General features: G+C 50.9%; 3 protein-coding genes and 1 long non-coding RNA gene across 8 annotated transcripts; 2 read left to right on the top strand and 2 right to left on the bottom strand.

The window, feature by feature from the left end:
* Nucleotides 1-23726: 23726 nt before the first annotated feature.
* Nucleotides 23727-33081, bottom strand: LOC309809240. 2 transcript variants are annotated; one of them, XR_014294830.1, is made up of 4 exons: nt 32866-33081; nt 28171-28325; nt 27680-27833; nt 23727-26753 (listed from the first exon to the last, which is right to left on the bottom strand). It is a non-coding gene; the product is annotated as an uncharacterized lncRNA (long non-coding RNA). The 2 variants fall into 2 exon arrangements; XR_014294831.1 differs by having other exon boundaries at nt 23727-26084; nt 32866-33080.
* Nucleotides 33082-33358: 277 nt separating this feature from the next.
* Nucleotides 33359-84479, top strand: TWIST2 (twist family bHLH transcription factor 2). Its single transcript, XM_082630206.1, has 2 exons — nt 33359-33930; nt 83774-84479. Exon 1 carries the CDS (start codon nt 33413-33415, stop codon nt 33893-33895), a length of 483 nt encoding a protein of 160 aa, XP_082486332.1. The 5' UTR covers nt 33359-33412; the 3' UTR covers nt 33896-33930; nt 83774-84479.
* On the top strand, nt 34982-82073 carry LOC309809239 (uncharacterized protein). The gene is made up of 3 exons (XM_082630207.1): nt 34982-35061; nt 75205-76757; nt 77597-82073. The coding sequence occupies exons 2-3, from the start codon at nt 76561-76563 to the stop codon at nt 77868-77870; spliced, it is 471 nt and encodes a 156-aa protein (XP_082486333.1). The 5' UTR covers nt 34982-35061; nt 75205-76560; the 3' UTR covers nt 77871-82073.
* Nucleotides 84480-204125: 119646 nt separating the features above from the next.
* Nucleotides 204126-496688, bottom strand: HDAC4 (histone deacetylase 4). 4 transcript variants are annotated; one of them, XM_082630080.1, is made up of 27 exons: nt 496583-496688; nt 452375-452616; nt 358976-359047; nt 319978-320222; nt 305117-305267; nt 292012-292132; nt 285912-286033; nt 278617-278748; nt 274818-274930; nt 270876-270992; nt 270588-270786; nt 266224-266441; nt 258254-258493; nt 255215-255401; nt 251809-251942; nt 249047-249167; nt 241500-241546; nt 237329-237436; nt 235193-235248; nt 233434-233521; nt 231666-231785; nt 230844-230941; nt 221689-221807; nt 220166-220299; nt 209928-210012; nt 208769-208910; nt 204126-208343 (listed from the first exon to the last, which is right to left on the bottom strand). In XM_082630080.1, exons 2-27 carry the CDS (start codon nt 452394-452396, stop codon nt 208304-208306), a joined length of 3231 nt encoding a protein of 1076 aa, XP_082486206.1. In that variant the 5' UTR covers nt 452397-452616; nt 496583-496688; the 3' UTR covers nt 204126-208303. The 4 variants fall into 4 exon arrangements, with proteins under 4 accessions (XP_082486206.1, XP_082486208.1, XP_082486207.1 ...); XM_082630082.1 differs by having other exon boundaries at nt 249062-249167; XM_082630081.1 differs by having other exon boundaries at nt 452375-452612.
* Nucleotides 496689-576716: the final 80028 nt, after the last annotated feature.

The following is a 576716-nucleotide window of genomic DNA, read 5'->3' as shown; positions in this document are numbered from 1 at the left end:
ACCCCAGCACGTCTGATTCACCACCCACTTTCCTGAATGTGGCTGTCTCAGAGATTATGAAGAGTTAATAGTGAGAAACCCACCTCCCCGACGGTACTCGCAGCCTCTCCAACAAATGTGTGTCCCTTTAAGAGTGTTCTTAGAACTTTCCAACACACCCCTGCACGGAACAGATGGGCCACCCCATCACTTTGGGGGGCAATTGGGAGTTTGGAAATGTACAATGATTTGTTCTCATAATATTTCCTCACCTGTCACTGGATCTGCCATTATTAGCATTAAGGTAAATATTAAAAACAACAAGAACAGCAACAGCAAGAAACCTGAACTCATAACTTAAACACCAGTGGGGTAGTAGCTGATGAAACAAGTCATTATAAAATAAAGTATTTCTGAGCTAATTGAAAAGAGAACGGTCTGTTTTCCGCCCTCAGAAGTAACGACTGCCTCCTCAATCCTGAAATTAAAGTACCAGAGAGAGAAATAGATTACCTAACACGTTTTGAGGTTTAAAGTTAACTTTGTTATTTTAAGAATTTAGAAGGGTATTTTTCCTGCTCAATCACATATCAGCTTCCCCTAGAAGTTTTCAGAAGTCCCCTCATACCAATGGTAGTGCCTCTTCAATTAAAACATATTTAGAGGAAGCACGAAATGATTAGTTAACTCAAAAATACTCTATTAATCAGCTCCACAGGGAGGACTTCTAATACTGATGCAAACATGCCTCATGGAACAGACTCCTTCTCCGCTGTATCTCTCAGGGCATGGGATCAGAACCAATAACTTGAGAAAATAAATATGGCGAGTCCCCTACGAACCTTACAAGCTGGTTTGTGTGACCTTTGTTGCATTAAAAAATAAAATAAAAGGGGCTTCAAACATAGAGTAGCCTTGTGATTTGAAACAGACTAGAAAAATCTAAAAGCCTGAAAGAATGAACAAGGATGGTAAGCCAGTAAATATTTAACCTCAGTTTTCAGGGAAACAAGTCAGTTAGCTTAGGTGGTTGAAAAAGGATAATCTGCTCTTGTATTGGTGCATTTCACCCCCAAGCCAAATAAAGCCCATGCATAGGAGAGACCCTTCCTCTTTTACTTTTGCTCACCTGCCTTCCAAAATGCACGTGCGTGTCTAATTCATTTTCTGTATTAGCTATGTCTCTGAACAGTTGCTAATCATTTTGTGGTGGTGATTATTATAAGCAGAATCTTATCTAAAAAAATAAGCAGAATCTTATCTAAAGGAAGGAATTAAAAGAAACAGCTGCTTGAAAACTTGGTTGTGAATATTTTGTAATGAAGAGTCACCTTGGCTGAAAGCAATCCCCCTTGGGTTCTCTTTTCATTTAGGGGAGGAATAATGACCTTTGAGTTACCTGTCCTGGCAGAAGCAGGTGCTTTGGGGGCATGGCCCGTTGAAGCCCCGCCCACCACGTGGCTGTGATTCTGCAGACCCGCGGAGCGTGGCGTGGACTCTTTGAACAGACCGTCGAGGTCCCTGAAGGTGGGCTTTCCTGGAGTGCCCAGGCAGGGTCAGGCGGAGAGGACCGTTGGCATCTGTGGGGCCTGACGTCCTAACCTGCCCGGGGCTGGAGCGTTCTGGAGCCCTGAGCTCTCTTCTGAGCCCTGGACAGAAAGGCAACCTGGAAGGCTCCAACATAAACAGATTTATACATGACACACGTTCTGAGTTAATACTTTAGTAGCATATAAGACACCTCCATCCCACACCCCAGTAAAAATTTTCCAAAAGTCCAAGTCTGATGCACTTATACGGATGAAGGAGCAAGGGTCCACATTAGGGATGACACCAGCCTTTGGGGGTGGAAGAGCCTCGTAAATCTCAGGGCCATGGCACAAAGTTGACCCCCAGTCAGGTCCAGGGAATAAGCAAAAGGGCAACAGTGTTGCAGCTAAGCAGCCCGAGTCTGAGCCATCCCCCCAAGCTTTTAGATTCAAGTAAATGCTCCAGAGTTCACTGATGCCGAGAGATCTCTGGGGGCTGACACAGCTGCTGCTGTGGGACGGCTCTGGCTCCTCCCTCCCTCCCACTCCCCCAGACTCCAGCCACTGACCCGGAGCATGCAGGGCGATGAAGCTCCTGGGGTGCTGCTCAGAGCCGGGCAGAGGCATGGCGGGACCCCACTCAGAGCAAAGGAAAGGCACTGGCACCCCCGGCCCCTCTTTGCTTCTTCCCTGGAGTGACTTAGCTAACGCTTCCACAGTCGTCTTTCCACACTGTGCCGGGGCTGGGGGTCCTACCTGACACTGAAAGGGCCACATAGGGCATTTGCTAAGTTAAAGCCAGCTACTCTGGAGAGCTATTGAGCAATTCATTTGGAGGTAGAAGTAGGCATTCCCTGGTGGTTGTAAATCAAGATGATTTATCTGCACGTTTAAACACCAGCTGTTGCCATAGTGCACCCCATAGAGTGATGATGGGACCTCTCATGTACCATTGATGTCACAGCCCCATTCACACTCTACGGATTGTGTGGCATTCCGTTTTAAAGATGTAGTTGGTGCCACGGCACACTTCTTAGAAGGCGAATCTTCAGTCTGGGCAGAGCAATGAGATTCCCCAGAGAAACAAAATTCACTTATTTTTTATTATTGAAAGACCTTTCTTTGTCATTTAAAACTTTAATGAAACACAGTGTACACACAGAAGAGGACACATGTAAATATTTACAAGCTAAACACACCTAGGAAACCAGCCACCAGAATTACCAGCACCCAGAAGTCCCCCATGGTGCCCCCTTCCAGGCATTACCCCCGGCTCCCAAAGTCCATGATCATAACTGTTAATCACATAGGTTAGTGTGGCCGCAGTTTTGTTTTTGTTCTTTGTATAAGTGAAATCATGGAGCATATATGCTTTCGTGTCTGGCTTTATTCACCTAACATTATATTTGTGGGATCTGTCAACGTGTAGGGGTAGATTATTCTTTCTCATGGCTGTGTATACTCTCTTGTGTGAATATATCACAGTGTAGACATTAATTTCATCAAGGCTGTGTAGTGTTCTCAATATAGACATTAATGGGCATTTGAGTAGGTACCAGACTGGAGCAATGACAAGGGTGTTGATATAACTAAACTGTTTTGCTGTTAATATACATGTAATTGCAAATTCTAATTCCTTGTGAAAGAGCTGATAAATATAAGATTTCCACTGAGTTGATATCACTGAATATGTTGGCTTTTATAAAATTTTTGATATTCAAGTAACTCTTTTGTTTTTATTGATGAAAAATGATTACAGATACCTAATACCATTGACTTGAATCATATCTCTATTTTCAATAGCCTAGATATGCCTTTTGTGGTTTAAACCAGCATCCATTTGTTACCTCCTAGTTCCTGTGGGTCAGGAACCCAGGCACAGCTTAGCTGGGTTCTCTTGGCTGAGCTGCATTCTCAGTGGGGCTGCAGAGTCCTCTTCCCAGCTCCTCCAAGTTGCTGGCGGAATTCAGTTCCTTGCAGTGGTGGGACTGAGCGCTCAGCACCCAGCAGTTCACAAGAGCTTCTCCAAGGTCAGCAGGAACATCCCTGACCTCTGGAACATCGTTTACAGAGACCACCTGATTAGGTCAGGCCATCCAGGCTAATGGCCTCGCCCATTTGCAGGAGATGGGGATAACACAAGCATGGAGACCATACCAGAGTTTCCCTACTTCAGCTTTCCATCTTCATGTGTCTCTCTGCACCGCAGTTTCAGAGTAGTCAGATTCTTACTTGCTGGCTCAGGGCTCCAAAATACCATGAACCATATTTTTGCTTTTTCAGTTGTTCTCTCTCCCTTCCTGATGCTCCAAGAGTCTTTCAACTCTTTCTGTTTAGAGGACTCCCTTTAGCCTTTCTTTCAGAGCAGGGCTGCTGGCAGTAAATCCCTTTAGTGCTCCTTTGTCTGAGCGTGTCTTTTTCTCCTTCATTCCTAAAGGGTAATTTTGCCAGATATGGAATTCGGGGTTGACAGGTTTTTTATTTCAGCACTTGAAAAACATTGTGCCACGTCACTATGGCTTCCATGAATTCTGTCCAGATACCCAATGTCATTCAAAGTCTTTTTCCTTGGGTAAAGCATCATTTCTCTCTCATTGATTTCAAGATTTTTGCTTTGTCTTTAGTTTTCTAAAGTTTGGTTGTAATGAGGATTGGCATGGGGTTCTTTGAATTTTCTTGTTTGGGGTTTTCTCAACTTCTTGAATCTGAAGGTTTATGTCTTTTGCCAAATTTGGGGAATTACTCAGCCATTATTTCTTTGAATACTTTTAGGGCTCTCCTTTCTCTTCTCTCTTCCTGGGAGTTCAGGGACATAAATTTTCATCTTTTGTTGTAATCTTGCAGGTCCTGAGGCACTTTTTTTTTTTTTTTTTTTTTTGGTCTATTTTTTTCTCCGTTGTTCAGACTGGGGTAATTTCTATTGTTCTCTCTTCAAGTTCACTGACTCTTTCTTCTTCATCTCCACTGTGCTCTTGAGTCCATCCACAGAGTTTCTAATTTTACTCTTTCAGTTGTTGTATTTTTCAAGCATCCATTGTCTTGGATCATATCTTTATTTTAAATAGGTTACATATGACTTTTAAACTGGTGTATTTCTCTCCATGTCCTTCTAGCCCGTATTGCAAACCTTACCTAAGGGAGAAATGCCTTTCAGTGAACACTGTGCACTTTTAAAGCTACAAAACCAGACCTCCAGAAATACCATAAATTCAAATGGGGTGGTCCACCCTGTAGAGAGGGGGGCCCCGCATCCAGAGCTCACTCCATCCACGATTTCCATGCAGTGAGCCTTCGGGGGCTTCTGCTCAGACACGAATCTTCCTGCTGCAGGGCTTGAGGTCCACCTGGGGATCAGATCAGCCCTGAAGTCTTCCTCCCTATTACTAGAGTTGATTCTAATTTAAGGATCCTAAAGGTAGAGCCTGGGATCCTGGGAAAACTCATTTCAGGGTCTGGGTGCCTCTCTCCGACAACAAACAAGACAAACTTCCTTCAGTTGCCAGTCTCCCTACTTTAGTTGAAGCCTGTGGGTCTTAACATAAAAGTGGCTGATGCATCTTGACTTAAATGCAGGAGCTTGAATTCAAGCTCAAACACCCAAATTTGAACTAGAGTGTGATTGATCTCGAGCTGTGAATTTTTAAAGGGTCTGTAGGTCATGTATGCCTGGGGACAACCCAGGAGGCTCGGCTACACTGGCCAGGGGTCCAGACCCCAACTTCTGACAAGCCTGGGGTCCGCTCTCTGGGGAGGCTGAGGCCCCTGGCCTACCTGGTCTGGGCTGTGAACTAGGCCTCTGCTGAGCCCCACTGATGAACTTGCTGGTCCTCTCCATCTGGACCAGCAGGCAGGTGGTCAGAAGAGTCCTCTCCACCTCTCTGCTGTATCAGAGCTCTGGCCACCTCCACCCACTCTATGCCCCAGCCCCTCCCTCTTCCCCTCCAGTGCGTCTAAGAGACTGGAAGGTGACCCCAATGGTTTCTTTGCCCAGCTCATCTGTGTTCTCTGTGTTAGGGCCTGTAATAAGTTTCCTAGGGCTGCCATAACTAAGTATCACAAATTTGGTAGTTTCAAATGCCAACTAAAAATTGGCACTTGCCATCTGCCTCTACAAGAATGAGGCCACTCATTCTTGGCCACTGCAGTCTCTGACCTTCAACACACCCCAGAAGGACTTCAGGGTAAAGGTCAGGAATGGGTCAGTCGAAAAGAAATGTATTCACTCACAGTTCTAGAGGCCAAAACCCCAAAGTCAAGGTGTCAGCGGGGCCACGTTCCCTGTGAAGGCTCCAGGGGAGGCTTCTTCCTGCCTCTTCCAGCTTCCGGTGGCTCCAAGTGTTCCTCAGTTTTTGGCTGAATTGCTCCAGCCTCTATCTCTGTCTTCACACGGCCTCTCCTCTCTCTGTGTCTCTCTTCTTCTGTTTCTTATAAGGACACTTGTCATTGGATTTAGGGTCTACTTGAATAATCCAGGGTGGTCTCATCTTGAAATCTTTATCTTAATCTGCAAAGTCCCCTTTTCCAAGTAAGGTCACATTCACAGGTTCCAGGGGTTAGGACATGGGGACCACCATCCCCCCTACTCCAAGGCCCAATCATGCAGAAGAGCGGAATCTGCTCCAACTCGACCTCTGGAACCTGAATGTCAGCTCTGAAGCAGCTCCTCCCAGGACGGTCCTCTCTTCTCTGGAATTACATGTTCACGGTTTAGTTTGTTCCAGGCCCCTTCCAAGAACAATAGCAGAAGGCCCACAGGCAGGCACGACGGCCTGTTTCATTCTGACAGTCCCCCTGTGTAGCAGGAAGTTTTCACCATCTCCTAAGGCTGATATGATACACCCCAATGATAAAAACGTTGTTTTTTTTTTTTTTTTTTTTTGAAAGTCATCTGGAAATCAGAACAAGAAAGTTCTCAACTTAACTCTGCCACATCTGGGTGCGAGTGATTCATGAAGAAGCAGCCTAGTTCTGGTTTTCATTTCAAGTGATGTTTACAAGCAGTTTAAAGCGGTTGCCTCTCAAAGGGTTCTCTTTAATATACGGCCACTTGCTTCTCACAGAGCCCAGCTTCTCTGTGTAAAAGCAGAATAACATTTTCCACAACCATATCTTAGGAAACATTGAAAGGATTAACAGAACTCCTATTTGCAAATCAATTTCAGATATACTGGTCTGCCCTAGTAGAAGACGTTTGTTATTTCATTTGCTAATTAAAACCATTTCCCTAAAATGTTGCTTTCCTCCCTAATTTGAATAACAAAGAGCCATAGAGATAGAACCACATCTGTTGACTCTTCTCAAATATTTCTGAATATGGGGTGGAAGGAAAACATGAGACACCAAGAGTGTGACGCACAGACACAGAGGAAACGTAGACAAGCTGATGGCAGGCGGTCAAAGCCCCGGCAATGGACGCGTCCATTTCAGCTCTGCAGCCTCCAGTGCAGACCCGGGCCTTGTGTTCACTCTTCCTCCTTTTGTCAGTATTGAATCAGCGTTATCCTGGCCCACGTTCATTTTTAAATATACTTTTTCCTCCCCTCCATCCTCAACTTCAAAATTAACTCCAAAACAATGTTGATTACATTAGAATGTCTAAGGATCAAACAGAAAAGGAAACAGATGGACATGCAACAATTCAGATTAAGTTAATCCCAGGTTAAACCTAAATATGTAAATGGTCTTGCTGAGTACAATTTTTGTAAGGTTTTTAATGGAAACAATGCAAGTGGTGATTCCATATGGCCAAAGAAGCCAACGAAGGTATTGTTTTCACTTCCCATTTCAGCTCTTTGGCATCTTAGACAGCATCGCCCTTTCTGATGCCTTTCTTGTGTCTTGATCTCAGCCACGCCTGTCTGAGTACAGGTAGAAAGTACCACCGACCTGAGAGTGCTTGCAGTTTCTCTGTTCCTCATTCTTGTACCAGGAACCACCTTTCCGGAGGCCAGGGGCTCCGAGTAAACAGCCCCAGACAGAGGGTTCTTGCTTGTAACATGTTTGTTCATGTTTGAAAGCTTGAATAAGAAACCCCCAAAAGGAGACAGCTCTCTGGAGGGGCAGCCATAGGTGTGTGGCATGTGGAGCAGCTCTCCAAGTTCTTTCCTTTAGAAAGATGTCAGAGCAGATGGGGAGAGCTGGACATCTGGGAGATGAAGTGGGTGGGAGGGAGCTTACCTTGGTGCTCAGCAGACTCTCTCCCCCTTCAGGCGGTGGCAGGAAGTCACACCTCCGGGTACTTACCTGGGTGAGTACAAACCACCCCTAGGTTTGTCCTTGGTCCCATCCTTGGTTCCTGTAAACATGGCATATATGCATCCACTGGGACCCCTTCTTTCAGCCTCACAGCCAATGAGTCACTGGTCACACTGCAGCCTCCTGGATATGGACACCAGAGGCCATCTCTGCCGTTTCATTCAGTGCCGTGTGCCAGCTATTGTGCTGGGCCCTTTACCTAGAGCTTCTCATAAAGCCCTTGACACACACACTTCCGCAGGACAAAATGACGATGGGGAGAAGGGATGAGGGGCAGGGTGATGAGAAGGAGGGCAAGGAGGAGGACGAGAGCCCCATTTTAAAGATGAGAAAGCTGGGGCTCACAGCAGCTAGGCAGTTTGTGCTGGAAAGTTGACAATAACCAGGGTCTGGACCAAGCCTTCCTCTCTTTCCTCTCCCAGTCATTCTCTTTCTTTCCTCTGCCTCTGCATCCTGGTCTCATTTAGGCTCACACAACCTCCCTCTCCCCCAGGCTATCCTTGTACCTTTATGGCCAATACCCCTGTTTCCAGTTTTCCTAGTCTAAATCCTCCATCCGTTGTCACCAGAAGCGATTCCTTCTCGAGATCTTTAAGCAGTCAGGCTCAAAGCCTTGACCCAGCCCTGCACCCCTCCTCAGTCTGACCCCTTCCCGCATCCCGGCTTCTTCCCTTCAGCTCCCAATACCAACCTTCCTTCCTAAAGGGATCATTCTACTCCTTTTCCCTCGGAGAACTCTCCTGCCCCTTCCATCATGCGTCTGGTCCGAAATGAGAAACCACTACCTGCCCCACTCCTGGAGGACTTTCCCGTGTGCCCTCCTCCCACTCCCATCCTGCCCATCCCCGGAGAATCAGTGCGTGCCCACCTCCGGAGGTGTCTCCCCCAGCGCTCCGGGACACGAGGGGCTCCCAGCATCCACCCCCATGTCACTCCTGTGCCACGTCAGGGGTCCTGTATGATGCTCTGTCTTTATCTCCACTTAGTCTGAGCCTTGCTGAGGTCAGGGTGTGTGCCCTCCTTCTCTGTCTCCCCATAGCCATTTCTCAGCGTGTTCTTTGAATAGGTAGACCCTTCTCTTACCATTCTGCCCTCGGGGTCCTTAGCAACACAGCTCAGCCTTGCTGCCCTCCGTTGGCGTCCTTCCTGATGTAGGGGGACCACTTTCTAGGACGCTCACCCTTCCTTCTGCCTATCCTGGAGACTCTAAACTGTGCTTCCAGAGCCTTCTGTGTTCTCTGGGTTTCCCTGAGCTGGAGGGATAGGGCTCATATGAGGGGGTCTGCACCTCCACTCCCAGCACCCTATGTCCAACCAGAGCAGGAAGTCTTCTCCACCCCATTTACTGAGCACTTACTAACCTCTCTGGGAAGATGCCTGGTTCAAACACTGGCCCTGCCTCTTACTCTCTGCATGGTCCTTGGGTAACAAATGCAGCTACACCGTTGCTTCCCTTTCCTCGCCTGCAAACAGAGAGAATATCAGCCCTGCCCTGAAGGCTGCAGTGAGAGTGGAAGGAAGCAAGCACAACGAGCTGAAGCTTCATGGGAAGGACAAGCCCATGGGGGCTGTGGCCTTGGTTCTTGCCTCCCTCCTGTTCTCAGAGTTCACAGTCTCTTCGAGGTTACGGCACAACCTTGGCAAGAGTCCTGAGCGAGCTGCAGGCCAAGTCAGCAACCTTCCTTCCTCTGGGAGAAATAGAATCTGCCACTCTTGCTGGGGGCAATTCACAGTGGTGAAACCTTGTGAAAGTAGAGCGAGTGACTATTGGGTGCTTGCTCTGTGCCTGGTGCTGCCCAGCTGGTGCGGGCACCGCACGTGAGCTCAGGCAGCCCCGGAGGCCACACGCTCATCTTTGATCGTGCTGATCTGCTGATGTAGCACTGGAATCAGAGTGCTTCCTCCTGACCCATCTCTCCAGCTCCTGCTAGGCCATCGGCTGGACCGCCATTGTCCCCAACTAGGTGTAGGTTTCTCTTCCAAAGAGGTGAACCAGAGAGATCCCGCATGCTCTTGGCACCAGGGTCAGCTGGGAATCTGATGACATGAAGTGAGATACAGCTAGAGATGGAAGTACGGGGTGGGCTGAACGAGGTTCTGTGTGTAAACAGTGGATCGTTCTTGGGGTTTAAGGAAAAAGACTCAGACTTCAGATAAAACTCACTGGCAAAGTGAGCCAACCACCGTGAAAACAGATGACTTCATCTGTTTGGGGTTTAACTGATCACTGTGGTGTTGAGCACTTATCCATCAGAGAAGTGCTCCCAAGCATGGGGCCGAGGTCGGCAAGTCAGGCTGAGGTTAGTGGTGCCCTCACGCAGGTGGAACTAATCCAGGACAACCTGGAAGAATCTGGGCTCTCATCTGCTTGTTTCTTTGCTTCTTTGTCATATTGTTCTATTTTTCTTTGAGATTTTCTGGACTTTTATCTTCCAAATATTCTGTTGAAATGCTTATTTCAGTAATCACGTGTTGTTACTAGTTTTTTAATTTAATCATTCAGACATTTATTTTTTTTGCAGTATTTTTTAATTTTTATTTTTCATTATTTTATTTTTTAAAATCTAAAAAATAATTTTATTTTTATACAATTCCTAAAGCTTACTTTCCATTTACAGTTATTACAAAATACTGGCTATATTCCCCATGTTGTGCAATACATTTTAAAAAAGAGTTTAAGGGCTCACTTTCATTCTCTGTTCCTTTTTCAAATCATCTTGTCTTGTTTCAAAGATAAAAACATCTCCTCACTCTGAAGACACAAGTTATTTTTTTAGGTTATGGTTGTTCCCTAGATTGTTTCCATTTCTTCTGGTTGTTTTGCTCTAGAGTTCATACTTGACTTGGCATTTTACACGCTTTCTCCTCTCTACCTCATCTCTTGATCTTCCACGTAAAAAGGCTATATTTAAAATCTGGGTCTTAGTTAGTTTTGTATTCTACACATAACGGTATCTAGTAAAAAAATTTTACTGGTTTATACTGGAGATAATGGACTCATTTCCAGTCTATATGTAGCTGATCTAGGCTTAAGCGATAAACTGAATAGAGTTACAGTGGCTGGGAATTAATATGGCTAATTTGGGATTAATCATACTGAGTACAATTCGTGCTGTGATGTGGTTCTATTCATATTAACTAGAGTTTCATGCAAGAGCCACCACCAAAGTATACCCATGTCCCAACTTTCCCCAATTCACAGCAACACACATCTTGCTCACTCAGGTCAGAGCAGCTGGGAGGCTTGGTGTTTCCCACAAGCTCCAGGCACCCTGTCCTGATGCCACGGTGAGGCCACCAGGTTCAAGGCATGAGAACTGTTCTAACCACGTGACATACCCTCCAAGGAGAAATGGTGACCCAGGGAGAGAAACAGAGGACAGATGCTCTACTGAGGGGACAAGGGACAGGGTGATTCGTAACTCTTGGGTCCAAAGTTTTCTTATGCAAAAGCTCCAGAGATTGATCCAGACATATATATTTTTTCATTCAAAATTGCAGGAGAAGCTTGGTAGTTGGGAGCCCTCGGTTCAAACTGATTCCAGCTCTTATTGGCTTCGTGAGCTTGGGAAAATAGCTGGATCTCTCGAGACCTTTCAATGAAAGGATCTAGACCAGCCCATCTGCTCTTAAATGTTATGATGCCGAGGGGTGGCTTGGGGAAGGGACAGAGTGAGAGGGAATGTGGGCAGCGTGCCCACCCTGGCCTCTGACACTCCTTCATCTCCAGGGATCCAGTGTTTCTATCTACAAGGTGTCGTATTAATAACCAAGACTCCCACAAAAGAAGGCTCATCAGAACTTTAAAAAGGAAAGCAGGAAGTCACAATTTACTTCTGATTCCCTCCTGCTCTGCTATCAAACTCTCTCACTGGCTCTTCAAAGCAGACTTTGAAGAGAACATTTTTTTGAACATCTTTATTTGCCCAAAATAGAAAAAAATGATCTCATTTAGGCCAGAGCTGTGATTTCACTTTAGGTTCAGGGGAGGATAAACTAGCTCCTTGGTAACAAAGCCCGTGAAACACACACATGTTCTCTAATAGCCAGTGGACGTTGGCAGAGCCTCTGTCATTTAATTCTACAAAAACACTTTCGGTTCCGTATCGTTAGACTTTAAAAAAGAATGTACAGGGGCTTCCCTGGTGGCGCAGTGGTTGAGAGTCCGCCTGCCGATGCAGGGGACACGGGTTCGTGCCCTGGTCCGGGAAGATCCCACATGCCGCGGAGCGGCTGGACCCGTGAGCCATGGCCGCTGAGCCTGCATGTCCGGAGCCTGTGCTCCGCAGCGGGAGAGGCCACAGCAGTGAGAGGCCCGCGTATCGCAAAAAAAAAAAAAAAAAAAAAAAGTACATCGGACATCATTTCATGTCAAGGACAGTTTAGTGAGCATCTATAGAGGGCGAGCATTTGGTGCATTTTGTGGGGGGTGTGGAGCATGTGTGGTACCTGTGTAAGACGTTTTCCCTCTTTAGGGAGCATCCACCTCGTTTCAAAGACAAGACTACCTCACATCTGAGTATCAGTAGTAATCGTAACGATCTTAATCATAACAGTAGCCTACACTGATCGGACATGAACTGCATCCCAGTTTCTATCCGAGGCATTTTCCCAGGCTCACGCGATGGCTGGCACTCAGGACTCAGTCAACAAATGTGAATTACCGTCTGAGAGACTTCGCTTGTGTGCAGTGCCGTTGGAAGGGGCCAATCCTGACTTGACAGTGACTGAAAAGACCTCGAACATCATCCGGAGCCTGGAAGCAGCTCCAGCACTGGGCCTGAGGTTGCTTGACTCAGCACTCTTGTCTCAGACTCTGCATTGCTTGGCCCGCATCTGCCTTTGCAGCTTAAAGAGGGCTGACCGCCTGCTGGGAGGTCCTACGGCGCTGCACGGTGACAAGAGTGCACCTGAGCCTCCTAAAGGCCCATGCAGCTTGAAAATCACTGGCCAGCAGCCACCGAATCATGTCAGGTTTTGGCAAGACCCATCTCTCTTGCACCAATACCCCAAGCGAGACAGGTTTTCATACCCAGTTCACCTCTGTTATTATTCTAAATGAACTGTCAACTCCTCCTAAAGTTAGCAAGGTTTATTTCGTCATATTCCTCCATTTTACATAGCAGACAGCAGCTCTGAATGTCAAAGCTAGAGCAAGACAGAGTAATTTTTAAATGAACAATAAACCAGTTAGATTTCTCTGTGGCAAGAAATGTCACAGCTTCCTTTACCCCAGGTCCTACAATGTCCTAGTAACTATTTCCTAAATTATTTCTTTAATGTGCCTGGAGGTTGGTATATTGAAGAAATGGCTCTAGGGCAAATATGTAAGCAGCATCGGAAGGATGTGGAATGGAGTTTCTCTGCACTCCTCGTGCCTTGTAGAACCACGGCTGATATAAATCCAGGGCATCAAGGACAAGCCCAACCAGATCTTTTTGGAGTAGATTTTGATAGTGAAAGAATAATTATTGATCTTAATGAGGCTTTATGACAGTCCATCAAAACCATTGTCCTATTTGGTCAGAGGCCTCCCATGGGGGCCTGGCTAGGGTGACTCTTAGAAGGAAAATGAAGCAAATACAGCAATTTAAAAAATCCAATTGCCTGGTGGGACAGGGGCTCTCCAGGCCAGACTTCAACTAGAAAAGCAAACAACATTAATGAAGCTGCAAACACCAAGCCATTCAGCCCCAGAACTTTGGACTTATCTTAGGTGATTAATCCAGAAGGGAGCTGGAGTAGTTCCCCATGGCTGCTGTAACCAGTTACCACAAGTATACAGGCTTTAAATAGCACAGTTTTATTACCTTATAGTTCTAGAGGCAGGAAGTCTGAAACGGGTCTCATGTGGCTAAAATCAAGGTGTCAGCAGGGTGCTCTTCCTTCTGGAGACTCCAGGGGAGAATCCATTTCTTTGTCTTTTCCAGCTTCTAGAGGCTGCCTGCGTTCCTTGGCTCATGGCCACATTGCATCACCCAGCCTCGGCTTCTGTTCTCCCATTTCCATCTCTCTGACTCAGACCGTCCTGCCTCCCTGTTATGGAGGAGCTCTGTGATTATACTGGACCCACCAAAATAATCCAGGTTAATTTCCCCATCACAAGACCCTTGACTTAATCACATCTGCAAAGTCCCTTTTGCCATGGAAGGTGAAGTATTCACTGGTTCTGGGGATTACTACATGGATGTGTTAGGGGGCCATTATTCTGCTTCCATAGGAACCGTGTTCTAAGCCAGAGGATGGGGTGACATTCCTTCTGGGAGCGGAATCATGGGAAGTGAAGTTCTGTGTTAGTCATGGGGCCCACCTGAGATCACTTGTGGAGAGGGAACAAGGTCATTAATGGAACAGCCTGGAAATCTCAAGGTAGTACATGTGAGAATGAAAATGGAACAATATCTAACACCTACATCATGCTTCACTCTTTTGCATTATTTTTCTTAATCATTACAACAGCTTATTGGAGTATATACCATTATCATCCCAATTTATAGAAAAGGAAATTGAGGCTACAAAATGTTAAGTTACTTGCCCAAGATCACAACTCTGTGTACATCTGTCGTAAGTGGTAGAGTCTGAATACAAACTGAGGCCTGAATGCTCATTTTCCTCTTTTATGGTGACTTTAAATATTTTGGAATCATGAAAGCAGAAGTTCTATCTAATGCAATAAGACAAGAAAAGGAAATTAAAAGTATATAGTATGGGAGGCAAGAGAGAAATCTGTCTTTGTTTGCAAATGACATGAATGTTAATGTAGAAAATCCAAAAGAATCTACCAAAAAAAAAAAAAAGACCCTCTTGGAACCAATCATTGATGAATTATAATGAGGTTGTAGGATACAAGGAATTCAATCACTTTCCTATACCCCCACCATTGAACAAGTGGAATTTTAAATTGAAAACACAATACCATTTACATTAGCACCTCCCAAATATGAAATACTTAGGTATAAATCTAACAAAATATGTACAAGATCTATATGAAGAAAACTTTGATAACAGAAATCTAAGAACCAACTAAATGGAGAGATAGTCTATGTTCATAAATAGGAATATTCAATATGGTGATGATGTCAATTCTTCCCAAGTTGATCTATGGATTCAAAGCAATCCTAATGAAAATCTCAGCAAGTTCTTTGGTGGTAATTAACAACTGATTTTAAAGTTTATATGCAGAGACAAAAAACCCAGAATAGCCAGTACAATACTGAAGAAGGACAAAGTTGGAGGGCTGACACTACTCAATTTCAAGACTTCCTATAAGGCGATAGGAATCAAGACCGTGTCTTACTGGCAAAAGAATAGACAGATAGATCCATGGAATAGAAGGGGGAGCACAGAGAGGCTCCATAAATATAGTCAACTGATCTTTGATAAAGGGGTAAAGGCAATACCAATACGATGGAGCAAAGATAGTCCTTTCAGTAAATGGTGCTAGAACAATTGAACAGCCACATGCAAAAAAAGCTGGACCTAGGCCCAGGGCTTGTACCCTTCACAAACATTAACTCGAAGTAGATCATAGACCTAAATGTAAAATGTAAAACTTTGAAACTCCTAGGAGGTAAAATAGGATAACACCTGGATGGCCTTGGGTATGGTGATGACTTTTTAGGTACAACAGCAAAAGCACCATCCATGACAACAAGACTTGACGTGCTGGACTTAACTGAAATTAAACACTTCCGCCCTGCACAAGACAGTGTCAAAAGAATGAGAAGACAAACCACAGACTTGGAGAAAACATTTGCAAAAGAAACATCTGATAAAGGACTGTTATCCAACATGTCCAAAGAACCCTTAAACTTCAACACTAAGGTAACAGTCAACCTGATTACAAAATGGACCACGATCTTAACAGACACCTCACTAAACATGTACTGGTGACAAATAAGTAGAGATGCTCCCTAGATAGGTCACCTGGGAAATGCAAAATTAAACAACAATGAGATATCACTACACACCTATGGCCAAAATCCAGAACTCTGGCAACACCAAATGTGGCTGAGGATGTGGAGCAACAGGAACTCTCATTCATTGCTGGTGGGAATGCAAAACGGTACAGCTGGTTTTGAAGACAGTTTGACAGTTTCTTAAAAAACTAAGCATACGCTAACCATAGGATCCAGCAAACACACTCCTTGGCATTTACTCAAAGGGGTTGAAAACATGTTCACACAAAAACCTGCACACAGATGTTTATAGCAGCTTTATGCATAATTGCCAAAAAGTCCTTCAGTAGGTGAGTGGACAAATAAACTGTGGTGCATCCAGACAGTGAAATATTATTCAGTGCTAAAAAGAAATGAGCTTTCAAGCAATGAAATGACATGGAGGAAACTTAAATGTGTATTGCTAAACAAAAGGAGCTAATCTGAGAAGACTACATACTGTATGACTCCAACTTATGTTATTCTGGAAAAAAAGCAAAACTGTGGAGACAATGAAAGGATCAGTGGCTGCTGGTGGTGGGGGAGGGGTGAGTAGGAGGAACACAGATGATCTTTAGGGCAGTGAAAATACTCTGTATGATACTACAATTATGGATACATGTCATTGTTCTCTTGTCCAAACCCGTGGAATGCACAGCACCGAAAGTGAACCTTACGTAAAGTATGGACCTTTGGGTAACGATGATGAGCCCCTGTAGGTCCATCAGTTGTAGCACATGTACCACTCTGGTGGGGAATGTGGATAATGGGGGAGGCTGTGCATGTGGTGGGCAGAAGGTATATGGTAATTCTCTTCCTCTCAATTTTGTTGTGACCCTAAAACTGCTCTAAAAAATAAACTTAAAAAATAAAAGAATTGTGAAAGCATCCTTTCATTTTTCATTATTGCTTTCCAATGGAAAGTCCTTACTGGAAGGAGTCTTCAGGTTCAGACCCTCAGATACTGGAATGAAGCACTTTGCCTGTGATGCAAGGATCTTTCGCCCATGATTCATGACGCCAACAATTTCCTGCTGATTCCTCTAAGTTTAAATCAGTTTGACAATACGCATTTTCTGTTTCATGTGTTCTTCAGATCCAGTCTCTTCACAGGACCATGCTTCATGATGTAAGCCCCAGACAATGCAAGTCTGTAAAGTATGATTAATGTGCCATGTGTCAGAGAAAGGATCAAAGGTTGTGTGTGTGCGTGCTCTAATATGGTAGGATGTCCTTCCAAAAGTTCAGGGCTCTGGGGCTCCCTTCCCTACGGAGAAGAGGAGGGGGGGAACACAACTCCACTGAACAAAAGAGTCGAAGGAAAATGTACATCGTATGAAACATTTTTATGATCCAAAAAGATAAGGAATGCCGGAATGAAGAGAAGGAAAGAGCCAAAGGATAAGCGTGAGTTGTCATGTGACCAGCACTAAGCACCCCTCTCTGTTCATCTGGAAAGAAGTAAAGATGCTCCATGGCTCCTGGGTCTGTACAGAGCCCCAACTCAGAGCCACCCTCGACATCCAACAAGTATGGATTTCAGGATAAATCCTCAAATGTGTGGGCCAGCTGTCCCATTCAATGCAGACTCTACATGTGAAAGTTCTGCTTCTCTGGGCTCTGGCTTCATCGTGGCAGTGCTGAGCTAGCCTATGTTCAGGTCCAGGAGAAGCCGGGCCACTTGAGTCAGCCCCCAGGAAGGTACCTTGAGACAGGGTGGACCAAGTAGGACCCTTCCCCAAGGCTGCTTCCAAGAAAAGCGTCATGGCCAAAGAGGGTGAGGGTCAGCGCTGAGCAGTCATTGCTCAGGGTGAGGATGGGACCAAGCAAGCCGTTGGGGGTTTGGAGAACACAGGAGCAGTGCAGGGGGCAAGATGCATGGTACACCAAGAAGCTTTGGCTGAGCTGGCTCACCTGATCCCCTAGGAGAAAGGTGCCTGTTTAATTTACTGTCCAAAAAGTGACACTATTGAGAGTGAAAGGGAGTGCTATAATAGGCACACTGGGATGTGTGATTCGCACACCCTGTGATGCGTGCTGTGGGTGGAAAGGGAGGTCAAGGTCAGCACTGGGGACCTCTCTGGATGTGCCTGTCTCACCTACCACACAGGCAGAGAGAGACACGACTTGTCCGTATGGGTCCTGGATAGGACGAAGGGTGCACAAGTACGATGATGTTAGATTCCACATGGGGAAGAATTTTCACTTGGAAAACTCCAGGAGTCCTACCTTTGAGAATTTACAAATCAGTTCCCCCTAAGCCTTGGAAGACTATCAAAATTATTCTGACAAAGAGATTCATGAGATGCAAGTTGAGTATAAGCTCTGGTAATAAGTGATGTAAAGGACAAGCTAGACACTTCTCCTGACCACAAACAGCCATGAACTGGCGAGGCCACCACGCTGCATGTCTTTATATGCCTAGAACAGTGACCAGCAGGGGAACAGCAGCAATGAGACATCACTGGGAAAGGCTTTGAGGGGAGTTCTGCTTCTGCTTAGGTTGTAAAAAAGCTGCCGGGGAACATTGCTCCTCTTCTGACCATGAGAAGGAGCTGGAAAATCTACAAGATCATAATGTTCCTTTAGTTCCTAAAGAACTGAAGTCACAAGGCCACAGAGAAACTAGATTCCAAGTGTGACAAACCCTCTGAGGAGAGGGGAACCACATGAATTACCCCATGTTTGGTGGAGCATAAAAAGGGGTAGTTACCATACAAGCAGGCAAAAAGAAACAGCTGAAAGTTAATGATTTCTCAAATGCTGAATATGGGTGTATTAGATTGAATGGTGATCTTCAAAAGCTATGTCCAAGTCCCAATCCCAGGAACCTGTTACCTTACTCGGAAAAGGGGTTTCTGCAGATGTAAGTTAAGGATCTTGAGATGAAATCATCCCAGATTATTCAAGTGAGTCCTAAATCTAGGTTTTCCTATAAGAGATACACAGAGAAGACAGACACAGAGGCAGAAGTGATGTGAGGCAGCCACAAGCCAAGGATGCCAGCAACTGCAGAAGCTGGAAGAGGCAAAGAAACAAAATCTCCCCTAGGGCCTCTCTAAGGAGGACTTCTGTCCTCCAGAACTGTGAGAGAATACATTTCTGTTGTTTTAAAGCACCAAGTGTGTGGTAGTTTGTTATGGCAGCCCTAATCAATGAATACAATGGGCTCACATGACAGCTCAGCATCCCTGGCAATTCTAGACACAAGGGGAGTCTGCACTCAATGTTTTTCCATGGGCCTTTACCAGGTACTTTCAAGAAAGATGGAGGGCAGGGAAGGAGACCTCGGAGGGTCTGTCTCAGCGGCGCACAGGCATGAGACCCTGCCTGCTTCCTTCTTTATTATGGAGCCAAAGCCAAGCTGGCGGAGGGCCAGCCCCCAGGGCCCAGAAGAGATGCTCTACCTCTGAGAAAAGAAAGAAGCAAAGGCTATCTCCCTTGTAGGAGGAGCTGAACCCAGCTCAAGCAGGATGCTGCACATTAGGCAGAAGTCTGCTTCTCGGTGCAGGAGGAAGATCAGGAAACTCTCTCCCACCTAAGACCCTCCCCCACACTAAGAAAGCAGGGTTTGGCTGTCATGAGGGAAGGGCAGGAATGTTGAGAAAGCCTCATTCCTGAGACCTAGATGCACCCCCAAGGCTGAGACTAGAGCAAGAGAACTGAGAAGATTCTCTGGACCCTGCCACAGTGTGTGCATCACAGACAACCACTGGCAGAGGCTCAAGAATGTGGGGGAAATCTCCTCTTTATGGTGTAGAAGTACAGGGAAAACAGAGCTGAGGGTGAAGCAGGAACATGGAGGAAAAGCCTACAGCACTCCAGGCCCAAAGTAAAGACAGGGAAGAAGCACCCCTTCAAGGAAGAAATTCAAAGTCCATAGTCACTAATGGGAACCCTAGCAACGAAAACTCCACACCCAGCTCAACTACAGAATGACTCACGTCCCACAACAACAGTCTGTCGGAAGACGCGTGCCCATTTCCAGGCATAAATACTATTTGGCTCAGTCTCCGCTGTCCTTTCACATACAGTGTCCCAAACTAAAAAAAACAAAAAACTTTTTTTTGAGATACACAGAAAGACTATAAGAGATGACTCATTGTCAAGAAATACATAATCAGAAAAACCAGACGCAGAGATGATCTAGATGTTGGAACTATCAGACAGGGATTTAAAATAACTGTAGTTAATATAATAAGTAACTTATTTAATATAATAAATAAGATAGAGCAGAAGGTAAACAATGTGTCAGAACACATGAGAAATTTCAGCAGAGAAATAAAACCATAAAAAGGAATCAAATGGAAATGCAAGAAAAAATTTTTTTTAACCTACCATATCAGAGATGAAGAATTCCTTCAACAAGCTTATCAGAAATGTGGACATAGCAGATTAAAAAAACTGTCACTGAACTTGAAGTCAGGTCAATAGAAATCATCCAAGCTGAGACACAAAGAAAAAAAAAGAAAAAGCAGGGGAAAAAAACCCCTCAATAAACAGAACTGAGCATCCATGAACTGTGGGAAAATATGAAGCAAATAACGTATGTAATTTTAGTCCCAAAATGAGAAGGGAGGGAGCAAGAGAATTGGGCAGGAGAAAGATTTGTATGTCAGTAGTTGATAATAGACAAAATTAAAGAAAAACAACAAACTAAAAATCAAAGACGCTCAAAGTATCTCAAGTAGAATAAAAACAAGTAATGACACATCAAGGTATATCATAGTCAAATATTTAAAAACCAAAGATAAAGATAAGATCTTGAAAGAAACTGGAGAAAAAAATATACATTGTATACAGAGGAACAAAGGTAAGGTTACAGAAGACTCCTTGTCAGAGACCTTGTAAGCCAAATGAAAACAGAGAGACATTTTTTTGAAAGATTGAAGGCAAAAGTTGCTGTCCAACCAGAATTCTATAAACAATGGAAATGTCTTTCAAAAGAGAAAGCAAAACAGAGACTTTTTAAGACCAATAACAACTGAGTTAATTCATTCCTCATCTGCTTTCACTACAAAAAATATTAAAGGAAGTTCTTCAGGCAGAAAAAGTATGATACAATGATGCCAGATATATATCTCAGTCTACACAAATGAATGAAGAATGCCAGAACAGGTAAATATGAGTAAATGAAAAATTATATTTGAATCTCTTTCAAACATAATCAACTGCCTAAAACAAAAAAAGTAATGATATGGTAGGACTTAAAACATATGTGGAATCAAAAGGTATGATAACAAAAGTACAATGAATAAGAGGAAAAAATGAAAATATACTATTGTAAGTTTCATGCAGTAGTATGTGAAGTGAAAAATAGTATTTGAAGATAGATTGTGATAAGTTAAAGATGCATATTGTAAAGCCTAGGACAACAACAGAGAGAAAGGGGTGGGAGAAGAAGAAATAAGCCAATTTAAGGTAGAACCGAATACACAAAATCATTTAATTAATCAGAAAGAAAACAAAAATAGGAACAAAGTACAGACAGAATAAATCGAAAACAACAAGTAAGACACAGATTTAAATTCAGCTATGTAAATGGTTATTTTAAATGTAAATTCTCCATTTAAAAGACAGAGATTGATTGTAAAATTAGAAAGAAAGCAAGACTCAACTATATACTTAAAAAAAAACCTTTAAGTATATTGACATAGAACGATTAAAAGTAAAGAGATAGGAAAAAATATATCATGCAAACACTAGTCAAAAGAAAGCTGAAGTGGCTATATTAATATCAGAAAAACTAAAGTTTAGAACAAGGAATATTACAAAGAAAAAGAGGGACCTCATAAATTGATACATTAGCCAATTCATCAAGAAGGCCTAACAATCTTACTTGTGTTTGTCCCCACTAACGGAGCCTCAACATACATAAAGCAAAAGCTGAGAGAACTAAAATGAGAAATGGACAAATCCACAATGATAGCAGGAGATTTCGACACACCTCTCTCAGTAGTTGATACCAAAAAAATATACAAAAAATTAATAAGGCTGTAGAGGATTTTAAAAGATCAACCAATTTGAGCTGACATGCTTTATAAGACTACACACAATGTTATTTTCAAGTGTATACTGAATATTCACCAAGATAGAACATATTCTGAGCCATAAAACCAGTCACAACAAAATTTAAAAGATTGAAGTAGTACAAAGTATATTTTTTAAGTGTAAGGTAACTAACCCAGAAATCAACAACAGAACAATATCTGGAACCTCCCAATATTTGGTTATTAAACAACAAGTAATCCAGTCAAAGAAGATGTACAAGACAAATTAGAAAAAAATTGGAGTTAAAAAGGGGAAAACACAATATATCAAAATTTGTAGGATGCAAGTACATCAGTGCTTCAAGGGAAATTTATATTATTAACTTCTTATATTAGAAAAGAGGAAAGTTCCCAAATCAACTACCTAAGCTTCCAACTTAATAAACTACAAAAAGAAGCAAATTAAACTCACAGCAAGTAGAAGGAAGAATACAAAGATAAGACCAGAAGTAAACGACATAGAAACAGAAAAACAATAGAAAAAAATCAATGAAAGCATTAAATTGATTACCACGTATACAGACTGAATAAGAAAAAAAAGAGAGAATACATAAAGTACATATATTAAGAATAAAGCAGTGACTTCCCTGGTGGCACAGTGGTTAAGAATCTGCCTGCCAATGCAGGGGACACGAGTTTGAGCCCTGGTCCGGGAAGATCCCACATACTGCGGAGCAGCTAAGCCCGTGAGCCACAACTACTGAAGCCTGAGCGCCTAGAGCCCGTGCTCCACAACAAAAAGCCACCGCAATGAGAAGCCCATGCATCACAATGAAGAGTAGCCCCTGCTCGCTGCAACTGGAGAAAGCCCGTGCACAGCAACGAAGACCCAATGCAGCCAAAAACAGATAAATAAATTAATTAGTTAAAAAAAAGAATAAAGAAGATACTACAGAAATTAAAGGGACAGTTAGAGAATGTTATTAACAACTTCACAGCAATAAAGTTTACAAGGTAGATGAAATGGAACAATTCCTTTAAAGACACAGGCTGTCAAAATTCTCCCAAGAAGAAACAACCTGAATAACCCTACCTCTATTAGAGAAATTGAACTTAAGTGAATTGAGTTTCTATGGATTCTACACAGAAAAGTACAGACACAGATGGCTTCATAGGCTTATATTATCAAACATTTAAGAAAAAAATAATATCAATTCTATACAATGTCTTCTAGAAAATACAGGTGGAGGGAACACTTGCCAACTTATTTTATGAGGCCAATTTTATCTTGATACCCAAACCAACGAAAGATGTTACAAAGAAAAGAAAAAACACATTAGACATTAAAAACTCTTAAAATATTAGCAAATTGGGCCTCCCTGGTGGCGCAGTGGTTGAGAGTCCGCCTGCCGATGCAGGGGATACGGGTTCGTGCCCCGGTCCGGGAGGATCCCATATGCCGCGGAGTGGCTGGGACCGTGAGCCATGGCCGCTGAGCCTGCGCATCCGGAGCCTGTGCTCCGCAACGGGAGAGGCCACAACAGTGAGAGGCCCGCATACCACAAAAAAAAAAAAAAAAAAAAAAAAAAAAAAAAAAAATTAGCAAATTAAATCCAGCAATACATATAAAGGATGATATATCATGTTTAAGTAGGATTCACCCCAGAGTTGCAAAGTTGGTTCAACATCTAAAAATCAGTGAATGTAATCTGCCATATCAACAGACTAAAAAAGAGAAAACAATATGATCAACTCAATGACGTAGAAAGAGGATTTGGCAAAATTCAACACCTATTCATTATAAAAACTCTAAACTAAAAATAGAAGGACATTTCCTCAACTTGATAAAGTGAATCTATGAAAAACTTACATCTAACATCATACTTGATGGCAAGAATCTGAATGCTTTCCTCCAATTGGGAAAAAGGCAAGGAGTTCTGCTCTCAGCATTTTTTTTTCTTTTCGGCATTGTATAGAGGTCCTATCCAGTGCAACAAGGCAAGAAAAAGCAATAAAAGGCACACAATAGAAAAGAATGAATGAAAACTTTTTATTCATAGACATGATTGTCTATGTAGAAATGCAAAATACAGAAATACAGAATAAAATTTACCATTAGAGACAATGAGCACATTCACAATATTGTGCAGCCATTACCACAACCTAATTCCAGAATATTTTTATCAGCCCAAATGGCAACTGTACACACATTAAACACTTCCTATTCTCCTCTGTTTTAAAATGTACCTGGGATTTGTTTTAATTAGGTATGGGAAGACACATAGAAATAGATAAGACCGTCATGAAGGGTGAAGTTTTTATACCCACAGATCCACAGAAACAGGAGGCAGGGCCACACGGGGAAGTACCAGGGGTGGCTAAGAGGCAGAAGGGAGGGGGAAATGTGGACGGGAGCCTTTACTGTGGTTTGTGTGGGACAGGCAAGGCAGGGCAGGGTAAGCAAGCCGAGCCAACTTCAGGTTAGGTAGTGAAACACTTTTGAGCAGCCGGGGCTGTAGAGGTGGTCACTAGTTGTTGGCAACTGGTTCTGGGGTGATTTAGGGCAGGGACTATGTTCCAGACTGATAAAATGAGTAGGGTTGGGGTTTGCACTCAGGATTGGTTGGTTTGCATATCAAAGGGATGTCCTCAGGCAAGCTGTTTGCTATCTCCAAGAATCCACTGACTCTGGGAGGGGCAATCCCTGTCTGGGTCCACAAGGCCCCAAGATGTCAAAGCATCATAAAATACAGAAAATAGAACACATGATTAATACACCCCCTCCTCCTAACCCTTGGCAATTACTAATCTGATTTCTGTCTCTATGGATTTGCGTCTTCTGGATATTTCACATAAATGGAGCCATACAATATGTGACCCCTTTTTCTGGCTTTTTTTGTTTTGCATAATGTTGTCCAGGTCCATCCATGTTGTAGCACACATCAGTATTTCATTCCTTATTTTAAAAAAATTTTTTATACAATTTTGAAAGGTTACTTTCTGTTTACAGTTATTACCAAATATTAGCTACATTCCTCAAGTTGTACAATGCATCCTTGAGCCTCTCTTACACCCAGTAGTTTGTACCTCCCATTCTCCCATGCCTACATTCCTATAGTCTGCTTCTTTTTTGTTATATTCACTAGTTTGTTGTATTTTTTAGATTCCATATATAAGTGATATCAAACAAGTACTTCATTCTTCTTTAAGACTAAATAATATTCCATTGTATGGCTATACCATGTTTTGCTTATCCATTCATCCATCGATGGACATTTGTGTTGTTTCCATATTTTGGCAATTGTGAATAACTCTGTTATGAACATTTGTGTACAAGTTTTGTTTGAACACCTGTTTTCAATTTTTTGGAGTATATACCTAAGGGTGGCATTGCTGGGTCACGTGATCATTCTATAATTAACTTATTAAGAAATCACCAAATTTCTCCACATCCTTACCAATACTTGCTAGTTTTCCGTTTTTTGTTTGTTTTGTTTTTTATTATTATAGCCATCTGCAGCTGGTCTTTTATACATTGTTGGTGGGAATGCAAAATGGTCCAGCCATTGTAAAACAGTTGGGCAGCTTCTTCTTAACTTAAGCATACACTTACATAGGACTCAACAACCCCACTCCTAGGTATTTACCTGAGAAAGACGAAAGCGTGTCTAAACAATGACTTGAATGCAGCTTTATTCATAATCACTGAAAGCTGGAAACAACCCCAATGTCCATCAACTGATAGATGGATAAACAAATTGTAGTGTCTCCATAAAACGGAATACTCAGCAATAGAAAGAAACAAACTATAGATGCATGCAACAGTGTGGACGAATCTAAAAAGCATTATTCTAAGTGTAAAAAGCCAGACACAAAGGGCTATGTCCTGTACAACTTCGTTTTTATGACTTTCTGGAAAGGGCAAAACAGGAACATAAATTAGATCTGTGGGTGCCAGTGGCTGGGGAGGGGGAGGTGACTGACTGCAAAAGGCACAGGGGAACTTTTTGGAGTGATGGAAATGTTTTGCACAGTTGTCAAAAGGTATCACATTTTAAACTTAAAATGGGTGCAGTTTATTGCAGGTATGTTATACCTTCAAAAAAGGAGATAGGGACCCAGTTCTCCATCCCATGCTTAGATCCGCTTTCCTACCTTTGTATATGGAATATACTTGCTTGCTGGCTGGGGATCTCAGTGTCTCAAGACATACAAGGGAGTCAAGAGGGTGGCGTGGTGGTGAGGGAAGCTGGGCCACTTCTCCACCCACCCCAGAAGCAAGCACAAGGCTGTTTTCTGTTTCTTGGGTTTGTTACTTGGTGTGATCAGCTCCTTCATCACCTTCTCTCCTCCTCCTTCACCTTCCGCTTCACTGAGTTGACCGTTTTCCTTCACTTTGAGCGTAAAGAAAACATCTAGTTATGTGAAGGTTCCCATCGTGTGCACTGTTATTGATTATATACCAACATTTTACTCGCAGAATTGAAAAAATAACAATATTCCAGATTTTTTACACGACTTTAAAAATGGAAAATGAGTAAAAACATTTTCTTCCTCTTAAATTGCAAACCTCTGTACAGCCAAAATATGAGCGATTGTGATCCAAGCTGCTCAGCCATGAGTTAGCAGGCCACGGGTTTCAGAATGGATCCAGGGTATAGGGGTCCCACCCAAAAGATGTACCACATACCTACAAAATATTTCCTGTGTGACCCAGGGAAATAAAGGTGACACTTTCATCCTTTGATACTAGTGTTCATTAATTTTTCCTCTGGGGGAAAAAAGTATCCGTCAAAAAACTAAAATAAAGCTAGTTTCCCTTTATATTCAGAGTTCAGATAGCGCCTCCTTGGAGATGGGTGTGAGGCCCTTTTTGAAGAGGGTAAGGAAAAGTCAGCAGGGCCGGAAGAGGGAAGGCAGAATCAGAGGGAGAAGCCTGGAGCCAGCAGGCCTCACGCCCCCCACCGGCTTCCAGCTCGAGGGAGCCCAGCATCCTCCCCGGCACTTTCATCCGTGAGGAGGGGAAACTGAGGTACACCTGGGTTGTTATTTATCCATCTTCCCTAAAGTAGGAGATGAAGAAATGAAGTAGGAAAATGGAGTCAAGCAAAATAATCAAAAACCTTCTAAAAAATGTGTAGCCTGGAGAAGTTACATCTCACCCCTTATCCCTACGTAAACACACACACACACACACACACACTCACACTCACATTTTCTTCTTTAAACAAGGACAGCCAATCGCGCTGTGTCCCGGTCACTTGGGAGAGCTCTACGCCCACTTGCCCACCGCTCTGGTGACCTCTATAAAAGAGAAATTTGCCATACACCCTGAAGTGTTTCCCCCAGAAGACTTCTTTGATGAGCTTTTATACTTAAGATATAACCAGAGTTTTAACACACGCAGGTTTAATTCCAAATTTATTCTTTGAAACATTTGAGGTCAAATCTGTATGTTTATTTAGATCAGTGCTCAGGACTTTTTCAGTCGAATTTTCAACTTGTGCAATTAAAGTTTTCTGAAGAACATTTTAAAACATGTATACAGTTTTAATTTAAGATCTGCTAAAGCTCAAAAGTGTCACGTGGAAGAGAGACCATAATTTCTAATTATAAAGTATTGGGGAACGATAAATTCACATGACCTTTCCAGGAAAGTTTATGACCAGGCCACAACAGGACAGGGGCTTTATGAGGGGTCAGGGCACGTGTGGTCACCAAGGCTCCCCTGCACATTACTTAGGCAGATTAAAGAAAATCACAGTCCCCTGGTTTTGGAAGTACCCACCCTGGCCCTGGTCTTTCTAAAACGCCACAACGTGTCCAAGTGTGACACGAAGCTCAAGTTCCCCAACCCGGATATCAGTTTCTGAAAACAGAACCTAGACCTTGTCGTGTTAAGGGAACCTCACAAAACTTTCACTCCAACCCATTATTTCACAGAGGGGAAACTGAGTCCCGCTGAGATGAAGGGACTAATCCAGCTCACCTCTGGTCAGCGACAGAACACTGAATCCTGATCCCTCCTCATCCTGTTCTTTTTCTGCTCCTGCACAGACTGGATGTGGCTGGGTTTTACCTTTTTTTCTTACGAGATGGAGCAGTGTTTAAATTGCATGTCTTCCTGTTCCCAACTGGTAAACCTAAAAGTGAAAACATAACTAGATACAGCAAGAGGAAAAATGGATGAATGCAACCTCCCCAGCTGGCTGTCACTTTCCAACTTCTCTCAAAGTAAAAGTCGGTCATCACATCTTTCCTTAGAACCCTCCTTCGGTTCCCATTGCCTTCAGAAGGAAATCCAAATCCTGTAATTGGTTCTATGAGAGCCTGGCTCCAACATTCCTCCCCGGTGCCACTGCAATGTACACACCTTGCTCATGGGCCCAGCCTCTCTTCCAGGGGGACCTCCCCAATCTCAGGGCCCCCAGGCCCCCAGCCACATGGTGGAAGTCCAGCCAGTCAAGGTTCCATGCTTACCTTCTCTGCTGGAGCAACAGGAGAAAACTGGTTAATTAGTGCTGCTATCCCAGGATACTATGACACTGAAGTGTCATGCCTGTCATCCTCAGGCACGAGGGGGAGGGCCCCTTGTACCAAGACAGACTGAGGCTCACACACAGAGGGAAGCAGAGCTGCAGGGTGGACAGGGAAAAGAGAGACACAACATCATTGAAACTCCTGGATCCAGCTAAGCCTGAAGCCAGCCAGAGCCTGAGCTTCCCAAGTAGTGAAGACATTCCTTTTCTGTTAAGCACATACAGACTGTGTTTGTATCATCAGCACCCAAGAGAGTGCTGGCCACTGACCCCCTGAGCTCCCAGGTGCAGGGACCCACCCACTGTGGGGACACCCATGGCTCTTTCACCCCGTGGATCTTGACGCATTCTCATCTCTCCTGGTAGCTTTGCTCCCCCTTTGCTGATGTCTTCCCCAGCACCCCAGACCTGCCAGGCTCTCCCTCCTCAGCCTTCCCTCAGCCCGGGTAAAGCACACTCCACTACACCCGTCAATGTGCTGCATTGCGAAGTCTCTGCTGCCTGGCTCCTACCCCACTTCTTAGCATGGCATGAACCACACAGTCAGTGATAATGAAATGGCCTGCACTAATACTCTACTGTCTTCCATTAATTCCTCCCTCCAGCGTACAATAAAGTGCGTGTTTTTATTAGAGTGTAACCGTAAGTCCTCTTATCTCTCCACCCATCAGAGTCAACAGGATCTGCTGGGCTCCACTGGAAAGTGCCAAGTTTGAAGAGCAGTGGGGGAGGGAAGGAGAGGGCAGAAGATGTGACAGATTTTAAGATTAAAAACAAACAAGACAGGCCGGTGAGAACCTAAAGGAACTGTCTGAAAGGGGTGGGGGGCTGGGGAGAGAAAACAAGCCTTCCTGAGTCAGGAATTCAAGTCAAGCTAAGTTAAATCCAGCTACTCCTAAAACCATAGTGGATGACAGCCTCTCCCAATCCACCGTGGTGGGAAGCTCCGGGGCAGTGACACGATCCCAGCAGGACCAGGAGTCCCTGAAAGCTTCCTTGCTCTCTGGTGTAAAAAGATGCACCACGTTTATCTTGTACACGTCTTGCCCCAGACCTTAAGTCAGCCATTTCTGCAAGGAGAGACCACCATACGGACATCAGTAGTGCTCACTGCCCCTGGGTCACTCAGTGCTTCTGTGCTTTCTCTATGGTCAGGGTCAAGAAATACATGGTTTAAGAGGAAATACATGAGTTCACACTGATATTTCCAACAAATTTAGCAAGCCATGCTCTTACCTAACTTCTTTCATTTTACATTTGTATCTCTTTTCTTTTAGGGTGGAAATCGCGGTTCCCAAAGATGTAAACATAATAACTTGCTTTAGCTCACAGTTTCAGGACCACAGCAGCAATACTGTTACTAGAAACATGAATACTGAAAACAGAGTAAGCCTTTGTGCGGCTCTTTTCTCTCTCCTTCAGTCTATCCCTCTAGGGATGGATACAGTCAAATCACAGCGTTTAAAGTGATCTTAAATTATTTCTGTCTGCATGGTTAAGCCACCAAGATGATACAAAATTAGGTACATCTGTCTGATTTTGCTTCTGACTTTTTAGGGTTTTCTATTTTTTTCTCATTTGGGTTTAATTTTTAAATAATTATGTGAAACATTTATATGGTTTCAAGGTCAAATCTACATAACAAGGTTTATGCAGAGGAGCCTGGCTTCTTTCCCAGACCCCTACACCTTGTTCTCTCTCTCTCCCATTCTTTTTAGGCCATGGTTGATCTTTCTGGTGTTGTTTTTATTTATTTTTCATTCTTATTTTTAAAAAATTATTTACTTATTTTTGGCTGTTCTGGGTCTTAATTGCTGCGCGCAGGCTTTCTCTGGTTGCAGCGAGCGGGGGCTACTCTTTGTTGTGGTGCGCGGGCTTCTCATTGCGGTGGCTTCTCTTGCTGCGGAGCACAGGCTCGAGGTGCGCAAGCTTCAGTAGTTGTGGCTCACAGGCTCTAGAGCACAGGCTCAGTAGTTGTGGCGCATGGGCTTAGTTGCTCCGCGGCATATGGGATCTTCCCAGCCTAGGGCTCGAACCTGTGTCCCCTGCATTGGCAGGAGGATTCTTAACCACTGTGCCACCAGGGTAGCCCTCTGGTGTTGTTTTAAAACTGAAATTAGGTATACATTCCATGTGAAAAAAAAAATCATAGCATGAGTTTGTTGCTGATTTGATCTTAAAGGCATTAATAAATGTGGGGCAAAGGCCCGTGTTATTCCTACGTTACAAGTGAGAGATGTCAAGAAAACAAGGCACCCTGGGAAGAGCCCTAGTGTTCATCTTCTACACTACAGTCCACAGTCGGGGTGTCTCAGAGTTCTTTTGCAGAGAACAGGGCCCACGCTGGCTAATTTATGCAGGAAACAACTTATTAGAGAATATGACAGAATTGCAATGGAGCTGATAAACAGACTCTAGATAGAGCCTTTGGGACCGACTTGCAAACCATACTGCAGACTTGGAGCCACCGCCTCCTGTACCAGGAAAACAGTGATTCCAGAACTAGCCTGGAATCAAGGAGCAACTGCTACTGCCGCGGCTGCCAGCTCCCAGGCTTGCTGGGTTCCACTCCAGAAAAGGGTTGCTTTTCCCCCTGCCTCTAGATGTGACCAGACACTGCACTTCCAGGAGCAACCAAACATCTCCACCCCTGGACTCAACAAGGGCGGGGCAGAGCCATGGCCTTCTTCCCTCCACATCCCACAGGACTGCATCCTGCAGACCAGGGCTGCCAAAGTCTGAGAAAGGTCATTTGTAGCTTTTCAACTCCTGCAGTTCAGGAAGGATCTGTAGGAGAAGGATGGAAAGGAGATGAGCCCCCGTCCCCCATATACAACTGAACGCTGGAGGAACCATCCTTTTACGCCTTGTCGTGGTAACATTAGACGTGCAAGCCAAGGGTCTAACGGTTATAACGAGGGCTTGTCCTATGCCCTCTTGAGCGATTTTTCAAAGGGAAATTTCTAAAAGGGATTTACCTACAGGAGAATCTTATCTGTAGGTGATCGGTGCCTTGGATATCAGGTGTCAGCCCCTTGTAAGCCCAACTCCACCTTGTTGCTGTGGCTTAGGCAGGTGATCGGCTCTTAGACGGGACTTCCAGAAATTGTTCTCATGCCCGTGAGCAGCAGGGCAGACAGAGTCGGGTGGAGCAGCCTCCTCCTTACACGCTCGCTCTCCGGGCTCATGGGCAGGGGGAGGGGGGAGGGACGTCTCTGGGCTTATGTAAGCTGGGCGGGAAACGAGGGGTCTGGGCCCTCGGTCTCCGCAAACTGAGTGACACACGGAGTTGGTGAAGAGCAGCACGTCGCTGCTATTCCCATAAAGCGCAGGCCCTTTAGACGCGCAAAGCCTCGGGAAGGCTGGGCCCCAGAGAGGCCAGGACGCTCCCCAGGCCCCTCTCGCTCTCTCTTTTGTTCCTTAAGTTTTTATTTTAGACTTTAAAGAGACACGGAAAGCTCTTTTGCTGCGCTGGATAATCTGAGCGCCATACCAGAGCTGGAGAAGGCGGGTGGTCAGGCGCGGCGGGCTGGGCGCGGCAACTCCCAAGACCCCGTAGTCTTAGGATCCTGTAGTTTTCAGACCGTGAAGCCCGCGGGTGGGGAAGAAACGGCAAACCAACAGCGCTCTGAAGCAGCCACATCGTGCGCGGGCCTCTCTCCACCCGCTCTGTCTCCCATCGCTGACTGCGGGGGTGGGAAACGTCCCCCTGGGCCGCCCGGGCCGCACACGCAGCCGCTCGCCCTCGGGTTTCCTAACGCGGTGGGCGCGGCCGGGCCCCGCGGAGCAGCCGAGGCCCAGCCACGCCGGCCCCGAGTTCAACTGCAATAAAAGGGCCCAGCCCGCCCTTGATCACGCGGCTCGCCTGACAGTCCGCTCAGGCCCGGGTCTAATTGAGCCCGGGTCACCTGGGAATAGGTTCAAAGGCATCCAGGCCGTAAACCACCTCCAGGCCCCGAGCCAGAACGGCCTGGCGAACAAAGAGCCCCCGAACCACTTCAAACGCGCCCGCGCTCGGCGTCCAGATGGCGCGGGGCCGACGTCCCCCGTGTCGCCCGCCGAGGCCGGGCCCCCGCTCTGCGGCCGCCCGGGCTGCCCCGCGGGCGCCCAGCGCAGGGGAGGCTGCGCGGCTCCCCAGACCGCCCTCTGTCCACAGCCGATTTGTGAAGCAGAGGGTGGGCCCCGAGGCTGGGGCCCGGCACCGCGGCCTAGCGGGCGCCCCCGCCCCGCTCCCGCACTCCCGGCGGGGTCCAGGCAGGTGGGCGCGGTGGGCGCCGGGCGCTCCCGCGGAGGCTCGCGGTGGCGCTGAGGTTTTAACGCACTTAGAAGGACGACCTGCGAAGGGCGTCGGGCCGGGGCTCCCCAGCAAGTTGGGGTGAGAAACTCCCCCATACAACTGCTGGGCAGAGCAGGCCGCGTCTCCACGGATCCCCGCGGCGCGTGCGTGGAGAGCGGCGTCTCCAAGGGCACCCGCGTGTCCGCACGCCCGCGGCCTGCGCACCGGGGCTACTGGCCCCGCACGTCCCCCACCCCTGGCCGAACGTGCGGACCACGGCGCGAACTCGCTGTGCGCCCGGGAGCAGGCAAGGCGCACACTGGCCCGGGCGCCGCCGGGGGCTCCCCGCCGCGTCCTCACCTCCTGGGAGCGCATCCAGGGTAGGACTCGCCACCCGCACCCCTCGCGGCGCGGGAGAGACCCCGCAGCCCGGCGGGTTTCGATCTCCAGTTAAGGAGCAGACAAAGCCGGGTCGGCTGAGCCCAGGGCGCGGCGCGGCCGGAGAGCGGTCAGAACCCGGGATGGAGGCGCGGGCGGCGCGCGAGGGCCCGGGACTCCCGGGTGCCCGCCGCGGCCGGGGCCTAAGGGGGAGGCAAAACTGAAAGTGCCGCGCCGGGGGGCGGGGGCGGCCAGCGAAGGCCCCAGAACTTGCCCTGCCCCCGGGCGCGGCGGCCAATCAGCGCGCCGCCCTCTCTCCTGACAACTATTTAGCAACCCAGCCCGGCTAGGGTTTCCAAAAAAGTTAGAATAACTTCCTCTCCCCGAGACCTCGGTCTTGCACAAGCCGGCCTTGAAATCAGAGCCTTTCGAGCAGCTCGGAGAGCGTGTGCTCGGCGACCGCGGGCTTGGCCAGCGGCGCGCGCTCGGCGCCCGGCGCCCCCAGCCCCACGCGCGCCGGGCGGGCGCCATGGAGGAGGGCTCCAGCTCGCCCGTGTCCCCTGTGGACAGCCTGGGCACCAGCGAGGAGGAGCTCGAGCGGCAGCCCAAGCGCTTCGGCCGGAAACGGCGCTACAGCAAGAAGTCGAGCGAAGATGGCAGCCCGACCCCCGGCAAGCGCGGCAAGAAGGGCAGCCCGAGCGCGCAGTCCTTCGAGGAGCTGCAGAGCCAGCGCATCCTGGCCAACGTGCGCGAGCGCCAACGCACCCAGTCGCTCAACGAGGCCTTCGCTGCGCTGCGCAAGATCATCCCCACGCTGCCCTCGGACAAGCTCAGCAAGATCCAGACGCTCAAGCTGGCCGCCAGGTACATAGACTTCCTCTACCAGGTCCTGCAGAGCGACGAGATGGACAATAAGATGACCAGCTGCAGCTACGTGGCCCACGAGCGCCTCAGCTACGCTTTCTCCGTGTGGCGCATGGAGGGCGCGTGGTCCATGTCCGCCTCCCACTAGCGCCGCGCCACCCACGTCCGGACCGGCGCGCCAGGGTAGGTGCTGAGCGCGCGACGGGCGCCCTCCTCAGCGGGCGGGCCGCGGCGGCGAGGATGGGGTGCGCTTTTCCTCCTAGCAACAGACGGGGGTCGATCGGGAAGCTTCCAGGTGCCGGGGCACCCCTGTGGTTTTGTGCAAGCTCCCAGGCAGGGTGTCAGTCGGGAACGTGCCGACTGGTGACAGTGGTATTTTCCGTCCTTGCTTCTGTGGAGGTGGGGGCCTGTGGGTGAGTGTCGGGGGAGTGGGCATCAGAAGAACTGCCCGGAGCCGGCCGGGGCAGAGATCTGGGGACCAGCTACCCACTTCGTCCCTCGGAGCGGAGGCCGCCCGGGAAGCTGCCTGGGCCGGGCCATGCCAGGCTGTGGCTTCGCCCCGTTCCCGGGGAGTGGCAGAGCGCGCTCGTCGTGCGGACACCCAGTTCTCCTCGACTGCTCTTGCAGGGTGTCCCGGCCCGCGCCTCGGGGACCCGGCCGTCGGCGCCCTGGCCCGCCCGGTGGACGCAGAGGTGCGGACCGGCGGCGCCTGGGTTTGCCTGGGGAAGGCGGGAGGACGCTGCCCTGTGCTGGCGGCTCCGGGGGCCAGTGCAGCCCGAAAGCCGGGGACCATCCGCGCCCCGAGCGCGGAGGACAGGGCCGAGGCTGAGGCACGGAGACCGGAGCGCGGACACCGCCGCTGGGAACCCCGGCTGCCCGCAGGCAGGTGGAGTGGACCTCGGAGCTGGGAGCCTCTGGCCCCAGCCTTGAACCTCGAGAGTCTGGGAGGGGGCTCTGCCCGCGCTGCGTCCGTGCGTTCGGCCCCGCAGGAGAGCGCGAGGGGTCCAGGCTGGGAAACAGGTTTGCGGGGAAAGGGAGGCGGTGCGACAGGGCCCGGCGCCGGAGAAGGCAAAGGGACACGGCTGCTGCCGAGAGCAGTGGAAGTTCTGGATTCCTCTAGTAGAGCGCTCAGGGCGTCCTGCACCGGCCCCTTTTCACCAGACACCTTAGAAGTCCCTTAGACAATGTCTAACTGCGGAGATGCTGTCCTGTCCTTTCCAGAAGGCTCTGTGACCATGCCTCTCTCAGACGATGGAGTGAAGGGTGCAGGATTTTTGGTGGAGAGAGGGCCGGGTTAAAAATCCTTCGTACTTGGTATGTTTTAGTTTCTCGCTCATCTTGAAGTGTTTTTATTCACGTCTCCACTTCACACAGAAGGAATTTAGATTAATCAAGAGCGTGCAGCCGCCCATTCTCCCAAGCATATCCATTTCTTTCCTGTGTGTTTTATAATATCTGCAAATGTTTTTGCTGTGGCTACGAAAGGCTGATCTAGCACAGGTGGATTTTATTTTATTTTTTTAGTTTTTATTTCTGTGCCACTGAAAATTCTTTTGGTGAAATAGGTCCCTAAGACAATAATCATTTTGTAGGCTTTTTAAAAAGAATTTTTAGCAGAGAATAACTTACGGGCATCTTCTCCTATCTTTGTCAAAAGCAGATGGAAAGTGTCTCAATCACATATTTCCCTAGGAAAGAAAGTTTGGATTGCCCGAGTACTAAAATGCTACAGTGGGATAATACATTAATTCTGGTTTTCGCTGCCTAAATTATGAGCTTCCATTAGTTAATTCCATTTACCCTTTCTACCACACATAGTTTATAGCACATCTGAAATAAGAACAAACAGATGAGGAACATCATCTTTTTAAAACGTACACATATATAGCTTTGTTTAAGGAAAAAGTCAACAGAATTATCATTAAGAGTTCCCTCCAGAAAATTATTGAAAACAAAAGCAAGAGGTATTACCTTAATGCAAGAATTTCGTAGGATCTTTTAAGATTCATTTGAAAAGAATCGCATTCCTAAAACAGAGACTCAGACATAGAGCACAGTTAACATTATATAAAAAGAAAAGGTATTGCTTATAATGAATAAATGAAAAGCATTAAGAGTTTTCTTGGAAAAAAGGTCCCTGAAATGTAAGAGAGAAACACATTCAGCTGGAGAGCAAATGATCTCCATGGGGCCCATTTATTTTTATTTTTCTTACATGAATATAACTGACTAGGTCTGATAAACCAGTTTCCTGAGGCGGATAGATACCCACTCTGTACAGAGGAGAAGGGAACTGTGAAAATCTTTAACACACTGACGATCCTGGACGCACCTTGTTTTTACTTATCAGGCATGTTCGACAAACTTTTGTATTCTTTCTGTTTTTAAGCTGTTAGTCTGTATGAGTATAAATACAGTCATAATTGGTTTGATTTCCTGAAAATGTTGCTCCATGGCATTTGTTATTTATTTGTAACATTTTTAAGACGCATTAGGTGTATGTATTAGTAAGGGATTTCTATACCTTTCCATAAATTGTATGTGATTTTAGTGTCTGTTGAGATATATGAGAAAAGCTGTGTCTAGATGAGCAGCAACCACATTAAACGCCGGAACTGTCCCTTGATATAAAGAGAAACACAGAAGAATCAGAGTATTGCCGGTGCTGATGTTTACCCTGACTTTTTCCTTTGGCCTGGTACTTAAAAACACAAATACACAATAAATCAGGTGTCCTTGGACAGTCAGCAGGGTTCGTCTAATCTGAAAATCTCCAAAGGAGTTTTCAGTTTTCTCATTAAATGCCTGGGTCTTCGGTGCAGGGTTGGCGGGGCACCTGGCTGGGAGGGTGTGGGGAGGTGATGATTACTTATCAGACATTTTTCGTGTTCTCTGCTTTGTGGTTAAAGAAGATATCTCTCTAACTTCTGCAATCTGCATAGATTTTCAGTAGGTTCCCATCCTCAAAATACTACCTTTTTTTCCCCTAAGAACTTTTAGTTACTTTGGAGAACAGAGTAGGACCCTCTAACCATCCAATATGTGTAAGCCTTTTCCTCGCTCCTGAAAATTGACTTTTTGGAGGTGTTCGTTAATGGCTAAATTCAGAATGCTAGCTGGTCGTGAAAGAAAATGAATTCCCTATGGTGAATGGAAATGCAGAATCCTAGGAGAGCTTTTGATTGGTCAGGGGAAGAAGTAGAATGAATGGCCCAGCTACTTGAAATATACGTAATGTTTTGTTATAACATGCCCACTGAAAAGATCTGATGTAGGGGCTGACCTCTGTTACGTGGGTATTGTTTCCTTAAATATTTGTAGTTATTCTAAATCTTGCAGGAAGCAGGTCTTGCTACCCATCTGGCCAGAGTGGGAACTGGAGGCTTGGGACTTGGAGAGTGGCTGTTTGAGGTCATTTGAAATGTAGTACTTTACTGAGGTTTTCTGAAAGCTGTACTATTTTCAGACAAGGCTTGAACCTGAAAGAATTGAGTTTTCATCCTCCTTGTTTCACTATATTTTGGATAGACAGCACAGATGCCAGATTCCTTTCGCCTGGTGAAAAGATCATAAAGTAAACTCTTTCTGAGCAGAGCATTATAACTCATAACTGTAGTTTAAATCTGGGCTTTAAAAAAACCCAAATATTTTAAGAAGCCAGTTTTAAAGGCTGAACTTTTATGACAGTTTTTAAGCTTAGTATTTATATTAATCTATTCTCACTGGTGTCTTTAAAAACCCTGTGAATGTATGCTGGAAACTCTGTTTATGTTTGTGTCTTGTCCTGGGAAAGGATAAATGTGCTGCAAAAAGCAAACCAAATACAAAGCTTTCTGCTAGCAAAGAATTCACGGATGAGGCAATAAAATTCAAAGAAGAGATGAATACGTTAGTGTAGCCAAGAAGCAAAGCCATAAAGAAGACATAGAATCTAAGAGATACAGACATGGATGCATTCAAAGGTAAAGCCAAGATGAAACACTGAAAGCAGAAAATGCTTCAAAACATATTTCACATGGTCACCTGAGTCTACACATGTGATAAAACTGTATAGGATGAAACACTCACACACACACACACATACACACACGGGTGTGTGTAAAACTGGCGACATCTGAATAAGGTCTGGAGAGTGTATCACTGTGAGTTTCCTGGCTGTGATATTGTATTATAGTTTTTTGAGGTGTTACCACTGGGGGAAACCGAGTGAAGAATGTAAGGGAATCTCTGCGTACTGTTCCTTACCACTTTCTGTGACTCTACCGTTATCTCAAAATAAAAAGTTTGAAAGAAAAGATATTCCACAGGAATTAAAAAACTTTCTATATTCAAATGAGCAAATTATATAAGGAATGATTATGCCTATCTCAGAGTAATAAACCAAAAAAAATGTGCCTTGAGCAAAAATCCACGTTTTTCCCTGATATCATTTGCATTATTGCACTTTTCCGAATATTAGGAATTTCTCATATTTGCAATATATAATGAATTAGAAGTGGTTCCTTATAATTCTGAAACAAAGAGTAGAATCCCAGAAATCTAGAGGAGAAATACCAATCAATACATTTATCCCTTTGCTAATAACGAATATATTTTTCAAAGGAATTTTAGGAAATATTCACCTGAAACTGATACAACATTTGCTTTTAAGATACTAAGTCTATATTGACTTACATATCCCCCCCACACACTGTTCTGAAGCCGATGATTTATCAAAATTATTCACCCAAGAAGTGTAGAGATTGAAGTCTTAGTACACAGTTGGGGGGTGGGGAGAGAGAGAGACAGAGAGACACAGAGAGAGAGACTGACAGAGATATCAAATCGTAAACTGAGTCATGGTTATTTTAAATTAATATTTTAGGAACGTATTTTGTGTTTGGGTAAGTCTTTGACCGCAATTTAGTTATATTAAATGTGCCTTAATTTAATGTTTATTTTGGAGTGAGATACAGTGACATTAACGCTGCGATTTCCATGCTGAAGTCAGCTAAGGCATGGTGGGATTTTTCTTCAGTGATTGCTAACAGTTGTCCTGTTAAAAGGAGACTCGAATCAGAAACTGGAAAAGCCAGCACGTAACTTTATTCTGACCTGAGAAATGTTTCGTGGTTACTTGAAAAGAGTCATTTTGAATCAAAACAATGTCTTACGTGCTTTGAAATCTGTATTGTTTTATCTACAACTCTCTTGTTTAGAATAATATGATCCTGTGATTATGTGTAAGAGGGAACATGATTGAGAGAGCGAGGCCTGGTGTCTGTGGAGGCTGTTATTGCTCAATTTCTTCCCATAATATCGTTTTCCTCTGTTATTTGATCAGGGGAAGATTTAGATGACCCAGCTTCTCGTGATGTCTCCTGTAGAATGGTAATTTTACTTCTCACATCCTAAGAGCAATGCCTCTAAAACTGGGCACATCCCTCCTTTCTTTAGACCAGAATTTCCCCATCAATTGAATGAAGGACAGGGTTGAGCCCCACGAGCTTTAAGTTATCAAATTCGGTTATTCTGAAAAATACTCCTTTCTTTTTAGCTCATATTCGACCTTAAAAATAGCCACCTGCATCTTTGGGTGGGGCGGGGGGGAAATGGTAAATTATGTTGTCTGCCATTAGATTCCTTTTCCTTGCTGTTTGTGATGGAGGGTTCACATTTGTTTTTCTGGACGTGCAGATCTGGTGTGTGACTGATGGGAAAGATTTGGGCAAAAACCCCTAATTTTATTAACACTGCGATAGACACCAAACATCCAACCCCAACCCCAGGGCTGAGGTTTGTGCTGGGGTCACAGCCAGGGCCTCTCTGGAGCGTCAGGGAGAGCAACTCAGAAGGGAAACCGGTGGTGGGTGTTTAGCCTCGTGCTTGGGGAGGGGAGGAGGTGTGGGGATCCTTTGTCCGACTCCCCATGGAGAACAAATGCCCCAACTTTTGCTGTTCATGCTGTTTTTCTATTGCTGCACAAATGAAATACCACACTGGCCTTTCTGTTCAATTCTCTCTGAGTATGTCCCTCTTAGAGATTCAACAGATTTTTGCCTGCTCCAGAGACAAGTGAGGGCTCCTTGAGGAACAGCTTGTAAAATAAACAAACTCCCTGAAAGAAAACACAGGCCAATAGTTTCTGGTCTCTGCCTCTGCGGCCGTGGTGGATTTCTGTGTGTGTTCGACTTTGATTTAACATTCTGGAAGTCAGAATGCAAGCAGGCAGCATGTTCTTTCAATCACGAGGTCTAGAAATGAACATTGAGCTGCTATTTCCTTTCATTAATCTCAGCTCTTTAAGTAGATTTGTTTGCAGGGAGTGTAGTGGGATCAGAAGTCAAAAGCCATTTGCCTTGTTTGACTTTCTGGCCCTGTGGGTGCGAAAGTGCCTGCTACCTAGTCGTCTGCTTCCATAACTCAGACTTTTAACTCGGGAAGAGTAACAGGGAAAGCTAGCCTGCAGGGTTAGGAAGAGCTGTACTTACTGGGTCACTTCCGGAAGGCTGTGTACATTGAAAATCCCATTCCTAATGAGATTGCCTTGATCAATACACAGGTGCTTATCATTTCTTTGGGAAATGCCTAAAATTACTGCAAATTGGAGAGGAGAGGAGGGGGGAAAGGGCTTTATTTTCTTTCTCGAGTTGAGAGCATCACCGAGTCTCTATTCATATAATTGGGTTTGACTGATGAGCAACATCCTCACTGAAGATTAATTTTCCTGAGTTTAAATCATCCCAAATTGCCTACTACGTATACATGGGGTCGTAACTAATCAAAGTCTTCAGAATACGCATGGCCACCTTGTTGTCCTTTTTCATGCTATCTGTATGCGTCGGCCGGAACCTAAGAAAGAAGACTTGATCCTTTGTGCATTTTTTCTGTCTGGTGAGCCTTTCTTCCTCAGCTCCTTCCCCGCCCCGACCCGACAACCCCGCATCCTCTCTGGCGCTTATTCTTTAGCTGAGATCTATCATGATTAATAACTGAAGCCCACGAAAGCTTTCATATCGTAGTAAGTGATAGAGGATGAACAAAAAGCCCATCATTCAGGCCGCAGCAACAGCACAAACAGGCACGAGGAATAAACACGCCGCCTCAGGTTCTCTGAGTAGAGCAGTCCTGGGTGTTCCGGAAATTCAGTGCCGCTCAGTAATAGACGTGCAGCCAGACCCCCCGCCCCCTAAACCGTGTGCTGGTGACTTCCTCTCCTTGGCTGGGTATCGTTACTCTTCTCTAAGACAATTGTTCCACTGATACCAGAACAAAAGTGCCCCTGGTGGATATCTGTACCCTAGAAAGCCTGGTGTGTCCTGCTGTGTTGCTTTTTCTTGTGCAAAATGACCTGCTTCAACCGCCGAGAACTGCATGAAACCATGTGGTGACTCCACCGGCGGGTGCTTCCGGGCTGATAGTTCATGGTGTCCGTGGTGGGGCTGCACGGGATGTCCACGCACACCCCTCTTGGGTAAAGAGTCCACACAGTCAAGTATTTTAAGGGCAGAATGAACTCAAGGCTATTTTGCCGGATGTTAAATTATTGCCGGTTCCGGAACTCTCTTTTAGACGATTTTTTGAGGATAGAGATTTTCTTTTAATTAAACAATAAGCAAAAAGCGTGGACTGTGATATATTTATCTGCTCGTTTCAAAGATCACTATTATGCGACATCCACTTTTGTTTTATTACGTTTCAAAAATGAACGATTGCACATAATTTCACTGTTGAGTACATTTAATCTTCTTACGCGTCTCCAGCGATTCTGGAAACATGAATCGATCATTTATGATTTATATATGACAAAGGTAACTTCTTCAGGAATGGCAAAGTAAAAGAGAAAGTGAAGATCTGAACGGGAAAAGTGATGTGTGGAGAATTTCACACAGAATAGGGCGATTGAGGGGATTGGAGCCCCTGAATAAGGAAACAGAAGGATCAGGTGTGTGTGCGGGTGTGGACCTCCCTCTGCTGGTCCCTGGAGACCCATCGCGTCTCCCCAAGGGTCCCTGAGAAACCTAGAAGACAGTGGTTTATCAGAACAAACACCCTCCCGGCCTTCCCAGAAAAGGGACACTTTGTAAAATCCGGGAGGGCTGCCTCAACGCTGCTGTGGTGACGCCCCAGGCGGGAGGCTGCGGAGCCGCGTGACTTCACAAGGACCTGCAGAGCCTTCACCTGCCGCCTGCTCCGGGGCATCAGCGTCACCCCGAGAGGGCCATCAGAGACGTCCCAGAGGTGGTGCCCGACTTGCAGGACCCTGCCAGAGTCAGCGGGTGCCCCAGGTGCCAGAGAAAGCAGAGGTCCCTGAGAGCTCGGTGGCTGAGGTGACCACCCTGCATAGGCGAGGGGAGCCCAGGAGGCGGGTGCTCAGCTGGGCCGGACCGGCCAGGTCACGCGGAGGAGCGGCTGAGCGTGAGCCAGCGTGGCCCAGCCTTTGCCAGGGTTAACAGAAGACGTGGGAATTCAGCACTGGTTTCCTCCTCCTGTAGATAACCCCACTGTCAAATTTCACTTTGAAGCTTTCGCTCGTCCAAAGACAGCAGACTTCCAGGAGATGACACCCGCCCACCTCTGAGGTTCACAGGGGAAACAGACCGCGCCTGGCTTTGCTGAGAGAAGCCAACTCACCACGCTGGCCATCTTGTGAAGCATCCTTCTGCTGGAGCGGCCGAGTTCTCTGAATGGTGATAAAGCGTTATTTGCACAGATGACAGATTTCATCCTCCTGGCTCCTTCCTCAGAAGCATGTCAATGTGCAGATTTTATGAAGCAAGCTCTTGGACAGTCAGCTTGTGTTGTGTAGTTTTTGAAGGTTACAGCAAGTATTATTCAGTGTTAATTACATAATTTCACTTTTGCTAACCAGAAAGAGGCAGAGGGGAAGTGAGGGCACAAAGAGCAAAGCTGGTGTGTTTCTGGCTCCTGACACCCACTGTGCTCTCTCCTGCTTGACTCTTCACAGTGTGAATTCTGGAGGTTTTAAATGCTCGCGACTATATGTCGTCAACGTGCCTCTCCCCAGTGGATTTTGCTCTTCAGTGAAACCACCGATTCAAGAACAAATCATATGTAATTCTTTCCCTTAGTGAATTTCTCTGACTTGGTATTGTTCTATTTGGGGAAATTTTAATTAGACAGAAAGCAAAGGCAGTTGCTCTTGCAGGGGCAGGCTAGGTCCTCAAGTGAATCTGTTGAGAAAAACCCATTGTCTGGGGTCCAGGGGATTGAGAATCCAAATAGGACTTTTCCTGAATTTGAACATGCAGTGGACATCACCTTCCTGCTCTCAGCCCTACATTTGTGGGCTGAGGTGTGTCATAGCTTCGCTGGGACTCAGTTTTCCTGCCTGTAAAAGGATGGGGTAAGTTTCTCATAGTCCTGTGGTTATCAAAATTCCAGGAGCCAGTAGGACCCTCCTGGGTATGTACACCAAAGAATTGAAAGCAGATGTTCATACAAAAGTGCACACTCATGTTCATAACAGTGCTATGTACAATAGCCAAAGGTGAAAACAATACAGGTGTCCATCAGCTGAGGACGGGGTCAGTACAGTGCAGTCTCTCCACACAGTGGAAAACTACTCAGCCAGAGGGCATGATGTTCTGGCTCACGCTACAGCATGGGTGAATCTTGAAAACATTACGCTGAGTTAAAGAAGTCAGACACAAAAGACCAAATAGTGTACAATTCCATTTACATGAAATATCCAGAATAGGCAAAAGTAGATTTGTGGTTGCCAGGGACTGGCGAGGAGGGAGAATGGGACAGAATTGCTTAATGGGTGTGGGATTTCTGTTTGGGGTGATGAAAAAGGTCTGGAACTAGATAGCGATGATGTTTGCACAACAATGTAAAATTCTCCTGAATTGTATACTTTAAAATGGTTAAAATGATAAACTGTGTATTTTACCAGCAAGAAAACAAAAAAATCCTGCGTCAGACTGTGGGCCTCTCTGGGACTTGGGGGTGGAGGTGTGCTAGACCTTTACCTTTTCTCCACTTTCCAGAGACGTAATCCAGCTTATCCACTTGATTCAGCGCTTATCAGATGCTTCTCATCTAGTCAAGTTGTGTTGCCTAAAAGCATTTTCCTTTTGAAATCTCTTTCCTAATGTGTTCATAAAAAAAGTCCCTCAAACAATTCTGATAACACACTTAGCGGCCTGTTGATTGTACCTCTGGAAGCCTCTCCACGGTGGGCTGGGGGACCGGGGGGGAGGGGCACAGGGGCGGGAGTGGCCCCAAGGCTCTACACTGCCAGCCATCGACCCAACAGACAAGAGCGGGGAGCATCTTCCACACCTGCTGCAGGGGTGGCCCAGGAGCATTTGGACCCATTGCGTCCAGCAATGGGCCCCCTAAAGCCCAGGGCCAGCCCACGAGTGAGTCGGTCTCAGTCTGGTTCGCAGGCTCAGAGACCCTCAGAGGGGATGCTGTGGCCACCCCGAGCTGGTGATTCCTGAGAAGGGGGGCCTCTGGCCCTGTGCTGCTCTTTTGGGTAAATCCCTCTCTTTCTCCAGGGCCGCCTTCTAAGGGCTGGGACCCTAGCCCAGTGCAGAGTGGACATGGGACCAGCATGGTGGGGCCCGGCCCCAGAGAGAGGGACATGGGGAAAGGGGTGGCACGCCGTCATTCAGGGCCAGTTGGGTCATTTTTTCTCCTTTGATCTTTTTTCTCTCCTTCCCCCACTGCCGAGTTAACACCTCGCCTGCTTCCTGAGCCACGGTGCCCCAGAGACCCACCAAGGGAGACGGGTGGGAGAGTGGCCCACCCAGTGCTTCCTCCGCCGTGATTCAGTTCCGTTTCTAAAAACGCCATCACCTTCATGGTGTCATGCAGTCAGCACTTTGAGACCCTTGCAGAAACCCCAGAGATAGTGTTGGGCTCATGGACTGTGTTTGGAGAATCCAGACAGCAGGGCTCAGGAGAACACGAAGCAGGTCTGAAAGAAGCTCACCAGGAGGGGCTGGTGAGTGGCTGAAAGCAAATTTGCTGCTGCTGTTCCCCGCTTCCTGGTGCTCTGTGAACCCCTCCCCCCAAAAGAAAACCACCAGGGAGGGAAGAAGAGAGGTAGACAGATTCCCTCAAGCTGCTGAGAGAGACAACTCAGATTGAGGCCGGAGGACAGGACTCAGGTTGCCTGCCGGCCCCCTAGTTAAGTTGTGTCGCCGCCTGACAAGAACCCGGGTCACCCCCGCAAGCCAGACGCATCTTGTCCCGGGGCCCCGATGCATCACTGCCACGTGGTTCCTCCTGCAGCTGCAAGGACGGAGCCCAGGTGCAGAGGGGATGCTCTTTGATTCACGAGTGCAGCCCAGCGCTACTGTACCTGGGGACACTGCTCCACTCTCCGGCCACCTCTGCTCTGAGTAACTGAACCGGGGGCTCACCATATCCCCCTGGGTGCCACACACTGTGGACACTGGGCCAGCACCCGGGGTAGGCAGTGTCATGTTGGGCGGGTGGGCTCCATCCTTCCTGCAGCTGGTTTTCATATAACCGTCCTGGTGACGGGAACTAAGTCAGCACCCTTGGGCGCACACACCCACCTACCCCATCCTTCTCACTGTCCCTGCAGCCAGTCGGGCGTCACAATGTTCACCCACCCAACCTCGCCATGAAGAAAACATCGGCCGTCAAAGCTAATAGAAAATCAAGCCTCCTGGTGAATCCTGGTGGACAAAATGAATGTCGTTTTGTCCCGTCAAGGTCCATGGCTCTGTCTGGCGGGGATCACTGACGCATGTGCCCACCCCCAGCCCACCGGGTGGGGCGCAGCAGGGGCGCCGCAGAGCCTGACAGTGGATACGGAGGGGACGGAAATGACGGTGCTGATGTGAAGCCTTCACTGCCCTGGCTCCTGAAGCTGTGGTCATTTGAGGAATAGCAGATGCAAGTCACAAAGAAAAGGAATAACTGCAACTCAATTAAAAAATGAAACTTCCAAATACCAAAAAACTAGGATATCCAGAATTTTCAAATGAACTGGGAAGGAAATATTTACACTGTGTTTTATAATGGATCAATATTCTTATGAGACAAAGAGCCCTTAAAAATCCATAGGAGAAAAGACAATCACCCAGTAGAAAATAAGGGCAAAATATATTAATTTACAAAAGAAGAAATTCAGTTGGTCAATACACATATAAAAGTGTTGCACTTCAACAGTAGCCAAGAAATTCAAAATAAAACACGAGGATACTATTGTTTTACTAAAGTGGAGAATATATAGAGAGAATGATAATTCCCATTATTGAGAAAAGGGTGAGGAACCAGGTCCTCTGGTCCCTGCCAGGGAGAAGATACGTTGTAAAATATTTCTAAAGAGATTTTGACAGTAGGTAAAAAAAAAAGATGGAAAAATTGGAAATAGGCTTGGATGGAGCCAATGCAGTTTTAGGAGTTATCTCTGAGTGAATCACGGTGGCTCTGCCTAGCAGCAGACCCATTCATATCAGCTCTGTTAATATGAGGGAAATGTTTAAAATGTCCTGAATGAATGGCTTGAATAAACTGTGGGGTTTAGCCATATTCTGGAACACTATACGGTCAGCAGATTTTGTATCGTAAGCAAATATTTAAGAATGTGAGGGAAACGGTTATACGATGGAACAGAACACATGATCCCAGGTTGAAAATTCAGAGTGTGCTTGCATGGGTACGTTCGTCCAGAGAGAGAGAGAAAGGTAAGGACAGATGTCTCTAGACCAGAATGTTAGTGGAAAATCTTCCTTTCCTTCTTATTTTTATTGCTTTTCTTTATTTTCCAAATTTTCCGCAAATGCCATGTATCACTTATGCAATTTGAGAAAACCAACCAGGACTTTTGAGAGGGAGAGTGGAAGGCTTTTACCGAGCATCCCTTCCTCTGGACTCTGGTTAACCTCCGACCCCCAGGCCCACGCTGGTAAAGCAGGGCTCCTGCAAGACAGCCTTCTGCCCTCCTGCAGAGATCCGCCCTCGCTGGAACTTTCACTCCATGTCACAACTTTGGTTCCTACTGAAGTAACGTGTGAAATAGGTTTTTTTTGGTCTCTTCTGTAATCCACCGTCACTACCCTGTCCCCTGTCCACCGTTTTCTCAGAGTGCCTTTAATGCTGGGATCGTTTGATGTCTTCTTCCAGAACCCATCAACTTGGCCCAGCTGGGCTCCCTACCGGGACTCCAGGCCGGCTTCTTCTGGCGGGGGTGGGGGGGGGCGGGGGGGGGGACCATGTACCTTTCTGCTTTCTGCCCTTATCTCCGGGGCAGATCGGCGTAAGTGCTTAATTACAGGAATTAGCTCATCCTCTTCCCCTGTGGTCACCCCGCCCTCGGTTTGGTTTCAGCATCCTCATTTGTCTTTCTTTTCTTATTCTTCTCTCTGTATTTGGGGATATATGCTCTTAATCATAAACCACTTCAGATTTGTGGAAGCAAGTGGAGAAAATACAGTGGACTGATTGCTCCCTGAATCCAGACTGAGAGGAACCCCAAGAGAGAAGCCTCCTTACCTTCTGGAGGCGCTTGTGCTCACCAGTCACTGGAATCCAAGGTTCAAATCAGTCACCCCCGGCTCCTGGCCTTCGGGGATGAACGGCACACGTTCAGGACTGAAGGAGACTCTGGCGGTGCCGGTGGGTTTACGCCCCCTCCCATCCTGACAAGTCAGGTTCTCTAGAAGCCTGGACCCGGGTGGTTTGCAGCCTCACCTACTATCTGAATCACACCTGCACCTCCCAACCTAGTGTCCCTGGGCTGAGCCCCCAGCTCTGAGTCTCACATTTCCTTTCCACTTCTAAACCATAATCTAATTTGCTTTGAGGCTGTCTTCTTTCACACCCTGGGCTGCGTCGGATGCATACTTCTGGCACATTCTGGGACCAGCCTTGCCAGATGGCCAAATCCTTTTCAGAAAGATGACTGAAATGTTTGTAAGTTTCCATCACCGCCGGGTGAAGTGGCTCTGAGTTCTCCAGGAGGGAAAGCCCTGGGCAGGCACTTTCCTCCAGGCTGTCTGTCCTCTGCAGCACTCCCGTGAGCACACGGATGCTGTGAGCTGTGCTTGAATTCTCAATCCGAAACCACAGTTGCCTTTGCTGTAGAGACATAAAGAAACCAGGAGGTTAACGGCCGGGTTAGTCCCCGCCGTGGGCCTCCTGCATGAATCAGAGCCGACGGGGGAGCATGAGTGAGTCAGAGAGATGGCTTTTTGTCTTCTGGCTGTGCAAATAAACAGAGCAGGAAGGCCCGAATGGGGCGCCAGGAGCACAGGGCAGGAGGCGGCGCCCTGCCCCCGAGGGTCAGCCTGGGCAAGGGGAACGGGCGCAGGAGGTCGGAACCCAGGCCGGGGCCTAGACCAGGTGGGACCCGGTCAGGGAAGCTGGTACCATGGGGCACAGTCGGGCCGAGACGGGTCTGGGGGAGGCGGGTGCAGGCCTTGGCTGCTTTGCAGAGACGCGGAGCCAGGGTCGCCCCTGCCTGGGGTCCACCCGCCCCTTGGTGCACCCTGCCCAGCCTGCACGGACATAGGAGGGACACTGTTCCATGCCCTGCGCTCGGCCCCTTCTGAAGTGCCCGTTGGGTACCTCCCCTCAAGCAGCCCCCTTCTCTGAGCTCCTGTGTGCCAAGGAAGGGGGTTTGTGAAACCCTCCAGGTGCAACTGGGTGGCACCAAGGTTTGGGGGTGGCTCGGAGGGGTGCCTCCCACCGCAGGCCTGGCCGCGTGGTGATGTGAGGGGCCTCCTCTCTCCCCCCAGACTGGTACAAAGGGAGGAGCCACGCTGCCCTAGAGAAGCTCAGGGAGCAAAGGAAGACCAGTGAGGGTGCTCACTGAGGCTGTGATGCAGAGCGTTTACGGGTCCCGGCACTTGGCACGTAGAGTTATTTTAATCCTGAAAATGGCCCGGTGAGGTGGGTGCTCTTACTCCCAATGCCCAGATGGGGAAACTGAGGGGCCTTAGCTGAGACCATCTAGCTAGCAGTGGGCGGAGCCAGGAAGTGCACCCAGGCCGTCTGTGCCTTCAGCAGGTGGTCTGAAATGTGAGACGCCCCCTCGACGTCAGGTGTGGCCCGGCTTCTGTTCCTGGGATGGGTGATCACGCTGGGGATCTCTATTTCAGATGAGATGGGGACCCCCACATGTGTTCCCTGGGGAGAGAGCAAGGGCTGGACCTGGATGCTGGCTGCACACCGGTGGCATTTCCTGTGCCCCTGTCCACTGCCTGTGGGAGCCCATGCAGCTCTCTGCGGGGGGTGGGGGGAGGCCGATTCTGCTTCCGGCCGCCTCCCACAGGTCGCCACACCTGTGCGTTTCTGTTTCCGTGCTGTCGGGATTCGGCAAGGCAGGCTGGGCATGATTCAGCCTGAACACAGGAGCCCCAGGTCCAGAAATGGATTAAACCCTCCCCAACCCAGGTTACCCTGCTGGGCATCAACCCACTAGCCAGAGGTGAAGCCCCTGAACTTACAGAGCCAGGGCAGGAGGTGAACCTTGACTTGTCACCGGAGCTTGTTTTGTTGCTGTGGTATTAGAAACACGTTCCTTCTAACCCAGAGAATCCCTGCTACCTGTTTAAATGTGTGGTGTAAATAAACAAGCAGATGTAATGCTCTCTGTCAGTAGGGAAGACTCCCCGCTGTCTACACAATGCCAGCGTGGATCAGATGTGCTTCCTGATAAGGGAGCATTTCCTGTCACTCAGTGCCCTGCCCGGCGGGACGGTTGGGGCCCTTCTTCTGGGCCCATCTTAGGACAATAAACAATAAAATTTTTTTGTTTATTTAATTTACCCTTTTTATTCAACTACTTTTTAAGAGCAGTTTAATTTTCGCAGCGAAATGAGGGGCAAGTACAGAGATTTCCCATATACCATCCGCCACCCCCACACACAGCCTGTCCCACCAGAGTGGAGCATTTGTCACAATTGATGAACCTGCACGGACACGTCGTTATCCCCCAGAGTCCACGGTTTACATCAGGGTTCACTCTTGGTGTGGTACATCCTGTGGGTTTGGACAAATGTATAATGATGTGTATCCACCATTGTAGGGTCATACAGAAGAGTCACTGCCCTAAAAATCCTCTGTGCTCTGCCTTTTCATTCCTCCCTCCCCCCAACCCTGGCAACCCCTGATCTTTTTACTGTCTCCATAGCTTTATCTCTTCCAGAATGTCATACAGTTGGAATCATACAGTGTGGAGCTTTTTCAGATGGGCTTCTTTGTCTTGGTGATGCGTATTTAAGGTTCCCCCATGTCTTTTCGGGGCTTGATAGCTCATTTCTTTTTAGTGTTGAATAACATTCCATTGTCTGATGTGCCACGGTTTACTTATCCATTCACCTGCTGAAGGACATCTTGGTTACTTCCAAGTTTTTGGCAATTATGAATAAAACGTGTAAAAACCTCCACGTGTGGGTTTTTGTGTGGACGTAAGTTTTCAACTCCTTTGGGTAAATACCAAGGAGTGCGTTTGCTGGATCACAGGGTGAAAGAATAGGTTTGGTTTTGTAAGAAACCATAAAACTCTCTTCCAAACTGGCTGCCCCATTCTGCAGCCCCACCAGCACTGACCAAGAGTTCCTGTTGCTCCACATCCTCACCAGCCTTTGGTGATGTCAGCGTTCTGGGTTGTGGCCCTCCTGGTAGGTGTGTAGTGTTATCCTGTTGTTCAGGACATCCGTCACCTAGTCAGCCAGGGCATGTTTGCAAGTCACTGATCTCATCTAATCACCTCCATGGTTGATGGAGAAATATTCGTAACATGGCGTACAAAGTGCCACCTCCCCTGGGCCCCGTCGAATGTCGATTCTTTAGCCATCCCGCTGCCCCACCCCCTGCCCTCAGCACTGCTCTAGGTACCCTCGTGGCTGCAGCTCCTGCGCACTTTTAACCCCGGGCATCCTCCCCGATCAGCTCCACCAGGGGGGCAGGTGTGTCCCTTTCACGCGATGCTCTGCACCTGCAGGGGAGCTGCCTGGAGCAGGTGTTCCATTGGAACAGGTGGAGTGAATGAGCAAATCCTAGTGTTGCGTCCTGAAAACATCCGTCTCCTCATGCTCTGTGCTAGCAAGCCCCCGCCTCTGCCCCTCTGGTACCCCCGTCCCATGTCCCCTTCTCTGGGGGGGACTGTGGCATTTGTTGTGACCCCTGCCATGCTCCCCTCACAGCGGCCCTGTTGCTGTAACTCTCTCCAGGCATGTCTGACTGCCCAGTATCTCGCCTCTGAGACCACGTCTTGCTTATACTTGCACCCGCTTGGCCCAGCCCGAGGCCGGGCATGTGGTTTGTACACAGGGTGTGTTTGTATGATGCAAAAACGCAGGGGAGGGGATTGCAGGAGGACCCTCTGTTTCCCTACCAAGTACACCAAGAAATTATGCTGTGTCTGTGATACAAAAGCACATTTTCTCTTGTGACAGGAAAAAAGTATTTGTGATTTATAGTTCCCTCGCTGCCTTCTGAGGGGAACGCTCCTGGCAGCTGGGGGGCCTTGAGCTTGCTGAGAACAGAGAGTTGGCCTCTCCCTGTAAGAGCGTTCTCCATCCTAGAAGCCGGTGGCAGTTTGCCGGAAGGGGGCTGTGACACTGGAAGGAACACAGCTCCTGAACTGCTGTCTGCAAAAGGAGGGGGTGAAGAGGGAAGTGGGGGCAGAGAGAGAGAGAGGGAGAGGAACTTCTTCAGTGCATCCTAGCAGAGGGGAGAATAGCAGGAAGAGATACATCTGGATCTGGGGGGGCGGGATTGTGATTTGTGATTTGAGGACTGAAGTGCTGTACACTATGTGCCATCTCCTTTGCCCTCAGCACACACAAACACACAAACACACACACACTCAGTGAAATACTCATTTCTCACCAGGCGTTATGCAGTGGCTTTGACGGTAGGGGTGCAATAAGGAGAATCCCAGCCCGGCTCCTGGGGTGGGGTGGGCTGTGATGGGAGAGAGTCGAGGCTGAGTACCCTTCGCGAAAACAGAAGAAAGCATTTACTGCAGGGCTGCGGAATGCCCGGCCTGCCTGCTCTGCGCTAGTTGCCAGCAAACGGCATCCAGAGACTGAGGGCTGGGTGGACAGGCTGGCCGCCAGTTGTGGGCTCCACGTCACCCCCGGGAAATGCCTCGAACCCAGAGCTGAAATGCAATAGCATCCTCACCAGCAAGAAGCTGATGGGCGGGCTGGGAGGCCGGGGGCAGAGCATCCCTCCCAGAGGCCTTTGGGTGCATCCCCAAAGGCCTGGATGATGCGGGCAGGAGGACACCTGGGAACCAAAGGGTAGGGATGTGCCAGGAGGCCAGAAAGAGGAGGAGCCAGACATGACGCCCGGCAGGACCACGGCACCAGGCAGGCTCCCCGCAGCCGAGTGACGCTCTTCACAGGGAGTGAAAGGATGGTTGAAAGAAGGAACGGAGTTAACGGAAGCCCAGGGAGGCGGCTGGCACTCCTGGACCACCTCTCCCAACAAACACAGACCAACATAGACCAGACATGAGTCCCTCAGATGTAAGCCCGAGTCACTGGGACTCCTCTGGCTGCACCAGCCCGAGGCTCCCGGAGGACTCCAGGGCCCTTGGACATCATCTGCCGAGGCCCCAGGGGCCTTCTCTGGGGTGGGGTCTAGAGCTGGTGGGCGCCAAGCCCCAAAACTGCCACCTGCCCGGAGCTGGTACACGCTGGGCAAAACCCGAGCCCAGTGGTGTTGGTTCAGAGGTGAGGCGGTGGGTCTCAGCAGGGGGAAGGTGCTACGTCACACAGAGCTTGTGGGCAGGATCAGCCCGGACTGGGGTCTCCTCTCCTCAACATCACTCCATCACGCCACCAGCGGCTGGACCACAGGACCCCTAGCTGGTCCTCACAAGACAGAAGATGCTGGGGGGTGGGGTGGGGTGGGCAGCAAAGCAGCTCTGGCCGTGGCTCTGTCTGTGAGATACGCTGTGTTCTGAGCTGGGTGATTCTCTGGGACCAGGACCCCCATGCTCTCCTCTGTCGCCCCCACCCCCACACAGACGTGGCTAGCCGGGCTCGGCATGGACAGGACGTAGTCTGATGGCTTGGAGAGTACTGGGGGAGCCCTGCGTGCCGGGGCTTGTACCCACCAAGTCCCAAAGACAGTCCGGCGATGGGGTGGGGGCGTGGAGAGGCAGGGGATGAAGAAGGAACAAATGCAATGGCTCAGCACGGCTGCAGCCATACGCCCTGCACTGTGGGCCCTGCCCGCGCTTACACCGGTGATGGGGGGACACCGTGTGGTCGGCACGGGTGGACCGTGGTGTCCGTGGGCAATCAGATTATGTGGAGTGGGCGGGGGGGATGCAGATGCCTGAAGGTGAAGTTGTTTTGTGCAGAGGCAGAGCCCGGGGCGGACCCCACGGAGAGGAAGCACCGTGTGCGTGGCTCACTCGAGGACGGGGCACCGTGGACACGAGGGCACAGAAGGGAGATCAGTCAAGAGCGCGAGGGACTTCACAAGAAGTGCTGGCACCGGCTGCTGCTGCTGCGGCTTGTTTATCCCATGGAGATGGAATTTTATCCGTCCAAAAAGAACAATCTGGGCTCTCTCAGTAAAACTTTCAGGAGACAGGCAAACGCAAGCAAAAATAGACACACGGGACTCCATCCACTTAAAACTCTTCTGTGCGTGAAAGGACACAACGAACAGAGTGAAAAGGCAGCTACGGATGGGAGAAAATATGTGCAAATTGTGTATCTGAGAGGGTTAATGTCCAGAATATATGAAGCACTTCTAAACTTGACAACAATGACGATAAAGATCGGATTTAAAAATGGGCAAAATACCTGAGTAGACGTTTTTCCAAAGATGATACACAAATGGCCAACAAGTACAGGAAAAGATGCTCAACATCACTCATCATGAAATAAATGCAAATCAAATTCACAGTAAGGTGCCACCTCACACCCATTAGGATGGCTACAGCCACAAAGCAGAAAAGCAGCAAGTGTTGGCAGGGAGGTAGAGAAACTGGAGCCCTTGTGCACCATTGGTGGGAACGTGAAAGGGTGCAGCTGCCGTGGAAAACAGTACGGAGGTTCTTCAACAACTTAGAGATAGGCTTACCAGGTGATCTAGCACCTCCTCTTCTGGGTAAACACCCAAAAGAGTTGAAAGCAGGGTCTTTCAAGAGATATTTGTACACCACGTTCATAGCAGCATCATTTACAATAGCCAAAAGGTGGGAGCAACCTAAATATTCACTGAGGGTTGAATGGACCAACAAAATGTAGTTTATCCATGTGATGCAATATTATTCAGCCTTAAAAGGGAAGGAAATTCTGACACAGGCTCCAGCATGGATGAACCTTGAGGACATTAGGCTGAGTGAAATATGCCAGATGCAGAAAGACAAATACTGTCTGATTCCACTTATATGAGGTCCCTAGAGTGTCAGACTCCTAAGACAGAGGCTGGGCAGAGAGGAAAACGGGAGATGTTGTTTAATGGGTATAGAGTTTCAGTTTTTCAAGATGAAAACGTTCTAGAGGTTGGTTTCACAGCTGTGTAGATATTCTAAACCCTACTGAATTGTACACTTAAAATGGTAAAGATGGCAAATTTTATGCTATGTATTTTTTCACATTTAAAAATAATTGAAATATAGTTGATTTACAGTATCTTGTTAGTTTCAGGTGTACAGCACAGTGATTCACTGATTCTATACATATGTAGAATATATTCCATATTCGTATGTATAACTGAATCACTCTGCCATACACCTGAACTAACAAGATATTGTAAATATATATATATATATATATATATATATATTCTTCAGATTCTTTTCCCTTATAGGTTTTTACAAAATATTGAGTATAATTCCCTGTGCTATACAGTAGGTCCTTTTGGTTATCTATAGTAGTGTGTTATGCTATGTGTTTTTTACTACAATTAAAAAAAAAACTTTCAGGAGGTGTTCCTGTCACATTGATGCAAAGAGGAGCAGGTGTTGGGCAGTGGGTCCCCACAGAGTGTCCTGCCTTCCCCGCTCCCTCCACGATCTGGTGTCAAATCCCCCTGAGGGTCCCTAGCTGGGAGTCTTGGGTTAGTTCTGTTTGGGGCCAACTTTTGGGCCCTTTGACTTGGAGGCTGGCCCAGGCAAAAGCCATTTGGTTTGCTCATTTTACCTTCCTTCCAGGGGCAGGAATTCTGGGCCGACAGTGGCCTGAGCTGTAAGGCCAGGACTCAGGCATCTTTTTTGTTCATCTGCATTTAGATCTGGTAACTTTTTGGCCAACCCTACGGAGGGAAGTGGGATTCTGTTTCTTTTAGTGCTTTCAGTGTCTATTACTTTGATACAGATATGTATCTTTAAGGTCATTCAAACAACAGGCTTTGGATGTTCTTGGAACGGAGAATTATGAAATAGGACATGCCTGGGGGGTGGTGGAGGTGGGCACGTCGGGCCCGGCAGACGCCGGTTCACCTTCTGGACCATGTCTCCTCCTGCAGGTGGCAAATCTGAGATCGCAGACCTACGGCCCAGAGCACACACTGCGTGGGGTAGTTCAGAATAGCTGGTATTATGCGATGGAGTTATTTCTTCAGAGCCCTGTCTTCACATTGCACACACATTTGTTGGGCGCTGACTGTTTGCAGACCTTATATTTGGGGCTGGAGACTAAAGGTGATCATGACTTGGTCTCTCCCGTGGAGGAGTTGACCCCCCGCCCCCCGCCCCACCGCAGCCAGGGAGACAGATACGTAAGCCACCAGTTATGAGGCTGGACGTCAGCGTGCTGTGACAGTGGTTTGCAAACAAAGAAGCGGTGGATTTATCTCCTGGACGCCATGGGAAGGCCAGACAGAGGTGCGGCACTTCGGTGGACTAGGTCCTTCATTCGGCAGAAATTTATAGACCTCTGTCTGTGTGCTGGCCTCCAAGTTAGAGGCTGGGATTCTGGGAAGAGAAAGATGGTCCTCGCCACCACGGAGCTTGGCCTGGGACAGCAGACAGGAAACACACTAAGAAGCAGATGTCAGGTCAGTAGTCACAGGTGCTGTCCAGGAAAATAAAGCCGGGGACAGGGAGGGGGGTGGCAGGAGGTTAGTGTCACGGCAGTCACTTAAGGCTTCTCTGAAGAGGCGACTTGGGCAGATGACTGAATGGAGTGAGGGATCCCGCCAAGATCAAGGGTTAGCAGGCCTGGGCAGGGAGTGGCCAGAGGAGCCCCACGTGGAGGGGACAGAGCTTGAGAGCACCCAGAGGGTGGGGTGTGCGTGGGGGACGGGTGGGGCTGGCTGTAGGCGGCAGGCTGGGAAGACAGCAGAAATCCACACCTGCGTGTCCCCCTACACAACTATGTGTTACCAAGTCACCCCGCCGGGGAGACAGAAGCCAAACCCGACCAAAAGTCATATTTATCTTTGAAAGATTTGATAAGTGAGCCTGTAAGGAATGTTCTGGAACATCTCAACGCCAGAAACAAAATAACGAAGTGTGTTTTGTCAGATCTCACTTGGGAGAGGCTGGAAGCCTGGGCTTCTCTGGTCTACTGTCCCCGTCCCCAAACCTGGGGAGTCTGCATCGTCTCAGAGCTGTTTTGTAACTCGCTCTAACCCTGCTGATCATATTTCTTCAGGGAAAAATATCATAATTCACTTGCAGTTCTACACCAGGCTGGGACTCGGTCTGTGTCTTGGAGAAGTTAGGAGCCCTTCTGGAAGACGTGGGGCCCCTGGCAAGATGATGATGGGTGGGGACATCTTCCCAAATGACGGGTTTCTTGAGGAACGGCGGACCAAGGCTGGCAACTCCGGGTAGATGGGGGGTGGTTAGCCGCCAACAGTGTTCAAGGGACGCCACAGTGTGAGGACACGGCTGTCTCTAGGCACTTTCATTAACGCCTCCTGCGTTACCGAGTCCAGTACAATGGAAACCTCATTTGCTTAAAGCCCTCGCCTTTCCTCTTGCGGTTATCTTAATTGCAAGTGCAGTGTTCCTCTTCAGTCTCACATTACTAGGGCTTACAAAGTCCAATTTAGTTATTTAGTGTTCTTCTTTTGCAAAAGATTGGAAAAAATGTTAGGATGCAGCTCGATGAGACATTGCAGTGTCCCTATGCGAGGTTGCAGTGTCCCTATGCTTCTAAACAAAAGGCTGACCTTTTGCAATGATTTGTGTCATGGTTGGACACTGGCCCACTGACTTTCTCCCTGCTGGGTGCCAGTCTGCACCAACTCCTACTCCGGTCCATTTCCGACTGCCAGCAGGTATTTTTATGAAGACATACATTCTGGCCCTTTTCTCCTCTCCTGGAGAACCTACAGAGGCTTCCTCCCTGATAAGGCCAAGGTGAGCATCGTCTGGATGCCTGCTGTGCTTCAGGTAGAGAGGTACCTGCCCTGGGCTCGTATACTCCTGAGCCCTCCAGGTGCAGGTGAACCTGTGTTACTGGGATATATTTCCTCTCCCTCTGCCACACTGGACCCCTCCCTGTGGAATGCCCATACGCACGTACACTCTTTCTATGGCTTGGTGGCGAATGCACGAAGGCACAAAGGTGAATGAAGGGCGGCAGGGCATCCACAGCTTGAAATGATTGGTTTTCTTACTACCAGAAGGCTCAGGAAACAATGCAGAAAATAGGAAATATTTTCATGGGCTTTCCCAGCCCTTAAATGGCCTGACTCAAGTGGGCAAACGCTGGCTGGGGAGATGGGACATCTGGCGGCCGTCGTGGTCTCAGGCCACAGTGGAGCCAGCTCAGTCTCTTCATTCTGGGGTGAGACATGGTGGACACTTGGCCCTTCAAGGAGCCCTGATGACAGATGAGAGGGGAGGCCCAGCTGCAGGGCTTAGCCAAGGATGAAAGGCCACTTCCAGGACTCCTCCAACAGTGTGACCCGCTGGGACTCCCGTTCCTCCAGTAGCCTCCTCCATGGGGTAAAAATGAATCGGCTCAGCAGATCAAAGAAGAGAAAAGTAAAAGTCTATGTGACGCCTGTCCTCCAGCAGGGGACCTGGTCCAGGCCCAAGCTGTCAGTCCCCAGCCTTTGCGTAAATCATAATCTAATTTTGTAAGCAGGTATATACTGGGAAGCTGGTTAACTTAGGTAGAATTAAGCTTTGAAGCACTTCAAACATGAAACTAATAAAAATAATAAACAGGAGTTAAAAAAAAAAAGGTCTATGTGACGGTGGCCAAGCGTTCTAACACAGGGTGCATCCCGGTTGCTTTATTTTCACGTGGCTAGCATTTGTTGCTTGTTAGGAAACTGCAGAATTGCACATCACCTTGAAAGAGGCACTGGCTTGCAGTGAGCGGACACTTAGGAGTGCGTGGGTTCCAAGAAAATGCCGTGAACTTCAGCTCCCTGACCTGGGTCACGGGAATGCCGTAAATCAGGCCAGACCAATTCCCAGGATGCCCGGTTTCCCTCGGCCTGGTTTCTGGAGATCATGGGTGTCTGCGCATTTCTACCCAGTCCCCAAGTACCAAAAAAAAAAAATAAATAGATGGAAGGGTTACCTCACCGATCCTTGGCAAAGACCCCTGGACTCTCACATCTTAGTCCCAAGTGGCAGTTTACTCAGGAGATTCTGATGCAATACAGAAAAAAGTCAATAAAAGACAAGGGAACCAGTTTCTTGGGGGGCTCCCCCATCTGGCAGGGCTGGAGGGAGGCACAAGGATGCCTGGAGGGGTGGGGGCCCCTGAGGCCCACAGGCCAGGGTTCAAGTCCCCATCCACTCGGTGCCTGTGGGCGAGGGGCTAGTAGAACTAAATCCCTGTCGACCGCCCCTGCCTCGGCCCCCTGGGTGCCTGTGGAGGGTGACCAGGGCCTCTTGGGAGACGCAGCAGTGGCTGAGCCCTCACTAGGGGGAGGGAAGCCAAGACGGCCCCAGGCAGGAGCTGCACGGGGACCAGGCGCTCTCGATGGCTTGTAACTTTCCTCCCTCCGAAGAATTTGAAATCGGGAGGAGCAAAGCCTGGGAAGAAATGCTTGTCAAATGTTTCATGAAGCGCCTCCAGAAACGTCAGCCTTCAGGTGGGCTCTGTCCCAGAGACTCCCTTCTACCTTCAAGGGTCCTTCAGACAGGAAGTAGCACCCCTGGTGTGCCCGCTCCCCTGGGGACTGAGGAAAAGCCTCCCCCACCGGGGACCGTCTGGAACATCACGCAGAAACTAGTTCAGAAAAAGAGAAAACACCTCAGTGTTTGTCATAATGATAAACCAAATCCTGTCGGAGATAAAAGAAAGAAAGAAACAAACAGACCTGTCTCATCAGGAACTTAGATCAAATTCTACGTAAAGTATAAGAAAAATAAATTCAGCAAGCTTTCCAAAGAATAAAGCACATGACAAGGAGGTTTTATTTATGGACTAGAAGACCAGTTGACACACTGTCAATAGGTGTCAAAGCATTAAAATTGTTCCTAATCCTCCCGAGTCATGCCATTCAGCCCATCCACAGTCAAAAAAGAAAATAAATATAATCATCTCAATAGATGCTGAAAATGCATCTGAGAAAATGTAATGCATTTCTGATATTAAAATCTCTTTTTCTGGTATTTAAAGTCTCCAGAAGCTACAATAATGATTTGTCCTCACCCTCCTGGAGAGTACCTATTTTAAAAGCTGACGTGGCCGTCACTGCCTTGGCATGAAAGCCAAGAGCGTCCTCAACAACATTCTGTGTTGTAACACTGCCTGGAACATTTAAATGATTCTGTAAAACAAGAAAAAGAAATAGAGACGGAACGACTAGAAAGCAGAACAGCAACAATGTTATTATTCCGAGCTAAAGCAATTATCTACCTGGAAGCTTTCCCCGCTCTCCATCACCAAAAAAAGAAATCCGTTCAGAACCACTAGAACCAAGGAAACCATTTAGGATGGAGTCCATTTACTAAGTGAAGATAAATTTTAAAAGAACATCCTCATATACGCTAGCAATAACCAATTAGATTATATGATGAAACAAAAAGATGCCATTCATAAAAGCAAAAAATAAAAAACACCTCCTATATCCTTAACAAGAAAAGTGAAGGACTTTTTTGAAGGAACATCTCTTAGCTGGGGGATCCAACGCAGTGTGTTTTTGAATGAGAAGCGCTGCTTACTGTGAGGCTGTTTGGAAATACATACGATTGTGAAGGTGCCGTTTCTTTCTCAAATTAATTCCTATGTTTAATGTAATTTTTTTGTGTGTGTGGTACGAGGGCCTCTCACTGTCGTGGCCTCTCCCTTTGTGGAGCACAGGCTCTGGATGCGCAGGCTCAGCGGCCATGGCTCCGCGGCATGCGGGATCTTCCCGGACTGGGGCACGAACCCGTGTCCCCTGCATCGGCAGGTGGACTCTCAACCACTGCGCCACCAGGGAAGACCTTTAATGTAATTTTTAATTCAAGAAAGTTATTGTCAGGGACGCAGGGAAGACGAAGACAGCAGAAAGAAGAAATTTAGGACAAGGAAACGTGAGGAGGAAGGCTGGGGTGGCCAGATGTGAGATTTCAGAGCTCCGGTACTGAAATCACGGGGGCAGGCTGGGCACCAGAAGAAAACAGCATGAAGTAGGGCCGTAGAGAGCTCAGAAACACCCCAAATATCTGTCATCCCCAGGTACAGGTAGAGGGGGGACTATTCAGAGTGTAATTCCAAAAAAGAGGGGTTGCCAGGTCTTGCAGGAATAGCCACAGGGGTTGTGAAGACCCAGGCTCTCAGCCTGGTCTGACCATGGCCCCCAGCTCTTGAGGGGCCCTCCTCCCGGCTGCACCCCACCTTATTCATGAGCCAGCGGTTCAACAGTGAGCCCCAGGATCTCTGCGGGACTTGGACCCCACAGCTGGCCTTTTGTCGCAGCCCGTCTGGAACCCCTGCAGACAGCCCAGTCTTGCCTTTGGAGTTACAGTTACACTTGACTGTCTCCTCAGTGTTCTGATCTAGAGTCAGATGGCAACCAAAGACTGGGAACTCCAGGGCACCGTGAAGAAAGAGAGGAGGCAGCCCCGCCGGCATCCGAGCCCCTCCCGTCGGGGCCCTCCCGGGTCCTGGCCATCGTCAGGGTCCGGCCAGTGGGACGCAGGCGCTGCTCTCCACGCCTCTCGTGAAAGTGCAGGTGGCAGCGCCAGGTTGATATGTCCTTCCAGGTGAAGTCGAGGTCCCCAGTTTCATGTGGGGTCTGTTCCTTCCGGAGATAACACAGAATGGAAACGTTTCCCCAGGACTGTGTGGGTTTCATCTTAATCGTGGCCCGAAAGCTGTGTGTGGCCGTGGGGACAGATCTCACGGAGGGGACAGGACGACGGTTGGGCAGGGTGGGGGTCGGTGCTTTCAGCTGGAAATCCCATGTGCCAACCACCTTTAGGAGCCCACTTTTATGTTTCATTCAATGTTACTTCTGGAGGCTGTGGCGAGAATTTGTCTGTGAAACATACCAAGTGAGGGCACGTGATCGCACAGAAGTGCTGGGACACCCAGTAATGAAAGGGAGACCATAATTCTGAAAAGAATTCTAAGTGGATAATATCAAGTGGCACAGTGTGCTCTGTGCAGAGAAAGAACCCAGCAGGCGCCAAAAAGCAGGAAGGGGTCACTGCTGTGGGTGGACACGACTCTCTCCCCGTTGAGCTGTGGTCTTGCGGGGACCTGAGCACCTGGAGAGGTGTGGGGTTAGTGCCGTCTTGGTGAGATCAGTGACCAGGGCTCCGCTGGACTGAGTGGAGGTGGAGGGGTCAGAAGTGGATGCCCTGTGGCTAGGGTGACCGTCCCTGCCCATATCCCCAGGACCATCTTGGTTTGCTCCTGTTCTCCAAGCCTGATCAGTAACAGTGCCCGTCGTCCTCAGAAGTGTCTCACTTTAGCCGACGTGCCCTGCGGTCATCCTGTCCAGCACGCACACACGTGCACCCGCGCGCACACACACACACACGCACACGCACACAGCCTCCTGCCGGGGATGCCGAGCCACTCTCCAGTGCTGGGACAGGGATGTGCATGAGACTTGTTGGTAGGTTTTCCTACGACACTCCGTCCTCTCTCTGCCGTGCTGCCGTCTCCCCATTCCAGCGCGCCCAGCTCGGGAGGCGTGTGCTGCAAATCACTCCCCTGCCATCCTGACGTGCTACCTCCAACCCCCGAAACCAGGGACCTGGCGTCAAGCCGGGGGTTAGCAGGACCTCATCCTGAGTCAAGCCCCGGTCCCTGGGCTGTGGACATCACAGCTGTGCAGACCGGGGCCCCTGGTCAGGTCGCACCGGTGGGAAGCATGCTGGACACGTGGAGGGGAGGCGGGGGGGTGGTCAGGAAGGGCTTCCTAGGGCCAGCAGCCCTGGACCAGGCACCCCACAAGACCAGAGGACACGCCACTCCCCACAAGGGAGGAGCGGCGATCTTTCTTGGGGCTCTTGTTTGCGGTTCACCTGCTCGTGGCCATGCAGGTCTCCACGTTGGAGATCAAGACGGGGTGAAGGGAGGCCACCAGGTGGGGAGTGACTCAAGGCGGGGAGGGAGGGAAGCCCCCGTATGCCCGGTGGGCAGAGAAGGACCTCGGACAGAGCCCTGGGGCTGCTGACACATTCAGGCAGGGAAAGCAAAGGGGTGTAACTGTTACTGTCATTACATTTGAGCGAGCAGTGGGCGCTCACCCGTCCAGCCAGCAAGCCCTGTGCCCTCACGTGGGCTAATGGGGGTCGTAGAGAGCAGTCAGCGCCCCTTCACCCCTGCGCCCCTCACTCATCCGTGGATCCACTCGCTCTCTTGTGCCTGCAGCCTGCCTCTACCACAGGGAGGATTGCAGCAGCTCCTACCTGGGCTGGGTTTGGAGGATGTGCCCACCTGGCGTGGGGTCGCTGCCCCTGAGCTGGGACGGGCTCGCCTCCCTGGCTGTGAATTCTCTGCCCCGCCTCAGCTCAGTTCCGTTCAGCAAGTACGTCCTGAGCATCACCTGTGCCTGCAGTTCTGTGCAAGTCTCAGCGGGAGTTATGTGTCTGCACTTGTTTGTGTGAAGGGTGCTTTCTGGGGAGCTGCTCAGCCTTCCGATAGGGACACTGGGCATCACAGGGCTGGAGGCAGGAGACGGTGCCCACCTGAGTGCACTTGGGCTTCCCGTCCACATGCACCGCAGGCCTCACACCACCCCCATGGGTCAGGTAACGCCCTCCTCTGTCTCTCTTGTCTCTCTGTCTCGTCTCTCTCTCTCTCTCACACTGTCTTGTTCAGAGAGGCACACAGAGGCAGGATTTAAGTTCAGGCGCCTCTGGCTCTGAGGCCCTGTCCACACCCCGGGCCCTGCTTTCCTCCTCCTCCTGAGGGCTCTCACCTTCCTCCCCCAGCAGCCCAGTTCCTCCGAGCCCAGGGCACCGTGTGGGACAAACTGGCCAGCTCTGTGTTCTCCTGGAGGTGCTGGAGCCCCGGCCCTTCTGCACCAGCACTGCTGCCCACCCGCACTGACCGGCCTTCTCCAGACTGCCAGGACCTGAAATTAGACGGCGGCTGGAGAACAGATTAGGACTTTTTTCCACTTTTGTCCTGTGGCCCAAACAGAAATGCAGAAGCCGTGTGTCCCTCCCCGTGCCAGGGTGCCCGGCCTCACAAAACAGACAGCGCTCAGAAGCATGTGTAAATTTAATTTCGGTGAACGTTGACTCCTGTTATTATCATTTCAGAGCCCCTTAGCCCAGCTCTGATTGGCCTTCGGGGCAGCAGCCACCAACACCCAGCTCAGCTTCCTCCCTGCTCTGGCCTCTTGGCCAGGGAGTTAATGATCTGTAAAAGCACTTAAATTCATGAGGAGAACTCCTTGGGAGGAGCGAATTTGTTTGTAACTCACGGATTCATTTTGTTCCACGTGAGGGACCTTTCAGGGAACGAATCTGCTTGGATCACTGAGAAGTGATAACTCAATCTTAAGAGCTCTCCAAGGACAGAGCTTCTTTTAACAAAGTAGAAGGATGCTTCCTGAGGGGCTCTGCAGAAACCCAGGGCAGTCCCAGCTGCTGAGAGCCAGGGCCGCGGGGGGACAGGTAGACTGGTCCAGGTGTGCGCCCAGGGAGAGCCAGGCTCCCAGGGGACATGCATCCGAGGGTGTCTGGGTTTGACAGTGGAACCTCCTGTGCGATGGGCCCAGGGCATCGTCCGGTGAGGCCCAAGGATCAGAACCTGAGACGTTCGTCGGTTGGAGCTGCCCGGCGTGCACAGGGCTGCCCCATCCTCAGAGCTTGAGTCCGAGAGTGTTCAGACAGGGCTGGACGCCCTCTGCTCAGCATGGCCCCAGGGGACTCAGGGAAGGGGCGGTTTGGGGCGAGATGGACATGAACGTTTCTTTGATGATTCTTTCCCTCCAGCATCCGTTTTATCTGCTAATTCTAGAGACTTCAGCAAGGCCGTTGCGTTTCTGGGGCTCCATTTTCTGCCTGGGGTGCCTGATGTCCCTTGGAGGAGAGCGTGGCATTTGTGCGAATCCTGTCTTACTGGGAAGGCGGGGCTAGGGACTGTCCCCCCCACCACCACTGAAGTCACCCTGTGGCCTGTCCTCACCCAGAAGCGGGGACCTGTGAGCACAGGTGGGGCGGCAGGCCCATGGGAGTGCAGACGGCGGGGCTGCCCCGTCATTCATCCTAACTTCTCTGCGGATGTAGAATCCACCTCACGCTCCCTCCTCCAGCGGCTCATCTCGGAGGAGCTGGGCTGGCTTTCCTCGCATTACACAGGAGAAATAGGGAGAGAAAAGCGGAAGTGCAGGGACAGGAGACAAAGGAGGAGTGATGGCCAGTCCATCCTTCACCGCTCACCAGCTTTTAATTCCGGGAGAAAGAAAAGGATTGGGATTTTGAAGACAGATCAGGGAAAACATTCAACACTTGAGCAGAAGAGTTTTCTAGAAGCCTGGCCACAGAGGAACTCTGACGCCCGGGGGGAGGTGGGTCAGATGCACCCCAGCTCCTGGGATGTCCAGAGGGGACCGGATGGGGTTTTTTTTGGGGGGGTGCGGTCTCTGCCTTGTGGAGAGGGAGGTGGCTCTCAGGAATGGAAAGCTGAAGGGCTGTGTTTTTACTGGTTTCCCAGCTGTAAGATGTACGGAACTGGCTTTTCCCTCCTTTTGCATCTGCAAGACGTCAGTAATCGATGGCCGATCAGAGTTGCTCCGTGAAGCCTGGGGTCCGTGGGCGGCATGTCTGGCTTCAGTCCACGTGGACCCACAACTTTAAATGCGATTCGCCTCCCCGCCGGTCCCCGGGTGTTTATCTGGGTTCCTTCTAGCCTCCTTCCCTTCAGAAATATTCCGGTTAAACCAGCCTCCTTCCCAAGAAGGCAATGCGTGTACTCACAGCATTGAGCGCCTTCTGGGGAGAGTGAGGGTTCCACAGCTTTAACGAGGTCTTAAAACAGATTTGTCAGATGCCCGCTGTGCCCCCGCGGGGACGTGCAAGTGAGCTCTCAGCTGTCCCCAAGATTCTCAAAAATCACCAGACCCCCAGGGCCGTGGAGACCTCCAGCCACTTCCACCTGGGAGAAGTGAGGTCCAGCTTGGGGACAAGACGTAACCAAGGTCACTCAGATAGCAGGTGGCAAAGGGGAGACAGGAGGGGTTAGCGGGGCCTGATGGGACCTTCCTTTGCGAAGCAGCCTGAGCCCTGAGGCAAGTCCCAACACTTAGGCTCTGCAGTTCCTCTTGGGGTAGGCTGTCCCGCCTCTTTTCAGATGATGGCTGAGATGAAGGGTCCCAGGGTCAGGCAGACTCAACCCTGTGTCGGCAGAGCTGGACCAAGGTGGGCCTCCCCGCGGGGCCTGGGAGTCGCGGGAGCTGCTGGAGGTGGATGGGAAACGCCCTCCCTGCAGGCAGCTCCCACTCCAGGAGGAGGGGTCCAGGACCTGCGCTGAGCACACTCAGTTCCCCTTCCACCACCCACCGGTCACGCCACTTCCCCTCCCCTGGGCGGGGTGGGTAAGGAGGCAGAGGGGCCACGGGGTCACCCACTGAGCGTCATCTGTGGAAGAAGACATGGCAGAGTGTAGAATCCACACGAAGACGCGCCCCTGGGATGCTCAGGGTTTGGGATCAGCTTCTCGTGCCTTCAGGGCTCAGACCCTCCCAAACAGGGGAGATGGGGGGAAGCTGTGCCACCTCCTGCTCAGGGTCCCTGCTGCCTGGTCCTGAGGGTCCCCGCCTTGCTCTCGGGCTGTCTTTGGCGCTGGAGGGGCCCCTCCTCTGGGCGTGGTCCACTCTTCCCGACCTCCCTCCCAGTGCCCACGGGGTGACCCGCCAAGGCCCTGATACGTGCTGCCTGGTTCAGCCAGTTTTATTTAATCCAGGCAAAGTGGCAGAGGATGAAAGGCTGGCCTCTCATGCATTTATTGTGCACATTTGACCAAGGAAAGAATACAGCCCAGGAATTTTATTTATGACTCTGCCCCTATGGCTATGCAGTGTCCTCAGTGTCTGCTGTGTCAGCCCACAGCCCAGCAGAGGATGTCTGGGTCTGGGGACTGTACCTTCCAGATGTCCTGTGGGTTGGCGCCAGTCAGCAGGTGAGATTGCGTTTGACGATCTTGAGGGTGTTGATAAGAATTCACCACTGAGGTCTCCGAGAATCCTGCAAACCAGATCGTAAATACCGCGTAGCCCTGGGGAGGTGGGGTGGGGGGATATTACTGAACACTGTAGGGTCATTGCCTAAAGGGATCCAAGGTAGTTTTTACATTTTTAAAGTATGTTTGTAATTTTAATTTGCAGTCTTAACTTATAAAAGCTAATGGTTTTCCTGCTAAGACGTAAAATGTGTCGTGAACTTTATTCTAAAGACCAACAGCATGGCTCCCATGCTTTCCTGCCTGCCTAGACCCTCTCCTGGGATCTGAGTCCCCAGCTGCTAGTGAAATGACATTAAGCCCTGAACCCCTGTAAATATCCAAGGTCACAGCTTTACTTAGTGTTAATTATGCCTTCAACTCAACAATTAAAGTTCCTGAAACTCAAACTAAACTATATTGGCGGGGAGTGTGATTTCCTTCCACATCTTTCTGGTTCACCAGATAGCTTCGATTTTGCTTCTCTGGTCCACAGTACAAGGTATGAGGGAGAATCCAAGTTCCTTCCCAGAAGATGCCATAGGGCTGCTGGTGCTCTGAAGATGAGCACACTGTACACGGAAATCCCTCATCCAACCCTGAGTTCACCTCGCTCAGAATGTGAGAGAGCCAACTTTTAGGCTGTTTTCTGGAGCCAGGGGGATGTTGGGTTGTGTGTACGGCACCCAGGCCACCATTTTGTGTGCAGTTCTGGGTGATGCCCATGAGCTGAACAGGGTGAGCGGGCTGGGAGGCGAGGTGGGGGCAGTGGAAGAGTCATGCGTCTGGTCAGTGGGAACCCAGTTTTCAGCACAGAGCCCCACCAGCAGGAGAAGCTTCCCCGTGAGGGACGTCCCGAGCCAGTCTCCCAGCCACACCTTCTGCTCCTGGAAGTGAAGTGACCAAGGTGACTTCCGGGAAAGAGAAGGAGAGGTGTTTGTCCAGGCAGCCCTGAAAGACCAAATTTGGAGTAAACGCATTAGCAATGTCCAAGAACATGCTTGGACGAGGACGACATGCCAGGGCAGCGGTGCCAAGAGGACTTTAGTGAAAGGCCAGCTAACAAGAGCCCTGTGGAGCTTTCTTCTGAGCTCAGCGAAGACCCTTCACAAAACCCTGGGCATCGAGCAGCAACACTGCGGGTCCCGACACTGCGGGTCCCTCCAGCACAGCGAGCCTCCTGAAGTCACTGTCCCAGCGGAAACTTCACACCAAGGACACCTGCCGCTGTCCTGAGAACCAGGTGGCCCGTCACTTGGAGAGAGGAGAGAAAAGCAGGGGCGGCACCTCGAAGCCGAGTAATAACTCACCTCACCACCCTTGCAGCCGCCATATCATCTCAGTAAAACAGGGTGTGAGCTAGTGAGTGAGACCCCGTTGCTACCAAGTTAACGTGGATTCACGTCGTTGTGTTCACTTTGGTGTTTTGCCCTTATGGCTGACCTTAATGACCGTTTTTTTAAAGTTCTTTCACACATTCATTCAGTATCTGCCTGTCTGCATCTTTCCCCCCAAAATAGCTTCCCCAGCTGTGATTCTGCTACCTGCCAACCTTCAGGACTCTGTTGCCCACATTTGGAGAAGGTAGTGCAATCAAATGATCAGATGGTTTCCCAGTGACCATCTACAACCTGCTTTTTGTGTCTTGGAGAAACCTTTGCTCAAAAACCTTGCCTTGGCCCTTGGGGCCGACTCAGCGGCACCAACGCTTGGCCCTCTCACTCCCACTTCCCAGACCCTGCGGTTGAGTAGGCTGACTGGTGCCAACCAGTGAACTTCAGGAGGAAGTGGGGGACACTTCAGTCTGTCTTCCACTACCCGAGTGGCTGGAAGGCCACATGCCCGCCAAGGTGCAGCTACAAGGCAGTGGAGACCCTGCCAGCCTAAGTCCTGAGTGCCCTGTGGAGCCAAGCCCCAGCCGGCCTGGATGAGCAGGAACAGCAGAGCAAGGGCCACACATCACCCCGGGAGAGGCGGGACCTTGTCTGCAGTTGCAGCCTCGGCACCCTCGCTCCCACTGAAGCAGCCCTGTGATGAGAGGGAAGACGGTCTGACACCGCAGAGGTCTCTCTCGTGTCCTGGAGCCTCAGACATGGTTACTCTGGTTTGCGAAATGATTGTGTGTGCATTGGGAAAACTGTCTAAACTAAGTTGTTTCAGATTTATTTTGGGAGAAGCTCAATTTTTAAAGGCACTTTTCACTAAAGTTTTTAACATATAAAACTTTTTCAGAGTGTAACCGTGGCTTCATTTATTTGTTTACCAAACATGAGCCTCTATACCCCAGATTTCCTTGAAGTAACTCCTGTTAGATGTTGAAAGCGTTTGGATTGTTCTGTGCTTCCCCTAAGCGTTATTTGAATTCTTATCTTTGGTTCAAGGTGTATTTGCTGATTTTCAGAGTCCTGCCTCCATTGGGGGTTTTGTTAAAGCTTTCTTCTGTCTGTTAACTTTCCTCCTCTGTATGTGCCTCCAGAGTTGTGTTTTATTTTAAAGTGGATTCAACCTGAATTCTTTAAAACTACACAGAACATCTGTATCTCATCTATTTATTGACAAAGCTTGATTAAAGAGAGTCTAGAAGGGAAGGTGGATTGCTGGATCTAAGATTTAAAGTAGCTGCCGAATCCCTTTATAAACATTGACATCAACACTGCTTTCCATATTCATGGGTCTGTCTCGGCAAAATAAATTACTATAGGATGCTAAGCTGGAGTCCAAATGGTAAATAAAAGCATTAAAAATGGGCAGATTATGCAAGGGTGATTCCCGCTTAAGGAGCGTAGCCTTTGATTTGGTCAGAAATGTGATAGCAAATATTCAGACTTCAACTACCCTGCTTTGGTCATAACTCCAAGGTCTCATCCCCTGTCTCTGGGTCTTAGTGCTGTTACCTTTCTAATTAAAGTAGTCGTTTCCGGCTTTCAAACTCAGGAGTTGCAATCAATGCAAAAATACAGGGGAGTATTTGGGAAATACACAGCTCTGCTTGTCACATGGGCATCTGTGATTTGCACGACTGACTGTCAGGCTGATTCTTCCAGAAAGGAAGAGACGGGAAGTCTTGGCACTTGAGTGATTGAAAACGTTCTTTTAAGAAGGGGGAGTCCTGTCCGCCTTGGGCAGGTTCCAAGGTACAAAGAGGCTCTTCTCCATCTGCTTTCCAGTGCTCAGCCTTCCCCAGAACTCCTGGAGCCGTGGAGCTGCACTGAGCAGTCACGCCCAGGAGAGTAGCAGGGTCTGATTGAACTCTGCCCCGAATTCACGCCGACTTCTGTGCGATGGGCCCGTTTGGACCAATGTGACTGCATAACCTCTACCCCCAAACTGTGAATTCAGTAGTTAACGACTGCAGCAGACTCAGGACAGAGGTGACCCTCCTTAGGGAAGGGTGTGGCATTGTGCGTATGAGTGTTTGTACATGATATTCGTACATGTGGGGGGGTGCATGTGGTACGTATACACACACGTATATGGGACATGACGGCATGTGTGTATACACACAAATACACCTACTATCCAAGTACCAAAGGGCCTGAAGCCCGTCGGCCCTGCTCCACCCTGTCCACCCCGCCTGCCGGGTCTGCAGCAGGGCTCCACGCACGCTGTGTGCGCGATAGATACTAGTTGTTGAGCGGCCGCATTTCAAAGAAAACTCTGCTTGTATTTGTACCGTAAAGTCAGACTACTTGCATCGCTCAGCCGGCAGTGCACAGTCATCCCAAACCCCAGGGAAGCCAGAACGTGTGACATGGAACATGATTCCGTCCCTCGAGCGCCAGTGGCCTCATTTGTAACGCCCCCCATGGATTTCTCAGCACAAGGTGAGCATCCATTACGTGCCAGGTGCTCACTCACCTGGGGCAGGTAGAACCAGCCCACTTTATAGACAGGGGAGACAGGACCAGGCTGCAGGCTCGGCGATGCTGGGCAGCACCGCCTTTGCAGGACGTCCCAGTGTCAGGCCTGGTCACAGCCCCGGGGCAGAGGTCAGCGCCTCCCTGTTCGGGCATCCAGGGAGGGGCTTTGTTTGCTCTCAGATGCTTTGCTCCGGCAGCTCCCATCTTAGGAGGGGGCTCCGAAGAGCCAGTGGTTCCACGAAGCCTGTAGAAAAGAGGGGACACATGGTGTCACCGCACAATCTAGGACATGGGGTCCCACTGAGGTTTGCTTCCAGAAATGCGCGTACACACACGGGCGGTCGCTTCTCATTTGTGCCGTCTTCTGTGGCTGTGTGGGAAAATACAGAATAATTCAGGGTTTTCTTTTTTCCTACTCAAAAATATTTTGAAAACACAATACATTCCGTAAGATTTATTTGAGTCTGCTGTAATTTATAAATGTGGGATTTCAATCCAGGAAATTTGAACTTTTAAAAATTGAGCAATAATGAAAGTATTTCTGTATCTCTTTACTTGGCCCTGGGGGCCGAGAGCCGTCTGGGATGAGGGCGTGACTCTAAACTCTTGTGTGGAAGCCAAGGCCAAGAAGGGCCCTGAGAGTACCTGTCCCCCAAGACCTGCCCTTCCCAGACTGGACTGCTCCGTCCCCAGGGTCAGTCCGCACGGTGGGGGGGGGGGTTACCAGTGGGCTGATAAGAGTCTCATACTAAGTGAAGTAAGACAGAGAAAGACAAATATTATGTGATATCACTTATATGTGGAATCTAAAACAAATGAGGCAAATGAACTTATTTACAAAACGGAAACAGACTCACAGACACAGAAAACAAACTTACGGTTACCAAAGGGGAAAGCAGGGTCTGGGAGGAGGGATAAATTAGGAGTTTGGGATTAACAGATACGCACTACTATGTATAAAATAGATAAACAAGGACCTACGGCATAGCACAAGGAATGATATTCAGTATCTTGTAAGAACCTGTAATGGAAAAGAATCTGAAAAAGAGTAGCTATATATAAAGAATATATATGTGTATTACTGTGAAATGAAATTGAGCTATTTGTAATGAGGTGGATAGACCTAGAGTGTGTCATACAGAGTGAAGTAAGTCAGAAAGAGAAAGACAAATACTGTATGCTAACACATATATATGGAATTTAAGAAAAAAAAATGTCATGAAGAACATAGGGGTAAGACAGGAATAAAGACACAGACCTACTAGAGAATGGACTTGAGGATATGGGGAGGGGGAAGGGTAAGCTGTGACAAAGTGAAAGAGCGGCATGGACATATATACACTACCAAACGTAAGGTAGATAGCTAGTGGGAAGCAGCCGCATAGCACAGGGCGATCAGCTCGGTGCCTTGTGACCGCCTGGAGGGGTGGGATAGGGAGGGTGGGAGGGAGACACAAAAGGGAGGGGATATGGAAACATATGTATATGTATAACTGATTAAATTTGTTATAAGGCAAAAAATTAAAAAAAAAAGAGTAGTAGAAAAAAAAATATTCATCTGGTAATTAAAGTAAAATAAATAATAGGAGAACCTAAAAAAAAAAAAAAAAAAAGAATATATATGTGTATTACTGGATCACCAGTTTGCTGTATACCAGAAACTAACAGAACATTGTAAATCAACTGTATGTCAATTAAAAAGAACAGAGTCTATCGCCCACATTCACAGGTCCTTTTAGGTTCAGGGCAAACAAAGGAGCCCTTAGATTTGTGTATTGCGAAATTAGAAGTTTGAATCTCAAAAAGCAAATGGTTGGGAATTACAGCTCTTTGTTGGAAGGAGGGTGATGGATGCCTTTTTTAGGAGGAAATATCTAACGCTTTTTCCAGAGGCGACACCAACTCCAGGTGCTTTGAAGATCAGCAGGGTAACATTGACCTTATCCGGTGGATGGGGACCCCCGGTTGATCCTCTTCGGCTGACAGCAGACCCCCCTGTTAATGCCCCCGGGACCCCACTCCCTCGCTGCCAGCAGCCGGAACATCTGTATGAGATTCTTCATAGACTTACCTCGGGGCTTGCTGGCGTGAACTTGACTTCTGTTTCTGTGTCTGCTGCCCCTGGGGCTTGAGGGCTCCCAGGTGTCAGCTAGGGGTAAGAGGAGAGTCCATCAGATGTCCTTCCCCCGGCAGGTCTACAGGGTGAGCGAGCAAGGGTGTCGGCTTCACCCGCCAGCGGGAGGCCATGTTTGTGAGCAGCGCGTGGAAGCCCAGCGAGAAGACACAGGAGCCACAGGCCAGGAGGTCGCCCTCTCGCTGGGGCCGGGAGCTGGCGGACAGGGCCTGCGGGCTGCCTGGGAGGGGTGACCAGTCTAGGAACCCCGAGTTCTGTCTGCGTTTGCCCTGAGACACCTGTGCGCCTGTCCTGGGGCCCATCAGGTGTCTTTCCGTTGGAGTTAGTGGCCCCTGGGGGCAGGGGGCCAGGCTGTGCAGGAGGGGCTGGATTCTTGCAAGTGCGAGAGGTGCCGTTTAACAGCCGGGCTTGTTCGTGGACCGCTTGCCGTCTCTCTGCCATTTACCTACTAAGTGGACCGTCCGTTCACTCCCCTTCCCCTTCAGCGCTCATCGGCCGTTAAACACGCACGTTCAGTTTTACTTCACCACGTGCCGGGGTGTTGACTGGCCCCCATGGAACCCACCCCAAGGCCACTGCGCACACCTTTCCTCGGGACCCCGGGGCTGGCCTCTGCCAGGAGGGTCAGTGCTTTCCCAACTCAGCCCTGGCCGCTCACAGCCGCGTGGCCGGTCCGGCTGGGGGTCGCTCACTCACCCCGTCCTGCTTCTATGAGCTAGTTATACCCGAACCCCTGAGGCCCTTCCACGCTTGAGTGTGGGCTGGTTGATTTCTAAGTATGATGTTTCCCAACAGAGATCAGTTTTACTCAGGTGGTGCTGAGGTTTGAGAATAGGAAATGGGCTAAAAGTAACTGAATCCGGAGCTTGGGAAGCAAAAGGCCTTGCCGAAGGGGTGGGTTAGCCCAGCCCCTGGCTGGTCTCCGGAAAGCTGGGATATTCCTGTGCCTAGAAGGACATCCTCCCGCCAGGGCCCCCTGCGTGCTGTTGGTTTGTCAAAATCAATCCCATATCTCAAGAGGCTGCCAAAATCAGGGTTCCCAGAGATGGGTAGGACGGGGGATCGGGTCCTAGTAGGATTCTTAGTAAGGTTTTTGCATTCTTCTGGATGTGCACACCTATATGCATAATATTTCAAAAGTAGCATATTTTTTTTCCGGGTGGTCGGAAAAAAGAGGGCCCAATAAAATAGATTTAGGCGCAGTTATTTCTGTAAACCATTTTGCATTTTAAAAATTGCCTACGTTTCTGAGATGAATTGGGGAGCTAAACGCTGGCAGTGGTCAGGCAGAGGTCATCGTCACCACCGATGCATTCCTGGACACAGTGTTTCTATCCCCCACTTTCCATCGTTTGTGGGAAGTGTTCCTTTGCATTTTCCAGGCTGTGCTCCCCCGTGAGAGGTGGGGTGGCCCGCTCTGAAGACAGCGGGAGTCTGGCTTTCATTCCCAGCTCTCTCTCCTCTGCTCTGTGAGCCGACGGCTTTGCAGCCTCTCCAGGCCTGGGTGTGTTTATGTTGAAGATGTGGAAATGAGGGCAGAATCCATGTAGGAAGCCAGTTCCTGGCACGCTCACTGTCCTCCAAACGTGCAGAAGACTGCTCCCAGCCAGCCCAGCCCCCACTGTACTGGACCTGCCCTCCCCAAGGTCACCTGCTGACCACCCCCGTGGCCAGGTGCAGGTCCAAGCTCTCCCCTGCGATGCAGCCCTCCCGCCAGCCTGGGGCGCTACCGGCCAGCTCCACCGGCCTCTTCCAGATGGTTCGCGCTCAGCCTCCCCACCTCCCCTGAAAGTGTGACCCTAAAGGCATGCAACCCCCAGTTCTGCCCCCGACGGGAGGCACAGAGATGGAGAATAAGGCCCGGGTTTGGGATCCAGAGGTCTGGGTCCAAATCCTAGCAAAGCACGGTACCCTCATTCCTTCCAAGGGGAGGGTCTTGCTCATAAGTCTGAAGCCCCCAACCCTCTTCTGGGGTTCCAAGCCGCACATCCTGCTGAGTGAACTTAACCTTCAAGGTGTCATGAAAGCACTGACAACTCAGCCCGACCCGCACTAGTCTTTTTCCCCACAAAAGCACCTTCTCTCGTGACCCCCATTTTGTCCCTGGGGTCACAACCCCTCCTGTTGCCCCAGCTGGACCCTCAGTCACCGCTCACCTCTTGCTGATTCTCCAGCGCTGCTGCGTCTCCCCTTTCCTCCTGGACCACAAGGGGGGCCTCCCCACCCAGGCCCCGCCGGGGTCTCCCCATCCTGGCATCCTGGGGGCCGCCCTGCCGTTATCTTGGGAGAGCCCAGCTCATCCTGCCGTGCACTGCTTAGTACCCCTTTCATTGCCTCCCCACTGCTCTGTGGGTCCTGCCCATCTCTGCCCACCCAAAAGTTGCCTTCACCATTACCCCAAATCCTCACCTTCCTCCAGCCCACCTCGCATGTGCCCGTGCGCCCTCACCTCTGCCCACGAGGCCCTTCCCCCTTCCCGCCCAGGACCAGATTCCTTGAAGACCCAGCGCCGGCCCCTGATCCCGTGAAGAGCTCCCCAAAGCCCTGGAAACTTAATCGTCACGTTCTCTGTGCTTTTATTATGTGCCTTTTCATACTTTTATGATAACATTTCTTATATTTTGCTATAATTATTTGTTTGTATTTATTTTATTTATTTATTTATTTTGCGGTACACGGGCCTCTCATTGTTGTGGCCTCTCCCATTGCGGAGCACAGGCTCTGGACGCGCAGGCTCAGCGGCCATGGCTCACGGGCCCAGCTGCTCCGCGGCATGTGGGATCTTCCCGGACCGGGGCAGGAACCCGTGTCCCCTGCATCGGCAGGTGGACTCTCAACCACTGCGCCACCAGGGAAGCCCTTTGTTTGTATTTTAAAGTAAAATAATTGTAGACCTTTACATACCTATATTATACCTTCATTAGAACACATTACATTTTTGTTGCAATAATGTATTTTATTGTCTGTCCCCAAGTGAACTATGAACTGGTTGAGGACAGGGAGCCTGTCCTCATCGTCACAGGCCAACATCCAGCAGGACACCTGATGTCAGAAAACCTTCAGTTAATGTTCTCTCGAGCTGGTGCTGCCGTCACTGGGACCCTTGTATCTTCAGATACTCATTTGTCAAATGTGCAAAGACATTTATTAACTCGGTGCCCCCAGGTTTGGACCCGAGTGAAGGGTGTTGTGGGCATGGAGTCGGTCGTGAGAGAGGAGGGATTTCCAGCCCAGGGCTTAGCTGACCTGAGTTCTGCTGGTGATTCTGCACCTGCCTGGTGACTTGGGATAAGTCACTCCCAACCCCAGGCCCCCATCGCCTCATCTCCGAAATGATGTCGTTGGATGGACCATCCTGAAAGGCACCTCCTGCGCCTCCAGCCTGGAATGGGGCGCCTGCAGGGTGACTGTTTACTCCACCCTCTAACACTCATGCGTTTTATTTGGAAGCTGAATGTAGTGACATCTGGAGAAATCGTACTTCACCGGTTAAGCTAGTTCCTGGGGTTGGAGGCCTGTGGACCAGGAAGAGGCTGCATCCTCCTCGTCTCTGGTTCCTCGGGACTGCTCGCCCTCACTGCCTCTGAAACGTGGGAGGGCCCTTTGCAGCGTCGCGTGACTCATGGAGAAGAAACGGGACGGTGTCCCTCCGAGGCAGCGCTGAGGATGGGTCCGCGGGGACCCCTGGCCTTCCTGTCGCAGCTCCCCTGGGAACTGAGCAGGGATGGCCCTGGGGAGTCTCGGGCTGCCGGGGGTGGGCTCTGCAGGGCGGTCTCTCCAGGCAGTGACGTTGGGAGGCCCCAAGTAGGAGGGACCTGCCTGGACGCCCAGTGGCAAGCATGCCCCCTCCCCAGCCTGTTCTCAGGGCTCCTTCCCCATGGCAGACAGGTCACTGCAGACATAGCCTGAGTCACTGAAGCCAGGCCCAAGCCGGGGCCCGGGGAAGAGACAGAGAGAGGAAGGGAGGGAGGAGGAGAGAGCGCTGTTTCCACTTCCAAGTGGACGTGAAGTTCTTGGTCCCCTGGAGGAGCAAGGCCAACAGCTCCCCTGCAAGCCACCAGGGAGCCATAGAAAAGTCCTGGCATCGTAAACACGGTCATTCCGAAGAGGATTCCTCTTTCTCACTCACGGCGGGCTGGCCGGGGTCAGACGTCTGAGTCGTGGAGCTTGGAGAGAGGGGCCACCTGTCCTCACCCTCCTCACCCTTCCACTGACCCCAGACCCTGAACAGGGCAGGGGCCCCTGGCATGTGGCGTCTGCAAGCAGGGGGCTTGTCTGGGACACAGAGAGGGGGCAGAGAGCACAGGGGGCATCAGTGGCTCCAGCACAGATGGGCACGGTCCCTCTGGAGCCCACAGCCTGCGCCGGTGTCCGGGCAGCAGCCCTGAATGTCACGCTCGAGCTGAACGCGCAGGTCCTGGAATCTTCTGAGGTCCCAGCAGAGCTGAGAGGAGCAGGCAGTGCCTCAGGCCTCCCCGCGGGGCAGCAGAAGCCCCTCCACCCTCGGGGGGTCCTGGGAGCTCTGTGGTATGGTGGTGGGATACCTCCCACCCAGCCGTTCCCGGGAAAGCGGGACTGCCCAGAAGGGATGGGCCAGCCCCCGGCAGAGAAGCTCCGGGTCTTAACTCTGGCCCCATTTGCCACCTCCTTGCCGCTCACTGGCCTAATGAGACTCACATGGCTGCAGCCTCCGTCCCACTCTTTAACAGAGGGCCCAGGGGCCTGTAAAGAGAGACCAGAGTGTCCTGCCTTCCCAGCCGCTGCTTGGTTCAGGGACCACTTACAGCCCCCTAAAGGGCAGGGACTCCGCAGGGGGAGGGGAGGACCGGGCGAGGGAGGGAGGTGGGACAGCCGTCCAGAGGAACCTTGTAAAAACGCAACAATCTCACAAGCCCAGTGCTTCCTGCTTTACATTTGCGGGGAGAGGAAGCAGTTTGCCTTTTGTCTGTCCCTCCTTCACCCCACAGGGATATGTCCTTAAACTTCCCCTTTGAAAATCAAGTCGCAGTTAAAGAGAGTCCAGCCTAGGGGAGGATGGCTCCAGGCTCCCTCCTGCCAGTTCTAGGTTTTAGAACTGGATTCCCAAATAGTCATTGGGGCGGGGTCCGTTTTGTCATTTGGCATTGCCAGTTCTCTACCCTTCTGACCCTTGGGGCTTCCAGGCCCGGCTCACAGCCAGGAGAGGTGCCCAGAGGCCACAGGGAGGGAGGGGGCCTGAACTGGGAGGACAGAGGGCCCCCATGTGCAGGGGCGGCTTGACCCCCGCCTCTCCGATCGCCCAGGTGAGCCTGGCACCTGCCCCGGCAGGCCTCGGCCGCTGGTCCCTAAGGGAGGGGGTCCTGTTTACACGCTCTCCCGTTATCCAGGCCTGATTGGAGCTCGCTGCTCAGAGCTTCGCGTTCTCTCCAACGAAAGCAAAACCGCTCTTTCCTCACGTCCCTGGACAAGCATTTGTCACAGAAACTGCCTCGGGGCAAGCGGCTCTGGGGGAACGAGCTATGTTCTGGCCACCCGCTGGCGCTGCCCATCCTGGCCAGGCCAGCAGGCGGCAGGGAGGCGTCCAGCGCCTGCCTGCATCCAGTGCCCCATGGTCTCTTCAAATCCCCTACCCAGAGGGAAGAAGAAAACCCGCCCAGCTGAGTGGGTGATCCTTCCAAGACTCCCTGCAGGGGCTGTCGCTGGCACCCCTGCTGCCTGCGCATTCAGGTGGGTGATCATCAAGGTGCAGCCAGACAAGCTGGGCACGGGTTGGCTGCACAGCTGTGTCCACTGTGTGCCCCGGGCGGGCCCCGGCGGGTCTCTGTGTCTGGGGCTCCCAGGCAGGATTGTAGCGGCTGGCACAGCCTCAGGGCCTGGCTGCCCGCGGGGGCCCCGCCCCCGGCAGGGAGCATCATGAAGCTGGAATTCTTGTTTCTCCACCCAGCCACGTGCCCCTGGCAGTCACAGCCCATCTCAGCCGCAGTTCATGTCTCTGAACAGGGATGCGGATGATGTAGGCTGCGCAGGATCACCCACTTCTTCCTGCTCGGGGAGCATCTCCGGAGAACTGGGGTTTTGCCAGCGTGCAGGTGCTGATTCTTCAGTTCTGGGCGAGACCTGCGGTCTGCATTTCTCACTGGCTTCCGTGTGTTGCCGATCCTGCTGATCTTGAGGAGCAGAAGCGTAGAATGCACGGGAGTCCGAGTGTGTCACAGAGCGCGGGTGTTACAGGGAGCCCGGGGCTCCTGGTCACCTGGGTGACCTTCACCTCTGCTGTCTGTCTGACCTCCTCATTGTAGTCCCTCTTGCAGCCGGTATTTATTGAGCACCTACTGTGTGCCAGGCGCTGCTCCAGACCCTGGCGACCCAGCTGGGGAAGAGTAGCGCCCTGCCCTCTTGGGACAGAAAGAGCGTTGACCACAAGCATCTTACCTGTTTGTCTGGTTTGCAGTGGGGAGATTGTTAGATCATGTGTTGCCATGCCTGCAGAGACAGAGCCCAAGCTGCTTTTCATCTGATGGAAGACGTTTCCTAGTAGTGTTTCCCGGAAGCGGGACCTGACAGGTGTATTTCCTGAGGTCTTAAATGCCTCATGTTTCTTTCCCTCCCCACGGGGTCCATGGATTCTTGGGGAACAGAGCTCCGGGGATGCCGTTCTTCTCCATAGAAACTCTGGGCGTCCTGGAATTGTCAGTTCGCAGGTGGTATGAGCACAGGGGAAGTCACCCCAGTCTGGTTCTTTTTTGTTTCTTTTTATGTCTGGAAGCCTGTAGGAAGTTTTCTCTAGTCTTAGAATCCAGAACTTTGTGATGTGGCTCGGTTGCTTGTCTTGTTGGGTTTCGTTTCCAGAACTCGGTGTTCCTTTTAATCCGAAACCCTCGATCTTTCTTGAGCGTGGGGTCTCTTCCGTCGGTATCTCTCCTGTGACTGCGTCCGCTTCCTCCTTTCCACATACCTTGTCTTTTTGCTCAGATGACGGGAGATTCCATGAGTCAGTCTCCAATTCATTAATGGTTTTTCATCAGTGTCTATTTTGCTTCTCTTATTTAAAAAAATGTCTACTAATATCCTTTTTGTGATTTCCAAGAGCCCTTTTCCTGTCTCCTGGTTGTTCATGCTCTTTCAAAACAGCATATTCTCATTTTATCCACACACACTCCTCTGGCTTCTCCCAAGATGATAATTTCCGCTGTTTTGAAAGTTGGATCCCCATTCACTGGGCTGTCTGTGTGGTGCTCAGCTTGGCAGTTTCCCCACTGTGGTCCTCAGTTGCCTGATGCGAATCATTGTTGGTTTTCTACTCGTATTCACGGCACGTTTTGTTGGTGATACGAAGTTGGTTCTGTCCTCCGAACCACTCTTGGCAGCTGTGTTCAAACGGTCAGGAGGCTGTGGGCAGCCTCGGCCAGGGGATAGAGGGCCCCCGTTGAAAAACAGTGCAGGACAAACGCCAAAGAGGGAGGGGGGCTGGCCCGTGCAGAATGGGCGAGACCCACCAGGGAAGGTGGCAGCTCTCCACCCCTGGGTCCATCACTGCTCATCTCCCCCGGCACGTTCCACCCCCGCCCCTGCACAGTGTACCTGGGAGCCCAGGTGTCCAGGGTCTTTGTTGTAGGCATAGTGAACGGGAGGAGGGGGCAGCGGGGGCAGCCCGATGGGGGGAGCCCCTTCCAGTGAGCTGGGCAGTGCCCGGGGCCTGTGGAGGCAAAGGTGCTTCCACTTTTCATGCTGAAGGGGCAGTGAGAGCTGGCACAACGCCCTGGACGTCTGCTCTGTGCTGGGGACCGTGGCCACACCCCCAGGCTGCTGCGAACAGGTCCTGGCCTCCTGACCCTCCCCTTCCGCCCCCCAGTGTCCGCTGGCAGAGCCTCAGGTGTGCGCACGTGTGCATGCGTGTGCTGTATCTGACCAGGAGATGTTTCACATCTGTGATCCTCTCCCTCTACCCTTATTCCTCACCCTTCCCTTCTGGTTGCAGTGTCTTAGTGGCACTTCCTCTAAAAAAGTTGTCACTGTCTACCCTGAGCTCTAGTTGTTTATAAACATGTGACTCCTCCCCCGCTAGATTGCTCTGATTCACCTCTGGGCTTTTTAAACAGCTAACAGAGTTCCTGGCACATGAAAGATGCTCAGTACATGTTGGAAAGAGAGATGGATGGATGGATAGATGGATGGATGGAAGGGTGGATTGGTAGATGGATGGTGGGTGAATAGAAAGAAGGAAAGGAAGAAAGGAGGGAGGGAGGAAGGATGGTGGGTGGAAGGATGGATGGACGATGGTGGGTGGATGGACGGATGGGTGGGTGGATCAGTGAATGGATGGAAGGTCTTAAAACGAGTGCTTCCCTCTTAAGCCCGCCCCTGCCTCACTTCCTGGAGAGCTCTGTTGATGTGCCCCTCCCTGTGTCAGGCCCTAGGGATACAGATTCGAATAAGACCCTCTGTTGCTTCTCAGTGCCCAAGGGTCCGGTGTGGGTGAGAGAGGAGGACGGCCACCCCCTCAGTCCAGCCGCTGCCCGGCCTCTCTGCCTGCCCCCGCTTCCTGGCCTGGCAGACAGACGCAGAGTGAACCGTGTACAGGACACACGCACACGGTTTCAGGTGGCTCTCACACGCGGGAGGCTGTCGGGGCCCCAGATGTTTTTCATTTGTGGCTGAGAACGCCGCCCATGTCAGCAGACACAGCTGGGGTCAGGGTGACATCAAGGCGGTCGGCCCTGAAGGCTCTCGGTCAGAAAGACTAATGAACCTGCCGCTCGCTCCTGCCCAAGCCCTGGGCCCCGCAGGCATGTGGAGTGAACCCTGAAACCTGCGCTCCTGGGGGCGGCCCTGTCGTTTCTGGCTTTCCACGGATGATGCTGTATTTCCCCTCGGAGGGCTGGCGCAGCTCATATATCAAAAACTGCTGTAATTGTTTCCTCCCACTGAGGAAGGCTTCCATTTAGCTTTCTCTAGCTGCCCCCCTTATTAATTATCTAATTACAACCACATTCTCCAAGAGAGAGCAGCCTTTGACTTTCTGCCCAGGACCACTTAAAAAGGCTTACATATTTGGAGTGCTCTGAACTTGAAAAAAAAGAAGTGCATGTGTGTTTCCACGCACTGGAGTTTTACGGAAAATGTGTCTTCGGTTTTGCAGAGCTCTGTCTTGAGGCAGTAAAGGTTTCTAGAGTTCCCTGATCAGCTGGGCTTCAGTGTGGAGCTCGGGGTTCCACGGGGAGGGAGCTGGGGGCGCAGGAGGTCAAGGCACATGCCTTGTGCTGCCCCTGCCCAGTGGCGTCAGGCCACACACACCCCCGCCCCCCCCACACACATGCTGTAAATTCGGGGTTGGCTGCAGGCTGGCTGGGTGTGCTGTAGAACTGGGTCCTGCAGGACTGGGCAATCAGCAGTCCACGGCCCCAGAACAGCAGGCGACAGGCCAGCAGCTGCCCCAGCCACGAGCTGCCTCCTTGGAGTGAGGTGAGGGCCCCACTGTGCTCATACCCAGGCCCTTCAGCATCCACGTGTGGGACCTTTCCAGCACGTGCTGAGGTCCTTGGCCAGGTGCTTGTGCCCAGTGATATCCCCGGGGCCCTCCCGCTGTCCCCACTGCGGAGACTTACGACCTTGGCTTACGGCGGCTGCGTCACTCACTCTGTGGTCTGGTGGTCGGACACCCTGGCCTGGATCTTCTCTCCAGCACATTTTCTCGAGCACGCCTGTGGGCGCAGATGGCAGCCCGTGAGGTCCTGAGTTCGGGGCCCTGCCCGCTGGGTCCGCCCGGCACACACCCCCTCCCTCTGCGACATCACTTGGCCCTCCTCCTCCCCGTCAGCAACAAGCTTCACTCCCCAGCAGGAAGGCAGTGGTGTTTCTGGTAGAGCGTAGCCTTTGTCACTTGAATTGGTTCCTGGGAGCCTCACTGGCCAGGTCCCGTGGGAGGTGGTGGAGGCGGGGGGTGAGGGGCTCCGGAGACGGCGGCTGGAAGCTGGCCCCAGAGTGGCATTTTGATCGACCCACCTGTGCTTTATGGATCAATTGCATGAGCTCCAGGGCCTTGTGGGGCTGGGGATTTGACAGTTGTGTATCTTGATCGCACTGGAGGGTGCCAGAATCCACAGGTGATGAAATTGCCTGGCGCATGCGCACAGACACACACACACACACACACACACACACACACACCTGGGTACAACCTCCTCCCACCCCAACACACACACACACACACACACACACCTGGGTATGACCTCCTCCCACCCCAACACACACACACACACACACACACACACACACATGCACCTGGGTACGACCTCCTCCCACCCCAACACACACACACACACACACACACACACACCTGGGTACAGCCTCCTCCCACCCCAACACACACACACACCTGGTACAACCTCCTCCCACCTCAACACACACACACACACACACACACACACACACACACACCTGGGTACGACCTCCTCCCACCCCAACACACACACACACACACACACACCTGGGTACAGCCTCCTCCCACCCCAACACACACACATACCTGGTACAACCTCCTCCCACCTCAACACACACATACACACACACACACATCTGGGTACAGCCTCCTCCCACCCCAACACACACACACACACACACACATGCACCTGGGTACAGCCTCCTCCCACCCCAACACACACACACACACACGCACCTGGGTATGACCTCCTCCCACCCCAACACACACACACACACACACGCACCTGGGTACAGCCTCCTCCCACCCCAACACACACACACACACACACACACACACACACCTGGTACAACCTCCTTCCACCCCCGACACACACACACACACACACACACACATGTGCGAGTGAGGTGTGAATAAGTCCTCGTACTGTGCCGAGGTCCCTCATCTGTTTGTGATGGTTCACGAGACTAGTGCAGGATGATACCAGTGGAGGAAACCAGGTGAGAGGTGCATGCGACCTCCCTGTACATGTTTGTTTTGCGTTTGTCTGTGAATCTGTAGGTTTTTCAAAAGCACAGCTGTAGAAATTCATCCGCCCTCTGACAGTTCCTGCCCAGCGGCCGTCCCATTTCTCTGCGTCCTCGCCCCCACCCCTCCGCAGCTGGCTTGGCTCGCACTGCTGTCCCGACGCCCCTGCAGCCGCCTCTCCCCAGCACCCCGTCCCCTTCCATGGGGGACTGCTCTTCTCCATGAGAGGTCCACTAGGGAGCGGCTCACGCACGGGGTCAGCACCGCCCTGCAGGGCACCTTGGGGGGCAGGCTTTGGTGGGCACAGCAGACAGGAGATCTGGCCCTTGGGGTCTGGGTGCAGCCGGAGAGGGCGGAGGTGGGGAGGGAAGGGGGAGCTCCAGGCCTGGCCTGGGTCCCTGGGGGCAGTGGCCTGCAGGTGCCCAGTGGCCCTGACTACTGGTCACCTGTCCAGCTTCTGCCAGGGCAGACAGGGAGCAGACGGGTATCAGAGCGGCTCGCACCTGTCCCGTCCCGTCCGGGGGCCCCTGAATGAGGGTGGTCCCCGGACACCGAGCGATGCAGCGGCTTCTCAACCTCCCTCTACCTTGTTTTCCAGACTGTCCCGCGGGGCTGAGCGCACGTGGAACTGGGGTGCATCCGAGTCTGTAACTTCTGAAACCCGAATGACCTCCGGGAAACCCCCCCTCTCAGTGCTCCAGCACGGTGCCTAGACAAGGGCACGGCGACAGACCCCGGACCGCACGACCCCTCCCCGAGACGGTCCCCGCAGAGGAAGTGGTGCTCATGGTGCTTCTTGCCGGTGACATGTTCATTGCCATCCTCGCCACTGTCTGAGGGTGGGAACAGACCCAGGCCTGGGTTTTATTTTTTTATTTTTATGTTTTGAGGGGGCGGGGATTTATTCTTTCTGAAAAATGCTAAATTCAGGAACACATTTACAAGGATTTTGGATTTGTATTTCCCTCTAAGTGCCTTTTTTTAGTGTATATTTTTAAAAAATAAGCCAGAAATGCCTTCCTGTACAATTCTGTTTAAACTGGACCAAGGCTCTCAGAAAAAGAACCTCGAGCTCCCTTCCACCCCCAAGCCCCTGCATGATTGTTTCAAGGAAGCCTGGAATTCTTCTCACTTCTCCCCTTTCTATTTCTCCATGATTTGTCAGCTAACCTTTTTTTTTTTTTCTGTTTCAGTGTATATGTTGCTTATTTGTTTTATTTATTGAGATATTTTTAACAAGCTCAGTGACTGCAACGTGGCTGTGTATACTCCTCCCTCCCAGGAACAATAAAGACGTCTTTGCAGTCCTGGTCTTCCGTCTCTTCTTTTCTCTACTTTGCAACACGAGAAAGGGCCTGAGAAAGTTGGGACGGGTTGCAAAAATAACTATCATTTCACTTTAAAGGAGACCAGAAAGGATGTGAGACATTTTATAGCATACATGATTGTAGAACTTTCTAGAAACTACCAACACTAATGCAGTTGAGAGTGTTAACAGACCCAGGCCTGGGAAAGCAGGTGAGGTTGGCCTCAGCCCCTCTAGGTGCCCATCTTCTCACCTACCCACGCCCCAGACTCAGTTGCTAGAGGTACGCTCTCCAGACCATTTCTTGTTCTTTAGATCAAGAGTCACCCATCCTGTGTCCCAGGCCTGCTCTTCAAGGTCAGTGCTAGCCAGTGCCAGCGCTGTGGAGCCTTCCCAGGTGGAATGCCTTACTCTCCCCAGACGTGACATCCATGCCCTCCCTCACACTTCTCCCAGTGGGTTACAGTCTGCTCTGCATACGTCCAGTCCCCCTGATAACATGAGCTCCACAGGCAACTGTCCCACTCTCCATAGCCCTGTATATGCCGCTGGGCCAGGTTAAGGTTGCAGCACCTGTATGTGCAGGTAAGGATGGAGCTCAAGAGCAGAAGTCCCAGAAAGGCCACAGTCCACAGTCTGCATCCAAGAAGGAGAATCTGGCTGGGGTCTGGTCTAGGTGGGCAGGGAGACGGTGCAGACACACCTCCACGTGGGGCAGGAAGTCCCACGCCCCACCTGCTGGCCTCCTTACTGTGTCTGTGGGCTTCACTGGGGGGTTGGGGAGTGGCTCCCAGGTTAAGGGCTTCCGGCTGGGGAACTACAAGTCCATGGGTCACCACCTTGAGCCACCAGAGACATGTCTCCTGGGGGACAGCCGATACTTGGGGCTGCTGGATGGAGCTGTCCAGAGATGAGAGGCCACACAGACCCCACCCAGCTCCCAGACGGGGTTCTGGAGAGTGGGGGTCTCTGGCAGGGCTGTGGAGGCCCATGAGCCCTCGTACCCCTCTCCTACTTCTGCTCTCAGGTGCACCAGAAAGACAGGAGCTCCAGAAATACCAGCCTGTCCTCAACTTCCATCACCTGGCTGGCCCCTAGGAGTGATCGTGGTGTAGCACCTGCACCTCTGGGGGCTGGCACCACCTGGAGGGGTCCCTGCAGCACAAGCCCTAGCACCCACTGCACACAACAAAAGCAGGCACGCACACGTACACACACACACACACACACACACACACACACCACCCCACCCCCACCCCCGGACTCCTTGCTGAGACTTTGGGAAGACAGAGCTGGGCAAGCTGCCATCCTGGCAATGAGACTCCTGCCCTGTCCTGTGCTATCCCACAGGGTCCTACAGAGGCCTTTGGAGGCCTTGAAGACTGCAAAGGTCATGGTCTCTCGCCATGGAGAGATTAAAAGAACACCAAATCATATCACCTAAAACTTACAGGTGGGGTGGCCAGAATTTCTTTCTCGATTTCCAAATTGCGAAATCCATGCTCCCTCCTCCCAGAGCTGGAACCAACGTCACCCTGCAGAGTGACCAGCCCCTGGGTCTCTACTGTGGGTGACCAGGCCCTATGAACCTCCCACACCCAAGCCCAAGGCAGAGGGCTTGGCTAGGGGTGAGGCACAAGAGGTACCCATGCAGGTGACACACGGAGTCAGGGGACCTCCAGGCCAAAGTCCAAGCAAAGAACCCAGGGCATATCTTGGGACCCGGAAAGCCCTACCCTTTGCCCCTGGATCCCCTTCCCCATCCAGATACAAACACGCTCAGAGGAAGCCCCACATCCTCCAGGGCCCAGACCTTATAATGAGAATAGCCACACCCCCCATTCAGCGGTTTTGTATTCACTCTCTACGTATCATGTTGTCTTTGAGTGCTCACCTAAATATGTCCCCCTCCCTCTACCTAATCAGGTGGATTTTCTTCTTAGACATTAAAATTGTCATCCAAAAAGTTTCCGTGGAAATATGGAAAGAGGTAGCAATACGTAAGTCACAGGAAGCATTTTCCAGAAGGCACAAGCCATGTCCACGTGGGTCTCGGGGACTGACAAAGCCAAGATTATAATTCTAGGCAGGACCTGAACACACGTCACAGAAAAGACATCGAATAAAACCCTTACATTTCTGGGTTCCACCTAAAAACAGCTGGATGAGGGCATTGAGGCTGCACATTCTCCCACAGCTGCTTCAGGTCTTGTGTAAGGAACAGAGCCCACTGGACTCACGCCCCCATGGCTGAAGGTAAGCCCCATCCTTAGTATTTGAGGATTCTCCTCCAGGAGTGACGGGCCAAGTGTTTGTACCTCAAATAACACACTCACCTGGATATTGTCTGCATTCACCTTAGAGGTAGCACATACATTCCATTCATAGTTCACCTACTCACCATTGGCTCCGGGTCCATCTGCTTCAATATCCCTCTTGTTGACATGCTCTCCACCTTGGACTGTGGCCCCAGAGTATCAGAACGGTTACCTGCACCACTCCTTCCCCACCTGAAGGGGAGGTGGGAAGGCCCGACTTGGAGTCTTGAGAATTTCGGGTTGTCTTGACGCCATGACCCACCGTGGCCCAAGCTTAGAAGAGCAGCAGAGCTCTCCCTGCCTCATCTGGGGCGTAGAAATGCGTGGAGCCCGAGCCCTGGGGGTTCTCAGCTTCCCTTCCCAGCCTGGAGACGGCTGCTCTTCCTTGGTCACCTCAGTGCCTGGACGTCATGGTGGGAGCTCAGGGGCAGGGAGGCTGGAGAGACACAGGTGGGGATGCGGGAGGATGGGGGACTGCAGAGGCCAGAGGTGCCTGTGGGGAGGGAAGCGTGGGCGGGCCCCAGGTTGAGAGTGAGGGGAGCAGGGTTTGGGGGGGCGATGGTGGTATTGAAGGTGGCTGGGGAGACAGGTGTTGAGACATGTGCCCCCCATGAAGACCACACCTTCCCCCCATACGTTTCTCGGGACGCCAGTGAAGATGCGGAGTATCTCAGCATTAGGTGGTTTCTTTATTAAGAGGTGACTCCCGTATTACAGGGACGCCTGGAGTCAGGGGTAGGTGCTAAGCTGGGCGCCCACGTGGGGAGCGTGGTGGACGGCTACCCTGAGACTATGGGGGCACTGAGGGAAGGACAGACCAGGCAGGCTGGGCCTCAGGAAGACGTCTTGGGGAAGCAACCAAATGAGAAGACAAAGAAGTGATAACTGATGTTCAAGCACACAGACAAAGGTCCTCAAAATAGTAAAGCTACAAACGCTCACAACAGTAGAAGTATGCACATCCTGTCACCGGTTTCTTCTCCCCACCTGTCTTGGTCTTGGTCTCCCCAGCGACAACCCGAGGAACAGCAGTGCCTCCCTTGGGTGGTTGTCAGGACTGGGGTGGGGGGGCACTCAGCACGGTTCCTGGCACCCAGTGAGCGTCCAGAGTGGGAGCCATGGTTTCTGATCCCAGCGGGGAGCGGCTGCCCACTTCCCCTCTCTCCACCTTGGTTTCTCCTTCTATAAACTGTGCTGTGGACCAGTGACCTGTGAAAGCCATTCAGGTTTGTTATAGGTTCAGTTGTGTCCCCAAGTTCATACGTTGGAGCCCTAACCTCCTTTGAATGTGACCTTATTTGAAGTTAAGGTCTTTACAGAGGTCATCAAGTTAAACTAAGGTCCTTAGGGTGGGCTGCATCCCACATAACTGGTGTCCTTATCAGAAGATTAGGACGTGGACGGAGGGCCAACCACGTGAGGTCACAGGGAGAAGACGGCCGTCTACGAGCCACGGAGCGAGGCGGGGATAGATTCCCCCTCATGGCCTCAGAAGGAACAGCCCTGCCAATGCCTTGATCTCAGACTTCCCGCCTCAGGCCCTGAGAGACAAGACATTTCTATTGTGTAAGCTGCCCAGTGTGTGGTGCTTTGTCATCGCAGTCCTGGACAAAGCTGTAAAGTTTCCTGCGCACGTGTCTACTTTGAGAATAAAGTAGAGAGAAATGAAGGCAGAAATGAAAGGAACTCATGGGGTTGGCATTCCTTCCCAAATTGCAAATGCATGGAGGGCACAGCGGCAGGTTCCAACCAATCGCAGCCCTGGTCCCGGCTTCTCTGGTTGCAAGGAGGGAAGTAGGTGTGCAGCCGAGGAAGACAAAGGGGCCTGATGACGTCAGGGATGATGACTAGCTACTTGGACAGAAGGGTTGTTTCCTGGTCTCCCTGGTGGCGCTGACCGGAGAGGGAAAGGACGTGTGGACACAGAGAAGAAGTATCCCTCAGCCCCTCCCCGCCTGTGGGAGAAGGGGAGATCGCCTTGTGCCCTCACTTTGAGCACGTCCGCCTGCAGACAGCCATCCTCCACAGAGACTAGCTGATGCTGAGAAACCAGGGCGCTTGGCCACTCACAGATTTAGGGCCCAAAGGAGATACCCTCTCTCTCTCGGTGAGTTTCCACTCCACTTCAGATGTGTCCAGCCTCCAGAGCTCTGTGGTCACCTCTCCCTTTGAAGTAAAATGTCCAGGTTGGAGCAAAAACAATCCAAATACAGGCACAAATGCTTCACAGGCTGAGCTCCTACTTAAAAGTGCACTTCTGGGGGGCAGACCCCATCGCCCGACCCCCACCCCAAACTGCGGTGAGGTAGGACTTCACCGCAGTTCGGGAGTTCCTTTCTTGGGGCGGCCAGTGGAATGAGCGATTCGATCCTCCCCTGCTGAGTTCAGAGCTGCTGTGGAAGACTTCTGGCCTTTCTAAGTGATTTCCTGGTTCCTTCAGGTCAGTTTAAATTTATGATACTCAGGGCTTCAAAATCAAGGTTTGATTTAAGGGAGGAGAAGGCGCGATTGCAGGGCCATAGAGACTCAGTGTTCCCCAAAGCCCCGCACGTCCACGGGGTGGGAGGGAAGCGGCCAGCTCTAACCGTGGGTCCGCTACCGTCAGACCGGAAACCATCTTCGGGTATTTTTACACATGAAAATGTTTCCCGTTGGAATGTGGCAAACTGGGTCTATCTCCTTGGGCAAGGACAAAATCAAAGGGTATTTAGAGCTTAACTTGCCGAAATCCCAAGAGACCGTATCAGGAAGAAGGGAGAGGTGGAGAGTTGAACGCCGAAAGCGCCAGCGTTACAGGCTTTGCTGTAAAACGTGTGCCCTTTGAGGGTAACTCTCGCTTTTCCGTGAGTGTGGACTGTGCTCGTGGGTGATGATTTTTCTTCTCCAGCAGCAGCTCCAGAAACTCTTGACACCTGAGTTTTAGCATCATAGCCTTCTCTCTAGACTGGAGGTTGGACGTGTCTTGCTTCCCGTGTTGTGGTCCAGCTCTTCTAACTAAAACGTTCCAGGCCAAGAGGTCTCCAGACAACAGTCATGGAAAGAGAGGCTCAGAATGGGGTGCAAGATGGGCTTGGGCTGGGAATGCCTCTGACAGGGTTTTGGCTGCAGCACCCATAAACATGTAAGGAGGAGACGTCAGGAGGTGTTCCTGACGCAGGGGGTGGCCCGGCACCTGGCCCCTCCCTCACAGGTTACCCCAAACACACCTTCTGGACCCTCCATCACCCACGGCCCAGCCTTCGCACACAAGGGGCAGGCTCCACCCAGAGTGACACTTGGCATGCGTGGCCTGGGTGACAGTGTACCCCCATGAGTGGACAGGGACTAGTCCGGAGCTCCCCGCTGGGCTCCAAGGACGTGGAGCTTGGCCCGGCTGCACTCTGCACTCACTTTCTGCCATTCTGGTGTTGGCATCAGTCCACACACTTCGCCCAGGTGTTTGGGTCTTTTCCCAGCATTACCGTGCAGCCCATGTAACCTGCTGGAAAGGCTGCAGGTTGAGTGAGAGGTGAGCAGAGCTCTTAGCGGCCACTCCTGGGAGGCGGCAGGTGGATGTGCTGACCCAGGAATGGGGGAGACCTCTGTGCTCCCATCAGGGTGCAGCCGGCCAAGGCCAGGGCATGGCTGTCCAGGGGCCGGAGAGCATCAGGATGTCTTAGCCCTCATGCTCCAGGGTTGAGACTCAAGTTCACCTGGTGCTGGTCAGAGAGGACCAAGGAGGGCAAGTGAGACAAACCTCCCCTGGGAGGGCCCGACCCTCTCCGCCCTGAATAAGGTCTCCCTTTGAGCCTCGGAGAGCCTGTCTCTGCACACCAAGCAGTGAACAGTCAACCCAAAGAAACAGGGGTGGTTTCGGTTCTGTTGTTACTGGTGATTTCTGTCTCTTCTTGGTTGTTCTGAAGCTGTTGTTTGTGGCGTGTGTCATACCCGGACACGCAGGGCAGAGTCACTGTTGGAAACTTACTTTGGGTCCCAGTTTCCTCAGCTGTAAAATGGGGATAAAACCCCAATGCTACCTCTCTCGTGGGGTTTTGTGACAATAAGCAAGGTAATGTGTAAAAGCATCTCGTGACTCGACTCCTAATCAGTAGATTATCAGCAGGACCCTGGAATGAATAGACACATGACACCACTCTCTGGTTAACACAGGCTGAGAGCTTTGTTTGTTTCTCGGGTTTGTTTTTTAACCAGGTGATTGATTTTAGGGGGTGGAGACGAAGCAGGAGGGAGCCTGCGTCTCCCTTCACACGTGCCATTCAGTAGAGAAAGTCAAGGAGAATGTTTTCTCTGCACAGACCCCAACTCCCAAACATTCTTCAGTTTCTGTTTCAAAACAGTGATCGCGCTGTTAGCAGAAGCTTAGCTAAGACAGTGGGCCAGGTCCTCGGAAAACCAGCTGAGAGTAAAGTTTCATCTGGGGAGAGGAAAGGCCAGCAGAGACACCCCTACCCCAACATTCCCTTCTTCCTCCCCACCCTCCTGGTCCCCCAGCAGACGGAGAAAAGTGACTCGTGGGTAGTGGGGGCGGGCAGAGGCCGAGAGACGCTCAGCTTAGTCAAACGTCTAAATGAGCAAAGAAAAGGAAAGGCATTGGAAGAAGGCACTTTGTAATAGGCACGTCTGATGCCCCTGGGCTTTCCTGGAGGAAACTCAGCTTAGCTCAAGGTCAAAGAACCACAGAAGAATGACTCCAGAAACTGTGCTGTGCCTGGGGAGGGTCAGGTCCTCAGGGTGGCAGGGACAGTGCCTCATCTCAGGCCCCAGGAATGGACATAGGGAAGATAGTGACGTGACTGCCCATCTCGCCTGGCTCCGAGTGGCTGGTGATTAGAGCACATGCTCACGGCAACTCTCAGAGTAGGTGCTGGATGGGAGCCACCTCCTCGGAGCCACCACACTCCACGGGGTTCTGAGCCTTGGGATCCTAAGGGGAGCCCTTCAGCAAGTGGTCCCCACACAGGTGCCTTCCAATGCATGGTCCCTGCAGGGCCCCATCACCTGGGGAACCTGTGGGCTTGAGGAAAATACTTCTGGATCCAGGAAAAGACTGGAAGGGGGCTCAGTGAACCTCAGGACTCTTGCTGGGGACAACTCATCTTCTTCAGGGCAGAGTCAGGCTGCAGGGACAGGTCCCTCTGCAGAGCCACTAGCTATGAAGGGGGAGCAATGTGCCCGAGTGCTGGATCAAACCTCTCCTGCAGGTCCCCGAACCCATGTCCTCTCCCCTGAGGTGACCAGTACATGGTCCTTGTTGTTTACATCCATTTGAACTGAGCTCCCTGTCAGTTTACGATGCAAAAAGTCCTAACAGAGAGTGCGTTCCAAACTTCCACCAAAATAGGAATTAGATCATCGTTTGCTAACAAATTGTCATGCTTGCAGAATTTTATGAGGGAAGAAAGAAACCTTTTTGACATATTGACATCATAATAACCCACATCCAAATAGTAACCTTTACAACGACACTGGGGAAAATAGAACTGCTGCCAGGTGTGAAAATCTGGGAATCCAGGTGAGTGTGAGGGTCACCTTCATACCTGTCCAGGCCAGGAAAGGCCTATGTGCTTTCCCGTTCCTACCGTTAGAAGAAGAAAGACCCAAGAGACAGTTCTCTGATTTGACAAAACACAACGCAACAACCAACCACAGCAAATAACCCATTTTCCCTGTTTCCCCATCTGTGAGGCAAGGGCCCTGGAGACCAGATGTAACCCGCAGGGCTCTTGGGGACATAAATGTGACAACACCTGAGCAAGTCCCCTGGGAAGGGCAACTCAGACACGTGTTCTCATTTCGGGGGGCTGTGTTGACGCTGCACCTTCTCAATGCCCAGAGACTGGAAGAAGCTCAGGAAGATGGAAGATGAGTGTCGAGAGCTGAGTCCAGGCTCCAGGCTCCTGATCTAAAATGTCCAGGATCAGGTCATGCAACCAGGGCTCGCGGATTGACAGGTGGTCAACTCTCATCTCAGACTGACACACTAAAAATAAACACCCTCTTGGGGTCCAGCTCCCCGAAACCTGTGCTTGAGCTCTTCTTGATCTGTGGTGACATTCCCGCTGCCCAGTGCCCCTCAGGAGGGTGGGACCACATGCTTCCAGACCAGGTGAGCCCCGTGAGCAGTGCTGAGGCCTCAGGGGGGTGACGCGTCCATCCTGAGACTCACGTCCTCTCATATCCACATCGGATGAAAGCACTCCACCTTTCAGCAACAGGGGGTTAAATATTGACTCTGCACACAGAGTGTTTTTTCTCATTATTTTTTCTTAACAGACTCTCCATAAAACAGGATGTTACTTCTTTCGTCTTGTTACTGCTTTATTTTAGTTCAGATTTTGAAAACACATCATTTAGATGCCAAGATTAACAAAATCTGGCTCTTTATGATGTTGGGAATTGACCCAACAATTCACAGATTTAAAAAAAAAAAAAAGCTAAGCTAATCAAGCTGGGAAAAGTTGCACATTCTGTTCGTCGGATGATCTGCTGACCCCGCAGACCCAGTTCCTCCCATTGTCCATTTGGGGAGTTGTAAGAAGTCATAAAAAAACAAACTGAAAGCTCCCTGCTTCATTTGTAGGTCCTTTGTGCTGCTAGTGTCTTCCTGCCCACAGCTCTTCTGGGTAAACAGCCATCTCCCTGCACAGCCACCCATGGTCCCCACTCCTGTGCCCCTGCCTCCGCCGTCGGGAGCAGGGTGGATGCCGGGCCCAGCAGCAGCTGACTGCCAGGCTGCCAAGGGCACGTGGCATGAGTGGCCTGGGTCAAAAAGATGAACTGGGCCAAGCAGAGTCCTCCTGGGAACTGGGAAACAGAGAGACTGGTCTCATTGATGGTGGGAGCCGAGACCATAAGCCTGTGCATCTGCAGTCACAGCAGGGATGGAAGTGTGGTGACATTGGCCCCCAAACAAGCTGGAGAGAGAAAGGGGGAGAATCTACGAGGGAGGAGAGAGAGCAGGCAGGCAGAGGGGCCGTGGAGAGAAGCGGAGATGACCACACTGTCCCAGGTGCAGGAGGAGAGAGGGCCACCTGACCCTCGATGTCCTCGACTTCCAGACCGTACGTTGTGTGGTACTCGGCTTTGTGCAGACACCTCTTAGGGCCTCTCTCACATCCTCCTGACCTGGCTCTTTTCCAATTCCTACGGAGGAATGAGCTGTGTGGGGCTGTGTCCTGACTGCTTCACCAAGGGCATCAAGTACTACTCAGCCACTACCCTGGGGCTCCCGGCCACTAGCCATGGATCTCTGGTCTGTTCTGATGCATTCTCTCAAGTGCTAGTGCACGGGAGTTCACACACCCTGGGGTGACTCTTTACCCATAGGACAGGAGCTGGAAGAGAAATATTCCCCTTCCACGTCTCAGGAGGACAGTTCTGCTCAGAGGGTCGCCACCAGGGTGGAGCCCTGTTGTCTGCAGTGTAGCCAGCTCAGCGAGGCACCCCTGGGTCAGCGTTCCCTCCACCCCTGTTTCATTGTCCCAGTACCCCCGTCCCTCGTTCCCTGGAAACTTTACAGAATAAGCCACCTGTGCAGAAGTCTTGTCTCAGACTCTGCTTGGAAGGGGAAGCCAAGCAAAGACACCCCTTTTCTTGAGGCGACGTAAATGAATCCCTTTTACTGGCAACCAAAACCACTCCATCCAGAAGGTCCTTTAAAAAGTAGTTAGAATCTTCTACTTCCAGGAACGTGACAAACTAGGTTACTCAAACCAAATTCCTGCTGAAAACAAATAGGCTGGAAAAAAATCTTTTAAAATTGTCTTAAAAGCAATGAAGAGCAAACAAGATGGTAAGAAATCAACAGGCTAAAATGTAGAGAAAAATGGGTTCTAGAGAGACAAACAGAACATGGCAGCTGCAAGTGGCCTGAGGGTGTTTGAAGACTCGGACAAACCTGGGCTGCAGCTTTGACGGTTTACATGATGCAGAGACATCTCAACATGGCAAGCTGAATAAAAGACCCTCTCCACATCAATCTGAGACTTCCAAATGGACCATTGCTTTCCCCAGACCACATTCAGGGTACTTTAAGGAAAGGTGCCTTGGGGCTAAGTAGAGAGGAAAACACACCTGTGAGAAGTTGTAAACACAAGCCAATCCTGACATGTATTTGCACCTTAAATTTACATTACTTTGTGGCCAGAACATAATGAAAATGGAATTTTGAAAAAATGTTCAAGTAACCCACAGGAAGACAGGAAAAAGATAACAGAGAAATGAAAAGCAGAGAGAACAGACTCCCCCACCATGCAGATTTAAAGCTAAAGCAGTGCTGAGAGGAATATTTATAGCACTAAGTGCTTACATTAAGAAAGAAGAAAAGCCTCAAATGAGCATGCGAGCTCCCACCTGAAAAACCCATAGAAACAATAAAAGAATTCAGAACAAACAGAAAGAAGAAATTAATGAAGATAAGAACAGAAATCAATGACATTGAAAACATAGCAATAGAGAACATCATAAACAAAGGTGTGGTATTCTGAAATAATCAATAAAATTGGCAAACCTCTAGAAATACTGACAAAGAAAAAAAGAGAAAAGACAAAAATGAACAATAGTGAAACAAAGGATGTCATTACAGACACTTTAGACATTGAAAGGATAGTAAGCAAATACTACAAACATTTGTCAGCTTAGATGAAATGGACCAATTCCTCAGAAAAAAAATACCACAACTCACCTAATATGAAGTAGTTCATTTGAATAACTTATAAGTATTAAGGAAATTGAATTCACAATTTTAAAACTCAAAAAAAAAAGAAAAGAAAAGAAAAAGTACTCTCTAGCCTAGATGGTTTCACCAAAGAATTTTACTAAATGTTTAAAAAGAATTAACACCAATTTTACACAATCTCTTCCAGAAAACAGAAGAGGAGGAAGACTTCCCAATCTACTTTATGAAGTTAGTATTACCCTGATACCAAAACTGGACAAAGACATTACAAAAACATAGAAAGCTATAGACCAATAGCTCTCTTAAATATAGACGCAGAAATCCTTAACAAAATATTGGCAAATAAAGTTCACCAATATATAAAAATAAATATACACTATGACCAAGTAGGATCTATTCTGGGCATGCAAGGCTGGACATAAAATTAAAAATACAATACCATTTACAATTGCTCCAAAAAAATGAAAATTCTTAAGTATAAATCTAACAAAACATGTACAGGACTTATGTGCTGAAAACTACACAATGTTGGTGAAAGAAATCTCAGATGATCTAAATGAATGAAGACATTACAGGTTCATGCGTTGTAAGACTCAACATAGTAGAGATCCCAATTCTCCCCAAATTGATATACAGGTTGAAAGCAACTCCCATAAAAAACCCCAGCAAGAGTTTTAGCTAGAGACAAAATTATTCTAAAATCTATATGGGAAGCAAAGTAACTAATAGCTAAAGTAATTTGTAGAAGAATAAAGAAGAAGGAATCAGTCAACTGAATTTCAAGACTTACTGTATAGCTACAGTAATCGAGATTGTGTGGTATTGGCAAAGGGACAGACATATAGGTCAATGGAACAGAACAGAGAACACAGAAATAGCCCCATGCAAATATGCCCATCTGATTTTTGATAAAGGAGCAAAAGCAATTCAATGGAGGAAAGATAGGGTTTTTAACAAATGCAGCAGTTGGACATTAAAAGGCAAAAAAATGAACCTCAACTTAAGTATTCTTCTTTATAAAATATTAACTCAAAATGGATCGTGGACTTAAATATAAAACCTAAAACTGTAAACTTTTCAGAGAAAAAAGAAGAGAAAATCTTCATATCTTAGGCTTGGCTAAAAAGTTTTTAGAACTGATACCCAAAACACAGCCTATAAAAGGAAAAATCAATAAGCTGGACTTCTTCAAAATTTAATAACTTTTGCTGTGAAAAACTGTGTTAAGAGAATGAAAAAAACAAATAACAGACTAGGAGAAAATATTTACAAACCACATACCTGACAAAGGACTAATATCTAGAATGTGTAATGAACTTTCAAATCTCAGCAGTAAGAAAGAAAATCAAACAATTCAATTAGAAAATGAGCATAAGATGTGGACAGACATTTCTCCAAAGAGAACACACAGAACGCAAATAAGCACATGAAAAATGTTCAACCTCATTAGCTACCAGAGAAATGCATATTAACACCAAAACAAGGTATAACTATACACCTATCAGGTTATCTAAAATAAGAATTAGTGACAACACCAAATGCTAATGAGGATGTGGGGAAATTGAATTATTTATTCATGGCTAGTGAAAATGTAAAATGACACAGCTGCTCTGGAAAAGTACTTGGGAAGTTTCTCTAAGCATTAAACATGCAACTACTATATGACCCAGCAATTTTATTCCTGGGCATTTATCCCAGAAAATGAAAACTTATACTCACACAAAAACCGTACATGAATGTTTGTAGCAGATTAATTTGTAATAGCCCCAAACGGGCAACAAACTGAATTTTCTTCCACAGGTGAGTAGTTAAGCTGTGGTCCACCCATACCATGGAACCCCACTCAGCAATAAATAGGAATGAACTACTGATACACACAACAGCCTGGATGGATTGCCAGAGAATTATGGTGAGTGAAAATAGCCGATTCCAAAAGATTACTTGCTGTATAATTCTATTTATATGACATTCTTGAAATGACAAAATTATGGAAATGGAAAACAGAATAGTAGCTGCAAAGGATTAAGAAGGGGAGGCAGAAAGGAAGTGGGCGTAGCTATGAAGGAACAGCATGATGGTCCTCCTGGTGATGGCGTGTGGAATGATGGAATGATGAAATGGTCTGTGTTGCGACTGTATCTACGTCCGTTTCCTGACTTTGTGATGGTGTACTAAAGTTGTGCAACATGTTACCATTACATAGGATCTTTCTCATGTCTTACAACTGCATGGGAATCAACAATTGTCTCAAAATAAAGATTTTAATTAGAAATAAACAAAAGTACATTCAAAATACAACTGAATGAAGCGGGTACTCTCCACTGTGAAGAAGGCACCTCCGCACATTGTGACATTGGAAGAAGCAGTGACTGACATGGGGAAGCTGGGGGACCTGTGTGTGATCACAACTGCACCTTTAGGAACGGTATGACCTTCAGCTCGTCACTGCCCTACTTTGGGTGTCCCCCCTTTTCATGTGAGAGATGAAAGAACTCATGAATTTAAAAGGCTCCAAAATCTTCCAAACTTTTTTCCTTCCATGTTGGAAGCACAATCTAGGCATCTGTGCTTGTTGATGTCATGGCGGTGTTTGCATTGGGGTCTGTGTTGCTGATGTCCTGGCGGTGTCTGCACCAGGGTCTGTGCTTGTTGATGTCATAAGCAACGCTCCTTTGTGAAGCACAAGACGACAAGGGGCAGAGCCTGCATCTGCTCTTCTGCCTTATTGGTCTGTGTTCATTAATTGCAGCTTAAGCCTCATGAGGGTCTGGTCATTGTCTGATTTGTTCCCTGCTGGCTCTCCAGGCCCTAGCATGGGGCTCAGCCTACAGGATTTGCACCATGAAATCCAATGGTCCAGCGTGCCAGCCAGACTGCCAATCCAAGGCAGAGGGCTCAGCCACTCTCGGGAGAGCCTCCCCGCGCCTGTGTGTGAATTTTCGCTCCACTCGCCCATCGGTTCCTGTCTAATTTCTCCCAGCACCAGACAACGAGTCTGGTGCACCAACAAGTCACGGCTGAATGAAAAGCGCACACACACAGGTGAACACGGCGAGTCCTGGAGTAGCACAGCCGTGTCGGTCACACCCTTTCACCCCCGGGTCCCCCCCAAGGCTCAGTGCCCACTTAGAGTTCATTCTCCACCTGCGTACTTGTCCCTGTGGTTCCCAGGTGTCAGCCCTTCTCACTTCCCATCGAGCTGCCCTCCCCGTTTTAAGGCAAAGTCCGATATTTACCATAGTATTTCTGGATTAGTCAGGATTCTCCAGAGAATCAGTACCGATAGCACATAGATGTAGATACAGGTATATAGATACGGACACAGATACAGATGTACAAGAGGGGATCTGCTGGAGGAATCAGCTCACATGAGTATGGAGAGTAAGAAATGCCACAATCTGCCATCTGCAGGCTGGGGAACCAGGAAAGCCGGTGGTATCATTCAGTCCAAGTGGAAGGCCGGACAGCTGGGGCAGCTGATGTCCGAGGGCAAGAGAAGACGGGTGTCTCAGCTCAAGCAAAGAGCAGCTTCACTCTTCCTCGCCTGTTTTCTTCAAGTCTCAAGGGATTGAATGATGCCCACCTGCATTGGGAGGATGATCACTACTCAGTCCTTCAAATGCTCATCTGTTTGGGAAACACCCTCCCAGACACACCCAGAAATAAGGTCTTACCGGCTAGCTGCACATCCCTTAGCCCAGTGAAGTTGACATGTAAGATTAACCATCACAATTTCTTTTCTTTTTTTTTTTTTTTTTGCGGTACGCAAGCCTCTCACTGTTGCGGCCTCTCCGTTGTGGAGCACAGGCTCCGGACGCACAGGCTCAGCAGCCATGGCTCCCGGGCCCAGCCGCTCCGCGGCATGTGGGATCCTCCCGGACCGGGGCACGAACCTGCGTCCCCTGCATCGGCAGGCGGACTCTCAACCACTGCGCCACCAGGGAAGCCCACAATTTCTTTATATATGAAGAATTTAAGATGTCTTTGTGACTGTTAGATTTTTTTTTAGGTTTTGATATAGATGAGCATTATTTTTTATTTTTATTTTTTAAATTGAAATGTGGTTGCTGTACAATATTATATGTTACAGGTGTACAATGTAGTGATTAATAATTTTTAAAGGTTATACTCCTTTTATAGTTACTATAAAATATTGGCTATATTCCCCATGCTGTACAATATATCCTTGTAGCTTATTTTATACCTAATAGTTTTTACCTCTTACTGCCCTGCCCCTACATTGCCCCCTCCTCCTTTTTAATTATGATTTTAAAAACTATGATTATCATTCCTGTGTTGGTTGTTTGGTTACAAACTTGTAAAGTTTTTTGCGTTTGGATCATGCGCCCCTGTGGATTCTCATGCCCACGGCGGTGTGAAGCTTTCGGCCTTCAGCAGTCCACAACGCAGCCCGGCGAATCCGACTCCAGCCAGCCTGAGAGGCTCCCTGGCGTGATGGCTGAGTGCTTCCCGTGGGCTGTGCCTTCTTCCCATCTGTTTCCTGTACAGGTCCTGGGGGCCCGTACACACTATTCTTGCCCACGGGTTGAAGAGCTGAACCCACACGGGTTAATTACTAGCCAGGGTTCTAGGATGGGCAGAAGCGAGAGTCAGAGCCCTTGCTCTTGACCTCCACGTTTTCCCGTCTCAGTTTTTAACACACACACACACACACACACACCCCGAAGCTGGGAAAGCTTCAACCACATTCAGCCCTTCACAGGTTGGCACGTGGATGTTACCTCTGCCTGAAGAGCACGCTGGTTCTTATCTGTACTCACACCGTGACCCAGGGATCAAGGGTGAAGACACAGGACCTCATGTGAGTGTGATACATCTCTATCACCCACAGGAGGGCCCTGAGGGCCTGTGCGCCAGGATGTCTGCAGGCAGGCGAGCTTGCTCCCAGCTCGGAACTGAGAGCCATGGAGGGGGCCATCCTCCAGTCCTGACCGGCAAAGGAGGCCCAAGCTGTTGGTCCTCAGAGGCACAACCGGGTGGCCGCCAGCTCTGCGGCCATAGCGTCCCAGGGCCTGAGGCCCCTTGTCACTTGGAGAGGAAACGTACGTTGGGTGTCCTCCTCAGCTCTCACACACTCCAGGTCTGAGGCAGGAGGCAGATGGTTCTGCCTGGTCCCATCCCCACAGCATTTGGAGGATGAATGGCTCTCTTCTCCACCATTCAAGCTTCCAAGGCAAAGCTCGGTCAGCCAACATGGCCTTGCGTGGTTGGGTCCAGCTGGGAGAGGCGACGTCCAGCCCGTGGTGGTGATGGGTTGGGTCGCCCAGCAGTGTCCTCAGGACCAGCTTCCACTGTTTTCCTGGGAATCGAAACCCCAGAGCGCCCGGCTGGTTCATCTATCTCCCACAGGGTGACCCCCTCCAGGAAGAGTGCCTGCCAGACGTCCCTGCCAGCTTTTCTTGGGAACACACACCCAGAGCCTGTGCACGTGTGCACTCACATGCTCGCACACACACACGCATTACTCAGAGCGCTGTCTCCATTATCTCCTTGACCTCACGCCAAAGCTGCCTGATCAAGGCGGTTCCCATCGCAGGAGGACCGCGGATGCTTTCCGAGGGCTGGGAAGGTTTCGTCAGTTGGGTTCTTTCCAGCATGAGTCACTGTCCGCCTCTTCTCTGTAATTAGTGTTCTGGGAGTTGCTGGTGTAACTCTGGTGAAGTCTAGAGAAATTAATCAAAGTGTATCTTACACTTGAAATGCAGTCAGAGCCACCATCCGGCCAAATCCCCCGGCACTGGCACACACACAGCTCGAGCTTCCCTCCTCTCCGTTTTTTTAAAATTAGTTTGTAATTCCCCACATGCTCAACTTGCCTTCCTCTGTTGATCTGGCACTTTCCTCTTCAGTATTTTGTTCTGGGAGGTTTTTTTCATTGTTTTCCCAACCACAGCAATTTCTCAACCCACTGCATACCGTCCATCTCAATAAAACGGTTCTCACGGAACCCGGGCCCGGGAGGACCTGGGCACATGCCTCTCCTTGGACTCGGCTCCACTGTGTCCATCCGTGCACTTGGGTGCTGCCCAGGTTTGTGGCCACATCGGATCCAGGACAGAGGAAGTCCCCATCAACTGCCAAACGAGACTTGCACCCCCTGCTGACCCCGAGCCATGCTCTAGCCTGGCAAGTGCCAGAACATGGGGGGTTTCTAGTATGGTGACTACCACGTTCGAAAAAAAAAGCCCATTTCACTGGAGAGACTGAAACACAAGCAGACAATGGCCAGACCATCCACATATGCAAACAGAACCCTGACCCACAACCTGCTGTGACCAGCCCAGGAAACCAACCCCTTGTCTGCAGTAACCAGCCCAGGAAGGCAGCTGCTGTAAGTCAGACTCTACTATATAGGAAATCAGACAACTGTCTCTAGGAACCAGTCCAGGAAGTGAAACAATAACCCCCGTAACAATTGGCCCCAAACAACCAGGGCATGTTTAATAACTGACAGCATCTCCCCCGTACTGTAGGGTCTCTCAAACTCAGTCTCTAATGTTTTGGGAGGCAAGCTGTGGCTCTGTAGGAGAACTTACTTGGTGGCACGGGGCCAGAAAGAGAGGACTTGGGCTCCCCAAGCCCCCTGCACAGCACATATGACCACCGTGTCCCAAGCCTCAACCCTGGCCCCAGGCCTTCCTGCATTTCATAGGCTCAGCACACCTGCCTGTCACCTGCCTGTGCTCAGTCTAGTCCCTCTTCAGGGATGGCCTCCTGCTTTCCCACCTGGCCACTCCTTATACCTTCCAAGACAGGCTTAGTACCCCCTCCTCCAGGAAGACTGCCGGTGCTCGGCGGGGCTCCACGCCTCTCATGTGTCCACAGCCCCTGTGCACTCCTGCACCGGGGCAAGGACTCTGTACCTGAAGCCCTTCTCCCCTCCAGGTAAGGACTGCATCCGCCCACTTGGCCCCATCAGGTCCAGGCCCAGCAGGCATCCATCCACGGAGGTCAAATTACATGAAATGACTCACCCGCCAGGGGAGACGGTGCAGCTTTTGCACAGGGGACGGGCCACGGTTCAACCTGCAGATACAACTCGGTGTGGTGGACAGAGAGATGGAGCGGGAAGAAAAGAGAGATGTTCTTCCTGTGACCCAGGTGAGCCCCAGGGGCTGGCACAGGGCAGGGCAGGGCGCCGAATCCTGAGTCATCAAGGACCTGGTCCTCTTTCTGAAACAGACTCCGTGTGACCTTTGGATTTCTACACAAAATGGCCCGAAACCGTCCTCATGCTTTGGTGCTTAAAAGGGTAAATTTTGCCAGGCGTCTTGAGAAGGATTTCTGGGACCCAGGGCATGACTGGGAGGGCGTGAGCAGAGGGGTTGAACACACCAGGTCACTCTTGAGAGTGAAAGGGTAATAGCGATTACACGGGGCCAACGGACGAAGACTGAAATCCTGGCCCCTCACCTATTTGACCACTTCAGTGAACAGGTGGGCTGCTCTCTGTGGAGCTGTTTTTATTCCCTTTTTATTATTCTACATTTTGGAGAGCCTGGTGGTATTTTTTATTTTTATTTTTATTTTTAGTTTATTTATTTACTCAGGCTGTGCCGGGCCTTAGTTGCGGCATGCAGGACCTAGTTCTCTGACCAGGGATTGAACCCCAGGCCCCCTGCATTGGGAACAAGGATTCTTACTCAATGGACCACCAGGGAAGTACCCCCTGTGGAGTTAAATTAACTATGGGAACGGTTAAAAAATAAACTCTAGGGCTTCCCTGGTGGCGCAGTGGTTCAGAGTCCGCCTGCCGATGCGGGGGACACGGGTTCGTGCCCCGGTCTGGGAGGATCCCACATGCCGCGGAGCGGCTGGGCCCGTGAGTCATGGCCGCTGAGCCTGCGCATCCAGAGCCTGTGCTTCGCAACGGGAGAGGCCACAGCAGTGAGAGGCCCGCGTACCGAAAAAACAAACAAACAAACAAACAAACAAACAAAACCCTCTACTGTGAAAAGTGAGACCAAATCCTTGACCTTGGCTGCGGCTGTTGCGCAGAAGCAGGGAGACGCCTGCTTGTGTCCCGCATGTTTGTGTCCCGACTGTGCTGTGGCTACAGGTGCAACACAGACCCAGCAAGAACAGAAGGGGAAGCTGGTCTCCCTGCCTGTCCCCTGGCTGATCTCGTTTCCCCCGCTGGACTTCCACCGACTGGGAAGCCCAGGTCCCCAGACCTGCAGCTACTCCAGCTGTGTGGGGAGGAGCTCCTTTGCTCACCTCTGTTAAGCAGAGCCGGGCTCTGACAGCTGGAGGCCGGGGGACTTGCAGCCCCTGGGACACAGGCACTGAGGCCAACAGGGAGACCACTCCCAGCCTCGTGGAAGGAGGTGAGAACCAACCAGGGGCCGGAGCAGGAGGCAGCAACCATGGGGACAGACCCCAAGTGCACTGGTACCAGACAGGGGTCTTCCTGACTAGGGACCCTGCCCAGACCACGCCTGGAGGGAGTCGTGGGTCCCTGCAGAGTGAGGCGCCTGCCAGGCACTTGGCGCTTTTGATGCTAACGTGACTCTACTGGCGTCTGTGAGCTCTTGTTCCTGGCCACATCTGGTGACAAGTTCTTAGCCTTGTCTTCCAAAACGTGGTCCATCTCGAAGATGTCGTGTTATCAGAGAGTCTCTTGTCGTCACTCATCGACAAGAAACATTCCTTCGTCACCTTGTTTCAAAACCTTGGGTCTTTTCCCAATTTTGCTTGAAAAAGGAAGCAAAATTTACCCGCTGGTCTCTGCTCTCTCTCCATCCCTTGCTGATTCTCATGCTGTCTGTAAATAATAATCTTGCACCTTAAATCTTCTTCAGGTTTTCTTACCCCAAGATATGCACCTGAAAGAATGTCCAGAAACAAATGACATACCATGAAAATGATTTGTCCTTGAAAGGGTGAGATCAACCAAGTAACCCATCAGATAAAGGGTCTGTGGGCTTGTGATCTTTTCTTATTCTAGAGCCGTGGTTCTCTGCAATGGGGCATTCTTTCCCCGGGGACATTTGGCGGTATCGGGTCGCGTATTTGGTCGTCCAATCTGGGAGGTGTTGCCAGCAGTGGATGCTGCTCAACATCCTACAGGGCACAGGGCGGCCCTCACAGCAAACAATGATCTGGTTCAAAATGTTAGTAGTGCAGAGGCGGAGAAACCCTTTTCTAGGTTAATTCCAAATATCCTCTCATTTGTTTTGTTTGGATGAGCTCTTGGCTTTAGTGACTGATTTCAGCTTTTTCCATATTCAGATACGTTTATTTCCGCTCTTCATACAATGTATGTTGATTTCTACTAATGTGATCCGTTGCCATTTTTATTACTTTCCCTCCAATTTCCTTAAACTTTTTGAGATCACAGATTGTAGAGTTAGTGTGATCATTTTCTTTTTTTGATAAAGAAGGCATTGCAAGCCCTCCAGCTGCTGCTACGGCCATAATCCTTCTAGCTTACATGCAGTTTTTTTCAGTATCTTCCAACTTAAGAAGTCGGACTGTATTTTTCTATATCTCTATATATAGTTTTATTATGTTCTTCATTTCCTCATGGATCCACGTGCTCCCAAGGAAATTGTCTTTCATCCGCACGTGGCTGGGTGCCTTGTTTACATTTTTGTACTAAAGTGTGTTTCAGTGTCTGCGGCCAGAGAAGGGAGTGTGTGCTCTGGCCTCTGTGCTTGCTGATAGGCTGTGTGTCCTTGCGTCCATCAGCTGGGGGGTGGTCTTTCCCTATTTCACTTTTCCTGAACATCTATTCATTCTCCCCCAGCAGTTACCTTCACGTAGATGTTATGAGACCACGTGTAATGGGCAGAGACAGGGTTTCCAATCTCCATCCACTCTGACCATGTCCCACCCAGGTCATGCGCACCCCTCCCGGGCCACGCCGCGGGCCCCATCTACCTGGGCCTTCACCTAGGCCAGCCCTCCATTCTCAACCCAGGTCAGGGTCCTGTCGGGAGCAAAGACAGGGGCCCTGATACAGGATGGGGACAGCCATGTCGACACCCTAGAAAGCGTGCAGACTCCGGATTCCCGAAGAAGCAGCCCATCCTCCCTGTTAACCATGAGTGCTTGTCCCTGGCTGAAGAGGACACAGCGGCTTCTGCCTGTGGAGACAGCACGGCCCCCCAGGCCCTCCCCGCCACCGTCACCAGAGCAGTAAGTAGATTCAAGTCACAATGTCACCTGACCAGGGCCATGGAACTTGGTCAACAAGACCCACAGCTGCCGGGAGGGCACCGTGGGAGCTGGACCACAGGGTGGATGGTGGAGAGCAAGCGTAGTGACAGGAGGGCCTGGGAGAAGCCCCTGGCAGCCGTGCTCTTGCAGAGCCTTGGAGAAACCCTGGTCCTCACGATGATGGAGGCAGGCCAGGGGCATCAAAGGAGCCTGAGGCCCGCAAAGCCACCCGGGGGCCGCGCTGCACCAAATTCAGAAGGCATGTGCACCTGCTGGTGGGGCCCCAGTGTCACTGAGCTGGGGGGACTGTCCTCTGGGGGCCTGGGTGATGGGGGCAGAAGTTCCAGAGCTGGGGTCCCAGATAGCAGTGGGGATGGCAGAACGCTGGGAGGTCAGAAGCTGGGGACATAAATACGTGGTGGGTGGGAAGTCAGAGGGCAGCCAGGAGGGCCTGTCCCACTGAGAGCTGCAGGCACAGGACGGCTGGGAGAACGTGACGCCTCCAGGCAAGACAGATGGGCAGCCGTTGCGCGTTTCCTACAAGTCACCGTCCCTTGCCCAGCTTATGGGGTGTAAGCGGGGAGCCTGGCACAGTAGAATAGTAAAGCTTAAAGCTGAGAATCAGAGAAGAGCGAGAGATGGCAGATCCCACCTGGCCCGGCTTTGCAGCCTGGCTCCTCCACTATCCTGGCTGGGCTTCCCTGGCGTCGACTCTGAGCCTCGGTTTCCTCATCAGAACACGGAGATAGTAATAACGGCAACCCAACCTTCCTACCTACTTGTTGCGAGAAGCATTCTCCGTGCTCCTTGGGATGACTGTATGATGTGACCACCCCAGGGCAAGGACAGATCCCAGGGCAGCATCAGGTCAGCAGCTGCTGGTCCACGCCCTCCAGAATCCTGACCACAAACGTCCCTGGCATTGTCTTCCCAGAGACCAAAAGCCCCCTCCACATGTTTATTCTAATGTGAGCCCCTTCTAACGTGAGGTCTACAGTTTGGCAGGAATTGACCTCCTACCACCGGCCCCGGGTGCAGGCTGCAAGCTCCCCAGCTCCCCAGCTGGGAAAGAGGAGAAATGTACCAGATGGTGGTTTTCCCTCTATGAAAATTTTGGTCTTGTCCTGTACCTTCCTTGTAATAAGCCTCGGAAAATTCTCAGAAATAACGCTCTCCCACTAGGCATTAGTGCAAAATCTGGATGTCATTGAAGGTTTTGTAGGGAAACGCAGAGGGAGGGATTCCTCCAGACTTCCCAGTGGCGAGTTCCTGGGATCCCCCTGCCTGCCTCGCTCTCTGGAGCCACCACCAGGAGGGCCCTTTCCTCCCCTCCCTCCCTGAGTCTGAGATTTGCTGCTGTGGACCCTGTAATATGGCTCTGCCCCAACCCTGCAAAACCCTGGAGGAACCTCCCCAGCCCCCTTCAAACAGCGGCTTATTATTACCGGTAACTGATGCCGAGTTTGCCCCGGTTCCTCACTGTCCACCCAAGCTGGCTATGAGTGTGTTCCCAGCAGCTGCATGAACTATGTCCCCTGAGAAAAGGTTGGGTAGATACCACTTGCTCCATCTTGGCACAGAAATGGGTAAAACAGACACGCGACAAACTTAGGTATCTTGCTGTGGGTTGAACACTAGTATCTCCCCAGATTCATGTCCACGCAGAACCAGACTGAGACAGGGTCTTTACAGATGCAGTTAAGGTAAGAATGTTGAAATAAGGTTATCCTGGATGTAGGTTGTTGGGTCCTACATCCAGTAAACCGTGTCCTTACAAGAAGAGGCTAGGACACAGACACAGAGGGAAGGCCATGTGAAGAAAAGGCAGAAACTGGAAAGATGCAGCCACAAGCCAAGGAACGAATGGCCAGAAGTTGGAGGAGGCAGGGAAGGACCCTCCCTTGGAGTCACGGGAGGGAGCGTGGCCCTGCCCACACCTGGATTTGGGGCTCTGGTCTCCCGGCTGGGAGACAATACATTTCTGCTGCTTTAAGCCCCCCGGTTGTGGTCATGGGTTCCAGCAGCCCCAGGAAATGAATATCCACGCACACCAGCGAACAAACAGAACAGACAGCGCTGCTGAGATCGGGATCCTCTTCCCTGTGAGGGTCACCTTGGTGACGTTCCAGGTTCACCCCTGCATTCCTGACACTTGTGGACCCAAACTGTCTCCCAATGGACGACACGAGAAATAGCTCACTCTCCTTCCGTGACCTGACAGCTCTGAGTGTGCCCTTCGCGGTCACCTAAATGTCTGCAGGTTTAACTCTGGGTGCCTTGCAACCCCGCCCACGCCATGTACAGCAGGTGCTCTCGGCCGAGCCCAGGAAGGGTTGGTGCCTGGAGGCTCCACCCCTCGGCAAGGCGGGAGGAGCTGGACAGACCTTCCCGGCTTGAGGCAGGGACAGAAAATCTTGCAGGCCAGCACTGCCCCAGAGAACCTTCCAGATCACCCACCATCAGCCACGCAGTGGTAACTTCCCGGGTCCTTTGACCCTGCATTCTGCAGCTTCCCCACCCTGGCAGGCAGCCTCCAGGGAGGTTTGCAGTGACTGTTTCTTTCTATCTCTCTGTGGCTACTAAAAGGACTTTGGCAATTGGAGGCCCCTCAGAAACAGTAGCTGTCGCTGGGACAGGGTGATTTTTCCTGGCAATCTGGGTGCAGTATCCCCTTGGGGGCTGAACGCCTGGGGGGCGTCTGGCCAGCTCCCACAGATGGTGCCGCCGTGGGGTTCTGCTCAGGATGCAGGCTTCCATCAGAGCTGCCATCTGCAGGACGAGCGTCCCCGCCTCCCAGGTGGCTGCAAGGGCAGACCTCCACCCCACTTCTCCAGCCCCTCTGCAGCCTGACTCACTTCGTTTTTCTTTCCTCTCAGATCAGCCCTATGGCCAAAATCCTGGCAGCCACTTCTTTCGGGTCCTTTTCCTGTCATAAAAGGCATTCCTGTTTCGTACAAACTTTGTTTCTTTTGTTTCCAGCGATGTTAAAGAACACAGTAAAAAAGTACCTTCCTTTAAAACAAAATCAAAAGTAAGAATCGGCCCTAATTTCCCACCAGGGAGAAGGCCCCGAGCCCTTCCTGGAACATTATCTGCTCTCATCTTTCCTCTAGGGTTGGGTCAGTGTCTTCTCCCAGAGGCATGGCATACGCATCCTGGGCTCACACTTTGGCCATGATCTGGTCCCTGGAGCCCTGAGGACCCTGAGATCGGCTTCCCTCCCAGCTTGGCCAGGCCTCGCTTGGGTCTGCAGGTTGGTTGGGCCCCTCGAGGGCTCCATGGGTGGGCACTTGGAAGGTCTCTTTACTGCAGTTATGGGGTGCACTGTCTGGAGGTGCTGCATGGGGGATCCCAGTAAATGGTCCCAGGCTGCAGGCACATCCACACTTCTCCCAGCCAGGGCCCAAGTTTCAGAACCTGCCCCTCATCCTGTCCTTGGTCCCTGCGCCCACCTGCCCAGGATAGCAGAGGGCACTCCCCGCTCTGGCATTTGGGGCTTTGTGCCCTTCTGGTCCCAGAGACGCTGATTTAAGCAGATGACTTCACTGACACCCCTTGGACTTTGGAACACCTCTGTCCTCTCTGATTAATCCCCCAGGGGTCCCAGGAAGCAAAATGACCCCGTGGAAAGCCTGCTGACCTTGGAGGCAAGAAGCTGAATGGTTACTCCACAGATTAGTTCTCTGCTTAGGACAAGTTCATTAACCTCTCGGACTCTCAGGTTTTTCATCTGGGATGTGGGTGAAGCCCAAGGTTAACCTGGTGGAGGGCTTTCCCTGCCTCCCATTGAAATAGTGATGAAAGTTCACAAAAACACTAAAACCGTCTGGCTGCACTAGAAACTTTGTATATGTTTTGAGGTAAGGATAGAGCTCATTTTTTTGTATGTAGATACCCAATTGTTCCAGCACCCTTGCTTAAAGACTGTCTTTTCTTCCAATGAATTATCTTGGCTTCTCTTGAAAATTAAATGACCATATCTGCTTGAGCCTTTTTCTAGATTCTCTTCTGTTCTATATATCTGTATGGTCATCTGTATGCCAATGTCACAGTCTCGTTTTCTGTGGTTTTATAGAAAACCTTGAAATTAGGTGGTGTGAATCCTCCAACTCTGTTCTTTTTACCTTTTTTTCCAAAATTATTTGGGCTATTGTAGGTCCTTTGTATTTTTTATATAATAGAAAATCAGCTTTGTTATTTCTACCCCAAAAAAATCTGCTTGAATTTTTATTGGGGTTGCATTAGATCATTGACCAGTTTGAGGAGAACTGACATCTCAACAGTACTGAATCTTCTGATTCAGGAACATGATATAACATTCCATTAAGATAGATCTCCTTGGGCTTCCCTGGTGGCGCAGTGGTTGAGAGTCGGGCTGCCGATGCAGGGGACATGGGTTCGTGCCCCGATCCAGGAGGATCCCACATGCCGCGGAGCAGCTGGGCCCGTGAGCCATGGCCGCTGAGCCTGTGTGTCTGGAGCCTGTGCTCCGCAACGGTAGAGGCCACAACAGTGAGAGGCCCGCGTACTGCAAAAAAAAAAAAAAAAAAAAAAGATAGATCTCCTTTAATTCATGAATATTTTCTGCTTTTTATCACACCAGTCTTGCACATTTTCTGTTAAATGTATTCATAGTATTTCATATTTTATGCTATTGTAAGTGGCACTATTTTTAAAATTTTTCAATTCCCATTTGATTCTTATTAGTGTACAGAAATGCAGTTGATCTTTGAACACTCATCTGCTATTCTGCAACCTGCCAAACTTACTTCTTACTTCTAGTAGCTCTGTTATAGACATTTTAGCATTTTCTATATAGACAACTTTATCACCTGTGCATATAGATGGTTCTTCTTCTTTCTTTCCCATCAGTATGAGTTTCATTTCTTTTGATTGCCTCATTGCCGTGGTGGAGCCTCCAGAGCATGTTAAACAGAAGTGTGAGAGCAGACTTTCTTGCCTGGTTCCTGATCACAGGGAGAAAACATTCTGTTTTCTTACCATAAATTATGTTAGCCATAGATTTTTAGTAAATCTCATTTGTTGAGTTGAAAAGTTTTTTGCTATTCCTAGTTTTCTGGTTTAAAAAAAATCATAAATACACGCTAAGTTTTGTCAAATGCTTTCTCTGCATCTATTGAGATGTGACTTTGGTGGGTCCTTCCTGGCACCCTCCTCTGGTGACCCGCTCTCCTCCACTAACTTACCAGCCCCTCCCCTGCCCAGATTTGGTCAGAGGGGTCTGTGTGATGTGGGGCAATTGTCTGACCTATTGAAGCTGGACCCGGGCAAGGGCCCACATTTCCCAGTGGGTGGGCACCTGCCAGGGAAGACTCTTCAGAACAGACCTGTCCCAATCAAGGGCCCAGGCTGTGGGCAGGTACAGCCCCTGATAGATACATCTGGGGCTGGAGGGCAATGGGCGGAACGCCTGAATCAAACCAAAGGCTGATTCCCTTTGCCTCCAACGAGGACAGAGCCACTCAAAGCGGAAGTCCTTGGACTGAAGGGGATTTGCCTGGACCCTGCCTGAGCCCCCAGGAGCTGTTTTCCCCCTTTGCAAATAGAACCAGGGCACTCACCCATCCAGGGTGGAAAAACGTCCCGGACCCCTCCCACAAGGAAGCCTGCTTTAATAATGAATCCAGGAACCAACAGCCCCTCAGGCACCAAGCATTTCCCAGCCAGACACATAGGTCTGTAAAAGGTGAGGCGTGTCTAGTGATGTGCTCATTGGGGGCGTTACGATGGGGTGGCAGAAACAATGATGACTTCTGTTTCCTACCTTCCTTCTTTCATCCCTCAATCGATATCAAATAATACATTCTTGCTGAGAAAGAATCTGGAAAAGCAGAGAAAACATCACTAGGGTTATCGGGTACTGAAAATAGGTCTTATCTCAGCTAATTAAGCAAAAACAATTGGCTAGGATGTGTCCTTAGCTGGGGAGAAAGCAGCTTTAAGCAGCTCTGGAGTGTGGATGAAACGGGCTGATTCTGCTAAATGTAGCTGAAGTCTGGTCCAGGATGCCCCACTTGTTTAAATTATGCTTGTGGTAGATTACTTCATCAGGTGTGATCACTCGCCCCTCCTTCCTGGCAGAGACACTACTGACTTCAGATGTGAGTGTGTGTCCTGTGCCCCACCCAACCTGCTCATACCAGCCCTCCTGCTCCTGGTCCACAGCCAGGAGGATGGGTGTCCTGGAAAGGAGCTGCCTCACTCAGCCTGGGTCCTGGGCTGTGAAGACACACAGAGGAGCCTGAGCAAGAAATGAGAGCTGTGAGCATTTTGAGCTCATTTGTTATGCGGCTTAACCCAACAGAAGCTGACGAATACCACTTTGGAAACACCGTGGATAAATGTTTCACATGATTTTTTTCAGATGGGGTATTTGTTCCTTAATGAGATAGTTAAAATATATTTTCCATACATTTGATTAAATATGTATTCTGACTTCAGTTAATTGTTACCTTATCCGTTTTAGAAAATGGTTCAATTTTTCTATCTTATATTAGCAAAAGGCTAAAAGAATAGTCCAGGTGTCAGGCCAATTCTTTTTGGCAATACATATCTTTCCTTTATTAAATACGTAGAAAATGTTTGAGCACAATTTGTGAGAAAGTGTTCCTTTTTTTGCTTAATAATTATCAATATTTAAATCATATTTATGTAATTTTGATCATTAGTAATTAATATTAACTGCAATGATATTTTAATCTACAAGAAGAAAGTTTTAATACTTAGAGCTTCATGGTCATAGGAAGAAGTGTATTTTTTTTTAAATTAAAATTTAATGATAAAAACTTTCCCCTACCTCCCCGCCAAACAGATGAAAAATAGGAAGGGAAGAGAAGGTTATCGAACTGGGTGATTTTCAGGGTCCATTCAGCTCTAAATATTTCAAAGACATTTGATTTTGGGGTTTTGAGGTTTGGGGTTTTTTGGGTTTTTTGGGGGGGTCTAGCTGGTGGGCGGAGTTTCCCCTCTCTCATAAGACTTTCTGTCCTATGAGAGGGAAGTAGGAGAAAGGGAAATAAACATTCTGGTGTTCCTCCATTGGTTTCTCTTCCTTCCGCTGGTCTGCATAGCTGGGGAAGGGGAGTTTTCTTCCTTAATTCCATTGAGGCCCCAGCTGGGCAGAGGGTCCCTGAAGGATGACAGCTGTCAGGCGTCCAAGGCAGAGCTTGAATGGGTGCCAGTGGGCTTCTCAGCCCCATTCTGCCCCATCACCCAGCGCCCTCCTGAGGCCTGGCAGAACTGAGAGTAAGCGTCAGCGATGACTGTGGCCTTGCAGTGGAGCCCTCCCCCAGGAGGTAAATCCGGGATGTCCTCAGAGGCCAGAGTCCTGAAAACTGTGTTCAAGCTGGGGGGCTCCTGGCCAAAGGCACACAGCTCTGCGACCCTGTGTCCCAGGGCTGCGTCCAGCACTAGCTCCTTCCTGATGGCCTCCTCACAAGGCCTGGGGGCCCCCGGGAAGCAGACCAGGATGCAGGTCATGTTGTCCAGGCTGCCCTTCTGGGCAGCACCACCGCCCTTGATTGTTCTAAGAAATGTATTTTTAATTTGCAATATATGTAAGTATCTTCATTTGTGATAAGATTAATAGGAAACAAAATAATAACAGGGTGATCTGTAAGAGGCTTTCAAGCATGAGATTATACTATATTAAGATAGACGTTGGTGGAGGAAATGGAAAAGAATTACGGGTTAAAGAAGAAAAAGGAAACATGCACATTTTCTGATAGGTAGAGCTTATTATGTATTTTCTAAGTTGATATTAGTAAGGGATTCGTTATGTCATTTACATTCTAATGAGTATGTTTGAAAGAGAAAAGCAGCAGTTTTTGCTTAAATCTATTATTTATAATATCCTGGAAATTATAGGCTTTGCAACTTTTTAATACCTCACTAAAATTTTTAGATGTCAACTTAAAACGTATGAGGGGTACCCAGTTTCTCCAAAATCTTTCAGAGGAAAGTTTGAGGACCACGGATCCACAGCTTGCCTGTCGGTGCCAGAAGGAAAGACCCCAGTGAGCCAGCCTTTAACCCTTTGAAAGCTTGACCCCCTGAGTCACAGTCTGGAATCTGGCCCTGAACCCTCGGAGACAGTGACATGCGCTGAGAGGTGGAAGGAGGGCGCCCAGAGGAGGTTTCCTCATCCTTGGGGACCATCCTTTCTCCTGGAAGCCACGGCGGGCTCCTTCCCTTCTTCCCCGTCCTCTGCCTGCATCATCTTACTGACATTTCCTTGTTTGAAACCCTTCCGCAGTTTTCCCCTTGCCCTCCTGATGAAGATGCATTCCTTAGTTTGGACCGCAACCCCTTCCAACTGTGCTTTGCATATCCCTAAAGGCTTGTCTTCCACCAGCCCACGTAGGTGACATTCAGAGTGGACAGTAGGAGGAGTCCGCCAAGGCCACGAGGGAAGGAAAGATGCACAGCCTAGAGGGTGAGGTATAGGCTGATGGGGACACGAGGGGCAGATGCAGGCAGGGAGGTGGGCTGGGTCCCCGAGGGTAGAAGACCAGAGAGTCGGCACCACCGCTGCCGCCTCCAGGGCTTCATGGTGCCTCGTGGCCCCATCACTTTGCAGCTTCCTGTCTGCCCACCCAGTGCCCCATGAGGGCTGACGTGCTTACTGCCACACACGCCTTAAACAAAACCCCTCTGTGCCTGATGTGAAATGAAACTTTCTTGCCAAAAAAATATATATATGTATTTTGACTAATGAACTTTAGAATCATCAGAATTCTCCGTGTGTCTTTCTCCCTGAACCCACTGGGACCGAAATTCAAAGAGTAGAAAATCTACTGGTTAATTGGGGGGACTTTTTGTATTTTCACTCTGGAGTCTTCCACTCATGGACAGGACACGCCTCTCCTGTCCTTCCAGTGTCCTGCTGGCTCACAGCAAAGTACTGGGATTCTATTCACAAAGGTCTTGCACACTTCTTATTACTATCTTCTTGCCTTTTTCTGTCCACGGCGGACAGATGTTTAGCTCCTACCTGTTCGGATGCTTACTGAGTCAGCAAGTGAGTGTGCACATCCTTGGCACTGGGTGTTCTCATGAGAAGATGCTATTTTATCATTCCAATCATTTAACTGATTCTTTCACCTCTTAATACAGAAAGGCCGTAATTTGTCCACATTCTATAAAGGGTTGATGGAAAGGACACAGTTATAGGTCTCTCTTTTCCTCTGTCCTGGCTTCAAATAAGACAATTAAAAGTTTTCTTTCTCAGCTCTGTTTTGCAACCTGTAACCTTTTCTTCTCTGTTTCTTTTCATGTTTCATTTTCTTGCCATTAGGAAGTAAATCTGTTGCTTATCCAACACAGAATACATGCCAGACATTCTTTCCAGGCCCCGGGCCCCGCTGGCAGTCTCCTGACCTCCGCATCTTGGCCGGAACCAGGGATGGGACTTCAAACCTTTCACAGTTCCAGCTACGATCGGAACACCCAGGTGTCTGAGAAACAAAATGAAAAAATAGTTTTGCGACCTGTCCCCTCCTTCCTTCACTTCCCACGAAAGGCAGGGAGGCCTCCCCATCTCCCAGCGAGCATGGCTTGGGAGGTTAAGTCAGACCATGGTGGGAAAGTGCTTTGGACATCAGCATCTGTGTCCTGATTTGAATATACGGATGGGACCACCGACCTCTGGTGCCCTTAACCCCAAAGGCATCCTTCATGATCCTTGCCGGTGACCCATCTATTACACAGTGCACCCGAGCCTGGATCCCACTTAAGACTCCAGGGTAGGGCCCATCCCAGCCCTGCCCGTCAGGATCCCCGAGATCAGCCCCTGCCTACCTCTCCAGCCTCAGGTCTCACCACCACCAGCCCAGCGTCACCTCCACGCTCCATGCTGTGTCCCCACTGCCTGCAGCATCCTCCTCACCATCACTCCCTCCCAGCTGCACCCTCCCAACACGCTGGTCCTTGTAGATCTGACTTCAACCCCCAGACCCCTGTGGGGGCCAGGCTGAGCCCCTCACCCAGGCTTCTGCAGGCTCAGCACACTCCCCTCTTTGCCCCGAGCCTTCTCCATTGCCGTCACCAGTGGGGAGTAGGCAGCATCTCTCCCGTTGGACGGGGCTTGTCCACCTTTTGTTGTAACCACAGGGCCCACACGTGGTGGGGTTTGCTGATGCCTACTGAGTGTGTGCACAAGTGCTCTCACTCCATAGAATCCTCTGGGGTCGTCTGAGAATAGATCAGGACCAGCACAGCCCCCCTTAACCGCCCTGTATCCTGACTGCACCTGTCCAGCATATGGGGACCGGCAAGGCGAGACTCAACACCCAGGACCATCTAACTCCCAGCTCACACTAGGGTGTGGGCCTTGTACCAATGTGGTCTAGAACCTTCTGGACCCTCCCCCGCTGAGAATCTAGGGTTCCCACACTGCACCATGATACCTCCAACCAGGACTCACAGATTTCTAATCCCATTCATCTGACAAACCTGCAGTGCATTGAATGGTGGCCCCCTAAAAAGATGTGTCCAAGTCTTAACCTCCGGTATGTGACCATGTTTGGAAAAAGGGTCTTTGTAGATAGGATTAGTTAAGACCCTTGAGAAGAGATCATCTTGGTTTAACTGGATGGGCCCTAAATCCAATGACAAGTAACTGTATCAGAAGAGAAGAAGTGGAGGAGAGACCCAGCGAGGGTGGCCTAGTGAAGTCCGAGGCAGAGATGGAGCGATGCATCTAAGGATTGCCCGCCAGAAGCTGGAGAGAGGAGAGGAAGCGTCCTTCCCAGGGCCTCTGGAGGGGTCACGGCCCTGCTGACACTTTGATTTCAAACTTCTGGCCTCCAGAACTGTGAGAAAATAAATTTCTGTTGTTTTAAGCCACCCAGTTTGTGGTCATTTGTTACAGCAGCCCCAGGAAACTAAGACATGGACCCTCTGTGGTCTTGGCCTGCCACCCCCTCTCCCCGTCCTGCTGGCCGCCTTCCTCCACGGTGAGGGGCCCACATCCAAACCCCAGCGTCCCTCCCCAGATTTCCATATGGTGGCTTCCTTCCCACCGAGGCCCACCGGCCCGCCCTGGCCAAGATGCAGCCCACCTGCACTCCCTCACCTGCTCTGCTTTGCCTCTGTCCCCAGCACTCACCACCCTCTGGGTCACTGGTGCCCTTTGCTGGTGAGCCGACCCCCTTCACCCACCAGAAAACAGTTCCACCAGGACACGGATCTTGATCTGTTTTTGTTTCTTCATTGATGTGTCCCAAGCACCTGGAACAAAGCCTAGCTCATAGTAGGTGCACAGTAAATACTGGTGAATGAATGAATGAGGAGTTCAAGGGCAAAGAAGCAAGCTCTCGTGGGAGAAGCCAGAGAGAGAGGAAGGGCAGTCTAGTGGTTGGGGGCTGAAGCCCCCGACCATGCTGGGTCGCCGGCAATGCTCTCCGACGGCACTGAGGGTTATCACCCCTCCTCAGCCCAAGTGAGGCTCCTGGAACCGCTGGCTCACTGAGATCAGACGTTCTTCATGTGCAAAGGAAAGCCTGCCCCCTTTACTAAATATCCCCTTGTTTTTGTGTGGATCCGTTTCAAATATTAAGTGTAATAGCAGATGGGGAGGCATGTGATATTTTCTCAGTAAATACCGATCGGGGCTGGGATCGGCTTCCATGCCAGCTGACCTGCAAGTGGAAGGGCCCCAAGGGCTCTTTATGGCTGAAATAATGTGTTGTGGATTTTTGCTGCTCACTGCAGTCGGAGATCTGTCTTCCCCCTGCTCCGCTCTCCATCCTGTTAATTACTTCAGTGGAGGAAGCCAGTTCAGGACTCCCACCAAGGTGATTTAACTTACAGGGTTGTTCCTCAGTATTCGTATTTGGGAAGGTGTTTTTCTTATCCACAGCATCTCCCCTCTGAAGCCAAGAAATTCCTTAGAAGGGGAAGGCAGGGGAATGAGGGAGAAGGCACATCTGGGAAAGCGCCTTGGAGTCACAGAGGCAGGCAAAGCACCCGGGTGTCCGGGAGCAATACCTGCCCACTCCGAGTCCCTCAGGGCCAGGCTCCATGCTAAATGCAGGAAGGGGTTGGGGGCACGGTGCCTTAATCCTCCTGGAGCGGCCGTGGGAGGGCACCATGACAGCCCCAACATAAAGTTAGGAGACAAGCTTGAAGAGGCTGAGACTCGCACCGCTGAGTGGCCAGCCACGATGTGGCCCCAAGTTCCCGTGGTGCCGAGGGGACAGCTGCGGGCCCTTTGCAGCCCCAGTGAGCCCCACACGACTCCCACTTGTTGCCACCCTCCAGGGTCTTTTGGGCTCCTGCAGGCAAGACCACCTTTGCAAGGACCATAAGCTTGCCAGCGTCAGCTGGGTCCTGAGCCCCGGGACAGGCAGGGGGTTGTCATCAGCCCTCGGTGACTGGCTCTTTGTTTAATTAAGTGTTCCCGAGGCCACCCAGGGTGCTTCGAGCCCCCAGCTCTGGGCTGTGCTTTCCAGAGCTACAACTGTTGCTGGGAGATGATTAGAAAATCCACCCGGATTGAAATAACGTCCCGTATTTCATCATGGAGACCGTGATTGCAGTCACTGTTCAAACATCTTGTCTTCACCTAAAGCTGGGGGTGTCGGCTCCTTGGATGCGGGCCCACGTGGCTCTGCTGTGCTGTTTCCAAGTTCTCTCTCTAACCCGCTCCGGTCTGTGGCCTCTGGCCCCAGGGTTCCCCCTCCGAACCCCTATCACCTCCCCCCACCGATGGGCCCCGTTCTCGGCACTTTCTCACCAGTTGGCGTTTTCTTTCCTCTGCAGCGTCCTGAACTGATATTTGTGTTATGTACACGTGGACTTGTTCACAGTTGGTGCTCGGAGCCCGTGACTGGCTTACAAAGACATGTGATTGTATGTCTATCTCTCTCGTCTACTTCCCATCCCCCGCCAGCACCGCTAAAATAACTAGATGTTTCCACTCTTCCCAACCACAGAAGGCTTTATACTCACCGACTGTCAGGCAGGCCACTCAGCCTCTCTGCACACACTCGCATACACTCAAAGTCCGGGCAAGTGTTTTTTTAAACCCACTGACCTACATTCTCCTATCACGCAGCCATCCAATGGAGGATGGATCCAGCAGCTACGCTGCCAACAGAAACACGCTTCTCAGGGCGCCTCTGCCCAGCCTTCCTCACCGTCTCTGCCTGCACAGCCAGGCACCTTCGAGGCTGGGCTCCTGGGACACCTCCTCCATGAGGTCCTCCTGGATTCCTGGGGGCAGACCACTTCCCTTTTCCCACTGCAGGGCCTTTAGACCCAACTCGGCCCCAAGCCTGTGGTACGTGTTCATCTCCATAAATATTTGGTGAATTTAATCTCTTACGTTGAAGAGGCCCAGCTGGCAGGGGAAATCCTTATGCCTCTCTCCTCCTGGGTTGAAGGTTCTAGGGCAGATTCAGCATTCAAGGTGGGGTTGTAGGGTGTGGTAAGGAAGGCCAACACCCCGGCGGCTTAACAGCCCTCTTCTTGTCGACTGTGGGCGTGGGTCCTCGGTGGAGGACGCCAGACCCACGAGCTCCAGCAGCCTCATTTCCAGTGGGGAAAAGAAGTCTTCAGTTTATGTACATATTGTAAGGTTTTATGTGCACGTATAGTAATGACTTGGGGTGACCATTACCTGAGGAAATGCTTATCAGATAGGCAGGGGGCACCTAGCCCCTCCGGGCCCCTCTCCATACCTGACCTTGGGGACTCTCCCACCTCCATGGAGCCTCAGTCTCCTCACCTGCACAAGGGGATACTCGCTCCTGTCCTGTTTCCCTCTCAGGGTGGTTGTGAGGACCGAATAAGATGGTGGGTGAGAAAGCACCTTGACCACGGGAAGTCCTACAAATAGGAGGCCTTGTACTTCCAAGCCACCATCCGCAGACCTTAGGGCGAAGGAGGGTTATCTTGAAGTCCTCACTGCGCTCCCCTCTGTAGGTCTGCATGTTCAGGAATGTGGGGGGACACTCCCGGCCCCTCCGACGTAAAACCACAGTGGTCGCTTCTCTGTCTGCAGGGTCAGCCCGGAGGTTGGGGTTGGGGCCCCTTGGTCAACCCTCCGGAAGCGCCATCCTGAGGACCCTGCAGGACACAGCCTGTGGACCGGGCCCCCTTTGTCTTACCCAAGTCTGGCATCCAGCCCGAGCCGTAATCCGCGCCGCCGCTGAAGCCCGACCATCTGACCTCCCAGTTCCTTCTCAAAATACCCCTGACAGCTCCCTGGATGAAAATGCAATGGCACTAAATGAAAATTTATGGGACAAGGCCTTCCAGGAAAGAGTCGGGGCTGTGGTGAGTTTGTTTAAAAGTGAATTCATCAAACTGGGGCCTGACGGGCCACCTCTGCCACCCTGGCCCTGGCCCTGGGGAGGGGGACCCCAGGCTGCAGCCACAGGCCACAGCGGGCAGCCTAGGGCCCCCCGTTTCCTGGATCCCCAAGGAAAGGTGGGATCCTCCCCAGGTTCCTGGCCGCCCAGAGGCCCCGGGCCACATCCAGCTTCCTCCCTGCATTCCTGCTCCTCCAGCCTCGTCCCCCCAGACCTTTCCCTGGCAGACATGTCCTCCACGGGTGCATCTACCCAGAGGGCCCCACTCCTGGGAGGGCGGCAGCCAGTTCCTCTAGGGCCCCATGGAGGTGCCGCATCTCCAGAGACTGCTTCTCATCTCGTTACCAATTCTCGATGATTTTGCAAGACAGTGAAGCCGCCTCCCAGAAATCACATGCAGATTGGATCCCACAGGGACTCTGGACCTGAAAAAAAAGAGAGAGAAGCAGCACACCTTGTAAATTGTCCTCGCGTTTGTGACCCACCATGGGGCTGAGTACATGTGCACACGTGCGCCCGCACATGGACACACAAACACACAAGTTCCTGGTGAAAGAGGGAGCCCTTCCAGACCCGAGGGCAGATTGCTCAGAGAATGAATGATTTGGACTGACAGGTGCCACATTTCCTCGATAAAGTTAAAAATGTTCAGTAATGTGGAAAATCAGAAAAGGATTCCGTAGGATTGGTTCCAATGACCGGAACACGGCGTGGACTTGGACATCCTGGACGGAGGGTCCCAGCTTGTCCCCTCTCCTCCCCTCCTGTCTTTCCTTCTCCTTTACTTTTGGGGCTTTTCCACTTTGTTCTTTTGCCTCCTGCCTCTGCCTCTGGTGCCGGGTGTGGGGAGGGGGCTCCTGGTCGCCTCCATTCTCGGGATCCTCATACCACCCCCTCTTAGTACCCCAGTCATGCCAGGACCCACAGTTAATCAGATGCCACCAGAACACACAAAAGTTGTCCAGCGGGTGGGCCTCGCCTCACCTGGAGAGGGCGTGCAGTGGGCAAGGGGCAGGGAGCGGCCGAGCCTGGAACCCCGGGCTCCCGTGTCCTCCTGGGCAGCCGGCAGGACACTCGGCCACGGCTGCCCAAGCTGGACTCTCCTATGCCACCTGGTGGCTGTCATCTGCAACTGTGGCAGGCCTCGCACTGCCCGAGGTGCCGACCCTGTTGGGCCTCTTCCAGGTCTGCGAGGCTGACCCGGGGCTCCTTTGCTTACCCCAGTCTGGGCAGCATTGCCCACGCACCCCCAGCTGCCGACAGAGGCTGTGTGGCTCTTCTGTGGCCGGGGTGGAGTCCCCTGCCTTTGGATGGTGGCCAGGGACTCTCTTGCCCCCGAGGATAAAGCTGTCCTGTCTGCCCCAAAAGGCACCCTCTCTTTCCACCGTCTTGCTGGCCCTGGATGCCCTGTCCTACTCAGCACCCTGGCATGTCTCAGGCTCCACACTGAGCAAATCAGAGGCCCGCAAAACCTGGAGCGCCTGACAGGCCCCCGCCCAGGGCACACCTGAACCCTCATCACCCCTACAACCATTCCCCAGAGCCAGACAGCGCGCATGCCCCTGGCCTCCCATCCACCTAGGAAGACCCCAGAGAGAGAGTGACTTTCATCCCATCTTTACTCAAAATCTTAGTCTCGATCAGCAGCCCCAAGATGCCTTCCTCATCACTCCTGCCAGGCCCAACCAGCGTCCGTGCACACAGAATTCCTGACACAAGTCCCCTGATGACCCTGGCCCTCCATGGTCTTTGCTGCACATCATGTGTTTCAGGAACTTGCAGGCTGTGCACTGCACACCCCACAGGTCCCTGGCGCCTGGCACAGCCCTTGTGCCCTGGGGGCCAGTGAGTGTGCAGTTAGCCCCTGCCTGACCCAGAGCCCACGGGCCTCTGCTCCCAGAGCTTGACGGCCATGCCCCTCCTGTAGGACAGCGACCTCAAGGTCCCGCAGCCTTGCCCATGACAGCTGGAGGGGCTGGGTCAGGTTCCAGTGGGACCACAGTGGGTACAGATCTCCTGCCAAGGCTGGAGGCAAGTGAGGAGACGCCCCCTGCCTGGTGCAAAGCTGAGGATGGTCCTGTGCTCACCCACAGCCCACCCCCTCCTGTCCACACAGACCAGGCTGGGGTCGCAAAGCCCCTGCAGTCTGCCCTCCCTGGGGACCATGAGCTTCGTGTGAGGCTGTCAGCTGACTCTTGGTGTCCAGCAGCCCTTGTGTCCCTGACCCCAGAGTCCAGAGAAGGAGCATGCAAACCCCAGCAGACGTGGCTCCCAGGACCCCTTTGTCGCCCTAGGAGCGGGGAGGATGAGAGGTCAGGGCATGGGGAGTCGAGCGGTTGCCCAGCGCCCATGACCCCAGGACCCCCCTCAGACCCCATCACCTTGCAGCCTGAGTTTCCTGTCTGGGGAGGACTCCTTCACCCTAGCCCGGTCTCTGGAAGGTGGAAAAGCCACCAGCCCCTTTGTGCACACCCCATGCTGCAGAGATGCAAGGAGACCAAAACAGGGCTGTACCAAGCTCCCTGTGGTTTTGGTTCACAGCTCACGACAGCTGCGGGTCGTGTGGCAGGGGATGGGATGACTGTGCCTTATATAGACAGGAGTGGAGAAGGTAAGGTGAGAACACCCGGCCAGCAGGCAACCCCGGATCCTGCACGGCCCCTGACCATAAAGGTGTCAGGGGCTGCACATACGGACATCTCAGCAAGGATGTCCCACCACACCACCTGGGGAATGAGAGCTCAAAACAACCTGGGTGTCCAGGCGAAAGGCAACCCTCCCTGTGGCCCCTCTGTGGGCCCAGGGGTCTGCTTTCCTGGGACCAGGAGCACTCATGCCCTTTCCCTGTGTCCGGTGGTTGGGTTGAGGCGGGCGGCCAGCACTCATTCTTGGCCATCACAGCCCTTGGCACTGCCGGTTCTGTGCAGATGGAGGGCCCTTATAGCTGCTAACCCCACGACTTCCTCTTCCCTAAGAGCACCTTGGAAAGGACCACCCTGGCCACTTGGCAGCTTTCCACTCTCTTACTCCCCGGAAGAGGGAAGGAGAGCCATGATTCCCTCCGTTCCAGAAGATGTCCACAGCCCACTCAGCTCCAGAAGTCTTTAAGTTCCCCAGATCAATGTTTTCTTTCTTTAATTTAAAAGAGAGAGAGAGAATTTCAGCTGTTACACCAGGGGCAGTTTGCCTTGGATATGTATGTGCATGTACCATATAGCATGAGACTCTCACAAGTCCTGTAGCAAATATTGGGTTGGCCAAAAAGTTCATTTGGTTAATGAATACATTGTTCAATAATGTTCTTGGTGAAAATGAAAAATGTGTCTTTTATTTCTACTTAAAACCAAAAGAACTTTTTGGCCAACCCAATATATCTGTGTGACTTTGTCCAGTCCAGTATTTTGCCAACTGGTATGATCCTGGAACCATTTTCAAATACTATTTAGGAGCCTCCCACTGAACTAGAGATTCATGGAACTAGGGAGACCAACTCCTTCATCTCAGGACTTGGCCCAGGACCTGCTGATTTCAGCAGTAAAATTTCTGTGTTCTAGAAAAACCCAATCTCAGGCAAACCAGGACAGTTGGCCAACCTACACGGAACCCACTTTGGGAAATTATTTCCCACTCTGACAAATGATTCCCACAGAATATTCCATTTGATTTTTCCTTCCCCTTCAGACACTTTAAATAAATAAATAAATAAAAGGATAGAAACACAGGATGACAGCTCTGGACTACTGAGTGCAGCCGAAAGCCCCTCAAATCAGGAGGAGGGAGTGGAATGGGAGTAGGGGTGGAATGGGGTGGTCACCCATTATCATCAGGAAGGGAGTGCCCCTGCAGGAGATGTGGGCCTCCATCAGAAGCCTCGGTGACCCTGTCCAGGCACTGAAAGATTCCTGGATCCCCAAAAGGCCAAATAATTCATGAGGCTTATATTTCATTTGAGACTTCATCGTTATTAATTGGAAAAACATCTCTTCTGCCAGGAGGGAAGGGACGAGAACTTTCTCCTCCTCCTCTCCCTCCAAGCAGCTTGGCAAGGAGCTGCACTCCATCCTATCCTGGTCCCTGAGGCCCATCTCTGTAGCTGAGGAGGCAGAACTCTGTCTCCAGGTCACATCACAAAGGAATCCCCTTGGCCTCTTGCAACCCCTGCCATCGATGCCTCTGACCTGTGCCACGTCCAGCGTGGAAGTGCAGTGGGGAAATAAATTTTTCTATTAGACATGATGACCTATTTTTTTAAACTTCATATTTATGGCACTCATGGCACAACAGTAAGATGGAAAAACATCTAATTTAAAAACACCCACCGTTCTCTCCACCCTAACAAATTGTATTCATTTTTCTCTCTGCCCTTCTGGCGATTGTACATGCACATATATAATTGTTCCAAAGTTATAACGATGGTACACATAGGAGTTTGCACTTTGCTTTTTCAATAAACACATCCTAAAGAGTTCTCCATGTTACTCTTAGTCTTCATAATTATTTCAGAGAATGGGTGCATGCCATTCCAGTGAGACAATGCAGGGTCATCTAGCTACCCTTTCCCCTAACTCAGACTCCGGGATTGATTCGAGTTTGTTACTTTAGGGCTAATGTTGTGATGCGCACTGTTGCACGTATAGCCTTTCCTCTGTCTGGATTATTCACTGACATCAGAGTATCTGACAATGAAATTTGGATCAGCTACCATACGGCATCGCAGAATCTTTTGAACACCCCGGAGACAGAATGACATTATTTATTACTGTGGCTGTGCACAGGAGGACATCACACGGATTTTGTTTTTGTTCTTTGTTTTATAAGCACAGATGACTACATAAGCCGTATGCAAAATCGAGAGTAATTGCAGAGTGATGTCAGTGGGAACATCAGCACAAGGACCTCTGAAAATTTTCTATATATAAGCTATGAGAACACTGGCAAAATTGTCAAAATCAACTTTTTCAGGACTCTGGAAATTAACCAAAGACTTGCAACAATCTAGGGGGCATTTATGCAAGAACATAGCTGAATCTCAGTAAGAACAGAGAACTTGGTGGCATTTTCAACTGCCCTATTCCTATCTCCCTCGTCCCAGCTCTGTGGTAGCTTTGAAAGTCAATAGTCCCACAATCCCATGAAAACCAGCAGCCTGGCAGCTACTGCAGGTGGCAAAATTGAGTTGGAGCTCCTCCAGAGCCCCATTCCCTGAGAATTGTCATCACTCAGCCTGTTTATTGCAGTTTCCTGGAAAATGGTAATAGTTTATCATCACAACAGCCTGAGGTGGTGATAACAATTAGGACAAACAATAAGATGACTGAAAAACATAAAAAGAAGAGCTGGAGAGAGAGAAGTTCAGAACGGGGCTTTGAAAAACTCTGACATGTTCCTGGGAATCTGAAGGCCATATGCGTGTGCAGGGTTGTGTGCACACTCAGAGTTGGGCACATGCCCAGGAGAGACCTGACAAGGACTTAGGTCTCATCCCTGGCTGCACTGAGGCTCTGTGCAAGCAGGAAGTGAAGTCTTGTGCAGCATGTAGCCTGCTTGCCTGAGAATTGAAGGATTGCCCCCAACACACAGAGTCCCTCAAAGAAGGCTGTGAGACTTATTAGTTCCAGGAACTTAAGAAAACCTCTGTCCAATCATGAGCTGCCCTCTAAGCTAACTGAGCACAGGCTTCAGTGGTCACACATGATAAAGAATATGGAATTAGCTCAGGAAAGTCACAAAACAAGCAAATAGAAACACAAACCCTGAAGAGGAGATTTTAATTTCTGGAGTTTCCATATTATATTATTTTAAAAATCAGTTTTTAACAACAAAAACATATGAGGCAAGCAAAGAGACAAATAAGTATGACCAATACAGAGGAGTAAAGGCAGTCAATAGAAATTGCCCTTGAAGAAGCCCAGATGTTGGACTTACTAGACAAAGAATTTAAGTCAGCTATTTTAAACATGTTTAAAAAACTAAAGGAAACCATGTGTAAGGAACTAAAAGAAAATATGAGAACTTTGTCTCACGAAATACAGAAGACCAATAAAGAACTACAAAGTATTTTAAAAGAAGAACTGCATAAAAATTCTGTAGTTGAAAAGTACAACTGAAAAACAGCACATTCAGGCTATAAGCAGAAAGAATCAACCAGCTTGGAGGTAGGTCAATAAAGTTTTTCTGGTCTGAGGACAGAAGGAATAAAAGAATGAAGAGAAATGAACAGAGCCTCAGAGACCTAAGGAACACTATCAAGCATAACATTTGCATAATGGGAGCTCCTGAAGAAAAGGAGAAGGAAAAAGGGACAGAAAGAACCTTTGAAAAACAATGTGCAGAACTTCTAAACTTGATGACAACCCTCAGCCTACACATCTGTGAAGCTTAATTAACTCTGAGTAGGTTAAACTGAAAAAGATCCACACCTAGCCACGTCGTAATAAAAATGTCAACGCCAAAGATAAAGAGGAATCTTGAAAGCAGTCGTAAAGAATCAACTCATCACATGCATGGGGCCCTCAACAAGAGTGACAGCTGATTTCACATCAAATACCATAGAAGCCAGAAGGCATTAGGATGATATACTCAAAGTGCTGAAAGGAAAAGACTGTCAACCAAGAATTCTATATTCAGCAAAACTAACCTTCAAAAAATGAGAAAAAAAAAGACATTCCTAGATAGAAAAAAATAAGAGAATTTTTCACTAACAGAACTGCCCTACAAAAAACCCTAAAGGAAATTATTCAGGTTAAAATGATAGAACAACACACAGTATCTGAAATCCACATGAAAAAATAAACACCAATAAAGGTAACTACATCAGTAAATATAAAAGATGGTATGCATGTATCTTTGTTTGTAACTGGTTTTTTCTATCTTAAAAACAACTGTGCACAACAATAATATATCTGCATTACTGTATGAATAGGTAATTTGTATGAGAATCATAGCATAAAGGAAGGAGAAAGTAATGGTTTTATGTAAGAGCAAAGTTTTTGTATACTATTAAAATTAAGTTTGTAGTAATCTGAACTAGATTGCTATACATTAAGATGTTAATGTAATCCTCAGTGTAACCACTAATAAAATATCTCAAAAATATATGCTAAAAGAAATAGTAAGAGAATTAAAATGGTACACAGAAAAACACCTCTTTAATACATAAATGAAGGCAGAAATAGAGAAACAAAAAAGGCATTAGACATATAGAGAAGGATGGCAAAACAAATCAATGGGAAAAGTATAGTCATTCCAACAAATGGTGCTGGGACAATTGGATAGTCACATGCAGAAGAATAAAATTGTACCCCTACCTCATACCATATACAAAAAAAAATTACTAAAAATGGATTAACCTAAATGTAAGAGCTAAAATTATAAAGCATTTAGAAGAAAATACAGGTGTAAATCTTCATGACTTTGGATTAAGCAATGGTTTCTTAGGTATGACACCAAACGCACAAGCAACCCAAAAAAACAATAGACAAATTGGACTTCATCAAAACTTAAAACTTTTGTGATTTAAAGCACCTTATTAATAAAGTTAAAATGCAGCCCACAGAATGGGAGAAAATATTAGCAAATCATCTATCTGATAAGGGACTAGTATCTAGAATATATAAGGAATTCTTGCAACTCAACAACAAAAAGACAAATAACAAATTTAAAAAGTGCAAAAGATCTGAATATACATTTCTCCAAAGAAGATATACAAATGGTCAATAAACACATGACAAGATGTTCAACATCATAAGTCATTTAGGAAATGCAAAGAAAATCACAATAAGATACCATACCTACTAGGGTGACTATATCCAAAAGATGGACAATAACAAGTATTGACGAGGATGTGGAGAAACTAGAACCTTCATACGTAGCCAGTGGGAATGTAAAGTGATGCAGGTACTTTGGAAAACAGTTTGGAAGCTCCTCAAAATGTTAAACATATAGTTACCATATGACCCAGACAAATTCCACTCCTATGTATATACCCAACAGAAATGAAAACATGTACATATAAAAATTTGCACATGTATGTTCATAGCAGCATTATTCATAATAGCCAAAGAGTGAAAACAACCCAATTTCCCATCAATTGATGAACAGAAATATAAAATGTGGTATATCCATACAATGATATTTTTTTAACATTTTTATTGGAGTATAATTGTTTACAATGGTGTGTTAGTTTCTGCTTTATAACAAAATGAATCAGTTATACATATACATATATCCCCATATCTCTTCCCTCTTGCGTCTCCCTCCCTCCCACCTTCCCTATCCCACCCTTCTAGCTGGTCACAAAGCACCGAGCTGATCTCCCTGTGCTATGGGACTGCTTCCCACTAGCTATCTATTTTACATTTGGTAGTGTATATATGTCCATATATACACTACCACTCTCTCACTTTGTCCCAGCTTACCCTTCCCTCTCTGGGATATTATTCAGCCATAAAAAGGATGATGTACTGATAACATGCCACCACATGGATGAGCCTCAAAAACATTATACAAAATGAAATAAGCCAGACACAAAAGGCCACATATTGTGATGCCATTTATATAAAATATCCAGAATAGGAAAATCCAGAGGCAGATATTAGATTAGTAATTGTCAGGGGCTGGGGGAGGTGGAAGGTGAGTGTAACTACTAATGTGTATGAGGCTTCTTTTTCAAGTGATGGAAATGTTCTGGGATTAGATAGGAGTGATGGTTGCACAACTTTCTGAATATACTTAAAAACCACAGAATTGTGCAATGGATGGGTGAAAACATTATGTACAGTATGATCTCAGTTGGGTAGAAAATGCGTTTGTGTATTATACATATTTAGAAAAATGTGGAAGGATATAACAAACTACTAACAGTGGTAATTTCTAGGTGATGGGAATATAAGGTTTCCATTTGCTTATTTTTGTTTTCTAACTTTCTACAATAAGCATACACTGTATAAGAAAAAGAGAGAGATTAGTTCTAATAAAAAACAAATGTAATGCAAAAAATAACTGCAAAGCTAATTCCTATGTCACCAAGAACTAGGGCATTGTCAGCCCCCGGAAGCCTTTCCTAATTACAACCTCCTCCATCCACCCACTTGTTAGGGTGGCCAGTGGCCTAACTTTTGCAAAGACCATCCCTTGCTTTTCTGTTTGTCCCCAAACATGTACAGTTTCACCTGGTTTTGAACTGTATATTAATGGAATTGTATCGTATGTACTTTTTTCGTTCTTGCCCCTTTAGCACATCATGTTTGTGAGTTCCTCTATATTGTTGCACGTAAATATAGTTCATTGAGTGTTTTACCTATTGAATGAATATACCAAAATTTATGTATCCATTATACACTGAAGGACATTTGGGGTAATTATGAGGAATACTGCTCTGAAAATTCTGGAACAACCTCCTAGGACCCATGGGCACACGTTTCTCTAGGGCATATAGGGAGTGACACAGCAGTTCACAAGGATGCATAGCCTCAGTAGTGGGCCACACCCTCAGTGACATCTGGCGTTGTTGGGTCTGTTTATTTCTGTCAGTCTGGTGGGTGTGTGGCGGTATCTCACTGTGGTTTAATTTGGATTTCTCTGACCACTGAGGAAGTACTGCACATTCTCATTAATTTATTGGCATTTGAATGTCTTCCTTTATGAAGTGCCTCTTAAGAATTTTGCTCATTTTTGTCTCCTGGGCTCTCTGGTTTTTAGTATTATTACTTCGTAGAAATTCTTTATGTATCCTGCATACGAGCCCTTTGTGAATTGTGTGTGTGGCTCCTGGGCATATATCCAGAGAAAACTCTAATTCGAAAAGATACATCACCCCAATGTTCATAGCAGCACTGTTTACAATAGCCAAGACATGGAAGAAACCTAAATGTCCATCAACAGATGAATGGATAAAGAAGATGTGGTACATATATACAGTGGAATACTACTGAGCCATTAAAAAGAGGGAAATAATGCCATCTGTAGCAACATGGATGGACCTAGAGAATAACGTACTAAGTGAAGTAAGTCAGACAGAGAAAAACAAATATATGATATCACTTAAATGTGGAATCTAAAAAAATGATACAGCTGAACTTATTTACAAAACAGAAATAGACTCACAGACAGAAAATAGGCTTATCGTTACCAAAGGTGAAAGTGGGAGAGGGATAAATTGGGAATTGGGGATTAATAGATACACACTACCATATATAAAATGGATAAACAACAAGGGCCTACTGTATAGCACAGGGAGCTATATTCAATATCTTGTAATAACCTATAATGGAAAATAATCTGAAAAAGAATAGATAGATAGATATAACTGAATCACTTTGCTGTATACCTAAAACACTGTAAATCAACTATATTTCAATTTAAAAAATTATGTGTGTGGCACAGATCGTGTCACTTTGTGGCTTGTCTTTTCACTCCCTTAATGACATCTTATGATAAAGTAGAAGGTCCTACATTTATTGTAGAGCAATATAATTATCTTTTCCTTAATGGTTAGTTCTTTCTGTGTCTTATTTAAGAAATAATTTCCTACTCCAAGGTCATGAAGATAATTCCTCTATCATCCTTTGAAAATTTTATAGTTCATCTTTTGTTTTTAACTTATAATCTATCGGGAATCGATTTTTGTGTATGATGTGAGGTAGGGGGTCTATCTAGTTACTAGGGCAATGTAACAAATTATCCCCAAACTTTGTGGAGTAAAACAACCATATATTATGCTTGCAGATTTTGTGGGTGAGGAATTCATAAAGAGCCAGCAGAAAAAGATTTTCCATTTCTTTTTTCGTTTGATGTCCTGCAACGTCTGGGTTTGGAGAAACTTTGGAAGGCTGAAAGCTGGAACCATCTGAAGGCTCATTCACTCACATATCTGGCTTTTGATGCTAGAGCTGGAGATCTCAGTTTCCCTTCACATGGGGTGGGTTTTTTCTCCATACAGGCTAGTTCTGGCTTCCTCTAAGCATGGTGGCTGGGTATCAAGGGTGAGCATACTGACAATGAGAATGCGACAGCCACATGGATGTTGTGTTGTCTCTTATGACTGAGCCTCAGCAACGCCCCCTAGAGAAGCTTCTGCACATGCTGTTGGTCAGGGTAATTACCAAGGTGTGCCCTGGTCCAAGGGAAGAGAACATAGATCCAGCTCTCAATGGAGGAGTGTCAATGTCACATGGAAAGAAGAACATGTGGGGTGGGAGATATATCAGTGCAGCCATCTTTGAAGAATGGCATCCAGTTCCATTGTTTCATATGACTCTTCAGTTGTCCCAGGACTGTTTATGGAAAAGTTCATCCTTTTCTCAATTATCTGAAATGCCACTTCTTGCATATACCAAGGATGGGAGGTTCTGTTTGGAGATGTTGCAGTCTATTCCATTGATCTATTTATCCACCCCTAGACCAGTATTACACTATATTAATTATTATTGCTTTATAATAAGTATAGATATTTCATAGGTCAAGTACCCACTGTGTGGTTGTTTTTACAAAAATGTCTTTATTTTTCTTGTCTTAGTGCTTTCATATATATTTTAGTGTTATTTGGTGTCAAATTCCACAACCCCCGCCGCCCACCAAAAAAAAAAAAAAAAACTATGGACATTTTTATTGGGATTGCCTGAAATCTACATTACCTATTTAGAAAGAATTTACATCTTTACATGTTAAGTATTTCAGATCCATGAGCATAATGTATCCTTCCATTTATTTATGTCTTTTAAAAAATGTCTTCGTAAAAAATTCTAGTTTTCCTCCATAAAATTCTTTTGCATTTTAAACTTGTTTGTGAGAATATCACTTTACAAATGCTATTTAGAAATGCATCTCTTTCTGTGTCTTTTTCTAGAAATGTATGTAGGTAGAAATGTAATTGATTTTTGTATACTGATTTTATATCCAGCAACTTTGTTAGATTCTTATTAATTCTAATAAATTTATCTTAGATTCTTTTGTGTGCTTTAGGTATGCAATCATAACGTCTGTGAGTTATCAGTTTTGTCTCTTGCCTTTCAGTCCTCTTATTGCTTGTCTATTCCTGGCTTTACCACACTGGCTAGGACTCCCAGGTCAGTGTTGACCAGGAGTGAAGGGAGAGAGCATTTTTGCCTTCTTCCTGGTCTCAAGGAAGAGGTTTTCATTTTTTCATCATTAAGAATGATGTTTAAATATAGGTCATTTTGTTATCACATTAAATTTTTCCCTTCTATTCCTAGTTTGCTAAAGGTTTTTAATGGATGCTGGATTTTACCACAACTGTTTTCTAGACTATGATGTGGTCATCTCTCTCCTTTAGTCTGCTCATTAATTTTCTATGTTAAACTTTACCTTACTGAAATAAGCCTACCTTGCTATTCCCATTTCTGAATGGTGACTCCTAAAGACACTGTCCAGAGCTCAGTGTCTCTGCCCAGGTAGGCCTTCCCCCCATGGCTGCCTCAGCCTACGTGAGGATGCTCTCCAAGAAATGCCTTGGTATATCTGTCAGGGTTCTCCAGAGAAATACAACCAGCACAGTGTGAGGCTGACAAGTCCCAAGGTCTGCAGGGTGAGACGATGAGCTGGAGCCCCAGGACAGCCAGTGATGTAAGTCCCAGTCTGAAGGCTGGTAGGCTCAAGTCCCAGGAACAGTCAAAGGTGTGGGGGAAAATGTTACCAAGTCCAAGCTCATTCTGCTCGCCACACGACAGGCCAGTAAATCAGGAGACAAGGTGTTGGGACAAGGAATAGCGACTTTATTTGGAAAGCCAGCAGACCAAGAAGATGGTGGGCTAGTGTCCCAAAGAACCATCTTACCCGAGTTAGATTTCAGGTTCTTTTATATTAAAACGGAAGGGAATGTGGTTGGTTGTTGTGAACTTCTTGGTGTTGGAATCCTTTGTTCTTGCAGCTGTCCAGGTAGGCCAGGTCACGATGTTCCTGTAAACCTCCAACAAGACAAATGCTATTCTCTTCTGTAACTTTTTATCTCTATATAGATGGAAAAGTGTTATACCTTTAAAGGTCAGAGCCTTGAGAATGGGTTATTCTGTATATGTCAGGCTATAGGTAACATTCTTAAATTATAACAAGAGCAATAGAATACAAAGGTTAAAGTAAAAGAAACAGACCCAATATGGAGTCAGATTTGTTCTTCTCTATTACAAAAATGATGCTCCAGTTTGAAAGCAGTCAGGCAAGAGAAATTCCGTCTTTGTGAGAGAGGGTCAACCATCTTTTTCCTATTCGGGCCTTCAACTGATTGGATGAGGCCCACCCACATTAGGGAGGGCAGTCTGCTTTACTCAGCCTATTGATTTAAATGTTAAGCGCACTGAAAACACTTTCATAGAAATCCCCAGAATAATGTTTTATCAAATATCTGGGCACACCATAGCCTAGTCAAGTCGGCACACAAAATTAAGCATTATGCTCAGGCAGTTATTTTTACTGCAATTGTTTTTTGACCTGTCAACTCTGCTCTTAGATGAGCCCCCCAAATGCTGTTATTTTTAGTCAGTTTGTCCCCTTGTTTCCTCAGAGCACTTTCTCCTGTGGAAATAAACAAAGACCACCCAAATGAAAAAAGTAAAGGTTGGCTCTAGCAAGACAGTCAACCAATGCCACCTGGGTTTGGCAGGGACTCACAGCAGGCAGAGGACTGGGGAAGCTTTATGGTGGACAGAGAGATGGCTCCTGAGCACCCTGCTCAGAGGCTGGGGGCCTAGGAAAGTAAGAGTGGACCAACTACAAGTGGGGCATCCCATGTCATTGGTCAGGGTGCATATTTGGCTTCCTCTGGTTGGTCTTAGTTTTGAAGTGGGGACAAAAATTAGGGAAGCTGTCAGTTATTAATCCCATCCTGGTCATTTTGGGCCAATTGTTACAGGGGTGGATATTTCACTTCCTGAATTGTCACTAGAGACAGAGGTCTGACTTCCTAAGGTACTTGTGGATGGCAGCTGCCTTCCTGGGCTGGTTTTTGTAGAGAAGGTGTTGGTTGCCTGGGCTAGTTGCTGCAGGTTGTGGGTCAGAGTTCTGTTTCATATATGGATGGTCAGGCCATCGTCTGCTTCTATAATCAGCCTGTCACTCCTTAGCAGGTAACTAAGGAAAGCACAAAGCCCAGTTGGTGTCCAGCCTGGGTTATGGGTTTTTAGCTGTAAAATTAAGTCAGGATCAGGCATCTGACTCAAAGGTGGGGAAGATAAGCACTAAATGATCCATATTTGCTTAAATGTTTTTCACATGACTTCCAAAAAAGGGTCTGAATGATTTGAAGATAGGAACTTTGGTTAGGGAAATAATATTTTAAAATAAAGTAGATTGAAGTTTGAGGAAACCAAATATTCAAGGTCTCTCACTATCTGAAGTACGCTTTAATGTGTTATATCTCCATCGTGACACCAACAGTCACTTTTTTTTTGGCGGGGGAGGAAAGCTGCTTTTCCTAAAAACAGAAGTACAGGAATTGCTGAGACTGGTATAATTCAGGTAAATGAGTATGTACTTAACCACGATTTTAAAATACATATTTTGATTTGTGCAAACAGTTTTCATCTTTGGTTCTTTTCTAAACATCACACAACATTTTTCTACAAACTAGGATTGAGTTCATTCAGGTTAGCTTTCATCGAACTTTCCTGGAGTTTATCAGCCCAGAAAAGTCCCCTCCAGGACCCTTCAGAGGTACCTCCAGAACAGTAATCAGGGGTAAGCTTAATTAGAGAGTGGTGTATCCAGAGAAACTTCCAGAGAGGGCAACTTCATCCCCTCTCATGGCAAATAAACACAGTTCCAGGGGGGCCTTTCCTTCCATTTCATCCTCTCTTTGTGGCAGCTGCTTGGGAGTTATTTTTATGTATGTGAGTTTAAGAAGATGTATGTACATAGAGGTGACATCACATCTGGAGTGACCGGCGTTTCTAAGGCCAGGTTTATGAGTTTAGTGCCTTGCAAGCCAGCTACCTTCATACCAGAAAGAAATGAAGTCAGCCTCTGAGCCTCCGACCCCCCAGACCCAAGCATTTCATAACAACAGGCGGTCCAGTCGGGCAGACCCTGTGAGAAACATACGGACAGAAACTTTCCATCCAGAAACTGAGCAGGAATGCGGGGTATCTGGGCAGCCTGTCCCTGACCTTCGGGCACGAGGCCCCACCACGGAGTCTGGGCCCAGAAGTTAACCTCCATAGGCGGTGGCAGCCCTGGGGTGCGGTACTCAAAGCTCATGTGTTCCTCTGGAGAGGGTCTTGCCCTTCCTGCTCTCATCTCCACTGTGGGAGCCACATCTGGGGCTTCTCCACCACACCTACCAAATGATGGGACCCTGGAGCCTGTTCCTAAGGGGCTCACCAGGGGCCAGCCCGGGGCTGGGCTCCAGGAGATGCTGATGCTCCAAAAACTACTGTGTTTTACCCTGTGCTCCTTCAAGCATTTTTCTACAAATATGGATTGAGTTCATTCAGGTTAGCGCAGGTTAGCAAATATGGATTTTCTAATTTAACTCTCTTCTCTCCCATTTCCACCAAATGTTAGCGTCCAGGGGCCTCCTAGGGCTGTCGCGTAGGTCATCATCTGAAGTCACCTGTGTCACACCAGGAGCTCAGGTGGGGGCCCAGGGGATGACCCCCCCAAACCTTAATCATTCCCCCCTCTGATGAAAGCAGCATGAGGAAGGGCCCCTCTCTGGCACACCTGCACTCCCCAGCCTGCAGTGCAATAGTGGGCACCTTGACCGCTTACTAGCAAACCTGCAGGGGATTCCACGCGCACGGTCCCCGGGGAGCCAGGGTGCCCCTCCAGGTGTGCAGAAGGCTGCCTGCCACGGGACCTCAATGGGACTCCAGCCCTAAGGGGGCCATTAGGGACAATGTTCCTGGGAAGCTTCTAGGACCCAGGACACGGTCCGCAGCCTTGTACTTTGGACCCCCTAGAAATGTCAGTCCTCCCCACAGCCTTCCCGCTGCCCACCGCCCTCACCTCTGCCATCGCCGCCACCTTTACCTCCTCCCCTGGCCTGCGATCCCAGCTCAGCCCCCTCGGGGTCCTTCCCCTCGGGACTTAAATACAAACCCCTCCCATTAAAACAGCAGGTGGGGGACAGGGGGCGGTGGGCGGTGTCTGGCAGTGGTCAGCCTGCACAGTTGGTGGGAGGTGCGGGAAGAGGGGCCTTGAATGGGCCCACCAGGTCACTATTCCTGAGGGCATCCTCGGCTGGCCCCGCCTGACACCACGCGCTCTCACTTGGGACAGGTGGCCCTGCAAAGCCCTGGCCACGTGGGCTGCACAGTCCAGTCTCTGCAGGTCCATGTGCAGGTGCGCCTCCCTTCTCCGTGATCCAGATGGGCTCAGGTTACCCCGAAAGCCCCAATTAAAGAGGAAGGGCCTCGGGTAATTTAGGGAAAAACGCTGGCCAGGGCCACATGGGATGCGCCCCAGGCAAGGGCAAAGGGCGGGGTCAGGCGAGGGGTGGGACCTGAGGCTGGTGAGGGGCGGGGCCGGGGTGAGGGGGGCGGGGGGTGGGGTGGACCTGGGGGTGGGGCCTGGGCAGGCCCAGAGGGCACCCCACACGCAGGGCGCCTGACCAGCAAGGAGGGTGGTGTGTCCAGGAGTCTCCCCCAAGGGCCCCTTTTGGACTCCTGTGCCGCGGCGTCAGCAGCACTGGTTCCACGTTTGTCCTTCTGAGTAGGAAGCCAAGCGCTCTGTCGTCTCTGCCCCACGCCCTGCGCCCCCCTGACTGCCCAGCCCCAGGCTCAGGGCAGGTGAGGTTTGGAGTCGAGCTGGCTGGAGGCAGGCACAACCCTGAGAAACCCTCTCCTCCGCAGCAGGGCCTGCCGTGACGCTGGCACCTGCACCATTTTCCAGGTGTACCTGGGGACTGTCACCTGGGCGGGACCAGGAAGAGGGAAGCAGGCCATTTGGTGATGCCTCAGAGGCCCACGCCTCGTGCTTCAGCTCCCACTGGGCTCAGAGCCAGCTGCTTGATCACCTCGAGGGGGCTCTGCCTGTCCCTCTGGGGAGACCACACCTCATCTGCCTGGTTTCTGCGGTGGAGTCGAGGGCAGGCAGGGGCCACAGAGCAGCTGATGTCTGAGATCCCCCCGGCCCCTCTGATCTTGTGAAATATGTGTCTGCTTTAAGTGCAAGAGGAGCCCAAAGATCAATTAACACGCAGGCCGCTCCAACCACCCTATATGGTCCCCACCATCCCCAGGGCCCCCCGAGTGATGGGATAGGCAGGGCACAATTGAAACATAATTTGGCAACAGAAAATACAAGGGGAAGCTGGTGTCTTAGCTTGTCCAGCGGAGAGAGGGTCCAAACAAAACAAAAACCCCAAACAAAATAGATTTCGCAACTGGATGAGGAAGCAGCTTCGTAAGTGCCCAACAAGGGTCTAATTAGAGACTTCAAGTGGAGTTTTGCAAATGAATTATTTACAGTTCTTCAAAGGGCAATGATTATAATAATAACCTTTGCAATTCCAAAATTAAGCTAATTAGGCTCTTTTCCTCTGCTCCAGAAACTCTCTGAGATCTGTCATCAAGCAAAATGTGAGGAGTGAAGCCAGCCTTCTCCCTCAGGGGTGACACCCGTGGGCCAGCGTTGGGCCCGCTCTGGGACGCCATCCCTCCCCGCCCCCACCTGGGGGGGCCAGTGCAGCCAGCGTTCAAAAGGGAAAGCTGCGTAAGTGTCCTCTCTCCCCACCCCCTCACCCCCCGTTTCTTCTGTGATTTAAGGATGGTCTGCTTGTTCATTCAGGACTCAAAAAGTTGTAGAGGCTCAAAGAAGAAACCAAAGCCTCTATTCCCATCAGAGAGAGACCCTGGAACTGCCAGATTTAAAACAAAATAACACAGCTGTTATGAAAAAGTAACCAAAAAGTGAATGGCGATGGACTGCGTCTTCTTTGGCCTGTAGAAGCAGCTGTCTGACTGGAAATTAAGGGTTTGTCTGTTTAGGATGCACAGCTGCACAGTTGTGGCATCAGCAGGGTGGGAACTTCTGGCTCATCCTGATAGACACCTCCTGGGGCTGCAGAGCCTTCTCTGGTCCCCAAAGGGTAACCTCGCCCTCCCTGCAGCGGTGATAAGACCCTGCCAGGCACACCTCAGGTCTTGAGGTCATGCCTGTCCCGTTGGCTCCCTCATCCCCCATCCTCAACCCACTTGCAGACGGAGCTTGTTTGGGGCGGGCCTCTGGCTGCCAGCAACAGACTCTAACTACACCCAGCGTCAGCCCAGGGTCGCCTTCATAGGCTCGAGAACTTCCCATGATGGCACAGAAGCCTCTGGCAGGAGAAACTAGGGCCATCTCGCCAGTTCAAGCCAGAAAACCTGATGGGCCTGTGATGGGCCCCACTTAGGGCATGCACCCTTGCCTATGTCCTGCCCCTGGGGCAGTGAGATGGCACCACGGATGGGGATGGCCCCGTCCTGCCCAGGCCATGCAGACGGCTGGGGCTGCTGAGGAGGAGGGCACAACACAGCCCCGGGGGAGCTGCAGCCAGCCAGCTGCACAACTGTGCCCACCTCCAGCGTTATTCCAGGCCCAGCACTCCTCTCTTTTGCTGGTTCTTTCTCCCCCTTTCCCTGGGAATCCCCACCACACAGCATCTTTCCACCCAAGGTCCCTAAGTCAGCCTTAGGCTGGCCGCGCACACCCTGCTCTCCCCAGCCACACTCACCTGTGCAGGATCCAGGGTTAACCTCACTGGAACCTCACCATTTCCCTCTCTTGCTACTACTCTGCCCTCTGCCCCAGTGGTGACCCTGCACATGTGGATCTGCCCCCTGAGCAGGTGGGTGTGGACACTGACTTTTGGGGTCAATGTCCGGCTCTCGCCATTCACGCCACCTGTCGTCCTCGGACTGCCCCCACCGACCTGAGAGGGAAGGACATCTCCCAGAGGACACCTCCTCTCCCCAACCATTCTGCACTCGCCTCTTTGAACTGCCCTTCCTAAACGCCGTTGTCTTCACATCTTCTCTTTGCAATGGTGTCCCCTTGGAGTGGCCGCACTGTAGCCCCTAAGTTAGAGAAGGTCCCCTTCTGCTGCTCCCTCCCAGAGGCCGTGGAGGTAATGGAGGTAATAAAGGTGAAGGATGAAGGATGTAATGACCACAGAACAACGTGGATGATGGCTCGTGAAGCAATATCCAGAAAACATAGGAAATGAAGTATGTTTACGTGATGACCATGATACATGGAACGTATGTACTCCTGTGGACAGGAATTGGGACAAAACATGAAAACCGTTAAGTGAAGGTGCTATGTTTGTTTCCTCCCAAACTTTATATGTTGAAATCCTAATGCCCAGTGTGATGGTGTTAGGAGGTGGGGCCCTTGGAGATGCTTAAGCCTTGAGGGTGGAGACCTCCAGAATGGGATTAGTGCCCTTATAAAAGTGGTTCAGAGAGCTCCCTGCTCCTTCGGTGTGTGAGGACACAGTGAGAAGGAGCTGGCTGAACAAGGAATCGGGCCCCCACCAGAACCTGACTGCTGGCGCCTTGGTCTCAGACTTCCCAGCCTCCAAAATGGTGAGTGATGAATTCCTGTTGTTTATAAGCCACCCATCAGTGGCATTTATTGTAGTAACCAAAATGGACTACTACAGAGAGTTTTCTATCTTCAAGGCCATTATTGTTGTTATAATGCTGTTTGCACAAAATAAAAATCATCTCTTGGCTCTGATCTGTAGCTAGTGAGTGTTGTTCTCTCTCATATCAATGCCGAGCAGCTGGCATTGGTTTATTTTCTGTTTGTTTTCTGGTTTTGTTAGTTTTTTCAGTAGAAACCCCAGGCCTGTCAGAGGATAACCCAGAAAACCAGCATTAATTCCAAACCCATAAGGGCAGGAAGAGTGGACTCAGCAGCTACAACGGGTCCCAGGTCTGCAGGGAACCAACATGGGGACACCTCAGTTACTCTGGAACCCTCTGCAGTGAGATGGAGTCCAAATGGCTGGGCAACCATCCCTTTCAGCATCAAAATTGTGTTGGATTTTGATAGAAAACTTTCTTTCAAAAGGGAATTTTTTTGCTTCCCACCTCTTATGGGAAGCAAACTAAACAGTATCCTTTTCTCTGAGGACTCAAGGCCGCCAGCATGCACACAAGTCCTCTATAGGACTGAGACCCAGCACCACTATGACCTCAGGGTTCAGTTGATGGGGATTCACCCAAGACCTTGGGAGACGTCGGGTGCTGGGAGCCCTGGCAGGGAGCTTCCTGAATTTTTCTCTCTGTGAATCAGTATCACAAAGTAGAGACATTTGTTGAAGCTGGGTGATGGGTATGTGGAGGTTTGTGGTATTCTCTACTTTTTACATGCTTGGAATTTTTCATAATAAAAAATTTTAATTCTTTTTCCTGTTTTGTATAGTTTTTCCTGCCTTCTAGGGAGAACTGTGGTGTCGGGCTGGTCAGATGTCACTTGCTGCTGTTTCCAGCATATTCCCCTTCAAACCTGCTTCTTCTCATCAACCAGGAGGCAGCAACCTGGATATTCACATCTGTGAGCATCTCACAGGCTCTGCCTGAAAGAGGGATTGGCTCTTGCTGCCTGGACTTTCTTCCATCTCCCCAAGGGCCTTTCCTGGTTTGCCAGGATTCCAGCTGGGTGAGGTGTCCTTAAATTTCCTTCCTCACCCTAGGAGGGAGGGATGGAGAAGAGGGAGTGAAGTCAGCAAAGAGTGAAATGTCCTAGAAAAGAATACATGTGGCTTTCTTTAGAACTGTGGGTGGGAAAAGGCTTTCTAGCCATGACTAAAAATCCAGATACAATTAAAGAAAACATGTTATTAAAGAAAAGAGGAGTTGAAAAGATAAATAGCAAACTGAGGGAAAATATTTGCAACATACATCACAGATAACGGACCAATATCCCTGATGTATAAAGAACTCTTAAAACTCCCCAGGAAAAGAAACCACAGATCTGGTGGAGCGATGAGCAAAAACATAAACAGGTCATTCAGAAGAAGATAAACAGCCCTTAATCACAGGAAAAGATGTTCGGCTTTACCCATGATTAACTGAAACAATAATTTAAATGACACTAGCTACCATTTCTCATCTATCAGATTGGCAAAAAAAAAAAAAAGTGAAGGTCTTGCTAATACACACTGTGGGTGATGAGGCTGTGGGGAAACAGACATTCATGCATTGTTGGTAGGACTGCAAACTGGGGTACCCTTCTGCAGGGGACATGGCAACATCTAACAGAACTATACCTTATTCCAGGAATTTACCCCAAAGATATACCCCAACTACACAAAAATACATTTATACAAAGTTATTTAATATAGGAGGGCCGTTACGTTTTTTGCTTTTATAATTACAAAATAATGGAAACAACCTAAATGCCACATAGGAAATGTTTTGAAGAAACATCTGTACAGTGGAGTTCCATGCAGCTGGAGAAAGAAGGAGGAAGATCATACGAACAGACATGGAGCAGGTGTCAAAGGTGTTGAGTGATAAAAGCAAAGTGCAAAGCAGTGTATGTAGTATGCTAACTTCTGTGTGAGAAATAAAAGGAAATACAAAAAATACCTATCCTTATCTTTGCAAAAAGAAACCAAAATAAGACAGAAACAAATGAAATCAATTTGGACTGTGGGGGTGGGATCAGGAAGGATCCAGGTTTCTCTGAGGATACCATATCCTTTTGGCATAGTTTTTGACTTTTGGAATCAAGTTAAGTTTTTTACATATTCAAAAAATTAAATTATGTCAATAAAGAAGGAAGGAAACAACTTAAAATTGTATGCAAACAGACAAATGAATTGCCAGGACAATTAAGGCATATTCCAGAGCTGGCCCACATCACTTCTGCCATATTCTATTCAGACAAATGAATCCAACTGCACATCGTATTGCTGACATGACAGTGGCAGATTGTATTTTCCAGAGATGACTGTGACCTTCTCCCTCATCCCACAAACCCTTCTGTGATGGACCTTGACATGGCTCCTATCAAGAGGTGGCATCTATTTGTCCACCCCCTTGAATAGGCGAGGTTCCTGTGATTATTTGGATGAACAGACTATGGCAGAAATGATGCTGAGCCAGCTCCGGAATAGGCCTTAATTGGCCTGGCAGCCTCCACTTCCTCTCTCAGAGCCCCAAGACTCCGTATAAGAAATCTAGGCTCCCGTGCTGGAGAATCAGGCCATGAGGAGGGGCCCTGAGGGACCAGATGTGTGAGTGATGAGGCTGTCTTGGACATCCAGCCCAGGTGGAAACTAGCCTCAGCCCCTATCTGGCAGAAGGGCTACCAGATAAGGGCTAGTTCCCTATGTAGCTGAAAATGCACCTGGCAGCCTCCACTTTCTCCCTCTTAAAGGGCTAAGCTGCTATGTGAGAGAGGCCAGTAGAGAGTATGCCTGTGTTCACCTGAATCACTGAAGCCACCTTGGACAGACAGCCCTGTTGAGTCTTTGGATGATGCCAACCTCAACCTCTAATTGACCACCTGCAGGAGAAACCTCAAGCCAGAAATCACTCAGCTGAATACCTGCAATTCACAGAACTATCAGGGACAATAATAAAAAAATTTTAAGACTCTAAGTTTTGGGTGGTCTGTTATATAGCTGCAGATAATCAGAACAATAACTGCATAGAAGGGGAAAAAAAGAAATTATTTAAGTAACTTTTGAGGATAACCTCAGTCTAAAGAGAAAAAAGATATTTTTGCTGGGTATAAATCTTGAACATTACTCAGTACATTTATTGTTGAAACTGTTTTGTATGTATTCTATATTTGTGTAAATGAGTAATTATACTGATATCGTGGGGAAAGGCAGGAACAAATGTGGAATAGTAGAAGGCAAAGAAGAGCTCTGTGGTGCTGGACTTACATAGAAGTGTCAGAGTGAGATCATGATTTTATTTTATTTTTATTTTTTTAACATCTTTATTGGAGTCTAATTGCTTTACAATGGTGTGTTAGTTCCTGCTTTATAACAAAGTGAATCAGCTATACATATACATATATCCCCATATCTCCTCCCTCTTGCATCTCCCTCCCACCCTCCCTATCCCACCCTGCTAGGTGGTCAAATCACGGAGCTGATCTCCCTGTTCTATATGGCTGCTTCCCACTAGCTATCTATTTTACATTTGGTAGTATATATATGTCCATGCCACTCTCTCACTTCTTCCCAGCTTACCCTTTCCCCTCCCCGTGTCCTCAAGTCCATTCTCTACGTCTGCATCTTTATTCCTGTCCTGCCCCTAGGTTCTTCAGAACCTTTTTTTTTTTTTTTTTTTTTTTTAGATTCCATATATATGTGTTAGCACACGGTATTGGTTTTTCTCTTTCTGACTTACTTCACTCTGTATGACAGACTCTAGGTCCATCCACCTCACTGCAAATAACTCAGTTTTGTTTCTTTTTATGGCTGAGTAATATTCCATTGTATATATGTGCCACATCTTCTTTATCCATTCATCTGTTGATGGACACTTAAGTTGCTTCCACGTCCTGGCTTTTGTAAATAGAGCTGCAATAAACATTGTGGTACATGACTCTTTTTGAATTATGGTTTTCTCTGGGTATATGCTCAGTAGTGGGATTGCTGGGTCATATGGTAGCTCTATTTTTAGATTTTTAAGGAACCTCCATACTGTTCTCCATAGTAACTGTATCAATTTGCATTCCCACCAACAGTGCAAGAGGTTTCCCTTATCTCCACGCCCTCTCCAGCATTTATTGTTTGTAGATTTTTTGATGATGGCCATTCCGACTGGTGTGAGGTGATACCTCATTGTAGTTATGATTTGCATTTCTCTGATGATTAGTGATGTTGAGCATCCTTTCATGTGTTTGTTGGCGATCTGTATATCTCCTTTAGAGAAATGTCTATTTAGGTTTTCTGCCCATTTTTGGATTGGATTGGTTTTTTTTCTTTTGACTTTGAGCTGCATGAACTGCTTGTAAATTTTGGAGATTAATCGTTTGTCAGTTGCTTCATTTGCAAATATTTTCTCCCATTCTGAGGGTTGTCTTTTCAGCTTGTTTATGTTTTCCTTTGCTGTGCAAAAGCTTTCAAGTTTCATTAGGTCCCATTTGTTTACTTTTGTTTTTATTTCTATTTCTTTAGGAGGTGGGTCAGAAAAGGATCTTGCTGTGATTTATGCCATAGAGTGTTCTGCCTATATTTTCCTCTAAGAGTTTTATAGAATCTGGCCTTACAAGTAGGTCTTTAATCCATTTGGAGTTTATTCTTGTGCATGGTGTTAGGGAGTGTTCTAATTTCATTCTTTTACATGTAACTGTCCAGTTTTCCCAGCACCACTTATTGAAGAGGCTGTGTTTTCTCCATTGTATATTCTTGCCTCCTTTATCAAAGATAAGGTGACCATATGTGCATGGGTTTATCTCTGGGCTTTCTATCCTATTCCATTGATGTATATTTCTGTTTTTGTGCCAGTACCACACTGTCTTGATTACTGTAGCTTTGTAGTATAGTCTGAAGTCAGGGAGCCTGATTCCTCCAGCTTCGTTTTTCTCTCTCAAGATTGCTTTGGCTATTCAGGGTCTTTTTTTTTTTTTTTTTTTTTTTTTTTTGCGGTACGCGGGCCTCTCACTGTTGTGGCCTCTCCCATTGCGGAGCACAGGCTCTGGATGCGCAGGCTCAGCGGCCATGACTCACGGGCCCAGCCGCTCTGCGGCACGTGGGATCTTCCCAGACCGGGGCACGAACCCATGTCCCCTGCATCGGCAGGTGGACTCTCAACCACTGCGCCACCAGGGAAGCCCTATTCAGGGTCTTTTGTGTTTCCATACAAATTGTGAATTTTTTGTTCTAGTTCTGTGAAAAATGCCATTGGTAGTTTGATAGGGATTGCATTGAATCTGTAGATTGCTTTGGGTAGTATAGTCATTTTCACAATGTTGATCCTTCCAATCCAAAAACATGGTATATCTCTCCATGTGTTTGTGTCATCTTTAATTTCTTTCATCAGTGTCTTGTAATTTTCTGCATACAGGTCTTTTGTCTCCTTAGATAGGTTTATTCCTAGGTATTTTATTCTTTTGTTGCAATGGCAAATTGGAGTTTTTCCTTAATTTCTCTTTCAGATTTTTCATCATTAGTGTATAGGAATGCAAGAGATTTCTGTGCATTAATTTTGTATCCTGCTACTTTACCAAATTCATTGATTAGTTCTAATAGTTTTCTGGTAGCATCTTTAGGATTCTCTGTGTATAGTATTATGTCATCTGAAAACAGTGACAGTTTTACTTCTTTTCTGATTTGGATGCCTTTTATTTCTTTATCTTCTCTGATTGCTGTGGCTAAAACTTCCAAAACTATTGAGAGTGGACAGCCTTATCTTGATCCTGATCTTAGAGGTAATGTTTTCAGTTTTTCACCATTGAGAATGATGTTGGTTGTGGGTTTGTCATATATGGCCTTTATTATGTTGAGGTAAGTTCCCTCTATGCCTACTTTCTGGAGAGTTTTTATCATAAATGGGTTCTGAATTTTGTGAAAAGCTTTTCTGCATCTATTGAGATGATCATATGTTTTTTCTCCATTAATTTGTTAATATGGTTTATCACATTGATTGATTTGCATATATCAAAGAATCCTTGCATTCCTGGGATAAACCCCACTTGATCATGGTGTATGATCCTTTTAATGTGCTGTTGGATTCTGTTTGCTAGTATTTTGTTGAGGATTTTTGCATCTATGTTCATCAGTGATATTGGCCTGTAGTTTTCTTTCTTTGGTTTTGGTATCAGGGTGATGGTGGCCTCATAGAATAATTTTGTCAGTGTTCCTCTCTCTGCTATATTTTGGAAGAGTTTGAGAAGGATAGGTGTTAGCTCTTCTCTAAATGTTTGATGGAATTCGCCTGTGAAACCATCTGGTCCTGGGCTTTGTTCGTTGGAAGATTTTTAATCACAGTCTCAATTTCAGTGCATGTGATTGGTCTGTTTATATTTTCTATTTCTTCCTGGTTCAGTCTCGGAAGGTTGTGCTTTTCTAAGAATGTGTCCATTTCTTCCAGGTTGTCCATTTTAGTGGCATATAGTTGCTTGTAGTAATCTCTCATTATCCTTTGTATTTCTGCAGTGTCAGTTGTTACTTCTCCTTTTTCATTTCTAATTCTATTGATTTGAGTCTTCTCCCTTTTTTTCTTGATGAGTCTGGCTAAAGGTTTATCAATTTTGTTTATCTTCTCAAAGAAGGAGCTTTTAATTTTATTTATCTTTGTTGTTGTTTCCTTCATTTCTTTTTCATTTATTTCTGATCTGATCTTTATGATTTCTTTCCTTCTGCTAACTTTGGGGTTTCTTTGTTTTTCTTTCTCTAATTGCTTTTGGTGTAAGTTTAGGTTGTTTATTTGAGATTTTTTGTGTGTGTGTGTGGTATGCGGGCCTCTCACTGCTGTGGCCTCTCCCGCCACGGAGCACAGGCTCCGGACATGCAGGCCTAGTGGCCATGGCGCATGGACCCAGCATGTGGGATCCTCCCGGACTGAGGCACAAACCCAAGTCCCCTGCATCAGCGGGCGGACTCCCAACCACTGTGCCACCAGGGAAGCCCTTGAGATGTTTCTTGAGGTAGGATTGTATTGCTATAAACTTCCCTCTTAGGACTGCCTTTGCTGAATCCCATAGGTTTTGTTTCACTGTGTTTTCACCGTCATTTGTTTCTAGGTATTTTTTGATTTCCTCTTTGATTTCTGCAGTGGAGATCATGATTTTAAAATGTCTGTGTGTGTTTCCTTTTTTGTATCGGTGTCTTGGCTCTATACACTGAAAAGGCCTAGAAACAGTGACTCCCATCAGCAACAAGCACACTAGCAGTCAGACTTTGTCCCTAACTACCATCCATTCTCCAATGAAATCAACTAGGTTTCCCTGGGGAAAAGTTTGATTCCAGGACTGAAGCAAACCAGATGGGCCTAGAAAGTCTTGTTCTGCCAGCAGGTTAAAAAGGGCTCAAAATATGATGAAAGTGGAGTAGAAGGAAGGGGCTCCCACTGGTTGAATCTAAGACAATTTGAGCATGAAGATGAATAGTGACAGCAAAGCACTATAATGCATTATGTTTTTAAAGAGGAGAGAGAGAGAGAGAGAGAGAGAGACCAAGTTTCCATATTAATTTTAGAAAGCAAACAAACGAGAAGGGAAATTTCCTCTTTTCAGTAGAATATCAACGAATAAATGTGGAAGGAATGACAAGAACTAGGAAGTCATAGTTTTGCAATCAATATAGTAATGAATGATTCATGCAGGAGTCATCAATGGATGCTAAGACCACTGAATCAAAGAATATTAGGAAATAGTTTACTTCTGTCATTTCAATGTACCCCCCAGAGGCTATGAACTACTAAGGGGAAAATGTCTTTTCATAGTGGGGAAATCTGGAAATGCACCCTGACCAGGTGATCGAGGTCCATCATTAACCATGGGACAAGGTGAGTTCACGTGTGTCCTGAAGTGATGCACTGAGGACACACCAATCGTGTTGTTTCCTTGCCAAAAACGCTAAACACACATCAAATCATAAAGAAACCATCAGACAAACCCAAGTTGAAGGACATTCTACAAAATGGCTGACCTATGCTCTTCAAAAATGTCAATGATAGAAAACAAAGGACACGTGTTCACAGCAGCATAATTCACAAGAGCCAGAAGGTGGAAGCCCCCCAGGTGGGCCCACCCAACTCTTTGCCACCCTTGGGAGGCTGATGGATGCTGACAGCTTTAGAGAGACACCTGAAGATCTCAGCTCCTTCTGTCACTGATGAGCACCCTGTGTGTCTGTTTAGAGCTTCACATCCTTGAACTTATGGCACCCTCACAGCCCCCAGGGAGGAATGAGAACAGTGAGGCTGAATTTCAGAGGAGGGGTTCTGCCCAAGGTTGAGACATCTACCCAGTGAGTGATGGGGCTGGCTCTGCAATCAGTCTCTGAAACCCCCAAACCTCCTCCTCCACCCCATTCCTCCAGGTTGGAGATCAAAGCTGGTGTCTGAGCAGAGACCCAGGGCCCCAGGCTACCCTCCCCATCTCCCTGCACGTTGGCAGGAAGGCAGGGAGGCAGCCTGGATGGGGGTGTGTGTTCCCGGCGCTTCAAGAGACTGCTTCCTCCTAGGCCTGGCCAATGTCAGCCCTCCAAAGATTGCCTGGTGGCTTGAATGTTACTGAGGGCATCTGTGGGGTCTGCTCCCAGGGGGACCTGCACACCCCTACACAGGGGAAGTTGAGTGACCTGGGTTCCCTGGGAGCAGGACATGCCCCTGGGTTTCTTTTCCTAAAAACACTGTAATAAGGAAGAACAAATCTGACTCCATGTTGGATCTATTTCTTTTACTTTAAACTTTGTGCTCTGTTGCCGGGGCTTAGTCATGCTGGCTCTGCAACTTTTGTACAAGAATGTTGCCTAGAGCCTGAAATATACAGTGTAGCCTATTCTCAAGGCTCTGACCTTTAAAGTATAACACTTTCCATTCATATAGAGATACAAAGTTGCAGAACAGAGCATAACATTTGTCTTGTTAGAGGTTTACAGGTACATCGCAACCTAACCTACCTGGGCAGCTGCAAGAACAAAGGGTTCTGACACCAAGAAGTCTGCAACAACCAGCCACGCCCCCTCCCCTTTTAGTATAAAAGAATCTGAGTTCTAACCCGGTAAGATGGTTCTTTGGGACACTAGCCCACCATCTGGTTTTCCAAATAAAGTCGCTATTCCTTGTCCCAACAACTCATCTCACGATTTATTGGCCTGTCGTGCGGCGAGCAGTAAGAGCTTGGAGTCAGTAACAACACCACACTGGGAAAGCTATCACTTGTCTGTGTGTCCCCTGCTCTGTGGTCCCTGGTCCCCTCAAGGTCAGAGAGCTGCAGCCTGCACCCCTCCCCCGCCACGTCCCCTGTTTGTCACCTCTGGAGGCTCCTCACCCGCTCCGGGCACTCTGCTTCAGCAGGCTGTCTGTCATCAGTGGTCCAGCGAGAGCTTCTTCCTGGGGTGCTGGGCTGAATTCCTTTTAAGGACAGAACGGAGGAGATGTGGTATAAGAATAGAAGATGGCAAAGTGCTGGTCCCCAGAGGCTTCCTGGCTGCCTTGTAAAAACCATGCCAGCCTCTTGGCAGACTCTCCAGGGCCCGGAGGCTCGACGTTCTACCACATTTAATAGTAAGAATTTCTGAACTCACAGAAAGTCATCCGCGGCTTGATTTCCAAAGCTAGCTGTTTTGGTCAACGTGCACAGCAAAGAGATTTCATAACATTTCTATTGTTTTGGAAAGGGCCCACTTGACCGTTCTACGACCTAAAATTAACACTCGGAGAGCTCTTTAAAATGTTACTTTTCTCCTCCAACCCTGAAACTTTGGTGGGCTTTTCTACCAAGGCCCCGTGCTTAGACCTGGAGCCCCGTGCGGCTGGAGTTCCCGGAGGACCCTGCAGGAAAGCACTTCTCTCATCTACACCCAGTGCCTTTGGAATTCTCTAGTAACACCAAAGAGATTAAAACTGTTAATCCCATCCTGGACCCAAAACTGCTGCCCTTGGTTACAGAACAACAAAGTGAGAGTAATTAATGGAGGGCCAGAGACTTAGGAAAACAAGCACTGGTTAAATAAAGGCGGAGAGGACCCTTCCTGAGGGCCACGGTACCCCTCCACCTCCTCCTCCCAGGATGGCCTGTGACTGTTCCTGACCCCCGGCTGCAAAGGCACAGGAAGGGGTTCACCGTGCCTTTAAGCCAAAGGCTAGAAGCATTTGTGAACTTCGAGCAATTAAATGGCAAAACCTCCCATGAAGGCAAGAGCACTGGAAGGGAGGCCAGTTCAAAGTTAAGGGGGGAGGTGGGAGGAGCCAGCCCCTCTGCGTTCAGGGGGGTCCCCTGCTTTAACTTCACCAGAACTGGACGCGCTGTCGGCTTGGGGGTGTGGGGGAAAGGGCCGGCGGTGGGGGGGTCCTGGCAGCATGTCCCCACGAAAGAGCAGCCTCTGTGTGCGTGTGCATGCTCCCCACCAAAGCAGCCAAGGTGTGGCTTTATGTTTTTAAAATAGGTGTTTAAAAATATTAGATTATTTAAGTGCTGTATATCTTCTAAGTGTAGCCATTGTTCAAGTGTGAGGAGAAGAATCTGGCTGTGGGTTCTGAGCAGTGGAGGCCCTGAGGGAGGAAGGCCCCAGAAGAGAGAAATCATGTGACTGTGTCACAGCGGAGCTGGGAAGTGGTGGTCTTGGCTGGCTCTGAGGCCACCCAGCTTCCCGATCCCCAAATTAGCTCCATCCCACCTGTGTCTGCACGATGCTCGTGCACACGGGGCTCCTCAAGCAGGCGGGGAAGGTGTTCCCATTAAAAGAAGAAAATGAATTTGGGAGATTAAATCCTGATCAAGGTCACAGGCTAAAAGCTGGAGGAGCCAGAATAAAAGTCAAGTCCGGCAACTCCGAGCCCTGGGCTCCTGCACCAGCACCAGGCTTCCAGAAACCCTGACCTTCTGCTGTGAGACCATGAAAAGGGGAATAACTTTTGAAGTCCCCTGCCCACCAGGCAGCCCCACCCTGAGCCCCCAGGGGATGCATTAAGTGTGATACTGAGATCCTGAAGGGACCGGGCTTGCTGTTTGCAGCCCTGTTCCTGCCTGGGAACAAAGATGAGCTCCAGTTACCAAGATAACGAGGGTCCGTGCTGGAGGGGCACAGGCGGTTGGAGAAGAGACAGGGCTCCAGGTCAGGGCAGACCTCTCAGAGGACCGACGGTCACCTAGGACACGCTAGCTTGTCACTCGCTGGGGGCACTCCCGGGTCAGGCCCTGGCCACCACAGACCCCCCTTCTCCCCGGCCTGCAGTCTCCACACACGGCCTCCATCTGTGTTTTGCCTCTGCTGTGTTCAGCTTCTGATTTGTATCTTGAGGTCTTACTCCCTCATGAAGGTCTGATGGCATCTGTTGTGACCCACTATGTGATGTCCCCTTCGAGCAGAGCTCTCAGGCCAGGCCCGGCCAGTGGTCATCCTGGTCCAGGTGGCCGTAGCCGGTGTGATTCTGTCATGGGGCCAACTCCCTCGGGAGGAAGATTTGGGGCCAGTGGGCCCCCAGAAGGAAATAGAGTGGGTGCTCTGACTTCCTCTGATGGTGACCTTCAGAGGTCAGCGGGAGGAACAGGAAGGTGGGAAAACCTCCCCCAGTGCCAGGCCCCATGGGGTGAAAAAGCACGTTGGTGCACAAATGCTGGTTCTTAGGTGCGTGTTCAGCCTTCGGACCGGCCGGGCTCCCTTTCCGCGTGGTGGTCCTGGTTGTCACTGTGGGGTGAGCCATCACTGTTCACAATCCTTTGCTTCTCCTCTCCAAGGTGAGTTAGAGGGTCCCACCTGCTGACCTCAGGAGCACTGGTGACCTGCTCTGGCCAGTGACATGTGGGCGGTGACATCGGACCCTTCTGGGCAGAAGTGCTCAGAGTCAGCCTGTGGCTCTGGGTGTCTCTGTCCAGCAACGGTGCAGGTAGTGGCCACTCTGACTACCTGGGTCCTGGTCCCAGGGCCAGGATCACAGGCAGCAGGCTGCCACCTGCCAAAGCAGGCACAGAGGTTGGCTGAGAATCAAGCCTTGGGGTCCAGCATAACTTGGCCCATCCTGTCCGTGGGCCTGTGAAGGTCTTGCCTTAAATTGCACTGTCTTATTACTGATCCATCAGCTTTCTTTTGTTTGTGTTTGCTTTATATCCCTTTGTCATTCATTTTTTTGACCTGTCTCTGTCATTTGTTTTATGTGTATCTTTGTAAGAGGCATTTAGCCGAATTTGGGAGATAGAGATTTAGTCCTATAGTCTCCAGCCTTTATACATGAATTTAATCCCTTTTATTTACAGTAAATACTAAATTAATAGAATTATTTCTCCCATTTTATGTGATATTTCACGTACTGTGAATTTCCTTTGCTCTCTTTGATTTTTTCTGCCTCTTCCAGGCATGATGATGTCTTTTGAATCCTTCTTTTCTTCTCTGCAATGGTGTGGAGGCTATAGGTTTTATTTCCAGCCTTGTACTGGCTACCGTTTATTTTCAGTCTACATTCCTAACTCTAAATTTTTTCTAATGAAGTCTAAAGTATTTACATCTTTCTGAACAAGGAAAGAGATTTGATATCTTTTACTGTATCTTTGTCGTTATGATTATTTTCAAATGCAAAAAATATTGAATAGTAGTCTTACAATGAACAGTTCACTTTTTCAAATTAATGAATTTATTTATTCTTGGCTACGTTGGGTCTTCATTGCCGCATGTGAGCTTTCTCTAGTTGCGGCGAGCGGGGGCTACTCTTCATTGCAGTGTGTGGGCTTCTCATTGCGGTGGCTTCTGTTGTTGCAGAGCATGGGCTCTAGGTGAGTGGGCTTCAGTAGTTTTGGTGCACGGGCTCAGTAGTTGTGGCATACGGGCTTAGTTGCTCTACAGCATGTGGGATCTTCCCAGACCAGGGCTCGAAACTGTGTCACCTGCATTGGCAAGCGGATTCTTAACCACTGCACCACCAGGGAGGTCCCAACAGTTCATTTTTTGGATGTACCCTACAATGTACAGCAGAGATAGATGAAGGTCCATTTTATTCTCCTGCTCAATTCTCAGAGGGGGCTGCAGTCTGAGAACTTGCATCTCTTTTCAGTCTTGGCTCATTCTTGGTGTCTGTTCAAATATGACCTCTCCGCTCTTCCTCTTGCTCTCCCCTCCCTGAGCTCCTCTCCTCTGGCCAGAGCTGCCCAGCCACACCCGCATGGCTCTGAGCTGCTCTTTCATGTTGGGTGACCTCTGAACCTCTCTTTTTCTGAGATGCATTCTTGGTGAATCCCTTGCATCCGTCTTCCAATTCACCTACTATCTCTCTGACTGTGTTTAACTGGATTTTATTCCATCTACTGGCTTCTTTTCTATTTCAGTGACCATCTTTTCCATTTCCATGTTTCTAGGTAGATCTTTTCCATTTCTATCCGTTCAGATCTTTTTTGTTTCTGTCAATTTTTTTGTTTGTTTCTGCCAATTTTTTTTGTTTATAGCTTATTGCCCTTCATAGGCTGTTGCTTTTTGAGATGCTAACAATTTACCTTGAGATTGCTCTAATATTTTCATTTGATAGGGAATGAGTTTGTGGATTTTATTTGGCTACTTGGGGGTGGGGTGTGCTAGTTATTTCAACAGATTTGTGCATGTGGGTTTCCAGATGCATCTTGAGTAGAAGGAGGTTTCCTCTCTCCTTCTCTGTCTCTCACTCCCCCACCTCTGTCTACATATCTCCTTCTCTCTCCACCCTTCCTCCTTCTCTCCCTATCCATGCCTCACCCCACCCACACTCAATCCTGTCTGCCTAGAGGTTCTACATGCTTCCGCCCAGCCTCCGGGGACACCCTCCCTGACACAGGTCTCACATCACTGGCTCTGGGCTCTCATCCACCTGAGCACTGAGTATATATCACAGGCGCAGGTGGTCTCCACCCACATTCTCTATATGAAACTGCTTCCTGACCTTGGGTCCTCACCTCTATGGAAAGTAGTCAACTGGAACTTTCTTTCCGCTCCCTCTTATGGTTGGGGGGGCTCTGGGCCAGCCTCTGTCTTCCCACCAAACCCCTGCCCAGGTGGGGCTCTTTCAGTCACTTTTACTATCTCTGCTGATTCTGAACCTGAAGCCCAGCGCACACTCAGCCTACACCCCACTCACTGCTTTATGCCTTCTATTTCTGTCTCCGAGGTGTTTGTCTTGTTTTGTAATGGGGCTGTGACTTTTAAAAATATGTTTTATCTATGGTTGCTATGGATTTGGAGCAGAGAAGAGGCCTCAAAGCACCAACTTACAATGTCATGTTGTCCAGAAATCCAGGAGGTTCATTTCTTTATCTTCTTATGTCAACTTAAGCCCAACTTTGAGCACCACCCTATGGGGCTGGCAGGAAATGCAACCCCTCCCCTCCCCTCCCAGGGTCACTCCAGGATCAATAGTCTTCCATGGTGCCCAGAAGAGCACGGAGAGCCTTTAGTGATCGTCCACTGTGGAGGCCCCTCACCAACATCCTTCTTCCGCCCTCGGGTTAGCAGCTGTTCCTGTGCCGTGCTCTGTGCTCAGGAATCCTCACCAAAACCCACAGTGCCTGGGTGTAGCCTCCCTGGGGGCACAGCGTGGCTGGCCTGGCCCCTTCCTGGACTCTTCTCCTGGGCTCTGCTCAGATCCTGGGCCCTCGAGACTGCCAATGTCTCTCCTCTTCCAAATCTCAGGGAATCGCTCTCTCTCCCTCCCACTCAGCCTCTGGGATTAGGGTTTCATGAAATGGGTTTAGGTTTTTATAAAAGACAGAAAGAGCCTTTGGCTTCAAGCTGCTTTGGCTTTCTGCCTGGAAAAAAAAATCCCTGGGGCAAAAAAATTACAAAGAGCTGAGTGATATGCTTGAAATAGGATGAAAATGAGAAATACAGAAAGCAAATAAGGATTAATATCCCCCCAAAAATATGGTGTGTCCATGAATTTTACGGCTCATTGAAGCTTATGTCTGTAAGAGACGAATGTCCTACGAGAGCTGGTGATGAATGAATGAGCTGTCTTTCTGAGAATTGACAGTCTTGGGGAAAGGTCTGACAGGCACCCAGTCGGGGAAGCTCAGGAATGTGTAGGGCTGCAGCCCGCCCGGCTGAGCTGGATCTGAAGGCATCACCTCGTTGCAACCTCACTTATTAATGCCTCCTCACAGCAATGACGAAATGACCAACAAAATGACAAAATGGCGATGGACTTTTTTAAAAATTCTGTTTAGTAAGTGGGGGAGTACCTTTATATGGTTTAGAATGTCTTCAAAACAGTATTTTTTTTAGAAGTTTGTCTCTGAAAAAGATAAGCTTCAGTCACCTGAGAAATTCTTGGAAGCACCAGCAATGCAGGTGTCACCGCATCTGTCCTGTGGCCTCATAGCATTGCTGTACAAGCCCCTCACTAACTCGCTGGGGACACCCCGGCAAACCCGTTCCTTTCATACTCCACTGGATTCATCTGTAAGGTACAGAGGAGTGGTGGGGTGAACAGGGTCGCCTCCGAGAGCTGTGTCCACCAGCAACATCAGAATGTGACCTTAGTTGGAATAAGGGCCTTTGTAGATATAATTAAGGTAAGGATCTCAATATGAAATCCTCCTGGTTTCAGGTGGGCCCTAAATCCAATGATGAGAGTCCTCAGAAGAGAAGAGAGGAGCAAGGACACAAAGGAACAGGGAGAAGACTGTGTGAAGAGCTGGAGATTGGAGTGACGCCCTACAAGCCGAAGGATCCCCCTGAATTGCCAGCAGCTTCTGTGAGCTGGAGAGAGACCCGGAGTGGCTTTTATCCCCAGAGCTTCCAGAGGGAACCAACCCTGCCATGACCGTAATTTTGGACTTCCAGCCTCCAGAACTGCGGGGGCATCCATTTCTGTTACGGCGGCCCTAGAAAACTAAGACTGGAGGTTGAACTAAATAGTCTTAAAGGGTCCTCTTGGATCTGCAGTCTGTAAGTAGGAAATGGGGTCGTACTTGGGGAACACCTCTGAGGGACCTTGCACAAAGCTTACTGCTATCATCAGCTCATTTTATCTTGGTTCTTTTTATTTAGCTCTCCATGTGACTTTATTTATTTTTTAATTTTTATTTTATATTGGACTATAGTTGATTTATAGTGTTGTGTTAATTTCAGGTGTACAGCAAAGTGATTCAGTTATACACATATCTATTCTTTTTCAAATTCTTCTCCCATTTAGGTATTACAGAATATTGTGCAGAGTTACCTGTGCTATACAGTAGGTCCTTGTTGATTATCTATTTTAAATACAGTAGTGTGTGTATATCAATCCAAAACTCCCAATACATCCCTCCCCGCAACGTTTCCCCTTTGGTAACCATAAGTTTGTTTTCTAAGTCTGTGACTCTGTTTCTATTTTGTAAATAAGTTCATTTGTACCATTTTTAAAAATATTCCGCATATAAGCGGTACATGATATTTGTCTTTCCCTGTCTGACTTACTTCACTTAGTATGATAATCTCCAGGTCCATCCATGTTGCTGCAAATGGCATTATTCCATTCCTTTTTAATGGCTGAGTAATATTCCATTGTGTATATATACCACATTTTCTTTATCTATTAGGTTGCTTCCATGTTTTGGCTATTGTAAACAGTGCTGCTATGAACATTGGGGTGCATGTATCTTTTCAAATTAGAGTTTTTGTCTTTTCCTGACATATGCCCAGTAGTGGGATTGCTGGATCATATGGTAATTCTATTTTTAGTTTTTTAAGGAACCTCCATACTGTTTTCCATAGTAGCTGTACCAGTTTACATTCTCATCAACAGTGTAAGAGGGTTCCCTTTTCTCCACACCCTCTCCAGCATTTGCTGTTTGTAGACTTTCTGATGGCAGCCATCTGACTGGTGTGAGGTGGTATATCACTGTGGTTTTGACTGGCATTTCTCTAATGATTAGTGATGCTGAGCTGGCTTGGAGAAGAGGCTGCCCTTCCTAAGCTGCTGCCCCAGAAGGCTGAGCTTCAGCCAGTAAAGCTCATAAAGAGAAATGGCTGCAGGTTTTGAGGACATTCAACCAGGAGAAGAGGAGAATTATGGGTTGTGGTAAGTGAACTCACATGGTTGAAATCTTCTCGTTTGGAAAGAGATTCATCTTATTTTCAGGAGTCCAGAGGAAGAACTAGAAAAGGGGTCAGATTCCAGTTCAATACAATACAATCTCTTATCTGGGAGAGGGCTGTCCTGCGGGAAGTTCAGGGCTCTCTGACAGAGGGTGGGAGGGGTCTCAGGCTGCTGGAAGGGGTTGGATCAGATGAACTTGAGGCCCTTAAATCTGAGCTTCTGGAAGCCTGTGTCCCTTGGGCTGTTAGATCTCATCAACACTAATGCAGTCTCATGAAATCAGAAATCTCCAGCAGGCAGGGCCCAGGAATCTGCATTTTTGCCAAGAGTGCTAACATCACCCTGGGTGTGGAGACCCGGGGCCAGTGAATGGGCGTTCCCTGAGACAGACACACCCCGACCAAAGCCAGCTGCAACTCCAGGGGCTGCCCCAGCAGAGGACCACCCCGCGACCATGTCCCCACACTCGAGAGCCCCTCACCTTCCACAGCTCGGGTACCGTGCCATCCCTTCAGTGATGCCCTGGTCAGTCACAGGTGGATCCCCCATCTCTTCCGGTTCTGATTTTTGACAGATTCCCTGTAACCAATGCCATGTTCTCCTCATCCCACTTTTCTAGAACCCACCTCCTTTAAGCAGACTTCCCCAGCTGCTCTCCCGTCTCTGCTTCTCTCTAACTTTGCGAGTTATTTCCTTACTTCCCTGAATCTATCAGCATTTGTAAAGATGCATCTTTGCTGGTTTGTTACCTGGTCTTTCTCTGTGTCTCTTGCTTGAGTGAAAGCTCCCTGGGAGCAGGAACTGTCTCTATCTTATTTGTTCTCACAACTGCAGTCCTTCACACGGCGTCCTGACACATAGCAGGTGCTTTCATTAGAATTGGGTTTATCCCAAGCAGCAGGGATCCACTGAGATTGCACTGGCTTCACCACGCGGAGCTTTGTTCTTGCAGGTCAGAGCTCCGGGAGTCCTCGTCCAGGCTGCTTGGGAGCTTCGCTCCACGTGGTCATTGGGGACCTAGGCTGCTTCCTCTCTGCTCCAGTGTTGCCAGGCAACCTTCATGGTCTAAGACAGCTGTCCAAGCTCTGACTAGTCTGTCCCTGTGCTGGCCGGCAGGAAAGGGAAAGGGGAGGTTTAGGGCCGAGGCAATTCCCTGCGGACACCTCTCAGAAGGTGACATCACATGCCCATTCACACCCGCCGGCCAGGCCCTAGTCACAGAGCCTTGCGGGGATGCACGTGAAGCCGAGAAGTGTAGTTTTATTCCAGGCAGCCATGCGTGTGGCTAAAAAAGATTTCATTTCTAGGAAATATGGGACAACTGGCAGCCTCTGCAGTGGGACTCCGCAATTACTTCTTGAATGAATCATTGAATCAGAGCCCGTTCTGAACCAGTAGAATTTTTTGGTTCCATCTTCATTCGTCTGGGAGGGTCCACTATTGATCACAGCACATGCCTTGTCTACACCAGGGGATGGCAGACTCCTGAGAACAGAGGTGTCTTTTCTCTCTCCTCTAGTATGTCCTTTCTGCCCTTACCCCTCTTTCTGTCCCCACTGTGCCAGGCCCAGTGCCTGCACACAGTGCACACAGTAGGTGGCTGCAAATATCATGTGCTGGCGATGATGGTGGCCGGACAGTGTTCATGGCGGGAGGGCATCGGCCTTGAATGGCTCCAGATGGGCTTTTACTGTCCTATAAAGTCCAGGATAAATACACTGGAGAAACAGGGCAGGGCCACTACCACAGTCCACTCAGGAAAGGACTTTTATATCCTGGCAACAGTGCCCCATTAATCACTGCATCAATAAACAGATGCTCGGGTAGAGATAGAAACACCACCGATCTCAGTTCTTGTTGATAAATAAGGGCAGTGTGGCCCCCTGGGCCCCGGGCAAACCCTCTCTGGTTACAGAATGATCCATCTTCTTTGCTCTGGCCCATGACTATGTGTTCATCTTCCCCACAGCCATCTCCTCCCTGCTGTTCATGAATCAAATACTTTTTTACAAACAGACTTCTCCGCTTGCCCTGAAGAGGATTTGTTACTCCATCATAACAGGCTTGGATGGGAGCACATTTAAACTTTTATTGCCTCGGACTTCCCTGGTGGCGCAGTGGTTAAGAATCCGCCTGCCAATTGGGGGGACACAGGCTTGAGCCCTGGTCCGGGGAAGATCCCACATGCCGCGGAGAAACTAAGCCCATGCTCCACAACTACTGAAACGGTGCTCTAGAGTCCATGAGCCACAACTACTGAGTCCACGTGCCACAACTACTGAGCCCGTGTGCCTAGAGCCCGTGCTCCACAACAAGAGAAGCCACCGCAATGAGAAGCCCGCGCACAACAGCGAAGAGTAGCTCCCGCTCGCCACAACTAGAGAAAGCCAGCGCGCAGCAACCGAAGCAGCTAAAAAAACAAAAAAAACTTTTATTGCCTATATGGATAATGTGTATGTATTTTTTAAAATCTCTGCAATAAAGAGCTCTGCACGCTTGGCCCTGAGTTCCCTGGTTCTCTGGGCTCCTGGGGGCCCCACCTCCGCCGTTCTATCCTGCCCCCCAGGCAGTACCTCAGCCTGTGCCCATCGATGGCAATCCCTCCGCTGTCTTTCTGGTGTCATGCCAGGGGCAATCCAGGTGTCCACGTGACTGGACTCAGCACGCATCCCGGAATTCCTGCTTCGTTCAGCAAATGATGGTGAGCCTCTGTTACAGGTCAGGCAAGGCGCTGGGCCCTTGGACACAGCAGTACACACACTGAAGGTGACCTCTGCCCTCCTGGGTCCCACAGTCCAGTGGGGAGGACCGATGCTCCCCAAACAAGACACAGAGATGTAGGGGAATTTGAATGGGGCTGACTGCTTCGGGGGGGCATCTGAGATTAGGGGTGGGGTGGGGGGAAGGCCTTCTGAGGAGATGACCCCGCATCTGAGGCCTGAAGGTGTTAACGAGATGAAGGGCCCTGGGGTTGGGGTGGGAGCAGTGCTGCGGGGCCCTCAGGGGAGGCGGGCAGGACCAAAGCTGCTTGGCGATGGCAGCCGCAGGCTGAGGTGTCTGTGGGTGGCTGGCGGGGGCGTCCCGTGGGCACTTCCTAGTTTACTCTGGGTCATCAGAAGCCGCCAGGGGATTAGCGAGCAGGGAAGGAACAAGGGCCAGCTGGCATTTGTTCAGAGTCCAGCGATACAGCTCGGAGAACTGTCACAAGAAAGCGGGTTCCAGGCAGAAAGCGGAGGGGTGGGAATGCCCAGAAGAGCCCAGGATGGAAGGCAGCACACCGGGAAGACCTGAGACCCCCATGGACACCGAAGGGAGGATCAGGACAGGGAGGGAAACCGCCTGCTTCACGGTTGTCCTCGGCGTCTCTGGGAGCCCGGCCGCTCAGCCTTGCTCTCCGCTGGTCCCAGGGGGTCTCCTGAACTCGTACGGCGGGGTGGGGGCATCATTTTGTGCTTGGAGGGCTACTAATGAGCTTCCAACCCGCCCCTTATGCGAGGAAGACAGACAAGGAAGGGCCTGGGTCTCTAGGACAATGTGCTTCTCCACACTCTGCCCGCTTGATACGCGTAAAACTACATTTCACGGCTTTTGCTTCGATTTCTCGAGACTCCCTGGGCGTTTTACATTTCTCACTCTCTGAAGGGGAAAATGACACACTGCGTAAGCAAGCAGGCTCTGGGTTCAAACCCCCTTTCCTGCCAGCATCTCAGTCTGCTCATCTGTGAGGAGGGTTAACAGTCCGCCCCTCCCAGGGCAGCCGTGGGTCAGGGGGTCTGGCACATGGGATTCCAGCTGTGGTACCTGGCCTGGGCCATGACAGAGCTTAGCTCCAAGCGTTAATGTTGTCCTTTTTTATTGGAGTGCGCTTTTGAATTAGTTTTTAGAGACAAATATGGATTGAGCACAGTGCCCTTTGTCTATCATAGATTTTGCAAATAATCTCGTTTTTTAGGTTGCCAGTTTTTTCTAATGTATGCTTTATTTTTTTTTGTAAATTGAGATATAATTGACATTTTAACTTGCCAGGTTTTATTTATTTATTTATTTATTTATTTGGCTGCACCAGGCTGTAGTTGCGGCGTGTGGGCTCTTTTAGTTGCGGCTTGCAGGATCTAGTTCCCTGACCAGGGACTGAACCCGGGCCCCCTGAATTGGGAGCACGGAGTCTTAGTCACTGGACCACAAGGGAGGTTCCTAGCTTGCCAATTTTAATTTCTTTAGATATGAGGGAGTTTGTTTGTTTTTATATAATCAAATATAGTAATCCTCTCTTTTAGAGAGAAACTTAGAAAGGATTTTCTTACTTGATATCAGGTAAGTGTTCACATACATTTTTTCGAGTTGTTTTAGGGTTTGAGCCCATTTGTTGAATGGGTCACCTTTCTTTATTAGTCTATCACATACTAAATTCAGGCATGTTATGATGCATATGTGGACTTTCTTGGGCGTTTTAGACCTGCCTCCTTCTAACTGTGCACTTACTATCACACAGTTTAATTATTACAGTTTCACAGTATATTTTAATAGACTTCAAATTTCTATTCTCCAATTATCCTAACTTTAAATAAAGCTGTCACTCCTCCTTTCAATTTTTCATTCCAGTGGGCAATGAGGATCATTCAGAAGTATTTTATAAGTTTCCCTCAGGAAAATAAAAGAAAGAAAGAAAAAAGTTCTATAACATTTTAATTGACATTTAATTAAACATATAGATCAAGAAACTTGGAGGAATTTATACCTTTACAATAAAGACTTTTTATATCTAAGAACGTGATATGTTTCTCCACTTATTAAATTTTTCTTTAATATCTTTCATAAAAATGGTGTGATCTTCTTCTTATAAGACCTATATGTTTCTAATGGAATGAATTCCTACTTTCAAAATATTTTGTTGCTGTTGTCAATATAATTTTTTGATTATTATAAAATATTTCCTGGTGTAAGAAAGCAAATGATTTTCACATATTCCATATGTAACGTACTAAACTGTCTCATAGGTTGTAACAACTTTCAGATCACTTTTTGGATTTCCTTCAGACAGCTAAATCGTCATCGAGTGGTGATTATTTTCTCCTCTACTTTTTCCTATTTAGGTGCTTTATTTTTCTTGTCTTGTTGTGTTGACTAAGATTCCAGAACATACTCATGGACAGGCATGGGCACTCATGTCCCATTCCTAACTTTAGCAGAAAGCCTCTAATAATTTCCACATATTAAATGCGATATTGTTTATTGGTATAATATATACTTTCTTGATCAGATTAGGAAAGAATTCATCGATGTTAACTAGACTTACTGTGATCATCGTTTCTCAGTACATAAAAATACTTAATCATTAGGTTGTTTTTTAAAAAAGAAAAAGAGGTACATCCCTGGAGGTCCAGTGGTTAAGACTCTGTGCTCCCAGTGCAGGTGGCACGGGTTCGATCCCTGGTCAGAGAACTAAGATCCCGCATGACGTGGCCAAAAAAAAGAAAAAGAAAGACTCCATTTATTCCTGGTTTTCTAAGAACTTCCATATTAATACCTGTATCCACTCAGAATGTTTCAACAGCAAGTAACAGAATATATGACTAATAATTTCTTAAATAAATGGGAGCTTATTTTCTTAGATGGAGTACTTAGGTGCTAAACCCTGTGAGATGTTTTTATATCTTTGTATATCTTTCACTCTGATGACAAAATAATATCACTGCTGGGAACAAGGGTTCCTGGATCATGGTCTCTTTGCTCTGATATCTGTCAATGTTGCTCCACTGTTGTTAGCATCTAGTGTTGTATCAGATGAGATATCTCACACTGTTCTGATTGCTTTGCTTTTTTAGGTAACCTATTCTTTTTGATTGAAAATTTGTTGGATTATTTTCCTTTATGGAGAAACCCTAGAATTTGTCATTTTTATTCATATGTATTTAGGTAAAGTTTGCATACAACAAAATCGACCCATTTTAATTGCACATGTCAATGATTTCTGATAAATTTATGCATCACATATTCATTAAAATTTCCATTAAAATCCCTGGCCCCTGACAATGACTGGTCTGCTTTCTGTTACTATAGATTAGAAATTACTATAGATCTAGAAATTTCATATAAATGGAATAATACCATATGTTTGCAGAGTCTGTAACTTTTCACATGATACAGAACAGATCGTGTTTTTTCTCACCGGTCGAGCCTGGAACTGATGAACCCTTAAGTGTGTAGCCTCCAGACTTTCCTCAACTCAGAGTTTTCCAATGTTCAGCTGTTGCCTTTCTCCCACCTGCTATTTTTCTCTACTTCTAGAACTTCTATGGTTCTTGCATTAGACCTCCTGCTCTATCTTCCAAGTCAATCGTATTTTCCTTTGTTACATCTCTTTATCTTTCCGCTTTGTCTGTTGAGATATTTCTTGTCCTTTTCTCCCAGGGCCACTCATTTAGGTCTGCAACACAATCTCTTCTTTAATCAATCTGCTGGAGGTTTACATTTCAAATCGTGTTTTTAAGCTTCTGGCATTCTTTTCAGTGCTGGAATTTGGATCTTTTACATATAAACTTGTCATGCAGGTGCCCATCTGACTATTCTCACTGTTCTGTTTTGCTTGTCACATTTTCGGATGGTTCACCCTGATAGCCTTCTCTCTAGTAGTTAGGGTCTCCCTCCCACCCTATCCCATCCTCCCTCACCCCATCCCCATACAGGCCGCTCTTTGTTTTTTCCCTTTGTCAGAAATTTGGGGCTCAGATCTGCTGCTGGAATAGCTTTAATATCCAACTGGTAGAAAAAACAAAAGAATCTCCCATCCCGTAGCTCTCAGCCCCTCCTGAGCCCCCCTGGAGGAACTCTCTTCATGGGTAGAGAAGACCCAATACACTCATTCAGCTCCTGGATGCTCTGCATGAGGCCCTCTTTCTCAGATGAGCTGCCCACAGACCCTCAGTTCTTCCCCAGGGCTCTGACTCTGCCAATGCTAAACACTCCATTCCCAGGGGGTTAGTGTGCCCACCCAGCTCACAGCTCAAAGCCCCAGGCCCAGCGGCCACTGCTCTCTGCAGAGGAGCTGGGAGAAAAAGGGGACTCGTTCAGGGCTTAGTCATCCCTGAACACCCTCCTAACCTTCCTCTCCACTGTCGGGATGATGTGACACCCTTTTCTTTTAAAAATACAAGTGTTTTCTATTTGCTGGCCTTTTCTAGAAGACAAGTAGCTGAAAGCTGTATGTTGTTTGTAGATATTTTTGGAAAAATAAACAGTCGGCCCTTCAAGGTAAAGTTGAAATTTTAGTAAAGAGTGAGAAAAATAGCTTCTTTAGAAAATGGTTCTATGGTGACTGTACTTAGAACAATAGTGTTTTGAAATTTTTCCACTGTTATGTAATCTTGAGACGTAATATTTGTCATCTACAAAAATTCTTACATCTGAATGCTTTAAAAACTTAAGGACAGAATTTTCTAACCTGTTTGAAAATCTTTCAAATAATGGGATTGAGTGAGATTTAAATCCATTGGCTAAATAATGTAAAAACACAACTCCACCCAATTAATTTACAAGAGCAAAATATTAACACCAGGCGAGAGGAACATTGACTAGGCAAAATTTTAACAAAAGCCTGTGCATAATTGATGGATGGCATTGAAAATTGATTGCTTGATTTAATAAGTACAGCCAATTAATGCATTATTCCGCTTGCGTCTGCATAACTTTGTAAGCAATACAGTGAAGTTAGAAACAGACCTTGAATCATGATGTGACTCACACTGAAGATAAACATTTCTGTGATGTGTTTCTAAAGCACAGGAGTACCACCGTCGATGTGTCTACAATAATAAAAACCGCATTCGCCGGGCATCGCACGACCGCCCCTCCCTCAGCTCCGAATCCACGCTGCTGTTCTGGCTTTGTGGTCCTGGGGCTGCACCCTGCAAACACATCCTTTTCCCACTGGCCCACGTTAGGCTTTGTCATGCGGGAGCTGTTGGGATGCCACGGGGCTCAGCAGAGGAAGGGGTTTCTCCTCCTGGCCCCAGCGTGTCCTTCCCAGCAGGGCGTGGACACCACCACATGGGGGGTGCCTCCCGGCCGGTCGGCGAGCGCCCTGGAGTGCAGATCCCCTGGGAATTGTCATGTGCACCCCGCCCCCCCGCCCCTGAAGGCAGGTTCTCTGATTCCTGCTCTCTTCAGGGCTCTCTCTCGGGCCCGCAGTAGTTCACCCCATTACCAGGTAATAATTCCTCATGGTAAACTTTCCCTTCTCAAATCACTCTGCAGCTGATGTTTCCTGACCAGAGTGAGCGCTCACCCAGGCCTGGGCAGGGAAAGGCCTGGCAGGGCTGCTCAAGGGGACATGCAGGTGCTTGGGTGGCTGATGACTGGTTTCTTAAGGAGCTTTCTTTCTGTGCACATGTGGTCTGGCCAGAAAGTGGCTGGGCTCTCACACCGGAGACACATGTTACACAGTCACTCATTGCTTTAGCTTCAGGCCGGGCATGTGCTCTTCACTTATCTCTGACTGCCTTCGGCCCAGTCATTCCACCTCTGCTCCAGGACTCCCCCTTCTCTGCAGCTTTGGCAGGAAATGTGAGCACCGGAGAGCGGGTGCAGGGGGCAGAGCCATGGAGAGACGGCCTTAAAGGGACCCGGGTGCGTGGGGGGAGGGCAGACGCCGGGCCCGGGAAGAGTGCACAGGGCACGGGCAGACAGGGCTGGTGGGCAGAGCTCTGTACGCCTGAGCTGGGGCTAAAGGATGAAGCGGCTCTCTAACCCCAGGCCCCCGCGGCCAGCCCGCTGCCAGCCAAGTGCAGGTTCCCCAGGGCTTGGGGAGCGGCCAGAACGGAGAGGCGGCAGACTAAGCCCAAGCTCCCTGCAAGGGCCACACTGGGGTCACCTGTGACCACTGTGGGGCTGGGCTGGTCCAGGGCCACCCTCCCTCCCAACTGTAGAAAGAGCAGGAAGACGCAGACCAGCCACTGCTGGCTAGCCGACCGTGGGTGAGCTGGGTGCTCCTGGGCGTCGCTGTATACTGATGAGTACTGACACTTGGTGCTTAGTGAGGACTCATAGGTATGGCCAAGTACTTGTAGGTATTGCCAGCTGCTGCGGGGTATGGTTGGGTGCTGCTTGGGACTTCCAGGTACAGGTGGGTACTGGCCGCGGCCACTCTGGGGGGGCTTCCAAGATGATTTTAAAGGCAGCACACTTGTCAGGATGTCAAGCTTGGTCCCAATAGAAGCAGCTTCTTTCAACCTGTCAGGGACCCGGTGCTGTGCAGGCATCTGAGTCATCAGCCCCTGGCATAATGCATCTTCTCAAAGTGGTGTGTCTGAGCATCACCCTATGTATTTTAGACCACTCTTTTCTACACCAGATGTCATGGAGCACTGTTCTGGGAGATGCTGGTGGATATTCCCCTAAAAGCAGGGGAGGTCAGTCCTTGTTCAAAAGTGCAGGGGATGCCTTGTGCTGCACCCCTGGGAGGCTGTCCTCGCTCACCACAGGGCACCAAAGGTTCTGAGAAGCCCTTCAACCAATACCATAAACCCTTTCGGTGTAGCAAACCTGTGTGAGCAAGAAAACTCTTAACCACCCAGTGGACCAGTGTTTCAGGGAACCCCAAGTTTGAGAAGCCCTGGTTTGGATCATCTATCTTTCTCATCAGAGAACAAATCATTTCATATGTTTGGGGAAATTCTTTAGAAAACCAGGCAGTGGGGTGTGAGAAGTATATTCAAAAATACAGTGGGCATGACGTCATCTGAGTAACAGCTCCTTCCCTTGAGCTTAGTGTTTTCCTCTAGTATACATCCATTCACAATGATTTCATCTATAAAGAGAGCAGGGAGGAGGCAGAGAGAGAGAAGACGCTGTTGAGAAGGTGAGATTGCCCGTCCTCGTGGAGAGAACTGATAGCCACGGGAGGGTCGGACGGTTCTTTCAAGCCCCGTGTCTTCTCCGGCAACGTCTTCCTCAGGCCCCACCTGCCCGAGTCACACAGGTACCAGTTACACAGTCTCGTGTACCCAGTGAGAACCTCACAGTTGCTCTTCTCTCCACTGGGAAATCGGCCCTTTCCTCTCGCAAAATTCCACATTCAGATTGTTCTCAGGGACCAGAATCAAGTCGGATCTGCCCCCCCAGGTCCCCACCCATCCAGCTGCCCCTACCGCTGCCCCGAGCCCAAGTCCTGCCCTCCAGCTGGCTGTCTGGTAGGTGGGGAGTCAGGACGTGCACACCCAGAACATCAACGCCAAGTTCATCACCGTGCAAGACAAAGGGAAATCTGGGGAGGCTAGAGGGAGGATGCCCAGGTGAGCCCCGAGGATGAGGCAGCTTTGGGCTGGACCTGGGCTGTGGCCCTTTGGAGATGGCCATTCCCGGCAGAGGGAAGAGGCCCAGCCTGAGGGGGATGGAGGGTCCCGGGGACGGGGGGGCGGGGGGAGCCCATGGCAGGGTGGCTGCCGGCTGGAGGACCAATGAAGTTGGAAAGGAGGTTGATGCCCTGGTGATGGTCAGCCGGTCTCAGAACCCACAGCCCCTAGGCTTCCGACCAGCGGGTGACCTGAGGCCGCCCCGGGTTACCCCCCTGGGTCACAGCTTCCTTAGGGCGCTGAGCCTGGTGGGGCAGTGCTCACAGAGCCCCAGCTCCTCCATGTGTCAGGGAAGCCTGTGGATGTCTCACCACAGAGCCCGGGCCTGACATCACAGGGGAAGCTCAGCCAAGGAAGGACCTTGGGATGGAGAGCGGCCGATCAGAGCTGCTCCTGGGGATGACCACCCAGGGCCGGGGCAAGCCAGAGGGGTGTTGGGGGTCCAGGGAAACAGGTGAATTGAGTTGGGGGGGTCCAGGGAAACTGGGGGGAGTCGGGGCCCCAGCTCAGAGGTTCTGCACGACCCATCTGGCCACCCTGCGTTTTCTGATGATGAGGTAGCCAGTCGGCAGACGAGGCTCTGAAATGACCCCTTTGCCATTTCCTCGCAGGAGCGGCTCTTCCCAGCCAACGCAGGTTAGTTAATCTTGAATCATTTTAATATGCTCAGCGAAGTATTTCCACCTTTGGGATTTGGATGATTCATAAAAGAGACAGAACTCTCCCCTCTAGAAAGAAGAGCTGTGCATTAAGCATTTGACTTATGGGGGCAAATCTAAACATACATAATTTTTCTGCTAAAATTGGGGATGGAGGAGGAACACATGTGACCTCAAAGTTGCTTTATTTTCTTCCTCAAGAACAGACATTTATTTGGCTGTTTTAGAAGTCTCTTTTAAAAAATGATGGGAAATGTGTATGTATGTAAAGCTTCAATGAAAAGTTGAAAAAGGTCGGCGGGTGGGGACTGGAAACAACTCACATCTCCAGCACTAAAGGAACGGTTATACAGATTGTGGTGTATCCGTGCAAAGGTGTGCCACGCAGTCCTTAAAAAGGACCAGGGTGGTTACTAGAACCAGATAAACAGCATCATGAAATAACGGTGAACACAAACATACAATACATAGCAGTATAGTCCGGGGCTCTTCAGTCCCTGTGCCGGGACCCAAGCAGGCCCTCGGCATGACCTCAGGGATGACCTTTCTAGTGGGGGTGGGGCATGACACGTGGCTGTGGCTGCCTGTCCCCTGCTGCTCTCAGCAGCTTGTGTGCATTGATCCTCTCATCAAGGCTTCTCTTTAAGAAATGTGTCCCTCCCTGGGGGAATGATTTTCAGCCCCTGCTGGTTGGTGGAAAAGCACTGGGCTTGCGGTGCAGAGACCCGAGCTCCAATGGCAGTGTGACTCGTGACATGGGCTGCTCACTGCCCCAGGGAGCCTCTGTTCTGGCGTGGCAGTGGGAAATGGTGTTGAGTGCAGGGTCCCGGGGGTAGGGACATGTCGCAACCATAGACCAAGGAACCCCTTCATGTTGACAGCAGCTTGAGGAACTGGGGCTGGGGCGGCTTGGAGACGAAGAGACAGGAAGGGTGTCTCTGAGCGGGAGCAGCCGGGCAGATCCGGGCTGTGTCTGGTGCAGAGGGACAAACTGGGTTGAAGGTACCAGACAGAGGCTCGTCTCACTGAGCCACACTGGCAGCCGGCGCTCTCCAGTGGCGGAGTGGGGCCCGGGAAGCATGTGGACCTGCTGCTGGGAGTCTGGACTCGAGGATTCAACAAGGCAGAGCGGCCGTCTCTGTGGATTTGAGCTCCATCCCTCCGGTGAGGACGGCAGGCCTCCAAGCCCCGGCCCTTGGGTTACCGTGATAACCCCGGAAACGGATGTGCAGGGAGGGGACAACTTGGGTCATCTCTGTGCACAGCACCTGCCACACATGGATGGACGGTAGTGATGCTCTGTCCAGTTCTTAGAGGAAGAGCGCCCATAGGCGAGGTGCGTCCTGGGAGGGGCGAGGGTCACAGGTGACGAAGGGGCGAAGGTGAGTGCTGTCCCCTTTTACCTTTCCCTGCGTGGGGCCCTGCACGTTCCTTCTCCTGGCACAAGGCTACAGCGCACTCGCAAGCTGACAAGGGTTTCTGTGACCACCTAGAGGGGTGGGATAGGGAGGGTGGGAGGGAGACGCGAGAGGGTGGGGATATGGGGATATATGTATACGTATAGCTGATTCACTTTGTTATACAGCAGAAACTAACACGCCATCGTAAAGCGATTATACTCCAATAAAGATGTTAAAAACATAAAATCAAATAAACCCTGCAACTTCTTTACCTCCCTCCTCCCTCCCAGCGGAAGAGCCCAGGGACCTCGCTGAGTCCCCGCAGCCTCCCACCCGACCTCCACCAGCCACACGTTGTCTCCTGTGCCTTCCCATGCTTCTCCCCCACCCTCGCTCCCCAAGGGGGAGTCTTGGCCCTGGCCTGGACCGCTGCTTTTCTGAGAGGATGTCAGAAATCTGGCCAGAGGTCCCGGCAGCCTCCCTTGTTGCCTGCCCTGCCGACGCCAGCATCCCTCCCCGTCGCGAACATCTGGCTGTATCTGCAGGGCTGAGTGCGGGCTAGCTTGCATTCCAGGCAACTACCGCCCCAGCCAGGGTGGACCCCAGCCCCCAGTACTTGGCCTGACCCTGAAGTTTGGCCGTGGGAGACGCTGCTGCCCGCACGCCCACCTCGCCCCATTTATCCCCATCCTGCACGGTTCCCATCCAATCAGACAGCTGCCCTCGACTCTCCAGAGCTGTTGCAGGGCGCCGGAGTCTGTTCGGGCCATGAGGTAATCGCTTGGACGGCAGCTCCAAGTTTGATGCTTGACAGTATCGACCCTGCAAACAGGTCAGGACATCGCAAGTCTCCCTCGGGAAGCCATCCCTCTGCGGGAGGACTTCCCAGGAGCAAAGGGTGCGGTGGTGGGGGCCCTGCAGAGTGCCTGGGATAGGCCTGAGCTGTGACGGTCACCGGCTGCCCTCTGACGGGGCCCCCGAGCATTCCGGGAGGGCGCTGGGCCTCAGGGCCTCGGACAACTCCTGCTGCCACTCCAGGGTGACCGGGCTGCCCCCGCACCCAGGCTCCCAGGAGGACGTGACCCGAGCTGAATGGGCCCCCACGGTCGCCAGCTTGACCCTCTAAGGGGAGGCGTGCGCATCCATCGGAGATGAGTGAATCACCGCACAGGAGAGGCTGGAGGCTAGATTCAAAACCGGACCGCATCTGCCCCCCTGCACCACATGGGAAGGGGTGAGAGCAGCAGGGCCGTGTCTCCAAGTGTCTGTCTGAGCTCTTCCCGGATCCTGCCTCTCCTAACGGCACCCCCAGCCCACAAGGAGAAGAAACAGAGACTCAAAGAGACCACCAACCCAGGGATGCTTCCCCAGCCCCAGCCACGGGAGGCGGGCAGGGTGTGCTTCTGCTGTAGACAGGCTGGGGCTGGGGAGGGAGAGGAGGGCACGCAGGTGGGCGAGGGGATGGAGAGGACATGCAGGTCTGGACACACAGCTGTCCTTCCTTGGGGACCCCCACACGGACCCCTCCCTGGGGACAAGCCACCTCCAAAGGCCCAGGATAGGGCTGGGGGACCTGAGGGACCCCTCGCTGTGGATGGGGGTGAAGGCAGAGCTCACCCCGCCCAGGGAAGCTGAGCAGCCTTTTGGGGATGCCCCCAATCCCCCCGCCAAGCTCCATGGACTTTGATGCAAACATGCATCTCCTGCCGGGGAGGTCACAGCCTCACAGGCACACACGCGCAGTCACACACATGCACACGTGCATACACGTGCAGTCACATAGGTGTGCAGACACACACAGGTGCCCACGCATGTGTGCACTGCCACGTACAACCACACGCACGCACACATGCTCCCTTCCCAGAGAGCAAACCTTTTCAAGTCAAAGCCCCACGCCCACCCTGTCCTCCCCACCTTCCTGCCTCCTTCCCACGCTGATTTACCGCCCCCAAGACGGCTCCCCGCAGAGTGTGAGGAAGCCCAGACTCCCCATATTTCCTCGTGGATTTCACTTCCTTGCCAGAAAAGTTCAGGGTTGGGTCAGATGCTTCCCCTCTGCACTGTGAGCTGAGTTTTCCCAGCCCCCTACCTATCCAGCTCTGGGTGTCCCTTTGGGGGGGGCAGAGCCTACGAGGGGAGGGTCCCGTTGCTGAGGGCAGTGATGGCACACCCTGTGTGGTGGCCTCTGCCCCCTGCGTAGGTTGCAGTGGAGTCCCGCGTCCTCACGTGTGGTGCACCCCGGCAGAAACTGAGTGTGGTGGGCAGGGAAGGTGGGGGGCTGTCCATCGGTGATTCCTTCAGCAAATGTTTCTGGAGCCCCTTCTGTGTCAGCCCAGGCTGGATACTGGGCGTGAAGATAGACAGGACAGCATGGCCCTGACCTCGTGGGGCATGAGGTCTCTGCCTGGGACCGCCCGTGCCGGCCCCTGCCTGCCTTTCTCCACAGGGCGGCCGCCCGGGCTCTGTTCTTCCCGCAGCTGTGGTGGCTCCTTGGGCTGGACATGTCGTGAGCGCAGGCCCCGCGTCCATCTCTGCACAGATGTTTGTGGCCCCCAGTGCACTCTGGTCTCAGCAAGCACTGCCATTCCCAGTGGGAGATTTTTTCCCAGAAAAGTCCTCAGAGGTAGAATCTGAGAGCTCTTTGGTGACAGAGACGATCTCCAGCTGGTTGTGGGTCAGTTGGATTTTGCAGGTGAACTTGGTCAAGCACTCTTGAGGATCCAGCCCCAGCCCTGCCATCCCCTCAGCTTAACACTGGTTGTTTTGAATGAACAACACTTTTTCTTATTAAAAAGCAAGATGCATTTATTGTTGAAATTTTGAGAAGCACAATTAGATATCTAAGCAAAAATGAAAACACTCGAATATACTAATAAACTCACCATGCAGAGGTAAACAATGGTAACTTAAAAATAATTTTTTCTTAATGGTAACATTTTGACGATTACACTTTCACACTTTTGTCGATATGGAAACCACTAGCTATCTTGACACCCCCTCCGTATCATATCTTTCTGTAAAACTGACATTTTATTGGATATTTAACCTGCTTCGTTTTTTTACTAATAGAAGCAAACTTCCTTGTAAGTGGATTGTAGTCCATGTCCTCAGTTATTTCCTTAAGTAATATTCTAGGTGTGGGCGTCACTGGATTTCTTGTGCCCTTTTCTGTAAACGTCTGGGGTCGCACCAGATGCCCCCCAGCCTCGCATTCATGAGAGGAGGCTGGAACACCTTCGTAAGCTGGGAGGATTATTTTTCCTTACTTTAAAAAAAATTTTTTTTGCAGTACGCGGGTCTCTCTCTGTTGTGGCCTCTCCCGTTGCAGAGCACAGGCTCCGGACGCGCAGGCTCAGAGGCCATGGCTCACGGGCCCAGCCGCTCCGTGGCACGTGGGATCTTCCCGGACTGGGGCACGAACCCGTGTCCCCTGCATCGGCAGGTGGACTCTCAACCACCGCGCCACCAGGGAAGCCCTCATTTTTCCTTACTTTTCAAGGGCTGGGGACTGTATTTCCACAATACAAGGCTCAAGACCAAGGCCCTGGTGGGTGATACACCCAGGAAGAGAACCCCTGTCTCCCCAAGAGCAAAGGAAAGAATGTCCCTTCGAGATAGTGGGCTGTGTCCACGTGTCCACGTGTCCACTCCGCCTCCTCCCCAAACCCCAGTGAAATGACGGAAGAGTGCTCAAAATAAGAGCTAACCCATGGCTAGGCTGGGAAAATCTCCCCTCCCAGGGATGGTGAGGAATTTCTAGAAACAAGAGTGGATGGGATCCACCTGGAGAAGAATTGATCCAAGTTGACCAGTTGATGGTGCCTGGAAGGCAGCTTCTCCGTGAGGCCCAGGAGCCCCAGGAACTACTCCGCAGGGGCCACCCTGAGCATGGGAGACGCAGGGCTCAGCGGTCAGACCACACGGACTGGAATATGGCACTTGGGGAGGCAGCGTGGGTGTGGGGTTTGCACCCCCGGGAGGGCCCTGAGGCTGAGAGCAGAGGGGAGCTGAGCCCCAGGGACCCGAGGGCCACCCACCAGCAGGGAGAGCTGGGCCCACCAGGGACTGCCTCTCAGAGACCCTCTTTCTGCCTCCATCCCAGGGCCCTCCTCCTATGTCTCAAGGCCGGGGGACAGCCCTCCCTTCTGCCTAATCCGGGGCCCGGTCTCTTCTGGCCCCTGGACAGCTTTTCAGCTTAGACTTGGTTTTCTCTGCCGTCGATGGCTGTACTTTTTACAGGCTTATAATAAAAGTCCTCCAGGATTGCTAGTGCACACAGAGATGTGCAGAGCACAATGAGCTGTGAGGACATGTGGGTGTCGGGGGCCAGCTTGGCTCCCTCCCCGGCCCAGTGACTCATGTAGAGCAGCACTGGACCACCCGGAATCTGGTCTCGTCACCGAGGCGACAGCTTCCTGCCTGCCTCCGGGATCGCATGTGAGGGGCGAGCGGGGATGGAGGGGCCTGTGGCCCTGGGGCCCCATCCCCTGCCCTCCAGGACCCAGGGACTGACCTAAGGTTTGGGGGTTCGTTCCTGCTGCCCACTTTTCTCTCTCTCCTGAAAATATTCTGAATGCAGATGTCCTACATTTGTGTGCATGTCTTACAAATACAAAAAGCCAAACTTGGGAAGGAAAAACGTTTGAAATCCTACACTTACAGTTCAAGTTTGCCTTTTTCGTCACAGACTTTGCTTGAAGCACGTCAGCACCACCAAATCAACCTAACATGTTTCGGCCGATGAGGTCACCCCTAAATAACCGAGTGTGCCCAGCGTCCACCAAGGGAGGCGGGGGGTGGGGACCATGGAGACTCACCATCTACTTCCAGCCCGTTCCCTGGGTCCACAAGGGACCATCACTCGTGGCCAGCCGACGGTGTTATGGGGGGTGGGGAGCACAGCCCTTGGTCCAGAGACCCCAGTGCTGCCCGCAGAGTCAGGAGCCCCGCCCCACAGAGCCCGGCGGCCGTGGCTGTGAGCCGTTCACCCTGAGGTTGGACAAAACCAAGAGTAAGCCGTGGGTGCTTTGTCAGCCTTTGTTCTGGCGGTGATATTTCGGTCCCCAGGGGATTGGCGATTTTATTTCCAAGTTTGTTTGTTTGTTGTTTTTTTTTGGCTGCATTGTATGGCATGTAGGATCTTAGTTCCCTGAGATCGAACCCATGCCCTCTGCAGTGGAAGTTCAGAGTCCTAAACACTGGACTGCCAGGGAATTCCCGACTGGCGATGTTAAAATGCTGGTCCGTCATCACAGACGGTTTGAGAAACACTCGTTTGAAATACGGTAAATAATAACAGAATCAACTCCAGTAACAGTAAAAATAGTATCATGTGCCCCTGAGCTGCCCACCTTTGGCAGAGCATCTACCTCGGTGGGCGCAGCGGGCGAAGAAATCCATCTAGATCATTTCTCGTAGCGTCATGGAAACGCTGCCCTGAATCAGCCGAGTCACCAGTGGATAATGCCCCCTCTTGGTTTTATCAATGATGATTTATAAAGACAAATTCGACACTTGGATAGAAAATAATCTTTACACTTCAAAGAACAAGATGACAAACCATTAGACACGAGCTCTCGAGGGGCACTGGGCGCCGCCTGCCTGGGGACTCCCCTCTGCATGTTCTCCTGTGGTGGGGGTCAAAGGCTGCCCTTCTAGGAAGGAGATGCACTCGCTGTCTGCACCATCCTCCCCTCTTCCCCAAATCTTGTGGCAAAATGGCTGTGGAAAGCTGTCAGGTCGGGGCTAAAATATTGGATGGTTTGGATAAGTTGTCTGAGCTGAGACCTGGGTGGAAGGAGACAGACTGCACCGTGTGGGGAAGCAAGGTCCCCGTGGGGCGTCTGAGCAGTGCAAGCAGACAAGGGGAGACCACTCAGGAGATGGGGCAGACACACTGCTGACGGGGGAGGCTGGCTTGGACAAGGGCAATGGAGGAGATGGAGAGAAAATCTACTTCCAGAAACATGTATGAATCACTCCCCAGTTGTGCAACCCTGTGCCGTGACTCTGAGGGGTACAAGATAATTACAAAATGCCATCCTTTCCCAAGAGTATTAGTCTTGTTTCTACGTTAAGTAAGTTCTTTCCTTTCCCTCTTTCTTGTTTTAAACCCAAAGCCCAAGAACAATGAACTAAGACCTTAAGGTCTCCATGGGTCATCCTGGAGGCTTCCAGGGAAAAGGGGCAAAGTTAGTTTCCCTTTTTGCTTTGACTGCTAGGAAGCTCAGAGCCAAATCTGCAACCTCCACCCTCACCCCCAGCAACTGTGCAGGGACACAAAGTGTTCATTCTGGATTCTGTTTGGATTCTTGTCTTCATCCTTTTCTCTTATTTATTCCCTTCACCCCGATTTCACTCCTAGCATCCACGTTCTTGGCTTGTAGTGCCAGTACAGTCTGGGGAGGGAGGTGGGGACATTGCTCAGGACCCCGTGGCGGCCTTGGCTTCCCTCCCTCACTGCATGAGGATGTGGTGCCGAGTTCAATTCAAGGGCCAGGGTGCTCGATGTTTGCAAACATTCCTCAGAGGGAAGCCTGTGGATTGTCACCTAGGTTCGTCCAAATGGCGATTGGCGCCAAGTCTGAAGGGCGGTGGGGGCAGGAAAATCTCACCTTTTCTCAACTCCAGCAGCCCTACCTGTGGCGGCCGGCGTGGGCCCCAAGGGGAGCCCCGTCCTGGGGATCCCCGTCTGGGCAGGGCTCCTCATCCTCCGTGGAACAACCAGAGCTCAGAGCAGGAGCGCGGCCGTGCTGTCTTCTCTCAACCCCAAACACATCCCGGCTGCAGGGCAGGGTCGGGGAACCGCCTCTGCATCTGTGCATTGGGACAAGGCATATTGATGACTATGAGCTCTTGTCCCTCAGCTTGAACGGGGTCCTGAGGGGAACCCCAGCTCCGGGTGAGGGGACTTTCACCACCAGCGCAGTTCATGGCTTGGTTGTTCCCAGAGAACTGATCGGGCCACCCAGAGCCCGTGGGAAGGATGCTCGGCGGCTTCCAGCCCTCGGAGATTGTGCGAGGGACAGACACCCTCATCTTTCCCCATCACCAGGTCCTGCTTCACGGTCCCAGCCGTGCCTGGTGGCCGGCAGAGAGCGTAGGCTGCCCAGGGAGTTCACAAAGCCGTCCTGCCGTTTAAAGCCTTTCACCTCCATGCATCTATGCCTGGGGGACGGCCGTGTGAATGCACGAGTCTGTCCCTGACCCTGAGTGACTGGGCCTTCCCGCCTGCTCCGGCCCCACTGGTCCTGGCCACGGAACATGGCTGCAGCCTCGGCTACACAGGCTAATTTTTGTTCACAGGATCTGAGATAAGAATACATCTTGTAAGATTGTGAAGCTCAGTTCTATAAAGCTTCAGAATATTTGCTTTCTTGTGTGTTATTTGGGAACTGGTTTTGTCTCACCCCCTAACTGAAGCTTTTTAAATGCCCAGGAATTCCTTGGGGTCTTGCTAAGATGCTGTGTCTGTGTGTGAGGTGTGGTCCCCAAGCTCTTGTTACAGATACACCTATTACAGCTATTAATCTCCACGCCCTGAGGGTACATTATTTGAGAAGAAATGGGTCCTTAACTTTGGCACAAACCTATAACCTATCGAATAGAAGGAAACCCATGTCTCTAAGTTAATTGTTGGTCATAAAATCTTATCTTAAGAATTATGTTTATGATCCATACTTATAATCATCTCAGATAAATAGAGCAAGTTTTACACAAATAAATGGAGCCATCTCATGGAGAAGTTTAATGAATTTTCTCCCTCGACGTTTCCACAGTGAGTCATGTAATGACAAACTGCGTCAAGAGGAATTTTGCTGAATCAAGGCTTTACCCAGATAATATTCATCATCATACAGACCTGTTAACAGTCTCAGGCTTTCCCAAAACAGGAATCTACAGGCAGTTGTAAAAGGCAGCCAGGAAACCCAGACCCTCTGTTTCCAGCATCATTCGCCACCACATTCTGGAAGACCTGCTGGTTGCCCCACTGGTCTTGCTCAATACCTGCCCCTGCAACGGCAGCAGCCCGGGCCTGCCTGCTCCAAGGCCCAGTGGGGAGATGGCTTGGAGGGCCCGGAGCTGCTGCCCAGGGCGGCCTCCCAGCCAGGACGGCCCACCACCTAGCACCAGGATCCCCAAGGGCACCGCCTCTCACAGCTGGCGTCCTGGCCGGGCAAGGTCTGCCCTGCAGTGTCCTGCCGTCGGGCAAGACAGAGGCTCTTCCCGTTGCCCTCTTTGACTTCGTCTCCCCGCGATGGAGAAAGAGACGGGAGGGTTCTGCTGACCAGCTCTGCTCGGGAAACCTGCCAATTTCAGAGCCCCCCACGCGGCCAGGCCTTATCAGCTGATCCTCCATGAAGTGAGGTCCTCGGAGGTCTCCCAGCTGAAACGGAGGGGAGGGGGGAGGGGGGAGGGGAAGGACACAGTCGCTTCCTGTGCTTTTCATAAAAGAAAAAAATCATCTCCATCTCCATCTGTTTTCTTTTTCAGATAAAATCTATTTTAGGACAGAAGTATGCGCTCCACTTTACCACGCTCGCCTCCCCAGAGTTTGGACGTGGCCTCCTCTGTGGGTGGCTGCAGCTGCGGCCCGTCTGTCCCTCCAGCACGCTCAGAGCCGGGCAGGGGGTCAGTCCCAGGGAGCGCGGCCCGCGCAGGCGAGCCCAGGAACGCTCATAAATAAAAGTACGCGAGCCCTCACAGGTGGCCTGCGCTGTCCAGGGCCCCTGCCCCCAAATCCCCACGGGCTCCGGGACCCCCGTGAGCTCCCAGGGCTTTGTCTGGACTGATGAGTCCCCCAGCAGGGGTGTCCCAAGGGGCAGCATCCTGAGGCTGGGAGCAGCACCCGGGAGCTTTTGATGGGTACCAACTTCCTGCACCAGCACTTTCATCTCGTAACTCCAGAGCACAGTAGGTCAGGGCCTCTGGTGAAACAGAATCTAACTCAAATCACTGTCTTAAGGGCTTCTCAACAAGAGCAATGGGTTCCCTGTAATTCCAAGCCTGAGGTCTGGTGGTTCTTCTGGACCACGATTCTCAGACAGAGGCTGGTCACACACGCAGAGCTTCAGGACACGTTTGCCTACAGCTGAGGTGGTCACACAACCCGGGGGGCTGGAAAAGAGCTCTGTGTGTGCCCAGCCCGGGTGCTCTTCACTGGTGCACCAGGTACTTTTCCCAGTTACACCATCCCGTCCCCACCACCATAGCCTTGGAGCATCATCGTGCAGCAAACCCTGTCTGCTGGGCTACCGTGAACTGAAATCAACCGCAACCCCTCTGGGTAGCGTGGCCTAAAATCCAGCTGCACTGAGTTGAGGGGCTTAAAGCAAATGTTAAGTCAACGTTGGTGATAGGAAGAAAAGTATATAGCTAAGTACATGAGAAAAGAAAAAAGATTCTTCCAGCCCATTTTTAGCAATAAGGACACACATTTTCTCAGGCAGTGTATTAAGGCATTTCTGGGGTCTTCCCTGGAGGTCGCCAGCCCGCGGGAACACTGGTGTCGGAACAGGAGGGCCGGAGGCCTTGGTGCAAACCCTCCCGGCGAGGCCCCTGTGTCCATTTCTATTCTTGCCCGGAACACACGGAGCCTGACGGAGCGTCAGCAAGAGTTCAAGTGTGATTCAAGCTGGTGTGTTTTGAAATATTGGCAGGATTTTTAGGACACTCGGAAAAGTCAGGAGAAGTAAAAATAACAAAGGGTTTAGACAATAAGTAGCAGAGAGAAAAGAAAGAAGCGGCCTGAGCTACCCAGAACTGTGTCTCTGATAACGGAAGGAGCAGGAATGCCCTGCCCTGCGGCCCCCGCCAGGCCAGCCTGGGTCTCGGTCTCCGCGCAGACGCCCAGAGGGCCAGTCACGGGGTAGAAGTTCTCGTCAGGATGACCTTCCCCGGGGGTGAGAATTTTCTCCCATAGGAAACTGATGCAATTCAGGACCCACTTCCAGGCCTCAGTGTCAGAAGCCACGTCAGCCCCGCCCTGGCCGCCATCGTCAGTACCTCCGGGTCTGAGTTCCCCGGCAAACTTGGCATTTCTCGACTTCTCAGCCTTGCGTGCCGCCCAACCGCTCCCTGCCCAGCTCCCCACGCGGCCACCGCAGGTAGTGAGGTCCTGCCGGCCAGGTGACCGCACAGCGGGTCCCTGCAGGCGGCCCTCGGGGGTCCTGACAGGCCCTGGCTGCACATGGTGAGGATGCCAGGACGCCAGGCCACCAGGCCCAGCCCTCCTCGTCACCCCAGGAGAGTTTTCGTCTTCTAGGATGACAGTCGGAACCAGATGTTTCTCCAAGCAGGGGAAGGGCCACGGCAGGCCCTGTGGGCCACGCCACTGCTTTTGTCTGGGGGGCGGGGGCGTGCCAGTGCCGCTGGTGCAGCCGGGACCCCGCAGGGCCCAGAGCTGCACGCAGGCGGGTCCAGGGGCACGGACTCCCAGGTGGGCACAGGCTGCATGCGGCGGAGCCCGCGGCTCCACCCTCAAGTGTCTCCTCCTGGCATCTGGGCTCTGTCCCTCCCTGTCCCCTGGCCGGTCCCAGTACGTCCGGAGCCTCCCAGCTCCAAGCCGTCCTCATGATCGCTCCACTTGGCTTTTTCAGTGCCTGACTCAGCCCTCGGCTCTCCATTGCCAAATTCTGCCACTTGTCACCCTGAGGCAGGCTGGGGGAGTCATGGGGTCAGGGTTGCTGGCCAGGGCATCGGAAGGCTGTCCTCAGGACGTGGGAACGCGGTGTGCAGGACCTGCGGACTCTGGGCCAGCGGCAGGAGGAAGCCCCCAGAAACAGCGAGTAAGCTCCCCATCCAGTCCAGCCTGCGCCTCGTGCTCACCACCATCCACCTCCAGCCTTCTCTCGAGCCACAGCTGCTGCCTGCTGGCCCGGAGCCCACTTGCCCACATCGGCAACTCTCAATGCCCCTGCCTTCCCCAGCCAATGGCGCTCAAACCACCCCTTCCTTTGGGAATCATGGGCAAGGGCTTGCCCGGTGCCCACCAAGGTAAGACACACTCACCGTCCTCCAGGAAGTTGTTTCTCAAAGAAAAATGAGCAAGTAACTGCAGAGGCTGAACGACTGCCAAGGCAATGCCACATGAGCAGGGAAACCTATCATTTGGAGCAGCACTGTCCACAGACCCCTCTGTGTCCTGTCCCTGTAGCGTCCAGTGTGGCCGCCACTAGCCACATACCGTGGGGGGCTGAGATGTGGCCTGTGTGACCGAGGAACTGGGTCTTCCATTTAGCGTCACTCCAGTTAATTTGGATTTAAATTAAATAACCTCAGGTAGCCAGTGGCCACCATATGGGACAAAGCAAGCCCTAGGGGATCCACAGACAATGCCACAAAAACGTCAGAATCAAGACATTTTAAAATACGAGATTGTTTAAAAAGTGAACAGCTGTTAAGACGCTGGGAATGCTGCTGTCGGAGAGCGCAGCAGTACCAGTAACTGTGGGTGCAGCATCACTCTTGTCCACACTGGTGGGGTGACCTCACTGAGAGGAAACCTGTCGGATGGGGGTGCCGCTGTGGGAGTGGGCCTTTGTCCCAGACAGGCAAAACCTTCCAGCCAGTGATTAAAGATGGAGCCCCAAACCACTCCAAGGAAGCACCGCACACCTAGAATTTGGAAACCTAAGCACAGATATTCACCCCAATATTATGAAGGGTGTGCGACCATGCCCCGGCCCATCTGGGTGACCTGGAGGTCGAGGAGAACAGATTGAGAGCTGAGAGCTGCCTTCCCCTCATCCTGGCCACGCTGCTCCAGGAGGTCCAAGGTGCAGATCACAGAGATTTGAGACTGCAGCGTTCAGGGGTGCATATCACAGGGGTTTGGGCTGCAAGGTGCAGGGTGCAGGGTGTGGGCACCATTTGGGGCAGGGATGCATTTATTTAATGAGTAAATACTTGGTTAATGTTTCCTGGAAGCATTGTTCTGAATAGAATGACTTTGTCAGTAAACTTTCATCACCATCCCCACTTCCTGAAGAGGTGCCACAGCACAGAGGATAAGATCGAGACCCCTGGGCTCGGAGGTTTTGCCAGGTGCCTGTGTAACCTTGGGCTGTGCTTCCAAGGTCTCACCTGTGAAATGGGGTGGTGATGGTGACACCTGCTCCAGGGCAGGTGACAGCACAGGACGGGGGGGTGCTGGACAGCTCCCTGAACGTGGTGAACAGGGGTGAGGTGGGGAAGGTCTCCATGAGCCTCCTGTGCCGTGGTGCTTCTACACTGGGGTGGTGCTGAGCCAACGGCAAAGGAAGGGGGTGGTCCCCACGCCTGGGTGAGGGATACTGCCCTGCCAGCAGAGGCCCCCGGGGAGGGGCTCCATCCCCTGTGAGCCTCCACTTCTCCCTGGGTGGACTGGGGTTGGGATGAGATTCCCCTGGGGAGTGAGGCCTGGGCTGTGAGCCCAGCACCTGGGTTTGGAAGCGCCAGACCCTTGTGCTGCAGCACCTTGCGTGTGTTCTCTGCTTCCTGGGTAAGGGGTCCCGGCTGGGCAGCCTCCTGGGACCCAGGCCACTTGAGGATGAGAGCCAGTGAGCCTGAGGTCCAGCTTGGAACATGAGACTTGAGCTATAAGCATCTCATTCTTTTTTTGTTTTGTTTTTTTTTGCGGTACGCGGGCCTCTCACTGTTGTGGCCTCTCCCGTTGCGGAGCACAGGCTCCGGATGCGCAGGCTCAGCGGCCACGGCTCATGGGCCCAGCCAGCTCTGCGGCATGTGGGATCTTCCCGGACCGGGGCACGAACCCGCGTCCCCTGCATCAACAGGCGGACTCTCAACCACTGCGCCACCAGGGAATCCCGCATCTCATTCTTAGTATGGACTTTCTTCCTCCTGGAAAGACCCAAGTGGTTTTGGTCCCCGCCTTGAACTCTGACACACTCCCCAGTAACACGAAATCCCCCGTCACCAAGAAAAATGAGACTGGATCTTCTAATTAACTGATGTAAGCATTCACTCAGCATTCACTTGACAGAGTCTAGAAAAACTAAAACAGAGGTTATGTTCTGATGTTGATCTTACGGAGTTTTCTTTTATAGCATGATTTATTTTCATTGAGGTATAATTTTTGCACCATAGAATTCATAAGTGTACAATTCAATAATTTTCAGTAAATTTATAGAGTAGTGCAACCATCACCACAATCCAATTTTAAAACATTTCCATCAGCCCAGACCAGAACGTTCTCTCATGCCTGTTTGCAGCCAATCTCTGCCCCAACACCTAGTTCCAGGCAAATACTGTTACGTGCCCTGTCACCATAGACTTGCCTCTCTGACATTTTATATGAATGGACTCATACAATGCTTTTTAATATAATTTTTATTGGATCTATAATTGATTTACAACGTTGTGTTAGTTTCAGGTGTACAGCAAAGTGAATCAGTTATACATACACATATAGCCACTCTTTTCTAGATTCTTTTCCCATAGATGTCATTACAGAGTATTGAGTAGAGTCCCCTGTGCTATACATAGGGCCTTATTAGTTACCTATTTTATATACAGTAGTGTGAATATGTCAGCCCCTCATACAATGCTTTTACTAAGCATAGTGTTCTTGACATGCATCTATGCTACCAAGTATCAGTACTTTGTTCCTTTTTATCCCCGAATAGTATTCCATTGTACGAATACACCACATTTCGTTTGTTCAGTCACGCTAGTGGACACTTGGATTGTTTTCAGTCTCATGAATAATGCCATTTTGAACATTCTCATACAAGTTCTTGTGAGGACCTGTGTTTTCATTTCTTTGGGGTTTTGTATTAGCCTACTTTGGCTGTTATAACAAGTACCACAGACCGGGTGGCTTGTAAACAACAAACATTTATTTCTCACAGTTCTGGAGGATGGAAGTCCAAGATCAGGGTGCAGGCAGATTCAGTGTCTGGTGGGGGCCTGCTTCCTGGTTCATAGACGACTGTCTTCTCACTGTGTTCTCACATGGTGGAGGGGGCCAGGGAGCTCTCTGGGGTCCCTTTTAAAAGGGCACTAATCTCATTCATGACCTACCCACCTCCCAAAGCCCCAACTCCTAATACCATCACCTTGGGAGTTAGGATTTCAACATATGAATTTTGCAGGGATTCGAACTTTCAGAAGATAGTGGGTAGGTACCTACGGCAACTCAATTCTCAACACTTTGAAGAGCTGCCAACCTGTTTTCTATAGTGGAGACGTTTGACATTCCCACCGGCCATGAACGAGGGTCCCAGTTCCTCCACATCCTGCTCATCACTTAGGATGGTCTGTCCCTTTGATGGCAGCCGGTCCAGCAGATGTGAAGGAGAGCATCACTGTGGTTTTATTGCATTAACTCTCATGTCTAATGAGCCCGAGCATCTCTTCATGGGCTTATTAGCCATTTGTACATCTTCTTTGGTGAAATAGCTATTTATGTTTTTCACCCATTTTTAATTGAAGTCTTTATCTTCTTAGTGAATTGTAAAAGTTCTTTACATATCCTGGAGCCAAGTCCTTTACCAGATACATAATTTCTAAGTAATTTTTCCCTGTCCGTGGCTTGTCTCTTCCTTTTCTTGATGATGTCTTATGACCTGCAAAATCTTGATGAAGTTCAATTTATCATTTTATTCTTTCATAGATCGTGCTTTTAGCATCAAGATTAAGAATGCTTTGCCTAAGTCAAACTCCCAAAGATTTTCTCCTGTTTCCTTCCCAGAGTTTTAAGTTAGGTCTATGATCCACTTTGAGTAAATTTTTGTGGATGTTGGGTGATAAGGGCCTAAATTCATCTTTTTTGCCTATGGATATCCAATGCCCCAGCACTTTTGTTGAGAAGACTCTCTTTTCCCTATTGATTTTCTTTAGCACTTTTGATGAAAATGAAGTGACCATAAGTGTAAGCATTTATTCATGAACTCTTAATTTTTGTTCCATTGATCTATATGTCTACCCTATGCCAATAGCATATAGCTGTGATTACTGTGGCTTTAGAGAAAGCTTTAAAATCCTCCTTTAAATATAAATCCTCCTTTTGTTCTTCTGTTTCAAAATTGTTTTGGATATTCTGAGTCCTTTGCATTTCCAAGTAAATTTTATGGTCAGTTTGCCAATTTCTACCAAAAAATTCTGCTGGGATGTTTATAAGGTTTAATTGACTGTATAAATCAATTTAGGGAGAATTAGGATCTTGAGGATCTTGAGTCTTCCAATCCCTAAATATGGAATATTTCTCCAATTATCTAGACCTTCTTTAATTTCTTTCAGCAATATTTTAGTTTACAATGTAAAAGTCTTGCCCTTCCTTTGTTGAATTTATTCCTAAATGTTCATATTCCTTTTTGACACGATTGTGAATGGAATTATTTTCTTCATTTCATTTTTTATTGTTTGTTGCTAGTATATAGAAATAAAAATGATTTTTGTATGTTGATCTTATATCCAGTAACCTTACTGAACTCACTGATTAGATTTATTAGTTTTTGTGGATTCATTAGGATTTTCTATCATGTCACCTTGAATAAAGACAGTTTTACTTTTTCCTGTTAATCTAGAAGCATTTAATTTTTTTCTAGCCTTATTTCATAAGCTAGAACCTCTAGCAAAGGTTAAATAAGCATAGAGTGAGTGGACATCTTTGCTTTTTTCCCAATCCTGTGTGGAAAGCATTCAGTCTCCTACCATTAAGTATAATATTTGCTGTAGGATTTTTTTAGTGTCCTGTATGGGAATGAGGAAGTTTCTTTCTATTCTTAGTTTGTTGAGAATTTTTATCATAAACGGGTATTGGATTGTGTCAAAGGTTTTGTCTGTGTATATTGAGATGACCATGTGTTTTTTCCCCTTTGTTAATATGATATATTACTGTGTTGGAAAAACTCACTGCTTCCCTTTACATACTCACACAGAACACTTCTGTGACTAGATGTGTAGGTTTTCCACACTTCAAGCAGATCTGTGACACTAGCTGGGTGTCCTAAAACTTAATTCAATTCTGACACTAACCTGAATTAGACCCCACAGGTCAAGGGCTCAGTCCTGAAAGACTGACCCCCCCCCACTTACATGCCAACTGCAAGTCCAGGTTGTCACCTGTGCTTCTGACCAACTGGCTGTAAATCAGGGCTCACACAACATCCTCCTCAGATATGATAACTTGCTTGAACAGCTCACGGAACTCATGGAAACATTTATGTTCACCAGTTTATTATAAAGAATGTGATAAAAGATACAGGTGAATATCCAGAGTGTAGAGATGCATAGGGCGAGATATGGGGCCTCCATGCCCTCTCCAGGTGGGCCACCCTCCCCATATCTCCACGTGTTCAGCAATTTGGAAATGCTACGAACCCCATACTTTCAGGATTTTTAGGGAGGCTTCATGACGCAGGCATGATCGCTTTTAATGCAATTTCCAGCCCCTCTTCCCTCTCCAGAGAATGGGGCAGGGAGCAGAAAGTAATAAGCTTCTGAGCATGGCTTGGTCTTTCTGGTGACTGGCCCCCATTCAAGAGCTACCTCATTAAAACAAAAGATGTGCCTATCATCCAGGAAATTCCAAGGGATTTAAGAGCTCTGTGTCAGACACTTCTATCACTTAGGAAATGACAAGGGTTTGAGGAGCTCTGTGTCAGGAAGTAGGGTCAAAGATCAAAAATTAGCAGGAACCGAGGGTGAAGACCAATTTATATATTTCTTACATTCCACAATTACATTAATTGATCTTGAAATGTGAAACCAACCTTGCATTCTTGGGATAAATCTCACTTGGTCATGGTGTATAATCCTTTTTACATGTTGCTGGATTTAGTTAGCTGATGTTTTGTTAAGGATCTTGGTATCTATGTCAGTGAATGTTATTGGTCTATAGTTTCCTTTTCTTGTGATATCTTTGCTTGGTTTCTATATGAGTGTAGTACTGGCCTCATTTCCCAATAGAGTCTATGAGGAATTCGTATGTTTCTTTGTTAAATATTTGTTAAGATTCACCAGTGAAGCCATGAGTTTGGGCTTTTTTGTGGGAAGCTCTGTAATTACTAATTCTTTTTTTGTTATTCTTGTTGTTTTGTTTGTTTGTTTGTTTTGCGGTACGCAGGCCTCTCATTGTTGTGGCCTCTCCCGTTGCGGAGCACAGGCTCCAGGCACGCAGGCCCAGCGGCCATGGCTCACGGGCCCAGCCGCTCCGCAACATGTGGGATCTTCCCAGACTGGGGCACGAACCCGTGTCCCCTGCATCGGCAGGCGGACTCCCAACCACTGCACCACCAGGGAAGCCCATGTAATTACTAATTCTTTTAATGAATTTTGCTATAGGATTATTCAGTATGAGTGAATTTTAACTTTTTTGGGGGTAATTTCCTTTAAGGTTTTAATGTTGGTGGCATGAAGTGGGGTGTTTTTGAGAAATTATAAACATACAATAAATAAGTAAATAAATATGACAAATATTCCTTCCCATTAACCAGAATATTAAACTGTTAACATTTATTCATATTTGTTTCCAGTAAAAACCAGGAGAGAAAAGAATATCAGCAATATGCTAATTATGTTGATAAATGAAAGTGAGCATACAAAATAACATTGAGTCAATTAAACTAAACACAAAAAAAGCACATACGCACTTATGGGAATCACTCAAAATATACGTATCACAGGGATACAAAATAGTGCTGAGGGGTGTTACCAGGGGAAGAGAAACAGAAAAGCCTCCACAGGAAGTGGTGCAACAATTTAAAACTATCAGAAACCCTAAAGATGAGACAGCCATGTTTTTTGCATGGCTGGTTGGCTGAATCCCAAGACTGTCTGGAAGGTTAGGGGATTTTCAAAAGGCAGACTGGATGTTCCTGTATTTTGAAGCGTGTGGAAGCACAGCCCTGCTCCAGGAAGGAGGCCTGCTTCAAATGTGTCACTGGTTTGCTCCAAAAGACTTCTGCCAAAGTTTGAAAGTAGTCGGGCAAGAGATTGTAGTATAAAACCTCCAACTGTGGAGGATAGGCTGAATTCCATGTCCACCCCCAAGTCTTTCTGGGCAGGGAAATGGGTTTGTTATTCTCATAGTCCAAAGCTCAGAAGCATCTCCTCTCAAAACACTGCAACCAGAGGTAAACTGAAACTACCTAAAGCTGTAGTCTAGCCCTGACTCACCTTGATTCTTAAGGAGATATGGTGAACAGAGAAAAGGAGGCACTTTCTCGGGAGAAAAAAAACACCCACCTCAAATTCTGTGGTTCTTTTACATACAATGTCCAGAAACAATCACAACTTATGAAACAGATAAAGAAACAGGAAATGGCACTCACAATCAAGAGAAAAAATAGCCAATAGAAGCAGACCCTTAGGTAATCTACAATAAATGGTAGAATTTAGACAAGAAATTTAGTATAACTACATTCAAGAAAATAGAAAAATAGATGGACAAATGTATAGAAAATATTGAGAAACTTGAGAAAGGAATTTTCCAAAGCCACAGCAAACTGGGAGGCAAGGAATGGTGAAAAGAGTCAGGATAAAAAAGTTCCAAGGAAACCAACAGTTGCTTGCCTTTCTCCTGCAGCTGGACCTGTGGAACTCTACCCCAGTCCTATTGACGTCCCTGCTTCTGGATGTGAGTGAGGCCTGTCTCCACATTCCTAGAAGCCCTTTGATTCCCAGGATGTTGCAGGTGCACTCACTGCCCTGTTTATGCCTGACCCAACAGGGCTGACCCATCACCTCCGCTGTGTCTCATCCTGCAATTGAAACAGTCTGGGACCTGGGACTGGGGACCCTTTGCTGCAGGGCTTGCACCTGGACAAACGTCCCCTCTCCTCCAGCAACAAAATACAAAGAAACTATAAGGGACTAAAACTAACTGCACGGCATGCGCAGTGGGGACAAATTATGGACAAGAAGATACAAGAAGACCCAAAACCCAACTGCTACTTCTGAAGAGCCGGGAGCAAAAATAAGGTACTGGGAACAAAAACAGGGCTCTGTGCACGCGCCCTGCATTCAACACCACCAAAGGGGTGGGCAAACCACCTAAGCTACCCCTCCCACCGATCCCTGGATCCGCCTCTACCCTTGCCCCATATAAGGAACCAGCTCACACCCCCCTCCTCCCAGGGAGCAGCAAGGGAAACTGTTACTTGTTTTCTCTCCCCGCTGCTGCAGCAGGGGCCCCAATAAAGCCTGGCCTGAATTTCTCGTCTGGCCTCCAGTCAATTTCTATTGATTAAGGAGGCCAAGAACCCGAGTCAGTAATACAATCACATCCATGCCTTCCCCTGACCAGAGGCTCCTTCCGCTGGGCATCTGTGTCCTTCCCTTTTCCTCTTCTTGGCTGAATCCATCTCCCAGAGAACCAAACTCCTATTTCGTAACAAGCCCAAACTATATTTCCCATCTGGTTACCAGCATGCCCTGGAAAACTGCACTTCCCAGAGTCCCTTACAGCTGGCGTTCTGGACTCAGTTTAGGTGCAGCTCGATTGCCAGGGCTCTGGTGGGACTGGAAAGGCAGATGTGGCCACTGCAGGCAAGGCTGGCAAATGTGTGTGTCCTGGTGGCCAGATCCCACGTCCCGGTGTCTGGAGACCAGCTTTGTGGGCACAAAAGGCAAACGTGGTGAGGATCTTAGCAACGGCAGTGGGTTCCTGGACTCTGGGTCTTGGCTTCATTGATGGGACAGCTATATCGCCTGTGTGAGCAAACGCCCACATTCACTGCTCCAGCCCGCAGTGATTTTTAAATCCTTACAGCCTAGGCTGAATCCCTTTCTGCTTCAAATGCCGGAAGTGATTTATTTGAGCCTGCAGGTTGCTACATCCCCTGTGAAGAATTTTCTGGAAAATCCCACACTCACTTCTGCTTACCTACCATCGGCCAAACTTAGTCTCATGGCCACAGCTAACTGGTGGGAAATGGGTATCTGTGGCCCTGAATACAGTCAAGGTTCTGTTTCTAAGGAGGGGATGGGGCCAGATGATCTTAAAATAGGCAACAAGCCTTGGCCACCGAGCCCCAGCTGGTTCACCCCCTTCTGAGTCTGGTCAGCAGACCCATGGCCTGAGGGCATCTCTGAGGTCAACCTCAAGGTTTGTCCTCTTGCCTATCCTGTTTTTTTGTTTTTTTAAAAAATCAAAACCTTGAATGAAGACATTCAAAAACTTGTTTACTAAATGTCCAGGTGGCAAGATCAGTAACAGTTGGAAAATGGAATTGAGAGTCCGGAAAGTGTTGACTGACCGCAACGGGGGCCTGTAACCAGAAGCCGAAATCTTAGGGGATGTGGCGTAGATCCTGCATTTAGTCAACCTCCCGGCAGAGCAGGGTCTGCGGTTGCGGGCTCTCCCTCTGCTGGGTGCTTAGGGACCCGGGCTGGCCAGCAACCCCTTGAGGGTCAGTTTCCTCACAGCTGCAGGGAGGGGTTCATTGGTTTCGGGGGCTGCCGTAACAAATGGCCACCGACTTAGTGGCTCACAGCAATAGGAATTTACTCTCTCACAGTTCTGGAGGCCAGAAGTCCTAAATCAAGCTGTCGCAGGGCCACATGCGTATGAAAGCTCTGAGGGAGGGTCCTTCCTTCCTCCTCAGCTTCTGGTGGCTCCAGTCTCTGCCCGTCTACACGTGGCCTCCCTGGGTGCCTCCTCTGTGAGTCTCTTATAGGGACACCTGTCATCGGATTTAGGGCCCACCCGTTGATCCGGGATGAGCTCATGTTGAGATCTTTAGTTACATCTACAAAGGCTCTTCTCTCAAACAGTGTCACAGTTACTGGTTCCATGGGGTACCTTTTTGCTATAGCAGCTCACGAAAAGGGCTGTAGACAATAGAATCTGCAGCTGAAGAGGAAACCGTGTCAAGTGCCTGACACAGTACGTACTTGTGCCTAGGACTCCCCCCCACCAAGCCTCCGCAGCTCTGTAAAGACTGACTGATCCCCACTATTTGGGGGGCGCCAGTAATACAAAGTTCCACCTTATAACGTTCTATTATTTGAAGTTTAGGACTTACTAATAATCCGTGTGAAGAAGCTGTGAGGACTTTAAAGTCTTCTAGCTCCAAAGGAGCTGATGGGGAGCTGCAAACATCCAGATGGGGCAGAGTCGGCGGCCCCTGCCCCGGAGCCAGCGGGCAGCCCTGGGACCGGAAGCAGCCCTGCGGCTGAAAACCGGGCGCTGGAATTCGGTCTCTCAGCCTCTGGGAGGCGCAGTTTGTCCCTCTGTAAAGACGAACGCCCACTTCTTTGGGCCCTTGCTAGTTTTAATGGAGTCAAATATCAAAATGGGTAGTGTAGCTCCTGGAGTATTGTAAACCCCCAATAAAGAGCAGCTCTTACTACAATCATCGGGTTGAAATCATAGACACACAGGGTCCCCGAGGGAAGGCCCGCTTGGGGTCAGGTGTGCAAGGACCATGTTATTTGCGGATTCTGGGCGCTGGCGTTCGTCTCCCAGGATGGCGGCCCTGGGGGACCCGTGGTCGCTGACCTCCTCGGGCTTCCGGCCGCCAGCATCCTGGTTCTCTTCCTCCCTGAGCTGACTGGGCACTGGCCCAGGATCGCGCCCTCCTCCTTGCTGTCCCCAGGGCTCCTGGAGCCCCAGGCTCTGTGGGTGCCTGACTCCGCCCTTCTTTTTCTCACTCCGAGCACGTCTCAGCCTCCAGCACACAGACAGGTACCTTTTTATGTGTTGCGTCTGCCTTCCCGTCCCCGCCGGGATGTGAGCCCTGCCACCCACCTCTCTCCTGTCCACCCGACAGGGCCCGGCATGCGGCTGGCACCCGGTACATTCATACAGAGCGAGGGAAGGCAGAGTTCATGGCTGAGCTGCGGGGCGACCGGCAACAGAGCCGTCATGGGGGCCGGGGCCACCATCAGCCCTGCGTCTGGAAGAGCGCCCTGGGGGTCTTGCTGCCCGGAAATCAATGGCTGCTCCCTGGGGTGGTGGGCTCTACCTGGGTCTCCCAGCAGAGCAGGGGACGTTAGGAGAACCCCACCAAAGCACCCTAAGCCTCCCCACCAGGGAGAAGCGTGTCACTTTTTAAGTTGGCTTTTTCCCTGGGATATCGGGGGTGGTTTGTGATGTCTCGCAAGCTGCTCCACTGTCACGTCCAGCATCTAACCAGGGTCAGGGCTCAGGCCTGGGGTGGGGTGGGGGGCCGTCTGGGTGGTGCTGCAGTTCCGGGAATCACCACCAGGTGGCGCTGGAATGGCAAGGCTCCCCACCCCCTCCACCCCCCCACCACCCGCGCAGCCTGGGCTGGTGGGAGGGGCTCCCCGCAAGCCCCAACTCTCCTCACTGTCCCCAGCACCGCAGCCTCCTCTCCTTTGCGGTGCCCTTTGGTGGTGACGCCTCCCCAAACTTCAGAAAGCCTCCCCTGTTGCTGCCCTGTAGCCCCACGGCCCCCAGCCCCTGGGGGGAGAGAAGTCTTGAGAAAACAGCCCCTCCCTCCGGCTCCTGGCAGGGACTTCTGCACATCCATCAGATTAAGTTAACAGCCTGCGAAAGTGTCTTTCACACTTGGTCAAAGGGACTGGACACATTTAATTACGAAAACCTGTCTGGGGTCGACCTTAATCTCCGCACGTCCCCAAGGCCCCAGGGCTGCCCTGCTCCCGCAGCCACGCGTTCGGGGGTGGGGGAGGGTGAGGGTCCGGTGGGAGCTGGAGGTCAGCAGAGCCCGACCCAGGGAGGGGCTGTGGCGTCCGGGGGAAGCAGCGGAGAGGGGGCTCCCGTCCCGCAAGCACGAGACGGGCCCGAGGGTGTCTTGTAGGCCCCCGTGCCACGCGGTCCGGAAGGGGTCCAACAGTCGACGGCATCGCGTTGCCCCCCAGAAAGGCCTCCTCTCCCCGTGCACCGGTGTTTGCAGGACTCGCACAGGGCCTTGCGGGGGTCAGCATGCCCTTTCCTCTCCTGGCGACGCAGACACGTGCATCGCTGGCGACCCGGCAGCATCCCGGGTCCTGGATCTCTGCCTGGTTTCCTTGTCCGACCCACAGCAGGGGCTGAGGCACACTCATCCCCGAGGACGGGGCGGGGGGTCCAGGGGCGGCCCCCACCTGCCTCCCGGTGGTGTCTCGTCCGGCCACCCTGCTCTGGCTCATCTCTGGTTTCCCCTTCATGTCACACAGGCCCGGCCCTCGTCCAGGGGAGGTTATCTGACACCCCGCCCCGCCCCGGGGCTTGGAGCTCCAAGGCGCAGGGCAGCACCCACCTGTTCCCACCATCAGTCCAGTCCAGCAGGCCCCGCAGGCCGCAGCTGGGTGCCTGTGCTGACCATGCAGGACGATGCGGGGCAGAGAGTCCCAGGCCGGGTGGGGAGGTGACACTTGTCTTCTGTGCCCCACATACTCTGTGAACCCCTCCCACCTGTCGCATTCTGCTTGGACCTGGGGACATAGACCCAGGGCCCAGCCCTGTACCCAGGTGCCCCTCGGGGGGTGGAGGACGGCCATCACCCTTCCTGTGGGGCCTCCAAGGAGGGGGACAGAGGCTTAGAATCGTCCTGAGATGCGGGGGGGGGGGGCTGCTGAAAGCCCCCTGCCCTCCCCCCAGAGAACACTGCACAAAATGTCAAGGGGGTCCCAGAGCTCCGAAGCCCCCAGACTCCCCGGGGGGACTCCAGGTCAAGAGCCCTGATATAATGGACCCCTCAGACGCTAACCCAGCTGTGCCAGTGCCCCCGGCTCTCCCACGAAGTCTCTGCCTGAGTCTCCCGGCGCTGTGGTAAAAAACTACCAGAAAACTGGGGGCTTAAAACAACCGAAATTTATTCCCTCACAGTTTGTAAAGCAGAAGCCGGAAATCGAGGTGCCGGCAGAGCCACACTCCCTCCAAGGCTCTGGGGAGCATCCTTCCCGCCCCTTCAGTGTCTGGGCTCCGAGCATCCCTCGGCTTGCGACCGCATCACCCCAATCTCTGCCTCTGTCTCCACGTGGCTTCTCCTCTGTCTCTGTGCACCTGTCACTGGGTTTAGCGCCACCTGAACGATCTGGGATGATCTCATCTTGAGATCACTGGTACCAGGAATTAGGAGGTGGGCATGTCTTTGAGGGACCACCACTCACCCCACTGCTGCCTGTCTCAAGGTCAGAAGGGGCTGGCCGCCAGGAATGAGTGTCCCCTGGCAAGTGCCGGGCAGTGTCCCAGCCCCACCCAGCTTAGTCCAGGGAGGGGCTGAAGCATGCTTACGACTTGTGTGGAATCTTAGGGCTCAGCCTCGGGCCCGGGGGAAGCAGAGCCCAGCCTGCTGGGGCGCCAAGAACCTGAGCGTCCAGTCCGCTCCCCAGAGGGTCTGGTGCAAGGTCTCCAGGGGAACTCTGAGGGCAGGACTCGGCCAGGGGTCACTGTCCCGACAGAGGAAGAAACGCCACCCTGAGGCTGGAGGACAGCCCCGCCCTCCCGGCCACCTCTGTGTCTCCGGAGAGTATTGGGGGAGGGGGAAGGGAAGGCTTTGCAGAGGAAGCTCCACTTAAACTGGGGTTCAGGGGGAGAAGAGGGTTCATGGGAAGGCGGGGGAGGGGACGGCCATTCCTGGCAGAGGGCTCAGCAGGGGCCAGGAGGCAGGGCTTGCGCGGTGCCTTCCGGGAGGCCTTCCCGCAAGAGGGAGCAAGGTCCCGGGCTGATGGTCAGGGCAAGCTGGTGCCTGAGATTTTAGTGGGGCTTGTGTGTGAAAGCTTGTTCTGTGCTCAGGGACAGCCAACCAGGCCCCGGGCAGGATCCTCATTCTTCGGGGCCATGTGGGCACTTGGACAGGACTCGGGAGGCCCTTCAGCCCAGGCAGCTGACAGCAAGCGGGGTGCCACTCGATGGAGAAGCAGGAGGGCGAGCAGAGGTGCGGGCCGCCTCCCCCGGGCTCAGCTCACCTGCGTGCGTGCACGGACGCCGGGGCTGCCCGTTCTCGGTTCCACGCGCCCTCCTCACCCGCCCCTGCGCGGGCGGTTCTATCCTTCCTACCTGAGAGGCTTGACTGGGAGCAAAGCATCTTTCTGCTCCTGTTCTAAGATGTGCATTTGCCTTATTTTCACCTTCCTAAAATGCATCCCCCAGTTGGTACCACACCACGTGGCAGTGGCAATGTGGGTTCCCCAGGAAGCAGACGGGCGAGGCTGGATGTATTGGGAGGTGCGGGTGCCTGCACAGAGGGAGGGAGGTAAGGGGCAGGGCCGGGCAGAGGGGGACCCCGAGCTGCGACGAGGCCTCGACAAAGGCCTCAGCCACCCTCCAGCTCTGCGGCTGGACGGCCCTCCACCCTGCCGGCCACTGGGCGAGGGGCTGCCTTCCATGGTCCCCCATGAACGGCCCCTGGTGCGGGCTGCGGGCTGCTGCAGGGCATGGGGACACGGTCCTTCCGCCCCGCAGGCGTCCGAGCGGCACCCATGTCACCTCCCCTCCAAGAACTGAGTTTAACCCCTTTAAACATGTTGAGCAGCTTGTGAAAAAAAACGATGCTGCAGGACAGAGAAAATACTGTGGGACAGTAACAACTTTGGTGACAGCCTCTTATGGCCGGTCTGTGCTCAGAGCTTTTATACCTCATTGAAGGTGGTCCTTACGGTGGTCTCTGCGCGACGGTCAGGCTGCCCCTCCCTGGACCTTGCAGCTGGGCGTCCTGCTGCTCCCCGACAGCTGGCTTCTCTGTGGGGGTGCGCCCCAGGGTGGGCCCCTCCAGGGGCCTTCTGCACACAGGAGGGTGGGACGGGGATGCCCTTCTGGGCTTGGGCCGGAGCTCAGCGGAACGTGCTAAACAATACGTTCCCTGCCTTTTACGTTTTTCTCCGAACAGCTGTCTCATTCCTTGAGGAAACTGCTCTGTGGGACAGAAGCTGGGAAAGATGGCTTTCAAATCAACCTTCATTAATGTAAATGAGGTGAATTCAGAGCACTGTGTACTCCTTTCTATCCCCAAAGGGAAAAAGAACGATCCTCAGCACACTGTTGGAGATGACCCCTTCCCCGTCCTCTTTGGATGCCAAGTTCAAAGGCACAGCTTAGCTTTCTTCATTAGGTTTATACCGAATACAATGCTTTTTCCACTCTCCAGCCCCAAAAGGCGCGCTCCTCGCGGTGGCCAGCAGTGACGGTCAGCCCAGCCCCGGTGGACGCCGCCCACATGCCCAGCACCTAGGCACCAACCGGCTCCTAACTGTTAAATATTTCCAGGTGTTTCCAACTTTTCACTAAATAATGCTGAAATGAGCATCTCCATACAGAAAACATTTTCTGTAATTAGATTTATGTCCCTGGGACCGATTCCCAGGGTGAAATTACCAGGTCAAGGCAAGGTTCTGAGTAAATATTCTCCCGTCTGTCTGTAGCTGTGACCTTCCTCCAACAGCGACCTGTGAGCGGCCCAGGTCTACACACCCTCCTTTGAATGGACACACACAGCCCACTCTCACCCACCTCCCCCCAGTAGCGCTTCTCTTTCAGTGGGTTTTTAGGTTACTCACAAGGCTTCCTAGTTTTCTGTGTGGTTATTGAACAATTATGTCTCATCTTCTGGGATCGTCTGTTCATGATTTTTAAAAGAAAATTTGTATGAGTTCGCATAGATGGTAAACATTGAACCTTTGTTGTATTGGCTTCCTGGTTTGTTTGGTAAGTTGAGTGTCATTGGATTGGAAGGTTTTGTATTTTCTTTAGTCGCATTTATCAACGTTCTTCCTTTGTGATTTCTCATTTCTATCACTTCTTTTCATTATGGAAAAATTCAAAGAGACACGAGAGGAGAGTATAATGGGGACGCCCACACTCCTGGCTGATCTCCCTTGACCCTCTCACCCACCTGGTCCCCTACACATGGCGGGGTCACCGTGCAGATGGCCCTTGCCCCGAGAATCCCACGCTCTGGCTTACGCCCCCAGCCCTGCTTCCAGCGAGCACACTCAGTGACTTTCAAACACGTTCAGTCCCGCCATCACCGCAGAGATGAAGATACACACTTGAACCTTCTTTCAAAACAGGTTTACAGCTCCATGTGGTAGATTTGATTTATTTCTATCATTATTTTTTAAATACATTTATTTATTTTTGGCTGTGTTGGGTCTTCGTTGCTGCACGTGGGCTTTCTCTAGTTGGGGCGAGTGGGGGCTACTCTTCGTTGCGGTGCACGGGCTTCTCATTGCGGTGGCTTCTCTTGTTGCGGAGCACAGGCTCTAGCCGCCTGGGCTTCAGTAGTTGTGACTCGTGGACTCAGTAGCTGCGGCTCGCGGGCTCTAGAGCGCAGGCTCGGTAGTTGTGGCGCACGGGCTTAGTTGCTCCGCGGCATGTGGGATCTTCCTAGACCAGGGTTCGAACCCATGTCCCCTGCATTGGCAGGCAGATTCTTAACCACTGCGCCACCATGGAAGCCCTATTTCGATATACTGATACGAAATAGAAAAGTGGTCTTTCTCTGGACAGCATTAAGTAGTAACTCCAATACAGTGCATTCACTACATTCGCTAATCTTTTTATTTTGAATTCATAAGAAATAGTTTGCGCTTCTACCGCAGGATGGGCCTGAGTTCACACATCTTATAACATGTTCCTGGACCTTGGCAGGTCTTGCCTCCTACTTGCCTTTCTCCAAGTTTTTTTTTTTTTTTGTGGTACGCGGGCCTCTCACTGCTGTGGCCTCTCCCGTTGTGGAGCACAGGCTCAGCGGCCATGGCTCACAGGCCCAGCCGCTCCGTGGCATGTGGGATCTTCCCGGACCGGGGCACAAACCCCTGTCCCCTGCATCGGCAGGCGGACTCTCAACCACTGCGCCACCAGGGAAGCCCTCTCCAAGTTTTTTTTTTTTTAATTTCTATTGGAGTGTACTTGATTTACAATGGGTGTTAGTTTCTGCTGCATAGCAAAGTGAATTAATTATACATGCACATATATACCCTTTTTTAGATTCTTTTTCCATATAGGTCATTACAGAGTACTGAGTAGAGTTCCCTGTGCTATACAGTAGGTCCTTATTAATTATCCATTTTATATATAGTCGTGTGTGTATGTCAATCCCAATCTCCCACTTTATCCCTCCCCTCCCCTTCCCCCCGATATCCATAAGTTTGTTTTCTACATCTGTGACTCTATTTCTGTTTTGTAAATAAGTTCATTTGTGCCATTTTTTTAGATTCCACATATAAGTGATATCATACGATACTTGTCCTTCTCTGTCTGACTGACTTCTCTCAGTATGACAATCTCTAGGTCCATCCATGTTGCTGCACATGGCAGTAGTTCATTCTTTTTTATGGCTGAGTAGTATTCCACTGTATCTATGTACCACATCTTCTTTATTCATTCCTCTGCCTTCTCCAAGTTTTGACTGCTGTTCCTGGCTGTGAACTGCGCAGGGACTTGTAACCCCAGCTCCACCCCAGGCCACTTGAACTTACTGAGTCCCCACATGAAGGCAGGTGGGGCTGGCATCTTTCTGTCAGGGTCTTGGTTTATTTAGGGGGTCCCAGCCTTTACATTGTCACTGCAGCCCTTCTTCTAGGGGGACTCACAGGAGTGGAGGGGGAGGGGGAGGGATGGGAGTGGGGCAGGAGGGTCGGGGTTATAGCAGGAGGTGGGAGGAGGGCAGACGGAGGAGGAAAGAGGGAGAGGTGTGACTCCTACCCTCCCCATCAGTGCTGGGGGGCAAGCCTGCAAGTCAGAGCTGACCCCTCCATGCCCGGGCAGCCCGCAGCCCCCAGGCCCAGCCCCTCCCTGCCAGGGGACACTTTCATCTCCTCCTCTCAGGCCCTCTGAATCCCAACCCTCTACCTCTCCAGTACCTGCCTCTAGCGTTCGCTGAAATCTTGACGTGAAGTCGCGTCAGCAAGGGTGCTGTTAGGAAAGCACCGTGCATCAGCAATGACAGGTGTGGGCACAGCTGTCGCTCTGAGAGCAACAGCTGAAAATCGGAAACAAGCCAGTTTCTCCTCACACGTCAGGAGCCGCCCCTTGACTGTGCAGACAGCAGAGGACTTGAGGGGCCACCTGCGCACCTGCTCCTGTTACAGAGGAAACTGAGGTCCTGTGAGGTCAAAGGTCATACCCCGTTTAAGGCCATCTCTGCCTGATCCCCTTTCCAGGCAAGAGCTCTGGGAAGCTTAGCCGGGAAGGGGGAGGCCTAGAGGGATGTCCTCCTGGGAGGGATGGTGGGCTTTGCCTACACCTGGTCTACACAAGAACACCTGGGCGCCTGGCACGGGCTCCACACGTGGGGCCTCTTGGGTGGATGACCTGAGCCCCCGGGGCCCACGGGGAGGAAGGGCCTTCTCCTGGCTGGGCTTGTCCAGCAGGGAAACGGGGCACCTGGAGGTGGTGAGGTCCGTCCTTGGAGGCTCCGTGCAGAGGCTGGAGCTGTGGAGTTTCTGGTTCTGAGCGGAGCTGGGAGGCTGGACCCAGGGCGCTCTGTCTCTGGGGATTCTGTCCCTGATCCGATCTCAGTGAGGATGGCTGGGTGGGGGAGGGGAGAAGCCCAGGGCCCCATCCTTTCCCACTGGGTTGGGCAGAGAGTGCACGGAGGACTTTGGAGACGTCTGGGGGTGGAGGCCGGGACCCGCCCTACACCCCACGGTGCCTCCCGTGCAGGGCACTCCCACGGAGAACGACTGGCCCCAGACATCCTCACGACGAGTGAACAAGCCCTGGTCCAGACGCTGCAGTCAACGGTCCCCGTGGCGTCCATTCTGCTCCAAAGTCAGCTGTGGCCTGTGCGTCAGAGTGTGGTCTGGGGAGCAGAAAATGGGGATTCACACGAGAGGCTCAGCCTGAGGACCGTCCTGTGTCCATCCTCTCGTGGATGTGCAAACTTGGGCAAAGTATTTGAACTTTCTGAGCCTCAGTTTCCTCGAGTGTAAATGGGTGTAACCACACGACCCACCCAACGGTTCCCGGGGGGTTAAGTCAACGCAGGCCCTGATCCATGAGCCCTTGGTGAGGCGGGACCACCACCAAGGGTCCCATGTAGGGTGGGACCCATCATCTCCAGGCTCAGGGACTCCGAAGGGTGCTCTCTGTTAGAATAACTTACACCTTAACCTCCTAACTCCTTAAATTTGGATTTCAGACTTTGTCATGACACCATCTGGGTGGATGTTCGTGTGAAGTGGGCCAGCCTGGGGGGCGATGGTGACAACTCAGGTCACGCCCGTTGGCTCGGCGCTCAGGACGTCACAGAGCCAAGCTCCGCCCTGTGCTCTGGAGATACCCAGCCACCACGTTTTCCATGGAAATAATGCATTTCACTTGGCAGAACTGTGCGGTCAGCCACATTCCTCCTTTGAGTGAAGCTGAGATGCGATGAGTTCGTGAGAGCTCGAGCTTCAAGCCTCGCGATGGCTGCTTCCCTGGAGCATTTCCCACTGCAAATGTCTTTGCACGGCTGCAGCCAGCAGTTCTTGGAACTGTCAGAACAAGCCTCCTAGTACTGTGGGAACCTCCTTCTCACCAGACTTGGCTCTGGCTAACCCACTTTCACGATGAGACCCAGAGTGAGAGTAGACAGAAAATACAGTGACCATCCATGGTTCCTCTCTAAGCCTCTCCTTGTCTCTAACCACATGCCTGGCCACTGCCCCTCACTCACTTCACCCTCCCAGGCTGGCGGCTTCTCCTCCCCACCAGCCCAGCGGGGGTCAAAACAAAGACAGGGGTGTAGATCCCTTTTTTGTTGCCTCTTTGTCAGCATATCACCCTGAAACTGTGTGAGAGTCAACAATTCTCATCCTTTGGATGATTTTTCTTCATTGGTGATAACCCTGGAGAGCCCTGGTCTAACAGCTCTTTGAAACGCCCTTTGTGTTTCTGTGGTGAGTTGGTCTAAGCAGCATCCATCAGCATCACTGCTCCATGTGAGCAAATTCCTAGGAGGCTTTCCGTCCTGCTCCGTCTCGTCCTCGAGTCCCAGTCACTGGCCGGCAGGAGCCCACAGCCCTAGCTCTTGGCCTGGCATCACCTGGTGGCTTCCTTTAGGGTCTGAGTACCTCTCTGCCCATCAGTATCGGGTGCCACGTCCTCTTCTGGGGATGGAACACACTGGAGTGATTCCAGGAAGGGTGAGCGCCTCCGATTTGTTAGGGCACGGTGGTGACAGCCGCCCTCCTGTTGTCCTCGGTGGGCTCTGCCCACACAGCCCCCAGCAGCCCCACACCTGACCTTGTACCTTTCCACCGACACAGAGGTCTTTCAGGTAGAGATATTGATCTTGTAGAAAGGCCCCCAGTGCCACGAGGTCGAGGGTACGGAGGTCCTGGTGAGGTTTATGGAGACTGGCCTGGGCTCCGTGGCAGAGGTGCAGTGTCTCTCAACACCCCTTCTCCCTCCTGTAAAAACAGAGCTCGCCTTTCCAGGTTCACCTGCAGTGAAGACTGCACTTCCCAGCCTACCTTGCAGGGCGATGCGGGCAGCGGGGCTTCTGGGGGTCTAAAAAGGCCACTTCTAACCTGGCCTCCCAGGTCTTGCAGGAAGTTTACTTGTCAAGAAGGGGGTTGGGGGAGAGAAGATATTTTTCTTGAATACCTTTGGAACTTGATTTATAACCTCAACTCACACATGTGAGTCTCCATTTGGACTCTTGCCTCAGGCCCTGCAAGTTACTGGTGGATGTGGTAGATCCCCAGGGATCCACCCATGCAGAGATTAGCTGTGTCGTCATGTAGCACTTTGTCATGTATCCGACTGTTGGTTACTCGCCTTTGTTTAATCTCCAAGTGGCCTTTATTAATTGGGTCATTTGTAGAGACGTGGATGGATCCATAGACTGTCATACAGAGTGAAGTAAGTCAGAAAGATGAAAACAAATATCGTATATTAACACATATATGTGGAACCTAGAAAAATGGTACAGATGAACTGGTTTGCAGGGCATAAACAGAGACACAGATGTAGAAAACAAACGTATGGACACCAAGGGAAAGTGGCCGTGGTCGGGGGTAGTGGTGGGATGAATTGGGAGATTGGGATTGACATGTATACACTAATATGTATAAAATGGATAACTAATAAAAACCTGCTGTATAAAAAAATAAATTTAAAAACACCCAAAAAACTTCATTAGCCTGAAGTCCCGACTCTCTGATTTAAGAGGGTGACTGAATTCTTGTTGATATTAAGGATGAGTCAGGAAATACAACACCCTAAAAGTGCACCCAAAAGGTTTAAGTGGGCCAACTTTCTCGGTCTTTTTAATTTGAAATATTAGCTGTGTTTCATGAGAATCAGATTTAAAAGATGCTGAGTATTTAGATTAGAAAACGATTTAGTTGCAAACTCCAGTTTTTTTATACACTCAAATATCAGATAAAGGGGTTTTAATTGGCCTAAGAAATTGGGAACTTTGCACCCATTTTAGTTTTTGTGCACGAATCCCAATACTTGCATGAATCAAAATGCAGTTTCACCCCCGTTTTCCTAATCGGAGCTTGCACTACTGGCAGAGAAATAAAATGTTACTTTTAAATTCAAACCAACGTAGTTTAACCCATCAAAGGGTGTATTTTAAACAGGAGTATTCAGTGCATTTTAAAATTAGACTTCAAGTCTTATGCATTTAGTTAAGCCATGTAATATTAAACCTTGCTTAAAATATTTAGTATGAGTGAGGTACTGAATGGGAAACTTTTTCATTTTGTAACTGTAACCTTTCAGGGCTTACTTTTTTCCTGTAAGCACTGTAACCAACCGTAAAAAACAAGCAAGGAAACAAAACAAAAAATGAGACAGTTGGAGAAGCTTCAACTTTGGCTGGATATCTGATGACATTGAGGAACGGTCCATTTTTAAAGCATGATGTGGTATTGTGTCCTGTTTAAGAAAACAGTCCTTATCTTCGAGGGATGTCTACTGAAATATATACAGGTGGGTGATGTGCTGTCGGGATTTGCTTCCAAGTCACCCTGTTTGGGGGGAGAGGTGCAGCCAACACGGATGTGGGAGTGTTTGTAGTGAATGAATAGGTGGGGGACACATAGGGTCTCAGTACTCTTCTTCCTGCCGCTCTCTGTTTGGCCAAACTTCTGATCCAATCCATGCTGGTGGGAGTGAAAATTGGTAAACCGCTTTGGGGAGTGACTGTTCTGATTTAACAGAGTTGATACCATGCAGGGCCAGCAACTCCTCCTGGAGAGAGAGACCCCATCGATACCCAGTGCAGTGTAATTTGTGGAGGAGAAAAGCCAGCGACAGCTTACATGCCTATCATGTCAAGAGGGCTGGGTTGTGGATGTGGGGGACAGTCATGTAACAAAATAGCACATGGCCCTTGTAATGAATGCCCTAGAGGTGTGTGCACAGAGGAGCTGAGTCCCAATAACACACTATGGGATGAAAAAGGCATTTACAGTAAATACTTGCACCATATGCACTAACTTCTACTTCTATGGAGATAAAATAATGCAGCAAAGATGCAAAAACATGGACAAGATGTCCACACACCAGTTTCAGGGCAGTGTTTACTCTGGGGAAGGAAGGGAAGGGAAGGGAAGAGCATACTGGGCTGACCTGCATCCTCCATGTCTATTTGTGATGTTTACGGCAAAATGTGACCATGTGCCACATGTGACGTGTGTTGTTTTCTCTCCTCAATGTGGTTGAGGTATTTAATACTTTCAAAAGGCAAAAAATATCAGTGCTTTATAACACACATTAAAAAATAATTTTCAGATAAAATGATCCAAAAGATATGTCACAGAAAACCTACAGTGTGATAAAACTGAAGAAAAGCTGCCCTCAGGAATGTCCTTGCCCTAGAGCTGGAAACACTTTTTCAAGGTTTCTTTTCATTTGCGTCTGTTTTAAAGAAGAGAATTTCTGTTAGAATAAGATCTTCTCATTTTGGGTAAATTAATAAATATATCCTCATAAAAATCAACTTAAGCATGAAAAGGCTAAAGTTACATTGGAGCTTCCTGTCTCTTCACATTGCCTGCATCAGTCAGCTATTGCTGCAATGATACTGCCTAACAAATACCCCCAACTCAGTGACTCCAACTCCTAGTTTCTTGCCTGGGGCAGCTCTGCTTGTGTCTGGAGGCGGCTGTGCTCCACAGGCCTCACCCTGGGGCTCAGGCAAGGGGGTCAGAGGCCCCTGGGTATTGCAGGCTGGGTTCCCAGAAAGCAGACGCTGGGTGGAGTCTGGTGAGCACTGTTTTTTAAGGCGTGTCCTTGGGGTCAACAGCTGAGAAAGGACAGGAAGGGAACAGGACTTGACAGAAGGAGAGTCCAGCTGGGGGGCAGGCTGACCCCACCAGGAGTAGCTAGAGGGGCCCTGAGTTGGGCCAAGGGGGCTGGACCCTTAACCCCCCATCCCACCCCCATTATTAGTCACTGGACGTGGGGGCCTGGGAAGGGGTGTGACCACCGGGGAGGTATGGTGGTCACCTGGGGGGGGCAGTGTTGCTGGGGGCTGTGTTTGCAGACTCACGGCCTCAGGGAGAGAGTGCCCGGCTGTGGCGAGGTGGAGCCTCTGGTCCCTTCCCTTCGGCCTCGTTCACCTACGAGGTCATTTTCAGACCAGGATTTTGGGGAGAAAATAGTGCAAGGACTTGAATTATTGGACATTTAAGTGAAGACACTCCTGTAGGCCGTCTGTACGGGTAGAGGGTGATAGGGCTGCAGATGGGCTGGGTCCCAGGAGCCCCCCGCCCCGGGGTCCCCGGCACAGAGCCAGCGAGGATGAGAGCACACGGCAGAAACCACAGGTGGGAGGGCAATTAATGCTCTTTATTTACACCACAAGAGTGACAAGTCATATGATGAGGTACAAACACTGGACTCCGGGTGAAGTGGAGTCGGCCGTCAGGGGAGGACACCTCAGTCGGTGAAAATCCACCCACAGAGAAGGAAACAAGAATGAGAAAACCAAGAACAAAATCTCCAACTCCACTGAGCAAAGGAAAGAACCACTGGGAGGTCCAGACAATCAGAGAACTGGTTAAGTTACAGATGAGACGGGTCTCTGCTACCAGCACGGCGCCTGCATTAGCGCGAACAGGCGTCGGGTGGGACAGGAAGTCGTCACCATGGCGTTTTCCATGACACCGTGAGGAGCTCTTGGGTGAATAGGGCCAACCCCCTCCTGTAGACATATGGTGACATGCTTGTCACTCTCGTAAATTGGGAAATAGCGCCTCCACCGTGGAGCACACACACCCAAACGACAGCAACAAAAACAAACAGAAACTGTCTGCTTTCTTGTTCCTTCAACAGGAGGCTTTTAATCGTGTCAAAGACGGAGTGAGCTGAGCTGGGAAAGCTCTGCGTCATTACAAGGGAGAAACGGTTTCCTCTCGATGCAACGTATGATTTTAAACCACAGTGCAGCACAGTTCACGACTGCTGAGTTTAAAGTGAAATCTTAGCCATACATGATCTAAAAGTCAGGAAAAGTCGGCACAGCTGTGCGGAAACGGCCGCTGGGGCCTCGGGTTCCCCAGCAGAACCGATGGCCACCAGGGCTGGGGGCGGGGGGCAGCACTCGCCTTGCCCTGAGCAAGGAGAGAAGGGAAGAAACCAAACAGAACAAATCCCTCTAAATCAACCCGAGGGAGACAGGCAGTTCACTTTGAATTCTGCGTAGTTTCCCTAAAACACTGTTTCCACATAAATACAATAAACTCTATTATTGGTATGTCACAAGTGCTAGATAAACTTTTTTCTTAATAGGACAAATGTTTAAGTAGTCCTTTTTATTTTTCTTACATTAAAAAGTACAATTTCTTAAGAATAAGTTCAATAAGATGCAAACGTTCCCCCCTCCCTCACTCTCCTTCAAGGTTTTGTTCCGTTTTACAGAAAAATTCCCATCTTTTGTGTCTGCAAATGTCATGGGAGGGGAACAAAAAGGCATTTCTCTTCTTCCCCAAGCTGCCGCGTTTGGCGTGCAAAATCCGTATACAATATAAAGACATGCCGCTCGTAACAGCCCATGCAACCTCGGTGTAGGAAACTTAAAAAAATATATTCATATGTATTTATATATATATATTTATATATGTATCAATACCCATAAAACACGTGGGCCCAAAAGTCTACAAAAAGAAGAATGGAATGAACGCATGGCTGTGACCAGGAGAGAAGGAATGTTCTGATCGAAAATTAAAAACAAGGAATTCCATTGCTAGTGCTGCAAAAATCAGACCAGTACAAAACGGTCCTTCCTCTGGAAACAAACTTTGAAAAGAAGTAAAGAAAAACCCAAACACTTTGACAAAGTGGCCCTTCAGAACCGGAGGGGCGGCCAGTCCCAGGGGCTCGGGCGCAGCCCAGGGACGGCCGCCTGCTGGTGGGGCTTGGGCGCCGCGTGGCGCAGCTGGAAGGCCCAAAGGCAGGGTGACACCACGAGTCCCGGGGCATCACGGGGTTTCCCGCAAAGGGATATAAAGTGCTCACTTGCTGAGCCCCGGCCAGTGCCCCCAAGGCCTCTGCAAAGGAACAAAAAGGCCAGAGGTCCAGGGACCACAGAGGGAAGGTGTGAGGGGCCCTCCTTGAGGCGGTGGGCCTGCGGGCACTCCAGGTGGGCCCTCTGCCATCTGCCCTAGACGGCTGGCCGTCGAGAAGGGCTGTGTCTTTAAAGAAAAGAAAAGGCTACACGGTACTGCTTTAAGCACGCCTGTGAAGCTGGAGTGAGCTGACAAATGGCAACGTTCCCCCTACCGGGCCTTCTGCAGAGGAGGTCTCTGTTGAATGAGATTAGAAGTAAATCCCCCCAAAGATAACTTGGCCACCAGGGTCCGTGTTACCCATCAACTGTAAAGAATGCCAGATGATGTGTTCCTCCCCAGGAGCCACGGCTGGTGGGAAGTGGGCAGGCAGCTGGGGGGGGGGTCCCCACAGTAAAAGGGGGCCGAGAAGGCCAGAAAAGCCGGCCGGCTGGGCCCTGCCACCACTGTGGCCGCTGGGTGGATCCAGCTGCCCACACACTCCAGCTCCCCCTGCCAACTTGGGCCTCAGGGCAAAAGGCCAGGAGGGGAGAGAACATCAGATGTGTCCCAAGGCCTTCCTGTCCTGCTCTCAACCACTGTCCCAAGTCTGACCAACAGCAGCCCGGTGACCAAGCCAGTCCAAGAATCTGGATTCTCTTGGTCCAAGTCTGGTTGTATCAGAGTCTCTTTCAGAAGCTACCCTGTAAACGTTACCAAACTTGAGACTTGGCTGGGGGCTGCCGGCTGTGGGCAAGCTGTTCTGCACTCCCTCAAGTCAGAACCTGACGTACACTTTGGAATGACACTTGGTGGCTTCAGGTGCTGGAAAATAAGTTACCAGTAAAAAGTAACTTTCAGTTACTGTCAAAGAGAAAAAGAGCAAAGGCTGGCTGTCCCTGTCAGGAGTCTGCCATCCCTGCGGGCCCAGGCTCCCTGCAGCCACAGGCTCCAAGATCCAGGCCTCCTGGCCGGGGCCCTACCATATGGCTGCAGCAGAAGAATGCAGAATGGGTGCCGGGGCCCCCCCAGCCCCACACGTTGCTGACATGCTTACAAGGTCTTTGGAAAAGTGAAGTGAAAATTCTATCCTGACCATGTGGTCAGAGAAGTTTAAACACGAGCTTTGTGAATGCTGACGGCCCATGCTGTCTGGCAAGCCCCCCCTAACTCAGCGCTGCGATGATCCCCACCCGAAGCCCACAATGCGCAGACGGCAAGAAAGGCCCCGCGCTCTATGTCCAGCCGAGGGACGGGACCAGGGGAGCAGACCTCAGACCCTGCTGCACATTCGGTGCTCACTCTGAAAATAAACTCTGTGCTCACTGTACAAAAATAAACAGAATGAAAATAATAAAGAAAGAAAACACCTTCCAAAGTTAAAAAAATGTACAAGCAAAAATTCAGAAAGGAAGAAGTTTAGGTGTTATTACCATTCAGAAAACCGCTAAATGGTGAGAAAAAATGTAAAATTCACAAAACAATGCTTATTCAGGATCTTTTTGTGAAAAATTCATACAAAATCAACAGCAAATTTATATTCTTTGCTATAAAAACTCATTAGGTACACATGTGCATGGAGGCTTGGAGTGGGAAGGGGCTGGGTCAGAAAATAATTAAAATGAAAGTACAATCTTGCAGGGTAGTTGCCCCGTGGCGAATGTGTGACTGAAAGCTCTCCAATCTGGAGTTCAGAAATACATGAGCTTCAAACTAGATCCCTTTCCATAAGCACCTTGATAGCTAATTCACAAGTCGTTCATTCGCCAGGGACCTTTACAATTTGCATTTATTATATATATATATATACTTTTTCTATAAATGCATTATAAATATTTTATCAAGATTTCATAAGAATCAAGTTTCTTAGCTTGGAATACATTGGAATATATATTATACATATATATATTTATTTATACCTAAAATTTAAGCAATACTTCATGCTACTTGCTTTTAATAAAAAGCATTCCGATCGTAACACTGAAAGTGTGCCTAGGACATGCTTCACAACCAAATGGAGATGCTCAATTGTTATATGACGTACGAGAAAAGAACACTTTGGATTCATTTAAAATTTGTTGGACTTCAAAACCCCCAACAGTATTTGCCACGTTTTTGGAACTACCTCCATTTTTCAACAGCAATAAAGTGAAACAGGGTGGCAGGACCTCAGCCCTCCGGAGCTGCTGGCCATGGCCGGGCTGCTCGCGGAGGGCCCGGCCAGCACGCACCGGCCTCTGGTCCCACCGGCCACAGGGAACTGTCCCACCGACTCCTGCTGTTTATTTTTTCTTAAGGCATTGTTCCTCAGACTTCAGAAAACCCAGCCACAAAAATCCATCAGAGCAATAAAAAGAAAGGCACAAACGCGCATCTTCCACCGGCTTTGAGAAACCAAAGCCAGCTCCCGCGGGCTCACGTTTCTGTTTCGTCCAGTTTTTCTCCTTAAACGCTCGCCCACTCTGTGCCCCACCCCACTGTGCACCGCGCTGTTCGGAGGCCGGCCAGAGCCATGGCGACTTTCTCTTAAAAAGAAATAAGCTACAGGATGAGTTGAGTGGTTTACACGGAGACTGTGGAATTGTGGGGAATCACCAAACCGTAAGCACCAGTTTTAATCAAGTTTGCTTTGTGTCGTGAGATCTTTGATTTTCATTTTCTTTTTCTCGTGTCGGCTAGATCAGCAGCTCTGCCGCGAGCCACCACAGGCTTCCTTCCTCTGCGGCTTCCCTGGGGAGCCCAGAGCGCCTGTTTCCGCGTGTGCCTGTGTCCGCGCGTCCCGGCGTCTGTCCGGGTCCTGGCAGGCAGAGGGCCGCCCGCTGCTGCCGGCCCCGCCGCACCTGCGGGCTCGGAGAAGGCCGTGGCAGGACGCAGGACGACGGCAACTTTTCTCGGCGGAGCTTCAAGACGGAGACAAACGAACAAGAGAACCGCAGCCTCGGGCGCACCTACAGGGGCGGCTCCTCTTCCATGGGCTCCTCGTCGGGCCTGTGGGGCGGCCCACGGAAGGGGCGGGGCAGGGCGAGGGGAGGGGGAGGGGGAGGGGGTGCGGGTCCACGGCGGCGGCAGAGAGAAGAGCAGACGGTGGGTGGGCGGAGGTCCCCGCCCGCCAGGGCTGCTGCCAGCCCGCTGCCCTGCCCCCGACCCCCAGCTACCCCGCCGCGGTAAGTGTTCTGGCTCCAGATGCCCTTCGAGTGTTTGAGGGTCTTGCGCTCTGGAGAGAGTGGCCATGCCGCCCAGTCCTGGACTAGGGTGGGGACACCTGCCCGCCCTCCCTCCTTCCCTCCCGGCCCCGCTGAGCTTGGCAGGGCCTATGGGGAGAAACCACGTGCATCTCACGGCGCCCAGGAGCAAAGACCTGGGGGGTCCGCAGACCACGTCAGCGCTCACGGCCGGGCGGTGCCCACGCTTACCTCTTCTCGGGGGCCTTCACGCCCACGGACAGCGAGGCCATGGCAGTGACGGTCTCGGCCTCTTCATTCTCGCACTTCTGGGCCTCAACCAGAGAGTAGCCGGCAGTGGAGGCGAGCCTTTGCAGGGAGCGCCAGTACTGGCCTGTGGGAGGGCGCGGTTACTCGCGTAAGGGGCCGGGACCCCATGTGCGTGGGGCCGGCCAGCAGCCTCCTGCGCCGAGGAGCTCAAGCAGAACCCGTCACTGGCGACTTTAAAGCACCACTCTCTCCAGAGACAGAAGCCAGGGAATCACCTGGTTACAAACTCACAGAGGCTGGGACTCTTCGGAAAAGCTTCTGCGTGGCCTGCAGACCCAAGCCCTCCAGAGGCAGCACGTCTGGGATGGGGGACGGGCTCCCAGGAGGGCCCCTCCCTCGGGGTGTTGTGGCTGGCCAGGGGGCGCTTCCCAACTCCCACCTGGAGCCACCGAGATGACGGGGGTGGGGCAGTGCTGGGAGGGCCGGGGCGTCCAGGCAGCCTCTCCCCGCATCGGGGAGGCCGGCGGGGAATGACCCCGAGGCCGGGAGCTCGAGGTTGTAGCAGGGAAACCCTGGCTTCCGCCCACCCACACGGACAGTCTAATGACTGGGTCACCCCGAGGACCCAGGACAAGCAGCCGTGTGATGAGCGCAGGGCAGGAGGCCCGGCTGTGTGCTCACCTCCTGGGCCCCCAGGCCGGCCGGGAAGGGGGCTGCACCCGGTGCTGGGTCTCTGCGGGCTGAGGGTCTCTGAGCTATGGGGTGGGATCCTCTGGTCCAGGGGTAGAGGCCAGACCCACGGACACAGGCTCACACGCAAGTCCCAGCCCTGCCAGCTGGGGACCCAGAGCAAGTGGCCTCACAGACTCCCTAAGCCTCAGTCCTTTCACCCCCTGAAGCAGAGCGGATGACCTGACTGTAGCAGGTTGTGGGGAAATGAACGGGGGCAAAACGGGAGTCTCTGCCAGCTCGTTGCATTCTAGCTGAATGCAAGTCCCTGTCATGTCGGCCTGGGGAAGCCGCTGGCGGTGAGAGAGACAGAAGCCCAGGGGTCGGAGATGGGGCCACGGAGTCCTCCCTCCTCCCTTGGGTCTCTCCCCCAGGAGGGTCTCCCAGCTGAGCACCGGACCAGGCCACTTACTGTGGATTTCAATGACCTTCTCCATCGACCGGACAGCGTTCGCATTGGGTCTCTGCTGTAAAACCTTTTCTGGGAGAGGATCAAGCTGGGAGAAAAAAAGAAGAATACATACTGAATGAATATCAGTATAATCCCCGTGTGTGTTAAGACGGGATGTCCAGAGTCAGCGTCTTTCTAAAGTGTACTTGCTGAGTAAACAGCTTTAAAAAGCCAAATGTGGTTTTGGCATTTATTATAGAAATTTTTTACAAAAATAGATTTATTTTCCTTAAGGTATTTTTCTTAGGAGGCTACCAGGTACATTCGTGGGTTCCTCTGTGAGCAGAAGCGCGGCAGCTTGGCCTCCACTGCTGATACCACAGCATAACATCAGGGGGGATGCCTGTTACTTTTTGGAAATATCAGTTTCATATCCCCTATAAATAAGGGCTTTACTGATAGTGCTTGAATATCCCCCGTTCAGGGTTTTCTGCCAATAATGGGGAAAAAGGTAAGCGGAAGGAAGTGAGCAGCATCTCAGCGAGGGAACCTATGCCCCGCGTTCTTCCTCAAGTCCCGCAGCAGATGGTGTCAGAGGCACACACGCGCCCGCCCGTCAGCAGCAACAGAACCGCCCAAAACGTGGGGTGAAATAGATCACAAATACGGTAACAGTGTAAATAACCAGACAAGCCTACAAAACTGGGGAAGGCCTGCTGGGTTCTGGAACAAAGCTGGGAAGGCCCAGGGAGCTCAGATGACGGGGGACAGGTCCTGGGCTGTGCATGCCTGGCCGTGATGGCCACCGCCCTGCCAAGGATGAGTGGACAGAGCAGGCGCACACGGACCACAGGCCCCACCAGTGCTCGAGGGACGCAGGTATCCCCAAGCCAGGCCGCCAGTTAGCGCCGCCAGTTCACTTCTAGGAAGCATGGATTCCCAACCACAAACATCACAAAACACACGAGTAAGCGAGCATGAACTTGGGTCAGGAAGAAAAGACTAGGTCTCTAATACCGCTCTCCAGTACAAGGAACCAGGCTCCTTGGAGGAATGGCTTGCTCCAGGGCTGGGGCGGGGAAGATGCAGGGTGAGCCTGGAGCATCCTGAACGCAGAGAGTAGGGAAGGACGCACTCAAAGACAAAACGGCGGGCGTGCCGAAGGGACACACGCAGGGCCAAGGGGAAATGAAATACGTACAGGTATTGAATTTTATCTCAGAATGTAAAATTAATATCCACTAGTCCATACTGGCGTGAGAAGTGACTGAGTAAACAAATAAACAGCGAGAAGAGAAGCATCTTCCTTAAGAGGGATTCCAAATAACTTATGTGCACACCCTGTCTCTGCGAGGTGGAGCCTGCCACCTGCCATCCTGCCCGCTCCTGTCCGAGCTGAGCTGTGTGATGTCCATCGAAGAGTCCACGTGGGAAGAGGAAACACAGAAGCTCGCTGCAGACGCCTGACCAGCACACTCTAACTCAGCGCCCACGTCAGCTCCAGCAGAGGTGAACCACGTGGACGGCACCACGTGGATGGGAAGGGCGCCCAACCACGGGGTCTTCCTCCTCCAGCCCCTCGCTCCAGTCCAGTCACGAGGGAGAGAATCAGACATTCTACAGAACAGCTGGCCAGCCTGCCCCCAAACTGTGGGAGTCATGAAAAATAACAGAAGATTGAGAAACTGTCATGGCCCAGAGGGGACTAAGGAGAAGGACGCTGAAACAGAAAAAGGGGAAAATGAGTGAAAGCTCCCTCCGTCCTGGAGTTTACTTAACGGTAATGTGCCAGGGTTGGTTTCTCAGTTGTGAGAAACGCCCCATGCTGAGTAAGACCGTAGTAACAGAAGGAATTATTTGAGAGGTCTGCAGGGACACGTGTGCAGCTCTGCAACTTTCCTGTAAATCTGAAAGTATCCCTAAGTGAAAATTTTTTTTAAAAAAATGAAGATTTAGATCCTCCAAGACTTTAATTATTGAAGTGATCAGCTTTAAACTATAAAGTAAGCATGTTTAATATGTTAAAAATAAAAATAAGATGTTAATGAATGGTGAAAGGACCAGAGATCACTGAAACTGAAACGGAATATTTGCGAGAGAGCCAAATGGAACTTCTAGAAATGAAAACATAATTTCCTAGAAATTAGGAACACAGTGAGATGAGCTGGAGAGAAAACGGGTAACCTGGAAGCAACAACTGAAGAAACGAGCCTGAACGCAGCCCAGAGACAAGGGACAGAAGGGGGTCAATGTCCCCACGAGGCTGGGGGGCGGGTAACGAGCGGTGCCGACGGCCGAGGATTTTCCGTGACTAATAGAGGCATCATCCTCAGTTGCACGTAAAACACAGACAGTTGGACAGGACGTGACACATGACAATGGAATCCAGCCTTATGCTCTTTGCCAAAAGACATACCTGAAACATTGGAAGAAGGCTAAAAACCACACACCAGGCACACCCAATAAAGAGGAGGCCGGTGCACCACCTTACGTGTTTGGTACAACAGACTTAGGGAAAAAAAAAAACATAACTGGACACAAAGAAGGTCACTATACAATGATAAAAATGTCAACTCATCAAAAGGATACAATGATCTAAAATTTGTATATATTTAGTAAAATTGCTTTCAAATGTATGAAGTGAAAATGGACAGGACTAAAAGGCGAGATGGATAAATGGACCAGCCTAGTAGGAGACTTGGACAGGTCTTTCTTAGATCAAGCAGACAAGCGGACAAAAATCAATAGGGAAAACCAAAACGTGACCAGCACAGTTAGCAAGGCTGGTTTCGTGGGAATAAACGGAACGCTGTAAAACGGACGGGGGACACATGTCACCGCAAACGGATGTGGAAGCGCCTACACAGACTGGCCACGTACTAGACCATGAAGCAAGTCTCCACAAAGGATACCTGCCGCCCAGACCACCTTTTCTTAGCACAGTGCCAGTTGTTAGACGCTGAAGACAAAAAGAGAGTCACGAGCCCTATGGCTGGACATTATAAACACACCAATCGTGGGTCAAAGAAGAAATCATAACAGAAATTATGAAATGCATAGAAATAAAAAATAATGAAAATGCCACACATCACAGTACGTGAGATGCAGCTAAACATGGTGCTGGGGGACATTTATAACCTTCAAGGTACATACTGGAAAACAAGACTGAGAGCTAAGAACTGAATTGAAGAAATGAGCACGAGAACAGAATAGCCCCAGAGAAAGAAGATAAGAAAATACACAGAAAGGGGCAGAAATACATTTTGAAAGAAAAAAAAGATACTGTAGCTGAAAGTCGATTCTTTGAAATGACTAATTAAATTGAAAAGCTCTGGCGGGGCCGATCAAGAATACTAAAGAGGGGGCACAAATAAACACACTAGGATGAGAAGCGCCACAACTACAGGAATAGCAGAGATGAAAGACAGTAAGAGAACAATTGTAACTTCTGCCAATGATTCTGAAAACGTGGCTGATTTGGAAACAATTCCTGGTAAAATGTAACTTTCCAATATTAATTCAAGAAGCGATAAAAAATGACGAAATCAGCCATTTAAATTTTTCACCCAAGGGAGACCCATAGCCCAGGAGAGCCCTCCCAGTCAAGGAGCAGATTATTCTGATCCTACACTCACTCTTCCAGAGAAGAGCAAAAGAGGGGACTCCCAACGTCCATTGGTCCATCTGCCCATCTGCCCATCCATCCACCCATCCATCCATCCCTCCATCCAATTCCTCCCCCCAAGAATAAATTGGAAAAAAGATGGTCTAATAGAAAAATGGGCAAAAGACACAAAGAGAAAGGCTGAGTGGTCAAGAGACATGTGAAAAGGTGCTTGGCCTCCAGGGGATAGGACGTCATCCTCTACCACACCTGGTGCCGTGCCACCCTGTAGACTGGCAGGGATCAAACGTGAGACGCCGTGTCGCTGAGGTTCGTCCCCCACTGCTGAGGGCCCGCAGGACAAAGACCCTGATGCCACCTCGTAAACGTGGGACCCACCCCTACCTCCAGCAGGATTTGCCTCAGAGATGCAGCTGCCCTCCTGTCCCAGGAGACTGCACGGGTGTGACTCTCAGACTACCCGGCGAGTCCGGGGACAGAGAGCAGATTCAGGAACGGAGCCTCCCCGGGACCGTCCTGCTGTCCCCCACTGCCGGGCATCCCCGTGAAGACGGGAGTGTCCCCGAGTGCCCTGGTCACCCTAGGCTGAGGGTGATGAGGGGCAGAGCCCAGGCCCCTCGCGGGCACGAAGCTGGAGCAGAAAACACACCTTTTAGGTTTGGGGTCCTCACTGCAGCATAACTTGCTGTGTCCTGACTGTTATGGCCCAACTCTACTAGTCTGCTAGAATTTTAGTTTTATCACTTTTAAGAAAAACAATTCTTTAAAAAGTAACTCATTCCAAAAATCACCTGTCCCTTCGACGCAGAGGGGTGTGTCAGAGCGTGGCACCAGGAATTTTCTCACATTAAATCCAGGTCCTGCTGTTCCCCGTCCCGGGGTGGGGGTCCCCACGGCTCATGTCCCCAGCAGGACCCGCACGCGGCTGGCGGCTGGCCCTCCTCCCAGCACCCTCTGCCACGGTCCCGTCCAGCGAGCACCTCGAGCCCACGTCTGCCCCCTCCCATTTCTACGGCGGCCCCGGGGCTTCGCACGCTCCCAGCCTTGACTTACAACAAAACGTCTGGGAAGTGGGGGAATCCACATCTCAAAATATCAAAATCTCCTACTGCTTGGGATTTCATTCTTTCATTTAATAGATATTACTGAGCAGCCCAGTAACAACCAACAGGGAACAAAACAGACAAACCTCCCCCCAGCCTCACAGAGCGCCATTCTCGTGGGAAACATAGAGCAGGGTCCCGGGTCTGTGGGGCGGGCAGGGGTGGGTGGTGGTGCTCATGCAGGGGCCCGAGTGGAGACGGCAGGGAAGGGGCGGGGAGAGGAGGTCGGGCGCACCGAGCGGGGTGGGGGCCGCAGAGGGACGATCTTCTCGGGAAGGGCTGAGCGGGGCTGGCGTGACGGGGAGCAGAGAGGCGGGCAGCCTGGCGGGGAGATCTGAAGGACAGAGAGGCGTCCAGCAGCCCCAGACGGAGAGCAAACAGGTGGCCGCAGCCCTGCTCGGCCAGAAGGAGCTGGTGGGAAGTCTGGTCCGGGCTGCGTGAGCTCAGAGAGCCGGGCCGTGTGCCCTCGCGTGCCCACCTGTCTGGGAGGAGCCAAGCTGGGGAACCTTCGAGGGCCTCCCCTGGGAGAGGAGAGGGGGTCGGCTGTGGACAACGTCGTGCCTCGAGCTCCAGACAGGGAGCCCTCAGCCGCCCTGTGGCACGTGTACCTCACGTGTTGGACATCAGAACCAAACTGGAAAGGAGGCTTATCCGAAGCTCAACCTTTAAGAAGCCGGCCTCGGGGGAAGTGGGCAAGAAAACACTCCGGAGGAATGTCCGACCTCCAGGGCGAGAAAGCCCTGCACCCTTGGATCGGACCCACTGTCTGGGGCTTCGCTGGTCGTAGCACGTGTGGAGATGGTTTCCTACTCTGTAGTTTACAAGGGCCCACACCGCAAGTGAGAAGAATCAAGAGGTTGCAGCTCCGGAGAACACAGTCCTTAGGATATCCTGGAGGAAGCTAGGTCAGAGTTTGTGTTTTTCAGAATACATAAAACTCCACTTTGCTGGGAATATCTGGGCCGGCCAGGAAACTGTGAGATGATGTAGGCCCAGGCCGCTGTCCTCGGGTGCACACGCCCCATCCCCACCCTCAGAGCCCCGCGGGGCAGCCACACAGCCGCCGTCCCAGCCCAGCGGTAACCTTCCCGCATCTCACCGCCCCGCTCCAGGTTCAGACCCCCGGCCACCCCAGTAGGTGCCCCTGCCCTCTTTTCTTCTTAAGGAGACAGAAGATGTCTAGCAGGGACCCCTGTAGTTCTCCAGCTGACCCACACCCACTGCCCGCAGGCCGGCTCTGCTGACCTGCTGTCCTCTGTGTCTGCGGATCCTCCGGACAGAGGCACCTGCAAACTCTCTCCCACGTAAGAGTCAGAGCACACGGGACCTGTGGGCGTCCCTACCTGCCCGCCCGCATCTCCCCTTCTCTCTGTGGCCGTTTTCGCGGTCTCACCGGGGCTGTTGCCCACGGTCCGTTTCCGGTCCTCCTCTTCCCCCCCAGTCCTCTGCCCTCAGCCTCGGTCCCAGCCTTGACCCGGTCCCAGCCTTCCTGCTGGCTCCCCTCGGGAGTGGCCGGGGGCCCCCGCCTGGTCACTCCCTGTGGCTTCAGTGCCCGCCAGATGCCCACCAGCCCGAGCTGTCCCGTGGGCACTCAGGAAGCACAGCGCCAGCCGGGGCCCAGCGGTGACACCCTCCCCCTAGAGGCGCCCTCCTCGGGGTTCCTGCAGGGCTGGGAGGTGGGTGCGGTGCCCGTCTGCCTGCTCAGGCTCCACGTCTGCCTGCTCAAGGCCTCGGCACTTGAACTCCATCTGGTGACACTGCCAGACTCGGCAATTATCTGGGACCAGTCGGCATCAGGTTCTCATAGCCCTTCTAGTGAAAACGCAAAGGCTTATGGAACTGGTCAGGTTGGTTCTCAACACAGTGTTTAAACAGCAAAAATAAACCATAAGGGGCTAAACGTCGTGACTCCTTTCAATAAGAGGTGAAAGGATTGAGACTCAGCAGACAGTGGAGGGCGTGTGCCCAGGACGACGTCCCCAGGGCTCAGAAGGCAGGTTCAGGCCCCTCCCCCCAGCTCCTCCGTCCCTGCAGGGGGGCTGCTGTGAGGCGGGCACTCCTCCCGGTGGGGGGGGGGTGCCTGCAGAGGGCGCAGGGCAGCTTCTCAAGGGGCGAGCGCCCGTCCTGTGGGAGAGGAAGGGTAGCCGACCGGGGGACAGGCGGCCCACACCCCCGATGCAGTGCAGGTTCTGGCCTGGGAACTTGACTGGCGTGGCGGGCAGCCTGCTCCGTCGTCACGCTCCGAGAAAGCCGCTGGGCACTACGGCTGACTTAGTCTAGTAACCAAATGTTCACGACACTTTCCAAGATGTGTCAGCCCTGCCCCCATAGCTGAGGGGAACACAGGCCCGGGTTCCCTCCCCCACTGCAGAGAACATTCTCTGTGTCCTTGCACTGACCTCCGGCCAGCCCACTGCTGGCCCAAGGTCAGTCTCACTGGTATTTTTGTCGCTGCTGAAATCCTCTTGAAAGAGGACAGGGCATTAAAAAAAAAAAAAACAACCACAAGAGCCAAGCACTGTGAACACAGGAGTTTCTTGATGCCCGAGCCCCATAGTGAGAGCCTGGCGGTCAGTGCTGGACAGGTGGGGACACGGGCCGGAGCTCACGCGGCCCTGGGAGCTGCCCTGCTGCTGGGCCAGGCGGTCAGCGCCTCACCCCTACTCCCCGTGACCGTGATGGCCAGCCCCCTGCAGGCCCGGCTCCCTCAACTTTTAAGGACGGGTTCGGGCCCAGCTTCTGAACATCGGTGAGCTCGGGTCTGGGGGACTAGGCGGAGAGGGGAGGCAGCTCACTGCCCTCACCTGGGCCACGCACCAGGGCCCGTGCGCCCCGCAGGCGGCCACTGAGTGAGAGGTGCGCCAGTGAGCTGGAGCGAACGAGGGAGGAGAAGCCTGGCGGGCTGGAGGCGGACCACGGGCTCCGCGGCCCCCGTCTCACATATACAGCTGCTGCTGCTGCTGCCCTCGGCACCCTCACGGAGCATGACGACGTGACAAAGGAGCGACATTCCTGCGTGAAAGCCTTTTCCCTGAGGCCGCGGGTCACCTAGCCCTCCATGACCTTCTCCACTGACCATGAACTTGGGCTGAATGAAAGGGTGGCATTTATCCCTGAAAAGCCACACGATTAAGTAGAGAACTGGCCCCAAAGAAACCTCCCCTTGGGTGTGACATGTAACGGCAGAAGTGACTACCCACCTGCCCAGGGCCCCTCCCTGGGGCTCAGCGGGCTCCCCGCAGGTCTGCAGGCACCACGCACTTTGAGTAAGTGACATCTCACTGTCATTGTCACCGAGTGTTGCAAACAGCTTGAAGCTCAAACTATCCAACACAATGACTCTGGGAGCAAGGCCGACCTTCAGACCCAGCCCCGCAGGGGCCCCTCTGCTGTCCCCCCGTGGGCGGCCGGCTCTGGGGGCGGGTGCTCCCAGCACAGGCCGCTGTCTGCAGCTGGCTGCCCGTGGGTGCGAGCCACCCTCGTGCCCGGTATCAGTATCATCAAAGGCCGCGGGGCAGAGCGGTGAAGTGCCGTCCAACTTCCTGGCATTAAAAAGATTTTTAAGAGACCTCGATAAAACTAGTGCGTCTTGCTTTTTGATGTGTTTCAGTAAAAGAACATTTTCTTGCTAGAAGAGCAGGAAAAGGCCTAGTTGAAAGCTGAGTTCTCTATTGTTATTTTAAAATAACTGGCTCTAAAAATCAAAAGGCTTCAGGATGGTTTGAATATATAAATCAGTTGCCTTCTACTGGTAAAATTTATGGGGGAGATTGTTTTATACGAAGAGAGGAAAGGTGAAAAGCCGTGGACGCTTTGGGAAGCAAATGGGTATTTGCTGGGGAACATTCATGCGTGTGGCTAACCAGCCGACTGGGAAGGAGAGATGCCACCAGGACCTTGGGTCCAGGACCTGTGACTTAGGTTAAAATGAACACCATCCTTGACACCCAAAGGTTGTCAGGGGAAAACGGAGCCATCCTGGGTGCCCGCCCACCGGAGCTCACTGCCCACACCCCTGTTGCCAGCCAGCGGCCTGTCCTAGTGGACGGCCAGGGAGCCCATGAGCTCAGGCCCGTGTCCCCATTTGTCCAGCCCTGACCGCCAGGCTCTCACTATGGGGCTCGGGCATCAGGAAACTCCTGTGTTCACAGTGCTTGGCTCTTGTGGTTGTTTTTTATCATTTGTTTTAATGCCTCGTCCTCTTTCAGCGTGAGCCCAGGCTGTGGACAGCCACGGGCAGGTGGCCGCGCAGGCAGTGCTCCACAGGGAGCCGGGCCTGCGACTCTGGCCGTAGGTCCTACTCTCGGCCTCTGTGCCGGGGCTCCCGCCCTCCCCGTCTGCCCCTGAGCTCAGCCATCGGGTGGTGCTGCTCCAGAAAGCACCCACCTGTCCTAGGGCTGGACTCGGCCACCCCCACTGGGCACCAGGTAACCCTGACCCTGCTGGGAGAGTGTCCTTGCACTTTGCGAACCTGGAGAAGCCCCGTTTCGTCTGATGGGGTGAGGGAGGTGAGTCCCAGGGGTGGCACGAGAGCAGGGCTCACAGCTGTCTCTGGGTGTCCCCGCGTGGGTCCGGCGCCCCCCACGAGGCCCTCTGTGTCTGGAGAGCTCGGGCCCCGGCCACCTTCCTGCCGCAGCCTGGGCCGGTGACCCAGGGCACTTGGCCTGCGCTGCCCGAACACCAGCGGCTCTTTCCTTGGGCCTTCATGGTGACACCACAGCACGCAGCAAGAGAAAGCCACGCCGTGGGCGGGCGAGCGGGAACCTCCCAGGCTCCTTTGATGGGGTCAGGAGGTTGGTATATGACCCCACGTCCAAAGGCCATGGATGGATTTAAAGTTTTAGGAAGAGCACATTTCTGAAATTCAAGGTGGAACCTACAAATCAGGCCCGTCACAAACTTTAGGCTCCCAGAAGCAATCCCGGCAGCACCTCGCCCGCCCTGTCCGGTCTCCCCGCGGCTGGGGGGCTTCCTCCACCAGAAGTACCGGTGTGCGTGAGAAGCCCCGGCCGGACCGCATGGCGCTCTGGGCTGGAATGCTCCCAGTAGCCCGCCTGCCCTCCCTTGAACCCTGCGAAGTGCCCCCTCCTGGTCCAGACCCGACCCCCTGAGCCTGGGCCATCAGGCCACAGTGCCGAGCCCAGCCCTGGGCGTCACCCAAGGGTCAGAGCAGCAGGAGAGCCACAGTGAATCGGGGCCCCATGCCCCGGCCCCCAAGACGGCGTGGTGACTCCTCCCCCAGAACCTGCCTTAGAACGCCCCGGAGACCCGAGCGTCCACGAGCAGGACACCAGCGAAGGCGTTCTCCCTGCAACCCACACGTGGCGCTGAGCACCTCTGAAAGACAGACCCTGAACCGTCTTCCCAAGAGAAACGGGTTCTGCCTTTCTGCCCGCCTCCTTCTGGCCAGGCGTGTGACAGTCCTCCTAGGTGTGGGTGGCAGAGAGCGTGAACACCGCGGGGACAGCTGAGCAGAGCAGCCCTGGCCCTGAGCCGCGTGGACCCCGAGTCGCCGTCTCCTGTTCTCCTACCTCGTTTCCCAGCAAAGCAGAGACGCAGGCTTCCGAGGCGTCGCAAATGGCTGTGAGGTCATGGCCCCCCTCCAGCGCCAGAACGATCCGGCCGCCAGCCAAGCCCATCAGCTGCTTCGTCAGGTACCCGAAACCTGCAAGGGAAACGAGATCCAAGTCGAGGGCAAGGCCGGGCCATGGCGCCGACACCTGGCAGTGGATCAAAGCATCCAGAAGTGCATCACATCATGTTGCAGAGACCCAGGGGCTGGCACACGGAGACACTTAATAGAAGCCAGGCCGGACTGTAATAAATTCATTGAAGAATTTGGGTTTGGGATTCTTTCTGATCTCCTTGGGAATAGGAATTACGATTTCGGAGCTTTGATTTCACGATGCCGCAAACCATCTCGTTTGGGGGCGGGGAGGACCCCGGGGGGAGCCCCTCATCTCTCTCCTGCTGGAACCGCAGAGGCCAGGGGGCAAGAGCAGGGCAGGGCAGCTGCTAAGGCACGGCCATGTCCATCCCAGAGCCCGGGGGTTTCTGGTCAGCCGACGTGCCGGCACATGCGTGCACACATACGCTCACACACATCAGCACCACGTGCGCCCCTCCAGGGCTCTTGTACGTCCGCGTCTGGGACATCTGGCTTTCATCAATAGCCACAGTCCTTCCACCGCACCCATGTCATCCTCCCCCTGGCAGAAAACGCCCGATGGGTCATGATATTTCCACCCTCGGCCAGAACAGTCTGACATTTACTAGGGAGCCAGGGAAAACGAGGCTGCGGGACTCCTGCCCTCGGCCCGGTCACCTCGTCAGCCCCTCGCCCCCCCACCCCCGGGAGGTGGACTCCGAGAGGCTGCCCTTTGTTTCCGGCGTTCTTCTCCACGGACCTACGCTCTCCCCGTGCGGGGTGAGGGACAGGCTCTCCTTCACCATCTGCACTGACGGCCAGCACAGGGCCTCCAGGGCCTCGCGTGAGTCACCAGGGCCGCGTCTAGGAGCCCCGGAAGAGCCCCAGGCACCTGGACCACTGCGGCACCCGGGGGGCTGGGCAGTGTGGCCGGCGGGGGCGGAGCTTTCGTCTCTTTACAATGTGCTGTGACAGAGCAGAAGCAGAGGCCCTCCTCCCCTCCGACTCCGAAGTAAACGGGCTGCCGGCTACGCCCGTCTTCCCGGGTTTGAGGGTCTCCTCTCTCAGTCCCCCACCCCATGTGGGAGGACAGGTCTCAGGAGCACTGTGGACCCGGCCGCCAGCTGACAGCACCAGCACGCGGGCCCTGCGCTTGCAGGCTGCACAACCTCATGCCAGCATGACCTCTGGGCAGAGACCCCCGCGGTGGCTTCCCGCTCTACGTGGGCTGTTCCCCCGTGTTCTGTGGGGGTGCCGGCGTCGTGCTTTTGGTAAGATGTAAAATGGAGTTTCCTTCCGCTGCCACTAAAGAGGAAGCCCGGCATACCCAGCGCCTCTGACGTCTGATCCCCAAAACAGCAGCATCCCCCGCCCCATGCACTTGGGTCACCTGCAAACCCGACTTACATTTGGCGGAGAGGTTGTAGCCTCCGAGGGGTGTGGGGTGGCCCTCCACGGCGTCGAAGCCCGATGACACCAGCACCACGTCTGGGGCAAACTCGTTGGCGATCGGCATGACTACAGTTCTGCGAAGGGTGGGAGGAGGTGACACAGCGTCAGCCGAGGATGCAGCTGGGGAGGAGACTGGACGGCCACCGACGCCAGCCGTCAGGGCCTCGAGCTCACCGCCCAGCACCGGGGACGCAGGACTGCGTGGCTGAGCAGGTGCTCTCCTTCCACTGCCCCCTCCCCCCTGCCAGGCCACACCGCGGGCTACGGACGACTGACCAAACGACCCACTGCTCGTGTGCCAGGGGGATGTGTTAGGCTAGTTAAAAGAAAGCTAACACTTAGAATCTCTAAAGGGAAAACCGATGACCAAATTTAAGAGGACTGACCGATCATAAATTTAAACACAGAGAAGTTCAGCGGTAAAGTACATTCGGGAAACAAGCGGAAGAATCTCTACCTGAAAAGCGGGGGAAAAGCACTGTTAACACAATGCCCCTGCGCCCCCAGCTCGCAGCCTAATTGTACCGGCTCGTCCTGTAAATCACGCTTTGGTTGAGAATGGAGAGACCCACGGCAAGTCAAGTGCTCGTGTCTGTGCCCTGAGCCGGCTTCACTGCATCTGGAAAACCATCCCTGACTTTCTGTCTCCTTCCTGCCCCGTGCGGGTGGGGTGGGCAGATCACGGCGCGGGGCCTGGGCTCCAGGGCAGGCCAAGCAGGGGCCACGTGGCTGCCGGCGCTGGCAGCCTCTTGCTGACTCGGCCCCTCATCCCGGGCTGGAGGAGCCTGGGCATCGCACCGTGCGCTGGAAAGCCCTGCCTGCTGCCCTGAGCCACCGGACAGAGGGGCTGCCTTCGTCTCGCAGCTTCCCCGGACGCGAGCCCAGCTCGTCACCTCTGAGGCCCCCTCCCACCCCAGGTCTTCAGAGGCCCGCGTGCGAGGGCGTCAGTGCACTGGGCACGGCCTACGGTCCCGCGCCACGTGCCGAACTCCAGAGAGCGCCACGGCCACAGGGTGCAGGGCGGCCCGTGAAAGCTCCCACAGGTTCTCGTTCAGCTTTTACTAAAGAGTGAGACTGCCACTTACGTTGGCAAGGTCAACCCCAGAAGACAACAACTTTGGCCAAAGAAACAAAATGCTCAAGACTGAATGTTTCTCCATCCAGAAACTATTCTGAATGGCAATCCTGTTGAGGAGTCCCTCTGATTTCAGGTGGTGGAAGGGCCGAGAACCCCAGAGAGCCACACACAGGTGAAGACCCGGCCGTCCCTCTCTGCAGGATCCGTGGTGCGGAGCCAGGATGCCCCGGCCCGGCTCCAGGGACCATGCACCACCTGGTGCTGGAAGACCCCAGGGGCGCTTCCCAGGGAACGTCTGTCCTGTGATGGGTCAGGTGCTGGGAGAGTCTGCCATAAAGACCCGCACCGACTTCACACCTGGCACTTCGCTCACCAAGAAACCCACCTCCGGAACTAGGGAGTCATGGACCAGGTGGGCCTTTCAACATCTCCCTGCTTTTATTTTTCTTTCTTCTGAAGCTGCACCCAGTTCAGTTTCCTCCGGAACTGTCTGCACAGATGATGAAAGCAGCTTCAAAGGACCCAGGCTCTGTGCCTCAGGGACCACACCCCGCTTTGGGGGCCCAGGAACACGGCGTGTGACTCTAGACCAGGGGCTGGAAAGCGTTCCTGCCAAGGGCTAGAGAGTATTTCCGTCTTTGGGCCACGTGGTCTCGACACCACCCTTGTCACGGGAAAGCAGCCTCACATGATGCGTGAGCGCATCGCCGTGGCTGTGTTCCAATAAAACTTTACTTAAAAAACACATGCTGGGACTCGGCCCATGGGCCGCCGTTTGCCAACCTCGCTCCAGACTCCTGCCATTACAACTTTGGTAAAGTTCTACCACGCATGACAACAGCCCCAGCTTTTAATGTTTCTTTGTGCCACTGGGACGCTGTCACGAAAGTTCCCAGAATCTGTACACAAAGTAGAGAGCGCTGTCTTTTAAACACAGCATCTGGGTCAGAGCAGGCCTGGAGTACGTGCTAACAATCCTGCCACGGGGCCGGAAGTGAGGAAATTCCTGGTCCAGGCAGGGAGGAGGGAGAGAATGCCTCGGGGATCCAGGAAGAACTGCCCTCTTTCATCCCCACGCCCAGCAGATGTGGTCTGTCTTCCCAAAGGTACAGGCCACCGTCCGCCCGTGAGGACCTGGCGGGGCTCCACCACAAGGGCCTTCATCATTCCAGGGAGACTGGTTTTCAATTATTTTAATGAAGTTCTTGTCACATAAACTTTGTCTTCAGGCCGGAGACCAGTTTCAGCCGTGGTCTTGGTATGGATTTTAAAGCCAAGACAGTTTTTCATTGAAAACCGCAGACATTTCATGCAGACACCAGCTCATTCACAAAAAGCTTCGGCAGCCGTTTTGAAGCAAGTTCATGTTGGGGGGCTTTAGTTCTCTGCTTTGAAGTATCGCTGAGCTATCGCGTTTCTAATCCCCCCACAAAATTAAAAAAACAGCCCTGTTAGAATCGTAATTAAAGGAAGTTAATACCAAGAGGGTCTCTGGTGTCTGTGCTTGGTGTGTGGCTTCACCCCAAAGCCAATCATAACGAATTGTAAAGCACAGTTGACCCCATGTGTGGGTGTGTGGTAGGGTGTGTGGGTGTGTGCGCAGGGTGGCAGGTGTGGGTACATCGTCAGGCACGGTGTAAGCAGCTGACACAGTTGATGTACGTGTACACACATACTCACTGCATTTTCCTGATTTGGGACCCTCTAGGTTGTAATCCCAAACACTTGTTAAAGTAAGAAAATCTGAAATGGTGCTGTATGCCAGGCGTGTGCCGAGTGGGTCTCCAGCACTGATTTTCAGTGAGCCCTCAGCCCCAACAAATGTCACCTCCCCTCGACGGGACTTGGCTTCCTCACAGGTGAGAAGAGGGCTGATGGCGGCACTCCTGACAATCCCACCGGCCTGCCTTCTGGACCCCGCAGCGTCACCCCACCCAGGACCCTCGTGCCAGAGGGAAGCTGAAAGCCCATCACCAATTAATAGGTTCTGCAAAGGAAATGGGAAACTGGCCTTACATTTTATTTCTAGAATGAAATTTTAAGGAACAGCTTAGCCTGAAAATAATAAGATGTGAATATTTGCTGGAGGCCTTCTCTCAAACCACTGCTTTAAGGTGAGTGTGTCCGTGGGGTCCCCTGTGACCTTCTGCAGGGCAACCGAGGGCAGAGGGGGGTGGGCTGGGAGCGTCCCAGCGTAGCAGACCACTGATCGTCCGCTCACAGGAGGCGAATGCGCCGACCCCTGAGAGAAGAGGTGGCCGGGTGCAGCCGTCCGAGTGGGAAAGCGGGGAGGAGGTGGTTGTAGGGACGAGCAGCGTGTGTCCCAGAGCCTCTGCGCCCCTGGGGCTCATGCTGGGGGTGGAGCTCAGGTGGGCAGAGCCGTGCAGACCACATGTGCAGCTGCGGCCCGTCGCCCTCCTGAGGCCTCCTCTGGGCCCGCTCCTGCGGCCTCTGCTCCAGACACCACACTGTGCCCTCCCCTCAGTCCTCAGCTCGCCGGCCGGGCCACGTTGCCACGGAGAAAAGCTGGGCTGGGCCTCCGCTGAGGGGCAGGCGGGCACGGCGGGCTGGGTGACGGGGCGGATGTCGCTGACGAGCCAGTTCCCGCTCGAACCGGCCAGGGCCGCTCCGGGAAGGTGGCAGTGCCAGGTGGTGCTACGGATTGTGTCATAGGGTGGTGCCACAAGCCACCCTATAGCCTCCGGTGATCAGATTATGGGGCGTACCAACACACCATCTCCAAAACCCACAGTGGAATCTAAATGCAAGAGCTGATTCAATACTCTGCTTCAACTTCTAGAAAGAAAGGAACTTTCGATTCATCCCCCAACCAGGGCCCTACACAAAACCCACCACACTTGTGGCCCGCACCCGCTGGGGGCACACAGCCTGGCGTGGCCAGCGGGCCGAGGCGCTGTCTTTGGGGGCTGTGCTCACCCACGCCGGGGCCTCCACCGGAGCCGGGGTTCAGGCCGGGTCACTGCCCCTGGGTCCCAGCTGCCCCTCCAAGTGCCCCGGAGGCATGGTCCACACAAACTGGCCCCTGGAAGCTTCACCCACACAGGCCCCCTCCCTCACTGCCGTGCTTTCGGCTGGTCTCGCAGTTAAGCATCCCCAGCCGGGAGAGCGCCCGTGAGCTGGAAGCACCAGGCAGAGGATACCGGCTGTGGCGGAACCCTGAATCCAGACCTGGCTTTACAGGAGGTTGTGGCCTGGGTGGTACCTGACAACACAGTTGCAATAATCACAGCATTTTGATCATTGAAAACTTCCTTTTGTTGTACGTTGTGCAAGTTCTTGCTTTGAGGGCCAGGGCGAGGGCAGGTGTGTCTCCTCTGGGATCTGGGATCTCCGCACACCTGCACGGTAGGCGTGGCCTCTGAACCTCCCTGTTTTGGGGTCCCCCGCATCCTTTCAAGACCCCGTCCTCTCCACCAGGACTGCCAGGCGAGTGGCTGGAGCAACCTGCTCGTCAAGCAGCCGAACTCTGCTGCGAGTCAGAATCAGAACAGAGACGGTGATGACGGGAGCTCAGCTGCCCTGGCCCGGCTGCCCAGACGGTGACGCCACGGCCTGTCGGGACAGAGTTGGACGTGGCGGGCAGGCTGAAGCCCGTCCACACTGGACGCCGTCCCTGCTCCTGCCCCTCTAGGCCCGGCCACCCTTGCCCACGGCCCCCCTCCCACTCCGGAGCTGCTGCCCCACAGGCCGCGGGGGTCTTCGCACTCGGCTCGCCCCGCCTCCACCTGCTGAGGTGGGGACGCTCCTCCCCCTGCCCCTGCAGCCTCCTGGAAGGGGGGGTGGGTGCATGCCTACTCCAGACCCTAATGTACTCTTGCCCCCTCCCGCCCCTGCGCTCCAGGTCCCTCCCGTAGCCCCCCAGGAGGCCCCGTGCCCGCCCAGCCTCCGGCCCCCGCCAGGCACCATCCTCGGGCCTTCACACGGGTGGCACGGAGGCTCTCAGAGCACGCAGACCCAACCCCCTCACTGCTCCCTTAGCCCACAGCACTCAGCACCCCTTCCCTTCGTGTGCCCTGGGAATGAATGCCAGAGGCCGTGAGCCTGCCGAGGGGCCCGCGACCCACCCCAGCCTGAGGAGCGGGTCTCTGCAGGGCCGGGCAGGACCTCGACGGGGGGCGACTCACCAGGCACCTCCCGGGCCTCTCCCGCCGCCCCACGGGGATGCTTACCTGCCCGCCTGCACCCCCAGCTCCTGTTCCCCAAGCAGGTGCTTCCTTGGAAGCACAGTCTTACTGTCTCTTCTCCCCACAACCCATACCCAGAACATTCTGTCCGCCCCCCCCCCCCACCACCACCCAGGCTGTCCTTCCTGGGTTGCCAGTGGCCGCCCAGCTGCCAGACTGGGAACACTTTCTGGCTTTTTGCGTGAAAATCTGCTAAGGCTGAGGGTCCCAAACCCCACCTGGAGCCCGCTCCTCCTGGCTCTCTTCGTGGTGTGCCCACCCTCCTCCCACGCCAGTGTCCTGAGACCTCGCTGGACCCCCCCGCCTTACTCCCCGCTCCGGCCAGGTGCCCTCATCCTTCCTGGGCTCGCCTAGGGGACCCAGCGTGGTCCCGCCTTCCTGGGACAGAGCCTGTCACCGAGCTGTTGCGAGACTGCTGGTGACCGTGCAGGCCAGGCCCTTGAAGGCTCCAGAACCGTCGGAGTCAGACAGGCGGGTTCCACCGTCAGGCCTGCTCCTGCGGGCACGTCACCCTCCCCGACACCCCATGCCGGCTCTTCCTCCGGGGCTTGGCCGGGAAGCTCCCTCACCTGAGGGCAGGTGTGAGCCCCACTCCATCATCACATGCTCGCCTCACCTGCTCGGGGCTCTAGAGCCACCCACGAGGACGGTACCACATGTGCCCCCTTTTATGCAGGTACAGTGATGGCTTGCTGAACACGGGATTGTGAAACTCTTTTGAGTTTTTAGCTAATATGTTTTTGCTTCTAAAATCACTGCAGAATGTCCTCAGACAAACTCTCTACATAGGAAAAGACGTGGATGCCCTTAAAGAGATATAGAATTGCCTCTAGCAGGTTTCAAGTCAATATCTTCATAGCGGTGAGAGCTGGGCCCTCGGGGCACAACATTTCTGGAACAGATACGCCATCGTGAATGCAGCCAGTGCCACCAAACTGTACACCCGCACGTGGTTCAAACAATATGTTTTATATATGTTTTAGCACAACAGAAAAAAAAATGTTAAAAAAACCCAAAACATAACTTATGGAAGAAACAAAAGAGCCTCAACCTTCGTGCCAGGCCGGAAAGGTCAGGGTAAATGAAATGAACCTGCCCAGCTGCTCAATTTAAAGGCAACTCTCACTCACTAAGAGATTAAAGCTTCCACTCTCGAATATCCAGCTTCAGTGCCATCTCAGATAACCTTTATGATATCGCATTTAAACCCAAACTACGACCTAAGAGCACGAACAATCCCAGCTCTATCTCTGTGCACTGCCAGGCGGCAGGTAAGTGAGGGGTTAAGAAAAGTGCATCATTATCTCCTGGCCCGGAGGCCTCAGCCCTGCTCAGCAAACTTCAAAGCCACTGGCCTGGCTGGTTTGAATTAAGGTTCCCTTTTCTCCTACAAGCCTCCAAGCCCAGGAGAAAGTGCCGCTGCCTCTGGATTTCATTAATGGCAATTTTCTTATCTCTTCTTCATCTCGGGCTTGATCTCCTGAAATGCAACGAGGCAGGCGTGGGTCTGAGCACAAGGTGCTGCCTGGAAAGCATGAAGGCACGCATGTCCTGGGGCCCCCAGGGAGCGGGGCACAGGGAGGGAAAACGGATCCTGACCCTCCTTCCCCCATCCGATCGATGCCCAGGGAACCATAAATTGTAAACTTCAAAGTGCTACTTTACATTAAAATCAATAAAAAAAAATCCTGAAACAATTTTCCTTTTCAAAGAGGCTATTTGAGCTTTACAAAGTTCATTTGATAGGGCACCATCATGTACACGCTTGGCAGAAGACTAAAACGGAATGTCAACAGAGACTCAAGAGTGAAAGGTCCATCTCAAAGCTGGCGGGGTGGGGGGGGGTGGGGGGACCTCCGGGACCCGCCTTGCCTGCCCGCTGGGCCGGGTGCGGGCCTTTCTGCCCCGATCAGAGTGCCCAGTGCACACTGAGTCAGGCCCTGGGGACCGATCCAGTCGGAACCTGGCCTGAAGGAAGAGAGAACCACCACTTTTATCGCTTTTATCCACAGTTTAAAGAAAGCCCCTCCTTCTCTGCCTTCACCAGAATTCAGCGACACTGGGTCCCCCGAGGCCCCAGAGTTCACTCGGGCTCTATCTATGCCTCTTACACGGAGTCCAGACCCTTTACCTCTAAGGAAGCCCCCTAAGAGGGCCGGTTCTCTTGGGGGAGGTGACAAAGTGCTGGTGGCCGGAGGGCATCTCAGGACAGGCAGTGACAACCCCGACCAGTGATGGTGGGTTCAGATTTCCTGAAGCTGATATTTAACTATGTATATGAGCAGCTTTCAGATGTGGTATCCGTCTGGGGGAGTCCTTCTCCCCTAAATAAGTGAGGGCAAAGGTCAACATTACATTACATCTGATCAAGAGGAAGAACAAACAACAAAATTAAACCACTGAGATCAGAGGAAAAAGCGAGCCAGGTGATGATCAGGGCAGGCCTTCTAAGGAGGTGATGGACTTGCTGGACCTCCTGCCCTATTTGCACAGACCAGTTTCATTATTGGAGCAGTTTCACTGTTGAGCCGTTATTTCTATGAACTAAGTGGTTGGGGAAGAGGCCTCATGTCGGCCGAGCCACCCTTGGGGCCAGGCCTTTGCATCACCAGACCCGGACACCCACCCTGAGGCTGGGGACCAGGACCCAGTTTCCAGATGAGGAAAGCAGATGCTGCGAGGGGTCACGTGACCCCCGCCCCCCAGCATGAGGCAGGGTCCTCGGCCAAACTTTTACGGGTGTGTCCTTTGCTGGAATCTCATCTGCCAGACACGACACACTTGTGCTTACACGCACACGTGCACACGCACCCACAGACACACACACGCCAACGCAGGCACACACGTGTCCACACAGAGGCGTGTGCATCACACATACACACACCACACATGCCTGCATGCAGGACAACAAGAGCACGCAGTCAAAGAGAAAGGGAGAAAAGGCCTCTGGAAACTTCATGGGATTCCAATGCCTGGTGCAGACATGGTGCTTTTAACAAAGACTGAGGTCTGTCGGCTTCGCCACCAAACAGAACTCTCCTCCTCCCGAGGGCCCCTGGGACCCGCACTTGGGCAGGTGCTGCCCCCCAGGCCACTTGCTCCTTCTCCAGCAGGAAAAGGAAACCTATGCTCTGAGCACCCATTTCTGGCCACAGGAATCCCTTCAACCTGGCCCAGATCAAAGCAGAAATCACCATTTGATGACAAAGGCAAACACTGTGTTTTACAACATCACCCTGCAGCCCGAGTCTAGCGGCCCAGCATACCGTGAAGGAACCGGGATGAATGGGGAGTCGTCTCTCGATTTTTATGTCAATAAAGGAGGGATATTTATTTCTGTTTCCCATTATCTCACAAAAGGTTTTTTGGAAGAAATATTAGGAGATTATGAGCCCTTTCAGATTCGAGCACCCGCTTTTCATTAACATAACATTTTCTGACACCTTGCCTCGGTCTCCATCACTTTCTTACTGTTAAGACGCGAGACAGATTCCTGTTTTCCATTTAATGCACAAGACGGGAACACCACAGACAGAAGGTGAGAAGACAGACTTGAAGGTGCCACCTTTGGCTTAAAGAGCAAACTGGGAGAAGCCCCAGAGCCTGTTCCTCCAAAACGCAGAGACAGAAAGGTTGGTCCCTGCAGGCGCATGCTCACGGCGCTGAGGGCCCTGCCCGGGGACCGTGTGGCGGGGGGGGGGTGGGGCTTGCTCACGGAGGAAGATGAAGGTCAAAGGAAAACAGTAAACCCCGCAAGAGCTGCAGCCATCAGGGAATTCCCGATTGTTCCCTAAATGCCCCAAGGGGCAGGAAGCCGGGACTCTTACCTGAAGGCTGCCAAGTACTCTGCGTCTCCCATGGGGGGGTCAAGGCCGCCGGTGAAAGCCATGTTGACGTTGAAGCCCACGCCGGGCCCCGTGCCCACCTGCATGGAGGAGAGAGATGGGCGTCACGGGCCGTGACCCCAGCGGCCCTGCCGGTGCACCCCTAGCCTGCCCGGGTCCCCAAGGCCCGGACACACTGCCTTCAACGATGGACCATTTTCAGAGGCAGGGCCCCCGTCCCCCTCCACGGGTGGAGCGTGTGGGGCTGCCCTGCCCAGGGGAGGGGCCGGCAGCGTGCACCCACAGGGCCCTGCGAGCAAGGCTGTCCTTCCCAACTTCCTTCCCAGAAGGAGACCCAGAGGCAGACGATCCTTTTTCCTTGGGTGGGATTCCCCACTGTCGGGGCCTCTTTGTTCAGAGTGTGGGGCTCTGCTGGGGCATCGGGGTGTCCCACAGGATCCTGTCACTCCGGGGCCCACCGTGTGGCACCGGACAGGTGAGAGGATGGCCCCGCCCAAGGGACAGAGCGAAAGGCGTGGCTTGGAGATGCGTTGCGACTGCACACAGCAGCCTCTCCTGCAGGACAAGGGCACCCCACTCTCACCCGTTCATAAATTCTGCAGTCTGTCTGGATTAGAACCAGAATGCTCTCCTGTTTTCCATCTGTACTTGGACAAGATAAAGCCCACGTGGGCACATGCGATGGAATCATGGCTGACGGCTGCCCCCCATCCCCGCTGGGAGCCCTTGCTCTGCGTTGCAGGTGTGGCTACACCTGTTCTCATGCCCCCTCCAAGGCCCAGCACAGGATGGAGCCCCGCTCACCTCGTCAGGTGCCCCGCTGCCCGGGAAGAAGTTCCCGTCATCGTAGCGGTGCAGCGAGATGTACAGCACGCTGGGGTCACTGTAGAAGGCCTGCTGGGTCCCGTTCCCATGGTGCACGTCCTGGAAGGGCGGGGGGGGGGCGACTCAGCGCAGGTGCCCTCGGGCCCTGGCTGACGATCCCCGTGGCTCGGGGCCCTTGGGGCCCTGGAAAGAGAAGGAAGATGCCCCAGGTGGCGTCCTCCTCGCCCGCACGGCACCCCATGGGGCAGGTTTGGCGGGTGTCTCAGCTTCCCCGGAGGCTGCGATTTTCCAGGCAAAGTCATTTGATCAATTTCTTGTCACAGCCGGGTGGGTGAGGGCCGGGGAGGTCGCTGACCGTGGCCGCTCACCTGCTCCGCACTGGACCCGGGGGTACACGGGAGACCATCCCCGGGGCGGAGTGACGGGGGTGCCAGGCCCCAAACAGGAACGACAACCCGCTTCTCCGAATCGCAGTGACCACGTGTTGAAACCACACAGCGGGGCGGCCCGCTGCATACAGCGTGCACACTTGAGGGCTGCACACGAGTCCGTGATTTTAAACCCCGGGGAACTGCTTAGAATCCTTACTCTCTTTATGAGAGCTGCCTGTGCTCATTATAGAAAAGTGGAAGGACAGCTGTAAGTGAGGAACCGGCTGGACCCCACTGAGGCCCACCACCGCCGAGGGGCGCGCACCAGGGCCTTGGCGCTCACACACCACTTGTGCGCTGTTGCACGTGACAGCGGAGCCCTCACACGCGGTTCAGCGACAGCACCAGATGGATCATCCACTTTCCGCAGGGGCTTCAGGCACACCCACCTTCTCCAGCACTCAGCTGTTACACGTGCCCAGCATCTCTGACTGCTCCCCAAGGGGTGCTAAGGGAGGGGCCCCTGGGGCCAAGGCACCGGGCGTGTGAAGACTGGGCTCCGCAGTCCACGCTGTGCGGCCGTGGCACCCAAGGGCCCCTTGACCAGTGCCGGCCGCCCGGAGCTTGGGGGTGTCCCGGGCTGTGTTCTGGTTTTTCTTTTGCCAAAGGAGAAGGACTTCGCAGCATAAAAGATAATTCCACCCAATGTACCTGATCTTTTTAACTAAAAAAATTGATGAAATAAATCTTAAATACCAAAGAGAATGTTCCCCCTGCCCCCACCATATACGGCTTAAAAAAGAAGAGTAAAGTGAACACCTAGAATCCCCATCTCCAGCATAAGACTCCGTATATCTATTTTTGGAGTTCAGTTATTCTATAGCGTTTTTTCATAGAGTTTACCTTTGAGGCAGTGGGATGGTCAGATGCGGCCCCTCCCATGGGAAAATGGGAAGGAGGTTAAACCAGCGTAAATTGGCTCCCCTCTGCAGGGAAGGCCTTTACACCGGGAGTGACAGTGATGCAAAGCTGCCACGTTGGCTCGGGGAGGGCGGGCCACACCCTTGATCCCTGTCAAGGTCCAGGCTCGACCCCCTCCTGCACTCCCGCCTCTCAGCGAGGTTTTGCAAGGATTGCCCTTCGGCTGCTGCCCTCAACCACGGGCCTATTTCTAGACACTTCAGGAGCCGGGATATTGGCAGGATCGGCTGTTTGAAGCTGTCAAACAGACTCCTAACAGGTTTGGGCTTTTACTTTCTGCATCTTTGAGGTAGTTTCCAGAAAGGTAAGGCCCCCAAATCCCATTGCCAGTGGAGATGGAAAAGCTCGCCTCCCTCTCCCACTGTCTGCGGGGGAGATAAGGACGGGCCACTCACCCAGTCCACCACGAGGGTCTTGCTCACACTCAACCTCTGCTGGAGAAGCTTGGCTGCGACGGCCACGGAATTGAAGTAACAGAACCCCCTGGCAGGCGAGAATCAGGAGAAATAGAGACAAATTCCGGGCTCTGATTAGTTTTTCTTCAACTTGCGATAGAACATTCTAGAATCCCACGAGGGTCTAGAATCCCACGAGGGTCTAGAAGGTGGGGTGAATGCGGGGCTCCTGATCAAGCAGTTTGGAAATGTTAACTGATGCTGATCATTCACACACACACACACACACACACATGCACACACACGGTCCCTGCGTGCAGGCTGCCAGCGCTCCCAGGGTGAGAGAGTCCATCTCACTTTATGCCCCCAGGACATCTCCCAGAACATGCACTGACCGACCTGTCAAGAGGCACCGAGGCCCACAGAACACCAAAGTTACTCATTTGACTTGCTCACTGCGCATCTTTCCATATTCTAAGATGTATAACATTGATTCTAGAGAGTCTCTGAGAGAATGAGAAAAACAAGCTGAGAAAGTGAGTCAAGTAAAAATGAAAATCTCCTAAACCTGAATTTCCCTTTGCCTGAATCACCAAAGAAAATGAGAAGCCTGGGTGGGTCTGTTTTCGGGCTGTAGGCTGCCCGGCGGGAAGCCTCGTGACCCAGCAGTCGCCGCCTCTCTGGCCGCGCTGGCCCCAGGACCGAACTGTGCGGTCTCCAAGGGCCTCCACGGACGTGTCCCTCCATATTCCATCTCGGTCCATCTGCGCCCACCCTTCAGAATATCTGACAGCTCAGACTCGAATTAGAAAGGTGACCTCAGCGAAATGCCACAATCAGTGCCCGCTCCTCGGTCACGTGGACCGTTCCGGGCCAGGGACACGGTGGTGACGACAGCTCCCTTTACGGTGAAGGGTCCCTTCCTGAAGCCCGGCCCCGACGCCCTCACTAGGGATTCCAGGTGGCGAGGGCTCCACCGCCCGTTGGCTGAAAGCCAGGCTCCCGGTCCAGCACTGCCCCCGCGCTTCCTGCTTCTCCCCACGGCTCTGTCTGCACCATCCGTGCTTCACCAGCCGACAAACCAGCGCTCATTCCCCCAGCCACCGCCCGTCCCCTCGTCCTGACGACCCACAACACGGTGTCTGCTGTCTCGGGGCCCGAGGGCGAGCCCCCGACATCACGCTCGCTGAGGGTTTTCTGCGTCCACTCTGCGCACAACTGCCCTGGTCAAGTCCTGTGACTGCCCCCAGGCGGCTTCTCCTCGACCAGGATGGACCCTGAATCCGCACGTCAACCCCGCCACCTCGGCCAGTTTCTCGTGTGCACAGTCAGGGGTGCCCACGACCCGAAACACAGGCCAGAGAGCTGACCCCTGTGCTCATGACCTTGGGACTTCAGCCTCGCGGTGCCAAGCCGTGAGCAGGTCAGCTGGAAGGCCACACGTGAGCAGACCTGAGGCCTGACTGTGAAAGCTCTAGAACGAGGAAGCACCACGAGAACTCCTTCTGGGGCAGCTGAAGTTCCCTCTCCCAGGCCTGACAACGAGACGACTCCTCTGGACTCGCTTCTGCACACACGGCCACCCATCCTGCTCACCTCCACACGCCGCCCCCTGCATCTCTTCACCGGGACCAACCCTAACCAACTCGAGCTGCACGTACAGTTACGCCCTGCTGGACCGGCCGCTCGGGGACCGTGCACGGGCAGGCGCGAGAATGCCGCACGTCCCCTGCCCGAGAGTGACCGCGTGTGTACTTACATGGGCGTGCTCTCCTCCGCGTGGTGTCCTGGGGGGCGGACCACGGCAAAGCCATTCTACGCGCGACACCAAAAGGGAGAGATGCGGACAAAAGATTGGTTTCAGGTCAGTGAGAAAAGGCAGAGTGTGCGTGAGGACACGGTTTCCAGCTGCCTTCCGGGCACACAGACGTAGGGCAGGATACAGGGCTGGCTGTAAGCACTTCAAAGACATCTAGGTCCCTTCTCTGAACGAGGCCTGCTGGTTATCACAAATTACTAAGATAAAAGGTGAGTCCATCCCCGATTTTCTATCTTTGACAGCCTGCTGGCAAGGCTGGGAGCTGCTCAGCTGGGGAAGCAGGGTAGGAGTGGAAGGGGCACCCCGGTCCCCCTCTGATCATAACCAGCATCCCCAGGAAGCAACTTGACGGGAACCCTGGACGCAGATGAAACTGAGAAGGCTCGGCCTCTGCACAGATGCTGTGCCCTAGTTTGGCCTTAACGTGAATCTCTCTGCTGTCCGTGCAGCTCAGTTCCCAGGGGACTGAGTGACGCAGAAAACAATCACTAACGCTTAGAAGGAAAATCTCAGAGGCTGGAGAGGAGCTTCAGCCCCCACCCCTGCTTAGGACCCCTGAGTCACTTATGCTTTAAAAGAACCATCTGCAAACCATCCTGCAGCCACCATAATAAAAACGGTTTAGACAGGCACCCGGATCTCACCAGCGCAGGAAGCTGTGCGGTCGCGGTCTGTAACAGAGACCCATGGGTCGTGGACCACGCTGACCGGGCGTGGGAAGTGTACCCAGCCTGCTGCAGAGACCAGCTCAGGGGTGGACGGGGGGGGGGGGCACACTTAGTGGGAGCCCCACCTCGGCACGCTTGGCGCTGCCCAACTATCTCCCTGCTCCTGCACAGGACCCCGCCCTGCAGTTCTGCATGGGGATGCGGGCCCCAGGGGTCCCGTGCCCCGGGGGCCTTTGCATAGCAACCCCAAGGCTCTGTGCCCTTCCCGCGGAGCTGAGAGCTGACTGGCAGCGGGCAGCGATGGCGGGTGGCCTTCGGGTACGGTGGCAGGAGGAGACCCGGGCACACACGTTTGCAGCGAAAAGGAAGCTCCATGTCAGTGCCCCGATGAAGCAGTATAACTTATCAATTTCATTAAGCCTCGACGTCTTTTTAACACCCATGCAAAGAGATGGGGAGGCGTGTAAATAACCCGTGGGGCTGTCACCTCAAAGAAAACGACAGACAGTGGCTGCTGTCAGGGGTGGGATTTGAGCTTTCCCGTGAAACTGAGAACTCTGGAAAACTTGTATGCGGCCCAGCTCTTCCCAGCACTGAGAAGACCTTCCTGACGAGATGGGTGGTGACATTCATGGTTTCAAAGATTAGTGATGCTTTGGACACCGTATAATAAAATGTGCCAAGATTTGGAAGACCTACGTGATCCAGTGAGCCCCTATTTCTAAACAACTATGCACTGTGCAAACATCAGGATAACTGACTGGCTCCACGTGCGAGGCTGATGGAATTACTTGTACAGGAGGACAAGCTCGCTGATGCTGTTTTAGGGTCCACGCTGCAACTCATCTTCAAGAAGCTGTCACTTGTTGAATTTTGGCATAGCATCAAAGAAGAATACCCACAATTATCTGAAAAAGCTATTAAAATACTCCCCCTTCCCCAGTTCTGCATCTGTGCGAGGCCAGATTTTCTTCGTGTGCTTCAACAACACGTCACCAGACACGGAAGCAGAAGCAGGTATGAGAGTCCAGCTGAGCGACTAAGCTCTTATTATTATATTTAAATTAATAAATAGTTTAAAAGCCTCAGTTTTAAACTCTAATGAGTGGTCAAGGCTGAAGACACAACTCACAAAGACAAAAGCTCTTTGGGATTTTTCAGCCACTGTAAGAATGTAGAGTGTTCCCGAGGCCGAATTCTTTGAGAAATGCTGTATCATTACACGTGTTTTCACAAGCGTGGGAAAAGTCCCCTCGGGTTCAACGGTGATGACGGAGCTGGGTCCGCCCGTACGCCCCGTCACGGCCACCAGGTGCCTGTCCAGAGGGCGAGCGACGCGGGCTGGCTGTCCCTCCCTCCCTCCCCGGGCTGTGTCCTCCCAGGACCCCTCCCGCTGGTCCGCACTGACCTTCAGTTCCCCCGTGGCCACTTTGAAGACCAGCTCCACCACGCAGCCCACGGCCAGGCGGGCTGCCCCCGACGAGTGGACCTCGTTCCATATGGTGTCACTGTCCACCTGTGAAGACATCACGCCCGCAGTGAGGCCGGCGTCCTTGGTCACAGTCACCCCCCATCCCGGCCGGGTGGCCGTGCCGCCAGGGGCCCCTGTGCTCTGCCGCTAAAACCAGAGCCTGCGTCTCTCCGTGACTAATTACAGAACATACCCAGCTCACATTCGGGCTCACTTTTTTTTTTTTTTTGAAGACATGCCAAAAACTACTAAACAGAAAAAGAACAGTGAATGCACGGAAGATAGCGTCCTGCGTTTTCACCCCTTTCCGAGGTGTCAGTTCTTTTCTCAGTTGCTCCAAAATACTCCATATGCGAGGAGTCATGATGTCAAGGTGACCTAGTTCCCTTCCTGTTTTAACCGCAACGGCAGCTGAGGTACACTAACAATGAGCAAAAGCAAATGTAGCAAGTGTTAGAATTAGAGGTCCTTCCAAATTATGACTTTGTTTCATGCTGAATTGAAGGAGAAGCTCCAAGTGTTTGACAGGAGTCGTTAACGGGGACGGCACGTGGACGGGTGCGGGGAGGAGAATCCAGGCTCTTGGACACACACCAGGGGGCTCAGCCCAGGGGATGGCACACCTGCCCAGGTAGCTGTTCCCCGTCAAAGAGAAAAACGTGTGTGGCACAAACCTTTCAGGTAACTACTGTTTGTGTGTTGGTTTATCTACTTACACATTAGATATATTTTTTATTTTTTTATTTTTTATTTTTTTTTATTTTTTGCGGTACGCGGGCCTCTCACTGTTGTGGCCTCTCCCGTTGCGGAGCACAGGCTCCGGACGTGCAGGCTCAGTGGCCATGGCTCACGGGCCCAGCCGCTCCGCGGCACGTGGGATCTTCCCAGACCGGGGCACGAACCCGCGTCCCCTGCATTGGCAGGCGGATAGATATATTTTTTAAACTCTAGCTAACGTGGGCAGGAAAGAAGACACAGACTTGACGAGTCAGTTCTGCGGAGGCTGAGTCTCCTGCGGGAGCCTGGCAGGGGGGCGGGGAGCAGGGGCCACGATAAAGCAGGAGCCCCTGGTTCCAGGTCAAGGGGGCTGCCATCCCCAGGGCAGGGCAGCTGGTGCCTTGGCCGCACACACCCGGGGCTCGCGTGCCCTTTCTGTGGGTGCCCGAGCCTAGAGAGGGTTCTGGGAAGCTGTGAGGAATAAGCCCTTCCACCTGCAGCAGTCGGCCGGGCCTGGGTGAGACCTTCCTTCCCATGGCAACCTCTTCCAAGCGCTGAACGCTCGGGGCCCCGGACACAGAGGCGGAGCCGCAGGTGAGGGCCCGGCACCCCCTCTCCGGCCCAGCCAGGGTCAGCACCCAGGCCCCTGCCCACCTGACAAAGGCCCTGATCATTACGTGGTGCGGATGGATTTCTTTCAATGAAGTCCTGGGGCTTCATCTTCAAAGCAAGATGATTTAAAATACATTTACGAGCAGCTCGAGCTATTTCCTGAGGAGTGTTATTCCATGCAGGCTCTTCTTTTCAATGACCAAACCTCTATGTTCTTTAAATAGCTTCCAAATGTCAGAAGAACGCTCTGTACTTAGCGCACTCTCCGCAGCATTAATATTCAACGTTCAAAGACCAGCTTCTGTTCTAAATAATACTGTGCCGTTATTCATTGAAGTAGCCACTCAACTAGAATATTCTGGACCAGTTGCTTCAGCTGAAGAATCAATTCAATAAAACCAAAGCGAGAGCTGGCAGGAGGGTCCGACCGGTTGCCTGGGCCTCGCGAGAGGCCGTACCCCTGAGCACCAAAGGGGGTTTGGGCAGAACTACGCAGATTATTTCTCCTCCAAATGCAATGATTTGGGTTTTAGGCTAAGTAACCAGAGCCAGGTGGGGAAAGGGACTGACCCTCCGCGTGCTCTGAAGGATCTCTGTGCTCTGCGCTCCTCCCGCATGACCCCAGGGTCCAGAAGGTCCTGGAACATCGTGTCCAGGGTGAGGGACAGACCCCCCAGCCCCACTGCAGCGTCTCCAGAGAACTTGACGGCACTTTCCACTGCTTCGGGGTCTCAGTCCCCCAGCTTCTGGCCACCAGCTCCCCAGGGACCAACGTGGGATGGTTGGGTTGGAGCCCTGAGTTCCAGAAGTACGAGGCGGCCCTGCTTGGGGCGACCACAAATACAGGAGCAGGAAGCAAGGGAAAGAGCAAAGGGCCTACTCCACAATTCCTCCGCAATCGCCTACGTAGCAAAGACGGAGAACAGGTGAAGACAGGGATGGGGAGACCTCTTACGGAGATTTCAAGTGGACACTCGGGGTGGCCACTCTGGGTGGGCCACGGACCTTAGAAGCCATGGCACTCGGGGCCCCCAGGGCCTGCCAGGGCAGGGCTGGAAGGGAAATGCAATACTCAGGAGGTGAGCAAAGCCGAAGTTTCTCTTATTTGGCTTGGAAAGAAAAGTAAAAGCATTTAAAAGCTCCATTACAGAACCTAGATGTTAATTCAAGTAGCTTCAGGGGAAGAGACGCACAGCCGTCCTGCACCCTCCCAGCCACACCTGGGCCCCTGGGGTCTCCTCTGCTTCCCTGGCAACACCCCGGGGGGCTGGCCCCCAGCTCTGGAAGGACATTCAGAGGCCCAAGAGGGCTGCGGCTGCACCAGCGACATGGCGAGTCCACGCTGAGCCGGGCGGGAGGGCTGGCACTGCGATTCTCTGCCCTCCTATTGGGGTAGTTATAGAAAACAACTGAAAGTGAACAATCCCTTGAGACACCCTATGGGTCACACTGCCCACTAATTATTCTGATGGGCTCCTCTCTCGACTGGGTTCGACTTGGTGAGATTTTCCACGTCTCCGTGTTCCAGAGCATTTTTGTGCCTGGATGTGGAGGTGGGCGCTGGTAGCCTGCTGGAGGCTGGATCTGGACTTCACACCGGGGAGGGGCCACCTGGCTCAAGGCCCCAGGCCCAGTCCCCTTTTCGCTTTCATTTGCAAATTATAAATCCTGCCTCGCACAGCATGCTGCTGCAGGGCAGTGCAAATCCAAGCCTTTTCAAGTCTGGCCAAAAATTTGCCCCGCATTAAGAGATTGCAGCCTATTTACAGTACAAAATACAATAACTCCAGGAGGGCCTGGTCGTGGTATGAATAAACGCCGTTTATGCTCTTTCTGACGGGATAATTTTCAAAGCAGCGATTTTTGTAAAGACTCAGGAAGAAAACAATTTTGTTTCATTTCCATAACGGAATCCAGACCCCAAGCTTCACCCTGCGATCTGTCATTACGCTCACACTCGGCTGATGCGCGGTTCCAGCCGAGACGCCCTTGTTGTCCACTAGGTCCTCCGGCCTCTCTGTGACCGTGACCGGCTGCAGCACTTCCCGGGCTGGGGAGCTCCACGGCTAGCAGACTGGCCAGGAGAGGGCTGGTCCTTGCCCTCACCCTCCCTCATCCAGAGGACAGCGGGGGGCGGGGGGACAGCCCCTCCTGATTGAAGGAGAAGCTCTGGCTGCGGAGACCTGGCCTCCGCTGCGCTGAGGTAGGGGTGGGTGCCCAGATGGGTTCTGCGCCCCCATCACGGGCAGGGAAAGCCCAAGTTAAATCAAGATGCTGGTTCTCCTGCGTGTCTACCTGCCCAGGTGTGCTCAAGAGCTCCATCTCCCGGAGGAGCAGCTCTATCCACCCCACGTGGCCCATAAACCTCATGCCCAGGGTCAGAGCTGCACGTGGGGCTTCGGGTTGGAGCTTGGATACGGGATCAACACACACCCCGTGAGGTGATGGATTCACGACCTGAGCCGGGACGAGTGGACTGTTGCCCAGTGGGTCAGACAAGACAGGCCCACACACCGGATCCCGTTTCCTAAAGCCAGTGGTGCCAGACAACCTTCCCTGGAGGAAGGTGCCCCAGACCCGCCATCAAAACGCTCACAGGCTCACAGGGCCTTTGAAGCCACACATGTGAGCGGTGGGGCAGCCCCGCCCAGCAGGCCCTGTTTATGGAAAACACCTGGCAACAATTACCTGCTCTGCGGAGAGCAAGGCAGCGATTTCTGTGACCACCAGGACCCTGAGAACAAACAGGACATTATTTACACATTAAAGAAATACTTACCCCGACACCACCGCAGGGCAGCCTGACAAACACCGACGTTAGCGAGCCTGCAGGGAGAAGGAGAGCCGAGGTCAGGTGGGCAGGGTCACCCAGCGCCCCAGCCTGCAGGGAGCACCGCCCCAGCCTGCAGGGAGCACCGCGCTGGCGATGCCTCAACAGCGCTGACACTTGCGGGAGATGCACAATGTGTCCCACGTACGGAGGGGCAAATGGGCTTCAAGTAACACTGAATCACCGTGTGGCGCCAGCCGGTGGTGGGTCCTGGGCTGAGCGGGCCCAGCCCCTGCGGAGAGCCCTTGCATTCTCCATGGCAACAGCCCCCTCCTCACGGGGTGGGGAGGCCCCACGGAGGCTTCTGCTTCCAGCCCGAGCTGTGCACCTGGCAGGGAACCACCCAGAGCTCCCTGCCCCTGACACTGGCTCTCAGTTCTGAGCTCTGGCCGCCCTCCCCAGCTGTGAGCAAGAGAAAGAGGCCTGGGGTTAAACCCCCCGGGGTGAGCCCTTTAGACACGGAGGGGTCTTTTGGGATGTAACAGCAGGCCCTCTCCCCATGTCCAAGTGTTCCAAGTTCACTGGGATGGTGCACAGCTAAGAAACCACACAGCCTTGAACCTGGCCGTCTAGGAAGGCCTGCCGGGACCCACGCTGCAGACACAAGGCCCCCGTCCCACGAGGCTCAGGCCTGCCTCGGTGACAAGGACAGGGACTGTCTTCTTCCCCAGTGTGATACGGGTGCTGGCTGATGACTAGCCTAAAACCTGCCTGTCATGCAGGGCCAGAGGGTGGCACAACTCCCCAGCCCCCGCTTCCAACCCCCCCCAGGCGCAGTGTGAAGCCCAGGCTCCAGCTGGCCGACCCCCTGCAGGAGCTGCCCCCATCCGGGACAGACTATGCAGCTGGGCGCTCCCTGCCCCCCTTCCACCTCACTCCCACTGCGACCCCCAGGCCTTTCCTGGCAGGTTCCACAGCCCAGCTTGGGAGCCTACTTTCTGGACCTGGCAGAGCCAGGCCCGGTGCTGGGAGGGCTCACTCCCAACACTGCCCTCTCCCTGACCCCGAGCCCCAGCTCTGCTTGGGTGGCCATGAGCTGCTCCCAGGGCACCAGGAAGAAAGCAGGCCTTGGGTCACGGGGTCCAGATGGCTCACCAGGGGAGCAGCCTTGGTGAGGTCTGTGCCCACCTCATCCCCGCTCCTGGCCTGGACCACACTGTGGACCCTCCCCGTCACGCCCCACCCGCTCCGAGATGCCCGGACGGTGGGTCCTGCCCCGGGCCTGCCCTGCCTGTGCCCACGACTCCCCTCCAGGTCACTCCCCCCGCCGCTGTCTGGGCCCATGGCTCCCCCCCCCAGGTCACGCCCCCCCCAGCCGCCTGCACCCACGGCTCTCCTCCAGGTCACGCCCCCCCAGCCGCCTGCGCCCAGGGTACCCCCCAGGTCACACCCCCGCTAGCCGTCTGCACCCACGGCTCCCCCCCAGGTCACGTCCCCCAGCCGCCTGCACCCACGGCTCCCCCCTATGTCACGCCCCCCCAGCCGTCTGCCTCCACGGCTCGACTGAGGTTCACCTGCCGCGCCTTCTGACATCAGTTAAACTGATTCTCGCGGAGCCACACCACCTCTGGCCCCATCCCCGTGAGGCCGGGGGCACGCCTGCCTTCTCCTTGTGCCCCGACTGCAGGCCCACAGCCGGGAATCAGCGGGTGCGCAGGGGGGTGGAGGAGCCAGCGGGCAGGGAAGTGATGCCCAAGGACAGCAGCCCTGGGAGGGGCTTGCCAGGCCTGCCCTGAGCCCCCCGTGGGAGGTCCTGGGGCCGGAGGGAGAGGGTGGGCTGCAGTGCATGACGGGGGCGGGGGAGAGGGGCGCTGGCACCACGCGGTCCTGCAACAGATTCACCCAATGGCTCGAATCAGGGAGGGCGGCACCGGCCCTCCCATGCCCCCATAGGGTCCTGCCCTTGACACGCGGCAGTGGCTCTAGGTGACCACAGGCTGGGAATGGCTTCAAGACGGTTCTCGTAACACCAACTATTCCAGCACACAGGAACACGAGGCCAGCGATGTAAGAGCTTCTCCCAAAGAATCCCAGCGCCCGTGTGTGTGAATCCATGTACATCCATCAGTGTGTGTGTAAACATGAGTGAGAGGGGCTCTGCTGAGACTGGATTTCTGTGTTTGAAATTACAGACTGATGTCTGTATTAAAACCATAAATCATGTGAATATTTTGACTTTGCTCATTATCCAGCCAGGAAAGACCACAATAATAAAAAAGGTAGGATACCCTGCATTTGGACACAAGCCCGTGCTCGGATGGGCAGCAGGGAAACAGGGAAGCTGTCCTGGCCCAGAGCTCCGGAGCAGCCCAGCGGTGGCCTCTCCACACACACAGCTGGCCTCCCCCCATCCCCAGCCGCCTCGGCCGAGGCCCCAGTTGGTCAGCGAATCCCTCCCCCACTGGCCTCTTGTGTTCCAGCAACATCACTGCCTAGGCCAGGTCACAAAATGTTCAAGCCGAGACGGGGATCTGACGATTGAGGGGCACCCTTGCTTTCCCAGTCCTGGCAGGCTAGCTGACAGGCAGGCTGGGACGCCGACAGGCGCGGGGAAGATGCTGGCTTTCTGCTGCTGCTCCTGCTGCTGTGCTGTGAGCAGAGGGGTCGCCTAGTAACCCTTCACCTGAGCACGGCCAGGCGCTCATGAGGTGCTCCGCAGCCCTGGCTCCGCACTCCTCAGCCATCAGAAGATGAACCCTGACTTCCAGGAACACCTAAGGTGGTGAACAGGCAGCCCCCTGCAGCCCGGCCAAGCTGTGTCACTGCCCCACACTCACTACACAGGCCTCTTTGCACATGGCTTGGAAATTTGTGGATTCAATTAAAAAGAGGAAGGGAGATCACCCAGGAGTGTTGAAACACCGAAGCAGGGTACTGTGACATCATCAACTCTTACCACGTCTGGAATAGTCAGACTGATATAAGGACGTTAGAACAATCATCAGAAATGTAAATAGGTCTCAAGTGGGAGGAAGGTATCTGCTTGGGCATCCTCACGGCAACGTGAGTAGACTTCACAACACAAAACTCAGTAGGAGAGAAAAAGGAAACAGAATGGGTTACAATACCATTGTGGTAAATGGAACACACACACTCACAATATGTGTGTTTGGGACAACACACTCGGCTCATAAAAGAAACACTAAATACACTCCCGTGGCTGCCTATGGGCAGAGCGGGGTCTGAGATGGTGCACGAGCACTTCAACAAAGAAGCCACGAGCAGCAGAGGGGCTTCCAGGGACGGAGATGCTGGATGAACTGAGGGGGATCCCCCACGAGGTGACGGACACGGCTTGGCGGGAGGAAAGCGCCGTCTCCCGGCTCACCCACCACTGACTCTTCCCCAAGGACTCCCGGCTCCGGCGTCTCATTTCCCATCACCCGTCTTAAGCCTAGTTTGGAACCAGACTGGAAACCTTACCCGTCCTCCTGGCGGAGGACTCGAGCCTCCGTGCCTGCAGGGAGACCATCCTCCCGTCACCCCATCTCCTGCCCCGTGGAGCAGCGCATGCCCAGGAGACGGGCTTGCAGAAGGACTCCTGGCGGGCTGACCAGGGGATGGATGTGGAGCGTGCGTGGGCTCCGGGCCGCACGGCGTGTTCAGGGGGAGGCCGGCTGCTCTCCGGGCTGAGGCCCGTGGACGCTGCCGGAGGCTGCTGACGTGGGGGCAACCGGTCCCGTGCGCAGCATCACCAGTACCGTCCCGGGACCCACGGGCAGCCCCTCCCGTGCGGGAGGACGTTCCAGGAGCCGGGCTCCGCGCTTCCTGGGGGATCCCGGGGCCCTGCCGGACGTGCCGGCCTGAAGACCCTGCACTTGGCCCACTCGGCCCCTCCCTCCGAGCCCGCTGACCTCCTCCCCCATCCACACCGGCCTCGTCCTTGAAGCCTCCTCTCCACGAAGCCCTGCCTGGGCCCCAGCCAGACCCTCTCCTCTGGGCCCCGGCCGGCACTCTGTCTCATTGCTGGACGTTCCTGCTCCGATCCGCACTCCTCTCTGTGCCTTGGGCCTGGCCTCTGGGCTCTCCCGGGTGTCACCTGTCCTCCGGAGCCCTGGGCCCCTTCCTGGGGGCGGCCGGCTTAGACCTTCCTGCCCTCCCGAGTCCACGACTCTGGGTGCGGGGCCTGGGCAGCCCCAACAGCCCTCCCAGCTCAGAGGACACAGATGCGTCTTGGGGGCGTCGAGTGGAGGACGTCGTACACACTGAAGAGTCTATGCCGTATCTGTGTCCAGTCTGCATCGTAGACGCCCCTCGGCCGAGGGAGAGAACAGAGCAGCATGCCCCCTTCCATGAGGAACGGGGAACCCCTCCTCGGGCCAGTCGCCCCCATACAGCTCCTGGTTTCCTGTGCGTTATCCTAAACCACGTGGCCGAGCTTTGGAAAACCAAACTGAGTAGCAGGGACGAACCTCGCTGAGTGCGGACACAGGGCCCTTCGGGGGCAGCAGTTCCCGGGACAGGAGCCGGAGCGTCTACTTCCCTGGAGTCCACGTGCGTCTGCAGAGCAGGGCTCACATTAGCCAGGGCAGCTGGCCGGGCCAGGGACCAGGCCCGGGACGTGGCCGTGGGGGGAGCGGCTCTGGAGGTCTTCTTCGGCCCACTGTGACCACCCCCACTCCCAGGGGCGGGCGAAGTGAGCCCCCAGCTGACCCAAGCAGCAGAGCCTGCGTGAGCAACAGGGGCTGCGTGGCCAAGACAAGAGGAGACCCTGGGCAGGCTATTGCGGGTCCTGGCCTGGCCACCGTGGCGGTCCGGCTTGGTGGACACTTTGGTGGAGACAGCCCAACAGGAGGCCTCTCAGCCACACTGGTCCAGGCTGTCCTGGGGGCTTCCACATGGGGAACGGGCAGCCTCCTGACCTGCCTTCACCATCCTCAGGGGGTGGCCTCTGTGACTGACATGGCTTCAGTGTTTTTGTCCCCCCAAATTCACATGTCGGAACCTTTACCCTCAATGCGATATTAGGAGGTGGGGCCTTTGGCAGGTGATTAAGCCGTAAAGATGGAGCCCTTGTGACTGGGGTTAGTGCCTTTATAACAGAGACCCGAGAGAGCTCCCTCACCCCTCCCACCATGAAGACGCAGCAAGAGGCACCGGCTGTGAACCTCCACCACTCTGGCACCCTGAGCTCGCATGTCCAGCCTCGGGGCAGGGAGCAAGTCTGGACATGCCTTGATTCACCCTCATACTTGACCGAGTCTGGCTGGGTGAAAACTTCAGGCTGGAAAGAACCTTCCCCCAAAACGGGCCAGGCGCTGCACTGCTACCGAGGGGCTTGATGTCGTCCTGGTTCCTGGTTCCTGGTCCCTGGAACATCACAGCACCCTTGCATCTCGTCCCTGTGCTCTGAGATTTCCCAGCGGTGCTCCCTGGCAGGTTCCTCACGGCCGGCGGCTGGTCCTCCGGTCCTGGGACCTTCTCGTGATCACCGCAGATGCATTCCTTCCCTTTCTGTGTTCTCCGGAAGACCCTGCTCCCTGGGCCCTGAGTGCCAGGAATGCTCCTTTGATTTTCTTCTTTTCTCCCGTTTCCTGGTTTCCAGCTCTGGTCACCTTCCTGCTCCACTTTCTGGGGCCTTGACTCACCGTTCCTTCCAGCCCCAGAACTCAATTTCTGTGACCATGTTTTGCTTTACTCTCTGTTCTGGTTTTTCCCTTTTCTATGGCCCTTGTTCACGTTCTGTGGATGTGGAATCGCCCCTCTTTAAGGATTTTAATGCTGTTTTGGCTCTCTCTGCAGCGCCCCCCTCCGGCCCCCGCACCCACCCAGGAGTCTGGCCTCCGAGCTGCTGCTGAGCACCTTCCCAGGTGCCGATAACCCTTGGTCTTCGGTTCGTGGCCTAGAGTGAGGACGTAAAGCCGGTGGAAGGTGCGGGGACACGGTGGAGACGCGGTGACCTTGTGAACCGTCAGCATCACGTCAAGGACCTTAGGGGGCCATCTGCTGCGGGGCCCCGAGGACAGCTTCCTTTGGGCTAGTCAGTCCCTGAAGGAGGCCCCCATCTCTGCCCGGGGGTAAAGGTCGGTGTGCCGGGAGCCCAGCATGGGGCGGGGGGGCGGTGGCCTCACCGTACTCTGTGCCTGAGTCTGTCCCAGCCCAGGGACCCTGTGCCTTTCTGTCCAGGGCTGTGGGGTTGGCAGGGCGTCGGGACGGAGGCCTCTCAGGCCCCTGTGGCCTGGTCCCATGTCTGAGCCCTGCCTGTCCTGCACCCCGGGGCCAGGGTCCCTGCGGTCACTGTCCCTGGGCTGTCCGAGTCAGCGGGCGGAGCTGGGGGTATCTGTCCCCATGGCGCTCTGCAGCCCACTGCCTGGCACCAGCTGTCCAGCCCCGGGCCTCCTGCTCCTTCCCTGCCTCCCAGGTACGAGGGTGTCTGTCTTTTAAAAGTCCTGTTGCTACACACGACCCCCAACCCCCCAGGCCAGAGCCCAAGGGTCTCCTTGCTCTAGGGGGGCTCAGCGCCTACCAGGCGCACAGCAGAGGAAGACGTGCTCCCCGAGTGTGCGAATGAGTGAAGGGGTGCATGAGTGCCCGGGGAGGGGGCAAGGCCGCACTGCAGGATCCCAGGAGGGTCAAGCCGGCCCAGTGCAGGGCTGGGCACAGAGACAACCTTCGCAACACCTGCCACGGAAACCAGAGGAAACAGCGCACAGCCCATCCCTTCCCCCCGCCCCATCTGGGGCCCCAGTGCCTGTGATTCCTGGGCCCCTGCTGCCTGCTTTGGCTCCGCTCAGGGAGGAGCCCCAGGGGGCTTCTCTCCCCAGGGGGCAAAGGCAGGGATGGGGAAGGAAACCCACGGTTGACGACTGCCCCGGCTCCAGGCGGCTGGGAAGTGGGGGAGGGAATTACCCAGCAAGGGTCCTGACCGGAGGGGGGCAGGGGTCTGCGCCCGGGAGCCTGGGGGACCCTGCCCTTCTGTCGGACCCACCTGCCTTATGGGGAGACTCTCACCACCTCCCAAAGCAGGAGATGCCTGTTAGGAGGTTCCTTCCGTCAGGCCCAGATCCCGCCCCCTCATCTGAGGGGCTGCCTGCCAAAGCCGAAGCCCCTGGCCCCCGGGGAGGAGGGGTCAGGTGTGGGGCGGGGGGGCTCGGGCTGCCACGGTGCCCCCCCGACCCTCGAAGAGCGTCCCCCAGACCGACTCCAGGACCAGTGCAGGGTGGCCGGTCGGCCTCCAGCATCCCAGCTCTGCTATTTAACATTCTGCCAAACCACTGGTTCTCAGCCCATTTTCCCCCCAAGACACCAGACACAAAGCAAGAAACCAAGTGCCCACGTGAATGCCGAGTGTGGAAATCTCTCCTCCGGCCCCTCACCTGAGAGCCTGGCCCGGGCACCACGGAGAAGGGTCATCCCTGCCCCAGCTGCCTGCACAGAGCCTGGTGGGCGACACTCGCCTGTGCAGCGGGGGGCATGCAGGTGGGACGGCGGGGCCTCGGGCGAGGGCAGGGCTGGAAACAGCCTCGGCAGTAAAGGTAAAGAAGGCCTTGAAATACCTAGAAGTTTCTTACTGTCCAGTTTCTGCCTGTTGAGGGGGTTTGTGCCGTAGAGCAGGGCGTGCGCCTCTGAGTGCACCGTCTGCAGCTCCTCCAGGGTGGCCTTGCGTCCGCGGATGCACTGCGGGGACAGAAGAAGACAGGCTACTGCAGGGCTGAGCCTCAGCAGGAAACTGGCGCCCAGCAGGAGATGAAATGCTACACGGGCATGAGCACAAAACTATTTGGTTATTGCGAAATCAAAAGCAAACATCACCCGATGCGGTATGTGAAAAATATTTAAGAAATATTTTACAGGGTTTGCACTTTAATTAAAACTTAGGAAAACGTTTTAAAAAAAGATAATTCCAGCCTTCAATGCTTTAACCTTCAGTGTCACACAACTGATTTGGCATCAAATTATTGCTTTGCTTTCCAACTGCTGGGGTCTGGTCTTAAAAGAGAGACGAGCTGCTTGGAGGTGGACCTGCTCTCAGGAAGTGGGGGCCAGACCCCAGCTCCTTGGGCATCTTCGAGCCTTCCGGCGAGCCTGAGACGGCCCGCAGTCGTCTGACACCCCGATCTGCGTGTCCGTCCGCATTTTTCTTCGGTTTGGAAATTCCTCAAATCTGGACCCCTCGGCTATTTTTAGATGTTCTCCAGAAATTATCTTGAGCTGAGCTACATTTACTTAACCTTTGAGAAGGAGGTTGGTTTGTGAAGCGAGATTCCAGTTGACACTTCTTTATACTTTCCGAGGGCCAGAGCGACACAGGAAGAGCCAAGAGGACCCTGGAGGCCCAGGGGGAGCCTGTGGGCTTGCAGGGCCGGATGCACCCCCGTGCAGGGGCAGGCCAGGAGCTGCGCTCCCCCCGGGAACCTCCAGGGAGGCCCCAGAACTGCTCCTAACGGTACAACAGGCCTCCCAGAGACGCCTGCCGACGCAGGAGCAAAGGGCAGGGGAGCCAGAGGCCGGCTGTGACCGAGTCTTTGCCGGCCTGGCCTCCTCCTCATGGAGGGGCCACAAGGTCACAGAGAAGGTTGCCCACCCCGTGGAGTGAGGGGCGCTGGCCGGGAGGCCTGGGCCCCGGGCGGCCGCCCAGTCCCTCTGCTTCTCCTCTGTCGGGGGCCTCCCCAACAACCCGCGTTCCCTCGGCCGAGGGAACACGTGTCACCCTCTGGACCTGCAGGTGCCCCGCACGGTGAGCATTCCCGCACGTCGAGGGCACGCCTGGCCCTTCACCCCGGGTCTCCTCGGTACCTGGGGGCCCCCGTGGCCATGGGCGCCGGCCCTCAGTGCCAGGGGGCTGGACGAGCAGCTCGGTCTGCTCCCCTTGCCTCCTCCGTCTCCTGTCTTGAAACTACCCTGGAGGCCCCCAGACCCTCCTGGGGGCGAGCCTGGGAGGCGGGCAGGGGCCGTGGTCCTGCAGCGGAGGAGGAGGGCACGTCCGCCGGGGCGATGCTGCCCCCCAGTGGTGCAGCCTCGCGGGATCCGGGAGCAGGTGCCGAGGGCTCCAGCCCACAACCTCAGGGTCCCCGTCCTCTCCAGAGGGACTCCAGGACAGGATTCTTGACCCACGCCCGGTGCTTTCCCCTCCAAACACCATGTATCGCCATAAACTGGCAGAGAGATGGGGTCACGTGCGACAACTGACCTCAACTCCTAAATACTCTGGCTTCTGGGGAAGGGGGGCTGGATGGCGGCAGAGTGGGGTTCGGACCACGCCCGCCCTCCAGACGGGCTGCTCCGGGCCTGGCCCAGGTGGCACCGGGCTGTGAAGGACGGACGTGGACGTTCTGCTCATCCACGGGGCTCTAGCTTTCCAGGGCCACCCTACAGGGCAGCACATGCCAGCCGCCCTGCACCCCATCCCTGGCTTCACGGGGTCCCCAGTGTGTGGGTAGACAGCAGACCCCCACTTGGTGGGCAGGTGGGGGGCTGGCTGCCACTGTCCTAGAGGGCTCCTGGGAGGGGGCGCCACCTGCCCTGCTCCATGGATGACGATGCTGTGGCGCCCATGGCCTGGAGCTCCCCCCGCCCCCCTCCCCGTGCACCCGCACAAACGGTCCTCCGCTTCCTCTCACCCCAGAGCTCAAGACCCTCTTGATGGCTGCATGCCAGGAAATGCCTCTCCCCCATCAAAAGGATGGAGGAGCCTCAAAGGTCCTTCAGCAGAGCCTTCCTATCCTCATGGGCCTGGGGCCACTGCAACGGTGGGTTGGCACCGTGAGTCTCAGACCCCGACAGGCCGGAGCAGAGGCAGCTCAGCCCGCCTTGTTGGCAGGCAGTGTGGTCCCCTTGCCAGGCGGCTGGGACAGACGCGAGGACCCGTCGCTCAGAGAGGTAGAGGCGGGGGCAGTGCTGCGCTTGGGAACCAACGCCAAGCAGACCAGACCGGCCCGCGCACCCTTCCTGCCTCGCGGGCCAGAGGCTCCCCACACCCTGGGAGAGGCTCTCGGAAAAATTCAAGTAAGAGAACTTCCAAGGGAAAGCCAACAGGATGACGGATGCCCCCGGACCCCGCCCTTGCGGCAGAGGCCCTGGGACAGCCTGGCCGTGTCACCCAGGCGCTGACAGGGAGCCTGGCGAGGGGCTGGCATCTCAGGGAACAGGAGCATGCGAGAGGAGGTGCAGGACAGGAGAACTCAGCATTCCTCCAGAAGCCAGGCCCGTGCGCCTGCCTGCAGGGCTCGTGTCCTCCCCCAGGCCCTCCCCGACTCAAGCCCTGGTTCAGGCGGCCAGCATGGGCCACCCTTCTCGCTGCCCGCGGGGCCGGCCTTACCTCGCATTTGCCCCGGAGGCCGGTCTCCTGCAGCCGGGACCAGATGCTCTGGATGCGCCCGGCGTGCTCCGGGTGGCTGTTGGTGTCCCCGCACGTGCACTGGTGCTTCAGCATCAGCGTGTCGTACACGAGGCCTGGGGCAGAGGTGGAGGCGCCGCCATCAGATGAGCCCTCGGGTTCCTGGGCAGCTCCCCCGCCCCCGCCCGCTCACGGCACTCGCCCAACGGTCAGAGTCCCCGCCACCCAGGGGGTGGAGGGAGCTCAGCGGCCTGCAGTGCGAGGGGCAGGCGGGGCAGGAAGCAACGAGAAGGCAGGCGGCCCGCCCCCAGGTCTCTCGGCTGTGAGCCGTGTGGCGCTCACGTCCAGGGGACTGCGCTGACCCAGAAACAAGTGAGAGTTTGGTCCAAAACTCGAGTCTCTCTGTCAGGGAACTTCTCTATCAAGTGGTTCAACCTTGTGGACTGAGATCCGTCCAAGGTTCTTGCGGCCCAGAAGGCTCAGTTCTGCCCTCAGAATCTTGCAGAGCAGCTGAACAGTTGCGTGGAGCTCACATACAGGCTCGCGCACACACACGGACGCAAGTGCGTTTAAAATCACACTAGAAACGGACGTAAGTGGAGGAATCCAGGAACTCGCACTCACCCCCCAGCTCTGCACTCTCCACTTGGGACAGCGCTGGAAGCTGTTCAAGCCTGAGGGTGCCCAGCACTGAGCCGGCCCAGCAGCGGGGTCACCCTCAGGAGAGAAGTGCGGCAGCCTCACCAGCCTGGGCTCCGCCGCGGGGAAGCGGTGGCCCTTCCAGCTGATCAAAGTGACTGATGTCACTTGGCAGCTGCGTGGAAGGTGGTGGAACCTGCCTGTCTGGAGAAACGGGGGTGGGTGGGTGGGTGGGTGGGTGTGGCCACCTTCAGCTTCCACCAGGAGCCCCCCTGTGCTGTGCCCCTCCTGGGGGGGGGCGGTCAGCCCCTGGTGACATCTGCCAGGAGGGGGCCCTGTTGTCCCCGACACAGCACAATCACACACCTGGTCTCCCAGGGTTGGGACAGTGGGAAGGTGGCTGGGTGAGTGGACGCCCTGGCAGACACCAGCACCTGTCACTAACACCTGCTCGTTCAGGTGGAGAAGGGAGGGAGCGCTGGGCGAAGAGCAGGGGCCGCGGAGTCAGAGACCCACGGCCACTCCTTCTCCATGTCTGATGCTGCCAAGTAGAGGCATTAGCACCAGCCTCCGGGGGACCGAGCTTCAAGGTGAGCCTGTTCCTACGGGTCCAGCTGGACACGGCAGTGCCCGAGCCTCCCCGCTCAGTCTCCTAGAAGTTGGGCTAATGGGAGTCAGTCCCCTTGCATTGGAGAGATTCTGGGTCCACCAGCAAAACTGAGCGGTGGGGCAGGGGAGAGTGGGGTTGGACTTCCGGTAAAAAAGCAGCAGGACAGGGGCAGGTTTACAGTCAGTGCACTAACGAGGGTGTGCCTGGTAGCACGTTACAGATGCACACACACGTCTACGTGGACGGCACGGACATATGTATGTGCACAGCCCAGAGGCCCATCAGCACCACGACACGGCCACCCCCTCCACAGCATCATCGTGGTGACAAAATCGCCTCCTGACGTTTACTGGCCATGAGGCCAGGAACTTCAAGGTGATGCCACTGTCATCCCCTTTCACAGACGGGAAATGGCAGCAGAGCCGGTCTGCAGAACGAGTGGGGAGCGGCCAGCATGCTGGGCAGACGCGTGTGGGCTCGGAAGATGCCAAGAATGGCCGACAGCAGTGCAGGCCCCCCAGAGTCCTGGCTTCGTAAAATGCACAACGTCTGTGTCTACCTGTCTGTCTGGCTACGCGCAGAAACAACCCAGAAGACGTGACCTGAACACTGACAATGGCTCCTCTGGGGGGCAGGGTTGGGGCACCCGTTAGCTTCTCAGGTTTCCATCACGTGCGCTTTTTTTTTTTTTTTAAGTATTTATTTATTTATTTGGCAGCGCTGGTTCTTAGTTGCGGCACGTGGGATCTTAGTTCCCTGACCAGGGATAGAACCCAGGGCCCCTGCCTTGGAAGCGCAGTGTCTTAGCCACTGGACCGCCAGGGAAGTCCCATGTGTGCTTTCTTACAGTGAATATGCACTGTTTTATACATTTTTTAAAAAGTGATAATGAAGACAAACTAAGGAGGTCCATCAACAGAGCAGGGTCCACCAGCCGGGCCACTCCTGGTGACATCATGCCGGCCCGCAGGCTCTCTGGCGGGACTGCTGACCGCCCAGGGGGCACATCTGACATGGGAGTGTTTCCACTGTGGTCCTGGGGTTTGTCACAGGAGCTGCGCTCTTCTAACAATGGACCTACCTCAGCCAATGGCCAGGGACTCACACTTTGAAAAAGAGTAACCTGCTGATTTTATTTGTGATACTTCGCAGTTTTCTGGTTTTCTTTCTGAAAAGCAAGAATTTAACTTCTGGATACTGACTGAAACTTTTCTCTGAATGTGATCAGTATCCTTCTGAGACCTGACAGAGAGAACACGGCCATGTCTGCACATCCCAGTGTGCAGAAAAACAGGGCGTTTTATGAGAACTGTTTGGAGGAGGATGAAACTGCTGTGTATTTAGATAACTTTACCTTAACACGCCACTAAGAAGAAATACCCAATGAGTTAGACGAGAACAGTGTGAGGTGCTATCCTGGCCAACCTCCCGTCGCAGGCGGGGTGGGGCAGGGTGGAGGCTGCCCCGGGAGCAGCCTAGGCCCGACAGCGAGGCCAGCACCTCAGACCCTGGCGGACGCCTCACTTGGCTACAGTTCTCAGCCCTGACTCGCGGGGAGTGCCTTCCAGGCGGAGGCAGAGGGTCCTGCCCGCAGACTTGTCCCCGGCCGGGCGGGGCGGTGAGTCAGCACAGGTGGAGGACAGCTCGGCGCAGGGCAAGCGTCCAGGGCTGGCCGAGCCCTGCCTTCCTGCGACACGCAAACACCGCACGGGGCCACCTGGGCCTCACAGGCGAGGTCCTGGCCGAGCGCTCAGTTCCAGGTCGGGAAGGATGTGAAAGGGCAAAGGTCACTGCCCTGCTGACCGTGGACGGGAAGCCGCCCGGCCCTCGCGGGCCCGCGGACGGGCTGTTCTCTGGAGACTATGATTCTCCAGGTGAGAGAAGGTGGGCTTCTGGGCTCAGGACAGAGCCCCAGGGTCACAGAATGGGGTGAGGGGAGCCCCAGGGAGCACTCCATCCGGTGCCCCCAGCCCGGGCTAAGCCGAGGGTGAAGGTCGGGCAAGGTGTGAGGGGCGTGAGCCCTGCAGGTGGCGGGGGGGCGCTGAGCCGCACCCTCTGGCCCGCGCAGGCCCCGCTGTGGCACCTCCCGCCCCCTCACGTCTGCCCGGGCCGCAGCCCCGACCCCCCACCCCATGTTACCTGTGGTGAACCGCGGCTTGGTCGGGGGCTCCTGCACAGACATGGGGAAGGTGGCGGATGCAGGGGAGGACTGCGCCCGGGACAGAGGCCGGTGGCTGCCGAAGGACACGGGGATGCCGGCCGCCTCCATCGACGCCTGGTAGCTCCTCAGCTGGTGGACCCGTTGCTGCTCCAGGAGGAGGGCTTGCTGGGGGAGAGGAGACAAGAGCCATTTTTGTTGCTTCCAGGCAGCTCCTGCCCCTGGCTGGAGGGCTACGTGTGTCCCCTTCTCCCAGGTCGCTCATCCACCCAGCCCTTGGGCCCCGGGTGGACAGCCTGTGTTGGCCCCAACCAGATTGGACATCCCCATGGGAAGATGGACCATCAGCGGAGACGCCCGGCGAGCCTGGTCAGGGCTGACAGGGAGGCCCGGCCCAGCCTGGGGGCCTCAGGGGGTCCCTAAGGAGGTGGCACCCAGGGAGGCAGGGGCGGCCGGACAGAGGGTGCTCGGGGCGGGGCTCGGAGGTGTGAGAAAGGGACTGGCACAGGAAGCCACGCCGACGGGGCTCAGCAGCAGTCCCAGTCGGGTCTGGTTTCGACCAGGAGCACTTGGTCTGCACGCCAGAAACTTGGGTGAAAAGCACATCACGGCCGGAAATGCGACTTCTTCTCCATCCCCGACCTCTTCCCTCTCCTGGTCTCACACGTCCTCACGCCAGGACGGAAAGGACGGCTGAGGCAGAGACGGCCAGGGCCCAGCGGTCTGGGCATCAGGGCCAGGGGTGTGTGGATGCACCTGTCCAAGGCCTGGACCCAGAGGGCAATCCCCCGGACCCCACTTTAGCCAAAAATAACCAGAGTAAAAGTGGGTGAGTTAAACACACACTTTAAAAACTTCTTTTTTACAAAAGTTATCTTCCATGTGAAGAACGGGCTTCTGTGGGAGAATGCCAAAAGGTCCTAAAGCGGCAAGTTTGCAAACCAAAGGGCCTCCGCTGGATGAGGCTCTAGGGCTCGGAAGCAGGGAGGCCACAGCCCCTCGGCTGAAGCTGGACAGGCCCCCCATCACCGCTTCCCTGCTCTGGACTCTGAGCCAGCGGACAAGCACGCACAGGAAGACGCCACGGGGACCGTGGGCTGGGTGGGAGAGAGGTGCTGGGCCCACAGGGAGGTGGGGTGCTGGGTCTGGGGTGGAGTCAGGGGAGAGGTGGAGGTGCCAGCGGTGCGGGCGGCCGCCCAGCCCCTGCCAGGTGCGCGGGGAGCGGGGGGCTGCCTCCATGGGCGGCCACGGAGGGGAGGGCAGGATACCCTGTTCAGAGGTTCTGGAGAAAGCAGGGCTCCTGGGCGACTGCGGGCTCCATGGCCAGCCCTGCCTCCATTCCCGGGGGGAAATGCTGTCCTTTGGGAAGCGCGGGCCCCGGTGAGGAGCAGACCCCCTGGACAAGGGCCCACGGCTGTGCCGTAACCACAGGGCCAGCCTCTGTCCGGGCTCCTGACCTCCTGCCTTTAGGAAGCAGAGTGGAGAGGAGAGCCTGGAGCCCCTCCCAGGCGCTTTCTCCCCTTCTGCTGATGGGGCGCCCAGTCTCTCCAGATACGAGCCGCTTACAGAACGTGGTGCCCGTCTTAAGCTGCACATTGTTGCGTGTGCACGAAGTTCCCCCGAGAACAGAAAGCAGGCGTTTCTCATAACTGTCTCAGGCTTGGAGTACGAGGATAATTTTCCTTAGTAAACGCTGGCCACTTTATCATTGACAAGACACTAGCCTTAAAAAATTGTCAAAATGCCTTCCAATTTCATACCAGCGTACGAACAGCAAGCTGAATTCCAGTTATGATGAGAGGCTGGCTTCCTTCAGAAACGTGCGAGGCCCACGCCCCCCAGCAGGGGAACAAGGCCCCAGCTCAGGCCCTGTCACCTGCAGGAGTCTGCACAGCACAGAAGACAGCGGCTTCCTCCTGCTGTGACTTCCCTGTTTTCATTAAGTGTTGGCTCCAGTGCACGTTGCAGTGGTGTTTAGCGCTGAGGCTGTGGCCCGAGACAGGAGACCGGCTGCCCTCCGAATGAGAAATAACAAAAGCAACACAGCGCCAGCCACCTGCGGTGCCTGCCCTGGCGTGTGGAGCCGGCAGAGAGGGCTGACCTGCTGCCTGTGTGGGGTCTCCAGAGAAACCTATGAGCTAATCCCGTGTGTCACCTCCCGCCCCAGTCCAGATGCCCCCGGGGAGGGCAGAAGAGCAGCAGAGGCGCCTGGCCTGGGCTGCCGGGCCAGAGGAGGAGCTTGGCTGGGCAGCCGGCACCAGGCCCAGCAAGGACGGGGTGGGCAAGCCGGGGCCCTGCACCTCGAGTGTTGAGCTCCACCATCGATGAAGGACACGATTAGATATTAGATTCCACTCCTCAGATGTCCTGGGCCCAGCTTATCAGGAACAGGACAGCTCCCTTGCAGCACTCGGGCTTCTAACACGGGGCTTGCTGGCCGGCTGCGCGAGTGTTTTCTTGACCTGGCAGTCTTACTTTTCACTCAAGTTAATGAATCGTTCCTCAGATTTATTCATCAGTCTTATGAGTTTGTTCATTGCATGTCAGTGCCAGGGAACCTCAGCCGCTCTGGATACCTGGGCCAGGCTGCTTTTCTGCATCTGTAAGGCTGGTCGCTAGTGCCTTCTTGGCCCCCAAGGTCCTGGCTCCTGCTCAGATGTCACCTAGCTTTCTGAGCAGTTAACAAATCAGCCTCCCTCCCCCATGTTTATGCTGGTCCCACCAACACATGCATCTGTGTTCATCTACAGTCTGTGAACCTGAAGGAAAACCATCCCTAAGGAGTTCAGGGCCTGTGCCTAGCCGGAAAGCAGGCACATAAGTACCCACAGCGGGCAAAGGGCCAGTGTCCCTAGGTGTGACCGCCATAACACAGACGTCCCACCACACCTCCCTGCCGCATCGCCAGGGAAAGACGGGGCCTGGGCGGCGGGTGTGGAGGAAGACGCCCTCAGACTCCCTCTAGAGGGCGCTGCCCCCGGGACCCGGCCGGCTCGCCCGCCCCTGCTCTGCGGCGTCACCTGTCTGAACAGCAGCTCCTGCTCGGTGGGCTGCCGCTGGCCCGGCGCCACCTCCTCCTCATCGCTCTCAATGGGCTCCTGCTTCACCTGCACCCCGGCCAGCGTGTGCGCCTCCTTCGGCCCCGAGGGCCGGTCCAGGAAGGGCTCCTCCAGGAGGGCCTGGTGCTCGCGCAGCTCCTCCTCGGTCTCCTCGGGGTGGCTCTCGGGCTGCCGGGCCGGCTCGCTCGCTTTGGGGATGATCTGCAACACAGAGGTTAGGGACGGAGCTCGGTGTGACGTGGGGCGAGTGAGATCGCGGGACAGGAGAAGGCTGGTCACAAAGCCCACACCTCAGAAACACAGGGGCCAGCCTCTGAGGGTGCTGTTGCACACACGCGTGCACGCACACGTGCTCACATGCACGCACACGCACACACACACACACACACGGGTGCCGGGCGCTGTCCGAGGTGTTGAGAAAGGTCACAGCCCGGCATTTGGTACCTGCTCTTAAGCACCTGTGTGCCTGGCGCAGCGAAGCGCAATGCAAGTCACAGGTGTGGACCCACGTCCACACCTGGGCGTGAAGAGGGAGGCCTCCTTCCTTCGCGGTCACAGCTGCCAGGAGAAACCCCGCCCGTGCCCCCCCCCCGCCACCTCAAGCACATGCACGTCCCAGACGCCGTGGTGGCCCTGCCTCCCAGCCCCCGACGGGGCCCACGGGGCTCCCCTACTCGGCCCCGGCCTCTGCGCCCACTCACTCCTCGCTGCCCGGTCTGCCCCGGGCCCGCTGCCCGGCACACCACGCTCCTCAGCAGTGCGGCCCTGTCCCTGCTGAAGGTTCCACATGCTGGGGACTCCCAGACGCAGGCGCCCAGCCCAGGCCTCGCTCATCTCCAGACCTACCGCCCGACGGCCTGGTACGCATCTCTGCTCAACGCGGACACCCAGGGCACCGGCTCTCGCTGGTCCTTCCCCTTCAGCGCCTGCCCAGCACTGACCATCTCATGTCTCAGGAGAGCACGCTTCTCCCCGTCCTCACGCTCTGATCCCATCCTGCACCGGGCAACCTGCATCTCCTGCTAGATCACAGCCACGGCCTTCCGAGGCCCCTCTCCCGTCCACCTCCGTGTGTCAGTGACAGTGGGCTCTCAATGTGCCACCACCCTGCCTAAGCCCCTGAAACTCTTCCTCTCGTCCTTACTTTGCTCCTCTGCCGTCGGCCCTGCTCACCCTCCCCCCTTGACCTGCCACCGTCCCCTCCAACCACGCCATGGCCGTCCAGACTGCAGTTTCCTCCTGACGGGCTCCCCACGGCTTCCCTCTGTCCCAGATCCCCCTGGGCTGACGCCTCGACACCCCTTAGGCCTCCAGTCTTCTCCGGGAGGCGTCCTTTGGCCTTCCGGGTGGAGGCTGGGTGATGCTCACCTGTGTCCACATCCCCAGGCTCCTCCAGCCGCAGGAGTCACTGCAGCTCTGCAGCTGCCGTTTACACAGCCGCCTGACCTGCAGCCTGCAGTTCAGGTGAGGGTAGGGGCCACTGCTGACTTATCCACGGGGCACGTGGTAATTATTCATTAAACGTTCACCTGAACGACTGGGTAAGTGAATGCGCCATTCAGGGAGTGGGAGGGTCAAGGTGGAAAGTGAGCAAGGCCAGCATCAAAGCACACTGGGGGCCGCGAGAGAGCAAGTGCCTGGCCCGATGGGGACGAGGCGGGGACCTGGCCTGGCGAGCAGGGGACCAGCAGACGCACATCCCAGAAGTAGGTGCTGTGGTCGGCCGGCCCGCCAGGGCCTGGGAGGACGAGGGCCTGCCCTAGCCGCTGTGACGTGGGGGAAGGACAGGGCCATGCAGCAGCAAGGGGGCAGCATCTCCAGGCCTGGGACACGGCAGAGGGAGGGCCGTCCAGGATGGCGCCCTGGGTCTCGGGTGATGAGGCTGCCGCCCCGGGCACGGGGGCCAGAAGACAGACAGGTGCTGGGGGCACAGAGGTCTCGGCCGTCCCCGGTCTGAGGGGAAGTGGTGAGCTGGGAAGAAGCTGAGAAAGAGGAACAGACGTGGGGACCCCTCCTCTGACGTGGAGACTCGGGCACAAGGAATGTCTCAGAGCAAATTAATAACTGAACTGCTTGACTTTCTGTAAACTGTGAAAGAACAGGCCCCAAATTTCAAAGCCCCAAGTCTGAAGGTCGCTCTCCACGCATGATCCGTCCATTCGCTGTGGGAAAGGAGTCAATGGGGCAGATGTGACTGGTGTCAGGGCTTTAAGGAGACGCGGAGCTCTCGAAAGCCCGTTTAGGTCCCTGCCGTGCGAGAGATCTGCCCTGCAGGGGAGAACGAATCTTGCCACCACTCCAGACTCTGTTTCTAGAAGGAAACCGAGGTCTTCAAGGAAGCCTAATGTTTTCTCGTCCCGGGCGTTTGTATTTTAAAAATTCCTTACAGAGCCGCCTGTGCCCTCACCCACACCTGGAGGCAGTGAAGCCTGGCCCACAAGGGACGGATCCGGGACACTTGTGCCAGTGCTGGTATTCCATTAGCTTGTAACCAGCCAGGGGTCAGCTGTACCTGGCGGGTACCAGGGCCCAGCCCCAGAGGAAGACTGAGCTAAAGATGCCCTCCTCAGCACCTGCCTTACTTTGCTGAGAAAACAGAGTTTTGATTGGGCTAGGGATTTATTTTATGCGATCATCCCTTAAGTTGTTTGTAATGAACACTGTAAAGGAAAGCAACCTGTGAAAGCCAAGCCGTGGGGACCCCAGGCCCCTTCTTTACATCTGCCTATGGCAGCTTCTCATCAGAAAGTTTCCGTCCAGCTGAAACAAGGCGGCCAGAGCTCCGGGAGCAGGTCAGCGCCGCTTCAGCAGAAGGCGAGGGGGTGTGAGTGGAGAGAAAGCCGGGGCGGGAGGGTGCTGGCTGGCAGACAGGCTCAAAACTCTATTTCGGGTAAACAATCCGCCAACCTCACATCCAGGTGCTTCGACAGATTTCTCACAGTGGTTCATCAAAAAAAATAGTGTCTTGAAGTCTGTTTTTGATGATTTTGAGATTTGTCAATCCCATCTGCTGCCCACACACCTGGAGTCCGCGAGGCCCCATGATGAGCTTCGTGCCTGGACAGAGTCCACTCGGGGTCAGACTGTGCCTGCCCCCCTACCTGCCCCTCGACTGGGGCTGGGTTGAGGCAGGGAGGACCCATCTCTGCCGGAAGAGGGCGCTGGGCCTCTCCCGGGCCCCCGGCATGTCCGCAGGCGCCTCAAAACTTCAGCAAATGGCATCATAAGCCTCGGCTTTAGGACCCACGGGGCCAAAGCTCTCTCGTTCCTGCTGTCCCCCAGGGCCTGGCGCAGGGTCTGATAGGTGACAGGGTGGGGTTTGTGGGAGGTTTACTGAGCGTGGGGCCTGAGAAGGTGGCTGGGGAACAGACCCGGTGAGAGGACGCCACGGCAGAGGGACGGGGAGGGACACAGGAAGGGGGGACAGCAGCCAGGATGGATGTGGGGGCGGCCAAGGCCCCTTGCGATGCGCTGGAGGGCGAGGGTGTGAAAGAACTGGCAACAATGGACAGCGGGGTGGAGGTCAGGGAGAGGGACACGGGACAGGGACGGGGGCGTGGACAGCAGGGGGAGGGCACGGGGATGGGGGCTCCCAACACCATGGACTTCACCCTCCAGATGAAGGTCCAGAAGGCAGGTGCTTTCTCAGAGCGGGTGGCAACCTCCTCTCCGCTCCGTGGAAAGATCCCAAAGGGTCAGGGGACTGCCTGCAGGGAAATGACCCTTGGGGGCTCAGCCAGGAGGGGCCCGAAGGTCAGCAGAGAGGTGGGTCCTGGCGCAGTGAGGGGAAGGCCGGGCAGATGGAACACGGCAGCGGGGAGCACAGATGCTCCAGGCCCGGCTCGCGGAGGGAGCCCAGGCAGCTGAGGGCCGGGGAGCGGGTACTTCGGGGGAGGCGGGGACGCCACGTGGACAGAGGGGGCAGGAGAGAGGCTCCCGCAGGGGAGGCCGAGGGGGAGGGTGGGGCCCCTGCAGGGGACTTGGAGAAGCACGGTCACTGTCAGGAGGGAGGCCCCAGCACCGTGGCCCGAGGGTGGCCTGCCGGGGGGTCACCTGGAAGCTGCGCCTGGTCCTGAGGACGCCAGGGCTGCTCCAGGCCCTACGGCAGGCGGCCTCTGAGTGGGTAAGTATATCCGGGGACACAGAGGAGGTGGAGGCCCCGGGAGCAGCGACCGAAGGGTAGAGGGTCCTCGTCGTCCGGGAGGAAACTGGGTTGTGACAAAGCTGAGAACATGATCTCCGAGAAGAGGAGAGCCGCCATGGGAAGGCGCACTCAGCGGACAGAAGCTCAGTCCTCACTTTCTTCCAGCGCTTCCCTTTCAACTCCAGAACTACAGCACGGTTTTGAGAACAGGGTAAGACACTCCACATGCCCCTCGCCTGGACATCAACAGACGGCGGGCCATGGAAACAGAGGCAGAGGCCGCCTGTCCTGCTGACCTGCCGTGGGCTGTCGGGCTGCCGGACCCAGCCGGCAGATGTGTCAGCACGACGCTCTCCCCAGAACCCCGGGGAAACCGTCCACCGTGGGGCTTTGAGGGACGGGCTTAGCAACCATATCTGCTATATCTGCTGTGTCCTACAGATGAATTCAGTACCCGTACCCACTGTGTGTTACATGTGAACTTAGTAACTGTGTGTGGTCCTGGTGACCTGTATTTAAGTTTCCTCCGTTGTTCCAGTAACGCCACTCGTGGCCTTTTTGGTCTGATTTGGGTCCAGCTACAGGTGAAAATTTGTCTTCAGGTGTCCCGTACGAGGCTGACATTTCGGGAGAGTCCACGTACTCTGTAAAGTGCCCTGGAGGTGGAGGAGGGCTGCCCCCTCAGGAGAGACGTGGGCGGTGCCCCGCGGGGCCCTCGGGTCGGGCATGTGTCCGTCAGCGTGGAGCCGGGCCATCAGGGGTTGGGGTGGTGTGAACGTGTGGCCTGTGGACGTCAGTGAGAGGTCTGTGGGCTGTGTTCTACTTCTTTCCATGAATGACAGGCATAAAGGTTCAAGGGCTGGATGTGCAAGCCTCAGAGGTTTCCACATGCGTCCTCTGTCCCGTGTGGCGGGGCTCCTGCCCCCGGCCCGGGCACACCCGCCCTCACCTCCCAGGTCAGCCTGGGTGAGGAGTGTCCCCTCCCTTCCCCCTGCAGCTTCACTGTCAGGGATCCCAGGGGCATGACCCCCATCCCTACAGCCCGTCCTGGCAGGATGCAGCACCTCTTGGGGGGTGGAAAGTCCACACTGGGGTGGGGGGGAGGGCTGTCCCCACGTGGCGGCCTCCCTGTGACGTCGAGGGGCCTGCCACACACCCGCCAGGGGTCTTCTCTCAGCAGTGACACCGGTGTGTGTAGCCAGTCTCCTTGGGCCACGGCCACAGACAGAGGTCTGTTTCTCTCCCTGTCCGTCTGTGAAACGCAGCTCTGCATCCACAGGCCGGGCTGGTCACTCAGCAGATCCGGCTCCGTGAGAGGAAGCAAGGCTCACTGCGGGTGAGTGTGACAGCGGAAACGTCGGCGGTGATGCAGCAGCAGACGGGACAAATGGATCAGCTCTTTGCCTCCCAAAGGCCTTTAGGATCTTGGGAGCACCCTCTCATCAATTAAACGAGAACAGATGTAACTCATGTTCGTAACAAGAAGCTTCTAAAAGCCAGACTAGAGTTCAGGGCCCAAACCTAACTGGTGAGCAGGCCAGTATTTAAAGGTCGTTGGACACACTTACCATTAGACACCCAAACAAACGAGGCCCAGTTTTCATATTCACCATGGAGGCTGAACAAGCAGTGAAGCACGCAAGGAATGGCTGCAATCCCGGTGCACGCTGGCCAGGGCTGCAGGGAGCTGGCTCGGGGGCCGTCAGGGTACGAGCCCCCCAAGATGAAGGGCAGAAATGGCAGTGCTGGCGGCACTAGATGTGACTGTCAGCTCCCTGCGCATCCCAGGAGAACAGCGTACAAACACGTCAGTCAACTGTCATTCGCTATGGCAAATCAATCACAGAACAAAATCCAGGGGGATCAGCCAGCTTCTAAATCACTCTGTGAAGAATGTACCACACATGAATAGGTGTGTCCTGTCTTCCTAAAACCTCCTACCCATCCATCACTCGGTTAATGACGCAGTACAATTAAGAAGCCGCTCGGGGGCTTCCCTGGTGGCACAGTGGTTGAGAGTCCGCCTGCCGATGCAGGGGACACAGGTTCGTGCCCCGGTCCGGGAGGATCCCACATGCCGCAGAGCGGCTGGGCCCGTGAGCCATGGCGGCTGAGCCTGCGCGTCCGGAGCCTGTGCTCCGCAACGGGAGAGGCCACAACAGTGAGAGGCCCGCGCACCGCAAAAAAAAAAAAAAAAAAGAAGCCAGTCGGTATTAGGAAGGTGACGTGAAGTGCCTTTGACGCTTTGACACTTGGTGGTGCCCCGCTTGCCCACCCTGATCAGGTGCCTTTCTTGCCCAAGTGGGGTGCTGGCTTCAGTGGCCCCTCCCACTACTGACACCGCCCTGTGCTGCCTGGTAGGAAAGCCCGCGCAGCCAAGGTGGCTCCGGGGTGGGGCTGGTGAGCCTGTGTCCCAGCGTCTGGTGGGCAGCAGGGGCCTGGGCTTGGCCTGCCCTGAGCATCTGGCCTCATCCCTGGAGAGGGCGGGGTCCCTCCTCACCTCTCCACCTTGCACCTGCCGGGCACCTCACCCGCCGGGCACCTAGACACATGACCCTTCCCTCGTCCCTAGGCCCCTCCCCTCCCTGACCCTTCCATCCCCAAGGGAAGCATACAGAGGCCTAAGCGCATCTGACAAGTGGAGCACAGGTGACCCACCCGAAAAGGGGAAATGACGGGTGAGCTTTCATGGGAAGCAGACACGTCCGTCATCAGGTCTCGCGGCCCCCAACCCACTGGCGTCCTCACGTTTCCTTCCGAAAATCCCCAAAGCTGCCTCCTATCACCTCAACCTCTTATTTTAACAGTTATTTATTGAGATGTAATTCATACAGCATAAAATTCACGCCCTGTAAATTGTATAACACAGTGGTTTTTAGTATATTTACAGAGTGATGCAACCGTCACCATAAGCTGCGTTTAGAACGTTTCCACGGTCTCATAAAGAAACGTCACACCCCCACAGCCCCCGGTGGCCACCAACCTCCTTTCTGTCTATGGATCTGCCTGTTCTGGACGTTTCACGTGAATGGAATCACGCACCATGTGTGTGTCAGTCTTTGTGCCTGGCCTTTTTCACTCAGCACCACGTTTTCGGGGTTTACCCACGTGTGGCCTGTGTCAGTGCTGCTTTCCTCTTTGTGGTTCAGCAACGTCCCATCGTACGGACGTGCCACGCTCTGTCTATCACGCACCATGCGATGGGTACGGGGGCTGCCCCCCGCCCACCCATCTGGAGCAGCGCTGCTCTGAGCGCTCGTGGCCCGGCCCTGGCCCTGAGTTCTCCCGGACAGACGCCCCCGAGCTGCCAGGCAACGTGGTCGCTCCGTGTTTAACCTTCGGAGGAACCGCTGGGCCACGTTCCCAAGTGGCTCGTCTCCTTCTCTGACAGAAAGAGGCTTCACTCCGAATGCGAGCATTTAAAACAAGCCACTCAGAGTTGCTGCTCCTCTGTGTCCGTAACCAGCAGGGCCACCCTAACCTTGCCGCTGCTTCCTGTTGAAGGGGGCCGGGAGTGACCGCCCAGACCTTGGAGGGATGCAGACCTGTGGGCGGGAGCCCTTGCCGTGAGGCTGCTGCAACAGGCGGGCAGGGCACGGGTGCCGAGGGGCTCGGAACCCGTGCTCTGGGGGCCCCGTGCCTCCGCTGGGGACTCCCTGCTGCGGGTCTGCTTGCGAGGCTTCAGTGCCCGGAACGGACCCCAGAGAACCGTGCGGGCTCACGCGCACCGCCGGCCCCGGCCGCGCCCGAGCGCCCAGGCCCCGCCCCCGCCGCGCCCGGGCCTCACCTTGCTGAGGTGCAGCTTGTGCTTCTCCAGGAATTGCTGGTGCTGCTGCTGGACCACCAGGTGCTGCAGCGCCTGCGCGCTCTGGGGCAGCGGCGCCGACTGCGTGCGGCCCAGCGGGCGGTGCTGCCGCAGCTTGTGCGCGGACGGGGACACGCGCTCCGCCCCCACCAGGGGCTGCGCGTGCAGGGGCAGCGCTCCCAGGCCTGCCAGATAGCGCTCTGGAGAGAACACAGCGGGGAGAGGCAGCAGAGGGGAGGGGAGAGGGCCGTTGAGTGACTGACGGAGGCCGGCCGGTCTGGCACCGCCTCCCTGCAGCCCGCCGGGCCTGCTCTAAGCTTGGGCTTCAGGGCAGAGGCCTTCCATCATCTGGTCCCCGGACACCCAGGTCCAGGCCGTAGACGAGAGTAGCCCCGGCACAGACGTCCTCAGGGGGGCCCACGTCCGGCTGAGGAAGGGGCCAGGGTTCTGGTGGCTCCAGAGCGTCCTGGAAGAGCAGGCCCTCCCCGACAGCCCACAGAACCAGGGTGGGAGGATCAGTGGTCCCTAGGGGTCAAACCATCTTAAAGTTCTCTTAAAGCACAGATTTTATACACAAAGAGGGCACTAACACTAAAAAATCCTGATGCACGTTGCCAAAATCTCTTTCTATGAATTTCTGGAAAGGTTTTGCTACCAGCTGCATAGGAAAAGGGCAGCTTGGCCGCACCCGTGCCTGGACTAAGTTTTTAAGTTAGGAATCTATATTGACGGGACAGGGTCTTGTTTGAATCTGTGTTTGAATCTTGTTTTAAAATGCAACCTCTTCATGCAAAACCCAGGAAGGTAAACGTTTTTCCTCCTGTATTCCTTTGTATTCCAACCATCAGTATTTTTTTTTAATGAGTTTTGATTGATTTTTATTTATTTATTTATTTTTGGTTGCGTTGGGTCTTTGTTGCTGCACGCGGGCTTTCTCTAGTTGCGGCGAGCGGGGGCTATTCTTTGTTGCGGTGCATGGGCTTCTCATTGCGGTGGCTTCTCTTGTTGCAGAGCATGGGCTCTAGGGCACATGGGCTTCAGTAGTTGTGGCAAACGTGCTCAGTAGCTGTGGCGCACGGGCTTAGTTGCTCTGCGGCATGTGGGATCTTCCTGGACCAGGGCTCGAACCCGTGTCCCCTGAATTGGCAGGCAGATTCTTAACCACTGCGCCACCAGGGAAGTCCCAGTATTTTTTCTTTTACAAATTGTTGGTTTAGATAGTTTACCATTTTTCCCTGGTTCCATGGGCAAAAGGGTATAACAAACCCATCCCAGGCCACCTGAGTGTCTTTTCCCTGGCACCTGAACAACATCAAAACATCACTCAGGCAGACTATGACCCCAGATCAGGGTGTCTGACCAGGAGAAACAGCAGGTGAACTGACACGCCAGCTCTCGGCTGCCCGGAGAGGCTGGCTCCTGCGACGGGGCACCTGCCCGAGGTGGCCCTGCTGACAGGTGGGTGGCTCCTGCCCTCCCCCAGGGTCTCCAAAGCCAGCGGGGCTGTGTCGCCATGTTTAGTCTGAGCCTGAGACCCCCGGTGGGTGTGGATTCTCAGTCTTTTCCTGGTCCCTTCGTGGGGGTTATTTCTGAATTAAAAATACTACTTTGTGCCAAGAGGAAAAAAAAACCCTCAACTCTAACAAAACTGTCCCTTGTTACGTTTTCAAAAAGTTAATCAACCACAGTTCCCTAAGCCACCATCTCTTTTTATCCAAACCAGTAGTTTTCTGGAAAGGTAAGTTATCTTAAACTTTATTGTCTGCTTGGCTACTAAATTAAAGTGAATAACTCAAAATGTATTAGAGATAGAATAGAATCATTCTCTCCCCAGCTTTCTAGAAAAGTTTTTTAAAAAAAGAACGGCATCATCGTAAAGAAGGTCTTTCAGAATTCATCAATTGTTGATGTAGGTATTGTGGGGTTTAAACCATTTCCCGGAGGAGATAAGGACGCCAGCCACACAACGCTGCATTTATGGGATTAAAAGGCTACTTAGTTACTGAAAAGGTCCCTTCTTGGAAAACATCCCTTGTTGTTTTTAAAGCTCCTGTGGACCCCCAAGGATGAGGGTGTAACAGGTGATGGGACAGCAGAGCCCTGCGCTGGGGTCACCTGGGCCGACCCCACATCATATCCCGCAGAGAAGCTTCTCTTGCTTCTAGAGGAGGGAATACTAATTCCATGGAGATCTGAGGTCCGGTTGGACACAGGCTCAGGAACAAGGAGCTCAAGTGGGCCAGCGAGGCTGGGATTCCGGTTCCTGCTGCTGCTGCGGGTTCTCCAGGGCTCCCCTCTCTCTGATCTGGGCCTCCAGTAGCTCAACGACGGCGCAGACGCCTGCCTTCACCGGGCGACGCCTCTCAGAGGACACAGGCCGCGGTTCCCGTGGGGGCGTGGGCGTGCGCTGACGGTGGAGAGGCCTTACACACCCCGACGCCGGCGATGCTTGGGTTTGACACGGAGCTGCCCGGGGTGCAGGCCTTTCGGGCTGGACCCCAGTTTTGTTCTGCCTCCATTCCTCACCTCTCACCCCCATCCCACTCACCCCAAATTTGACTCCAGTGCCTCTGGAGGGTAAAACTGTGGGGCCACCATGCTCGGGGACAAGTGTAGTGATCAGCATCCCTGAAAACTGGACGTCCCGACCTTCCAGTAGCAAACCCATCGGCTGGCAGGTAGTTCCCGGTTCAGAACCTAAAGATGACCCCTTAGATCATTAACAAGAGTTTTTGATGATAACTCAAAAGCAGTTGGTTTTCAGTATATGTTGTAAAACTTTCAAGCATGAGGGCACAGTAAATTAGGATCAAATTCTGTCCTGGGTGACCAGCTGTCTGCAGAGGCCAGCTGGGTTGGGCGGGGGGAGGGCCCAGGCTGCCCCTCCCACAGGGACCTGCTTCTGAGTATTTGTGAAATGATGCGGTTCTAGCTCTGACACTGTCTGTCTGTCCATAGTGACCACCAGCAAGCAGGCAGGTCTGTGGGCCGACCACTGGGGAACCTCAGGGAAGCTGCCAGAGGCAAACATGCAATGACCCTTCCTGACTCTGCTCAGACACCCCGCCTGGCATATGGCTCCATTGCAGAAATGTCTACTGTGTACCTTCCAGCATCAAACACCAAGGGGGTTGGCAAGGTCATAGGAAAGCCCAGCGCCTGTTCTCCAGGGGGACGGAAGCATGCCCAGAACTGCCTGCACAGAGTGCCCGGGAGGAGGACCAGGGGGCACCTGAGCAGGGCCTGATGCAGAGGAAGGGCTCTGAGAAAAGGGCGGTGGGTCCAGAAGGCGCCGTGTGGCCCTTGCCAGTGCTGAGCGAGCGGCATCCCGCGTGCTGCGTGGGAGGAGAGAGGGAGGCCCACGCAGGCTGCTTCCACGCTGAGAGCTGGGGCTGCGCGCCACGCCGGAGCTGTCCGACAGAGCTTCCTGGGCTGACAGTGTTCCACGTTCCTACGCCCCACAGCCAGTGGCCACGTGAGCATCTGATGAGTCACATGTGGGTCTCCCCGTCAAATCTTTCCCTCTGCTGTTAGCTTTCAGTTTCAATGTGGATGGCCACACTGGTACAGCTCTGGACCCTGGCAGGGCTTCCCGGGCCTTCCTACGAGTGTAGGGTGACTCCAGAGATCCCAGGATCCGGGAGGGGGCGGGGAAGGGCCCATGAGACCCCCAGGAAGGACGGACATGCCAGCAGGGAAGTGAGGGAGAGAGCGAGGGTGAAGGTTAAAAAGGATAAAAGACCAAGAGTCACCACCACAACCAGAGCACGTAACAGCTGAGGAGGGAGAGAGGTCAGGGCCGCCCCGCTGACACTCAGGGCTCAGTAGGTCCCTGTAAAACCCAGGGAGGAAGCTGAACACCCCGCTGGATGGTGCCTGGACCTGGGCTGATGACCCTACGGCAGGGCCCCCTCATTTCATGGCGAGCCCCACGCACTCCGTCACTCGGAAAGTTAAAGCTTTTTACACTGTTGTTGCTAGGCAAATTTCATAGCAAATCTATTTTTTTCTAAATATAACCACCCCTTAGATGGGGCACATTAACAAAAATGTTACTGCTAATAGAAACCCACTGCCCACCAGAGCCAACCCTGGGCTTCCATCACGTGTCCGACGACCCAAAGGGCAGACCCATCAGAGGGGCCGTCAGCCTGCTCTCAGGAAATTAACCAGAAGGTGTGTCTGACGCTCCTGCATCCATGCGCCTGGCTCTGTGAGTGGACTCGGTCTATCCGCCACAGCCTGGCATGCGAAGGGCAAGTCCAGAAGTTCTGTGGGGGACAAGCCACCCCGCCGGCCCTCCCGGGGAGCTCACGACGGCCTGACGCGGCCCGCAGCGTGCTCACCTGTGACGAGGGGCGTCTGCGCGGGCGGCTGCTCCAGGAGGACCACATGCTGCAGAAGGGAGCTGGGAGCCGCCCCCGAGTCGCGCTCCAGGGGCGCGGTGCCCAGGTAGGGGGTGAGGTGGGTGCCGGGGAAGAGGGAGATGCGTTGTTGGAGGGCCGGGAGGGCCAGTCTCTCGGCCTCCTGCTGGCTGGCCGCCCCCTGGAGAGGCACAACCAGGCTCTCGGGGTCAGGGGCCTGGGACGGCCACCCCGCGCCACTGCCACCCAGACCCGTGGGCGCCCACTTACCGCGGAGGGGCCGGTGGCGGGAAGTCCCAGCGTGATGTTGGGCAGGGATGGTGATGTGTACAGGGGCAGCGGGCCCACCGAGCCTTCTCGCGTCACGAGTCTGTGCGCCAGGCTGGTCTGGGGACAGAGTACACAGGGCCATCACACAGGCTCTGCACCACCAAGCCTAGGTGACACTCGCCAAGGGAAACGACCACAGAAAACACTTCGGGGCAGACCACGCCCAGTTCTGAGATCCCCGGTACGGAAATCTATTAACGAGGACAGCACGGGGGTGAACACGACATTCAAAGCAGGCCACAAGCACTGCAGCCTGATTCACAATCCTTCACTCTCTTGTTTTGTTCTTATTCAATTCACTCATCGTTGTAAACTATCAGAATAAAATCTAGGACAATATATTTAAAAATATATTCTTAGAGTCGGGAATGTCTTTCCAAACATATCATGACAGGTAGAAACCAGAGAAGAAAGTATTGATTAAAAAAGAAATCCCAGGCTTCCCTGGTGGCGCAGTGGTTGAGAGTCCGCCTGCCAATGCAGGGGACGCAGGTTCGTGCCCTGGTCCGGGGAGGATCCCACATGCCGCGGAGCGGCCGGGCCCGTGAGCCATGGCTGCTGAGCCTGCGCGTCCAGAGCCTGTGCTCCACAACGGGAGAGGCCACAACAGTCAGAGGCCCGCGTACCACAAAAAAAAAAAAAAAAAAAGAAACCCCTCACATAAAAGGCAAATAATGGTGACAACAAGGTTGGCAACGTACAGTAGAGACAAAGACCAATATATAAAGAATATGCAAATCAAACAACAATTAGTGAGAAATGACAAAGAAGAACCAGTATGGAGAAAAAGACTCATAGAAAAAAGTACTCAACATCATCAGTAATCTAAAAACATATCTAAACATCTAAAAACATTTAAAAACCTATCCAGTTGGCAAAGATTTTCAAAAGTGACTACAGCACCTTGACCCAGAGAAACAGAAACACACTGCTGGCTGGATCATAAATCGGCGTGCTCCTTCTGCAGGACAATTTGGCAATCCATGTCAAAAGCCTTAAAACCGGATCTAACCTTAAATCCTAAAATCCCACTCCACCCTCAGGATGCACTCTTAGCAGATAAAGCTGGACGCACACAGACTTGGCCACAGAAGCGCTCTCTGCAGCAGCGTCCACAGTGTGCTACAGCATGTCAGAGGATAAATCCACGAGGGCACGTTTACACATGGGGACGTTCAGGTTGGAAAAATCTTGTTGATGACTTGGGAGCTTATTTATCACGTGTGGTTAAGTACCAGTCCCCGAGGACTTGAATTGCTGTCGTATTTCCCATCTTTTTGCTTCTAGAATGAAGGTTCTTTGCTCAAAGGACACTGTCCTATTCACACGGTATCCTCCCTCACTAGACGCCCAGTGACGTGTGCGGGACCAAGGGCACAGGAAGAAGAGGACGAGAAGGTGGTTGCCGTGATGCTAGCTGGTGGTGTCATGGAAATTAACACTAGCGACGGACACATAACCAATTCTCTCCTAGTTCTTCTCACAATGGACTATATAATTAAGGATGGGAAACATTTTGGGTGCTTTAAAATTTCATTTGCAAGGTTAAAAAAAAATATGAGCTGAAAGTTGTCACAAGTTATTGTAAACAATGGCGGGCTACCTGTAGCCCCGGCTGGAAAGTCCATCAGAGGACTGGGCGATTACCACCCCAGGGCATGTGCGCAGTATTCGGTGCTTTGCAGAATTTCCTAGGTGGCTTAATGGTGTCATACTTGGTGTTACTTGGAAACACACACGCACGTGATAAACTCCGTCCTCATGCTCTAAGGGCAAGCAGGGAGGACCGGCGTTCTTCACCTGGGAGGGAAGTTAGTGCATCTTCCCCGGAGAGATGGCTGCAGACACCTCTAATTCATTCACATATTCAATTGTACAGTAATGATTAAAGGGTTACTTTTAAAAGTAGCCCTTTTTCTAGATACAAAAAAAAATCAGTAAGCTATGATTTAGAGAAAGTGATTGAGATTGCCAAGGAAAGCACGATTTTGTTCCTGGATTTGTCCAGGAACAAAATAAGCAAACATTTAATGTTTGAAAGTTGTCATTTCCTCTTTATAACCAAGGTTTTTTGTTTTTTGTTTTTACCTGATTTATTTTTAGAACTAAAGCAGCCTTCTGGGAATTGTCTGGTATGTTGATTTGTCCGCATTTCCGGTGCCGGCCATCTCCATCTGCCCTAGGACGTGCTTCTCAGCTGCCCAGCTGCCCAGAAAGGCCAGGGCCAGGGCAGCATGCCCCCTGCACGCCCCCGAATCACACTTGGCTTTCGGCATCGGCTGAATGTCTTCCCCTGGGGAGCGGCTGTCCACGGGTCAGGGGAGCCCTGCTTCCTCCGTGTAAGCGGGGAGGGGGAGGTGTGGAGGATGCTGAGCATCCCTCAGTCAAGCAGGGAAAGGGGGTGCCGGGCCAGTGGGCCTCGCTCCCGCATAAGCACCCACCTCACCTCTGGACTGGAGGAGGGGAGCAGCCAGAATGCAGCTCTCAGAGAGAACTGTCCAATTCTAACTGTACTTGAAATCCACAAAGGACATCCCATTGTGATCAAATTTTCAAAGACTACCCCCATGATTACAATGAATATCTAACGTAAAACATGAAAACTGCACTCTTTACGTTTCTTGTGACTCCTCTGACGTCTGTTAATCTGCAGTAGCTTAATTTACATTAACATGTGATTTGTAAAAATTAACACATAATTTAAACTGGCATCCACCCAAATAAGGCATCTCTACAATATGAACCATTAGGTACATAACTGCCCGTTTTAAATAAAATCAGGATCTATGACAGCTATTGACAAGCCACATCCAGCATCCACGTCTCATTCCAGGTAGCAATTTCTAGGCCAAGTTCTAAGGCTAATTACAGGTAGACCTCAGCTATGAACTCAGTCTCACAGAGAAGGGTTGTTAACACTTTTAATAATGTAAACAAGTATTTAAACCGGTAGGTAATAAAAGAAGTAGACATATAAAGGAAAAGAATAAAAGAAAATGGGGATTCGGCAAGCTAGAGGCAGTGGTACAAACTCACTTCCAGCAGTCGTCTTAGTTTCTAAAAATCTGCTTATACCGTAAGTGTCTAGAAGCTGGAAATGAAAATGGAGTGGACACGTGTGCCCGTGTCCTCCCACTAAGACTTGTCAACCCTCTGGAAGGGCAGGACTCATTTCTAAATAGTTAAGGAAGAAAGTAAATACCAGTATTTGATAAATTATAGCCTCCTGTAAGTTGGAAGGAACGTAAAAAACCTCATGAGAACCTTGCAGTCAGTAGGACCGTCTGAGCGGGAAGTACACGGCACCGCTGGCTCAGTCCAGGGAAACGAGGTGTACAGCCGGCTCCCCAGCGGTCGCCCCCGCCCTCGGGCCCCTGATACCGGTCGGCACCTGCCCATCCCAGTGGGCACGGGAGAGACGACGGGAAGCAGGCCCTTGGCGGGGGAGGGTGCCTGGCACAGGGCTGGCACGAGGCAGGAGCTCCAGAGACACTTGTGGGATGAGCCGGGGGAGAGAAAGTGAATAAGGAGGGAAATGAATGAACGGAGCAAAGGTTCTGGAAACTCCGGCCCGGAACATGGCCCTGACCGAGGTCTGGTCAAGGTCATGACCTGCAGCCAGCCCTGGGGCCCCTCCACCTGGCCGGAGCAGCCCCCCAGAGAGAGCTCTCCCGGAACTCTCTCTGCACCCACATCCCTCTCAACCTGTAGCACACCTGGTCTGACCGGCAGAGGTGAGGGTCGCTGACCCCTGTGGTCAGAGGCTCCTGGTTCCCGAGATGCTTCTGAAACGCTGCCCCTGACAGTCAAGACTGAAGGGCAGCTGGAAACTGCTCTTTGGAGCCAAAACACCAGACGTGGACAGGAGCGCTGGGCACTGACCTCAGTCGGGATGCTGGGGACGGCGGGCGCGATCCCATTCTCCGCACTGGCGTTCCCAGAGCTGTTGTTGGGTGAGCTGGGTGCGGAGCCCGGGGCGCTGCTGCAGGCCGAGTCTGGGGGTGGGAGAGACACCTGTGAGCCTGACTCAGGTCAGGCAAGGACACAGCTTCCGAGGCCCTGAGCTGCGCTGGCCGCCTGTCCTCAAAGCTGCACTTCTGCTTCGAGCTGGCTGACGGCAGAAGTCCCAGCAAGAAAGAACAGGACCTCAGTCCCCAAACAAGGGCCGTGGAGCTAATCCCCTGCTCTCCGTTTTGCTAGCGACCCCTTGTGAGCTTCGCAAGCCTGTGGCTCTTGGAGGCCCCACTGGCACCTTCTAAGCTGTGCACACTCTCAACTTTATTCCCCTTTTGGAAAGTCTCAAGATGATTGTAAACCCCAGAAAAAGAGACCCTGAACACTTACTGATATTCTAACAACAAAAGGCAAGAAAACACAGAGGCCAAATGACTGTGAACAGGGGAAGGTCAGATTCACTGTGCTTGCTTATAGAGCCCCCTCGGTCAACATTTGCTTTGAGCTAATCTGCATTTTTCAAACATCCAGGAAAGAGCACAGCTGGTGGCTTCTGTCATTGATCAGGGTTATCTGAAAACTCACCCCAAGATACTCTCCAAGTAGCTGTGACGGGGGAGTGGCCCCAGCCCACGCATCGGGGCTGGGGCGGAGGCGGCCGTGTGTCCCAGCCGGGCCTGCCCCTCAATTCCAAAGGAGCCACTGTCGCTGTGAGTGCAAACACGGGACGTAATAGGAGGGGCTCGTTTGGCTGAACGGTGTTCATCAGTGGCAGCCTCTGGTTAAAACCTTCCAGAGGGAGCCAGGCTGAGCCATTTGCCTTTCCCTCCTGAGTACTCACTGACCACGGGCACTGATGACTTAAGACTCTGCCCTGATCTGGGTTCCCAGGCTCGAGGAGGGGAGATCTGGGCCACCACCTCCCTAAGCTGCACCGCGAGGGGGTTCAGCAGGCCACCCTTCAGTGCACAAGACCACGGAGCTGCCCACGGGGCCTGGCGGACTCTGAAACCTGATTCCAGCTGAACTCGGGGTAACAGTGAGAAGGCTGAGGGTGCTGGCGTGGATGGCAGTGCCCACACCCCAGTGCCCAACCCCACAGGCCCGGCTCACTCGGGGAAGGAGACCAAGGGCACATGCACGACCCCCTCAACCCAGGGGAGCGTGAGCGCTCTCATCCTCTCCACTGAGCAGCGGTCCCGCTGGGGACACCCTGGCAGCAAGTGGCTCTGTCCACTCGAGGGCCCGCCCCGCCCTCCGGGGCACTGATGGTGAACTCAGGCCCCGGCTCCCCTCCCTCCTCCCACCAGATCCGGAGCCTGGTCTCCGCCCAGTGAAGTCACATTCACATGCGCCCCCCTGACTGGGCTGGCAGGTGTCACACTTCACGCGTGAAGACAGGGCTTGCTTCCCCGACCCCCATGGCAGCCATCCCTCTGCCTCGGACGCCCATGTGGTGAGGCCCTCCCACCTTCCTCTAAGCTGGCCTGTCTCAGCAGCGTTGGCACATAAACTCTCCCAGGTGTGCGTGGGAAAGCACAACTTTCGGGGGCAATAAAAAAATATATGTCCCTCCAACTTTTCAGCCGTTTTCAACTCAATAATGTTGATTATTTTTTCATTCCACTTCAAGGAATCTGGTCTAAGAAAATAAATATAAATGCGTAACCGTCACGATGTTATTTGTATCAGCACGACGGAATACCATTAAAGGTGCCAGAAAGTGTTGTGACTAATATCAAGTGAGGAAAGGATACAAGTGTACACAGAGTGTGTGACAAACACACAGAAAAAGGACTGGAAGGAAATATGCTCAGATGTTAACGGCAATTTTCCCTGGATAGTGTTGGAGGGGCACCTGATTCCCTCGTTTGCCTTCCCTGATGGGCACGGCTCTGACGAGGGATTGGGGACAGGCAGAGTGACACTGCCACGTCCCGGGACCTGTCTCACCATCATCTCAGTGCCGCCTCTGGCCCCCGTCTCACTGCCGTCCCTCCCCATCCCCCTGTACCGGCCGGTGGAGCTGCTTCGGCGACGCTGTGGACCTCTCCTGCTCAGGAACCTTCACCACCACCCCAGTACCCCGGGGGAGGTGCCCTCACTCTCTGGGACCCTCCCTGCCTGGAACTCCTTATTTTCCAGTCTTGTGGAAAGCCAGCTCTGCTCAGAGCATCCTGCCTCTCCAGCCGCCGGGAGGTGTGCTGGCCGGGAAACCCATCCCTCATCTCCGTGCTGCCTGCATTCCCCCATCGAGCTTCCCCGGGCCCGGCGTGGCCTCCACCACCGCCCTGCCCTGCTGCCTTCGTTGTGCCCTCAGGGTAACGCAGCCCAGGGCCAAGCTGGGGCCGCGTGTGGTGCGTTAGCTGCTCCACACGTGACGTCTGGGCTCGAGTTAGATTGGAAGCTCCCTGGAGGTGAGAACGCAGCTCACCATTTTGGTGCCCAGCCCGGTCCTGACACAGTCACAGGCTAACAGCACGAATGCCAGAGCCGACGCTCAGAAAGAAGCCACCGGGGACTGCGTCCCACCAGAGGCGGGACTGGAAATGAACGTAGGGGCCCGCCGTCCACAGCCTGGCATCCCCCAGAGAGACAAGGCCCACGTGTGGTGAGACACACACTCTAACTCATTCGGGGCCCGAGTCTGAACGGAATCCCCCAGGCAGAGGATCTTGAGGTGACACTCTTCCCTGATCTCTCTGCCAGAATGAGCACACGATGACAAAGATGGGCCCCCGGGCATGAGGCCTCAGGCTCCGCTTCACACAAACCCACGAAGTCCAGAAGCAGACCCTCGGACTAGGGGTTTCAGCCCCGGGCTGCGGGACAGGGGTGAGGGCACTCCAGCTCTCATCCCATCCCAGACCCTGGACTCAAATCTGAGTGTGAGGTTCCCGGCCCCTCACGTGGGGAGCACCGGCACCCAGGAGCCCCTCCTCCTTCCCCGGGAACTTGGCCCTGAAGGACACTGCCGAGAGCCCTGGTTTTCCCACCGAACCCTGCACTTGGTGCAAACATGGTCCCGCCCCTCCTGTTACCAGGCCGCCTGAGCAGCCCCTTTGCCCCGTGATTTTAGGGCTGGCGGATGTGCACCCTCTGGAAGTGGGGTGCACGCCCAGGAAGTGAGGTGCGCCCTAGGGACTGGGGCGTGTGTCGGGAAGTGGGGTGCATCCCAGGACAGGGCGCTGCCTGGTGGGTGTGCTTCCCCGAGTCGGCCGCTAGGTGGGGGCCGAGAGCAGTGCGTGAACGGAGACTCGGAAAGTCCCAAGCTCCCTCCTCCTCCCCCCGCCCCTGTCCGTCCCACGCTTCCCAGGAAGATTCTCACGCTCTCCAGTGGTTCAGACACTGTTTAATGGGCAGTGGGGCAGGTAGGAAACGTGGCATTCACCACTGATAGGGCAGGATCAGTTAAAATCCCACCTTCGGAGAAGCCTCCACTTAAAATTCCTGAAAGTCTCCTGTGACGTCAGGAGGTCTGACTGCTCTCACCTGCCTGGCTGGGTCAAGGTCGGGAACAGGACACGCTGTACAGGGATAGGGCCTGAGACCCCCTGCTGGGGCGCCAACCGTGGCCCTGGGACTGACGGGGCTGGCACTGCGGGCACAAGAGCCCTTGGGGCAGGGGGCGGGCGGCGGTGGGGACACGCGGAGAGGCAGGTTTCGGTGCTGAAGGGACGGCGCACAGGAGAGCCTCTCAGCGGGCAGCGGGTTTGCACGAACATACCTGTGACGTCCAGAGGACGCTTTTTTAGAGCCGTGACCACTGGCCCATCTTTCCTGCGTAACAGGGGGCTGCTCCGTCTTTCAGCCACTTTCTGCTTTAGCCTGGAGCGTAATTTCAGATTGGGTTCAGACGCTGCATGGAAAGGAGACACCATTACAAGCAGGTAGACACAACTGGGGTCAAGGTTATCTCGTGGGCAGTGTGAGAATATACTCATTGAGTAAATATTAGCTTAACACAGATGTGCTGTTCCAGGGTGGAGCAAGGCGGCAACCTGAGGCCTCGGGCAGAAGACGTCCAGCCCCATCCATCAGTCCAAACACTGACTCAGATGTACCTGATGCCTTTAGTGAACTGTCTGCGGACAGAGGGTCATATACATGTTGGAGCAGCCACTGCATTTACAAGTAGCTGGGAGGAAACCCGGCCATCGGGGATGGTTTTGGGGCTCTGGCCCACAAATGTTACTATGACCCCTACATTACAGACTTTCCCGTTCAACTGAGAATCACAAATTCCTCCCTCACGTAACAGACCAGGAGCCAGCTGCCCACTCGAGCTCCCGGCCACTGAGAGGGTGCTAAGGTCAACCCGCCCCGGTGAGAGGATTAGCCATGCTGCCTGCAGGTGTTCGCCTGACCCTTGGGCACAGGTGCTTAGGCTTGGTTTGGTTTTGGTTAACAGCTCTGCTTGTGTGCGTGGAGCCCTTTGCAAATCCACATCTTTAAGCCCACCGTGGTCCCACCCTTTGCGCCTGGAGCCCAGACACCACTGCCCCCGGGACAGTCCAGTCCCACATAGGGGGCGGGCCGTCTTGGGAAGAGGGCAGCCTCACACAGCTGGGGCCCTCCCGGTGGTCTCCAGACACGGGAATCTCAGCCCCGCAGGCCAGCGGCTCGGGAGTCCAGGGGTAAGCCCACCGCCCCGGAGACGGGTGTGTTCTGAGGCTTTACGCAACTACATTCAAGCTTCTACTACTTGTGGATTTGCAAACTGGCGAGTTTTTACCTTTTGTTTTTGTTTTTAATCAGCTACCCTGCTGTTTTTAATCTTTCTGGAACAGGAAGTTTACTGCCGTCTAGAGCAACAAGCAACACAACCAAATTCCCCCCAGAATCGGACGTAAGCTGGTTTGGGTTATAAGAACCGGGCCATGTGTGTGTCTCACGGCCACTGTGACTCTGCCCTTTGGGGAGCACAGGGGGCAGGGCTGGGGGTCCAGGCTGCCGGGTGACCCTGAAGGAGGCTGGGAGGCAAAGGACGGTTGCTCTGTGGATCCTGGGAAGAGGAGAGAGAAGCAGGTCCCCTAAACGACGCTCCCCAGAGAAATCAAAGATGTGCGAGGAAGGTGCCAGCCCTTCCCAGAGGCTCAACTTGCTCTGGAGGCGCTGATTCTGGGAGAGACGCCCTCTCTGCTTTGCAGCATTTGTGTACAAAGCAAGGTTCCCTGGCAAGACTTTCATGTCGAAAGAGGGACAGGATCCAACTACAAAGCTGCCTTCCCCACCGGCTAGAGGATCCACTTCTATTGTTTTAAATACTGTTTTTACATTTTTGAGATAACTGTAGATTCACATTTGTTTCTATTTGTACACTGAGTTTCTTACTTTATCATTATTTAAAAAGAAAAAAGAAAGCCCAAACCCCACCAGATTAACAGGCAAGGAAACAACAACTCTTCTCCCACTAAGATCTCAGCTGAACCGACACAGGGTTTCCACAACCACGTGTCCGGCCCAGGGATGGAAGCTGCTCCTGAGATCCAGGGCAGTGCAGCACCCACAAAAGGGAGCGCGAGGCCCCCGGCCCCAGTGGGGGCCCCTTTCAGGGGCACTGAGGTCCGTCTATCTGGAAGCAACACTGCCTTGTCCTGACACCACGCCCAGCAGCGAGTGAGGAAAGCGGAGACTGAACCACCAAGGATGCCCAGGTCATGGCGGGGGCAGCGGCACAGAATTCAGAGAGTGCGTGTGCTCAGAGCTGCCCTTTTTGTGATCCTGAAAGGACAGTGAAGGACGCTTCAAACAAAGGTGAAAGAGCGGAAAGAAGATATCTGAAGAAGACGTTGAGAAATCTGAAAAATGGGAGTAAAAAGGCCCGACATCAAATTAACAAATTAACACAAACGCCAGGAGAGGACAGAGCCAACGGAGCAGGGAAGATCGCTGGCAAAGTCACTCGAGGTGTGCTGCTCCATCAGAGGAGACCCAGTGCCCAAGAGGGGTCAGCGTGGGCTCGCTGTGGCCTGCAGCCCCTCGCCGGGGGGCGTCCAGAGAGGTTTCAGAGCCGCAGGGCCCAAGGGTCTACCTTGCGAGCAGGGTCGGGTTCTGCAGGGGCCACTCCCAGGGCAAGACGAGGATCTGAAAGTCCTGAAGGAAAGTGGCTTCTAGACCCAACCACATCATGCATCACGTGGGAGTCAGAATAAATGCATTTACCAGCATGCAAGGACTCAAAAAATTCACATTCCACGCGCCATTTCTCAGAACGCTTGGAAGAGCTGCACAACCAAGATGAAGGAGACCACACACAAAGGAGCACGGGGAGTCCAGGGAAGAGAGGCCGAGGCTGCCCAGGACACCGTGCAGGGGGTCCAGGGGCCACGGGGGGCCTCCAGGCTGCAGCTCCCCACCTGCCAAAGCGTGGGGTGAACAGGGACACGCGGGGAATACAGCCAACGGTTTATAATAACTACAAACGGAATACGGCCTTTAAAAACTGTCCAGTGTACAATACTGTACATCAACCATACCTCAATTTAAAAAAACCACCACCACCCAGGCACACAGGAAACTAAGCCAATGAAAGGATTAGGGCAGGGCCGGGCAGGGAGGGTTAGGGCAGGGCCGGGCAGGGAGGCTTAGGGCAGGGCTGGGCAGGGTGGGTCATCTGTTTCCCGAGTGAGCCTTGTGCGGCTCTTTGATTTATGGACATTTATTTCCTTCGATAACAATAAAAAGAGAACTCTAGAAAGACAAAAGACAGACTAGAATACTAAAATTTTTTGCAGCATACATGACAGAGACAGGATTGGTATTAACGTATAAAGCAACAAGGAAAAAAAACCAGCCGACAGAAAAGCATATGGGTGAGCTGCCTTTAAACACTGGACATTTAGGGACCCTCCCTGTGTGACTGGTATGGTTGCAGACGCTGGGCACAGGGGGTGGACAAGAGAGACACGGTCTGGCCAGCACCCCTGCTGCCTGGCTCAGGAGCACCGGCCACCCTGCGCCGTGGGAGCGTGGCAGAGGGGCTCTGCAACACGGCACTCAGCTTACTTCCTGGTAGGGAAGATGGAAAGTAAACAGAGACACCCAAACGCCACTAACGATGACAGAACTGCTCTTTGAAACATCAGAGACATTGTGACTTCTGCACCCACCACACCTGCTCGAGTGACTGGTGGTTAGCACCCCACGAGTGACGCGGGTTAGGGGCCTCTCAGAGCGGCTGGCAGGGTCCCGTGTGCTCAGCTCCACACTATGCACATTCATTTGAACTGGCAGCTGCATTTTCAGGAGTCTATCCTACAGAAACAGTGAGCAAAGGGACCCACACTCGTGGGCAAAAGAAAAACGAGAAAACTGTTACAACGGCTGTAATTTTCGCACGTTGGGATAATAAAGAAGAAGGTGCTGATCTTGATACATTGAAGTGGAGTGGTACCCACGATACAGTGTTAACTGAAAAATAAAGTTGCAGCCAAAGGGCAAAGCAGGTGTTTTTGTGAACAAAGAGACTGTCCATACACATCACACACACACACACACAGATGCACACCCTACACACAGGCACAGACCACATCTGCGCAGAGAGATGCCAAACCCATAACGGGAGCTGTCTCTGGCGGGGGGGAGCATGCGGATGTGTGCATTTTACTTATGTTTTAATTTGTCGTATGTATGCATGCCTTTTGTGATTTTTTAATTAAAAAAGCACCCTACTTGATGCTTAAGACTCTGGTGTTTTTCTACACCCTCTTTCCTACTCAGTAGTTTCAATAGTGTATTTCAGGTGGCCATCAAGCTCAGATATGAACAGTGCATATCTGAAAAAGATTCGTTCAAGGTCTCACTTCTCAAGTGAGAAGGAGTCCAAGTTTGATAGAAATCAAAGTTTGAAGTGAGGCCCTTCTCAACATAGACACTGCCTAGTACTTGACCATACTCGCCATCTCTGCAAGTTTCTTTGGAAAAGCACAACAAAGCCTTTCTGAAAACCTTCTGAGCACATTCACACCCACTGTTTAATGAGCACAAAGTTGATGGAAGACAGCCCAGTACAAAAGCCCCGTGTGGGGGCCGGAAGTGGAGGGGGCCCGGCAGGGCCAGGCACTGTGGAGTGAACCCCCTTCTCCCCGCCCGGGCAGCTCAGAAAGGGCCGATTCCCTGGCCCGGCCCTGAGCAACAGCCGCAGGGCATCTAACACCCTGCACCTGACGCATGTAAAACACAGCCAGGTACAACTATGCACGGTGTGGGCGTTGCCCACAACTGCCCAGGCCACCAGGATGCCACGGGTTCCGCAAACTGCATCAGAACGACACATGGACCGCGCGGCGACCGGCCCCTTCCCAAACTGCAGAGACAGGCATCACGTGTGACAAAGGCGGCTGAGCCCTCTTCCCCGGTGACCTTGACCCACGCTACACATGGATGTTAACTAGCACAACTACTGTTCAGCTCACCAGGAGGCAGGGAAAGCTCCGCTTGCTCACTGACACACGTGGCCACAGTGATCGGAGACGCCCTGCTCTCCACCGGCTGCTGCGCGCCACCTTGCCTCCGGCAGACCCTTGTCAGGCGGTGGAGGCCCTGCTGGGGTGCAGGCTGCGGAGTTGGGCCCCCCAGAGGCAGCCCATCGGGCCAGGGCCTCTGCAGAGACCTGAGACGGGGCCTCAGCCTACTCTATCTGTACTGGGGTGAAAACCTAGCTTTGCCCTCCATGTGCCTGGGCCCCCTCCCTGGCCGGGCCCCGCAGGCGGAACCTGACGTCCACCCTGGGCCTGGACCCTGCCGTTCACCTCCTCTCGCGGGACTGGAGGAGGCTGAGGACTGTGGCCCATCCCCCCGCCCGCCACACCAGCTCAGGGCCCAGCACCCAGGAAGCACCCGGCCACTGCTCACTCACTAATTGCAGGGAAGACACAGGCGGGTTGGCAGCCGCTGCTCGGGCTCGGGCATGCGGCACTGCCTTGGAGTGAGCGCACCCCCTTCAGGCTAAGTGCCAGGAACCCAGTGGACCCCGGCTGACTGTCCTGTGACCCAGCAAAGCACCCAGCGCGAGTGTCCACCCAGGGGCCACTGCCAGCCCTGAGCTGGTAACAGACACGCGGCTCCCTGCAGACCTGGACTCTGTCCCCTGGGGCCGTCAAGGAACCACGGGGACAGCAGTCGCTGACAGCAGGGCCGTACAGGCTCACTGAGGGGTTTTCAGTGACTGGACTGGGTAAAACGGGCCACAAGTATGCCCCACGCCCACCCCACAAACCGGACCCTGCCACCCCCACCCCCGAGGGAGCGTGGACAGGGAAGGGCGGGGGAGGGGCTGGGGGGTGCGGCTCCGTGTCCCGGTGGCCTCACTGGCGGCCCAGGAGCGGCCCAATCCTCCCTTCTGCCCCTGACCCCCCCGCCCCCCACCTGCCCTCTGCGGCAGCGGCCCCACGACGGACCCACCCCTGACGCAGCGGTACTGCTGCCCCAGTTCACAGATGTGCAAACCCGCTCGGCGAGGCTGTCTGACCAGGACACTGGGTGGTGAGGGCCAGGCTGACTGCAGAGCTGTCCCTCGAGAAGCAGGGCGGCTGCAGCCAGCGATGGAGAGAAACCTGTTACGTTTCCTGTATCTCAGTAACCAACCAATGTTTCCTGTGAACAGCTGCTTCCCTCGGGGGAAGAGACAGGTGTGCTCTCCAGAGAGGAAGGGCCCTGAGAGAGGTGGACGGCTCCGCCCGGTGGCCAGGAGCCCAGTCCTCCACGTCCCCCGGAGTCTGCTGCTCCAGGGTCCGTGGGCACCACGCCACCCAGGACGGGAGGAAGCACCGTGCGCTCAGTGTACCCACTTTACTGATGAGAGACTGAGGCCAGGAGAGCCTCAGGAATCTGTCATGGGGCACAGAGCTGCAAACCAGGCGGGAGAGACCCACCGGGCTGTGGGCTCACCGCCCACTCACTCAGAGCCCTGCCACTCCGGCTGCGCTCCCACTGGGTCCAGGCTTCCCGGGGCAGGCGCAGCCTTTGTCTCCTCACCCGGGGTCTTTCCAAGCACAGGCCCCTGTTTCGCTGATTGGAGCGTGGCTGATCACAGCCCCAGGCTTCAGAAGGGGGGCGTGGAGGGCAACCTGGGGGAGCCGGCCTGGGTGCTGACAGACGCCCCTTTCTATAGAGCCCGCAGGCTCTCGGGGTGAAGCTCACGTCCTTCTTGGGGGACCGCGGGTGACAGCCATGCACTCGAACTGGAGAGAAGAGGACAGAAGCTGCGCTTTCACCTTGGATGAAACCCCGCCCACATGGGCAGACGCCTCCCCTCTGACACGGGGGGGCGGGGGGGCCTCTGTCGACCTGCCGCATGCTGAGGCCCCTGCCCCGCACGCCTGCGCTGGGGTCAAGTCCACGGGGGCTGAGCTGAACTCCCCCTCCCTTCACCTCCGGCTCCTGTTCGGGATTTGCTACACCACATGCTCTCCGAGGCGCAGCTCTGGCCCCCGAGAGGCCCCACATCTTCTGTCCTTAGGACGGAGCGACAGGGGAGCCTCCGGCCCTGCTGCCAATACCTCATCCCCCGGGTGAAGAAGCTGCTTTAGAGCGTTTCTGTCCAGAATGGACCAAAATCCTTTGGAGGAAACAAAATTTGTCTTCACGAAGAAAAACCTGTGTCGCACAGACCCATTTCCGTGAAGCAGGTGCCCAGCAACTCCCACACGGCCCTGAGGCCGTGGGCTCCACCTGCCACCTCTGAGCCCAGGCCCTCACTTCTTGGGGGCAAAGCTTCCAGAAACACCTCTCCTCCGGCCCCTGGCCTTCTGGCCACCCTAATGCACGGCCCACGGCTGGTCTGATTTTTCTTAAAAGGCGTTGCCCGCTTAAATCGTCACCGCTGGAGAAAGTCCAAGAGCCCCGGGAGCCCTGCTTGTGTTTGAACACGCTTGTCCTTCCGGTTTGTGAGGGAACTGCTGATGTAAGCCTGAGATATGCACCTGAGAGGCCTCCCAGGACACGGTGAGCTTCCTCCTCGTACAGGTTCCCCTCCCCATCTGGGACCCCCTCCCCACCCGCTGCAGCCCCTGCACCGACCTGTCTTTCTGAGAGGAAAGTCATCTTTGGCGTCGTACATGCCCAGGACCGGGTGGCTGTAGGAGACCGACGCCCCGCTCTGGGGCGGGGAGCTCTGGTCCAGGGAGCTGTGCTGCGTCTTCCTGCAGAGAACGGGCAGGACAGAGGCTTAGTGACCCGCACGCACAGGCACACATGGCCGTGCAGAGGGAGCGCGCACGGGAGCCCTGCATAGGTCCCCACGACACCGGTCCTTCCTCTGACGCGCCAGCCCAGCTCGCAGCCGGCCTCCTGAGCAGACTGGCCTCCTCTCTGGGGCAAGACTGAAACGACACAAAACCAACACTGAACAAGCGAACAAACGCCGACCGCAGCCTCCCCTGCCAGGCCCTCGGCGCCGGGGACAGGAGGCCGGCACGACCGCACACCTGTGGTCCCGGTGCCTGGGCTCTGCCCAGCCTCTTCCTCTCGGGTGTCTCCCGACCGGGTCTGTTCTCAGGCTTGGGGGGGGGGGCGCAGTGTCACCACTGGCCACAGAGGGGATGGTCCTCAGGACACAGGGGACAGAGGGAGACAGGTGGGCTCCAGCTGCAAGGGACACAGGCGTGCCGGATGCAGCTGAGACCTGGCGGGGGACTTTGGGGACAGTGCTGGTGACGTCCGGTTCTTGAGGGCAGGAGCCACGTGGGGACTTCCCTTCAGCAGAAGTGCCTTCACGGGGACAGTAGCCCCAGCCATCTCCCCTTCCTTGGGGAGGGAGGGGTTGGTGGCAACACCTCTGCCCTGGGAGCTGATTCATGAAATGGACTTGCTTTATGAGCAGCCGGGCACAACGCAAAATCCTTGAAATGGCTGGACAGGGGCGGCCGCCAGGAGGAGGCTGAATGTGGGGATCAGACCTCAGGAAGAGGAGGGGTGCCGGCCACGCTTGGGGTGACCGTCAGCAAACATTCTGGGGGTGGGACTGCCTGCTCGGTCTCGCTGGAAGCACGGAAGGTGTAATGAATTCTGTGAGTCTTTAAACTGTGTAATCTGCTTAATGACTTGAAATGAATTTGCCAACTTACTTATGTGGAATTTGTTAGACTATTTATTTGAATACACAGTACTCCACATCTACGCACCTGGTGTTATTTGAATTAAGAATGTGAGCACTTAAATGCTTACAGGTGGATATTTAAATATCTGAGAGCAAACCGGTGCAGAAAACGTGGTGATCACGGAGCCCGATCCCAGGATCCCAGCTGGCAGCGTCATGGGAAGCGCCCAGAGAGCCCCAGAGAACCGCCCTGCCAGGCTGCGCAACCCCTCTGCCCAGGGCACAGCACCTCCCAATCAGGACGCATGTCAAGGGGGCCAGGGCCGGGGATTCAGGGCTGGACCGGCCACCCTCACGCTGGCTGTGCCCTCTTCATGTTGGGCCGCCAGGCCTCACCTCGGGGGGCCGTCCTTGCACAACCCCATTAGAGGTCTGAAGGCAACTCTCTGCACCTGACATCTTCAGGCCGCATCCTCCAGGGAGCGTGGGCTTGGCCAGTTCCAAACCCCTCCTTCAGTGCCAAGTTCTAACCTGGGGAAGAGTTCACTATCTCCTTCATAAGAAACATGGAAAGGCCTGTGTGTGTATTACGTGATTTAAAAAAATAGACAATTATGATTAATAAAATATTATAGGTAATAATAACTCTTATAGTTATACTTTAATGGTAGAGTTTGTTTGTAATTAAGCCAGACGTAGGAAAAGCTATTTGTTTAATATCTAATAGATTTTCTCTTCTGTTTTGATCTCTTGAGTTGCTGTCAGTATTCAAATCCTCACTTTCTTGTCCAGCCTTAAAATGAGCTAGAACAGGAGGCAGCTGGCATGAATCTGCCTGTATGCTGGCCTGAGAGCTCTCAGCAGACCTGCTCTGTGTCGTCCAGAGAGTGTGGCCCAGAATAGGCAGCCGGACTGACCCAGCTGGTACCAGCGCAGATGAATCCAGACTTCAAGAGTGACGCATGTCACACACAGCAGCCTGGCTTCCCCAAACCACGCAAAAACGAGGAAAACCAATTCATCACTAGATGCCCCGTACTCAGGGCTCCCAAGGAAAACACAGGCCACCTGCCCTGTGTGTGGGGGGGCACCCGTCCCTCATCACACAGACCAGGGCTCACACCTGCCTCCAGCAAGCAAGAGTGTGGATGTGTGAGCCAACGCCAAGTCCTGTCCCTGGCTGCACACACTTATACACACACACACACACACACACCACCCTTGTACCCCGGGGGCTGAACCTGAATTGCCGCTCTTCTGTCTAACTCAGCCCCAACCAGAATCGTCTTCCAGGTTTTCAACCCTTCATTCCCGCCAGGGGAGGAAGCAGCCGGGGTGTGTCTCTGCTGTGACCCTGGCTGATGAGAGGGGCACCTTGTCTTAAAGACAATCCTCCCTGATGAAGATGGAAAAACAAATATGCCTTGTTTTCTTTCTAAACGTTCTTCTGATTGTAATACAGAATAAAGCTAAACACAAATTCGGCCATTTCAATTCTATCAACCATTGGCCTTTCCTATTACCTCAGATTTATGCAGGTGATTTAAAATAAATAAAACTTGTAATCACTCACACCGGCACTGCCCAACAGAAGTAACACCAGCTACATGTGCAATTTAAAATTCTCTCATAGACACGTGCACATGAGCAAAAAGGAAGCAGTGCAATCAACGTCAGTCTCCTTAACCCAATTTATCCCAAGTCCTATCATTTCAACATGTCATCAATCTAAAAAGTATTAATGAAATAGTCCCCGTTCTCTTTTCCCACGAGGCTCTGAGATCCAGCGTGTCTGACATTCACAGCTTGTCTCAATCTGAACAGCTCACTTCAACGCCCTGGAGCCCACGTGGCTGGTGGCTGCCACACGGACAGCCACCACAGTCTCATATGATGAGCTTAAAGCTGGGGGCTTTCACACGTGTACACTGTGGAACCACCACGCCAATAACGATCCAGAGCAGCGCCACCTTCACAGAAGGCCCACTGCCCTCTGGCAAGGGATCTCCACCCCCGGCCCCTGCCGCCTGGCTTCTTGTCACTACAGCTCAGCTGTGCTGACCCTAGAACTGCTTGCAAAGGCATCGCAAGGCACAGACTCTGTGTCTTCGACCAAGCTTAACATTTCTAGGTGTTGGCGGGCAGCCCTGGGCCTTGCTGAGCAGCAGACTAGGCAGTGGGTGCCCCTGTGTTTCACCACTCACCTGCTGGTGGGCACGTGCTGCTTCTGTTCTCTGGCGATAATGAATAAAGCTGCTATGACCATGGGGACACAAGTCTTTGCCCAGATGGAAGACTTTACTTCTCTTGGAGAAACACCTAGGAGCGTGGCCAGGTCATGGGGTGGGAGTATGTTTACCTTCATAGGAAACTGCCACGGTGGCTGTGCCACTTCAATCCCCACTGGCCACGTGTAGGGGTCCAGGGCCTCCACGCTTTGGCCGACACTGGGTTTGTTCAATTTCAAACCCACTGGGTGTAAGGGAGCATCTTGCTATGCATTGCATTTCCCGGGTGACTCACCATCTTTTCATGTACTTACTGACCATTTGCATCTTTATTTTGTGAGGTATTGGGTCACGTCTTTTGCCCATACTTTTTCAGGAGGTTGCCTGTTTTTTGTTATTGAGTTGTAGGAGCTCTTTATATGTTTTGGATCAAGTACTCTGTCAGATACATGCATTGCGAATATTTTCTTCCTGCCTGCGCCTTGCCTTTTTATTTTCTTAAGGGTGCCTTTCAAAGAGTGAAAGTTTTACATTTGATTAAGTTTATGTTTTTTGGTTTATAGTTGAAGATTTTGGTGTTTTAAGAACTCTTTGCCTACCTCTTCCCCAAGGTCATGAAAACTTTTTCCTATGTCTTCTTCTGGAAGTTTTAACAACTTAGCTTTTATGTTCAGGTCCATGACACTTAAGCTGACTATCATGTGTGGCATGAAGCCAGGGTCAAGGTGCGGTTCTTTCCCTATCAAGATTGGTTTTTTGCTGGACTGGTTTTCCAGCCAAGTTTTGCCTTCATGCAGCAAGTGAGTGTGGTCCATGATCTGGTTTGGTTTTGGGTGACAAAACGAGAAAGGTGCCAAACCCAACGCAAAGAAACCCATCCCCGGCTGACTCCGCTGAGAAGAGTCCTTCCCCACTGCAGCCTGCATGGCCCAGTCCCCCGGGAAAGAGGGAGCTCCCCACCAAACGCTGGACCCAGGCAAGCAAGGCTCCGCCAGGTCTCAGCCGCCCTGCTCACCAGGGAGCGGCGTGCCAGCCCCTTCTGGCACCCTGCCCCAAGGCCTAGCCGCCCTGCATGCCCCCACCTGCCCCTTCTCGGCTTCCAGGTGCTCCTTGCTGACCCGTCCTCCCCAAAGCCCTTCCTCCCTTCCAACCTCTTGGCACGTGCAGCTCTGCGGAGACCACCCCTCCCCGGCAGCCCCCAGCACTTCCCCATCCTGTGGGCTCCGTCCTCCCCGTCAGGTACAAGCACATCATCACGGTCTCTATTCCTGCCAGCCTGAACACCTCACCCCACCAATCACGGGGTGTCCTGGCACTGGCCGCCCCGATCTCTTCACGTCACTGTGGCCACTGTCCGAAGACCCCACTGTGGTTGACCACGACCTCTGCGCTCATCACCCAGCCTCCTTTGGGCCCACAGCGCCCTTGCCCTGCTCCCGAAGCTCCCAGCTGGGCTCGCCTCCCCAGGATAGGCCCTCTCCTGAAACGGCTCCCGGCACTTCCCGACCCTCGGATCCCATCCCCTCCCCCACGGAGGGTCTAGGAGCACCTCCTCACCCCTGCCCTACCGGGCTACTCCTGGGCGGTCCCCACATCCTCACCCGCTCGCCTGCCTGGCTTCTCCTCCCGCCCTACCTAACCTACTAGGCTGCAGGGCATCTGCCTGGCAACCTCCCCCAAAGGGGGAAATGGAGCTTTCCCACTGCAACACCCAGGGGGCTGTCACTAGTGGGGAGACCACGGATCGGTGCCACCACATCGTGGGGTCCCCAGGCGTGCTGCCCCAGAACTCTCCATTGCTCTGGGGCACGTGGCTGCTGTCTATGGCTTTTCGGGGACCACCGCTGCCGTCTCTGCTCTGGGAGAGTCGCGTCACTGGCTGAACAGCATGAACAGCAGCCTGCTCGTGTGAGTGCGGCCTGAGCGTCCACGTGGCGTGAGGGGCTGCAGACACTCAGAGCAGAGATGGCCTCGGAACAGAAGTGCCTTTCATGCTATACCACGATAACCAACGTCATCTACTGAAACAAGTGGGTTCATTCCAGTGGGATCTGGCGGCATTTTAGCAAAACTGTTGTCCATCTGGGGGCTTCAGAAGAGCTACATTTTTCCCCCAATGAATTAATGATAATCACATTTTCATTTATGAAAACTACCCTATGAGGTTTCTTCTAGAACAGAAAAAAACCCTTGAAAGTTGTAGAAAAGTATATTCAAAGCAAAAATCTGAGGCACCTTTGACCATGGTTCAAAGCCACATAACTTTGTCACTCCGCTTCCAACTCGGCATGTGTCGACTGCCAGCCCTGCTGAGCCGCGCACAGGCCCAGAGGAAAGACCCCCAGCACACGAGCATCCTCGCCACAAAGTTAGGACTTCTTTGGCTTTTTCAGTTCTGAGCACGAACAGGCACTTTGTGGTCTCTGTCAATTATGCAGGCTCTGGGAGAGGGTTCTTAGTATAAAAACAATAAAAAGACCACAGGTGCTTTTGACTTGCCTGGGAATCAGTAACACATCGGGTAGAAATTCGGGAGGTGCATACGGACGATTTAGACCAGAGTTCCTTTTTAAGAGGTTCTTTTTGTGGCCAAAAAATTGCATGAGAAGCCCAAAATAATGGTCAGGCACTAGCCCCGCGATCATCTCTTAAAGGTTTGTTCAAAGATAGGCCCCCTCCGCGTCTGGACAATCGCCACGTGCATCCAGCAGACTACTCTGGTCTGACCACATGTGCTGCTGGTTCATGGAGTTTCTAATTCCACGCCCTCCAGGGTGAAGCACTGAGCACCACTCCGGTCTACCCCCAGATCCCGTGCACCCGGGCGCAGGGGAGACCCGGCCCCTCCACTTACCCATACCAGTAGCGAGGGTCACTGGACATGCAGTGGTTCAGGTTCCGGTGGGCCAGCGCCTTCTTTTTATTGAGGACAAACTCCTGTAGCTTCATCTTCACTTCTGTGCTGGCCACAGCACCTGGCGCGGGAGAAAGCAGAGGCGGGTGAGTCAAGGCTCTGCCCCAGGGGACCCTGAACCACGTGCCAGAAAAGGCAGGAAAGGGATGGAGAGGGTGGGATTCCCATTCACGACGCTGTCGACGCCAAAGAGCATCTCAAGGAAAAGAGGACAGGAGGGCTTGAAGGAAGAGATCTTCTTCCCAGTAGTATTTTACGTAATTGTATCCTATTTAAAATGCAGCGGTAATCAGCACAAAATCCTATTGTAACCTAACACAAACCCACTGCTGAAGGAAGTTCTAATATTCTTACATAAAAGGAGGTCCTGAATTAGGCAGAGCAGCAGGGTGGTTTCTTTCTCACTGTAGCAAGAAGGAACAGAGCCTCAGAGAAAAGGTTCTGTGCAAACTGAAGCATCGTGCCTGCGACCCGTGTGACAGGGATGAGGCGTGCCTCCCGGGACCTGGGCAGAGGGCAGGGGCGGGGCAGCTGGGGTCCTTTCCAACCCTGTCAGGGGATGTTCCTGCTCTTTCCAGCCTACAGCCAAGCCACCTACTGAGACAAAGCGCATTTCACCAAGACGGACTAAAGCTGAAATCTTGGGTTCTGTGTTTTTTTCTGGTGGTCGTAGTGGTTGTTCACAGCCCCATCAGAGAAAACTGGCCAATTTGAGAAATAGACACACACAAATAAAGTCCAAGCCCACCACGCTGACTCAAGGTCGGCCGGCACCTCATCTGTTTTCCTCAGAGCTGCAATTAGACTCCAGGGCACTTTGGACCCGTCCTTCCATTAGAGATAGCGGTGAGTGCTTTCCCTGTTGTCACACAGAATTCAAACAGCATTTGTAATGGTGGGAAAACGCTTCACAAGGTGAGTGATGCAGAGTTTACAAAACCCTTTCCCAACTGGGAGACATTTTTAGACATTTCCTTTTGTTGTTCTTGTTAGAAACCATGTCGTGTCAACATTTATAAGTAAATATCATCCCCCATGCTTAGGATTATGTCCTCTGAAGAGATAAGCAAAATGCCTACATCCAAGAAAACAATATTACAGCCCCTGAAGCACCTTCTAAGTTGTTTTCCAAAATGCCTCCATACATGACCACCAAGTGCAACCCCATTGGCCATAGACCAGGAGCAGGTACCCTGTATCTCTATTAGTACTCGGGAGTACCAGTGAACCTGAGTCTCTATCAGTACTCAGGAGTACCACCCGATCCTGCGCCTCTACCTAGTAGTATTTGGGAGTACCACCTGACTCTTGTCTATCGGTACTCAGTGGTACCACCTGACCCTGTGTCTCTAATAGTACTCGGGAGTACCACCTGACCCTTGTCTCTATCAATACTCAGGAGTACTACCTTCACCCTGTGTTTCTATCTAGTAGCACTCAGGAGTACCACACGACCCATGTCTCTGTCTATAATAGTGTTCAGGAGTACCACCTGACCCGTGTCTCTATCAGTATGCAGGAGTATCACCCGATCCTGCGCCTCTACCTAGTAGTATTTGGGAGTACCACCTGACTCTTGTCTATCAGTACTCGGGAGTACCACCTGACCCTTGTCTCTATCAATACTCAGGAGTACTACCTTCACCCTGTGTTTCTATCTAGTAGCACTCAGGAGTACCACACGACCCATGTCTCTATCAGTATGCAGGAGTATCACCCGATCCTGCGCCTCTACCTAGTAGTATTTGGGAGTACCACCTGACTCTTGTCTATCAGTACTCGGGAGTACCACCTGACCCTTGTCTCTATCAATACTCAGGAGTACTACCTTCACCCTGTGTTTCTATCTAGTAGCACTCAGGAGTACCACACGACCCATGTCTCTGTCTATAATAGTGTTCAGGAGTACCACCTGACCCGTGTCTCTATGAGTACGCAGGAGTATCACCCGATCCTGCGCCTCTACCTAGTAGTATTTGGGAGTACCACCTGACTCTTGTCTATCGGTACTCGGGAGTACCACCTGACCCGTGTCTCTATCAATACTCAGGAGTACTACCTTCACCCTGTGTTTCTATCTAGTAGCACTCAGGAGTACCACACGACCCATGTCTCTGTCTATAATAGTGTTCAGGAGTACCACCTGACCCGTGTCTCTATCAGTATGCAGGAGTATCACCCGATCCTGCGCCTCTACCTAGTAGTATTTGGGAGTACCACCTGACTCTTGTCTATCAGTACTCGGGAGTACGACCTGACCCTTGTCTCTATCAATACTCAGGAGTACTACCTTCACCCTGTGTTTCTATCTAGTAGCACTCAGGAGTACCACACGACCCATGTCTCTATCAGTACGCAGGAGTACCACCCGATCCTGCGCCTCTACCTAGTAGTATTTGGGAGTACCACCTGACTCTTGTCTATCAGTACTCGGGAGTACCACCTGACCCTTGTCTCTATCAATACTCAGGAGTACTACCTTCACCCTGTGTTTCTATCTAGTAGCACTCAGGAGTACCACACGACCCATGTCTCTGTCTATAATAGTGTTCAGGAGTACCACCTGACCCGTGTCTCTATCAGTATGCAGGAGTATCACCCGATCCTGCGCCTCTACCTAGTAGTATTTGGGAGTACCACCTGACTCTTGTCTATCAGTACTCGGGAGTACCACCTGACCCTTGTCTCTATCAATACTCAGGAGTACTACCTTCACCCTGTGTTTCTATCTAGTAGCACTCAGGAGTACCACACGACCCATGTCTCTGTCTATAATAGTGTTCAGGAGTACCACCTGACCCGTGTCTCTATGAGTACGCAGGAGTATCACCCGATCCTGCGCCTCTACCTAGTAGTATTTGGGAGTACCACCTGACTCTTGTCTATCGGTACTCGGGAGTACCACCTGACCCGTGTCTCTATCAATACTCAGGAGTACTACCTTCACCCTGTGTTTCTATCTAGTAGCACTCAGGAGTACCACACGACCCATGTCTCTGTCTATAATAGTGTTCAGGAGTACCACCTGACCCGTGTCTCTATCAGTATGCAGGAGTATCACCCGATCCTGCGCCTCTACCTAGTAGTATTTGGGAGTACCACCTGACTCTTGTCTATCAGTACTCGGGAGTACCACCTGACCCTTGTCTCTATCAATACTCAGGAGTACTACCTTCACCCTGTGTTTCTATCTAGTAGCACTCAGGAGTACCACACGACCCATGTCTCTATCAGTATGCAGGAGTATCACCCGATCCTGCGCCTCTACCTAGTAGTATTTGGGAGTACCACCTGACTCTTGTCTATCAGTACTCGGGAGTACCACCTGACCCTTGTCTCTATCAATACTCAGGAGTACTACCTTCACCCTGTGTTTCTATCTAGTAGCACTCAGGAGTACCACACGACCCATGTCTCTGTCTATAATAGTGTTCAGGAGTACCACCTGACCCGTGTCTCTATGAGTACGCAGGAGTACCACCCGATCCTGCGCCTCTACCTAGTAGTATTTGGGAGTACCACCTGACTCTTGTCTATCAGTACTCGGGAGTACCACCTGACCCTTGTCTCTATCAATACTCAGGAGTACTACCTTCACCCTGTGTTTCTATGTAGTAGCACTCAGGAGTACCACACGACCCGTGTCTCTATCAGTACGCAGGAGTACCACCCGATCCTGCGTCTCTACCTAGTAGTATTTGGGAGTACCACCTGACTCTTGTCTATCAGTACTCGGGAGTACCACCTGACCCTTGTCTCTATCAATACTCAGGAGTACTACCTTCACCCTGTGTTTCTATCTAGTAGCACTCAGGAGTACCACACGACCCATGTCTCTGTCTATAATAGTGTTCAGGAGTACCACCTGACCCGTGTCTCTATGAGTACGCAGGAGTATCACCCGATCCTGCGCCTCTACCTAGTAGTATTTGGGAGTACCACCTGACTCTTGTCTATCGGTACTCGGGAGTACCACCTGACCCGTGTCTCTATCAATACTCAGGAGTACTACCTTCACCCTGTGTTTCTATCTAGTAGCACTCAGGAGTACCACACGACCCATGTCTCTGTCTATAATAGTGTTCAGGAGTACCACCTGACCCGTGTCTCTATGAGTACGCAGGAGTATCACCCGATCCTGCGCCTCTACCTAGTAGTATTTGGGAGTACCACCTGACTCTTGTCTATCGGTACTCGGGAGTACCACCTGACCCTTGTCTCTATCAATACTCAGGAGTACTACCTTCACCCTGTGTTTCTATCTAGTAGCACTCAGGAGTACCACACGACCCATGTCTCTGTCTATAATAGTGTTCAGGAGTACCACCTGACCCGTGTCTCTATGAGTACGCAGGAGTACCACCCGATCCTGCGCCTCTACCTAGTAGTATTTGGGAGTACCACCTGACTCTTGTCTATCGGTACTCGGGAGTACCACCTGACCCGTGTCTCTATCAATACTCAGGAGTACTACCTTCACCCTGTGTTTCTATCTAGTAGCACTCAGGAGTACCACACGACCCATGTCTCTAATAGTGTTCAGGAGTACCACCTGACCCGTGTCTCTATGAGTACGCAGGAGTATCACCCGATCCTGCGCCTCTACCTAGTAGTATTTGGGAGTACCACCTGACTCTTGTCTATCGGTACTCGGGAGTACCACCTGACCCTTGTCTCTATCAATACTCAGGAGTACTACCTTCACCCTGTGTTTCTATCTAGTAGCACTCAGGAGTACCACACGACCCATGTCTCTGTCTATAATAGTGTTCAGGAGTACCACCTGACCCGTGTCTCTATGAGTACGCAGGAGTACCACCCGATCCTGCGCCTCTACCTAGTAGTATTTGGGAGTACCACCTGACTCTTGTCTATCAGTACTCGGGAGTACCACCTGACCCTTGTCTCTATCAATACTCAGGAGTACTACCTTCACCCTGTGTTTCTATCTAGTAGCACTCAGGAGTACCACACGACCCATGTCTCTGTCTATAATAGTGTTCAGGAGTACCACCTGACCCGTGTCTCTATGAGTACGCAGGAGTACCACCCGATCCTGCGCCTCTACCTAGTAGTATTTGGGAGTACCACCTGACTCTTGTCTATCAGTACTCGGGAGTACCACCTGACCCTTGTCTCTATCAATACTCAGGAGTACTACCTTCACCCTGTGTTTCTATCTAGTAGCACTCAGGAGTACCACACGACCCATGTCTCTGTCTATAATAGTGTTCAGGAGTACCACCTGACCCGTGTCTCTATCAGTACTCAGGAGTATCACCCGATCCTGCGCCTCTACCTAGTAGTATTTGGGAGTACCACCTGACTCTTGTCTATCAGTACTCGGGAGTACCACCTGACCCTTGTCTCTATCAATACTCAGGAGTACTACCTTCACCCTGTGTTTCTATCTAGTAGCACTCAGGAGTACCACACGACCCATGTCTCTGTCTACAATAGTGTTCAGGAGTACCACCTGACCCGTGTCTCTATGAGTACGCAGGAGTACCACCCGATCCTGCGCCTCTACCTAGTAGTATTTGGGAGTACCACCTGACTCTTGTCTATCGGTACTCAGTGGTACCACCTGACCCGTGTCTCTATCAGTACTCGGGAGTACCACCTGACCCTTGTCTGTCAGTACTCAGGAGCACTACTTGCTACAAAGCAGAAGGCTGACGGGAACCCCGCTGCCAGGTCCTTGGTAGCCGCCGGGACGTGCCCTGGCTCTCCTCTCCGGTGGTGCACCTTTACGTCCGTGGCTCACTTTTCTTTCAGAGCCTTCCTGTTGCGTGTGTGGTGCTGCTGTGGGTCTGTGTGTCCACTGTGAATGTGTAGCCTGTAGTACGTGTGGCTTTCCTTCCGTAATACGTTTACGGGCCGCCGGCACATGCACAGTGAAACCTCACACTAATGGCTATAGGTGCCACATGGTCCGGGGGGCACTGAGGGTGGCAGCCCCAGGTGAGGCTGTTCTGACGCTCGGTCGCACCAGTCCTGGCTCCTGGCTCTGCTCTCTGCTTGTACAGGCAAGGTCTGTCCTGGTCTCTCATTTCCCTTTAAAACGTGGATTATAGGGGCTTCCGTGGTTGAGAGTCCGCCTGCCGATGCAGGGGACACGGGTTTGTGCCCCAGTCCGGGAAGATCCCACATGCCACGGAGCGGCTGGGCCCGTGAGCCATGGCCGTTGAGCCTGCGTGTCCGGAGCCTGTGCTCCACAACGGGAGAGGCCACAGCAGTGAGAGGCCCACGTACCGGAAAAAAAAAAAAAAAAAAAAAAAAAAAAAGGGGGATTATATTCTGATGCTGTGAGATAACAGTAAACAGTGGTCTCTGCCCTGGTCCAGGCACAGAGCTCCTAAAACGCTTGCAATTTCCTAAGTGATCAGAGCATGAGTAGCATCTCTTGTTCTCATGGGGGCTCCTGGATGGGGGATGGTCACCAGGAAGGCCAAGCCTTGATGAGAAGCTTGGCATTCTCAGCTCCACCCTCATGCTTCAGAGTGGGGAGAGGGGCTGTAAGTGGAGTTAGTAATTGATCATACCCACGTGAGGAGGCCTCCACAAAACCCCAACTGTATGTGGTTCGGAGACCTTCTGGGTTGGTGCGCACATCTGCACCGGGAGGGGGACCCCGACCCCACCGAGACAGAGTCTGCTGTGCTTGGGGCCCTCCCAGGCCTCACCCTCTGTATCTCTTTATCTGGCTGTTCATCTTCCTATGGGACTGAGTCCTGAACCTGCGAGATCTGATGCTTGCTCTGGGGAGATAGTGTCGGAAGAGAGTGAAATTGTAGGACAGCCACCTGGTGTTGCAGAGAATTGCCTGTTATGGGGAAATCCTACACATGTCTGGTGACCAGAAGTGTCACGAGTGAAGTGCTCTGTGGGAGTGTGGTGTCTACGCAAGGCTAAAGGAGAAACACGAGACGAGAGAGCTGCATTTTTCTCAGCACTGGAAGGAAAAGACTCAGTATTTCTAATTCAGATGTTCCAGTGCTTGTTTTTATGGCATCTATTCTAGTTTATCCATTGTGATTTTTTTCCATTTCCTGGAAGCGTTGAATTTGATCTTTTCACTGGTTTGGGAAACAATCAGTTTCATTTTATCCTTGTTTTTCTGGTATTGGATTTTCATTCATTTAGCGGTTTTCTATTATTATTTTTTCACATTTCACTCTGATGTATGAAATGAATTTTGGTGTATAAGACTCTACAAATATTTTGAGAAATTGCTCATAAATTGTTAATATCATTAGGGAAATATCTTTCTTGCCACCTTTATCAAATTCCAAATATATCTGTTATCATTCGCAAATTGAATTTCTGTCTGGCTATAAATAGGTCTGCATTAAACGCAGCATCCCACTGTGGCCGTTTCATGATGGACTTCAGGGTCAGGCAGAACAAACCCCTTGGGAACAGGGTCCTCTACGCTGCAGAGGGACCTGAACTAGACCAGCCAGGGAAGCACAAGGAAAGTGCCCTAAACCGAGTCCAGAGCGCATCTGGAAGGGTCCATTGGGACACACGGGCTTTTGTCTCAGGCCTTCTTGGCGTCCAAGGAGACAACTCATCATCACTCGAGCAGGGAGGCTTGCCCGAGCTCCATGTGTCATGTGACGTTGTGCCTGTGGGTGCAGCAGCCAGCAGGCAGAGCAGCCCAGACCCAGGGTTACAGACCTGGCGACACCCAGCATGAAGGGCCACGGGAGTGGTGACCAGAGCAGGCGGTGGGAAGTGACTGGAGGTATAAAACCACAACTCCGCTTCTGAGCAAGGCCCCTGGGTCCCCTCCAAATGCAGCCAGGGCTGGACTCGGACCGTCCTGAACACTTTCAGCCTGTCTGTCTCGTCTGAAAAATCACACTCATAGAAACACTGAAATCTGTGTATAACGTGCCTGACACGCAGCCCCCTGGCATTCCTGACGGCCTCTCAGCCCCAGGCGGACACCTAACAAAAAATGTAAAGTGTGGACCATGTCACAACACAAAGTGCCTCCCAACCAGGGAAAGGAGGTGGGGGCGGGAGGCAGGGAATGGGGGGCACAGAGGGCCCTTTACAGCAGGGAGTGGGCAAGGTAGGTTCAACCCCGCCAGGAAAGAAACGGCAGCCAAATGAGGGGCTTGGTGTCTGGCTCCAGTGTGCTGGCAGTGCGGGGACGGGGCAAGGTCAACGAGGAGGACCACGACCCAGAGGGCCCGTCCGAGGAGCTGACCCTCAGGTCCTTCTGAAAGGACCGGGAGGAGTAAATGATGCAAAGCAGGACAAGAAGCAGGGTTCTCAGGGGGCAGGAGCCAGCAGGCTGGGGGTCAGCTGGCCCGACCGGCTCAGAAAGCCCTGTTGACGTGGATGCACTTTCCCCTGCAGAGCAAGCCACGCTGAGCAAGAGCTCACTCTCCCTGCGTTGGCCACACCCCAGGCTCACACCATGGGCTCCTGAGCTCCAAGAAGGGACAAGGACAGACGCCCAGTTCCAGCAGGGAGGGCACGCGCACGATAAACGCAGAGACGGGCAAGGGCAGCTGCCCTGTCCGGGGGGACGCTGGCCCATCCCTGGTGGGGGCTGAGGTACCTCCGAGGCACCTACTGGGCTGGGAGATGTACAGTACCCTTGTCCCCTGAGCCGCCTGCAGGGTCCTCACAGGAGGAGGTGTGCCTGAGGGTCCCCGGGCGGTCACGGACACACGTGGCTCTCGGCCAGCTCTAGGGTGGGTGAGTGCACCTTGCCAGGCTCTTATGGAGTCAGAAGAAAACAAACCCACGTCCCCAAACCCTGACTTCCTTCCCCATAAGATGACCTGGAAGGTTCCCTGACAGGGAAAGAATTCACAACGTAAGATGATGATTTTAATCCTCATCATTCTAGTTATATACCCATCTCTCAAAAGATTTCTCCACTTTAAATGAAAGTTCAGCATCAACAAAACACCTTCAGTAATTGAATACCAAGTGTTTCAATTTTTACTTAAAAAAAATTAATCCCTGTTGATGATCATTTATTCATTTGACAGGCTTTACAGAGAACGTACTATGTGCCAGCACTGAACCAGCCAGCAGGGCTAGAGGTAAATAAAACCCAGGGGGAGCGATCAGAGGACAAGCCCTGGAGGAAGCCCAGGAAGGGAAGGGGGATCTGGGTGGGGCCCACCTGCTGGGGGCAGAGACCCAGGGGCTCAGCGGCCCCGGAGGCCCTGGAGCATGTGACACCAGACCCGAATGGGGACACATCTGCCAGGTTTGCGCCTCTGAGGAAGGCGCGACTTCCCCAGCAAACGGGGCAAAGAACTTCTCTTGGGGTCCGGTGTTCCATCTTTTATCTCCACCCTTTTGAGCCATTTTTTAGACAAAGTGAACGACTTCCCTCAAGCAATGGCACCTTCTTCCCCAACAGGCTGTACCTGTAACTAACGGTGAAAAACACGTAGTTGTATTAGTTCCAAATTGCCCAGAGGGTGAAGACTTGTCTTCCGTTGGATTTTTCCTTTCGATATGAATTTAAAGACAGTGTAACGTAGAGTCTTAAACACGGTTAATTTAAATAAAACTGATTGAAGATGTGTGTTCGTGCTGAACAAGATGAAAATTGCCATAAACTCTAAGAATTCACTGTTCACAATTCACAAATCAATAGCATTAATTGGTATCCATAAGTACAAGAAAGCTGCAGAATTACTTAAAATTAAACGAACAGTACATGTTAAGTGTAACAAAACTTTTGATTAAATATTCAACAAGAAATTCATTTTTTAAAAAACCCCAAGAAACTAAACAACGGAAGCTCTGCACTGCCTTTTCAAACGCATACAAAGTGGAGATGCTGGACGCCATGCGCGCGCTCCCCGCCCCACGCTCCGTAAGCTGCCCAAACAAGACTCTCGTTCATCGGCGAGGCCCCGTGCACTCAGGAGCCCAAGCGGCGTCCAGCACACGGCCTGCCAGGCCTGCCTTCTCTCAAGGCCGCACTCTGAGGGCTGCACAGCTGACGCAGGCAGGCCAAGGGCCCAACTGTACACAGGCCGTTATTAATAATAAAACCCGACCACCCAAACCCACAAGCTGAAAACCGCCTGGGCTGCCACTGGGACCAGCTTGGAGGGAAGCAGAGAACATTCCTTCGCCCCGTCAAGGGCCTGCTCGGCAGGCAGCAGAAGTCATTTTTTTACTTTAAACATGTTTTCTGAAGTCAAACCTTTTCATATTTTGTGAGGCTGAAGATGTTATTTTTATTGGAACTTTCTGGCAAACTAGGAGGAGTTACTGTAGACCAAGCTGGTGAACTGGGGTTTGCTGGCGCGCCGGGCGCACAGCAACTCGCTGACCCTAGCAATCTAAACCCTCCCTCCTCTGTAAACAACCATTCCCTCGCTCCAAAGAAAAGCACGTGTAGGAAGCACACTGAGAGGAGGGCAGGGAACAGGGGGCGGGCAGGGCGCGGGGCCACGTCAGGGGCCAGGTGCGCGGGGCTCAGCAGGTGCGCCTTAGCTCTGGACCCCGTGCGCCATCCTGCCCACAGCAGAGCCCCTCCCAAGGGCACCTGTGAGGACCGGGGTGCTGTCGTCCACGGGGCAGCTTCTATGGAAGCCATGGAGGGAGGCCACTGAGCCGCCAAGACGCTCAGGCCCCTAACCCGGGGCGAGGACATTGACCCCGACCCTGGTTCTCAGCCTCCACTGCACCTTAGAGTCGTCCCAGGAGCGTTAGAAATGAGAGCACAGGCACCTGTCCTCTGATCCAGATCAGTGCATCACGACTGGGGCGCTGGTTCCTGACACCGTGTGCTACGGGCTCAGGTATGGTCAGCACCCTGGCCACGCCCTCAGCCCAAAGCAAGTGGTGGTGAGACCAGCCTGGCTGTGTGGACCAGCTGGGTGGGTGGCAGGGGGATGCCATGGGAGCCAGCAGGCCGGGGAGTGAGGGCCGTGAGTGTGATGGACCCCGTCTGGCACGTCAGCCCACTGCGGGGCCGCAAGGTGGCCCACAGACCAAGGTGCAAGCAGCCAACCCAAACCTGCAATTCCGCTTCTCCGGATGCCTTTCTGTCCTCGTTTCTGGAATCTCGACTGTGGGCCATCACTGAGCCTGTACATCACCATCTCACCAAATGGTGATCCAACGAGATGTACCATTCAGATTTAGTAATTACTTTCAAATACTAGTAGAAAAACTAGATTTCACGTGGAATAAAAACTCTCCCGACCTGCTTTCTAAATTGAAACTCTATCAGACAGTTAAAGTGAAAATACATTTAAAGTGTATTTATTTCAAGAGTGAAATGCTGTAGTAACTGGAAAAGCTGTTCATTTTATGTATAAAAACGACTAAGAATGTACAAATACTGGGTTCAAGATGGTGGAGTAGAAGGATGTGCGCTCACTCCCTCTTGAGAGAGCACTGGAGTCACAACTAACTGCTGAGCAATCACTGACAGGAAGACACTGGAACTCACCAAAAAAGATGCCCCACATCCAAAGACAAAGGAGAAGACGCAGTGAGACGGTAGGAGGGGCGCAATCGCAACAAAATCAAATCCCATAACCGCTGGGTGGGTGAGTTACAAACTGGAGAACACTTATACCACAGAAGTCCACCCACGGGAGAGAAGGTTCTGAGCCCCACGTCAGGCTTCCCAACCTGCGGGTCTGGCAACGGAGGAGGAATTCCCAGAGGATCAGACTTAGAAGGCTAGCGGGATTTGATTGCAGGGCTAACCATTTTCAGTAGTTGAGGATAAAGAATTTTTGAGGTTTCTCGAGGTTAATATGTACTGGTAGGGGGCTTTCCTGGTGGCGCAGTGGTTAAGAATCTGCCTGCCAATGCAGGGGACACGGGTTCGAGCCCTGGTCTGGGAAGATCCCACATGCCACGGAGCAACGAAGCCCGTGCGCCGCAACTACTGAGCCTGCGCGTCTGGAGCCTGTGCTCCCCAACGGTAGAGGCTGCGACAGTGAGAGGCCCGTGCACCGTGATGAAGAGTGGCCCCCACTCGCCGCAACTGGAGAAAGCCCTCGCACAGAAACAAAAAGACCCAACACAGCCCAAAATAAATAAATATGTACTGGTAAAGTGCCTAAAGACTTCTATTTTTACTCATGAGCATCAGCAGAGTAAATCACCATATGGTCACGACATCAAATCCCGACACAGGAGAGAAATGCACATCCTGACTTACTGACACGCAGGATTAACAGGGGGCCAGTGCACTCACCTGAGCTCTGAGGTCTCGGGCAGAAAGGACCAGAAAGGTTCACTCGCCCCCCTTAGGTCCTGGGTGTATCGCTGCAAACGACAAACTACCAAAACAAAGAGGCCCAAATACACACGAGGGAGTGTTCCTTCAGCCACAACCTGGGAGGGACACAGCACCCTGCGGATGGAACGCCGAACTGCGTCCATCCTTTCGTGCGAGCCCCAGGCTCTTTGTCCAGCACTGACATGGGGAATTCTGCCTAATTTTCAAAGGGGGAACAGCACCCAGAAGAGTCCCCTGGCTAAGATCCAGTTGGGTGCCTCTTGGAGGATAACAGACCAGGCTGCTCTTCGCACAAGCACAGCCGCGATGGAAAGCAAAAACTGGGGTCAAAGGGCAAATGCGCAACCTGAGAGGTGGGTCATCGCGTCTCCTCTCAGCCAAGGGGCGTCCCAGCAGCTGCCACCTGGTGTTCAGGTGCTCACCGACACCCTCAAGACAAAACAGCCTTGAAGAAGTTAAGGCTGAACACACAGGTGAGGCTCACTATGCATCTGGGATGCTTTGTGGTCCTTAGTATTTTTTCAGCCCACTAGGAGTCTGCAAACGTTCCTGCAAATGCTTAAGTCAAACCCAAAGTGGGGCTGAATGGCCCCTGCAGCTCCCAAGTGAAGACTAAGCTGCAGAGCAGCCCTGAAGTTGGGGCGCCCGGAAGCATAGCCCCGGGAAGGACACCAGCCCGGCGGCTCCTGCCCCGGCTCCGCTTCTGGGGCCCAGGCCGCGGGGCCACAGGGAGAGCCACCTGGCAAGGGTGTCCACGCCGCCAACCCGCCGGCCCCGCCGCGCACTCACTCTCTTTGCCTTTCTCCTTGTGCTTGAGCTGCTGCAGCTTCTGCTCCCGCTGCTGCTTCGCCAGCTCCTGCTCCCGGCGGTGTCTCTCCAGCTTCCGCTGATGCTCCAGCAGCTCCTGCTGGTGTTTCACGGCCAGCAGCTCCTGCTGTTGCTGCGGGCAGGGAGGGAGGAGACAGAGACGGTCAGAGCCTCGCCCCGAAGCAAGAATGACGAGACAGACACACGCGCGAGAAGATTGGCAGAGGGCCAGCCCGCCCCCGCGCCACTGCGGCCGTGGGGACCCAGCGCCCTGCGCACGGCCCGCATCTCCAAGGAGGTCACCTCGTTCAGTCTGTCCAGGAAGCAGGGCTGCTCGGGGATGTCTCCTAACCACTCCACGCTAAATGCCAAACATGAAAATAAAAATGACCGAATTGCTAGAAGAAAATACGCCTGAAGATTTACGCAATCTCATATGTTGGGAATGCCTTTCGGAGAATGACGCAAAAGCGTATGACATGGTGTGGCCACTTCGGGAAATTGGCCCATCCTTACAAGGCTAAACACGCACCCACGCGAGACCTAGCAACCCCACGCCCAGGACTGACCCAAGAGACGTGGAAACACATCTGCGCAAAGCCCTGCACGGGACTGTGCGTGGCAGCTGTGCGCATGGCAGCCCAGCCCGACACACCCCAGACGTCCCTCAGACATGAACCCAGCGGAAGAAGTGTGTGTCTGTACATGAGAATCCCACCCAGCAGTGAAAAAGAATAAACTGCACATACGGGAAAAAACACGCATGGGCTGCGAGACAAGCGAAGCGAGCGGGTCCAGCGTTGACACGGCTGTGGGATACGGGACAGAGAAGAGTCAACATGCAAAGGTTCTATTTACATGAAGTTCTGGAACAGGAAATCCTAAGACATGGTGATAAAAATCAGAAGAAGGCTGCTTCTTGGGTGAGGCAGGAAGACGAGGCAGGAGGGAGCTGTGTAGGGTGTGGACTGCCTGACAGAGACAGCATTTGCTCAGATGCTCACGACCGTCAAAGCGCGGCAGACAGACACTCAAGGCCCGTGCGTTTCATCGTGTGTAAATGATATCACGTATTTTCAAAGGACATAATTGACAACATAAAAAGTTACCTTCGTAATAAATACTGTAAACAAAATTAAAATGCAAAAGATGAATGAGGAAACCTCTTTGCAGTGTTCGTGGCACAGAGACGGCCGTGGTAAGTTACTAAGGCTATGGTAAGCAGCCCCTAAGAAGGTGAGCAAAAAGACCAAGAGATTCACCAAAAAGTGGTTAAAAATAAATGGGGGACAAGGGTTCAAGCTCACCAGCAATCAAACCCCACTGTCACTTATCGCACTGGAAAAGGTGAAAAAGAACAAGCCAGCCACGCGGACCGGGGGTGCGGGAAGAGGCTCAATTAAGCTGGCACACCGGACACCGGTTTTCCTCAAACCTCGACCAGCAAAAGCCCCCAGGGGGACAGTCTGTGCTGCCTCCTGCGGCCCCACGGCTCCCCCGTCCCGGTGTCTGCCCCCTTGCTCTCTCTCTCTCTCTCTCTCTCTCTCTCTCTCTCTCTCTCTTGCTGTCTCTGTCCCCCTCTCTGCCTACCCCTCACACTCCCTCTGTCTCTCTGCACCTGCCCCTGCTCTCCGGGGCTCCAGCCACGTGCACTTGCCATCTTGGGAAGGACCTGAGGACATGAGTGGGGTCAGCCTGGCTGACCGGCCACCTGCATGGAGCCGCCCTCGTGTCCTCCTCACCGGGTGGAGGGATGGGCTGGGGGGGAGCCGGCAATCTGTCACCCAAGAGGCCCCGGAACTCTCTGTCGAGGACGCTTCACCGACGAGCGAGCTCCCCGTCATGGACCACATGTGTGAGACACAGCAGGACTGAAACAGCTGTGTGGCCGCTCCCAGGGACCGCGGCAGACACCTCCTTGCGGCCCCGCTGGCCCACCTGGGAGCCTCCGCAGACAGCACAGCCCGCCTCCCAGCCTCCTGGCCTCCCAGCCTCCCGGCCCTGCTGCAGTGTAAGGGACCTGAGGGCAGGGCCCCTACGGAGCCTGGCAGGCTGGTCAGACCTGTGCCCACACGTGCAGCAGGGGACCCATGGCCCTGCCCACTAGCCCTGCCGCGAAGGGGAGGGGGTTCCTTTCTAGCTGGGACCACAGGGACAGAATGGCAGAGAGGTGGGTTCAGCTAAGCCCAAAACCCGCACAGGAGGCAGGGGGAGGGAAGCGGCGGCGGGCCACCCAGAGGAGCCAGTGTCCGGACCCCGCGCAGCAGCTCGCACCTCCTGTGGGTGACCCTGCTCCTCGGCCGGGGCTCCCAGACCGCCTCGTGCAGGGGCGTGGCCGCCAGGAGCGGGCACACCCAGCTCAGCACCCACCCGCGGCGTCCCTGCACCCTGAGCGCCACTGCCGAGAGCTGTCTGTGGAAAACAAGATTACCTTCCCAACACCCGGCTCACAGGAACTCAGGGGCAGGAAGAAAGCTGCAGAGGCCTTGGGGGCGGCCGATTCCAAGAGCAGATCTCCAAGCCACCTTCCCAGTTCTGCAGTCACTGCTGCCAGCAGTCAATACAATCTGGTGTGACCACGAGCTGAGCTTTGGTCCCTTCAAGCTGATGTCGCTGTGCGTGTCCATAAGATCAGCTTAAGAACTTTGCTAATATATTTCAAAACAGTGACGTTTTCTTCTCTTTTAAAAGGAAAACCGAATGACACCACTGGACAAAAGAGTAAATGAGGTGGGGCTAAACCATGTCCCTTATTAGTGTTAGTTTTCTTCCCGGAGGCACTACTCAGAGCTGCACTACGTGCTCTTCTCAGAACAGGGTCGCACACGGGGAAGGTACCTCTGCCAGAGGTATCTGCTCATCTGTATGGATTCAGAGAATCCTGCCTGGGGGCCCCATGGCTGTGTCTGTGGGTAAACGCCCCCAGCGGCTGTCACCAGGCCACTGCCCACCGCTCTGGGATTCCACCTGCGTGGCCAGCCTTCAGAGACGGATGACTCAGAGGGCTGCCTGGTCAGGAAGCCAAGGCCGTGTCCTGAACGACGGATCTTGGAAGGAAGAACCTGGCCCTCTTGGTATTACCCACACCCCCAGATTGCTTTATGTACAGCCCCGGGTTCCCTTTCAACTGCTCAGTGTTCATTTAATGTGTAAATGACGCGCAGGCGGAAATTGGCTTAATATGGTCTCACAATATGTACGTTTCACCCAGAACCCAGAAGGAAAGTGAGATCTCTCAGTTGTCATTACAAAGAGACTAGAAACAACCACCCCAGACCCTGATGATTAACATTCACAGGATGACAAAACTCCCAGAAAAACGATATTGTCATTGAGTGTTAATGAAAGGAGCAATTAGAAACCACAACTCTGATTCCCCAAAATGCCCCAGAGCACGACACTGTAAAAGCCTGGCATGGAGAGTGCAGAGCTGGGACTGCTGTGGGGACACGGGGCTGCCACAGTGACGTCCACGTCCACCTGGGACCGGAACCCGGAAGTTCTGTGCATCAAAGGCCCAAAAGGCTTGCCGTGTAGGTTTTTCAAAGATGGTCAGGGGGCTTCCCTGGTGGTGCAGTGGTTGAGGGTCCACCTGCCAATGCAGGGGACACGGGTTCGTGCCCCGGTCCGGGAAGATCCCACATGCCGCGGAGCAGCTGGGCCCGTGAGCCATGGCCACTGAGCCTGCGCGTCCGGAGCCTGTGCTCTGCAACGGGAGAGGCCACAGCAGTGAGAGGCCCGCGTACCACACACACACACACACACACACACAAACGATGGTCAAGGAACTTCTAAGGCATCATGTGGCCCACTATCTGAGGGAGGTGCAGGGCAGACCCGATGACCCTCGGAGGTCACTTTTGATAGAGAGCACCTTCTCTTGGATGCTGACCTCCAGGCTCACGCGCTACTTGGCCGTGGTTTCTAGGGACCATTTGCGACTAAACTATTCTTCCCTATGGGGTCCTCAAAACAGAACCATGTCCACCTTTATCTCACTGGATTTCCTGCCTCAAATCGAAGAGGCACCCTCATTTCAGTACATTCAAAATCACTCTTCCCTCTGGCCTCATGGCACATCAGCATTATCAAAAGGTACCTTGGATGCGTCATTCATGTTCCCACCCAAATCTGGATACTCAAATGCCGCAAAGACAAAAAGGTCAGCCATCAACACGCTGGTCAGAAAGAGGAAGGCCGGCATCACAGACACCCGGCACTCTGGATGCTGTGGAAGCTGCGGACTGGACATCGCCGTGAGCGCTGGGGGGAGGGGAGCATGGAGGGGGAGGGGAGAAGTGATGGGTGAAAGTGGTCAAGGGAGAGCCTGGCCGGCCTCCCCTTCCTCCACCCTCACCACCCAGTCTCCATTCGTGTGACACGTGTTTTCCTCCCAGGTGGGGTGCCTTGGAAGCTGCATCCCCTTGAGACCTGTGGCGGGTCCCCTCCCTCTGCAGGGCATCCTGGCTCCTTCCCTCCATGGGCTCACCACCACCGGGACACACTTCCTGTGGTGGCTCAGGGCTGACTGAAGACTCAGGCTGTGTCTGACCCCGTCTTCTCTCTGCAGACAGTAGGTCTGAGTGAGCCCGTGAGGGTACTGGGCCAGATCAAAGGCAGTGTATTTATCAGCAAGAGCCAGTGAGGAGGAATGAGATAAAAACCATGTCGCAAGCCAACACAAGAGACGGTGTTCTTTGTAGAACAAACTTCTGCAGCTGCCACCTTTGGAAATACACAAAACGACCCCTCTCTTCTACAACTGCAGGCAGCCTACAGCACAGAGGGCACAGTCAAAGGTGAGCAGGACGTCTTATAAAGCACGACACTCTCGTGTGCCACGAATGCTTGGTGGCAAAGGAAAAGCCGGGCCCAGCATGGCAGCCGGAGTGGCCATCAATGCCCCCTGGGGCGGCAGGTCAAACAAGGCCATCCACCTGCCCATAAACAACTTCCTAGAAACCCAGAGTGCCGGGTTTATGAGCAATTCCTGACCGTAAGCCCGTTAATTAGGCACATACAGGTTCAGGGATGACGCAGGGCTTTGGGCTGCCTCGCGCTTTCCCAGGTACCAGGGTTATGGCAACCTAAGTGCGTCCTTCAGGCTCATTAAAAGCTGCCTCAGGTGACCCGGAAGCCAGGGCCCCAGGTAACATCTCTCCAGCTACCTGGGACAGGTAATAAAGAGAGTAAACATGATGGCCTGGCTTGCAGTGCCATAAAACCAGGCTCCTTTCAATGTTATCCCTTTCCCTTCACGGAAAAGAGTCACATGCTCAACTAAATAGCCCTTAAAGCTCTCTCCTGTCCATGGAGACAGTACAAATCACACCAACAGATTTTACACACACACACACACACACACACACACACACACACGTATACAAATTCAGCCTTACTCGTAAAAAAGGACATGCAAATAAAAGAGTAGAAATCGTTTTTAGTTTTTGCCCATTAGACTGGAAATACCCTGTGAGACCTGGGAAAGGGACAGCCAGGCTGAATACAGCTTTGGAAGGAGCAGGAACTCTTCCGGAGGGCGGCCCGGTAAGATGCTTTAAAATGTGTCATGTGCACACAGTATTTTTCATCTGAAGCAATTTATTCTGAGGAGACCTGCCCAAAGGATGGGGCCTGCAGTCTGGTCCACAAGCAGGAACTGTGGAAGATGAGCCCCCACCTCCCAGGATGGCACCTGCCAGACAGACGTGTCAGGACCGGTCCCCGCTATGCAGTGTAGACAGGGAGGCTGTAGCGCCAGGGTCACAGGATTCAGCCCCGACTTTGGACTCTGGAAGCTTCGGAGCCACAGCGGGGGTGGCATCCACGCCGGGAGCGTCAGCGTCCCCAGGTTCCTCGCCCGCTCACAGCCCGTGAGCCCACGGGCTCCTGGTTCCAGCAGGACGGACCTGTCTGAAACCCCTCCCAGCGCAGGGGTTCTTCATGGGGTGATGAGAATGGTTTGGAACCAGACAGTGGTGATGGTTGTACCATACTGTAAATGTACTAAATGTCATTGAATTGTACACTTTAAAATGGTCAAGTGATGAGCTTTATGTTATATGAATTTTACCACGATGAAAAAAATGAGTAAGGGAAAAACTAAGTATTTTCCATAAAGAAAAGGGAAAAAAATGAGCAGCCACTTCTCTCTGGGCTCCGTCGGGTGAGAACGAGAACAGCCCTGAGACTGAGGATGAGCAAGGTCCCCGAGTGTGTGCCCTAGGCCCTCAGGGGTCCCTGGACGGCTGCTGGGGACGAAGGCAGAGCCTGGGTTCTCCTCCACGCTCCCCCCACCCTACCTGACGGGCATCAGGAGAGAGCACCCTGCATCGGCAAAGGAAATGGGCAAATTCACCTGTGATGCAAATGATCAGAACCCTGATGAGCACTGGAAAACTACAAAACAGCTCAGGTGGTGATTAAATTGTGTCCAGCACCGACCCTGCTAACAACCTCTTCTAAGAGAAAAAGGCCAGGTCTCTCCACACAGGACCCAGGAAAGGCCCTCTGTCCTTGGGGAGTCACCTGCTGTTATTTACCTCTGCAGCCCGGGAGTGTGGCTGCCTGATCTGACACCACGGGAAAATGGTTACAGGCCTGGAGAGGGTGCCTCCCATGCAACCCTGAGGGAGACCCCAGCACAGGGAGGAGAGGGAGGCCCGGCTTTGCCTAGCTCTCCTGCAGGCCTCACACCCAGGGCAAGCCCTCACCCGGGGTCCAGCCTCAGCCACACAGCCGCAGTCCATGGCGTGGGCAGCGCCCCTCACGCACATGCTGTCACAGATAACTTTCCAAGATCCCAACATGCTTACAGAAGTTTTAGTCAATGCATCGAAACAGAAAGGGAGGAAACAATTATAATTTGCAGATGACATTATTGTCTACTTAGAGAACATGAAATAACCAATTACAAATTTCTTACGACTAAGAAGAAAATTCTAGACATTGGTTGGCTAATAAATAATAATGAAATCAAGGGCTCTACACTGACAGTGACCAAGTAGAGAATAAAATGAAGAAACATCCTATTCATAACAGGAGAAAATATATAAAATACCCAAGAATAATTAAATATAAAATCTACAGCCCTTATATGAAGAAAATAAAAGAATACTTTTCGTAAGGACAGAAGAAGACTCAAATCACAGGTGGTAATTCCATATTCCTGGATTAGAAAGTTAACAGCAGAAAGTTATTAGTAGATGTCCTGCTGATTTATTAACTTGCTGCAACTTCATTTAAGTTTCCAGAGCAACTTTGGGGGACGTTATGAGAAATGATTCTGATGCTCACCTGGAAAAATAAAAGCTCATCCGGAGACAAGCTGAGGGAATTAAAAATGAAGAACAAATGTGTGGGGAGTGGAGACCTGCACGGTCGGATCCTGAAACACGAGCACAGGCTCCTGCTGACACAGGGTGGGGCTGGTACGAGGAACAGAGGGGGCCGGAGACAGACTTGGCCAGATAAATATGCGCTGATTATGGGACAGAGCTGGCATTTTTTAAATCGTTTAGAAAACAGCTTTGCTTCGTGAATGAGGTGAGGCCAAGTACATAATTGACAAAATATAACGGACATTGAAATAACGCCCTTAATTTATAAAGAACACTCATATACTGATGAGAAAAAGACAAGCATTGCAATAGAAAAACAGCAAAGAAAATGATAATTGGTAGAAGAAATGCAGTAAGTGAATAGAAATATGGAGAACCACAATCAAGGAAATGCAGGCACGCCATGAGACAGAATCAAAATAGAATGTGAACAAGTTCCACTAATGCATCAGACTGTGGGGTCAGCCCTGGCCCCTCTCCTCTGGGAGGGCACTCACTGCTCGGCCAGCCCGCTGTGTGCGGACTGTGGAAGAGGGAAAACGCGGGGGCGGGTAGCGACCCATGCAGCAGCCTGTGGGTGGGAGGGAGGGTGCCCTGCAGTGCCCCGCAGAGGCAGCTACCACCCAGGACAGGTCAGCAAGTGCTGGCTGTTGTGGTTACTTCTGCTTTACTATTCTGCTCTTGGAATGAGCAAGGGGTGTGTGTGTGAGAGAGACAGAGAGAAAGAGAGAGAGAGACAGAGACACATGCACACCCAGGACCTGGTGTAGCTTTTGGAAAGAAACATGGCAAGAAATAAAACCACAGAAAAGGACTTATCCTGGGTCAGCAATACCATTTCTGTTTTGTTTAGACAAAGGCATATGATTCATGAACGAGGACACTAAAAATAGAAGAAAAACTGGAAATGACCTTAATGTTCAACTCTTCAACTATTAGCGCTTATTTAAATTCACTGGGGTTCATTGTAAGACTACAATAAAACCATTAAAATCATGCTTTTGAAGTGTATGTAATGGTAAAGGGAAATGTTAACAATAAATAAAAACCACATGTCAGTATAATCCCAATTCCATAAAACTACAGATACACACACGCACAATTTACATAATATAAGGTTACGGGAATCCACTACAAAATGCAACAGCTTTCCTAGGTAATAGCGCTGGAATCACATCTTCTCTGTGATTTGCAATTATTCGATAATTAACATTAATGACTGTGGCAATCAGAAAGAGATCATGATGAAAACATTCCTTGTAAAAAACGACACTGTCTGGGGTACAAATAGCAGGGCCCTGATCCTCTCTGGTACACAAGCCTTGGGGAGTCCGGGGGCCTGGGACCTTCCCCCTCCTCCTCCTGTTTACCTAAGCAGGTGTCCCACCGGGGGTGCAGGAGGCTCCAGGGAGATCTGTGGGGAGGACGCTGTGAGCAAACGGTTAATGAGGAGGTCAGATGTGTGGGTGAGCGTGGCTGAGTGGACACAGGCGTTCACTCCCACTCCTCTCAGAAGCACGAAGAGGAACGGCGCTTTTTAGGAGACACGGATTCACAGGAACAAAGCCTGCAGGAAGGACTGGAGAGCAGGTTTGTCATCAGAACTTTGGAAGATGCAGAACTCTGGAGATGAGACCCGGCAGCACCCCAGAGGCACAGCCCAGACGGCACGGTCAGCGTTGCGTTCTACTCCAAAGTGCTCACCACGTCTCCATCAGTGAAATGGAATATTCGATACATTCCCAATACAAAATTGTAAGTATTTTCCAAATAGCAAAAAAACCACACATTTATGGAAACATCACTGACATGGACGGAGGTCAAGGGGCGGCATGCCTGAACCCAGAACCTTCAGAAGGTGCCAAGGGATTCTGGCTTGCACAGAGGACTCCCAGCGTCCAGACCCACAGCCCTGTCCCCTTCCTCCTCTCTTCACGGTGCACCCCGACTTCTCACCGTCCCCCTACCCGAGCCCTCCTCATGTGCACCCCGACTCTTGTCAAAACCACTGTTACCACGCCCTCTCCCGCCTTCCCTGGACGAGGGTGAAGATCCCTCCTGGAGAAGATGACTGCGCTCCAGGCCCGGTCTGTCGCAGCCCTGCAATATCCACTCCTCTGGGTGTATTCCCGTATGAGCTCTCACCCTGACCTTCAGACTTGCCTTGGCCAGCAAGGCAACAGCATCCATGACTTACACGGAGGCTTAAACCACTCGTGCCCTCTTGCTGAGCTTGGAACTCAGAAACCGGCAGATAATCCAGCTGCCAAGCACCAGACTGGAAGTGAGGCTACTGCAGGCCACCCCGTCACTGGGCGGCTCACAGCTGATCGCAGGAGCATGCGGGAAGCCCAGGCAGCCCTCCACAAACAAATGACTGCTGCAGTAAGCACTATATGTGGGGTAGTTTGTTACGCAGCCAAAGCTGACTGAGACACTCGTGTAACAGATTCTGCGTGGTCTTATAAAATAGTGGCCAGCACCACTCGAGCAGGAAGGACCTTGTGCTGGCTTATATGCTGTAATTGTTTTCCTTTTTGCAAAAAGCAAACATTTAAACCATCGACCCTGATCTAGAGATATAACAGATTCATATTTCAGATACTTTGAAATGCAAATGCAAAAATCATGTTACTACATCATTATACTTAAAGATAGTCTGCAGTACAAGACTGAAACTGTAGCCATGATCACCAGCGTTTGCTCACAGTGAGAAGAGCTTCCAGGTTTCTCAAACTGTGGGACTGGATTTGCACTGGAGCATAGGGAACTCAGCCAACAGGAAGGGAGGAAATCGCTAACTCCAGGGAAAGTTAAGAGCTGTATCAGAGAGGCCATGAAGCCACTGCATGGTGTGTGTCGGCAATAGGCACCCACACAGGCACAAGAATGGAGCCCCTGATGGTTCTTTAATCAGAAGGATGGTCTCAGTATATGAAGCACCCAAAAAGTGGCAGTGTATGCGTGGGGCGGGGGGCGGGGATGGAGGGCGAAAGCCTAGTCTCTCCAGCAAGTGGGAAATAATCACCCCATGGGATCTTTAATGCAAGGACGAAGCAGACCATCTACAAACAGGGAGCAGAAGCCAGCAGAGACCTGGGGCTGGGGAGCCAGATGGGAGAGTAGGGAGGGACAGCTTCTGCTTGTTTACGCTGTACTACATTTCCATTAGAAACATTGGAAATAGGGATTCCCTTGATAAAATTTTAAAAAATTTAAAAAATGACACACAACAAACCCCCAAAGCAGCAAATCTAGGTAATGCTACATTTGCCAGGTGATCACCTAGGCTATCCCAGCTGACATAAACACCCACGGACACCACACTCACTACTCTCACAGCCCTGGGCCTCAGTGATCATGCTGCCTGGACCCCATTCTGGGGAGAAGAAAACTAACTGCACAGGACAGAAAGGGGAACGGGGCTCCTGAATCAGCCATGACCAACAAAGACACTGCGTCTAGTACAAGTTGCGACATTGAGTGCCGAAACCCTAGGAAAGATCTTCTTTACCCAGGGTTAACAATTTTAGTTACATTTTAAAAATTATTCCCTTTTTAACCATATAAAAGATCTTCTTTACCCAGGGTTAACAATTTTAGTTACATTTTAAAAATTATTCCCTTTTTAACCATATAAAAGATCTTCTTTACCCAGGGTTAACAATTTTAGTTACATTTTAAAAATTATTCCCTTTTTAACCATATAAAAGATCTTCTTTACCCAGGGTTAACAATTTTAGTTACATTTTAAAAATTATTCCCTTTTTAACCATATAAAAGATCTTCTTTACCCAGGGTTAACAATTTTAGTTACATTTTAAAAATTATTCCCTTTTTAACCATATAAAAGATCTTCTTTACCCAGGGTTAACAATTTTAGTTACATTTTAAAAATTATTCCCTTTTTAACCATATAAAAGATCTTCTTTACCCAGGGTTAACAATTTTAGTTACATTTTAAAAATTATTCCCTTTTTAACCATATAAAAGATCTTCTTTACCCAGGGTTAACAATTTTAGTTACATTTTAAAAATTATTCCCTTTTTAACTATAAAATCCTATTCAAATTCACTGATGATTTAATGACACTAATTCAACTGTGTGCTCAAGAAATCCGTCTGACAAACACCACTGCCAAATGTCACTAACAATATTGTACCTTGTGAAGAGAGCGTAAATCATCAAAACAGAAGCTGACTGATGGTATGATACAATTACATAGTTTAAATGGCTTTAGACGAATGACCTCTATTTTAAATGGAGAAACAACAAGCGATTAAAATGCAGAGAGCATGTAACTTTGAGATGCTTCCTGAGCTGCGTTTCTGGGGCTCCCACCATCTCTGGGAGCACCCAGCCTGTGGGTCAGGGGGAGCTCGGGGTACTCCTGACTTCCGGGCCCTCTCTGCACAGAGTCTGCAGGTGCTGACAGGAGGACCCAAGAGGGAGACTCTGTTCCATCTCAAAGAGGTGACACAAACTCCTGGAGCACCAGATGAGGAGAGAAACTGGGGGTCAGGGAGAAAAAGCCCACCCCAGGCCAAGGCCCCAGGACAGCGGGAAGCCCAGTCTCGCCCTGAGGGGGAAGCACCAACCAGGCTCAAGAGTGTTCCTGATGTTTCTTGCTTATTTGTGCAACCCCTCACATACGAGAGATTGTTGATGTCTCAATTTCTCATTTTTTTCTTGTAAAAGCTACAGACTCAACCAACACAGACACGAGAACATAAGCAACTAGCGTCTTCCTTAATCCTGGTCAGCACAAAACCCACCATCGCCAGTTTCCGGTACAGTCTCTCAATCAGGGGCTGTTTGAGTGAGGACGAGGGTGCACGGGGGAGTGAAAGTATAGAGAGAAGTGCAGATCCCGAGTTCCTTCTTCAGCCAGGCGCCGTGCCGGGCCCGCAGATGCCAGAGGTGGGCAGCTGCCCGTTCCCAGGTAGGCACGTGGATGGGTGACCTACGGTGGGGAGGGGCACACACAGGGCTCCACCTCCCAAGATGAACGGCAGTGCGGGCCCCCTGGTCGCCAGGAGCCCGGTTAAAGGGGGGCGTATCTGAGAGGACCGGGAAGACACGAGACTGCAGCGATCCTTCAGGCTTCTGAGATGAGATCAAGATACGGGACGGTGATGGCCAAAGTTCAAAACGCCGGCTGGCGAGGAGGAGCGGAACTCGGCTCCGCGTGGGCGAGCAGCGCTACTTGGTCGGGAGAGAGCCAAGGCTGAGTTTCTAAACTGCTTTCAGGGGTCACGGAAATGTGAGCCTGCCGCTTCAAAGACAAAAGGAAAGGGGCGGCCTGTGGGGGGGCTCTTGTCAGTACTGAAAGGCAGCCACCTCGTCGGGCGCTGCTCACAGACCCCTCGGGGCGGGGCCTCAGCGGGAAGCCCCACCCCCCGCCGCAACCCCGTTTCCCCTGCACTGCACAGAGCAGCCGCCCTGAGCAAGGCGCTGGCTTCCCCACCGGCAGGGCAGGTCCAGGCTGCATCCCACGGGGCCTCCCACTCCTCCCAACAGCCAGGAGGAGCGGGCGCTTCGCATCAGGGGAGCAAAGCGCATCGCGCTCTCTCTTGTGGACCCTCGACCCCTCCACCCCAAACTCAGGAGCGCTTATTAAACAGCAGAGGACCACGATGGCCGCTGGGGCGTCTCCATGGAGACAGGTGACCTCTCGGGCAGGAGCACTCGCTGGCTCAGAACGCTACAAGCAAAGCCATGAGGCTTGGACTTGCAGCAGCTCTGGAGAGTGTTCTCTCCTTGGTTTGTCCACTGCCAACCTCAGAAGCCCCACGGGGTCAGGGCAAAAGGCAGCAGTGGCAGCATCAAAACTGTGAAGACCCACGGCCTCGGGTGCAGCTCTCAGCTGGCCAGAGGCAGAAACAGACAGTGCACGGTTACTCTGAAATGGTACCAGTGCACACACACCATCTGGGCGCAGGCTAACGAGGAAGCCAAGGCCGGCCTCAGCGACGTCCAGCCGTAGGTGGTGGTGGTCTCTATGGAAAGGGCATCTCAGAAGCATGTGGGCTTTTAATTCTCCACATCCCTGCTGTCCAATCCAGTAGCCACTAACCACATGTGGCTGCAATGCAGCTGGTCCAAACGGAGATGTGCTCTACGTGTCTCGTCTGCGATGGTTCACTAAGACTTAGCGTGAACAAAAGTATTTATATGGATCACGGTTGAAATAATATTTTAGAAATATGAGGTTACATAAAAGACATTAAAGTTAGTTTACCTTGTGCAACCAGGTTCCCAATGACCCCAAAGATTCCTGCCTCCTGGTATTCACCCCTTGTCTGGGCCCCTCCTGGGAGGGTTGGTTGCATGACAGTAGAATAAGGTAGCAGGGTTGGGGGATGTCACTTCCAAGATGTGGCCAGAAGACACCGAGGCCTCCTTCTTGGTCACTTGGATCTTGGGTGTCCACTTTGGGGAAGCTGCTGTTAGAGGCCCACGTGGGGAGGACCTGAGGCCTCCTGCCCACAACCACGGGAGCCAGCTGGGAAGTGGGTCCTGCAGCCCCAGCTAGCCCTCAGGTGAGACCACAGCCCTGACTGGCAGCTCAACGGCACCTCACGAGAGACCCTAAGGCACAGCCAGCAGTGAGGCTACTCCTGGATTCCTGACCTCCAGAAGCTGTCAGATAGTACACGTCTGTTACTTTAACCAGCTAAAAAGCTTCTGGGTAATTTGTTACATAGCAATAAATAACTTGCACAATCGGTTTCTTTTGCTGCTTTAAGGTGGCTACAGAAAATGTAAAATTACCTATATAATTTTAATATACACACATTGTTATTGGACAGCGTTGCTCTCCATGTTTCCAAGTACAGTGAGCATACGTTATGATCACAGATGTCCTAACTGGTCCCTCAACCACATGACCAGTTAGGACATCTGTGATCATAACATATGCTCACTGACTTCTCTATGCATCACTAATGCATGTTTCTTTCTAATACGTTTACTTTTAAAATCTGAGATCAGATTAAATACATGCAGAGAGTGTGTACCAAAAAACAACCCATGTTAGTTTTTTTCTTATTCCGTTTAAATGAAAAGTAAATATTAATATCTTTTTCGAATCATAAAAAGTCAGTGGGAAAAACGAAGAGTGGCCAGACAAGTCCCAAGAAGAAAATAAAGATGATTTGCAAACACGGGTGTTTCTTCTTGCTGGTAATGTTGCTGTTTAGGACATACCTTATCTTTGTAGATGAAGTCAGATGATAAGCATTTCCCCTAATTTAAGCACGCTTCTACAGCCTGACTTTAAAGGCTGTTCCCACCATTGGCCACATCTGCCCCAATTTACTCAACCAGTGCCCAAGTGCTGGACACGCAGGTATTAACTGCACAGCAAGGAATATGGCTGTGCACCAATCTCATCGCTACCGCTGGTGATCAGGGACTGTCCTTATCAGCATGGGAACCACGGGGCCACAGAGAGCGCGCGGGCTCTGAGGGCTCCCGGGGGCGGATGGCGGGCGACTTACTTTGATGTGCTCGTGGAGCTGGGCTTCGTGCTGCCGGGACAGCTGCTCGTGCTGCCTCTGGAACTCGGCGATGAGGATCTGCCTCTGCAGCTGCTGCTTCTGCTTGAGGGCCAGGAGCTCCTGCTGCAGCTGCTGCTCCCGGACGCCGGGCTCCGTCGCGGGCAGCGGAAACTGGTGGTCCAGGCGCAGGTCCATGGGCACCGCCGGGGGGGCCACCGGCAAAGGCAGCGCCGAGGCCACATCCACTGCGGGAGAGAGCACAGCACAGAGCACTGGTCACCGTGGAGCCCCCAGCCCCGCCCACCCTCCCAGAGAGCCGCCGCCAACAGTCGGGTTGCCCACAGGCTGAGGGCCACTGTACACTTCGGATGCTTCTGCACCCCCTCCCTAAACAGGCTCAGAAGGCACGACCCGGAGGCCTTTGAGGTTTCTACCCCTCGGGCAAAAATCAGTGGACGTTTGGACCAGGACACACACTCCCGCAATCTCTCTTCCCTCCGCCCGACCCTCCATGGAAGGGGCCCCTGCTCTCTCAAAGGACCCTGCTGCAGCCCCAGCGGCCTTTCCTGACATCCTTTCTGAAAGTCGACGAAGAGAAAAAGCAAGAAAAAGGCTCTAAAGAGCACTGAACACCCGTGAGTAGAGAGGCAAATTGCCCATGCTTTTCTTCTCCTTTTCACAAAGCCACGGAAGAGCTGTGTGCAGGAACCACAGGACACTGTGTGCCACTGAAGTGGTCCAGACGGACGCTCCGGACGGACGGGGAGAGCGTTTCCATGGTGAAGCGGGCGCCCTCTGGAAAACAGGTTTACCGGCTGCAGCCAATAAAACGCTCCCCCGGCTCGCCCGCACAGCTTGCGCATCCGGGTTACGTGCTTCTGCGCTTTGCCAGGAAACGGACTGTCTTCACTGCACTGATGTATGGCCGAGAAAGAGCCACAAGTGACTCTGATTAGAAACAGAAGCTGAATCGATCTTAAGGCTTACACATCAATACCAAATTAAGGTGAGAAAAAGAATGCAGAAAGCAAGCCTTAAATTATGGACCTCACAAAATAACCCGACGTGGGTGCTCCTCCCATGACAGGACAGCACGTGAACAGCCGAGGGGCGCCGGCGGGGAGCCCCTTACTTCCCGCGAGGCTCCTGTGCTGCTCCCCCGCTTCGCAGATGAGCGCCCTGGGCGCTGCTCAGAGAGAGAGGAGTGAAGACAGCCCAGCACCGAGGCCCATGGTCCCTGTCCCTTCCAAAGAGCCCCCCTCACAACCTGCTCTGGGCTCACGCAATGGCACGGACCAGACCCAGGGACTGGAGGCTGGGGCCTCGCCCTCTGGGGGGCTCAGGGCTCCGGTGGGAGCCCAGACTCAACACCCACGGGCCGCCAATGCCAGCTCCTCACCACCTGGCACGGGGCCTCATCCTAGCACCTCTGCCTGGACCCTCTGCAGGTCGGGGCTTGCGACAGACGCACTTGGCCTCACCCTGGGGTCTCCCTGAGTGAGTGTGGGCCACTCACAGGCCGGACATAACCCAGTCCCTCGGGAAGTCTGTGCCCCACAGTCCACAGATTCTGGAAAAACAGCCCATAAGTGGAACCACCCCTCAGGACAGGGCATTTCTGTGGTCACTGCCAGGCGGCAGGTCCCATGCCGACCATCCTTCTGATGAGTGAGGCGAGGTGGGGCGAGGCCCGGCTCTGGCGAAGCCCTGGATTCTAACCCCCGAGCTGACTCCCTGAGCCCTGGAGCCCTGGACTAGAACGTGGCCTCACACCTGCAGGGCTGCTCACCTTGGGAGAGTGCGGGACGCTGCCCGGGGCAGAGCGGGGCCCTGGCTCCAGGGCTCAAGTCACTGCCTCTCCCACCCCCGGGACCAAGCCCTGGCCTCCACCCCAGGCCCCCAGAGCCTGGAGCAGCTTCCATGCAAGGAATGCCTGGGACCTGGCCACAGGGAATGGAGAAAAATCCTCAATATTCAAGCAGTTTCAGAAAATATCTAATTCTCCTCTCTTTGAAGCCCTAACAAGCCTGGGATAAATACCAGCTGACTGTTTTTCTTTGGTTTATTCCCCCAACTTTTTAAATGTATGTATTTCTTTTTTTCTAGTGGGGTATGAGGCTTGATGTGTGACGAGGTCTTTATTTGATATTTACATGAGAAAAATCTGCACAAATGAACTGTTTTCGTGAACAGGCCCGAGGACCAGTGGACCCCACCAACCTCCACTGCACACCAGCTGGTAAAGACTGGCTTTTATTAATTTCCTTTTTCTTTTTTTTCTGCAGTACGCAGGCCCCTCACCGTTGTGGCCTCCCATTGCGGAGCACAGGCTCCGGACGCGCAGGCCTAGCGGCCATGGCTCACGGGCCCAGCTGCTCCGCAGCACGCAGGATACTCCCAGACCAGGGCACGAACCCGTGTCCCCTGCATCGGCAGGCAGACTCTTAACCACTGCGCCACCAGGGAAGCCCCCTTTTTCTTTCTTTTCTTTTTTTTTTTTGATCATTTTTATCATGCAATATAAGAAAATGGAAAAACAGTGCAAACAACACCAGTTTTATAAAACCTCAATCAATATTTTCCCCCATTTGCTTCAGACGTTCTTTTAAGGAACAGAATACTATGGAGGGCGAGGAGGAGGGCTCAGGAAAGAGACTTAGAGAAAAGAGAAAGTGACCTGATGTCTTAAAGGAAATTCAGTTCATGTTTTTCTTTCTCCGGTGGGGAGAGGTGGTGTCTATTATCCTGCTTTCACTAATGACAGTGCTGAATGCTTCCTGAAAAACACTGTAACTGTGAATGAAGGCAGATTTTTCCAGCTCCCTTTCTGCATCCACAGATGGGATCAGAAAGTTTTTCTATTAACTGGTTAACCTGCCTAGTTCCTTCATGGATTACAGGTGAGTTACTTAGCAGACCTCCTCAGGTTAGTTGGCCTTTGGTTTCTTTTTTTTTTGGTCTGCATTGGGTCTTTATTGCTGCGTGTGGGCTTTTCTCTCTAGTTGCGGCGACCGGGGGCTACTCTTTGTTGCCGTGCGCAGGCTTCTCACTGTGGTGGCTTCTCTTATTGTGGAGCACGGGCTCAAGACCCGCGGGCTCAGTAGTTGCGGCACACGGGCCCCAGAGCATGCGGACTTCAGTAGTTGGGGCGCATGAGCTCAGTAGTTGCGGCGTGCGGGCTCTAGGGCGTGCGGGCTTCAGTAGTTGTGGTACACTGGCTCAGTAGCTGTGGCTCGCAGGCTCTAGAGCACAGGTTCAGTAGTTGTGGCGCATGGGCTTAGTTGCTCCGCGGCGTGTGGGATCTTCCCGGACCAGGGCTCGAACCTGTGTCCCCTGCACTGGCAGGTGGATTCTTAACCACTGCACCACCAGGGAAGTCCCAGTTGGCCTTTGCTTTCTAAGGATAAACCCGACTTGGTCTTCCTGGGTTACACACACACACACACACACACACACACACACACACACACACACACACACACACACACACACACACACACACACACACACACACACACACACACACACACACACACACACACACACACACACACACACAGTCGCGGATGCCTTCAGCCTGTGACCGTTTCATTACGCACATTTGAATCCATAGTCATAGGTGAGACCGGCCTGCAGTGTCTCTTACACTCTGCTTGTCTGGTCAGAGAGCGGAATTTTAGCTTAAGAAAATAACCACAGAGACTTTGTGAAATAACCATACTGCCTGCATTTTGTAGCAGTATCATCTCACTTGCCCTGACAGCAGGGGTGGTCAGACGTGGCCCCCGCTCATGTGACGTGCCAAGGTGACCTAAGACACTAGGTAGGAACATGGCCATCCCCACGATGCTGGGCGGAAGACGACCATCACCGCTCACTGCTGCACACCCTCTCCCTACTTCTAATTCTTCCTAGGCAGGGTCAGGAGGACCATCAGAAATGTCTAGTAGTTAACGTCTTCAAAAACTGAACATAGGGCTTCCCTGGTGGCGCAGTGGTTAAGAGTCCGCCTGCCGATGCAGGGGACACGGGTTCGTGTCCCGATCTGGGAAGATCCCACATGCCACGGAGCGGCTGGGCCCATGGGCCATGGCCGCTGAGCCTGCGCGTCCGGAGCCTGTGCTCTGCAACGGGAGAAGCCACAACAGTGAGAGGCCCGTGTACTGCAAAAAAAAAAACAGAAGAAAAACTGAACATAAAACAACTTTAAGGGATCCTTTTTATTGACTCCAAAAATAAGATGGGCCACACGTTTCTAAGCGTGCGTTCTCGTACCGCGGAAACACTCCTGCTCTGTGCTGGGCACTGGCCTGTGGCAGGTCTGATGTGAAGACAGGCAGGAGGGGGCAGCGGGGCCGATGGAAGGCCTGGGGAAGGGTTCACACCTGCCCCAGGTGTGAGGAGGGGGCTGCATCTGTGAGGTGGGAGGGGTGCTGGGGGTGAAAGAGGTGGGGCGGTGGCCGCAGGGGCCGCACGGGAGGACTCGCAGATGGCCGGGCAGGACGGGGTCCTGTGGATGGGGCGGCAGGGCGGGGAGGGGCGTCACACCCACCACCCGCGAGCTGAGCCTCGCTTTGTTTACTGCACCTTTTCTCAGCCTCCTCTGTGTCTGGAGGCGTAGGGAACCTTAGAAGGAAACACCCCCTGGTCATGCCACAGACACCAGAGCGGATGCACACTGGGGGGTGGGCGCACAGGGTGGTGAGGAGACCCCCACCCCAGCAAGCCCCTTCTGCCCACAGTGAACAGACAGAAGGGAACCGGGGGGCACGGGGGGGCACGTGCTGTCCTTGGCCCAAGGCATCCCTGTTCTCACCACGTTCCCTCTACATTTACTGTGAGAAAGGGATGCAAGTCCTGTCTGGGTTTACCCTTTTGAGGTTTCACATAAAACTTCATTCTTCTGCTAGAGAAAGTCAAAAGCAGAGCAAAGAGAATGCAAAGCTAGACATCACCTCCGTCACATCACCTCCGTCAGATGCACCGCGATCACCTCCTGCCATTCCTTCACCTCTGAAAACAGCACTGTGTTTACAGACACGCAAACCAACACTGGAACTTACACGAGGCCGGGGGACCCAGGCAAGGTCCTTCTCCCACTTTGTGTGCCCAGCCTCGGGAAGCCAGGCGGGTGGGAAGCGGCCGAGCGGTCCCCAGGCCTGGCCTGAGCCCCAGCTGCGAGATCAGACCCACAGTCCCCATTCATTCCCATCGCTGGCGGGTGCGTCAAACATGACTCGGACTATTTCTGTATCAAAAACTCTCTGAAATGCCATAAGTTCCCAACAGAAGCTGCTGGTGCTTTTGACCTACAGAGCCCTGAAGAAACAATGAAAGCTTCTCTACTTAAAGAATGCAGCATCAAGACAAAAAGGCCTGTATTCTCATGAATATTTTATGGCAGAGTAGAAAATTGCTTTTATAGGTTGTGCCTTGAGAAACATATTAATACAATCAGACTCATGACGTTAGTAAAAGCACAAAGACTATATTCAAAGTTTCAATAAGAAATGGCAAAGCCTGGGCTGTGAATTATAAGTTCTCAATCAGAAACAGAAAAAATCTGCTAGTCTCTATTTTTTTTAAATGAATGATCAGAAAAAAAGAAGGACACTATAATTTTCCATTACATGGGTTGGGTCCTCTTTTCATAACACCATTTCATGTCATCATATAGACAGGAAAGAAAGAGAAGGACTATTCTTTAGAAAACAGGGCCGAAGTTTAGGGTCTGTTCAAGTAAAGAACGACTCATTCAAATCTAGGGGACAATAAAAGATATTTCATCCATGGAGCCACGGTTTCCTCTTACCATGACATTTGCCTGCGTGTGTGAGGGTCAGGGAGAGAAAAGACTGCAGGGGGCGGCGGAGGAAGAGAAAGAAAGGGAGGGGTCTATGAGAACGCAGAACTGAGTTCAAAATATTTTCATCTTTTATGGTGAAATGTGTCACACACCCTGGAGAACAGAAGGGCTAAGGGTGACACAGTCACCCCCCCACCTCAGCCAGAACCAGAGCATTGCTCTCGTGCCCCACACATCACATGCCTGTGCCCCCAGCAACATTCTGACTTGGTTCAGCATCCCTGCTTTTCTTTCTGGTTATAACATCTACAGATGTATCCGTAAACACGTGTTCTCCACGTGACTGCAGCGAGTACAGGAGCAGTGGGATGGGAGGTGACAAAGGTTCCCAGGAAAAGACAGAGTCGCAGTTCAGGCTGCCTTCAGCTTCTAGGACAGCTGACAAAAAAGAGCTCTGTCCGGGCGAGGTCAAGAGTGACCCCCGGGAAACCGAGGGCCACCCCCAGTGCAGCAGCCGGTGGGGCCATCCCATGGACCAGCACTGCCCTGTGTCCTGCTGCTGCTCCACCCAGGCTGTCCTCCAGGTGTGAGGCTCGCAGGAGGCCCCACGGAGAGACCTGCCTCGTCTGGTCAGTGAGGCCGGAGGGCAGGGAGGTCCAGACAGGTCAGCCCCCCTTCCCACGCCCGCCCCGGCGGCTGCTGAGCTCTGGTCCAGCCGGGCGGCCCAGAATCTCCTGCAGAGCCGCCCTCCTGAGGCCGGCCCCCTCATCCTCCCCGGGATCCCACTGGTCTCTGTCCCAGAGCAGATCACCTGATCCCTTTATCCCACTCTTCATTCTTCTTTCTCGGTTCATTCTTCTTCTGCAGGAACTCAGGCTCCAAGAGTGTCTCAAAAAGGAGGCGTGTGAGGTTTCACGTCTGAAGATGCACTTACTTCCCTGTCAACGTTATCATTACGTGGGTTGTGTACAGAATTCCAGCTTGAAAGTCAGCTTCTCTGGGGCGGGGAAGGCAGTGCTCCACGGCCTCCCTGTTCTCATACTGTTATTAAAAAACACGGAGCCGCTCTGGCTCTGGACCCTTTGTGCTTGCCTTTCCCTCTGGATGTTTATAAGACCTTCTCCCTGTCCCCAGTGTTCTGAGATTTGAGAAGCAGGTGGCTTGGTGAGGCTCTTCCTTCCTCCACCGTGGGGGGCATGCAGCTGGCTTGTTCAGTTTCTCCAGTCGTGGGGAATTTCCTTGAGTTATTGGGTTGGGCAAAAAGTTTGTTTGGGTTTTTCCGTAAGATGTTACGGATATTTTGTTGATCTCCTTGTTTCTGTTTTCCCCTTCCGAAACTTCTTGGGTGGTAAATCTCCTGGGACAATGCTCTGATTTTCTCTTTCATTCTCTCCTATTTTCCTTTTCTGTGTCTAGTGCTCAACTTTATTCGAGATTTCCTTAAATGTGTACTCTTAAGTTTTTCACCGAGTTTTGCATATTTTCTGCGGATGTGTCCCTGAGTACGAACGGAGGCATGAACTCTAGCTGGAAGCTGCGAGCAGAGAGGGGTTCTCAACGCTGAGCTTCGCTGGACGGTGCGGGGAGCTGGCCTTAGTCAGGACGCACCAGGCACCCTGGTTCGGGGCTCAGGCGCCCAGCACAGCGGGGCGTCTGCTTCTCTGCCAGCCTGCATTCCACCTGGACCAGCCCCCTTTTGCTCCTGTCCCGGAGGGCAGGACATGGGGCTGCTCTTCGAGGATGCTGTGGCATCTATCCCCCGGGGCTCTTGGTTGCACTGACAGGAGGCTCGGAATCTGGCTTTTTCTGCCCAAACTGCCAAATCGGTTAAGACTTATGGCTCTACTTTCCAACTTTCAGACTGTTGGTGATGTTGTTTCCTTTTCTGTTCCCCCAACTTTCTGACCTGATGACATCTCTCTGGAATATATATTTTTATTTTTTAGGGAAAAATTTCAAAAACACACAAAGGCAGAGAGAACAGTCTAATCAACTCCCAAGGATCCATCAGCCACCTGCCACCTCATGGCCAACCTTTTCTTCTCACACCCACCCGCTGCACTTCTTTCTAGATCATCCGGAAGCCTACCAGCCAGCCCAGCATGTTATCCATAAGGCCTTCGGTATCTCTAAATGAACTCTTAAAAAACACAATCGAATACCATCAACCTACCCAAATAAATTAACAACTACATGACATTATCAAATAGCTAGAAGGTATTCCCATTTTTTTAGAGAGTCTCATACACATTTTTTAAGCTTTATTCAAATCAAAACCCAACTAAGTTCCATTCACTGCAATTGGCCGATATACCCTTTGAATTCTTTTTAATCTAAAGGTCCCCCACCTTCTCCCTCACCCCTGCCCCCTCCAGCTGATGGGCTAAAGACACTGGTCACCTGTCCTGTGCTGACTGAACCTGAGCTGTAGATTCCCTGGGAGCTCGAAGGGGGTCTGGAGGCCCAGAGGATGCAGCTCTGGTTCCTAGCAGGGCCACCTCCCTAGAGAGGTCCTGTACCCCTCGGGCTCCTGTGTTATCGGCAGCTAACATGCTCACCGATGATGTCTTCATTGCTGTAAACAGGGCTTTTCTAGCTCCATCCACCCCTCTTGATTTGCTAGCTACATTACTTCTATAGTGAGAAAGGGTCCCAAGTCAACTATCTTGTTATTCTCACAAAGGGTTTTTAGAAGAAAGGCAGAGTGAGCGCTTGATTCTCTTCCTTTGTCAATTTTTAAAAAGAACAAGCTGGCCCTGTAGCATGCTCCACGTGTGATCAGGGAAGAGGGTTTTGGTTTTCGGGATCATGGTGAACTGAGCCTCTGTAGTACTGTCCTAAGGCTGCCGCATCACTCTGAACCCACAGGCCGCCCGGGAGCAGCTCTCTGTGCAGCTGAGACAAGGTGTCCAGGGCTCTCCCTGCACTTCCTGGGCCCCACAAGGAAACAGACGTGTCTCCAAGGATAACTGGATCCCTTTAGTGGGAAACAGTAGAGACCATCATCTAGGTTTTGGGGTGACATGGTTTATAATGAATATACCTTTACTGGAGCTTTTGTGAATTTCAGAAGTGAGTGAAATTAGATACACGTGTTCAATCTGTCATCTCACCGCAGAACTCTGGGTGCATAATTTATTAAAAATATCATTCAAAAGGGCTGAACAGTCACAATCAAGTTCCATTCAAAATACTGATTTATATGCAGTATCATTTTCCCCAAAGGTGCTCTTAACTGAATTACAATTATTCTATTTAACTGTGTGTGTGTGTGTGCGCGCGCGTGCGCATGTGTGTGTGAAAGAGAAATGAGGTACAGAAGTCAGAAGTGCTTTTTAATGTAAACATTTAAAAATATTCTGTAGGGAATGTAAATAACACAAGTGACCCCCACCTCTGCTTCTTACGCAGATGAGCATGTATCTCATTTCTTTTTGCATCCTTTAGATGTACATAAGCAATGCCAAAGAGATAACTTATGTGAACAACCCACTATCATATAAATTATGCTTGAAACATAAAGATAAAAAATATTATGGTGCAAGAACAGGCTGTTATGTTTTACATTGTTTTGTTTTCAGGTGAGATCAAAATGTAAAGAAAGAAATAAACGTATAATACATGAAGTATTTATATGTGTACATATAGGAAGGTTTTTTAATCTGGTCTGGGGCAGGGAGAGAGATGTGACACATGTGGAGTCTATGAAACATAACCCTCTGAGCTGTGTTTTCTGTGCACGTGGTTTCCTTGCACACATCTAGACGTCAAGAAGGGAGCGGCCCTGGCTTACCCATGCTTCTGCCTTCCAGACAAAAAGGGAGTTGATCCCTCTTCAAAAGCAAGGAGAAATATACCGGAGCAGGGCACGGGGTCCTCCAAGCTGGAGGTAGGAGGGGATGTCTGGGGCAGGCACACCTCCCCCGCTTCCTCCAGTCAGTAAAAACATCACGACGGGATCACAGTCCTGTGGGCTGCTGGCCTGGGCTCACTTAATGTGTGAACAGGCACGCTGTAGGATATGGATGGATACCAGCGTTATCCCCATTTGACAGGTGGCGAAACTGAAGTTCGGGGAGTCTAAGTGACTTGCTCGAGGCCACACAGCAAATGTCACCGGCAGACTCAGAACTGGATGCTAACCACGGGTACCCCAACAGTGACACGATGCAGAGCAGGGAGAGCTGGGGGCCCGCAGGTCACCCTGGGGCGGTGGTTCTCATCTCAGGCTGGGCGGCGTCAGCAGCCTGGGGACTTGGAAACAACAGGGCCCGGGCCCTGCTCAGCTACAGTGCACGGTGTCCCTGGGGGCTCCAGCAGCGCTCGGGCGATCAGGACGCCCCGCGGCCCGAGAACCCCCTGCTCCGGAGCTCTGAGAGCGCCTTCCACACCGGCAGGCCTGCTGACCCCTGGCCTCCATGCCCACGGCTCCGGCTTTGGACTCCGTCCCGACCACAGGCCGGGTGTCCCCCGCGATCGCAGGCTCACTCTAGCACCCCGCAGTCCACTGCTGTCCATGGGAGAAAACTCTACTTTTCCTGAAGAGCTCCCGGGGCAGCCACAGGAATCAGCTCTGCGAGCTTCTTCTCACGGCGGAGACAATGGCCCCAAAGGCACAGCCAGGCCGGGTCTGCACCACCCAACCAGCACCAGAAACAGGTTGAAAAGCACCGCCGAGCCAAACGCGGCCTGCTGAGCAGAGGCGGAGACCGAAAATCCCTGAAATCTTGTTTTCACTGCTAAAAAGATAAAGCTACCATGAACACCAGGGTGATGTTTCATACCACCGTCTCTTCACCTAAGTCAGATTTCACCACCACCCACTCATACCACGCCCCCGAGCGACAAGTTTTCAAAGTGCTTCTCCCTGGCACAGAGTCTAAGGCCGTCAATACCCTGAGGCCTGGCCTCCCAGTCAGTGCCTCCACCAGGGGGGCCTTTCCCACAGCTACTTCGATCCTACCTGGAGGTCCCCGCTGGGCTGCCCTGAGTGTCCGCAGACACCAGCGAGAACACCACAAGCCACCATGGGGGCAGCAGAGCGGGAGGTGGGGCTGTTCGTGGAAACCAGCTCTGCGGCCTCCACTTCCAGGCACCAGGGAGGTGTTTCCAAGTAAAGCTAGTGAGAGAAATCCAGGCCACGGCCCCTGCGTCAGCGGCTCCTGGGGCCCGCGGCACACAGACCTGGTCCCTCAAACATCCAGTGTGGGTCAGAGCGTGAGGACACGATCACACACGCAGGCGCGTGGCCGGGGCCGTGCTTGTGGCCCAGTGTCCATCACGGGGCCAGGATGCAGCCTCGAGCCTGGAGGCCTCTGTCGCAGGGGCCGCACAAACGCAGGGAGAAGAGCCCGGGGCGGCTGAGCCCATCTTGCCTCCCGGGCTCCTGAACACCTTTCCCCCATAAGTGGGCCCAGAAAGCGTTTTTTACTGAGGGTGGTGAAGACCCAAGGTGAAGCCTTGCGGTCAGGATGTGGGAGAGACCTCCCAGAAGGGCGCCAGCTCACCCTCGGCATCCACACAAGTGACAACTGAAGACAGAGGTCACGGACACGCGTGAGGACATGTGCCCACGGCGCCCGGGCTCGGGTTCCCGGCAGCCCAGACGTGAGGCCCCAGAGAACAAGCCCGCTGGCCTCCGCCACCAGCACTGTCCGCTCTGCAGGCTGCAGGGCACCAAGCCTTGCCCTGGAGGGTCCAGCCCTCGGGCCGCTCAGCCTTACAGAAGCTTCCAGGAGCTCCCACAGAGTGAGGAGAGAGGAGGGGAGGAGCCCCGGGCCCGGCGTCAGGTTGGATCAGCCAGCGCTACAGCCTTGCCCTCCCAGGCCGCAGGGCCCAGCAGAGCCCACCGGGCAGACTCTGCCCCCTGCCCCCAGCACACGAGGACGGGATCCAGGAGTGTCACCGTCTGAGGGAAGCGCGCTTCACTTGCAGGCATGGGCCAGCAGTAGGGGCCAGCGCCCTAAGGACGAAAATTCTCCTTTTCATGTGAACAGGAACTTCCCTTTGTAATGATCAGGTTATTTTTAGCAAAATCAACTGTAGATTCACAAAGGATAAAAACAGGGGGCTGAACGTGCTCAGATACTGGAAAACTCCATTTTGGGCCTTAACGAGAAGTGAAGATGCCTGACTGGAAACCTTGGTAACGAGGGATCACAATGTGAGGACCCCAAGGTGAAGGAACCACAGTCTCTTCTCCCTCTCCTGGAAATACAAACCCACAAGGGTCCTTTGGCTCCTAGGCTGGAAACCCCATCAACTGAACCAGACTTGGGGTTTTGCAAACAAACAGACTGGGGCTGACAGTCCCAGGACCGTCTGCAAAGGGCGGGCATGTGGTCACCCGCGTGGAGGACAGCGGCGTAAACACTGGGAGGAAAAGGAAAGACGGGAGCCTTCCTCCATCCTCCCTGGCTGTTACCCCGTGGGGGGCCTCACCCAGATCTCCGCACCCCTCCAATGCCAGGAGCGCAGTCAGGCCTGCAGGGAGCAGCCCGCCGCCTGCCCGTTTCCAGGGGCGCCGGCCCGGCCCCGGCCCGGCCCCGGCCCGGCCCCCGTTCCGCCCACTTGCTGTGTTCACAGCAGTACAGGTGAGAGGTCCCCGGGTGCCCGCGGACACGGAGCCAAAACGGATTCTCAGCTTCAGGTGTTGTGAACAGGACGCAGAGACGCGCCAGCTTTATGAGGCACCGAAGAACGAGAATGCATCTGTTTAATGCAGAGGGAGAAACAAATCCTGGCTTCATCTCCTCAAGGCTGGGTGCGGATCCCACAGCAGCTGCTGACAAGGAGTTTAGGTCAGATCTTCCCCCCTCCCGCACTCCCTTCTCTTCCTTTGTCAAAGAAATAAAAAGCTCTTTGTAGGATAGGAGCGCATAGGGAAGAGAATTAAGACAACAGGCCGGAACCTAGGTGATCTCAATGTTTCTGTTTAAAGCAGACCGTCGTGTAGCGAGGCCCCTGCTCCTCTCCTTCCTCACTCACTCCACCCCACACCGGCCCCCATCCTCCAGCCCAGCTCCCCACCACCCAGCAGGGAGGTCAGAGCCTGCAATTCAGGCCCGGGTGTCGGTTCCAAAGTGTGGGCCCCCACTGACTGTGAAGGTCAGAGGTCAGACCTCAGAGGCAGCACCTGAAGACAGATGGCTGAAAATTTCCAGGACTGGTGGGAGACAGGGAAGGCACAACCAAGCGGGGAAACAAACCAATAACAGCAACAATCAAGACAATTTCAAAGTGGAACCACAGACACTAGAGAGAAAGGTCGGCAGACCCTGAGGATGAGTGAGGCTGCCCGAAAAGGGACGCACAGAAACAGCCAGAAAACAGTGAACCAGCTCTGAGCGTGGAGAGAAACACCTGCCACGCTAAAACTACGTGCTTGGGGAAACTGCGATCAAGGTTGAATGCAGGGGCTTCCCTGGTGGCGCAGTGGTTGAGAGTCCGCCTGCCAATGCAGGGGACACGGGTTCGACCCTGGTCCGGGAAGATCCCACATGCCGCGGAGCACCTAAGGCCGTGCGCCACAACTACTGAGCCTGCGCTCTAGAGCCCCCGAGCCACAACTACTGAGCCTGCAAGCCACAACTACTGAAGCCCACGTGCCTAGAGCCCGTGCTCCGCAAGAAGAGAAGCCACTGCAGTGAGAAGCCCATGCACCGCAACTTAGAGTAGCTCCCACTCGCCGCAACTAGAGAAAGCCCATGCACAGCAACGAAGATCCAGCGCAGCCAAAAATAAATAAATAAATTAAATAAAGTTTAAAAAAACTATATATATATATATATATATATATAAAAAAGACTGAATGCAGAACATGCACAGATGGAGGCAGATCAAAGACCAAGACAGGTTATAGACTCGCCGACAAGCCTTTGGTTAAGAGAAAAGCCCACGGAACGTCTAAGATGAGGGAGAGGAGGTGAGTGCAGAGTGTGACAAACCTGAAGCTGAGTCCAGACAAAGACGGGTAAGAGCATCTAACTTGGGAGCTGAACTGACAGTGAAAACCGTGGCTGGTGGGGAGGGAGAGGAGCATCCGGGGGCCCGGGGACACCTGCCCGCCGTGGGCATCGGCGTAATGGTTCACACTTAACTGCTGGGGACAGAGGGGAGGCCTCCCAAAGCAGTGGCGGGGCGCGGCAAGATCAATAAAAAGATTTTAAGGAGAAAACAAGACACGTGGCTGCTAACCTCCCCCCACCCCCACCCCACCCCCAAGTTGGGCCCTCCTGGTGGACGTACACAACTGCATCTAGAGTCGGGCCAAAAATAATTATACCTGAGTCGGATCAGACCTCCAGATCTAACCACCAACGTATAGGAAACACAGGCAACAGAGGCCCATTTAAATGACAAGACAGGGATGAAATCAAGCAGAATCTAGAACACAGGGAAACCCTACAGGACAAACAACCCAGTATCTTCAGAGATAAACTGCAAAGGTCAAAAACAGGAGGGGAGACACTTACAGATGAACTGGAGACAGACCAGTCACCATGCATGAGCATTAAATGGACCCCAAGTCAAACAGTAAACTAAAGAAGCACAGGTTTTAAACACCATCAGGGTGAATGGATAAAGAGGACGTGGTATTTAAATACAGTGGAATATTAGCCATAAGAAAGAATAAAATCTTGACATTTGTGAAAACATGGATGGACCTAGAGGGTATTATTATGCTAAATGAAATAAGTCAGACAGAGAAAGGCAAATACCGTATGATTTCACATATGTGAAATCTAAAAAACCAAACAAATGAACAAACATAACAGAAAGAGATTCACAGATACTAGAACAGACTGGTGGGTGCAAGAGGGGAGGGAGTTAGGGACGTGAGGGAAACAGGTGAGGGAGTTACGGGTCCGAACTTCCAGGTACAAAATGAACAGGTCACAGAGTTGTAACGTACAGCACAGGGAACACAGTCAGCAAGACTGCCATATCTTTCTATGGTGGCAGATGGTGACATCTTTTGATGTCTAGAAATACCGAATCGCTATGTGGTGTACCTGGAACCAACGTAGTGCTGTATGTCAATTCCACTTCAATTAAAACACACACACACACACACCAGGGACATATAAATACTAGGTGAACATCGAATAAAATTTAAGAATTGCTGACCTTGTTTAAACATGAAAATGGCATTGTACTTACGTTGAAAACAAAGAGTCCCTACCTTTTAGGGAGACAGGTAGGTACTGGGATAGTTACAGATGATATGATTTCAAAATGACTGTGAGGGTAGAGGTGGAGGGGTGAGGTGGGACACAGATAAAACACAGCTGGACACGGCCTGACCCTGCTAAGTTGGCTGATAAGAACCTGAGGGCTCCTTCTACTAGTCTGTCCACTTCTAAGTGTGTCTAAGATTTTTTATGATACAAAGTTAAAAAAAATTTTTAAATTACATTTCTAAATATCTTCAAAGAAGAAATCCTAACAACCACTTAAAAATAATTAGAATCGAAAGATAATGGAAAAAGCACATATAATAAGTTGAAAGGTTCTGCTCTTACTATACTTAGAGGAAAACTGATAACCTTAAACAATTATATTTGACAATAATGAGGATACAATCAATAAGCTAGATAGATGTATCTTTAGAAAAAACACTAGAACGAATCCTAGGAAAACAGAGGGAAGGGGATAATAAACACATAAATAAATGGAAAATGTTCATTACACTCATACATACCAACACAATAAGAAATTGGTTCTTTGAAAAGACCAACAAAATAGATAACCTTCTGAGAAGAGTGATTTAGAAAATGAGAGAAAAGCACAAACTTAAAACATTAGGAATTTAAAAGGTCACCAAAGTTCAGATATGGCAGAAACTGAAAAGACGGTGAACAACTTCAGGCCAATCAATTTTAAAACCTACATAAAACAGACACATTTCTAGAAAAACATAACTTTTCCAAGTTGACAAAAAATAGAAAATACAGCAACTCTATAATCATAAACTAAAGTGAAACAATACTTGAAAATCTTTCCACACAGATCATATTAGAGACAGTATTATCAACCTTTCAACTAACTGATCTTTCAATTATAAACAAAACTTTAAAGAGAACAGAGAAATAAAGAGCACTTCTGGCTCATCCTGTGAGGCTAGTACAAAACCTTGCTACAAAAACCAAAGACAGTATAAAAAAGAAAAATTACAGCCCTGGTCATGAATATAGCCACAAAATTCCTAAATGAATTATTAGCAAGCTTGATCTAGCAGTCTATAAAAAAGATAATAGACTAAAATAAGCAGTATTTTAAAATGAGAAATGCAACATCTACATAGAACATCTATAAATGTAATTCACTGAATTAATCATGAGCATCATCATAATAGAAATAAGTATATTATAAAATCCAACAACTATAAAAGCCCTTAGCAAACTACGAATAAAAGAGAATTTCTTTAACCTGAAAAAGGGGATCTATTAAAAAAACACGGCAGACTGGCACCGGGGCGCTCGTTTAAGCGTGCGCGCCCTAAGCTTTGGGGCTGAGCTAGCGTCCTGGGTTTTCTCTTATTTCTCCTTCCTTTTTGACTTTCTCCGGTCGCTGGTGTCTCCGATTTTTGATATGCCGTCTTCTTTGCTGGGGTCGGCAATGTCGGCCTCCATGTCGGCCGCAGCCCTGCAGGAAGCTTTGGAAAATGCCGGGTGGCTCATCGACCATCAGTTGCAAGGAGACCGCATGTACCCGGACCTTTCCGACCTGCTCATGGGGTCTGCCCCAAATGATCCCACTGTTTCTGGCATGTCAGATATGGTTTATCCTCTACAAGGACCTCGTTTGCTGTCAGTACCCAACCTGCCAAAGATCAGTTCCATTCGAAGAGTTCTTCTCCCACCTGAACTTGTGAACAGTTTGACGTATCCTATTACTTTGTATGTAACTCTTTAAAAAATTTAAATATTGGTATTCTCATTATTATAATTCTAGTTTTGTGTTTAATTAGTGTATTGTGTATAAGTTCATATAAGGGTTTTATTTAAAATACATTTAAGTATATGGGTAGTTTGCCACGTGCCTAGAAAATTTCATGTAAAATTGAATGTTGAAAATTGTCACATTTTAATTGTTTGGGGACACTGAGGAGAGTAAATTGTTTACAAGCAACTCTGCATTTTTAAATGATACATGGCAAGGCATTACTTTCTAATTAAGTGCTATACAGGGAATTTTTTACTACCATGCTTTTTCAGTTCAAAGACCCATGATTTTTGTTTTTATTTTTTCCTGTATTTTAACATTTTAAAACTGAGTAGTGGCTCTGAAAATGTTTCAAACAAATCTGCAAGTTTTTGGTGTGTTTTTACACTTACTGGTGTCTCAGAATTGAAGTTTATAAGTTATTGTATTTCTAAGGATTACAGCAAGAATCTGTATCTAAAGCTATAAGAAACTGAAGTATTGATACTATAATGCCATCTTCATAGACTGAGAAGTTAGATGAGTTTTCTTATCCTCTAAAAATAAGATTTTATTTGTTTTTCTTAAAGGGTGGCATACCCTATAAAAGGACTATATTTATAGTTCTTTGCTAGGAAGCTTTTATAAAGATCAGTCTGTAACTCTCATAATAAAGACATCAAGATGCTATATAAAAGTTTAATCTGAGACTTTTAAAAGTATGTTAATCTGTTCAGGGTGAAAGGGCTTCATATTTCAATATAGTGTGATTTAGAAAAAGAAAAGAAATGAAAAATTAGGGAAAATGCTTATAAAATAAATAGAAAAACTAGTAAAATCTAACCTATATTTTCCCTAAAATTTTCATTGTTTCTCTGAGACTTTGTAAAATAGTGTTATTAAATAAATAATACATCTTATCATATACTCAAAAAAAAAAAAAAAAAAACAACCGCAGGAAATATTGCTTTTATTGGTGAACCTTAATCGAGACAAGATTCCAGGCAACACCACTGCAGAGGAGGGGCTGATGGGGGAATAATGCAAGCAGAGAGGCAAGACACACAACCACGCCTCACAGACGCTATGATCAAAATATAGAACTCTTCTCCCATTAAAAAACAAAAAAGAATTACAGAGAAGCTAATGAGGTCATTTAACAAAGTGCTGGGTAAGGTCAACGTACAGAAAAACCCACCTACATTTCAATATTAATGCAACAAGCAGAGAACCCCAGTATTTTAAAAAGTACAAAGTACCAAGAATTATATGTAACAAAAGATAGAAGAGACCTTTATGGATAAAAAATTATAAAAGATTACTGATAGATATTTTAAATGACCGAAGGACAAGAAGACTTACTATCATAAAGATATCAGTTCTCTTCAAACTGATGTACTTCGTGAACTTGAGAAGGTGATTCTCAAACGATATAGGAGAACAAGCCCAAAGTAGTCGGAGCAGTCCTGAAGAAGGCGGTATGAGTCCTCCGCAAATAACTATGGAAAAGATGGGGTATCCCATGTTTCTTATGGAAAGAAGATGGAACTCATCCCTATTCACACTGTACACCAAAACTAATTCCACATGGATTAAGACTCAAATGTGAAAGGCAAAATTTTAAAACTTTTTGAGGACACTCTTTGGAAAATATCCTCATGACCTTGGAAAGAAAAACTCAAGATACAAAACGAGCTCACCACAAAAGAAAAAACCGATCACTTTGACTACATTTACATTAAAAATTTCTGCTCAAAGGCAGAAATAGAGGCACAGATGTAGAGAACAAATGGATGGACACCAAAGGGGGAAATCGGGGGCGGGGTGGTGGTGGTGGGATGAATTGGGAGATTGGGATTGACATATATACACTAATATGTATAAAATAGAGAACTAATAAGAACCTGCTGTATAAAAAAATAATAAGATTTGAAAAAAAAAAAAGAATTTCTGCTCATTAGACACTGTTTAAAAGTGAAAGCCTGAGCCCTGACGAAGGCGCTCCACACTGTATATAACTGACGAAGTACCTGACAAAGGACCTGGCTCTGTAACATACACGTAACTCCTACAAGTCAGTACAAGAAAGATCAAAGAAAAATGGCAAAAAGTACAAATAGGCTTTTCACAGAAGGGCTCTTAGTGGCCGAAAAAAATAGGTTAAAATGCAGGACCAGGGGCTTCCCTGGTGGTACAGTGGTTGAGAGTCCGCCTGCCGATGCAGGGGACATGGGTTCGTGACCCGGTCCGGGAGGATCCCACATGCCGCGGAGCAGCTGGGCCCGTGAGCCATGGCCACTGAGCCTGTGCGTCCGGAGCCTGTGCTCCGCGACGGGAGAGGCCACAACGGTGAGAGGCCCACGTACCACACACACACACACAAAAAATGCAGGACCACATTAGTAATGTAGGAGAGGCCATCAGACCACCGTGAAATGGGAGACTGACCTCCACCCCATTCTAGACTTATCAAGTGTCAGAAAGGTTAAGGGTGAGGATGGACTTCCTGGAAATTCATCAGCTTTCTCTTATAATGCTGAAACTTGGTTCTATGACCCACTCCCAGGTATACCCACGCTTGAAAACTTCCTGCCTGTGTGTACAAAGAGAATAGTGCAAGGCTGTCATGACAGTACTCCTAACTGGAAACAGCCCAAAGAGCCATCAACAGGTCAGCTGCGGCATACTGAGAGTGTGTAAGTGTACTTAGCAGTGAAAACGAACGACTTACAGCTAAAAAAGAAATGATGTAATGAGTCTTGGAAACAACACTGAAGTTTTTAAAAAAAAAGCAAGCCGCAGAAGACTGTATCAGTATGATGCCACTTTGAAAGATCTCAGAAAAAGTAAAACTAAACAAGATGCTGTTTAAGAAAGCAGACATATATGGCAAAGTAGTTTCTAAAAGAAAGTACGTTAAAAAAAAAACCTCAACTGCACTCCTAAATAAATAAATAAATGAAAGCAAGTCAGTGACAAACACAAAACTGAAAACAGGTTTCTGCTAGTGGCGGATGGCCGACTACACATCCCGGCACTCATTGCTGGGCCTGCAAGGAAAAGGGCCGCGTGTGTGTGGTTGGCAATGGGGGTGCCCCCTTGGGGGAGGTAAGTCCAGTGGAAACCAGCCCAAGACAACATCTCTCTCCACTTTTCACCACGTGTGATTATAAAGGACTGAACGACAGTCCGCAATTCTACCGCCCGGACTTCTTAGGAATAGAGGGCGTTCAGCAGGCCCATTTACACTATGGTCACCAGGATTCCTAGCTGGAAGGAGGCTGGGCCAAGGGGCTGGAACCTCCCCAGTGGAAACCAACCCTTGTTCATGGACCCTTGGAAGGAGGCACAAGACAGGGCACATTCCTTTAATGCCTTATGTTGCACTAACCCCATCACAGAACCTTTAAATCACATTCCACAAGTACCAAACCTCCTTTATAAAAGACTTAAATGCATCCTCAAGAAAAGGGGCAGGCATTGGCTGTTAAGATCTACGTATACATTTCTTAAAAGGAGGAGATGAAGAAATCGTAACTGCTACATAATTAGGAATTGGAAACACGATTGCATGATGAAACCCTCTAGCTTTAATCCACTAAAACCACTTGCTCCCAAAATAATTCATTAAAATTCCACTTTCGATTGACCTATTCAAAATTAATTTTAAGTGGAAATTCTTGACAGAAGGAAATATATTGTTTCTTCCACCTTTTTTTTTAATGGTATAAACACGGAATCGGTGCCCTCACAATACAAAATCACTAAGGAGCACAAAATCCAGCTTCCCGGAAGCTGGAAATAATTAAGGAAAGCTCTGTCCTCCCCGAGGGCCCAGCCTTGCTGCTTCTCCCAGAGGGCTCAAAGTCCCTTTTCTAAGAGTGACAGCCCCCGGGGACCATCCAGGGGCCCCGACAATCACCCCGAGTGGGTGTGTAGTGAGGATGAAGAAGGAAACCAAGAGCACTGAGTCTTCACGTGAAAGAAACTGCAAGGCTATCGCTGTCTGCATTTGCTGAACTTGGATGACAGGCCCGCGGCCAGCTCCTGGAGCCTCCAGTCCTATGGCTCCGTCTGAAGGAAGGGCTGGGTCTCTAACCCCCGTCACTCAGCAACTAAAGCTACAAAAACAGCTTTAAATCCAGGCAGGGACTTCTCCCCCTTGGCGTTTATTGAGCTGTAGGACGCTCCTCGGCCCCTGACACATTCCCCAGAATTTGGCATCTTAAAACATCTTTGAGGACTTTTCTTTCAAATACGAGCAAAGGAACCCCCCCCCCACCCAGCAAACAAGCAGACAGAAGGTGGTGACAGCGAGCATCGCCGACTGGCCTCGTGGGGAGCAGGTACGTTCTCTGTGGCACCGGATTCTGGGTGAAGATAAAAAGCGGTCCATTCCCCTCAGCACAGTATTTCATCAAATCGTTGCACAGAGTCTAGGGTCCTTTTAAACAACATCTCCTTTACAGATGAAAAGTGCTCGTAAAGACTTCGGAAAGTTCCTCCAGGGACCAGTGAGGATGTGGGGAGACAGCTTTTCATTGTTTCATGGATGTTTTAACTTTGAAGCCCAGCAACAAGTGTGTTCAAAAAGAAATGGATAAAATTGATTGTGAACTGGGATGTTTAAACTTTCTGGACTGTTATGTGGAGTCCAATTAATCTTCAACTTAAACTGTGAAAGTACAAATTTAAAGAGTCTCTACACTCACCACCTCCTGGCTCAGCTGAGGCTGGGGTTCATTCTCGACATTCAAAGAGCTGCATGTTGTGAAGGACACAGCCTGACGGCACCCAACCCACCCCCTCCCTCCGAAACTTCCACCCCAGGGACAGCAAAAAGACATCAATCTTTCCCCCAAGCTGCATCCCTCAAGGAGACCACGGCCATAGAGTTCTTGAAGCTGGGAAGGGACCTGGCTGACCAGGGACTTCTGAGGCTGGGGAAGGTCAGGGTACAGTCAGCCTCTGGCCACCACAGCCCGCCCGCCACACACGGGGACTGTCGCTCACCACCCCCCAGAGAAGCTCCCCGCTGAGGGCAGGAGCTGGGTGCCGGCCTAAAACGGGGCACGCCAAGCTGATTCACCGAGGGTTGGCGCGGGGGCCAGGCAGGGACCCGCAGGAAGGAGTTGAAAGGGTGCTGTCCGGGTAAAAGGATCAGAGGCCAAGACAAAGGACAGCAGGTCCTGGCTTCTGGGACACTGGGAAACGGCCAGGCCCCTGCCCATCACCTGGGCAGGGAGGCAGCCAGTCCATCAGCCCTGCTGGCTTGTGGGAGACTCACCGTGAGCTGTGGGCCGGCCCCGAACGTGAAGACAGAGCAGCCAACCGAAACAAAGGTGCCCCGCAAGCCTTCACGTGCTCACCCGCCCCCGAGAAGGCAGGAGCGTTTACGTGGCTCCCTGTGGCCCCCCCAGAGCCCGGAGCGGTGCCAGGAAGAGGGAGGCGGCCGTGAGCCTGGGGGGTGACCGGGGCGAGGGAGGGCCTGGCCCTGCTCACCAGCCCCCCAAGCCGTACAAGGACGTCCTGCCAAGCTGGGGCCGGGCGGGTGAGGGGCCCATGGCCACTGCATCACAGACAGATGCCGCTCACCTGGCCGAGACGCTGCGGACTCAGCCAGGGGGAAGTTTACATAGAACACATGCTACCGGAAAATCCAAGTCGACGGTACCAGCCAAGCGCAACCATGCGAGAAAGCACAAGGTGAGAATGAGGAGCCGGCCACCCCCTGCCTGCCCTCTGAAGCTGGCTACTGGATCAACCCCACCCAGGGGCCCGACTCTCCAGAAAAAGGTCCCCCTCAGGCAAGCCCCCTGCTGCAGCTGCAGCCACTGGGTCCTGGAGACCATCTACTTCTCCTCCAAAGAGCCAGGACAAGACAAGAGCCCCAGACCAGCCTGGCCAACCAAAGCAGAAAGAGAGCCTCGACTGGCCGGCCGGCTGACCGGACCAGCGTCCTCCTACAGCGCTCTCACCGAGGGGCCACACCGCAGCTGCCCCAGCTCAGCAATGGCGGTCAAAGAGTCCCTAAATCTTAGTTCATCAGAAGTCACCGTGAATAAACAAGAGTGGAACAGCGTCTCTCGAAGGCAATTTGGGGATGTGCATGAAAATCCCTAAATAAATATTTATACCCTTGACTCTACTCATAAAAATTATGATCTTTCCACAGCATGCACCCAAATTTATTTTAAATATATAATCCTAATTGTTCAAACGGTCAAATATATAAACTCTTAAGTATTTACATATACTTCTGCTTATATTCTGTATAGTTTATGCATTTCAGTTAGGACCACATTACGCACAGTTTTACCTTAGCGGTCGTGTGAACACTTCCCACATCACTGAATATAGAAATACACATATATGTTTATATATATATATATATGTATACACACACACACATACATATATATGTAATATTTATATTGAAAATTCCGTTCAAGAACAAAAATGGAATGTTCTCATTTACTTTCCTAGAGGAGAAAAGAAAAAAGGGAAAAGTTTCCAAAACACGTTGGCTCTAAGTGATTAGACTTTACTCACATTGCCCTGAGAATAAACAGTACTGATGACATGGCATTTGCTGAGCACTTACACCTACGCATCGCGGGCGCCTGGACAGGGCAGTGCCAGGCTGCCCTGGTCGAGGTGCTCTGACGCCCACACGTGCTGCGCCCCCTGCCCACCGATAATCAAGCCTTCTGAAGGTGAAGGCTCTCTTAGTCTGGTTCTTAAATTTGATGGGTCTCCTCAGCAGGGGCAGAGCCTGCACGTGAAGCAAGGTCTGTCCGGGCACCTATATCCTCAGCAATTTCTAAATGTCACCATCCCTGGCTTGGCAGAAGAGAAGTAAGCAGCAAAAGACTTGTTTAAACACGTGTTCCATTTCAAGCCATTTTCCCCTAGCCCTGGCATGTCATCCCCGTGAGGGGTTCATTGAAAGCGCTCCTCATAAAAATGGAACCCCTTGGCCACCTTGAGGACTTGGGGGCAACCACCAGACAACCCCGAGGCCATGGCAGAGACCAGGCACATCCTCAGCCAAGGTCACCGGCTTCAGAGCGGGGACGGGAACACACCTGTGTGGCCCTGGAGGCTGAGACCAGCCCAGTACTGGCAGGTGGAGGGTTCCTAGCAGCCAACAGCATCACTCCGAAGAGCAAGGGGTCCTGCCCTCCCCTCAGTGAGGACCAAAATGATGGGCTCTTTAGACCCGAGTGTTAGAAGCCTGAGGTTTAACTTAAAATTCCTTACAGTTTAAAAGGAAAGTCATAAAACAAACCAAGATGTGGGAGAAGAAACTTAATGTATTCATTTTCTCACCCTTCTTAGTGGTCAACCAATACCATTTTAAGGTTAATAAATCAGTAAATGATAGGTAGTAAGCATATGATTCTATGTTATAAAGAGAATCACCTGAACTAAAAATAACACTGTAACTAACAAAATCAGAAAGCGAGCAAGAGAAGAGAGGCCAGGGGCTTCCCTGGTGGCACAGTGGTTGAGAGTCTGCCTGCTAATGCAGGGGACACGGGTTCGAGCCCTGGGCTGGGAGGATCCCACATGCTGCAGAGCAGCTAGGCCCGTGAGCCACAACGACTGAGCCTGAGCGTCTGGAGCCTGTGCTCTGCAACAAGAGAGGCCGCGATAGTGAGAGGCCCGCGCACTGTGATGAAGAGTGGCCCCCGCTTGCCACAACTAGAGAAAGCCCTAGCACAGAAACGAAGACCCAACACAGCAAAAATAAATAAATAAATAAATTAATTAATTAATTAAAAAAAAAAAGAAATTGCATCATTAAAAAAAAAAAAAAGAAAAAAAAAGAGAAGAGAGGCCAGAGATACTGCAGTTTGCTAATTATCTGATCTCTCATGAGGGATTCACAAACGCTGCCATATCAAGAAACAGCCATATAGCTAAATATATGGGCTTATAAACGGTCCCGTAGTAAGATGTGGAAAGAGGATACAGCCTCCCAAATGACCAAAAGGACAATACAACTACCGACACTAAACCAAAGAAAAGGCCACAAACAAGAAGCCCCAAACCAGAAGCACTGAATACAGAAAATAGAACATAAAAGCTGGATGAAAATCCTAGAACTCAATATATCTGTTGTGCCACCAAATTTAAATGGGATCTATTCACACAAAGGTGATCAGATGAGGTAAAAAACAAAACTGAACAATTACTGTCTATAGAAAAAGCATCCAGAACACAACGGGCAAACAGTAACTGAAAGAAATCTGAGGTCAAAATATCAGTATCACAAATATCAAATCTAAAGCAAATGCTACACAAGATAAGGTCCATTTCACATGTATAAGGTACGCAATTTACCTTAGATAAGAGTGTCCTGGAGATGTGTGCTTTCTAATAAAAGACAACATAGAGAATGCAGAAAAATAAGAAGAAAGGAACAGAAACACAGAAATAGCCGTTGATTTGAACTTGCTGTGGTACACTTGACAACAGTGTCATGCCGAGGATTTGAAAAATACGATGAACACTTCAGCTAAGCTCCACTTCAAATGCTGCACAATGAAAGAATTTATGCTTTCTTTTTCAGACCCCCCACAAAACATTTACGAAAATCAATGCCACATAAACACAGAAAGTTTCCAAATACATACACAAATACCCAACATACAGGCCACAATCCCTGAGCACACTGCAACAGAATCAGAAATGAATAAAACCAGAAGAAAAACAAAAGTCCAACTATAGGAAAACAGAACACCTTTCTCCTGAATACTCCAAATCCAAAATGAAAGTAAAGAAACTTTATAAAGATAATGAGCACATCACCTATTGAAAATTTCAGAAACTGCTTACAGTGAGCTTAGAGAATTAATTCATAGTCTTGTGCACTTAAGTAATTTTTTAAAAAAGGAACTGAAACAAATTAAGTATTGGACTCAAAAAGTTAGAAAAAGAACTCAAAAATTAAGCTATATGTTGTTCAAGAAAAAAGAGGAAGAAGATAATAAAGATTTAAAAAATTAAAGGAATTACTGAGTCAGGAAACAGGAAATCCATGGAATTGCTAAAACCCACCATGGACAAAGTTTGCCTGTGCTTCTTTGGGGCAAAAACACGGGGATGACAGTTGAAGGAAGCTTCACAAACAAAACGAAAACAACCCTTTCGTTATGAAAATCTTCAAAGACACACAAAATCAGAGAGGGCTATCACGAACACCCTCGTATACAGCTTTAACAAGTAATCAATGTTTTGTTTCATCTATTAACATCCATTTTTGGGGGTAACTGCATGGAATAAAATATCTCAACTTTCAACTGATAAAAGATGGCAAAGAATGAGTCGTTTTTTTACAAAACAGATTTTCCTCATTAACATTACGAAGTGAAAAAGTAAGTACAGATTCACAGGACGCTGCAAAGCTAGTACTGAGCGGGTCCCAAGCATCCTTCAAGCGGGCTGACTTCCAGCTGCATTTCAGTGTGAGCTGAGAGCAGGACACGGGAATACTTCGCACTGAACAGCAGCCATTTCCATACACTGTTAGGACTGCTTGAAATGTACGATAAACTCAAAAATCTCATTTTCAGCCAAACTTCACTGGTGGAGAGCCGCCTCTGTGCTGCCCACCAACTTGGTTTGATTCTCTTCTGGCGCGTGTTTTTCCGAAGGTCCTATTAAATGACAAGCGGAAACTACTGAAGTTGTTATGAGCTTGGGAAAGACAGAGCTTTTCTTAACAGGTCCCTTAAATGGCTTTTTCTCCAGAGTAATAAAGACACTGTATCAACAATGCAGAAAGCGTGCCAAACCTGAGTCTACAGAAAATAAAGTGACTTAGAGGTAAACGTGGCTCTACACGTGCAGCCCTCCAGGGCCCCAACGACCCCTCCTCTCCCGGGTGGTTCTAAGAGGACCCGTAATTCTGGTTCAGGAACACATCCATCATGTCGCTGCAATTTTCCTGGCTTTCCTGAAGCCCGTGATGTTCTTTTCACAGAATCTGGTACGCACAACGGGGCAGGCCATCTGCACTCCTGTGCTCTGTGATTTCAGATGAAGCCAAGTGTTAGATCCCCCCCCACTCCCTATTTCAGAACTTCTCCTTAAAGCTCTTTGGAAAATCCTTGGACTGTTTCTAATTTGTTCTGTATCCCCCAAGAAGAGAAACTGTCTTTGGGAAATATTTGCAAGCTCCAGTTGAGCAAGAGCTGTAAATAAAAACCTGGCGTGCAGTTGGGAACTTGGCTTTCGAGAAGCGCACAAATGTGCTTCCGGGAAACTGTAAATAGAAGCAGGCCTGCCCGGTGCAAAAAACGGGGAGACACGCTATAAGTTCTCACGTACAAAGGCAGCCACCAAAGACAAACGTGACCCCTGGAAAAAGCGCTGGACGGAGCAATCCATCTGAGACTCTGCTGTATAATTTTATAAACGGGTGTTACTGAGAACTCTAAGATTATACAATTACAACGCAAAGGCAGTAAAATAGAAACAATAGCAGAATACCCAATGTCTCATCATTGAGCACCTATTAAAAGTGCACCCCCTGGTATTATCTCCTTTGGCTCCCATGACCCCATGCTGGGGCCCCAGTGGTGACAGGATACACAGATGGGGGACCCAGGCTGGAGAGTTCCCAGCACCTTGCCCAGGTCGCTCAGGCAGTAACTGCACACCTGGATTCAATCCGGTCACACCGCTGCAGCCCCTGCACACCTCCACAACCTGCCCACACCTTGGGCCTGGGCTGTGCTCGCCCCAGCATAACTCACAAGTTACTCTCTGAAAGCCATTTTGCTTACCCTAAACCCCATGGCTAAAAACACATTATCTGAAAATTAAAAATAGTTCCAGTGGTCTAGGAAGGCCACAGATCTCCTTCGCAATCGTCCTTGCCATTTCAGTTTTGTAAGGTCAAGTTTACATAATACAAAGAAGAAAGCATTTCAGAATTTCCTTCTTAGCAACCTCCAAACATTTGGTTATGTAGTTCACCTAACAGCTGGGTTGCAGTAGGAACCAATATTACTTAATAGTAACAGCTGAAATATTTAAAAATAGAAGGTGTTTCTTCCACTTGGTAGAAGGAGGAGAGAGGGCAGCAGAGGGCGGCCTGAGCTGGGCCGCGTTTCGGAAGGTGAGCATCCCCCCGGGGCTCTCTGGGAACCAATGTGCCCAACGAGGAATGCAGCAGCCTTTCAGGGCTCTGTGGGTCCTGGGGGGCAGGAAGGAGGTCAGGTTCAGACTGCAGTGTGTAGAAGGGATACCCGGGATGCTCGTCAAAAAGTCAGGCCCTTAATGTACGTGCAGGGAGGCTGGGAAAGTGACTTAGCCTCTGCAGCTACTACCGCCGGTCACGGATGGAGGGCCAGCAGCGCCAGGCAAGCTCCCCGTTACCATCGCTACCGCCATGACTACCGCCAGCACCAGCGAGCCACTGCGGGGACCCAAGCTCTGCTACGGAAGGCGGGGGTGGCCTGTCCCACAACGTGGACCCTCACTCACCTCTCCCCGCAGCAGGAGCTCCCGGTTGGGAGAACTCCACCCAGCAAGCGTGACGTGGGGACAAAAGCACTGGTACCTCTAAGAGATCGTGGCCCGTAGGGCAACATTATAAACAACGCCCAGGGCATAGAGAGTGCAGGGAGATCCACGCCCTCGGGAGACTTCATTTCCACACTGTCTCGACGCCAACGACTCAAGATTCTCAAAGAGGCTCAGCCCCAGCCCCAGTCCCCTCCCGCGCTGGGGCTCCCAGTCCCTTTTCTTTTTTTTTTTTTTTTTTCCTTTTTGCGGGCCTCCCACTGTTGTGGCCTCTCCCGTTGCGGAGCACAGGCTCCGGATGCGCAGGCCCAGCGGCCATGGCTCACGGGCCCAGCCGCTCCGCGGCATATGGGATCCTCCCAGACCGGGGCACGAACCCGCATCCCCTGCATCGGCAGGCGGACTCTCAACCACTGCGCCACCAGGGAGGCCCTGCCAGTCCCTTTTCAACACGCCCATGTCCCACACCAGCCCTCACCTTCACCCACGGGCAGCTTCGTGTTCCCCACCTCAATTTACAGCAACTCCGCCATCCAGACGCTCAAAGACGAAACCCTGTGGGACCTGGGACCCTTTGCTGCAGTGCTGGCACCTGGACACACCTCTCCTTGAGCCACAAAATACAAAGAAACTATATGGGACTAAAAATAACGGCATGCCTGTGCACTTGGGGCAAATTACAGACAAAAAGATACAAAAGGCCAAAAAACCCAACTGTGTCACTTCTGAACGGCCAGGAGCAAAAGCCAGGTACTGGGCAGGCCCCCTGCACACACCACCACCAAAGGGGTGGGCAGACCACCTAAGCCACGCCTCCCACCCGACCCCATATAAGGAACCAGCTCACGCCCCTCCCTGCAGGGAGCAAGCAAGGGAAACTTACTTGTTTTCTCTCCCCACCTGCTGCAGCAGGGGCCCCAATAAAGCCTGGCCTGAATTTTTCGTCTGGCCTCCAGTCAATTTCTATTGATTGGGGAAGGCCAGGAGCCCTGGTCTGTCCACTGGAGTTACTGTCCACTCCTCTGCATCCCTCCCAGCTCACCTGCCACCTCAGTGAATCCCGCTTACTTCTGAACAGCTCTAGACTCGGAGCAGTTGCAGCCCGCCCACTGTGTCCACGCCAACGCACTGTCTTCACTGGTCGTCTTGTGCTCCCTCCACTCTGATCTGAGCTCCACAAACACAGGGATCTTTGCTTTATTCATAAACACGTGTATCCCAAGTGCCAAGGGAGGCGATGGGCACCTAGAAGGGCTGACCCCTACGGAAGAGTCAGTGGGTGAGTGAGTGGGTGAGCCCAACGCCTGCCTTGACAGGGAGGCCTTCCCCGGCCACTTCATTTAAAACTGCAGAAACCCGTCTCCACAAGAGCTCAGCTGTCCTTAATTGCTTCTTCTTCCCCACAGCATGGATCACCTTCTAGCATCGTCTAGCGTTCCACACCATCTACTGCCACCAAGTTGGGTTTAATGAGCATATTTAGAATCCTGCATCTGACAACTAGAGAATACAACTCTTCTAAAGCACATATTGAAGAGTCATCAACACGGGCCATAAAGCAAGTCTCAGAAAATTCAAAGGCTTAGTAATCTCTAACCATAATACAGTATATTAGAAACCAATAACAAAAAGATTACTTGAAAAAGTCTGTACTTCCAGATGAAAAACACTTCTGAATATCTCGTTTTTTCAAAGAAAAAAGAATCATCAAACAAATTTTCAAGAGGCTACAAATTAACTACTATAAACTAGAACTTGAATACTACAAATAGAAGTTACCAAAGCATTTCCATTTGTCTCCAGAGAGAACTATAGAACATTAAATGCTTACAGCAAGAGGAGGAAAGGCTAAAAATTAATGTGCTAAATGTTCAACCTAGGAATTTAGTACAAGAATATCCACATAAACCCCTCCACCAAAAAAAGCAGAATGGAAATAAGAACAGGAATGAAAGGAGGAGAAAATAAATGTACACGAGTATCACCAGAGGCAGAAATTGGTTCTTTGAAAGATGACTGAAACAGACAAAGCTGGACCAGACTGACAGAGTGTCCCCGGCTCTGACGACACCAGGTCTGCATGTACCCTGTCCCACTAGAAACACAGGCGGGGGGTGGAGGGCAGGCTCGCTCAGGGAAAGACGGACACGGCCAGCAGCTGGACACCGCAGCCTCCCCACCCCTCAGCGGGATTCCCAGGCTGACCGTACATAGTGTGCTCAGTGGGCACCGGTGGGACCGAAAGGAGCACCGGCCCCCTCCCCTCGGGCTCCTGACTCAACCAGCAAGACTCCCTCTGCTTCTCCCCGTCTGTTCCGACCAGGCACCACTGCCCAAGGACACCTGGTCAGACCCCAGCCCCACAATGGCGCTTGGGAGCCAGCCTGCCAGGGACACAGAGGGCCAGGGCTTGGGTCTAACGGCTGCTGGACGGTACGAGTTGCTGTGAGGTTTCTCCTTAAACGACCACACTTTACCCTCCTAGGGGGCAGGCTGTTGGCAGGGCTGAATGATACAGCATGTTAAGTGTGACCACTTTCCCAGCAACAATAACAGCCATGGACAAGAGTTAACAAGAGTTGTCTTCCTGACCCTGCGGAGACACAGTTAAGCACTTTTAGACACATTTAAGGGGTTCCCAGACTCTGGATATATCTCATTCACCCCGCGTAGCCCTGAAGGACAGAACACAAAACCTGGTAATAAAGAGACGAAAAGATAAAAAGTGCTTTGCCCGCAAATGATGCACTCATGCATCCAGACCTTCCTGGCATCAGTGATGCTTCCAATGCACAAACAGAGTAAAATTCTGAGTTGGAAAACTACTGTATCTTCCACCTAAAAAGCACTTTCAAATACACCATGAGGACATGAAGGTTTAATGCTCTATTTTCTGTATCAACACAGATCTTAGGGTCACCACTGCCGGGCCGGTACCACATTTATTCCTATAAGATGGAGAAACGGGGAGTCGTCGACCTCATCTCACTGGGCTCGTGCGGACGTGTGGCCAGCTTCAGGCGCACCTGAGCACGTGAGACACTTCCCAGCCAGCCTCCGAGGGCCCGCTGCGCCGTAACTGGTAAATGTTTGCTTCTCATGGTTCCTGTTCCCTCCTTCAGGCCCCACAGCAAGCTCCTTCTAACTCTCCGCGTCTATGGCAACAATCACAAAACAAACTTAATGGGGTGCGACAGCTGGTGATAAACATAAAATAACCCAAACAATCTAATTTCCACCCTGGTTGGGAAGGCCTTTATTTTCCTCCCTCAAGTGCTGAGGATACGGAAAGAACACAGCTGGGGAGCGAGGCCACCGCCGTGCGGGGCAGAGCGGGCCTTGGTCGGGTGCCAGGGGTGGGCTCGGCCAGCCGGCCCGCTACGGGGCACCTGAGAGGCACCGGCGGGGCATTTCTGGTGGAAGATGGCAGACCAAACACCGTCATTTATCCCCACTCCTCCAGAGACCACTAAATAAATCACCAACACAACTGCAGACAAAAGGCAAACGAGAGAGAACAAAGTTCTACAAGAAAAGACATGGGTGAATAAGGGGCACCTGCCTCACCAGATATAAGAAACCGAATCAAAGCATCCTGAGGCTCAGGAGCGGCAGCACCAGGACCCCCGCCGCAGGAGAGGGACCCGTTCGGGGAGCACAGAGGTCCCCAGACCCCTGCGCGCCCCACTAAGCAGGAGACGCATCTTCCGGGAAGGGCGAGGGTGCTGCAGTGACAACGCTGCTCGCCGGCTGCGGGCGGCCTGGGTCACGCCTCCCAGCGGGGTGAGCAGGCTGACCAGCCCCATGGAAGACGCGCCAGAGCAGGGCACGCAGCCCCGGCTGCCAGCACCCCGAATCCCCGAGGGTCCCCAGCGTCTGGGTGCTCCGTCTAAACATGAGTGGACAGGCCAGGAAAACCGTCAGCATGGAAGGCAGAGCCCAGGCGGACAGACAGCGGCACCTGGGTAGCAACCCGCTGCTCAGGAAGAAGGGCGGCCCCACTGCCCAGACGGCCCTCAGGGTGGAAGGCAGGCCTCGGGCAGGCAAGGGAACCGGGCCCCGGCGTCCGGAGGGAAAGCTGTTTCCAAACCCATAATCGCACCCCCTGGCTTGGTGAGATTTGAGTGAACATAACAGGGAAACACAAGGAAGAAGAAGAAAAGAGAAAAGCGGCAGAGACAGAGCCCAGCCGGTCCCTCCGGCTCCTGGCACATTTGGAGCTGATATCTCCATAGAAGCCCAGACAAGGCAGACCATGTAACAGGTGCAGCTCTGTGCCCCGACGGGCTTGCAGCTGCAGGAACCCACACAGCTCCCAGCCTCGGGGCCCTTGCGACCGACTGTTAGGGCCAAAGGCAGTGAGTGACAGCGGGACGAATGAGGGACGGGGGCTGGATTTACGGTACATGAAGCAGAAACGTGAGGAGGGCTTGGCTTGCTCTCCTCTGGAAACACCATCCAGAGGCACAGGATCCAAAACTTTGTCCCGTTAAGAACTACTGGGGGGACAATCCATTTCCTAGTTGGTAAATTCCACTGCCAAGTGAATTTGTCAGCCTCGAGAGGGCAGAGGCCTCTGACGGGGAGCGGGCCGGCGCCGAGGCCTGAGCTCCGAAGCTACAGCCTCTGTCCCTCTCCTCTCTGGAGCTCAGTCCCCAGGCAGGAGGGTGGTTCCTGGGAGCACTTCCTCAGCCCTGGGTCCCGAGGGCCGGCGCTGCCACTCTGGTTGAACTGCTGAGGTTCTCGTGGCCACAAATCAAACCCACACGTGCACCTGCACAGCTGTCGGCAGAGAGGCGGGGACTGCCAGCTCATCCGCGGCGACGGGAGTCCTCTCTCCGTGGGCCAGACCCACGTGCCAGGCTCAGCATTAAAGATGGATACGTCAGCATTAAACATTAAGTAGGTCCGGGAGCTCGATGTAGCAAAAAAGCAGGCAGGCTTCTAACTTGATAATATACAACATTCAAAGAAAAGCCTTGGCAGATGTGAGTCCTCATTCTCAGCATAACTCCAAGCATTTTTGTTGTTGAGCGTCTCTACACCGGCTGGTTTTCCTTCGTCTTAAACAGCAGTCCTAGGGGCCATCACAAAGGCCTCTGGGCTGGTTGGGGGTGGCAGTCATGCTGCAGGGATCAGCAGAGCTGGGGCGGTGGGCGGGCAGACCACAGGGTACCAGGGAGGCGGAGCGCAGTGCAACAGAAGAGGGACAGAGAGCATCGCGGGGCCTCCCATGTGCCAGATGCCCACCTGCTTCCCGGGCACCCGATGCCTCTGCCAGGCCGAGCAGCCACATGACGCCAGACAGGCAGCCCAGGATCCGAGGAAGTGCCACCAGCTGAAGGCCACACGGCCAACGGAAGGCAGGCAGATCCTGCTGCCCGGCCCCCAGGCCTTGCAGTAGCTCTGCTGGGCCCAGCCCTGACCCTGCCCTCACTTCTTCTAACACGGAGCCCAAAGTGGGAGGGCGGGAGTGGAGCTCTCGGTAACGGGGTGAGGAGGAGAAGTTATGGGGCGGAAAGACATCCTGCGTTTGTACCACATGCGATGCTGCCCCTGCCTGGCACGGCGGTGTTCCCAGAGGCACTGCCCACGGGTGCTCACCGATCTGGTGGGAGAGGGGACAGGTGCAGGGGCTGGGAGTGACGCAAGTGGCCAGAGAGAACACGGGGAGGCTCTGAAGACTCCCAGGAGGACAGCCTGGGAGACCAGGAAGGGTTGGGGAAGGGGGGCTGGGGAAGGGCAGCCTTGGGAATTCTGCGTGGTGACGGGGAACCTGGGGGTGGATCCCTGGGCATGACACCTGGTGGACAAGGCGGTGACACAGGAGGACAGTGCAGGGCGGCGCCCCCTGGTCCAGAACCACTCTTGGCTGTAAATCTACCTGTTCCCCCAGGCGACCCTGAGGCGTTTCCCAACAGCTCATAGATGCACGCAGCAAGGCAGGGCCTCCACGGCCAGGGCCGTGATGACACCCAGGTTCTGAAGTCACGTGGGCTACAGACGCCTAAATCTGGCCTTTACGTCACTACTACTCACCAGGCCCGCACGTGAACTTGAAGGAGGGAAGTGGAAAAATTCTCAACCTTTGTTTAAACTAAGCAAACAAACTATCGGAATCTTTTTCTAATTTTTCAAACTGTTGGATTTTACTTTATGTCTTTGTGCTCTATATTTTCATTTTCCTCCACAAATTAAAATAAGCTCATAGGAAAAGCAAGGCAGGCAACCTCTTTGGCTCGTGCACGTGCTCTGTGCCCCACTGCGCGCCTGCCCACTCTCTGCTGCAGCCAGAGGGCAGCCGGCCTGCGGGCCAGCGGGGAGCTGTCACCCAGCAATGGGCCCCTGGCCTGCAGGGAAGAGCAATGTGCAGAGTCGGGCCTGGCCCCAGAACGAGGAGACCAAGGTCCGCTCCCTCCTGGTGTGGAGCAGGCGGCAGCCTTAGGGGCCCCCAAAGGTGGCCCACGACCCTTTTCTGTGCTACATCTCAACCCCAGAAACCCAGCTTTGCATGAAAAACACACAGAGGAGGATCCGGTGACAAGTATGACAAGCAAGGTTTTGTGACGGGGGATTTATGATCACCGTGATGAACCACCTCCTGTGCAATGAAGGGGCATCTCCTGCAGCTTTCCCCAAGGTCACGTGTGTCCTCACGCTGGCACTTGCTTCGCATTTTCTCTCGCCAAATCAAAACAAACGACAAGAACAACACGACATGCCTGGGAGGCATGGTAAGTTTCAGGCACCAGCTAACCTCAGATAGCTCCTGTTCCAAAATTCGAGGACGGTCAAGCAATTCAATAACCCCTCTGACAGTGCAGTGGTCAAATACTCTGTAAGGTTTGGGAATCCGAGGCTAGAGCCAAACCTCACTTTTTAGAAATTAGTTTGGATAAGTTCTCTAGAGTTGGGGTAGTTTCTTCAAGTTTCCAGAATTTTCTATTAAAAATTACACCCCTGTTATACAGCCTTGAAAGGAAACCTCGATAACTCCGACTGAAACCCACGTTTACGATGAGGGCGATGGAGCCCGTAGCAGAGGCTCCCCTCTAGTCAACACCCCATCCTTAAAGCCCCGCTGGTCCAGAGGTCCCCAGCATTCTCCAAAGTGATCTTTTGCTCCAGCGGCACCCCTGGAGAGCAGAAATGGGTCCCTGCCCCGTAACTGACACGCCGGGCGACCCTGGGGAAGCGGCCCTGCCACTCGCCTCTGGCGGGGAACAGGCAGGAAGGTCGCGGCGCCCTGCAGCAGGCCACCACCGTGGGCGCCTCCACATGCCTCCTGCTGCCCCTCAGGGCTGCGTCCCTCCCCTTTCCTCCCGGGCACTGAGGCTTCTCCTCCAGCCGCTTCACTCCACCCAGGCGCTGAGCACCTACACCATCCAGCTCCGAGGGAGCTCAACTTCCAGGTCTGGAACCAGCATCCCACACACTCACTACAATGTCTCTTTCCTATACTAAACATGCCTTGCTTTTGTAATCAGGGAAAAAGTATGTTACTTCCCAGAAAAGTCAAAGTGATTCAGAAATGAAGGACTGAAGAGTTTTTCAAGTCCCCTGGCACAGGCAGGTGTGTGATCTCTCTCCTAGAGGGCCACCTCTCACCTCTTCCTCTGCCCTCAAGCCCCACCATCTCTCCCGGCCGAACTCTGAGCTTCCAGGGAACCCTCCACGGCTCCCGCCACCCTGTCTGCGCCCCCAAGTCCCCACCCAGGAAGGAGAAGGACAACCTCCCAGGAAGGGTGAAATGGTGTACCCTCATCCATAACTGTGACACTCATCTAGTCCAAAAAAAAATGAAGAAATACGATGCACACACAGAACAAGAGGAATGAAGGAGATGTTGCAACTAAGTGGTAGGCAAATGGTTGTGATGTTTTCTCTCTTTTATGATATAAAACTATTTCACAGCGAAAAACTTTAAAACAAGAAAAAAAGAAACACAATAAGAAGGAAAGCCGTGTTTGCATATAAAAAGTTAAGGGGGAAGGTGGAGGAATCAGAATGAATCCAAAATAAATAGCATTTTAGCCTGTTCCTTCTACAATACAAACTTTTCTAGTAAGAGATATTCTTGTAGGAATTACCTCAAGTCTCACGTCAAAATGGCCCAAAAATAGAAGGTATGAATAGTGTTTTTTTATTTGAAGTAAGACTTCACAAGGACTAACGTATTTAAAGAGAACCATTATCAGAAAGACGGTTGAGCGTGCTGCCATTCATGGCCAGGAACAGACAAGGAATGAGCAGAGATCCAGGAGGGGAGGACCGCATGGGCACTCCTGCAGGCACAGCAAAAGCTGTACGTTCAAAGGAACGAGCTCCCGTGGTGAATGTCTGAGGGATTCCTGCCAATTATACGCATGTATCAGTTTGTTTTCCAACCGCGGAGGGTCAAAAGAGTACTTAAGATTAAACTCAATTGTTGGAAAATGTGCAACAGCAAGCTGGGATCGACATAAAAATACATCTAAAAATGTTTCCATTCTCGTATCATAAAAATGTGGCTTTACAGAAATCGTTGTACTAATTTTCAAATTACTACGTATGCTGAGATTCACATGTCTTTGTAGAACGTAGTTGACAGTGGTTGGAATGACCAAAAATGGAGTGTTAAGAACGCAGCACTTCACTTCAGCAGCTTCTGAGGCTCAGCTCACGGCGAAGCCTCCGCAGCCGGCTTGGGGCGCGCAGCCCCACGTACACCCCCTCCTTCCGCTGCCAGCTGCTCACGGGCATCGCGTCCCCCCAGTAGAGTCACCCCGAAAACACTGACCCCCGATGACACCAGCAAGCACAGCCTCATCCTCTGACTCTGACCGACAGAATCTGGAGGTACAGGGTTACTGGCTCCAATTTCACCGGGGCCCCCTCCCCGATATGCCATCTCTCAAGTGGGGCGCTTCCCCCAACAGAAAAGAAGGGGTGTGACAGACCCCAGGGGCTGTCCTAGCATCTGAACACCGGCACTGTCACAGCCATGTCCCATGCCGTGTTCAGTACCCGCCCACAGGACATGAAGAGATGACATTTCTCCAGGAACTACTAAAAAGCAGACACATAGACTTGATCTCTGTAAGAATCCTGCAGAGTCGGCATTATTATCCCATCTAGGAAATAAAACCGAGAGACTCGGCGGCTTGCCTAGAGTCACACGGTCAGTGGGTCACCAGGATTTCAGGTCCCCTCCGTCCATGGTCCATGCAGTCCATGGTCTGTCTGTGCGTGGAGCTGGGAGGCCCATACGAAGTCTCAACCAGCAGGGTGCGCTTCTCAAGCCAGAAAACCAACTTGAAGCCCACCCACTTTCTGGTTCACTTGGAAACCACCTTTTCACAGTCTGTCAAGCTACTGAAAAGCTTCTTCCTCCATCCCACACTGGGCGAGCACCAGGAAACTGTCTGAAAATGCCCAAGCTACACAAGGCACTGGCAAAATGAACTCAAGAGAAAGGGAAATCAGCACTGTTTCCCTCGCTGGGGTCAAAATGAGAAAGAGAGCATCTTCGTCTTCGGCTGCTGTTTCCAAGCCCTCTCCCCTGCCCTTCCCCCAGCGTCCTCGGTTAACAAGTAACCTGCGCCACGGGTGGGTGGAGGGTGAGGGAGAGGCGTGAGCACCCCTGCAGGAGCGCCGGCACCTTCTAGGAGCACCGCAGACAAACAACCCGAGCTTCGCGTCTGGGGAGATGCCAAAACTGATCCTTGGCAGGCTTCGGAGACTCTCTATGCGAAGGAAGAAATCTCTTCTTTGACACTTCCAACCCTGCCTCAAGCTTTGATTTCTTTTTAAGAGGGAAGGTGAGGCGATGGGTGGGTCGGCTGGAGGCCGGGGCAGAGGCAGGCATCTATGTGCCCCCCGTCTCTGCCAGTCCTGCCCACGGAGAGAGAGGGCAGAGGGGGACAGGAAGGCTGGGGTTCAGGAGGTGCCGCGGGGCACAAACCACAGAGACGGAGGCCTCAGGACACGGCAAAGGCAAGGGGCCAGCAGTGCCGCCCTCAAAACGCTGGCTTAAGAACGTGTGTGGAACGCTGACAACGGTTCCCTTACATACACCCTAGGTCTTCACGGGGCTCGTTTTAGCCTCAGTAAGGCTAAGGAGCCCATGAAGAACGGCATCCGGGCTCTGAGTTGAAATCCTGGAGGACAGTAGATGGAGGGTTAGTGTTGTACAAAAAGAAAAAGAAAAAGCTCCCACGGCTGTATGGATTTGGAAAACATTGCCTATGGCATGATATTTAGGAATATTATATATGGAATGAGAGATTTCTAATCACGGCTGATGCTTTTTCATCAGTTACACACGGAAAGCTGCTTAGGAGACATCACTGACTCACTTTCCCCCGAGGAGCCTGGGGCCCTGGACCCAGTGTGACCTGCCCTGCAGTGTCCCCCGCTCAAGCTCAGAGCTCTTCCCCCAGACTCTCGTACAGCTCAGGGCCTGGAGTTAGACCCAAAACAAGCAGTTCTTACCTTTGGGAAGAACACACCCCATCAGAGTTCAAGACAGAAAGGCCCTGCATGTCTGTGCCACTTACTTAAGAAGCATTAAGCGAAGCCCACTACATTTCCAAAACCAGTGGCCTGTTTTTACCCCAGGAAAGAGCAGCCAACTTCCGTGGACCTGAGACCCCACCCCTTTCTCTCCATAGCCCCTCAGGACAGCGGAGACCCAAACACCCCTTTGGTGGTGCCTGGTGCACAGCAGCGCTGGGCATGCAGACTTACCCGAGCCGGGCATGTGGTTCACGCGGGCAGGGTTGAGCAGCTCCACTGGCTGGTCTCGGCCAGAAAGTCCATCTGGAGGACAGAGAAAGCATTTGGCTTCAGAAACTGCTCACATCTCAGTTAAAATACTTTACACTCCTGGTCTGCAAGGAGCACTTCCTTGCAAACAATGGAAGTGCATGTGTCCTTCTCACTTTTAAAGGAGACTGGTGTCATTTTTATTTGCGGAGACAGAAAATAAAAGACCCTTTGTAGAACATCCCAACCCCTCCCCATCTCGAAAATGGCAAACACCAATTCCTGGCCTGAGGGTGTCCGGCCGAGCTGCTGTGGTTTTACTTCTTTTCAGCAGCCACCTGATACCACTCAGCGTTTCTGCAGAGACCACAAGCAGTAAGATGAAGCCAGAAGAGTTACTCATCCTCTTCCCAGATATGGACCCGTGGCCCGGGGGCCACAGAGACACAGCCCCTGTAGGCTCCGGCGGTGAGAGCAGCCGTGGGTGTTGCCCGCTTGTGGGACAGTCCAGGAAACTAAGACAAACAAACACGCTTTTAGGAAGATACTGGGCCAGGTTCTCACAATGGAAGGAATCGTTTCTTCCAGGTCCACCTTTCGATCGTGTTCTGACTGCAAGGATGGCACTGAAACCACACCCCACCTCCACCTGGCACAGGCTGCCTTTAGACCACATTCCCTCAGACATACAAGAAAGAAACTCCGGCAAAACTTCCGGGAATCACACTTTTGGTGTAAAATTAGCTTCTGACAACTGGTGTGAACGCCCGCAGGGACGAGCGCGTCATTACTGACGCTGATGTGTGGTCTACGGAGAAAGCAGTGGTTTCCCAGAGCAGCCATCGGCCCCCTCGGGCTGACTTGCAAATCATGACAAAAACACTTAAGAGCAGGTCTACTGACTCCTCTGTACTAAAACTTTGCTTTTTGCCCCAAATGGACAGCATCTCAGGCAGCCTTCGAATACCGAGTTCCATGACCCATGTCTATCTTTGGAGAGTTTCAAAGTCCAAGGACGAGAACAATGACCCCGAGGAGATCCCAAAGCGTCTCCTGAGAACTGCAGACCCTCCCAAGGAAGCGGGGAAGCCTGTGAGCTGCGTTCCCACACCCTGGGGGAAAACAAGCTGCTCCCCTGCGGTGCCCAGCCACCCCCGAGCCGACGGCGGGGACTCAAACGCTGGGATCTGGGGTCTCCTCTCCACAGCCAGCCACCCCTCCCCCCACATTCTGGCAGCTTGAAGGTAGCAAAATGGCTCTCACACGGGACACTGGGCATATGTGGGGTTAGGACAGTCCATGCTCCCCGAGGCAGGACGAGGACTGGGGGCCACATTCATGCCCAGAAGCAGACCAGGACCGAACGCTCAGCCGACCGTCTGCACCAAGGCTTCTCTCCAGGCATACAACCCGCCCTGAGATGGTCTGATGCTGACCTGCGGGTCTAATGCCATGTCCTGTGAGCCCCTTCACTGCCCCTCAGAAAGGGGCCTCAAGACAGTGATAGAAAGCACTTTCAAGCCTTTTTTTCTGAACGTGAATAAGTGAAATGAAAATTTCATTTTCAAAACTAAAAGATTCAGAAAAGTCTAAACATATTTTTAAAAATCCTAATCCCACAGTAAATACTTTCAGAAACACCAAAACTCGCTTTTGAAAATCCTAGTCCAGCTGCCATTTTCTGAGGGCAGGGTCAGGAGCGGGGTGCTAGAGAGCCGTCCTGCCGGCCCTGCAGCTGCGTCTGAGCAAGCCCAGGGCGTTCTCTCTGGTCCCACCACACCTGGCGTGTCCCCCCCAAAGCGTCACCTCCTCAGTGTCCACCCTTCGCTTCCACCTGAGCCAAAGTTCTAGAACCAGACACAGTTTAGAAACCCAGAAACCAGCACAGCTGCCTCTTTTGGCAAATGAGGAAATTCCAGCTTCCGGGGCCGGAGCAGTAGCACTGGGCCCGCACCCCGGCTTGTGTGAAGGCCTTCTCTGGAGTTTGGGTCGAGCTGCTTGCGTCCGCCCCAAGCCCTGCAGGTCCACTTGCTCCAAAGCCACATGCCCGATGATGCCCAGTAACACGCGACTTTCAGCCACGCCGAAGCGGAAGACGCATCAAGTGCCGAGAGCCTGTGATGCTGGGCGCACCGCCAGCAACCCGTGCCCGTCCCTCGCCTGCTCCTCCGCAGACCCCACCCACCACGCCGACGCCCCCAGCACACCCCACGTTCCTCACTCCGAATGGAGGGTCACAGAAGCCAAAAAGGAAGAGGTCTTTGCACAGAAGGCAGTAGATAGAACGGCACTGGGCAGAAACCTGAACCAAGAAGGGACCGGACACCGGGAGACGAGGCCCAGAGAAGGGAAGGTAACACCAGGCCTCCCAGTCCCGGCCCTGGAGCCTCCCGCTAGCTGGTCTGGATGCTCGAGGCTGGCAGGCCCAGGTGTGTGGCCCTGGGCATGCAGTGAGGACCCTGACATCACAGGGCGAAGACCCAGGCTGAGAACACGGAGGCGTGCAGGGCCCCCTCGAGCCCCTGGAGGATTCAGATCTAAACATGGAGAGAAGGTATACCGAGTCCACGGACACCTGTAGCAGGGCCCTGCGCGGCAGGGGCTGCTCAGCACGTACACGACAGTTTCAGGCACGAAAGTCAGCCGTGGGGACGGATGTGACGCAGCATTGTTGCTCCATGTCACGGGGACCAGAGCTGGTGACAAATACCACCGAGGGCCTTACACATCCAATTCCGTATCACAGGGCTCACAAAACAAACCTGAGGCTGTGCAGCTGGACAAAACCCCAGGACAGAGCAGGGATAGAGAAACTGCGTTTGAAGGGGCAGGGGCTACAAGGGCCAGGAAACGCTGCTTAGAGCCCAGACGTAAGCGCCCACCAGCCCGTGACCACGTAGCCATGGAGCAAAGAGCAGCCAAGAAAGCAATGCAAGGAATCAAGGAGAAGGGAATCAAAGCACGGCTTCCTCTGGGCCCGTGAAACACCCCTGCGAGCGGGTTTCCGCCCTAATCTCTCTCCACTTGAGAGTCTAATTTTGGAAACCTCGCTGGATGGGACTGTGGTACTTCATGTCCTCAAGGGGCATTTTATTTGGCTCAGGGAGCTGGCGGAGGAGCACACATGCAGAAGAGAAGTAGGGAGCATGAGGGTCCTCCGTGTCTCCCTCACCGCGTGACTCCTCCGTGAGTGAGCACAACGTACACGGTGGCACGTGGGACGGCAGCGGACACATGATCACGCTCGCACAGAAACAGCACGGCCCGTTGAGAGACGAGGGGCCCCAACTTAAAAGCAACACTTGGCTGTAATTCAGTGTGATGGGCAGGGGCTTTCTCTAACTAGAATCGTAGCCTTTGGAGCCAAAGGAACCTAACTCCCAACACTTCTGGCCTATTCCCCTCCTTTACACATGGGAAAGCAGCCCTGCAGGGCTGAGAATGTCCGTGAGATCATGTACTTAGCACCCCAGAACCTGGCTCTGTCGCAACCAGACCAGACACAAGCCTGAACTGGGCCTTGTACTCTGTACTCTGGTACTCAGCCAGACCTGTGTCGTTCAACCAGGGCTTCCAGTCACCAAGACCGAGTCCCCCCCAACCCCTAGGAATTTGCCCTCATCTGGATTAAGAAAGAAAGAGAGGGAAGAAAGTCGAGAAAGATAGGAAAACACCAGAAAAAAAAAAAAAAAAAACAAGAAAAGGGGGGAGAAAAAGAAAAACTACAACTATGAAAGCATATCATAGTTGTAATTCCCCACTTTTCAGGTTCAATTTTCTAAAATTTCTATAAAACAGCAAAAGAGTTCATAGAATCTTCTCTGGAAGAAGAGGTAAGTGGCAATATTAACAATATTATGTCTCCCAATCCATGAACATGGAATATCACTTCATTTCATTTCTCTCAAAAATGTTTTAGAATTTTGAGTGTAGAGATCTTTGAACACCTTTAGATTTATTATCAGACATTTGATGTTTTAAGTAAAATATTATAGATAGTATTTTAAATTTCAATTTCTCTCTGCTGATATACAGAAATACAATCAAGTTTTATATATTGGCTTGGTACTATAACATCTGGTTAAACTCATATTCATTCTAATCACTTACCTGAAGTTATTTTGACTTTTCTACATGCAGAATCATGTCACCTATGATAATGACAGTTTGTTCTTCCTCTCCAGACCTGATGCTTTTTATTTCTTTTTCTTGGCTTATTCTACAGCTCAGATTATGGTACATTATTGAATAGAAATAGCAAAAGAGGATACCCCTGTCTTGTTTCTGATCTTACTGGGAGTGTTTTCAATACTTCACCTAGAGTAAGTCTAACACTTGCTGTAAGTTTCTGACAGATAACTTTATTAAGTTAAGGAAAGTCCCTTCCATTTCTACTTTGCAAAGACTACTTTAAAATCATGTATGTGTGCTTAATTTTATTAAGCTTTTCTGTATTGATTCATATTGTTAAATAATTTCCCCTTTCACCTGGTAACTTCCTTTTCTCATGTCAAAGCAACCTGCATTCCTGGGATAAACCGACTTGGTTGCGTCCAGTGAGTTCTGAGGCAAAGGAAAGGAACAAAGTCGTACAGATATAAGGGATTCGAGTGCAGCCTGAAATCTTTTCTACTTTTGACTCCAAAGAGCTGGAGACCTAGCCACACATTTCAGCCTTAGTTCCACACTTGCTCTTTTGTCAGGTACATAAAAGAACTGGAAAAATTAATATTCTAAAATGTGCTTAGTGGGGCTTGTTCGATGTAGGTCACCAAAATGAAATGGGGGTGACAAGGCTGCCTGTCACCCACTTTATATGACAGCAGGGCACACACACCTCATCCTCCTCACAGAGCTGTTTCCAGACCCGCGGCCGCGGAATCTTCGGTATTTGGCAGCAGTAATAACTCAAAGTCTTCATTCCAGCCCATTTTCCTCTCCCTTTTTATACAAGTCTTTTCTTTTAGAACAGCTGTGAGTTTACAGAAAAATTAAAAATAGTACAGAGAGTCCTCATATACTCTGCACCCCGTTTCCCCTGTGATGAACATCTTACATTAGTATGTCTGGGGTGTCGTTAACTGAAGTCCATACTTTGCTCAGGTTTCCTTGGTTTTCCCCTAGTGCTCTCTTGCCGTCCCAGGACCCCACCCAGGACCCCGCATGACATTTAGTCATCACCTCCCCTCAGCCTCCTCTGGGCTGTGATGTTTCTTCAGACGTTCCTTGTTTTTGATGACCTTGGTAGTTGAGGAGTATGGGTCAGGTGGTTTGTCGAATGCCCCTCAATTGAGATTGTCCGATGTGCTCCTGATTGGACTAGGGTTGTGTGTTTAGCAAGGAGACCACGGAGGGGAAGTGCCACGTCCATCCTGTGGTACCACATCCCACCAACATGGCGCATCCCATTGATGCTGACCTTGATCACCTGGCAGAGGTGTGTCCATCAGGTCTCTCCACAGTAAGACCTGTGGCATTCTTTCCATATGGCATTCTTTGGAAGAAAGCCACTACACACTGCCCACGCTTGTAAAAGGGCCCAAGCTTTCCTTGCCGCATGACTTCTCAGGAGTTAGTACGAGTGGACCTGCTCCCAAGGAGGTAGTGGGAACACCGGGGACAGAGGGCAGCCCCAGTTTTGGGTCCCAAGGGAGGAAGCAGAAGCCTGGATACAGAGGGGCAGGGCTCAGCCAGAACTGCAGCTGGTGCTCAGGGGGGGCGGGTGGGAGGCCAGGCCCTCGGTCTGCATTTCCCAGACTCATCCTTGAAGGTTTGTGTGAGAATTAATTCTTATCTTGAGGGCTTCCCGGAGCCTGGTGAGAAGCTGGACTATTTTCTCGCAGTAAGAATGACGGTATGCCTCCCCTTCACCCCGTCTCCTCTCCCCTCTGATCGGTTGTGAATTCAGATCTTACAGAGAACTTGCCAGAAGGTCTGCAAAGGAAAGGGGGTTCCTCCCTAACAAATGTCTGAGTTTGGGTTTTCCCTCTGCCGCCTGGATCCTTAAGGCTCCCGTACGTCTGTGATGAGGGTCTGGAGGGTGAGGTGGCCCCGTTTCCTGGACACGGAGCCTCAGCCGAGAAGCAGGAGGCTTTCAAATCTGGAGCCGCACGTGGGCCAGGCCTGGGGAGACCAATGCTGGGGGGCAGAGGTGCTGAGCTCCCTCAATTTGGGGCCACTGCGAGGGCCGATCCTGCAGGACGGAAGCCCCGGGTCCCTACACACTAACTTAAGGAGAAAGGGCAGAATTCCTGCGGTGGGGATATTTGCGTTGCTGTGTGTGTGCTACTATAAAACTTGATGGAGAACAGTATGGAGTTCCTTAAAAAACTAAAAATAGAACTACCATACGAGCCAGCCATCCCACTACGGGGCATATACCCTGAGAAAACCGTAATCCAAAAAGGGTCATGTAGGGCTTCCCTGGTGGTGCAGCGGTTAAGAATCCGCCTGCCAGTGCAGGGAAATGAGTTCGAGCCCTGGTCTGGGAAGATCCCACGTGCTGCGGAGCAGCTAAGCCCGTGCGCCACAACTACTGAGCCTGCTCTCTAGAGCCTGCGAACCACAGCTACTGAGCCCACGTGCCACAACTACTGAAGCCCGCGTGCCCAGAGCCCGTGCTCTGCGACAAGAGAAGCCACCGCAGTAAGAAGCCCACGCACTGCAACGAAGAGTAGCCCCCACTCGCCGCAACTAGAGAAAGCCCGCACGCAGCAATGAAGACCCAACACAGCCAAAAATAAATAAATAAATAAAATTTAAAAAAATATATGTATATTTAAAAAAAAAAAGAGAGTCATGTACCACAATGCTCACTGCAGCTCTATTTACAATAGCCAGGACATGGAAGCAACCTAGGTGTCCATCAACAGATGAATGGATAAAGAAGTGGCACATATATACAATGGAATACTACTCAGCCATAAAAAGAAACGAAATTGAGTTATTTGTAGTGAGGTGGATGGACCTAGAGTCTGTCATACAGAGTGAAGTAAGTCAGAAAGAGAAAAACAAATACCATATGCTAACACATATGTATGGAATCTAAGGGGGAAAAAAAAGGTCATGAAGAACCTAGGGGCAAGATGGGAATAAAGACACAGACCTACTAGAGAATGGACTTGAGGATATGGGGAGGGGGAAGGGTAACCTGTGACAAAGTGAAAGAGCGGCATGGACATATATACACTACCAAACGTAAGGTAGATAGATAGTGGGAAGCAGCCGTGTAGCACAGGGAGATCAGCTCGGTGCTCTGTGACCACCTAGAGGGGTGGGATAGGGAGGGTGGGAGGGAGGGAGGGAGACACGAGAGGGAGGAGATATGGGGATATGTGTATATGTACAGCTGATTCACTTTGTTATAAAGCAGAAACGAACACACCATTGTAAAGCAATTATACTCCAATAAAGATGTTAATAAACTAATTAATTAATTAATTTAAAAAACCCTCGATGGAAAAAAAGTTTTTTAAAAATCGGTTACCCTTTATAAGAAGGACGGAAAAGTACGCAGTTCTCACGCCTGGTGAAAGGCGCCGACCCTGCCTGAATGAAGATGGAAAGGACCAGCCAGCTGCTCGGAGGCCCGGCCGCCAGGATGGGAGCACAGGGCAGGGTCTGCAGACCAGGCTCGCCCGCTGACCCCCACCCCGGGCCTTCCCACGTCATGTGAGTCTGTGCGGAGCTCGCGGGGGTGTCCCGGGACGCTCAGGTGAGGCCAGCATTCCCTGCACCTGATCTGTGGGCCTGTGGAATCCTCCTACTGAAAGCTTGACCCTCTTGTCCATTTAAATCATAAAAAGGGGCTCAGTACACTGAAATGTCACAGATGGAAATGATTCATCAGGTCAGCAAAATACTCACATTCCCCCAGGGCCCTTCCCCTGACACCCCAGGGGGTCTCAAACTCCCCCTAGCACCTGGCCTCCCTCCCCTCTGCTTCCCGCCTCCTTTGCTGAAGGGCCCCCCATCCCTCTGGCATCCTCCACCCTCCTTCAGAGCCACATCCAACAGAGCCCCCGTCTGACATACCGCACCACTCAGGTGCTCCATACGCTCAGGCGGACCAGACGGGCACCTCCCCTGTGAGTTCTGCTAAGAGCCGCCAGTATCTCAATCCATTAAATGTTTCTTTTCCTCATCATGCAAGCTGTGGAAAAATAGCAAAGTTCTATAATAAAGCTTGTGTGCGCCCATTAATATGAATTAAACTTTAATGAGCTAAGTGTTATGAATTCCTGAGGCACGTCCAATACAGTTTACGTGCATTTATCAGAGAAAATGAAAATGGAAGCTAGACCCTTTTTCTCTAGGCAATACTTTTCCTTCAGGAAAATCAGGCAGACTTTGCAAAGGTCAGGGCTGATCTTTGAGGTTTTCTTGTCCTTCCTCTGGAAATCAAATCTAGCTCCAGCTACCAGTTTATAGGAAATACGTGTTTAAAGGAACAGGTTCAAAGGCCCCAGGAGGCTCTGATCAGTCAGGTGTGGAAGGACAAAATCGAAGGGCAAAAGCCCCAGCTCCTCGGGACAGGCAGGTGAGCTGCTACAGAGTAAACACTGCAGAGCCGTCACTCAGCCCCAAGGCTTGCATCCTGATTTGAATAAATGACAGTACCGAGACTTGTTTAAAGACAACGAGCAAAAATGGAACATAGCTTGGGTATAAGATGACAGTTGGGAATTATTATTCATTTTGTTGAGTGGGACAATGGGATTGTATCTGTTAGAAACACACACTGAAGTATTTATGGGAAAATGCCGGGGTTTGTTTTAAATTCTCCAGGGGATAAAGTTTGGAGAGGGGGCACCTGATGAAGTGCGACTGGTCAGAGAGCTCAGGGTTTCTATGGGCACAGGGGATCTCATTATATGGACTACAGTTCATCTTTGTTTTTTTAATTTTTTCATGATAAGAGTTTTTGAGAGATGCCAAGACAAGCCCGACTCTTCCTGTTCCTAAGCATCTGTCCTCGCTTCACATCTGCCAGCTCATCAGTCTAACTAGTTCTCTCAGTAACATTCCTAACAATCTCCAGTTTATTACCAGCCCCTAGCTGTGCAAGCAAGCAAGCAAACCCTCCCAGCTCACACTCAACTCAACAGATGGGTCCTGAGCATCTGAGATGTGACAATGGGCAGGACACAGGCCCCAGCTGGTGTCAGGCAGAACTCAGCCCGGCGAGGGTGGACCAGCCCTCACCGATTTGAGATACGACCCACAGACCGGAAAGCTCTGGTAGCGAGGAAGGACACACAGTGAGTGTGACCACGGGCCACCAGGAGGGGCCTGGACCACAGCTGCCCAGGGCGGAGCGGGCTCTGTCCGGTCCCCAGGTCCCAGGTCCAGCTCGGAGCTGCACCACGGGAAGGAGCGAGGGCCAGGGAGGGATATGCGAGGGAGTGAGGAAAGAAAACAGCTTCGCGGGTGGGCAGCGCCGGAGCCCAGGCCGCCGTGCCCTGGGAGGCCAGACAAAGGCCGGCTCTGTTCTTCCTGGTCCCGGGCAGCCTTTCCTGAGGGGAGTTTCTCAGCTGCCTTTCAGATGGTCCTCCAGGGACGGTCTGCCCCTCCTCCCCCCTCCTTAGTGAGCTGACAGCTCTCAGCTGTCCCCATCGCGTGGCCCGGCCCAGCTCAACCGTTAATAAGTGACTTAGAAAATCAGGAGAAAATGTCCTTGCCCGCCTTTGAAAACAGATCCGTCTCTGCTCCGAAGAGGCTGTCCATCTGCCCCGTGGGGAGGACATAACTGAGTGAGTCATTCCAAAGCTGTTGGTAGAGCTCTGGAGATGCAGGAGGGGAAAGAACCTCGGATGCAAAAGGTGCAGATTTCTCAGACTCTGTGTGACAAATAATGGACCACAGAAGTCCCATGGGAGCCCCGCACAAGAGCACGCGGCGAACCCGCATCTCTGCGCTGACGCAAAATAGCTTTCTGGACAGATACCCCTGGCTCACGTCAGTAATGACAAGAAGTAGCATAGTTACCGGCAAAGACTGAAAACTAGCTCTGAAGCCCACTTGTCCATAACCACGCTGCCTCTGGTTACTCAGACCAACCCACACGCCTGTGAAAATCCACAGGCAATCCCGCTACCACTGTTCTCTGCCGCTGTCCTACCTTCTGAACCAACACCTCTTAACTGCCGAGCAGCCTAGTGAGCAAAACTCCCGGCTGAGTCCATCCCCTCACGGACAGAGCAGACCTCTGCCGGGAAGGAGGCCGTGTGGCCCTGGGGCACTCGGGGTCGGACAGGCCTGGCTTCCCCAACACGCAAAGCTTCGTTAGTGATCATGTCGTTTCAACCCAGCCTCAGTTTCCTCATGTGTTCAGTGGAGAGGTAAACTGACACAGGAGTAGATAAAATAAAGTAAATAAAGGAAAAGATACAGAACGTGCCCCTCCCACCTCACCTGCCCCTCTGTGATGCTAGCGGGCGGTCCCGCCTGCACACAGAACGCACGTCTCATCCCACAGCAAGACACCTGATGGGGCAAAGCATCTCCTGAAACTGTGAGTCAGCCATTAAAACCACTGGCTGGCTGACCAGCTCCCCGCACGCTTTCCACACTGCTGAGCATTAAAGATTAGCTGAGAGGTGTTTGTGGTTAAGTGACAGGAAGCCGGAAAAGAGGTGCATGTTAATAAGCAGCTCACGAGAAATGAGTCACTAACTCAAAACGATAAACCCCAAACAGCCACTTGGAACAAGTCCGCGCAAGTAAGTTCACAGTGTGGCTGGGCAGCGTTCGCGGGGAGTGTGCCCCAGAGGCCCGGGCAACACGGACGCCCGAGCTGCGGCCCTGCTCACCCTCCCGGCCACGTCGGACTCGAAAGAACCGCTAGTTCTTTGTCTCGAAAAGGGCTCCTTTGCCCTCTCCCTTTAATGCAATGGGGGGGCCCAGAGGGACTGAGGGAGGCCGGACTGACACAGCAGCAGCTGCCCCAGGGACACGCGGCCCTCGCGTCCCTACGGCCGACGTCTGCTGATGGTGTGCGGTGGCCACAGCACCTTGGGTGGAGAGACTTTCTCCCCAGCTCTCTTTAGGACAATATTTAGTGTGGATATAATTCATTGTTTCTAAAGCATTGTTCTGGCCAGCTTTCCTAAACAACATCAGTCACGTTTACCTTCTAACTTAGAAATAACAGCTAACCAGTAACAGGCACTGATTAGGGGTCAGGTACCCGTCCAAGTCTTTCATTCACATCAGCTCGGTCAGTCCTCACCCGGAAACGAAGGGCATAAATACTATTATTGTCCGCATTTTAAAGATGAAGAAAGTCAGCAAGAGAGATGGTGACAGTTGTCTTGATCAAGGTCAGGAAGTTCTGCCTCTAAGCGCTGACCCACCGAGCCACAAGGTCCAAATCACGTCATTCAGTCATTCAGCAAATTTTACTGAACGAGTTACGGAGCGATTGTCCTCATTCCAGGGGATGCAGCCTTGAGAGACATCGAGTTCCAGCACCCCAAACTTCTACTAGTGAAGAGGAGGTGACACATATAAACAGATCGTGTGGGATCCTGTGCTGAGCAGGATGTGATGGGGTTTATTCCTCAGATAGGTCCTTGGGAGGTGGCGACATCTGAGCAGTGCCTGAATGGCAGGTGAGAAGGAGCTGTGTAAACGATCCCAAGGTAGAGCATCCTAGGCATGGGGACAGCACGTGCAAAGGCCCTGAGGTGGAACAAGCTTGGTGGGTCCCAGGCAGCAGAGCCGAGTAACCGGGTCTGAGTGAGAGAGACAGGGTCAGGGGGGCCCCGGCCTGGAGGCAGAGAGTACTGACCGGGGCCAGGAGGGACCGAGGAGGCGACAGCAGCAGGAAGAGGAGCCGGGCAGCTGTCTCTGAGGCCTGGAGGAAGACGGCGGCCACGGGGCTGGGAGCAACGGTCCGACTGGGGATCTGTTTTGAAGGTGATCCGTCAGGACCTCCGGCTGGATGGGAGGCGGGGGGCTGGAAGGCAAGGCCCCTCTCGGAGCGTGAAGGACACAGAGGGGACTGCGGTGGGCTCACGCTTGCTGGGGGAGAGGCGGGAGATGCCGAACACAGAGCGCTGGCCTTGCTGGCTCCGAGAGACCTACTGTGAAGAGCAAACGGAACTTCGAAACCCATTCTGCTCCTTCCTTATGAGTTTCTCAGAAAAAAAGAGAAGTTCAGGCTTTGTCAGTGGCTCACAATTCAAGTTAATAAATATCCTCATGTGCTTTATTCCACTCATGTTGCCATTTGTAAGTTCCCCGTCCTTAACAGCATCTGTACTGCTGTCCTGATTTCTGCCGTCCAGACTCTCAGCATCTTGGGTGGGGCTGCAGCCTTTTGAACTATTAAGTTCTTCAGCTGAGCTGCTAAAGAAATAAAGAAGGAACTGGATATTAGATGATACCTACCCCACCCGGAAATCTTGTGTCAGGAAACGGTTCTTAAAATACATACCAGCGGTGAAAGTATGTTTCATGGATCTCGCTGGTTTTAGTTTCTCTCGTGCCTTTCTGAAACACACAATCCTACAGAGGCTCTTCATTTCAGAACTTAACCCTCGTCTGGAGGACGAGACCCGGCCGTGCCCTGTGGCCGAGCAGGTGTCCGCCAGGGCAGCCTGAGCACCGGCCACCGTGAGGACGCTGCACGCGTCCCACCGGGCCACACGTACGGCCTCCGGTTACGTGGACCGCCCTGGCTTAGCTCCAGTTCTCTGGCCAGCGCACCGCCAGGAGCCCAGTGTGCTCCAGGCCCAGCCTCAGGTGCTGGCAGCCCCGCGCTGACAGGAGGCCTGCCCGCAAGGGCCGCGGGCCACGGAGGAGATGTGCAACTCATAACACCATTTCACCCTCGGCACCCAGGTCTCCAGAGACCCTGGGCCTCCTCACCAGAACCAGCGGGGTGACAGTGAATTGGAGACTGGGCAGATGTGACCAGACACTCGTGTCGTGTGGCCCAAGAACCGCCCGCCCTCCCGGGGGCTGTCGGGGCAGCTCCGCATGGTGGCTGCTTGTCCCCACTGCCAGCCCCCAGGAGCTCCCCTTGGGCAGGAGCATCAGGCACAGAACAGAAGGGGCTCGGATTGCAGGCGCGGCGGGGCAGCACCAGAAGTCCTTCCTGATGGTTCTGGGGCTCATGCTCAGCGGTGACATGTGACACTCCACCAGGAAAAGTGAAAACCTCAAGGGCTGCGGCCCTGAGGTGGCCGGGAAAGAAGCCTCCTCCCCGACGCTGCCCTGCTCTGCGCCCCTGGACGGGAAGGGGCCTGACACCCGACTGTCACGTTCGGGCAGGCCCTGCTGCCAAGGTCACGGCCAAAGGAAGACAGCAGACGACTGGCTCGTGAGTGCGCCAGGAGAAGAGCTGCCAGATCTGGGACTGGGAAACAGGCTTCCTCCGTCCACATGGTACCCCCTCCCCACCTCCCCCATGCACCCCACATCTCATCTCAGCTGACAAGTGCAGCCGAAGAGCCTGCAATGGACCTCCTCACGGGCACGCGGTCCTTCTGGAGCGTGGAGCTCACAGATGCGCCAGTGGTGAGTGGACGCCGGCTGAGGGGCCACCGTGGAGGGCGGGGGGCCTGCAACATGAGCTTTGAACTGTCTCAGGAAGCTCCACTTTCTCTCATTTCTGTACTACCTAATAACATAGAGCACGTTGTTCTTAAAATCAGATCCACTGTCTTAGCTTTTTAAAAGATAACTTCATAGAAACAAGAGCTGGACACACAAATCACACCCTGCAGATGCACAGCTGTCAGCATCTTAGCTGATGCGCAGAGAGCCTTCCGGTCTCCCAGGCAGGTTCGTGCAGCCACAGCCCCACTGTCACCTGCTCCACGCCTCGCACGTGCCTCTTGTAGCCTAGAGAACGGGCTCCCATTGCACGAGGTGGCCGGTTATTCAAAGGTGTCCACGCATGCAAGAGAATTTCACCATTATTATCTAATGCAAAAACACCCCAGCACACCCCTTCCTCCAACAAAACTAGCTTTCCTGGGTCCTCTGAAAAGATGGTATACAAGCTGTAGAAATCACTATTACATTTTTGTTACACGCAACATGGATATACTCTACAGAGCACAGCTTCCCCCAAGTCAAGACGAACTAACCCTTATCATTATTCCTCTTATAACCATTTTTATACAACACAAACTTCAGTTTCTAAAAATACACTGATTACACTCTATCGTGTTCTATTTAACCTTCTAAAAATAGAGGTACTGACAGGAGCAGCAATTTGCTGTGAGATGTTAACTGCGCTGATGTCAGTGACAGGATACAGATTTCTGTCCTTTGCATTCTTTTCAGCCTGTGGTTTCTGCGCGATTGCCGGGGAGTCCCGGGCACCCTGGTGGCTGGCACCACCGAGGTTCTGGCTGTGAGTGTAGAGACCAGGCACCAAAGCCCAGATCTGATCCTGGGTGCCCCTGATCTCACACCAACGACCTGACCTCATTTTCCACATCTGTAAAATTGGTGAAAGGCTTCACCTCACAGGACAGACAGGATGCGATGAGGCTCCCTGAGTAAAGCACCCCCAGCTGACACCGGCTCACAGGAGCCTGTGCCTCAGAGACCCCAGCCACGGGAGTGAGGCCTCCTGCCCTCTCTCCCGGCAGCAGGCTGGTTAGTTCCCAGGGCATTCAGCAGTAATTACGGAGGAAAATCAAAAGGCACAAGGGAAGAGCAGAATGGGAGGGAAGCTTTTGCTCCCAGGGCTCCAGTGCCCTGTGGAGTCCTTCCTGGGCGGGCCCAGGGGCCTGTGCAGGCCACCTCCCCTCCCCCTTCTCCTCCAAAGCACAGACGTGGCCCCAGGCCACACTGGAAAGTAGCAGACTGTTTTCCAATTGACAGTGTATTAAAAATGGCTGTTTTAAACAACCTGCCAAATTTTGAAAGCTTCATAGTTCTAAGAACAGATATATCCAAATTTTTAGACGACAATCCCTTATCTTGCCTGTTCTGTAACGGAGTAATTTTTGAATGAAGAAAAAAGTAGAAACAAAGCATTTCTCTCCTCCCTCCCCGCCACAGACATGCAGAGCAGAGTAACCCGGTCTGAGTGAGAGAGACAGGGTCAGGAGGGCCCTGACCCTGTGTCTCTCACTCTTGTAGAGAACTATCCAGATTCTTCTCTACAAGCAAATCACTGGTTAATGCTCTGCTTGCCCTTGGTTTTGAAACTGCACAACCCAGGTTGGGACTTGAACCCACGGTCTTTTAACTGAGCTCACACACGTAGTCTCGTAGTCTCAGGACTTAAAGACTTAAGCTCAGGTTCTTTATGTCTCGTCGCAGCAAGAATTCAGTGAGAGACTAAGTGATAGGTAAGAAGTGGATTTATTTAGAGAGAGACACATTCCATAGGCAGAATGTGGTCTGTCTCAGAAGGCGAGAGGCCCCGAAATATGGGGTGGCTAGTTTTTATGAGCTGGATAATTTCACAGGCTAATGAGTGGGAGGATTATTCCAACTACCTTGGAGAAGGGGCGGGGATTTCCAGGAATTGGGCCACCATCTGCTTTTTTGGCCTTTTTTGGTCATGGAGCCTGTGGGTGTGTCATTTAGATGCTGATGTACTACAATGAGCATATAGTGAGGCTCAAGGTTACAGGAAGCTGAATCTTCTGCCATCTTGGACCTAGTTGGTTCTAACCAGTTTTTATCTTGTCCTATGGCTATGTCATTCTTTTAAAGGTTGTGCCCTGCCCCCTGCCCTCCTCTTTCAGTTTCAGGATGAACAGCCCCCTGGCCTAGGCGGCCAGAGGCTCCACCTGGCTAAGCCACCCACACCTCACACCACCCAGCGAGCGTCCTGAGCACCCGCAGCAGGTAGAGTAAAGCGAGAGCTTGAGGCACATTTCCATCCCCAACGTTTACCTCCTTTCCATATTATGCTGAATTGATGACATAGCTTAATCTTCTCATGAGATATTATGATTCTTAGAACAGTTATTTCCTGTCAAAGTTCAACTCAGATGAGAAATCATGTACACTCCCCCCAGCCCGTATTAGTTTGCTGACAATAAGTAGAATTGTGGGGCGAAGGAAATCTATAGAAATTACACCAAAAAAAAAACCCCAGAAAAGCAGCCTTTCTTAATCTATAACCAATTTCTTTGGCTCTTATACCTATATAGACAGATTATGTCCAACTACTTAGGCATGACAGCAATCTGCAATGAAAATCAGCACCATTAGCTGGGTACTCAGTTATCACTGATCGATCATTAAAGTAACCACAGACAATCAGAAAGAAGAGCAAACCTTTTAGCTCAACTGCAGGAAAGAGGAACTGGAAAACAATAGTGGTCAAATCCGGGCTGCTTGGTTGATGTTCTGAATTAACAGGGGCACCTGTGGCAAAAACCAATTTCACACTTTGGGAAACATAGATACCACTAGCGTCCAAAGTACAGAGTTGAACAATATACAAAATTAATCACAACCTCAGGCTCCTGAACCTTGCTAGACTTAAGTCGTCCAGAGAATTATATATAATTCTCAGATTCCCTCAGAAGAAACAGCACTGGACTGAGAGCTAACTTTTCGACCAAAAAAGCCAGAAGACAATAAAATACCTTAAAACTGCTGAGTGAAATACAAGTCACCTACAGTTCTATACCCAGCTAAACTACCACTCAAGAAAAAGGGAGAAAAAGACATCTTCTGTCAAACAAAAATTGAGAACGTTTACCACGAAGAAACCATTGCTGAAATAACAACTAATGGGTTATTTCAGACAGAAGGAAGCCATTTCCAAAGTGAAAGAGTAAGATGCTAGGAATAAGGGTGAGGTAATACACTATTAACATGTAAGTCAATACAGATAAGGACTGAATACTAAGTTAATACAAAACATCATATAGTTATTGAGACTACTTTCATTATGGGTAATACTGTTTCCTCAAACTTTTGCTTCAGTGCCTCTGTGTATGTGTGTTTCAAAGCCACTGCCTAAAACATCTAGTTGGTTTCCTCTTAAGAACGATGAAAATCCTAAAAATAAAATAAATAAAATAAAAATAAATAAAATAAAAATAAATAAAATAAAAATAAACAAGGTTCCCTCTTCACTTTAACAGGGTAGGAAACTCATGGCCAAATTGTAGTTTGTTTTTGAATAATTATGCAGGACTTAAAACATGCATTTCTGGGCTCTCCTTCTCTTTGATAGACCATCATTTGTCCTTTGCTCTGATTTCTTTATCTTTATTCATATAGCCCTCATTAATGAAATAAGAATTAACTATAGCTATCCTTGAAATTGCACTGACTAGGTCCCAAAGCACTCCACACACCAATCGTCTGGCTTTTTCTCATTACAAAGAGGAGGCAACCAGTGAAATAAGGCCCAGTTTGAGTAATTCTTTACAAAACTCTTTGCAGAAGCAGTTTAGTAGCACTGAGAACAAGGTAATAGCTCATCAATCCGACTTTAAACACAAAAAGCTACCAAGAATATGACTGACAGCAATCAATGCGGTGTTCCACTTGACACCATATTTGCATGTTGGAGAGCCCTTCTCTGAAATCAGCTACACTTGTGCAAAAGCAACTCTTTGTGAGACATAATCAGCAAAAGATTGCTTATCCTTTGCTACACTCAGAAATTAGTAAAAAGTAGCCAGCTCTTGGAAAAGGATAAACCACTTTATGCAAATACTTTTGCAAAGGCTCTCTATTAATGCAAATATTATGTTTGTCTTTTATTTGAATGCAAACAGCATCTGTTTTGCACAGTCAATGGCATCGCTTTGTAGTTTGTGCTGAGCGACTCAAGTGTGTTCCAGCTGCTTTTTTAGAGTTTGAAACAGATTTCGTCACAAAAGGAAGTGTACTGAAGAGTGCAGAAAGCAAGCAAGTGTGGTGCGGATCCTGAGGAGACACCTTCACTTTTAAGGCAAGAGAGAAACAAATCCAAGAATAAATTCCGGAATTTACTTCTGGGACAAACGGTTTGGCTTTGTGGGTGGGATTTTCCTTTTTAATAGTTTTGACTAAGGAAAAAATTAGGATTGGCTTTGATAAATTCCTTTGTTGGGAAAATATACTCAGAAGACCAACACATGTTGGAAAGGAACAACTCGGTGGCATAAGGCTGCCATCAGAGCACCCAACCCAGAACCAAGGCTGGCCTCCACGGAAAGCGCTGACCTTACCCGCTGCATTCTCCTCATGCAATGAGGGTGGTGATGAGGAAGGCTCCTTGCCAACATGGCTATCCTAACATCACTGAATTAATTTTCTGCCTCTGCCACAAAATCAAGAGCTCCTAATAGGGATGAAAAGTTGACAGTTTTTTTTTTTTTAATCCACGACCCTAAAACAATGACCAGTTCAGTACGGGTAGAGACTGGATGGATGGGTGAGTGGATGGGTGTGTGGATGAACCATGCTATAAATGAGGAAACAGATAATATGAAAAAACTGACCTGAGATCCTTCAGATTTCAAATATATTCAACTTCCAGATCTCTACCCAACCAACGGCACCTGGAAAGAGTGTGACCTCAAACATTAATAACACTAATTTTACCATCCATTTGTATGGAATGCAGATATATTACCAATCACATCCATTAGACCAATATCTTCATGGAATGGGCTGTGGAAGAAGGGGGAGAGCCTTGCTGCCTTCAGATGCCCCTCAAAAGAAACATCTACTCTCACATAAACTTGCCATTAAAACTCCAAAATACCTCTTTGGACAGATAACTCTAAACCTCCTAACAATTCCTTTACTAATTAACTTAGTTGTTAATTACATTTCAAATTGACTAATTTCCCCAGATACACCGCTAAACATCTTCTGCTATTCATGCCTGCCTCTAATTCATATAGGAAGAGATCTGTTTTTGACAAAATACACTCTGAGCATCAATATTTGATGGATAAACATGCTTTCTCCAAAAAACACAAGTTGCAAGATAAGGCGAAAGAGGTCATTTGACCAAGTTTCAACACAGACGACAACCAGAAGAACTGAAGCTGTGCAGAGAGGAAAACTGCCTTAAAATGCCTGTGTGAGGGCCCATCCAAGGGTTTATGAACAAACAGCAAATCAAACTCAAGGAAAGTGAAAGAAAATAATAAAGAGCAAAAATTAATGAAAGAGGAAAGAGATACAAACCCTTAGGATTAACAAAACAAAAAACTGGTACTTTAAAAAGACTAATAGAATAGAAAGATCTCTAGAGAGAATGATAAAAAGAAACGATTTTGATTGTCACAACCGGGAAAGGGGAATTCTACTGGCGTCTAGTGGGTAGATTCCAGACTTGCTGCTAAATATCCTATGATGGACAGGACAGCGCCTACAGACAAAGAATTACCTGCCCCAAGTGACAACACTACCACGACGACGAGACTCTGCTGCACCTCCTACAGGTGTGAAAAGGGTTGACAGGAGGATCTCACAAAAATCTGTACGCAGATAGCGATGAAAATTAAAAATTGCTTGAAAAACACAACTCACCAAAACTGACATCCGAAGAAACAGAAGACCTGAACAGTCCCATTGCTTTTAAAGAAATATAATCTGTAATTTAAAACTGCCCCACAAAGAAAACTCCAGACAGAGATGACTTCACCCAAAAGTTCTATCAAGCTTCCAATTAAGAAATACTTCCGGGCTTCCCTGGCGGCACAGTGGTTGAGAATCTGTCTGCTAATGCAGGGGACACGGGTTCAAGCCCTGGTCTGGGAGGATCCCACATGCCGCGGAGCAACTAGGCCCGTGAGCCACAACTACTGAGCCTGCGCGTCTGGAGCCTGTGCTCCACAACGAGAGGCCGCGATAGTGAGAGGCTGCGCACCGCGATGAAGAGTGGCCCCCGCTTGCCGCAACTAGAGAAAGCCCTTGCACAGAAACAAAGACCCAACACAGCAAAAATAAATTAATTAATAAAAAACTCCTACCCCCAACATCTTCTAAAAAAAAAAAAAAAGAAATACTTCCAACCTTACACAGAGCCATTCAGAGAAAATAAAGGAAACAATTCTCAACTTTTTTCATGAGACAGCATTACCTTGATATCAAAAATTGACAAAAAAAATTATAAGTTAAACTTATTCATTAACACAAAAGCAAACATCATAAAATATTAGCAAACTAATATACTAAAAGATGCAGTATAGAAAGGATACTACATCTTGGTCAATGTGAATTCAGTTCAGAAATGAAGGGTTGGTTTAGTTTTTAAAAATTAGTATAATTAACCACATTAACAAAATAAAGAAGAAAATTTATATCACCTCAACAGAGAGAAAAGAAGCATTTGATAAAATTCAACATAGATTCATGGGGGACAAAAAACCCTCACAGGAGACTAGGAACAGAAAGCACAACATTGACTTGATAATGGGTCCTTCGGAAAAAAACAAGGAGAAGACCCTACAGCAATGTCATGTCAACTGTGATACAAGGAGAGTTTTCCTTTGAGGTCTAGAACCAGAGGAGGACAACCACTATGCAAGCAGTACCAGTGCTCCTGGCCAATGCACTGAGGCAGGAAAAAGAAATGAAAGACATAAGAAATGGAGAGGTAAACACATGGGACCTAATGGAACTTCAAAGCTTTTGCACAGCAAAGGAAACCATAAACAAGACCAAAAGACAACCCTCAGAGTGGGAGAAGGTATTTGCAAATGAAGCAGCTGACAAAGGATTAATCTCCAAAATTTATAAGCAGCTCATGCAGCTCAATAACAAGAAAACAAACAACCCAGTCCAAAAATGGGCAGAAGACTTAAATAGGCATTTCTCCAAAGAAGATATACAGACTGCCAACAAACCCATGAAACAATGCTCAACATCATTAATCATTAGAGAAATGCAAATCAAAACTACAATGAGATATCATCTCACACCAGTCAGAATGGCCATCATCAAACAATCTAGAAACAGTAAATGCTGCAGAGGGTGTGGAGAAAAGGGAACCCTCTTGCACTGCTGGTGGGAATGTGAATTGGTACAGCCGCTATGGAGAACGGTATGGAGGTTCCTTAAAAAACTACAAACAGAACTACCATATGACCCAGCAATCCCGCTACTGGGCATATACCTTGAGAAAACCATAATTCAAAAAGAGTCATGTACCACAATGTTCATTGCAGCTCTATTCACAATAGCCCGGAGCTGGAAACAACCTAAGTGTCCATCATCGGATGAATGGATAAAGAAGATGTGGCACATATATACAATGGAATATTACTCAGCCATAAAAAGAAACGAAACTGAGCTATTTGTAATGAGGTGGATGGAGCTAGAGTCTGTCATACAGAGTGAAGTAAGTCAGAAAGAGAAAGACAAATACCGTATGCTAACATATATATGGAATTTAAGGAAAAAAAATGTCATGAAGAACCTAGGGGTAAAACGGGAATAAAGACACAGACCTACCTGAGAATGGACTTGAGGATATGGGGAGGGGGAAGGGTAAGCTGTGACAAAGTGAAAGAGTGGCATGGACATATATACAGTACCAAACGTAAGGTAGATAGATAGTGGGAAGCAGCCACAGAGCACAGGGAGATCAGCTCGGTGCTCTGTGACCACCTGGAGGGGTGGGATGGGGAGGGTGGGAGGGAGGGAGACGCAGGAGGGAAGGGATGTGGGAACAGATGTATATGTATGACTGATTCACTTTGTTATAAAGCAGAAACTAATAAAAAAAAAAAGAAAGAAAGAAATGGAAAGGAAAAATAAAACTGCCATTGTTTGCAATCAGCATGTAGAAAATTCCAAAGAATTTACAGATGCTACTAGAATTCAACAAGGTCAGTCAAAGGTCAATATACAAAAATCTTTTATTTCTGCATAAAAATAGAAAATAAAATTTACTAATAGTTACCAATATAACAGCATCAACTAGCTAGGAATAAATCTAACAAAAGTTCTGGATGACCTCTGTGCACAAAATAAGGAAACAAGGCTGAAGGACACAGGAGACCTCGGGGACGGGTCACTCCTCTGGCTCTGGGCCTCCTTGATCAGACATTTACCATGATCCCCCCGCCCTGCCTGGCCTCGCCTGAATCCTTCCCTTCTCCTAATCCATTTAAAAGACTCTTGCCAGTCTAATCTTTCTAATACAATAGCTTGAACACCCTTTGACCACGACCCATGGTACATACATTTCTAGGTGCAGCCCAGGTCCTGAGGTCCGAGTACCCGGCACACCCAGCAGAGGTGTGGCCAGGTCCAGGCGGCATGCAGGGGCCACACGAGAATACCCCCAGTCACACGTGCAGGAGAAAGACTCTGGGGCCTGCCCTCACACACTAAGGCACATGGACTGTTTCCAGAACTGGCCCAGCATCCCTTGGATGGGCTGGTGTCTTGGGTGAGCAGGAGCATCTGGCCCAGCAGGGGCTCCCCCACTGCAGGTCAGTCAGTGCAACCACTCCTGAGACGCTCTGGGAGCCTCTGTGCCCCATGAAAGGCCACACGTAAGCCCCCAGGGAAGCCAAGACCTGGGAAGGGCTTAGGTGAAGACACCTGAGCCTGAAGGATTGAGAACTCGCCCTGCAGACAGACCGCCTGGCACACACTGCCAGAGTCACTGCGGGAATCCATATCCAACATATAAAAATGCTACTTTTCTTCAGTGTCTGTTCACTGTCTGGGCTGCATCCTCTGAGCCCAGAAATCAGAGCTGTTCCAGTGACACAGGTGCCCTGATGCCTGCTTGATGGAATGCCAGGCCCACCACTCAGCCCGCCAAGAAGCTTACGGCCTGCTCTGTGCAGCACAGGCCACGCTGCAGAGCAGGGAGCTCCCCAGGCAGCGTGGCTCTTGGCACTGACATGCCAGTGTCCTGCTGGGCCTGGTGGAGCCACTGCAGGAGGACGGGGGAGATGGCAGATGGGAGCAAGGGAAGGAAGGCCCCATCCACGCAGCTCACGAGGAACTGCCGAGGGTACGTTCTCGAAGGACACACAGGGCCAGCAGGACCCGGAGGGCCTTGGGCGGCGTCAGCCACCTGCGAAGGGGTTTACCAGAGGCGGGGAGGAGAGGAGGTGGACACTGCACGTGCTCTGTCCCTGGGACAGGAACCATGAGCTGGTACCTGGCCAGGGTCACCCAGTGCTCAGCTGGGCATCACCTCTGGGCCACCCAATCTACCGTGGCTGCCCAGGGCCCCCGAGGAGGGCTGGACGAAGGGCAGGTGAGGGTACACGGCCCTGGAGAGGAAGAGCGGTTCAAACAGGGAAGCTGGGGGTGGGAGGAGGGTGTCAACTCAGCCTGGCCTGAGGTCCCTGCCGGAGCCCATCTTCCCGAAGCCCACCCACCGCGGGAGCTCCCTAAAGCGCTCTGGAACTCTGGGGAAAGGAAGCAGGTTCCTCAGCGCAGTCACCTCCATCCATTCAGCCAGAACTCTGCAGCATCGCGAGGGTTAAATCAGGCTTTGGTTTTAAATGTAAGCACAGGCATTTCCAAATGCAATTTACATTTATGAGGGTGCTGAGAGGGTACGGGGGCAGACGATGGGTCTCCTCGGGTTGGTTTTCCAGTGTCTGCAAGGACAGTGCTAATGCAAGAGTCCTTGTGGAAGTCACTCAGCAGACGCAGCGGTCTATCCTGGAGAAAGAAACATGGTGTCCACTGCACCACGGGGCGGCCAACCGCACGTGACTCACCAAGAGCACGCCCTGCGGCTGGACGAAGGCTCCATCCCATTCAGTCCCCAGAGGACCTTTGCCCAGCGCTGTTCTTACACACCTACCCCAGCCTGCAGAGGAGCAGGTGCCACGGCTGTGAGACTCAGTCAGCATTTCTCAGTGGGACCCTTGGGTCCCCTTGTATGCACCTCTGTCCCCGTTCACCCCCCAGAAGAGAGGGGCCACAGTTTCCAGGCCTGGCAGGCTCTCTCTCCTAAGAGGGCTGTGCTGTGCTGCAGGTCCAAGTGGGGACTCAGGGACTGCCCGTCACCCTTGGTGGGGGGCTGTGGCCACACCTCTCCTTTCCTTACTTCCTACAGACGTGACACTGATCGGGACACCCCCATACTGACTGCGGCAACTTGTTTTTCTTTTGTCCACAAGCTGGAAACTTCCTCAGAACTTTCCAGGTTCAGAGAAGCCCTCTGCTACCACACAGCAGGCCAGAGGCCAAATGTGGGCACAGGCCACAGAGGTGGGCAGGGCTGGGGCCTGGCAGCCAAGGCCCCACAGAAGCCAAGGGCTGGGAGTGAGCCCTGGGCCCCCCGAACCCCCTGCCGGCATCACCCAAGGAAAGGACGCCACTGTCCCAGGTCAGCCTGTGCACTAGCACACAGCCACCTGACCCTAGGTGACAAGAGGTCCTCCGCACAAAGTGTGCTGGCCCCCAGGGTCAAGCACGCCTCTCAGAAAAAAAAAAAAAAAAAAAAAAAAAAAAATCACAGCTTCTAAAAATGCTCCTTCATAAAAGGAACCGTGAAATGCTTCCTTTTCAAACTTGTGATTTCTCAGCAAATACAACAGACTTTCTTATCAGGAAATCACTCTGAGACCAACAATGGGTGTGGTTTCAAAAAAGAAGAAAAATCACTCCTCCCAAGAAGGCAAGGGCTCACGCTTCACGCTCAGAAACAGGCCTTCCAAAAACACAAACAAAAACAAAACCACAAACCCTGCTGTTTGCCCCCAGCCCTCAAAGGCTTTCCACAAAGCCAGCCCAGAACCTCTGCTCTCCCGGGCGCCTTCAGGGTACGGCAAGGGCAGCCCTAGTGGGGACGAGTGATGGCTGACTGGGCAGCCACCTGCTCCTGGGTCTTTGTCCCCATCTGGACAAGTTGCCCCTCTCTCGCTGGCGGCACCCAGACCCCCTCCAGGTCGGAGCTGAACCCTCACAGGGAAGCTGATCAAGTCTGCGGTGCACCAGGGCCCGATGGCTCCACCAGGGGCACCAGGCTGTGTCCCAGCCCAGCGCCGCCCAGGGTTCCACAGCACAGCAGTTAGCAGAGACTTCCTGACCCCTCAGGATGCCATGGAGGGAGCTACAATCTCTAACTGTTCCCGGAAGGGCTCCCCACTCGACGGCAGCTATAGAGAGAGTCGTATACTCACAAAACTAACCGCAAGCCGGAAATGTCAAACCACAGCTCCGTAGCGCTCACTTCCTCAGGAGGAGTGCGGGAAGGGTGTGAGTGGCCAAGTGGACCATGAGGGCTCTCACACGAAAGGGCCTGTGCACAAGCAGCCCTCCGCCTCCATGTGGTTGCTGCAGGGCTACAGGGATGAGATCCTGCGGAGGAAGCAGACGGCGGCCCCTCCCCGGGGCCTCTGCCTCTGCACTCAGGCCTCCTGCACTGTCCTCGCCAACGACCAGGGACCGCTCTAGGTCAGCTGGTCACTTTTCCACACAGTCTGCTGTTACTCATTGTTTCCAGCTTCTTGATTTTTAGACAGTAACTCCTCATATTCCTAACGCGTAGTCTTTCAAATGCCATCTCACCTAAGAATAAAGATGTTTTCCTAAAAAGACAAAGATCATCAAACATTTTTTAAAACTGTACACCAAACTACAAGCTTTACTTGAATTCCATACATAAATCAGCATTTTCTCTAACTCCTGTCTAATTAAATTCAAAGGTTTATCAAAGTAGTCAGGAGATATCTATTCGATTGTCACTTTTAAATTTACCTAACTTTTCACTCGTTCCCTCTCCTTTCGAGGCACGAACAGGCACTGGGTGGAGGTGGCCAGGCCAGGCTGCTGACTGCCCACGGCAGGCCTGAGCCTCTCGGGGACGTGCAAGGGGCCTGCAGACAAGCCAAGAGGTCACAGAGACTGGAAGAGGTTTAGAATATCTCGAGCTAAGTGTAATTTTGGAAAAGATGTTGAGTCAACATGCTGCATGTCAGGAACGAAGATACTCATCAGAACAGTGAACACAGTTCTCTCCCTGAGTCTGACTTATCACAAAGAGGAATCAAAATACTACATCCGTGTTTACTTTTACCAAGCGTTCCACAAACAAACATGCCTTATCTGGGAACAAGTGGGGTACGGCCCCGCCCCTGTCATCAAGAAGCACCTGGAGGCCTTGGGAAGGCAGGGGTCCCCAGTGGTGACGGGGTGGCCAGCCGACCGCCCAGCGTCCTGTCAGAGGCAAGGCCCCTCTTGAGGCTGCGACAGAAAAGGGAACAAGATTTCCCAGGAAACCACATCACCCGGGGCAGGACAGCGGAACTTCTCTTTGCTTTTTCATCCGCGTCAGCCAAGAGCAGATCAGACAAAAGTGGGGAAAATGAGATGCTCTGGGAGGAGACAAGCGTCCGGCTTCGGGCAGAGGCCAGCGGGGACTCCAGGGCACTGGGGCCCTGACAGGCTTGGGGCCAAGGGGCCGAGTGGGGGAAGGCCCAGGACCGCTGCAGCAGCCCCCAAAGACAGAGCAGGCGGACACGAGCTCTGCAGCTGGGAAGGAAGGAGGGAAGGGGCTGGCTCCGGGGGGCTGAGGGCCAGTCACTTCCACGGCCGAGCTGAAAGCAACTCCACCCTAAGCCGCTGCTTGTGGAAAACGTCAATTAGAAAATACCCCCAACGTGCACGCCAACACTTATTAACTCAGGAACAGATGAAAGGCATCCGTGCACCCTCACCGCCCATCCGGGCCAACAGACGGACGCCGACACGGCCGGCAGCCGTGGGTGGCGTCCACGTGCCCTCCCAGGGCCGGGCGGCCTCCGGGCCCGGGATGCTTGGGCTGGTGACGGTAGGACGATGCCCTCCTGCTGGCTCAGGAGGGAGACAGTCTCTCCCGCGGCTTGGCCGCTGTGATGCCCTCCAGCCCTGCCAACCCACCACGTGCTCAGAAGACAGGCCACTGGACTGCGGATGGGCGACGCAGGAAGACGACTCTAAGCAGGGACACCTGTGGACAAGCACGCAGTCATCGCGACAGCGCTGTCCCCACGCCATGTGCAAGGAGGATCCGGCGGCCACGGGCTTGGCCCCTTCCTGCCGCTTCCCGCGTGTCTCAGCAGGACTGGCCGAGGCTTCCTGGACACGTGCCCCCCAGACCTGCCCCCGCCCCTTAAAGGAGGCCCTGACACAAAACACAAACAGGTGACTCCAAGAAAAGAGCTCGTTCCCTACGGTGGCCCTGGAGGCCACAGTCACACTGCCTTGCAGGAGCCTGGACACCCCCAGGGCAGCCAACGAGGAACCTGGTCCCGGAGGTGGCACCATCGGCTGGGACGCAGCCTCACCAGGGCACCCATGCCAACACTTTGCTGCCTGTCCCACGTCAGTATGTGTGAAAACAAATGGACAATCAAAGCGGAAATGCACGAATGCTGACGACAGCACAGTGGGGACACAGAGGGAAATTCTCAGCAAGTCAAAGGGACCATCAGTAGCCTCAAGGGGACTGGGCAGTTGTCCTCCATGTGTCCCACTGGAAAGGGAAGGGTGAGCTGACAATGTGCAAAAACTCAGAAAATACTGCAGCAGAACAGCTGAGCATAGAGATAAAGAAAAGAAGGAGAATCGTTGAAAACGAGAATCGAGATTAAGTACTAAGTTGTTGGGGGCTAAGAAACTAAACATTTACACCTTAATTAAGGATTTGATAATACTCCTGGGAATTGAACCAAGCTCCCTGTTCCAAACAAGTAAGTTCCACTTATACTCAAAATTTTTATAATGTATTATGCATGCAAATAGAGAACCATCTGTGTATTTTAAATCACTAAAACAGTCACTTAATACGAAGAAGTCAGCCAGCCAACTGACAGATTATCACGGACGAGAACACTGCCTGTGAGCTGTCCAGGCACATTTAAGCGGCTTATAGTTCAGACCAATACATACACAGACCTTGGAAAAGCTAAGTATAGAGTAAATTACGTACTGGTAGGCTAGCTTTTGCCAAGGAAAATGCAAAGGGACCCTTCCTCACTGTGAAACATGGTGAATATTTGGATTAATACTAAGTAGACCCTAACTGGTTACATCGCTCAAAAGTCTTGCAAATCAAAGGACTGGGTTTACCCGACAAAGACACATACCTCTTCACTTTCTCATCAAACTGTATCTGAAGGAAATGAAAGATTCAGAATTTAACCTAGTAAAAAGTTGATGTTTAGTATGTTTTGTTTTCAGATGGTCAGAGAAGCAGCGGAAGTTATCTACATTTCACAAGCTGCTAAGTGTCAAGCATTGTCACTTTCCCAGTGGCCCGGAATACCCAACAGGATTGAATAGCAGTTCAGAAAACACCCCTTTTTGCGGTGACTGTTCACAAGGCCAACAGCTTCCATCCCCGACAGCGAGTCCTCCTAACTCTCAGGCAGAGGCTGCCGTCACCCCAGTTTTACAGACATGAAGCCTGGGTGGGTGGCCGAGGCTGGTGACAATGAGTGACTGGGGGCCAGGTGTGCACCCCCCAGGCAGGTCAGAGCCCCTGCTCCCAGCCTCGCCTCTCAGGATGCCCGTCTCCCCATGTGGGGCTCCGATGGCTCTGTGCCCCATAATTAAACTTCCAACCGGGGGAAGTAGCCATCTGTACAGAACACAGGGCCTTCAGAATGCTTTGGAATTTTTGTGTGGGCAGAGAAGGAACCTCTCTAATGCTGGGATATTCAGCAAGACCAGCAATGCTGATCTCAATGAAAATTCACAACTGATGCCAAATTCCAACCAACTGCGCACAGTAACGATGAAAAACCACGGTTGAAAAAAATCAGCAAAGAAACTCGGTTCTCTCTGTGAAACTTCAATTTACTTGGCCATTTTCCCATGGACATTCAATTAAAAACAACTGTGGGAAAGGAGAATCATGGTTAGAACGCAGCAGAACCCAGCGAGGCAATGAAAAAAGCATCTCTCATAACAGCCGGAGAAGCCTTTCAGCATTTACATGTGACACGAGCAGAAAGTCAGGAGCCCTAAGAGGGGGCCCCCACACCATCACTGTCTATCCCATCCGACTGTAATAAACAGCTGTGATATGACACCAAAAAACAAGCAACAAAGAAAAAATAAACTGGACCTGAAATTAAAACCTTGTGCTTCAAAACTTGTGCATCCAGAGAATGAAAAACAACCCACAGAAGGGGACAGAACATTTGCAAATCATTTATCTGATAAAGGAGTTGATATATTCTAGAATATATATATATATCTAGAATACCTCTCAACAATAAAAAGCTCAATTTAAAAAACCTGCAAAGAATTGGAATAGACATTTCTCCAAGGAGGATATAGAAATGGCCAATAAGCCCATGAAAAAATACTCAACATCATTAGTCACCAGAGAAACTCACATCAAAACTACAATGAGGGCTTCCCTGGTGGCGCAGTGGTTGAGAGTCCACCTGCCGATGCAGGGGACACGGGTTCGTGCCCCGGTCCGGGAGGATCCCACATGCCGCTGAGCGGCTGGGCCCGTGAGCCATGGCCGCTGAGCCTGCGCGTCTGGAGCCTGTGCTCCGCAACGGGAGAGGCCACAACAGTGAGAGGCCCGTGTACCGAAAAAAAAAAAAAAAAAAAAACCACTACAATGAGATACTACCTCACACCCAGTAGGATGACTGGAGTCAGAAAGTCAGACAACATCCAGGGTTGGTCGGGATGTGAGGCAATCAAAGCCCTCACACGGCCGATGGGAATGGAAAGTGGTGGGAAACAGTCTGCAGTGCCCCAAACAGTTAAACATAAAGTTATCACCTGATCCAGCAATTCCACTCCTAGGCATATACCCATGACAAAGGATAACATATATCCATGCAAAAACCTGTACAAGAACGTTCACAACAATTATTCATAACAGCCAAAATGTAGAAACAAATACCCATCAACAGATGATCAAACTAGCAAAATGTGGTCTACCCACACCTGGAGCAATGGAAAGGGATGAGAAGTGATACAGGCTACAGCGTGGGGGACCGACCTGAAACACGCTAATAAGTCAGACACAGAAAGACCACACACTGTGTTAGTCCAGTTAAATGAAATGCCCAGCATAGACACACGTGTAGAGACAGAAAGTAGACTGATGGTTGCCAAGGCTGGCGAGGGGTGGGGAGGAACGGGGAGACACTGCTAACAGGCAGCAGGATCTAACACGGCGGTGCTGACGGCTGCACGGCCCCGTGGACACACTGCAAACTACGTGAACTCAGCTCAACAGAGCTGTGAGCAAACATCAGTAAGTCAGTCGATGTCTCCCCCTCCCTGTCCTTGTTAGTCACGAGGCAAAAAGCCCCGTCCTTTGTCCTTCCGCCCCAGGAGCCCTCCCTTTTATCACAGTTCACCCCGAGGCCCAGGACCCCAGCTGCGGCTCCGGCCACGGTCTCCCCACGCCAGGAGGCCTGCCCGGCGCTGGATGGAGAGGCTGGCTGAGCCCAGGCCCCCGCAGAGCCCTGCAGCCAGCGCAGCATGAGCCGGGGGCCCCAGGAGCTTCCGGATCCTCCCAGGTCCCCCGGGGGCACCCACCCCTCCTGCCTGTTCCGGCCTTCAGACTGGACCCCTGAGCTGCCAGAAACAGAGGGACAGGGACACGCTGTGGGCACCACAGGGTACAAGCAGTGACGTCCCACCTGGGGACACTCAACAGGACAACCAGCCAGTTTCTTCAACGAATCAACTTCAAGGAAAAAGAGAGAGGGAGAGAGACCACAGGTGGACCTCAGTTAACACTTATCTGAACAACAACCAGGAAAAAAATCTTCTGAGACAATTAGGGATTTTAAACAGTGACTGTTTGACGGCATTAAAGCATCAGTGTTTCAGCTAAGAAAATGGTATGAGGGTTACATGTCATAAAGGGCCCTAATCTTTTAAGACATACGAATGACAGCCGGGGGAGGGAGACAGGCCCCACACGAGCAAGACTGGCCCTGGCCGGCGGTTGTGGAGCCGTGGGGTGGCCACCTGGCCATTCATGGTTCTGTTTTCTTTTACTTCTGTAAATGTTGGAAACTTTACATGATGAACAAACAGAGAGACGCCTGATGGAGGGGCTGGATTTGGACTTGGGTGCTCCCCTGCCCTGCTTCCTGGACATGGTTGATGGGCTGTTGGCAGGTTCCTACAGATGCGAACCTGAGCTCCGGGTAGGGGAAGGCCACCCTCTCTAAGCCGGTCCAGAGAGAAACTTCAGAAGATGCCGCCCCCGGGAGCACTCCCGTTCCTCTCCTTCCCTGGAGCCGTCACACCTGAGCACCTGAGCACATTTCCGGTTGCTGCCAAAGGAGGCAGAACCCAGGGTCAGCTCCGCGTGCCCGGGGGCCCCACCTCCCTCTAAGGGCAGAGAGACAGGATTCGCTGGGCGATGCCATGCTGGGAAGCAAGGCAGGGCGTGTGCTCCCAAGATGCGACTCAAGCTGGGAGTAGCCAGGAACGAGGACGTCAGCTACAGTTTAAACTACAAGAATAATAACAGTAAACTTTACGGTAAAAATGAGAACCTCACGTGCCTACTTCAAACAAAACTCACCAAGCCAAGCCAGGAAACCGGTGATGCCACGGGCCTCGCCCCAGCGGGCCCTGGGTCACAGGGCTTCCTTGTGGGCACAGGACACCCAGATGCTGGGCGACTCCACGAGGGCAGACCTCCACCCAGGGGCTGCTCTGCAAGGTTCAGAGTCCCCGAGGTGCAGACCAAAGCTCCCTGCTGTCCCACGGTCTCCCAGGGCCTTGGGGCCCTGCCCCTCCCTGTTCTGGAAGGGTCCCTCCACCAGGTGCATCGAGGGCGGGGAGCAGTCACAGCCCTTTTTTTTAAAAAAATTTTTATTTGATGTTGGAGTATAGTTGATGGCGTGTTAGTTTCAGGTATGCAGCAAAGTGATCCAGTTCTACATACGACAGCTCTTTTTAATTAAGCCTTTCTTACAAGGAATCTTTTCAAAGAGCCACGTTCTAAAATCATCCTGTGACAAAGAAGAGGCCGCGGCTCTCCCTGGAACTGTCAACATTCCCGGAACCGTGACCCTCTCCCGCGGCCGCAAGATCACCAGGAGGAAACCAGCAAAGAGCAGAGAGAGCCCGACCACCACCGCGGGGAAGGGGCCGGAGGGAGTGGGGGGCGGTGACCACAGGGCCGGGGGAGGCGGGGGGGCAGGCGGCCCCCTGAGGCTGTCCCTGGCCAGTGTCCCCACGCTGGATGCCCAGCTGCCAGCAAAGCCTCGCTTGCTGCTGCTTCCTTCACATGTGGTTTGATTGACGCAAATCAAGAGGCAAGCGGGTGATTCATAACTGTCCGAGCCCAGGGCGCACACAGACGGGGCAGGCACACGAACCTGCTGAGTCACTGAGACAAGTCCCCGTCCAGAAGGTGCTGCCGGTTTGAACCTCCACGTGGATGCGTGCATTCGGCTTCTGAGAGTGTGACAGGGCGGCTGCACGGAGCACAGAGGAAGCATCGCCAGCCTCTGTCCCGCAGCGGACAGCAAGGCAGGGTGGACGGGAGGGGGAGGCATGCGGCAGGACAGCGACCACCAGGCCCGGGCCTGCCCGGCTGCGCACGCATGCCCCTGTGCGGGGCACTGGTGGCCTTCTACGCCAGCTCCAGCCCCAGGCTCCCCGGTACCTGCAGCCCCTGGTCCCACTTCCCAGTGCCATGGGTGCCACACGCACCTGGGAGGGCGAGGAGGCAGCATGGAAAGCCAGGACCCTGTCTTCCAGAAGCTCAGTGAGGTGAAGAGCTGGGGGCCCCAGAAATCCCCCCTGAGATTTACGAGGGGCCACGTACGGGGCGGGGAAGACAGCCCCCGCTGCCTGCCTTGGTTGGGAAACGTCCCAGAGGAGAGGAGGCTTGACGAATGAGCAGGAACCTACCAGGTGACAGGTGGGCAAGCTCCTGGGCACACGGAGCAGCACGTGCAAGAGGCTCAGAGAGCGGGGGTGGGGAACCCGCAGGATGTCAGGGTGGCAGACGGGGCTGGAGGGCCACATGCAGTCATTAGGGACCCTGGATGCCCTCCTCCGCAGGTGGGGAGAACCAAGGACGGGCCCGACACAGGAAGCCACCCAACCCGATGCTGGGAAGATCACGCTGGTGGCATGCAGAGAACGCCAGAGACGGCAGACCAGGGGGCAGAGGCTGCGCTGGTCCCATGTAGACGGGGAGGCCTGACCCGCAGCACGGAGGGGGGCCCGGACGAGGAGGCGAAGGCGTGAAAAATGTCCATTAGCAAAAGGAAACCAAGTCAGCTGTACTGCCCGGGTCTGCCCTGCTTCCCGCATCCTCTCCCCTCCGTCTCTGGGGCAGGGCTGTCAGATCACAGCTCTGCTCACCTGGAGCCCAGGTCTCCAGTGCAGCAGGACCAGGAGGGAAAGGCAGCCCGAGGGTTCTACACGTCCGATGGGCACTGCCATCTCAGAGGCTCTGGTGGCCCCCACAAGGCCGTGGGCGCCTCCCCCAAACTGATTCATGACTGATGGAGAGAGAAGGCCCTCCAGCTGGAAGGGAGCCCGCTCCACGGACACGGTCCTGCTGCAGAAGGGAGCTGAGGAACAAAGCCTGGGAAGGGCAGAGTGGGCCTGGGGCCCAAAACCATCAGTGCACCATCAGGCCTGAGGGCCGTCTCCACTCTCGCAACTTCTTCCACCAGCTCACAGGACACCCCAACCCTGACCCGAACCCCTGAACACACGCCCCGCTGGCACTTGGGGACACGTTCAGGAGTCAGCTCTGTGGTGCCCTCCTGCTTCTCTGCGGCCCGTAGGCAGCAACCCACGGCCCCGGGGTCCCCGTCTGCCCCTGCAGACGCACGGGACTCTGCACTGACGGCATTCTCGGCCATCCTCCTTCCTCGCTGTTCGGGGCGCCGTGAAAGCAGGGCCCGGGTGCCACCACCTTGGTGTCGCCATGCTGCCCCTCGCCAGGCACAGCAGGGGCTGCACAACTGCTGGAGGAGACACAGAATAAATCGCACAGAACTTCCTCTGCGTGGTTAGTGGACAACCAAGCTCCAGCCGCTGACAGCCCACCTCCAGCATCTCGGCTGTTCGAGCTCCCCCAGGGAACGGGCGCGGCAACTTCTTTCCTGTTTCCTGTCCCCTTCGGCCTTCCCACAGACACAGGAGTTGGACCAATGCGGGGAGGGGAGGTAGGCAGAGGAGTGGGGCTCCTCCAGTCCGACCCAAGTGGGCACAGGGGCCACACCCTTGGCAGGGGGTTGGGGGGGGGCAGGCCAAGCGGAAAAGAGCACATTTAAGGTCTCTGAAACGTTGACATCTCCAGCACAACTGTGACCCACCTCGGACCCCATCACACATCCAAAGGCAAATTTCTTAACAATCTTTATGAAATTTTATGAAACGCTCCAAAGCAGGGACCTCTGTTTCTGAGGGCATTTCTGCATGCCCACCGGGCCTGTTCGGGCACCTTAAGAGACCCCCAGGGGCACGTAGCCAGCCCAGCCTGAGCACCCTGGCCCACTGCTGCTACCAGCACTGGGTCCTCGGACAGAAGGCCCTGCTGTTTTCCCACAGTGATGCCATCAGGTCAGGACGGCCTGAAGTAACACGAGCGCTCAGGTTCTCCAGTCTGGAGGACGCAGAATAAATAAGACAACTCTTCTCCCAACAGGCCCACCTCCACGCCCGGCTCCCCTCTGGCCGAGGCCACCTGGAGACTGTGGGGTTTCTGAGAAATCAGTGTGCGCTCACCACCGGCTGCAGACCGTTACGTCTTCAAACCCTCCATGACAGATGGGAAAGAAAGAAAAAACAGATCAGCAAGAGAGGGTCAGGCCCAGGGGCCAGGAAGGGCACAGCTCAGTTAACTCTGCGTGAGCTCCTGGCCGGGAAGGAGGCGGGGAGGGGGGGTCCCCAAGAAGAGGTGTCTCTGCGACCAGAAGCATTTAAAAAACACTTGACCATCTAATTTGCAAAGAAAAAGAAAAATGCTTAAGTACAGAGACGTATCTCGTAACACGTATCAAAGTTAACTCGCCAGGCTTGCTTCAACTTACCTTCTAAGAAGGTTCTAGACCCTTCTTCAAACACTTAGGCAGCATTCTTCCTCTTTAAACAGGAAAGGCCATGATTCAGGAGCGACTGCAGAAACCCGACAAGAAGGGCAGAGCAAGTGTGAGGCCACACACCCCCTGAGGCAGGGAAAGAGGCCCAGAGGTGCCTTCACGACAGCAGCGGCCCACCTGCACTGGGGGTCTCCTCCAGATCACAGGACTCTGACCTCAGAACCGTGTCACATTCAAAAATAGCCTTTACTTGCAAAAACAAAGTCATGATTTGCAGTACCCCATGAGACTTGCCCCTTCGAGGCCCAAGCCTGAGATCTGTGCCTACAGAGGTGGTAAAAATACCCAGTGACTGAAAAAGTGAGCTATTAATGATTCGGTGAACAGACTACCTACCCGGCACCAAGCTACAAGCTTATACTCAATCCCCTAAGCCTCATAATAAACATCCGAGGTGGGTCTTATTATACCCATCTTACAGATGAGGAAAGTCGAGGCTCAGAGAAACTAAGTAATACTCCCAATAGCTAAGCAACAAAGCTGGGGTTCAGACCTGGTCTTGCTGACTCCAAAGCCAGTCCTGCTCACTGTTCCAGCAGAAACCAAGTCCCCTACCCCAGATGGAGCACCGAGGGAGACGGCCCAACCAGAGGGTGGGGCATGGCAAGCACAGGCAGGAGTGAGCTTGAAAGAGAAACAGCAGCAGCACCAGCAAAAGCAGCGAATCTCCAGTGCAGCCCCGTGTGCCCGACAAAGGCTTCCTGCGAGCAGGTGACACGTAGGACCTGAAATCGGCCAGGCGGCCGGGCTGCAGGGGAGGAATGGGAAGACCCCGGAATGAAGGTGTGTCTCCACCCTCAGAGCCGGGCTGCGCAACTGACCAGCGGTAGTCACTCTGGGGAAGAGGGCCAGGCCCTCTCGCGGCGTTGCTCCACACGCTGTGGAGGGCTGTTCACAAACGTTTTCAAAGAAACCAAAAGCTGTGAGTGCAGCGCTTCGGAGTCCCCCTCCCCACGTTGCAGACCACTAACGATGGTCCGTGGAGAGTGGGCGGCCCCCACCCAGCAGTGGCTCACTGTTACATGCACCCAAAGGGGAGAGGACCCTGGGACCGTCTCCCCAAAGCACCCTTGTCTCTAAGAACTCTGGGGTTCCCAGCTTGTCAGCTAAGGAACTGGCCACACCGTGACGAAAGTTCTTACACACCTGAGACACAGCCAGCTCTGCTTTGTCAACCCTGGAAAACGTGTTGGTCCAAAAAAAAAAAAAAAGGCACCTGGAAAATTTTTTTTTTTGTTTTTGCGGTACGCAGGCCTCTCACTGTTGTGGCCTCTCCCGTTGCAAAGCACAGGCTCTGGACGCGCAGGCTCAGCGGCCATGGCTCACGGGCCCAGCCGCTCCGCGGTATGTGGGATCTTCCCGGACCAGGGCACGAACCCGTGTCCCCTGCATTGGCAGGCAGACTCTCAACCACTGCGCCACCAGGGAAGCCCTGGAAATTTTTACTTTACATCCTCTCCTTTGTGATCATGCCAATAACCCCCGAGGCTGGGACAAAGGCCAGAGGCCAGCGTGCCATGCCCTCCTGAGACGCTCAGCCAAAGCAAGCCGGCCTCGGACCCTAAACGCCTTTGTCTCATGTACCCAGGATGTGGAAGGGCACAGAGCTGCTTCTGGGCAGCGGCCTGGGTCAGCATCACTAAGCCAAGCCCACTGGTCCCTCCGAGAGGTGAGAGCTCATGACAGATGACACAGGCACCACCTACAATGGCCCGACAAGGTGGCCACACAGCAACGTAAGAGGGGGGGCGTGACCCAGGAGGCATCCCCCACAGTACCCACTGTTACCAGTGACTACACGAGTCCTCCAAGTTTTGTCCCTCTGTGTGTGTGTGTGTGTGTGTGTGTGTGTATGTGTGTGTGTAATGTTTTAAAAAGGCACACTTGCACCCACGGGAGTGGTCCACGTGCATGCAGGCCCAGTGGCAGCAGCTGAGGGCACAGGACACTTGCAGCCCGGAGCCCGCGCTCCGGAACCTGACGGTAAACAAATGAGTCGAGATGATCACAGGGGGCAGAGAGCCCCCGGGAAGCGGGCTGCAGGGGAGCAGATAGGGGTGCGGCCAGGGAGGCGTCTCTGGGAGCTGAGATTCAAGCTAAAACCTGAATGCAGGTGAGTCCTCAGGTGTCCCTGAAGTCAGGAGGGAAGGGGTTCCAGGCAGCCGGAGAGAAGGCCCCGAGGCCAGGAGGGCTGGGCTCCCCAGCAGCAGGGACCCTGGTGTCTGGAGCGGGGCAGGCAGGCTGGAGTGACAGCCCTCGCCAGGGCGAGGGCCGGGAAGTCACCGAGGCCATGTGAGAAGGGGCCTGACCACACCTGGGCGTCTGCCATACACGCAGAGGACCCGAGGGCGGGTCAGAGAGCAACGTACCCAATAACCGGGAAGCGTGGTCTTCAGCACTGGGCACCTCTGTTTGTGTGTCTCAGTGCACTTGGCCGCAAGGTCCCGTGATTTCAGTTTTACGAGGGCCGTGCTGGGCAGTCGGCTCTCGAGAGACGGCGGGGGCAGCACTTGGCCACCCCCCACCCCGGGGAGAAAGGGACGGAGGAGCAGGTGAGCCTGCAGAGTCTGGAGGAGGAACCCCAGGGAGGGGCCGCGGAGTGCACCCCGGGGTCGGGGAAAGAGAGGGACGAGAGGCATCTCCTGGTCTCATGGCCTGAACACCTGGGCTGCGGACGGGGGCTCCACGGGGACGCCCCTGCCGCGGTGTGGCCGCGATCGCCCGGCGGCGGCTGCACACCAAAACTCATGTAAACGGTCCAACTATACCAACACCTCTTGGTGTCCACTCTCCCCTCCTCCTCGTCATGGGAAGACCAACGGAGGGGGACCATAAGGGAGTCCCCGGGAGTGGGCCGCTGTAGTCAGGGGGTTGGGGACCCTAAAGGTGACGTCAGGGAGCTGACGGGGAATGGGAGATGAGGAACCCCCCTGGGGGCACAGCTGGGGGCACTCTCCGTGGACGTGGCCTGAGGGTCCTGGGTTCCCCGGACGCAGCGTCAGTAATGACTAATGAACCGCAGGGATACGTTATCATTAAGTGAAGTCCATGCTTCGCTCAGGTTTCCTTGGTTTTCCCCTAATGCCCTCTTGCGGTCCCAGAACCCCACCCAGGACCCTGAATGACATTTAGTCATCACCTCCCCTCAGGCTCCTCTGGGCTGTGATGGGTCCTAGTACGTTCCTTATTTTTGATGACCTTGGCCGTGGAGGAGTACGGGTCAGATGGTTTGTGGAATGTCCCTCTGTTGGGACTGTCTGATGTGCTCCTGATTGGACGGGGCTGTGCGTTCAGCAGGGAGACCACGGAGGTGAGTGCATGGTCCTGACAGCATATACCAAGGATGGATACGATCACCATGACGTTCAAAAACCAGAATGTAAATAAAAATACTAAGTGTCAAAACCTGTTGGCTGCACGTCACGCTGTAGTTCAAGGACACGTGTGACTTATCATGAGAGGAAGGCTGAGAATTAGTGAGCTGCATACTCAACGGCAGAAGTTAGAAAAAGAACACAGACAATACCCAGAGCAAGGAGGAAGAGGACGAGAGCAGAAACGGTAAAGCCTATTACTAACAGCTAGGCAAGTCAAGTGTCCAAAGTTGGTTCTTAAAAATTTAACAAAGATGAACCAAAAAGAAGGATATATAATGTTTGAAATGAAAAAGGGTACATAACTACAAATCCAGCAGAGATTCAAAAAGATAAGAAAATATCACTGAAAAACTCCGTGGCTGTAAACATGAAAATTTCGATGAAATGGACAAATTGCTAAAAAACTAATTAATACTATGAGAATTAGGCACTCAGACTATTAGTAACTATTAAAGATATTACAACTAGTAGGTAAAAATCAACCGACCAAGAAAACATGAGCCCCAAATACTCCGAGATAAATTATTCTAAACTTTCAAGGAATAACTCATTCTAGTCTTATACAAACTCTTCCAGAGAATGAAAAAGTATTTGACATCAAAAGTGGAAAATTACAGGCCAATACAACACAAGAACACAGAAAAAAAATCCTAAAGTACTACTAAGCCTAATGCAGCCAGGTATGAAGACAACAGTATTTACCAAAATCAAGGTGGACATATTGCAAGAAGTCAAGGGACGTCTGACAGTAAAAAATCTGTAGGTGTAATTCAACACATTGAAAAATTAAAGGGGGAACCGTACGATCATCACAGCAGGTCCAGTGAAAGCACTCAGCTCCCGAAACACAGTCATCCATCCTGAAAAGGGAAATCTACAAAAACCTATGGCAACCGTCACTCAACTTGGGAAATGTCAGAAGCCTTCCCTTTAAATGTCAAGGACAACAGAAGGAAGCCCAGTGTTTCTGCTCCCGTTTGAGGCTGAACTGGGATCCTCAGCCAGCACAGGCAGACAAGGAAAATAAATACAGTCACTAGAAGAAAGAGGCAGAACCATCATCTGCCTTCACCCACTGGACACAGGAGCCCATGAGGACCTGGAATGACGTCCCAAGTCACCCAGCCCGCCAGGGGGGCCCGGGACTGCCGCCCCTGAGCCGGCTCTGCCCGGCCGCTGAGGACGCCACCTTCACACACGCAGTTCCCTGCTCCCAGCAGGGGTGCACAAACCCACACTAACGCCTGCTGCGTAACCATCCTGCAGATTACCCCAAGACCCATCCTCTCCGGGTACACCACTCGTGATTTGTAACAAGCATCCATCTTTATTCAGCATTGTAGCTCTAGGTAAAGTGAACAGGGCTCTGTCAGCTACAGAGAAGGCGTGTTGTTTTCTAATCAGAGCACCCCAAACAGAAGAAGCTATCAAGAGTTAAAAATACAAGTTTACACTTATCGGCACAGTCTCCTAATTTAAAATCTCAAATGTACCAACGACTTTTACTAAATTTAATTATTTCTTTTCCAAATGAGAGCTAACATTTTCCAAATTATCAGACCTGCCTCATACTCACTTCCCTACCTTCTGAGTCAACTTCTCGACTATAACAAGGTCAGACTATGGGGACACCCAACGCCACGGACGTAGGACACACAGGACCCACGAGCAGCCCGTTTCACCTGGTGAAGCGCAGCGGGTGGTAAAGGGACGAGCCGGAGCCTTCGATGTCACCCAGAAAGTGATTGAAGGGACCAGGACAAAGGACTCGGAGGACTGATCTCCAGAGCACGCAGAAGGCCAGGCCGGCAGGGCAGGCTGCAGCAATGGAGGGCGGCCCCCGGCAAAAACACACACACACACACACACACACACACACACACGCGACTACATTAGTCACCACGCTGTTTCTGCACAGCCACTGGGGACGGGAGGGGCAGGAGGAGGAACCGCATCATTCATTCAGCAATTATTCATAGTTCAGGGAGGACTGGGGTTGAGCTTTTTACTTCAAGGGTTTTATCCAGTCATGACTGATGAAAACAGGAAAAAAGCAGCTCAGAGGTCCCACTTGCACCTGGTGGTGTCACATAGGACAGGGCCAACCCCATGTTCTAATAGCACTTCCACGTGGAAACCCATGTTCCGAACAAAGAAAAAGCCCAACAGAATCATCCCAAGGCCCTGCTGGACACAGTTCTTATTGTGAAGCCTATTTCAAGAAGGCTGTAGGTCATCGCCGCCTGCCAGAGCTGGCCCGAGCCGGCCGGGGCCAACTGCGGGGCGGGGCACGGGCCAGGCCCCAACAGCTGTGACACCAACCGGGCCTGCTGAAAATAGCTGGGTGTTTGTTTATGTCGCCTGTGCTGAGAGCGAGCCTCGTAGCCCCTGGGAGGGGGAGCGGGGCGGAGGCGGGGCTTGCGGGGGTGAGGGGTCTGGGGGGACACGCGGCCAACAGCGGGGACTTCGGGATGCGTCACCAGCTGCGTCCCTGGAGCGAGAGAAGGGCTCGGGAAACGACAGAATTCAACCGCTGCTTTCCGGAACCGTGGGCCCGGGCACCAGCGTGCAGTAAGGTGCAGGCGGCCCGAAGCCAGCCTGCCGCCGAGACCTTGCAAGTGAAAACAGCTCCAAAGGACAACCTGCAATTAACATGGGAACAATTATCTTCCTAATTTAGGTTAATTTCTACTTCACAGCACTGGTTGGCAGGTGGGGAGGCAGCCCTGGAGACATCTATGTGGGTGCTTTTCGCTTTGTTCTTCCAAGTCCACACGTCTTAAATATCGTAAGGAAGATTTCCAACATCCTCCAGCACCTTCTAGAAAAGGACCTAACTCGGGCTGGCTGCATTTGCGTGAGAAGAGAGCCTTGGATCAGAAGAGCTCCTGCTGGCACTGCTCAGTCCTCGGTCTGCAGCACCCCAAAGGATCCCTGGGCAGGAGTCTGCTCTCAGGGCCCAGACCAGCCCACTGCAGTGGGGCAGGCGGGCAGGGCCCTGGACGCGGGCACTGGGTGGGTGCAGAGAGCCCTGGTGTCCGGGAGCACCGGCAGGGCCTTTCCAAGGACACCTGTGCAGACGGCCCCGGGCCTCGGCACAGGCATGGCGAGGCCCAGAGGGCCCTGCCGGCCACGCAGTAAACCAAGCGCTCTGGCTGCTGTTCTGCGGTGAGAACACAAACCCTTTTAGCACTTGTTGTTTGTTCGAGCCGTGACGCAGAGGCTGTCAGAGCACCTGGGATGAGGAGGGTGGTGGAGGGTAAACACCACCAGCCCGGAGCAGGGCGGAGGGGCACTAAGCCAAAGCATCTCATGGGCCGCCTGGACCAGGCACCCCCAGCCCTAAAGCAGAGTGGCCCGGGGCCGGCAGGGTCTGAGGGGTACAGCTCCCCCGCCCCCTTATTTCAAATGCTTATCTTTAGTTCCGGAGGAGCAAATAACAGGATCCCACCTGTTAAGTAAAATAACGGGTTGGTCAAATAATGTGTGTAATTCAGGACCACCCTGATTTTCCACTCACTGGTAGCAGTCAGTTGGGGGGGTAGGTAGGGAAGATACTGGTTCTGTTTTTTCTTTCTTTATTGGGACTAGGGGAAGGATGGAGGCAAGCTCCCGGGAGCCAGGGGCCATGATTCCTAGGGACGTGGGGTGGGCAGCCCCCTTTAAAAGCCAGCCCCTCAGCACTGAAAGCAGAGTCCACTCAGGACCCTCGGCAGGAAGTGAACTTTCCAACTTTAGTTACCATCCAAACAACAAACAGGAGGCCCACTAGACACAGTTTTACCTTTTTTTTTTTAAATGAAAAGGAGCTGCACATCCATCTAGAAAGAGAACGGGGCTGCCCACCTGGCCAGTGGCAGCTCCCTGGTGTCCTGGGGCCCCGTGCTTCCCAAGAAATGCTGGTCCTGGGGCCAGCACCAGTCAGCCTCGGAAATGGCTTCTTTCTTCGTGCTTCCTTCTTCTCAGTCCACCCTCAGACCCACCCTTCCCAGACAGTGTCCCTGGAGAGGACCAGGAGCTCCCTGGGCTACAGCCTCCCTGAAATAACAGACTGGGCAGGCTCTTTTAGAAGGAGCTCTGCTGGGAAGCTTGGGAAGCTCTGCTGGGTTTTAGACTCCAGGGCCTGCCTCCCAGGCCAGATTTTCAGGTGAACAAGTGTAAACATCCTGTAAGACCCTGGGTTCCAGAAAACCCCATTTGATAAGTGCTGCCCTGCCCTCTCCAGGTGGATGCGAACCCCTGGGGGCAGCTCCCATCGACCACGGGGGAGGCGCAGGTAGGGCCCAACTGGCGGGCACACAGAAAAGCGGGGCCGGGTGGACCTCAGACACAGGGGTCTTGGCCACTCAAGCAGTGCGGCCCTACCTCTGCACTCAAAGCGGGTAAGACTAGCCCAGGTGGGGCAGGACCTGATGACAGCAGAGGTATGGAAGGACCACGTAGCGGGAGAGGGTCAAGACGAAGCTGCGGAGGCGCATGAGGCCACCAGGGCACTCCCGTGAAGGGCTGGCCCCATCCCTCCTCCTGAAGCGGCCCTCCGCCCAGCCGCCGTTCCCTCGGGCCCCCAACCTGCACTGAGACGCCCAGACACAGGGTTCGAACGTGTGTCCTAACGCGTCTGAGAGGACGTCGCCGTGAACACCTTGAAGGTAAGGACGCTGGCTCCATCCTTCCCCGGAAGACCTCAGTGGGAAAACAAGCACTTGCTAAGCACCTGCTAGGGCCCCGGCAGCTAAAGGTAACAGGAAAACGCTATAAGTCTTCCAGGCACAGCAAGAAAAAGGAATGCAAGTTTACTCGAAATTGTTTCTGGAAAGAGCTGGGCCACTCAACGGGTCCCCGTCCCCTACCCCACCCTCCACGTTCCGCCACACGCAGAGCAGCCTCTTCTCAAATGCAGGCGTTTGGGGTCACATTTATGTGCTCTGTCGCCCCCGCCGACTCAGACGAGGACCACTAACCACGAGGGGGCCTCCCGAGGGGAGGTGAGCGAGGCCGAGGCTGGGGGCAGGCCAGTCACGGGGTCTGTCCCTGCCTCCAGGGGCGACGGCAACCTGCCCATCGGCTCTGCATTTCGGAAGGGCTCTCCTGCAGCCGTCGGAGGGGGTGGTGGGAAATCCAGAACCTCTGTGCCTCCCGGCTGAGAGGTGGTGGTAGCCATGGCACAGAAAAGGCAGAGGGAGGAAACAGGTTTTTGGGAGAAGGACGGCTGCATTTGGGAAACTGATGAAATGTCAAGAGTGGAGAGAAAGGGAAGAGTCTGATCAGGCCAGGTTCTGGTGGGTGGGGCTGTCTTTCCTCGGGGCGGAGGGACGGTGGTGGGGGGCGGGGAGAACAATTAGGGACACAGAGCTGGCGCCCCAAAGCCCACCATGGGCGAGGCTCGGGCCAGGCGCAGGGCCGGACACGGAAGGGTGTGGCCAGGGAGCGGCCAGGGCTGAGCCTGCCTGGGAGCAGGGGCAGGAGAGGGCAGGTGGGCAACAGCCTCAGAGGTGGCCCTGCTCCGGCCTCAGCTCCTCCGTGTCTTCCTCAGGGACACCGTGGGCATCACTGCTCAGTCCCAGGGACACCGGGCACGAGGGCAGGGGGCCAGAAAAGCTCTGTGCCAGTTCTTATTCCACGATCAACCTCCAAGACTCTCCACGTCCAACAGCGGAGAAAGCGTCTGGCCGGCTCCGGGACGACAGCCTTCAGCACAGCTCGCAGCCCCGACCATTCTCAACGCGTCAAGGCCACACGGAGACATCGCTACAGCAACGTGCGGGTGTAAGCTGCAAGCTGGCGAAGCATGAGTCATCAAGAAGCCAGCCTGTAGGAACACCAGCACACGAGGACGCAAGAGAAGGCACTGGGAAGAGCCGTGCCCACATGTTCGCAGCGGTGACCACCGGTGACCGGGCCAGAGAGGATGGTGAGGGACCTTCCTCCCATCTGCAAACACTGTTTACCCTCTTTCTAATTTCCTAAAATAAACAGTTCCCACCTTTGCGATTAGAAGAGAACAAAGCATCATTGTTGTTTCAAAGAGAATGCACTTGTCATAATTATTTGATAATTTGCTGCTTCCTTTCACGCCTGTACTTGCCTAAAGCTTTTCTGTCTTGTGTTTCGTTTACTGCTCCTGTTGAGTTTCATTTTATTTCTTAAATAAAATGTCCTCGCCCTAACCAACAGCAACAACAAGTCACTACTGACGATTTTTCTGCATGAACAGCCACCTGTATTCCTAAGGCCACCTTCCTTCCAAACCAGGTAGGGAGCCGTGCAGGAACCGGGAACCCAGTGACCTACATTCTCTTTCTAAGACACTTCCCTGCTCGGCCGCAAACTCGCACTTCACTTACAGTGGCTTCTCACGGGGCCCCTGGCTCCAACCTTGCTCTCAAGTCAGAGACAGGGACTGGAGCTCAGGGACTGGAGCACGGACCCTGATCTCACACAAGAGAGACCCGAGGACATGAGCACCCTTGTGCCCCATTCTACAGATGACACCGCTGAGGCCCAAAGTGGCTGGGGGCTGCCCCAGGTGCCCGGGCGGGGAAGGACAGCAGCCTTGCGGGAGCCTAGGCGTGAGGACGCCAGCACCTGCCCCGGGCACTCCGTTGGCACAGACGGAAAGGAAGCACGTCCGCAGATACGTGTCACATGCACACACAAGCACACACGGCATGCTCGGCCACAGGTGTGCCTCGGGCACGGAGGTCTCACTGTCCCACAGAGGAGCCTTCCTCCTCAGCCCCGGTGCAGGGTCACTGCCTCACAGCCACGCAGGGCAGGCACGCTCAGCACCCATCCCGGAGCACCACTGCCCGCTGGCCACTGCCCACTGGTTTCTCCTGGTTTCACTGGTTACTGTCTCTGTATTTTAAACGCAGATAGCTGGCTGAGTGCTGACACTCAGCTTCTAAGGGTCACCACTTTTCCTGGGGCCTCAGATACCCTGCAAGGCTTCCTGGGATCAGGGTCACAGCACTGGCTGGCATTTACAAGAACCCTCACTGTTTTTTAGGACTTAGCATTTTTCTGATCATCTCTGGCTCTTTTTCTTGAACATCACTCATTAAAAAAGAAACCTGGGTAGGACTTCCCGATCCACCTGGGGACAGTGAAATGGGTGTTTGTCACACACCAGACTCTGTAGATGAGCTTCATGGGGCCAGGGTGGGTCGAGGGTGGAGCACAGGAATCAGGGTTCTGTACCTGAACGGAGGGGCCTTTGGTAGCAGATACATTAAGAAAATACTGGATGAATGGTTAAACTCACTCACCAGGCCTGTCTAAATCAGACGATCTTGGAACTATATGCTCTAATTTCCCCTGACATTCAATATTTGATTATTCTTGTCAAACAAATGAAACAGTGATCTCGATGGAACATTCCAAAAGATGTTCCCTGGGGCACAGGAAAAAAAATAACAAAATTCTCACTTTTAAAAAAGGAATTAGCTTTATGCTACTTAGCATAAAGACTGAGCTGTGCCCTCACCCGGGTCCCTGTCAAGGACATGGGGAGGCCCCCTGGAAGCCAGGATGGGAGCATCGGATGGCCCCCTGGGCCTGGGTCCCCTCCCGGCCTCAGGGGCCTGACCGAGCCGCACCGTTAGCTCTGCAGGAACCGGGGTCCAGGACGAGCAAGCAGGGGGGCATCTGCTCCCTCAAACTTCCCATGAGCGGCAGGCACCTTCCCCAACCTCTGAAATGGGGACTGGGGCATCCAGAGCTCCACGGACACAGTGGTCTGCTCAGAGAATGGGCCTCTGAAGAAGAACACCACCCTGCCCGGGAGCTGTGCCTGGCGCCCCTGGCCTCTGGGGAGCCACAAACCAACCTCATTCACGATGTGAGCTCAGCGCAGGGGCTCAGAGCTCGGGTTGAGGACCCCCTTCTGCGGCTTGGGGCGCAGCAGGGGAAGCTCTCGGCCTCTGTCTCTTTCTGGTTCACTGATGTCGTCGTTTCCGACACGGGACAGCCCAGTGTTGAGACAGAGGCTCCGGAGTTGAGGCCCAGACTCTGCTGGTCAGTGCATGCGACCACAAGCCCTCGGTCCCTGCGCCGTGCCTGCAGCTCCCCTACCTAGAGGGCAGCACCTTCACCTGGGCCGCATCCTCATCAGCTGACGAACCTCTGTGGCACCAGGTCACGCGAGCATCCCACAGACCCTCCCCACAGAAATCTCGCTACACCTCGGAGACACCGGCCACTGTGGCTCCAGGCCTCGCTCGGGACAGTGCCTCCCTGCTCGAGCCCACTGGACACAGGCTGGGCCAGGCCTGCTCAGGCTGCCCCACCTCAGACGCCACAGACACAAAAAGAGACCTTCAGGAGGCTGTGTTCATCCTGCCAGAACTCTGGAGAAAGCTGAGACCCACTGAGTGACCGTTCATTCTCAACCCAGAAAGGTCAAAGGTCTTCTTCCAACCAAGGAGCGGCCGTGGGCCCGTCTCACAGCCACCACAAGGCCAACCATCGTGAACACTGCTGCTATGCGCGCGTCTACCCCACAGCACTGCTCTCACGAGAAGATGCTGTAAAAAGACAGGGATTAAGGAAAATATGGAAGAGAGACCTGTGCATCCCAGATTTTAAGTCTGCTGAAACCATCATGGGTGAATGTATTCAATATATTCACACAAGATATTCATATGATTAAAAAGACTCAGCAGACTAAAGCATAAACAAGAAACACCAAACCAAATACTCTTCCTCACCAAACGCTTGGAGGACAGCAAGCCAGGGGCATGGCAGGATAATGCCTGGGCATTCCGGAAGCAGACAGGCTGGGACCCAATCCAGGCTTCGTGACTGGTTTGGCTGGTCCCCTGGACGAGCTGCGGCTGGCAGACCCCTGGGCATCACAAGGGAGGAGACAGCGGCCTCCAGGGCCCGACTCACAGTCGGGACCCATAGACACGACAGCCCTCACATCTCCGGGGAGACCCGGGTCCTCTTCAGCTCAAGCGTGTACACACTGCGGACCCGCTAGAGCCGAAGCCCTTTTGTCACCATCGTCCCTCGAGCTGACGAGTCTCCGTGTGCCAAGGGCTTTACAGGAGATTCCTCGTTTATCTGCACAGCGCGTCCTCGTTCTAAACTCTGCTTTATCTAAATCCTAGCGAGCAGCACAGGGGTGGGCAACACAGACACTCGGCCACGTTTGACAAAGCCCTGAATTCACAGCCGCAGCTCATGTATCCGGAGCCGACAACGGGGAGGTCATCACACTTCACCTACAGGGGCTGGATACGGCACTTACCTTAATAAAGCAGAACGTCCATCTTAGAATTATTTTCATGTGATTGCTAAGAATCTCTCACAGACTTAACCGTGTCACACGATGAATAACATGACTTACTCAAAAAAAAAAAAAAAAGAGAGAGACTGTGTCAGGAAAATCCCCTTCTTTGTCAAATATTTAAAAATTGGGATTGGGTGGCAGCCTGCCACCGTGAACAGTCCCCACACGCCAAAACATCAATGCCAACACATCAATGATCCATTTTTTTTCCCTTTTAACGGTAGAAAGAACAGCTACCACCAAGCACAGCTATTTCAGGCAGGGGCATCGAACGGCGCCATAGGAGCACAAAAGGGGCTACAAGTTATCTCAGCAGCTTAAGAAAAGCACGCGCATGGTCTGATCCCAGGCAGACGCTCTGGGGATCAGAAACGAGAAGAGGCGAGCGGGGCTGGAGGGTGCCCTTGGCCACACGTGTGCAAGGCGAGGACGGCTGCACATATTTACTGGCACTGACGTTTCAGTACGCTGATGACCAGCGTTTACTTACCGGCTAAGTCACTTCCAAACGTCCACACAGCAGCAGAAGATGAATCCCTGAGGGACCGAGGGGCCCAGGGTGGGACCATGGAGTGGGTCTGTCTACACTGATGGCTCCTTGTGAGGTTCCAGACCCTGGCCTGAGCAAGCCCATCTGGACACCTGTCGGCCTGCGTGTCCAGCATCCCACCCTGCTCGAGCCGCATGCTCCCGGCTGTAACCCGAGAGGGACGCACCGGCCAAGCCAGACCAGTGACGGGACACAGCTGAGGACGGAGCAGAGGGGAGGGGAGGGGACCGACCGGGGGGGAGGGGACTGAGGAGTGGGTGCTGCCGCCGCGGGGCCTCTGCAGTTGTGTCCTGTGAACTTCTCCCCAGTCCCACCTGCGACCCCCCAGCTTCTGTTGCACCACTGAGGCCAGATGAATCCCCGCCCCAGAAGGGTGGGTGGCCCTGTCGGCGGCACAGGACTTCCACTGCCCCACCTTCCAAACAGCCTCGAGAAGGGGCCTAAATTCAGTGACCGCTGCCCGGGCTGCTCCTGTCAAAAGCGTCCCATTCCCACACAAGCACCCTCTTTTTTTTATCCCCACCAGGAAATCCAAGAGGAGTGAGCCTCGCACCTTCAAATAGCTGCACAAAGCCCTCAGCCTGGAGCCCTCCTCAGTGCTGGACTATGGGAGCCACCGGCCACCTGGGGCGACTTACACGGAAATCAACTACAGTGAAATAAGATGCAAGACTGGCTCCTCGGTCGCACTGGCCACATCAGAGGTGCTTGACGGCCACACGTGGCTCGTGGCCTCCACTGCGGAGCTGAGGTCACCCCACCACATGGATGTCCCTGGTCAGAGGTCTGAGGAGGGCTCTTCTTTACAAAGCTGTCTTTGTACCAGTGTCTTTCCTCTTCCTCCAGGCGAGCACGAAAAAACCCTCCCAAGAGGACTCGACTCTGTCGGCAAATGTGGATTAATCCGACTGAGTTTTTCTGCCAAGTGGACGTGAAAACACAGAAGTGGGACCAGCACACCTTTGGCGCCCAGCGAAGCTCTGGGAGCTGCCACCATGCCCAATCCCTCTCCAGTCCTTACAGAGCTTTCCAGACGGCCCTTTCCCCCTCCTCCCTTTTCACGATTGCACTCTGCTTGATAGTGGGAGAAATGAGGCACGGGAAAAGCACAAAGCCCACTTGCCTCATCCCGCCCACCTGCACCCGGGCTGTCCCAGGACTGCAGGGCCCCGTCTCCACAAGCCAGGGCCCTCACTCTGGGTGTCCCTCTGCCCTGGGAGCATCCCTCCAGGACTGCTCCTGTCTCTTCCCAGCCCCAGGGCAGAGCCAGCCCCTGCACCTGAGCCCCTCAGGCAGACACCCAGCAGCCCTCGTGGGAGGCGACCTGTCTCCTACCACCATTACCTACCAGCCGAAGGCACGCTCTGGAGGAAGAAGCCCTCCTGTCCCCGTGCCCTCATTCTGAAAAGTCAGCCCCCCTTCCAGCCTCTATCGGAAACGACCGTCAGCTCAGGGGTGTGCTCCTGCGGTTTGTGAGTTTCTCACTCCTGCGGGATGTTCTTTCTGCCTGTTTGGCCCAAATGCGACCGTCCTCTAGCTGCTCTTAAAGCAGCCACGAGTCTCCAGGAGAGCAGCGGGCGGTGCCCCCCTGGGCCCTCCACACTGGCCGGCCCGCGCGTCTGAACCCTGCTGACGCTTTGTCCGTTTCTTTCCCCGTGAAAAATGTCGAGAGGAAGATGGAGGCATCGCCACTGCGCGAGTGCAGGTGAGGCTGCTGGACGAAGCGTCTGACCGGGGCTCGTCTCTCCGGCAGGACGGGATGATGCCAGCGTCTGTGATGGTGCCCACCAGTGCTTCCCCAGAGGGTCCCGCTGCGTGTTTAGGACAAGAAGGCTGGTACCCCAAGCAGGGAGAGAGAAGGAGCCCGAGTCATGGCCACGGAGACAGAGGGGTCCTGATGGGGCACCTGGAGGCCAGGGCAGCGGAGGGCGGGGACCCTCCTCGGGGTGTGGGACGCCGGCCAGGCCTGTCCCCCAGTGTGAGGCCCAGCCCTGGGGACAGGAGCGAGGACAGACATGAGGTGGTCTGAGGACTGGGCTCCCGGGAAGCCACCAGGGCTTGATGACTGGAAAAAACTGTTTCTTTCTTTTTATCTATTCTAATGATTTATTTCTGTCTTTCTGTAGTGCCTGGTGAACGTTTCACTTCCTCTCATCGAGACCTGTCCTCCACTGGAAAGGGAAATAGTTCCCATCCTTTTGCAATCAATGCCAAACAACTCTGGCGGGGCCTGTGGGGTGCGGGGCCCAAGGGGTGAGGGGTCCTGGGCTGTGGTGCCAGCCTATCCTAAGCACACCGTGAACTGGACAAGCATCAGTGAGCCCGGGTTTGCTCTTCTGTTTATTCTCTCACTCCAGCTGTTTTGCTTTGTTCGCCTCTTGAATACGCTTGTCATCATAACGTTTTCAGCTTTTTTAACTCACAGTTGAGAAAACCAACCCGTTGAGTCACTGCCTCCACGATCTTCTCATCAAGTGAAAGCTTCCAGTCGGCCCCGAACACCATCCGGGTTACTGGTGCAAATGGCTCATCTGTAAACTGCATACTGGAGCCCCCAGAGGCCTCCTTCCTCATTCTGAAAAAGAAGCTTCAGCGGCTGCGTGTCCGTCACAGAAGCGCGACCTGCGCTCACCTAGCCTCTGGGGCAGGCCCGGGCCCCAGCGTTTCTGCCGGGAGCTCTGGAAGCACCCCCGACCAGCGCCCTGATACCCAAGGCCCCCTTCCCGTGGTGTCACCATCAAAGTCCAGCATCAAGCCCCCATCGAGCACCCACTAAGGACGTTTGCGCCTCTGAGTCTGAGGCCTCGCAGGCCCGCCCCGCTCCCACCTCAGCCCCTCCCTCACTGAAGCACCCAAGGCGGGCACAGCCCGCCACTACGACCAGATGGCCCGCACCCCAGCCCAGCCGCCCCATCGGTGACAGCTGGCCTCAGCCAAGTCTGCTACCTGAGCTTGCCTCACGCAAGAATGGGATCAGTGCGGCAAAGGCACACGGTGGGTGGAGCCGGAGGCCTCAGTCCCCGCGGCCCCGGCAGGAGCCCGCCAGCCCAGCACCTGGCCCAGGAATTTCAGTACCTGCTGTGAGGATCACACAAGCTAAGCCACGTAAACTGGCCGTGAGCATGAAGTGATACTTGGTGGTGGCCTGGTGTCACTTTCATTATTAATAATTTGAAAAAGCAGATTAACGCACCAGGGCTGGCTTAACTCTCTGGGCCGCCATGAAGCTCAGATGGAATAACGTGACATACAGGAAGACATCATACAAACTCAGGATGAATTAACTGTTCAAGTCCTTTAAACTTCCCGTTCCTTCTAAAGGCCGTTTAAAAGGGGAGCTGGGCCAAAGGCAGAGTTTTGCACAGAGGACGCTGTCCCCCTTTGCCAGGTCCCATAAACACCACTGGGTCCCGTCAGGAGGCCCCAGGAGTCGGGAGCCCACTGGGCTGCTCCCGTGCCTGCCGACACAGGGGATAACTGTTTCCTAAACCATCTAATAGGGATTAGGAAGGACAGTGAGAGCCTCTACTCTCAAGTGGGAACAGGATTCCAAGTATCATCTTCTAAATCAGCAAAAAAGAAAAAGAAAAGAAACCCTATAAAAATGCAAATGACTTGGAGGCAAGGTCTTCAGGGTGAGCCCCCCTGGCCCAGCACAAGGCATTCGGGGTGGTCGGCCGGGGCGTGGCGGGGCCTGGCCTGCAGCCCCTCTTCTCAGCAAGACCTTCGCATGGGGCAGCACACACAGCAGGCAGTAAGGGGTCCTTCGATCAAGGGCGATGATACATCAATCTGATGGCGCGGATACAGCCACGGTCATCTGACTGTTAGTTTGCTATGTTTTCTAACTGCGATGACAATAACCGAGTAGTTGGTTCTCACGCGTGCTGCAGTCTGTCGGTTTCTCAACGCGGGGGCAGATACACGGTACACGGGCAGGCGACACAGTACGTGGCACACCTTCGTCCTCATTACGTGTCCGGGGTGATGGCGGGAACATCCCTCACTCCCTCCGCCCAGCCGCTGTGCTGCGTCTGGCTCGGTGGCGCGCTGTGGGTCTATGTCCGCTTTCCTGGGGAGTCTGAGTGCCCCCCAAAGGCCATACCGTGGGAGCACCTTCCCCCGCACTGGAGCCGGTGGCAGGACAAACCCGCTTCTGCCCCTTTCTCTGGAGAAGCCGCTCTGTCAGAGCCTGGAAAGGGGCAAGGAGCTTTCTCACTTTTATTTTTGTTTCTTTTGTATTTTTGTATATATAACACTACTTCTGCATGATCTATTTTCAAATGAGAATTCCGAAATAACTTCTAGAAGTTTCCAGATTGGTAGGCAGAATAAATAAAAACTTCGTTTGGTTTTCAATCATGTTCAAATTATTTGCATATGTGCAGCTTAGTTTCATTTAGCTACTAAATTCTAGCCATCCCTAGACAAAAATGGACCAATGAAACCTTTATCTCCAAATTTAACTATATTTATAGACACACACAAGCTTGAATTTGTACAGATGAATCTTCAGCAAACACTTATCTGATGCCCTTTTATCTAAACACATTTGGGGACACAGCTGTCACTGCCCTCAGAGGCCATGAAGCTAAGCAACATTCAGGCTGACCCTGCAGGCAGCAACTATACAGAAATATGCAGATGAATGAACAACTGTGGGTAAACTCGACGGGACAGTGATTCCCCACAGTGGAAATTATCCATAGTGTTCTGGACTGCCCAGCTTACTGCATAAGGATTTAAATAATTATCTGGGGATTCAAGATCTCAGAATGCTGCAGGCTGCAGTCAGTCTTGCTTCTAGAAATTGACAATGGGTCTGGGGTCACGGGGACCCCAGTTCTTCCCCGGGAACTCACTTTTCTGAATAACCCCCTGATTTCCACTTGTTTTCCTCGTCTCCCATCTCTTCATGCATGAGAAGGCAGGAAAAGCTCAGCACTCGGGGTGACTCCCAGGGTCCTTCGGTCAGATGTGAGCCGCTGACCCAGGTCCTGAGGTCAGTGGCTGTAGCTGCGGAGCTGACTCCCCGATGGGCACAAGGACCTCACAGGCCACCCTGGCCAGACTGCTCACTGATTGTCACCGCCGAGGCATTGAGCGCTCGACTAACACCTGCTCCAAGGCCATGCGCTCCTGTGGAACACGCGACTGGGCCCCGCACTCGGCCTGTCTTACAGCTACCGAGGCCACTCTGACCACACTCCAGCATCGCAGCCTTCACGATTCCATGCAAAACGTATGCTGGAAAACATGCTCTTCACTTAAAACAAGCCGTAGGACACCTGCTCAAAATCAGGGCAGGGTCCCGGCCCCCAGGAGTCCCCATGGGCCTGGCTGACAGCGGGACAGCAGGACCGAGACCCTCGGGCACAGCAGAGCCTGGCCCCAGTGCCCGCCTGGTTTTAAATGGTGACTAGGGGGTGGTGTGGGCAGTGAGAGCCAAGGCAGGGCCCCCCTCCCCCAGACGACAACTGGGGGCCCAGCCTTGCTTCCCACAGAGCCCCGCCCTTGGCCGGGACCGTTCAGTGACAGAAACTTCTGGAAGGGGCTCCTGAGAAGCACGGGATGTCACGAGCCTGGCATGACAGGGGCAGCAGGGGCCACGGGGGCTGCAGGACAGGGGGTGGGGCTGTCCGTGTCCTCAAGTCCATGCTCCGGCCATCAACACTGCAGAGAACCCTCCAAGGGCCAAGCTGTCAGGGTGCCCCTTTTCAGGCCCGGCCCCGGCACAGTCTGCTTTCTTTTGGCCTCAGGTGCTCAGAAGGGTCTGGAACACTGACATGAAGTAGGAGAAGGGCCCTGGGCATAGCCCGGGTCCCAGAATGGGCTCCACGCCCTCGGCCGGGCGGGGGCTTTGCCCAGAACCCTCCGGGGAACAGGGCTACTTTTACAAGTATGAACAAGGGGCCACATGTAGAAAACAAGCCCCACAGAGCCCGAGGGCAAGAGGACCCAGTGCTGCCTGGGGCCACTGCTGGGACCCGGGGTGAGGGGCCTGGGGGGGCAGAGGGCTGGACAGCCAGGTACTGGGACCCAGGGTCAGAAGGACATGTCCTCCGCATCACTTGGGCTGCCCCCGCTCGCAGCTACGAAACGCACACCGCTGCTCCGTAGCCCCGTCACCACCCGTGATGCTAAACATGCTTTTCTAGATGGTCAGAGGGCAACTCCTGCTCGAGAGAATGAGTTTAGGAGAAGTTCTCCTTACTGAGATAATTTTCTGACAACCACATCGGGACGGCCAAACGTGGTCGGTGGATTTCTTTTTCAAGTTCTCTTTTAGAAAAAGCAAAATGGAATAAGGATGTTTGAGTGTTTTACACTTTCTTCCCAGGACCCAGATTTAGGAACTGCTGCCCACTCTTCTACAGCATCCCACTTCGTCAACATCAGGATTCCTGCCCTCATTTCTGATGTTCACACGCAGACAGCACGGAAGGCTCAGCAGCAGGAGCCCAGTGAGGCCCCTCGGCCACCCGGATGCAAGTGGCCGCACAACGTCCAGGCCCTGCCTGGGCAGGACCCCGCTGTGAGACGGCCCAGGGGCAAGGCATTCACCCTCTCTGAGCCTCAGTTTCCTCATCTGTGAAATGGGGGTCATAAAAGCACAGATCTCCCTCGACTTTAAATGGGGTTACGCCCTGATAAACCCATCCTACGTTGAAAATATCATCAGTTGAAAATGCACTTAATACCCCTGACCTACTGACCATCACAGCTTAGCCTCATACCTTAAAGGTGCTCAGAACACCTACATCAGCCTACAATCGGGCAAAACCACTGAGCACCAAGCCTGTTTCACAGGAAAGTGCTGACTGTCTCGTGTGATTTATTGAACACTGTCCTGAGAGTGAAAAACAGAACGGCTGCCAGTGTATCGGTTGTTCACCTGGCGATCACAGGGCCGACAGGGAGATGCACTGCCTGGCACCACGAGAGGGGATCGGATCACACACCACTGCCCGGGAGAAATGCAAAGCCCAAAATTCAAAGCACGGTTTCTACTGAGCCCGAATCACTTTCACACCATCGTAAAGTCAAAAAATCTTAAGTTGAGCCATCTTAAGTCGGGGACCATCTGTACCTAATTTTTTAGGTGTTTTGAGGACTATGTAAGCAATTTCAACACGCTTATTTAGCACAACCCAGCACCCACAAGGCACTCTAAACACTAGCTGTCATTTTACAGACGTGAAAGTGAGGACTAGAAGCAGCCAGAACCCCTCTGTGCCTCAGGGGGACGGTTCCCTGGACACAGTGCAATGCTGTAACCTGAGTGCCGCTCAGCACGGCTCTTCCTAATAAGAGTGTAACACTTCGTGAGGCTTTAAAGCAACCCAGGAGGGAAGCTCACAGCCAAGAACCCCAGGCTTGTTTCCAGAGGGTCTTCATAGAGCATTCTCAAATCTGCAGATCTCTCTGGAAGATGAACTTTCAGAAAATACCAATAACAGATATATTTTTGGTTGTTAGGCAAGGGTTAAAAACCACCATCCACGGCCAGCCATCACTTCCAGCGGGGGAGGCTCTACACTTCTGATCCAGGTGAGTTTGCTTTTCATATTTCACAAGGGCAAAGGTCCGTGTCCACGGTGTGGGCCAGGTGGAGGTGGTCAGCAAAGCCTCTGGGTGTCTGGGAGGGACCAGGCCGGGAAGGGGCTGCCACCGAGACACCCAGAGTTGGCCCCCTGAGTCCCCCTGCCCCGAGAGCCCCCGGCTGCCAGAGCACCCCCCAGCCTGCTCCCCACCAGGCTCTCTAGGCCCTTCCCAGCCAGAGGCGGACGTCCTCCACTCTCAAACCCAAGCTGAGCCTGAGCACATGGAGGCCGCTCACCCCTTGACGGGTCTCATCGCTCCAAGCGGACCCCAGGGAGCGAGTCGCCGGGTCTCCCAGAACTGTGGTCACAAAACTGCGCGTGGGAAGCCCTTCACGAGCTTCTCAAGAAAGAGTTAATCACACGGCGTCTGTACGGTACCTGCCACCAGGGCCTTTGTTTGGAGCCCAGGAGCCCCTCCAGAGCCGGTCCTCCCAGGGCACCGGGCCTGGGTCGGAGGAGAGAGCGCGAGCGAGCGCGAGCGGTGCCGCCGCGCTGCCTGGCGAGGGATTCACGGCTCCGCCCGACATCTGGTTTCTATGTCACACCCGTGCTGTCACGTTACATAACAGGCAGATGGTACGCGGGGTCACTGCGGACTCGGCCGGCACGCCATTTACACTCGGCCCGCAGCCACCAGGCCGTGGCTGGCACTGAGGCCGCGCATCATCCCAGCTGAACCCCGCACACCCTGCTGAAAACCACACCGCCTGGCCAGCGCTGGGGCTGAAGGGATTTCAGATCTCACTCTCCTCGCCGCGGCAGGGACCTCGGACATAACTAGGGAAGAGCTACTTCAAGGGCAACATCCCACAGGCCACGGGCACGGTTTAGCTGTAAGACAGGCACTGCCCCGGGGAGCCTGGGGCTGGCTAAGGAAAGGCTCTGAGCCCCAAGGTCAGAGCGGGCTGAACTTCACCGGCAGGGCTGGCCCTCTGCCCGCACCTGCCCCTCTCTCCTGCGTAGCGTCGTCTGAGAGTGCTGGACAGAGCCGCTGGCCTGAGCCGGTGGGCAGGTCCCCAGGGGGCAGTGCCCGCAGGCCGCTCTCTCCAGGAGGCTAAGCCTGGGCAGGGCCACCAGGCAGACCTCAGGGCAAAGGCGACAGTCACGGGTATCTGCCACCACGCAGTACGCAAACAGCCACCGAGAGAGAAGGAACCCCCACCCGGTCACACTGCGAACCCATCCCACGATCGTCTCTGCAAGAGACGTCAACGGTGTTTACCTACGTTTAAAAAAATCACACAGGCACGGGATGAACTGTCTGCCTCCTAATATTTCTTCCAGTTCAAGAAGAGTAAATTCTATTTTACAAAGAAAAAAACAGAATCTCCCAGAGTGGGGCGGGTGCTGGGGCAGCCGGAGGCCAGAGCTAGGTAGCCTCCCCCAGGGCGCTCTGCAAACCTGGGCGCCAGGACGCCCGTGCTGGCACTCAGCAGCCTCCGCGGCATGTGAGTAAAGATGACTGCAGCCATCAGCACACTGGCTTTGCCCTGTGTTGCAACGCTTGGCACAGGCACACCGGGCAGCATGTGTCACGGGTCACACAGAGTGCAGCATGAAGCGTCCTCACGGGCATCAGCTGTCTCTGTCCACAGACATCTAACACCAGGGCTGCTTGGGAACATCCGGGAAATGGACAAGCCTGAGTGTTACCAGCAAGCTGAAAATGACAGACTCTCGAAATGGAAGACACTGAGGACCGAGGGCCTGGGGAGAACGGAAGCCCCCGACCCGTGCGCCCAGGGCTGGGCTCTGTGCTACTGCACAGTAAGGGACAGGGGGGCGCCCGATGGGAGAGGACAGCCCAGGCCCTCAAGGTCACACGAGAGACTCGGCTTTCACAGAACTTCATGCTTGTATTTTAAACTGCATTTTCATGCAGAAGCCCCCTGCTGAGACTCTGTAACACAGCACAGATGACGAAGCAGCAGCTTCCCCCGGGGCTGATGTGCTGGGGCAGCTCTGGGCCAGGGCCAGCCGGGTCCCGCAGCTGCTCTGGGCCTCCCCGCAGGACCCAGAGCTCAGAGAGGAGCGAAGATGCCATGGTTCCCGCAAGCGCTAAACTAACGTGGCGGGGAGACAGACAGAGAAGCCACGAAAATCAAAACCAGATATTCTCAGCCGACATTGGAGGGAGCTCAGCAACAAGGTAAAATCATCACCATCAAAGGCACCACGATGTCAGTGCCCACTGCTGGCCTGACGCTCGGCCACTGCAAAGGAGGCCACGCAGGGCGCCAGGCGGACAAGGGCTGGACACCAGACCTGGCAGGTGAGCCCGCGACGCAGAGGGGCCTGGGGCTGGGGGCCGCTCAGCAGGGCCTCAGCCGTCACCCCCTCCTAAGCAACCTCAGGGCCAGGGTCGCAACCCCTGCCCTGGTCTCCAGTCCACGAGGGGCCAACAAGGAGGACGCTGTCACCACAGCTAAGAGACACCACCGTCCCTCCCGCAAAGAGCCCTGAGGGACCTGCAGGCCCATCTCCTCAGACTGTGCACGCCCTGCGTGGAACGCAGCCACTGAGGGGTCAAGCCCACGCTTCACATTTTGCCCTTCCTTCCTCAATTATCTGAAGGAAGGCCAAAGCCAGATGGTAAAACCCTGGAGTAACAATGTCCCCTGCTGCCCTCACTCTACAGCGAACACTAGACTGTTACTTAGTTTTGTGAAGAAGCATGAACCGCTCTACCGCCATGCGGGAAAGCCAAATTCATTCTTTTCTTTGTGTGTCCAACTAAATTAAAGCCTTCACGTTCGCCTTCCATAAAAAAGGAAAACAGCCCCTCTACAAGGACCATGGAGCTTCACCAACACGGCCCAAGGACATGCAGCTGATTTCCTGGGACCGCCCCGGGCGCCCTCCACGCAGCAGCAGACAACAAGGATCGGTGCTGGTCCAACTCTCTGTCCCCCAGAACGTGGCCTGGCCACATGGAAAGAGGGCGTCAGTGGAGGGCATGCCCTTGGTGCCGGGCCCAGGCTGACACGAGCAGTGACCTTGGGCAAACCGAGTCCTTCTGGGCTTCATCTGTAGAATGAAGCTTTACGGGCCCTCCTGGCTCTGAACTTTGAGGAGGGATGCTCTGATGGTCCCCTGTGCTCCGCTCTCTGGCCCGCACGTTCTCCCCTCCAACGGGGGTGGGGGGCCCAGCACGGGGGGAGCCCGAGGGCCGGGACTGAAAGAGAAGCTGACGGTTAAGAAGCCCCCTTGCTCAGGCCTGACCTCTGTTCGTGGGAGTGTGGAGAGGTCGCAGCTCAGAAGCTCTGCCCCGTCACCCAGGCCCAACCTCCCCCTCTGACCAGCAGACGGATGTGCTGAGCACCAGAGTCTGGCTTCTGCTCGAATTCATTTCGTATCTTTAACTATACTCTGAATGGAAAGCAATAGAAGTACTTGACAAAACCAGCCGATGTCAATGTCCCTGCAGCAGTCAGTGACTCATTTTAGCAGCGGAAAGGCGAGGGGCTTAGAACCCAAGAGATGATCACCCCCTGGGAACGTCCTCCTCTCTGAGAATGTAAATAAAGATCAGGACTAAACCAACACAGCTCACCCCGGGCCCATTCTCCACGTCAGAGTGTGACATTACACAGAACTTTGACAGAGCAGCTTGGACTCTTCCTAAACCATCAGGAGGCCGACGACAGCAGTTATTGGCGGTTCTCCATGTCACGTAACAGCATCCCGCACCCCAGATCTTCCAGGCTCTCCACCTGAAATCACGTACAAAGTGTGCTTCTTGTGAAAATAAGTGCCCTCGAAAGAAAGCCAGCTGAGGGCACTGGTGACAGAGTGGGGAGTGAGAGAAGCCTCTGCGTCTGGCCGGGTGTCAGATGACTCCCTAAAGTCTGCATCCAGCTGAGTTGGCAGGAGAGCAAGGAGGGCCCTCTGAGGGCAGGAACTCACAGGAGGGTGAACAGAGAGGGAGGGAAGGGTGTGGAGCCAGGGGCATGTCCTGAAGCTGCCCTAAGGCCACCTGCCTCGGCTGCAGCTCGCTGGGTCACTGTTTAAGGTCCCCAGGGCCAGGAGAACAAGCTAGGGGTCCGAGCAGTAGGGAGTGAGGCTGAAGCTCCCCTTTAGGGATGTGTCCACGCCTGGGCCTGATGCTGGCTGGGAGGGGGCGAATCTAGAAAAAAGACTCCCTGGGAATCCATAATCACAGACCACCTCATGAGGGGGGAATCCAGACGACCCCGAGACCTGACAAACACCATGGTGACTGCATCCCGAAGTGCCTCCCAGGTGGGGCCACCGCGGCTGTTACTAACCCTGGCACCAGACACACGTCCTCCCTGGCTAAGCATGCTATCTACCAACCCCGAAAGAACATCCGTAAAAAGTTATATGGGCGTAAAGTCACAATCGAAAATCACAATGCAGGGAAAAAACCCAGGCAGTGGGAGTCAGGCCAGGACAAACTGCAACTACAGGAAAATCTAACATGACCACGATGTCATCTCAACAGCAGGCTTGAGGAAATACACAGGGTCATCCAAGGATCACAGTGGAGAAAGTGACCATCTAGGACCATCACTCAGTAGCTGCACGACCCTGGGTCCCATAACCTCTCTGTGCCTCTGTTTCTCATCTGCCAAAGAGCGATGGTAACAGCTGAAGCTCCCCCTGGAGAAACGCGTTAAGGGGTAAATGAGATCATCACTGATATTCTCTATTTATCATTAACTATTATTACTAATACAAAACATGGCCAGCCATATTTGAAAACAATCTAAATAGAACTTGTAGAAGTAAAAACTGTGATAATTAAAACAAAATGAATGAGTGAAATAATCAATTAGATAGAGCTGAAGAGAGAATTGGAGAATAGTAAACCAGCACTGAGAAAATAAATGGGAATGCAGCACAGAGAGACAAGGAGACGAAAGGTGTGAGAGGCTGGGGGCTGAAGGGCAGGGGGAGGCGAGCTCTCACACTTCTGATCCAGGAGGAAGAAGAGGACACGCAGGCCAGATGCACGAGGACTGCGAGAGCATCCTAGGAAGCCCCTGTGCTCGAGACAGCACAGGGCTGGCACATCTGGCAGACAGAGAGCAGGACGTCCAGAAAGAGGGCCAGGGCTCATGGAGCTCCAGTGCAGGACAAGCTGGCATCTCAACCACTGCACAAAGAGGGGCTGTTTATCCACGGTGGCCACCCGGGAAAAGATAAAATTAGATCCGAATGAAGCACACACAAGAGCAAGCTCCACGCGGATCAGGGACCTACCTGCCGAGGATGGAACAGACAAGCCCCAGGAGAAGACGTGGTGGGAACAGAGGAAGGCCTTCTAATTGCAACTCAAAATCCGGACGCAGTTGAAAAAAAAAAAAAACAACTTGATAAGTCTGAACCACTGCGGGGAGGAAGGGGGTGGAGGAGGTTTATAGGGCAGAAGCACAAAGAATATGAAGAATTCAGCCTAAAGAATTCAAAAAAATAACTGACAAACTGAGAGAAATTTTTTGCAGTCTCTCTCACAGATAAAAGCTAATACCCCTTCTGTATAAAGAACTCTTAAAAATTGTGGGAACAAAGGCCAAAATCCTGACAGAAAACGAGGCCGAAGGCGTAAAGACAGAGAAAAGGCCTCTCGCTGAGATCCCTCTCCTGTCCATCAGACTGCCAAAAAGTAACAGCCTCTGCTCTCCGCTGTGTGGGAACAGGCAGCTCGCACCGCTGCTCCTGGGGATGCACGTTCCCAGCACCCGCTTCGCCCCGGAAGGCATGGCAAATTCTATTAAAATTGCATATCTGCTCTTTTGACAGCAATCACTTCTGTACACGAAGTGGACGACAGGGCAGTGCGTGAGCACCAGGTCCCTCGGGGAGCACAGTCTTCCAGGGCGATGCTGGCCCCCACCTTGGTGCCTGACCCAGGAGGGAGGCCCAGGAAGCCAGGGGCACACACACACGCACGCACGGGGCAGGGAACGGGGAGGAGCTCCGTGGAGGGAGGGGGTGGGTTCCAGGACACGCTCTGGGGTGGAAAAGCCAAGCGCCGGAGAGCTACCTGTAGGATGTCCGCTTTGTGTAAGGAAGAAGGCAAAATAAAGCCCATTAATTTGCTCATTTGTCCAGAAGGGCAACGTGGGGGGGGGGGCGTGGGGGAGGGAGGGACGCAGGCACCGGGTGGGCGGGACCTGGGGCGCCACCCCTGAGGCCAGATCCCTGTACAGCACTGGCCTGAGGAACCACATTCATGTTTTACGTACGCAGACGTAAAAATAAAACCAAAAAAATCTCTAAAATGAAGTACGGGTAGAAACACGTGAACCAAACCACATTGCAAATGAACAATATAACCACCCTGGGCCCGGGGAGGGGCGGGTAAGAACCATGCCACGTAGCTTCGGGATGTGGTATTTGGACAGTACTCGGACTCTACACCCGAAACAAGTACTGGACTCTAGGTAGTGGGTGTCCTTCTCACAAAGGCACAGATGAGCAGTTTCTCCCTGAGCACTTCGGGACTGAATAACTAAGGAAATCTACCGTGCAGACCGGGAGCTTCCCTTCCCAGTGTCGGAGGAGGAGCGAGTGACGGATACGGCGAAGGGTAGTTGAGGGGCCTCGCGAGGCTGGAGGGGAAGCAGGGCTGCGGGCTCATGGAGCTCTAAGTGGTGTGTGGTGTGTGGCGTGTGTGTGCGCGTGTGCGTGCGCGTGCCCGTGCGTGCACAGACATCCACGTCCCAGCTCTGTCCGCTGGGCGGCCGAGGACCAGTGAGCGCATCCAGATCCAGCACTCAGAGCTTGCTTCCTAAACAGCAGCCCCTGAAAACAGACACCAGGCCTCCTTGGAGAATCAGCTGACTCCTGGGCAGCGGCAGGGAAGGCTCAGGGAGGGATGAGAACGTCTTACTGTATCCCAGACAGTAAGAGGGGCTCAAAAGTGCTGGGGGTCTGACAGGGCAGCCAGCACGGGAGGCTCCCATCAGCCAAACCAGGACAATCTGGGCACCAAAAGAGGTAATGATAACAAAGGATAACGGTGAGAACAAACCCAGTTAATAAAACAGTCCATTAGTCCAAACTAACGTAAGTAAATGAGTAAACAAATAAGAAAGGAAAGTTCTTTTGTACAGGAAAAAAGCCAACTACTGAATTAACAAGAATGACAGGACCAGAAAATCACCAAGACTACCACCATCACAGTAACAGCCTTAGGCGAGAATCCTCACCGGATACTGAAACCAGGGGTCACCGAATGCCATGTAGGACTCTGTTGAGATCTAGGACATTGTTAGCACAACTGGCAAAATATGAATCAGGCCTCTGATGAGACCACACTGTTGTATGGTTGGTAGTTTTCTGAGGTTGACTGCTGTGCTGAGCAGCTGATGACAGGCTGCCCTTGTTCCTGGGCAACAGGTTAGTTGGGGGGTGGGGGGAAGGGTGTCATCTCAACCACTAACTTTCAAATGACTCTGAGAAAAAATTATTTAAAAAAATATAAACGTATACAGTAATTCTCTGTACTGTTCTTGCAGCTTTTCTTTAAGTCTGAAATTACAGCCAAATTAAAAGTTAAAAGGACAAACAGAAAAAGTTAAGGGCTAAAATGGTCCCAGAATTTTTCAAAGACACTCATCTCCACATTCAGCAAGTCAAAAAATATCAAGACGGATAAATGAAAACGCTTAGTGAAAAAGCAGAACATGCTTAGAAGACTTCGATCATAAAAGCACCAAGAGAAGTAGCAGATTCCTACAAAGAAGACATGAATGTGGGCAGGGAACTTGAAACAGTGACAGTGGAATTTAGTGGGCCGACAATATTTTCAAAGTGCTGGGAAAAACAACTGTCTACTCAGAAGTGTCCACCTGCCATAGCAGACCACAGTGCTGGGGAAAGAATGCCATTTCAGACAGACAGAAAATGACACAATTTACTACTGCAGGAACTTCTAAAGAAACTTCTAAAGGATGTTACTTCCAGCAGAGTAAGATCAAAAAAGAAGAAATGGTATGCAAATAAATATAAGATTAAAATTAAGAAGCTGTATTCATCAAGAAAGACCACAGAGTAAAAGGACAAGACACATCTGTAAAAAGCAACATACACATGTAACCATGTCTTTGTTATAATACACATGCACACACAGGCACACACAGAAAGATCAGTTTTACAGATGAATAAGAAAGGAGAACAAACAACTGAACAGAAAAATAGGGACTTCAAATCAGAAGCTACAAATGCCCAAAACAAGATGCTCAAGTTCGCTGGCAATCTAGGGCAAGCACGGTGAGATCCAGTTTCATGAGCCGTCTGGCAGGAGGCCATGGTGGGGGTCAGGGAGAGAGGACGCTGTGCAGCCACGCTGGGGACGGACTGGCATCGTGACCCAGCATCCCATTCCCAGGGAGGGACCCTCAAAAGACCCTGCAGGTGTGTGCCAGAAAACACTGAGGAGGATGTTACCATGCCATGATTGAAGGTAGCAACACCCCAAGGCCAGCTGCAGGGCCATCCTTAGGAAAATGAGTAAGTGGTGAAAACTCAGAAAATGGATGGCTCAGCACCAGTGAAAATTACTCAGTTACAGCTACATGCACAAACATGAATCAGTCTCCAAAATAGTTTTGTTTAAAAAAATCATAAAGCATACAGTATGATTCCATTTACATCAAGTTCAAAAACATGTAATAAAACTAAAGTCATATTGTTGAGGAACACGTATCTATACATATTTTAAAGCCAAGGAATGATAAGCAAACATGTAAAAGCCCTGATAATGACCTCTACCTTACAGAGGGGAGTCAGCCCACTGCTCTTGGCTCTATTTTCTCCTTTAAATGATGCTCATTACATTCGTTAGTAGGTAAAATGTTTCATAATTAAAATTTAAAATAAATATGTGTGGAAAAAATGTTAACGGTACAACTGAAGTGGGCTAGAAAGTGATAAATCAATACAAAAAATAAATTTGGAGGGAATTACAGAGAATGGAATGCTGAACCCCACCAGCCCCTGACAGACGATATGGGTAGACCCCAATGGACTAAATATGGAAATAAGGAAATGTAATTTTTGAGCCCTTTTGCTATGCAGAAATCTGGAATTTTATGTAATCAAAACTATCCACTTTGTTATCGAACTTTTAATTATTGGCAAATACAAAATAGACTGATTATAGTGGGTTTCTTATAATCCATGAATGTACTGAGTCTTTGCGGGTTTTCTGTTCATCTGTTTTGGTTTTCACATCTTCCTGAAACTGTCGACATCTCTACTGTATTGAATAGATGGCTGAGTACCCTGCTCTTGTTAGGACAGGGTCCTCTAGAGTTTCCCACCATGAAAAAGGCTTGCTTCTGCTTTCAAATAATCCTTAACTATTTATACAAACTGCTTATTTCCTCCCAATTTGGGGATTTATTTTTGTATTCACTATGAAAACTGGAGTACTTGTTTATCTCTTTTATTTTTTAAAAAACATTTTCCCATATTTCCATAAATTCTATACTTTCCCTGTGTAACAAAGCTCATGCAACAGAACCCTTGCTAAGGAATAACTATAGAACGTGCTCTCATATTCTTTTCCCCAATATTCTGTGTAGAGTTTTACATCTCTGTTCATAAGTACAATTTGCATATAATTTTTGTTTCATTGTTGTCTCCAGCAGGTTCTAAAATTTAAGGCACTTTCAGTTTCACAAAATTTGATAACATTTTTCTAGGTTTAGAGGCAATCTTAAAGAGGGTTGACATCACATAAACTTTGGCAAAATACTGAGTAATATCCTAAGTATTAGGTGCTTTTAAGAAACATTCAGGCAAACTAATATATATAAGGTGGATAAACAACAAGGTCCTACCGTATAGCACACGGAACTATATTCAATATCCTGTGACAAACCATAATGGAAAAGAATGTAAAAAAGAATATATATATGTATAACTGAGTCACTTTGCTGCACAGAAGAAATTAACACAACACTGTAAATCAACTAGACTTCAATAAAATTTTAAAAAAAAGAAAAGAAACACTCAGTCGGGTTCTTTACCAACAAACCACCAGCCCCCAGCACGCTGTCATGGGCCCATGAAGTCCAGAGAGGCTGTGCTTAAAGTTTCTAGGAGCACTGCAAATTCTCACTTTTACAAAAGGGAGAAAACGTTCATTTACTGACAGTGTTTCTATCTAAACTTCTTATTGGATGGATTTTCTTCTGTGCTCTCAGATTTCTCCCTGCTCTTCCTGTTTGTTTTCTTTATCGCTTGGCACTTGGAACGTTGTTATTTATCTTCAATGTGACTATATTCATTCTGACAGCTTGGGTTCAGAAGCAGCTTTCTAAAGATCCACATGGGTCCACTGTCTTCCCTGAAGTTTTTGCCTTTTTGCAAAGTGACAAAATGTTAAGTGAGAACAAAAAATCTAGCAAATTCATTCTTCATCAACTAGTATTTATTTATGGAATAAGCCATAATAATCTATAATTCAATGCAACATAAATATAATGCATGCATAGATAATCGATCACTTTAAATAGCTACAACTCCTATTTAGCAGCGTCTATGGGCCCCCCGAGGGGCGCTCCTGTCACCCTTGAGACCGCCTGCCCACCCAGGCGGGCCCCAGAAAAACCCTGACCTGCCAGGTCTGTGTACCACCCCCCATCCCCGCACAGGAGCACACGCACCCGCTAAGGTCAGCACTTCCCCTTGACAGCCCAGCACACCTCCTCGGCCTCCTCAGGGCCTTAGGATCAGAACACCAAGGAGAAAGTCCTTTTAAGTGCCTGAAAAAAATATATGATTGTCCACACCAGATGGCTTAGCACAGCAGTTCCCACAATTTCTAGTCTCAGGACCCCAAAGAGCTTTCGTTATGTGGTTGCACCTATCAGTATTTACCATATTAGAAGTTAAAACTGAGAGTTTTTAAAAATATTTACCTAATTCATTTAAAAATAATGATGAACATCATTGAATGTTAACACAGATCGCCTCTTTTTAGGAAAAAAGCAGCGCCTTTTCCAAAACCAAAAACAACTGGTGGAAGGAGGCGCCGCCTGCAAACCCCTGCGGCGTCGCTCAGGAGGGGAGCTGTCACCTCTGCTTCCGAGATCCGCGTGTTGTGACAGGTGTTTGGGTGGCAGCGATGCAGGAAACCACCTCGCAGAGACGCGGCTGGAATAGGGGGCGCATCTCCGCGGCTCCGGGACAGCTGTGGGCGTGCTCGTCTGATGCTACGCGGAAGCCAGGCCAGGGCAGCGCGGCGACCGCAGGCGGGCCACTGTCCTGGCCGAGCTCCATGCCACTGGCCGTGCTCTTGACCACACCACAGCCCCGCACTGTGTCTGCGACGTCAGGGCTCATCCTGGGAAAGAAGTGCTTCTGTGAGGGCTTCCCAAGGTGACACGGGTCAGCAGACACCAAGCGGGGAACGCACATGCTCCAGAACGCCAATTTCCACTTGAAAGCTGCAGTGTCCTCATGGGCGGTTGTCTTCCTTAAAGTGGCAGCCTAACTTCCTTCTAGAGGAAATACCTGGCAGGCGCTCAAGTCTGAGAAACCACAGTTTATCTGTAAGTCGTTCTTTCCGGTAAGAATGGCGTCCCTTGAAAACAGTGGTCAGTTCAGCTGGCAACTGGCTCGCTGGGCCGACCACGGTACTTCCGTCTGCAGAAGTGCTTTTTGTGCGTGTCCTCTTCTTCACTCAGAATGTTCAAAGGACTGCACCTCCAGGGTAGAGACTCAGACACCGCACAGAAGTAACAATCGTGCTGCCTCATCAAGAACATTCCTAACTGAAACCGGCTTTGCGTGCAGTGCCCGGCGGGGAGGAAGCCCGGGGCTGTGCGGTGTGGCATCAGGCCTGCTGCCGGCTGGGGCACCCGCACTATCACCACTGTTGCTGCCCCCCCACCAGCAGACGCGTCAGCACAGTGAGAAGGAAAGCCGCATCTCAGAACTCGTACAGGCCACCCCCCGGGGCTTGGGGACCCCTCTTCCCATTTATTAAATAAACTGCTTTCAGGAAAACAAAAACAATACGATAAATCTGGACGATCCTTGAGAGGCTGCTCTGTAGAAGGACCTCTGCTGCGTGCGAGGTAAGCTCACAGAGGCACAAAGCTCAGTTCCCAACTTCGAGCATGTGCAGCCTGACAATGCAACACATCGTGCAGAAACGGGGGAGGAAGGCCTGCGTCCACACCTCTCTGTCTCCTCCCCAGGTGGGACTGGAGGGGAAGGCAGATCCGGCAGGAGTGCGGAAAGCACCTGAAGGACAACAGCTCGGGCCCAGTGCCAGAGAGGGACGTGCTTGGGGACAGCCAGGTCACACACCCACCGGGCCTGTGCAGGAAGAAACACCCGCCTCCCAGGCAGGCAGAAGTGTCATAAAACTCAGTTTAAAAAAAAGGCAAGAACATGCATTGCTCTTAAATGTTTCACTTATAAGAAACAGTGACAATTTCAGAAGAAAATAAATTTTCTGTAGCTTCCCCTATAATCTAAGCTACAAAATGTCTATATGATCGGGGATACATACACAACGGTGTGCATTTATTAAGCACTGACAAAGGTTGATGTAACTTTTTAAAGGCTAAGGACTGACACAATTGAAAGTGTGAAATTAGATGGAAGCTAAAAAAAAAAAAGAAAAGAAATAGCTGTAGTATAACAACAGGAAACTTTTGGTATCTGAGGAATATTTTCAAACAGAAAGCACTCAGAAGATCCTGAATTTCAAACCCAAATAGGACATGCAAAGCCCAAAATTTAACCACAATTAGCGGAAAGACACACAGCCCGGAGGCACCCGACAAGAAAACCAATCCTGCTACAAATCACCACTGTGAAGAGAGAGATCCGCTCCGCATATTCTCAGAAACGGAAAGGTTAGTAGAAGAAGGAAAATGAAAGCCAAGAGGACATAACAACTTGGGTCTTTAAATAGTTTCAATTAAATATAAGAACAGCAATATTGAAACTCATTTAAATAAAATAAATAAATCCTGTATAAATAAAGTTCCCTGTGAAGGCCGTTGCTATCATGTGCTTGCCCTGGCAGGCACTGGGCAAGTCCAAGGGGTCTGTGTGTGTACCCCGCAGCTTCCCCGCCCAGCAGCCCACCTGCCATCGTGTACTGGCCACAAGCCCTGGGTCCCTGGGCAGATACCAATCAGATTCCATATGCGCAAACTGAGAAAGTGGCCTGCAGAGCCTCGATTCTGTGAGGCAATGGGTAACAGTTGGCATCGGCAGCGAGCCTCAGCTGAACTCCGCCTCTTCTGTCTTCTATATAAAGCTGTGTCAGCCATTGTCAAACACTCCATCCCTGGAGAGGTGGGCAAAACATAAGGGGGGTGGGAGGTGTGGATAAGGTGTGGACTCAGGGACACAGTGGCAGGGATTGGAGCCGGAGAAAGAGAAATTCTAAATGTGGATACAACACCCCTGTTTAAGAAAAGCAATATCTATACTGACCTGGAATTGTAGCTCAGGATGCTTCCAAAGAAAAACTTTAAACAAGCCACATCCTCTTCAACCAATGGTGCTGAAACAACCAGATATCCAAAAGACACAGAATGCAGCTGGACCCCTACCTCACACCATATGCAAAAATGAACTCCAAATAGATCAAGGGCCTAAATATAAGAACTAAAACAATAAAACTCTTAGAAGAAAACGGGGAAATCTTCATGACATTAGATTGGCAGTGGGAGCTTGGACATGACAGAAAAAGGATGGGCAAGAAAAGAAAAAGGTAGATAAACTGGACTTCATCAAAATTAAAAACTTTTGTGCATCAAAGGACACTCACTATACAGTGAAAAGACAGCCCACAGGATGGGAGGAAGTATATGCAAAACATAAATCCAGAATATATGGAAAACTCCAGCTCAACAACAAAATAACAAACCACTCAATTCAAAAAGGAACAAAGGACTTGAATAAACATTTCTCCAAAGGAGAGATACACATGGCCAACAAGCACAGGAAAAGATGCTCAATTCATTAGACATCAAGGAAGTGCAAATTAAAACCACGGTCAGATACCGCTTCACGTTACTAGAATGCTTATTATCAACAAACAAACAAACAAACAAACCAAGAAGGAAAATAACAAATGTGGGGGAAATACGGAGAAACTGCAACCCTCTGGTATTGCTGGAGAGAATGTAAAATGATACAGTCACTGTTTGGAAAACAGTTCAGTGGTTTTTCAAAAGTTAAACAGAATTCCCATAGGACCCAGCAGTTCTATTCCTAGGTATCTACCCAAAAACTGCAGAAGCAGAGAGTCTGACAGACAGGTGCACATCAATGTTCACAGCAGCGTTATTCACAACAGCCCAGAAGTGGAAACAGCCCAAGTGTCCATCAATGGATGAATGGATAAACAAAATGTTATCGATACACACCATGGAATACTATTCAGCCTTAAAAAAGGCATGAAATTCTCACATATGGTACAACATGGATGAACCCTCAAAATACTATACCAAGTGAAATAAGCCAGACACAAAAGGGTAAATAATGTATGATTTCACCTGTATGTGATCCCCAGAACAGACAGATTCTTAGAGACAGAAAGTAGACCAGAGGTTATTAGGGCCGAAGAGGAGAAAGGAATGGAGAGTCACTGTTTATGGGGAGAGTTTCTGTCTGGGATGAAGAGAAAGTTCTGGAAACAGATGGCGGTCATGATCACACAACACTGTGAAGGCATTTCACATCATGGAACTGTACACTTAAAAATGGTTCAAATGGTCAATTTTATGTTATTTATATTTCACAACAATTAAAAAACCATAGTGAACAAGGAAATTGGTATACCTGTTTTATGTATGTATACAGTCTATACATAAAAAGACTGAAATAATACCCAAGCATCAAAAGAGAATAAGGGACCATTTTATTAACTGATATGAAATAATCTCCAGGACGTAACAAGTGAACAAAGCAAGGGGTTGGGGAAAGGAAACAGATGCAGTATTTTTTTTTGACCTCTGTGATTTTCTCAAGAGCTCCTGGGCCTTTCCACTGGGCCTCCCTGAAGCCAGCAGCTTGCAGCCAGAGCACTGCATCCACAACACCGGAGGACACTCCCAACAGCCACCTGGGGCAGGTGAGCAGTCCGCACACCAACCCCGACCACACGGAAGACACTCCCGGCTGTGTTCCTAAAGAGACACACGACACAAACCCAGAGGCACACACGAGACACAAAGAACAAGGACGACCACATCACTCACCAGTGGTTCCCAGCAGCCCGCACCTGTCTCTGGAGATCGCCACGCTTAACTCCAGCCATCAACTAACGGCCTTCCTGAGCAAATGTTTCCCAGCCTCTGATGCGCGGAGCCCCAAGGAAGCCCACGCCAGCCGCCAGTGTCCCTGGGCACACATCCCATAAGCAGCAGCCATCCCACTTAGGTGAGCTGATGCCTAAATGAGGCTCAGAAGCACCTCCTCCTTCGCGAAGGGCCGGAGGACACAGCAGAGAAGTGTGGCCTTTTCCTCCTGCAGCGGAAGGCACACGGGGTTCCAGACCCCTGCTCCCCGGCTGCTCTGTGGGGCGTGGTGCTCAGGCAGCAAGACTCGACTCCGCTGCACACCTGGAACAGTCTCTTATCAGCGTCCCACAAGTCAGTGTTATGGACACCTCGTCTTTGTTTTTCATTTACAGACCCTCCTTAAAAGCACGGTCCTTACCCCAGCTTGGGTGCACAGGCAGAAAACAAGCAGAAACTGAAGACCCTGAAATCAAGATTGGCTCAGCTTCTGGGCTGCTGTGGACTTGACCGCGGGGCTGCTGTTCTACCTTAGGGTGTCCTGCAGGGAACTGTGCCTGGCTCACAGGACGGGAATCAGGATACGGGGCCTGGACACAACTCCCCAGAGCGCACCCTGTGCCCTGCAGGCGCCTAGAGACCCACGGCCCAAGTTCAAGGGCAGGCCACACCCTGCCCACACCTCCTGCGTCTGCTAGCAAGCATCCCACGGGCCACCTGGGTGGCCAGCACTGCCTTCTTATTGCTTCACCTGCACGGCCACCACCCAGGGGCCCAGATGGCCCGTCACTTCTTCTCCTGAAGGTGAATGCAGACCCACCCCAGGCCCGTCCACCAGACCCCTCACTGCACATCCCGCAGCGGCTGCCACCTTCCCAAGCCATCCTCTCACGTGCCCACTAGGGATGCAAGCTCCCTGAAGACTTCCTGGAGGCCACAATTTTTGCATCGCCCACCTATAGCAGGGCTCAATTACTATCTGCCAACTAACTGCCCGAATCACCCATGAAAACACTGGAGGCCCAAGTTCTTTCTTCTAGTAACGCCGGAGGAGCCGTGACACAGACCCGAGCCTGCTAGCTAGTCAACTGGGGACTGGGGACAGCATTTCCTGTTCCGGCCCCTTCTGATGACACAGGAGAAGCACTGCTGGGGCGCCCCAGCTGAAAAGGGCTCCACAAAGAGAATATCAGGATGAGTTCAGCCCAGGGACTCTCGGAAGATCTCTAGTGCCGAAGAAAAAGCCTTAGAATGAGTTTTACAGAATGCTACAGGAAGCCTTAGGATCCGAAGGGTGAGGGTTTCACGGAGGCTGAAATGACGCTCTGAAACCTCACACACAGACGACCCATTGGAGGGAGGTAAATATTCCTGATGATGACGCCATCGTATCAGTAAGACAGAAGAACGGGGTGAAGAAACACAAACATTCCAGTACATAAATCACATCTGTGCCCAGCACACGCCTCAACAACAGAATGTGCGTTTGTGGAGCTTGGTGCCCTCGGAGAAAGGGCCTCACCACGAGCACAAAGGTGCTGGCTCCTCTCCTCGCGCCGCCCCCCCCGCAGCTCCAACAGTGGCCTGAGCTGGCCGGGTGTCAGGAGCGGTGGCGCTGGGCTCGCTGTTTATGTCGGATCCAGACAACGCAGAGTTTATGACGATTTACTGACGCAAGAGCTCCCCGACGCTGCGTGCCAGAAATTAACCAGGGGAGGAGGAATTCTTTTTAAGAAACCACTTGGCAGCCACTTCCCTGCCTGATGGGCTGAGACTGTAAGCTGAGCTCTTCTTCCAGGCCCGGGGCCGCCAGGGAGCAGCAGCCCACCCAGCACCCACAGGCCACAGGGTCAAGCTTGGGCAGAGCTCACGGGCAGGGAACCCAAGGGCCCCGGCACCGGGTGGGGAGTCCTGCCGCATGGCTGGCCCTGCCCACCACCAGCCACTTCTCCCCAGACAGAAGCCAGGGCTGTGCACCGGCCCTCTCTGGGCCCAGGCCACTCCAGAAGGCCGCATTCTGACAGTCCAGGTGGACTACTGTCGGCTGAGCAGAGCCTGCCGGCAGGTTCTCCTACTGAGAGCTTGTCATGTTGGCAAAATGCCTTTCTCAAGAGTTGGGTTTTAAACTTCACAATCCCTATCACCAAAAAGAAAAACGTTCAAATACACACGTTTGGCCCTGGTCCCCGGTCTCAGTGCAGCAGGCCTTCCTGTGGACCTGAGAGTCGTGCGCCCAGGCAGGCAGGGGAGCAAGGCCACACCAGCCCCCGTCCCGCGGACCTCTCTGCGCCCCTCCTCTTGCTGGGCTCCCCGGCAGCGCACAGCCCCTCTCTGTGCCGCCCGTGCCCCGGGACGGTTTGGTCCAGGTGGGCAGCTGGCTCTAGCTGGAGTACGGGAGGCCGCTGGCCTGACATGCAAACACCCTCGCTGGAATCTGCTTTGAGAAATGATGTCAGTTATTCTGAAGTTTCAAACATTAAAAGACACAGGGTATTTATGTTTATCAACAAGGGCCTGAGTCTGACAAATGTGACTAAAGTGAAACTTGCCAGATGCTCTGGGCTGGGCGCTGGGCCCCCGAGGGCTCTGGGTGCCTTGATGAGGACAACCGCTCCCATCCCGGGCACACCGGGCCCCGGGCTGCACACCTGCCTCTGTTAATCCTCCCCCACCCCACCCCCGGGGCCAAAGCTTCTTCTCCGCAGGTCCTCAACCCTCAGAGAGAAGCCAAGCCCAGAGGGAGGGGCGCCAGCCACCCAGGGAGGGCCAGGGTCTGCGCCCCACCGCCCACTGCCGGAGGCCACGCACAGAGCAGAGGGGAGCTGGCAGAAGGGTGCTGTGAGGGTCCGAGTGCGGCGTACCGGGCCCCGAAGCGGGCCCCACCTGTCACCCAAGTGCTGCCATCCTTCCGGCTGTGGTGGGGACAGTGAGAGGGACAGGGGCAGCCAGGCCACGGCCGTGCCGCCACCGGAAGGCACCGCCGCCCCTCCTCGAACGAACGACCTACCAAATGCCAACCCTGCCAGCGAAGCCCCGCCGTGTCATGATGGCGTGTCACCCGCCACCATGGGCGCTGGCTTCGGCACCGCCCAGACCACACGTGGAGGCTTGTCTGTGGGGATTCCAGGGACCTGGACGAGGCACTCCAGGAGGCCACAGCAAGGGAGGAGTTCCCGTGCGAGAGCAGGAGCCACCGTGGCCAGCGGAAGTGGCACATCCCGCCTGGTTCCCAAGGCCTGAACGAGGACCACTGGGGACCCTCACCAGCTGCCTGGATACGAGCCTCAGCGCCCGTGCTGGGCATCCAGGGCTGCAGGAGGCCACCAGGAGGAGTGTAGCCAAGAAGGTCTGCCTGAGCTCTGGCCCTCTGTGACCACCACACTCAGCCACCCTTCCAGGCGTCTGTTCTCCACCACCAAGTAGACACAGACTGCCATTAACCCCGAGGAGGGGCAAGGGCTCCCACGTCCGCTAACCCTCGCACTTGCTATCTCTAGGGAGGACTCGCATTCCAGAAAGGCAAAATAACTGCTTGACTGCAACGTTGTTTGAGATGGTCATGGAGCCTTACCTCCTGCGGGGAGGAAAATGCTGGCTTCCTTAAAACTAGCACTCTGTAATTCAATTATTTGCTGGTAAAATCATATTTATTTTTAAGTGATTTAAATGAGCAACTATAGGAATAAAATGTGCTTCTCAATGTTATAAACCAAACATGGCATTTATAATCTGACTATATTATATGAAAAGCATGGGTTACAAAACAGAAAAGGTAAATTTTAATGTGGAAAAGCAGATTCCACCCACAGCCTCCCCCGACCCCAAAAAAGCCATTAAAGAAGAGAAGTTGTCTTACACCCCTTACCCCTACATATAAAAATTCCCAGGCAGTTATTTGCTGACCTGTGGCTTACTTCCAACCTTTCCAGCCTTGGCTACCACGTGAATGTGAGAATTATGGAATCTCAGAGGCGGAAGGAACTAAAATATCATTTAATACACCCCCTCCCCGACACATGATGAAAAGGAGCCCGAGAGAGACCTGGTGCTGCATCTGAGCTCCGCTCTGCCGAGCGGGGAAACCACTGCTGGTATAGTCATGACATTAATGGCATGAAAAGCAATGTCCTACAAAATATTTCTCAAGCTAAATCTAGAATGAATTTTTCATTCATATTGGAGGGAAAACAACTTGGTGAAAACCAAGGGGAGGAGGAGGAGAAGGCAGACTGGCAGGAAGGCGCTCACCGAGTGCGCTGCATTCAGATAGGGGCACTTGACATTTGTAAGGTGCAACATCAATCACCTCATAAAATATCCGAGGAAAAGTGCTGCAAGAGCAGCTCGAGGCTGCAGGTATGTTTCAGTCCACTTTAAAATACGCCCAGCAGTTATTTCACTGAAATGTAAAGGTCAGTGCAAACCTGGACAGTCACCTGGGAAACCTTACACACATTATATGGCACCGATAAGTAAACCTCATCTTCCACTTTGGCTACGGCAAACTAGCTCATGTCGGGCCAACCCTGCTGCAGACTGGTTAACATAAAAAACATATGTAGGGGGCTTCCCTGGTGGCACAGTGGTTGAGAGTCCGCCTGCCGATGCAGGGGATACGGGTTCGTGCCCCGGTCCGGGAGGATCCCACATGCCACGGAGCAGCTGGGCCCGTGAGCCATGGCCGCTGAGCCTGCACGTCCGGAGCCTGTGCTCCTCAACGGGAGAGGCCACAACAGTGAGAGGTCCACGTACCGCAAAAAAAAAAAAAAAAAAAAAAAAAACATATGTAGGTACTATGAAGGCTTTGGAGTCAGAGAGCTACCAAGGCAGCCAGGACTTGACGGGTCAAAACAAGAGAGAGAAGGAAAGAGAGAAGAGGGCATATTTTGAGCCCAATTTCCCCAAGAGGCATTTGCTGACATACAAGCTTCCACCAGGAGGGTGAGAAGCCAACCCTGGGAAGTGAAATGGGTTCAGAGCCTGCCAAGGGGGATAGTTCACATAAACACCCGGGGCTCCCAGCTGGGATCCTTACATACTAGGAGTAAGTACAAGGAGAAGACCGGGCCTCAGGGAAACTGAAATCAGACACTTCATAATAATAAAATGGTGGTTATTCCAACAAGAAAGTATAAAGTTCTAAATTTGCATGGGCTTAAAAATAGCTTCAAAATACACAAAAGCAAAAACTGACAACTAAAATGAGAAATAATACCAATCCACAATTACAAAAAGGGATTTTTAAATATTCTCAGTAACTGATAGAAAAAGCAGACAATAAAATCAGTAAAGTAACAGAAGGTCTGAGCATCATGATTAATAAATTTGACTTGACATATACAGAACTGACAATCTTAATTGACATATCCTCTTCAAATATATAAAATATGTATAAAATTGACCATACAATGATAAAGCAAAACTCAAAGAATTTTCAAAAATTGAAATTATATACAGTAAATTCTGTGACCATAGTGAAATTAAAGTAGAAATCAATAACAAAAGCAAAATACTAAGAAATTCACAAAAGGCTGAAATAAAGAAATAAAATAACCCATGGGTCAAAGAAGAAATCAGATGTTATTCTAAACCAAATTATAATGAAAAATGACATTTAAATACCTGTGCAACCCAGCAAAGCCACGCATACATGAAAATCATAATCTTAAGTGCATGCATTACAAAAGAAGAAAATCTGAAAAAAAAATTCAATAACCTAAATATTTACCTCAATTAGCTAAAAGTAAAAGCAAAGTAAGCCCAGAGAATAAAAGGAAATAACAGCAATAAGATCAGAAATTGAGTTTGTAAAAATCCAGTAGAATCATGAAAATCAAATATGGTTTGTTTAAAAATATTAATACAACTATCCTAGCAAGTCCAGTGAGGAAAAAGAGAAAGAACAAATAAACAATATGAATGAAAAAGATGTCAGTACAAATCCTACAAACAGTAAAAGGTAACAAGAAAGTATTTTAAAAACTGTATCAATACATTTGGAATTTTAGATAGAATGAAAAAAATTCTGAGAATAACTAAACACATCAAAACTGACATGAGAAAAAATAGAAAATTTGAATAGTCCTACGTCAGTTGGCGGTGTAACTTACAAATCTTCCTACAAAGAAAATGCCAATATAGGTTTGCCAGTGAGTTCTTCCAAATATTTTAAAAAGAAATTAACAACATCAACCTTATATAAACTCTTCAAGACAATCCAATAGGGGTCAGCAAACAATGGCCCAAATCAATCTGTGGCCTCATTTTGTACAGTTTGCTAATTTAGACTGGTTTTTACATTCTTAAATGATTTTTTTTTAAAAAAGAAGAAAAATAGGCACAGACACCATATGTGTTCCACAAAACCTAAAATATTTACCATCTGACTCTTTAAAGAAAAATTTTGCCAACTCTAGGAATAAAAAAGAGGATAATCTCATTCCATTTTAAGAGGCCAGTATAACCTTCATATTAAAACCTAACAAAGACATTTCAAGAAAAGAAAACCACAGGCCAATCTCACTCATGAATTTAGATGAAAAAAAATAAGCCAAATATAAGCAAAATGAATGCAGTAGTATAAAAGAAGAATAGGGGCCTCCCTGGTGGCGCAGTGGTTGAGAGTCCGCCTGCCGATGCAGGGGATACGGGTTCGTGCCCCGGTCTGGGAGGATCCCATATGCCGCGGAGCGGCTGGGCCCGTGAGCCATGGCCGCTGAGCCTGCGCGTCCGGAGCCTGTGCTCCGCAACGGGAGAGGCCACAGCAGTGAGAGGCCCGCATACCGCAAAAAGAAAAGAAAAAAAAATAAAAAATAAAAAAATAAAAATAAAAGAAGAATAATATATTATAACCAAGTTGGATTTACTAAGAAATGTACGGCTGGTTAACATTCAAAAAGCATTCAAGAAAATTCATCACATTAATCAAACATAGGGGAAAAATCATTTGATTAATAGATGCAGAACAAAGTATATTAAGTTGAACCAAATGAAAGTGTCATTTTTATAGACTGAAAAAGATCAAATATCTGCATACCATATGGTGCAGCCTAATATTTTAACACTTACTCGTGAGAGAATGCAGCAAACTAGGAACAGAAGAGAACTGTGTTAGTCTGATAAAGACTATCATAGGAAACCTATAGCAAATTTCATACATAATGATGAAATGTTGACAAATTTTCCCTTGATATTCCAATAAGACATAGATGTTCACAATCACCAATTCTGTTTAACATTTGACTGAAGGTCCTAGACAATGCAATAAAGCAAGAAAAACACATAAAAAATTGAAAAATTAGCAACAAAAATAAAATGTCTACTATCCACAGACAGTATACATAAAAATCTCAAAGAATCTACAAACTAGTATAGTAATAAGCCAAGTCTAAAAGCTGTTTACAAAGTGGCTACACAAAAATTAATTGTATTTCTAAATACAAACAAAAAAAATAAAAATTTTAAAACGCATCCCAAAAAATGCCTAGAAGTAAATCTAACAAAAGAAATGAAAGAACTCTACACAGAAAGCTACAAAAATTGTTACAGAAGAAATTAAAGAAGACCCAAACAAATAGAAAGCAATATCATATTCATGGATTGGAAGATTCAAATAAACTGATTTTATATGCAAATCAATGCAGTCCCAATCGAGATCCCAGTAGTTATTCTGTTGAAATTGAAAAGCTGATTTTAAAATTCATATGGAAATGCAGTGGGCCAAGAAAAACCAAGACAGTCTTTAAAATGATCAAAAAAAAAAGCTGGAGGACGCACATTACCAGCTGTTATAATGAATTATAAAGCTCCGTTAGTTACGACCATATTCACTGGCACACAGATGAAGGCCAGGAACAGACCCAGATGTATGTTCATGACTGAGGACAAGGTGGCATCACAGAGCAGTAGAGAAAGGATAGAGCTATTTAACGAATTGTTGAGCCAACTGAATGTCCAAATGGGAAAATTAACCCTCAGTTATCACCACACATTGTATTTTTTAAAACATCAATTCCAGGTAGACCATAGATCCACCTGGTAAAACAATGAAGCTTCTAGAAGATAATAGGCTATCTCCATGGCATTCAAGCAGGCATTAAAAAAATGACCAGTAGTTGGACTGTGTTAAAATTAAGCACATCTGTTCATCAAAGAGCATCATTAAGAAAGTGAAGAGGCAAGCCACAGACCTAGAGAAAACATCCAAGGAAATAACCAACAAAGGACTCATCTCTCGCCTATAAAAATAACTCCTACCAATCAGTAGAAAAAATAAAGACAATCCAATTTTTTAAAGGAGCAAAAGACTTAAACAGGCACTTCACCAGAAAGGATATCTAGCTGTTTGATACATATACGACAAGATGCTCAGCATCTTCGGTAATAGGGGAAATACGAGATAAGTCACAGTGGCCAGAACAAAAAGTAATGAGAGTCCCAAGCACCAGCCAGGGTGCAGCCAGTGGGTCTCTCAGAGTGTAAACTGGTAGGAGAAATCTGAGAATCTGTTTGGCCCACACATACCTTATCAAAAGAAATGTGGCCCAGTAGACACACGAGAATGTAACAGTAGCATTATATGAAAAAACCCCAGCCTGAAACCACCCAGGTGTCATCAACAATTGAAGAGATAAATTGTGATCTGTTCATACAAGGAAATATTACGCACCCATGTAAATGAACAAACAACCCTGGGGCACGTGACCTCAGTAAATCTCACAAACATCTTGTTGAGAGAAAGAAGCCAGACAGAAAGAGTAAACGTTCTGTGGCTGCATTAATATAAAGTTCAAAACCAGGAAAAACTAATCCAAGGTGTTAAAAGCTGGAAAGGAGATTCCCGGGGGCAGGGGAGGGGCTGTGGTGACCGAGAGGGGCCACGTAAAGGCTGCTGGGCTGCCGGGGTTCTCCTCTTCTCGCTCTGTGTAGCAGTCACAGGTGTCTTCCTCTTGTCATAATTCAAGCTAAGCACTGATCGTTTGTGCATCTAGAAGAAGCTGCCTGTCACACTCCCGTAAAGTTCACTTAGGAATGGGAACCCTCAAGGCAGCGCTGTTTAGTGCAGCAACAGTGGGAAGGCTTGAAACAAAACCCAGGTTCCACCAAGAGTGACTTCTTAAATGAATGATATCACATCCACGTACGACCATAAAAGAACAGGAAACTGGTTTGTACTAATTTAGAATAATCCCCAAAGGAAACAAATTTTAAAGCTAGGTGCCTAAGTATCTACAGTACACTATCATTCATAAATAGAGAGTGAGCAAGAGAGAATATCTACAAATTTATTTTTTTTAGTTCAAAGTTTATCAATAGACTTTATTACAAATTGAGTAGACGGTACAGAGTTCCCATGTACTCCACCAACCACCACTGCACTCAGCTTCTGCTATTAGTAACACCTGACACCACTATCGTACGTCTTACACTGATATAAACATATATCCCTCACTGAAGTATCGTTGGCTTACAGTGTTTCAGCAAAGTGATGCAGTTGCCCATGTATACACATCTATTCTTCTCCAGATTATTTTCCCTTATAGGTTATTACAGGATATTCCCTGTGCTCTACAGTAGGTCCTTGTTGCTTATTTTGTAAATAGTGGTGTGCATCTGTTACTCCAAACTCCTAATTTATCCCTGCCCCCTCTGGTAACCATAAGATTGTTGTCTGTGAGTCTATTTCTGTTTTACACATAAGTTCATTGGTATCACTTTTTTAGACTCCAAATATAAGTGATGTCATAGGATATTTGTCTTTCTCGGTCTGACTTACTTCACTTAGTGTGATCATTTCTAGGTCCCTCCCTGTTGCTGCACATACGGCATTATTCCATTCTTTATACTGATACAGGGTCATTAACTAAGCTAACCACTTCCTTCAGATCCCCTTGTCTCCCCTGATGTCTTTTCTCCACCCCAGGGTCCCACCCAGGACCCCACGCTGCATTTAGTCCTCAAGTCTCCTCAGGCTCCCCTGGGCGGTGACAGCTTCTCAGAGGTCCCTTGTTTTCGATGGCCCTGACAGTCTCGCGGGGCTGGGCAGGTATTATCAGAAGGTACACCTCTGCTGGAGATGGATGTCTTTCTCATGCTGAGACTGGGTTTACAGGGCAGGAAGATCACACGGGTAAAGCGCCATTCTGCATACACAAATTTATTTGAAATTCACAGCCTAGAACGAACACACCCTCATTCCACTGCACCAGTTGTACTGAACAGCGAGCTGTCACACAAAGAGCCCCAAGGGAGTGGGGCAAACAGCAATTCTCCAAAGACACTGCCATCAGGTGCACTTGGGCCTCCACTGGCCTCAGCGGCACGATATACACTCCAGGTCTGGGAAGGCTGACAGTGTCCGCCGTGCCTGAACCGACACCAGCACAACTCAGCGTTCCCCACCCCCCCCACCTCCCCGCCTCCCTGTGCTGTGTCACCCACAGGAGCCCCATCAACGGAAAACTCCACTGGAAGCTGCTTACCTCTCTTCTAAAGGGAAGAAATCAGGACTCATCAGAGTAAACAAAGTGAGGCCTAAGTTTGGCAGACAAGGAAAAAGCCAATGCTTCCATCTTAACTACACACTTGGTGATTAGCAACCAAGTCAGATGGCCTGTGCCGGGTCTGCCGTCTCCTGGCTCGTCCTTTCCTGGGACTCCCCACCTGCTTCCCAGAACGAGAATGAATGAGCAGCACATCCGCCGTCCACCCGGAGCCAACTTCTGCTCCCAAACAGATGGCGACAGAGGAGACAGGACGCACCCCAGGGCCCCGGCTTTCCAGGAACAGCACGAGCCCGGCCGGACGAGCGCTTCAGCTCAGGGCTGCAGACCCGGCCCCAGAGGAATACAAGAGCAGCTTGGACCCAGCCCAGGCTCAGGATAAGTGACAAATCACAAGAACGAGGAGTGCTGGCTTGTTTTCACGCACTGCTATCTCTGCAGGGGGAAAGGAAAACGACAAAGGGGAGGGAACCGCTCAGACGTCTCATCCCAGGGGCCAGGCTTGGAGAGGAAGAACCAGAGATGGCTCTGCATGACTCTGGCCCGAAGTCCAAGGAGGGCTGCAGAAGGGCACGCCTCCACAACACCCATGGCCTTGAGGAAGCTGCGTCTCCATCCCACCCACGACCAGGTGCCCAGGCTGCTCACAAAGAACAGCCAGGTGCCGAGGAGCGGGGTGACGTCTCAGCTCTCCGCTGGGTGGGCCACGCCCCTGGCCACACACGTCTTACCTTGTTCCCCAAGCACACTGCTCTGGGACCTCCCAGGGCGCCTCCCTTGCAACCCAGAGCTGGTGTGTCCCAGAGGCCTGGGGGCTTCCTCCCCCTCACCTCCCTCTGCCTGGCCCATCGCCCCTCCTCTCCCCCGAGCGGGCCCCAGCTCCCACTCCCCTTCATTCGCACCCCAGCAGAGCACCTGGAATCCTGAGATTCTCCAGGCTGACCCTCAGCTGCCCACCCCCCCGGGCCCCAGGACTGGTGTAGACATCAAACAGCGTGAACTTTCTAACCCAGGTGCTGCTAAATAACAAGGTCACATTCGAAGTTCAAAGTCTGTTTGAATTTTGAATGTTTAAATGCAAAACCAGAAGAGATATTTTAAAATCAAATATCACTCTATAAAATATGAGAAAAATTCATATTTTTTTCCGGCAGTTTCCTAAATCTGTCGCAGCTGTCATGGGGTTTCCCTGGATTTTGACGACTATAGTTTAGAAGTGACAGAGACCACTGCATTAATGAGATTCTGAGCCCAGTCCATCCAGAAGATTCCAGAAGCATCCACAGCAAAAGGGAGACTCACCACGAAGAGCATTCAAAGCCCCTGATGGAAGATTCTGGAGCAGGATTCTCAGGTCATGTGGGGCAAGCCAGGCAGCTCTTGCCCCCGCCCAGGGTCTACCAGGAAGTGAGTTTCACCACCCTGGTGGTAGAGTTTTGTTTCCAGCCAGAACGTACTGTGGACACACAGCTGCCTCTGCCCAGTGGCTAAGCCAGCCTCCCCCTGCTCACCCCCAGTGCAGCCCAACCGTTTCAGAACTGGAAACTGTTGAGAAACGCTAGTATAATGTTCTCTCGGACAACTTAAGCAACTTGAGAAAGACCCAAATTGCTTTTTTTCTCACAGATGATATTGATGTTGGAAACCATATGCCTCAGCCAGAGCAGACTCATCCCATAGGATCACACACACGGCCCAGAATCTCCTGGGAAAGTCATTAAAAACAGCATCTCCTTTGGAACTACAATTGTTGAGGCCGAATCCACGCCAATAGGTCACCACAGCCACCCATAACAGGAGCCACGTAACGTCAAAAGAAATCAGAGCACCTACAAACATGAAGAAACACCCCACCCAGTGGTTCTCGGGCACCAAGTCCTCTGGCCCCACAGGGAGCTCAAAGAAAGCCCAGGTGAGAACCCAACAAGTCAGGTCTACGTTCAGGCCAGGGCCACCTGGCCACGTGAGCTTCACCCTGGACAGAGGTGCTGGCCAGTCGAGCATGAGGTACTGAGATGGGACAGGAAGGGACTGGAAGCCTGAACACGGAACAGACAAGAGTGGGAACCACGCCCCGGGTCCCCCTCTGCAGCACCTCCAGGACCTGGGGTCTCCCAGCCCCACACAGCAGCTCGTCACCTGCCAGGCACTTCTGCTCCCTGACCTCCAGGACCCCTTCCGGCCCTCCCGTGAAAGCCAGCTGTGCCCGGTGAGGCCCCGAGAGGCCGACCTATGCCACTCACCTGCTAGCGTGGCCAGCCCTGCCTTTCCACGCCACCAGGAGAAAGAACGTTTTACAAAATTCTATGGATGATGGGGGAATAACAAAAGGGAACCAAATCCCAGAAGAGCAGACAGACAGCTGGACTGTTCTCAGAGGCCCAAGGCCCCCCTGGGGACGGCCGAACGGAACCCCTAGCCGGCCGCTCAGTTCCCAGCTGGTGTGTTTCCTAAAGGCTGGGCTCCTTGGGACAGAAAACCCACAGTAGGGTCTCAGCGCTTCCAGGCCAGTTCCCCTGTGCACACAGAGTTCAGGTTTGCCCTGTGTCCCTCCAGCCAGCAATGGCCTTGGCTCCATGCCTTCCCATTGGAGCTGATGAACTGGAGACAAACACCTCCTCCCAAAAAGTCTTCAAGGACACTGACACCCAAACCCGTATTTAGAAAAGAACCACCTTCCTATGTTGAAGCATCTCCTGCGAAGATGCAGGCTTCCCCACGACAAGGACCCCACTGATGACGACACCCACGTGCAAATCCGCCAGGCTGCAGCCACTCCGCGCCCACCGCCTCCACTCCAGAGCGTTAGACCCACAGCAAGGAGCCTACCGGAGAGGAAGGCCACTGCCGACCTGGTCCCCTCTTCAGCAGCCATGACTTCGTCCCTGTCACTCGAAAAACGGGGCTCATCGACAGCTGACGGGTGTCCATGGTCACCCATCATCAATACCTCCGATGCGATGCTGACCTCCCCTTCCCCACCACCTTCCTCACCACCACATCACCATCAGTAACTCGACTGCGACATGTACAGAGGCTCCGGCACCACAAAACACAGAGGTCCTCATCTCCGGCTTCTGCTAAAACTTCCCAGTGAGAACCTCTGCTCTCCATGCCTGCCCAGCACCTTCGCCTTCCTCCCGTCCCCTGATCCTTTCAGTGAGGCTGAAATAAACAAAGAGCCACGTGGAGACTGCAGGTGTTTGGGCAAAGACTGCAGCACTGGGATGGGCGGCTGTTTGGGCACAAAAGAACAGCAAGCAGGTTTCTATTCTCTGTGTCAGACCCTGGTTGGGGGGGTGGGGCTGAGCTGTAAGAAGCAGTCAATCAGACCCTGATTTGGATTAAATCAACATGAACGTGAAAATGAGGAGCACCGGGAATTCTGAATCGCACCGTTCAATACGGAGGAACTGCCACTAAATACACTCAGTGTAACAGACGCGAACGGGTTAGAAAGGGCTCTTCGTAGGTCTAGAAAACCGGTGTTAAGAACAGATTCCATGGAATTCTCTTAGAACTCCAACAGCATCACACAAATCCTACTGAATCAACAAGTCGATGAGAGACACAGTTGTAACCAAAGTCCAATTTCTACAAAGGACTGCCTAGGAAAATTCATAGACGGCACTTAAAAAGGAATAAACCTGGCTATGAATGCAAACAAATCAAAATATTGACAGAACCTGTAGCTCTTAAAACGTGAGGCATTCTCTTGGCTTCTGCACCTTGAACAATTACATTGTAAGGAGCAATCTTCTACAAAATGTCCTAAGAGTATAAAGTTTAAAAAAAAAATTGCATGGGACTTCCCTGGTGGCACAGTGGTTGAGAATCCGCCTGCCAGTGCAGGGGCCACTGGTTCAAGCCCTGGTCTGGGAAGATCCCATGTGCCGTGGAGCAACTAAGCCCATGCGCCACAACTACTGAGCCTGCACTCTAGAGCCCACGCGCCACAACTACCGAGCCCGCGTGCTGCAACTACTGAAGCCCGCGTGCCTAGAGCCCATGCTCCGCAACAAGAGAAGCCACCGCAATTAGAAACCCATGCACTGCAGCAAGAGAAGCCACCGCTCGCTGCAACTAGAGGAAGCCTGCGCACAGCAATGGAGACCCAACGCAGCCATAAATAAATAAATAAATTTAAAATAATAATAAGTAAATAAATAAATTGCCATCAGTCACAAAAGCTCCCTCAGTGAAAGGCCTAAAGACAATCTCTTAACAATAACAAATCAAACAAGAATACAGAATCAGAGCACACGTGTGAGCCCTGGGAGAACACAGTTACGAGCAGACAACAAATCCCCCAGTTAGGGGCCACTCAATAATTACCATCAAGATGCTTACACCAATCTTACAGAACTTTTTACGAGTGCTATGGCAAAAGGAGTAAAAATAAGCATATGTAAGATATGCATGTATTTTATTATTTTTTAAATATCACTTTTAAATAAGCCTCCCTACTACTTTTCAAAAGTATACAGTATTAGTAGAAGTTAGAAAAATGGTTATAACGTCGAACACTGCTGTTCATCTTAAAATCCCAAAAGCTCTGAAGCTGCGCTACAGCCTGGATGGTTCCAGTTCCGAGTCTGGATCACTGCATCCAGGCAGCAGCAGCCGGAGCCCCGGGCCGAGAAGGAGGAGGAGAAGGGCTGGGGGGACACAAAGCCTGAAGTCCAACAGGACGAGGCCACTGTTGGCCATCCCAGCTCATGACCTGAACAGATGGTCAGAAAACCCAGAACCTGACGCAGCCTCCAGGGAGTGGCCACCTCCCTACCCACCTGGGCCAAGTGCGCCCAGAGACCAGGCTCTGGCCGAGTTCATCCCTCCTATTTCCGCTTGTTTTGTGGGGGGGGGGGGGCAAACATGAAAATCCCACAACCAGGTCTCTTTCCATCATACGCTGCTTAGCACTCCCTCTCACAGACCAATATTCCCAGCACCTTACTAAGTGCGGAAAAGCAAACCCATGTAAAAACACAAGGCCAGATATGATTCTAAAAAGTTTACAGTCATTTGCCTCATTTGATTTTTTTCTTGATCATTATAATTTTCCCAAAAGTGTCCATTTTTTAATCATGGTCTCACGAAATAAGCAAATGAAAGGCTCTTATGTGGAAGTAACATGAGACGTTTCAACCAAAATCTCCCAAATTAACCTGGTCAGCCAGACCCCCAGTCAGCTCTCAGGACTGGCAAAGAGAAGCTCAAAGAAGTTAGGAAAAACATTAGTGACATGCTGTGAGCACTGCAAACGCCAAGAAGTTCAGTCACGGCCAAGCCATGCACGTTTAAACCACGGGAACACAAAGCACATGTCCCAGGAGGGCACAGAGCGCGCGTCCGGATGCGAGGCCCATACCCCTTCTCCACGCCAACAGGGTCTCGGAACCGAGAGGGGATGGGCCCGCGTGGACCTGGGTACAGCTGCCCCTCCTGGTCAGGACCCCGTCCCCGACGCACACCTCTCCACTCCCATCTCCCAGCTCTCGCCTCCAGGTCCCTCTGGGGCATCTCAGCCTCTGTGCTCCACGGGGCAGGCGAGCTCCTGCCCTGCTCCCCACTCAGCTCACACGTCCTGACCTCACACACCCCTTCTGAGGGACCCCTGCCCCCCAGCCGATCCCCTCTCCACACGAACCACACCGTACCAAGGGGGCCGGCGCCTCCGTCTGGCCTGGCCCAGGGACCCCACTCAGGTCAGCAGGATGGATTCCTAACTGGTCTGGCACGGCCAGCGTCTGCCCAGCAGAGGGGCACACATCCCTCAAGGGAAGATGACTGATTCCAGTTCCAGGATGGCCTCTGATACCTGGCCTTAGGCGGGGCACTGGATGGCAGTCAAGACTGGTTTCCTCATGGACAGAACAGGAATAACAGTGTTCTAGCTCACTTCCCAGGGCCGTCATGCAAAACGAATGAAATAACCCGTAAAGCACAATTCAGAACCAAGTCGCTATTCATTCTGGGCCCCTAAAAGCACAGCAGAGTTTGACTTGCAGTTAGAGAGTAACCAGTGTTGATTCGTTACTATTATAAGCTTTAAACATCTACGGTTTTGTAAACAGCAGCCCCGGCCCTTCACAGCCCAGCGTCTGGGGGTGGCCGCCCAGCACCCACCTGTCCACCTTCCACCTGCCCCCACCGCTGGGCGCCTCAATCACGGCCTTTCTGTTCCACTGACAAGCTGCGCTCGGTGGTTTCTAATGATCCTGGTACAGGGCTTTCTATGTCAAATACATACCGGGAGTTCATTCTTAAATTTCAATATCGTTAATCATCTAACATTCAGCATCTCAGAATTCAGAAATTTGCATTTCTACAATGGTGGCTTTGAAAAAAAGGACATAAATGCAAATGTTCCACAAACCGTATAAGAATTTTCAGAGAATTGCCAAAACAAACCATCAATGCTCCATTGACAGTGAATTTTCTGAGCTCTTCATAACGACTGAGTTTTCGTGATTTTTAAAAGACAAAACACAATTTGAGGATTTTTTTTTAAAAAGGAGGTTGAAGAAGAAGTCGTTATGTCTCCATGATTTCCAGAACAAACCTTGACTGATTAAGACCCAGATAATGATGGCGTGGAGGATCCGGGGCCAAGACAACTCAAGGGCTGCAACTGCAGCGCGGGTGCCCGGAGGAGCCTGGGGGACGCTCGCAGACAGGAAACGCACGGGGTGTTTCTGAATCTGCCCCTGAGAGAGCAGAAGCGGGCGATACCAGGGGCCTGCGAGTACCTCCCACGCCAGGGTCCATCTGAACAATGAGGCTCCCCGCCGTCCCCCCAAGACACCTGCATTCGGCACGACTTCGGGAACCCGGCTCCTCTCCCTGTGTCCCCGGGGCTCAGCCTTGCTCTCCCCGCGCAGAACCCCGGGCCCGCCAGCCGCTGGGGACTCTCCATGCCTCCCAGAAATGTCATGAACAAGCTCTTCTCCAGCTGCTCCCCGTCTTCCGATGGGCGTGATCACAGCCTCCATCTCCTGGCCTAAGCTCCCAGGACTCTGCCGGCCGCACCTGCTGGCTCCACACCCCGCCTCCCAAAAGCCCAGGCCTGGGCCTCCCCGGGCCTTGTCCAAGGCCACTCCCGGCTCCCCAGCTCTCCTCCTGTGTCCCGGGGCCTCGCACAGGGTCCACGACCCACCCCCAGCAGCTCAGAATCAATGTCTTCTTCGTGTTAACTGCAAGTCCTTAAAATTCACTTCTCCCCTTAAAACTTCGCAGTATTCCTGAAACACTGAATCCTTGCAAAGCACAATTTAAATGATATAAAAATGTGTCTTTCTGAGATCATTTCTATATTAAAATATAACACCCTTGGTGGCCAAACTGGTTGAAATAAACAGACTCAAGATCCAACAAAGCAATACCAGGGCTCCGGCTCAGACCAGCGGAGGCCAAGAGCCGCCTCCTGGGAGACTTACAGGATTAGAACTTTATGAGGGCCTGAAGAAATCAAACTATGTTGAAACTCATTAATCACCAAGTTATTGTTGACACAGACTTTTTAGCTGCTTTTATGTGGACCAGGGCATTTCAGATTGAAGAGGATACTAAGAAATCAGAGTATGGTCCAAATTAAAATATGAATCTGAAATATACAAGTTTCCCTCAAAATAGTTATCCTGTTTTTAACACGATACGTGCCTCTTACCAAGATACAGGGAGGTACGGGGCACCTGAATGACAGACAGTCAGCCAGCTCTCCGTCAAGGGCGTGGTTTGGACGCCCACACACAGGTCCAGGAGGCTCTGTACGGGGCTCCCTAAGGCTTACAGTCCCTCCTCCAGACTTGCTCTAGGCAGAAACGTTACTGCAAAGAAGGTGAGTTGCACTGGGTGAGGTGGGAATGGCAGAAAGGTGGCCGAGAGACAGCATCTGGCTCTCCTGTAAGCCAGCCGAGGCCTCCACGTCCTAGCACAATCCAACCACGAGGAACCCTACAGTGTTCATCTGAGGAAAACAAAGGAAGAGGCAAGGAACGAAGGAGCCCGTGCCTGTCCTGCCAGCAGACCCACGGACTGTCTACAGTCGCTCAGTCCGGCCGGGGACTCGGCTTCGAAGCCGAGGCCCTGCGTCCTAATAGCCCCCGACCGCTGGGGCACATCCCAGCAGGGAAAGGCTTGGAGTGCTGGGGTAGACAGGAAGCACAACACCTCAGAGGCTCTTTTTATTCTTCCTGCTCTCAAAGAAGAGTTCTCTTAGACTAAATCAAGCCAGGCCCTTTCCTCAGGCTGCTTGCATCATTAGAAATAGTTATATCCAGAGCAATAAAACCCAACAGTTAACAGTTTTACGTCAGAGAACCAGGGCCGGGCTCTGGCAAAGTTCAGAAAGAACGGCAATAAAATCATAATGCATACCTCACCCAACACCAGAGGGAGTGTTCAAGGCAAACAGGGGAGAGAAAAATTCTACACATCAAATGAAAAGGTCGTTTTATCATCGGACCGAAGCCAGCCAGCACTGCAAGCGTGAGAGGAGGGGCCCACAGCGGCTGGCCTCCCCCGGCCCAGCGCCGAGGGCCACACAGGAACTGGCAGAGCAGCGGCCGGGACAAGGAGGCACCCAGGTGCCACAGGGGGAGGGAGGGTGCACGGCCAGGAGAGACTGGCACCGCACGTCCCAGGGATGCAGAGACTGAAACAGGACTTGTCTGCTCAGGCTGAAGACAAGACAGAGAACGGCGAGAAATGCCTGTTCAGAGGAGCGAATTGAACAAGTCAGTATTAATTAGTTCTCTTCCTCCCTCAAATCCACTAAAATGACAAAGGATAAATATAAACATGAAGGGATTTGCAGCGAGGCTAGACAGTGGGAAAGCAGTAGCGTCAACTGACAAGAAACCTGGAGGAATTTCCTAGAGAATGTACATCCCAGGGGATCCAAGTGATGGGAAAACCATCACTGGTGAGCAGACCGTTGGCCCAGGCTGGCAACGGCCTTGTGGAGGAGCGGGTGTGCAGGCCCACAGCTCAGCCCAACTGCCAGCCCAAAACGGCCCGGGGGAAGCGCCAGGGCAGCCGGGGGCGGGGGGCGGCCAACCGGCCAGCGTGCCGACCCTCGTGGTGCCAGGCACTGTTTGCGGTCCCTTGCTGCAGCTCCAAGGGCTGCTCGGGGAAGGACGGAGGGCGGGCCCCTGAAGGAGAGCCGCGGGCCCCTGAAGGAGAGCCTCAGGCCCCAAGTGCACCACTGCCTACAACAGAGGGAAGAGGAGGGAAGAGGCTCAGGCCACAAGGCAGGGCTGCCTCGCCAGCTCCACCCACGGAGAGACACAGCGTCCAGCGTCAAGAACGACACACACACACCAGGCGGGACACGACGGCAGTCAACAGCCCCGGGTGAGCTCCCCACGTGAGGCGCAAGACTCTGGGAAGGAGAAAAAGTAAAACCCAACTAGATCGCTGCTGTTCACGGGGACCAGGCTTGTGAGGGTAAGAAAAGGAAAGAAACCAAGGGCAGAAATACTTTTAGGAGACTGATTAACTTTGGGGCAAAGAAACATGAAGCAAAGAGAAATACGTTGTATTTTGTTAAGAGAACAGAGAAGTACGTTGTATTTTGTTAAGAGACCAGGGCCACCAAGAGATAACAGTCATTAGTTTTTTAGCGCTGAAAAACACACTGGAATACATAAAGCCAAAAACGGTCCATAAAATGGTCTTTTTGTAAAAAGAATATTACAAACTAGAATCATAATGGAAAGCACACATTTCTCTAGAAATCGAGGAGACAAAAAAGACAAAGCCATACTGATTTAAATAACTCAATTAACTTAATATGTATAGACAAATAACACATAGAGAAAAAATACATATATATACTCCTATGTATAAATATATTTGACACTTGAACAACACAGGATTGAACCGCGCGAACCACTTACGTTGGATTCTTTTCATAGTAAGTACCACGGTACCACGCCATCCGTGATGGGTTGAATTCCCGGAGAGGGAATTGCAGACACAGAGGAGCCAGCTGTGGATGCGGGGAGCCAACTATAAATTACACGTGGATTTTCGACTGCGGACAGGCTCGGCACCCCTGACCCCCGTGCTGTTCGAGGGTCAACTGTATGTAATACTTATGAATGAGAAAACTTCACATACAGTATTGATGTATACATGGAGACTTCTTTAGACCAAAAAAAAAAAAACCAACAACAAGAAGAAAGAAAAAAATAAGGGAAAAAAGAGCACTCTTCTTTCTCTTCAAATGCCTGGTGGCATGTACGAGATGTGATTACATCTATAGCAGCTCGTGCAAAAAAAAGTGCACGCCCATTTATACAGGAATGTAAATTCAAACAACAATTTCTCCTGAGAATGCTGACAAGAATGAAATAGACTGAATTCACCTAGTGCAGGTGCCAATGAAGCAAAGTATCTATGCTCATAAACTACGATTGAGAAAAGTTGGGGCAGAGTTTCTGGAGCAATTTGAGAGTAACCGTAGAAGTTTTAAATGCACGTGCCCACCAACCCAGCAATTCTACCTCTTGGAAGTGATCCAGTGGAGATACTTATAGAAGCGTGTGTTCAAAATATATGTATAATAATTGTCTGATGCCAGTTTGGGGCTGTTATAAATACCGCTGCAACCACATAAATATCCATCTTCGAGCTACCAAAAATAAGTCAGTTTGATATACATACTGACATCAAAAGATGCTCATAATGCACTAAAATGGAAAAAATACAACTCAGAACCCCAGAGATAGAACGATTGCACTCTATTAAAACATTTACACACACACCCTACCTGTTCAGACACAGGAGAAAGGCATGTCCCCAACTCTGAGTGGGTGGGAGAGTCCACGGTCTACCTCACCCACTTCGATCCGGACTGCAGAATTTTGTTAGACACTTTGTATCAAGCAATACATGAACGATTTAAATCAATAAAGCCTTCAGATCTAAATATAACTGGGAATCCTGCTCTCAGGAGCTTCGGACAACTCTGATCGGGCCAAGGAGAGGGGTGTGAACGTGCGGGGGGGCCAATCCCCAAGGGAGAGACCACACCAAGCCCCGCCCCTCTCTGCTGAGCCGGACCCCCAGCCACACTGACGGATGCGGTGCCTCAAGGTTGCCCTGCACCTACCTGCCCAGGCAGACTCAGGACAATTGGCAGCTAAGTGGCCCAAGGCCACACTGCGCTGGGCGGTGAGGCGGGACAAGGCAGGGCTCCCAGCTTGGTCGGAGCGAGCACGGTGGCTCTGCGACGGGGGAGGAGGAGCCCCGAAAGCGTGTGTCCGCAACACGCTTCTGAAGCTAAGAGCCACGCAAACGTGGCTCCCGGCCCTATCTGGCCGCATACTAGCTCTGTGACCTGGAACAAGTCACTTCTTCCCGCCAGGTGGGAGACGTTTAGGGCCTAGTGAGGAGTCAATGCGCATAAGATGCTTAGTGCAGCGCCTAACAAAAAGCCTCGGGCACCGGAAGCGATGCCCCTTGGTCACCACTGACGGGCACCAACCGCGCTTCTTCTCAGACTCGGCCCAGAGGCCCTCCCACCCCCACAGCCCCCAGAAACAGCAGCTGGAGACGAAGACCACAAATGGACGCGTACCCGTCACCTCCCTGAAGCGCCAGAGAAACGGGTGCCGCGCAAGTCGGCTCATGCAGGTCCCGGCCGAGGCTGGACCCCACATCTCCGTGAGGCACCCCTCAGCCTTCCGCCACTGAGATGAAGAGCATCCTACTGTGCCCTCGGGGCCGTCGTAAAGCGACGGCGGTCATGATGGAGGACCCAGTGGGAGACCCAGGACCAGCTGTGAGGGCAGCGCATCCACCGAGAGGACCCGGGGCCCCGCTTACCTGGATGGCTTTGGGAGCTCATTGCGAGCAGCGGCTTCTCCTTTAAGGGATTCAAAAGGGCTCAAAACTTCCACGTGAACGGGAGCTCCAAAGAGCCCCAGGGTCCCACCGGCACATACAAATCCAGCGACGCGCACAGCTGGCCCACGGCCACGGAAACTCCCCGTCTCGCCGACCACGTAGTGGGCCCAGTAATCCAAAGGAGGGCAGGGGTCTCCCCGGGCTCTCAGGAGACGACCTGTCTGGGGAGAGAAAGGGGAGGCTTCGATTAGGAGGTGAAGGCCCCCCGGACACCACGTGGAGCACGGAATCGATCATTCACGCTCCACCCCCGTCTCTACCATGGATTGCTACAATACTCACATGGAACCATCGTTTCAAACTTGTACAAACTACTTGGACGTTTTGTTAGTAAATGTAAATACGTGTAACAGCGTATCTGTGGTACAACCTCGACACTGAGGACGGAAAACACTTTAAACAAGAAATCACTTTAAGCCCACTCCCCACACACGTTTTTTTCATTTTCGCTATATCCCCGACTATTCCTATTTTACGTAGCGGCAATCTCAGAGTTTAAGTTTAAATTCAGCTTCCCTCACTCATACCCTAAACCGTTTCCCAGGTTTCCATCTTCCTAATAACCATTTCCTCAATTTATTTCCATTTTCCGATCGTAAAAGTAAAACATGCTCATACAGGAAGTATTTTAAAAGTGATCCGTGAAGCCATGACACAGAGGCAAACGCTTGGTAATACTGTGATGCATTTCCTTGCGGTTGTTCTTCTTCGCCTTTCGCCCACACTGGCTACTAGCTCTACAGCCGGACACCCTATTCCCTTTGCTGACATGACAGTCAGGCATTTTCCAATGTCATGATCAACTCCTGGTAACAGCGCTTTGAAGGCCGCTTCCCTCTGCGTCTGTGACGGGAGCTGCCCGCCGCCTCCCCGAGAGGACCTGCTCCTCCCCCACTCCAGGTGGCTCTGATGAGCCCTGCCGATCACAAGTCCATCCCCAGATGGGAGGGTGGCACGTAACGTGAGCCGAGCTCATCAAATCCTCTTCCCAAGACCACCCTCTTCCCCAGATCACAGACACCTAACAGAGGAGGAGCCCAGAGAAACCAGGGCGCGAATTCCCGCCACCAAGCGTCTGCCTCTGTGGGACGGCGTCCCCAGTGACTTTTTAAATACTTTGCTGTGATGAGCATGATTTACTTTACAATCGGAACACAGAGATAAACTGAGGAAATGGTAATTATGAACATGCTCCTACTGACCTCGGCTCAGGGGTCCTCTGAGGCCTATCATCCGCTCCTTTAGTAGTGTGACAAATTCCTGTTCTTGATTAAATTATTCAAGGATTTTCCCCCCTATTGCTTATAACCAAAGAACCCTAACCCATTCATCATGTAAAGGATTAAACCCCAATTATACGTTATCTATAACTCTGTGATTAATATCTTTCTGATTACTGCTCTATATCTGTTTATTTCCTTAGGAAACACAGTAACTTATTTATTCATCTCTTAAATGGATAAAGAAGATGTGGCATATATATATATATATATATATATATATATATATAGAGAGAGAGAGAGAGAGAGAGAGAGAGAGAGAGAGAATAGGTGAATGAAATAATGCCATTTGCAGCAACATGGATGGACCTAGAGATGATCCTACTAAGTGAAGTAAGTCAGAAAGACAAACATCATATGATATCATTTACATGTGGAATCTAAACTATGACACGAATGAACTTATCTACAAAACAGAAACAGACGCACACACATAGAGAATAAGTCGTTGCCAAGCAGGGGAGAGTGGAGGGATGGAGTGGGAGGCTGGGATTAGCAGATGAAAACTATTATATACAGAATGGATAAACAACAAGGTCCTACTGTATAGCACAGGGAACTATATTCAATATTCTGCGATAAACCAGAATGGAAAAGAATATGAAAAAGAATACATATATGTGTAACTGAGTCACTTTGCTGTACAGCAGAAATTCATACAACATGGTAAATCAACTACACTTCAATAAAATTTTAGAAAAAAATGGAATTTTTATTCATCTCTTGACCAGAAAGAAACACCATTGTCTCGAAAGCAATGCAGATGGTATATTTTGCAAACCCCTGCAAGTCTCGGATGGCTCTGTATCCTTCACACAAAACTCACAACTTGGCTGGGTATAAAAGTCTTGGATCACAGATATTTCTTAGCCCCTGCCCCACCCTCAGATACAGAAAACCCTGGCCCAGCAAAGCAGCACTTCATTTCCAGGGAACCTTAGGGGCTGAGTTCTGCGGCTTTCTTCTGTCTGGATTCTGCCAGGATTTTTTTTTTACTTTAATCTTGAAATTCAAAAATGTTGTCAGAAGATGTATGGTCAGTCTCTTTCCCTTTATTTTGTTCCAAACATGAACCTTTCAATACACAGTCTTTTTTCTGCTCAGGAAAATGCTCTTCAATCACGTTTTGATAATTGTTTTGTTACATGTGTTTTGGCATCTCCAGAGCTTCCCACACTGTCTGGCTGAAACCTCCCCATCGTATCTGGCCTCTCTCAGCACCGGCACATCGTCGTTTACTCTGCATCCCAAGAGCCTTTGCCCGTGTGTCCTCCACAGCACTGCCCCTAGTTTCCACGATATCCGTTTTATTCCCATGGCTTTTCATACAGATTTTAACTAAACCTTAAGCTCTCTGTTTCAAACGTTTCCCTTTACAGCTCATTCCATTTCCTTTTCCTCTCGGCTGATTCCCTCCTCATGACCTTCTGTTCTGTTTGTCTTCCTAGTCAAAGTCTTTTGAAATTTCTTTTTCTGATTCTGACTATAAATTGTTTTCAGAGGTGTATCTGTCTTCTGCCTTTCAGGATAGCTCCCTTTCCCCCACGTTCTGGGATACCTTTTGAGACCCCATGGTGGGAATTGTTTATTTATCCTCAAATAAGAATAGCTGTGGTCCAGGGACTTCCCGGGTGGTCCAGTGGTTAAGACTGCACTCCCAATGCAGGGGGCCAGGTTTGATCCCTGGTCAGGGGACTAGATCCCACATGCCACAACTAAAAAAAAGATTCTGCATGCCACAACTAAAGATTCCGCAGGCTGCAACTAAAAGACCTCACACACCGCAATGAAGATCCCGTGTGCCGCCAAGACCCGGCACAGCCAAATAAATAAATATTAAAAAAAAAAAAAAAAAAAAAAAAGAATCGCTGAGGTCCAGACCTGAGTTTCGCCCAAAGACTCTGTCCCCTGCTCCTACCCCTCCTCTGTCTACTGCAATAGTGGCTAAAACGCTTCTCAGAGCCATCCCCTCTGCAGCTGACATGCACAGCCCCGAACCAAACGCCTACCGTCCAGCAGGCTCTCACCTAGTGCGAGGCTGCCAGACTGAGACGGCTCTCTTCCCAGATGCAGACTGAACAGGACACAGAAGCTTCTGCTATAATACAATATATACGCTCTGGAAGAACCTCACACTCCAAAAACCTGCATACTAAAAATACCTGGGCTTATGAAAAAAAAATAAGGTTGGAGCAGACTATTCAGAACTGCAATTTAATAACCAGGGTATTACAAAAACCAACACTAACTCTAAGGTTTAAATTACCAGAGTTTAAAAAAAAGACGTGTAAAATTCCTCATACATAAAAAGTCCTTATAAAAGGTGGCAACGGTCTGATGAGAGAGGTTAAAAGGAAGAATTGAAGCTTCTGAGTTATGGAATCGGGGACAGAACATACAAAGATGGAGAAAACCGCGCAATAAACATTTTCGAGAAGGAGCACCCTGCCAAAACGAGCAAGAGGCGGAGCCGAGGTGGTGGGAGGACGGTGCACACGGACACAGGGCATCCCTCCAGGGTCACCACGTGCAGCCTGTGGGTGTCCCTAACGGGCAAACCCCGTTCCTTGATGGTACGAAGCATCAATGAAGCAGGAAAAATCAAGTGTGACCCAGCTCGACTTCTGCATTGCACTGACACCTCTCCCCCATGTACCAGTAGGACAGGAGCTACTTCAAGTCATGAGAACATGCCTTGGGACTTCCCTGGCAGTCCAGCAGTTAAGACTTCACCTTCCAATGCAGGGGGTGTGCGTTCGATCCTTGGTAGGGGAGCTAAGATCCCACAGGCCTCACAGCCAAAAAACTAAAACATAAAACAAAAGCAACACCGTAACAAATTCAACAAAGACTTCAAAAATGGTCCATATCAAAAAAAAAAAATCTTTCAAAAAAAGAACATGCCTTGTTACAGGGCGGGGTGTATATGAAAGAACCTACACAACCCCAGCGGACTCCGTAACAAAGGACCACAGACTGAGTGGTTTAAAAACCACAGAAATGTATTGTTCACAGTCTGGAGGCAAGAAAGTGTCCGAAACCCAGGTGTCCGTGAGGCCGTCCCCGAAAGCTGTAGGGAAACCCTTCCTGGCCCCTTCCAGCCTCTGGCAGTTGTGGCATCTTTGGAGCTCTTGGGCAGGCAGCTGCAGGGCTCCAAACCCTGCCTTCTCCCGTGGGTCTGCCTCCACGCGGCCGTCTTCTTAGAAGGACACAGTCACGGCGGATTAGGGGCTCAACCAACTTCAGTGCGACTTCATCTTAACGAGTTACATCTGCAAAGACCCCATTCCCAAATAAGTTCACACTCTGAGGTACTGGGGGTCAGGATTTCAATACAACTTTTGGGTGGTGGGGGGGGACACAACACAACCCCTAATGCCCAGCACGCACTGCGCCCAGGCCTCTTCCCTGACAGATCCCCTACCAGCCTCACCAGCGCCGTGTGAACCCGGATGGTTCCAGAGAGAAGTGTGCCTCCGTCACTTCACAATCCTCTGCATCATAACCAGACCGCATTCCACATAGGCCAGCCCCCTCAGGATGCTCTCAACACCACGGGGCGGAGAGGCACGGGGTCTGGAAAGCAGCCCCCTGCAGCATAGGGACAGACGCCCAGTGTCTGGGCTGGGTCAGAGGGTGACTCTGTAAGTCCCAGGGGAGACAGTGGGGAAGGGGATCTCCCTCTCGGCTCTCAGCTGAACCTCCAGCTGCATCATTTAGCCCAGCTCCTCCGACCTCAGCCACACCAGGTCTATCAGGAGACTGCACCCTGGGTCTCTGAGAGGAACCATAAACTTCCGATCAGTTGTTGGTTGGCAGTCCAGCTCACAGCTGAGAGCACTGGCATGAGAGCCAAGGCCACCAGCGTCCTGGGCTCCAGGTGTGAATCTCAGGTCACATTTTAATACGAACATGACCTTGAGCAAGCAGCCGGACCTCTCTCTGCCCCACTGCCTAACCTATGGGAATGGGGATGAGGATGGGAAACAACACTGTGACCATCACAGGAGTGTTGTAAGGACTAAATGCGTTAGCACAGGAGAAGCACCATGACAGGGCTGCCACACAGTTAACATCCAAATACTAGCTATCGATTCGATCGTTATTTATCTTAAACCAAAAGCTTCTAATAAAGTTTTGACAATTTCCCTGGGGACAATCAGAATTCTGCTTCTAGTCAAAATAGAATAATTCAGTCCAGATTTACTCTCCTACACAAAGCAGCTCCAAGAGACAAAATACATGTAACTATGGCTTTCAGACACTGGACATCAGGCATGTGACCCTTGAGGAGACACAAACATGATGAACTGCCCAGTCGTCCCAGCTGACTGCTCGGAGACAGTTTCCAGGTACCAGTGCAGGGAGGACACAGAAAACATTTGAAGAAATAATGGCTTAAATTTCCCAAATTTGGTGAAACTATAAACCCATAGATCCACGAAGTTCAACCAACTCCAAGCACAAACACACATAATGAAGATTACACCTGGACAGAACATAATCAAATTACTTAAAACCAGTTTTAAGATAATGTCTCAAAAGCCGCTGGGAAGGAAAAGTCACATCACAGACAGAAAAACAAAAATAAGAACAACAGCAGATTTCTCAGTGCAAAGAATGCAAGCAGAAGACAACGGAGCAACACCTTTCAAAGGGGGACACACACACAAATGCTGCACCACGTGAAAAAAAAATCTTTCAGAAACAAAGGTGAAATAGAGATGTTTTCAGGTATTCAAAAGCTGAAAATATTCATCACCAGCAGATCTACACTAAAAGAAATCTCAAAGGCAAAAGGAAAATCGTACCAGATGGAAACACAGATCTACACAGAGGAGTGAAGAGCTTCAGAAATGGGAACCATACAGGTAAATAGAAAAGATTCTTCTCTGATGCGAAATCTCTTTTAAAGAGAACTGTTTAATGCAAAAGTAATAATGTATTACGAAGTTTATATCATATGTACTAAGAAAACATATGTCAAAAATAACACAAAGACTGGGAGGGGACGAACAGAAGTATACTGTAGTATGTTCTTAGATTAGATGTGAAGTAGTTTAACCTTGAAGATAAGACTGTGATACGCTGAAGATGTAGACTATAAATCCTAAAGTCCCCACTTAAAAGAGAAATGATTATAATGAACAAGTCAATAAGGAAAATATAACACAATCATAAAAATACTCAATCCAAATGAAGGCAGAAGAAGAGAAAAAAAGAACACAGAAGTGACAAATAGAAAACAAAAAGCAAGATGGTAGCTTTAAACCAAACAATATCAATGACCAGATCAAAAGGTCTAAACGCCCCAATTAAAGGGGTTGTCAGATTGGATGGAAAAGCAAGACCTGCTTCCAGAGTATAAAGAGGATTTATGTGAGGTAGGACTAAAAATGGTTTAGAGAGAAGAGGTCATGCATTTTATTGTAAAATAAATCTTCCCCAAGCATCACAGACCCAACCATATGCTGCCTACAAGGAACGTGTTTTAAGTAGTGAAAGATGGAAAAAGATATACCATGCAAATACTAATCAAAAGAAAGGTATAACGTTCACATTAATATCAGACAAAGTAAATGTTAACGAAAGAATATCACCAGGGATAAAGAAGGTCATTTCATAACGATCAAGGGGTCAATTCATTAAAAGGACATAACATTCCTAAACATGTATGCACCTGATAACAGAGCTTCATACGTGAAGCAGAAACTAGTAAAAGTGTAAGGAGAAATGGACAAATCTATAGTTGGAAATTTCAACACCCTGCTCTTAATAGTGGTTAGAACAGGTAGACAGAAAATTAGCAAGAGCAGAGAAGACACGAACAACACTATCACCCAACCTGACCAAGATGACGTTTCTAGAACACTTTATGAACAACAGCAGAATACATATTCTTCACATTCTTTTTAAATGCACACAGAATATTTACCAAGACAGACCATCTTTTGGTCTCAATAAATTTTAAAAGACTCAAGTCAAGATATACAAAGTATGTTTTCTGACTTGAAATTAGAAATCAGTAACAGAAAGATGTCTGGAAAACCAAATATTTGGAAACTAAATAATGTATTTCATGGGTCAAAGAAGAAATTAAAACAGAAATTATGAAGTATTTTGAAATGAATGAAAATGAAGCACAACATATTCGTAGTGCTGAGAGGGAAGTTTATAGCACTGAATGCCTGTATGAGAGAAGAAGGTCCTAAGTCAGTGACCTCAGGTTTTACTGTTAGAAACTAGAAAAAGGATAAACCAGACCCAAAATAGCAGAAAAAAGACAATAACAAAGAGCAGAAATCAATGAAATAGAAAAATCAATGAAACTAAACGCTGATTCTTTGAGAGAGTAAAACTGATAAACCTCTAGCTAAACTGATCAGGAAAAATAGAGAAAGAAGACACAAATTAACAACACCCAGAATGAGAGGGGATTAACTGTAGACCATACAGATATGAAATGAATGATAAGGAAGTATGATGAACAACTTTATGCCAATAAATCTGACAATTTAGATGAAATAAACAAATGTCCTAAAAGACCCAAACTATCAAAGTTGACTCAAGAAGAGAGAGACCAGGATCCCTGCACTGGGCTTCTTCGCAGCTATGGGACCCACTGGGGGAATCCGGTCTACAACTCTCACTGTCTTGGTTATTTGCCTAATGGTGATGTCTAACTTCCCTCCTTTCTTCCGCATGTATTAATTAGAATTCCACTGCAAGGATGAGCTACCACTTGTCCATCTCGCTGTTTAATCATTTATTTATATCAGTATTAATTTACGGATTTTTATTTTATTCTGTGCATGACAATCCAACACCACCATTATTTATTTTGTCATTCAAGCTTCGGCCACTGGAAGCGCCTATGTTTTTCTGACAAGCCCCCAACCCCATCTTTTATTTTTTTTTAGCACTTCCTTACTTTCTACTTCCACAAGGTGTCCCTGTCACAAGCTTGGAATCAACCACTTCTCCTGGGAGCCCTGGTCCCTTTTTAGGAGAACTGTGTGTAGACACTAAGATCTGGGCGCCGGAGGTGCTCGTTACTGGTGGCGTCACTGCTATAGGACCCTCCCCTGCACACAGTACAGTTGACACTAACACACACATTTATATTTTAGTGCCTATCTATTGGGACATATATATATATATATATATATATTTTTTTTTTTTTTTTTTTTTTTTTTTTTTTTTTTGCGGTACGCGGGCCTCTCACTGTTGTGGCCTCTCCCGTTGCGGAGCACAGGCTACGGACGCGCAGGCTCAGCAACCATGGCTCATGGGCCCAGCCACTCCGCGGCATGTGGGATCTTCCCGGACCGGGGCATGAACCCGTGTCCCCTGCATCGGCAGGCGGACTCTCAACCACTGCGCCACCAGGGAAGCCCTGGTTTAAATTTTTTTAAATCATAAGTTTACACTGACACCTCAGATTCCAACCCAACATCACAGGTGGATTTTAGTCTCCCCCTTTCCTGATTTTCAACTTATTTCTCCAGCAGTGAGAAACCTGGTTCTTACGAGCTACAGTCTGTTTGCTTACTTGCTCTAGTCTAGTATACATTCTAGTATAAAGTACTTTCACAACGGCTGACCCCCACACGACGACACTCAGAATTCACATCCAGTTCTTGCCTCCAGCCTCACAGTATGGAGTCAGGAGGCAGGTTCCCACAGTGAGCCGGGCAACTCTTCCCTTCTGAGCCCCTTCAGTGCGGTGGCTTATGTATTGATTATGTGATAGAACTCAACACATTTGTCAGTATTTGTATTTCATTTCGGGTTCCCCCACATCCTTGTTGGTTTTAACTGTTTATTTTTTGGATATGCGAAGAGTAAGAAATACAAATTTTTAAGAAAAAAAAAGTTCATATTGATGTCTGTGATTACATTTAAGATTTTACAGGGTTTTAATGTAAATTTCTCTTGCTTAAAGAAAAAAAAAGCTTTTGTATTATGGAAATTTCAAATTATACGAAGCAAACGCAATAGCATGAGTCCACAGCACCCAGCTTCAACGATTACTGGCACCCTGCCAGTCTGGCTTCACCTGTATCTCCTTTTACACACATTGACATGTCCAAAGTGTAACTGTGTGATATAAATGGGTAGACCTGTGTAACCCATATTTCCTCCTCTGATTTCTCCTTTGATATGATCTAGTCAGAATCCAGTCTGTTATAAACAGTGGCCTTTGCCTAATAGCATGTCCTCTATTTGGGGGGAAGCAGAAGCCCCTGAAGGTTTCTGAGCAGCACAGGGAGTGGGGCAGGGTCCGGGGCAGGCCACGGTGACAGTACCAACCCAGACATGCCCACCCCCCCAAGAGCCAGGGCTCGGGCCCCTGCGGAGGGTGTGAGGAGAACACTCCCTCCACTTAGCCCCTGCCCAGCCTCTGGGCTCCTCTGTGGCCATCAGTGGCCCCTGCCAGCCCAAATACGTCATCCCCTGGCTGCATCTGGTTATGGCCGTCTCAGAGCCAGGTTGTGCCTGGGCCCCCAGCCCCCTGGGAGAAAGGCAGTGGGAGCCGGGCTTGGAGAAAAAGACCGGGGGAGAGTCTGGAACAGTGGACCTGGAACTAGGAGGCTGAAGAACCAGTTCTAGAACCCAACAGGCACCACCTCAACGCCTGGTCTGTGAGAGACTCTAGAATACAGAGGGAGGTAAGAACTCGGGCTCTAGAACACACGCATGTTAGGAGGAATTCATATCCACCAGCGGTTCAAGGTTACAAGCAACAGGAGTGGCCCCTGGATGAACTAGGTAAACAAAGGCCTCCCAGAAGGATCTAGAGAGCTGGCCGTGGAGGGGATCTGGAGGGGGGCCCTGGAGGCAGGACTTAACAGACAGCAGACAGTCCCTGCAGGAACACTGCCTGAGACCTGTTTTCCAAGGGGCCCACATCGGCCAGGCCGGAAGACACACCTCTTGGCAGGGCCGGGGCCGGACACCTCGACTGGCAGCCCCCCCAAAGGGAACCCAGTGGGAAAGGGGTCATTCCCCAGAGGCAGGCTGGGGGCTGTGACAGGACAGGAGGACACTGGACTGGGCAGGCAAGGCCGCAGGGGAGCTGGGGGCTGGGCCCAGCACTGTGCTCAGCGGGGCTGAAGCAGGGCCCGACAGCCAGGACTACGGGGCCTCCCCAGCTGCCCGACTTCCCCTTCCTGATGAACATTAACGTCTGTCTCCCGTGCTCGGGGGAAGCGCCAGGGGAACCAGCGGGCACACGTGTGTCCCTGAACAGCACCTGGCCCGGCATGGGACGCCTGGGCTCCATCGGCCCAGCATCCCCCTGGCGAGCTGCACGGCCTTGGACCAGTCTTTCGTCCTCCCTGGGCTGCTTCTCCCTGTAAGACTCCGGGCTGGAGTAAACCAGCGCTCACTGGGGTGTTTTCAGCGGCGCTCACAGGAGAAGCTTTATGAAGAAAGGCTCAGCGGCCAAAGGCCACAGCGAGAGCAGGACCCAGCGCTGCCTCCGGCCCTTTGCACACACGTGGACTGCGGCCCCAGGGCCGGCACCAAGCAGCCATCAACTCTCCAGCCGTCCCCCCTCTGCAGCCCTGTGCCCATGTGTCGGTGGGCTCACTCCCCCACTTTTCTCCACTGTATCTCCCCAGAGGGGCGTTCCCTGACAGCACTGCCCCGCCGCTGCCGTCACCCTGCTCTTTCCCTTCCAAGCCCCTTTCTTCTTCTGATAGCGTATGAGATGCCAACCTGATATCCTTATGTGATCATTTCCCCGCTGTCAGCCCCGCCGCCCCAGGGTGGAGCGTAAACTCCGTGACCTCTGTGACCCGCGGCCCTTCTCGCACCCTAGAGGGTGGCGCACAGCAGGCCCGCAATGAAAATGGGCCAAGCTGAAAGAACCTTTGAAAAGTTTTCCTGACTCCACCTCAGAAATCACCTCGGAAGGGGCTGAGGTCATGTCGAACTGCAAAAGCAACAGCACTCTGCCTTTCGGACTGCGTCTCAGGCGGAAGATTCCAGAAGTGCAAAAGCGGGTGGGGCCTCAGGACACCCACTGCCTCAGAGAGGGCCCGGGGCTGCGACCAGAAAAGCAAAGCAATGGGTAACTCAAGGAGCCTTTTCAACCCTCAGGACACCTCAGTTAAATAAGGACCCGTGCAAGTCATGAAGATGCTGGGGCAGAGAAAATGCCAAATTAACTCCTGACAAAGGCAGCAGAACCACCTGGACCCCACAAGGAGAGCCAAGTCTTTAACATTCAGTCTAAGAGGATAACCAACCAATAAAGCTGCCCGACTTGTTTAACGACATTTCTCCTCTGTCCCCCACTCCATCAGCATCTCTTTAGGGGGAAGGTCTCTGAACAACCCAATGGAATATTCACAGTATAAAAATAAACTAGGAATTTAACCTTTTAATAAAATAAAATTCAAGTGTGAAATAGTTCTTTTCATCTTGACATAAATGTCTAATGACACTTTACTAACCAGTAGATTATCGCTTTTCTAAGAAAACACACAGACAACACATGGTATTAAGATCTCAAAAATTAGAGGAGTTTAAGGTTTCTGTAACCTTTTCATGAATAACATTTGAAATTTGTATCTGTACATCTCTAACTAAAGTATATACTTCTGATAAATATTAGACAAATGTTGAACATATTATGACTGGAAACACAACTGCTTTTATGATTACATTCGTTCCTGATTTATGACATGAATTAAAAGCCCACACTTGGGACAGTGAACGGTAGCAAGGAATCTGTAATTCTGACTTGCACTTTTAGAAAGACGGGCATGATCATTCCACTAAGAAAACAGTCTCTAACACTAAGCATGTATTTATACAAAGACATCTCTTTATTTTTATTTCTGTTCCATACAGAATAAATGAAACTAAACGCATCACTACGGCCTGTGTGTGCTAATATTTCCTTCACCAAACACTTTGAATCTAAAATTACCTACAGTTATTCCCTCCTGCAGCTGCCCTTGGAAATTTTAGTTGACCTAATTTCAGGGAATAAGCCATAAACTTTCCAAAGAATAAAAGTCTTAGAAACTATAAATCATTAAGAGAACATTCTTTTAAAAATCTTGTTACGAGACCACATAGAAATGTGGGAGCGCAAAGAGGACATGTTTTCTCACTCACCACAATCTTCTGCATCCCGTCACATGGACAAAGAAGGACCACAGCTCAAAGTCCATATTCCTCCCCACCACGGCCTCAGCCTGCCAGGCTGGTGGGGGAACAGCAAGCTGTTCAAGAGACCAAAATGAGCCACACAGCCTGCAGCACCCCAAAGCAGGATGAAGGATGCGAGTCATCAGCTGAAGACAACACAGAGCCATTGCCAGAATCACAAATGAGGTCAGGATGTCCCCTCTCACCACATCCATCCAACACCATACTGGTGATGCTAACCAGGACGACAAGGCAAGAAAAAGAAATGAAAGGAACAAGGATGGGAAAGGAACAAGATCCGCACTGTTCACAGATGAAACACTGTGTACAGAGGAAACCCAAAACAATTTACCAACAACTGTCAAAACGCCTAAACGAACTTAACAAGACCACAGGGTAAAATGTCGATATACAAAAATCCACTGTATTTCTACATACCGGCAATAAACAAATTGAAAATAAGCTTTAAAAAATGTACCACTGGGCTTCCCTGGTGGCGCAGTGGTTGACAGTCCGCCTGCCGATGCAAGGGACACGGGTTCGTGCCCCGGTCCAGGAAGATCCCACATGCTGCGGAGCGGCTGGGCCCGTGGGCCATGGCCGCTGGACCTGCGCGTCCGGAGCCTGTGCTCCGCAACGGGAGAGGCCACAACAGTGGGAGGCCCGCGTACCGCAAAAACTAATAATAATAAAATAAATACATAAATAAATAAAAATAAAAAAGATACCATTTACAATAACATCCAATAACGGCAAATATCCAGGGCTGAATCTACCAAAATATATATAAGAACTCTACACATTAAACTATGAAACATTGTAAGTAAATTTAAAGATCTAAATAAATCTAAATAAATGGAGGAATATACCCTGTACGTGGACTGGAAGACCCAGTATGGTTAAATGTCAGTGTTAATGTTAATGTTCCCCAGACTAATTGGTAGTCAATGCAGTCTCAATCAAAATCCCACCAGAAGTTTTTTGAAAATTGACAAGTCTATTTCCAATTTTACATGGAAGTACAAAGGTCCTAGAATAGCAATCTCGAGGAAAAACAGGCCTGGACAACTTACACTACTAAATATCAAGATTTATTATAAACCTATGTAATTAAGACACTGTGTAAGAATAGACAAACAAAACAAGGAAAAGGGGGCTTCCCTGGTGGCGCAATGGTTGAGAGCCCGCCTGCCGATGCAGGGGACACAGGTTCGTGCCCCGGTCCGGGAAGATCCCACATGCCGCGGAGCGGCTGGGCCCATGAGCCATGGCCGCTGAGCCTGCGCGTCTGGAGCCTGTGCTCCGCAACGGGAGAGGCCATGACAGTGAGAGGCCCGCGTACCGCAAAAAAAAAAAAAAAAAAAAAAAAAAACAAGGAAAAGAATATTCCAGAGTGAGACCATCACAAATACGGTAATATGATTATAGCAAAGGCTGTACTCCAAATCCATAGGGAAACAGGCCAGGTCTTTTCAATAAACAATGCCTGAGTCAACTACCATCTTTATGGAAACAGACATGAACCACGACATAGGCAGCACACCATCAAGAAAATTAGTGTGGGGTGGATCAAAGACCTAAATGTGAAAGGTAAGACAAGAAAGCCTCGCCTAAAGGACAAAAAAGAAAAAGATCTGCAGGTAGACAGAGATTTCTTAAATCTATTTAATAATAACAAAATTTTAAGGCACTGACCATAGAGGAAAGAAAAATGACACATTATACCGCATCAAAATTCGGAACTTCAGTTCATCAAAAGACCCAGCAGAAGAGTGAAAAGGCAACCCAGAGAGCAGAAGATAATCTGCCCAACACATCCAAGAAAGGACCAGAATCCAAAATAAATAATTCTCACAAATCGTTAAGAAAAAGGCAGAGAACCCAAATTAAAAAATGGGCAAAAGCTATGAACAGGTACTTTCACAAAAGAGGATTCCAAATGGTCAGTCACCACATGAAGAGGTGCTCAGCACCTGTACTAACAGGGAAATGCAAATTAAAGCCACAGCGGGATCCCACAAACGGCTAAAATGTAAAAGCAAAGCAGGACCCAGCGCTGACAAGGACGGGAACGACCGGACATCGACTCTGCCATGAGAGCGTGCGGGAGACAACGACTACGGGAAAGTGATACCCGAAAAGCCACGCCAGGCACACCGCTCCCCAAAGCCATTCACAGGATGACACAGCCGCATCGTCTGCAGTCGCCGAAAGCTGGAAACCTGCCACACGTCCATCAGCAGTAGAATAAATAAACTGTGGATCGTAGCACAGTCATACCAGAGAACACGGTCTAGCAACAAGAATAAACAAAGCACACCTAAAAGCAGAAACACAGACGAGAGATAGTGCTGCGTGGGCCAGCGCAGACAGATACGCAGGAGTATGATGTACTGGGCGACTCCACGGTGTGAAATCTGAAACCAGGTCAAACTGACCTGTGCTGTTAGAAGCTGAGACAGACAGGTTACCCTTGGGCGTGGAAGGAGGAACCAGAGTGCGTAAAGTAATGTTCTGTTTCCTGATCCAAGTGAAAAACCAGTGAAAGGGCGGAAATTCACCCACCTGAATGCTTCTGGCTGGAAGACAGACAGAATCAACCACTCAAAGATCACCTTGCGTCAAAGAAAGGTTCAAAATAATACCCATGTGGTTGATCCATTCCACCCGCACTATTCTACTTTGACTTTCTGGGCAATGGATAAACATTTTATAGTTCTTGCTACTATATTCTCACAATCAGCATGTACACGGGAAATATTTGCCAAATTACTTCCTCTTAAAACAACAAAACCTCACAGAAACAGCACAGAACGCGTGATTCCAAGTCCGTGGTGCAAAGAGAGGGTGGGCAATTCAAACCAAGGGGCTACCTGGAAGACCCAGGAGGCTCTAAGTCAGGCTATCAGACGGAAAAATGGATATGAAATCATTTTAATTCAAATATTTTTCAGTTAAGTAGTTAGTTTAATTTGAATTAATTAAGATCAATTTAAATTTAAATAAATTTTAATGAAAAAACAAACTTGACTATATGATTTTTCTGAGTCCATTTTATATAGTAAGCTTTTCAAATAAGCGTTGTCTTGTTCACCAGACACCCTTCATAAACTACGGGCTGTAAGGTCTAGCAATTACGTTTTGTAAGAGTGCCATTTTATGACGGACAGTCGCATAGCAGAAGACAAGATGTTTTCCCCATAATCTGTTGAGACAAATTTATATTTTAGTTTCAAAACAGGCTCTATAGTTCAACGTACTAAAACTCCATTTCTGTGTGTTCTAACAGGAATTTCCCTAAATCTGAGAGCAGGCTCCGCTGAGCAGAGGGCTAGGATTCTACCGGCCCCGACCCCTCCACCCATTCTGGAGGGGCCAGAAGGTCAGACCTCGAGGGGAGAAAGGGGACGGGCACTGGGTCATCGGGGCCCTCGCGCGCACACAGGAACAACTGTCCATCAGCAGCGTCACAGCATCGATCCTCTCCACCGAAGAAAACAACTTCCCAGCTGTCTAGATCCTTTTTGCACATGGCTGTGTCCGTTTATTGATAAACAGCCACATACATAAACTCTTTAGATTAAGGGTCCAAATGGATAAAGCGCCCAGAGAAAACAACACTTGTTTCCTTAGCTGCTAAATAAAATAATTTTAGAGGAGAAGATTCCAGCAGAAAGGCAGGCAGGGGACCTGGAGATCTGACTTTTAAGTGTAAAACTCAGGCAGGGCGGGGACAGGCGGGCAGGCGGGTGGAGGGCGGATGCTATGATCCCAGTATCTCCCAGGGCATTTTGCATCAGGATGGTGAGCTGAGCTCATGGGTGCTCCCTGCCTTGTCTCATTAAATGGGGGTCAAGGGAGAAAACCAGGATAAACCCAAGACAGTGAAGAATCCATGGGGGTGAGGAGGCACTAGCCGTCAGATTTCGACAAAGTTCCACTAAGGCCTGAAGACAGACGCAAGCCGGTGGGAGCGAGCAGGAATCCAAGAGCCCACCCCTGCCCCCAGCTCCCCTCGCTCCTTTAGGAAGCGATTCTTCATCCTTGTCCTTCAGTTTACAAAGCACGAGGATGCAGTAGAGATGTACAAGGGCCGTCTGTCTCCCTGGCCACTGCTCCCACGGATGGATGAGCCCGCAAAGCCCCGGGCAGCCTCCCCTGTCTTCACCAGAAGAGAATCACCCCACGCGTCACTCTGCAACCTCAGGGCCAGCAGCCGGGCTACGTCTTCTTTCTACGTTACTTACACATAAATGCACACAGCGTTCAGTTTACATCAATGGATGGTAAACGCACCACTTTATTTTTAGAGCAATTGTCTTTTTCTTTCTTTTTCCTCCTCTCTCTGCCATCAACCACAACAGGTAATCTTTGTGTGGGTACAGCCCATACTTTTCTCCATTTTCGCTCACACATACACACACACACAGATACACAAAGACACACCCATATACCCCCCCACACACACACACACCCAGGTGGTCACTCTCTGCCTTACAAAAATGAGATTTTTTTTTTTTTTTTTTTTTTTGCGGTACGCAGGCCTCTCACTGTTGCAGCCTCTCCCGTTGCAGAGCACAGGCTCTGGACATGCAGGCCCAGCGGCCATGGCTCACGGGCCCAGCCGCTCTGCGGCACGTGGGATCTTCCCGGACCGGGGCACGAACCCACGTCCCCTGCGTCGGCAGGCAGACTCTCAACCACTGCGCCACCAGGGAAGCCCCAAAAATGAGATTTTATCATAGAGATTTCTCAGTATCTGACTTTTCTCTTTCAACAGTACTTCTAGGAATAGTCCATCATGTGGCTGCACAAAGTTTAGCCAACCACGGCCCCAGTGGGCACAGACTTCCTTCCAAATCTTTCCCTGCCGGAGAGCCTCAGTGCAAACATCCTTACGTGCTTGTGCTTGCACTCCCAAGGAGCACAGTCCCGGGAGTGGAAGCTGAGTCTGCGGACCTGTGCATTTCCCATTTCAGAAAATGTCAGCAGGATGATTTCCAAAGACGTGCCACTGTTCACACCTGCCCCAGCCCTGTGTCTGAAGTTGCGGCTTTCCACTGCCCCTCCAGCAACAGACGTCATGTCTCTACTTTCTGCCACTCTGGGTAAAAAGCGAAATCCCTTTCCCCTTGTATTTGCATCTCCCCGTGATGAAAATAGGGGGTTTGAGCATGTCTTCATTTTGGTTTGTTCTCTGCGCTGCCCAGTCTGTGTTCTGTTTCTAAACCTGTCCTCCTCTCCAGTTTCTAAGAGGTCTCTGGATAACAGAAACTTATTCTTTACCTGTCAAATGTTACACACATTTTCCCAAAACGCTCTTTGACTCCTGGACTCTGTTGATAGTATCTTTATCCAATCAAAAGTTTTAAATTTTAAACTGTCAAATGTGTCCTTTGCAGCTTCTGGGGATCCTGGACCAATGAGGAGGGTGAGGGTCGCTTGCAGATTTCTACTGCTTTACCTTTTTCTACATTGACACCTTGAATCAGTCTGGAATTCATCTTCCCTTCATCCTTAAATACGAACAGACAACTCCCCAGCCATTTAAGGAAAAGTTGAAACAAGGAAAAAAAAAAAAAAAAACCAAGATAAATAGGAAACCTGACCCCAGAAGAAACCGAGGTAACTGGAGTCCCTCTAACGAGCCACAGAGAGAATGGAGACATGAGGGACAAAACACAGCCCTGACCATAGCCCACAGGAGCAGCCAGGCCACAAGGAGGAACCCTGGGACCTCAAGCAGGCAAGTGCCAAAACAAGACGGCCACAGAGGAACTGGGAGACCCGGCTAAGCAAACCTTAGAGAACAAAGTTGGTACCCTAGATGGATTCACAGGAATTCCACCAATGGGGAACTGGAGACGGAAGCACCGGAAGGAAATGATGATGATGATGATGATGATGAGAGAAGGAAGCGAAGGAAACTACCCCCCAAATTAACATATAACAAGACCTAAAAAGGAGTCCCCGATATGCCACCTGGGATACATTTTTTAAATTCCACATTATAAAATTTCAGAACACCAAAGTGAAGAGAAGCTCCTACAGTTTCAGGGAAAATCAAAGCAAGACTCCTGAAAGTGAGTTAAGAAACGGGGTGGTACTACGCTTCTCATCAGCAACACCGGACCAGCATGCCTGAGAACACTTCCTGCCCCAAGGAAGGCACGTCTGGTCACGGCTCCCTCGGTGGAATCTTCTAGACAGTGTCGCTGCCTGCGCGATAGTCAAGAGATGCTGGCCCTAAGGTGTGTGTCCACTGCGGTCAGTGATGCGGGCTTCCTCCGCCATGCCCAGGACCTGTCCCAGCCACTGCGCTCGGTGACCCAGGTGGAGGTGACTAATGCCAGTCAGCCACGGACCAGACTGACAGCAGACAGGGACCGGGGCCCAGATCCTGCCCCTCTGCCTTGCCATCACGTCCTTTGCCTCGGACCCTGATACTTCTCAGCTCCACTGTGTCCCTGGATACAGCCCAAGCGACCATACTTGAGTGACGCTTAAGAAAACCGCAGGAAGGGGCTGGGGTGGGGACACTTCCAGTCGTGAGTCAGCGAAGCTGGAGAGTGTGATGTGCCGTGTGGTGAGGACAGGCAATCGCACCGCACTGTACACCGGAAATTTGCTGAGAGCAGCCGTAAGCCTTTTCCCCGCACACAGAGAAGTAACTGTGCGAGGCGACAAACCTGACCACGGGAATCATTCCACAACGTGGACGTGTGTTAAATGTACACAACTTTGTCAAGTACACCTCAGTGAAGCAGAGGGAAAACCCAGCAGAGGCCAAGGAACACTACATTGCCGTTACAATCATGAATAAGCCCCAGGCAAACGCTCCTGGCTACCGAGGGCACCGCAGGACGGCAATGAGAAATCGCCGGCGCGGCACGCGTACGGCTGTTCAGCGGAGGTGGAGGTCCTCATTGAAAAGGGAAGTGGCTCTGAGTCAGCTCGCCCTGGACAGAGGCCGCCCCTCACTACCTCCCAACCCCGCCCAGTAGCCAGGCCCGGCCAGACACGCGAAGCGTGGACACGCAGGGGGCCCGCTGACCAGAGTCACCTTTGACATCGGCTATACAAGCCCAGACAGCTCTGCCTGCCTGCGCCTGATGCGCCTGCTAACTGCGTGTCCACGTGCCAAGGACGGAGCACAGTCCCCCCAGGCCCTGACCCCCAGTGGCACACCGTCACTGGGAGGCCCCAGGTGTCTGCGGGCACCTCCCCCTCGCGCGAGTCCACGTGCAGTTGGTTCGGGAAGCACCGTCCAGACCCCCCGAAACAAAGCACTCCTGTCCAGCTGGCTGCGCCCGGACTCAAGGCCCTCCCGGCCACTGACGGGGCCTACGCATCTCTGTCACCTCGATTAAGGGAAGGCGGGCCCCCGGGGTCCTGCCCCGGACCCACGGAGACCCCCAGTGTGTCCCAGCGGGGTCCAACCTGCCCTCAGCCCAGAGGTGAGCGGGCAGGGAGCCCCAGCGCCCTCCTTGCCCGCCGTCATCTTCCAACGAGGGGCAGAGACGGCAGCGCATCCGGCAGGTGCCAGACCTTGGTTCAGAGGTCAAGGGGTGAAGAGACCACCCTTGATCCTCAGATACAGGCCCTACCCTGGGACAGGACACGACCCGTGAGCACAAGCCGGAGGACAGGTCCAGGGCCCCAGACAGCCACGCTGAGCTCAGCCCCAGCTTTCCACCCACGCCACTGGGCTGCGGGCCGGGATGCTATCTCCACACACCTGCTCAACTTTTGATCCCCTCAAGGAGCTCTCATTTTTTCTACGGAAATCAAAGTACCTGGTTTTCAAACTTTCCTTGTGTTTCAAAAAGGCGGGGGCGAGGCAGTGTAGACATCAGCGGTGGCTGTGGGGAAACAGAGCAGCACCTGTACCCCTGAGACGCTGCACCGTCCACTTGGCCCTCGGAGGGGACAGCAGGGGGCACACAGGGCGGCCCTACGAGCGCGGATCCGACTGCCCGTGTGGCTCACGGCCGAGCCGGAGCACCCACAGAAGGGAAGGCCGCCCCAAAGGTAAGCGGCGCTCTGGGCCTCGGGAAGGAGACAGACAAGCAGATTCAGAATGTCTGGGTGATGAGGGCTGGGAGAAGGCCGGGGCAGTCAGGATGGGGGGTGGGCTGGTCCAGGGATGGCGGGGTGTGGGGGGAGAGGGCAGGAGCGCTGGGGACCTGGGGGGCGAGGGTCCAGTCGCAGTGTGATGTTGACATGGCTGCTCTCAGCAGCCCCCACATCGTCCCCAGGGCCCCCTCTTTCACTCGACAGTTCACCTACAGCTCACCTTCTCCTTGGCCTTGGCAGAGTCAGATAATTGGGCCTTGGGTAAAACTGCCTTTCAGAAACAAACAAGAAACAAACAGGCCTCTCTGCAGACTACCAACGTCCATCCAGTTTCCCAGGAACCATCTCTTCTTCCCTCTTTCATCCCAAAGGAAAACGACCCCACGCTCGGCCTAACCACCAGCTCGGCAAATCTGAGAAGGTGCAGCACCAGACCCAGAGCGGCAGGGCAGGAGGGCGGCACCGAGGAGGCCGTCCCAGGTCCAGGGGCAGGAGAGCACCCCGACAGGGAAGCATCTTAAAGGGGACAGGGAGCCCCAAGGAGCAAATGTCCCCCTGGAAGGGCAGGCAGTGGAGGCAGCGGAGCCCAGAGGAAGGCTGGGCCTCTGGAAGGAAGGGAAGGGAGCCCAGCCCAAGGGAAGAGGCTACACGTGTGCTCGGGGGACGGACGGTTGGGGAGGTCAGCGGCAGGGGCCAGGGGCTGGGCTGGCCAACAGAGGGTCTCCTGCTGTCCTGGGGCCCCACTGCAGGTGTGTGAGCACCAGAGAGACAATCAGGCTGCACCCACTGAAAAGAGAGAACTCGGTGACATCCACTATGTTGGCAATCATCAGGACAGGACACCAAGACCTCAATGTCCCACGTCGGCAGAACCCCACTCACCCCCAGGCCTCCCAGCAGGTCCCAATCTCCAATTCCAGCCACCCACAGCCCTCTGCACCCCTGGAAAGCCCCTCCAGGCCCACTCCCTGTGCCCGCAGGAGAAAGCCTACGCTCCGTCCAGGGCCACCAAAGGCTCCCCAGCCTGAGCGAGCCCAGCACCCACCCAGCTCTCAGGCCACCAAGCAGCCCGGCTGAGCCCCCAGGCTGGGTGCCGCCCTGTCAACTGCAGGGCCACTCAGCCACCCTCTCCACCGAGACTCTGAGCCTCCAACACCTGCACTGCCTCAGGGAGCGGGGTGGGGGGAACAGAATGATCCCCCGAACCAAGGTGCTGATGGGCCTGGCTGTGGGGCATCAGGCTTGGGAGAGGAGGGGCTCGGACCCAAGGCTCCAGCTTGGCAGGACACAGGCCAAGCAGGCACACCACCAGCCAGGAGTGCAAATGCTTCACTGGGCTGGGAGGTCAGGTGTGAAGAGGGAGAACGGGACCTGGGGTCTTGGACCCGGCCTAGGCCAAATTGGCACCCAAGAGCTGGGTCATTGAGGGAAAGAAGATGACGTGATCAGGCCTGAGAATCTGGACCACAATAATAAGAATGCTGCCAAAGGGCCCACGCTCTACAGTGACCCTCGCAACTGACATCCCCAAAGTCTCCCTGTAAATTACACATGTGCATATACACACGTGTGCATCTCTATGTATTACATAGCTACTATTATATTAACTTAGTATAGAATGTTACATATAGTTATTGTATATAAATGATGTTAATATGTATATATACATATATTTTACGTATCTGCATATATGTATAGCTATTGTATATACAAATATTTGTCTCTCCCCATCTTTTCCTTTAGAGCTGGCAAATGTTAGAATGATAAGCACCTGTCTTTAAAAAAATCTAATAGAACTGATGTTTAATGCATACAGAGTATGAGTTTTCCAAGATGAAGAAGTTCTGGAGGGCTGGTGTACAACAACGTGAATTCACCTGACGCCACTGAACTATGCACTTGCTAATGGTTAAGATGCTAAATTTTAGGTTATGTATTAACTACCACAATTAAAAATAATTTTGTTAAAAGCTGGACATGGTACAGGAAAAAAATGGGGTGCAAGAGGATGGTCACGTCCCAGGCCTCGAACGAGTCCCTGGGATAGGCTGCCAAGTGAGGGTCCTTGGCTTCGCGCAGGAAAGAACTCAAGAGCGAGCCATAGTAAAGGGAAAGAAGGTTTATTTAGAGAGATGCACACTCCATAGACAGAGTGTGGGCCTTCTCAGAAGGCGAGAGGTGGCCCCAGGGCATGGGTCATCTTGGAAAGTGAGAGGGGCCCCAAGGTATGGGGGTGGTTAGTTTTTATGGGCTGGGTAATTTCACAAGATAAAAAGTGGGAGGTATATTCTAACTACCTTGGAGAAGGGGTGGGGATTTCCAGAATTGGGGCACCACCCACTTTTTGCCCTTTTATGGTCATGGAGCCTGCGGATGTGTCCTTTAGATGCTCACGTATTACAATGAGTGTATAACCAGGCTCGTGGTCTCCTGGAAGTTGAACCTTCTGCTCTCTTGGGCCTAAGTGGCTCTAACCAGTTCTTGTCATCTCCTGTTCTTCTTCATGGTTGTGTCATTATTTGAATGGTTGTGCCCTGCTCCCTGCCCTTCTGTCTCCTTCCTGCCTCAGAGATTTTAGTCTCATAATGTTATGGGAAGCAGAGGGGCAATGGTCCATCTTCCGTAGCTGCTTCGGGGCTCAATAGGGGCACTGACCCTGCCTGTCAGGGAGTAAAAACCTCAGGATGCCTCATCTAGGGGCCCTGGGGGCAGGACAGCTTCTTGTTTTAAGTCTGTGTGGGGGGCGCAGGGGGGACAGGTATGGGCTGGAATCCTCACAGCCATCATCTTGATGTGGAGCTGTTGTAACCGCTTCCATGACCTTCCTATGAATCGTCTTGATGAAGCACCTGTACAGTAGCATCAGATTATAACAGTAACGGTCTATAAATGACAAAAGACTTAAAAGCCAGGTTAAACATCTGATTAGAGTGTAATCGATAAAGAAACTTGGCTACAATCACCAGAATTAGGACTGATAACCTTATATACCAGGACGTATCCAAATTTTAGAAATTTCATATAAATTCTAGAATGTCTACCTATATTAATAACATTTACCCACGGTATAACCTGAGGCTTATCACTCCTTTGACAATGCTTCCCATGTAATTTAACATATCAAATAATCCCACTTAATATAATATCTCTCTGAGATGTCTCAGGGTTTCTCTTCCAGGAACCTTCTACAACTTTCTGTACGGATATTATTTTGTCCCTTATTTTTTTCCATTCTGAAACAACCAGCTCCAGAACAAATTACTCTCTTTTTCCCTTTAACAAATGCATTCCATTCCTCATACTTTCTTCTACTGAAAACACATCTTACTTTCCTGGCATACTGAAATATTTCTTATTTTTCAGCAGCTTTAATTACATTATACAGTTTTAACCCTTAAGAACCTTAATCTCTAGATAAACCAACAAGCAGCAAGTAGTTGTAAACTGTTTGTCATACCCACATTTCCTGACTGGAAAACTTATGTTTTAGTTTTCCTCTCCTAAGGCAAGGTAGGTAAACTCAGACCCACCCCCACCCAGCAATTAATATTCCAATATACATCCTATGTGAAATGACCTAGATAGTCAATGAGTTCTCACCATTTACCTTAGTTTTAGTCTTAAATTACCAAAATCTGGAGAGACTATTTTAGATAGACATTCCCAAAACATAATTATTTCTATAGAGTTTACCTAAAAGTTCTTATCTCATTTACATTTACTTTCCTTAAGAGTTTTTATCACTTACAAGTTACTTAGTCTCCTTGCTGACAAGTTTGCAACAGATATAATAAGGTCTTATTTGACCTCTAGTAAACCTAGGTACAACAGAAGTATTGTACTTAACATTGATGACTCTAAAGACATGTACTGTATATGAGTCAAACCACAAGCGTAAGCCACCTTCTAAGCCACCTTCAATACCAGATATCAATTCCGTACTGAATATTTCCCAGATCACGTGAACCTGAAATGCATTCTGGCCAGACTTGTTTATATTTCTGAGTATTTATATAAGTGCTTAACTTCTTTAAGCCAATTAAATAGAGCTCTTTTATGAATTAGTTTTGGCAATACCACATATCTACAACACACGTATAGATGTGTATAAACATACAAAACACAGAGACCTCATAGTTCCCATTCCAAACTTTCAGCCATGATTCAGGTGCAACAATGTAAAACCCATCAGTTACAAGGGGTTGGATTCAAATTGGATTTCTAGAAGATGAAACAAATCATGGTCACTTGTCTAGATGACTAAACCCTTTTTACTAATATTTATGGAAAAGATACCTAAGCTTTCTATTTGTCCTTGACAAGTCAAGTTCCAAATCACCTACCCCCTTTCCTGAAATTTGCATCTTAAAAGGATAGGGGAGACAAGAGTTCCCCGAGAAAACCAGGTAGCATATTTGCATCTCAAAGGCATAGAGGAAAGGTTAGTTCCTCCTTGGATGACTTTTTCCCTTAAGGCCAGGAAAAAAAAAAAAAAAAAGTTTTTTTCAGTACTTACAAGTCTCTTATGATAAGCAGGGGAGGTTGGGGAGTGGTAAAAGGATTGGTGGACTTTGGATTACTTCTGGAGCCACACCTCTGGTCCTGTAAAGACTAGATTTGTAAAACAAGGACAGTTTTTTTTTTTCCTCAAGGAATTGGATGGTCACCTCAATGATTATCAAAGGACTGACACACCCATTCACCTATGTTGGAAAGTTTTACTTTCCCTCAATTACCTTAGGGGAGAAGGCCTCCCCCAAAATTCCTATCCGACTCTTAATATCAGCTATGGTCAGTTTTGTCAGATGGTGGCCTCCCATTTTGGTAATCTACTTACAAACATTTTTGAGGATCCTCCTTGGATTTAAGAAATGCTCTAAGGATGGCCTTGGATCTAAGAGGCTTGCCTACAGCAGTAGGAACAATTTTTAACCCAATTTTCTTTATCCATTCCATTCCAATCCCATAGGCACCCTCGACCTCAATTTTATAAGCACACAGAGTGGAGGCATTCGTGGTGTTAATGAGTGTCTGGATCTGTCCACCCAAAGATAAAGATACACTGGGTGTCTGGGCGCAGGGAGATGCAGAAGAAAGCAGCCTTTAGTTCTAGCACTGCGAACCACTTTAACAGCCCATAGGTTAAAAACTTAGGTGGGACAGAATGGAGACATCCTCTGGCTTGAGACTGAGGCAGGCTCCCCCGGCCAAGAGCAATCTATTTTCTTGGTAAAATTTCCTAGCCAGGAACTGAAGAGAGCTGGGGGGCAGGGTGAATCGCTTGGTTTGGGGCCTTCCCTCCCCGCCCCCACTATCATACAGGATTGGGAGGACAAGGGTCCAGGGAGATCAGTCAGCACAGAGTAGACAGCCCCCATATCTAGTAAGAAAATAACTTTCCTACTTGCCACATCAAGGGCTACCCGAGGAGAAATGACCAGGTGTCCTTTGGGAGCCAGGGAAGGTCCCGGGCTCCATCAGTCTTCGGTCCCCTCAGCCATCACTGGTTTGGGAGCCCTGAATCCCCTTCAGGACTGGGGGCAGTCCCGGTTCCAGTGGCCCCTGAAACCGAGCAGGACCCTGTGGGGCTCCTGGGTACGGACGCCTTTCCATGTCCCCCGCTTCTTGTTTGTAGGAACAAGACTCCAGCCTCCATGACCTTCCCTGAGTTCTAAAGTGCAGGTTCAAACAGTTGCTAATCAGGGGAGTGAGGGGATGCAGAGACAAGGGAGGAGCAGCCAAGAAACAACAGTGCAGCCTTGGGCCAGGGTCCTGGCCCCTCCTCAAGGGATGCATATAACAATGTATTTGAGCTCTTTACAGAACTAAAACCCCCCAACAAATGGAAGATGTCAGCATTCTTCATTCCAGAGAACATCACAGTTAGATAACCTCATCAAGGGACCACCTGAGGCCAGATGAAAGGAACCAGAGAAGCTCACTAGGAGGAGACGGCCTGAGGCCAGATGAAAGGAGCGCAGGCCTCTCAAGCACCCGGATTCTTTATCAGCTACTGCGCCCCTGATCCATGGCTATAAACTCCTCACCAAATCCTCCCGGGCTGGGACACGCAGTTTTTCAGGGCACAAGCCCGCTGTGTCCCCCTCTGCCTGGCAAAGCAATAAAGCTATTTATTCTCTTCTACTTCACCCAAAACTCTGTCTCCGAGATTCCATTCCGCACCTGTGCACAGAGGCCGAGCTTTCAGCATCAGCGTCTCATTTGTATATTGGTTCCCAGGGGAGTTTTCCCACGCAGGAGGCATTCGTCCTTCCAGCGGCTCTCCTAGCCACACTTAAAACAGATCCATCCTTTCTTGGTGAGACAGTGGCTCTGAGGCAGGCTTCCTGGATCCTGCCCCCGCCACTGGGCTTCCGTAAGGGAGGGTGACCCTGAGGTGGCACAGGGGTTAGGGCTGCCGCTAGTAACCGTGCCATTAGCTGTTGTCCCTGAATCCTGTTTGCCTCTTCAACCCTATCTCTTCTCTATCGTTGAACACACCAAAGGCCAAGTCCATGGGCTGATTCACGGGGGTCTGGGGTCTCCAGCTGCCCAGATGGGGCGTTAGGGGTAAATGGTCTGGAAGACTGTCCCTCCTCAGAATTGGGGTGGGGGGGGGGCGTGTAGGAGTTCCCAGTTGTGGACATCAGGGAGGTGGTCTCATAAGGGGATCATCTAAAACACCAGGCTCCCATGGGGCAAGAAGGCACTTTGAAAGGGGTGTGAGCCAGGCACACCCGGCAGGAGTTCTTTAGACCTGGATCTTGGAATAGCGTCATGAACATTTGGACGTATGGGACTTCCCCCCATTTTTGGTTAGTATGTCACGACAAGACAGGGCTCTGATGGTTCTTTGTCCTGGCACTCTCCCAGTGTCCCTGATATCCCAAAAATGTAAGAAGGGAGTATGCTGCCAGGGACCTTCCTGGGTGGACCCCCTCAAGGGAGTGTCACAGAGAAAAGTCCTGATGGCAATTTAGGAGATGGTATAATTGGCCTGATCTGTAACAGCCCCTGACTCCTGGGATTTGGGGATTCAGCAGAAAAGGTGTTTAATTAAGTATGGAAAACTGGGCCTGTGGCCATCTGGTCATGAGAAAGGGTCTGTTTGGCAAAAGGAACAGTGGGGTCCCTGCAGGCACCCTGAATCTGTCTGGTGAGCCTGAGAAGGCCCCTTGGATTAGTCAGGGAAAGGAATAAGAGCCAGTGGGAGAAAAAGCAACCAGAGTCCCAGGGCCTGAATCCTTCAGAGAGGGAGGGTGGAGACCTAGGCCCTGAGTCAAATAAATGGACTCCACGGCTGGGGACGAGGTACCAGCCACCCTCCACAGAGGGGAGCCACAGCCCAATAAGCAGACTGACATTATGCCCTTTGAGGTCCCTTCCATAGTCACTAGGGCTGTCCCTTCATGGTCGCCAGAAAAGATGTTGCAGGAATAAAAATGGGGCACGAGAGGATGGTCATGTCCCAGGTCTCGAGTGAGTCCCTGGGATAGGCTGTCAAGGGAGGGTCCTTGGCTTCGCGCAGGAAAGAATTCAAGAGCGAGCCATAGTACAGGGAAGCAGGTTTATTTAGAGAGATGCACACTCCATAGTCAGAGTGTGGGCCTTCTCAGAAGATGCGAGGTGGCCCCAGGGCATGGGATCATCTGGAAAGTGAGAGGGGCCCCGGAGGTATGGGGGTGGTTAGTTTTTATGGGCTGGGTAATTTCATAGGATAACAAGTGGGAGGAATATTCTAACTACCTTGGAGAGAGGGTGGAGATTTCCGGGAGTTGGGGCACCACCCACTTTTTGGCCTTTTATGGTCATGGAGCCTGTGGGTGTGTCCTTTAGATGCTCATGTATTACAGTGAGTGTATAATGAGGCTTGTGGTCTACCAGAAGTCGAACCTTCTGCTATCTTAGGCCTAGCTGGCTCTGACCAGTTTATGTTGTATCCTCTTCTTCTTAATGGTTGTGTCATTCTTTTTATGGTTGTGTCCCCTGTCCCTTTCCTTCCTAAGATATACACACACACACATCCAGTGAATTGCCCAAACTCTTTACCACATGGACGATTTCCCTTCTTTGTCCTCAACTTCACAGAAGCCTGCTGAGTGTCATTCTCCACTGAGCCCTGCAATCCCATTCCAGAAACTAAGGAAATGCACCAAATCTAAACTTCCCAGCGCACAGCGGCTACTTACTATTCATCAAAGGCCACTGTTCGGTGTGATCTCCAGGATGCAACAGAGCAAACGAATGTCTGTGTCCTGATAACCTGAGAAAATGACCGAAAGTGACTAAAACACCTCCCATCCAGCACACACAACATAAAATATATTCGTGGTAACTGAGCTGTCACCTGAACACGTGACAAACATGCAAAGTATGATGAAAGAGGCAGATGCTAAGAATTAAGAATAAGGGTGTTGCCTTCCTGGACTGCCTTTCTCAATCACTACAATGAAAACATGCAGCCAGCTGAAGCTGCAGTGAGAGACAAATGACCCTCGCACTTCAGTTTAGCACATTCTAAAAATACAATTTACAATTCAGCAATATCTTTTCTTTTTATGTAGTCACTACAACACAAACATGCCTCTTTGTTATCTCTAACTACATCTGCATGCAAAACACGCTCTAGCTAGGAAAATTTAAGTTCTGGAGAATCTAAACCCATTTTTCAAATTTGAAAGGGAGATGAAAAGAAAGGGAAAGGAGAGAGTAAAGGTGCATTTTATTCACGTGCAAAAAATGTAACTGAAAGCTGAGTTCAGGTCCTCACCCCAACCTGGTAAATGAGGTATGTAACTTGTCCCCAAGTGGTTTCAAAATGACTATTTCAGCTATGCGACTGTGCAGTAGAACCAAATCCGTCTTGATCCAAAAGCCGTGCCATTTACTTTCATGCTTAAGGAAATGCCAGTATTCTGCATGCGTGCGACAAGAAGGTTTCTCATCCTTGGCATTGGCGACATCCAAATCGCCTCACGGTGAGAACCCTGAAGTAGCCTCTGGCCTGTGCGCCTCTCTGAAGCCACCACCCAGTCCATCAGCACACATAGACTCCGCCCGCTGAGGCTGGCAGCTCCCCATGTTGCCCAGGCCCCCAGGGCAGGCAGAGAGATGCGAGGCTCACACAGCCCCACGGGCAACAGGCCCTGATCTCACCCGAGGTCCCCGAATCTCTGTACTCTTCACCGCACAGAACCACACCAACAGTAGCTGGTTTCCCAAGCTAGGCAGGGCATGCACCCACAGAACAGATTAAAATGAGGCACCCTAATTATTAAACTGTAACTGCAAAAGCCGGGAATACCATTTTTTTAGAAAATGAATAGGAGAATTAATGGAATTCTTTATTTGCTTGCATTTGTGATACTCAGCCTGTCTTTTATTATCAAGGCAGTCATAAAAAAAATGCTTCAGCCACGTATGCAAATTAAATCATTAGTATTTTTCCCAATTACAATTAACTGCGTATTTGTATTGCTGATCTCTTCTCTCCCAATTTCGTTCCCTTAATATCAGTGATATCGGAAATGCTTTAATAAAACAATCTCAGGCAATACAAGAGAAATAATCTCTATTACACACTTCTCCGATCCTACAGCTGCAGGACCACCCGGTAGTGACCTAGATCAGTCACCCAAGGATTGGCTACACCCCCGGAGCCGCAGGGCTCTCATTTCTGTGGGTCCAACAAGAGCTTGAGCACAGAGGGCCACGGGCAGGGGGTCTCCCTGGCTCCTTCCCAGAGCCGCCCCACCCCCCAAAATGGGAGACAGAGCCCAGAGCTCCCCTAGGCAGGTGGGTCCAGACGAGGAGAAGCAAGCCCACCCCAGGCGGGAACTTTCTGTAACAGCTTCTATTTTATCTAAGAAATCAGGTGAAACATGCATTCTGCTGCAAAATGTTATATGCATGCATCCATGTTATATGCATGTTTGTTTTATTGTTAAGGAGCTTTACGTAAGTGTCCAGCTCATGGATTTCACCCCCTTCTGGCCAGTCTTCCGATGCCCAAGAAGACACGCCCACTTCCTGTGGCCACGCCCCCACCTGATCCCGCCCAGCAGCTTCCAGGGGCCCACCTTCCCTGCAGCGCCCTCACCGGCCAGAGGTCCTGCACTGCTCTGAGCCTCGCTAAGCAGACCCCTGTCACTCACACTGCAACTCTGAGGTTTGCCAGTTTGTGAGCAAACTTCCCCGTCTACCAGCTAGGATCCCGAAAGGACGAGAATAAGGCTGGCAGTTGGGAGACTGAGCCAGGATTGGAGAACAGATGTGATGGAGGTCAGGCCAGGGCCAGGGACCAAGGCAGGGCCAGGGACCGGGAGCCAGAGCAGGGCCAGAGGCTGGGGGGCAGCCACAGGAATAGGGGCCGGAAGAGGTGCCTCAGCACCTGGCTTCTCCAAAAATCAGAAAACTCCACAGCACGTACACAGTCCACAGCGAAGCAACCAAGAAAAGTTCGTATTCCAGTCCAACCACTGAAAGATGGTCTGATAACCAATTACAATTTATTCCTTTCTCCTCCACCTGAAGCCCCAGGAACACCAACTCCGCAGCTCAGCGAGCAGCCGCGAGCCCCGGCACTGAGGGCCCAAACTGTGCGAGCAGGGAGTTAGAGTGGTCACCGCTGTAAGACTAAAGACCAAAGATGGGGGGGGGGGGTCACCACCAGAGCCAGATGAGAGCGTCCCGGCCAGGGGAGGAACCATGTGACATGGGTCCACTGCCACCTCCTCGAGGACTTGTGGGTTGAGGGATGCAGGGGAAGAGGGGCACCCCCCACTGGCGGGCTCGGAAGATGATGCAGGTCCCATGGGAGCTGGGGGAGGGTGCGGGGCCGGGGACCTGGGTGCCTGGCTGATCGACAGGCCCAAGCCCTGCTGCAGCTGCCCTGGTCACCTGGGACGCACCTCCGGACCAGCCTGAGCCCTGGAACGTGGCGACACAACTGCAAGACGAGAGCTGCTGCCGAGGGCCCGCCACACGGCAGCTGCGGGAGTGGCTGCTCGACCTTCCCGAGAAACAGCAGAGTCTGGAGGCGGGAGAAGCATATCCCAGGGCAGCGGTCAGCCTGGCCTCAGACGTCCCAGACCGACGGAACCCCCGGCCCTCTGCTGGGACAACACTCAAAACTCACGGGCCCGAGAAAGCCCAACTTGCAAGGATCAAAAAACAAAGTATCTCCGCTAAGAGATGAGGAACCGGGTGAGAATTGCACTCCACTGAGGGAGGATTTCATCACCCCAACCGCCATCAGATGCACCCTCATTCCAGAAACTCTGCTGTTCCTCATTAAGCGGGGGATGGCCAGAGGTGAGCAGCTCGAGTCAGCCCAACAGGGATCCCAAGAGGGGATGACTTTCCCGGTTCACAGAGCTCGCGCGTGTGCACGTCTGCTTGTGTGCATGCGTGTGCATGTGTGCACACACGTCCTGTGTGCAGGGGAGGGTGCCCTCGCCAAGGCTGCACATCCCAGAACTTAGCTGTGAGCTGAAGAAGATGTGAAGCGGAGGGCACGGGTAACAGACGGCCCAGAGGAGGTCACCCACTGCAAGGGCTGCCCTGCCCCCGGCCCCGGGGCGGCCCCACCCTCCCAGGCTCAGAGGCCACCCCCAGCTTCCCTCCGCCATACTGGCTGCTGGTTCCTCACACTGTCTGGCAGGGCTCTGCCCGGCAAGGAGCACAGGGCCAGCCACACCAACTTGATGCCCAGGAGAGCCTCCATCTCCAGCCCCGGTGAAAGGCCCCCCTCCCCCAGAAGGAAGACCTCCGAAGGGGGGTGGTGCAGGTCTGAGGTCCTCTGCCTCTCGCTCTGGCTGGGCCACCTTCCACCCCTGGGGACGTGAGTCTGTACCAGGCCTGCGCCCCCAGCAGTCAGGGTGTCACACTTAATCCTCACAACACGCTCTGACCATGCAGCAGAGGAAACAGAGGCGAGGGACGGTGGGTAAACGCCACAGAGTAGCTTGGCCGCACCAGGACACGCATCCGGGCCCCTTTCCACGACGCCAAGCCCCTCACCACCCTGCTTTTGCAACCCAGCAGTGCATCCCAGCATGAGGCCTGCGCTTCCTGCCTAGGGGTGGGCAGCTTTACTGTGTGTTCCAACTCGTGCGTACACAGAAAGGCAAGGGCTCAGAGCGCCGCCTGGCTCAAACCTCAGTCCCCACCGCCAAGCTACCTGCACCGGGTGTCAGCTTCCCAGCAGTCAGCTGGGAGTGGTAAGGAGAGCCAAGCCGCAGGGGCGCAGCGCGCTAGCAGAGAGCATTCAACAGCAGCACAGAGCCCGGCACTAAAGACGCACCGCAGGACACCGGTGGGAGTCCCCAGCCGGGGGCACAGGAACTAAGCAAGGCCAATGGAGCTTCTTCCTCTCGCGCCGCACCGCAGGTCTGGGAGCCGGGCCTTCCACCTCGTCATCTTACCCGACCTGAGCCCGAAAACATCCCTCCACGACAGAAATTCTCGTGCCCACTTTGCAGATGGGAGGACTGAGGCACAGGGAGACTGAGGCTGTGGAGCCCAGATCTGTCTGAGCCTCTGGCCCCTGCACACGAGCAGATGTTACCAGCGGGGCTCGGCCGACACGCCCTGCACTGTACCTTCTCAGGACACCCCGGCATCTGCCCACCTCTGCCCAGGGCAGGAAAGCTGATGTGGGCTCAGCCCCTCCCCAGAGCATCCTCAGACACTGCACTGGGCCTCTCAGGTTGCCTGGAATCAGCCCTGAGGGCAGCGGGTCAGTCAGCTGGCAGGGCCCAGTCCCCTCTGTCTCGTGGCTCCACTGCCCCCACTCTAAGGGCTTCTCCACGAGACTGTCACATCCTGCGGAGGGAGAGACCAGAGGACTCGCCCTGATGAGCTTCTGTCACCTCTAACCCACCCTGCCAACTGGCCAGCTGCCCCTGACCTCCAGGGCCCAGGGTACGACCAGGAAGAAGGAAATGCCAGGAGACTAGGGGGCCCACGTCCACTGCCACAGAAGGCCTGGTCGAGGCCTCACGTCCAGACCCTCCTGAGCCCTCTCCTCCCCCCTCGGTGAACGGGGACCAGCTCCCTCCAGAGCTGCCGCAGGATTCCGTGAGACGGTCTGTGAAATGGTCGGCCTGGCCCTGCGCACAGTGGGCCCACATGAAAGGCCATTCTGGAACCGAGGCCGGGGCTGCAGAGAACAAGGGGCCCCGTGGAGGGCGCTGCCCACCGGTTTGCACCTCAGCGTCGGTCCCCTCCCTCTCCTTCCCACTACCAGCGACTGCCCTAGGAGGGAAGCTGACTCCCCAGCCAGCTTCTGGAAGAGGCTGAGCCACTCAGCGCATTCCATACCCTTGACCAAAGTGACAGTTCAGCGTGGACCAGGGACCTAAGCCAAACCAAGCAAAAGTGAAGGACGTTTTGCTGAGGCGAAGATGCTGCCTGTCCTGGCGGGCAGGAACCAGCAAGTGTGTAGTCCTGCGAGGAGCTGGCGGGGCCACCTCCGGACCAGGAAGCAGACTCTCCCAAGACAGGGGAAAGAAACAAGGTCTTGATGAGGCCACAGAGGAGCTGGATCAAGCCCTGCCTGAACCCTACGTTCACCTGCACTTTCCCAGGAAGCAAGTCAGTCAATTCCCTGCAGCACACAGTGCTCTCTGAACCTGCCATGGAGAGATCCCTTCTAATGGAGAGCTACCAGAAACATCTTCCTGCTCAACACTGAGAGCTGCTCACAAAAATATCCGGTTAAAGTGTAGGTCCCATGGTCCCAGGGAGGACACAACCTGATCCTGGCCTGTTTCTCCATCCACCAGAGGCCACCCGATCCTACAACACGGTCACCTGCCCCCCCCAGCCCCCCGCATACACACCCACAGAGCCACCCATGGAGGGCTGCGCCCATGGAGAGCCAGAAGCACCCAGCCTCTCCCGTCTCTAAATCCTACGCTGCCCTCCTCCTGGGAGCACTGCCCTTTCACCCTGCCACCAGGAGCCGGCCCCAGGTCTCCACCCACGATCTGAGCACTCAGGCCACGCAGCTTCCCTCGAGCCACTTACTGCCACGTGGGGCAGCCTTCTGAGGCCAGCTGCGGGCGAGGGGCACGCTGTCCTTAAGGAGCCTTGCTGGTGCTTGATAAACAACAGTGAAGAGGAGGGGCAACGAGCAAACTCGCTACTGGGTTCGTAGCACACAGTCACATCATCCCAGGACGCCCCCTTTTCTGGACACCAGGAAGCACACGGACAGCAAAGATGGTGCAAGACGCCCATCACCCTGTTCGCGGATCACCCTCGGGGCGGGACCTCAGCACCTCCAACCCAGGGACAAATCACACTGCAGCCACAACCCAAGTGCAGCAGGGCAGCCACTGCCCCGTCCAGGCCCTGCGCGCCGAGCGCCTAACACGCAGGGCGGCGCCCTCGGAGCTGAGGGTGCTCCATGCACAGTTGAAGGGATGCTGCTGAGCCTTCAAGAACGGGGTCTCTGTGAGCTACGAACGAGCGCCTGCGAGGACAGACACAGAAAACAATTCACCCCCAAGTGTGACCGAGGTCCTTCGGGGAAGCACTCACCGGGCCGTGACTTCAGCAGGTGCAGGCGCGGGGGTCAGGGTCAGGGACTCCTGCAGTCACCAGCCCTCCCCTTGCAGACAACATCCTACCTGAGACCTGCCCGCAGAAATGGGGAGAGGCTCGTGCGCCCACCATCCCCTTTCGGCCTCCAGGGAGGGGCCCTCCTCCCATCCTCCTGGAGAGACAGGCATCACCAGCCAGGTGAGGTCACAGGGAAGCTGAGCTCTCAAGCCCGGCCTGCCTCCACACCTGCGTTCTTCCCTCGGCACCCCCAAGCCTCGGAAAGCAAAGCACCTACGTCTGCGGAAACCCTCTCGTACACTGCAGGCCAGTCAGCGCCACGATAAACAGAATTAACACGTCCACAAGCTAGACCCTTGGCCCCACACACATAAGGCAACCCGAGGAGCCACAAGGAGAAGACGGCCCCTGAAACAAGAGCAGACAGAGGCCCACCTCGTGCCTCCTTGCTCTTTCAGCTCCGTCCCCTCCACACTCAGAGGAATTCTGAAAACCATAGCTCCGCCAACATGCAACCCACGTTTGGATGAACACAATCCACTCCGACACAGGAGGACATTCTTATTCGGGGAAGGGTTTAGGGGATGCGTTTTAACACTACTGTTTGTTAACTCCAAATCCCAAAAGGTCAGCTCTCCGTCAGCCCCGGGAGGTGAGATGGATGCTCCTCCAGTGGGGCCGATGGCTCGGGCCGCTGGGGCAGAGGAGGCCGCCTGCAGCTGCCCGGACCAGCCCGTGCTCCTTGGGGGCTCTCAACACCGAGAATGTCGCAGGTCGACTGCTGCCCAGGCTGACGGCGGGCGGGCGGTGGGGAGCGGCAGGGGATGCGCTCAGGCTGCCGCAAAACTGGCCAGACCTGGACCATAAAAGTGAAAGGAAAACAAGGCGCTCGCAAGGAAACAGAATTCGGCACTTAAGTGCCCCTGTGACGCGTCCTTCAATGGGTCCCTCCAACCCAGAGGGCCGGGAAGGAATTACAGCACAGCCCCTACGCTGGCAAAGGAAGGTTTTTCCAAAGAATGGGACTGAAGCCTCCTCTTACGGCCTTTTCAGTGCAAAATCCTATGTGAATTTTATAGCAGCGAGGGTTTTGATCCACTGTGGCGCTTCCCGACACTTCTTTAAGACTCTTTGTAAAGGTCCACGATGGCCGAGAGCCACACTCCTGGAGAGTGGTTATACTCTTAATTTTCACTCATCGACCACAGGCCCCTGCCCTGGAAGGTCACAGGCCCCGGTGGACAACTCCACTCCCACCCCCAGTGCCCACGGCCCCAGAGGTGGAGTGCGGGCAGGCTCATCAGGCCCCTCTGACCCCTCAGCCCTCGTGGGGCTGGAATGTCAGATCTGCGGGGAGCCCTGAGCATCACCTCGGAAGACCTACACCCCTCGCCAACTTGCTCATTGCCCTTCACCATGTTCCTCCAACCTGCTGGGGCCCTGCTTCAGTCAAGGCACCCGATGACACAGTGTCTGCCAGGAAAGCCCCTGCGGGGGGCTCAGAAGCAGGTTTTCACTCCTAATGGAGGAGAACCTGGCTCAAGTCCCTTCCAGAATGTTCCCAACACTGACCCCCGGGGTCCGAGTCCTGACAGCTACTCTAGGGAGTCCCGGACCTAGAAGGGGGCTCTCAGTCACACTGGCGGAAGGAAGGAAGTGGGGAGGGAGGGAGGGAGGAGGGGAGGAGGAAGAAAGGAGGGAGGGAGGAGGGGAGGAGGGAAGGAGGGAAGGAAGGAGGGAGGGAGGGAAGGAGGGAGGAAGGAGGGAGGGAGGGAGAGAAGGAGGGAGGCAGGGAGGAAGGAAGGAAGGAAGGAAGAGCCACCTCACTTGAGGATACTCCAGCCCCCCTTGCTGTGGGCAGCCCTAGCTTCTTGCCAGAGCCTGGGGGACAGCGCCATGCTGCAAGCACGTGCTCCAGAGAGGGGCCGGCTGGGCCACAGGCCGTGGGGGCCTCGACCAGGTTAGACCAGCAGAGGCCAGGCACGTGGCACCTCCCGGGAAACAGCAAGCACAGAGGGTCAGAAGCCTTGACTGCGCATAAGCAGCCTGCACACACATGAAGCGACAAGGCAGTCAGCCTGTCCGTCGGTCCAGCTCATCCCTCCTCCCGCGCTGCGGCCCTGGAGCCCTCAGGGCCAGGCCACCATCAGGCCCGACGGCCTTTCCACCCTGTGGCAGCCCCGCTGCTCCAGCTGAAGAGGACCACGCTCCATTCCCAGCCCTCCTGTCTCCCCTCATCTGAGCCTGGCTCCTCCACCCCTGCTGCCCGTCACAGGCCCCCCGCCCCCCAGCCTCCCACGGCCTGGTGCACCTGTGTGTGGTTATCCCCACGCCTACCCCATCCCCATCGACGTCTAAGCTCCTTGTGGCTCAGGGCTTCCTGCCCGAGACGGGGCCACAGGGCCTGCCTCTGCCCACCCCAGCGCAGGAGCATCTGTGCAACTCCTCCGCTCTCACGGAAGACTTCCTACATGCGTTAGGTGCGGGCTTAGTATTTGCAAAATTATAACCGACCAATCAGAAACGTTTAAGAGACAGGTTCCCTACCACCGCCACTGCCACGGCTCCGCCACCCAAGACAGGCCGGTGGGAGTGGCAGGGGGGGAGCCACCAAAATTTCTCTTCCCAAGTTTGCGGAAGACCCGCCACAGCCAACAGCGGCACGCGAACCAGCTGATGGTCGCTTCTGCGAGATCGCACAGCTCCGCCAACACGGGCAGGACAGCACTCCCACCGGGGAGGCCAGCTCAAGGCTTCCAGGCCCTAAGAGCTGCCCAACTGTCGCAAGCTCAAACATCGACCCAACAAAAGCGCTTGACCTATGCAGACAGAATACCTCATAAACAACAGTAAACTAACACAGCCTGACATTCGCATTTTTAAACAGAGTGGACTCCAAAATGTTTACAGACGTGACCATAGGAAGGTATCATGTTAAAACTATGAGGTGAAATAAGAAGTGATTAAATAACGTCATTAATTCCAATTTGAAACAAGCAGGGGAGCGGCTGGCCACCTGGAACACCGGCACCCTGGGCGATCCGGCCGAGGGAGGAGCCATGCGCACTGGCTGGGCCCCACGCACAATGGCCCCATTTGCCACTTGACGGCTGGGCGTTTAAGGCCCTTCTTCCCCTAGTTCCTCTCTGCATCACAAAACCCACTTCAGTTGTATTTATTGCAGCTACTTAAAAGCACATAATCTCCAAAATAAGAACCTAGAAGTTCCCAGATTGAGGCAGAAAGGAAGCAGGCAGATACCCAGAAGGGGCTTGAGGCCAGAGGACTGTGTCCACACCCAGCCTCTCCTCCCAAGGCCTTCGCTGTGCCCTGCCTCCAGCCACGCATTCGTTCATTCATTCAGGCACTGCCAGGCACTGGGCACAAAGCAGGCAGGAGGCCCTCGGGGCCCCTCCACCCCGTGGAGCACCCCCCACACACACTGGTAAGAGAGGTGACATTAAACCACTAATGTCGCAACGAGCTATTGAAATTACAGAAGCAGATCCTGTTGGGAAGGAGTAAAAAGGATGTGACGCCATGTTTAACAGGGGACCAAAGGCTGAGCTTGGATTGAGGGATCAGAGAAGACAGATATGAAGAGAGGAAGTTCCAAGAACTGGAAACAGTGTGTGCAAAGGCCCTGGGGCCAAAGGGGGCTTACTGGAGAGCAAGGAAGCAAAGCAGGTAGGGGCTGAAGCTCAGTGAGAAAGACAGGTGCTATCAGACAAGGCAGGCCTTCCAGGATCCTAAGACATGACAGGGTTTTGAGCGTGGTAATGACGGGTACGGCTCTGCCTTGCAAGACCACTTAGGTGTCACGGCAGCACAACCTGGGCCAGAACCCGCCCAGAACCAGGAGGCCAGCACTGCCTTGGAGAGCTTACGAGAGTCAGAGAAACAAATCCCCTAAATTCTTCCAATGTTAAGCATATGTATCAACTTACCAACGACTTGGTTTTCCTCCTTTATAAATACTGGGGTTGAAGAGTATTTTCCCCCCATGTAAATATCAGCCTTTTTAAAAAAAGTATTACTATTAAAAAGTCACACAGGCTTACAGAAAAATTTATACAATACCAACATGTATAAAAAGACAATGAAAGTCACTCACATCCCATTTTCCTGACACCCCAGAAGGCCACTGTTATCACTTCAGAGACCCAAGTTCTTAAAAACAGAAGGGGTGGGTCCTGTTCTGGACCTGCTTTCTTCACTTAACACACTGCACACTTCTGCTGACCTCTAAGCCTGTGCATAGATTTCCACAGGATGAAAATACCACAATGTATTTTATAAGTATCACCTTTATAAATAATGTAGCAATAACATCCTGTATGTACCTGGATATCCATGTGCTTATCATACCCCTTCCTAAGAATAAATTCCAATAAGTAAAATTGCTGGAACAAAAGGAATGATCATTTAAAAATTTGACACATAAAACTTTTCTGGAGAGTAACTAAATAATTAATAATTAACAATAGCCAAAACTTATATTGTGCTTACTGTGTGCCAGGCCCTATTCTAAGCACTTTCCGTGTATTAACTTATTTAAATTTTACAAAACCCATGTAAGATAAAAATTATTATTATCACCACCAACAGGCGCCATCAAACTTAGCCTATGCTAATATGCTGGGCATAAACAAAATCTTTCAGCTAAATCTCTTTATTAGTAAAGCTAAGTCTTTTTTATTATTAGCCACTGGGATTTGCAGATGTATGTGCTCTGCTCATCATGCAAGAGGGATGCTCATCCTTTTCTTATTGGTTTGCAAAAGCTCTTTACATATTGACTATTGAGCGTATATAGGCATAATACGTTGTAGATTTTTTTTCTCTCACTGTTACTTAACCTCACTTATGGAATCTTTTGACAAAGAGAATTTTCTTTAATTCTTATAATGTTAAATCTGTCGATATTTTCTTTAAAGTTTCTGGCTTGGTGTTAAAGGAGAATGGATTAAGTCAGTGATTTTTCAAAGTTTCTGAAACTCTTCCAAGATAATCCTACAGACAAGAGTGAAGGCCAGCCTAGTCTGGCTGAAGTGGACGTGGGGCACCAGGTGCCCTCCACTACGCTCACCTGCCCCCATGCAGCCTCAGGAGAAGATCCAAGCATGGGACACAGCCAACCCCGGCCAACAGCACTGTTCAGATCCTTTCCAGTTCTACAATGCCACACACAGCACAGAGGACAGCATGAGAAAGCCAGGATTATCTCCCAGACCCTACTGAAACACAGCATCACCTATGACAGCCCCGACACCACCCCATGCAACACTAACCCTAAAAGGTGTTCCAACCTGTCCTCTTCTCAAAGAGGCTACGCCCTCCCAAACACCTCGAGGGGCCATGCTGAACTTCAGCTTCAAGCCCGTCAGGGGCCCGGAAGCGGAGGCACGGAAGAGAGAGAATCAACATTTGGGACTCAGCGCAGCAAGGGGTACCAGATGCTACACTTTCACATCTGTCTCAGGTTCCTCCTCTGCAAAATGGGTGTGGTAGCAGCCACCTCCTGAGGCTGTGGAGAGAGAGAAAGGGGGTACACGTGGCAAGTACTTAGGTCAGCTTGTAGCCCCAAGTAGGTGCTCATTAAACAGTAGCGACTGGTCTATGTTACATTTACAGTTGACCCTTGAACAGCCTGGGGGGAAGGGGTGCCGACCCCCCCGCCACAGTGGAAAACCTGAGTTATCAGTCAGCCCTCCGTATCCACAGTTCCGCGTCCCAGATTCAATCAACCACAGATTGTACAGTACTACAGTACGAATTGAAAAAAGTGCACAGGTAAGGGGACCTGCACGGTTCAAGCCCATGTTGTTCAAAGGTCAACTGTACAAATATCATGATCTCCCCACCAGGAAAGAGGAAAACTAGTCTGGTTTCCACATCTGCTGCTACAGAAGCTGATCTGTCCCCACGGTGACGTGGAGGGTCGCTGTGGAGGCAGCCTGTGGAGGGCCCTGGCCCTTCCTCCCGGGAAGTGAGGAGAAGGCCCGTCAGTCAGGAAAGGCAGCAGAGGGGCCACCCGCTCCCTAAACAGGTCCGCCCACCCCACCTCCTCGCTCACACAAGCCCATGAGGAGAAAATGACCTTACGAACAGAACTCGCTGATCTCAGATCAGTGATGCTTCTCCAAAAGAAACGTTCCGTGAACACATGCTGCTAAGGTGTGAGAAGATGCAGCATCACTTCTGACACAGGGCCCCTCATCTGGCCTGAACCAGAGATGCTGTGCCTTCCTCTAAGGCAAGGCCAAAAGCCCTGAGCCCACTGCACACCAGAGCACACGCTGACTGACAGTCTTGAGACTGAAACCAAGCCCCCTCCAGACTGGCTCCCCGGGCCCCACCCCAGGACCAGCGGGGGCTGCAACCACCAGGGCAGGAACTCGCCCTCTGCCTAGAACAGCGGGGGCTCAGGTTCAGCTTCTCACAGGCCGCGGAGTGAGGGAGCATCCAAAGAGGCTGGGCCGGCGTGGACCCCCAGCTGCACAGGCAGCGATTCTGGTCCAGGGACCCAAAGCCCGGCCACAGCCCGTCGCCCCGCGACCCCCAGTGGCAGTTGTCTCCCGTCCTCTGCATCCCCCTCCCTCCCTCCCTCCATCAGGTACCAATCTATTTCTCACGGTAGCTTCCCAGCGATGAAAACCCGGCGTTTGCAACAGAGAACGGTACGGACGAATTCTCCAGGAGTGATGAAATGTTTCTTCTGCTCTGGCAATTACGACGGCAGAAAGTCGCCTTTCCTCGGGTGCCACCCCCAACATCAAAGGATGAGGATTCAAAGCTATTCATGCTGCATTGAAACCTCACAATGCAGCTGGAAAATGGAAGTCGATTACTGGACATAAATATGCAGTAGTTAAAAGGAAAGAGTTATAACGAAATTCAACTGCAGCAACCCCACAATGTGTGGAAACTTCCAGAACTGGAGTCCTCCTGGGAAACATCAAGAGGGGCATCCTTAGAAAGCAGGTTTCTGACCACTGAGTCAAGATCTGCGCTCAGGTGGCACATGGCCTGGGTGCCATGTTGTTTTGTCCATCTGGCTCCAGCAACAGGGCCCAAGGCCTCTGAGAACATGGCATTGAGAGATTTTTATTTTGCATGGCTGTGAAGCTGCTGACCACAGAACATTCTCTCTTGGCTCAGGGCTGCTTAGGCCACATCTGTCCTTGGTCCCTAGGCCTCGCAGGCCTCCGTGTAGACCACAGTCATCCACCCCCGCACACACCCCCAGCCCAGGGCTCTCCCAGGGGCACTCTTGCTGCCAGCTCCCCTCGAAGGAGAAAGAACTAACCCTAAAGAGGGCAGTGTTACATCTGCCTGCCGCATAAATCCTTCTTTTCTAATTGATTACTGCTCTCTTTAGGAAGGTATGTGATCTTTAAAATAAAAGCCCAGAACACAGAAAGCTATAGAAGTCTAACAATGTGTCAGGGTGTGTGTTTTTAAGGCAGGAAAATACTTCCCTCCCACACAAATGTGAGTTCTGGGGAAAGATGCCACAGATCCAAGGGAGTAGAATATCTGGGAAAGCTTGATGGGTCTTAAAAATAGATAATTGAACACAGATTTTAGAATTCTCAGGAGCTACCTGAAAAAAAGAAAAGAAAAATGAAATCTCACATATTTTTGATATCCAAAACTCCATTCTGATGAAACTTCTAAGAGGGTGGCATTTTGCATTTCCAATTATAATAGAGTAATTGTGTTGCCATAGTTACTGCAAAATTCTGCAATAACTTTTGTTGCTTTGTAATTGCTGTAGTGTATATTTGTGTACAAGCAGCTGAGTTTTGTTAATTCAATCCCTCTCCCTCCCTTCCCACCCCGCCCGCCCAATCACCACCACCACCTTTCCTGGCCCCATCCAAAGCACAGAATTATCAGAAGCAACTCAAACTCCAAGGAACCACCATCACATTACAAAAGAAAAAGTGAAACCAAGCCAAGGTGCAAACCCACCAGTATCCCCCCAGTCTTGCTGGGCTGGCGCTGGGCGAGGGCTGTTTACATGTTTACTCCCAGAACCCCTGTGCTTAGGTGGTTTGTGGGAATAAACAGAAAAGCCTAAATAGAGAAAAGAAGGGAAGCAAACTAACTACACAGGCCCTTTCCTCTCTCACCGAGGGCAGGCAGAGCTGCTGCAAGCAATTAGGTAGGTCTCTATAGTAATGCAATTAGGATTTAGTTAAGAAAGTCATTAGTTTTAAAATAACTTGAGTTTAATTTATGCAACACTTTATTTGAAAATTGTGTCACAGCAGGTCAATTTACAACATGCAATAAAGGAAACATTCATATCAGCTGCTGCAAGTTATTACAAATTTTTGATGTGCATTAAATGAGTACACTGGGTTCCACCCCCGGCCTTTCCAACTGATACGCACGATCTCCTGCTATAACAGTGTCAAATAATTCAACGCTAAATGTAAATACGAGATAATTTCCTTCTAATTCCATGGTGTGTGCTTGCAATGCCGGGAAACGCGGCTCCCGTCATCTGGGCAGGACGGGGCCGCAGCTCGGCCTGTGGGAAGCCTGCGGGCACCCACTCGGGTCGTGGACACCCCCACCCCTGCCGTTCCGGTCCGGGGCACACACCAGGCGACGGCGCACCCCGCCCGCCAGCCCCGGGAGGGACGTTTTTCTGCAAACTCACAGCCTCGACAAAGTTACATAAACGGCGCCCGCCCGGGCTCGGGAGCCCCCGGCCCACCTGCCGAGGGCTCGGCCTGGACCGGTGCGGACGCCCGGGGCCCGCCGGCCGTCCTGCCCCCGCCCCGAGGCGGCCCTCGCCGGCCGGGGCTGCAGGGAAAGGTCCGGGACGGGCTCCGGCTCAGCTCCGGACACCCGCGGGCCGGCGCCACGCGCGGCCTGGGCGCACGGGCCGGACCGGGCCGGCCGGGCGGACCCCGGCGTCCACCTGCCGGGCTGGGCGGCGGGGGCGTGGAGGCCGGCGGGCGGCCTGCGGGCGGGCGGGGGGCGGACAATGGCCCGCGGGCCGGGCCGGGGCAGCGCTTACCGCGGCGGCGGCGGCGGCGGGCGCTCTAGCCCAGCGCGGACGCTCCGAGCCGCATCTCCTCAGCCTGCGCCGCCACCACCACCGCGGGCGGCGGGCGGGCGCTCGGGCGGCGGCGACAGCGGGGACGCGGCCGCGGCGCGCCGGGCCCAGGCGGCTGAGGCGGCGGCGCGGGCGGGCGGCGGGCGGGCGCGCGGGCTCGGGCGAGGCGGCGGCGGGGACGGTGCTCCGCGGCGGCGGCCCCACAACCTCCCCTCCTCATTCACAAAAAATTGACCCACGTTGAACCATGATGCTGCTCCCCCCGCCAGCACAGAGCCGAGCGCTAATAGGACAACCCCGACGCCCGTCAGCCGCCCCGGCCCCTCCTCCCCGCCGGCGGCCCTGCAGCCATTGGCCGCGGCGGCCTTGCATCACCTCCCCTCGCGGGCCCCTCCCTCCCGCCCGGTTTCTAATGAAGAGCTCGTCAATTACGGCTCGGCCCCGCCCTCCGCCCGCCCTCCCCGGCCGCCCGGCCGCCCTTCCATTGGCCCGATGGGGCCGCGGGTACCGCCCCGTTTGCGCCCGCCCCTCGGCCCGCGGCAGCCAACCGCCAGGCCAGACGCCCTACGAAAGGCAGGGATGCTCCACCCCCGCCCGCCTTCCCGCACCCGTCCCGATCCCCATTGGCTACCGGAGCTGCCAGTCTCAGGGGCGGGGCTATCAGAGGACGCGCCAGGCGCCAGCCGCTGGGCGCTTGGCGGTTGAGAAAGTGCAGGGAGACTGGTCGGGTGGTGCCTGTAAACACGGGCCCTGGCGAGCCCCACTCGCAGCCCCCAGAGAGCTGCCCTGCGCCGGCCCATTGGTCAGGACTGCGTGCCTGCGCGCCTGCTTGGCCCAGGCCGGGGCGCAGGCTGAGGCGGGGAGCCGGTAGACCCCGGCCACGGTCTCCATCTTGGGTACTGGCAGTGGTCACGTGGTGCTGCCTGCTCCCGGAGACGCAGGGATGGTGCGAAGGGCGAGTGCGCAGGCGCGGCGGGCTCCGCCCTGCCCCGCGGCGGGAACGCGGCCTTTGGGGTGGGGGGCCGGGCCGGTTGGCCTTCCCGGCGGGCGTGGGGCGGGCGCAGCGCGCCTGCGCCGGCGGGAGGGCCCGGTCTGCGCGAGCGCGCTGTGGGCGTGAGTGCGAGTCGGAGTTCCCCGGCCCGGGGCGGCGCCGAAGGTCGGCCCCCAAGGTGGTCCCAGCCGCGTCCACGCCGCGCGGGGGTCCCGGCCGGCCTGTTCACCCCCAGTGCTCAGCATTTGAAGGGTGCTGTGCTAAGTGACCGCGTGGTCCCTCGCCATGCCCTTCGGAGACCTGTTATGCCGTCCCCCCGGAGGGCGTGGTGGGGTCTCCGGTGACCACCCCCCTGGCAATTCCTTTTCCCCGGGGGTCTGACGCAGCTTTCCAGCCTCTGGGCGCCTAACGCTTTTCAGGATCCCGTGTGTCCACCGAGTGGGGAAAGCGCTGACTGCGCGGAGTTGTGATGCCCCTGAAGCAGCCCGTCCTTAGTGTCAGACCTGCGTGGGGACAGCCCTGCCGGGGGATCTTGGAGAATGTAGTCTCCGGAGAATAAAAGGCTAGGGCAATGGTGTTCAAACTGCAGCGCTTTGGAACTGTTTTGTTTGTTTATAAAACACTTCCTTTAGTAAAGTGCTGTATGGGATCTATGTTTTAAATTGAAATGGTTCTAGAATTAATTTGCTTCCGTGAAACTTGATACCGTGCAGGAGACTGGAACCTCAGGATGTTTCACACCACTGCTCAAAAATCTGGAGATTGAACAGCCAAATTTTGTTAAATATGTTGTCTCTTAACTAAAGCTGCTTCTTTCCCAGAAAGCAGAACATGGAGAGCTCATTTAAGGACTGCATCCCAGAGTGTTTTTTCCCTCAGATATACAATGTTCTTGCTTGACAGGCTCTGTTACGTGAACCCAGAGACCAGAATTGTACTGAAGGCGATATGCAGGCAGGCCAAATAGAACACGAACATTACTTCATCTTGAGAACTTGGTCATGAAAGAAGAAAAAGCGGTGGAGAAACTTCCAGAAGTGAGGAGGTTATCAGAAATTGCTGGGTTAAGGGAGAGTCCTGATCTGACACCCTCTGCTCATTGTTACATCGAGAAAAAAGGCACTGATAAACCTTCATCACTGATTGACTTAAACTTGAGCTTTTACAAATATCACGGCCCAAGTGCTTTTTCAGAAGAGAAAAGTAGAAACAATTCTGTTTTAATAAAAATCACTGCTTTGTGTTATCTTCTTTTGTTTTGTAATAATGAATTTTTGATTTTTTTAAGTTCTCCAAAACTTAAAGTCAGATCGGAGAATAGGCCAGTTTAATTATCGATCTTAGAATAATCCTAGAGGCAAACAGAGCTGAAACCCGACAAAGGCGACCTGTAGGATGTCGGCAGAAATGTGAGATTCCTTATTGTGAGGGCCTTTCCTTTTAGAAATGAGCAGAGATTAATTTTAATATTCTTGATCAGTGATTCTTGGAGGAAAAATGTGGTTATGTGGGTTTAAATACTATTTTCAAAAGGAAAATGGACAATTTTGCAATATGTATAATATCTTGAAATAATAAGTAATGATTAGAAAACCTTGGGCATTCTAAGTAGAAATGCCTAAGATAGCTTAACTTTGAAGCAGATAAATGGTGAATTGCAGATTTTTAAAACAAAGACATAGCTGAAGAAAATGACCACTAGTGACCTGGCCAATGATGGAAGCAGTACGCTAATCAAATTTTCACGGAAGGTGAAATAAGATCAGTGGCTGAGAAACATTTAGATGATAAAAATTAAGGTACAAAGTTATTTCACAGATTATTCAATGTGTACAATCAGGAGAAAATACAGGGGAAATGCTGCCTATACATCTAGTGAAACAGTTAATGAGAGAGACATGCCTGAATAAAAAGTCCCATGAAGGAGGAGTTCTGGGATGTGAATCGTAGGCGGGATTAATTAAAAGGTAGAATCCCATCCAGAGAAATGAGTAGGCCCCTTGTCGTGCCAGTTAGGCCTCCCCTGAAGTCCTGAGAACTCCTCCAGGGGAGTGAGGTATCTGGGAAATGTCGGGCCCCGATGGGGAGAAGAACCCCAATGCCCTTTTCTGGAGAAGAGGAACATGGCCTGGGTGGCTGTGCCAGTCTGCAGGTCTCTGAGGGGCCGTCTGGCCAAAGGAGACCTGTTCATAGCCAGTAAGAAGATCTCAATATGACAGAGGACTGCACAATAAAAGGCTGGTCTCTAACACTGTGGCTGAGGGCAAAGGGGAAGTGACAGCTCGAACACCAGGTAACATCCCCTTGAGGCATCCTACAAAGGCATTGTGCAGAGTTCCAACTCAAAGGGTTTTGTTTCAAAAGAAAACGAATCCCAATGTTAATAGAATGAAACAAATCCTTCCATCAGAAATAAAGATAGCCCCAAAGACTCAAAAAAAATTTTTTTAATCTTGAATTAGAAGTTCAGCAAAGTGGCCAATTATAAAGATACAAAAAACAGACAAAAAACCCAGTAATTTTCAGATATACTAAACAATAGTTATAAATGTTAATATTTATTGAGCATTTGCTATGTGGCAAGCATTGTGCTAAGCACTTGATATGCATTAGAAACACATGATGGAAGATTCCCAATCCACATTAGCAAAAGAACATTTTCAATGCCTAAATGTAGTATGATATCCCAGTGAACTTCATGGGAATTGACAAAATGGTTGAAGAGTTCAGCTGGAAGGATAAACACTTGAGAAATAGCCCAAAAGAAGAGTAATGAGGGAGAAACTGTGCTCCCAGAAAGCAAAACATATTATCCAGGCTCCATAATGACAACTACATGGTCCTGGCTGAGATCAATGGAAAATAATAGAAAGTAAAGAAACAGCCCCAGGCAAGCAGAAGAACTCCGTCAGATATCCAGCCAGTAGGTGCACTCTGTGTGAGTACTGTTTGCTAAATATTTTGAACATCACTCCTGTAAGGATTCAAAATATAATAAAGGCAGCTTTACAAATCAGTGAGAAAACAGTGTGATAGAACCCTTGTTAATAATTTGGAGAGAAAAGAATAAAGTTGGATTCCTACCTCATCAAATGGAATAAAGATTTAAGTGTTAAAAAATGAAAGCCATAGGAGTACTAAGAAAAAGCTATCAGTGGACATTTCTATAGGGTTATGGAATAGAATACCACCAACAATTGTAAAGGGGAATACTGATAAATTTGACTATGTTACAATTAAAATTTGGGGTACAATCAGCAAGGAACTAGATAAATCCCAATTGTAGCATATTCATACAAGGGAATATTACTCAGCAATAAAAAAGAATGAACTGATACAGATGAATGGATGTCAAACACATCATAAAAAATGCCTGAATATCAGTTTGAACATGATTGTATTTTGAGAAATTTAATTGCCGAGTGTCTTAGCCTAGGTCCCCCAGAGTAGAGCCTGACACAGGGCTTAAGTGCCAGCAGCTGCTTGGGACTGTGATCCCAAGGGGCAGGGGTGATGGAAAGGGGGGCTGGGGCTGGGGACGGAGAGGAAGGGAGTGTCGGTGCCAGGCTGTGTCGTCCAGCTGGCCAGAACTGTCCACCTGGGGGGAGGGAAGAGCAGAGTGCTCTCCTGGGGAAGAGACCCCTGTGTGCGTGCAGGAAACAGGTTCTGCCGTTTGGACAGGGAATCCTAGGAATCCTACTCCCTGGTTACCTAGAGCAGGATCTAGAACAGGGAGCATGGGCCCCAAGTGAGTACCACCGCTCAGCCGTACACACTTCCCACCCTGGGGGATAGATCTGCTGGAAGAGGGCCAGAGTGGGTCCTGGAGAGCGTGAGCCCAGGCCAGGGGCCTCTCTTCTCAGGTCGAAGGGAGGGTCTGAAAAGCTCAGGCAGGAAAACCCTTGACCGGGAGGAGACTCCAAAGGGAAAGGGGAGAGGTGTGTACAAAGAGAGACTTGTTTCTATGTGCAGGGGCAGGATGCTGGGGACGGCACCTTAACTGTGTAATAGATAAGGTCACAGCTGAGACACAGGGGCCAGCGCAGGCTGGTAGCAATAACAACAGGCAGCATTCGTGTGCCTGCTACAAGCCTGGCGTGTCGGAAACAACTCAGATGGGTGTTGGAAAGGGGGCTGAAAGACATGGCCAAGTGGTGCCAAGTGCCTGGCCAGAGCCAGAGGTGGTGTATTTGTGATGGCTCCAGGCCCTTTGTTTTTGCAAAGAACCTGTATGGTTGGACGGATGCAGGCTGGGATGAAGCGCCAAGGAATGAGGAGGCTGAGTGTTGGCCACAGTGGGGGATGTGACTCACTATGAGGTCAGGAAGGAGGGAGAGATAGAAGAAGGGCAGAATGGAGGAACTGGGGCTTTCATGAGCTGTATCAGCAGGTGGGCTCAGGTGAGGGGCAGAAAGAACTGGAGACGTGGAAGGTTATGGAAAGATGTTGTTACTTGCAGTTTGATCTCAGCAGCAGCGGAGAGGGCAGAGAGCAGGACTCAGACAACCTGAAAACATTCTCCTTACAAGAGCCCTAGGAATGATGCCTAGAAGATAAGATTTTTAAAACCACATGGCTAAGTGCACAAGAAAGTAAGGGAAATCCCCAGAGGCCCAAAGTGAAGGAGGAAATAAAGATTAGCAAGCTCCTCAATGATGTCTTAATTAGGAGGAGCCCTTTGCTGGGGCTCTCTAACTCAGGGCTTTGGTTTCAATGCCCAGCTGGAGAGTTGGGTGTGAGGCTTCTGTGTGGAGCTGGGGTTTTCAAGCTCTGTGTCCTTGGTGAAAGGAGAGACTAGGGAGAAACCTGCCCACTGGAACAGAGACCAAGGAACAGCATCTCTCTCCACCTTGGCTCTCAGTGGGAAAAGTGGTCCCCTGGGAACTTGCTGCAGGGCTGCCCTCTCTTGGGTTTGAATTCACACCACCTGCAGGATCTTGGAACCCTCAGGCCAAGAAGTTCACAAAAAAGTAGTCCAGGGGTGGGGTACTCTCAGGGGTGTCTGGCAGAAGCCAATAGCTCTAACGACAGAAACACTGCAACCCACAGCCAAAGCATCATCAGAATGAGCTCACAACCTAAAATTACAAAATGCGAAGGAAGTATTCACCATGGGCAACAGTCAGCATATAAATAAAGAGCAGGATCATACTTCCACCCAAGAAATTGAGGTCATGGAAGAGAGCTTAATATACGTGTGTGTGTGAGAAATAACTAGGGAAGTTAAGGAAGAATAAGCAACAAAAGAATAAGACAAGAAAAGGACAAGATGAATTTTTGAAACAAGTAAAAATTTTCAGATATGCAGAGTGAAGTAATTAAAATTTAAAATTCAGTGGGGAGGGTAAAAATCACATTAGAATAACAGAAAACATTGTCAGCAAACTGGAAGATAGCTCTGAGGAAATTATCCCAATGAAGACCAGAGAGAAGAGGAGATGGAAGCGGAGGTTTAGGAGGAGAGCAGGAGCTACACCAGTGCCCTGGCCCATCTTCTCTGCCAGGGGATGCTCCCAACCCCAGCTGCCGGAAGAGTTGCCTGCTTGTGGCTCACAGTTGTGTCCTTCTCCAGAGAGCTGTCCTTGGTCAAAGGGAGTCACCTCACCTGGAAATACTCTCCCAGAGGGGGAGCCCCCAAGGCCAACGTCTGACTGATAGCAGTAGAAAAGACCAGCAGCACCCCCACTGAGTTCCCCATGGGATTGAGCCAAGCTGAGGCTTGAGCCTAAATCACAAGTCTATTGAGTTTCTCACAGGTCTATTGAGTTTCTCGCCTGCCCTACTGTGCTACCCTCAGAGCAATTCCTCAATGAATCATTTGCACAAGCATCCTTGCCTCCTTCCAGCTCTGCTTCTCCGGTATCTGATCCACTGCGAGGCATTCCAGCAGGAGAGAGTGGAGGAGGGGCAAGATAACGGTGAGAAGTTCCTAGAACTAATGAAGGAAGAAGATCCTCAGATTCAGGAAGTCCTCCAAGACCTGAAGATGGGAAATAAGAGTAATTACACACTGTTCATTCGACGGTGGTATTGCTCAATGCCAACAAGAAAGAAGCTTTCCGAAAAGCAACCCGAAAGAAATGACAGATTCCCTCCTAAGGAATGACAGTTGAACTGATCGCCCACAGTCTTCCAGACTTCTTAGTACCCCACGATAGAAGCCAAAATCACGTTTTCAAAGTGCTAAGAGAAAATATGGGTTAGCCTACAATTCTGGGCCAACTAAGCTTTCATTCAATGATGAAGGTAAAATCATGACACTTTCCAGACAGACACTGAGAGCATCTACGACTGAAAGACTCACTAACAGAACAAAGCAAGGACATTAGACCAGGTAGCAGACATCGTGGGTGCCCCCCCCCCACGCAAATCCGTGGCTACTCACAGCTCGGGACCACCAGCACCCAGGTGTCCCACTGCTGCACCTGCTGCCTTCTGCCTGAGGGCAGCCTGGACATGCTAGGAGATGGTGCCCTGGACCAACTTCTAGTGACCAAGAGGAGTAGGTAACACCAGGCTCCTTTCCTCACAGTGGTGACACTCTGAGGGGTGCTCTGGGCATTTTCCAGAGGCCCCATCAGGATGAGCCCCAGTTGCCCAAAGCGGTGAGCTGTGCATTCAAGCACCCTGTGTTGGCCGCCTTCCTTCCCTCTCTCAGGTCCCCACTCCCCTATCCCATGCCCGGGGGTCACCTCCCCAGATAAACTGCATGTGCTCAAACCCTTGTCTTTGGGACAGGTGGGGACCCAACCTGAGACATGGCACCAGAACTGGTCCTAGGAAGCTGACCTTCAGGATGGGGTCCTGTTGCTGGTGGGACATGATGCAGCCATAACACTGGTGTGTGCAGGCACCGCAGTTACTGAGATTGGCATCCCAGGGGCGTGGACACAGAGCAAAGAGGAAGAGAGCGCTCTGAGTAATGCGGGGTCCAGCGCTTGGGAGACGGGGAGCAAAGCGCAATTGTAAGGATGGTGGAGTTGATTTCATGGAAAGAAAGAAAACAAAAGGCCAACCAGCCAGTGGACGCCTTGGGGCATCATGCAGAAGGCAGCACTTGAAGAGGGCCAACTGTGCCCCAAATCAGCCTGACCTCTGAGAGCAGGGAGGTGAGTGTTTCTGCTGCTAAAGCCAAGTGGCTGGCGGGGAAGGAAGAGATCCTGAACGCAGAGGGTGCCGGAGAAAATGTGCTGAGAACCTCAACCTCTGCATTCTCCTAAAAGGAGCGGCCTCGCCCTGGGCAGGAGGAGGGGTCTCTGAAGCCTCAGCTGGCACAATGCCCTGTCCCCCGGCCCGTGCACAACCCAAGACCCGCCTCACCAGCCCTCTTTGCTTCTAGAGCAAAGGTCAGCTCCACGCGTGGGCTGGACTGAGGGCTCACAGCTCCCACTGCAGGAGTGGACTCCGATCGCGTGGGCAGGAACGGAGACCTTGAGGGTGCAGGGCAGAGCTCTCCTCGCACAGAGGAGGGGTGTTGACGTGGGGTCCTCTTCTGCCACTCAGGGTTCAGCATCCTGGGAAGGAGCCAGAGCCATTAGGAGGCCAGAGCGTCCCCTGGAAACGTGGGGTAGTGGCCAGCAGTGGAAGAGGGACGGGGCCAGACCTGCTGTGGCTCCGAGAGGTGGGCAAGCTGGAGAGGGTTTGGGGGCTCTGAATCTCGGGGCCACACAGGGATTCTTCTTCCACCCCAAGTTTTTCCCACAGGGGGTCTGGGTTCGCAGACCCATCCTGGGGTCTTTCCCCAGTTCCATTCATAGTAGGTGGTAAGATTTGCTTTGTGGCCATGGCCAGTGTTCATCAATGTTCCATATATGACTGAAAAGAAACGCTAATTTAGGAGTGCAGAAATCTTTCAATACTTGAACTTTAGTTGAAGCTTGGGATGGGCTTACCTCGAAGATGGCAGAGCCCTTCCCTTGGTTCCCTCATGTGTAGAATAACAGTAGTCATGGTAGGAAAGGCCACAGGGAATCCCTTGCACACGCTTCCCTATCCCTTTGCCCCTTGACTCCTGCTTCTGCCCCCTGCCCCATGCCCCCTGCTCTGGCCAAGGCCATACGTCAGCTGAAAAGAAAATGCTGAGCAAGAAATGGTAAAAGTGTGAGTAAGTCAAAGGAGGCAGGAGCTGTAGCAAGCAGAGATATAAAATAAAATGATAGGTGCTTTCTGGTGGAGGACAACGAGGTGGAGCTGGTAAGGCAGTGGGGGACACTGGAATTTAGGCATTTTAAGATCCTCGTATTGTCTGAAGGGTTTAACTTTAGATTTTGTTAAGTGAAAAGTATTTGTTACAATTTTTTTTTTTTTTTTTTTTTTTTTTTTTTTGCAGTACGCAGGCCTCTCACTGCTGTGGCCTCTCCCGTTGCGGAGCACAGGCTCCGGACGTGCAGGCTCAGCGGCCATGTCTCACAGGCCCAGCCGCTCTGCGGCATGTGGGATCTTCCCGGACCGGGGCACGAACCCGTGTCCCCTGCATTGGCAGGTGGACTCGCTACCACTGTGCCACCAGGGAAGCCCTGTTACAAATTTTAAAGAAAACATGTAAAGACTTGAAGAGAATATACTACTTCCATGACAGTAGAGGTTGGGGGAGAGGGGAGAAAAGAAGAAAACAGGGAAAAAAATTATCAGTCCAATAGAAATTAAAGAAGAAGAATGAAAGAATCACAGAAAGATCAGGTTCAGTAGAAAACCCAGAATAACACTGGGAACAAGTCCAAATATATCAGTTATCACAATGAACGTAAATAGGCTAAATTTTCCAGTTAAAGACAGATTGTCAGATTGGGTTTAAAAACACAATCATCTCCCAAATGTTTACAAGTGGTGGCCTCAAACATGAGAATACTAAAAATTGATAGTCTGCAGAGGCAAAAAATGATGTTCTAGGCCGATGCCCATCAAAAGAAGTCCCTGTTATTATAGTATCAGTTAAAATTGACTCTAAGGAAAGAACACATTAGTGACAAAAGTGGCCACTGCATAATGACAACAAGGGCATTCATTAGGGAGATTGTCAGTTTAAACCTTTTTCCGTGGAGTAATCATAGCCTCTAAATAGTATAAAGCAACAATTTTCAATGTTCCTAGGAGAAATTTATAAACCCACAGTAGTGAAGAACAACAGTCTTTTCATAACTAATATATAAGATCTGAATAATAAAATTAGCAAGGTTATACTAATGTTCATGTAGCAAAAGAATTCTGCACTCCCAAATTAGCAAACACATTCTTTTCAGGTACATGTAGAACGTGTATGAACACTGGCCGTGGCCACACGCTAGGCTACACAGGAAATCTCAATAGGTTCCAAAGAACCAACCACGTAGATCACCTTCTTTTACTAAAATATAATTGAGTTAGAAACCAATTACAAAGAAATAACTCCAAGATCATCTATAAGCAAACTATTACAACTGATAAGAGAGCTTGGTAAGATTGCTGGATATGAGATCCATTTATCAAAATTCATTGTGTTCCCACACACCAGGTAGAAACACTCAGAACTGTAGAGAAGGTCCCATTTATGATGCAAAAACCTTATCATACCCAGGCATAGATCTAACAAAAGGTATGTAAGATATTTATGGAGACACTTATGAAACTTTATTGAAAAACATCTAAAAAGGACCCAAATAACTGGAGACATGCACCAAGTTTCATCGATTCTGAAACATGCATTTTTTTTTCACATTTTTAACATCTCAGAAATCAGATACGTCTTAAAATTGATGGTCCCTTACTCTGTGTCATAGGTCATAGATCAGTTGGCAGTACTTTTTTTTTCTCTGCAGCACATCAAATAATGGTGTGTCTTTCACTCAATGGCATCAATTAAATGAATACCGTGTCAATGCATGGAAAGACACAAAACTGTAAAAATGGCTATGCTTGCCAATGTGTTTTGTAACTTAAGTGCAATTTTTGGCGAGCTGCTTCTGAAAATCATTGATTAGCAAGGAACCCAGTACAGGTACGGCAATTTTGATAAATACATGGTAGTGGGGGAAGGTGTATTTACCAGATATCAAGCTTTAGGAGTTTGATCATGTGGTATTGGCTGGGGGATATAGCCATGTAGCAGAGTCAAGTCCTGACAGTGACATACATGATATAGAAACTTGATCTCTGACAGCGATTGCATTACAGAGCAGTGGAGAAGGACTACTAAATAATTGATGCTTGGAAAATTGGTTAACCATATTGAAAAAAAATACAATTCCCTCTTACACCGAAAACTTAAACTTGGCAGAAAAAAATCTATATATAAAAAGCAAAACTTTAAAGTTTTAGCAGTAAATGTGGTACAGATAGTTTCATGATCCATGGAAGATTCTTTTATAAAGATTTCTTATCTAGGACACAAAAAGCATAAACTGTAAAGTAAAATATCAATAAATTTGGCATCATTAGGCATTAGGGAAATGCAAATTAAACCACAGTGAGGTACCACTTCACACCTCTCTGAGTGGCTAGGGTGAAAATTAGTGAAGACAGCAAGCACTGGTGAGGATGCACAGCAATTACAACTCTCACATACGGCTGGTAGGAATGCAAAATATTGCAGCCACTGCGAAAAATGGCTTTGCAGCTTTTTCTCCAAAGGTAAACATACACCTACCATGTGACCCAGCAATCCTGCTCTCAAGTATTCACCCTAGAGAAATGAAAATGATGCTCACATGAAAATCTATACACACGTTTATAGCAGCTCTATTCATCACAGCCCCAAACTGGAGACAACCCATAGGTCTTTCAACAATTGAATGAATAAACAAACAGTAGTACATTTGTAGAGTGGGACCCTACACAACAACAAAACAGGATGAACATGTAGCAACACACATGAACCTGGGTGTTTGTTATTCTTTCTACTTTTCTGTAAGCTTGAAATATTTAATAGGGATACACAAAATAAAATACATACCTACATAATAAAATTATGGAGGGCATTTAAAGACCAGGACCTTTCTTTTTCAAGACACTGTTAGTATTTAAACATCCAGTGGTTTTTTCCTCAATGCCTGTCTTCCACACCAGACAAGAAGCTCTCTGGAACTGACTCTCTCCACCTCACTCATTCCTGGTCCTCAATAAATGTATCCTGAGTGGACAAAATCATTGTTATGATCCAGAAAAGACAAGACATTATGTGTTAATCACATTTAGAAGCATATCCATTTGCACAATTGAAACATAAAATTTCATTGGCTACCAGTCTTAAATGTTCAATTCTATGGATGCTCCTTGAGCAAGTTATTTCTATATGAAAATCAAATTACATGTTCACTAACAAGTAGTTTCTATTTTTAGACACAAAAGAAATTCCAGAATATCATAATGATCATTCAAATGAATATCTAAATATGGACAAACAGTTTACTTTTCAGGTGACCATGTCGTGTTGAATTATTTTTGTTTAGAGGGAAGAAACTTACTAGGAGACATGGTGTTTTATCATGATTTCACTTTTAAGTGAAAATGTTTATTTTTCTGAAAATCTTTTAAACATTTGACCCCCAAAACATTGCCATGGTTTATAGTTTGGGCCAACTGAGCTGCCTGATTATAGTTTAGGCGTTTGAGCGGTGGCTACGTGCAAGGCACACAGGCAGGCCTTTCCCCATTTAATCCTTACAACAACCTCCCCATAGGAACTCATATTATCTATGGTACAGATGAGGACAGAGAGACTTGGGAACGTAAGAACCTGCCTACAGATGTGTGTCTTGACCAGGGGTCCCCAGCCCCCCGGGCTGAGGACCACTGCTGGTCCACGGCCTGTTAGGAGCCCAGCCTCACAGCAGGAGGTGAGTGGCAAAGCTTCATCTGCCGCTCCGCATCGCTCCCCATCGCTCCCCATCGCTCCCCATCGCTCCCCATCATTCCCCATAACTCGTATTACTGCCTGAACCACCCCCCCAACCCCATCATCCGTGGAAAAATTGTCTTCCACGAAACTGGTCCCTGGTGAGGAAAAGGTTGGGGACAGCTGGTCTAGACTATAAATTCCATGGGGGGTGGGGAGACAAATCTATCTTATAGTCACAGTTGTAGCCCTAGCACCTAGCATACTGCCCAGCACATAGTAAACACTCAGAGAACACCTGCTGAGTGAATTATTCAAGGAGCGTCTGTTATGAGATGGAAGTAGAGTCTGCACCCAAGGTCTAGCTGATTCAAAGCACGTGCTTTATTTTTTTTTAAATCAGCACCATAAATTTTGTTATTTCTCTCTTCAATCCCAACCCGCTGGGCATTTTCTCTCTAAAATGCTCCAGTAGAATAGGAATAATTAAATAACCTTTCATTTACTAAAGGGAAAAATCACTCTCTGCTCCTTAAACCAAAGGTAAGATTCGCCTAGAAAGGGGTTCCCCTTCTGCTCTCACACAGCTTGGAGTCTGTCCTTGGAGACTGACACAGCATCTTCAAGCCTCACACGAGACCTCCTCCAACCAAAAACTGGAGGACTCACATCCATAAACCATCGCTGAACTTGCTGGACTACCCAGGAGGGCTACAAAGCAACCCATGCATTCACTATGTAAACATAATAATAGGGCATCTGCTTTTTAATTTTAATTTTATTTTTTCCCCACTAAAATATTCAAGTGAGAAACATTTGGAGATTTATATTCAGGGCACAGGACCAAATGGCATCTTTGTTAAATATAATTAATTTTTCCTGGCTTTTTTCCTCCATCATGACAAAGCCAGATCTGTACCATTCACCCTATTTATAGGTGAATATTTCCCTTCCCCAGAGAGTCTCAGCATCAACCACCAAGATGCTGAAGGGGAGATAGCAGTACTGTCTCCTTTCCTGTCTTCGTACCATAAAATGGAGAAACACCTTGAGCCGTGTGCGCTGGGCTCCTGACTTAAATTTTGAAAAACGAACAACAACGACCACCATAGAAAAAAATCAGCCTCAGTCAGCTTTCCTCTCATCTAAGAAAGTGACTGAGCTTATTCTATTTCACTTTGAATGGGCAAGGAAAAGCAACTTCCAGCAGCTGGGGGAAAAGCGTGGGTTGGAGATATTGTGTGTGTAAGGGGAGAGACAAAGAAAATATTGCTTCTGTCTTTTCCTTGTTTTCTCCTAGAAAAAAAGACCTCTTTGTTATATATACATATATATATCACCAAAAAAAAAAAAAACAAAAAACCAAAACCCTCACAATTAGAATCTAAAGAACTGTAGGAAGGAAAGCTGCACAGAGAATGTTATTTTTCCAATAAAAGATATATGTGATCTGGCCCCTGGGTGTTGGTTTTAAGTGGAGATATTGACTTCCAACTGACTGATGAGTGGAACATCTTTCTCCTGAAATATTGATAGTAGATTACACGAAACCGCAAACTCTCTCCATAAAGCACATCACTTCTAATACTAATGGTGTTTTCTTTCCTCGGGATGACTGCTACATTCATGATATGATGGCTTTATTCTATCTTGGGGAAAAACTTTTTACCATACTGCTAAATTAACTTGTCAAAAGGCTTCAAACTTCGGAAGCTTTTACAGCTCAATTCAGTGCTATTATTCAAGATTGAATGGGAAGACCATGGACTGTAAAAGCTTGCAAAAAATAAATTTCACAGGCTTTCATAGACTGAGTGAAATACTTACCTTTTGTTCATGTTGTGTATCTTTATTGAGGAGTTTCAGAAGGGCTGCGTTTTGCCCATAAATCCTCGCTCTTCCCCTGAAAGACGGTGTGTTTTGTCTGTTGCCCTTGAAGGCCCTCTCCAGCGCCGGCCCTGTTGATCACAATTCATTCCCATGGAGGACGATGTGGACTGGAACACTCTCCAAAACACGGGGCAGGAGGCAAGACAAAGGCTCCCAGCTCCCAGAATGAACCTTGGGTTTTTACAATTCTTTTATTCTCGAAACAGATTCACAAGGGATTTGATAGCCAATTACTGCTTGTAAATGCAAGCCAACTGTCATGGCACATTCCAAGGGTTATGTCTGTGGTTGGGGGAGGACGACACACAAAGACAAGGCAGCAATTAGTGTCGGCACTCGAACTCAGACTGGGTCATTTGGAACATCGGGTGAAGTGCACATGTCTGTGTGAATGGAGTCTCAGGCCAGCCTGCAGGACGTTCAGACCACCGGGCAGTCAGGTCGATGCCACAAACATGAACTGGTCCGGTGGCCTCCTGTAGATGTAGCCCAAGACTGATGTTGGGCAAGCCCATGCCTGTCCTCTTGTGCTCTAAAATATTTCTAACAGTGGGATGGGAAGACATTTGATAGGCTGTGCCTTTCCTTTCTACATGGAGCGTCTGTTTTCACTGAATCACTTCTTAAGCAAATGCCATGAGTGGAAGCTGGATTTTTTTTAGTCATCTGAGGTGATTAGTTAGATGGGTAGGCTACCCTATCATCTTGTGGACCAAGGTTTTTAATTCTTTCTTCAATCAGAAAGAACTTATTTCAATGCGAACTCAAAATACTCAAGATACTAACAAAAAATATGAAGATTCTGTGTGCCCATCCCCCAAGGAGTTGACAAGATGGTTGGGAAGACAAGGTATATATACATATATCCCCATATTTCTCACGCTTAAAGGCAAGTTTAAATGCCTTCTCTTTCATAAAGCCTCTTTGATTCCTCAACTGGAAGAAATATTTACTCTGAACTTGTTTTGCAATGTAGCATAATTTTCTTTCAACACTTGACAATTCCCATCTTGTGTAATGGTCATTTGCATGCATGCGTTATCCCTTCTGTCAGACTGTAAATGTCTGTGGGTTGGACCTTCTCTTATTCATCTTCCCCTCCCCCAGCACTTGTTCCAATAGTTCTCACACACACACTATACCTGTGCGGATGGGGCTCGGGAATGAGTAATTTTGGAAGTTTATCAAGGAATCTGATGGGAAGCCAAGACTGCAAACCACTGTGCTGGGTGACCTGCAGATGAGGACATCTCCCAGGGTTTCTGTGAAGTGCCCAGGAAGGCTCACAGAAGAATGAGGATTGGAGCTGGGCTTTAGAGGGTGGGCCTGGCTGAAACACTTGCCCTGGGGAGGGGGTCTGAGAGGTCTGGGCAGAAGTGGAGAGTGAGGGCTTGTTCTCAGGACACTCCTTCTTGGGCGGCATCCTTTGGAAACAGCACTGGATTACCAACCCCAGAGGAGGAGTCGGGCTCACCCTGCTGCCAGGTGATCCGAGCGATTCTGAGCTGGAAGATTCTGATAGGGGATGGCAGCAGTGGTGGGGCGGGGATGTGGGGGAGTCTCCCCAGGGCCCCTCACTTCTCATTCCCAGTCTCCTTCATGGCCATTTCACAGGGTCCCCACTCTTGTTCCGATAAAGTTCTCAGGCTTGGGCTTCTGAGGTGGCATCTTTCTGGATCTCAGTTCTTGAATGTCAAACTCAACTGGATGTGATCCTACCAGTTAGAGGGATGGTGGGGAGAGACAGCATTGGGAATTTTGAGGACAGGAGGGTCACACTGCAGGGTTATGTGGGAAGACTTCTTGCTGAGTAAGGTTCTTATTTTTTATTGTGGTTTAAGGGAAATAAGAGGAGCAGGAAAGGGAACTTATATTTACATGAGCGTCTATGCTTTGCTGGGCCCCATGGTGCATCTCACATATGGACCACATGATTCTTTGCTGCAACCCAGAAGCTCTCTATTATTATTCCTCTTTTCCCAAGAGGAAAACTGAGTACTCAGAGACTCTGAGCAGCTTCCCAAAGTCACACAGCTAAACAGGTAAGAGCCAGAGGTGGGCCATCTATGTTCCCACACATCACATGATCTTCTATGGCTACACATGGGTAGAAACCATGGCCGCTGGGGGTGAAATGGTAAATCTTAGCATATGAAAATCTGGACTCATTAAAGTCAGGGACTATTTTTTTTATGTATGTATTAACAATAGACTTTAATTTACCAGAGATTCTCTTAAATATTGAATGTTGTTTTTTCCAGAAGAGGTTTCCTGGTGAATTCAAAATATAATTGGGAAATTAGAAATGTGATTTGCCAAACTATCTTTGTTAAGAGTATCAGTTTTGGCAAAGCGCGCTGTGTACACTTGGGTAGCACACGCAAGTGTGCTCGGTGAACTCGGTGGGAAGATGTAAAACATAGCCTCTCCACAGTGACTGCATCTGGTGTCCTGGCCTTCGCACTGTTGGTCAGGCAACAAGGACACGGGGAATTGTGGGAAACAGGGCAGACTAGGAAGGAAAAGGAATCACATTTTTAAAAATGCGCTCCATATTTTGAGAATATTAAAAGCAGAACGTAAGTCAAAAAAGAGGAGAGGAAAATTTCTTCAAACAGGTAAAGAGAGTCAGTACAAATGTGTACAGATATGGGCACATGTGTTGATCATATAAAAGACATCTGCATGTACTTTATGGAAAAGATGGATACCAGGTTCCGAATTCAATCAGTGCCTTGTACCCATTCGCTTCTTTCATTGCTTGCTAAAGCTCGCGGCCCTTGGCACAGAGGGTGGAACCACTGGCTGGCTCCTGGGCTCCGCTCTCAGCTTCTGGGCTCCGGTTTTCCTTGGTTACAGCCCTGAGTTGTTTCCTTCAGAGAACTTGTCAAAAGCACCCTTAATCATGGTCACGTGTGCCTTCACTGTGACTCCCCCTGGCTGCAAGGGAGCTCCATGGCAGGCGTCCTCCCCGCCAGGGACCTCAGTGTTTAGGGGCATGCTCACTGGTGGGGGGAACAAGCACCTCAAAGAGGCTCAACACCCCCCAGAGCTCAGAAAGGGGTCTGCACCTCAAATTCACGTGAGGGTTGCTCCACTGTCTTGATACTGGCTTTCTGACCACTGGGCACTGCATGCTGGCCCTTAGCACCCCTGTCGGGACACCAAAGTGTGCCCAGCATGAGCCCCAGGGAGCCCAGCCCGGGTGCGCTGTCGGCCAGACCTTGGCTGCCCAGGGTGCCTGTCCCCAGGGCCGGCCCAGGAAGGGGGCTGGGTGACCAGGACTGAGCGGTGGGTGAAGCCTACTGGCTGAGGCAGGCATTCAGGGGTCCAACCTAGTGGAAAATGACTTTTCCTAGGTGTTTTTTAACCACAGTACATGAGACCTGGAAACATCATTTGTGAGACAAGACTGAGGTCTCAAAAGAGAAAAAGTTGATGTCAAACAGGTAGTTTTAGAGGGAGGACAGAGAAAGACAGTTTTGAGAAGACCTAAGACTTACACGTCACTCAAGACGAGGATTGTATGAGAGGCAGTACCGCACGGGGGTGTATGCAGCACCGGGGTGAGATTTGCTGGAAAGCATCTGGAGACAGAAGGGCGAATCCGGAGGCTGAGGAGGACACTGCGGGACTGAGTACCCATCGCGCTCTTTAGGACGACCTTTTTAACAGAGGCAGAAACAACCGTCGACCGTCAGCCATGGCGCACACGCGATAGCCTGTTTCAGAATTAGAGAAAGATGGACCAGCAGCTGAAACGACGAAATGATGTCACCACAGCATCACTCCTGGTGCTCAACTGCTTTCCTGTGAGCTGCCTCGTCTGCCGACACGATGTCCCCAAACACATCCAAAGACAAAGGTCGGTGTTCCCTGGACATTTGCTCTGAGAGGTCCTGGTGATGGTTGGGTGGGCACCTCCTGTAGAGGCCTGAGGAGCTCCCCACCCCAGCCCAAGTAGGAGAAACACTGACCCTGAGGCCTGAAGTCTCGGTACGGACGTTCTCGTGCTCCGACACCACCTGCATTGGGGACCCCACACTCTCCCCCTTCCCCGCTTCAGCTGCCCCCAGGCACCCGCTGGCTTTTGTGGTCCCAGGGGGGCTCAGTTCCTGTGCTCACGATTTAGAGCCCTGAGCCCTCCTCCCACCACCCCCACCTTGGATGCCTGGGCAGCACTGACATTTTTATTTCCTTTTCCATTCTGGTTTATCACAGGATATTGACTAGAGTTCCCTGTGCTCTACAGTAGGACCTTGTTGTTTATCCATCTTATATATACTAGCTTGCATCTGCCAATCTCAAACTCCCAATCCTCCCCTCCCCTCCCTCCCCTCCCCCTTGGCAACCACAAGTCTGTTCTCTAGGTCTGTGAGTCTCTTTCTGTTTTGCAGGTAAGTCCATTTGTGTCATATTTTAGGTTCCACATATAAATGATATCATGTGGTATTTGTTTTTCTCTTTCTGACTTACTTCACTTAGTATGACAATCTCTAGGTCCATCCATTTTGCTGCAAATGGCATCATTTCATTCATTTTTATTGCTAATATTCCACTGTATATATATATACCACGTCTTCTTTATCCATTCATCTGAACATTGATATCTTTTTACTTTGGATTCCAAGGGGCTTGAGAAGGGAGAGTCAGAGGCTTGGAGTTTGTGGTACCCATAACATCCTTTGTAAGCAGAGTGTCACAGCGATGAACGAGGTACAAAGACCACACCTTTGAAACGTTCACTCCGCTCATGTCAGGTGAACCTAGCTCGCCGGGGTGGCTGCATCCCTGTGTCCTCCCTCCAAGCCCAGTCAACGTGTAGCAAGACCCCCGGGCAGAGCCCAGAGGTCAGCTGGGCCCGTGTCCTTCACGGAGCTGGTCCAACCTGATGAAAACTCGAGTTCCATGATTTTACGTCCAGAACCAGTGAGACAGCTTCCCGGCATCCTCATCCCTGTCCTCTCCCCCCTTCTCAGGCTGTAGGCTCACTGCCCCTTCCTTCACCAATTTCCACTCAGACGTTTGTAAGCTCAGACCTCACAGGAGATGCAGGGAGAGCTCTGCGAGGGGGTGGGGGAGGAGGGTGGGTCCCCTCTCCACTTTCCTCTCCCCCTTTGGAGGGCAGAGCACAGACGCCCGGCCTCGGGCACCAACACTGCAGCTGTGAGGTTGAGAAGTTCAAGTGGACCTCTGCGGCGTCACGTTCCTCATTGAATAGAGTCTCACAGCACTATTGGGAGGGTTAAGAAAGTCAGTACATCACACAACTTAGGGCACAGCCCAAGAGCTCGGTCCTTCCTGGGATTCAGAGCCCTGGGCCCTCCTCCCTCTCCAGAGGAGCCCTCCCCTCGCCTCTCGTGGCACAGTCCCACCCACGCTCACACCCCCTGGCTCTCACTTCCTACCTGAGCCCTCTCCCAACAAATGCAGTTCCCTCCCTAAGAATTCTGGTTAACGGTTTGCAGGGCAGAAATAGAGACGCAGATGTAGAGAGCAAACGTATGGATACCAAGGGGGTGGGGTGGGGGGGTGGGATGAATTGGACGATTGGGATTGACATGTATACACCGATGTGTATAAAATTGATGACTAATAAGAACCTGCTGTATAAATAAATAAATGAAATTAAATTAAAGAAAAAGAATTCTGGTTAATACAATTTGCTACCTTTTTTAAAGCTATTTAGGTTTCATACAACTGAACCATCTTGCACAAGAGTTATTCCCCTCCAACTCCTTTGGAGCAGTGATGCAAAGTTGATTCAGTAGAACAAGAGTATCCGCGTGGTTGATGAGAAAGAAAGGCAGACGTTGCTCCCCCGACCACCTCATCCTTGGGCTCCTTCTCTGATAACAGAAGGCCATTTGTCCAGATCTGGGTGGCCATCTCTAGATCTCAGGAATATTCCACTCGCCTCAGCCTGAGGTTTAAATCTGGTTGATCTAACCCGTGATTAGCACCTCATCTCTCTTGGCCAGTATACAGTAGAGGGGCAACCAGGAGTCCTAATGCCGACGAGAGGTAACGGAAGTCAGTTAGGTCGGTTACCAGGGATTCCTTTTCTTTTTTGATAAAAAGTGATAGACTGGGATGCCTTCCCCATTTTGCCCTTTGCTCTTCCCTTTTTTTTAAACTGAGTCTGATGAATCACATGAATGTGAGGCTGGAGGTGCAGGAGCCTGTTGTAATCAGGAGGCAACAAACATAAAGATGAAAGTTGATTTGCTAAGGATGCTGGAGTCTTGGATGGCACCAGTGAGGAGCTGTGGTGGCCTTGGGCCGTCCACCTCCAGACTTTGTGTGTGAGAAAAATACACACGCGGTTTAAGCTGCTGAGGCTGAGTAAACTTTACAGGCAGGCCAAAGCATTCCTAAGCGACTGAAAGGATAATTTAAAATGATTCCACATATATTCAGAGGTAGCAGGACCAGGGTGGACATTACTCAGCTCTCCGTAATCTAGAAAAGTCCTACTGAAGTCAGCCACATTCTCATCTAGTATAGACACGCGTAGTACAAACCTTCCTCAGTGGGCACGTCTGTATCTTAGATGGAAATAAATGCAGATCTGACCCTGAGAACCAGAGTGCTGAGGCTCTGTGCGCTAAAGGATAAGCTTTCATGGAAAGTGGTATTAACATTTGGGTGTGTCTGTTCTTCCTAATCCTCTAACACCACTGGAAGATGGCCCTGCTTAGGAGGAAGTGCAACAGCCTGGGACTCAGATTTGTTCTCAGTCACTTTAAGATCAAAGAACTTCCCAGTTTGCACCAGTTTGTTTTTCAGTCTTGCAATGTAAGTGCTGCCTCCAGTCTGTCTTTTTCCAGCAAAGTCAGAATCAGAATCGGGGCAGATGATCCACGGCACGTCCCTGCACAATCTTTCTTCATTTAACTGTCCCACTGGTTCTATTTTCTCTCCTTTGATGCATTTTGTGTTCCAGGGAATGAGAAGCAAACATGATCACTTTTTCTCTGGGCCATTACCTCAGAGAACAATTGTACCACTGAGATCCCCTCTATCTTGGAAACAGATACTTGAATACAACATGTTCTTATAAGTGGTTCCTTACTCATGGAGTGGTTTCAATTACAATAAAAAGGGAAACACTGTCAGAAACCATAATGAAATTATCTCAGATTGGGACACCAACGCCAACATTTCAAATTTAATTTTTTTCAGCCTTTTTCTTTGAAACGAAAAATTTTCCTATCTGATTCCTTCCCAACATTCTAAAAAAAAAGTTAAGTAAAGGAAGGGAAATTTTGTGAATTCACAGACAATGCACATTTTTATATGTGAACAAGTCCCTTATGACTTCCTTTGCTTTTATTTTCCTCTATTGATTTTCGGTTAGAGATGATTTGGGGTTTGTAAATATATAAAGTTTTTACCCTAATTCAAGTAACATGTGTTTATACATATGTGATCAACCAGATTTAATAATTTAAATTAAATTAATTGTTATTGAAACTTTTTAATAGCTTCAATCGTTACCTGAAATTATATTATTTATTGGTTTTCTTGTTAATTTTGGTTTTCCTGTGGGAGAGGGATTTTGATTTTCCTTTTCACTGCTGGGTGCCCAGAACTGAGTAGAATGCCTGGCACATACTAACTGCTCAGTAAATCTTTGTGTATATTAATTATCGATAGTACAAATGTATTATACTATCATTGTGGTTTCTTGTAGCATCACACTTAATTCCATACCCAGTATTAAAAAGAAAAAACTTTTGGCTTTTGTTGGAATTGCAACATTCCACAATATTTCCTAATTCTTAGATTCCAGTAGGATTCTTCATAGAGGATTTCTGCTCTCGGGTGTTGTCGGGCAGAAAGCACAGGATTATTTATTTTGCCGCTGACACGGGTGACTGTGAACCCGCGGCCTCCTGGGCGGGCTCTGCTTGCTTGCTCACTTACCCATGCTAACTACAGCTGCCAGTGTGTTTATTTTGGTCATGTATTTCAAAGGACCATTTCTATCCTAAAGTAAACAAACATAATGGAACAGCTGTGGCTGATAAAAACTCCCAGGCATAATCATCACCCTCTTGTACATATCCTGTGGTTTCAGATTTAATTTTAAAAATTCCCTTTAACTCTTGATTCACGACTGGTTCTGTGGATTCAATGGAAAACGGATGCATGACGGTTCTCCTCCCAAGTTGGGCACAGATGAGGGAGAGCAACCCACGCCAGCTTCTCTCCTCCCACAAAGGTAGGAGAGCGGGTCTGAGGCTGCCATTCCTCGGCTGCAAGAGTAGCTGGAACGCATGCGCGTGGACTAGCCGCGCAGCGTGGGCGGCGGGGGATGCTGAGGGCCAGGCGTGCACTTGGTCTCAAGGGCCATCCTGGGAGATGCTCCCAGGGGGCCAGGCCAGGCTCTGAGGCCACCCAGCTCCTCAGGCCACTGGGGAGGAGGCCCTTGGCTGGACCAAGCCTGCACAAGGGGCTGCCATTTCCCTATCATTTCGTTCAGACTCCAGATGCAAGCGTAAAGTATAAATGATCAGCTTCAGAAAATATAGATGATCTGTTTTGATAAAAGTTGTGAGATCGCTGAGCATTTGTTTGTTCTGTGAATGCTGCATTATATTATACCTTACTTATATCTGGGGAGAAAAAATTCCTTTCCTAAACCATCCCTAGCATTGGGATTCTTTTTTAAACCACAAAAATGGATACTTCTGATACAACACATTGTGGTAGCGTAACAACGCATTTAAAAATTGAAATATTCCTCAAAATATTAAACATAGAATTATCATATAATCCAGCAATTCCACTTCTGGTACATACCCCAAAGAATTGAAAGCAGGGACTCAATGAGATTCTTGTACACACACGTTCATAGCAGCATTGTTCACAACAGCTAAAAGGTGGAAACAAGTGTCCATCAAAGGAGGAAAGGAAAAACATCCATATAATGGAATATTACTGAGCCTTAAAAAGGAAGGAAATTCTGACACAGGCTACATCATGGATGAAACTTGAGGACATTATGGCTAAGTGAAATAAGGCAGTCACAAAAAGACAAATACTGTATGTAAATTCCACTTATATAAGGGCCCTAGAATAGTGGAGTTCATAGAGAAAGAAAGTAGAATGGGGGTTGTCAGGGGCAGGGCGAGGGAGATCGAGGAGTTTTTTAATGGGGACACAGTTTCAGTTTGGGATATTGATGAAGTTCTGAAGATGGATATAGGTGATGGCTGTACAACAATGTGAATGCACTTAACACCACCGAACTGGACACTCAAAAATGGTGAAAATGGTAAATTTTATGTTAAGCATGTTTTACCACAATAAAAAAGTAATACAATTTAAAAATTGAAATAAATATTTGAAAAAGCAATTTCAGAAAATTCTTATGATGGTGAATGAAGGTCATATGATTATTAATCAGTTCTCTATCTCATGGGGTCCCATACGATTTTTACGTCTGTTTTAATGGTGGACACACGTGCTAGGCTCCCATGTCAGCTGGGAGCCTCCTGCCCTTTGCATCAAGAAAGAAACTTCTCTGAAGGACCCCATTTTCCTACTCCCCAATTCCAGGTTCTAATAAAGTCCAGAATCTTAGGCAAGATTTTTGAGCACACCTAAGGACTCAGAGCCACAGGAACCCCTGCAGCTCCTGCCCACCACTCAGCTGGTATGTCTCGTACACTCCCACGTCCCCTGGGGGGTGGAACCCAACTCTTCCACAGGGATCCTGGGAAACAGAACCAGAACCGACGTGTCAGTTCATGGCTGATTCCATGCTGTGTCACTTATAATGGCTTCACAGTGTATCTTGATATCTGGCTTGCAAGTGTCCCACACTGTTCTTTTCCCAAACCTTCCTATTTGTGAGCCTTATACTTGTACATGAATTTTAGGAACAGTTTGCCAGGGTCCCTGTGAAATCTTGGTGGAATTTTGGTTAGAATTTCACTGAATTTTTAGGTTAATTTAGGGGAGAGTTGTTGTCTGTATGATTTGAGTCTTCTCATCAATGAATGTACTATTTTTCTCTATTTTCTTGAGGTCAAATTAAACAAACAAAATCCTTCCATGCACTCTCACAGTTTCCTTTAGACAGACAAAGCACACTTCCTATTGGATTTGTTCTGAGGCTTTTTCCAGTTTTTGTTGATGTCGTGAATGAGGGCTCCTTTCCTATCACATTTTCAAGGCGAATGCTGTGTGTCTCGGTCTGCGACCCTGTCTCCTTGCACATTCCTGTTAACTCTAGTAGTTTCCTAGCTGCTCAGGGCCTCTGGGCAGCATCACACATGTGTGTTCTGTTAGATGGCAGCCCTGAGGGGTGAGCATCTGGGCAGAACCACTTGATTCTCCCAGGTTTTCTATGCAGATAACTATATACTGCAAAGAACGACAATTCTTTTTCTCTTCTGTTTGAATTGTTATTCTCTGTATTCCTTTTACTTACCATTGTATTGGCTGAAACTTCTAGTAAAATGCTGCGTGATATGAGGATAATGAGCACAGTTTCCTTTTTTCCTGACATTAATGAAAAATGCTTCTGCTGCTTCACCATTAAGTATGGTCATTGCTTTAGATATCTGGTAGATGCTTTTTATCAAGTAGAGAAGTTTTCTTTTATTCTTAGTTTCCTAAGAGTTTTGTTTTCAGTCACACACATGTGGTTTCAATCCATCAAACCCCTTTTATTTGGCGAATAAAAATTGAGATTCTTTACTGCATTAATCTATTATAGAGATTACACTGATATATTTTGCAAATGTTGAATTACCTCTGGGTTACTTGGATAAAGACTCCTCGGACGTAATGAACTATTTTTAAACTTTTTTTCTGTGAAATAGAATATGAAGAGAAAAATGCATAAAACATACATTTCCAGTTTAATAAATTACTATGCTTTGAGCACCAGGTCATCACCATCCAGGGGAAGAAACAGAATCTTCCTACACGTCCATTCACAGGCACAGCCCCTTCTCACCCCCCAAACCAGCCACAATCCTGGTTTTTATTGTATTCACTTCCTATTTTCTTTATAGTTTTCAACCCAAATATGTACCTCCAAACACTGTAATTTCATTTTGCCGTTTGACCGCTGCATAAATGGAATCAACCATACAGTAGTCCTTCCACTGGCTTCTTTCCTGCTTATTCCATTCGTGGAGAATCTGGAGGCCGGTTGCTTTAGTGTGTTTGTGCTGGTTCTTGTTCGTGTGGTCTTGCTTACGTACCTGCCTGGTTATCTTTGCTGGTGTGGTGGACAGTGCTTTTTTTTTTTTTTTTTTTTTTTTTCCAGAAGAAAATTGAGAACTGTACTATGTTTTCTTCTTTCAGAGGAGTTTCATTTCTTTATGAGTCATGTGTGAGGCCCTTGTGAGTCACTGGCAGCCTACAATCACTTTAATCCAGTCTCAGTATTTGAGAGATTTTCTGCACCATCCTAATGATTCAGAGCTAGTACAAGAGGTGGCTTACTCATGCTCATCCTGACTTCTAGGAAGTGATGTGCTGGGGCCAGCTAGCACTGGCTAATCAGAGCCGATTATGTGTGTCTTTTCCCAATGACGTGTTCAGTGAGGTCATACTGGTAGCTTGAAATTGGCTCTGCTGGGAGTATTTACACCTTGTAAATTAGCAAATGTTACAAATCAGGGCATTTTACCTTGGAGAGCCAGTTGTTAAAAATTTATCACCATATGAGTGATCCTAGGGTTCAGCCCTTTGGGGTTTCCACCTAAAGTGTGGGGTTGTTTACTTGGCTCCCTGCCCTTGGCAGGACCCAGACTCCAATTTTTGTCCCCTAAGTCTGACAAGGCTGTTAAATGTACAAACCAGCCTCTTAACCTCCTTTTCCACGCCCAAGTCCATCAGCACAGAAGCAATCCTAAATGTTGGTCCCACTTGAGTTGTTTCCTAGTTTAGGCTGTTATGAATAGAGCTGCTATAAACACTAATGTATAGGTTTTGGAGTGAGCATACATTTTCATTTCTCTAGGACAAGCACAGTGAGATTGCTGGGTCATATGGTAAGTGGGTGTTCAGATTTGTAAGGAACTCCAAGCTGTTTTCCAGAGTGATTGTACAATTTTTCATTCCCATTAGCAGTGTATGAACATGCCAGCTGCTGTGCACCCTTGTCAGCACTGGATGCTGTTAGGCTCTATTTACTTACTTACTTATGTATGTGTATATGTATTTATTTTATTTTTATTTTAGCCATTCCAGTAAGTGTGTAGTGGTATCACATTATAGTTTAAAATTGTATTTCCGTAATTCCTCGTGATGGTGAGGATCTTTTCATGTGCTCGTTTTCCATTCATATAGCCTCTTCATATGGCCTCTTTGGTTGAGTCTCTCCAATTCTTTTGTCCATTTTAAAAGTGGATTGTTTATTCTCTCATTGTTGAATTTTAAATGCTTTTTATATATTATGGATACAACTCGTTTGTTGGATATGTGATTTGCAAATATTTCCTCTCTCATGTCTATGTTTTATATAGTTTCTTTTTATTTCTTCCACTGATGTAGAAAAATAGATAAATGACACAGAAAACAGAACACAGAAGAAAAAAAACCCATTTATACAAGAAACACAGGGAAGGACTAAAATGTTATATACCAAACCCATGACTTAGATTAACTTTGAGAGGGTGATGGTGACTGGGGGTAGTGGTCGAGGGGAACTGTAGCTTTTTCTGTAATGCATGAAATTTCTACAAAGAGAAAGTTTTATTTATTTATTTAAGAAGAAACACATAAATATGTGAATACAATATACCATCTACCATCACCAACACATCACTAAAAAAAAAGGACTTTTTTTGAATTTTATTTTATTCATTTTTTATACAACATGTTCTTATTAGTTACCTATTTTATACATATTAGTGTATATATGTCAATCAAAATCTCCCAATTCATCTCCCATTCATTGGAAGACAATTTTTCCATGGATGGGGTGGGGTGGTGGTCCAGGCAGTAATGCTAGTGATGGTTCAGGTGGTAACTCAAGTGATGGGTAGTGATGGGGAGCAATAGATGAAGCTTCACTGGCTCGCTCGCCTGCCACTCACCTCCTGCTGTGTGGCCCAGGGGTTGGGGACCCCTGGCCTATTGCTGCTTTTCCTCACTCTTGCAAACTAAGTGCTGGCACTTAATCCTTGCCTCAGGCTCTGTTTTCTAAGGAAACCAGGGGAAGAAAGGGCATTTACTTTTCTCACTTAACAAGAAGTCTAGAGCTAAACAGGGTAAGGATAGGGAAGTTACTCAAGTGTTTCCTTAACACCCAGACTCTTTCCACCTTCCTGCTCCACCATTCTTAACCTGTGGCTTTTATCCTCATGATTACCATAGGGATGCTTCCTCTCCATCTTTCACTCACATTTCAGGAAGGAAGGAAGGAGAAGGAAAAATGGGTAAAGAGCTGTGCTTTGATAAGTTTGTATCTTTTTATTCAGAAGTGCTACTCAGCTGCCACATGGCAACTACGATCTTCAGGGGAGGCTGGGAGATTGAATTTTTAATTTCCATTCTCTATAGTAGCGGGGGTTTGAAGTGGGTGTTGAGAGACCCAGCCTGAAGGATCTTCTGGAAGTGGAAGTGGGGGCTTGAGAACAGAAATCCCCTCGCGACATTGTGTGTTTCCTTCTCTTCTTTTCCTGTGCTCTGGCAGGAGCAAAGTCCTCTGGGCCTCACTCGGATCAGATTTTCTCTCTTCAAATCTGAAAAGTAGCATTCTGTACTAGAAACTTATATTTTATTTTATTTTATTTAAAAATTTTTATTTTTATTTTTTAACTCCACTTCTTATTTCCTTTATGACTTTTTTTTGAAGTCCCTCCTACTGTCTTTTTAAAAAAATTTTTTATATCTTTATTGGAGTATAATTGCTTTACAGTGTTGTGTTAGTTTCTGTTATAGAACAAAGTGAATCAGCTATATGTATACATATATACTCATATCCCCTCCCTCTTGGGCCTCCCTCCCACCCTCCCTATCCCACCCCTCTAGGTCGTCACAAAGCATCAAGCTGATTTCCCTGTGCTATGCAACAGCTTCCCACTAGTCATCCATTTTACATTTGGTAGTGTATATATGTCAACACTACTCTCTCACTTAGTCCCAGCTTCCCCATACCCCCTGTGTACTCAAGTCCATTCTCTACATCTGCATCTTTATTCCTGCCCTGCCACTAGGTTCATTAGTACCGTTTTTTGTTTGTTTGTTTGTTTGTTTGTTTTGCGGTCTGTGGGCCTCTGACTGTTGTGGCCTCTCCCATTGCAGAGCACAGGCTCCGGACATGCAGGCTCAGCGGCCATGGCTCACGGGCCCAGCCGCTCTGTGGCATGAGGGATCCTCCCGGACCGGGGCACGACCCCGTGTCCTGTGCATTGGCAGGAGGACTCTCAACCACTGTGCCACCAGGGAAGCCCAGTACCGTTTTCTTTAGATTCCATATATGTGCATTAGCATACAGTATTTGTTTTTCTCTTTCTGACTTACTTCACTCTGTATGACAGAATCTAGGTCCATCCACCTCATTACAAATAATTCAATTTCATTCCTTTTATGGCTGAATAATATGCCATTGTATATATGTGCCACATCTTCTTTATCCATTTGTCTGTCAATGGACATTTAGGTTGGTTCCATGTCCTGGTTATTGTAAATTAGTGCTGCATTGAACATTGTAGTACATGACTCTTTTTGAATTATGGTTTTCTCAGGGTATATGCCCAGTAGTGGGATTGCTGGGTCATATGGTAGTTCTATTTGTAGTTTTTTAAGGAACCTCCATACTGTTCTCCATAGTGGCTGTATCACTTTACATTCCCACCAACAGTGCAGGGGGGTTCCCTTTTCTCCACACACTCTCCAGCATTTATTGTTTCTAGATTTTTTGATGATGGCCATTCTGGTGTGAGGTGATATCTCATTGTGGTTTTCATTTGCATTTCTCTAAGGATTAGTGTTGTTGAGCATCTTTTCCTGTGTTTGTTGGCAATCTGTATGTCTTCTTTGGAGAAATGTCTATTTAGGTCTTCCACCCCTTTTTGGATTGGGTTGTTTGTTTTTTTTGATAATAAGCTGCATGAGCTGCTTGTATATTTTGGAGGTTAATCCTTTGTCAGTTGCTTCGTTTGCAAATATTTTCTCCCATTCTGAGGGCTGTCTTTTCATCTTGTTTATGGTTTCCTTTGCTGGGCAAAAGCTTTTATGTTTCATTAGGTCCCATTTGTTTATTTTTGATTTTATTTCTATTACTCTAGGAGGTGGGTCAAAAAAAGATCTTGCTGTGATTTATATCATAGAGTGTTCTGCCTATGTTTTCCTCTAAGATTTTTACCGTGTCTGGCCTTACATCTAGGTCTTTAATCCATTTTGAGTATATTTTTGTGTATAGTGTTAGGGAATGTTCTAATTTCATTCTTTTACATGTAGCTGTCCAGTTTTCCCAGTTCCACTTATTGAAGAGGCTGTCTTCCCTCCATTGTATATTTTTGCCTCCTTTGTCAAAGATAAGGTGACCATATGTACGTGGGTTTATCTCTGGGCTTTATATCCTGCTCCATTGATCTATATTTCTGTTTTTGTGCCAGGACCATACTGTCTTGATTTCTGTAGCTTTGTAGTATAGTCTGAAGTCAGGGAGCCTGATTCCTCCAGCTTTGTTTTTCTTTCTCAAGATTGCTTTGGCTATTTGGGGTCTTTTGTGTTTCCATACGAATTGTGAATTTTTTTGTTCTAGTTCTGTGAAAAATGTCATTGGTAATTTGATAGGGATTGCACTGAATCTGTAGATTGCTTTGGGTAGTATAGTCATTTTCACAATGTTGATTCTTCCAATCCAAGGACATGGTATATGTCTCCATCTGTTTGTGTCATCTTTGATTTCTTTCATCAGTGTCTTATAGTTTTCTGAGTACAGGTCTTTTGTCTCCTTAGGTAGGTTTATTCCTAGGTATTTTATTCTTTTTGTTGCAGTGGTAAATGGGAGTGTTTACTTAATTTCTCTTCCTGATTTTTCATTGTTAGTGTGTAGGAATGCAAGAGATTTCTGTGCATTGATTTTGTATCCTGCTACTTTACCAAATTCATGGATTAGCTCTAGTAGTTTTCTGTAGGATTTTCTATGTATAGTATCATGTCATCTGCAAACAGTGACAGTTCTACTTCTTTTCCAATTTGGATTCCTTTTATTTCTTTTTCTTCTCTGATTGCCATGGCTAAAACTTCCAAAACTATGTTGAATAATAGTGGTGAGAGTGGGTACCCTTGTTCCTGATCTTACAGGAAATGCTTTCAGGTTTTCACCATTGAGAATGATGTTGGCTGTGGGTTTGTCATATATGTCTTTTATTATGTTGAGGAAATGGGTGTTGAATTTTGCCTTTATGACTATGAAGTATAGTTGATTTACAATATTATGTTAGTTTCATATGTACAGCACAGTGATTCAGTTTTTTTATATATATATATATATAATATATAGGATATATATTATATATATATATATATTATTTTTCAGATTCCTTTCCCTTATAGGTTATTACAGAACACTGAGTAGAGTTCTCTGTGCTGTATAGTAGGACCTTGTTGTTTATCTATTTTATATATAGTAGTGTGTATATGTCAATCCCATCCTCCTAATTTATCCTTCCCCCCACCTCCTTTCCCCTTTGGTAACTGTAAGCTTGTAGAAACTTATATTTTAAAAATGTGAGTGAATGTTTAAAAAGTGAAAGATCTCTCATAGACACCTACATTCCTGGATTTCCTGGAAAAAGATGGGAGAATTAGCCAGGTTCCTCCAAAACTTGATTGGAGCTGAGGAGTGATTCCCCCTCCAGATAGTGCAGGTCAGCACCTCCCGCGGCTCCCCACACCCTTACTTACCGGGCTGGATTCAAGAGCTTCTGACTTCCCACAGCCCTCCCATGAGGACTCACCTTCTGCAAGGAAGTTTGCAGTAAAAGTGAAGTCTTTCCTAAAACAGTTCTGGTGCTATAGCTGCTGGGAGAATTGTATTCCCTCCATCTCCTTACACACCCTTGAAGTCTGGTTCTATTTTCCTTAAAGTGATGTTTAAGGAGTCTGATAAAATTTTTAAAAAGTCTCCTGGATTTAGTCCCAGAAGAATAAGAAAGTCATAGTATAGAAAGAAAGTTATGACTTCACCATCTGGACCAGTTAATTGCTTTTCTTAAAGTCAACATCTTCATTCATAGGCATGAAAGATTCACTGTTGAATATTGATTTGCCTAAAAAATCATTCATTCTGACTTGTTAAAATTTTTTTATATTATTATCTTTTCCTATTTACTTTCATTTATTTCAAGGGAGAATACCTAACAGAGGTGGCACACAGATTGATTTTGTAATGTTGATGAACCTAAAAAGTTGATAAGGGAGGATTCTGACCAGAGTTGACACGTACAATAATAATCAAAGAAATTGTCCATGACTTCTCTTTCTCTTTTGTATTTATATTTTGAGATCCAGAGTTGTGTATAAAAACAATATTTTCAGTAACTATTTTTACTAAAATTTCAGGAAAAAAATTATTACCTTTGTTTTCTTGGCTGTCCTTAGATTATTATAAATCATATCTCTTACTCTGTAGTAGCAGATAAGATGCTATTTTTAAAATTTACTTATTTATTTTTCCAGTGTTAACAAACTTTTTTGGGGTTTCTTTTTATTTATTTTTATTGAGATAACACTGATTTATTACATTACATAAGTTTCATGTGTACACCATTATATTTCTACTTCTGTATACCTTACAGCGTGCTCACCACCAAAAATTTAGTTTCTAACGTCACCGTACACTTAATCCCCTTTACCTATTTCACCCTCCACTGACCCCTTCCCCTCTAGTAACCACTACTCTGCTCTCTGTATCCACATGTTTGTTTTTGCTTGGTTTGGTTTGTTCATGTATTTTATTTTGTCTGTTTTGTATATTCCACATATGAGTGAAATCATACGGTATTTGTCTTTCTCCTTCTGACTTATTTCATTTAGCATAATACCCTCTAGTTCCATACAATTTTTTGCAAGTGACAAGATTTCATATTTTTATGGCTGAGTAGTATTCTACTGTATATATTTATCTATATCTGTATCTATATCTATCTATCCATGTTTCTATATATATATCACATCTTCTTCATCCATTCACCCATTGATAGGCACTTAGAGTGTTTCCATACCTTGGCCACTGTTAATAATGTTGCAGTGAACAGAGGGGCACATATGTCTTTTCAAATTAGTGTTTTTGTATTCTTTGTATAAATACCCAGAAGTGGGATAGGTGGCTCATACGGTGGTTCTGTTCTTTATTTTTTGAGGAACCTCCATACTGTTTTCCATAGTGGCTGAACCAATTTAAATTCCCATCAACTATGTATGAGGGTTACCTCTTTTCCACATCCTTGCCAACACTTGTTATTTCTTGCCTTTTTGATAACAGCAGTTCTGACAAGTGTGAGGTGATATCTCATTGTGTTTTTGATTTGCATTTCCCTGATAATTAGTGATGTTGAACATCTTTTCACATGCTTTTTGGCCATCTGTATGTCTTCATTAAACAAAACTCAGCTCCTCTGCCTATTTTAAAAATCTGGTTGTTTGTTTTTTTGTTGTTAACTGGTATCAGTTTTTTATATAGTTTTGATATTAACCCCTTATAGGATATATTATTTGCAAATATCTTCTCCCATTTGGTAGGTTGTCTTTTCATTTTATTGATGGTTTCCTTTTCTGTACAGGAGCTTTTTAGTTTATATAATCCCATTTGTTTATTTTGCTTTTGTTTGCCTTGCCTGAGGAGACAGATCCAGAAAGATATTGCTAAGACTGATGTCAAAGAACATACTGCCTATGTTTTCTTCCAGGAGTTTCATGGTTTCAGGCATTATATTCAAGTCTTTAATCCATTTTGAATTAATTTTTTATATAGTGTGAGATAGGGGTCTAGTTTCATTCTTTTTGCACGTGGCCGTCCACTTTTCCCAGCACCATTTATTGAAGAGACTGTCTTTTCTCCATTGTATGTTGTTTGCTCCTTTGTCACAAATTAATTATACATATACACGTGGGTTTATTTCTGGACTCTCAATTCTGTTCCATTGATCTATGCATCTGTTTTTCTGCCAACCCCATGCTGTTTTATTACTATGGCTTTGTAATATAGTTAGAAATTAGGGAGCATAATACCTCCAGCTTTGTTCTTTTTTCTCAGGACTTCTCTGACTATTTGGGGTCTTTTGTGGTTCCGTATACATTTTAGAATTTTTTGTTCTATTTCTGTGAAAAATGTCCTTGGGATTTTGATAGGGATTGCATTGAATCTGTATATTCCTTTAGGTAATATAGACTTTCTGAGAATGTTAATTCTACTAATCCATGAGCACAGAATCGCTTTCCATTTACCTGTGTCTTCTTCAATCTTTTTCCAGAATATCTTATAGTCTTCTGTGTACAGGTCTTATTTTATTCTTTTTGTTGTGATTCAAAATGGGATTGTTTTCTTAATTTCTTTTTCTGCTAGCTCATTGTTAGACACCATTTTAGAATGTATTTGTCATATTGATGCTTGAAAAATGCCAGATGAAAATTATTTCTAAAGGTTTCCTTTTCTATACATGCTTTAAAATCCATAGTCAATTTTACTTCATGCTAATTGAAAAATCTTAAATTTACTTTACATAATCAAACATGAATATAATGACAGAATATTATTCAGTATCATCTTGTTAGGATTATATGACTATGCCTTATGGAAAAACTATCCAGTTTATAATGAACATGCTATTTCTGTATGACAAAAATTATTCTTTCTGAGGAATCATGAAATGTAAAGAATTATTGAAACAATCCCTGTCTCATATTGTACAATTATGCAATGCAATTATGCAGTAAATTCCATAATTATATTTCAATTGAACCAAAATATTTAATTGAACTAAGGTATTATCACAGACTATTTTCAAATATACACACATATTTTAAATTTCCTCTCATGTACTTACCAAGAGAGCTTAATATTGAACTAGCAATAATCACATATGCTATTTTGATCTGAGATGGGGTTGTGATCTGTGATTTTAGAAATTACTGAATTTATATAAGAAGGTGAATTTTATAAGGCCAGTTGTTAAAATATAGAGTCACATTTATCTTTTAAGCTTTCTAGAAATGTCCAGGCAGGTCCTACGACAAAAATCTGATAGTGGCTTGGATGACACCAGCAGGTTCTGTAACAGCACATTTCAAGGCCTGTCCCACCTGAGATCGGCTGTGGCTGCCAACACACTGAAGCTGCTGGTAATCGTGGTATTTCATTCATAAAAACTTCATAAGTGAAAGAGTAGCTTTGGGCAGATTGAGAGCAGGAGAGAGACTAGATCAGCTACTCATTTCATTCTAAATAATTTCCCCAGAAAATATCCAGTGTTTCTGTAAATGTGGAACTAACCGGCTTAATTCAAAATTTTCTGGGGAATTGGGTATTGAAAGTCAGAACTTCTGCGATATGTTAACACAGTGTTCTGTGTTTCATTTCCTTAGGGATCTTCTCTAATGACCTTGTTTTTTAAAAGTGAGAAAAAGCCAAGTGAAAAGGAACAAGGGAAAGAAAGGGAAAAATCCTCTCACCAAAATCACGTGCAATCTTGGAGACATTTTAGTCAATACACATTTCTGAAGCTTTTAATTTGCAGCTGCACCAGGCAGAATGCTGAGCCGCTGCAATCCAAAACCTTTAGAAGATGGCGCAGCACATGTGCACAAAATTGCTTCGTTATCACATCTCTTTTGGAGGCTTAATGTGCAGACGATTCCAGGAAGGATGGCGTGGGAGTGGACCTCCAATTCTAGGGTACCCTGAGCATGAGCTGGGCTGGCGGTAACGTGGGTGCCTCACCCCTCCGGGTACCGACCTGGCGGCAGCACTGCTCTGCTCTGTAGCCAGTAGGAAACCTCTAGCAGGCCCGGCACTGTGGCTCCTTGGGACACTGGCAGGGGACATGCCAGCATGAGTTGGTTGGCCCTGACAGAGAAGAGGCAGGGTTCTCCTCCCTGTCAGGAGATGAGAAGGGATACAGGGAGGAAAGGCAGGAGGCAGCTGGAACGGGAGGTGCCGGGACCCTGCTGGGCCTCAGCCAGCTGCTCACCCACCTCCACCCCCAGCACTTCTCTGAGGCCCTCACTGGGGTGGGCCTAGCTCAGGTGGGCGCTGCACCCCTTTATGCAGCGGGGGCCCAGAGAAGTCAGAGGACCTGCCCAAGCAGCACACCTGGGCTCTGTCCCTCTTGCTTCACCTCCCTGTCAAGGCTTGGCTGGGACTGACTTTCTGGAGGCATCCCAACCCTCTTGGAGAGACCAGCTAGGACCCACAGTACCTCCCCCAGGAGACAAGTTTTCCTTACAGGCCACGATGCTATGACACCTGTGTGGGATGCTGTGTCAGGCAGGTAACATACCTGTTAAACATCTGTGTGGAGATCCCAGAGATTCCATGTGGCCCCGTCTGCAGCAGGGTTGGCCCCAGAAGACCACAGCTGGGTTACCCAGGGTGACCTCAGAGCTCTGCACGCTGGACACAAGGTGTGAGGAGGATCCATTATCTGGGGAGAATTGACTCAAGCCTGTTTTTCGCGCCCAGCCACTGTCCTCTCACTGCCCTTCATGTCTCTTTCTAAATCTCCTGGAAGGGATCCTCCCTCCCCCGGCCCTGGGCTTCCTCCCTGCCTTTGCTCCTCTCCCCAGTCCTCCTGGTTCTCAGCAAAAAACCACAGACAAGCACACAGGCCAGGGGGACAGTCAGTGGTGGGTGGGGCGAGGTGGTGGAGAGAAGCAGAAAGGGTGGTGGGCTGAGGCACTGGGAAGGCGCACAGATGAATCATGCTTCTTTTGTCACATGTGTACACAGAGACAAAAGTCTGGAAGGAAGTGCATCAAAATACTGACAGTGTCTGTTTTTGAAATAAACTGTTATTTCTTTCTTACTACAAAAGCAGTACAAACTTATTGGAAAACCACATAAAATAGATTAGCAAGAAGAATAAAATTCTAAGCATCTGTAATTTTATTGCCCCGAGATAACCCACTTTTAATACACCTTCTTTGCCGCCCTCCACCCTCCCCCTCCCACCTTTCCTTCCTTTCTTTTCTCGCTCTCTCTATTCTGCATCTATCAATTTATCTATTTAACTTACCTACCTACATGTGCTTTCTGAATTACCTGTCTCCTAACATATTCTGTCACAGAAATATGGTACTATATACCACAACTTGTTTTTCTTGTTACATAGACATTGAGAAGTTCTTTTCAGGTCATGAAACATTTTCTACCATATCATTTTTTGTAACTACATAGTGTTCCATTGCATGGTTCACCACACTTTATTTAATCAATTTCCTGTTACTGGACATTTAGGTCACTTCTCAAAATTTTGCAATGATAAATAACATTGTAATGAACATGCTTAGAGTTAAATCCATGATTTTGAATTTAAATTTTAATGTCTTATTCTCAAAAAGTTGAAAATTTTCAAGCACATAGATACATATGCAAAATGTATACATGTGCGTATGTGTGTGTGTGAGGGTGTATATATATGTACTTATAAAGAACACCTGGGTACTCATCACTCACCTCCAACAACCATGAACTTAGACAATCTTTGCTTTCCTATAACGGGGGGTGGCAAATACAGCCTATAGGTCAAATCCAGCCCACTGTCTCTCATCTTTTTTGTGAATAAAGTTTTATTGGCACACAGCCAGTTATGACAGAGTGACAGGCAGGGCAGGCAGAACTTACCAGGCCTTCCTGGGTTCACAAAAGGAGTGACATTTAAAGCCCCAGGCATGAACTATCCTGGCAGTCATTCTCGTTGGAGGTTGGGGGGCAGAATTGCTGATCTAGAGGTTGCTGGGCACCCACATCACACAGCTGGAGGCCGGCGGATGAAAGGCAGCCCTGTCCTGGGAGCGGATGCTGCGTGTTCCCGCCTCACCTGGGCTGCTCGTGCTCGTGCTGCAGCACCGGCCACCTGCTGCCGCCTCCCACGTGCCACACCTTCCCCGCCTGTCCTTGGCCTTCTGGACGCTGCAGGCGGGCTCTGTTCTGGGAGGGGCCCATGGGGGAGGGGCAGGCTGGGTGGGGTGAAGAACCGATTCTGGGCTGGGGAGGGCCTTCGGGAGAGCCCTAGCAGGAGACAGGGTGCCTGCTCTCCCCCCAGCCCCCTTTGCTGGCTTTAAACCCTGACAGCGGGGGTGGGAACCCCCATAAACCTAGGGACTCATATGGACTGGAGGTGTGTAGCTCACTGCCCAGGTAGAGCCTGGGGGTGAGGGCTTCTCCTGGGAACCCAGCCTGGTCTGGTCCAGGATGGGGGGCGGAGGTGGGGCAGTGGTCCCAGCTGCAGAGAAGGTCCAGGCAGGCCCCAGAGAAGGGCCGGGTGGGACGAGGCGGGGTCCTGACGGCTGAGGGGCAGGCAGAGTCTGCCTGAGGGCACAGCAGCCCTGGGGAGGGTCAGGAAGACACCAGCAGGGCAGCCTCGTGTGCTCTGGGGGCCTTGCCAGGCCACAAGCCTGAGCCAGCTGCAGATACGCCGGGACCCAGGTTGCACACTCTCTGAGGCTGGACAGGAGTCGTGCTTTCTGGAAGCCAATACCCCCGCAGGTGGCCCCCGGGATCTGGTGTGGACTGGAGGCCCCCCTGGGACCTGAGCTCCACCTGGTGAGCAGGGAAGAATTGGGGAGCATCCTGGACCAATGGACACTGAGTTTTAAACCAGAAGTGACTGAGTTACCTTCCACTGGAACAGTTAAGTTTCCCCCCAGTAGTGGAGACCCCCAAATGAAGTTAAATTCAGTTTTCATGAATAAGAAAAGTGACACCCCCCTCCCACCTGAGTTGTAGTTAATAGTGCCTAGCCCTGTGCTAACGTGGGTGGTGGGCTGCTGAAGCCCCAGAGGCTGCCTGGTCTGGCCGTGGGCCAGCTCTCCCAGACCTGCTTGCCTAGTCCCTGGGTTGGAGGGTGCGGTCCAGGATGGAGTCTCCTGTGAGAGCCTGAATTACAAACGGACAATGGCCAGACCAACCACATATGCAAACAGAATTCTGACCCACAACCTGCTGTGACCAGCCCAGGAAACCAATCCCTTCTCTGCAGTAACCAGCCCAGGAAGGCAGCTGCTGTAGTCAGACTCTACTATATAGGAAATCAGACAACTATCTCTAGGAACCAGGAAGTGAAACAATAACCCCTGTAACAATTGGCCCCAAACAACCAGGACATGATTAATAACTGACAGCATCTCTAATTTCTGTCCCTGTTTCCAACCTTCCAGAGGAAGCCAAATATGCATCCCAACCAATGACATGGGACGCCCCACGGGTAGTTAGCCCTCCCCCACTTCCCTGGACCCCCAGCCTCCGAGCAGGGCGCTCTGGAGCCATCCCTCTGTCCACCGTAAAGCTCCCCCCTCCCCTGCCTGCCTCAAGTCTCTGCCAAGCCCAGGTGGTGGTGGCAGAGTCCCTCGCTAGAGCCAGCTCTGGGTGAGCAGCCTTTGTCCTCGTTTGGGTGGTCTTCATTCATTCCACACCAGTGCAAGGAGGATGACGAGAGAAGGGAGGACCAGGCCACAGGCTCTGCACAAGTGCTTCTGACTATTCATGTTTACAGAGAACACAGAGGCGACAAGAACCTCTGAAATACTCTGGACAGCTCACCCAGCCTCGTCAAGTGGGAGTTCTGAGGCTAAGTTCTTGGCATCCGAGGAGCTGGATCACTGTGGATGCAACAGGAAGTCCTGGGAAGGACCCACGTACAGGGCAGGTGATCTGGGCTTGGTCCCATCCCACCATTTCCTTTCAGGTACCTTTTGGCAAAATTATTGACCTGCTAGAGCCTCTGTCTCCACCTCTCTGAACTCAGGATGCCACACTCTTCCCTACCAGGGGGCGGTGGTACCGATGGGGAGTTGATGGTGTAGCTCGCAGAAGACCCTAAGCCGTGGTTGTCCTGGTCTCCCCAGTGTGATAGAAACGGCACACACTGACATTAGCATGAGGTTTTGGGCACATGATGCTGCCGGTGTGCTAGTCATTTCCAAGCAGGCCCAGAAGGGGACTCGGAGACCTCTCATCCCTAAGACGGTACCATTGCACCTTTGTCTGTCCCCAAGGGCCCTCGGCTGTGGCTCTCAGGTGTGGCTGGAGCTCTGTGTCCCAACCAGGCCCCTCTGCCACTTGCCTGTCTCCCCATGGCCTTCAAGCTCCATGAGGCAGGCGAGTACCCATCCTGTCCAAATCCCAGCTCCTGGGCAGTGTTGGGTAGAGGGCCGAGACCTCTAAGTGCCATTTAATCACTGAGTGGACATGCCAACCGCCATCCCTGGGCCCAGACGGTGGCTCCTTCCTGCACAGTCAGTCCTCAGGCCACCTCCCAAGGAGCTGGCAGGCAGAATTCCTCGGCGGCTTAACAGAAAACTGGGAGGGCATCTTCCCAGGAAAATGGCCCACGTCCTCATGCAGCTGTTCTGGAAAATTACTGAACTGCGTAGAAAATGACCCTCTAAGTCCCCAGATCTGTCGTCTCATCACCCACCAGTGGTCCAGCCTTGGTAGAGGGGCAAAGAGAAGAACGAGGAGGGGTCAGCTCACAGCACCACAGCCCCTCCGCTCCCCTCTGCCCCCACCCCACCCCGGGCTTGCCGGGGGGCTGGGCTTGCCCGGGGGCTGGGCTTGCCGGGGGGCTGAGCTGCGTGGGCTCCGCTTCTGACCAGCACGAGCAGCACACTTATTTTGCACACTGTTGTCGGTCTTTAAACAGCTGCCTGTCGCACTGCAGGATGGAGTGTGAGATGCACTTGGATCGACAATTAGGTGGGCCTCGGCCTCAGATGCCAGGTCAGGGGGCGCAGCTCTGGTGGGGAGTCTGGCCCAGGGAGGAAAGACTGTCTCCCTGCCCGCTCCCCCACCCGCCCCGCCTCTGCCCAGCTGCACTCTGAAGCTGGATCTTGGCAGTCGTGAGGCCTCTCTGCTGGCAAAACAAGGCTCGCAGACCCCTGGGGCTGAGCTGTTGAATACCACTCAGGCAGGGGGGCTTTCCCTCCCCGTCCAGCACAGGCGCTGGAAATCCACCAGCTCAGACTCTGAGATGCCCCGAAAGACCACCTGGTAGGAGTGACATCAGACCCTCAGGAGCCGCGTAGTGACTTAGGCTCGGTTTGGTTGGTGGACAAGGCACAAACAGAGCACGCCTGTAACTAAACTTCTTTCAGTTGGAATGAGATGTGGGCTTTACTTGGATTACTCCTCCTGGGGATGGTGGGGGGCAGCTGGAGGGATGACAACCTATTTTTAAAGACTCCAGTGGAAAAGTCTTCTCACAGCTGTGAAAATACTCTCCAGGGTCAGTCCTCCTGGCCTGAGCTTGGAGTCTCCGTTACCGTTGGTGGCAGTGTTTGTTCCAGAGCCAGGGAAGCTTTCCCCTCTTCCCTGAAAGAGCCCGAGGTGGAAACACGACCCAGAGGCCTAAAACACCGAATGATTTTTATACCCTCACATGGATCGTAAAGTGAGCTCAGGCCCCGCCTGCCAGCTCTTTCCCTTTGGCATTTTTCTAAACATCTAGAGCAATCGCTGAGATTCTGATGCTGACACCCACTTGGAGGGAATGATCACTGTTTTGTTCTATACATTTGCAGTGCTCCCCTTGTAAGCACTTTATCAGAGAGCTGGACAAATAGAATCTGGGCCTCTGGATAAACGTCCATAAAAATCTGAAATCCAGAAGCACCCTTTGATCCCTGCTGTGATGTTCCACCTGGGACATCTGGAAGCGTCCATTGCCTACATTTTCTAGTTTAGACTCTAAGCTCTCATTACAGATTGCCTCACAAAACCTTCAGCTAGGTCCTCAGAATCACATTTATGGAGGGTTTTTAATCTGCGCGGTATCTTCATGTGCATTTTTCTGCTTCCATTCCTTCCATGGTCCTGGAGGAGGGGGGAGGGCAGACTATCTTGTCTTACACGTGAAGAAGAAGAAACTCAGAGGTTTTTGGAGCTGCCCACACCACTCGTTCCTACAAGTCAAAAGATGTCTCAGGGGCTTCCCTGGTGGCGCAGTGGTGGAGAGTCCGCCTGCCGATGCAGGGGACATGGGTTCGTGCCCCGGTCCGGGGGGATCCCACATGCCGCGGAGCGACTGGGCCCGTGAGCCATGGTCGCTGAGCCTGCGCGTCCAGAGCCTGTGCTCCGCAACGGGAGAGGCCACAACAGTGAGAGGCTCGCGTACCGCAAAAAAAAAAAAAAAGAAAAAGATGTCTCAGATACAAAGAGGCACCTGTGTGGTCAGAGGGGAAGCATCAAAAGGGAACTTGTTCTTGTTCCCAGGTACGAGTGTTAAAATGGGCTTCCGCTAGGCTTTGTGTGTTTCTATGATCACTTTCATTGGTACCCATATAAAACGGTCCTTTCTGTTGATGTTCTTCAGCAAGTTGTAATCATAGGCTCTCTTCTCTCTTTCTCAGGGGGAATACAGTCTCACTCAGGGAGAGGATAAAGCACAAGTTATCGGGGGATAAATCTGCACTGCAATTATGTGATGTATCCCATCCCTCCCCCAAAGAAAAGCCAACATTTGATTAAGCACTCTTGTGGGTTATCTGGATTTTGTGTCTTTTATGGCAAGTTGTTGAGCATTCCTGAGCCCCAGGCACCCCCTCTGCAGCCTGGGGGCAGTGCTAGGAGAGGACCTGCCCCGAGTTCAGCTGGGAAGATGCAGTGAGCTCACACACGTGCAGTGATCATCTTAGTGGCTGCTGACTGTCTCGTGTGTGTCGTGAGGCAGTGTGAGTGGGTGGAGAGGGCAGAGGAGAGAGGAGCCAGATGCAGCTTCCTGACTGAGGCTGAACGTGAGCTCCGGGGTCAGACATGGACGTGGAGACAGGACCAGGCAGGACGGTGCGGAGAAGTGAGACTCTGACGCTTTGGGTTCCTGTGGATTTTGCCCTGGAGCCAGTGGTGTGCTGGTAAATGCTTAATGACAAGCTCTCTGAAAAGTAAAAAGCCCTGATTTGTAGCATCTGCCGATTTCTCTGGTGTAAATGCTCCCAGGGTGGCAGATGTCAGGCTACTAACAGCAGAGCTGGGAAGATGCACGGGCAGCTCTTAGGAGCCCAGGCTGCCTCTGGGACGGCACTGGAAGGGCATCTGACACCAAGGGCAGGGTTCAAGGGAGGGGAGTCCACGGCCACTTCACATCCGTTGTCTCATGGGGTCCTCTTCATGGCCTCGCAATGAGAGGCCCTTGGAACATGAGCAAGTGAGCTCTGGGGCTCCACTGCTGGGCACACCTGGTGTGAATGTTGGCTGCAACCAGCTTCTCTGTGCCCAGGTGTGGCCATGGCACCTCGGCACCAAGGAGCTTGGGAGTCACTTGTTTCATCTCTGGATCAAAGCGGGACTCTCTTTTTTAAGAGATACGCTGGGGAGGTGGTCCTGTAGCTCCCTGCCTTTCATGAGGCCCTGGTGTTGCTGGACAGTCTGGCTCACTGGAGTAATTCCTTCATCTTTCCTTTCCTCCCTCCCACCCTCTGGGGGCTGCAGCTCCACCAAACGTCCCCTCCGTCTTCCACATGAAAAGCCTCTGATGTTTGACAGCAGAGCATCATCCCAAATAGGGGCCTCGAGACTGGGAAGAAGGCGTTGCTAAGGGAACTGATGCTTATCCCCAATCCACATTTCTGAACTGAAATGCATTCCCCTGTGTACACAGATCAACAATCTGGAAAATTTAAAAATCCCTACAAATTGAATTTTTGCAGTAAATGAGCTCTGAAAATCGCCCATGATAACAACCAGGGGCCAGTCCCCATTTTCCTGACACCCTTTCCCTACCTGTTCTTCATAAGTCCCTGCTGGCGGGTCACAGTGTCCCCATCATTGACATCCTTGGGCTAAGTTTCCAGGCTCTGTTATTCTTTTTTCCTCTCACCTTCTCACATCGCTGTTTCCCTAACCAAAGCCTCTGGCCAGTGCCCTCTACCTGGGGCTGCCTTAGCACCTTTTCTAGCTGCCCTCTCTGTCTGGAGGCCTCTTTTGTGCCATCCTTCAAGGCCCAGTCCAAGGCCCAGCTCTCTTTCATTCATAAACCACTGGAGGCTGTGTCTTCACGTGGCTCCTTCCTGACTGCTGTGAGGTCATGTGGAGTCCTGCCTCACCAGGCAGGGAAGACTGGTTTGCTCACTGATGGCTCACCCTCTGGGGAGTCCAGACAGCTCTTCTCCCATATTCACAGACGTCCAGGGTACCAGCCCTGGAGTCAGATGGGCAGGGCCCCAGCCCTCCCCCTCCAAGCTGTGTGTTTAAACCTCGTCTGTTGTGAAAAAGAACACATTTGAGAAAGATGAGTCAAATGTCAGTGTCTGGAGTGATGGATTATGAGGCGTGAGCCACCCAGGTGGAGAAATGGAGCCACATCAAGCCCCAGAAGCACAGGTGATCGCTGTCTAAATGGATAAGGCCAGGGGAAGGGTGAGGAATTTGAGAGCTCCCTGTTGTGCTATGTCAATAAAGCTCTTTTTGGCCAGCGTAGTTCACTGAGCACTGACTTGGTTTCCCCATCCAGCAAACGGAGTCAGCGGCTGTCACTACCTGATCCATCCTTGGGTGTACTGGGCAAATCACTGAAAGTAAGGAAACCTCTGATGTCGGTGCCAGGAGCCAGGTGTCATCTTTAGTTCTGTTATAGGTGGCCCCTTCGGCTGAAATAGCAGAGAGCAATTTAGATGCCCTTCACACCTTCAGAAGCCTCTTCCTTTCTTATTTCAGGAGGCCTTGATTTCTATATCCTTGAAGGAATACTGGTGGTTTTGAAACAGTCCAGCCTCTGGCTTTGTGAAATCCAACCTGAATCCCCATGTTAATGAAGTGAATCATATTTGGGCTAATGATCCCTTTGTTCCAGGGAGAAAATAATTTCTACTGAGTGATAATCTATTTAAAAATGATTACATCTGATTAGCCATTCTTTTATCTTCCACCAGTGCTTATACTTTAATAATGTCTTAAGGAAGAACATTTAGTAGGGGTGTGCAAGAAAAAGGAAACGTTTTCCTTGGCTGACCTTGAAGGAGTCCTCTGGGATTGGTTCATTTTCCGGAATGCCTAATGCTTGGAGTTGTGAAATATATTATGCCTCCCTGACTCGTGGTCACCTAAACTTTGCCTGTTATATACGGCAAACATCTTTTGCCCTCCTGCCGATCCGAGCATGTCGCAATGAGCTTGGCTGCTGTGTGAGCCCCTTCCAGCTGAAAGCCTTCTGCACCAGAGAAGGTTGGTATTTGCATAGCAATTAGTTTGTATTCCTACACAAATTTTCATGGATTCAAGTTCTTCATAGAAAGAATGAACCAAAGGGTAAACTGAACCAAAGATTAAAGGGCTCATGTCAGGCAATTCTTTGAACAGTTTTTTATGATTTGGAACCATCATTATTTGTAATATTCTCTGAAAAGCCAGCAAATAATTGTTTTCCCCCTGCTGATTTTGTTCTTCTCCTCCTAGCAAATATTGATTCTCTTCCCCCCCTCCAAACTCAGTCCTGAATGGAACTGAAATTAACAGGGCTGCTTTTGTTTTAATACAATGAACAAAAACTTGTGTTTGGAGGGTTCTTGTCCTGCCAAAACATCTGTGCATGGCCCAGATGGCAACCGGGTTCTGGAAATAGGGCCTGTGAGTTAGACGCTTCTGCCGAGTCAGCAGAGAGAGGGAATATGCTGAATTTTTATAGGCTCTACAAAAATAGTAACTTTTGAAAACTTCTTGGCAACAGAGGGCTTTTTTTTTTCTAATGTGCTAAGAATGTGGGACTTCCCCATTAGATAACTAAGTAGAGAAAAGCCCAATTTATCCTCAGAAAGTCTGCTCATAAGTACTGCTTTAACACTTTGTATCATTAACATATATGAACGTGAATGACGTCACTATGTAAGAGGTATTGATATTTCCTACGTATTGGTGGTAGAGCTATTCAAATCTCTAGGAATTTTTCCTTGCATTAAAAGGAAGTTATAAAGGGGGACTTTATTTGTCAGGAATGTCAAGTGGGGAGATTTTTGTAAAAGATATAGAGGAATTCCCAGGTTGTGTCTTGGAAACGTTTTCTTTGTTATTCTCAGCATTTCCCAAACTGCCAAAACTTTCAGCTTCTTGGATGGGACCCGTAGCTTAAGTATGTCTGAGAAGTGTCAAGAGACCCTGATGGTTTTTTTTTTCAACCTGCAAAACTTTATTGAGTGCCAAATGTGTATCATAGGCCATGAGTAAATGGCAAAGGACAAAGAAAGGAGGGTATAAACTCATCATGTTACGTGCAGTTAATTGTGTGATTTAATTCTTAAAAAGGCGAGTGTCTTAATGCTGTCCTGGCTGTGGGAGAATGGTCTGCCCTTCCTTCTCAGAAAGCAAGTGTCTCCCAATTCATTATGACAGGGTTTTGAACTTCAAATCAAATTATTCTAGGCTTACTTTTGTATTTTACTCCTTTGGTTTAAAATTGTATTTGTGAGTCTTATTCAAGTGTAGCTGTTGTTTGTTTATTTTTATTGCTGTAAGTATTCCAGTATATTGGATTTGTACAGTTTACTTATCTGTTCTGTTTTTTGATTGAATTTTCCAGTGAAGTTCTCTAGATCTGGAGTTTTATTTGAGAGAGAAATTTTTACTTATAATTCAGTTTCTGTAATGATTATAGGGTTTCCATTTCTTCTTAAGTGTTGACAAGTTTTTATAAATTTCCCATTTCATCTAAATTTTCAAACTTATTTGCAAAAATTACTGGATTTCTTAAATAATATCGTTATTATCTTTCCCATATCTGAAGACCTGTAATGATGTCCCTTTTCTCATTTTTGACATTACCTCTTTATGCTTTCTTTCTTTATTCCTAATGAATCTCACCAGAGTATTGACACTAATATTAGTTTTTTCAAATAACCAATGTGTATATCTGCTCTAATAAGTGTTTTCTTTTTTATTCTCTTAATCCGTAGTCCTTTTATTATTCTTTGTTGATATTTTTGTTGTATTTATTTTGGTGTTCTTTTCCAAATGTCCTGAGATGAATGGTTAGCTCATTAATTTTTAGTGTTTTTTTTCCCTCAGAGACATTATGAGGCTATATTTTGCCCTCTAAATACAGCACTACCTACATCTCACAATTCTGTTAAGTAATATTTGTTGTTGTTCAGTACAAATAATTTCCAATTTCTCTTGTGATTGTTTCAAACCTATGGGTTATTCAGAAGCATATTAATTTCCAATAATATGTGGATTTTGAGCTATCTTTCTATTATTACAGGCATACTTCGTTTTATTGCATTTCACTGTATTGTGCTTTGCACATATTACATTTTTGCAAATTGAAGGTTTGTGGCACCACTGCTTTGAGCAAATCTATTGGTGTCATTTTTCTAATAGCATTTGCTCACTTTGTGTCTCTACATCACATTTTGGTAATTCTCACAAAATTTCAAAACTTTCATTATTATTTTGTTATGTGATCTGTGATCAGTGATCATTGATGTTACTACTGTAATTGTTTTGGGGCACCATAAAAGATGGTGAACTTAATTGATAAATGTGTGAATATGACTGCTCTACTGAATGGCTGTCTCCTCATCTCTCTTGTTTCCTTCCAGCCTCCTTATTCCCTGAGACACAACGATATTGAAATTAGGCCAATTAAAAACCCTACAATGATCCCTAAGTGTTCAAGTGAAAGGAATAGTCGCAAGTTTCTCACTTTAAGTCAAAAGCTAGAAATGATTAAGTTGAGTGAGGAAGGCCTGTCAAAATCTGAGACAGGCCTAGAGCTAGGCCTCCTGTGCCAAAGTTAGCCAAATTGTGAAAGCAAAGGACAAGTTCTTGAAGGAAATTAAAAGTGCTGCTCTGATGAACACATGGACAATGAGAAAGTAAAACAGCCTTATTAGGAGAAAGTTTTAGTTGTCTGGATAGAAGATCAAACCAGCTACAACATTCTCTGAAGCCAAAGCCTAAGCCAGGGCAAGATCCTAACTCCCTTCAATTCTGTGAAGGGCAAGAAAGATGAGAAAGGTGCAGAAGAAAAGTTTGAAACTAGCAGAAGTTGGATCATGAAATTGAAGGAAATAAGCCATTTTTATAATGTAAAAGTGCAAGTTGAAGCAACAGGTGCTGATGTAGGAGCTGTAGCAAGTTATCCAGAATTATCTTATCTAGCTAAGATAATTCATGAAGGTGGCTACACTGTACACTAGATTTTCAATGTAGATGAAACAACCTTCTATTGGAAGAAGATGCCATCTAGAACTTTCATAGATAGGAGAAGTCAATGCTTGGCATCATAGCTTCAAAGGACAGGCTGACTCTCTTGTTAGGGGCTAATGCAGCCAGTGACCTTAAGGTGGAGCCAATCTTCATTTATCATTACAAAAATCCTAGGGTCCTTAAGAATTATGCTAAATATACTCTGCCTGTGCTCTAGAAATGGAACAACAAAGCCTGGTTTACTGTTTACAATGTGGTTTACTGAATATTTTAAGCCCACTGTTGAGATATGCTGCTCAGAACAAAAGGTTCCTTTCAAAATATTACTGCTCATTGACAGGGCACCTGGTCACTCAAGAGCTCTGATGGAGATGTACAATGAGGTTAATGTTGTTTTTATGTCTGCTAACACACATCCATTCTGTAGCCCATGGGTCAAGGGGTAACTTTGAGTTTCAAGTCTTATTATTTAAGAAATACCTTTTACAAGGCTATAGCTGCCATTGATGGTGATTCCTCTGATGGATCTGGGCAAAGTCAACTGAAAACCTTCTGGAAAGGATACACCATTCTAGATACCATTAATAACATTTGTGATTCATAGGAAGCAGTCAAAATATTAAAACCAGTAGGAGTCTGGAAGAATTTGATTTCAACCCTCATGGATGACTTTGAGGGGTTCAAGACTTCAGTGGAAGAAGTAACTGCAGATGTGGTGGAAACAGCAAGAGAGCTAGAATTAGAAGTGGAGCCTCAAGATGTCACTGAATTGCTGCAATCTCATGATACAACTTAAATGAGATGACGAGTTGCTTCTCATGGATGAGCAAAGAAAGTGGTTTCTTGAGATGGATCTACTCCTGGTAACAATGCTGTGAAGACTGTTGAAATTACAACAAAGGATTTAGAACATTACATAAACTTGGTTGATGAAGCAGCAGCAGGGTCTCAGAGGACTGACTTTAATTTTGAAAGAAGTTCTACCGTGGGTAAAATGCTATCAAACAGCATTGCATGCTATAGGGAAATCATTTGTGAAAGGAAGTGTCAATCGATGCAGCAAACTTCATTGTCTTATTTTAAGAAATTCCCACACTGACCCCAACCTTTAGCAACCACCACCTTGATCAGTCAGTAGCCATCAACAATGAGGCAGGACCCTACACCAGCAAAAAGATTATGATTAGTTGAAGGCTCAGATGATGGTTAGCATTATTCAGCAATAAAGTATTTTTAATTAAGGTATGAGCTTTTAAAAATATATAATGGGGCTTCCCTGGAGGTACAGTGGTTGAGTCCACCTGCCGATGCAGGGGACACGGGTTTGTGCCCTGGTCCGGGAAGATCCCACAGGCCGCGGAGTGGCTGGGCCTGTGAGCCATGGCCGCTGAGCCTGCGCGTCCGGAGCCTGTGCTCCACAACAGGAGAGGCCACAACAGTGAGAGGCCCGCGTACCGCAAATAAATAAATAAATAAATAAGAAATAAGAAATTAAAAAAATGTATATATATATAATGATATTGCACACTTAATAGACTACAGTATGGTGTTAACATAACTTTTACTTGCACTGGGAAACCAAGATATTCGTGACTCACTTTACTGTGATATTTGCTTTATTATGGTGGTCTGGAACCTAACCCACAATATCTTTCAGGTCTACCTGTACTTTGTAGCTTAATCTCTGTAATGAAAGAACTTGCTCTCTGTAATTCACCCCTTGCTCTATGGCGCAGTATATGGTCAATTAGAAAAAGTGTCCCATATGGATTTGAGAAAAATGTGTATTCTGTTGATGGGCAGAATTCTCGATATATGTTCATTAAATTTGTTTATTTTACTGTACAAACCTGTATACTCACTAATTATTGATCTGTTTTATTTATCTATTACTGAAAAAAGTGTGTTGAAATCTCCTATTATGAGTATATATTTGTCTATTTCTCTGAGGTCCTGTTAACATTCCCTTTGTATGTTTCAATGCTATGTTATGAGGTGCATACAAATGTAACACTTCATTGTCATGTATTTTATTTCTATTTTTTAACTCCATAGTACATTGTTATGGTCATTTAGTCAGTTTATTTACATCATCCATATATGTTCTTTGCTCCTTGAGGTTTAGATCATTCATCTGAGATTATTATCCCTTAAAATTTTCCTTGAGTGAGAGTCTGCTGGTGGGAAATTCTCTGCTGTGTTTTATCTGTTTATCCGAAAATGTCTTTATTTCTTCCTCAATCTTGAAAGATAGATTTTCTGATTATAGCATTCTAGAATTCTAGATTGCCATTTTCCCCCCTCAATACACTGAAGATTTCATTCCACTGTTATCTGGCTTCTGTTGTTGTTAAGAAGTTAGCTAACTTATATTCCTTTGAATAAACTACTTTTTTTCTCTCTTTTAGATTTTAGATATTTTCCCCTTGCCTTTAGTGAAATGCAGTCTCATTAGAGAATGTGTCTAGCTTTAGTACTTAAACTTAATGTTCATTTATCAACTCTTCTATTAAATATTTTACTTCTCTGCTTCTCTGTGGTACATTTTGGATAATTTCTTCTGAGTTTTCTTCCAGATTTCTAATTCTCTCCTCAGCTGTATCAAATAACTTGTTAATTATATCCTGTATTTTTGATGTCGATTATAGTATTTTAAATTTCTAAGTTCTGAATCTTTTTCAAATCTGCTAAACCACATACTCCAGTTTCCTGTGTGCTATAGAGATTTTCAAGCTTGTGTTTTACTTCTTTGAACATTGTACAGACATGTATTAAAATCTGTGACGAAAATGACAATGTCTGAAACTTTTCAGGTCAGATTTCACAATTTATTGTTTCTACATGCCTCACTGATGGCGACTTGTTTTGTCTTGTGTTTGATCAGTTTTTATGGGAAGCACTCTTTTCTTAAAAATTTATGTGAATATGCTTTGAGGCTTAAAATGAAGATGTACTCCTCCAGAGACAATATGCATTCTTTTCTGTACAATTTTTAGGGGAATTTATAGTACAGGAACACTTTAAAATAAATTCAAAACTTGTGGATTTATGAACCACACAGGTGATGTAAATTTGGGCTGCAAATTCTACTAGGGCTGGTATCGTTATACTTTCTCAGGGACTATATTACCCCTGCTTTGACCAGGACCAGAACAGTTTTTCTGCTAGATTTTTCTGTTTTTCCTTACCTAGGAAGATATAGTCCTTTGCACACCGAACTTTGCAGACATGAAGAATGGGAGTCTTCAGTCATACTTCTCCACGTGGTGGGGCTGATCTTTGACTTCGTCTTCCCCATTCACAACCCCATCCTCTTACTTACACGATCTTATTCTCATATGTTGAATTCTCCCTCTCTTTAAAACCCCATTAATTTGTTCTTATTATTTTTAAAACCAATGTTTATTTAGGTTTATGTACATACTTATTAATTTTGTTGCTCTTTATTCCTACCTGTATTTCTAGCTTTCTCTCTGAAATAATTTTCTTCTTCTTGAGCAAAATTTTAGCATTTTCTTCAATAATAGAGTGATGTTGATGAAGTTTCTCAGTTTTTGTCTGCAAGTGGGTAGTCTTTATTCTACTTTCATTCTTAAAAGATTTTTTTGGGCTTCCCTGGTGGTGCAGTGGTTGAGAGTCCGCCTGCTGATACAGGGGACGCGGGTTCATGCCCCGGTCTGGAAAGATCCCACATGCCGCGGAGCAGCTGGGCCTGTGAGCCATGGCTGCTGCACGTCCGGAGCCTGTGCTCCACAACGGGAGAGGCCACAACTGTGAGAGGCCGGTGTACCACAAAAAAAAAAAAAAAAGATTTTTTCACTGAGAATGTGACATTAGGTTGATAGTTATTTTCTTTTAGTACCTTAAAGGCACCTTAAAAACTCTTTCTCTTCTAACTTTCACTGTTTCTGTTGGGACTGTTCAGTTGTCCATATAATAGTTACTCTTTTGCAGATAATAATTTCTGTTTCCAGTTGTTTTTAAAATAGTTTTTCTTGTCTTTGTTCTTCTGCATTTTCATTGTGAAGTGTCTAGTTATGATTTACTTTTTGGTTATCTAGTTTGGAGTTCACTAAACTTTGTGAATCATTTGTAAATTGATATCTTTCATCAGTTATGGAAATTCTCAGTTATTATCTTTTCAAATATTGCTTCTGCCCTATTCTCTCTCTTCTCTTCTCTCCTCTCCTCTCCTCTCCTCTCCTCTTCTCTTCGCTCTCTCTGGAACTTAAATTTAACATACATTAAATTTCTCACTCAATTCTCTATATATCTTATTTTTAAATTTTTCTTCCTTTGTACTTCATACTTCATTTTGGATATTTGTTTCTTATCTGTCTTCTAGTTCACCAATTCTCTCTTTAGCTATGCATTTTAAGACAGGAATAAAGGCACAGACCTACTAGAGAATGGACTTGAGGATATGGGGAGGGGGAAAGGTAAACTGAGACGAAGTGAGAGAGTGGCATGGACATATATACACTACCAAATGTAAAATAGATAGCTAGTGGGAAGCAGCCGCATAGCACAGGGAGATCAGCTCGGTGCTTTGTGACCACCTAGAGGGGTGGGATAGGGAGGGTGGGAGGGAGGGAGATGCAAGAGGGAAGAGATATGGGAACATATGTATATGTATAACTGATTCACTTTGTTATAAAGCAGAAACTAACACACCATTGTAAAGGAATTATACTCCAATAAAGATGTAAAAAAAAAAGAAAAAGCTATGCATTTTAAAACTGCTGTTAAACCCATCCATTTAGTTTTTTTGAAAAAAAATCAGTTATATCAATTATTCTATTTATCAATACTTTTAAAATTTTGGAGGTCCTTCAGGAGTATTTTCCAGTTCTCTGCTAAAATTTTCACTCTTGTCTTTATCCTCCTTGAGCACAATTATTTTAGAGCCTGTGTCTTTTCATCTCAGTATTTGAAGCACATGCTTATCTTTTTAAATTGACTGCTGTTTCTACTGGGTTTTGTTTATATTGTCTTATCTCCTATGCCTGTTTATCTTTGATTTTGTGCTGGGCATTGTGTTTGAAAAGTTGTTGTAGAATTAATTGGAGAGCTAGGGATGATGCTATTTTCATTCAGAAAATATTTTCGTTGTGTCTGTCAGGCACCTAGGAATACTAGTAAGAGGGGAATTACCTGAGATTTTTTGAGTGATTCAGATGACTCACAACTAACTACAGTCTGTTCAAGGGCTCCTTTACTTCTAATTCACCTTTACCTTCAGATACAGCATGTTTGATTCCTGTTCTAAATGATGGGGGCTTAACAGTGCCTCCAGTCTCAGTGGGCTCTGGTCTCTAATTTTTGAATCCTAACCCTGGAGGCTGTCAAAAGCATGAACATGGATCCAAATGCTGGGCTCAGCTCTGTGGAATTCTTTCTTCTTCCAGATCACAGTCTGGTAATTTTTCATTACCTATCATTTTATGTTTGCTATATTATGTTCATTATTTTGCTAACACCTCTAAGTAGATGGTTTTCTTATATTTTATCTAGCTTTTCTATTTGTCCTCAGAGTGGAGGGTTTTTTACAATTACCTAGTTTGCCATTTCTGGCATTGTAATTCATTGCATCATTAAACATATATATCTTTGGTTAATGACTTCTAATTTAATTGCTCTGTGCTAAGAAAACTTTATTTGTATGACAGTTTTTGAAATTTGATAAAACTTGGTTTATGATCTAGCTCATGGTCAATTTTTATGTAAGTGCTTCATGTGTGCTTGGGGAAAATGCATCTTCTCTAACTGTTAAGGATCTATTTCTACATGTGCCTTATAAATAAAGCATTTTACGATTACATCCTAATAGTCTACATACTTATGAACTTTAATCTTTTAAAGCTATCAAGAAATGTATATGAAGACTATTACTATAAAGTTTATTTAATCAAAATTTCCTTATAGTTCTCAAAATATATAAAGCAAAAGTCAGTAGACTGTTTTATTAGGTTCCTAAATGTTCCCAGTCTGCCATACTTTCAGAATTCGTCTATCCTCTCAAGTTTCTTGGTGACTATGAACTTGGCTTCCTAAATAGTTTCTTCCATATTTTATGCGTATTTGTCTCACTAGAGTCATTGTTCTTGCCGCCCACCTGCCTCTTCTTCACCCTGATGCTGCATCCCATGCTTCTGTTGAGTTTGTGTTGCCTGCCCACATGGGTAGCCCATGTGGGCTGTATTGCATTTCTTCATCAAGCTGTCTCTCTCCTTTCTCCACCCCCGCCATGTGGGCTGCATGGCTGGGCTGAGTCTAGTGAGTGTGTGGATGTGTGGGCTTGCTGGAGACTTCCCTCTAACTGCATGGCCAGGAATAGTCCCTCAGCAAGCTCGGGTGTTGTGGAGGTTCCTTGTAGCAAAGATCTCACTTCACTCACTGTGCTGTCCTTTCCCAGTTGCCCTGGTGTGAGTGCTTGGCCAGCTGCTCTGGACATGGGTCGCTGGTGGAATTCCCACATCCTGCCTTTGCTTCCCAGTAGCTGCTTTCAGATCGTCCTTCCATGCCTCTCCTTTTTTTTTTTTTTTTTGCGGTACGCGGGCCTCTCACTGTTGTGGCCTCTCCCGTTGCGGAGCACAGTCTCCGGACGCGCAGGCTCAGCGGCCATGGCTCACGGGCCCAGCCGCTCCGCGGCATGTGGGATCTTCCCGGACCGGGGCACGAACCCGTGTCCCCTGCATCGGCAGGCGGACTCTCAACCACTGCGCCACCAGGGAAGCCCCATGCCTCTCCTTTGCTGGTGCAATCTCAGGGGCTTCTGTGTCTGCAATGAGACATCTTTGCAGAGGCATGGAAGGGAAGCATGGCCATGGAGGCCAGGCATTAGGGAGGCCCTTTGCTTTCCCTGCATTTGCCCTGGTGGCCTCTGTTACAGAGAGGATGCCCACTCTTCTCCCTATCTTTGCTCAGCAGGGGCTGTGCCTGGAGGAGCAGAAGCCACTGACCGCTGCCCCCTGCTGCTTGGCATGGCTCACAAAGTGTGTCCATGTGGACATCTCAGACTGTCCCCAGCCTGCCCTGGCCTCCAGGCCCTCCAGCTCCAGGCTGGGGGGTTTCCCATAGTTACCATCGCAGTGCACCCCCTCTGGGCCTGCACAGACCACGGGTCAGATTCAGATTGCCCCAACCCATTTTGTGCTCAACTCATCCTATCTGTGTCATGCGTTGCAGAGATTTCTCAAAGTCTGTTTCATTTGCAATCCTCTGTTTCCAGGTGTTACTACAGATTGTATTTCAGTTTACATTTATTTGGTCATTTCGGTGGGTTTTCAGACAATGGAAGCAAACACACGGGCACAAGATGTTTGAGGTCTCGAGTGGTCTTTTTGGATCAGAAAAACAAACAGCAAATGAACACACCCCTGATTGCTGAGCAAGAGCTGCAAAATAGCAAATCGATGCCCCACGTGATTCTATGAATGGAGAACAGGGCCTGAGCACCAAGCTCCCTCCCCACGTCCCTCCCTGGAGCCTCAGCTTACCTGTCTCTCTAGCTGCAGAGATACACCAAAGGAGAAAGCACAGGTTAAAGGCAAAACCCAGACAGGCTGGTTTCAATTCTAGCTGCTACTGCCAGGGAGGTAATTAATAATGGGAAATGGGAAAAATCAGAGGAGAAATTTCATATAAAGAAAGTAGGGGCAGTCAGCTCGGACTGAACCTGGCTCCGTCTGAAGCCCAGGCAGCCATCCCTTCCCACTGGAGACATCCACATGCTCTGCAGAGTGACTCCCAAGGGCCGTGTGTGTTCTGGGGGGCAGTGGGCCCAGGCTTGAGGAACGGAAGTAGGTGAGCAGACCTCGGATGGGTGGAGTCTGTCTACACACCGCTCTCTATTGACCAGGGAAATGGAAGGTGCGGGGAGGAGGGAGGAGGTTCCACAAAACCCCAGACCTGGCAAAACAGACCATTGTCAGCTCCAGGTCATCTGCTTGGGTGTTAATTGTGGGGAAGACACAGTAGAGTCCCCTAGATTGGTGGTTCTCAAGCCTAAACCTGCACACAAATATCTTGGGGATCTTATCAAAATGCAGATTCTGATTTGGTGGGTGTGAGGGTGTGGACCTGGGCCAGGGGCCCAAGAACCTGCATTGCTCAAGGCTCCCAGGTGATGCGGAGGCTGCTGGTCTGGGGACCACAAGGCTGTTCCTGAGCGCAAGGTACCCTAGGAGCCCCTCCGTCATGTGGCAGAGCTCCGCACAGACCAGTGATTCCTCAGACTGGTCCTGGCTCTCCTTGTAACCATGTGGATGCGTAACATTGGGTCTATTTGTTTGAAAACAGCCTCATTGCTTGAGATCAGTCCTATTTTCTAGGTGACAGAATTGTTTGTGGATATTCTCTGGAAATATTATTATTACCTTTGGATTCTCAAAGGCGTCCACAGCTGCGATTATTGCCATCAATGTCATTGATGTTGGCATAATCACTAAATGCCTTTGTAATTTTGGAAATTACTCCTCATCTTTAGAAATAACAGTAGGTAATTGTAACAACGCAGCCCGCCTTCCCCTGGTCCCCGGGTGGCCAAACGGATCACTCCGGTCCCATTAAGCGGAGATAATAATCACGAGACAATTCCCCCCCAAAGCTTAGGGAGGAGCTGGGGAGCATCGATCCATTTCCGTTCCTGGAATTTCCTGGCTGCTTTTAATCCCGGCAGACAGAAGACAGTGACCTGCATGTGTCTGCACTTCCCACCTTAACCGGGGAACACGCGCCCTGCTTGGCATTTTATTGCTGGAGTAGAGGTCACAGGTCAATCATTCGAATCAAGTGATCGTGGCCACTGGGGACTCATTTGTAACAGGAAATCCTCCCATTTCCCGGAAAAATTGTCCAATGATAGATAACAAATTGCTCCTACAGTCTCCCGACTTCCCACCCAGCAGACGGAGGGGCTGGTGGCACATGGTTTGGAAAACACAGAGCAGGTTCTCAGGCCAGCACACGTGCTCCTGTGGCCCCAGAAGGTGCATCCAGGACCCCCAAGAAAAGTGGCTCCAGGCCGGTCCCCAGCGCCCTGCTGTGTCCGAGCCTGGAGCTCCCTGTGGATGTGACCAGTATTCCAATTCCACGCTTGGCGCTGCCCCTGATGGCCGACTTCAAACACTGGCTCTTCATTTTGCTGCATCCATGGCTCCGGTGACATGAGAAGCTGCCACAATCCGGGTGGCTGGGGGCTCTCGTGCTTCTCATTTGGATGCTCTGTGGGCCCATCACTGCTGCAGTCCTGCCTGGAGAGTGGTCATGGCCCTCCTCACCTGGTGGCCCTGCATCGCTGGGCCCCAGGAGCGCAGGGTGAGGGCTGTTGTTGTAGGGGGGCCGCCCCCCAGGCTCATTCTGCCGTGGGTTTGTGTTTTAAATTACCTTCCTCCCGAAGAGTGTGTTTTATCCCCACTCTAAATGCCGTTGTCAGATGTGTTAATTCACATATTTAAACAGATATTTAGCAACCGGCAGAAGGTCAACTAAACATAGATCATCTTTCTAAACAGGGTCTTGAAAGTCAAGCTGTGCTCACGGCTCCTGACACGGAGCTCGGGTGGCCACTATCCATGGGAAACCGCTTTGCAGGGCAGGAGGGCCTGGGCGCATGCACAAGAGGTGTGAGCTGGGAACATGGAGGTCCCTGGGCCCCCAGAGAAGAGCTGGACATCACGCTGGACATGCATCCTACCCTGCTTTTTGGGCCTGTTTCGGGGTCTCTGTTTCTGGGGTCCTTTCTTCTGGGGTCCTGCACCCATTACAGATGGTTCCAGAGCTCTCCTTTGGCTCTTGACCTTGCTATTTGTAAGACAAGGGGTTTGGACTGCATGTCTCAGAAACTCCCTTTAAATGAAGCCCTAGTGGACCCTGGAAAGTGGGGTGGGGCAGACTGAGAGGTGGGGACCTCTCGGAGGGAGTCAGGGCTGGTCCAGGCGCATCTGAGGTGCTGGGGACCAGCCCCGGACCCTTTGTTCCTGGCCAGGACGGATGCCCCCAGCTGCTCCTTGGAGAGGATGTGCCTCGTTTCTTCGGGAGCACAGTCCTCCCAGGAGGAAAGACTGTCTCCCAGGGGTGCAGGAGATACCCTTGCTCCTCGCCACCTGGAATGGAGAAAGTATGGACTCTGAGTTGGGGCCTGAAGCTGATGCCACCACTCTGGCAGGGTGACATCGTAGAGGTGGCTCCTTGGTCCCCCCCCCCCACTCGGCCACAAGCCTGGAAGCTCCACTTGGCAGAAGCAGGAGAGCTGACAAAGGTGAGAATGCCCCGTGGATTCTAGGGGCTCCCAGGGACCAAGAGCCTGGACCGCAGGGTGGCCTCAGCCCTTGCTCCCCATCCTGTGACAGGTGTGGCCAGTCCCGCAGATGTGCCCTCAGAATCCTTCTCCACCCAAGGCTCCAGGAAGCCTCTCCCAATCAGTCAGAATTGGCAAACAAGTTGAAACCTATTCGCCATCTCAGCAGAGATGGGGGGCTGCCACCCTGGGGGTTCTCACAACTGCCATCCTGGAGGAGAAGGGGTTGGGGCCTGCAAGGTAAGGGAGGGTGGGGCTGTGACCATAATCCGGGGGAGTGGGAGGGTGGCTGAACTGCAGTGACAACAAGGGTGGAGCGGAGAGTGGTGGGGACAGCACGGGGGCTGCCTTGCCCTGGACCTTGGGACCGAGAGCCAAGGGGTGCCCCTCAGCGACGAAGGGGCCTGGAGAGGGGGCAGATGTGTGGGGTGCAGACCTCCACTCCAGGGGCCGTGGGCCCTCCTCGTGGGCTCCGAGGAGAGGCTGGGTGGGGTTGTCTATGCTGGGAGATCCCAGCGGAAGGCCGAGGAGGTCAGTGAGGGCAGCCTCAGGGTAAAGGGAGAGACCCACGCGGGCACATAGCTGCCTGGGGGTGGGAGCAAGACGAGGTGGAGACAGTGATGGGGGACACAGAGGTGGCATTTCTAAGTGCTCTCAAGTGGCACTTATGCTGCTGGCCATCAAGAAGCCATTTGGAGTAGAAAACTCTGGGCTGCACCTCTGTGTGCTGGGGCTGGGAAATAAGAGTCTCTGGGGAGGGAGAGGGTAGGGGACAGGCAGCGTGCCCAGAAACCCTCAAAGACCCCTGCGGGTACTTGGTGGGCACCTGAGGGCACCTGGCAGGCACCTGGGGTGTACCTGAGGGCACCTGGTGGGCATCTGACTGGCATCTGGTGGGCACCTGAGGGCACCTGGAAGGCACCTAGTGGGTACCTGAGGTCACCTGGTGGGCATCTAGCTGGCATCTGGTGGGTACCTGAGGGCACCTGGTGGGCACCCAGCTGACCCGCGTGCAGACCTCATCGCTCCCTTAACCCCCTTCCACGTCACCCCAGGACTTCTGTGAGTTGTGAGGAGCTCAAGGTTGGGAAGCAGAGAGGCTGTAGTCTCTCATCTCTCCCCTCTGAATAAGCCACACGGAGTAAGTTAAGACCAAAGTTCTCATGTTTTGTGCCTCTCGGCAAAGGTTTGTAAAGCCCACACAAGGTGGCGGTTTGAAGCGCCCGTGCCACTTTAATCTTTTACAGCCAGTTTCCACTTGGTTCCACATGCTCCAGGGCCGTCCTTCCCCACTTGCCCGTCTCCTTGGCCCCATGCAGCTGAAGCCCCGTCATCAGGGGAGAAACTCATTCAGAGAGGCGGGTGCTGAGCAGAGGGGCTGTGCCATGCCGGTGGGTGTGGCTTTCATCTCAGGACCGGCTGGCGGACACCAAGGACCTTTCCTGACTGTGGTCCCCCACGGCGCCCCCCTCCAGCGTTCATCTCTGGTCCTGGAGCAGGGGGCCCGGGTACGCCCTGCTCACTTCTCCCCCACTTGGTAGATGTCAAGGTGCTAGTTACTTGTAGCAGGACTCAGCTTTACTCGTAGCAAAGGAACCAGCACAGGAGAGGGACAATAGCCCCTGGGGACACTCCATGGGGAGCCTAGTGGGTGCCCCTGGGCCCTGCCTGGGTAGGAAGTGTGACATGCCTGCATCTCAAATATCAGACTTGGGTCCTAGACTGACAGTCAGGCGCTCCTGCCCTGCCTGGGCTTGGGTGTGTCCTTGGCTGAGTCACGGAATGAGGGGCCGGGCCGAGGGCGACAGAGGTGGCCTTCACGGTGGTGGGCAGGGTAGGCCTCTCTGAGGAGGTGGCCTTGGTGCTGGGACCTCACCTTGTGCAGAGTGCATGGCTTGGCAAGGCCTGAGGCGGATGAAGTTCTGTGTGTTCCCAGTCCCAGGAGGAAGGAGTTGGGGCTGAAGGGGCGAGAGTGGCGGATGCGGTGGGAGGGGTGAGCTGGAGCTGGTGCAGGTTCTCCGAGGGACGGTAGGGACGGGGGGGCCCACAGGGGGCTGGGGACCGAGGGGGAGTTTGAAGCAGAGGGGTGACATGATCTAATTTTGTGCTAAAATGTCCACCTGTGTCACTCTGGGAAGAATCGCCCGTGTGTGTGTGTGTGCGCACGTGTGTGTGTGCGTGTGTGGTGCCGGGTCAAGAGTGGGGCGCCGTGTGTGGGGCCGGGTCAAGAGTGGGGCGCCGGATGGACCTACAGCTGATCATACTAAGTGAAGTGAGTCAGCCAGACAAAGGCAAATGTCATAAGATGTCATTTACACGCGAAATCTAAAAAAAATGATACAAATGGATTTGTATACAGAGCAGCAGTAGACACATAGACATAGAAAACAAACTCATGGTTACCAAAGGGAAAAGGAGGGGGGAGGGATACATTAGGAGTTTGGGATTAATATATACACATTCCTATATATAAAATAGATAAACAACAGGTCCTGCTCTATAGCACAGGGAACCACACTCAATATCTTGTAATAACCTATAATGGAAAAGAATCTGAAAAAGAATGTATAATATATATATATGTATATTTATAATTGAATCACTTTGCTGAGCACCTGAAACTAACACACTGTAGATCAACTATACTTCAACAAAAATTAAAAAAAAAAAAGAGTGGGATGCAGGGCCGCCCTGGTGAGAGACGACAGAAGCTCCATCGAAGAGGTCATGAGTCACGGGGACCACATTCTGTGCTGGTTTTGAAGTTCGTTCTGGGACCGTTGGCTCATGGGGCAGGTGTAGCTGTGAGGGGAGAAGGGAGGTCAACACTGGTGCCCAGATTTCATGTCTGAGCAAACGAAGGTAGGGTGTGAGCCAGAGCAGACGTGTGGGAGAAGCAGGTATGGGATGGAAAGCCAAGAGCTCCCTTCTGGATGTTTTCCTCGACTGGGTTCCCTGGAAACCGGCCCTGAGATGGAGGCTGCGGAGCACAGGAGGTCTGTGTGGGGCAGGGCCAGTCCCTGTTCCCTCCCTGGTGTTGGTGGGTGCGGATAGGAGAGGGGGTGCACCTTGAAAGTACCTTGGTCCCAAAGGGAGATGTCGGGGTGCCCCGAGGTCTGCTCATCTGCCTCCCAGGTCTCCTCGTGTCCTATGGTGAGTTCACCCCACCTGGGAACACAGCCTTCTGAATCGGTCCATATTGTTTTCTGGACAAAGGTATAGGGAAGGTTAGTGAGATGAACTGTAGCCCCAGTTAGGGCTGTCTTTGTCCCTTTAAAATCGAAAATGAACAGGAAGAGCTAAAATGTTCCCCAGAGCACCACCTGGGCTTCTGTCCCTGTTGTGTGCGAGCCGCCGCCCACCTCCTTCTGCGGAGGGTTGATGACCCCGCCAGGAGGGCAGGTCCGTTCCTTGCCTGCCGGTGCCTTGGTGGAAGCAGGCTCCTCTGGACCCACGCAGGCTAACTTTTGCAAGGATGGGAAGATTTCCAAAGTGATGTCACTGGCAGTGACAGTGAGCAGGGCTAGAGACCAAAGAGGCTCTCCAAGAAGGCCTTCTTCTACGTGGTGGGAAGCATGGGCTACCATAATTTGCACTTTGAAGGGGGTGTCCCAGCATGGCCCCGGTCACTGAGTCCTGGGAAACTGAACTGATGTCACTGGCCCTTAATCTTTGTAGAGTTTACCACCCACACCCTGATCTCTTTTGTCTTACCAAAGCCTCCAACGTGTAGGGTGCTCTTTGTTTACTTACCTGGTCTAATTAATATGATGTCGTCAGTATAGTGGGCAAATGAAATATTCTGCAGACTGTTGCAACAGAGGATGGGGCAGTTACCCTAGCCCTGCGGCAAGACCACGAGTGTATGCTGTTCTGTGCCCTTGTTGACTGTTGACTGCTCTGATCCTCCTGCTTGGTAAGGATGGAGAAGAATGCATCCCCCAGCTCAACGGCTGCATGTCATGTTCTTGAGGCGGTGATGATGTACTCAAGCTAAAGGACCGATCTAGCCCCGCTGCTGCACTTGGGGCTACCACTCGGCTTATGTAGGGGCCAGACTGATACATTCTGTGGGGGGTACTATGGGGTCCCTTCTGTCTTCCTGTAGGTCTTTAAGGGTGTGGTACTAATCTCTGCCATTTCCCATGGGATAGAAATGGGTTTGATTTACTGTCCGGGGCTTTCACCTGGTCTCCTCCACAGCTGTGGCTCCCACCCACAGGGCAAAGAACCACGTGGGTGTTGTGCAGGTTTGCACATGTATCCATGCCAATTATACATTTAGAGACCAAGAAAATGACCACCGAGTGGGTCTGTGATCAGGAGATCACTGTTGGCCAGCACCTGGGCCAAGACTCTGGTTCATTGCCTATCTTCCATACACTCCATTCCTATGGTATGAAGACACTCTGAAGATGCTTCAGGTCTCAAAGGGGTCAATGTCAACTTGGACTCTATATACAACAGTCTTTAAAATGTCTGGGTATTCCTTTCCCCAGGGTCTTAGTCTGTTTGGGCTGCTATAACTAAATATCACAGAATGTGTTGCAGTTAACAACAGAAGTTTATTTCTCACAGTTGAGGCGGGAAGTCCAAGATCAAGGTGCAGACAGGTTTGGTGTCTGGTGGGGGCTTGCTTCCTGGTTCACAGGCAGCTGTCTTCTCGCCGTGTCCTCATGTGGTGGAGGGGGTGAAGGAGCTCCCTGGGGTCTCTTTGTTAAGGGCACTAATCTCTCTCACATGGGCTCCACCCATGACCTCATCACCTCCCAAAGGCTCCCTCCATCTCCTAATACCATCACCTTGGGGGTTAGGATTTCAACATATGAATTTGGGGGAGACAAAAGCTTTCAGATCGTAGCACCCCATGTAGAAGTGCCCTAAAGAATGGTTGAAGGTGTCTTTGGGGAAGGATGGGGGTCATCACCATATAGACTGGTCATGGGGTTGCTGGGTTGTAACCCTTTATTGGGGGGCTGCCCTCAGCCTCCTAATGATCTGTTCTTGATTTCTTTTGGTTGTGAAATTTAAGCAATATCCTTTTTGGATGTTCATCTAAGTTTTCCAAAAAATTTATTTTTAATTGAGGTACAAAACACGTAACTTAAAATTTACCATCTTCATTTCCAAGTGTAGAGTTCAGCCACGTGAAGCATATTTACGTGGTTTGCCACTATCTCCAGAACTCTCATTTTGCAAAACCGAATATCTGCCCCCATTAAATAACATCTCCCCATTTCCCTCCTCCTTGCAGCCCCTGGCAAGCACCATTCTACTCTCTGTTTCTAGGAGTTTGACTGTTCTACACGGGCTGCATAAGTGGAATCATAAAGCATCTGTCCTTTTGAGTCTGGCTTGTTTCAAGGCTCATTTATGCCTGTGTCAGAATTGCCTTCCTTTTAAAGGATGAATAATATTCCCTGTCTGGATGGAGCACATGCTGTTTATCCATTCATCCCTCAGTGGACACTTGAATTACTTCCACCTTTTGGCTATCGTGAGTAATGCTGTTGTGAATACAAGTGTGCAGATACCTCTTTGAGACCTTTTGGGTACACGCCCAGCGGTGGATGGAGGCTCATCTCTTCTGGCCCTAAGAATACTGTGTTCTGTTAGCCATGTCATAGCTCTCTGCAGGTCAGTGGTTCGGGGCTCCTGGCCTCTCGTCACCTGGCTCCTCCTCAGTATTTATGCCTACCTTTCTTGCGACGTGTAGGTGCCAGCACTCTGCCTCTACTCATCACTTGGGGGTCCTGTCTTCCCTCTTGCTGTGGGGAGGGGCGGGTCTGGGAGCCACACTCTGAAACAGCAGCTCCTACTGTCATCCCAAACCTGCACAGCACAGCCATCACCAGGCTTCTGGACAATGTGGTCCCCTTGCCATGCGTCCCCTATTGCTTTGGTGGATGACCTGTCCTCCAGGCCTTCCTGTGGCCCATGGTGAGCTGGTGGGCTTTCCAGCCTCATGTAGTTTATCAACTCCTGGGTTCCCACTTCTCCCAGCCCTTTGAGCCCTTCCTCCGCCATCTGACATGGGGATTCTGGCTTTTTTGGTGTGGGTCACTGATTTTTCCACTGTCTCCTGGTATCCTTATTGGGTTGTAACATCCTGTGTTACAGATGGTGCCCCAGATACATGCCTTCTCTCATTCCCTGCTGGGTCCAGTGCCTGGGGATGCAGCCCCGTGTGTGCTCTCCTGCCTCTGCCCGTGGGTGCCGGCCAGTCCTGCAGCTCCTTCAGGGCTAGTCCTCTCCTTCCTTCTCAGGCCCAGCATGTCTGTAACCAGGTTATGAGTGTCTTGACCCTGGTGAATGGTCTGGTGGCTACCGTGGTGGGGTGGGACACTGTTTCTTGTGGAAGAGAGGCTTCTTCATTGTCTCCAGCACAGGAGATCACCGGACTTTGACGGCAAGGAGGGAGCCTCTTTTGTAGACTCAGAGAGCTCAGGGGGACCTGGGTATGCAAGGTCTTAAGCACTTCAACCCAGATTTTCCCATGCTAGGTCTCAGGTCCCATTTCTTCCCAAGCAGGGTCCTGACCTTGATGCAGAAGGCTTGCCCTGGATGGGAATTCAAACTTGACTGGAGCACTATGGGAGACAGACTAATGGCTTCTGGGACCTACAAACATGCTGTCACATGGCAAAGTTTTCCCCTTGGAGTTGCAGATGGAATTAGGTTGTTAATCAGCTGATCTTAAGGTAAATAAATGATCCTGGATCATCTGGGTGGGCCCAGTATAATCACGAGGGTCCTTATAGGTGGAAGAGGGGACAGGAGGCTGAGAGTCGAATCAGATGTGCTGAAGGGAAGAGGTCAGAGGGTTGAGATGTGAGCACTGGACCTGTCTTTGCTGGATTTGAAGATGGAGGAGGGGCGGCAAGCCAAGGAATGTGGGGGCTTCTAGAAGCTGGAAAAGACCAGAAAATGGATCCTCCTCTACAGCCTTCAGAAGGAATGCAGCCCCGCCCACACCTTGATTTTAGTCCAGGGAGACTCATTTCCGACTTCTAGAACTGTAAAATACTAAATTTGGGTCAAGCCACTAAGTTTGTGGTAACTCGTTACAGCGGCAATAGGAAACTGATACACCATAATGAAGCCCTGCAACGGTCCTCGGTGTTTTGTGCCCTCTGGCTGCAGGAGATGAAAATCTCTTTATGGGCTGTCACGGAAACCCTCCAACTTTCTTGCTTTGCCCGAAAATGGTGATTAATTACGTTTGGTCTTTCATGATCTGTCTCGAACACATCCATAGCTCCAGCAATAGCTCCCTGGTTCCGCAACCCCTACTGGTCCACTTCCCTGAACCTCTCAACTGCCCGAGATGTTGTGCCACCAGCACGCTCGTTTTCATGGAGATCCCTCTGGTTCACACCAGGAAAGGCTCCACAACAGTGCCGTCACAGCTGCAGGGCCACGAGGGAGTCACCCACTGCCTGGGATGGCCCTTCATGTCCAGCCGGCCAGTAGGTGATCGGATACAAATCGCTCGTAGAGCCTGCTTCCTCGGGTACCCTCCTGGTACCCACAGCCCTAGATCTGCTTCCCCAGGAAACAAACTTCATACACAAATCTCCATGTCGAGTCTCTCCCAGAAAGAATACCTGTAGGGAGAGAGGGAAGCAGGACCAGGTGGAGAGAGAAGTGAGCTGGGATGCTGTTGCAGCTGTGGCCTGGATGGTCCCACAGGGAGCTCTGCAGAGGGCAGCCCCTTTCCATCTGTCACACAAGGAGGCAGGGTCTGGGCCTTTGGGTGCCGGCATGATCCAGTCCTTGGGTGGGTGATGCCTGGAGGGGTTCCCTGTGGCCTGTGCTGGGTGCAGTCTTGGGTGAGGGCAACTCCCCAGAGAGGGCTTCAGTGTCAGCCACCAACACTCCTGGCAGCTGGGATGACAGTTGTCTTGCTGTAAAGAGGGCTCTGGGTGGCACCCACTAGACACCTGCCAGGCTTGGGATGCATATTCGACATTTAAGTGGGAGATGTCACATAGACCACTTGGAATATGTCTGCAGTTCAGAAGGGAGAGGAGAACGGAGGTAGAAATTTGGAAATAACTGGCGTAAAGATGATGTCTAAACAATGTGGCTGGAAGTGGGATCACCAGTGGGTGGGTGCAGCCGGAACGGGAGGCTCTTGGTATTTTGGAAGAAGAGGGTCTCATGAAGGAGCCCAAGAGGAGCAGCCAGGAGGCGAACTGGACCCCAGGGGAGCACAGAGCCAGAGGCCAAGAGAAGGACGTGGACCTCAGAGGAGGGCATGATCACGTACGGTACCTGCTCCTGGAAGACAGAGCAAGTGAGGGCCAAGTGGAGGCTTTGCCTTTGCTGACACGGAGGCCCTCTACTGACCAGCACCTTCTTCACTGACCACCCAGTCATACACATTTCTGCCATGGCCCCAGGGGGTTCCCCCGGATTTGAAGGACCTGGGGCCTGTCCCTGGGTCTGTGTCACCCTCCGGGGTTTTGGAGGCCCCAGGAAGAGACCCCAGTCTCCAATCAGACAAGTGGTGTGCATCGCTCAGAAGAACGAGGCTCTGTCCCCACTGGAGGACTCATGGTCATGGGGTAGGATGGGAGTGGGATGCAGTGGGACAGGGGCACATCCACCCCGTGCTCTCACTTTGTTGGTGAAGCAGGGAAAGTTGAGAACATCAGGGCTTGGCCAATTGCATCCAAGGTGGTCAAGCATGGAGTGTCTGCTGCCTGGCCTTGTCCTCGGGGTGCCTGCCACCTGGCTCTCAGGGTATGGGGACGCAAGAAAGAACTTCCCCTCTCCTCTGACGTTTGGAGGGCCTGGGACCTTGCAGAAGTAGAATAGAAATCTTGAGTTCCAGAACTCAGGAATTTTTTCCCTGGAAAAGAGAGTGTCCTCCTTAGGACATTTTGTTGGAAGGTCTGAAATGAATTCTCTTTAAAACTAAAATCCCAAAGGCACGGCCAAACTATAATAACAGAGTCCATGAGCTTGGCTGGCACTTCATAGTTTACAAAATGCTCTGCATGTGGTGCCTGGTCTGTTCTTTCAGGGACACCCACTGGACCATCTTTGCTTGGGGCTTCTTGGTCTGCTCCCCCCGTCCCACACTTGTGAACCGACATTGGCAATGGCACCTTCCTCTTTCCTGAGGGTCTGTCAATGTTTTTCCAATCCTGTGTTTTCTATATCTGCCAACCAACTCTTTTCCATTCAACACTTTGAAATTAAAATGAGTGTGTAGGGCTGTTTAAGCCACAGACACATCCATGTAAGCCATGTTTATGTGGCAACTGGTGACCAGTTAACTACATGGTAATTACAGTGTAGAGGTAGGGTGATCACACAGTAAGTGCCGTGTCATTAGCCCTGATTACTTCCGTCTTCTGCGCACAGGAAGGCTCGTGGTAATTGCTTTTGGACCTTCCAAAGGCGGGTGAGATGGGTCCAAAGCAGCCTGCAATTATCGAGGGCGAGTGTGACGTGTATCAAGTAAGCAAACATTGGGTGGGGTCTGCATGTGTAAAGTGAGCAAGAGCCAAGCCCCCGGGGAGGCAGAATCCTGACATGGGGCCCGGGGTTGGGGCGGGGCCCCTCGTCCACTGAGTCCATGAAGCTCCTTTATGTCCCCTGGCCCAACGCAGAGTGAAGGGACACAGGACTGAAGGCTGAGTCTGATTCTGTCCATTTATTGAAAGCCTACTGTGTGCTTGAATGGGCTGCACACAGGAGAGAGCAAAGAGAACACAGAGCCATTGTCCTTGAAGAGGCCATATGTTCATGGAGGAGGTGAGTGTGTGAAAAAAAATACTTACAATACACTAAAAGAGGCACAAACATGATCTTCGAAATCCCAGAGGATGGAGGGAACCTACTTAGGGAAGTTACTGGGGGACCTCTTGGAGGAGGTAGCACTCATGGGTCTTGAGGAATGAATAAGAGTTTGATAAGTGGAAGTGAGGTTGAGGGAGGGCATACTAAGTAAAATCCCAGTTCCTGATTCTGAAACTCCAAGTCCTGCAGCTCTCTCTTCAGTCCTGTGAGGTCCCAAGGTCCTTCCTAGCCGAGGGAGACAAAGAATTCCCTCTCTGGCTTAAGCTGCTTTGAGTAGAGATTCTGTCATCTGCAACTGAAACCGTCCTCATGAGTGACTGAGCTCAGGGAGCTGTGAGAGGGTTATAGTGGCTTGAGCCCTGGGTATAGATGGGGGAGGTTGTGGAGGGGAGGGGAGGGGAATGAGGGGCATTCAGACCATAGGATGCAAAGGCAGCTTACAGTGGGGAGCTGCAGTTCTGCCCAGTACTGAAGAATGTTCTGAAAGCAACTAGAGAAAGAAGAATAAATGAACCCAAAGTTAGTAGAAGGAAAGAAACCATAAAGATCAGAGCAGAAATTAATGACATAGAAACAAAGAAAACAATAGCAAAGAGCAATAAAACTAAAAGCTGGTTCTTTGAAAAGATAAACAAAATTGATAAACTTTTAGCCAAACTCATTAAGAAAAAAAGGAAGAGGGCCCAAATCAATAAAATCAGAAATGAAAAAGGAGAAGTTACAACTGACACCACAGAAATACAAAGGATCATAAGAGACTACTACAGGCAACTATAAGACAATAAAATGGATAACCTGGAAGAAATGGACAAATTCTTAGAAAGGAAAATATCCCAAGACTGAACCAGGAAGAAATAGAAAATATGAACAGACAAATTACCAGTACCGAAATTGAATCAGTAATATAAAAACTCCCAACAAGCAAAAGTACAGGACCAGATGGCTTCACAGGTGAATTCTACCAAACATTTAGAGAAGAGTTAACACCTATCCTTCTGAAACTATTCCAAAAAACTGCAGAGAAATGAACACTTCCGAACTCATTCTATGAGGCCACCATCACCCTGATAGCAAAACCAGACAAAGATATCACAACAAAAGAAAATTATAGGCCAATAACACTAATTTAAAAAGATGCAAAAATCCTCAACAAAATACTAGCAAACTGAATCCAACAATACATTAAAAGGATCATACACCATGATCAAGTGGGATTTACCCCAGGGATGCAAGGATTTCTCAATATCCACAAATTAATCAATGTGATACACCACTTTAACAAATTGAAGAATAAAAACCATGTGATCATCTCAATAGATGCAGAAAAAACTTTGGATAAAATTCAACATCTATTTATGATAAAAACTCTCTAGAAAGTGGGCATAGAGGGAACATACCTTGAACATACATAATAAGGGCCACATATGACAAACTCACAGCTAACATCATTCTCAACAGTGAAAAGCTGAAAGCATTTCCTTTAAGATCAAGAACAAGGCAAGGATGCCCACTTTCACCACATTTATTCAATGTAGTTTTGGAAGTCTTAGCCACAGCAGTTAGAGAAGAAAAAGAAATAAAAGGAATCCAGATTGGAAAGGAAGAAGTAAAACTGTCACTGTTTGCAGATGACATGATACTATACATAGAAAATCCTAAAGATGCCTCCAGAAGACTACTAGAACTTATCAATGAATTCGGTAAAGTTTCAGGATACAAAATTAATACACGGAAGTCTGTTGCATTTCTATACACGAACAACAAAATATCAGAGAGAGAAATTAAGGACACAATCTCATTTACCATCACATCAAAAAGAATAAAATACCTAAGAGTAAACCTAGGAGGCAAAAGACCTACACTCTGAAAAACTATAAGACGCTGATGAAAGAAATTGAAAACACAAACAGATGGAAAGATACACCATGTTCTTGGAATAGAAGAAGCAATATTGTAAAAATGATCATACTACCCAAGGCAATCTACAGATTCAAAGCAAACTGTACCAAATTATCAATGGCATTTTTCACAGAACTAGAACAAAAAAATTTTTAATTTGCATGGAAACACAAAAGACCCCAAATAGCCAAAACAATCTTGAGAAAGAAAAATGGAGCTTGAGGATTCAGGTTCCCTGACTTCAGACTATACTACAAAGCTACAGTCATCAAAATGGTATGGTGTTGGCACAAAAACAGAAATATAGATCAATGGAACAGGATAGAAAGCCCAGAAATAAACCTGTGCACCTATGGTCAATTAATCTATGACAAATTAAGCAAGAGCATACAATGGAGAAAAGACAGTCTTTTCAATAAGTGGTGCTGGGAAAAGTGGACAGCTACATGTAAAAGAATGATATTGTAACATTCTATAACACCATACACAAAAATAAATTCAAAATGGATTAAAGACCTAAATGTAAGACCAGATACTATAAAACTCTTAGAAGAAAACATAGGCAGAACACTCTTTCACATAAATCACAGCAATATTTTTTGGATTTGTCTCCTAGAGTAATGGAAATAAAAACAAAAATAAACAAATGGGACATAATTACGCTTATAAACTTTTGCATGAAAGGTAACCATAAACAAAATGAAAAGACAACCTATAGAATGGGAGAAAATATTTGCAAACAATGTGACCGACAAGGGATTAATTTCCAAAATATACAAACAGCTTATAGAGCTCAATATCAAAAAAATCAAACAACCCAATCAAAAACAAAAATGGGCAGAGAACCTAAATAGACATTTCTCCAAAGAAGACATACAGATGGCCAAAAGGCACATGAAAGTATGCTCAACATCGCTAATTATTAGAGAAATGCAAATCAAAAGCACAATGGGGTATCACCTCACACCAGTCAGAATGGCCATCATCAAAAAGTCTACAAATAATAAATGCTGGAGAGGGTGTGGAGCAAGGGGAACACTCCCACACTGCTGGTGAGAATGTAAATTGGTTCAGCCACTATGGAGAACAGTACGGAGGTTCCTTAAAAAACTAAAAATATTGTTACCATATGATCCAGCCATCCCACTCCTGGGCATATATCCTGAAAAGACAAAAACTCTAATTTGAAATGACACATGCACCCCAATGTTCATAACATCACTATTTGCAATAGCCAAATCATGGAAGCCACCTAAATGCCCATTGATAGATGAATGGATAAAGAAGATGTGGTACATATATTCAATGGAATATTACTCAGCCATAAAAAAGAATGAAATAATGCCATTTGCAGTAATATGGATGGACTTAGAACTTATCACACTAAGTGAAGTAAGTCAGACAAAGACAAATATCATACGATATCACTTATATGTGGAATCTAAAAAGAAAGATACAAATGAACTTATTTACAAAACAGAAACAGACTCACAGACATCGGAAACAAACTTGTGGTTACCAAAGGGGAAAAGGGTAGGAGGGATAAATTAGGAATTTGGGATTAAAAGATACACACTACTATATATAAGATAGATTAACAACAAGGATCTACTGCATAGCACAGGGAACTATATTCAATATCTTGTAATAACCTATAATGGAAAAGAATCTGGCAAAGAATAGATATATAGAGATATATATAAATATAAAACTGAATCTCTTTGCTGTGCACCTGAAACATTGTAAGTCAACTCTACTTCAAAAGTAAATGCTCTCAGATGTGGAGAGATGCTGCCCGTGTGTGCTCAGTGAGTCCATCAGGTTATCCAGCAACACGTTCTCAGGTCCTCTTGCCTCAGTTCTGGGGGTTACAGGTAGCTCCCTTGATCATCCTTAGAAGGATGGACCACAGTCAGGACGAGGAGATGGCTCAAGGTCAGTAGGGAGGCAGCCCAAGGTCAGCAGGGACAGCAATGACATGGGACAACGTGGGGCCTGTTTCTCCAGCAAACGGAGCAGGGGTGTGTGTGGTGGGTCCATGCAACCAGGCTCCTGGTGGGTGGGTGGGTGGAGGGACCCCTCACACAGATGGCATTGAAGGTGGGCGAGCGGTGGTGGTTTGGATGGGCTGAAGTGAGGGCCAGGAGCTGAGGAAGTGAGGAGGGAGACCCAGGGTGCAGGGTGCATGGAGGGGCCTGGGTGCAAAGGCTGCTGGGAGAGCTGGGAGCAGCCTGCGCTCCCCCGTTAGCTTCAGGCCTGGTTTGGTTTGGAAGGACATAGGGAGCCAGTGAAAGTTCTAGAGCAGGGCAGTGCATGGCTGGACTGGTGCCTGAGGAAGATGGATGTGGCCCTCGATGGGAGAACTCCTACTCAGCTCTTCCCTCAGCACTTTGCTGAGGGCGCGGCCAGGCTGTGTTCCATGTGGCCCAGGCTGCTGTGTGGACCACTGCGGATCCGGTTTACACGGGTCTGTGGAAATAAGTCACTTCAACAGCCAGCTGAACTTAATTGTTAGAAGTTAAAAACAGAAGCAGTGTGACTCTCTGAAGAATAAATCATTCATTAATACTTTCTCATTTTCAGATTGAAAAGTATTTAGATTTTACCTTTGCCTCAGGGGATTTCAAAAGACGGGATGTTGGGTTCCTGGCCTGAGGCTGGTGAGAAGTTGGAGATCACAAGTGATGTCATATCCCCCATGTTCGTCCCTGTGCCTCCTCCCTGGCCCTGCCTCCGTGGCCGCCCCCCCAGGACCTCTCCCCTCCCGAGGTTGGGGTGGAGGTGGGCGGGGACCCTGGAGAGCCCTGCATGCTGTCTTATGGAAGCAAAGGTCCAGCCACCATGGAAAATCGTATGGCGGTTCCTCAGAAAGCTGCACATGGAACTCCCATGGGACCCAGCCGTCCTACTCCCAGGAACAGACTCCAAAGAACTGATCACAGACTCAGACACGTGCTTGAACACGAATGTTCACAGAAGCACTATTCACATCACAAAAGCAAATGTCCGCAATGAATGAATAATAAATGTGCAGTGTCCAGACAGTGGGAGGGACACCATTAGCCACAGGAAGGGATAAAGGTCTGATACAGGGTACCTGGTGGATGAACCTTGAAAACCACGATGCTCAGTGAAGGACGTCCAATACAAAAGGCACATAGTATGCAACTCTGTTCTTAGGAAACGTCCAGATCAGGCAAATCCATAGACAGGAAGTAAATTAGTGGTTTCTTAGGGCTGTGGGGAGGGGAGAATGGGGAGTGACTACTTAATGGGACAGGTTTCCTTTTGGGGGATGAGATGTCTTGGAACTGGGCAGAGGTGCTGGTTGCAGAGCATTGTGAATGTGCTAAATGCCACAGAACTGTACATTTAAAAATGGTTAATTTGACGTTATGTGAATTTCACTTTAATTTTAAAAAAGCAGCCTAAAACCCTGACACCTTGAGGGGATTTCGAAACTTCAGGGCTGCTGTGCAGGGCATACATGCCCACCTGGGGGCAGGCTCGAGTGGCGGAGCTTGGGGGGCTGATGGTGGGGTCACTGGAGCCTGGGCACTGCCACGGGGTCCTGGCTGGGGAGGCCTTGGGTAGGGGGGCTCTAATGGCCCCTGGCTTGTTCTGAGCCACCCCAGGGCCCCCTGCGGGCTCCAGGTGTCTCCTCCCCTGCTCTCTCCTCCTGCCCTCACTGCCTCTCTTCATAGGGTTACCCCCGAGCCCCAGACTGAATCACCCCCGTCTTCCACAGGGGCCTGACTGTGGGGTGGGTGGTGACGCATGGGGAGTCCTGTCCCCGAGGGGCTCTGCATGAGGTCCCCCCTCCCCGCACAAGGACAGACGCAGAGCTGTTTGGGACACACCTGCTGTCCCCTCTGCTGGTGACAGGTGACAGGACCAAGAGCTCTCACACGAGGAAGCTTCTGAGTCTGGGTTATGCAGCCCCACCAGCCTCTCGGGGGGCCTTGGGAGACTCTCCCACACGTCCCTCTACCTGAAACTTAAAAAACAACGGAAACAGGTAACACACACCACAGAGTCTACTCAACACATGGGTGATGAAGCCTAACAGTGAACAGAGCGACTGGGAGACCAGCACTGAACCCAAGAACCGGCACTGAGGATCTCAAGGTGGGGTCCCCGGCCCACAGCATCAGTACCACGGGGCTTGCTAGGAATGCAGGTTCTCAGGCCCCAGCCCGGACCCGCTGCAGCAGGTGCCTTGGGGCGACACCGGCCCTCTCTGCTGTAGGAAGGCCCCACCCCACTGCCAGCCACCGTGATGCAGACCCTCTGGCTGAGAGCAGCCCCGGCACCTCCACCGCACTCCCGCCTCTGCCTGGGAGCTCCTGGGGGTCCCACTCTGCCTCCTCCTCACATTTCCCAGCTCTCCTGCTCAGTGCCACAGAGCTTCCTGTCATCATTTTCTAGAAGGCTTTTTTTTTTTTAAAAAAAAATAAAACAGTTCCTTTTTCCATGATGAAAGCATCATGGACTTAAAAAATTTTTTTTTATTTATCTATCTATTTATTTATTTATTTTTGGCTACGTTAGGTCTTCGTTGCTGCGTGCGGGCTTTCTCTAGTTGTGGTGAGCAGGGGCTGCTCTTCATTGCGGTGTGCGGGCTTCTCATTGCTGTGGCTTCTCTTGTTGCGGAGCAAGGGCTCTAGGCGCACGGGCTTCAGTGGTTGCGGTGCGTGGCCTCAGTAGTTGTGGCTCGTGGGCTCTAGAGTGCAGGCTCAGTAGCTGTGACGCACGGGCTTAGTTCCTCCGTGGCATGTGGGATCTTCCCGGACCAGAAATCAAATCCATGTCCCCTGTGTTGGCAGGAGGATTCTTAACCACTGCGCCACCAGGGAAGTCCCTAGAAGGGTTTATCATCTCTAGGGGGAATCCTCTTTCTGGGTTTGCAGGATTTGCAAAATGAAGAAAGGTCACAATATTACCGGCATTCTTTGAGCCCGAGGCATTGCTCCCCAGTCCAAGGGCTGGGCCCGTCACTGGCCTCCCAAGGCAATCAGGCACCACCACCGCTCTCCAGTGACCCGGGGGGCATGGGTGGGCTGCTCTCTGCACCCAGCACCCCCTCCAGTCGCCCTGGGGGGCACACGGCCAGTCACCACCCAGCGTGTGCCACATGTGTAAAGTTTAGAAGAATAGCACAAAGAGGCCGAGCTTATCAACAGCCTGCTGACACAGCCCCCAACCTTGTGATCACTTCAGATCTTTGTTTTTTTCTTTTAAACCCTTTTGAGCCCCTTTATCAAATACAAGTTCACTGGGAGAGACCTACTCATGAAATAGAGGAGGGAGGTTGCTTGCTGGAGGGGCAGGTGGCCTTGAGCCCACTGCCGGCCTGGCCCAGATTAGCCCAGCATCCCCCATGGCTCCCACATGGAGCCGGGTCGGCTGCAGCCTGGGGCCCCTCCACCAGCTTGCCAGAGCCGATGCCTCTGAGTCTGCCGCATCTTCCTGCTTTGTTATTTTCTTTGGCTATGCCACTTGGAACTGAATGAACTCACCAGGCGTGGATTTTCACTGTCATGAAGTGTCCACGATGATGTTTAGATATCCCCCTTAGGAAATCTAGCTGTGGGTCACCGCAGACCGTTCATTGCCCCCGCCATGCAGGCCCCCCTGCTTCTGTCTGCATCTTCTTAGCCAACCCCCCCCCGCCTTTCCAGACCTCCAGGGCTCATGGTCACCTCTGCACTGGGCACTCAGGTTGTCCTTCCAGAGCCTCCAGCCCTGCCTCTCTCCTGACCCACAGGTGCAGGTGGTACCCAGGCGGCATGAACAGAGCTGGCCAGCTTCTGAATTGGTTCCCATCTGCACCCCCCTACTGTGACCCAGACTTTTCTTCTCACCAGGAAAGCACCTGGGACCTTCTATTCTACCTGTGGCCTCAGGTCTGTCCCTGCCTGTGTCGCCTGGCCTGTCCCTCAGGATACAGCAGGAAGTCACAAATATTTGTTGACAAGAAAGGATTCACTTGATTTCATAAAATCTAAAAGCTAATTCCTGGAACTAGTGCCCTACAGAAACAGTTCTCCAGCACAGTAATCTGTTATCATCCTTGGCCATCAAGCCTATTGTCTTATCCAAGAAAATATGCCTCCTTCAAGACTCTCTTCTTCTAGAACAGATACTGCAGCTGGCATTTACACTCCCTATTGCATCTGTGGTCTTCGTGATCTGGTTTGGTCGCCGTTGTGGGTTAAATTGTGTCCCCTGAAGACACAGGTTCAAGTCCTAACCCCTAGAACCTGTAAATGTGACTTCTTTGGAAATAGGGTCTTTGCAGATGTAATCGAGTTAAAATGAGGTCATACTAGGTGAGGGGGTGGGCCCTAAATTCTATGACCAGTGTCCTCCTAAGGAGAGAGACCGAGAGACAGACAGACACCCAAGGAGTTCGCCGTGTGATGATAGGGTAGAGCTTGGAGGGATGTGGCCAAAGGCCAAGGACTGCCTGCAGCCACCAGAGGCTGGGAGCGGGCAGGAAGGATCCTCCCCAGAGCCTTCAGAGGGCAGGAGGCCCCACCGGTACCTTGGTTTCCGATTTCCAGCCTCCATTCTGGGAGAGAGAAACTTGTGAGGTTCAAAGCTGTCCCTGTCATAGTGGCCACAGGACACTGTGTGACCACTGAAGCCTGAGAGGGAGCACGGTGTGGTCCTCTGCATATTGCCTCGGCCTGCTGGCTGAGGTTTCAGTTCATTCTCAGTCTTACGGACAAAACCCTCAAATGCATTCTCCCCTCAAAGGGCTGATTTTAAACGTACGCGAGAAGGTTCTCTTGCATTTCACTTCCTGTCACCGACAGGGGTTACAGGAACAAGTCAGTGGAATCAGCGCCATGGGACAACTGGCAAAGTGCAGACTGGTTATTTGGGTGCTCAGATTCACCAAACCAGTTTGGGTTCATCCCCCTCTCAAAGGACTTTTGCTCTTTAGATGTACTATTTCCTCAGTCCTTTGATGCCCAGAGCCTTACTTTCTTTTCCATATAAGCTCAGTGTATCTCCCTCCTACTGCACTGTCTATTATGTTTTAAAATAGATTTCTGTGTGTCTTTTAATTGAAAGTGTTATATAAATATTTTCTAACCACAGGGAAATGGCTTTTCTTCTCAGTTATTGTGTCCATTATTCCCAAGATGATGTATTTTTGACCGTGTCAGCATGTGCCTCGTGAGAAACACCCCGAGGGGACTTGCCTGCAGCTGGCCGGTCTCCGGCTGCCTTTCTTAGATGCCCGCGGACCCCGCACACCCAGCAGGGGCCCAGCTGTTTCCCCTTCACACCCAAGTTCGTTGTCCCCAACATCCCCACCTGTGGAGCCAGCCTCTGACAGCACACGTACCTCGGCACAACACCCAGGAGCTGGTCCTGTTCTTCCTTTCCCGAACGCCACCCCACATCCAGCTCCTGTCCAAAGGCTATTCTGCATCCGGCCACTCTGGCCACCTCCGTGGCCCCCGTCATGGTGAGCTCCGGCCCCGCCACCTCTTGTCTAATCACGGGGACGCCCTTGACTTGTCTCCTAGCCTCATGCTTCCCTCTACAGCTCACTGCTTGCTTAGTAACTAGAGTGCTTTTTTTAATTTAGGCTTTTTTAAAAAAATGTGGTAAAATATGCAAAACATAAAATTCACCATCTTAACCATTTTTAAGTGTACAGTTCTGTGGCATTGAGCACATTTACTTTGTTTTGCAACCGTCACCCCCATCCGCTCCAGAACTTTTTCATCTTCCCAGAAGGAAACTCTGTCCCTATTAACTACACTCACTCCCCACCTCCCCCTCTCCCAGCCCCTGACAACGCCCATTCGACTCTGTTTCTTTGAATGTATCTACTCCAGGGACCTCTTCATATCAGTGGAATCATACAGTATTAGTCCTTTTGTGGCTGGCTTACTTCACTCAGCATAATGTCCTCAAGGTTCATCCATGCTGTAGCAGGTGTCAGGCTTTCCTTCCTTTTTACAGCTGAATCATATTCCATTGTATGGACAGACCACATTTTGTTTCTCCATTCACGTGGGTTGTCTCCACCTTTCGGCTATTGTGAATAATGCTGCTATAAATGTTGGTCTACAAATATTTGAGTCCCTGCTTTCAGTTGTTTTGGGCATATGCCCAGAAGTGGAATTGTTGGATCATATGGTCATTCTGTTCAAGTTTTGGAGGCACCGCCACACTGATTTCCGTAGGGTGGTTCTTTAAAGGGCCCAAAGCAGATCACATCACTCCCCAGTTCAAGAATGAAGCCCTCTCTTTGGTCTGACCCTGCCTTTCCTGCCTGGCTCCTGCTCGCTCATCCCAGTCCCCCTGCTCTGTCCATCTGCCCTTCAGGTGCATCCCTGCCTCCATCCTCTGCACTTGTAGGCCTGTCTGCTTTCATACCCATGGCTCCTCCCGTGCCCACTGCTTTCCTGCTCCTCAGCGACTTCATTTCGATTCCTTCACAGTACGAGTTGCGCCCTGGTGCTGTATGTTCACTGCTTCCTTATTTGTCTCCTGCAAAAGGGCAGAGCCACCTGAAGGAAAGAACCTGGTCAGTTGGTCACCTTTGTCCCCATGGCCTGGACCCTGACACATACTTTTTTTGAATGAAGGAAAGAATAACTGGATAAAGATACCTGAGGAAATTATTTGCAATGCAGAAAAGTATAATATGATAAAAATATCTCTGCAAATGGAGGATTGGTAATTTTGGTCTATGATTACATTTTTAAAAGTTACTATTGGGGCTTCCCTGGTGGCGCAGTGGTTAAGAATCCACCTGCCAATGCAGGCGACACAGGTTTGAGCCCTGGTCTGGGAGGATCCCACATGCTGTGGAGTGACTAAGCCTGTGCGCCACAGTTAACTGAGCCTGAACTCTAAAGCCCGAGAGCCACAACTATTGAGCCCACATGCCACAACTACTGAAGCACGCATGCCTAGAGCCCGTACTCCACAACAGGAGAAGCCACTGCAATGAGAAGCCCACGCACCACAACGAAGAGTAGCCCCCGCTCACTGCAACTAGAGAAAGCCCGTGTGCAGCAACAAAGACCCAATGCAGCCAAAAATAAAATAAATAAATTTAAATAAAGTTATTATTAAAAAATCAGTTCTGTAATTGGAATAGTGACTTAGTGATTCCAATTACCATCAGGAGGTCTGTGTCAGGTAATCAGGGTTTTCATCAGAGGGAAGGACTTTTACCAAGGATCTCCACACTGAAGTTTTGTCAGGGCACGAGGTTGGGTGTATCCTAGATGGGAACTTCCTGTACAGAACAATCTTCTCCTGAACGACCAAAGTGTGAAATGTTGATGTTTTGCATATAAATCTTGGTAGGAATTTTTTTCTTTGACTTCTTGATTTAAGGGCATCTTGTATTTCTGAACTTGATGCTGGAGGCCTGTGGATGGGGAGATCCTTAAAGCCAGTGATAGACAACATCCCTGATTAACACTGATGTAAAAATCCTCTCTGAAATACTAGTAAACTGAATTCAACAACACATTAAAAGGATCATACACTATGGCCAAGTGGGATTTATCCCTGGGATGCAAGGATGGTTCAATGTATGTAAATCAAACACTATGATACACCACATTTACAGAATGAAAGATAAAAACCACATGACCATCTCAGTAGATGCAGAAAAAGTATTTGACAAAATTCAACATTTATTTATGAAAAAAATTTCTCAACAAAATTGGTATAGAAAGAGCTAACCTCAACACAATAAAGGCTACTTGTGAAAAGCTCACAACTAACATCATAATCAATGGGGAAAACTGAAAACTTTTCCTCTAAGATCTGGACAAGGCAAGGATGCCCACTCTCACCTCTTCTATTCAACACAGTACTGGAAGTTCTAGCCATAGCAATTAGGCAAGAAAAAGAAATAAAAGAAATCCAAATCAGAAAGGAAGAAGTAAAATTATCTCTCTTTTCAGATGACATGATCATATGTATAGAAAACTCTGAAGACTCTTAGAACTAATAAATAAATTCAGTAAAGTTGTAGGATACAAAAATCAACATACAAAAATCAGTGGC

The sequence above is a fragment of the Mesoplodon mirus genome (assembly GCF_964341445.2).
Source record: "Mesoplodon mirus genome assembly, chromosome: 8".
Classification (NCBI taxonomy): Eukaryota; Metazoa; Chordata; class Mammalia; order Artiodactyla; family Ziphiidae; genus Mesoplodon; species Mesoplodon mirus.
Note: the sequence above shows the minus strand (reverse complement) of the source record. Positions and strands in the feature narration are given on the sequence as shown.

Excerpts from the sequence above, each read along its gene's own strand:
- LOC309809239 (XM_082630207.1), top strand. The coding sequence starts at position 76,561 with ATGGGCACGGTCCCTCTGGAGCCCACAGCCTGCGCCGGTGTCCGGGCA. Across the intron at positions 76,758-77,596 it reads GGGGTCCTGGGAGCTCTGTG|GCCTGATTGGAGCTCGCTGC; the intron begins GTATGGTGGTGG and ends CCCGTTATCCAG.
- HDAC4 (XM_082630080.1), bottom strand. The coding sequence starts at position 452,396 with ATGAGCTCCCAAAGCCATCCAG. Across the intron at positions 241,547-249,046 it reads GGACAGTAAGAAACTTCTAG|GCTCGCTAACGTCGGTGTTT; the intron begins GTATTTCAAGGC and ends TTCTCCCTGCAG. Across the intron at positions 210,013-220,165 it reads CTGCTTTGCTGGGAAACGAG|CTTGATCCTCTCCCAGAAAA; the intron begins GTAGGAGAACAG and ends TTTTTCTCCCAG.
- TWIST2 (XM_082630206.1), top strand. The coding sequence starts at position 33,413 with ATGGAGGAGGGCTCCAGCTCGCCCGTGTCCCCTGTGGACAGCCTGGGC.